The 576,716-nt window shown below is 42.1% G+C and overlaps 3 protein-coding genes across 18 annotated transcripts; 2 read left to right on the forward strand and 1 right to left on the reverse strand.

Annotated features, from left to right (window-relative positions):
- Nucleotides 1-8,418: 8,418 nt before the first annotated feature.
- On the reverse strand, nt 8,419-431,203 carry si:ch211-285f17.1 (sickle tail protein homolog). 16 transcript variants are annotated; one of them, XM_060921371.1, is made up of 23 exons: nt 431,104-431,203; nt 339,770-340,050; nt 169,656-169,742; nt 158,816-159,020; nt 147,989-148,111; nt 144,148-144,346; nt 126,738-126,831; nt 85,864-86,540; nt 83,299-83,406; nt 83,052-83,101; nt 72,912-73,078; nt 72,610-72,785; nt 63,666-63,802; nt 49,090-49,237; nt 31,959-32,370; nt 30,883-31,105; nt 29,081-29,403; nt 21,426-21,578; nt 15,652-15,756; nt 14,296-14,373; nt 12,336-13,925; nt 10,998-11,135; nt 8,419-9,988 (listed from the first exon to the last, which is right to left on the reverse strand). In XM_060921371.1, the coding sequence occupies exons 1-23, from the start codon at nt 431,105-431,107 to the stop codon at nt 9,509-9,511; spliced, it is 5,958 nt and encodes a 1,985-aa protein (XP_060777354.1). In that variant the 5' UTR covers nt 431,108-431,203; the 3' UTR covers nt 8,419-9,508. The 16 variants fall into 16 exon arrangements, with proteins under 16 accessions (XP_060777354.1, XP_060777362.1, XP_060777352.1 ...); XM_060921379.1 differs by lacking the exon at nt 431,104-431,203 and adding an exon at nt 418,905-418,986; XM_060921369.1 differs by lacking the exon at nt 431,104-431,203 and adding an exon at nt 360,596-360,675 and having other exon boundaries at nt 14,296-14,370.
- Nucleotides 431,204-506,667: 75,464 nt separating this feature from the next.
- Nucleotides 506,668-508,722, forward strand: LOC132885917 (OTU domain-containing protein 1). Its single transcript, XM_060920448.1, has one exon. It carries the CDS (start codon nt 506,896-506,898, stop codon nt 508,156-508,158), a length of 1,263 nt encoding a protein of 420 aa, XP_060776431.1. The 5' UTR covers nt 506,668-506,895; the 3' UTR covers nt 508,159-508,722.
- A 60,039-nt stretch (nt 508,723-568,761) lies between these two features.
- tgif1 (TGFB-induced factor homeobox 1) lies at nt 568,762-575,049 on the forward strand. The gene is made up of 3 exons (XM_060920449.1): nt 568,762-569,020; nt 570,612-570,841; nt 573,636-575,049. The coding sequence occupies exons 1-3, from the start codon at nt 569,005-569,007 to the stop codon at nt 574,128-574,130; spliced, it is 741 nt and encodes a 246-aa protein (XP_060776432.1). The 5' UTR covers nt 568,762-569,004; the 3' UTR covers nt 574,131-575,049.
- The last annotated feature ends 1,667 nt before the right edge of the window (nt 575,050-576,716 follow it).

The following is a 576,716-nucleotide window of genomic DNA, read 5'->3' on the forward strand; positions in this document are numbered from 1 at the left end:
CAGATCCTGTGGGCCGAAGTCAGGTAAAGACGAGGGCTTCGTGTACTTCCGTACGTCAGTGAACAATCCTGGTGGAAGCAGGTAAACATCGTTCTCTAAGCCTGCTAACCTCAATTTTTGCAAATACCTCTCCCTCTGCTCGCCCTGTAAACGCCCTACGTCGCTGGATAGTGAAGGTGTTTTCTGCGTCTCGCTCCTTTTTCTTTTATGTTTTTCGTTTGTCGCCTTCCTCGCATTCAAACTGATTCGAGCCGTGCCGTCCAAAATGGCAGCATCACATGACTTGGTCACGTGAGTGAAATACCTCAATAGAACGACTTTGGCGCGGGAGTCTTGGTTCCCGCTATAATAGATTGTTACGAAAATAAATGTTAAATGAAATATGCATCCCGCGCATTCCTTTCCACAGGAACTTTGCTCACAACGTTTCAGTCGTGGCTAACGCACTGTCCTCCTTACCACAAGTGCAACGTTTCGGGAACAATACGGAAAGGACAGTGCGCGGGATTCATCTTTCCTTGAACAATTACCCAGAGACTTTTTAAATTACCTCACTGGGAAGTATCCACTGCACCTGTTCAGTTACAGAGTTGTGCTCTCTAAATTGTAGTCATTCAAATCATTGTTTTGGCGGCCTGGTAGCCTGATATACTAAATGTAAATTCATGGTTTGGATGACTGCACAATTTATTTTCGTAACACTGTGTTACAGCGGGAACCGAGACTCCCGCGCACAGTCAGCCTATTTTGCAGAGTTTAGTATTGCTGCTAGCCTGTATTCAAACAGCGAGTGGCATGCCGGTGAATCCAAATCGTGACGCTTTTTTCAATAGTGCATGATAAGCAGTGGGACGGAGTTTTCTTTTCTTTTTTTGATCGGGTAGTGTGACGAAAAAAATGTGCAGGTTGCTGCACTGCTATTTCAAACGGCTATGATAAACTCCCCTGCCTCTATGCCCTATGGACAGTCTGGCTAATGTACACGAACACACTTACACGAATTTGTACTGCTCATGAACGTGTACATGTTCACAAGCTGACCATTAGCTTAACCCTGAAACAGAACAACAGGGTAGGAAGCTGCTTATGTTATTCAGCATCACGACTGCAAAGTGCACAATCAACTTACTACTACTGATATACAATATCATTAAACTTGACGTAACTACATTGCTTACCAGCATTCACATAAGAATTTCACAATAATAAACTGAATCCCTAGCTACATCTGCAACGGATAAAATCCTCCTACCGCTCACTCTCGTGGCTAACATTGGCTAACGAGGAGTTTAGCTGCTATCACCAAATAACAACACATTAATAAACTTACTGGGCAGAATGGATCTTCAAATGCCGGACGAAATTGGAGGTCATGGTCTGGCTGTCAGAAATCGTCACGTTGCAAATCTTGCACTGCGCCGTTCGTCGTTTACCTTCTAGGCAGTAGCCCTTGAAGCCGAAAGTGATTACTCTTGGGATAGCTGACATGATGATATGATGTGAAATCTGTGAACACATCGTGGCATGGGGCGTGCCGGTATATAGCCCATGCAGAGAGCGTGCCTGATGGACAGGGCGGTGACAATGCAACGGCAGTGCAATCAAAATTACTGAAGTATGTGCATATTACATTTTATTTTCACAATAAAAACACGATGGAAATAACACTCAAGTTACTCAAGTCATCGTGTGTCAAGTCAAGTCAAGTCCCGAGTCTTAAACTTCCAAGTCCGAGTCAAGTCTCAAGTATTTTCATGTTTTGTCAAGTCACAAGTCATGAAAACAGTGACTCGAGTCCAAGTCCCCAAGTCTCAAGTCCCCACCTCTGCCAAATAGTGGTGCTATACCAGAGGGTGTCTTTGGGCATGTGGATATCTTCAGAAGCATGATTTCATAAAACTGTGAAGTTTGAGCTGTATCAGGCAATGCATGGTGAACCTGGTCCCCTTTAAAGGAACCAGACTCAGTCCTCTTTAAGTGGACCAAAAAGTGGACCAACAGAAAAAGAACTCAGTTCTTTTTGTGTTCACACTGTGAATTTATTACAAAGAGGACTGGGTTCTCTTTCTGGTCCAGTTAAGCTTTGATGGGGCCTCAGTCCTCTTTCTGTTCACACCAGGTCCTCTAGAGCCCTCAGACCCCCAGTGCACGGAATTCTGGGTAATTTTCTCTTGAATCAAAATGTCTGCTGCCATGCTTGCCCTGCTGTATTCTTTGATCAAAATAGTGAGGATTAAGGAAAATAAATTATATATATATATATATATATATATATATATATATATATATATATATATATATGGGTCATTCCGTGCCAACTCACCTAAGGGTCCCCACATCACCGTCTCAGATTTTGCTCAAAAAATTCTATAATCAAGAATCATATGTTTGTACCACACATGCAAAATATTAGCTCCCAATTCATTGTAGTTTTGGAACTACAGGCCTTTGAAATTTTGATGTCAAAATACCACATGACGAAATGGCTCTTTCCCCAACTTCAGAGACCCATAACTTTTTATTGCAGCTATCTAGACAGTTGTGTTTGCAGATTCTTACTGAATGATACCCACTCTTTTCAAATCTGTTGCCACAAAGCCTCTGAAGGACATACGTTTTGCATAATGGGAAGCCAAAAAATGACGTTTTGGCCAAAATCACTTAAAATTCATTAAAACTCTAGGGGGCATAGTAGAAATATGAAGCTAGTAATTGTAGGGTTGTTATCTGTTCACAGAAACATATTTTGCCATGAAATTTCAATTCCTGAATTAAAAAATTTTTTTTTAACATCTTACGTCCTTTCCGAGGGGGCTAAAATAGGGCATTTTTGCCATCTTATTTGGTCATGTGGCTAGGGGTTTAGGATCTTCTAATTTTTTGTGAAGATGCTCTCATATAAGATGTAACTACTCCCTGATTTTTTTTAACAAACGCCCCTTGCTTCATATTTTAATAATTTGTTTTGTACATGGACAGTTTCATCATTTTTCACTTTTTTCCACATTCAGAACTCTGTAACTCTAAATTGGAAGATTCCTACTAGCAGCTATTTCAGATTTACATACACTGACACACAAATTTTCATATTTTAGTAGTAGTATGCCCAAGAAATTCATATTTTTCTTTCTATTGGGACCTAAAAACAGCTATTTGGCCAAAAATGACAAAAACGCTGGGCAGCTTTTAATAAACAAGGGAATAATGAAGGGGTGTTTTGCACACAAATTAAGGCTTATAAGAACCTAATCTAGGCATACACATTTCCTGAACAACTTTTACTGTATTGTATAGTATTTTTTGCAATTAGAAAATTTTAGGTATAATTGCAATTTTTGTTGAATATCCTTGGAAAATATAGAAAAATAACAAAATTCTGGAGTAGTATTTTTAATATACTTCAAGGTTGTGTAAGCACAAAACATTTAGCAATGAGGTTTTATTTACATATTAACACATTCAATGATCCATGATCATGATGTTGAAAAACATCACAAGATTTGTACATAATTTAAAGTCAAATATGGGCATCCGTGATAATGGGTAATTCATTCACAGGCAGTACAGTTTCATGTGATGTGCTAAGACACTCATAAACTGTCATCTAGTAGTACATAAGTTAAAACTTAAGTCTTTCACAAGTTTGAAGTCATCCTCTGTTAGTTGGTATTGGCGTCCCCCACTTTTTATGTTTGGGGCCTCTACCACACAAAGGACATGAAGCAAAGGCACCCAACATTCATCTTTCCTGCTTTGTGGTGGCCATGAGAATGTGTTGCCTCGTCCTTGTCTCATGAAATTGACATACACATCATATTCTTCTTCATTTCTGGTGACAATATTTCCAATGTACCATTTTCTGTCATAAACACAGGCAATATATATTGCTGCCTCTTGTGGTTAACTGTGGAGACCGACCAGTGCTCCATCTGGTGGAGCAAGTCGTAACTATTATGATTTCAAATAACAGGAATGTAAGACACATTTTTCAATTAAAAATCAACATTTGCTAAGGATATCATTGCTAATATATATATATATATATATATATATATATATATATATATATATATATATATATATATATGGATAGAAAAAGTCACCACATCTTTAATTTATGAGGAAAATAGCCCATTCCCTCCAGAACTTGAAAAATATCAAGTCAACATTTTTGTCATTTTTGGCCAAATAGCTGTTTTTAGGTCCCAATAGAAAGAAAAATATGAATTTCTTGGGCATACTACTACTAAAATATGAAAATTTGTATGTCAGTGTATGTAAATCTGAAATAGCTGCTAGTAGGAATTTTCCAATGTAGAGTTACAGAGTTCTGAATGTGGAAAAAAGTGAAAAATGATGAAACTGTCCATGTACAAAACAAATTATTAAAATATGAAGCAAGGGTCGTTTGTTAAAAAAAATCAGGGAGTAGTTACATCTTATATGAGAGCATCTTCACAAAAAATTAGAAGATCCTAAACCCCTAGCCACATTACCAAATAAGATGGCAAAAATGCCCTATTTTAGCCCCCTCGGAAAGGACGTAAGATGTTAAAAAAATTTTTAAAAATTCAGGAATATAATTTTCATCGCAAAATATGTTTCTGTGAACAGATAACAACCCTACAATTACTATGTAATGAGGAAAAAAATCTAACTAGTTTCATATTTCTACTAGGCCCCTTAGAGTTTTAATGAATTTTAAGCGATTTTGGCCAAAATGCCATTTTTGGCTTCCTATTATGCAAAAAGTATGTCCTTCAGAGGCTTTCTGGCAACAGATTTGAAAAGAGTGGGTATCATTCAGTAAGAATCTGCACACACAACTTTCTAGATAGCTGCAATAAAAAGTTATGGGTCTCTGAAGTTGGGGAAAGAGCCAATTTCGACGTGGCGTTTTGACATCAATATTTCAAAGGCCTGTAGTTCCAAAACTACAACATAATGGCTAATATTTTGCATGTGTGGTACAAACATATGATTCTTGATTAGAGAATTTTTTGAGTAAAATCTGAGACGGTGATGTGGGGGAGTTCCTGAAATTTAGGTGAGTTGGCACGGAATGACCCATATATATAATATAGTTATATTATTGTGGCCAACTCATCAGTCAGTAAGTTCAGAGAACTGTAAAGCGGCTGTGGTAAGTTCCAAAAGGAAGTTGAGTTTCCCTGCTACAGTCACGTGACCAACTACGGCAAACGAAGAAGGTTAAACTCCAGTGAAAAAGGCGAAGTGAACCCGGTGCGCTTTTTGTTCACAGTGCGCAGATTAGGCGAACCGTACCGTTGATTTTTAGCGAACCGTACTGAGACCACCTCCTGAGGTGGTCTCAGTTCGGTTCGCTTTAAAGGGGTCTGGGTATGGTTGGAGTGTTCATATATGCACAAAAAATGCTGAGTCATCGATCTGAGTTCAGTTAGATGGCTGAAAGGGACCGAGTGTGAAAACACCCTAAGACTCCCTTCCTGTTTGCGTGGCGTAATGTATAAATTTATTTCAACATCTTGCAAGGTATCACAAATTCCTTCGCAGTTTAACATCAACATCTTGACATGACTTGTACCAAAAATATGGCATGGATCCAACAAACTCCCGAGGAAGAGTTCATTAAAAAGTAACGCGTGTCAAAACGCACAAAACCAAAAATCTCACTTGCTGTTGAGTATGGCTGATGAAGTCATACTCAACAGCAATTTTTTTCATCTAGGGCAGGGGTGTCAAACCTGATCCATAAAGGGCCGTGTGGCTGCAGGTTTTCATTCCAGCCATGCAGCAGCACCCTGATTTGGCTTATTCAATCAACTGACACACCCACCCTTTAATCAAGGGTGGGTGTGGCTGCAAGTATTTGACTGTGTGAAGACAGTTCAGTTGATTGAATGAGCCAAGTCAGGTGTGCTGCTGCATGGCTGGAATGAAAACCTGCAGCCACAAGGCCCTTTATGGATCAGGTTTGACACCCCTGATCTAGGGGCACTCCACACATCTACCAAATTTGACACGGATGGGTGAAACTATATACCAGACAGGAGTCTCAATGTCATAAGGGGGCGCTATGGAGTCCCTCCGAAACACCTGGGGTCAAGCCACTATGGCAGAGTAGCGGTGTGGACTGTTATGTGTGCCAAATTTCATGAGTTTTCAAATATTTACAAGGTATCAAATCTGTATTTTTGAACTAGGTGGCGCTATGGAGTTAATGAAGCCCATGTAGATGAATTTACTATATCATCTCAAATTGTATCATAGGGCAAATGTATATGTAAAATTTGAGTTTTTAGCCTTTGTAATCCCCTCAAAACAGTGCGGAAAAATTTCAAAATCCCACATTCTATACAATATGGCTGACTTCCTGTTGGGTGTAGTCAAATACAACCAAGTGACCTTTGTCCTGTATCACATGAGTATCGATCACAGCATATCTTGTGCCGATCCGAGCAACTTCATCTCAACCATAGCTTGTTCTGTCCATGTCCAAATAGTGCGCTATACCAGAGGGTGTCTTTGGACATGTGGAGATCTTCAGAACCATGATTTCATATAAACTGTGAAGTTTGAGCCGTATCAGGCAATGCATGGTGAATTTATGACTCCCTTCCTGTTTGCATGGCGTAATGTATAAACTTATTGGTTCGCCATTTCAACATCTTGCAAGGTATCGCAAATCCCTTTGCAGTTTAACACCAGCAACATCCTGCCATGATGTGTACCAAATATGGCATGAATCCAACAAACTGCCTAGGAGAAGTTCATTAAAATGTAACACATCAAAATGCACAAAACCAAAAATATCTCACTTCCTGTTGAATGTGGCTCATATAATACGGTATATAGGGATTTTTGTTCATCTCAGGGCACTTCAAACACCTACTAAATTTGACATAGACAGGTGAAAATGTATACCGGGCTTGAGTTTCAATGCCATATGGGGCGCTATGGAGCCCCCCGGAAACACCTGGGGTCAAGCCCCTGTGGCTGAGTTTTGGTGCGCATGACTGATATGTGTACCAAATTTCATGAGTTTTTGAATATGTACAAGGTGTCAAATCTGTATTTTTGTATTAGGTGGCACTATGGAGTTAATGAAGCCCACCGAGACTAATGTACCATATCACCTCATACTGTATCATTGGCCAAATGTATGTACAAAAATTCCATGAGTTTTTAGCCGTTGTAAGCCCTTCAAAAGAGTGCGGGAAAATTTCAAAATCCCACATTCCATCCAACATGGCTGACTTCCTGCTGGGCAGAGTCAAATACAAACAAGTGATCTTTGTCCTGTATCACAAGAGTATTGATCACACCAAATCTCGTGCTGATCCAAGCAACTTCATCTCAACCATAGCTTGTTCTTGGGGTGCTATAGAGCTCCACGCCCAGTCCCTTGCTCAATGTAACTTTGTGATTTTACGCGCATTTGATCAGTGTGCCAAAATTCGTGAGTTTTTGAGCATTGCAAGTGCCTCAAAAATGAGTTTTCGCGCCGAGAAAAAAAAAAGAATAATAATAAGAAAACAGGATGAAAACAATAGGGCTTTGCACCTACAGTGCAGGCCCTCGGTGCTCGGGCCCTAAATATCAACAGACAAATGATTACTAGACACAAAATGTTTTGTAGTTTCTGGGTGTTAATCATTAAGTCTTGTAATTTTTAAAGGGTATCAGTATTTATGGAATTGATGGAATTATCTACATTAGTCCACCAGACTGGAAGAAAATTTATAACAAAATAACAAAACGACAATACAGATGACAAACATGCAGATGTTTAATGTTTTTCATACAGTCTTATCCACAGATACTTTTAAGCTGCTTGGTTTTTAAAGCTTTACACAAACTTAAAAAAAATCTATTTACAAAATATGTGCAGGCATGGTTATTCTCTTACATGACTCTTGCATAATTTCTCTACAGACTCAAAAAGATACAGAAATAAACTTTGGTGCAGTATGCACTAAAATGCAACTAAATCTCTGAGGAACAGTTAGTATATACAGGGGTAGTACACTATTTATAATAGCATATTTATTAACTTAAAAGCCACAGTCTTACAGTAAAGCTAGAGAATTTCATATAGGTAGGTTCTGTTGGGAGTATATTCATTCATTCTGAACAAAGAGAATGGAAAATTAAAACAACTTTGGTAAACAGGCACAATCATTACTGACATGATTCAGAAAATCTGAAATACAAAATACACTGGCAATGAACTGAAAACAACAAAAACTGAAAAATGGCAATTAGATTGGGAGTGTGTGTGTGTGTGTATATATATATATATATATATATATATATATATATATATATATATATATATATATATATAAAAAACACACACACATACACTTTTATATATATATATATATATATATATATATATAAACAAATGTGTGTTATATACACACACACACACAATATAAATGTGTGTGTGTGTATGTATAACACACTTTGTGTGTGTGTGTGTGTGTTTATTTATTTATATATTTATATACAACACGAGTGTTTTACTGGGAAATACACCACTCATATTTTTTTCCATACGCGCTACATCCAGGACATGGAGAACCAAAACCATGACAATTCTCTATATATCACTCGTGAGGAAATCAATGAATTGTTTTGATAAATTTGGGTACTTTTTGTTTGTGAACGTGTTTATATAATAAGAAAAATCACACGTTGGCTTGACAATATGAAGTTTGTCTTCTCATGTTGAAAAACTCATTTTTCACACGAAATACATTGTGGATCTGAGGGACATATTTTCCAATATTTCACGCCAATGACGTCACTCCCAGTGTTTTCCTGCTGACTGAATGTGCGTTGTCAAAATGGCAAACTGGTTCAAAATTAAAATTCTTTTGATTAACTTGTGTATTTTTGTCGATGTGTCCATATAATATAAAGAACATTACATGGCTGGGTGAAGATATGAAGTTTTTGTTCTCATATTGAAAATATTTTCACTCATTTGTGTCGCTCTCGTGATATATACATGAACCACTCGAAGATAAATTTCATATCACACAACCGTGTAATATCCTCTCCCCACACACACAACCAACCCAGACATCACATCATCATCATCATCAAGCTAAAAAGACCAACAAATCAAAATATGAACATCCAGTTTTGTATTGGATTTGTTTAGGAACACTTAGTAAGCAGTCACTTATGAACATCAGTATTCTGTTACCGTGATGTTCAGAAATTCAAGCTTCAAACACTTAACATGGAGGGAGGATGCAAAAAAAAGGGGGGGGCAGTGTATGAATAAGCAAGAGCCATAAAAACCAAAAAACCCCAAAACAACAACAACAAAAAAACAACACAAAAAAACATACTTTGAACACACACTGAAAGTATACAGAACTGGATGACTATCTTGGATGATCATAAGATAGTCGGAACAAAACAAGAAAAATGGTATACTGTATTTGAGCAAATGAGAAGCAGCACTACCTCATTAGAACAGAAGCAAATGATGGCAGAGTGGCTGAGCATTCTATGAAGCCTCCTTGGTGCTTGCTGCTGTGGGGATAGCTGATTTCCCATTGTGTGGCCGACTGTAACTGATGAAGCTGGGTGTGTGAATGGTTCGGATACTCTTTGAACCCTGTGACAACATGGTGGGGGACAGAGGAGAGTGGGAAGAAGAGGAGGAAGAAGAAGAATATCGTCCATTTTGGGTCTGTGTGGACAAGGACAGGCTTTTAGTGTTGTGAGTGGACTGTGCAATCTTAACAGAACCATTAGAAAGGGAGGGAATATGAGAGGAAGCACTGGGGATTGAGCGAGGGTTGGGGATGGAAGACTTAGAGGAGGAGGAGGATGAAAAAACAGCAGAGTTGTTAACAGGGTTAGTAGCATCAGGCTGAGAAGCACCTTTTCCTGCACTAGAGGAAAAAGCAGGGATTTTAGAGGCAGGCATTGTAGGGGAAGTGGATTTGGGATCTCCTCCAGATCTTTTAGCACTTCCGTTAGCCTGTAAACAAAGATGTCAGAAAACATGGATTTTCATCCTAAAGTTTGTCATGATGAAGATGCTCAAACACATTTAAATTACTCTAATCAGAGTTAACGGTGAATTATTACAGAAAACAGAGACAGAAAATATACTAACAACTAACTGAAAGTCACAGACACACCCAAAGATAAGCACATTGTCATCCTTTTGTTCAAGGCCATAAGTGAAAGCTAAGACTGAAAATTAGGGGAAAGACAGAACATTTGTATTTTTACAGTGAGTGATCCAAAGTGTGATGAAAACCAACCAGTTACACAAGACCAGAGGCGGCTCCAAGAAGAGTGGAGGAGGTGCACTGTGGGAAGGAATTCTGGAGGGCGGTGGAAGTTTAGTAAGGGGGTTGATCCTGGATTAGGGAAAAGGGACTCATCCCCTGAGAGATCAACAGGGGAAAGTGTCTGATATTGGGTTTAGTAGAGGAGCACCTTGGCTAGCAAAGAAACTTGTGTCAAAACATTTGACACAAAAACATTTGTGGTGTTAGAGAGAAGTTATGTAGGTTTGGGTGCAAAAGTGAAATATAAAACATACGATATAGTTTTAGTTAATAGTTCAAGCAGCATCTACCCAAAGCACAGCACAGGGAAGGGGTAACAGAGTAAGGAATGAAGGACAATAAGCTGTAACAGCAACTCAGGAAATTATTTTGAAAGTTTTTTGTTTTTGTTGCATACATAGCATCAAAGCCACAAGCAAAAGCATTCCATTATGTTATGAAATAACATGCATCATGCTTTGCAGTTGTGACATGCCTTCAGTCAGCCAACGAAAGCAGTCATCAAGATCTCATCCAACGTGACTCAGCACTGTGTTGATCACACAATGGACAGGTGGTCCAATTTAAGTCTTTCTGCATTAACTCAAATACCTATTATAGCTCTTGGTCTATCAGATGCATAGTCATGTGAATATTCTTTAAATGTCTGATTCCTGGCTGAGTGGACCAATGGTCCTATGATAAGACTACCTGGCGAAACTGCCTCTGAGAGTCTTGCAGCTTTAGCTGTTTTGTTGCCCTCTCTCTGTCTGAGGTGCCCGGCTGCTGCCTGGTCTTGGCAGACATAGGCACTGGCATCCGACTAGTAGGAGGGGCCACGCTGACATTCTGTAAGTGGGATTCAAACCAAACAGGAGAAAAAAAAGGAATAAAAATAAAGGAACTCAAAATGGTGTATTGGAGGGTTTTTAAAAAAAGAAATGATGATATCTGCACAAAATCTCTGTGGTATTCCATAATATTTAACTGAATATGCATCAGGAGCCATGTTCACAAAGAGTCATACGTCACCACGAAGAATTCTAAGTGGCACTAAATGTTTCTAATCAAGAGTTACTCATTCCTTCATCTTTAGTAACTGCTTTATCCTGATCAGGGCTACAGTGGATCTGGAGCTTTTCAAAGGAACACCAAGCATGAGGTGGGAATACAACCTGGATGGGATGCAAGTCACGGAGACACACACACACGAGCAACCTAGAGGAAACATCACACAACTAAGAGTTTCTATTGAAAAACCATTCACAACTGCAGACAGTAGACTGACAATGATTGGCTGATCTATTCACTGATAGCAGTATGTATAGGGCATTTATTGTGGAATCTTTATTATGGATGCTGCTGACATTTAATATTCACTGTAGTTTTCATGTGGCTAAGTAGCCCCTGGCCAGGAAAAAGTGGTTACTGAAGCTGAAGGAATATTCGGATTAACACACCCATTTTTTTTTGACACAACAGCAACCAACCAGGGAGGGTGAAGCCTAGCTCCTGCTTCCTCCAAAACACATGAAGTCAAACATCTTATGCTACATCACATGGAAGCTGAAGACACTCGGAGGAAAGGGCAACTCTAAGAGCTACTTTTACCCTTAAGATTCTTTGTGAATATGGCCCAGGAGAGGAAAAAAGCATGCAAACCTCTACACCAACAGGAAAAATGTGTTTTGTTCTTATACCTTAGGACCCATTTAAAAGAATTAGAAAAAAGACAAAGTGAGAGTGTGCTGCTTAGTCTGTAAGTAATCTCTTCGGCTGCTTGAACCCAAAGTTAGAAACTCAGTGAATATATGAAGGCAGTGGTGTAGGTTCTCATAAAATCACCCACAGAACACCAGACTCAACATATAAAGACATAATATTTACATATAGGGTTAAAAAGTAAAGATCCCATAGTCATTGCCCTGAATGAGAAGAGGAGGTTAGGGATCTGTGAAAGCCACTGGTTAGATTGGGATTACTGTGAGGAAGAGGAGATGGAGAAACCCATAGTCTTCACTACCAAGGCGGTCAGAGCTAGAGAGAGACCTGCTGAGGAGGAGCTGGAGTGACGGAGGTGCCTGTTGTGGTGATCACAGCAGGCCGAGGAAGAAGCTGTGGTTTGGGCTTCTTCCGAAGGCTAGGGCGCTTGCTGGAGTTGGAAGGTTTGGTGACCAAAGTTTTCTGAGGAACTACTTTGGCTGAAGCCTCTGCACCTTGGCTGTCATGAGGTTTAGAGTATTCAGTGGTCAGCAGGTCATCAGAAGACCTTGGTCCCATTTCAGTGATTGTGGTCTCAAGCTGTTTGATAGTCTGTTCAAGGCTATCAAGTGTCTTGTAAGTGTTCTTTCGGATCTCTTCTGTCCTTCCACGTGGTTCCTGGGCAACAGACTCTGATTTTGAGTTATCCTGCTTGGAACAAGAAATTTCAAATCTTTTGGTCTCTTTATGTTGTTTAATAGTACCATCTGATTCCTCCTCATCTTCATACACCACCACTTGTAAGGTCTTCTTGCCTGTCTTAGTACCAGTGCGGATGGCCTGTGTTAGAGCTGCCAACTGCTTTTTAGGGAATTTAAGCTTGAACTTCTTCTTAACATCCGGTTTGGCATCACTAGTAGCCTGTGTCTCCCCATCAGATAACCGTGATGAAGACAAAACAAGGTTTGCCCCATTTTGTATTTTCCCAGAATTCATCTTATCCCCATCTTTTGCTACCTGTACTCCCCCATTTCTTTTATCCTCATCCTCCATTTCCTCACTTTCTTCCTCTATCCTTTCTTCAGCCAACATTCTTTCCAGCTCTTCTTCACACTCAAAAATGGTGGACAGACGTTTGTAGGCTGAGCGTATATCCATTGGTTCATCAAAAATGATAATGACAGGCTTTTTACTGAATTCACCATTTTCAGCATCAGCTAAACCATTGCTACAAGAAACCGTAGAAATGTCACTGCCATGTTTAGTCTGTGGATTGCTGCCTACAGTCACAGTTTGCACATTTCCACTCTTGGCATTTACAAGCTCCTGGTACTCTCCAGTGGACAAAGCCTGCACTTTGGTGTTTGTGATCATGAAGGCAATATTATCAGGTGGAGGAGGAGGTTCTTCTCCTGGCAAGTCAGGACTGAGGAAAGTATCACTTTCATCTTCCACTTCTTTGTACTTGCTCTCCCTAGTCTTGGGTAAACTAAACACCTGCTGCTGATTTGTTGAACTCAACTCACCATGGGTTGCAGGTACCTTGCAGTGAATGAGGTCAGGGCCACCCAGTGAGACGGGTGAACAAATTGCTGTTGGAGACTCCACTGTCTCCTCTATGCTAAGTTGCACCTGTGGAACCTTGACCACATGGACTTTCCCCTGTGTAGGGCTACCTGGGCCTGGTTCCTTTGTCTTCATTGAGCTTGAACAAGTCAGTGGTTTATATGGTAGATCACTAGAAAGGCTCCAAATGTTGTCTGGGCCATGGCCTGGGATACCAGATAGGCCATCTGAGGATACCAGCAGCTTGTTTTGGGATTTCTCATTAGTACTGACATGTGACACCTGTGATGGGGTTGACTGAGATGCAGCTCTGTGGTCAGTTGACTCCTCTGGAGGCTCCTTGGTGATCTGTGCTGTGACGTAATAGATGACCTTTAAGATGAACAGTCACAGAAAAACAGAATGAAAGTATTAACAGGGAGCTTCATACTCATAAATATTAATAATAGTATTTAATAATAATTTTACAATAAAAATAATTAAATAATTATTATTATCACCAAAATTATGTGTAAAAGGCCCTTGAATCTGCACAAGCAAAAAAGTTAAAATAAGTAGTAAATACTCAAAAAAACCCTGATCTATTATAGTGACATAGGATGTTGACTGGAAAGAATACATTACACCACTACATACACTGTTAAAGTGCACATACCTGGGACTGTAATTTTTTTTGCCTAATAGAGGTTTAAAAAAAACAACAACAAAAAAAGACATATGCATTTGTAAAGTAGCTGCTCACCCCTGTATTTTGACGTACTGCGTTGTTGCCATTTTCATCCATGACCAGATCTTTGTTCTCCTGGATTTCTGTATTCTGCTAGAGATTTATGAGGAATAACATTATGTCACACAAAACCCCTTCCACTAAACTACCTACCTAGTGATATCTTAAGATTTTACAAATGTTTTTCATGTCAAAACTGCTCATCTAGCATCATTTTGAGCAGATAAATGATTGCCACTTTTAATGTAATATATCTGCTAATTCCAATATAATTCTCTTCTGATTTTTCTAAAAGCTTGTGGTAAAGGAAATTATATGAACCTGCAAAACTCCCAAGACCCATCAATGGTTCCAGACCCGTACATCACCATCCCATAACTAATGTACCTTTCCTATTAATTTCAATATTATTTACTAGATAATTCATAGTAGTTGTGACATCTGTGACATCTCAAAATCTTTAAACTTGAAAATATTACACGTTTATAAACCTTACATAAAATTTATATTTTGTTTTTGCAATCATATAAAAGATCATATCTGAAGAGTCAGTAAAATATATTTGGCAACTGAGCAGAAATACAGAAGAAACAAAGACAACACACCTAGAAGATGAGATCAGAAGATACAAGATCAGAAGGTTTACAGCAGAGCATGCTGCAGATGATAAGATTAAAGTAACTGAAGTGTCACATTCTTTGAATATGTCCTTTCAGTAAAAGCAACTCTCCAGCAATTGCAGAAAATAATTTGTTCCAGATGTAATTAGTTTATTTCCACAGTACTGATTTCATGAAAAAGTGAAATTAAGATACTGACAATGCAGTCGAATGTACCTAATATTTTGGTAGACAGTAATTTATCTATACAATGTATGATAAATTAATATTGCATGGGTCAAATTACATCTTAACACTATGAAAAAGGGGTTGTTAACAGATTTTTCAATCACTGTCAAGTTTTCCAGTTTTAAGTATATAATATGTATTTATGTTTTGAGATGTGGATATCTAAAAGAAACAGAAGAGAGTTGACTGCATGACAGTGACAAAGAATTTGTTGCTTTATTGAATGGATCTATACACACAGCCAATCCAGTTTCAAAAAAGTAATGAATAGATGGAACAGCAGTCTAGTGTGATTACAAACTAAAAGTATAATTTGTGAGTTCAATTTAAAGTAGATGACAAAAATCAGAGTATTAAGAGAAAACCAGTGAGAATTTTTGGTACAGATGTCCATCATAAGCGTGTACAATAATGTAAGCAGAGTGAAAATGGCAACAGGCATTTTTAAGGGTAGTCATTAGGGACAAGTAGTAGACAGGAACAAGCAGCTAGTGGGAGAGCTAAAAGATGCCATGTCCATTACCTTCTTATCTTTGAGGGGCAATAAGGCCCCAGATCTTAACTCTTTGATCTGTGGCTCTACCGAACCTTTGAGCTCTATGTCCTTAACCAAACACTTCTGGAAAACCTGAGAGGGGAGCATATATGTATGGTGTTAGGTCCCTGTTCCTATATGGTGTGCATGACAAAAACAATTCCTACCATCTCATTACTATGCGCAAATCAACTTACTGTGGAAAAGTGCACTGATGTACACTAAACTGAATAAAATTCATTGCATAAAGGCTGTGACATTTCCAGAAGAAAAAAAATCATACAAACACAGAATCCAAATAACCACATGATAATCACATGATCATAAAGATTGGTTAAACATTTCTAAAGTGAATACTTTGTTACTTTACTGTCACTCTAATGTGGGCTGCCACCATTTTGAATGATTTAGATCATGACTACATTAAATTCTTAAGAGAGGCAATGAAAAGCCATCACCTGTGGAACTACTTCTTGCTATTTTCAGAGATCTGTGTTACTTCACTAGAATGACTGAGGTTTTAAAATGGTGGACACTCCTAAACATTGCTTTATGTGCCCCCCCATCAAACAAATAACACACCCATTTTGGTGGACAATGGCCTTAATTCATTTCAAGAGGCTCATACAGAGGACATGGCATTTTAAAGAGTGAATCTGTAAGAAATAGAGCCCCACACCACAACAGTGAACCAAGAATAAAAGCATCCCACAGGCACAAGCAAAGCCACCCATGTGACACCAACATTACAGATGAACAAATTCCAAAAGTGAGTGTGTGCATGTGTGTGTATAGGCATACTGTGCATATATAATCCAACAGAACTCCCTTTGGGATGTCCTCCCAACATCCCAAACAGTCCTCCAAGATTACTTTGACATGACCACATCATGTAATTCCTGCAGAGCTTCAGGTGCACTTCAAGTACACTCCTTCAGGTACACTTTCATGCTGCAAAACTTGTATTCTACCTTATCCCAAAGATCTATTGGATTCAGATCTGCTGAATGAGGTGGCCACTGAACTCATTGTCATGTTCATGAAACCATGTTCATGCAGGAAGTAGCCATTAGAAGATGGGTAAATTGTAGCCATAAAGGGATACACATGGTCAGCAACAAACAGGTTGGGGCATTCAAGCAATGATTGATATTAATGGAATGTAAACATTCCTCAAACTATTGCACCACCTTGACCAGCCTGGACTGTTGACACAAGACAGGTTGTGTCCATGGATTCATGCTGTTGACACTGAATTCTTACCCAACCATCTGTATGCCTCAGCAGAAATCAAGGTTCATCATATCAGGCTACGTTTTCCAGTCTTCAACTGTCCAGTTTTGGTGAGCCTGTGACCACTTCAGCCTCAGCTTTCTGTTATTGGCTGACAGAAGAGGAACTTGATGTGGTCTTCTGCTGTTGTAGCCCAATCACCTCAAGGTCTGAGTTGTTGTGCATTCTGAGATGTTTTTCTGCTCACCACAGTTGTACAGAGTGGTTATCTGAGTTACTGTAGCCTTTCTGTCAGCTCAAGCTAGTGTGGCCATTCTCCATTGACCTCTCTCATAAACAAGGCATTTCCATCTGCAGAACTGTTGCTCACTAGATGTTTTTTTTTCTTTATTGCCCCATTCTGAGTGAACTCTAGAGACTGTTGTCCACGAAAATCCCAGGAGATCAGCAAATATAGAAATACTCAAACCTGTCTGGTATCAAATCATGACATCAATCAACAATCATGACATGGTCAAAATTATATGTACAGGGTCAAAAATATACATACAGCATACTTAATATTTGGTGAACTGTCCCTTAGTAAGTTTCATCTTGACCAGACACTTTTGGTAGCCATAAACAAAATTCTGGCAGAATTCTGGTTGGATATAAAATTAGATTAGATTCAAATTTGTCATTGTGCAGAGTACAGGTACAAAGCCAATGAAATGCAGTTAGCATCTAACCAGAAATGCAAAATACAGTATTATTGACAGATAATGTACATTATATATTATATACAGATCTGTGATGACTCTTCTTGGTGGAATTGGTAGAGTTCACTTAAATTTGTTGGTTTCCTGGCACAGACCCAGGTTTTAAGCACAGTCCACGTTTTCAATAGGGCTGACGTCAGGACTTTGGGAAGGCCATTCCAAAAGTGAAATTGTAGCCTCTTCTGTCCATTCCACAACCAGTTTTAATGTGTTTGGTGTCACTGTCCTATTGGAACACCCAACTGTGTTCAAGTTTCAACCATCTAACTGATGGTTTGATGTTATGCTGAAGAATCCTGAGGTAGTCCTCCTTTTTAATTATTCCACCCACTTTGTGAAAAACAACCCTAAAGCATGGTGCTACCACCATTATGCTTAACAGCTGATACAATGTTCTTAGGGTTGAATGCCTCACTTTTACTCCTCCAAACAAACCTCTGGTCACTGTGGCCAAACAACTCAATCTTTGTCTCATCTGACCATAAAACTTTCCTTCAGAAGGCTTCTTCTTTGTCCATGTGGTCAACTGCAAACTTTAGTCAAGCTGGAAGGTGTCTATTTTGGAGAAGGGGACAGCATCCTCTCAGTCCATGGCAATGTAAAACTTGCTTTAGTGTAGACAGCAACACTGGTGTTCCAGCAGCTTTCAGTTCATGGCAGATCTGTACCTTGGTGGTTCCTGACCATCCAAACTAACTTCCTCTCAGCTGAGTGGGACAGTTTGGATCTTCTTCCAGAACTTGGCAAAGTGGATACACCTCCCAATAACTTGTGCACAATTGTTTGAACTGATGATCTTGAAATCTGCAGTTGTTTAGAAATGGCTCCAAGAGACATTCCTGAGTTGTGCAAATCTACAATCCTCCTTCTTAGATATGCACTGAGCTTCTTGAACTTTCTCAGCTGTATTGCATGGATTAGTGTCAAGCTAATGAGTGCTGTCAAACAAACCCTTTTTATGTTGCCACAGAGAACCTACCAGCTGTAGTCAATGATGATCACTAACAGGAAGTTAAGAGGCCTTGGCAGGTTAAGACATTTCGGAACTTTTAGCACTACTGAAGTAATATGTATGTGTATGTATATTTTTGACCATGCAGGTATAATTTTGACCCTGTGTTGATTCCAGGAAAATTTAAATCTTGTGCACCAAATTGAGTGAAGGCCAGAAATGCTGCCTTTAGGTCTGGAGACAGACTCTCACAGCAGGGCTAGAGCTAAACTGTCCCAGGCCATCAAGAAGGCAAAGCGTGCCTATGCAAACAAAATCCACAGTCACTTCATGGACCCTAAGGACACAGAGCATGCGGCAGGGACTACAATCCACCATGGACTACAAGCCAACACCTCAGGCCTGTAGCTGTGATGCCTCCTTCCTGGATGTACTAAATTACTTCTATGCACATTTTGAGGCATAAAATAAACAACCTGTGAGGAAAACCATCCCTCCCAATGATGACCAGATCTGCCCCTTTTCCACCAAAGCAGTTCCAGGGCTGGTTCGGGGCCAGTGCTTAATTTGGAACCGGGTTTTCTGTTTCCACTGACAAAGAACTGGCTCTGGGGCCAGAAAAACCGGTTCTAGGCTAGCACCAACTCTCTGCTGGGCCAGAGGAAAGAACCGCTTACGTCAGTGGGGGGGCGGAGATGTTAAGACCAACAACAATAACAAGACCGCGAAAGATCGCCATTTTTAAGCGACGAGAAGCAGCAGCTGTACAAACACGAAGTCATCCATTATTATTATTATTATTATTATTATTGTTGTTGCTGCTGCTGCTTCTTCTTCTGCGTTGTTTTTGCTTTGATATTCACGCCAAGGTTTATGCAAACGTACCGACGTAACTGACGTATACAGCGATGTAATGACCTGGCTTCCCTTAGCACCGCGAGCTATGGAAAAGCAAACTGGTTCTCAGCTGGCTCGCAAGTTGAACGAGTTGTGAACCAGCACCGGCCCCGAACCAGCCCTGGAACGGATTTGGTGGAAAAGGGGTAATCCTGTATCTGACCAGAGCTGATGTTCAGAAGACTGTGCAGAGTCAATTCATGGAAAGCTGCAGGACCAGCCAAAATACCCGGCCGTGTGCTCAGAGAATGCGCCAACCAACTGCCAGATGTTCTAACTGACATTTTCAATGCATTCCTGAGCACAGCAGTGGTCCCTACCTGCCTCAAAACAGAATCATCCCAGTGCCCAAGAAGTCAACCGTGCCCTACCTCAATGACTACCAGCCTATAGCACCTCACCCATCATCACAAAGTGTTTCAAGGGACTGATACTGAGGCACATGAAAGCCCAACTCCTGGAACGACTAGAACTACTACAGTTTGCATACCAGTCCAACCAAACAACAGATGATGCCATCTCAACTGCTTTCCACCCCACACACTTTCATCTGGACAAAAAAAAAAAAAGACAGTTATGTCGGAATGCTGTTCATAGATTTTAGCTCAGCATTCAATACAATCATTCTGCAGAGACTGGTAGGGAAGCTGAGTCTACTGGGCATGAACACCTCCCTCTACAACTGGATCCTGGATTTCCTCACTGACCAGCTCCAATCTGTCAGCAAAGGCAACAACACCTTCATGGTCATCAGATTGAGCATCGGTGCACCCCAGGGTTGTGTGCTCAGCCGACTGCTGTTCATCCTACTGACATTACTGTGCTGTCAACACAGTTCAAACCACATCAAGTTTGCAGATGACAACAGTGGTGGGACTAATCAGTAGCAGAGATGAGTCTGCATACAGAAAGGTCATCAGACAGCTGGTGGATTGCTGTTGCTACAACAACCTGTTTCCGAATGTTGAAAAGACAAAAGAGATGGTTGTTAACTTAAGGAGGAGCTCTGCCACCTGCACTCCACTCCACATCAATGGCTTTGCTGTCGAGACAGTCAGCAGCATGAAGTTCCTGGAGTTATACATGGCAGAAGACCTCACCTGGACACTCAACACTACCACCATCACCAAAAATGCCCAGCAGCGTCTCCACTTCCTGTGAAAGCTGAAAAAGGCCAGCCTCCCCCCTCCCTTCCCACTCTTACCACCTTCTACCAGGGGACTATTGGGAGCGTCCACTGCACATGCATCTCAGTCTGGTACAGGAACTGCAACATCAAGTCCATGCAATGGATTGTGAAGATCTTCAGGGTCCCCCTCCCATCACTTACAGAACTGTACAATAAACGCCATCTGCCATGCAGCCAGCATTGTGGCAGACACCTCCCACCCATCCCATGGACTATTCACCCCTCTGTTGTCTGGCGAAAGGTTTCGGAGCATCCGAACCATCACTGCCAGATACTACAACAACTTCTCCCCCCAGACAGTTAGGCTCCTCAACACCATGGTGCCCCTTTTCTGCACCAAGAGCTTGAAAACAGACTGAATCACTTCTGGACTGTTTACATTTCACTGGCAATTGGCATAAAGTCACTTTACACTTACCATTGCATAATTTAATTCACAATGCTCTTTTTGTTTCTCAGTGCTCAGTTTACATTGCATTGACACTTTAAACTGGCACACAGTCACTTCACACTCTCCATTGACTAGTGTACGTTACCAATGCATTATTCATTGCTCATTTTGCACTACCTGTTTGTCCTTTTCACTTGCACTGGTTTATGTTTGTCCTTTGTCTTACATTTTGTTTTTTTATGTTGCACCACAGGTCTTAGAGAAATGTTATTTCAACCTTACTTGTATATGGACAGGCTGACAAACCTCTCTTGAATGTTGAATCTCTTGAATATCTCCTACCTGCAGTTCTGCCATAATCTTGTCCCCCTCATCCTCCTCTTCTAGAATGGCAGAAGCTGTGACAGGAAGAGGAGTGCATGGCTTGGGCTTCACTTCAGGAGAACTCCTTGGTTTGTGCTGAGGCACTGGATTTGGAGCATCAACTTCATCTTCCTGTAGAGTAACAATATTATTCGTTACACAACTATTTTGTCAGAATTATAAATGTAAGACTGCAGGACATATCCAAAAACAATCCATCCATTATCTGTAACTGCTTATCCTGTGCAGGGTCGCGGGCAAGCTGGAGCCTATCCCAGCTGACTATGAGCAAGAGGTGGGGTACACCCTGGACAAGTTACCAAATCATTGCAAGGCTAACACACAGAGACAAACAACCATTCACACTCGCACCTACGGTCAATTTAGAGTCACCAATTAGCCTAACCTGCATGTCTTTGGACTGTGGGAGAAATCAGAGCATATGGAAGAAACCCACGCAAACACGGGGAGAACATGCAAACTCCACACAGTTGGCCGCTAGGCTCAAACCCAGAACCTTCTTGCTGTGAAGTGACAGTGCTAACTACTACACCACTGTGCCACCATCCAAAAACAATCCTAAAACAAATAAATGTTCCTTCCCTAATGCACAAATAATTCTAGTCAAGCACAACAAGATGGTTGTAAAATAATGAAACTGTAAACCATATAGAACAGCTTGATTGCCAAATCAAGCACACAAACCAGGGATTTTGGCCTGTTTATACATGTCAGGTATCTGGCAGTTATCTTATTAATAAATATACCTGTCCATGTAGTAGCAACTGACATACAAGTCAGTGAAGACCACAAGCCTGGCATATTTTAAGTCACTGTATTAAGCATGCATTTTTTTAGTACTCTGTGGCAGTGGGGGCATGGTTGGATGAAGAGGAGGCAGGTTGAATCAGCAGATAATGACTGAGGATTCTCAACTATTTATGATCATGGCCAGTTTACCTGTGTGCTTTGTTTGTCCTTTCAGAAGTAAAATGTGAATCTGAGAGAGAGAGAGAGAGAGAGAGAGGTAGACAGAGCTAACAGAGTTCACACATAACACACACACAAACACCCACACATGCCGGCGCGTAAGCTTGGAAAAAATTGTTGAACTTGAGTGATGCAAAAGCCTCGAAATACTGGGATGGGGTTTCCCAGTATTTATTCCCCCTCCTGAGTGTTGAAAACCCACTGAAAAGTGCTAGTTGGAAAGATCAAATCTATTTGCACCAGTGTTTAACATCTGCAAATGGACAGGCTGGTCAAACAGTTTAATTAAAACCTTGAAAGTATGATTTGTAAATTGATTCACGATGAAGCTCAGAATTAGGATAATGTTCTCAAACCCATGTTATATGCAGGACAAAAGGTTGGGCAATCCTCTATGGGGTTCTCCTCATTCAAATTATTATGGGCGCAAACCATTCGGTGTCTTAGATGTCACTAGGGAACATAGGGAGGTGGGACTGTCTAACAGCAAAAACAAAATTCAGTACATTCTATACCTGAAAGCAAAACTCCTTGAGACACTCAACACAGGAGAATTTGTGTCAGGCCCAAGAACAGCAGTCCTTACTGTGTGACGGTAGCGCGTCTATGGGAATCTGCTCCAGGAAGTGCTTGTATTACTTCCCACATTGAGCTCCAAGTTATTTGCCAAGAGGCAAGGGCCCTTTGATATCACACAGCGAGTTGGGGAAATTGACTATGAGGTCAGACAACTCAATAGAGGAGATGCGCTACAAATATACCACTTCAACCTCCTGAAACCATGGAGAGAGGTGGTTCCTGTTGCTCTGGTAACAGTGGTTTCAGAGAGAGATGAGCTGAGACCAGAGGTGTTCTTAAAAAAACTCTGTTCACGTAACACGTGATGGTTCTTACCTGTGTGTGAGATCATGAGTTTACTTATGTGTGTTTTGTCCATCTTTTCAGGGGAAAAAAGAGAGCACTGTGAACCAGATATGCCCCTTTTCCACCAAAGCAGTTCCAGGGCTGGTTCGGGGCCAGTGCTTAGTTTGGAACCGGGTTTTCTGCTTCCACTGACAAAGAACTGGCTCTGGGGCCAGAAAAAACGGTTCCAGGCTAGCACTAGCTCTTTGCTGGGCCAGAGGAAAGAACCGCTTACATCAGCGGGGGGTGGGGGTGGGGTGGGGGTGTTAAGACCAGCAACAATCGCAAGACCGCGAAAGGTCGCCATTTTTAAGCGACGAGAAGCAGCAGCTGTACAAACGCGAAGTCATCCATTATTGTTGTTGTTGCTGCTTCTTCTTCTCCGTGTTGTTGTTGCTTCAATATTCGTGCCAAGGTTCATCCAATCGCAGCGACATAACTGACGTATACAGCGACGTAACTGACGTATATAGTGACGTAACTGACGTGGCTCCCCTTAGCACCACAAGCTATGGAAAAGCAAACTGGTTCTCAGCTGGCTCGCAAGTTGAACGAGTTGTGAACCAGCACCAGCACTGGCCCCGAACCAGCCCTGGAACTGATTTGGTGGAAAAGGGGTAAGAGAGGGGGACAGAGCTGATGGAGGTTTTCAACAGAGAGTTGGAAAAATAAAGTGAGCCCAAAGCTCTGTCAGTCAAAGTCTGCCTGTCTCTGGAGTCTTTCCCACACACCGAGTTCTATACACTCATACAATACAAATAGACTTTCTGGACCTGCACTCAAATCCTCCATCATGTGGACACAAGTGCTTTTTTCCCCCCATCTTGAGCCATCAAAATGAAGGTGATCTGTTACCAACAATTATTTCAACCATCATCTTTCTATGTTTTTTTTTAAACTTCCCAAAACAAAAAACTGCATTTCTGACTAATCTTGTATTTTATTATTCAATTCCAAAAAAGTTGGGACGCTGTGTAAAACATAAATTAAAACAAAACATGATGATTTACAAGTCATGGAAGCCCTATATTTCACTGAAAATAGTACAAAGACAACATATCAAATGTTGAAACTAAGAAATTTTGTTGTTCTTTGAAAAATATATACTCATTTTGAATTTGATGCCAGCAACACGTTTAAAAAAAAAAGTTGGGACAGGGATCAGTACCGGTACTGCATCACCTCTACTTTTAACAGTGCACTGTAAACATTTGGGATCTGAGGAGACCAATTGCTGTAGTTTTGAAAGAGAATTGTTGTCCCATTCTTGTCCGATACACAATTTTAGTTGCTCAGCAGTTTGAGGTCTCCTTTGTTGTTTTTGTGCTTCATAATACGGCAAATGTTTTCAATGGGTAACAGGTCTGGACTGTGGGGAGGCCAGTTTAGCACCTGGACTCTTTTACTACGGAAGCATGCAGTTGTAATAACTGCAGAACACGGTTTAGCATTGTTTTGCTGAAATAATAAAGGCCTTCCTCGAAAAAGACGTCGTCTGGATGGCAGCATGCTTCTCCAAAACCTGCATACATCATTCAGCATTAATGATGCCTTCCCAGATGTGCAAGCTACCCATGCCATGTACGCTACTGCCCCCATGCCCTCATACCATCACAGATGCTGGCTTTTGAATTGTGCACTGATAAGCTGGATGGTCCCTTGCCTCTTTAGCCTGGAAGATGTAGTGTCCATGATTTCTAAAAAGAATTTCTACTTTTGATTCATCAGACCTCAGAACAATTTTCCACTTTGCCTCAGTCCATCGTAAAAGAGCTCAGGCCCAGAGACGGTGGTGGTATTTCTGGATATTGTTTGTTTATATATAGTTTTAACTTGCATTTGTGGATGCAGTAATGAACGATTTTCACAGACGATGGTTTTCTGAAGTGTTCTTAAGCTCATGCAGTGATTTCCACTGTAGAATCGTCTCTTTTTAATGTAGATCATCACTGCTTTGTCCCGTATGTACAGAGATTCTTCCGGATTCTCTGAATCTTTTAATGATATTATGTACCATAGATGATGTGATCCCCAAATTCTTTGCAATTTTACACTGAGGAACTTTATTCTTAAAATTGTTGCACCATTTGCCCATGCAGACTTTCAGAGAGTGGTGAACCCCTTTGTGAACCCTTTACTTCTGAGAGACTCAGCCTCTCTGGGATGCTCTTTTTATACCCAATCATGTTACTGACCTGTCGCCAATTAACCTAATTAATTGTTTAACACTGCACACCTTTTCCAGTCTTTTGTTGTTCCTGTCCCAACTTTTTTGAAACATGTTGCTGGCACTAAATTCAAAATGAGCATATTTTTCAGCAAACAATAAAATTTCTCAGTTTCAACATTTGATATGTTCTCTTTACACAATTTTCAATGAAATATAGGGTTTCCATGATTTGCAAATATCGCATTCTGTTTTTATTTACATTTTACCACAGCATCCCAACTTTTTTGGAAATGTGGTTGTTCTGTATATTTACACTGCTCAACAGCTACATATGATTGCTTGTTGTTATACACATCCTGGCACCAACATGTCTAATGGTCTAGCTTTTGAAACTAACATTTGAGACACAGCTTGGTTTCAAGACAGTGGAACTGAAACAGTGGTGGTGAGGGTTGGGACAGTGTAATGACTTTTTATGTGGTCAACTTCTAGAGGAAATATGAACTCATAATAAGGTGCTTATTGGCATTTGAGTTTATGTTAAACACTTTTTGAGAAAGGCGCTCTTTTCAAATGCAAAGATGCCAACATCTAATTCTGAAAAAAGACTAACAGAAAATTAACTGTTTCAGTGGATTAATTTGCCTCTACTCTTGTTTATGAAGTGGTAAGCAGCACAAGATACCCTGCTAGCAGAGTGGAAAAAGTTCAGCTAAGCAGTGGTAGTTTAAAAATAAATAAATAAATAAATGAAGCACAGCAGTCTGTAAATAGACAAGGCCAGCAGTACATGTGTTTGGTCACAAAACTACCAGTCAGCCAGTCAACTTTACTGTACCAAGAGTGCTAAAGTGACCTGTTCTTGTGCCTGACTTCTGAATGAACTCAGTCTTGGGGAATGGTCTGCCCTCATGTTTAATTCTCAATCTCTCTTCATAAGTAAGAGCAACAAAAGACTTCCAAAATCAGTTTGATAGAATTAGCAGTGCATCCCCATATTGAATCAAAAACAAACAAACAAACAAACAAAAAAAACAGCCAAGTTACTCGCTAACTCAGCTAAATTTCACTGAAGAAGGTAATGACAACTAGCTAATTAACACCTATGAATTCAACTCTACCATCTGTGTAAATTTTTTTTTTTACAGATAAGGGTACTCAACTGATTTACTACTGCAGCTCCAAGCACTTGACTAGTCTGCATGGCACTGATATATCTTTGTTTAATATGTCAGTCATGCTCATAACCCTTTCAATGATTGGCAGTTGGTTATAAGATTCACTTCCCTTGAGAGGTGAGCCAATCATTATATGGAGAAGCCATGTATCCAGGCAACACAAAACTACATTTACACAAAGTGTACTGCCCAATACCCATTGAAAGTGATGATACACTGGTAAAACTTTCACTGTCACATACTCAAAATTTTAGAACTTGTGCTTCCTAAGTAGTCTTAAAGTAATCACATGCATGGTCGAGATACAATTGTTAGAACATTTAGGACTGTATTCTAGATTAGAAACTTAAGTCCAACTTAAGTTACATCAATATTTATGCACAGAGGTGGACAAAGTACCCAGCTTAAGTCAAAGTACAGATACCAGTAGCCGGTAATGTTACTCCAATACAAGTGAAAGTTGTACAGTCAAATTTTTACTTAAGTTAAAGTACTGAAGTACTTGCTTTTAAAAATACTTAAGTATTAAAAGTACATTTTCTGTCAACGCATTTTTGTATTATTGCCACAACGCGTACAATACCTAATGCCGTGACCAAAGACAGAAATGTGAATTCACAAAATGAACACATGCTGTGCCATCATGGTGGTTTAATGTTAAGTTAGCTAGTCAGTAAAGCTCCACCTGACATGCTGGCCAACGCTTTTCAAACTCGAAATCATATTGGGTAACTAACGCTACTAGAAAAGAAAGATTTCTACATTCTGTTTATTTGGCAAGATTATGCTAAAACATATTTCTGAAAGGACTTCAGATAAGTTAATGTTATTCATGTTAGCGCAACTCTGTTTTTACATGCTAACTGTGTCCAAGTTAACTAGCTATGTGTTAGCAATAGCCATGGACAAGGATATGGTAATTTGGCGGGCAAGTCCATAGAAAGTCATTTGACTAACCAGACTGCATAGCTACGTTTGCAACGTTATTGCTAGCTCTAAAAGCACAGACAACTTCGTTGCAAGATTTCTCCTGGAATAAAACGTTTATATACAGTACCTCAATACGCTTCCGCAGGTTGGATGGCAAGTTTTTGTAGGCTGTGATGTGGTTTGTTTTCGGCAAACATTTAAAATGAAACATCTTTATTCCTTTCAGAAAACTGAAACATGGGTTCTAGCTATAGCAATGAGTACGTGCATTCCCCAGAAGAACCGCCACCTTCCATTTTGCCATCAACTGGTCATGTTAAATAATGCTGTGGAGAAATCACTGAACTTGGTTTTATACAGTCTATGGACGTGACGTGACCCTAGTGATTACTGATCAGCTGTTTCAGTGTCATCTACGATAAAACCAATCACGTTTTAGAAAAGAAAAACATCCACTTTCAAATCTGCTTCATAGTAACGAGGACCTTGATAGAAATGTAGTGGAGTAAAAAGTACAATATTTGTCTTTCGAATGTAGTGAAGTTAAAGTCATAAGTTTTTAAAAAAAAATACTCAAGTAAAGTACAGATACTCAAAAAGTTCACTTTAGTATTCAAGTAAATGTACTTTGTTACTGTCCACCTCTGTTTATGCATGGAAAGTCCTCTGTATTCAGAGTCAAGTGAATTTTCTTTGTTCCCCAAACAGATTATACAAATCACCTAGATATCATTCAGACCTCTGCAGGTTTTTCTTATTCCAGATTATCCCCCAGTAGAAGTGTTTCAGTAGCACCTAGACCACAGTCTTTAAGCACAAGCACTTGGCTTTAATAAGCAGATTCTTTTCTCTGCTGTCAAATATATGATGCAACAATAGCAAGACGCAATTTCAATCCAAAAATAAAAGATTAACAAGATGATATATGAATGAGAAGAAAGCAAGCATTAATCATCTGACAGAAATCTAGTATATTAACGATATATTGCTGCATAAATAATCCTAGTTGTAATTAACAAATTAACCACTGCAAATTTTATTTAACAGTATTAAAATGAATAATTTTTATGAATGTGGTTGTATACCCCAAATTGTTATTTAATTTGCATTCCTCCAGCTTATTGTTCTAATGGTATGCAAAAAGGGCTTATTATACTGTATATTCTTATTTAATATGCAATATCCATGCCTATCTTAGACTTTTTTTTTCTGAAAAAAATCTGAAATATCCCAAACTACTTCCTATCTGGTTGACTTTAAGACCTAATAATATTCCTCAGTCATTTAAAATGTGGAAATATGAAGTATTGATCTGTTACATGTTCACTATGTTATGTGCAAGTGTGAAGGCAGACACAATTGGTTACCAAGTATGACTCCTTCCTGTTTCACAAATACTTTGACACTGGAATTGGAATATAAACTAAGGCACACACATACATATACACAAAAACAAATAAAACCTGTGCAGATCCAGACTCCTTCCTGCAGGTGTATATGACCTCTCCTGAGCGGGTGGTGGTGACTCCTGTGCTGTTGATGTAATTCCTGCGTGGGGGAGGTGGAGGGGGAGATTTGTTGGCCTTGTCTGAGCTCTGACTTGTTTTAGTGGCTTTGTCTTGAGACTTTGGTGGTCTTTCCAAGCTTGTTTTGATTGACAGGTTGGGTTTTACAGGTTTACTCAACACTGCTGTTTTAATGGCCTTTTCAACTTGGGGTTTTGGAGCTTTATCAGGTCCTGATTTAGTGGACTTCTCAGAGCTGGGCCTTTCAGGCTGCTTATCCTCTGCAACACAGTCAGTACAATCATAAACATAGTACAGCACGCAAGTACATTAGGACTAATTAACATTAAAATCTGACAAAAGGGGGGGGAATCAAATGTAGCTATGTTATTTCTGAAATAATAAACCTAGGTTTTTCTGCTGAAACAACCTATTTTTGTTCCCTTCGCAAGGCAAAAAACTTTACTTGAACACAAACACCTTTGGGTAACATTTAATGTGACTGTAAATCTGAACAAGTACGAGTTGATCTCAACAGAATGTGTGGTATAATTTATTTATTTAACTAGAATCAAGGTAACCCTAGTGAAAAATCTGTACTTAACTGTACTGTATATTCTAAATATACTAATGGATACAGTATACATACTTAATTAAAATACTACGAATACTAATCTCAAACATTTGTAAGTAACCTTTGACCACAGTTATAATTTTTGAGGCGTCGACCCAAAACAAACAACAAATGAAAGAAGCTGTGGCACAAGCCTGGAAAAGCATAAAAAAACAAGAATGCAACATTCAGTGATATCAGTGGGTCACCTGCTTAATGCAGTTATTATAAGCAAAAGATATGCAACCATACACTTAACAGTTATTCCACGAAATCGAGTCGTACATAAGCTAACAGCCAAAGAGGCACGTAGTGCTGAGTTGGCTATAAGCCATGTATGACTCGATTCTGTGGAATAACTGTTTTATTCTATCTACATTCACTAGATTTTGAGAAACAGAGGATTTTTATTTTTTTGCAAATTCAATAAATAAAAACTTTATACAAAACGTCCGACAAAATCATTTACGCTTATAATGTAAATAAACCGGCGAAATGACAGTAGCAATTTGTGAAAAATGCTATAATAATTCTTGAAAAATAAAAAAGATACATTCTTCCCATCAAGTGCTTTTATTCCATATTTTGTTGCTTTTTTTGTATATATTTGGGGTTTTGTTTTTGAGCAGAGTTTTTATTTCGTCCTCAGTTGGTTCAGTAACACGCTCCGTCATTTTGTTTTTTTTCTACTCACGGTATATGAGCCTAGTAGTAGCCAATCAGAGCACACGATTGCGCATATCTAGTGAATGTGGATAGAATAAATAGGTGTTATTTACTTCTTTCTGTTCAGTACTTTTCCTTACGTAAAAATTGGGTGGTTTGTTACCAAAGGTGCCATGTCCTAATTTGTTGAACACATCTAGTTGTAAATATTAGAAAATGAAAGTTGAAATTCTGATCTATCATCTCATTCATCTTTTGATCTCAAACCAAAATGTCTTCAGTGAATAGCAAAAACAAAACAAAACAAACAAACAAACAAAAATCAGCCTTGCTGTTCCAACACTCTTGGAGTGGACTGTATATTGAAAGAAAGTACCGGTATATTAAACTCAAAATAGTTGTTTCTTTTTAGCACAAGTATACAAGTGTGACTGCAAAACTGCAAGTGCCAGTGAGAAGCAAGTGGAGGATGACCTCTGACCTTGTGTTGGGGGTGCAGAAGGCTTGGGTTTCTCCACTCGCTCCTCTGAGGTAGAAGGAGGTGCTGCAGCAGGGCTTGGCAGAATCCCACCCCCAACTGAAACATCCATGCTTGGTATTCCTCTCAGCATGTTGGCTTCTGCTTCCTGCAGCATCTTCTCAAACTCCAATCCGTCATAATGACACATGCTATGCCGCTTTTCTTCCCACTCTTTCTCAGCCGCCTGGACAAAGACAGATGGACAGAGAAAACTAAATAAAGCACAAAATCAAGATAACTATGGACAAAGAGAGTAAGAGAAATCAAATTTACATGAAATTCATCAAGGTGAACTTAGCTATGGGGAACAGAATCCAAAAACCAAAAACAATGAGCATGGATCAATGACTACCCTACGTCTCAAATGAGAAAGTTTAACCATCATTATAGAGGATCGACTATAACCTAGAACCCCCCCCCCCCCCATATGGCACTTGAATTTCAAAAATGAGTACCTTTACAAGTTTTAAATGTTTTCATAACATTTTAATCATATCTTCCACTGATGTGTTATTACCTCCGCCAACTTTCTTGGAGGTTATGTTTTTGCCTCCGTTTGTTTGCCTGTTCCCAACATAACTCAAAAAGTAGTCAATGGACTTTGATGCGATTTTGAAGAAAAGTGGACCATGGGCCAAGGAACAATTGATTAGATTTTGATGCAAATCTGAATATATAGATTGGTGTAGGTATGCACTCTACCAAGTGCCCTTCTAGTTTAAACCTTTTAATTATTTGTTCACCAGTTGTTTATTTATGTATAGCTTTGCACAATGCACTCTTATAAGTACAATATGTTGGACTGGATAGAATGTATTACAAACAGAAAAAAGGTCTTTGAACAAATACTCATTAGAACTGTGGCAAATAGAAAACAAAAAATGTTACAAGCAAAAAAAACCCAACCAACCAACAAAAAAAAACCTGAGCACTAAGCACTGGACTTTTTTTCCTTTTGCCTATGTTCAGCTGAATTTTTTCAGTGAGGAAAATCTAGGGTATCTGCTGCTTAAATGTACATTTCCTTTGGTACTCACCTCAATGGATGGGGCTCTGTTTTTGCCCTTGCTGTGACTGATGATCTCCTCGATAAACAGGCTTGAAGTTCCACTGCTAGGAGCTCCATTACAACGGGTCACATTACAACTTAAAGTCACTCCACTGCTGCTGCTCAGTGGTGGTGCATGTTCTGGCTGAGCTGAGCTGCATGTCTCAACATGCCTCGTGTTGCTGATCTGTTTTGTAGGCAACTCCGAAGCGGGTGAGTAAGAGCTCTGGCCACAGTGGGATAACAGAGGCTGGGAGTTGACAACCTCTGAACTCAAAGAGGATTTCTGAGGCTCAAGCAGAGTGATAGTGCTGTGGAGATCAGCAGGAGGCGCTGGTTCTCCTTCATCAACTACTGTGGTGACCGAATCTGAAGATTTCAGTAAACCTTCTGTGGCACACCTATAGAATACAAACATACACAGGTTTAAAACAGTAAAGGGCCATATAAACAAAGAATCTTTTAAGCAGCTCCTTCCTAGGAAGATTTCTATAAAGCCATACTACTGTTGCAACACATGCAAAATGTGGCTTGGCTTGCTGGAATAAGCAGGGACGTCCCTGAAAACACATTGTCTGAATGGCAGCATATGTTATTTACATTTTACACAGCATCCTAACATTTTTGGAATCAGGATCGTACATCAGCCTTGTCTAACTGGCAGAGGAGGAGGCGTCACAGTTATTTATAATGATAATCAAGGTGTCACACGAAAACCTGGACATAAATTCAATGCATTTGAAGATCTTTATACTAATACACTATATGTAGAAGAAAAAAAAAGTCTACTCGGTCAATAACACTAATTACTAGCTACAGACGCTCAGGGCCATATTCTGAACTCCTTTGTGAATTTACGAATTTCACCTCAAACCTGGATGTTTCTTTAGACAAACCATTAATTGTTGGAGACTAATATTCATTTTGATAATCTGGAAGACCCTCTGAGAACAGCGTTCATTGTCCATTCTAGATTCAGTAAGGGTTAATCAAAACGCAATAGGACCCACTGATTATGGTGGTCACACAATGTAGAAAATATGGTCACACTTCCACAGTATGAAGCTCTCTTGGATCATTACCTCATCTCCTTTAAAAAGTGTCTTAACCATAATATATGCACCTTGCCACACCACCGTGCCAAATGCACATTTCACTTCAGCTACTGCAAATAGTTTTACCAAAAATCTCCCAAAGCTATCAAATTTGGTATAACAATCACACACCTTAAAGCAGTACCTCCCCACCATAATAGAAGACAACAAAAATAATCCTAGATTCTTATTTAATACTGGAGAAAAATTAACTAGAAATAAGACAAGCACAGAAGCATGCACACCATCAATATGTAGTAGCAATGACTTCATGGTAAAACTGAGAATATCAGGCAAAAATTCAGACTATAAATTTAAGCCAGACAATTTGATAACCAATCATGTAAATAATAACTACATCAGATCAGCAATTAGAAATGTTTTACTCCCCTTTAAGACACCAAACTAATTTCACAATTTCCTCATCAAACTCATCAGCTTGGGCACTATATCCCTTACCTATAAATTTCTTCAAATAGATTCTACCAGAAGCAACTGAACCTCTTCTAAAAATAATACAATTTTCCCTTAGTACTGGCTATGTACATGAACCTTTTAAACTAGCAGTTATCAAACTCCTGATTTAAAAAAAAAAAAAAAATGACCTTGAGCCCTGTCAGCTGTCCAACTACAGGCCAATATCAACTTACTTATCACCTTCTCGCTCACTCACGGCGCATAGGCCATCGACTACAAGCCTCCATCGTCTGCGATTTTGAGCCATCTTTTCTAGCTTTCCTCAGCTGTGTCCCTCCTTCCACATTTCCGCCTCTACACTTCGCCTCCATGTATTCCTAGGTCTACCATGCCGGCGCTTTCCAGATGGGTTCCACGTAAGAACCTGTTTGGTAATGTGATCTTTCGGCTTCCTCAGCGTGTGACTAATCCAAGTCCATTTCCTTCTACATATCAGTCTTCCGACCAGTTCCTGATTAGTCTTCTTCCAAAGATCCTCGTTCCTGATCTTTTTGGGCCACCAAATCCTAAGTATCCTTCTTAAACATCTATTAATAAATGCTTGTATTTTCCCCAGCATAGCCATTGTAGTCCTCCAAGTTTCTGAGCCATACAGCAACACCGATTTGACATTGGTGTTGAAGATATGTAATCTGGTTGATGATGTGGTGTCCCTCGCTTTCCCAACCTTCTGCAAGATATTAAAGGCTGCACTGGCTTTCCCGATTCTAGCTTTGATGTCATCATCTGTGCCTACACTTGTACTCACAATACTTCCAAGATACGTGAAAGACGAAACCTCCTCGATGTCACCCTTCTCCAGTAGAAGAGGGTTCTCGTTGTTAATCCTCATAGACTTTATCCTTACTAATGAATAGCCCCAGTTTAGCTGCTGACTGCTCCAGGGAGTCTGATCTTATCCTGCATCCGACTGTGGCTATGCGATAGTAGAATGATGTCATCAGCAAAGTCTAGATCATCCAGCTGGTTCCACAAGGTCCACTGTATTCCATTCCTTCTACCTTCTGTGCTCTCCCACATTATCCAGTCCACAGCTAGCAGAAATAGGAAAGGTGATAGTAAACAGCCCTGACGGACACCTGTCCTAACTTCAAATCTGTCGGTAAGGTTGCCCTCATGTAGAACTCTACAGGACATCCCGTTGTACGTATTCTTAATAAGACTAATGAACTTCTCAGGTATTCTGTAATGCCTTATTAAATTCCACAGTGATTCTCTATCGAGACTGTCAAAAGCCTTCTGGAAGTCAATAAATGCTATATACAGGGATGAGTTGAAAACGGCAGACAAGAAGCTGAGAGATCACCAAGCAGGCTTCAGACAGGATAGGTTATGTATCGATCAAATTGCAATGCTCAGAATTATAGTTGAACAGTCATTGGAATGGAAAAGGCCAATATCAAACCTGCCCTTTATCTCCAAGATCCTAGAAAAGGTTGGAACACAGCACTTGTGTTCATTCCTACATAGGAATAACATTCATGAAATGTACAAGTCAGGATTTAGGCCTCATCATAGCACAGATACAGTACTGGTTAAAGTACTAAATTACCTACTGCTAGCCTCTGATTCGGGTTGTATCTCCTTGCTTGTATTGCTTGACCTTAGTGCAGCTTTTTACACCACTGATCATAATATTCTCCTTGACAGACTAGAAAATGTCGTTGGAGTTAAGCATACTAAGGTAAAATTTGGTATTCCACAAGGCTTTGTTTCAGGCTCACTTTTTTCCTTTATATGCTATCTCAGTTAAATTATTAATTAAAATTAAACTGTTATGCTCATGACACACAGCTGTATGTTTCAGCAAAGCAACATGAGAGACACCCGCTTAATAAAATTGAGGATTATATGAAGGACATTAGACACTGGATGCTTATTAATTTCCTTCTGCTTAATGCTGACAAAACAGAAGTACTTGTACTAGGACCACATACAGCTAGAAGTAAGCTTTCTAATTGCGTAGAAACTCTGGATGGTCTCTCTCTTATGTGCAAAAGACCTTGGTCTGATTAGATTAGATTAGATAAAACTTTATTGATCCCTTTGGGAGGGTTCCCTCAGGGAAATTAAGATTCCAGCAGCATCATTACAGATAAACAGAGATGTTCAATAGTTTGTCCATAGACCTCTTCTCTGCCACCGTCACCAGAGAGTCCAGCTTCATGCCGACCACAGAGCTGGCCCGCCTGATCAGTTTGTCCAGCCTGGATGTGTCCTTCTTGGATGTGCTGCCCCCCCCCCCAGCACACCACGGTGTAAAACAGGACACTGGCGACCACAGACTGATAGAACATCCACAGGAGTTTCCTGCAGATGTTAAAGGACCGCAGCCTCCTAAGAAAGTATAGCCTGCTCTGTCCCTTTCTGTATAAGTGATTGGTGTTGCAAGTCCAGTCCAGCTTGCTGTCCAGCCACAGCCCGAGGTACTTGTAGGAATCCACAGCCTCCACCTCGACTCCCTTGATCAGAACTGGTCGTGACCTTGGTCTGGACCTCCCAAAGTCAATGACCAGCTCCTTGGTCTTTGAGGTGTTGAGCTGCAGATGGTTCCTGTTGCACCACACAGCAAAGTCCCTCACCAGGCTCCTATGGACCCTTTTCACGTGACGTCACGACAAACGCGGCCGCCATTTTGGACATGTACTGCCAGTAGTTTACCACAGCCAGCATTGAGGAACGGCAGCAAAGAAAGTGTTTATTTTCAGCAAGACTTCCATCATGCCACTATATTGTTGTGCACCTGGATGCAGTAACCATCAACAAACAAGGCAAGGTTTATCATTTTATCGGATCCCGACGGAGAAGATGGATAGCGGCCATTAACAGATTGGCAGCCCTCGGCATACCAGCGCTTGTGTAGTGACCACTTTGTTGGAGGTAAGATGAATAAAATTAGCCAGAAAAGGCATTACATTGCTGTTAACATTCTGTGGCGGCGAGTGTGTAACCAAATAGGCTAAAATAACCCATTGTAACCTCTTTGTTCTTCTGTAGTAGCTATTAGCTAACGACATTAGCTAGCGTTGTGTTCCTTTGCTGTTGGTAGACTGTAGGACAGATCAGAGGCAGTGTTCTACAAACAGCGCTTAATTTGAGGGGGAGCAAGCCGGAGCGCGCTCCGGAACCTCGGGCGTTGGCTCCGGCAGCTATTTACACTGGATCCAGTGATCCGACACCTCTCTTGACTATGTAACCAAAAAAAAAAACCATTGTCTTTAGGCTTGCCATCCTTCCACTTGCGAGTGGTAAGTGATCTGCGCTGGGATCACACACACAGCGGCTCAGTCCCGAATCGTGGCTCGTGCACTTCACTCGCGCGCTGTGTGAGCTGCGCAGGGCCGGAGTGGGCACCCTCCAGAGGGCACTCGCTGTTCAGGGCGGAGTGATTTGGAGCGCAGGATGCCTGCGGAGCTGAGCGTATCCGTGTATTGGTGTTGCTGTGTGCAGACGAATCGTGTATTGGTGTTGCTGTGTGCACACTAATCGCTTTTAAAAACGTTAATCTGATGATCCGCTGATACGGTCTAATGTAAACATGGGCTAAGTGTTCAAAACAAGAGGAACATGTATTTGTCTCTTAAATCCAGGCCGTTCCCTGTAATCTCTAACAACGGTTGGAGAAAGTAATGGCAAATAGCGAGTGCACAAACCATAGAAGGTAAACTGTACACAGCGCCAGGGCAGTGTGATGGTATGTCTACTTTAGATTGTGTTAGCTTATCAATGAACACACTCGTCACTCGATGAGTTTCACGTCTTTACGACGGATACTTAAATGTGTGTTAGGTATTATTGTTGCAGTCTAAGCAGTCATTGTAGCAGCTAGATGAGCGAGAACCGAAAGGGTCTGTGCCATGAACCGTTATTTCTGTACGGCGTTGCTAATGTGTCGTTACTGTTGTTATTTCTCCCTCTGCTCGCCCTGTAAATGCCCTACGTCGCTGGATAGCGAAGGTGTTTTCTGCATCTCGCTCTTTTTTCTTGTATGTTCTCCGTTTGTCGCCTTCCTCGCATTCAAACCAATTCGAGCCGAAGTCCGCTACATGTCCAAAATGGTGGTCGCGTTTACGAAGGTCACGTGACTGAAAAGGGTCCATACTCCTCCTCTCTGTCGTCACTGATACACCCAATGATGGCTGTGTCATCGGCAAACTTCTGAACGTGACACAGCTCCGAGTTGTAGCAGAAGTCGGCGGTGTACAGGGTGAAGAGAAGAGGGGTTATTGACTACAGTGTTTCCATTTGAAACTCGTGGAGATAACATTACTAGGATCAGGCCTTTAGATTACACTAATTTGGGCACATCAAAGGAGCGAAGCAACTGCGCGAACGAGCGTAGCGAGTGAGGGGCAGTGTTGCCAGATACTGCTGACGTTTTCCAGCCCAAAATATGTTCAAAACCCGCCAAAATGCACTTAAAACCACCCAAAATGTAAAATGTACTTGATGCCTATCTTGTAAAGTAAAAATATGCAGCTAAAGATCAGTATACTATTTGTAAATTGAACAACAATGCAAACAACTTCTAAATAGCAACATGAGACGGTCTGTGCTGGAGGTGAAAAATCTGCTGTCTGGTACTCGGCTCCGTATGGTTGAATCAGATTATAACTTTGCAATCATCTGCTGTGTTCTGAATCCTACATGCACCAGTAGGTGACGCACACGCATAATATTATGTAGGCTATGTTAGGCTACGATGCATATCTAACATCTGCATTGCTGAGGTTATTTATTTTTTATTTGTCTTTTATTTATTTATCTTTTTATTTATCCTGTTTTATTAATTTTATAGGCCTAGTTATTCTGCTTAATTTATTTTTGTTACATCCATGTATTTTCATCATCTGTTATCCTGATTTTTGTGGATTTGTTAGATTGTACCTGTTTTATATACTTCAATAAAAAAAAAAAAAAGTTAGGCTACGATGCATGGCTGAATGTAACATGAGAAGAGAAAATGGACAATGGATTGTCACTCTTATTTACTAGTTTATGAGTTCAGTTTCTGCACTACATTACACACATTCATATTAGTCTTACAGTTACATCGACTTTTTTTTGTTTAAATAATACTTAATGAGATTAATTTAGGCCAATGCTCGATTTTGGCTGTTTAAAATACCTAAGGGGTACTGGGTAAACTAGGTTTATGACTTGCCTCAGTTGACCAAAGATAGCTGTTTTTCCTGATTTCCTTCACATATTCAAGAACATCATTCAGCTTAGGTGTTTACATTCTCTCCCATCTCTGCTTTCTAGTGGTAGTGAAACTATATAAACATCTGATAAAAACCCGCCGAACTAACGTCAAACCCGCCCAATTGTTGTCAACCAGCCCAAGCCATTTTTTGCCCGCAAAGTAGAATTCGAAACCGCCCAATCTGGCAACACCGGGAGGGGGGTTTCCCCCCTTTGGCGCGCGGAAGAAAATTTCTGATTGCAGGTCAAATTTCCTCTCTCATAGAGGTTTCAGATGTCTAAATTGATCAGAATGATAGTATGAATTTTTGCCTTTTTTGAAGCAGGTACGAGTTAGACGGCGGCTCTCATAAGTGTCGCTTTGCTTGTTGTGCGAGCGTCCTGTAGTAACAGGCCGTCCACGTGGCATCGTGGCTTCCAGAAAATCAAAGCAGAAACGCTAGCATACGAGTCAATGGCAGATGCCATAACCAATCAAACCTCGGGAATCCAACTTCCGCCGATCAGGAAAGAGATTGGTACCTTTCTGAGTGGGTTATAGGTAATGTTCCGTCGCTTGCTTGACATTTTCGGTCGATTTTGGAAATAACTTAATTGTTTTGATCGGAAATCGGAACGATCAAGGTGTGATAAAGATGTGTATCAGCCCTTTTTTACTTGATTAATTTGGGGACGCTAATTTGGGCGCATTTAATTTGGGCACACCGTTAAACGGCCTGGCCAAGGTGTAATTTAAAGGCCTGAGGATAGCCGCCTTTCATCTCAGAAATACTGTTAAGATATGAAACATGTCACTATATGATTCAGGAAAACTAGTTCAAGCTTTTGTTAATTCTAAGTTGGATTATTGTAATCTCCTATTGTCAAGATTTTCCAGTAGATGCATAAAATGCTCCAGTAGTTAGTCCAGAATACAGCAGCTTTACTAGAACCAGAAAAGAGTAAACAGTCTTTACTAGAACCAGAAAATATTACCATATCACCCCTATTTTATCCACACCATATTAGCTCCCAATCAAATTTTCCATCGATTATAAAATACTACTATTAACCTATAAAACACTTTCTAATTAGTGTTCAGGACTCAGACACAGTTACAGTGCTTAAGCCTAGCCTGAAAATATTTGTTTAGTCAAGAATTTTGAATTGCTTTTCTTGGGTAAAGGATCAGAACTGGAGGGTTCATGGGCATAGAGTGTTTTAGTGAACTGGAATATTTGGATGCTGTCACATTGCCTCACAAATCCACCCCACAAACCTGCCTCTGCTTTTGCCTCTTTCTTAACAGGTACATTATTACAACCTCCTCCACCTTTCGCATGTTTGTTGTTGTCAGAACCTTTTGACCCTGAGCTGCCACCTAGTGGATGCACTGCTTAGCATCTACGCCAATGTAAAGGAGGCATGGAAATACCGGTATGTGGACAGTGACAGTTACATTGTTTGAAATAGATGCATTTATTTTCATATGTAAAGGGAGTATAAATGAGCCTTAAAGATTAATGAGGATGGTACCACTTAGAAATCATGAAGAAGGCTTAGGACGGCAATTTCTATGATAGCCTTAGGACAGCAACTGCTACAATGTCTCAATCACTGAACAGTTGATAACGTGGTTATACAACCCCAATTCCAAAAACGTTGGGGCACTGTGTAAAGCATTAATAATAACAGAATGTGAAGATTTGAAAGACATGGAAAACCTACATTTCATTGAAAATAGTATAAAGACAATATATCAAATGTTGAAACTGAGAAATGTTGTTGTTTCTTGAAAAACATATGCTTATTTTGAATTTGAGGTCAGCAGCATATTTCAAAAAGCCACAAAAGACTGACAAAATTGTGTAATGCTAAAAAAAACCCCTAATTTGGTTAACTGGCAACAGGTCAGTAACATGATTGGGTATAAAAAGTGCATCTCAGAGAGACTCAGTCTCTCAGAAGTAAAGATGGGGAGGGGTTCACCACTCTGTGAAAGACTGCATGGGCAAACAGTGCAACAATTTAAGAATAACGTTCCTCAATTTAAAATTGCAAAGAATTTGGGGATCACATCATCTATGGTACATAACATCATTGAAAGGTTGAGAGAATCTGGAGAAATCTCTGTATGCAAGAAACAAGGCTGAAAACTGACATTGGATGACTGTGATCTTCAGGCCCTCAGGTGACACTGTATTAAAAGCAGACATGTCTGTAGTGGAAATCACTGTATGGGCTCAGGAACACTTCAGAAAACCATAGTCTGTGAAAACAGTTCATTACTGCATCCACAAATGCAAGTTAAAACCATATATACACAATATCCAGAAACACTGCCACCTTCTCTGGGCCCAAGCTCTTATGATGGACTGAGGCGAAGTGGAAAATTGTACCAAGGTCTGACGAATCAAAATTAGAAATTATTTTTAGAAATCCTAGACATCATGTCCTCCAGGCTAAAGAGGAGAGGGACCATCTGGCTTGTTATCAGTGTACAGTTCAAAAGCCAGCATCTGTGATAGTAGGAAGGTGCATTAGTGCACATGACATGGGTAGCTTATACATCTGGGAAGGTTTCATTAATGCTCAATGATATATACATCTTTCAAAGCAATATGCCGCCATTCAGACAAAATCTTTTTCGGGGAAGGCCTTCCTTCTTTCAGCAAGACAATGCCAAACTGTTTTCTGCACATATTAAAACTGCATGGCTCCGCAGTAAGAGAGTCCAGGTGCTAAACTGGCCTGCCTGCAGTCCAGATCTGTCTCCCATTTAAAACATTTGGCACAATATGAAGCGCAAAATATGACAAAGGAGACCCCAAACTTGAGCAACTGAAACTGTTTATCAGGCAAGAATGGGACATGTGTCTTTCAAAACTACAGCAGTTGGTCTCCTCAGTTCCCAAATGTTTACAGAGTGTTGTTAAAAGTAGAGGTGATGCAACACAGTGGTAAACATGCCCCTGTCCCAATTTTTTTGAAATGTGTTGCTGGTATTACATTCAAAATGAGCATATATTTTTCAAAAAACAATAACATTTCTCAGTTCCAATATCTGATATATTGTCTTTGTACTATTTTCAGTGAAATAAAGGATTTCCATAATTTTCAAATTATCGTATTCTGTTTTTATTTACAGCTTACACAATGTCCCAACTTTTTTGGAATTGGGGTTGTAGAAGAGAAATTATTTATAAATCACACTATCTGGTGTCCACCAGAAGAGGGATGATGGGTTCCCTTTTGAGATTGGTTCTTCTCAAGGTTTCTTCCTCATATTTTCTTAGGAAACTTTCCTTGCCATAATCACCTCTGGCTTAAAATTTTTATCAAGAATATACATATTTCTATAAAGCTGCTTTGTGACAATGTCCATTGTTAAAACTGCTATAGAAATACAATGGATTGAATTTCTGTGTCAAATTAGGAAGTTATTTATAACCTGAAATATACTATAATAAAATTAAAGTCAGATGCCAGACTTCACAGAAGTTTGATAAGGGTTTGATTAAGACGTGTCATGTCTCTACTATGTGTAGACAGACAAAGACGCAGCCAGTGAGACAATATGGACAAAACTGAACAAAGATAAAGAGATGAAAACCATATCAAATCTGGCCAAAAGTTTGTGGACACCTGACCATCGCATCAATATGTGGGCCTTTCCCAAACCTTTACCACACAGTTGGAAGCACACAATTGTACAGGATCTTTCTGTATGCTGTAGCATTACAATTTCCCCTCACTGGAACTAAGGGGCCCAAACCTGTTCCAGAATGATGATGACTACATACATAAAGCAAGGCTCATAAAGACATTGTTTTTCAAGGCTGGAGTGGAAGAATTTGAGTGGCCTGCCAGAGCCCTGACTTCAACCCCAACAAACGCCTTTTGGATGAAGTGGAACGCCAACTGTGCCCCAGGCCTCCACACCCAGAATCAGTGTCTAACCTCACTGATAGTCTTGTGGCTGAATGGGCAACCCCCCATCTGTATTCCAACATTTCTAGGAAATCCTTCCAAGAAGAGTGGACCTTACTATAACAACAAAGGAAGGACTGGATCTGGAATGGGATGTTAAAAAAAAAACACATACAGTGGATATAAAATGTCGACACATCCCTGTTAAAAATGGCAGATTTTTGTGATGTAGAAAAATGAAACCAAGTTTAATCATGCTAGAATCTTTTTCACCTTTATTATGAAATTGCATATAAAAATCAAGTAACAGCCAATCAGAAATACTCTAGGGAAAAACAAAAAACTTCCAATACAAGCTTTGCACCATCATGTGACTCAGTGGCGGCTGGTAGTCTTTCAAACAGGGGAGGCTGGTCGGTTACGATATTTCCAGATTTTAAAAGAAAAAACACATAAATTTTGCCCATACTCTTGCCTCTGATCTGGCTGATTGTTGGCAGGGTCACAAACTGTGAAATAACAGGCTCTTTTGGCCCATTAGCCTACTGTCCAATATACATGATGGTGGTGTTGGGGGGGGTATATTTTAACATTTTATATTTTAAAATTGTGGCATGTTGTTTAAAAATTTATCATTATTGAAAGCAGCTCTTTGTCAGGAACCTCAGCAGTAACAGCAGTGTGTTTTGGAATAGGCACAAGCACTGACCTTGGGGAGCCAAACATAGAGCTGGGTGCCACACATTTCATTCAATGATACTTTCCCTATATTTTACTTATTTTGACTGAGAAATGTTTTATTGACAATTTTGATAACCCTTCACTTTTAATCCAGGTCTGTAGTGTGAAATGTTCTCGGCTGTGTTTTTGTTTAAAAATGTTTTCCAAATTGTAGCTGTGTTTAATTCATATCCAGAAAAATATATATTCCAATATAATATACTCAGCATAAACATTTTAAATAGATTCTATATTTTTGGTCCATCCATGACATATTACTAAAGTAGCCCATTTGCTGTTGTTGATGTGGGTCACTTGCTGTTAGCCAATTCACTTTCTCGTACCAGGAGAGCTGAAAGGAATGAGTATTATTCCCTACCTTTTTCACCAAGTCAATTTGAGGCGTTGGTCTACCCTGCTCTTTAATTTTAATTTTTTCCTCGAAAGGAAGACTGGCAAATGGCTTCGCCAAAATTAAATCAGCAATGCTTGGCATCCGTGTGCAGCTTTCTTGCTAGCTGACTAGCCCCCTCAAGTTCAAGTTCAGTCACTCAAATAAACGAAATTTCTGGAACTAAGATAGCAAACTTGACAACACTATATTTACACTTTATTTACAATGAAAATATATACAAACTAAAAAAGTTGGTAGAAACCGTATATAATGAATGAAATCGAAATGTAAACTGATCTCTTACAATACACCACAGCACTTGCGAATCCGCATGGGACTGAACTGAAATTCACCGCTGCCTGTCTATATTTGAAACGAGCTGTCAATCAAAGAAAATATCCGGCCGCTTTCACCAATCACCAGTCTCCTCGCGGAAAGCTTTGCCATGTCCCTCCCACTGTGAGGCTGGGAGTCCGTAGGCGGGCATTTTCGCAGTATTTGTCCAATAACCGTCTTGCATTTTGATATTGAAAAGCGCATAGCTCCCAAATGCCATTGAAGTCCATTGAGGCTGGGAGTCTGTGGGACTCCGTGGGCGGGCGTTTTCGCAGTATTTGTCCAATAATTGTCTTGCATTTTGATATTGAAAAGTGCATAGCTCCCAAATGCCATTGAAGTCCACTGAGGCTGGGCTGCATCGCGTTGTCACGAGGGGGAAACACTCACGCACACATTAGGCGAACTGGGGAAAGTTATAACGGAATGATTTTGCACTGTAGTTGGGTTGAGCACATATATTTCTATGATTCTGGATCTGAAATAGCAATGTTATAAGATCGGCTATAACATAAGCCTAGCGCAATTCATCCTACATGATGTTCGTCATTTTTAGAGGAGGCTGAGCCTCCCTCGTTGTCTTAGAGCAATCGCCCGTGATGTGGCCCCATAGCAATGGTAACTACGCCGCCGTGATGGGGGGCATGCTTGTAGTGCTTCATTCAGATGAGTTAGTTGTTATTGATTGGTACGGGAAGGTGCTGCTGTGTTTTTGGATATGCAAATTGTTTTGAACGAAACGAAGATATCAGGTTTTTTAATTTACCAAAAGTAATTCATCATCAGGAGGAAAAAAATGGAGAGATTTCTCAACGTAGAAGGGGAAAATGGGGGAAAAAAATTCAGCCGGACTCTGTGCTGAATGGAGGGGTCAAAAATCTTATGGTATGCTCACTTCATTTCCACGAAGGTAAGAATAAAAAAAATAATTTCACAACTTCGGCAAGGTGCTCATTCTTATATAGTGAAGTGAATATGAGCAACACAGCGGCTCGGCACAGCCTCACCTTCACCGAGACTTAAAGTGCATTTACATTCGGGGATCCTCTGGAGTGCATTGTGTGCATGCTTGGGATCCAGTCATTATGGGAAACACCTGATGCTGATTTGAGTGCAATCAGCACGTGCACATAAGGACTTTGTTTTCACAGAGACTTTGTGAAGTATTGTGCCAGATCTGTCTACTGCCGCATGCTTAAGTGCAAGAAGAGTGCATCATCGCCAAGTCTAACTCCTCCTCATGTCAGCTCGACCCTGTCCCTACTCCTGTACTCAAGGCATGCTCCACAATCATCTGTGAACCAATTGCATTGTTGGTTAATTCATGCCTCAATTCTGGTGTTGTTCCCACTTCCCTCAAAATGGCTGCAGTTACTCCCATTTTAAAGAAGCCTGATTTAGATCCAACCTCTCTGTCCAATTACTGACTAATCTCCAACCTTCCCTTTTTAGCAAAAATACTGGAAAGAGTGGTTGCTTCACAACTTCATTCCTTTCTCATTGAAAACAATCTGTATGAGCCCTTTCAATCTGGTTTCAGCACACATCACAGTACAGAGACTGCTCTCCTGCGAGTGGTAAATTACCTCCTTCTATCTGCTGATAGTGGTTCACTTAACATTCTCATTCATTTATCTGCTGCATTTGACACCAATCATGACACACTCATCTCCCGTCTGTCAGATATTAGCATCACAGACATAACCCTCCAATGGTTTTGGGCCTACCTCACCAACAGATGACAGTTTGTCACACTGGGTCTACATAAGTCCTCCATGTCCCCTATTACTTGTGGTGTCCCCCAGGGGTCTGTTCTTGGGCCCCTCCTTTTCCTTATATACATCCTGCCCCTTGGCCAAATTATTCATAACCATGGTCTTAACTTCCATTGCTACACTGATGACATCCAGTAATATCTCACTACATCCTCCCCTGCTGACCCCCCTCCAAGTTCCCTCAATGACTGTCTATCAAACCTAAAAGTTGTGGATGCAGAATAATTTTCTAAAACTTAACACAGATAAAACAGAAATCATGCTTATTGGCCCCAAATCTTCATTGTCCAAATCCTCCAGTTTCAGTCTTAATATTGACGGTGCACTTGTTAAATCTTCACCTGTTGTTAGAAACCTTGGCATACTGCTTGACCCCTCACTCAACTTTGATCCCCACATTAAATTCCTCACCAAGACTGCTTTCTTCCACCTCCGGAACATTGCCTGTCTTCGCCCCTTTCTTTCCACTAGTGATGCTCAAACTTTGGTCCACTCCTTCATTATGTCCTGCTTAGATTATTGTAACTCCCTTCTTATTGGCATCCCTACTAAATCCCTTCAAAGATGACAATACATTCAGAACTCTGCAGCGAGACTCCTCACCCATACCAAATGATCTGCTCATATCACCCCCATTTTTCCTCAGCTTCACTGGCTACCTGTTCTATCCAGAATGAAATATAAAATCATACTACTCACCTTCAAAGCTCTCCATAACTTTGCTCCTTCTTACATCTGTGATCTTCTGACCCCTTATAATCCATCCCGCTCTCTCAGATCCTCTAGCTATAATCTCCTTGCTGTTCCTCGCACTAGACTCTCTACCCTGGGTGACAGGTCCTTCAGCGCCATGGCCCTGAAGCTCTGGAATTCCCTTCCTCAACCCCTCTGTGATTGCTCTTCTCTTCCTTTCTTCAAATATCATCTCAAAACCTTTTCTGTTTCATGAACATAAACTCACCACTCTTTAGCAACTCCTTTTTTTTGTGTGTGCGCGCCGTTTTCTCTGGCCTATGTAAAGCGACCTTGAGTTTGAGAAAGGCGCTATATAAATGTAACTTACTATTATTATTATTAGCAGGTGTGATATTTACAAAAACAAAACCTAAAGCAGAGTCATAAACATGGCTACAAAAATACATGACGGTGATAATGATAATACTTCACAAAGCATCTGTGTCCTTATATGCGTGCATTGATTGCACTCAAATCAGCATCAGGTGTTTCCCATAATGACTGGGTCTCAAGCAAGCGCACAAATGTGCTCCAAAGGATCCCCAAATGTAAATGCACCTTTTAAGCCTTGGTGAAGGTGTGGCTCTGGAGAGCCGCTGTGCTGCTCATGTTCACTTCACTGGATAAGAATGAACACTTTGCTCCAGTTCTAAAATTTTTTTTTTTTGAATTCTTACCTTTGTGGAAATGAAGTGAGTATACCATAGGGTTTTGACCTTTCCGTTGGACACAGAGTCCTGCTGAATGTTTTTTCCACATTTCCCCTTCTATGTTTAGAAATCTAACTAGTCCCCCCCCCCCCATAATGATGAATTACTTTTGGTAAATTAAAAAAATCTTATGTTCCATTCAAAATGATTTGCACATCCAAACACAGCAAAACATTCCCATAGCAATTAACTCGGTTGAATGAAGCACTACAAGTGTGCCCCCCATGGAGGCATAGTTACATTTCCTATGGGGTGATGTGATGGTGCAAAGCCTCTATACCCAGCTTGCTCAAATGTGCATGCTCTAAGTATGCATAATTAGGAATGTAGCAACATTCAGAATCAACCAATCACATCCAAACTCACGTGTATACCAAGGAGTATACACCTGCCATCGATTAAAGTGACTGATTAACCCCAAATATAGTTGTTCCTATAATATTTTCCTGACATAATCTCAGTAAAATCCAGCTGGAAAAGTCATGAGCTGCGAAGAGCTTACAAAGTAGGTATGAGGTTCACTGTTGAAAAGATCAATCAGGAGAGGGTTCAAAAAAATTTCCAAGGCACTGGCTATAGCATGGAACTCTGTACGGACAATAATCCACAAGTGGAGGAAATATGGCATAACACTGACATCACTAAGATCAGGACGTCTCTCTAAAATTGATGAGAAGACCAGGAGAAAACTGGTCAGGGAGGCTGACAAGAGGCCTATAGCACCGTTAAAAGAATTGCAGCAATTTCTGGCAAATACTGGTTGCTCCATATATATGTGACAACTGCCTCCTGAATTCTTCATGTCTGGGCTTTGGGGTAATGGTGGCAGGACACGAAAAAAAAAAACATGCCCAGTTAAAGTTTTGGGGAAAAAAATCCAATCCCCAAAAACCATGTGGAATAATGTGTTGTTATCTAATAAGACCAACATTTAACTATTTGGCTATAACCAACACCAAAAGATATGTTTGGTGCAAAAAACACGTCACCAAAAGAACACTACCCCCAAAGTGAAGCACGGAGGTGGCAGCATCATACTTTTGGGCTGCTTTTCTTCAGCTGGAACTGGGGCTTTAATCAAGGTAGAGGGAATAATGAATAGCTCCAAATACCAATCCATTGTGGCACAAAACCTTAAGACTTCTGCTAAAACACTTAAGATGAAGAGGAATTTCACCTTCAGCATGACAACGACCTAAAGCACATCTCCAAATCAACAAAGAAATGACCTCACCAAAACATGATCAAGGTTTTGGAATGGTCCAGCCACAGTCCAGATCTAAATCCAATTGAAAATCTGTGGAGTGAAGGACATGTCCAGCCAATCTGACAGAGTTGGAATGCTTTTGCAAGGAGGAATGACGAAAATATTGTGAACTCAAGATGTACCAAGCTGACTGAGTCTTAACCAAAAAGACTGAATGCTGTGATAAAATCTAAAGGCGCTCCAAGTAATCATTAATTTAAGGGTATGCTCATTTATGCAACCAAGTTATTGTACTTTTTTTTTTTCACCTACAATGATTCTTATTGTTGACTCAATTATTGTTCACCTTATCAGTTGCAATTTAACAATTAAGGTAGAAAAGGTTCTGACATGATTTCATCTTGATTTAAAAATAAATAAATAAATAAATAAATAAATAAAATCACATAAACCTGTCAATTAACAGAAGTGTGTAAACTTTTTATATCCACTGTATTAGTGTGATGGTCAGGTGTCCACAACACACACACACACACACACGCACGCACACACGTGTACCTTCGCAACGTGCTGAGTGTTTCAGTAAGTGATTTGACTCGCTTCAGCATGCTGTCCAGCTTGTGCGGCTCCTCTTTGAGAAACTTCACAGCCTCCACCTCCACTCGGAGCACAGCCCGCATTCGCCCTTGCAATGTTGGGAAGTCTCCTGATTAATCCCCCCAACACACCCACACAGAGAGAGAGAGAGAGAGAAATATAATCAAATTGCATTTTCATATGTAACAAACAACGTGTCAACTAAGCACTCTGCTGGGTGCCTGGTGGACAGCAGTAAACCAGCGCTTTCACTTACATCATTACTATACAGTTACGATCGAATATTATCAGACATAAGAACTAATTGATATCGATCCATGCTGGTTTTAGATTAAGGAAGGACACTAAGAAAGATGCTCATAATCGCTATTGAACTACACAATAATTGTTTACACAAGTGTTCAGAGTATGAAATTGTTCAGGGGATAAATAAAAAGCATACAATGCAAAGTTACATTGCCTACTATGAAAAAACCAGGAGGATAAAAACCTTCGGGGGGGAACCCGACTGGAAAGTATCCTCCTCAACCGAATGCAGTGTATGAACTCTGAGGGTTAGAGCTGCAATCTTAAAATTTCAAACTTGATGTCAAACAGTTGTCTGGTTACAACTGTCAACCGTCCAATAGCTTGTTGGAAGGTTGACAGTTGTAACCAGACAACTGTTTGACACTGTGTGGGCAAACAGTGCAACAATTTAAGAATAACGTTACTCAGTGTAAAATTGCAAAAAATTTGGGGATCACATCATCTATGGTACTTAATATCATTAAAAGATTCAGATAATCTGGAGAAATCTCTGTATGCAAGAGACAAGGCTGAAAACAGGCATTGGATGCCTGTGATCTTCAAACCCTCAGGCGACACTGCATGAAATACAGACACATGTCTGTAGTGGAAATCACTGTATGGGCTCAGGAACACTTCAGAAAACCATAGTCTGTGAAAATCGTTCATTACTGCATCCACAAATGCAAGTTAAAACCATATATAAACAATGTCCATAAACACCACCACCTTCTCTGGGCCCAAGCTCTTTTACAATGGATTGAGGCAAAGTGGAAAACTGTCCCAAGGTCTGATGAATCAAAAGTAGAAATTCTTTTTAGAAATCATGGACACCACGCCCTCCAGCCTAAAGAGGCAAGGGACCATCCGGCTTGTTATCAGTGCACAGTTCAAAAGTCAGCATCTGTGATGGTATGAGGGTGCAGTAGTGCACATGACATGCATAGCTTGTACATCTGGGAAGGCATCATTAATGCTGAATGACATATACACATTTCAGAGCAATATGCTGGCATCCAGACAAACTCTTTCAGGGAAGACCTTCCTTCTTTCAGCAAGACAATGCCAAACCACTTTCTGCACATATCAAAACTGTATGGCTTCGCAGTAAAAGAGTCTGGGTGCTAAATTGGCCTGCCTGACCATTTAAACATCTGGTGCATTATGAAGCACAAAATATGACAAAGGAGACCCTGAACTGTTGAGCAACTGAAACAGGACAACATTTCTCTTTCAAAACTACAGCAATTGGACTCCTCAGTTCTTCAATGTTTACAGTGTTGTTAAAAGTAGGGGTGATGCAACACAGTGGTAAACATGCCCCTGTCCCAACTTTTTTGAAAGGTGTTGCTGACATCAAATTCAAAATGAGCACGTTTTTCAAAAAACAAAATTTCTCAGTTTCAGCATTTGATATGTTGTCTCTGTTATTTTCAATGAAATACAGGGTTTCCATGATTTGCAAATCATTGCATTCTGTTTTTATTTATAGTTTACACAGCATCCCAACTTTTTTGGAATTAGGGTTGTAGTTACAACAGTTTTATTAGTCCAGTAGCTTGTTGGAAGGTTGACAGTTGTAACCAGACAACTATTTGACATCAAGTTTGAAATATTAAGATTGCAGAGCTCTAACCCTCAGAGCTCATACACTGCATTCGGTTGAGGAGGATGCTTTCCAGTCGGTTTCCCCCCCGAAGGCTTTTATCCTCCTGGTTTTTTCATAGCGGGCAATGTAACTTTGTATTGTATGCTTTTTTTTTTAATCCCCTGAACAATTTCGTACTCTGCACACTTGTGTAAACAATTATTGTGTAGTTCAATAGCGATTATGAGCATCTTTCTTAGTGTCCTTCCTTAATCTAAAACCAGCACGGATCGATATCAATTATTTCTTATGTCTGATAATATTTGATCGTAACTGTATATTAATGATGTAAAGTGAAAGTGCTGGTTTACTACTGTCCACCAGGCACCCAGCAGAGTCACACCATAATAAATGTGGTGGTGGTGTTTCTTGCGCATGGCATGCGGTGTCAAAGAAAGGAATAAATATGTATTCATAACTGCGATGCGAGCCCTGTGATGACCTGGCGACTTGTCCAGGGTGTACCCTGCCTTTCACCCGTAGTCAGCTGGGATAGGCTCCAGCTTGCCTGCGACCCTGTAGAACAGGATAAAGCGGCTAGAGATAATGAGATGAGATGAACTGCGATGCGGATCTCTTTATTGGTATCACTGTCACAAGACAATGTAGCAATTTATTGATGTGAAATACACTACACAATTCGATGATTCATATGCTATAATATTCTTCTATTCAGTAGGATTTTGTGCCCTTGCATATATTTTGCTCATACACTCATCAGGAACTCACTTTTAGCCAGTGCCTATATATCAGGGTTCTAACTAGATCAAAATATCAGCGTAGTGGCACCAGCCATAATGTTCGGGGGGTTGGGGGCTGCCTTAGACCCCCGTAAGCTCACGGGTTCTACATGCTGAGATGACTTCTAGTGCATTTCCTGGCACTTGCAGGCCTCCCTGAAAGTCAGTCTTTTTTGGCAATATTAATGAGATTTATTTTTTGCCAAAATTTACTGTGATTGTTTTTGATTGAAGACTTATTATAATTAATATTCAACTATATTTGTGACATATTTATGGAATAAGAATAAAACAACCAGTTGATCTTCACTGTGTCAGCTTTATTTTCAATTTCAGCCATTCAATTACAATACATGACTATCCAGATCTAACTCATATCATACCTTCCCCTACTGATCATTACTCTGACGGTTTCAATGCACTGTGTTGAGTCATTAAAAAAATTTTGCCGGACACTGGCTCAAATGACATGCATGGCGCATAAGCGCCTCTTAACATGGAAGGCACTTTACTGTGAACACAGTAGGATCTTCAGATGATTTTTTTTTTGAGGGTGAATATATGTTGAATAATCTGTTATTTGCATTCTACAGGGTAACATGAACTCAACAACAAGAAAAAAAGAATGAGGTCTTTGTTAAAAACTGACGAAGATATGTGGATTTCTATTCTGCAGAAAGACATGGGCACAACGACACATGACCGCATAGAGAAATGGGACCTAAATGGACCCCATTCTTGTCATTTTCAGTGATTATTTTTCATTTCTTAATATTTTAGCCAACCAAATAATGACACCAAATCCTGTCTCATTCCCATCAGCTCCTTCTGTTCTTTCTCTGCCTTCTTTTGTTTCTGTGATTCTTTTTCCTTCCAAATGGTCATGTGGTGTTGTTTGATTTGCTTCCCTCATTCCAGGAATGCGTCATGTGTGAGCTTCCCTTTCTTGCGTGCATCACTGAATGCATCACACAAAGTCATGGACGAGTCTAACTTCAGAATAGCAGTGGGGTGATGTGTTGTTTGCGGTCATTTCAGGGAGACATTTTTCTCATTATCTAAACAGTCAGTAGTATTGCATAGAATTAGTGACCCCTCACACCCTCACTATAGACTGTTCTCCCCTCTGGCCTCTGGAAAGAGGTTCCGCAGCATTAGGTGCAGGACCACCAGGTTCTGTAACAGCTTTCCCCCCAGGTCACCAGACTGCTGAACTCCAAACCCAAACTCTAAACTTCTATTTATAACTTGAACATTCCTAATTCCACAGGTCACTTTATACTATTGCACTTTAAAATATTTTTGCTGCTGCATAATTTAATACACTTCATATTTATTTCTGTGCTGAGCCAAATTGCAACAAAATTTCATTCAGTGTACACTTGTTGCATACTAAATGACAATAAAGGTTGTCCAAGTCTAAGTCTAATATAAAATCCCTTCAAATTTTCATAATATCAGTGAGGTTTCATTATATCTATTTTTCATAGATATACTGAAATCAAAGAAATTATGGCGTGAATCGGCCATATTCCAACCTACCTCCCCCACAAGGATAATTTTTGGCAAACCTCATCAATATTTTGATAGGACAGGGTCACGTGACCTTCCTTATGATGAAATTATGGTGGTATATCCCTGGGATTCCCCTGGAAACCCCATTTACAAACAAGTCAACCCAAAACATCACCGAAACCCGGGCCAAATAGGCAACATACGTGGTCTACTCACTTTGTGGCCAGGCTGTCAGCGTTTAACTCCTCGTATCTCCACGAAGTGTTGACCAATTTTAAATGATTCAAAAATGTTTTATTATTACAGAAATTGCCTTTTAACGGAACTACATTTTATTTGAATAAAATATCAAGAAACGGCACCAAAAGCTGATTAACTGTAACCTGTCGGCTTAAATACGCTGATTCGCTCGTTGGCATAATTTGTGACATCACTAAATACCCTAAACACAGCATAAGGAGGTAAACCAGACTCGCATGATCAATGACTATCTCCACACGGAACTACTCGGGCAGCTATGCACTGGGCGTTTATGTGGATGGGGAGTGGAGCATGTCTGAATGTAGAACATTTGCATGGCGGCGCGCCATCGCCACTGCGTGGGGATAACAAGAGAAAATTAAACAAAAACCACATTTTCAAGATGGACAATTCTTTTTATTCGTGTAGTGGCAACTTTTACAGGCGTGTCGGCAATATTATGGGCGTAGCGGTAAGGAAACACTGCATATCGGCCAAATATGCTGAAAGGCCTAGTTAGAAATATATATGCGTGTATGTGTGTGTGTATATATATATATATATATATATATATACACATACATACACACACACATACACATACATACACACACATACACGCACACACACACACTCAAGGATGTGCTGTAGCCCTGTGATTGGATGATGATTATTTAATTGACGAAGACAAGTTATCTACTGATAAAGTAAATGGGTGATGAAGCATTACATCACTGATTTAGACTACACTCCTGTATGAAAGAAGAGAGACATTATGTGCACTGCAAAAATGATATCTTAGCAAGTGAAAATATCTTGAAAATAGTTGAAATGATCTAGCATTTCCTATTAGAAGAATACAAGACACTAATTCTGAGATTATTAAACCTTGTTCTAGATTGCAACCAACTTATTCTAAGATGTCTCATCAAGTAAAAATATCTGTCCATGCAGCAAGATAATTTCATGAGTATTAAGTAATTTTCTCCTGAAATTCAGTTTTCAATTTTTTGCAGTGTACCATTACATCACCTGTCAGGATCATAGTCTTATGAAAAGAAGGGGGGGGGGGGACATTACTTACTTGTCCACATAACCTTTATTAAGCACAGAGCAGAATGTGCAAGTGGAGATAAATCTCAAGGATTTAACTAACCAAAACAAGTAGCAATCAGACCAGCCCGTACCCATTCAACGCACGCCAAATAAATATCTCTATCACAGAAAAAAATTAGGTGTACAGTTTAAAAAAAAAGGATTTTTAACATTGTTTATTTTGCACAAACTCTAAATAATTGTCTTTTGCAGCATTTGGCACCTATAGAAATTTATGATAATTTACATAATATTCTAAATGTACATCTGAAAACTGGTCCGAGGATTTTTGATGTCAAAATACTAGGTGATTGTGAATCTCAATAATTATCAAAAGCATGTTGACATTTATAAACATTATCTTTAATCAGTTCTAAGGAGGTCAAAACTAATTTACACATACAGTTCTAAAAACCATAAATCACTTGCATGGTTTCACACAAAAACTGAAAAGCATATACAGACAACAAAGCCATGTGACACACAAATTGGCCACTGGGTCTGCTGTCCCCCCCCCACACACACACCACACACACACACACACACACACACACAAGTACATTGCAGGAAAAAACGAGACTAATAGCAATCCTGGATACCACATTCTTTTTCCTTGTAATCCTTTGGCAGAACACAAAAATTGGCCTTTAGGACCATTTAGCCACACCCACTTAAATTTATGACAAGTTGTATAAATACTAAATATATTTGAGTTTTAGGATTTTTTGGTCTATGAGGATGTACATACATATAAAGCTACTCCTGACTATATGCAGAAACCCTCATGACAGGAAAGCATCATCAGAATCAGGTGAAACATTTCTTTCTTTGTGCAGAACTTCAGCAAAGTGGTATTGGAGATTTTTTTTTTGGCAACCCACTCATAAAAGTGCCAAATGAACCATTTTGTTTGATTCTACTTCATGCTGTCATTGGCAGCAAAGTTCTTCTGAGACCTTTTGACATGCTCCACATTCTCCACAACAAGCAGTATCATGAACAAGCTACTGGGCTTTTAAAGGGAAGTTGCTTACCGTATTTGGAAAAATTTTTTTTATCCCCCCTCCAATTTTCCCCTAATTTAGTCATGGCCAATTCCCACCCACCAGACCTCTCCAACTTGTGAGGGCAAAAGCTGTCACATGCTTCCTCTAAGGCAGCCGACTGCATCTTTTCCCCCCAAACTGCTGCTCATGCAGTATAGGAGGTATTGTAATACACATTGAGGAAAGTGCTTTCCACTCACCTCCACACACATGAGCTCACAGATGCCCATGATTGGCCAATGTCTCTGTAATTGACATGGCCATGGATTGCTGTGGCATCATTATTATCTGAACTCGATCTCCAGAGGACAGGTTGAATGTTTTTCCACTGTGCCACTCGGGAGCCCCTTGAGGGCATTTCTTTATGTAAACGAGTATCGCCGTGCCAAATATAGCAGTTTTAATATGTATAGGATTGATCCATATGCCTGTGAGTATTACACAATGCCATTATCTGGATGTGGCAGTGGGGGCGTGGTCAAGCATCAGCTGTGAACAGCAAGGAGTCAGGTTAAATCAGTAGGTAACATGTAATGAGGTGCACCTGTGTCTAATTACTGGCTGTCTATTGGCTGTCTGAAAATAAAAAGAGCACACCTGTTCTGAAGCCTGCTTCTAGTTCCTCTGTTTCACACAAATTAAATAGTTGCTACACTGGTGCCGCAACCCAGGATCTGAGGAATGAATGCTGCCATGGAGTCCAAACCAGTTGGAAAGCTCCTCCAAACACTCACCAATGACCTCCAGCGCCAGCAGCATGCCCTTGTTGTGCTGTCAGTCGATCAGGGGCAGTGCTTCCGGGCTCTACTCGAAGCCCAGGCAGAAGACTGGCAGGTGATATGTAGCTGGATCCAGTCAATGGGTGCTCCAGCTGTCATCCCTTGAGCCTTCCTTGAGCTGTTCGAGCATGTCACGGAGGCAAGCTCATGGCCAAACTTACAGTGGGTGGCTCGCCTATTGCTGCTCCTGTCGGGGGAAGCCCAGCTTGCAGCTCGGCAGCTCCTAGCCACCAGCATACTGAAGTACCCCAACCTGAAGCGAGCCATCCTCCAGTGGGTCGGTCACGGCCCAGAAGAGCAGCACCAGTGCTTTCGCTCACTGGCATACGGCGAAGTGGGCCAGCCATTTGCGTTCAAGCAACAACTCCGGGACACCTGCTGACAGTGGCTGCTGGCAGACAAGTGCGATGTCGAGTCCATCATTGAGCGAGTGACACTGGAGCAGTTCATCATCCAATTGCCAAGCAAGATGTCCACATGGATCCGGTGTCACTGAGCGGTGTTGCTGGAGGAGGCGTTCTGGCTGGCCAAGGACCACCTGATAGTGTTTCCAGGAGCAAGCGCCCCCACAGGTATGTGCCCTCTCTCTCTCACTTTCTCCCTCTCTCTCTCCTCGCCCCTCCCCTACCCCAGCCCCGTGGAAATGGGGGGCCAATTCTCCTGAAACCCACTCCCCGCACTCGTGTCTGTCCTCGTGTGTCTTCTCTCCCTTCTCCTTCTGTGTCCGTGCCACCATTAACCCCCTCTCTTTCCCACCAGAACTGAAAATGAACCCAGGCAGGTCTGTTGGTGTGGAGGGAAGGCGGGGACTCGGCGCTTCCACAAGGAGGCAGGGCTACTGATTCACGTCTCCGTTGCACCACAGGCTTCCCCTGATCAAGCGAGGGCATACAGGATAGTAGTGAATATTCAAGGGGGTGCACATCAGGCTTTGGTGGACTGTGGTTGTAATCAGACCTCCATCAAAGCCTGATTCAATGCGGGGTACTGGGAAATGCATGGTTGGTGAAGGAGAGGTGTGTGCATGGTGATGTACACAAATATCTGCTAATGCCCATTACTATTCACTTCCGGGGAGAAAAACATAGTGTGGAGGCGTCTTTTAGTCTGAGCCTCACCCACCCACTGATCTTGGGAACAGACCTTAATGAAAAACCTTAATGAAACAGTTAGTAGTAGGTGGGTCCTGCAGTAGCACATCATGGGGGAATCCCACCACAACGTTAGCTGGGGAGGCAGTCCCAGGGCCATCCGCATCAGCTCCACGTCATGATGACACAGATAGGGAGGAGAGCTCTCCTCTCTCTCTGGGGAATCCCTTAAGGGATTTCCCATTGGAGCAGGTGTGTGATGAGTCTCTGAGACACACTTTTGACCAAGTGAAAGTAATTGGTCAAATCCTACATCCTAACATTGCACTCTCCTTCTCGTGTTTTTGTATTATTAAGGATAGGCTATATCGAGTGACGGAGGATGCTCAAAATAAAAAATAAAAAAAAGACACAGCTGCTGGTCCCAAAGAGTCATAGGGAACTTTTATTCCATGCGGTTCATCATAATCCTATGGCTGGGCAATTAGGGCAGAATAAAACACTAAATCATCTCATGGCCCATTTCTACTGGCCAGGGATTTGTGCCGATGTCCACAGGTGATGTGCAGCATGTCGCAAATACCAGCTGGTAAATCCAGCAGCCACACCAAAAGCACCACTGCGCCCATTACCATTAATTAAGATCCCCTTCAAAAGAATTGGCATGGATCTCATTTGGCCATTAGATCGTTCTGCATGCGGGTACCACTTTATATTGGTCATAGTAGATTATGCAATGTGATATCCAGAAGCAGTGCCTCTCTGCAATTTTTCAGCATGCAGTGCTGCAGAAGCGCTCTTCCACATTATCTCCCAAGTCGGGATTCTGAAAGAAATCCTGACTGATCAAGGCACTACTTTTTTTTGTCATGCACACTGCACGAATTGTACAAATCATTGGGGATTAAATCAATTTGTACTAGCGTTTATCATCCGCAAAAGGACGGGCTGGTTAAATGATTTAACCAAACACTTAAAAATATGATTCATAAGTTTGTTCATGGGGATGCTAAAAACTGGGACAGGTGGCTAGACCCTCTGTTGTTTGCAATGCGCGAGGTCCCACAAGCCTCCACCAGGTTTTCCCCATTGGAATTGCTGTATGGGTGCAAGCCCCATGGTGTATTAGACATCATTACAGAAAATTGGAAGGAGGGGCCTTCTCAAAGCAAAAATGAAATTCAATATGTTCTTGACCTGAGAGCAAAACTCTACATACTGGGTCACATAAGCCAGGAGAATTTGCTACAGGCCCAAGAACATCAAGCTCTCCTGTGCAACAGAGGGGCACGGCTAAGGGAATTTGCACCGAGAGATAAAGTCCTCGTTTTACTGCCCACTTCAAGCTCAAAATTGCTCGCCAAGTGGCAAGGGCCCTTTAAGTCACATGATGAATTGGGGAGGTTGACTATGAGGTCAAATGTCCAGATAGGGGAGATGCATGTCAAATTTACCACCTCAATTTCCTGAAACCATAGAGAGAGGAGGTTCCTGTGGCTCTGGCAACAGTAGTTCTGGAGAGGGCGGAGCTGGGGCCGGAGGCAAGTCTAAAAAGTGCGGCCCAATTTACCCTGATCCCCTGTGGAGACCACCTCTCACTATCCCAGAGAGAACAGGTGCAGCATCTACAACATCTTAGGGCGGTCCTGAGGTTGCTGAAGCATGTTGGGCTCCTGAAAAAGTGTGCAATTGGACGGGTGGAAGAACAGTATCTGGGCTTCCACTTGGGTCATGGACATGTACATCCCCAAATAGATAAGACTGCAGTGATTGCAGCCTGCCCAAGACCTAAGACCCAAAAGTGGGTGAGGCAGTTCCTGGGGCTGGCTGGCTATTATAGGCGATTCGTGCCTAACTTTTTGGATGTCACCAGCCAGCTGACTGACCTCACTAAAAAGGGGGCACCAGATCTGGTCCAGTGGATGGAGCTGTGTGAACAGGCTTTTGATTAGGTAAAGGTGGTTTTGTGTGGGGGCCCACTGTTGCATTCTCCTGGCTTTTCTCTCCCTTTTGTTTTACAGACTGGCACATCAGACAGAGGGCTGGGGGCCATTTTGTCCCAGGTGGTGGAGGGGGAGGAGCGTCCAGTGCTGTACATCAGCCGCAAGCTCTCCATGTGAGAGGCAAAGTACAGCACCATAGAAAAGAAGTGTCTGGCCATCAAGTGGGCGGTCCTCACTCCAGTACTACCTGCTAGGATGCCCATTCACCCTCTGTTCTGACCATACCCCGCTCCAGTGGCTCCACTGCATGAAGGATACCAATGCGTGGATCACTCGTTGGTATCTGGCCCTTCAGCCCTTTAAATTCGAGGTGGTCCACAGGCCAGGGACACAGATTGGGGGGGGGGGGGGGTGGGGGTGTCAGCTGCAAGCCGGACGGCTCCCCGACCTGAGTCGGGGTAACGGGGGCATGGTCAAGCGTCGGCTGTGAATGGTGAGGAGTCAGGTTGAACCAGTAGGTAAAATGTGATGAGGTGCACCTGTGTCTAATTACTGGCTGTCTATTAACCTGTGTCTGTGTGTGTCTTTCAGACAGCCAGGAATGAGAGAGCGCGCTGTAGCACCCCATCGCGTGTGTGTAGTGTGTTTAGGTCAGTATAAGTCACTGAAAAGTGTGAAAATAAAAAGAGCACACCTGGTCTGAAGCCTGCTTCCACTTCCTCTGTTTCCCACAAATTAAAGTACCGGTATTGTTACACTGGATCCTTTTGTCTTCAAAATATTTGAAGCTGTTTTTTGGAATCAGATTTAAACCACAAGTGGAGGTGGTCAATACCAAAGATTTTGTTGTCATTTTTACAGGTTAACCCTACTACTAAATAAAAATAAATACTGCAGCCTTAGAGGAATTCTTCCTTTTCCATTTTCACCTGTGCACATGTTGAACCCAGTAGATTGCAATGCACTTACTGTATCAGCTTGTGACCAGGGTCAGAGATACAGGTATTATGTCCTCCAAAGTTGTCTCCTTTTGCTCCTTTCTACCTCTCTGAGTGTGCTTTCTTCTACATAGGCTTGAGGTGTTAAGCCTTGGACATAATAATGTCATTTTATATACTTCTCACGCTCTGGGTGATCTGTTTAAAACGTGTTTGGTTTGTTTTACCACCTTAACACATTTTGGTTATTCTGTTCAATGGAAACAGAGTTCAAAGTCTAAATAAGGTTATTCAAATGTTTACAAGTGATCTATTCTGGGAGACATTTCAACCAGTGTCCTGCACTAGTGCACGGAGACGTATTCGTGTGTGATAGTGACATCTGTCTAGGGTGATCTGATTCCAAGTGGCAGCCAAGAAGGATAACCATTCACATCTGGCATTATCATTATGTGTTTCAAATGTGTCTTCAGGAACCACTTGATCACATTTCGACAGTAGTAGGGTTTTGCCAAATCTGTCAAAGGCAATAGGAAACTAAAAATCAGACTGCCTTTGTTGATCTCCACACATTTTCTTCTCTACACTTGGGTTTGGTCACCCAAATACAGCATGGTTACTTAAAGCATATATGCAGACTCATGGCCTCACTTTCGTTTATAAATGCCTTGAGACCTCAAGAATGGCACAGGAAGAGTTTTAAGCATTAACAATAAATCTAATATAGTAATTTTTACAATTAAAGTGATTCGTGTAGGTAGCGGCCTGAGTGAATGATCTTGACGTCCGTAATGTCACAGCAGGAAGTCTATCGGTCTCATTGCCATTTCCGCTATACTAAAACACAGAGCTGACTGCAACTCCGGTCCTCCATTTTGAGCTCATTTATCACCATGCCACATAGATGTGTTGTTGGCCGGTGCAGCAACACGACAGAAGGTGGATTTATGTTGCATTCATGGCCATGTTCAAACTGCAAAGATTTGTACGCATTTTGCGAGAAGTTCGTGGGCACATTGGGTGGCTATGAAGTGGTCTCTCCTCTGCTCTGCACATTTTACTGAAGACTCGTACAAGACCTCTGGTCTGTTGAAGAGCGTTGGCTATAAGCCCGTATTGAAAGAAGGTGCAGTATCAACAATTAAAGAAAAATCCAAGAAAAGGAAAGTCTCATCTCATCTCATTATCTCTAGCCGCTTTATCCCTCTACAGGGTCGCAGTCAAGCTGGAGCCCATCCCAGCTGACCACGGGCGAAAGGCGGGGCACACCCCGGACAAGTCGCCAGGTCATCACAGGGCTGACACATAGACACAGACAACCATTCACACTCACATTCACACCTACGGTCAATTTAGAGTCACCAGTTAACCTAACCTGCATGTCTTTGGACTGTGGGGGAAACCGGAGCACCCGGAGGAAACCCACGCGGACACGGGGAGAACATGCAAACTCCACACAGAAAGGCCCTCGCCGGCCCCGGGGCTCGAACCCAGGACCTTCTTGCTGTGAGGCGACAGCGCTAACCACTACACCACCGTGCCGCCCGAAAAGGAAAGTATTTATTTTATTTATTTTTTATTTTTTTAAAGGAAAGTGAGTTCAGTTGCACCAGTCCTCCCAGAGTGAGCTGAGGGTTGTTGCTAAACCCCGGGATGGAACGGGATGGGACATATAGCTCGGGCAGTGACCTCCCTACAGTTGTTGCTAAAACCGGTGACATCCCGCTCCGTCCCGTGTTTTAGTAATTGCCTGAGCCCAGCAGTAATGGCGGACTACACATTATGAAGAAAAGTGAATGAGTGGAGCAGCCGTTTTATTTCTAAACTGGATATTACTGCCATCTCGCCTTTACGTGGAAGAAGTGAATAAATGGAGAACTGAACAAATGACTGAAAGTCAGATTGTTTCAAAAACAATCGGCCTTCAAGAAGCGAGAACACAGACGGGTAAGCTCTGACTCTCATTTGGATAAAAAAAACAAAACACCACTCGTTGTTTACCTTCATTTAGATTAATACATGTAACTTGTATTGTGTATTTAAGTTACCGGTATAAGATTATTTAATTTGCTTCAGAATGTGATTGTCTCAGTTCATCTAATTATTTAATTAGCCTTTTATGTTTTATCAGTGAAAATGCATGCATGTACATGTTGCATAAGTTATAACACCCATCTTTTTTTAATGAGAGTCAACCCACAATCAATGAAGTCAAATCAGTCTTAGTTGAGCAAGTTAGTAACGGCATTTCTTACTTTCACCATAAATTTTTATTTATATGACTTTGGTCTATAGCTGTAAAAGGCCTCGGCCTTAAAACCAGTTCCTGCTGCGACGTCATGCACTCAGGGCTGGCTGGCTCAGCAGGACAGCTCGAATGCCAACCTTGCAGTCAATTTTAACTCTCAAATATATACTGTATATATACTTTTATTCCCATTTATGCAGCATACAAGAGTCAAGGATGGAGATACTATCCACTCAGAAATGTATTTAAAAATAAAGGCTCTGCATATCTGCTTTAAGTATGGCACAGTTCACTTGTAGGGGAAACAATAACAGCATGGAGGATTCAGTGTAATCTGAGGAGTTGCAGTGTTGTCCAGTGAGAAGCCACTACAAGCTACAAGACTTGTGCTCATGCAGTCAGTGTCTAAATCTCTGAGGAGGAGGAGATAGGCTCATGACATGTTCTCTGCTTCACACTTGACCATATGAACAAATTGCACAAAACACAGTGATGCCCAAGTCAGTTAGGCATACTTGGCTGGCAGATGTGCATCTGGCTCATAGTTGAATCTGGTCCAAGAACTTTCAGACTAAATCATCAAACATAATCAGCTGAGGGTGAGCATCTCTTCCTGGCTTGAACAAAACATTCTCATTTGAGCCTATTTATGACTGGCCTCTCTGAGAACAACTCATTGGCTGCAAAAACAGTGTTGTTAGCATGCATGAACACAAGCACAAGGTGATATCCATGTGTTTCACATTGTCTGGGGGCAGTTCACAGAATCACACAGTTACATAAATAACTACCTTTTTTTTTTTTTTTACCATGAGCAGTCCAATTTTCATGTTATATCTTTTAAAAAGTATACCTTGTTTTAAAAAACCCTGAAGCAAATTTCACATGATACACAACTAGGATTACTTTATAACACTACTGAATCATTCTTGTATATCCTCATTTCCTGGAAATGCAATCTTTTACCTTTGAGTGCTGCCAAACTTTCCCCAACCTTCCTCAGGCCAATTGCTCCTTCCTCAACTTCTTTCAGTGTGATTGCTCTCACAGCTGTGGCTGCATTTGAGTCCCTTCTCACAGACTCTACGTATTGCTCCAGATCCCTGCACACATGTTTAATACATGCTGGTTTATTTACATCAGCAAAAATGCCAGAGAATCATGATTCCAATTTGTTATATGAAAGTCTCAGTAATTCACAGAAAAATACCACACACATCTGATTATACCATATTACAGTCTCAACATTTTTATACCTGAAGATATTTTATCACAAAAATTGTATATCACATTTACTTTAAAAACTTGGGTAGGTACAAAGCTTCTGAGAATTCCTCTTAAAAGTCTACTTCAAGACAGAAAAAGAAAAATCTTACTTAAAAGTTAAGAGCAAATTTTTGTGTTATGTCACAGGAACCCTTAGCAAGGAGTTAGGGTAAATCCTAAGTCTCATGCATGAATTATGCTGCATTTCTGTAAATTGATCAGCTTGCTCCATTTGTGTTATATGAACCAACAGAAGTATATGATAAGGAGATGCTCCAGATATATGCAAAGCAAAATCCCACCAGTGCTGTATTCAGTTTACAAAAAACATCTCAAACATGAATAAACACCAACTCTTTGAGCTTCTTTCTGAAGCTGTAGATGGGACCATGCTGATGCCCTAAAGACTGCATTTTCCAAAAACAGCTTAATTCCCAGGTTTGGGTTCAACTGACAGGTCATGATAAGAAAACAGTTTGCCATTAGATGATAAACAATTAACGCATTGTTTCCTGGCATTTTGCTGGCTGCAGATGAGTGTGACAAAACGTGCCATCAAATTACATGCTATCAAATACAAATCACAAGATTAAAAAAAACCCACAAGAGAATGGTCTACTATTTCCACGTATAACTGACTGTATTAAAACGCATACAAGTTCATTCTATAATCAGTCACTCCAGCAGCACCATTACAGGTATAGAAATGGCCCAGTATCCCACACTCCTGAAAGCATTACAGTGAAAGACAACAACTCCCTATAACATTTGTTATACGTTTAGTGTGCAAGTAATCAGCTAAAAACAAAAATAATTTCAAACTAATGTGTTTATTCATATTCACAATTCACTGGTATGATGCTGCGCTGTTTTACTTTTGAGATCAACAGCCAGATTAATGTAATTTCTCAGACAATTGGACACTGTGTTGCTTCTTATACTGTAGCTGAAATTATTTGATTCCTGATTAATTATATGATATTAAAAAATGATTATGATATAGGATATGAGCTCTGCATCAACTGCAATACATCTTTCCTGTCTTAGTGCTGCCACATTACACTCCAACACTTTACTCTAAAGGTCATTAATTACTGCAGTAATATCTAGCATTCATTTAAGAAACTTTCTGATCACTTGATCATGTTAAACAACCCAATTTTTAAAACTCCATGAATTAACTGGTACAAAAGGACTTGGAATTCCAGAAGGGACTTAAAAACGGACTTTGTAAATAACACTGTAAATGCTAAATCTACAGATCCAGTCAAAAGTTTGAACACACCTACTTAACTCATTCATAGGTTTTTCTGTATTGTGACTATTTTCTACATTGTAGAACAATACTGAAGATATCAAACTATGAAATAATGTATGGAACATATATGGAATTATGTGATTAAAAAATAAGTGCTTAAAAAACCCAAAATGTTTCATATTTTAGATTCTTCAAAGTATCCAGTGTTTACCTTGATGACGCTTTACACACTATTGGCATTAATCTTAACCAGCTTCATTAGGTAGCCACCTGGACTGCTTTTCAATTAACAGGTGTGCCTTGTCAAAAGTTAATTAGTGCAATTTCTTGCCTTCTTAATGTGTTTGAGATCAAACAGTAAATAGTAAAAATACGGTAAATAGCCCTATTCCACAACTATCGTAATTCATTACAATGAATAGCTCTGACTGTCTACCCTTCATATGAGCCCTGGGTTTTGCCTGTGAAGGCTGCATTACATGTGTTGTTACAATAGATAGCCCAACATGAAGACCAGAGTGCTGTCTATGGAGAAAAGAGCAAGCCATTCTGAAGCTGAGAAAAGAGCAGAGGCATTTCACAATAGAAAATAATGAAAATACAGTAAATAACCCTATTTGCTTCTGCTTCTCTGCTGACTATGTACTCACATAATGGTCTTGACCAACCCAGGCTGTGTACTGTCTAGTTGGGGGATGACTTCGTGTTAGGATTTTATTTTTCTCTCTTTTTAATTGTAATTTGTCAGTGCATTTGTACTGTTGGCTTGTGTTCCTTGGCTATTTGCTGATTGTTATTACTTCAACAGAACATTACACAAAGTGCTATTCTGTCACTTGTTCATTTGACACTAGAATTTTCTTATCTAATAGTTCAGCACTTTTTGTATGTTGCTCTGGATAAGAGAATCTGCTAAATGCCTGTAATGTAATGTAATATTTGACAACTGTAGTAATCCCTATTATGTCAAGAACCACTCAGCTAAGTAAAGAGAAACGACACCCATCATTGCTTTAAGACATGAAGTAACTTAATTCATAAAAATAAAGAACTAGGTGTGTTCAAACTTTTGACTGGTTCTATGTATGCGTTGGCACCTCACTGTATTTTGCATTTTAGGTGGTAATGCACATTCATTAAAGTGCTGATGACACGAACATGACTATGCAATTTCTTAAATAAACTATACAACATGGCAAACATGTTAGATTTCTGTTATAATTACGTGAAAAGAAGCTGTTGTTACGCAAATATCCAACTTTTAATTACACAGTGCAAGAAAACTGGGTCCGTGGCTCGCGGCCATGTTGTGACGTCAGCGGAAGAACACACTACGGTTCACTGGCTGTTCTACTCTGGTTCTACTCAATGGAAATGGCGCATGAAAATGCCGGTGAACTCTCTAGTGCTAGCTCTTCCTCTTCTGGGAGTCTAGAATTGTGTTGATCTCTTCCGAATAGAATCTATGATAGCCTACCCTCTTTACCCTTTGCCTCTCGTTGCTAGGCGGCAGTTACATGAAAGCCGCAAGCTTTCACAAGCAAATACATGACTGATATCATGCCAAATTTATGATTACATTTATGATTATCATGTAGAATCTATAGCTCTACGTACCTTTATCTTATGTCGTTTCACAACACGTGTTCTGACAGGAGGACTGTCTTTGGAGGAGTCGCCGGAATACTGTAGGCAGTGTTGCCAGATACTGTTCAAAACCCACCAAAAGGCACATGAAACTGCCCCAATCTGGGCGGGAAACCTCCCAATCTGGCAACACTGACTGTAAGCACTGCTGATGGTAGTAACACATTTGTGCTGAACTGAACACCCAAGAGATTCTTTTAAGCTGGGAAGGTGCCAAAACAATCCAAATCGAAGTGTTCAGAGCACAGGACGGATGTTGGTGAGTGCGCCTGACTTGCTTCACCCACTTCGCATGCATCTCTGGGAAACTTGAATAAACTTGTAGGCTGGTGCGCAGAGCGCTGGGGGCGGGGTTCAGCCGCGCTGGCTGTCACAGGTGCACCTGAAGCCGTTTCATATTAATTGGCGGATGAGGGTGTCTCAGTCCATAAATTGCAGTGTTTTTGTGTGGTCGTAGTATTTTGCTGAGTACTTGTATACTCATCCGATTACCTTCTGCTCACAGACTGTGATTTATTTAATTAAGCACGTAGCACTTTGCATCTGCTGTCTGGTTTGCCTGTTTATGTATTTTTTTTTTTATCTGGCTCTAATTATGTTTTTATTGATGACTTTGTAAAAATAAAATATTTTCTTAACTTTTATTCTCCTGTTTCCCTGATTTCCGTGTGACTAGTTGCCCATAGAACCTGTGGTGGCATTTATAGCCACTGGTATAAATTGGGTCTCTTTACAAACTTACCCCATCCTTGTGGGTTTTGGAGCAAAAGCCGGAAACACAACGCGAAGGCATAATAACTTATATATATAAAATAATACTAATAATGATAAACTGAACATCTGTCGCATCAACAACAAACTGGTAAGTTAGGAGGAAGGTTCTTTCGCTGACGTCATATAGCTCCTCCTCCTCTTTCGTCTCCTGGGTGCTGCAGCCCTGTCAAATTTGCCCAAATAGCCGCGTTTTTTATCATAACTTGTAAAATAGGCGCCTTCGTGAATTAATATATGGATCATCGGGAATTACTTTTTATGTTATAAAACATCGCCAAAGATGTCAAAAACGTGTCATCAGCACTTTAAGGCAAACACAGGAAACCAGATAACGTGCTATTTTCCAGACATGAAAAACACCATTAGACTGTTAGTAAATTGTCCTGCACATGTTTTACACACCTTCAGTGTCGAAATGCAATGACATTTTTTTCCCCACTCTCGAGGGCATGCAAACAACATTTCACTCCAGACTCACGGTGTGATTTGATTTTATTAAAATGAAACGGAGGGCCCTCACTTGTAGGTTAAGCAATATTTGCAAGCATGCGGTTGCCTCTAAACACTGGTAGAACATCTGCATACTGCCCAGTGCATATGTGGCAATGTACAGTGGTGCTTGAAAGTTTGTGAACCCTTTAGAATTTTCTATATTTCTGCATAAATATGACCTAAAATGTCATCAGATTTTCACACAAGTCCTAAAAGTAGATAAAGAGAACCCAGTTAAACAAATGAGACAAAAATATTATACTTGGTCATTTATTTATTGAGGAAAATGATCCAATATTACATCTTTGTGAGTGGCAAAAGTATGTGAACCTCTAGGATTAGCAGTTAATTTGAAGGTGAAATTAAAGTCACGTGTTTTCAATCAATGGGATGACAATCAGGTGTGAGTGGGCACCCTCTTATGTAAGGAACAGGGATCTATCAAAGTCTGATCTTCACAACACATGTTTGTGGAAGTGTATCATGGCACGAACAAAGGAGATTTCTGAGGACCTCAGAAAAAGTGTTGTTGATGCTCATCAGGCTGGAAAAGGTTACAAAACCATCTCTAAAGAGTTTGGACTCCACCAATCCACAGTCAGACAGATTGTGTACAAATGGAGAAAATTCAAGCCCATTGTTACCCTCCCCAGGAGTGGTCGACCAACAAAGATCACCCCAAGAGCAAGGTGTGTAATCATCGGCGAGGTCACAAAGGACCCCAGGGTAACTTCTAAGCAACTGAAGGCCTCTCTCACATTGGCTAATGTTAATGTTCATGAGTCCACCATCAGGAGAACACCGAACAACAATGGTGTGCATGGCAGGGTTGCAAGGAGAAAGCCACTGCTCTCCAAACAGAACATTGCTGCACGTTTGCAGTTTGCTAAAGATCACGTGGACAAGCCAGAAGGTTATTGGAAAATGTTTTGTGGACGGATGAGACCAAAATAGAATTTTTGGTTTAAATGAGAAGCGTTATGTTTGGAGAAAGGAAAACACTGCATTCCAGCATAAGAACTTTATCCCATTTGTGAAACATGGTGGTGGTAGTATCATGGTTTGGGCCTGTTTTGCTGCATCTGGGCCAGGACGGCTTGCCATCATTGATGGAACAATGAATTCTGAATTATACCAGCGAATTCTAAAGGAAAATGTCAGGACATCTGTCCATGAACTGAGTCTCAAGATAAGCCGGGTCATGCAGTAAGAAAACAATCCTAAGCACACAGGTCGTTCTACCAAAGAATGGTTAAAGAAGAATAAAGTAAATGTTTTGGAATGGCCAAGTCAAAGTCCTGACCTTAATCCAATCGAAATGTTGTGGAAGGACCTGAAGCGAGCAGTTCATGTGAGAAAACCCACCATCATCCCAGAGTTGAAGCTGTTCTGTACAGAGGAATGGGTTAAAATTCCTCCAAGCCGGTGTGCAGGACTGATCAACAGTTCCTGGAAACATTTAGTTGCAGTTATTGCTGCACAAGGGGGTCACAGTAGATACTGAAAGCAAAGGTTCACATACTTTTGCCACTCACAGATATGTAATATTGGATCATTTTCCTCAATAAATAAATGACCAAGTATAATATTTTTGTCTCATTTGTTTAACTGGGTTCTCTTTATCTACTTTTAGGACTTGTGTGAAAATCTGATGACGTTTTAGGTCATATTTATGCAGAAATATAGAAAATTCTAAAGGGTTCACAAACTTTCAAGCACCACTGTATTTAAAGCCCAAATAGCTCAGCCAACTTGTATGGCAAGTGGAGTTTTCTTGCTAAATTCCTCATGTGCCTGTGCACTCAAGCCAGTGTTTCCAATCTAAATTCCAAGGAATTTCAAACGATTCTGGTCTGTGGTGTGTTCATGATTGCAGATATGCAAACCATTTCTTAAGAGAATGCGTGACTGTAATCAAGAGACTTAAAATAAGAGCCTCTGGTTCCTTGGTGGAACAAGTTTGAATCCTGACAACGTTAAAGAAGGAATGGCAGTGGGTACACTGACACCTGTGAGCTCATGCATATGGAAGACGGCAGACAGCACTTTCATCTGATTGCATTACTCTTCTCCAAATAACAATATTTAATGACTTAAATGTGTTGAGGGCTTATTAGTTTGTTCTTTTGTATGGCGTGGCAGGGGGGTTTAAGTGCCAACTGTGTAAAACTATCTTCCTAATCATGGTATTTTTTTAAATCATGAAATGTACACACCTTCCCCCCTACCTGAAGTCAATGGTCTTGACATGTCTGAACTGGAGCTACAAGGCTAATGTAATTAACACCAGTTTAGCAATGTGCACACTTGCCTTAAACAGCAACAAGCTCTAAGGATCAAAAACAGGGCTGCATTCTGTATTTTCTTCCACATAGTTTGATTTACACTGGCAGGAAGCATAATTTTCATATTTCCAAAGTATAAATGTGGATTTGAAGATTGCAACTGAGTCAGAAGATAATATAGCTCAAAAGTTATTTATATATAAACCTTTTATTGTACAGTGTGGGAAATAAGGCCATACCGGTGGACATTTACTGGTAATTTTCGCATTTGTCCGTCTGTATTTCAAAAGCATCGGACCGAATGGCCGATAAAAAAAAAAATAATTCGAATGTGTCCGTCTGAATTTCAAAAGCCTCAAACCAGATGGCCCATGAAAAATTGCAAAGATATGGGTCTAAGCTACTTCTAATTTTCTTCCAAATGTTACACTGGGCAAATACATTATGTCATAACACAGCCTATGAAATAGGGGCCCCTATGGGCACGACTTTAAAAATTCATAACTCGCCCATCAATGGTCCTAGCCCCGCCAAAATTTACAGGCATATCCCTCTCGAACAAGCCCAGGCGTGGCCTGATCCGATGTCAGGAGCAAGTGCGGATTGTGGAAAGGTTTAGCACAAGCCCTGTTATTCCCACCTCGGCCTGTTATTTACCCCTGAAACCCCTCTCTCCAGCTGCTCGCGTGTGTGGGGATTTAAAAATTCAATTTTCATTTTGCCTGTGCCTGTAAATTTAAAGTAAGTTAATTACTAAATTTCTTATTGACTTATTATAAACACAGTATAAAAAAAGTCATTGTTGACAAATGTTTCAGGAGTCTTATTATAACACCTATATATGAGTACCAGTAAGTTGTAACCAACTGGAACATCCTTGCCCCCCAACTGGAACGGACCTGTGTGCACTACTGTTTCTTGGGTATAACTTTAAGCATGTTTTTTTTTTTTTTATCTTCTGACATTTTCTTGTACATTATATTCAATTTGTAATGTAATTAGCAACTAATGTCTAGTGTAATTTGGCCTTTGAAGATCATAAAAACGTGCCTGGAAATAGCTGAGAAGCCATCTCCAGGTATCTAAAGCCCTTCAGCTTCCGGGGCCCTAAGGTGGGCCTCGGACCCCTGGCTGCATTGTTCCAGGCCTTTGGCCTGTCATTTGGACAGGCTGAAATTTGGATAGACAAACAACATTTCAGACTTGTCTGTCCTGTGACAGTCTGCTTAAAATTCCTTATTTCCCACACTGCTGCACATTTCTCATCTCATTATCTGTAGCTGCTTTATCCTGTTCTACAGGGTCACAGGCAAGCTGGAGCCTATCCCAGCTGACTACGGGCGAAAGGCAGGGTACACCCTGGACAAGTCGCCAGGTCATCACAGTGCTGCACATTTATTTTCTGGAATTTTATGTGAATGCAAATGTACAAATAATCACAGAGCCAAAGAAAGTTTAAAAGAGCATTGAGTATTGTTCACATTACAGATTGCTAAAGTAGTGGTTATAAGCTTATAGTACATTATAGCTGCATTCAGTTCAAAACAAACAAACAAACAAACAAACAAACTAACTAATAAATAAGCAAGCAAGCAAACGCTGGACATCAACCATGTCTTGTTTTGGCTGACTCGCTACCTTTGAGGTAAAGGGGAAATTGTGTAAATTGCACTTAGCTGAATAGTTCCTTTCAGGGACCTCTTTTCTAATGAAAACACACACACACATGATTCAAAATATTATTTAGGTTTACAAGCTACGGCCATATTGTATGTGTTTATGGTGAGAATTTGGTCACTCATGTTTTCTGCTTCTCCACTGCTTTGAACCAAAATGGCATAAGTTACACCTGAGAGTATCTATACCCCGACATTAGTACCATCTCTCTACAGGTGAAGCTCTGATTCAAAATAGATGGTCTCTGATTCAAAATAAATGGTAACTGACTTCCTCATTTGGTTAAGGGAGCAGATTTATACTAACTTCCATGGATTGACTTCAGCTCCACTCTCTTAAGTATGTATTCTGATGTCTGTTTTGTCCCATTCATTCACGGTAACTGTGAATTTGGTTAGATGTAAATGACATCATAATTTTCTCTGCACTTTATAACCTTGTGGTTAGTGTTTTTGCTACCATTTTCTTCCTCAGTAGGCAGAGTACAACTGAACAGAGTTCTGCTCCTCACCCCAACTGTGTAAGAACCGATTCTTCCATGCGGAGATATTTGTGCCTCTCTTCCTCCACCAGAGCTCGTTGTCTCTGTGCAGGATCCTCCTGTTGTCTCAACACTTCAGCCAGTCTTGCACTGATCTCCTGTTCCACCTGTTTAATCTGAGCACGCACACTTTCCTGATTCTGCAACTGCACAAGGCACACAGTTACAGACACAATAATACAAATACAAAACAGAACAGGTGCAGTGCATGTCACATTTCGTATGCACAAAATGACTGACCCATTTATTTACTGATACTTAATTTACTGTACCTGGAGCTGTCTCATCTGCTGCAACTGGAGGCGTAGCTCAGAGATGTTCTTCCTGAAATGTAGGAGGTTCACCTGTAGAGGGATGGTACTAACGGGATGAGTTGGGACAGAGTTACTCTCAGGTGTAACTTTGGCCATTTTGGTTCCAAGCACTGGAGAAGAACCTCCTGATCAAATAAAGATTTTAAAAAGATTAGGGACCTAATTCTCTCAATAAACATGTAAACTATATGGCCAAAAGTTTGTGGACACTTGACCATCAGACTCGCTTGTTCTTGTGGAACATCCTATTCCAAATTTGGTCCCCCTTTTGCTGCTCTAACAGCCTCCATTTTTCTGAGAAGGCGTTGCACTAGATTTTGGAATGTGGCTGTGAGGCTTTGTGCTCCTTCAGCCACAAGAGCATTAGAGAGGTTGGGCAGTGATGTTGAGAAAGCAAGGCCTGGTGCACAGTCAGTGTTCCAGTTCATCCTAAGAGTGTTGAGGTCAGGGCTCTGTGAAGGCTACTCAATTTCTTCCATTACAATCTTGGCAAACCACGCTTTTATGGACCTTGCTTTGTGCACAGGTGCATTGTCATTCTGGTTGAAGCCCCTTGGTTCCACTGAATTTTGTGTTTCCAATTTTGTGACAAGGGTTTAGGGAAGGCCCAAAAAAATGGGTGTGATTGTCAGGTGTTCACAAACTAAATCAACCTTATATATATGCGCGTGCACACACACACACACACACACACACACACACACACACACACACACACACACACACACCCACCTCTGAAAGTACTGGAATTGTAAGGACAATTATTTTGGTTTTTGTACAACTCAAAACATTTGGGGTTGAGATGAATATAATGACAGATTAGAATTTCAGCTTTCATTTCCTGTTATTTACATTGAGATTTATCAAACAACTTGAGAACATGACACCTCTGATGATAGACCACCCGACTTTTAAGTAAGCTAAATTATAGGACCAGATAGTCTTAAAGAAAATTAAAGTAACTAACACCAAGTTTGTAACCCACTGACATCAACTGTTGCATTTGTCTTTTGTGATGCTTTTCCAGGCTTGTACCACAGCCTCTTTCAGTTGTTGCTTTATCGAGTTTAACTCCTCTTCAGGAGTTAAAATGCACACTAACATGGGATAAGATCTGGTGATTGACTTGGCCAGTCGAAAACCTTCCACTTTTTACCCCGATGAAGTCCTTTGCTGTGTTGGTGTGTGTTTTGGGTCATTGTCTTGCTGCATGATGAAGTTCCTCCCAATTAAATTGGACGCATTTCTGCATAAACTGGGGAGACTATGTTTCTGTAGATTTCTGAATTAATTCTGCTGCTACCATCATGACTCACATCATCAATAAAGATTAGTCAATCTGTTCCAGAAACAGCCATGCAAGCCCGAAGTCATGAGACTACCTTCACCATGCTTGACCGGTGAGCTTGTTTGCTTTGGATCACAAGCACATCTGTTCTTTCTCCACAGTTTGGGAAAAGTTAATATTGGTCTCCTCAATCCATAAAACTCTGTTCAAGAATGTTTGCTCATCTCTGTATTTCTTTGAAAATTCCATTCAGGCCTTCTGATCCTGCCTGCCGATGAGTAGTTTGACTCTTGTGATATGACCTTTATATTTCTGTTCTCTGAGTCTTTGAACTGTGGATTGTGATACCTTCAATTCAATTTTATCTGCATAGCGCTTCTAACAATAGTCATTGTCACGAAGCTATTTTACAGAAATATATAAATTCCAAAATCTATATAGAAATACATAAATTCCATCTTCATGGTTTCTAGGTGCATCTTTAGGCTTTCCATATGGGGCCATCCTCAGCAGGAGTAAAGAGATGAGCGCTCCAACCAGATATAGGGCATCAATATATGGATCCGGCTGGTCCAGACAGTGGAAGTGGTCAGGTTCACTGGTATCTCAGGAGCTGCATGCATAGTGTGACTACCTTCACCTCTGCCCCGTGGAAGTTGTTGGTGCCTTCACTGATTGCTGTTTTTGGATTTTTCTTCACAGCTCTCACATTTCTATCATCCACTGCTGTTGTTTTCCTTGGCCGACTCATTCCATGCCTGATTATTAATGCACTGGTGGTTTCTGTCTTTCAGAACATTCCAAATGGTTGCACCAGCTATGCACAATGCTTGTGCAATGCTTCTGATTAATTTGAAAAATTAATGGAGAAAAATGGCTTGCATTTTTCTCCATAGACAGCTCTCTGGTCTTCATGCTAGTTTATCTGTTTTAATAACAAACGTAATGCAGTCTTCACAGGCAAAACCTAGGGTTCATATGAAGGGTAGACAGTCAAGAGCTATTCATTGTAATGGAATACTATGGTTGTCGCATAGGGCTATTTACTGTATTATTTACTATTTACTCTTTGATGATCTTAAACACATTAAAAATACAAGAAATTCCACTAATTAACTTTTGACAAGACACATCTGTTAATTGAAAAGCATTCCAGGTGACTACCTCATGAAGCTGATTAAGATAATGCCGATAGTGTGCAAAGAGTCATCAAGGTAAACAGTGGCTACTTTGAAGAATCTAAAATATGAACCATTTTGTTTTAAACAGTTTTTTTGTTGACCACATAATTCTGTACATGTTCCATGTTGTTTCATAGTTTTGATGTCTTCAGTATTGCTCTACAATGTAGAAAATAGTCAAAATACAGAAAAAAACACTACGAGTAGGTGTGTTCAAACTTTGGACTGGTACTGTACATATACATACACTCACCATCCACTTTAATAGGAACACCTGCTCCTGTCAGCGCCAATCATATGGCAGCAGCACAATGCATAAAATCATGCAAGTACAGATCAAGAACTTCATCTGGCACCAAGAATCATGCCATAGTTAAAGCCACAGAGATCACATTTTGCTTCATTCTGATGACTAACTCTGAACATTACATTAGATTAGATAGAACTTTATTGATCCCTTTGGGCAGGTTCCCTCAGGGAAATTAAAATTCCAGTAGCATCATTACAGGATAAACGAAGAATAGAAATAGAGAAAAACTTCTAGATAAATTCTCATCCCATCTCATTATCTCTTGCCGCTTTATCCTTCTACAGGGTCGCAGGCAAGCTGGAGCCTATCCCAGCTGACTACGGGCGAAAGGCGGGGTACACCCTGGACAAGTCGCCAGGTCATCACAGGGCTGACACATAGACACAGACAACCATTCACACTCACATTCACACCTACGGTCAACTTAGAGTCACCAGTTAACCTAACCTGCATGTCTTGGGACTGTGGGGGAAACCGGAGCACCTGGAGGAAACCCACGCGGACACGGGGAGAACATGCCAACTCCACACAGAAAGGCCCTCGCCGGCCCCGGGGCTCGAACCCAGGACCTTCTTGCTGTGAGGCGACAGCGCTAACCACTACACCACCGTGCCGCCCTTCTAGATAAATTAAATTATTTAATTTATATATTATATATATTATAATATATATTATAATTATATATTATATATATAATTAAGGAAGGGGGGGGGGGAAAGTCCAGCAGAAGAGGTATTGCACATTATATTGCACATTGTCCAGTATTGCTTATTAGTAAGGCTAGGCTACTGCTCCTTCCCATCCTCTGTCCTCCTGTTACCCCCCTCCCCCCCAGAGAGGAGCTGTACAGCCTGATGGCATGAGGGACAAAGGAGTTTTTAAGTCTGTTAGTCCTGCACTTGGGAAGGAGCATTGTGTCACTGAACAGGCTCCTCTGGTTGCTGATGACGATGTGCAGAGGGTGACCGGCATTGTCCATGATGTTCAGTATTTTGTCCATAGACCTCTTCTCTGCCACCGTCACCAGAGAGTCCAGCTTCATGCCGATCACAGAGCCGGCCCGCCTGATCAGTTTGTCCAGCCTGGATGTGTCCTTCTTGGATGTGCTGCCCCCCCAGGACACCACGGTGTAAAACAGGACACTGGCGACCACGGACTGATAGAACATCCACAGGAATTTCCTGCAGATGTTATTATTTGTGGGACACTGTGTGAGATGGCTGCCTCTCCAGTAGCTCTGTAGTTTTTAGCTCTTTTAACCTCTTTTTTTCCACCTTTTTACTTTCTGCTCTTCTTACGAAGACATAGTGTGTTTTTCTTCATATCCCATGGATATTTTTAACTTTAACACACAACCAGGAGCCATTTTTCTCTCTTATTTGAGAGAGGAGCAGCTGGTCCTGAAAACAATGGGACGAGCTGGGATATGACACCCCATCCCAGCGGACCTGAGGAAGAAACCCAGGGGCTGCAAAGCCGGGGCTAAGCTAAAGGCTAGGCTAGCGGACAACCGGCGGTGCTACAAACCATCCATTCCCTCTGTTATCATGGGGAATGTGAACTCGCTGCCGAATAAAGTCGACGAGCTATCCGCACTGAACAATCCGCCGATTTACCGGGAGAGCAGCTTATTTATTTTTATGGAGACATGGCTAACACACCTTGTACCGGATGCTAACGTGGACCTGCGGGGATTCACTGCTGTGAGAGCCGACAGAGACACTAAAGCATGCGGGAAAGGCAAAGGTGGGGGACTCATCATTTACGTGAACAACCGCTGGTGTAACCCGGGACACATCTCCGTAAAGACAGTCTTATGTTGCCCGGACTTGGAGCTACTAGCAGTTAGCCTGCAGCCATATTATCTGCCGAGGGAGTTCAGTCACGCGATCATCTATGTTTACATCCCTCCAAGGGCAGAAGCAGCTGCTGCATGTGAGAGGATTCACTCCGTCACAGCAAGGCTGCAGACACAGCACCCTGAGACATTTATCATCATTTCTGGGGACTTTAATCATGCTACTTTGGACTATACTTTGGCCACTTTTTACCAGGCTGTGAACTGTCCAACTAGGAACAACAGGACAATTGACTTGCTGTATGCTAATGTGAGGGATGCATACAGAGTCACACCCCTCCCCCCACTAGGGAAGTCTGACCACAACCTGGTTCGTCTACAGCTGAAGTTCAAAGGCAGCCTGCAACAACTAGCTCCATCAGGAGGTGGTCCCCTGAAATGGAAGATCCCCTCAGAGACTGCTATGACACCACAGACTGGGATGTGCTACTTAGCCCACACTGTGAGGACATAGAGGGGCTGACACACTGTCTGACAGATTACCTCAACTTCTGTGCAGATGTGGTTTCCCCTGCTAAGACTGTACGGTGTTACCCTAATAACAAGCCATGGGTAACACAGGAAGTCAAAGCTGTCCTCAACAGGAAGAAGGCCGTCTTCAGGAACAGGGAGGCAATGAAAGCAGCACAGCAGGAGGTGAAATGCTGCGTGAGGGAAGCTAAGGACAGCTACAGGAGAAAGGTGGAGCAGAAGCTGAAGGAGAACAGCATGAGGGAGGTCTGGGAAGGTGTGAAAACCATCACAGGCCACAACACAAAGACCAGAGTCATTGAGGGGACAGTGGAGAGGGCGAACGAGTTGAATGACTTCTTCAACCGGTTCAACCAGCCCACGACGTTGGTGCCTTTGGACCAGGGGGGTGTACTTCGGCTGTAGACAAACCAGGTTGTGGTCAGACTTCCCTAGTGGGGGGGAGGAGTATGACTCTGTATGCATCCCTCACATTAGCATACAGCAAGCCAATTAACTGAAACTCTGACCTGTATATACATGATTTTATGCACTGTGCTGCTGCCACATGACTGGCTGATTGGATACTTGATTAATTTCAAATCCATTATGATGGTATACAGAGGTAAAATTACAAAAATTGTGTCCCTGTCCAAACGCTTATGGACATGACTAGCTACATAAATGAGCTGTGGACACCAAGTTTATAGAAGCAAAAGTCTGTTTGTCAGTACAGTCCATCCTGTTAGCCTACAAACAGACTGCCTTAGGCAATAAGGTGTGGAAACATGTACATCCACAAACAAGGAATACTCACCACAATTAATGTTCTGGTTTCATACAATTTTTAGAATGTGAAAAATCAATCATTTTTCTAGCACTTTCATGTGTATAACCAGACCGTACCAGTATAAGATCAAGAACACAACATCAGATGGAAATTGTAACACATTATGATGCTTTCTTCCTTCATAAAATGATCTATTTCTGAGAGAAACAAAACTAGCTGAGGGAGAGAGAGAACAGGACAAATGTTAATTTTAAATAAATATACTGCCACCTAAAATGCTAAATGTAATGCTATTTTTGCTACAAATGATCAATGTTTCATTTTCTTCCTGAACATGCAACAAGCTTATGGAAAGGATATTTAAAGGGGAACAGAGGGCAATATATAGAGTAAACATAACAATAAAACACACATTAACGAATCTTATTCAAGACTTACAAAAGTTTTTTGTTCTAAGGTTGGAAAGTTATAGTGTTTTGAAAGTAGCTCGAGCAAACTATTTCCGCAGTTTGAACAGCCCGCCATGATATTAATTTTATCCAATCAGAATGCACGTTCATTTTCTCTGCGTAACACTCATGACGTATGTATGTGCCCAGTTGTGTTGGCTCATTGAGGTTGGGAATAGCACGTGTGAAATACTTGTTTCTGCCTCTTGCGACGATTTCGCAAGTCCACGGGTGGCGCCTATCTCATTGTAGCAAATAAATTCTGCTGGACTCGTGAGCAACTCCACGTTACATTTTCCGCACGAGCACCACGCCGTGTCACCTGCACGCAGACGCTCTGCCCCACGCTCGCCACGCCCATGGTCAGCATCAGTCTCATCCTCGCCGTCATCCGAGCTTTCTTCTCTTATTTCATCACCGGAGTTGAGAGTACCTCTCCTAGCTATTTTAAGTTCGTTTCTTAAGACAAGGATTTTTTAAGATGTTACCTTGTTGACAGTTTCGGCAAGAATCTTCCGCCTTCTTCAAAACAGTCACCAGATGTGTCCTGGGGGAGCGACCTGACAGCAGGAGGCGTGAACTACCTGTCAAATTGGGCGGGACGTTCACGGCGCCGTAGCGTAACATCAGCTGATAAGGCACGTCACCACTTGACATCTGGTGACTGTTTTGAAGAAGGCGGAAGATTCTCGCCGAAACTGTCAACAAGGTAACATCTTAAAAAATCCTTGTCTTAAGAAACGAACTTAAAATAGCTTTAATAGTTAGACATAATGAACTTCCACTACATAGTACCTCTCCTAGGTTCAAACTGGTACCCTTCTAAGCCATAGCCTGCTTGCAGTGTGTCTTGCGGGATCTCTTCGTATGATTCGACAGAGCTGTCGCTTTCACTTGATGCGCCCGACACCATGATTACACGCTTATCTCCTCTATTTTGGAGAGTTCTGCTAGTGCAGTGGGTAGCGCTGACGTCACGGTCTTTTAAAAATGGCGACTCTTGTGCGGTTTAGCGTATAAAGTATTATATTTACAATTACCAAGATATTTTGTTGTTTTCTAGTATATAAATTTGATAGAATACTTAAGAATACGTTACTTTGTCACATCAGCAACTGTATACATTATATTTGGTACCCCTTTAAACTACAGCCTCTGATTTTTATATTCTAGTCAATTTAAGTTGAACAGCTTATGGTCGTCTTGACTACAGCTATAGCTGTCTTGTGAACAGTTTCTTCTCTCTGAGCTGTGGATTTCTCCAGTTCCTTCAGAGTGGATGGCCTTCCAGGAACAGGTGTATTTATACAGAGATCACATGACACCATAAAAGTTGATGGCAACTGGTTACAAAAAACAATTTAGGAGTTTTCATAGCAACTTACTGAACAGGTATGCAATCACAATTTTTACATCTTTGAGTTTTAAATAATTTGGAAAACCATATTAATTTCCCCCCGTACTTCAGTATTATGGGTTATTTTGTGTCAATTCTTGAAATATAAGAGGTGAATACTTCTGCAAAATGCTGTACCTGTATAAACTCAGTATGTGCATTAAATTGTTACACACACATGAATACACCTGAAATCAGATACTGTGTTAGGAGTTAAACCTAATACTTGAAATCTGTTGGCCAATAATGATTTCATTATGAGTCATGACTTGGCACCATGCTTGTACCAGCATGCATTTGCATGAGAGTGAAAGTATAACTGTGTGTACATGTTTATCTGATAACTTATACTGTGTGTGCGCTCTGTGTACGTCTGTGAAGATTCTCAGTCATCCAGGTCATGGTAAACTGTGGGTGGTAAAAGAGGGCAACTGGACTTGCTTGATGATTCTTGAAGACGTTTCACCTCTCATCCGAAAGGCTTCTTCAGTTCTGTCTGACTGGTAGGGAGCATCAGGTGATGCTCCCTACCAGTCAGACAGAACTGAAGAAGCCTTTCGGATGAGAGGTGAAACGTCTTCAAGAATCTTCAAGCAAGTCCAGTTGCTCTCTTTTACCACCCACTGTGCTGTGTGTAGCGAGTGGAAGAACACCCGATACACTGCATTTTTGTATGAGATAGATTGCTGGCATGCATTTATGCCTTCTGTTGGTGGGCTCTGCATTCTAACCCTTTGGGGTCTGAGGGTATTTTCTGGCACTCTAATGATTTTGGCATGCTCTGATCTTGTTGTCAATTTCAACAAATCTAAGCAGTATTTTCAAAGTCATATGACTTTTTTGTATTTAGCACAAGTTCAGCTACAATAATATCTATGTAGTATGTCAGTCATGATTGTACTTTATAAAAAATAAATAAATAAATAAATAAATAAATGATAATTTAAAAAAAAAAACATAATTGAAGATGTAAAAAGCAGTTTTAGAACCATGTTGGAATGGGTGGAAAAAAAAACATGACCTTACCCATTGTGTCGAACTGTTTTGGTCACTTGAGGTGATTCTGTTCAGTCTAAGGAATGTATCAAGCACAAAACCTTAAATCTGCTCCATTTATTTGGACAATTAAGTGGCCATCAAAAAATTTATGTCCTATTGTTTTGGGATAAAGGGTTGGCAGTGGGAGGGATATTCAATGAGAAGTGTAAAAAAATTTCTATTCCATTCCAATGAGAAGAGTGAAAACCCCTCCCTCTGCCATTTCTTAATCCCATCAGGTCAAGTCACAATGGGTAAGGTAATTTTTTTCCACACATTCCAACACCGTTCTCAAACTGCTTTTTACAACATCTTCATTTATCTGGTATTTGACTTTATTCAGTGTGTCTTGAAATTAACTCTTCTACTATTTTACTCAGTTCAGAACCATAACCAACTCTGTTACACAATTACTCTAATTTTGCTCCCACTTCAACTCCAAATGTTACTCTCTAAATTCAAAATGGAGCAAAATTAACTATTTTTGAGGAAAATACTTTCAACTCTGAAAAAATATGCTCAGTCATTTTTCCTGTGTATGCACTACAGTGCATGCATATCAACAGATCTGCTCATAATAAATAGAAGAAATATTTACACTTACTCAAGTTGATCTTTGGCTGGATTGAGTCGAAGTTTTTTTTTTTTTTAAAAAAGGGCACTGCTCATCATCAGTGTCGCAGTTCTCAAGATTGAATTGAATCGCTGTCCTGAATCATGAAATGAATCATGATTGATTTGTTGTCCTGAATCATTAAATGAATCGCTGTCCTGAATCTTCCGAAGCGCATAAAATCCGCGTGCCATCTTGCAACAAGTTTTACCTCCAAATAGCCTAAATTATGTCTGACAGATTTTATCCCGTTTACAGTGGGTGTTCCCACCATGAAAGAGAAACCAATCGAAACTGAAAGAGTGAAAGTGATTAACATGCTGTTGCCATGTGAATAGTCTTTTATAAATGCACAAGCGTGCACTCAGTACTCTGACTCAAGTGTGACGGAGTAAGGTGACAAGTTTTGTTTCAACTAATTCAGATAATTTAAAAACTATATTATTATTTGGCAGTGGACACATAGAAAAGTGTAAAGTTTGTCAATATGTTTATCATGCTTGGATGATGAAAAACTTGAAGATATTTATCTAAATACATGAACTACTCATTCTAAACCTGTTGAGCTTCACCAGTGAAGCTCTTGACCCCAGAGGGTTAACGTGCATCACTATTACATAGTTCATGTGTAGCTAGACATGGAAAGGAAGACTAGATAAAGAAAAACAATAAGCAAGAAACCAAAGACAAAGAGTTAATGAAAAGTAGAGAATGAGATCTCTGACCTGTACTAGATGTGCTGTGAACAGGTGATCCTGACTTCACTGATCTGTCACTGAAATAACAGAAATACAGCATAATACAAACATACAAAAACATGACAAATGTATAACATAACACTGGGTTACATGAGAACAAACACAAATATTCACACAGTTCCATGAATTAATGTGAGCAGCCAGTGCATGCTGACAGTTAGTAGTTATACAAAGTACTCATACTAGACTACACTATCCAGACTGCCCTGCTTACCTGGCATGCTCCCTGTCACCTCTGTTAATGCTGGGACCCTTTAGTAGAGCATGCTGTACAAGGCCAGTCAGACTGGCTATCTGCTCCTCCATAGCCCTCATTCTCTCTCTGCAGAGAGACAGCAAACACAGATGTACATGCTCACTACTAACTGTATGTGTGTCCATGCATGCATGCACAGCAGGTTGCAATAGTAATAGTATAATCACGGTGATATCAGCTGAACTGCAAGCATTAAATGATTTAGTTAGTAAAACTTGTGTTGGTCTTCATTTTTTGATGATAAACTGCTGAATGATAAGTGTTTACCCTATTAGCAGGAGGTCAGGTTTTTTTGTTTTGGTATAGCAAATATTTAACCCCTTTGGACACAAGGAAAAATGCTATGGAACTTTCATGTGTACAATTGTATACATTATGTCCAAAGAGGATAAACTCCGGATATAAATTTTACCGATATGAATTCATAAACGTATACCTAATGAGCAAGCCTGAGGTGACAGTGGCAAGAAAAAAAACTCCCTGAGAAGTCAAGGGGAAGAAATCTTAAGAGGAACCAGACTCAAAAGGGAACCCACCCTCATCTAAGTAACAACAGATAACGTGATTATAAATAACTTGCTTCCATAAGCGCTTCTACAATCATGTAAGCAGGAAATTCATTATAGTTTTAACATGAAGTCTATTTTGATGAAGTTATCAACTATTCATTGATGGAGACTTGAGGGCAAAAACTGTTCATGACAACTGCAGTCCTAAAGTTATCATGGCAATTGTGGTCCTAAGCCATCTTCACTGTTTCTAAGTGTATCTTTAGGCCATCTCTATGAAGCTATCCTCAGCAGGAGCCCCTTGCCCAGAAAGCAGGGCATCAGTGGGTCAACCAGAAGTAGGACATCAGGATGGATCAGGCAGGTCCAGAGAGCAAACAGCACCGTCTCTAACTGTCCCCGCTGTATGGGTGTGAAGGAGGGCTTTGACTGTTAGCCCTCTAATAACACTTCATAGGCTGTAGTTTAAAGAGATGCAGTGACACCTATTAACTAGTAGGCAGCAATTATCAAAAACTTAATTAGAAGATAGTTTGTAGACAGATTTTGCATGGTAATTTTTTTTTGAAAAAAGTTGCTAGCATGTTTTATAAACTTCTTTAGAAAATTTCAATATCTTATCTATGTGAAAATGCTAAAAGTAGAATTATTTTGATGTCCTCATCACAGTAATAAGTCCATTTTATTGGGGTTATACATTTAACACCATGCAATGTAGAAGCACTGTACAAATACCTTTTGGATGTACTGCAATTAGATATACATGTTTTGTAGGCACACTGCATCTGCAGTAAGGGGGCACCCTTTCTTCAGTATATGCCCATCAGTTACCGGAAGCACACAACCCAATACATCACTCACACTACCAAAAACAAGAATCCAGCCTTTGTTCATTCTCTCACATGTCCAGAAAGCAAAAGCTCACATTTCTCTCTGGTCTAACCTTGGTGTTTGGACCACCACAACAGAATGGCTCCGGTTGAGGTCCAAGCCTGTTCCAGCATGACAGTGTCCCTAGGCATGAAGCAAGGTCCATGAAAACATGGTTTGCCAAGGTTGGAGTGGAAGAACTCGAGTGGCCTGCACAGAGCCCTGATCTCAACCCTACTGAACACCTTTGAGATTAATTGTGCCCCAGATCTTGCTCACTCAACATCAGTGCCTGACCTCACTAATGCTCTTCTGGATGAATGATCACAAATCCCCACAGCCACACTTCAAAAACTAGTGGAAAGCCTTCCCAGAAGAGTGGAGGTCATTATAACAGCAAAGGAGTGTGATGGTCACGTGTCCACAAGCTTCTGGTCATAGACTGTTCATGTGGACAGGAAACGATAGCATTGCTTACTATTGGTGTGTATAGTCTCAACTGTTCCGATTTTGAATAAAAGCTGCCTTTAAAATCAACATTCTGTTAAACAAAGGGAATTGCGCACACAGCCAAGAGTCTCCCTTCCTCACTGATCTCTCTGTAGCTTTACGAGCAATCTCACTCTGTGCTTACGAAGACCAACACCTATTTTTTCCACCATGTTTTTACTAAACATATTAATTGTTTTTTGGCTATTACTTTGATATTGCAAGAAGTCAAGCTATTCAGAACTAAGCCTTCAGAAACAAAGCCACTATTATTTATCTGTGCTAAAATTAAGGCTCTTAATTAATTATTATTTTTTTAACTTATTCTAAAGCTTATTTCAATTTATAATTAAAACTCACAAACATAAAAAGGGGATATTCTATGAGACTATTATCACTTAAAGAGACTGATTACTTTATGAGACTGATCAATTGAATTTACAGTGAAGGACCTATATTGTTGGTATGTACCTTGTATTTTTAGTTAGTTATTCTTATATAAACAGACTTATTTCCCTTACAGTTTGCTGTGGAAAAATGTATTGAGTTAGAGCACTGATTGTTAGTATGTATAATGGTATGATGTTAAGGAGACGCATGTTCAAGTATATCGATGCAGGTCCCCACCCTTGTTTTCTCCCCAAAGCACACTTACCGTGTCTGAGGTTCAACAGACGGTGCTGGCAGACCATGACCCTGAATATCAGAGGTCACAGGGGACCCCATTGTACTCCTGCCCTTATCCACAGCAATAGGCCCTTCTTTTCTAAATGATTGTCTGACTGGTGAAGATCTTTCAAGACCCAGAGTGCCTTGAGATTGGCTGGCCTGGATGTCAATGATCCTCATCTCACCCATCCTATGTGGCGATGGGGGTGGAGTCTTCCAACTTTTCTGCCGAAACAGCGAGTGATGCTCTGTCGGCTCCACAGCCATTCCAGAAATGCCATAAGAACGGAGAGAAGCACGATGGTAGCCTTGGTCCAGTGTTTCTGAAGGTGGAGCATGGTGATGTAACAGAAAAGGGTCACTGTAGATTCCCTCTCCTCCCCTCCCCATGCCTTTGGCAGAGACATCTTCATCCGGCTTGACATCACGCCGTTCAAGAATGGCACTGGGGCACGGTGAAGCTGAGCGGGTGGGCGTGGCCAGTGGGTGGCCTGCTCTCTCACGAGGCATGGTGGCTCCTCCCCCTGATGAGCGGAGCCCAAAAGGGATGCGTGAAGGCAAAGCAGTTACTGAGTGTGGAGTAGGAGGCATAGATGGACTGTTTGATGTCTGACGTATCAGAGGAGGAGCATCTCGACTCGTGTACATTGCCTCTCTGTGCATCTGAGAGGAGAAAGAAGATATTTCAATATACAACATTACTTGACTGGAAATATTACAGTCCCAAGTAACAACTGTAGGGTAGAGTGGGGAGACTTAGGACAGTTTGTATTCCCATAAATTAATTTCAACCAATCAGGTTTTAGATTACATCAGAATTTAGATGTTGCCCCTTAAAGTAATCTACTTCGTTTGGAGCTACAAAGCTGGACACTACAGTAAGGTTTGTGCAGTTCAATATTTTTGTCAACCAAAACTTGTATTTTCTATTTCGTCTCCACCTCCATTCTATGGTGTAATGTACATTGGTGAATCCAGGATTTGTTAGGAATTAAAGTATGTAGCCTAGAGTTACCATAAATAGTATTATTTATTAAACTTTAATTCTAGGGAAAAAAAAACCTTTAAGGATTTTTTTTTTCAAAATGGCCAGATGGAGATCGTTGGGTCAGATCCTGTTACAAGATTTTTTCTTGGGGTTTACAAATATAAAATTCTTAAAAAAATTTTTATTAAACATGTGGACGTGTACCTGCATGAATGATTAAGCTTATTTAATTCCTTCTTGAGAATGGAACTGTTTTGTCTCGTCAGGTTTTGGGTAAACTGACATTTTTCTATTGCTGTACCAGCATTGTGTGTTCATACAGTTCATATGTTATACATTTTGATAATAAATAAAATTTAAAACATGTAGGCCTAGGTATTTTATTTTTGTTTCATGTCTCCCCACTACGTCCCAAGTCTCCCAACATCATGTCTCATACCTCTCTGCAAAAAATAACGACAGAAAAAGTGAAGCCTGAAGCCTTCACTTTGTCCGTCGTTATTTTCTGCAGGGAGATACTGTGTCTGACACAATAGGTGTGTTTCCTGTCATCATGTCATTATATGTGAGATGAACACAGAAGAGCTAATACCATTAATGAGATTTGCTAGGTTTCAGCAAAATTTCCAACCCAAATAGCCAACTGCATCTCCAAACAAAACCATACAAAAGAGCTGAAACTAACCCAAAATAATTCCAGCACTAGAACAGAGACACAGTTTCTCTTTTTTGTCAACATTTGCATGGGTTTAAAAAAAAAGTCACCAAAGTGCACATGCATTTTTTTTTAATGTACTAACAATAGCAATGGTTCTGTACTTCACAGCCACACTGTCTTGACTTACACTTGCAAAAAGTTATTAGCTTTAATAAATTAAAAAATGTATTAGATATAAACCAATTTTAAATTAGCCCTCTGGCAACAATAATTATTAACTGTTCTGTGTGCTGCTTTTCCTTCACTGAAAATGCACAAACAGCAAGCATGGGGCAGCATGAATCCTCCATTACTGCTTGTTGCAGTTTCCATTTTGACCACTAGATGCAATAACGACAACAACAACTCCATGGATCTAAATTGGCCCAGAAAAGGGCAAGCAAATTAATGGAACATCAGCTTTTATTCTATCCACATTCACTGGATATGAGCAATCGCGTGCTCTGATTGGCTACTCTACTACTAGGATATCAGTTCATATACTATGAGTAGAGAAAAACAAAATGGCAGACCATGTTGCTGAACCAACAGAGGATGAAATAAAACCTGTGGATAGAATAGGTTTTATTTCATCCTCAATGTGGATAGAATAAAATCGTTATTCCACTCAATCTCGGCGCTACGTGCCTTGCCAGCCATCAGCTCATGCACAACTTGATTTCATGGAATAGCTGTTAAATATCCAACAAATGCCAACATTTTAAAAGTCACTAGTCACTAAGAAGAGGTAATTTGTAAACAGTATTCAATGAAATTTAAAATGTTTGGAATTGTGAATTACTTGATGATAGCATTTGCTGAATGGCTGATATATATAATGGAGCTGCTCATTAAAGCATAATGCTTTTCTTACTTCCTCCAATAAACATAAGGTATCATTAATGTAACAATGTGATTTTTTTATATTATTATAATGGCCATTTTTGTGCCTCGTATAACTGTATGTACACCTGTCATCAGGAGGATCCCATACTTGTAAAGAGATTTATTTCTTTATACGCAGTCAGGTCCATAAATATCTGGACATCAACAGGGTCTCCCACAGTATATTGGGGTTGAATTTAAATCATGAATATGGTCCAAAGGTGAAAGTCAGGGCTGGACATTAAAGGTAGTCTGACTGTCCGGGACAACCAAATGTTTGGTCTGGACAAGCCAAATCTGCATCAGCCTGCCTGATGGGACAAGTTGAATATTTGTTGAAAATCACAATTTTTATAATAATTATTCAAGAGTTACATCAATAAAGTCCCAACAAAACTAGTTCAATCCCTTCATTGATCTGGCCGTGTTATTGTTTACGAAACTCTGGGGAAACCAAGTACAGCAAGTGTGTGTGTGTGTGTGTGTGTGTGTGTGTGTGTGTGTGTGTGTGTGTGTGTGTATAAAAATCATCATGTTGTAATATCCAATTATAGATTTATAATTATAGACTTTGAATTCATTGGAATCTGAGAAATGGTGATCAAATACCTCAATAAAAGAAATATCTGTGGTGAATCTCCATTTCATTTGGACATTCATTGTATTTTTCCTTTTGTATGGTTCATATTAACCATCACAAATGTTGTAAAATATTTCGTGGAACTTTTATGACAGTGCTGAACTCACTTATGGTTTGTTTTCATTTACAATGTGATTCTGTCACCCCTATGTCCAACTTGTTTTCTTTCGGTTTCATTTCTTTGAAAGAAAATGAAAAAGATGATAATCTCAACTCTTATAACTGCAGATCAAGTAATGGATTATAACAGCACATGCACCATAATCGGGCACTGGATCGTTTTTGTTTAATTGTTGAATTTTATTTAAAAATTATAAATCATTAAAAGCATAATGATTATCATAACTATACCTGCCTTTTGACAAACTTTGTTAACCACTTTCCTTTCACTGAACTAGTAAATACATAGGAATAAAGGTCATGGTCAGGAAAAGTGAAAAATCTTGCCATTTGTCTAACTGGACAAGTGGATTAAAAAGTTAAATGTCGAGCGCTGAAAATGCAGACTTTCAGCTTTAAGTGTATTTACATCCAAATCGGGTGAATGGTGTTGGAATTACAGCACTTTTTTAATATGTGGCTCCCCTTTTGTAAGAAACTAGTCCAAAACAGGATAAACCAAAAATCATAAATTGCAATGTAATTATTAATACTTAGTTGCAAATACTTTGCAGTCAATGACTGCCTGAGGTCTGGAACCCATACATATTGCTCGAACTGTACAAACTTTTTAAGATAGTTTAGCAAATTCTAACTTGGTCTTCCTGTTTTTGAGGATTACCAATGGTCACGTTTTGTATTTACTGTATTTATATTTTCTGTATTTACTGTGGTAAAGACTCGTCTTGAATGTTGGCTTTGTCACAGATACACCTACTTCTTGGAAGGTGTTGCTGATCTGGCCAACTGTTGCAAAGGGGTTTTTCTTCACCAGGGACAAAATTCTTCCATCATCCACCACAGTTGTTTACCATGGTCTTCCTGGCCTTTAGTTGTCCCTGAGCTCACAGAGAACAATAAATTTGGCCATACCTAATGTTTTTGCCATCTCTCTGTTGAGTTTGTTTCCATTTTTCAGCCTAATGATGGCTGTGTCACTGGCAAGAATAGAACGCTGCAATTCCTATTAAGTTCACCAGATCTGGATGTTAATAGCCTCAAATTCAAGCTGAAAGTCTACACTTTGAGCTCATATATTCATCTTTTCATTTCAAATCCAAATTACTGTGTTAAAATAACAATAACTTTTCTAATGTCCAAATGTGTATGGGACTGGCTGTATTTCCATGGGTTTCTATAATAAATACTAGATGAAAATATATGGAATATTTTAAAATAGAATTCATAGATGATTCATTGGTGGGGTGTTACTAGTTGCATGGGCTGTAATAATTGTGCTCCGTTTGATGAATAAAAGTAGAATTAGTTCAATAAATTTTTATATCAAAGCCTATTTCTTGCTACCATTATCAACCATGAAAGTGTCAAATCCAACTAAATTTGCAGGACAGAACAAGACACATTAACCTATAGACAATAGCCAGGAAGTATGTTCACACATTGGCAATTTCAGTGTAGTCCTGCCAATAGAAATTTCTGGTCATCACTGATCGCAGACAAGCAGCGATGCACAGAAAATTTACTGCTCGATCATTTTTCAAGCATCATACACTGGACATGGAAATAAATAACTGTACTGTGACTCACAATTCACCATTTACATAATGTTCTACTGACATCATGAATAGTAATTTTTCTTAAATGCTTGTTATAATTGTTTAATTATATATTCCCCTGCAACTACATTAATCTAAGATGTTTCAAAAGGTTTTAAAATTTTTTTGTATAATTATTTGCAAAGACATGCTACATATGGGCTTTTTTCTAGACGCCGGTAACCATGTATATTACAGTACCTCGGTTCACAAAGCATTCTGGGAATTTTCTTCTACCACATCTGAAAATGCTCTGTTTGGAGTGCCAGTTGGAGGGCGAGATGACCACTACACCTTGATCCCCAAAAGGAACGGGACACCCTACCCTATGTATGAGTGCAGAAAACAGAGGGGTTGGGCCAAGGAAAGGTCCCACAATTCACAGTGCATGTTGGCCCCAAAGAACAGACTCCTGTTGACGTCCGTGTGTAGACCTGGAGCATAATGGGCTCCTTCACTGTCAAATGGAAGAATTTTGGAACCACCAGGACCCACAGAAATACTCCATCAATCAGCCCAGTATAGTGGCGAGATGGAAGCCACTCCTGAGTAAAAGGCATATGGTAAGCACTAAAGGATTTAAGGACTCACTGGACTGATGAGACAAAAACTTAACTGCTCATTAACTAACTAATACCATGATGGCAGCATTATGCTATGGGGGTACTTCTCAGCGGCAAGGATGTAGAAATAAAAAGCAGCTTAATACTAGGCATGTAATAATTCACGCAAGTCACAATTCAATTTGAGTCACGATATTCATGATTCCGATTTTCCATTTTCGCTCCAGAGTGCGACCAAAAATCTGACGAGTGCGACTAAATTTTTTCCTTGGTGGCAGTGGTGCGGCTAACATTTTACAGGTTTTTTTTTTGCACGTCTGCGTATGTGTATAGCACTACGTCTTTTCCCCCAAACTCATGCTCAAGTAAGAAGGACATCAAGGTCCGAACCAATCAAAGGGAGAGAAAGGGCAGGTCTTCACCCCGATTGCCTCTGATCCTGAGATTCCTGTACACTGCTGTGTATGTTTGAAATTGCGACTGGCAGGCTACTCATCCTGGAATGACAAACAAAACACATGCTAAGCAAGTGAAAACTCAAGATGAAAAGAAGAATTGATGTTTTTTTCATTAAGAAAAATGCTGTGCTACCCATTACACATATGCCTGACCCCAGCTCTGAAAGTTCCAGCCTAGACCTTACACTATAAACGGAGGCAACTGTTCAACCATCCGTCTTCCCTGTCCCTGGAAAGATGCCAAACAGTAACTCTGGCCCAGCATCAGAAATGGCATCAGACTCAGAGCCCACGGAACATAAAAAGGTCAAAATATATGCATTTCGGAAAGATTGGCTAACCAAGTTTCCATGGCTCAGATACAATAAAATGGCTAATGTGATGCACTGCATTTACTGCAAAGAATGTGGCCAAAGCATGGCCAGTAACAATGCTTTTGTTGTCGGAGTGTCAACATTCCAAATTGAAATGCTAAAAAAACAACAACAAAAAAACCCCACAACACCTCAAAGAAACACATCCTATGTCGTGACGTGTGTGACCCCCAGAGTGTCCCCCCTCCCCGCAGCATTTCAGCATCAGCAAACCGAAGCAGTGAGGAGTCAGAGATGATAAAATTCAACGCTGTTTATAATATAGCCAAAAAAGAGCTGCCTTTTACTAAATTAAAGTCTCAAATCATCCTCATGAAAAAGAACGGGTTAAATGTAAACCTGACCTACAGCAATGACACTGCATGTGCCCAGTTCACTGGGGGTAATTGCCGACACCTTGAAAAAAAACAGATGTCTGTTCAAATCTTGAATTCTATGTACGTCATTCATGATTGATGGAGACAAAGACATTTCCACGAAGGAGTGCGTGATCACCTACAGCCGTATCTTGCACAAAGGGAGGCCAGTCAACATATTAATTGGCCACATCAAGGTGGGGCATGCCAACGCACAAGGTAAGTGTAGCCAATGCAAGGCATAACCACAATAGCTCTAGTTCAAGCAGAAACAAGACATGCAACAAGTTAAAATATAATACGAATAAAATTAAATGATTCATGATTGCAAGTGGGGCGGCACGGTGGTGTAGTGGTTAGCGCTGTCGCCTCACAACAAGAAGGTCTGGGTTCGATCCCCGTGGCCGGCGAGGGCCTTTCTGTGCGGAGTTTGCATGTTCTCCCCGTGTCTGTGTGGGTTTCCTCCGGGTGCTCCGGTTTCCCCCACAGTCCAAAGACATGCAGGTTAGGTTAACTGGTGACTCTAAATTGACCGTAGGTGTGAACGTGAGTGTGAATGGTTGTCTGTGTCTATGTGTCAGCCCTGTGATGACCTGGCGACTTGTCCAGGGTGTACCCCGCCTTTCGCCCGTAGTCAGCTGGGATAGGCTCCAGCTTGCCTGCGGCCCTGTAGAACAGGATAAAGCAGCTAGAGATAATGAGATGAGATGATTGCACCAAAATTTTGTGCTGGTGTACCCAAATGAAAAAAAAGTTAGGTGCACCAGTGCAACCAATGCAAAAAGTTAGTCTGTAGCCCTACCATGATATTTAAAAAATTAAATGAAGAAAATTTTATTACCAAAAAAAAAAAGCAACGTTGTAAAGGGTCAGGTAAAATAGAGTCTATTAACTAAAATATTCCTTTTATGAGAAATAACTTTTATGAACATTTGTTCTACCAGCATTTGCTTTTTTCTTCAGCTTTCAGCAGTCTGTATAAAGAGAGCTCCGCTTTCTTGTTAAATGTTTGCACAATCACATAACAGCTCTTTCCCATTTTAGATCTGTTTTTTTAAAATGTTTTCAAAAAACATTTTAGAGCCGTGTTACTTCTGCTTATGTTAAAGTCATGTGTATTCCTGCTATTTTACATTAATGTGCCCTCTGCTGTCTAAACACAATTACAGCTAGAATAAACTAAGATTACACAGCCTGATAATAATCACAATTCATTTTTTTATTTCATTAATTCAAATAGTCATAAATTTGTATCACAATTTATCATTGCACGATATATTGTTACATACCAACCTGATACAGAAATGTCTTTAAAGAAAACCTGCTCCAAAGGACACAATGTCAGAATGGGGTGTAGTTTCACCTTTCAGCACAATAAAGTATACTGCCAAGACAGTTTTGTAAGTCTCTATCCTTGAGAGGCCCAGCCAAAGCACAGAAATAAGCCCCATAGAATATCTTTGGAGAGATCTGAAGATGGCAGTTCATAGATACACACACACACACGCACACATGTATACATATATATACACACACAATATATATATATATATATATATATATGTGTGTGTGTGTGTGTGTGTGTGTGTAGAAATACACACACACACTATATTTTATTTATATATATATATATATATATATATATATATATATATATATATACACACACACACACAAAAACTGAAGGGCTCTGAATACTTTCCAAAACTCATAGTGCCAGGGCCCTCAAGTGGCACAACAGAAAAGCATTCAGCCTGTGATCTTATGAGCACACGCTTGAATCCTCATGACATCACAGCCATCCATGGCTGGGAGTCCAAGAGAGCACCCTCTCTTGGACTCCCAAGGGAGTCCATGCTCTCTCTTTGGGTGGGAGGGTTCTCTCTCCTGTCAAGTACAGCGACACTAGCTAATCTTGGACCTCTGCAAAATCATGTATATAGAAGGGTGTTGATGGTGCATTACTTTGCCCTGTAATGCAGAATGAGCCATAGTTTGACAAGATGTGGTTAGCTGGCTTCACATGTCCCAGAAGAAGCATGATAGCGTTCACCCTCCCTGGTTGGTAGCTGTTGTATGATGGGGCAGAGCAAAGCTGGCTGCTGGGTGTGAACCGCATAAGACTAAATTAGGAGCAAAAGGAGTACAGTGCCACTGTAATCATCTTTGTAGTATTTGGCAGCCATGCATGCGGCCATGGATTTGCCAATCCGATGTTTTTATATTCAAAACGATACAGATGTCAGAGCTCACACTATCTCAGTCTATGATCTCAGCTTTTAACTACATATCAGTTGGGGCCACAAAAAGTCTTACAGACAGGATATAAATAAACGCAACACATTTGGATTATTTAGAACAACTCAATATACCTCTTTCACCAAGAAATTATACATTACATTGCATATAACCTGAAGCTAACAGTAAAGGAGGACAATTTAGTTTGAATTTACTTTTATAAACCATACTCTTTAAAGCTTAGGTTTCAACACACATTACTACACAAACAGGTTTGCACAAGGTATATTACTCATCTCCCTAAAGAGCCATGCAAACACTCCATTTGCAAAGCTTTTGAGTTCAGGTGCTCGCTCTCAGACTACATTGTTGCTTGTGTGTATGACATGAAATATGAGAGAGAGAGAGAGAGAGAGAGAGAGAGAGAGAGAGAGAGAATGAATGCTGGGTAGGTAAATGTGCTCTGGGACACAACATAAATGATGCCATCTCTTGCAGTCTCGCACAGGCAGCACACACACAGCACCCATGCTGACGCAACCACATGTGAAGGGCCACAGGCATTTCTCCATATCTGTAGAGAGACACTTTGCCTTGAGGCTGTGGATGCTGAATCAGTAGATTTTTCCCCAGAATGCTTAAGAACACTGTTAAGAGACAGAATCATGTTTCCTTCCTGTTGCTTCAGCAATGAAGAGTAACAGGAATAACCATGTTAGAAGTCACAATCTCCACTAGGGGAAAACATATAATAAATTCACTGCATTATAAACATACAACACATCACTTTTTTTTGGTAAATCATGCTACTTTTGTTTGATGAACCTGGAAATAATGTTTAGACCCACTGTCACAGACAGCAGCAACTGTGAATACTATGAAACTTAAAGTACCAGTCAAATGTTTAGACACACCTACTCTACTCAGTCATAGGTTTTTTGGTATTTCGACTATTTTCTACATTGTAGAACAATACTGAAGACATCAAAACTATGAAATAATATATGGAACATGTATGGAATTATATGGTAAACAAAAAGAGTGTTAAAAAGTTTCATATTTTAGATTCCTCAAATTATTCAGTGTTTACCTTGATGACGCTTTACACACCATTGGCATTATCTTAACCAGCTTCATGACGTAGTCACTTGGAATGCTTTTCAATTAACAGGTGTGCCTCGTCAAAAGGTAATTGGTGCAATTTCTTTCTTTTTTTTAATGCATTTGAGAGCAACAGTAAATAATAAAAATACAGTAAATAGCCCTATTCCACAACTGTAGTAATCCATATTATATCAAGAACTGCTCAAGTAAGTAAAGAGAAATGACATTTATCATTACTTTAAGACATGAAGTAACTTAATTCATGAAAATAAATTAAAACCATTGAATTAGAAGGTGTGTCCAAACCTTTGACTGGTACTGTAGTCACTAGTTTGTTTGTTTGTTTGTTTTTTAATACAACAGAAAGCCATATGTTGGTTTCATTGTCAATAAATGAGCGAAACTTGTATTTCACATCCGTGTTGAAAGTTGTTAAGCACCAACCAGAGACAAAAGCAAACGCAAACTAAAACTCCTTTTGACTTACAGCTTTTTTTTCACGGCATTCTTTGAAAGGTCAGACAGTCGCTCACTCATTGTACTGCTCTCTGTTCTAACAATCAAGGCTTTATATCAGCGCTGAGTCAGATACTGAACCAAAACCACACCCAGCACAGGTGAGTCCCATGTCTCCAGTCACTTTAGTTCGGCAACACTGAAAGGTAAACTTAACTACAAACCACAGATCTTTAACTTTGTTCCAGTCAAAATGACTTGTTTAAATCTCCAACATGACTTGATGTGTATACCACAGGATTCCACAGGGGAGAAAAATCCACAGGATTTTTTCCCCCCTGAAATTAGTCTCCGTCAGTCTCTGTGTGCACACACACACACACACAAAACGAGAATTGGTTTTCAGTGTCTACTTTCATTATTACATACCTGCTAATCATGACAAAATGCTGTTTATTTTACAAATAGATTGTATAATTGTATTCTATTTCTATACACGTCTCATGGATCACTGCGATGTTCAGTGTAAAGCAGAGAAGAGAACATGAGGGTTAAATATTTAATATTTTTCAAATCCTACTGTTCAGAGTGTTGTTTTAATAACCTTACAAAGTGGAAGGCTCATTAGGTGTCAGGATCTCTGTGAAATTACTTTGTGGCTATGTGCTGAAAGACTCAAAAATAAAGTCGGCTTGGATCAAAGTAAATTTAGTGGCAGAAATTTGTCCCAGGAGACTGAGTGTAACAATATCACCTGAGAAAAAGATGGGTGTGTGCTCCAAGACTATCAAACAAGGTAATATAATAAAGGTACGCGCGCACACATCCATATTTAGTGCCATTAAAACTGACATAATATCTACACCCAGTAGAATTTACCATATATTGCATAGGGATGGCAGCAGACTTGTAGACCTTGCTTATGAAAAGAATTTGTGTATTACAAATACTACTTTTGAAAAGAGAACTGGTAAGCTTTGGACATTTGAGGACCCTAAAGGGAACAGTCATCTTCTTGATTACATCCTAGTAAACTCGAAGTGGAGGAATGGTGTACTAAACTCAGAAGCTTACTCAAGCTTTGAATCAGTTGGATCCGACCATAGAATTGTTACAGCAAGGATTCATCTTTCCTTAAGGTCAACCAAGCCTCCAACTTTCGAAACGCGACATGACTGGAAAATCCTGAGACACGATGAGCATGCTCGTTCGAGTTTCACTATTGAACTCGGGAACAAATTCAGCTTGCTTTACAATGAAAATGAGTCGTCAACTAAGCAGTATCAGGCCTTAATCGATGCTAAAGATCATGCTGCTGCAGTGACTCTGCCTCTGATTCCAAAAACTAAACGAGACAGGAATGCGAGCCACCCAACCATCGTGGAGGCCAGGAAGAGAGTCGATCAACTTGGAAAGAAGTATAACATCAGCAAGTCTAAAATCATAAGGAGAAGGCTACAAGAGGCAAAGCAAGAACTGAATACAGCTTACTTGCAACTTGAGGAAGAAACACTGAGGAAGCACTTAGCAGAGGCAAAGCTGGAATTCGAGTCTAGGAACACTTCATGAGCTTGGAAGATTGTGAACACCATCACTAACAGAAAGAGCTCAGCTTCAGGTAAGCTGAAGGGTAGGACCCCTGAGGAGAGAAAGGCTCAGTGGTTCGATCATTTTAAAAGCCTGCTGGGAACCCCTCCAACTGAAATCATAGTACCGATGATTGACACACAGTACCAAAACCTTGGCATTGCTGATACAGAGTTCACTCTAACAGAATTTATGGAGGCCAAGAAACAGCTTAGTGAAGGAAAAGCTTCCGGTGAAGACGGTATTATGCCTGAGCTACTGATAAGAATCAACACAGATGACATCATATTGAAATTCAGTAATAAGCTCCTGGTGTATGAAGATCTTCCTGAGCAACTAGCTGTCATGAACATTCTTCCCATTCCCAAGTCCGGAAATCTTAGTCAAACCTCAAACTACAGAGGTATACAGTAGCTTTGACCTCCCTTGTATCAAAGCTGATAAACAGGATGATTCTAAATCGCATTCGCCCTGTGATTGACCCGTTTCTATGTGGAAACCAAAGTGGGTTCAGATCTGGTCGTTCGACAACATCACAAGTGCTTGCTCCGAGACGAATTATTGAGGGGGTCAAGAGGAAAAACTTGACAGCTGTGATGGTGTTTGTGGATTTCTGCAAAGCTTTTGATAGTATCAATCACCAGACTATGTTTGTGATTCTCAAAGCCTATAGCATACCCGACCATCTAGTCTGTGCAATCCAGAAGACCTATGAAAACCTAAAAGCGAAAGGTCCTTACTCCCAATGGCGAAACAGACTTTTTCAAAAATCATGCAGGAGTTGTGCAAGGTGACACCCTAGCACCATTTCTCTTAGTCATTGTGCTAGATTATGCTCTTCGGAAAGCCATTCAGGGTAAGGAAGTAGATTTTGGATTCACTCTGCACCCTCGTGCTGGCACCGGAAGAAGGCCAATTCCTGCAACAACCATTTGTGATTTGGAATTTGCTGATGACATTGTGTTGTTGTTGAATGAAATTGCCCAAGCTCGCCGACTACTTCATGCTGTTGAATCAGAGTGCCTTAAAGTCGGCTTGAGAATCAATTCAGGCAAAACAAAAGCAATGTACTTCAGTATGGATGTTCAACCATTGCACACTATGGATGGGTCACAAATAAATCAAGCCTTGACTGAGTGTGGTGATCAAGATTTTAAATACCTTGGCTGTTGGTGCAACAAAGAGAGAGGTCTATACTCACAAAGCCCTTGCCTGGAAATCTCTACACAAGCTCAACAAAATCTGGACTAGTGATATGCCAAACAAGATCAGTTATTACAGTTATTCCAAGCAACTGTTGAAATGATCCTTCTGTATGGAAGCTCCACTTGGTTGCTGACCAAGCAGGAAGAGATGTCTCTAGATGGCACCTATACCCACATATTGACGAAGGTTCTAAATTTTAGCTGGAGGAACAGAGTTGACAAGATGCTATATGATAAACTACCAAAAGTCTCTGATACTATTTGAATCCGTAGACTCAATCTTGCTGGTCACGTGTTCAGAGACAAGTCGTTGCCTGCCCACCATAGAGTCACTTGGCAGCCAACCCACAGTTCCTCGTCATGTGGAAGACCACAGGTCAACATTCATCAACAGGCTCCTCAGAGACACAGGCCTGCAACACATTGACGAGCTGGAGTCTAGCATGTTGGATAGGAACATTTGGCGTCATCATTCTCGTTGTCCTGAGACCTCGACCTGAGTAGTAGTAGAGTAGTAGATCCATCCATCCATTATCTGCTCAAACCCAGGACCTTTTTGCTGTGAAGCGACAGTGCTAACCACTACACCACCGTGCCGCCCTAGAGTAGTAGATGTAGTGCAGCGGATAACTGCATATTTCATTAAAATCATTAAGATGGTGAAACAAACATCAAATTTGGCACAGATACTCTTCAGAGTCCTGTCTTTCTAAAAAGGGCATTGGCCACACAAAAAATTCAAAATGGCGGCCGTTTTTCAAGATGGCCACTGGTGAGTGACAAATTTAGGTTCTTCGTGTAATACATTTCCATGTATTTGCTCTTTAAGTATTTTTTTTGCCCTTATAAGCTGACAGAAGATCCATCAGCACTCAGGCGATGGATGATTGCTGGCCAAGAGGTCAGCCATTGGGTGACAATGTATGAAAGAGAGTCTCAAAGTAAAGAGTCTAGTGAGCAGACAACACGCCATGAGCAAACACCACATGCACAGAACACATTCTTGGACAGAGTCAACAAACTGTCACTGACTTTGCAACACCTGGGTAGCCCTTTCCAGGAAGAGAGTCAGGATCTGTACTCCATTGACAGCAAACACATTGCCCACCCCAGCTCAGCAGAACTCCTGCAGACACACTTTGAAAGAGGCCAAGCTCAATTTCTTGCATTTTCAGAGTCTTTGGCAAACAATGCAGCCTCCTTCTATGAGCCCATTAGGAGGAACAGAACTGACTTCTTCAGACAAGTAGCTGCTCCAGTGGAACCCTCAAGACAGAAGCTTCTGAAAGAGGACTGCCAGCTGTTCTCGAAGCTGTTTATATCCTGTCAAAGCAGAGAATGTAATCTACATGAGTTTTTCCAGCATGAGAATCAAGCATTCCCAGCTGCACTGAGTGAGGGTGGAAGGCTGTATACATGCCAGAAAACTCAACTGACCTCTGTCCTGGAGGGTCATGTTACACCAGAAGACACGACACCAGAGTCCGATGTCCTGATTGTAGATGGGTCTGCTCTAGTCCATACATTGCCACCAAAGAGAGGGAAAACCTTTGAGGGCTATGCACTATTGGACTTCCTGCCAGTGATACAGTCCTACAGTAGCAAACACACTGCCACACATCTTGTCTTTGATGTATACACCACATCAAGTCTCAAAGCTGACACCAGGATCCAACGTGGCCAGGGAGGGAGGCGCAAGGTGACAGACAAGAACACCATTCCATCCAACTGGCGCAATTTCCTCAGACACAATGACAACAAAACTGAGTTGTTCCAATTCCTGGCAGACAAGGTTGCCCAGATGTCTGCAGCAAACCTGGTTATTGTGACAAAAGGATCTGCTGTCCTCAGCACCCATGAGACTGGCCTTCAGGAGCTGGACAAGTGCACTCATGAGGAAGCTGACAGCCGCATCTTTGTGCATGCGAAGTATGCTGTGGAACATGGGAGCAAAGCCATTGTGATCAAGGCAAATTGCACTGAGTGTCTTCCACATACTTCAGAGTCTGGGGTTGGAGTACCTTTGGGTGGCATTTGGCCAAGGCCAGAGCTTGCGATGGATCAGCATCCATGACATGTGTAAACATATGAGCCAGGAAAAGATCTCTGGCATCTTGTTCTTTCATGCCTTCACAGGCTGTGACACCGTCTCAGCCTTCAGGAACAAGGGCAAGAAGACGGCTTGGCAAACGTGGGACATCTGTCCTGAGGCCTCCCCTGTATTCTCCAAACTGAGTCAGTACCCTCTCACAGTAGAAGAGGGTGACCTGCAGATCCTGGAGAAGTTTGTCATACTCATGTATGACAGGTCCAGCACTGCTGCCACTGTGGATGAGGCCAGGTTTGACATGTTTGCAAGGAAACAAAGGCCCTATGAGGCCATTCCACCAACCAAAGCAGCTCTGCTTCAACATACAAAGCGTGCTGCTTACCAGGCTGGTTGTGTGTGGGGCCAAGCAACCTAATGTCAGCCAGAACCAGAGAGTCCTACTGACTGGGGATGGCAGAAGTCAGGTGAAGCATGGCAGGTTTTCTGGACAGCCAACTCTCCCATAGCCAAGAGTTGCCAACAGCTAACCAAGTGTGGCTGCAAAGCAGGCTGTCGTGGCGGGTGCAAATGCTACAAGCTGGGTCTTACCTGCACAGCTTTGTGCAGTTGCAAGTGTGAAGTCTAAATCTCTTTTTTTATATCTCAATTTTTTTCTTTATTTTTGTATTTTTTAAATATTATGGTATAATTTTTTTGTTTATATATTATATAGCCAAAACAATCACAGTAACATGCCCATGTTCAGTGTCTTGAATCCAGGTATACATGATATCTTTCCTATGGTTACTGTTTGTATGACCAAAATATTTTACCCTATGGTATTTTTGGGGGCCAACTTCGATGCTGTCTTGACCCATGTCATGGCCAGTTTGGCTCGAATAACATATTAATAAACTTCCTTGATTAAAACACATCATTGGATCAAAAAATCGTGTCTCTATCTGAATTAGTTGCTGAGGTATTAAGTTTTTCACCATTTGTGGCCGCCATCTTGGATATTTCCCAAGCAACACTTTCTGTAACTAAAATTACCTGTATGCAGCAACTTATCACCCAAATCCATGGAGTTGAGCTCAAAAATTCTGCATACTTTGTCCATTATGTAACCTCATCCAATCACTTTCAACCACAGATGTCGGCCATCTTGAAAAATGGTCGCCATCTTGGATTTTCATGTGGCCAATGCCTTTTTTGAAAAGAGCAGGTCCTGGAGACAATCTGTGCCAAATTTCATGCTTGTTTCACCATCTGAATGATTTTTACAGTTATCTGCTGTACTATGGGGAAAAAATTCTTTGATGTTTGATTTGGATTAACAAATTGTCATATTTGCAGTTTTGTATGCACACTTACAGAGCAGGGTTTTTTTTTTTTAGTTACACCTGTACACCTGCTTATTCAGTACAAATTCATGCAATTATCTAAATCAATCAATTGTCTGGCAGCAGTACAATGCATAAAATCATGCAGATAAAATCATTCCAAATCAAACAGCATGAGGGAGGTCTGGGAAGGTGTGAAAACCATCACAGGCCACAATACAAAGAGCAGAGTCGTTGAGGGGACAGTGGAGAGGGCAAACGAGTTGAATGACTTCTTCAATCGGTTCAACCAGCCCACATCCTCCCCACCCTCTCCCTCACTGCAGCCATCTCTCCTTCTTCCCTCAACACACCTCCCCCCAGTCATCACAGCAGCCCCCTCCTCCCCTTCTTCAACACAAACTCCTCTATGCATTACTGCAGACCAGGTCAGAGGTCAACTGAGGAAGCTTCACCCCAGGAAAGCAGCAGGCCCAGACAAGGTGTATCCACGACTACTGAAGACCTGCGCTGCTGAACTGGATGAACCACTCCAACGCATCTTCAACCTCAGCCTGCAGCTGGGGAGAGTGCCAACCCACTGGAAGACATCATGCATAATTCCAGTTCCCAAAAAGAATTGGCCCAGCGAGCTGAATGACTTCCGACCGGTGGCACTCACTTCACATCTGATGAAGACACTGGAGCGGCTCTTCCTCAGCCTCCTCAGACCCCAGATACAACATGCCCAGGACTGTCTGCAGTTTGCGTACCGGGCAGGTGTTGGTGTGGAAGAAGCCATCCTCTACCTGCTACACCGAGCCCACTCGCATCTGGATAAGGGAAATGGCACAGTGAGGATCCTCTTCTTGGACTTCTCGAGTGCCTTCAACACCATCCAGCCCCTACTACTTCAGGACAAACTGAACAGGATGCGAGTGGACCCCTGCCTGGTCACCTGGATCTCCAGCTACCTAACTGACAGGCTGCAGTACGTCAGGCTGAAGGACATCACGTCTGACACTGTAATTAGCAGCACCGGAGCACCCCAGGGCACAGTGCTGGCCCCTCTTCTCTTCACCCTGTACACCGCGGACTTCTGCTACAACTCGGAGCTGTGTCACATTCAGAAGTTTGCTGATGACACAACCATCGTTGGGTGTATCAGTGACGACAGAGAGGAGGAGTATAGGAGCCTGGTGAGGGACTTTGCTGTGTGGTGCAACAGGAACCATCTGCAGCTCAACACCTTGAAGACCAAGGAGCTGGTCATTGACTTTGGGAGCTCCAGACCAAGGTCACAACCAGTTCTGATTGAGGGAGTCGAGGTGGAGGCTGTGGATTCCTACAAGTACCTCGGGCTGTGGCTGGACAGAAAGCTGGACTGGACTTGCAACACCAAATCACTTATACAGGAAGGGACAGAGCAGGCTATACTTCCTTAGGAGGCTGCAGTCCTTTAACATCTGCAGAAAACTCCTGTGGATGTTCCATCAGTCTGTGGTCACCAGTGTCCTGTTTCACACCGTGGTGTGCTGGGGGGCAGCACATCCAAGGAGGACACATCCAGGCTGGACAAACTGATCAGGAGGGCCGGCTCTGTGGTCGGCATGAAGCTGGACTCTCTGGTGACAGTGGCAGAGAAGAGGTCTATGGACAAACTATTGAACATCATGGACGATGCCACTCACCCTCTGCACACCGTCATCAGGGACCAGAGGAGCTTGTTCAGTGACAGAATGCTCCTTCCCAAGTGCAGGACGAACAGACTCAAAAACTCCTTTGTCCCTCACGCCATCAGACTGTACAACTCCTCTCTAGGGGGGAGGAGGGGTAACAGGAGGACAGAGGACGGGAAGGAGCAGCAGCCTAGCCTAACAATAAGCAATACCGGACAATGTGCAATATAATGTGCAATATAAAGTGCAATATCTTTCCTGCTCCCCCCCACACACACACTTACCCTAACCCCACCTTCTCCCCCCTCCTCTCTTCCCCATATCTTATTCTTTTTATATTTGTATATGTAAATACTTTATTTTAATTTATCTAGAAGTTTTCTCTATTTCTTTTCTCTGTTTATCTGTAATGATGCTGCTGGAATCTTAATTTCCCTGAGGGAACCATCCCAAAGGGATCAATAAAGTTTTATCTAATCTAATATATGGGTGAGCAGCTTCGGGTAACATTCACAACAACCATCAGAATTGGGGAAAAACATGATAATGATTCTGACTATGGCATGATTGTTGGCACCAGACAGGTTTGAGTATTTCAATGCCTGCTGATCTCCTGGGATTCTTGCACACAACAGTTTCGAGCATTTACTCCGAATGATACAATAAAGAAAAAAATAGCCTCAATGAGGCTGTAGCTCATACCGGCCAAGACGCCCATAAATTTGTAAATATGACAGGTGGGCCACCGTCTTGACAACTTTTATGCACACCCACCTGGGGAACACTGTATGCGAGTTTGATTGAAATCCAATCAATCCTGTAGGAGGAGTAGCAATGTTTGTAAATTGTGGACGGACGACGGGTGATTGCATAAGCTCATCTGGCCTGGCGTGTGGCCGGATGAGCTAAAAACAACCAGTGAGCAGCAGTTCTGTGGAACAGAAAAAAATTGTTGATGAGAGAGGTCAATGGAGAATGGCCAGACTGGTTCAAGCTGACAGAAAAGCAACAGTAATTCAAATAAACACTTCACAATTGTGGTGAGCAGAAAAGCATCTCAGAAGTGCACAACACATCGAACCTTGAGATGACCGGAATACAACAGCAGACGACCACGTTATGTTCCACTTCTGTCAGCCAAGAACAGAAAGCTGAGGATGCATTGGGCACAGTTGCAGCAAAACTGGACAACTGAAGACTGGTCTGATGAATCTCAATTTCTGCTGAGGCACACAGATGGTAGGGTCAGAATTTGACACCAACAGCATGAATCCATGGACCCAACCTGATTCATGTCAACAGTTAAGGCTGGTGGACGTGGTGTAATGGTGTGGGGAATGTTTTCTTTGCACACTTTGGGCCCGTTAATACCAATTAATCATTGCTTGAATGCCACAGCCTAGTTGACTCTTGTTGCTGATCATGTACATCCCTTCATGGCCACAATTTACCTATCATTTAATGGCTACTTCCAACATGATAATGCACAAAGTAAACATTGTCTCAACCTGGTTTCGTAAACATAACAATGAATACAGTATTTTTCAGTGGCTTTCCCTCACCACCAGATCTGAACCCAATGGAACACCTTTGGGATGTGGTAGAATGGGAGATTTGCAGCATGAAAGTGCAGCCAAAAAATCCCCAGGAACCGCACAATGCAGTCATATTAACGTGAACCAAAATGTCAAAGGAATATTTCCAACATCTTGTGGAATCCATGCCACAAAGAATTGAGGCTGTTTGAGAGCAAAGGGAGGCCCTACCTAGTATGAGTATAGTGTTTGTAATAAAGTGCTCTGTGAATGTACACTTGTGTACTTACAAGTCTCTTTATTAAAAAGTGTCAGCAGTACCAAGGAACACAGTTAACACAACACTATCAGTTAATATAGTAATATTCTCTCAGAAATATTCAGTACTTAAAAGCTTACTGGTCAATTTCATATTTCCCAGCAAACTGAGATCCACATATAAAAGCTGCACAAAGTGTAATTTTATAACCACATCCTAGTACCCTGAATTGAAATCGAAGCAACACCAACTGCAGTTTCCAAAAATATACGACCTAGCGGAAAGGAACAATTATATCCAGATGTCGACTAGACAGTCTCTCTCTCTCTCTCTCTCTCTGACACACACACACACACACACACACACACACACACACACACAAAGATAAAAGCCTCCTTCATTCCCCAGTAGTTTTTGAACATATTCAAAAATATATATTTTTTTCTTTTTTAAAACAAATGCATGACAATTACATGAATAAAAACCACATTTGGTTTTGATTTGACATGAATATGGTTTAAAAGAATTTCTCTTTCTGTACTCATATTCCTTCTCTCTCTATATGCTAAGGTTACTGCTCTGCTCCTGTAATAATATTCCTGTAATTCACAGACACATATAGCATGCCTGCACAGATACAGGGCTAAATCTGATGAGTTATTAAACCTGTGTTAACATATCCGATTTGACTGTGGGTAGAACAACTGTGCTTATATTAAAATATATTAAAAATATCACCAACTAATTAATCACATACTTTAAAGAATACCAGGGTATGGGGAAATTAAACAAACTTCAGTACACACACTGTTACCCCCTTTCCACCAAGACAAACTAGGTGCTAGTGCCAGTTTGGTTCAACTTGCGAATCTTCTAAGAAATCATTTGATTTTCCACAGGCCAAAGAGCCACATCATTATGTCACTGTATACATTTGTAGAACTATTTTCCCAGGAATGCTAGTGTAAAACAACAACGGTGGACTACTGGATTAGACTACTGTAGATGCTCAATTTAAAAAAAAAAAAAAAAAACTTTTTTCTAAAAAGTTTTAGTTGGTCTTGTTGGTTATGATAATCCTGCCCCCAGCCCCTGACACAAGCAATTCCTGATTCAAAGAGAAAGCATTGGTGTTGCTCTCGAGCCAGTTTTCTGGCTGTCAAAACATGAAGAACTGGTTTGAGATTAGGTACTGGTTCTCAACCAGCCCTTGAACTTCCCTGAAGTAATAATCAAAGTCTTTAACTTGTGTACTAGATCCCTTACGTACAAAACTCCTTAAACAGATACTGTACTACCAGAAGCAATCTAACCACTTCTAAAAATCATAAATTCTTCCCTTAGGAAGAACTTAGGCTGTGTACCTAAATCTTTTAAATTAGTAGTTAACAAACCCCTGATTAAAAAAAAAAAAAAAAGACCTGACCTTGACCCCTGTCAGCTGTCCACCTATAGGCCAAAATCAAACCTTCCCTTTATCTCCAAGATCGTAGAAAAAGCAGTTATGTTCACTCCTACATAGGAATAACATTCATGAAACGTACACGTATATGTACTATTCTCTTTGATAGACTAGAAAATGTCGGAGTTAAGGAAATGGCCCCATCCTGGCTCAGGTGTTATTTAACTAATCAGTATCAGTTTGTTGATGTAAATGGTGACTTCTCTATGCATACTAAGATTGGTAACGTTTGTATGCATTATGCATACATTATGTTTGCATTCACTAATCAAGTTTGGTGTTCCAGAAGGTTTGGTCTTAGACTCACTGTTTTTTTTTTCTTTATACATATTACCTCTGGGTAATATTATTCATAAGCATGGTATTAGCTTAGACTGTTATACTGATGACACAGAGTTCTATGTTTCAGCAAAGTCATATGAGAGACACCAGCTTAATAAAATTAAGAAATGTGTAAAGGACATTAAAGTAGTTCTAGAATTTGAAAATCGCCTTTGCATGTAACGATGAATACTAATATTTGTAGTATATTACAAAAAAAAAAAATCACTAAAAAATGTTTATCCGTTATGACTTTATAGAGGATTTTCTGCGATAGCCCACGAGCAAAACATCGCGCCGCGATCACGTGACCGATGACGTAGTAAATTGACAAGCTAGACAGCTCACTGCCTGTACATACTGTGACTGTGAGTGACAATTCGCGGATCTACGGATTATTTCCACTGTATACGATGGTAAAAGTGTAGTGAAAGTTCATTATGTCTACCTATTGAAACTATTCTTTAAATTCGTTTCTTAAGACAAGGATTTTTTAAAGATGTTACCTTGACAGTTTCGGCGATAAACTTCCGCCTTCTTCAAAACAGTCACCAGATGTCGAGTGGTGACGTGCCTTATCAGCTGATGTTACTCTAAGGAGGCGTGAACGTCACGCCCAATTTGACAGGTAGTTCACGCCTCCTGCTGTCAGGCGTGCTGTTCACGCCTCCTTAGAGTAACATCAGCTGATAAGGCACGTCACCACTCGACATCTGGTGACTGTTTTGAAGAAGGCGGAAGTTTATCGCCGAAACTGTCAAGGCACACACGGACTGGCCATCGGGAGTAGCGGGAGTTTTCCCGGTGGGCCGGTGGTTCAGTGTGGGCCGGCGGAGAAAAAAAAAAAACCAGTTGCGCGCTGGCCTTTAATATAAGCAATGTTAACAGTTTCTTTAAGAAACTGTTAACATTGCTTATTACAGTTAACACTGCTTATTACAGTTGCACGCTGGCCTTTAATATGATAAGCAATGTTAACAGTTTCTTAAAGAAACTGTTAACATTGCTTATCATATTAAAGGCCAGCGCGCAACTGCTTTTTTTTTTTTTTCTCCGCCGGCCCACACTGAACCACCGGCCCACCGGGAAAACTCCCGCTGGCCAGGTAACATCTTAAAAAATCCTTGTCTTAAGAAACGAATTTAAAGAATGGTAAAAAAGTGTGTCGCGTACAGCTGTTTTAAAACCAACAAAGACGGAGTATCTCTGCATCAGTTCCCTGATCCTGATAAGAATAATGGATATGATCTCGCTGAGTGGAACCGGCAAGTAAAGCGGACGAGGGCAGACTGGTGCTAGTTGAAGGCTAGTGCACATATTTATGCTGGTGAGTGTAAAGGGAAAAGTGGTTTTTATAGTCCATGGGAGAATCTTGAGGCGCGCTTTGAACGAGCTTCCCGAACCTTTAGGACAATTAAAGGGTTCTTTAACTAAACAAGAACTAGACGATCCCTGGACGAGTTCCTGCTTTGCACTTCTACGATACAGCCGTGACTGTCCCCATTCAGGCCCGCATTTTTCTTCTCCCCAAGCTCCGAACGCACACAAAGCAGACTTTGACAGCTGCAGTCATTTCCGTGTTGTTGGAAAGGCCGCTTGAACGCCATCGGTTCGCCCCAAATATACTGCCGATCACGACGCACATTTCGGCCCAGACCTCTGATTTAGTAGAAAAAACGTTGTGCATCGACTCACCTCGACTGGAACACGATTCACTTTCGTCTTCAGATGCAATTTCGTCTGAATAATCGCTGTCTGATTCACTCATTTCGCTTGTGTTTATACTGGATGCTGCCATCCTGGTCAATTTACTACGTCATCGGTCACGTGACTCCCGACTGGGATTTCCAGGAAATGCTTCCCAGAAGCTCGGTTTTGTCGCTCAAATACACCCCTTTGATGGGGAAATTTTTAATTTTTAATTTGCATACATTGAATATATACCCTTATACTACATTTTCATCAATAGTGGGTTCTAAAATTCTAGAACTACTTTAAACACTGGATGCTTATTAACTTCGTTCTACTTAATTCTGACAAGTACTTGTACTAGGACCACATGCAGCAAGAAGCTGTCTGATTACATAGTAACACTGGATGGCCTTTCTATTTCATGTGCAGCTGTAAAACACCTTGGGGTTATCACTAACTCCAGTCTTTCATTTGAATTACATGTAGATAATATTGCTAGGATAGCCTTCTTTCATCTCAGAAATATGGCTAAGATATGAATATCACTACACAATGCAGAAAAACTAGTTCATGCCTTTGTTACTTTTATGTTGGATTATTGTAATGCCTGACTGTGTGGATGTTCCAGTAGGTGCATAAACAAGCCCCAGTTAGTCCAGAATGCAGCAGGAAGAGTCCTTACTAGAACCAGAAGATGGGTCCTCAAGGACCCATCACATTCCAGACACCACCTATTTGAACTGTTGCCTTCTGGAAGGTGTTTCAGGGCAATAAAAACAAGAATAAAACAGACTGAAAAACAAACAGTTTTTATGCGAGAGCCATAACAGCACTGAACATGGACACTCAAACAGCATGATCCTCTTGTCATAAAAATAATACTGTACAACAATGTCATTAATCAGTATATGTGCAATACAATGAGGATGTACAATATTGATTGGGATTGGGCAATATCTGGAATGTGCAATATCTTTTGAACATGTGTATTTTTTAATGTGTCTTAGTATTGATCTATTTATCTTTTATGCCATTTGCACCGCAAAGGACAGCCAACCAATTTTGCTGTACTGTACTTGTGCATTACAATGACAATAGAGGTCTATCTATCTATCTATCTATCTATCTATCTATCTATCTATCTATCTATCTATCTATGATACAGTGGTGCTTGAAAGTTTGTGAACCATTTAGAATTTTCTATATTTCTGCATAAATATGACCTAAAACGTCATCAGATTTTCACACAAGTCCTAAAAGTAGATAAAGAGAACCCAGTTAAACAAATGAGGCAAAAATATTATACTTGGTCATTTATTTATTGAGGAAAATGATCCAGTATTACAAATCTGTGCGTGGCAAAAGTATGTGAACCTTTGCTTTCAGTATATGGTGTGACCCCCTTGTGCAGCAATAACTGCAACTAAATGTTTCCAGTAACTGCTGATCAGTCCTGCACACCGGCTTGGAGGAATTTTAGCCCATTCCTCCGTACAGAACAACTTCAACTCTGGGATGTTAGTGGGTTTCCTCACATGAACTGCTCGCTTCAGGTCCTTCCACAACATTTCAATTGGATTAAGGTCAGGACTTTGACTTGGCCATTCCAAAACATTAACTTTATTCTTCTTTAACCATTCTTTGGTAGAACAACTTGTGTGCTTAGGGTCACTGTCTTACTGCATGTCCTACCTTCTCTTGAGATTCAGTTCATGGACAGATGTCCTGACATTTTCCTTTAGAATTCGTTGGTATAATTCAGAATTCATTGTTCCATCAATGATGGCAAGCCATCCTGGCCCAGATGCAGCAAAACAGGCCCAAACCATGATACTACCACCACCATGTTTCACAGACGGGATAAGGTTCTTATGCTGGAATGCAGGGTTTTCCTTTCTCCAAACATAACACTTCTCATCTAAACCCAAAAGTTCTATCTTGGTCTCATCCATCCACAAAATATTTTTCCAATAGCCTTCTGGCTTGTCCACGTGATCTTTTTTTGCAAACTGCAGACGAGCAGCAATGTTCTTTTTAGAGAGCAGTGGCTTTCTCCTTGCAACCCTGCCACGTACACCATTGTTGTTCAGTGTTCTCCTGATAGTGGACTCATGAACATTAACATTGGCCAATATGAGAGAGGCCTTCAGTTGCTTAGAAGTTACCCTGGGGTCCTTTGTGACCTTGCCGACTATTACATGCCTTGCTCTTGGAGTGATCTTTGTTGATTGACCACGTCTTGAATTTCCTGATTACACAATCTGTCTGGGGCGGCACGGTGGTGTAGTGGTTAGCGCTGTCGCCTCACAGCAAGAAGGTCCTGGGTTCGAGCCCCGGGGCCGGCCAGGGCCTTTCTGTGTGGAGTTTGAATGTTCTCCCCGTGTCCGCGTGGGTTTCCTCCGGGTGCTCCGGTTTCCCCCACAGTCCAAAAGACATGCAGGTTAGGTTAACTGGTGACTCTAAATTGACCGTAGGTGTGAATGGTTGTCTGTGTCTGTGTGTCAGCCCTGTGATGACCTGGCGACTTGTCCAGGGTGTACCCCGCCTTTCGCCCGTAGTCAGCTGGGATAGGCTCCAGCTTGCCTGCGACCCTGTAGAAGGATAAAGCGGCTAGAGATAATGAGATGAGACAATCTGTCTGACTGTGGATTGGTGGAGTCCAAACTCTTTAGAGATGGTTTTGTAACCTTTTCCAGCTTGATGAGCATCAACAACGCTTTTTCTGAGGTCCTCAGAAATCTCCTTTGTTCATGCCATGATACACTTCCACAAACATTTGTGAAGATCAGACTTTGATAAATCTTTGTTCTTTAAATAAAACAGGGTGCCCACTCACACCTGATTGTCATCTCATTGATTGAAAACACCTGACTCTAATTTCACCTTCAAATTAACTGCTAATCCTATGGGGCTTTTCCACTACCAACGCGGCTGAGTTGGGCTGAGCCGTGCGGTGCTGAGTTGGACTGAGTCGAGCTGAGTGGGGCTGTTGGGGTTGCATTTTGACTACAACCACGCTGAACCGTGCTGGCTGGAAGTGGGTGGACACATTGGGTGGAGTTAGCGAAAGTGGGTGGACATCACGTGATGTCGTTAGGCGGTGCAAACAGTGACATCAGTGACCTTTTAGGCGGCAGTCTCACGACCAGGATAGTAAACAATAAACATGGAGTCGTTAGTGTTGTTGGTCTTGGTGCTGTGGCTTGTTGTCACCGACAACGCCAACAGATACTGGCAAGAGCGTATAGATGAGGCGAGGCGCATAAGGCTTCGTAATTCTTCTTCTTCCGGGTTTATGGTGTTTACAGCATCCCAGCGTGCTCGCGGGGCGTGTGTGGGCATGTGAGGACACTCCTCCTCACCAATCAGTGCATAGGGGAGTGTCTCCTCACGCCCCTAGCCCCACTCAGCTCGGTTGGGCTCACTTCAGCCCCACTTGGCTCGGTTGGGCTCACTTCAGCCCCACTCCAAAACCGTGCGAGTTTTGGGTGCTGAGTAAGGCTGAAGTGAGCTCAGTCGTGCTGCTCTGAGGTAATCGAAACGCAAGCCATGTTGGGCTGAAGTGAGCTGAAAAAGGGTAGTGGAAAAGGCCCACTAGAGGTTCACATATTTTTGCCACTCACAGATATGTAATATTGGATCATTTTCCTCAATAAATAAATGACCAAGTATAATATTTTTTTTCTTGTTTAAGTGGGTTCTCTTTATCTACTTTTAGGACTTGTGTGAAAATCTGATGTTTTAGGTCATATTTATGCAGAAATATAGAAAATTCTAAATGGTTCACAAACTTTCAAGCACCACTGTATGACTCCACCACCCCTATCTTATCCACACTGCATTGCCTCCCAATCAAATTTCTCACTCATTATAAAAAGTTGAACTATAAAGCACTGAATGTTATTGCACCATAGTACCTGAGCAAACTTCTCATCTTTTATGAAACACCATGCCTACTTAGATCAAAAGGTGCAGGCTATTTTTTGGTAACTCAAATAATGAAGGATACAGCAGGAGGCAGAGCCTTCTCTTACAAAGCCCCACAGTTATGGAACAGCTTGCCAAGTAGTGTTCAGCACTCAGACACGGTCTCAGTGTTTAGGCTAAAAATATTTGTTTCATCAAACCTTTTGTTAAGAGCTTTTTATTTGGTAAAGTAGCAGATCTGGATGGTTCTTGGGCATGGACTGTTTTGGTAAACTCTTACATGTTTGCTCAGGTTTCTTGACAGTGTAGTAGCTGGCTACTTTATGTCCCAGGGCACCCTCATGTCTGTGCTACCTACTGGCTCTCCCTTTTAGTTACGCGGTTAGTTAGTTTTGCTGGAGCCCCCGCTTGCCCTCAGTGCACAATGTACACTGTTCTTAACAATTAGGTGACAATGGGCATACATAACACTCTGTCTCTGTCTCTCTCTCTCTGTGTCCAGTTACACGTCACTCCTGAGATACCAGTGACGTTGACCTCTCCTGCTCGCCATACCTGTCTAAACCATCCCGATACCCTACTTCTGGCTGGAGTTCCCATCACTTTACTCCTGAGGAGAATGGCTCCATATGGACATCCTAAAGATACAATTAAAAAAGGGCTCTGGACCCTTAATACTTTGCTACGATGGCTTAGGACTACAACTGCCATGATAACTGACTGCAGTGGTCATTAACTATTTTGCACTCAAGTCTCCATGTTAACTTCAACAAACTAGACTTCACGTTAAATCTATACTGAATTTCCTGGTTACACAGTTGCACTTTTTGACCATACAGGACACACTTACAGAAGCAAGTTGTTTATAATCACGCTATCAGTTATCAACCAAATGAGGATGAATTCCCTTTTGAGCATAATTTCTTCCTCATGTCATCTCAGGCGGTCATCCTTTGCCACGTCACCTCAGGCTTACTCATTAGGGATAAATTTATTAGTTTATATATTTAAAATCTTTATTTTTCTGTAAAGCTGCTTTGCAACAATATCTATGTTAAAAGCACTATACAAACAAATTGACTTGACATAGTGGAAAAGGTGCATATATTCCCAAAAGTATGTGGACACATGACCTTTGCACCAATATGTGGGCCTTACCCAAACTGTTGACACAAAGTTAGAGGCACCAAGTTTGCTACAATGTCTTTATACACTGTAGCATTAGGAATTTTGCCTTCACTGGAACTAAAGGGTCCAAACCTGTTCCAGTATGACACTGCCCTTGTGCACAAAGTCAGATCCCTAACCTCAACCCCACTGAACATTTTTGAGATGAATTGGAATGCTGAATGTGTGCCAGGCTTCCTCACCTGACCTCAGTAATGCGCTTGTGGGTAAATGGACAAATCCCTACAGCCACACCAAAATCTAGTGGAAAGCCTTCCCAGAAGAGTGGAGATTATTATAAAAATAAAAGAAGGGACTAAATCTGGAATGGGATATTCAAAAAAAAAAAAAAACAACAACACATGTGAACATAATGGTTAGGTGTCCACAAACTTTTGGCAACAGTGTATGCGGAGAACTGAATAACCACTGAACAATACTCAAACATTGTGTATCAAAGAGGCATGAGGAAACAGAAAAAGAGCCTCCACCAATGAGGCTAAAGTCATTAGGCAGCTACTACTCCAATGAGAACCAGAGAAGAACAGCAAGCAACTGATGAAAAAGGTGTGCTGTCAATGGAGTAGATGATCCATTAAAGTCGTGGTGTACATGGTGCCAATGAGTCACTCAAATTGTGTTGTGTTCCATCATCCCATCATGATCAAAATAAACAAAAATGTTAAGTTATTTTGAATTACAGTATAATTACAGGTCATAACCTAGAGTTTCATTAATAGTTAGTGCTTTAACCAATAACAACATTAAACAGTGATCCAGATCATAAATGGGGGAAAATACAGAATATGATGTAATTCAGGCTACAATGCTTGAACATATTGTAAGGGAGTTAGCAACAATATAATTTATTGCAAAAATGTTAATAAAATGATTGCCTGTAGAAATAATCCACACCTTTGGTTGAGTTGGATTCTGATATTTACAACTGGGGAAATACATGATGAATGTAAAAATAAATGTATCACTACTGCATGTCTGCCCACTAGTGAGTAAATGCAAGTCTATTCATTTTCAAATTCATATTTGTTTGAGTGTCATTACTGTGAACTGATCTCTTATAGAATGACAGTTTCCTCTTTCAAGGACAAGTGAAATGTGCATCATGCGGAATCTCTCTCTCTCTCTCTCACACACACACACACACACACACACACACACACACACACACACACACACACACAATTATTTACTGCACCGCATGAAGCTGGTCATGACACCTCATTTTTTTTCTTCAAGTTAAATGATTGCTAAATTTGCCTAAAATGTGCAACCAAATCATGCATCTCAACACCACAACTGCAGTACTGCAAGCCTGAAAATCAGTTTGAATAGAATTAGCCCAAACAGAACACTGAAATCAGTGACCCAAACAAAATGGCTCACATCAGTATCTAGCCATCACATTATTCCTGTAAATTTGGGTTTCAAAAATCACAATAGTGGTTGGCTGAAGTTACACCGGATATAGTGTGGGCCACAATCAGAGATGGACAAAGTACCCAACTTCATTACTTAAGTCAAAGTACAGATCCCACTACTCAAATGTTACTCCAATACAAGTGAAAGTTGGACAGTCAAATTTTTACTCAAGTTAAAAGTACTGAAGTACTTGCTTTTAAAAATACTTAAGTATTAAAAAGTACATTTGTCAACACATTGTTGTATTATTGCCACAGCGCTTATAAAACCTAATGCCTCCAAAGCAACCGACTGGATTCACTGACTAGCTTGTAGAAACTGTAGAATAAATGCCTAGTAGAATGTTACAAAATGAAACACAACTGAAATGAAAAAGAGCCAGTGTCATTTTATTTTATTTATTTATTTTTTATTTGTAACACTCCTTCCCACCCCCACAAAGCAGCATGGTATGTTCCTTCACAGCTCTGGCAGTGTGTGCACACATGCATGTGTATGTTAATTATTAAGACAGTGGAATAGCTGCAAGTGCAGCTTGCTCAGAAAATAAAAATGACAAGCCAACCTGCTAAAAACCCAGGTCCACACCTCTAGCTTAATAACTGCCCAACAGCAACACTGCTTTAAGCAAGACATTAAATAAATAAATAAATAAATAAATAAATAAATAAGCAAGCAAGCAAGCAAGCAAGCCCATCATGTGACATCAAAAGAAAATTCCAGCAATTTGTTGTGACTGACTAGTACAATATGGCCCATCTCACAGGTCTCGCGTGTGTGCGCGCGCACACGTGCAATTGTATGTCTTCATGCACACATGAATCTGCCTGTGGAATCATGGTGGTTTAATGTTAAGCTAGCTAGTCAGTGAAGCTCCAACTGACATGCTAGCAAACTCTTTTCAAACTCAATCATATTGGGTAGCTAACGTTACTCTAAAAGAAAGTTTTCTACATTTTATTTGGCAAGATTATGTTAAAACACTTCTGAAAGGACTTCAGATAAATTAATGTTATTCATGTTCGCATAACTCCGTTTTTACATGCTAACTAACGGTGTCCAAGTTAACTAGCTATGTGTTAACGTTAGCCATGAACAAGGCTATAGCAACTTGGCGGGCAAATCCACTGAAAGTCATTTGACTAACCAGACTGAATAACTATTGTGACATTATTGCTAGCTCTAAGAGCACATAAAACTTCATTACAAGCTTTCTCTTGGAATAAAACGTTTAAATACTTCAATATGCTTCTGCAGGTTGGAGGGCAAGTTTTTGTAGGCTATGATGTGGTTCGTTTTAGGCAAACAAAGCAAACATTTAAAACAAAATTACTCTTTATTCCTTTCAGAAAAATGAAACATGGGTTCTAGGTAAAGCCATGAGTGCATGTAATCCCCAGAAGAACTGCCTCCTTCCATTCTGCCATCAACTGATCATGTTAAATAATGCTGCAGATCTTGATTTTATCCAGTCTATGGATGAGATGTGACCCTGGTGATTAATGATAGGCTCTCAGTGTCACCTGTGAAAAAAACAATCACGTTTTCAAAAAAAAAAAGAAAAAAAACCCCATCCACTTTCAAAGCTGCTTCATAGTAACGAGTAAAGAGGACCTTGATAGAAATGTAATGGAGTAAAAAGTCTGATATTTGTCTTTCAAATGTAGTGAAGTTAAAGTCATAAGTTGCCCAAAAAAAAGTACAGATATTCAAAAAGTGTACTTAAGTACAGTACTCAAGTAAATGTACTTCATTACAGTCCACCTCTGGCCACAATAGCGCCACAGGGCAAACCAAGAACACTAAATGCTTTGTCAGATTAGGGCATGAACGCACTTCCAGGACAAGACACACTGAAAGTAAAGAGGCATCTTGGTATTGTATCTGAAAATACATTTCTATTGAAGTTTCTTTGTTGATGTAAGGTACAAGGCCCATATCAACTGGCTATACTGACTCAAGTGCAGTGCATAATACAGAAACAACCAGTAAGGAGAATACATGGGATGGAGCATGTTTGGCTGGGTTATTTTCAAGATATTTTCTGATTCAAAAAAAAGGCATGCAGGGAACCCTGCATTCTGGTTCTAAGAAGCATAAAACATCCTTACAGTATCTACCATTATATCCACGATGCATATCAAGTGTAATGCAGGCAGTGAACAAGCAATTGGTGAGGTTAAGACCCTTTAGTTTTTTTTTTTTAAATACAGGAAATTCCTCCACTTCATAGTCCATTGCCAGTTTATCAACCTTCCCTTTGGGTTTGGCACCCTGGGTATTGACAAAAGGTATGCAAGTCACCTTATAAGCCCTCTGATATGCCAGGGTCTATGGATAGGGATAATTGACCAATTGATAAACAGGAAGCTCAGCTAATGTGGAATACCTACAGATGATGTATGCAGGGTATTTTTTTGCTCCATTTGAAAATGTTTCTGGGGGGTTGGGGGCAACATGGTTTCCTGAAGACTGGACCTGCAGTCCCAGATGAACAGTTAGTTCATTGTGGCACAGTAAATCATACAAGCCTTCAGAGCAACTCCAGCATACTTGCATGTTGTTTGCAAGTGTCACACATTCTCTTAAAAGCATATATGTAGAGCCATGGCCTCACTTTCGTTTATAAATGCCTTGAGACCTCAAGAATGGCACAGGAATAGTTTTAAGTATTAACAATAAATCTAATATAGTAATTTTTATGATTAAAGTGATTCGTGTAGGTAGTGGTCTGAGTGGATGACTTTGACGTCCATAACGTCACAGCAGGAAGTCTATTGGTCTCATCGCCATTTCCGCTTTTCTAAAATACAGAGCTGACTGCAACTCCAATCCTTCATTTTGAGCTAATTTATCGCCATGCCACGTAGATGTGTTGCTGGCCAGTGCAGCAACATGACAGAAGCTAGATTTACATTGCATTCATGGCCCAAGAATGTTCAAACTGCAAAAATTTGGACATGTTTTGCGAGAAGTTCACGGGCACGTTGGGCGGCTATGAAGTGATCTCTCCTCTGCTCTGCACATTTTACTGAAGACTCATACAAGACCTCTGATCTGTTGAGGAGCGTTGGCTATAAGCCCGTATTGAAAGATGGTGCAGTATCAACAATTAAAGGAAAAGAAAACTACAAGAAAAGGAAAGTATTTATTTATTTTATTTTTCTTTTAAAAGGAAAGCGAGTTCAGTTGCACCAGTCCTCCTGGAGTGAGCCGAGGGTTGTTGCTAAAACCCGGGACAGAACATATCGCTCGGGCAGTGACCTCCCTGGAGTTGTTGCTAAAACCGGTGATATTCCGTTCCGTCCCGGGTTTTAGTAATTGCCTGAGCCCAGCAGTAATGGCGGACTACACAGTATGAAGAAAAGTGAATGAGTGGACCAGTCGTCTTATTTCTAAACTGGATATTACTGCCACCTCTCCCTTACGTGGAAGAAGTGAATGAACAACTGAAAGTCAGATTCACAAAACACAACACGTTGTTTACCTGCATTTAGATTAATACATGTAACTTGTATTGTGTGTTTAAGTTACCGATATAAGATTATTTAATTTGCTTCAGAATGTGACTGTCTCAGTTCATCTGATTATTTAATTAGCCTTTTACATTTTATCAGTGAAAATGCATGCATGTATGTGTATGTTGCATAAGTTATAACACCTATCCTGTTTTAATGAGAGTCAACCCACAATCAATGAAGTCAAATCAGTCTTAGTTGAGCAAGTTGGTAACGGTATTTCTTACTTTCACTGTAAATTTTTTATTTATATGACTTTGGTCTATAGCTGTATAAGGCCTCGGCCTTAAAGGAACAGTCCACCGTACTTCCATAATGAAATATGCTCTTATCTGAATTGAGACGAGCTGCTCCGTACCTGTCCGAGCTTTGCGCGACCTCCCAGTCAGTCAGACGCAGTCAGACGCGCTGTCACTCCTGTTAGCAATGTAGCTAGGCTCAGTATGGCCAATGGTATTTTTTGGGGCTGTAGTTAGATGCGACCAAACTCTTCCGCGTTTTTCCTGTTTACATAGGTTTATATGACCAGTGATATGAAACAAGTTCAGTTACACAAATTGAAACGTAGCGATTTTCTATGCTATGGAAAGTCCGCACTATAATGAGAGGCGTACTAACACCTTCTGCGTGCTTCGGCGCTGCACATCGTTTTTTTTTTTTATTGCGACAAAAACAATAATTAAGATGAAAAAACAGAAATCTGGAGTGTGCATAAGTATTCAGCCCCCAAAAGTCAATACTTTATAGAGTTGCCTTTTGCTACAATTACAGCTGCAAGTCTCTTGGGGTATGTCTCTATTAGCTTAGCACATCTAGCCGCTAGGATTTTTGCCCATTCCTCAAGGAAAAACTGCTCCAACTCCTTCAAGTTAGATGGGTTGCGTTGGTGGACAGCAGTCTTCAAGTTGGATTGAGGTCTGGGCTTTGACTAGGCCGTTCCAAGACATTTAAATGTTTCCCTTTGAACCACTCCAGTGTAGCTTTAGCAGTACGTTTAGGGTCATTGTCCTGCTAGACCGTGAACCTTTGTCCCAGTCTCAAACCTTTGGCTGACTCAAGCAGATTTTCCTCCAGAATTGCCCTGTATTTAGTGCCATCCATCTTTCCTTCAGTCCTGACCAGCTTTCCTGTCCCTGCAGATGAAAAACATCCCCACAGCATGACGCTGCCACCACCATACTTCATTGTAGGGATAGTGTTCTCAGGGTGTTGGGTTTGCACCACACATGGCATTTCCCATGATGGCCAAAAAGTTCAATTTTTGTCTCATTTGACCAGCGAATATTCTTCCATGTGTTTGGGGAGTCTGCCACATGCTGTTGGGTAAACTCCAAACGTGATTTTTTTTTAAGCAATGACTTTTTTCTGGCCACTCTTCCATAAAGCCCCACTCTGTGGAGTGTATGGCTTAAAGTGGTCCTATGAACAGATACTCCCATCTCCGCTGTGGATCTTTGCAGCTCCCTCAGCGTTATCTTTGGTGTCTTTAGCACTATTCGCACGGGATTAGTATTACCTGTGAACCTATAGTAATTTGTAAATTCCCACCCAACCTCTGTGTTAAATCCCTTGCATTCGCACGGGATAAGCAAAGTCCATAATTTACTCAATTTACAGACATCACGACCGGATATGTCGTAACATCCTGTACTTCAGAAACACCCATTCAGTCATGTCCCGCCCTCCCGCCCCAGTTAAAGACAGCTGACAAATCAGAAACACCCATTCAGTCATGTCCCACCCCAGTTAAAGACAGCTGACAAATCAGAAACACCCATTCAGTCATGTCCCACCCTCCCGCCACAGTTAAAGACAGCTGACAAATCAGAAACACCCATTCAGTCATGTCCCGCCCTCCCGCTGCCACTCGGCAAAAGAAAAAAGTGTAGACACAGGCTTTTTAGCTTACAAATTACTATTCTGTTTATTATTATTATTAGAAAGCACATCGAGTTTAGTCCTGCCTTGGCCAGTGCATTCTGAAAGTATGTTTCGGTCTGTAGCCAACAATGCATGTTATTGCAGATCATATCTCTCCACACAAACTAAAGGTGCAGATGCCGACTTTTTCACGGCTTTTTCATGGACTGTAACGGCATTTGCTTATGTAGTAATTTTAATACAGATTTTACTCTGATGAAATTATTCAGACACTCCAACGTCCCCCCAAAAAAATCGGATCTGCACGAGCCGTGAAAAAGGCGCGCCGTTTGCATCCCTGTTTAAACTCATAGGTTAACCGACTTTAACCAGCTAATGAGGCTCGGTGGTCGGTCAAGATTTTTTTTGTTTTCACCATCCCTAGTCCATGGAGGATATGGCCTGGCTATAGCAATGAAATATTAAAAATGTTCTTTACTGAAAGCAGCCACACAAGTCATCCAGGTCAAAAATCTTCGAGCTCTCCTCTTGGATTTCTTGCTGTTTTTGGGAAGCGGATGGATTCCATGTAGTGTGGTATGGGGCACGACTACCACTTTCCCCTAAAACAGTACTCATGAAAATTTCAATCGTAGCCTCCATTAGCCTACTCACAGTAACTGGAAAAGATATAAAACACGCAATTACAATAACAAACACGGACATGCGTATTCGCACGGGACTAGTATTGTCACTGGACGTCTGTGTTTGACAAAATATAGTAGGTAATTTGCGGCGGAATTATTACTTTACAAATTACAGACATGGTGCATTCGCACGGGACTAACATCTCAGACATTCTCTGCAATTATTACAAATCGCCAGAGGTTCACAGGTAATACTAATCCCGTGCGAATAGGGCTTTTGTTGCATCTCTGATTGTTGCCCTCTTTGCCCGGTCTGTGAGTTTTGGTGGATGGCCTTCTTTTGTCAGGTTTGTAGTGGTACCATATTCTTTCCATTTTGCTATAATGGATTTAATGGTGCTCCGTGGGATATTCAAAGTTTGGGATATTTTTTATAACCCAACCCTGATCTACACTCCTCCATAACTTTGTCTCTGACCTGTTTGGACGCTCCTTGGTTTTCATGTTGCTTGCTTAGTAGTGTAGCGGAGTCAGGGTCCTTCCAGAACAGGTTGAGTTATACAGACATCATGTGACAGATCATGTGACACTAATTGCACACAGGTGGATCTTAATCAACTAATTATGTGACTTATGAAGTGAATTGGTTGGAGAAGCTCTTATTTAGGGGTTTCATAAGAAAGGGGGTGAATACTCATGCACACTCCAGATTTCTGTTTTTTCATCTTAATTGTTTGTGTCACAATAAAACAATTATTTTCACCTTTAAAGTGGTAGGCATGTTGTGTAAATCAAATGGTGCTAACCCTCCAAAAATCCATTTTAATTCCAGCTTGTAATGCAACAAAACAGGACAAACACCAAGGGGGATGAATACTTTTGCAAGGCACTGTAGTAACTCGTAGCAACTCTTTACAACCGTGGTGAGCAGAAAAATATCTCAGCATGCAACAGACCACATTGGGTTCCACTCCTGCAGCCAAGAACAGGAAATTTCGACTCAAGAACAAGTTCCTATTAAAGTGGCCAGTGAGTGTACTGTAGGTCATTTATGGCATACAGTGGCGCTTCCTCACAGGTATGGACAGGAAGAACATACAATTCTTTCTGAACAGCACAGAAAGACTGACTTCACACAGCAAGGTGCTCTTGCAGAGGGGTCATTTATTTTTTTCTCTTAGACAAGTCAAGTAAACCATTTTTTTAACTCTTCCTCATACAGCAGTACCTCTACTGTTTTTATCAATGTCCACTGTGAATAGCTGTGTATATGCATGTGTGATAAATGCACATTTTCTTTTGTATACTGGCAGTTCTGACACAGAAATTTTGGAATTTTACTCACATTTTGATCAATGAGACCCCAGTGGTCTGCATTAAAGCAGACTCACCCTTCCCAGAATCCAGTCTGTTGTTTTTGTTTTGAAAATCACATGAATGCTACTCCAGTAGCTCTCTCCGTAGCAAAACCTCTGCTAATTCACTGTTCGTGATCCCCTTTGAAATCCGTCTTGCACTTTTCTCCATCTATGTATCACACGTGGAAGGTTTGAATAGAATATGCCTGATATTTTCTTTCCCTCATAGTGTCTGCGAGATGGACGAGACTGGTTGTGATCCATTACAACAGAATCATCATATGAAAATGGAATGGATCAGTTGAAGGAAATTAAAATATAACCACTTTGATAAAATATCTTCATTTCATGTTACACCTTATGATCTCTGGCTTAGAATGTTGCCAGAAGCTTGCAGATTGTTTTTCAAACAGTAGAATATCCACAGATGCGAAAACGGCGGCTCACTTACTTAGCACAGAGGCTTCTGGGAAGGGTGAGCCAACCCCTTTAAGCCCTTTACTAGCCGGTCTATGTATACTCTGTTGCTTCTCTGTCTCTTAGCAAGTATTTTCATGCAATTTGTTTCATTAAATCCTTAGCCTTATTTCTTGTTTCTCCAGGGTTTTTATTTTATATTCCATGCTCTGCATTTTGTGTTTAGACCCATGCCTATGTGATTTATGATTATGGATATGCCTCCGATTACCCTGCCTGTACCTTGACCCCTGCTACATTTTATGGCCACAATTCCTGGATTGCCCTTAATCATACAGAACACATCAATTTTACAGACTTGTGTCCTGCCTCCAACTAAACATTATTCAATGTCAAAGTCCCTCCCGTGCCAGAACCTGATCTTCCCAGGCAGTCTCCTGTCCCAGTACTAACCAGGCACCAGCGCTGATCTCCGTTTCCGTAGCCCACGGCCTCTTGCCTATTACATAGCTAGGGTTACAGTGGGGGACCAGTCCTCTGGTAACCACGAGAGTTTGACTCCCTATTAACATCTATATTGCGGCATGCCCCACCAGACCGGCAGTAGGTACCATTTTGATAATGGTCTTTGGTATGACCCAACTGCAAGTAGAATTCGCAATTTCCTGGTCGAGAGACAGACACGCTAACCACTAGGCCAGTTCACCTAGTCATTGGTTACTAGTACGCTCTCAGAAATAAAAAAAAAGATACCAAACTATACGTTTCCTTGTTGCTCCAGTGGTACAGTCAAAGAGACCTTTAATAACTTTGTATTTTTGTATCTTTATTATGTATATTTTACCTGAACACCTTAAAAAAATCCGTAATTAAAAACAATATATGAATAATACAACAGAAATGTAGGATAATTAAACCTGAAGGTACATCACATGCACTTTCCTATCCATCCATTATCCATAACCACTTATCCTGTGCAGGGTCGTGGGCAAGCTGACTATGGGCAAGAAGCAGGGTAGACCCTGGACAAGTCACCAGATCATCGCAAGGCTGACAGACACAAACAACCATTCACACTCAAATTCACGCCTACAGTCAATTTTAGAACCACCAATTAGCCTAACCTGCATGTTTTTGGACTGTGGGGGAAACCGGAGCAACCGGAGGAAACCCACGCAGACACAGGGAGAACATGCAAACTCCACATAGAAAGGCCCCCACTGGACACTAGGCTCGAACCCAGAACCTTCTTGCTGTGAGGCGACAGTGCTAACCACTACACCACCGTGCCACCTTCTGCACTTTCCTAGGTAAAATTTAAAAAAATTCAATAAAAAAACCCCATACAAAACCATGTACACCTTGATGGTACCACCCCAGGAACAAGTACAGAAAAGCTTTCATTTTCATCAGAAACTTCACCATCAGACAGTTCACTTTAAAGCTGTCAAGACCTCTCAGATAATGTGTAAAGTATTGATATGTCTCTGATCATTTCAAAGAGGCTCCAAGTTCACTATTATGCCTAAATGTTAAGCCTGCACTAAAATCCAGAAGCTGATTTGTCTAGAATAAAAAGCCCGTTTTGCCCAAAAAGCCTTAAAGAGAAGACAAACTGAAGACAAACAAAGCCAATGTTGCTCTTGTATGAAAGACTTTCATTATATTGTTACACTGCTGATCTGCTTGTTTCTCTGCTTGGTCGTAGTGGCTCAGTGGGCTCTGGGATCAGAAGGTCAAAGCCCAGCACCACCAAGCTGCCACTGACGGGTCCTTGACCAATGCTGTTAACCCCATCTTCTCCATTTGGCTGACTCTACACACTGACCCTTGCTTCCTAACAAGTTGTGATCTTTGAAGAAAGAATTTCACTGTATTGTAATATACATGTGCAAATCAAGGCTATTTAATGTTTGCTTCATTCATAGAACACCACAGTTGCCTGTAAAGTCACAAGACTACAAATATTTCCACGATATTTTAATCCTCTCAGCAACACACACGGCAAGATAAAATTCAAATAAAATGAGTATTAGAGCATGGTAGTCAAAACCAGACTGCAGATTAGACACACATCCACACAGGAAATGGTTATATTAGTCCCAACCATTGTGGGAGATTAGGGAGGGTTATGAGGACGAATAAAGCAGGAGAAAGACCTCTGACTTCTATTCTGAGCACAGAATGAGGAGACACACTCCACAGCAATCGCCCTGAAATTAGACTTAGGAAAGAACGCAACAAATGTCTGAGCAGTGTGATAATCAAATTCTTTACAGAGAGAGCAAAAAGAGGGTTTATTATAGAGCAGTGAATGTCTCTTAACATGAAAATAAATGACCAAAGTCCAATTGAAAAAAAAGGTTTGCTGAGAGATTGAATCTCTCGCAAAAAAAGCCATAAAATATACTCTGAAAATTTTGATGTTTTTCCAACATTCCTTAAAATCTACAAAATGTTAATTATTTCTAATAAAAATATTCATCATGGGAAGGTCAGAAGTTACTGAAACCCACTGGATGTGTCCTGTAAACAAACATACTGTAGTAGAGTCAAAGGCCCAATAACAACAAATTTATATTTTCTAATCAAATATATCATTTTACTAAGCTGATACCAGTTATTCAAGAACACATTAGTTAAAACAAATCAAAATTTACCTGCCTGAGCATGTACCGAGTAGGAAATTAAAATACAACTCAACCTGTTCACATCCCAGTTGATCTGATATAAGCTACATATTTCAAAATGACCTCACACATATTCAGTCATTCTTAACCTGATACCAACTCAATTAGGACAGATCTTTATGAATTGTGCATCATCGTGACAAGTTAATAAGAGCAATGCAACCTCAATAGTGGAACTTTGGATCCTACATGAGCACGAGATGGACAAGAGCAACCACTGAGCCACTCTATATGTCCTGATGAAGGTAATTTGATCAGAGCTAGCACTTACCCTGGCGTCTCCGTTGCTGGGCCGAGCTGCATGGCTGAAGGCGTGTGCTGGGTCCTTGTGGTAAACCTTCAGGCACGACTGATCTGTGATGCTCCTGTAGAAGGAGAGATCCGCATGGTTCATAAATGACTCCCAAACATCGCCATCAGACCGTGGCCGAGTGTGCCGATGATCATTTTGGCTCCTGAGCTTGGCTACTTCAGGGTGAATAAGGTATGACGGAAGATCAGTGCAAGAAGGAGGAGAGAGAGAGGCCGAGAGGATAGACAAGGTTCCATCAGGCACAGAGCAGAGACACGAAACAGTAGAATCTTCGTCAAGGGCAGAATCCATGAGTTAAGTGTCCCCAAAAAGTCCAGCGTAAAAATAATTTTTCTACTGACTCTTCTGTGGGTTGTACTAGAGACTGCGCTTGTAGTCTTTCAGATCCATTCTAACAGGAACTATGTGGTGAAGGGAACTAACTCAATGTCAGAGTGAGAGTGCACTAAACTCATACTGTCAGTCATAAAGTAATTGTGTGCATGTGGCGGTGTCTAATTTCTGATAGACGTTTTATATGTTTACCTGCGTGTGCGCGCGCGATCTAGATGTAGTCATGTGACCATAATTCAGTCATCACTATGCTGATGATTTCAAAGTTCAGTTTACATCACTATGGCTTCACTGTATAAGGTATGAAGTGGTTGCCAGCTTATTAAAGACTAAAGGGGACGTGTGTGTACATGTGTGTTGTGCCTGTTGAGATATTTAAGTGCAGCAGTAGCAATCCTATCTCTGCAGCTTAAGCTTACTTTTTTTTAATTTCCTGCTACACACAAATGTGTATAACAAACAAGCCATGACAACTGGGTATTCACATATTAGTGCCCCCCTACCCCAAATTAAAGCAAATATGGAAAATTCAAATCTGTCTTTTCTGCTCTTTAGTAACTAAAACGATTTGTAATAGTTATTAACAGAAAGTAATTTATTTATATTCATAGTTCACCAACTGGGCGGCACGGTGGTGTAGTGGTTAGCGCTGTCGCCTCACAGCAAGAAGGTCCGGGTTCGAGCCCCGTGGCCGGCGAGGGCCTTTCTGTGCGGAGTTTGCATGTTCTCCCCGTGTCCGCGTGGGTTTCCTCCGGGTGCTCCGGTTTCCCCCACAGTCCAAAGACATGCAGGTTAGGTTAACTGGTGACTCTAAATTGACCGTAGGTGTGAATGTGAGTGTGAATGGTTGTCTGTGTCTATGTGTCAGCCCTGTGATGACCTGGCGACTTGTCCAGGGTGTACCCCGCCTTTCGCCCGTAGTCAGCTGGGATAGGCTCCAGCTTGCCTGCGACCCTGTAGAAGGATAAAGCGGCTAGAGATAATGAGATGAGATGAGTTCACCAACTGCCCCAACACCCCCCTCCCCCAGGGAGGAAACATTTTCAACTCTTTGTTCATACTGTATCATCACTTCATCAGAACTTTAGATTGAATCAGTTCCCAGGAAATGCAACAATGAGATGTGTACTGTGATCTCCTACTACTTTTTGTATAGGTTAATAACAGGATATTTGAGAAAAGGAATTTCGACAGCAAGTGATCTCACAATACCACTAGGGGTAGAGCAACACACAGTTTCAGAAATACTCAAAGCAGCCAATCTGCTCTTATCGTCTTATTTCGCGTTTGACCCAACTTTTTTTTTTTTGAGTGCGCTGCAGGCATCAATTTCTAACTTCATTTATATTTACAAAATACAATTCAGTTGGTCAGTAAAACTATTGAAAATCTTTGTTCTTTTGTCAGCTAAATAAAGGTTCACATGAATTAACAAATCACAGATTTTTGTTTTTATTGCATTTTGGAAAACATTCCAACTTTTCTGGAAATGTGGTTAGTATTTTTATGAACCAAGTCACTTCATGTCTTAAAGTAATGATGGACTTGTTTCTCTTTACTTAGCTGAGCGGTTCTTGACATGTTGTGGTTATTTAATGTTGTGGGTTATTTACTGCATTTTTATTATTTACCATTTGATCTCAGACGCATTAAGGCGGCAAGAAATTGCACTAATTGAATTTTGATGAGGCACTCCTGTTAATTGAAAAGCATTCTAGGTGACTACCTCATGAAGCTGGTTAAAGCATATACGCAGCGCCATGGCCTCACTTTCGTTTATAAATGCCTTGAGACCTCAAGAATGGCACAGGAATAGTTTTAAGCATTAACAATGAATCTAATATAGTAATTTTTACTATATTACTATACTAACTTTATATTACTATACTAATGATTTATATAGGTAGCGGTCTGAGTAAATGACCTTGACGTCCATAACGCCACAACAGGAAGTCTATCGGTCTCATTGCCATTTCCACTATACTAAAACACACAGCTGACTGCAACTCTGATCCTCCATTTTGAGCTAATTTATCACCATGCCACATAGATGTGTTTTTGGCCAGTGCAGCAACACAACAGAAGCTGGATTTATGTTGCATTCATGGTCCAAGAATGTTCAAACTGCAAAGACTTGGACGCATTTTGCGAGAAGTTCATGGGCACATTGGGCACCTACGAAGTGGTCCCTCCTCTGCTCTGCACATTTTACTGAAGACTCGTACAAGACCTCTGATCTGTTGAGGAGTGTTGGCTACAAGCCTGTATTGAAAGAGGGTGCAGTATCAACAATTAAAGAAAAAGAAAACTACAAGAAAAGGAAAGTATTTTATTTTTTTTTTAAAGGAAAGAAAGTTCAGTGGGCGGCACAGTGGTGTAGTGGTTAGCGCTGTTGCCTCACAGCAAGAAGGTCCGGGTTCGAGCCCCGTGGCCGGTGAGGGCCTTTCTGTGTGGAGTTTGCATGTTCTCCCCAGGTCCGCGTGGGTTTCCTCCGGGTGCTCCAGTTTCCCCCACAGTCCAAAGACATGCAGGTTAGGTTAACTGGTGTCTCTAAATTGACCGTAGATGTGAATGTGAGTGTGAATGGTTGTCTGTGTCTATGTGTCAGCCCTGTGATGACCTGGCGACTTGTCCAGGGTGTACCCCATCTTTCGCCCATAGTCAGCTGGGATAGGCTCCAGCTTGCCTGCAACCCTGTAGAACAGGATAAAGCGGCTAGAGATAATGAGATGAGATGAGAAAGTTCAGTTGCTAAAACCCGGGATGGAATGGGATGGGACATATCACTCGGGCAGTGAACTACCAGCAGTTGTTGCTAAAACCGGTGACATCCCGTTCTGTCCCTGGTTTTAGTAATTGCCTGAGCTGAGCAGTAATGGCAGACTACACAGTATGAAGAAAAATGAATGAGCGGAGCAGCCGTCTTATTTCTAAACTGGATATTGCTGCCATCTCGCCCTTACGTGGAAGAAGTGAATAAACCGAGAACTGAATGAACAACTGAAAGTCAGATCGTTTCAAAACAATTGGTCACAAAATCGGCCTTCAAGAAGCGAGAACACAGACGGGCAAGCTCCAACTCTCATTTGGATAAAAAAAAACAACAAAAACAACACGTTGTTTACCTGCATTTAGATTAATACATGTAACTTGTATTGTGTGTTTAAATTACCGGTTTAAGATTATTTAATTTGCTTCAGAATGTGATTGTCTCATTTCATCTGATTTTAATTAGCCTTTTACGTTTTATCAGTGAAAATGCACGCATGTACATGTATGTTGCATAAGTTATAACGCCAATCCTGTTTTAATGAGCGTCAACCCACAAATCAATGAAGTCAAATCAGTTTTAGTTGAGCAAGTCGGTAACGGTATTTCTTACTTTCAACATAAATTTTTATTTATATGACTTTGGTCTATTGCTGTAAAAGGCCTCGGCCTTAAAACCAGTTCCTGCTGTGATGTCACACATTCAGGCATGGCTAGCTCAGCGGGGCAGCTCAAATGCCAACTTTGCAGCCGATTTTAACTCTCAGAAATATATATATTTTTTATTCCCATTATGCAGCATACAAGAATCAAGGATGGAGATACTATCCACTCAGAAATTTATTTAAAAATTCTGCGCATCTCCTTTAAGATAATGCCAGTAGTGTGTAAAGCGTCATCAAGGTAAACAGTGGCTACTTTAAAAAAAATTTCAGATTTTTCAAACACTTTTTTTTTGTTTCCGCCATAATTCCATACATGTTCCATAGTTTTGGTATTCGACATTATCAGTCTAAAATGTTACCATCAAAGAAGATGATCTTAAATAAAACTGCAAAGCCTGCATTATTGGTTTAGAGAAAATGCTGTTCAATGTTTTAGAGAGGATATGTTTAGAAAGGTAGAGTAGACTGACTACTACATTTTGCTGGAGTGAAACAAAACACCTCTTTCCTGGACTCAGGACTTACCTGACTGGCCAATATAAATAACTGGTAACGATGACTTCCTCATGCATAAGCAATAGGTTTCAGGGGGAGGAAAAAAAAAAAAGGACAAACATTCCTCATCTTTTATTAAACTGGTGTTTAAGACATTAGATACTGGATGCTATGTAACTTCCTCCTATTTAATTCTGACAAGACAAAAACACTCAATGAAGATCACATGCAGTTAGAAGGAAGCGTCCTAATTATGTAGTAATGCTGATCGATTATGGCAAAAAATTATAATCACATTTACTTTGGTCAATATTGAGATCACAATTACTCATTGACTGGAAACATCAAGCATTTATTAAACTTTATTAAAAAAAATCCTGTTAGCCTCACACATCCACAAGGATACTTCATAAACCTGTTATTTTTCTATCCACATTCACTGGATATGCGCAATCAAGCACTCTGATTGGCTATACTACTAGGCTATCAGCTTATATACTGTGAGTAGAGAAGAAGAAAATGGCGGCGTTACTGAACCAACCAAGAACGAAAATAAAAACCTCTACTCAAAAACAAAACCCCCCAAAATACAAAAAAGCAACAAAACATGGAATAAAAATATTTAATGTTTGTGGCAGCGGGGGCGTGGCCAAGCATCAATTTGTGAATGGAGGGCAGGGCCAGAGAAGGTGAGTGACAAAGTCAGTACACCTGTTAATTAACGTTGTGTCTGTGTGTTTTGCAGGGAGGATCGAAAGTAGAAAAGGAGAGAGTGACAACAGAGGATCTCTCCCGACCAGAGCACATCTCAGTGTGTCTGTGTGCGTGTGTGAATCAGCTTCGTAAAGCTGAAAATCAAGTACGAAAAAGTGAAAATAAAAGTTGTGTGAGAACATGTCCCGCCTGCTGCGCTTCAGTATTCCAGTAGTGCCGAAACCCAGGAATACTGAAGGGAATCACACATGGAGTCCTCCCCATTTAAGGACTTCATTCATACCCTTGCTACTGCCCAAGAGAGCCAGCACCAAGCACTGATCACCCCCTGAAAGGAGCAGGAACAATGCTTTGAAACCTTGCTGCTGGCCCAGCAAGATGATCACCAGTCGTTCCGGCACCTGCTTGCATTGGTGGGGTCCTTGAGCACCACCGCAGTGGACCCTCCTCACATCACCCTTACCAAGATGGGGCTGCTCAACAATCCGGAAGCCTTTATAGCACTCTTCGAGCAAGTGGCCGAAGTGTGGGGGTGGCTGGTTGAGCAGCGCGCGGCATGCCCATTACTGCTACTGACTGGAGAGGCGCAGCTCGCCACACAACAGCTCCCCGCTGACAGTCAGCTCGTTTACACGAACCTGAAGTGAGCCCGTCTGCAGTGTGTCGGTCACTCCGTATAACAACACTGCCAGTGCTTCTGGACCCTGACATTGGAGGAGGTCAGCCGGCTGTTTGCATTTGGCCAACAGCTCTGGGACGCCTGCCGGCAGTGGCTGAAGGCAGACAACCGCGATGCCCAGGGGAGAATCATTGACCTGGTGAAACTGGAACAGTTTGTCACACGGCTTCCAGAAGGAACAGCGGCGTGGGTCCGGTGCCACTGGCCGGCATTGCTGGATCATACCATCGAGTTAGCAGAGGACCATTTGGCGGTGGTTCCGGTGGCAGGCGGACATGTCACCGCTCCTCTTTTTCTCTCTCCTTCTCTTTCCTCCCCTCTCTCTCCTTCCCGTCCCCGCCCCATTCCCCCACTGCAGAGGTGGGGGCTGGCTACCCCCCAGCCGGCCCACTGCACCTGTGGTGTCCTCCCATCTTCCCCTTCTGTGTCTTCTCGCCCCAGGTGAGTGACTCCCATATCACCGGTGCAGAAGTGAAGCCTGGGCCAGTATACTGGTGCTGTGGGGAACCTGGGCATCTCCAAGGTCAGTGCTCCGCGATGGAGGTGGGAGCTGTGGTCTGGATCCCCGATGCGCCAGAGACCGCCCTCGATCAGGCCAGAGCGTATCTTATACCCGTGAGTGTGCAAGGGGATACACATCACGTGTAGGTGGATTCCGGCTATAATCAGACCCCAATCCACCAAAACCTGGTGCAAGGTGAGGCACTGGGGAGAAGTTGTGAAGGTTGTGTGTGTGTGCACAGACAACACGATATGATCATGATACTAGTTCATGATACTAGTGCCCGTCCATGTTCTATTTTGGGGAGAAAAGCATAGTACAAGGACGGTGGTTAACCTGCGTCTCACCCACCCGCTGATTCTGGGGACTGACTGGCTGGGGTTTAGAGGCTTAATGGAGCATCCAGTAGGGGGTAGGTCCTGCAATAATGCGTCATGGGAGGATCTTGGTATGGCATTGACTGGGGAAGCTGTCACAGAGCCGCCTATGTCAGCACTGCATAAGGGTGATATGAGGAGTGAGGAGCAGCTCGCCCCTCCTCCCTATCTTGGGGATTCCCTCAAGGATTTCCTGTTAGAGCAGTCGCAAGACGAGACTCTGCATCATGCGTTTGACCAAGTGAGAGTAAGCGATGGTCAAACTCTCCAGCCAAATGTGACACCCTCCTTCCCATACTTTGCTATTATTAAGAATAGGCTGTATCGAGTGATGCAGGACACTCAAACTGGCGAACAGTTAACCCAATTGTTAACCCCAAAGAGCCATAGGGAACTTGTATTCCACATGGCTCACTTTAATCTGATGGCCGGACATTTAGGACAAGATAAAACACTAGCCCGAATAATGGCCCAGTTTTATTGGCCAAGGAATTGTGGGGATATGTCCATTGGTGGTGGGTGCCTTTGCGCCCACTCAGTCTAATCGAGACCCCCTTCGAAAGGATTGGCACGGATCTCGTCAGCCCATTAGATCAGTCAGCGCAGGGATATAGCTTTATTTTAGTTCTGGTGGACTATGCAACACGATATCCGGAAGCGGTGCCTCTCCGCAATATATCAGCATGCAGTATTGCGGAGGTGCTCTTCCATGTTATCTCCCAAGTCAGGATTCACAAAGAAATCCTGACTGACCAAGGCACTACGTTTATGTCACGAACACTTGGCAAGCTGTATGGGTTATTAGGAATTAAATCCATCCACACCAGCATTTACCACCCACAAACAGATGGCTTAGTGGAATGATTCAAACATGCACTTCAAAACTCATTCGGAAGTTTGTAAGCGAAGATGCACACAATTGGGATAAATGGTTCAAGCCCCGGTTATCTGCAGTACGAGAGGTATTGCAAGCCTCCAAGGGGGATTTTCACCATTTGAATTATTATATGGGCGTAAGCCTCAAGGCATTTTGGACGTGCTGCAGGAAAATCGGAAGACTCTGCAACACATAGTGAACACGGCCAGCAAGATCATTGGTACCCCTCTGCCCTCCCTTACAGACATACATCACTCCTATCTCACCTGCAGAGCCATCAGCATCGCTGATGACACCTCCCACCCTTCACACTCACTCTTCAGCCTCCTGCCCTCAGGGAAAAGGTACCGGAGCCTCCGGGCCTGCTCCAGAAGACTGCTGAACAGCTTCATCCACCAGGCTGTCAGGATGCTGAACTCTGTCCACTACCTACCCCCTACCCCTGGTCTGTAACACATTCATTCACACAAGAAACTCTATCTCATCCATTTGCACATCACACTACAATCATTTGCATTACTGCTGTATCTGCTGCTATTGCTCATTTGCACTACTGTTCATATCCACCTCATAAGCTACTCTTCTAGCACCTTCTCCATTACATATATTGTACTGTATTGGCACTACTGCTATTTTGTACATTGTTTGATTTTAGAGTGTATTTTTACCTACATTATCTATATTTATATATATATTGTTTTTCTTAATATAATTTTTTTTTATTCTTTATCTGTTTTTACAAGTAAGGTGAGAGATAAACAGCATTTGGATTCTCCTATATGTCCTGGATATATAGTGAATTGACAAATCTTTGAATCTTGAACCTTCAACGAATAAAAATAAAATTCAGTACATTCTTGACCTGCATGTGAAGCTCCACACCCTCACGCACTTAACCCAGTAGAACTTATGGCAGGCACAAGAACATCAAGCCCGGCTGTACAACAGGGTCGAGGGCCTTAGAAAGTTCACCCTGGGAGATAAAGTATTATTGCTCATGTCAAGCTCCAAATTCGTTGCCAAGTGGCAAGGGCCCTTTGAGGTCACATGGCGAATCGGGGACATCAACTATGAGGTGAGGCAAACTGACAGGAGAGGGGCACTGCAAATATACCACCTCAACCTACTAAAACATTGGAACGAAGGGGTCCCTGTGGCATTGGCATCGGTAGTTCTGCTGAGGCTGGAGGTAAAAACAAAAAGTAACTACTCAAACTGCTCTGGTCCCCTGGGGAGATCACCTCTCACCGGCCCAACTCACAGAGGTTGCCAGGTTGCAAAAGGAATTTTACAACGTGTTCTCGTGCCCCTTTCCGGCCACACCCACCTCACAGAAGACCACACTGAAATCCCCCCGGGGTGGTGGTGCATAGCCACCCCTGCCGCTTACCCGAACACAAGAAAAAGGTGGTTCAGGACAGATTCAAGGCCATGTTCGAAATTGGCATAATCGAGGAGTCCCACAGTGACTGTAGCAGTCCGGTGGTCCTGGTTCCCAAGACCAACGGGCCAGTTTGGTTCTGTGTGGACTACAGAAAAGTCAATGCTGTGTCTAAATTTGATATGTACCCAATGCCTCGCATTGAGGAGTTGCTCGATCGATTAGGTGTTGCTCGCTTTTACTCGATACTGTATTTGACAAAGGGATATTGGCAGATCCCCTTGACTCCTCTATCCCAAGGAAAAAAAAAACCGGCCTTTTCCACACAGTTCAGGTCACACCACTTTGTCACACTTCCTTTTGGGTTATTTGGGGCTCCTGCTACATTCCAGCAGCTCATGGACAAGATCCTCCACCCCCACGCTGCCTATGCAGTGAGCTACCTTGATGACATTATCATATATAGTAATGATTGTCCGCAGCACCTAGAACACCTTAAGGCCATTCTAGAATCACTAAGGCATGTGGGTTTCACAGCTAACCTGAAAAAGTGTGCGATTGGGCGGGTGGAAGTATGGTATCTGGGTTTCCACTTGGGTCATGGGCAGGTGCATCCCCAAATTGACAAGACAAGACAGCAGTGCTTGCGGCCTGCCCCAAGACCAAAATGGGGGTTAGACCATTCCTGGGGCTGGCTGGCTACTATCGCTGGTTCATACCTAATTATTCGGATATCACCAGTCTGCTGACTGATCTCACTAAAAGGGGAGCACCAGATCCAGTCCAGTGGACAAAGCAGTGCCAACAGGCCTTCACCCAAGTAAAAGCTGTACTGTGTCAGGGGCCACTTTTACATTACCCTGACTTCTCTCTCCCTTTTATTTTACAGATGGATGCATCGGACAGAGGGTTGGGGGGACATTCTGTCCCAGAAGGTGGAGGATGAGGAACATCCAGTGCGGTACACCAGTCGCAAGCTCTCGATGTGTGAAAGTAAGTACAGCACCATCAAAATGGAGTGCCTGGCCATCAAGTAGGCAGTCCTCACCCTCTGATACTACCTGCTGGGGCGCCCTTTCACCCTCTGTTTGGACCATGCGCCCCTCCAGTGGCTCCACCGCATGAAGGATGCCAATGTGCGGATCACCCTTTGGTATCTTGTCCTTCGCCCACAGGCTGGAGGTGCAGATGGTGGTGACGGACTTCCTATCCCATCATTGGGGGAGTCCACTGCAGGCCGGACAGCTCCCCGGCCTGAGTCAGGCAGTGGGGGTATGTGGCAGCAGGAGATTGGCCATGTTTTGGTTTGTGAATGGAGGGCGGGGCCAGGGAAGCTGAGTGGCAAAGTCAGTACACTTGTTGTCAATTAACGTTGTGTCTGTATGTGTTTTGCAACGAGGATGGATGGTAGAAAAGAAGGGAGAGAGTGACGAGAGAGGAGCTCTCTCAACCAGAGCACATGTTGGTGTGTCTGTGTGCATGTGTGAATGAGCTTTGTAAAGCTCAAAGGCAAGTACGAAAAAGTGAAAATAAAGTTGTGAGAAAACATCATCTCCCACCTGCCACACTTCAGTATTCCACCCACACCAGGGATTTACTACAATGTCTAGGTTGAAAACATATCTGTTTAGTCAAGCCTTTTGTTAATGGTGTTTATGAGGTAAAGGAGTAGATCTGGAGGGTCCTCAGACAGAGTGTTTTGGTAAACTGGGATGTATGGATGCTGTCAGTCCCCCACTCGCTTGCTCACTCAAGTTTGTTGACAGTGTAGTGGCTGGCTGCTTTATGTCCTTGGGCTCCCTCATGCCTGTGTTACCCTCTGACTCTCCCCTTTTAGTTATGCTGTCATAGTTATTTTTGCCAGAGTCCCTGCTTGTACTCAGTGCAATATGTATACTGTTCCTGGGATCAAGATGCTGACCTCTTCTGCTCCTTGGACCAGCCTGATCCATCCTGGTGCCCTGTATCTGGTTGGAGTCTCACTGCATCGCTCCTGTGGAGGATGGCCCCATGTGGACAGTTGAAAGTCACACTTGGGTCAATCCATGTGAAATCACCAGAGGCCTCGCCACTGACCAGCTCAGATTTGCGTCATACTTTCTGGAAATATTGTCAGTGTGCCCAATAAATAGTGTACAAAATTTTAGGCTTGTACCTTCATTAGTTTCTGAGATATAGGGGCTTTAAAAAAGGGGCGTGGCTCCAATTTCACTGTTAAAACGCATGCTACAGAAAATGGACCTAACTTCCATAAGTCATTACTTTTAAACTATTCATGCAAGGTACATGAAATGGTCAAGGATTGTTCTTCAATGCCAGACGCCTTTAAATACTAAAATAGAAAGTTCACAGTTCAATATTTGCCAAGTTATGGCTTGCTGAAAATCATTAAAAAAGTGCTTTGGAGCAAATTTGATGCCCCATATCTCCACATTAAAGCACACCAGATCTTTCAAATTATTTATTACTCATGTTATAGTACTCTTTAGGCAACTAGGTACGTGTTCAAAAGAAAAACAAAAACTTTCTGATTTATTAGGCTTTAAATATTTTTTAAAAAATGTGCCTATAATTCAAATGCATATTACAAATGTATGACAAGGTCTACCATAAAAACAATTATACCACTGGAAAAGAGCTTGTTTTGATTAGCAAATGCACAAAATATGAAGTTGGTACCCTAAACCAAACTATGAATATTAAGGTATCAAGTACGGCATGTTTTACGATACACGGAAATGCTGTTTTAAGGCATATAATCTACTTGCAGACAAACTAGCAAAACATCATTTCATTGCCAAACACCAGAGTGGATATTTGAAGAATTTGAAGGAAAATCTGTCAGCGGATGAATGTATTATGCTTTTGGATTTTGCCGAAAACTATTCATTCTGTGTACAGGATTCTGCCCAGGGATACCACTGGGACAACAGCCAATGCACTCTTCATCCATTTGCAGTGTACATTAGAGCAAAGAATGAAGAGGGTACAAAAGTAACGAAATGCATCTCTATCTGCATAATAAGTGACTGCCTTAAGCATGATACAGTGGCCGTGCATGCATTCTTAAAAAAGGTTTTACCATATGTATGCCATTTACAGGGCGGCACGGTGGTGTAGTGGTTAGCGCTGTCGCCTCACAGCAAGAAGGTCCTGGGTTCGAGCCCCGGGGCTGGCGAGGGCCTTTCTGTGTGGAGTTTGCATGTTCTCCCCGTGTCCGCGTGGGTTTCCTCCGGGTGCTCCGGTTTCCCCCACAGTCCAAAGACATGCAGGTTAGGTTAACAGGTGACTCTAAATTGACCGTAGGTGTGAATGTGAGTGTGAATGGTTGTCTGTGTCTATGTGTCAGCCCTGTGATGACCTGGCGACTTGTCCAGGGTGTACCCCGCCTTTCGCCCGTAGTCAGCTGGGATAGGCTCCAGCTTGCCTGCGACCCTGTAGAAGGATAAAGCGGCTAGAGATAATGAGATGAGATGAGATGCCATTTACATCCCCAGCTGAAAAAGGTCATTTACTTCAGTGACGGATCAGCAGCCCAATACAAAAACTATAAAAATTTCACAAATCTAATAAAGCATGCAGACGATTTTGGACTTTTGGCAGAATGGCATTTCTTTGCCACTTCTCATGGTAAATCACCCTGTGATGGTATTGGAGGCACTGTAAAGCAGTCAGCAGCTCGAGCTAGCTTACAGGCAGTCACGAGTGATCACATACACCATCTGATCTGTTTTTGTGGGCAGAAAAACATATCAAGAACATCCATTTCATCTGGGTTGGTACAGGGGAAGTTATGGAGAGTGGAAAAGCATTGGAGACAAGATTTTCAAGGTCAGCTACTATTCCTGGAACAGGAGACAACCACTCATTTGTTCCAATCATGTCCAACCAGCTGCAGGTCAGCAGGGTGTCAGGTGGTCCTAGCTTCATTGTGGATAGGAGTGGGAATCGGCCACAAGTAATGCATAAAACCCCTGTTAAATCAGCAGTCTCTCTGGCAGATACAATTCCTGGTAAATATGTTGTATGTTTGTATGACAGACAGTGGTGGATAAGCAACATTCATGCATTATCAGAGGAGGAACAAGATGTACAAGTAACATTTATGCATCCTCATGGCCCCTCTCAGACTTACAGCTGGCCCAGGAGAGAGGATAACTGTTGGGTCCCTCTGGTGCATGTCATGAAAATCATTGATGCCCCACTTACATCAACTGGCAGCCAGTATAAACTTCCATCTGATGTGGAAAAGCAAATCAATACACTGTTTAAGCTCTTCAAATAAAGTATTTGTAATGTTACTTTTCCTACACTGTAGGTTTGTAATTGTATTGTAATATGCCTTAAAACAGCATTTCTGTCTATCGTAAAACATGCCGTACTTGATACCTTAATATTCATAGTTTGGTTTAGGGTACCAACTTCATATTTTGTGCATTTGCTAATCAAAACAAGCTTTTTCCAGTGGTATAATTGTTTTTATGGTAGACATTATCATACATTTGTAATATGCATTTGAATTATAGGCACAAATTTTTTTTTTAATTTTTAAAGCCTAAAAAATCAGAAAGTTTGATTTCTTTTGAACACATATCTAGTTGCCTAAAGAGTACTATAACATGAGTAATAAATAAGAAAATTTGAAAGATCTGGTGTGCTTTAATGTGGATATATAGGGTGTCAAATTTGCTCCAAAGCACATTTTTTTTATGATTTTCAGCAAGCCGTAACTTGGCAAATACTGAACTGTGAACTTTCTATTTTAGTATTTAAAGGCGTCTGGCATTGAAGAACAATCCTTGAAAATTTCATGCAACTTGCATGAATAGTTTAAAAGTAATGACTTTTAAAAAAGTAATGACTTTTAAAACTTAGGTCCGTTTTCTGTAGCACGCGTTTCAACAGTGAAATTGGGGCCACGCCCCTTTTTTAAAGCCCCTATATCTCAGAAACTAATGAAAGTACAAGCCTAAAATTTTGTACACTATTTATTGGGTACACTGACAATATTTCCAGAAAGTATGAAGCAAATCCGAGATGGTCAGTGGTGAACATTTTTCTAAATCTGGTGATTTGGGGCGGAATTACCCGCTTGGAAGACGCTCTGGACACTTACAGTAATGCTTTTATGGCTGAGGACTACAGGTGACTTGCTAACTTTAGGACTGCAGTTGTCATGAACAGTTTTGCACTCAAGTTTCCATCAATGAAGAGTTTATAACATCAACGAAACTGACTTCATGTTAAAAGTGTTAGGCTGGGTTGCACCAATGTGGTTTAATTTTTAAACTGGATTAAATCACAGTTTACTGACTAATTATGTTGCACCAAACTTAAACCTAGTTTAAATCTAGTTTACATTAATCTCTGGTTAAATCTAAACCATGGATAATCTCAGGTTTAAATCACACTTAAACGTAGGTTAAATTTAAATCTGTTGCACCAGTGATTTTAAACCCAGGATAAACCTGGATTGCCAGTTTAAAATAAACCACCCCTGGAGGAGGTTTAAGTTAGAGGTTTTCAGTGTTACTGACAACATGGCTACATATATTCGCTTGTTGGAATTAGAAGAAAAAGTTCCACGCAGGAATATTTGAGATAGGCTTAACCCTATGCAATTTTATAGCAACAGTGAGTTTTTCCAGCGGTACAGATTCACAAGAGTCTGTAATTTACCTCAATGGGAAAGTTGGACCAGCTATCAAGCACAGAAGTGGCAGGAATGCTGCTGTGCCGCCACTTCTCCAGCTCTTGGTTACTTTGCGCTTTTATGCCACAGGTTGCTTTCAAATGATTGATGGGGATCTATTTGGAGTTCACAAGTCCACAGTTTGCAGAATTGTCAACAGGGTGTCAAAGGCAAGCTTGAGAGATCAGTTCATTCATTTTGAGCTAAGTAGGGAGATAACAGCTGGATTCTACAGAAAAGCAGGATTTCCTGGGGTAATTGGCACTATTGACTGCACACATTTTAATATCTACCCCAGGTGGTGAGAATGGGGAACTTTTCCGCAATCGCAAGGGCTATTTCTCTATCAATGTCCAAGTTGTGTGCGATAACCAGGCCCAGATTACAAACATTGTTGCAAGATGGCCAGGATCCACACATGACAGTCGGATTTTTGAGAACAGCCATCTCTGTGCACCTCTGGAAGGAGGGGAGATAGGTGGATATCTAGTGGGAGACAATGGCTATGCATGTCGCTCATACCTGATGACTCCACTCTTGAACCCTGAAACTCAAGCTGAAAGGAACTACAACAACTCTCACATTCAAACAAGAGCAGTTGTTGAGAGAGCGTTTGGGATGTGGAAGCGAAGATTTCCACGTTTCAGACTGGGACTACGCACCAAACTGGACACTACCCCAACAGTAATAGTAGCAGTGGCTGTGCTTTACAACTTTGGGAAGAGAGTAAACAGATTAATTTTTTTAATCCTTGCTTAAAATGGTTTAACTAATCCAAGGCTAAAATTAAGATGTGCAACATATCTCTGATTAATTTAAACCCGATTTAAACATAGATTTACTAAACCTAGTTTAGGCCTAAACTAGGTTTAATTTAAGTTATGTTGGTGCAACCCAGCCTTAATGTTATAGTCCTGTTGTTGCCCAAATGAGGATGGGTTCCCTTTAGAGTCTGGTTCCTCTTGAGGTTTCTTCCTCATGTCGTCTGAGGGAGTTTTTCCCTTGCTACTGTCGCCACCGGCTTGCTCATTGGGGATAGATTAGGGATAAAATTAGCTCATGCTTTAAGTCGTTCAAATTCTGTAAAGCTGCTTTGCAACAGTGTCTATTGTTAAAAGCACTATACAAATAAACTTGACTTTGTTAAGAATGTATCTTTTTTCCCCCCAAGAATTATTATAGCATTTCACAAATTGCTACTGTTATTTCACCAGTTTGTTTACATTCAAAGCAGAAATGATTTTGTCGGACATTCTGTATAAAGTTTTTATTTATTGAACTTGCAAAAAAAATAAAAAATACTGTTTCTCAAAATCCAGTGAATGTGGATAGAATAAAACAAAATTATTCTACTCAATCTCATCGTACATGGTTTATAGCCAACTCAGCGCTACGCGCCTCCTTAGCTATCAGCTCCTTTACGACTCGATTTCATGGAATAACTTAAATATTTTTGTCTGACATTTTTGTATGACCCAAGCTGAACTCATTATTAACCTTTGTTAATTGCAGTTATGTTACAGTAATTTAGCAGTCTACTAATCGAACAGACAAGTATTTGAATGTTTAGGTTCGTATTTCTGTATAAATTCTCAGTAAATTGGTGCTGTCAATTTAAGAGGAAACTTTGCGGTTACGTAAGACTCAAAAACAAATCCTTTTCTGTACCTGATGAGCACTGGAGGCACACGGTTTTCTTACTGCAAAAATAAATCCATCCATCCATTATCTAAATCACTTATCTGTCAGGCTCTCAGGGAAGCTGGAGCCAATCCCAGCTCATACTGGGTGAGAGGCAGGGTTCATCCTGGGCAGGTCGCCAATCTATCACAAGGCTAACACAGAGAGAAACAACTAGTCACACCCACATTCACACCTATGGGCAGTTTAGAGTAGCCAGTTGACCTAATCCACAAGAAACCCACACAGGTATGGGGAGAACATGCAAACTCTTCACAGAAAGGCCCCAGTCGGTCATGAGCGTTGAACCCATAACCTTACTGTGCACCGCCATGCCACTCTACTGCAAACATTTGGGGTTTAATTTCCATAGGTTCTGTGATATGAAATAAACCTCCGAACAACTGACTGTGGAGTGGATGATCGAAAGGATGACAAGATAGCGAGTAGATATTGCTCTCTCATATGTTGGGGACGGCAATTTTTATCTGATCATTTGAACAATAAAATGTGGTTAAATACGCTCACTGGCCACTTTATTAGGTACACCCATCCACGTACTGTTTTATACAGTTCTCTAATCAGCCAATCCCTTGACAGCAGCACAATGCATAAAATCATGCAGATACAAATCAGGAGCTTCAGTTACTGTTCATTTCAAACATCAGAATGGGAAAAATTGTGATTTCTGTGACGTTCACTGTGGCATGGGTGCTGGTAACAGATGGACTGGTCTGAGTATTTCAGAAACGGCTGATCTCCTGGGGTTTTCACACACAAAACAGTTTCTCGAGTTTGCACAGAACGGTGCCAAAAAAAAAAAAACCACCACCAGAGTGAGTGACCGTTCTGTGGGTGGAAACGCCTCGCTGATAAGAGAGATCAGAGGAAAATGGCCAGACTGGCTTGAGGTGCCAAGAAGGACATAGTAACTCATAGCAACTCTTTACAACCGTGGTGAGCAGAAAACATTTTAGCATGCAACAGAAGACCACATCGGGTTCCACTCCTGCAGCCAAGAACAGGAATCTTAGAATCAAGAACAAGTTTCTATTAAAGTGGCCGGTGAGTGGAGAAAAATGTTGAGAAAATGGCTGTGAAATCTCTAAAAGTGAATTAAAGCAATAAATTAAAATGCTAGCACAGTGGGGAAGAGTTTAGCATTGTCATAATATGATATAGTAAATGACAACACAACACATACCTGACATCACTCAGCTCATAGTACATGTTTCTCATGTCATCTTTGACGTAGATGGCTGTGCTGGGTGACTCAAGCATTTTCATGCTGAGCTGCTGTGGGAAAGCGCTGACAAACAAAGCTTGCACCGTGTCTACAGTTGTGATCTCATTGGGCATCCGGATTTGCTTCGTGTCATCACCATACTGCAAATACAGCACACCTGAGATAGAGAGAGAGAGATAGAGAGAGCGCTTTAAGGCTTTTAAGGGCACTCATGTTAGATTTCTGCTTCTATACAAGTGTCAGTAAATGCCTTACAGAAGTTCCAGATAATGAACAGCAACAAAGACAGCTCTTAATTATTTCCGTGTCCTTCAATGTATGTAAATTTATGCATAAGAACTCTAAATAATGTAATCCCTGACTTGTATGAACTGCAGTTTTATATATGGAATATACTGTGAATCATAAACTGAAGAGAAACACTTTGGAGTCTCTATTAAAATCACATCCTCATACTAGTTCAGCAGATCAGGAACATTTTGAGAAAACCAGTTGTTTGACAAGATTGCCATTAAATCAATGAATATAAAAAAAATAAAGGAAGCAAATGCAAGTCCATAAATTTACCTAAATAAAATTATTCATTCAGTGATGACAAAATGCCTAAGCTGATGAAAGAATTAGCACACGTCTGGATGAAAGCTGGCTTTTAAAATAACTTCATTTTTTGTTTACAGTCCTCTGTATGCTTTACCTTTTATGGAGTTTTGTGGGCATCACAAAATGCAAATGAACCGTATCGCAAGCCAGTATGACCAAATAGGCGTTTCTGAAACTTTTGGAAATCTAGCAAAACACATTTTTGGTTCGGTTTGGCTTGAACAAACATTTACAGATAATGTAACTATACTAAAATATTTATACATGAGGCTCAATCTTTGGATCACAAGTCAACCTTCGAGCTGTCTTACATGGAACTGATATGAAACTAAGAACAGAAAGAAAAACAGCACAGGGGATGTGTGCACAGAAGAAATAAACATCTACATATATATTTTCTTATGCATCATGTATTTATTTACATTATTTACATTTCACCTCCAGCTTGCCTGCGACCCTGTAGAGCAGGATAAGTGGCTACAGATAATGGATGGATTTACATTTCACCATGGTATTAAATCTAACTTCATTCCCCCCAAAGGGTTTTCCAGCTTTTTGTTGTTTGTACACTGTACAACCAAATGTTTGCACACTGTACAACCAAATGTTTGCGGACACCTGACCATCACACCATAATGTATTTTTAATAATCCATTCCAAATTCCAGACAGTTTTAAGTCACTATATTGTAATTTTAGTAGGTTATCAATTTACATACTGTCTCTCTGAACAGTCTGGAAGATTCCAGAAATTGATATACAGTACATCACTTTTAAAAGCTTCTGATTGGGCAAGTATCATAATTAGGAGTTAATGAGAGCACTCCTGTGGCTGAAAAAGGGCTTACCTTTCGAGACCCTCCCTTTTTGCCCTTGATAACATGGGAAAGTCGAAGCAAATTAGGCAAGATATCAGAAAAAACGTGGCCCTCCACAACTGAAAGTACCACAAGCATCTATACAAATAACTGATACAGATATAAAAGTCTTGGGGCCACACAGGCAATCCCAGGGATGAACCAACTTTGGCTCATAAGATTCAACTGAATCACAAAAGACAAAGTAATTGGAGGCATCAGGTACCAAATATACAGTATATCCATATACCTACTGTTGCCTTGGCCTGAAAAACTGTCGCACAAGGAATAAGCCCCTACTCTAAAACTGGTATTTTAGAAAAAAAAAAAAAGGCAAGAATGAAGTTCACAGATGATCAACAGTCTTTTGAAGGAGTGTTCTCTCATCAGAAGAAACCAAACTGTTTGGCCATAATGATCAGTGCCATGTCTGGAGGAAAAAGGGTGAGACTTTTAATCCAAAGAATTAAAACCATCTCAAGTGTGAAACATGGGGGTGGCAGCATTCACATTATCACAATTTGCTAGCTAATATCAAAATATTAGCCATGCCAGAAGGAATTCCTTTGTGTCAGATTTTGTGCATGTGAAAAGAAAAACATCATCTTTCCAAACTCTAGATCAATACCCAGACTATATTTAGCAGGGCCAGTGCCAGAGATGGAGAAAAGTCAAAGTACAACCACCACCAAGCCTGAGACAAGTCCAACTCAATACAGAAAGCACCTCAAGACTAGACTTGAGTCCAAGTCTCGACTTTAGACCTCCAGCCCTACATCCAATGAACAAAAAGAGAAAAACAACAATGGAAATGACACACAAAATGGTTTAAGATAATTAGTTAAATATACAGTAATGTGGGGTGGCACGGTGGTGTAGTGGTTAGTGCTGTCGCCTCACAGCAAGAAGGTCCGGGTTCGAGCCCCGTGGCCGACAAGGGCCTTTCTGTGCGGAGTTTGCATGTTCTCCCCGTGTCCGTGTGGGTTTCCTCCGGGTGCTCCGGTTTCCCCCACAGTCCAAAGACATGCAGGTTAGGTTAACTGGTGACTCTAAATTGACCGTAGGTGTGAATGTGAGTGTGAATGGTTGTCTATGTGTCAGCCCTGTGATGACCTGGCAACTTGTCCAGGGTGTACCCCATCTTTCGCCCATAGTCAGCTGGGATAGGCTCCAGCTTGCCTGCAACCCTGTAGAACAGGATAAAGCGGCTAGAGATAATGAGATGAGATATACAGTAATGTATTGAACGTTTCCCCATGTTATCTGTGCCTGAGGGATTTTTTTTTGAGACTTCTATGTGCACTTGGCAAACGTTTACCTTTCCCATTGCCATATTACTGACAAATTATAAACTGATGAACACGTATTTACTAATACGTGTTACTCCTTTGCCGAAAGAAAACCAAAATGAAATGTTTTTTTCACAATTCCCACAACTGACACTGTATTCCTGTGGCCATAGGAACAATAATTTTCTAAATGGACTTCTTGTACTTTATCAAATATGTAGCATAAAATGTGCTTTTACTTAATCACAGCCTTCAACAGATAATAAAAACCTGGGGGGGGGAAAAGATAAATTTTGAAAGTCTCAATCATTAGCAGTTATGCCACAAGAGAAACATCATAATATTTCTCTCAAACAAAAATCTTAAAGGACATGGGACATGGATTTTTTTCTGGGTATAATTATGTATAAAGGACATAAGAAATGCCATCTAAATCACTGCAGGGCGTCAAAAATGTGAAAATCATCACATTATTCAACTTTTTTTATACATCAGCGTAAAACAATGATTCGTTAATTAGCTAAGCGGTCACGTGACCCGTGACGTCACAAAAACTTTTCAAGGAGCCAGCGCTTGGGTATCTAATGTAAACAGGTTACCGAAATGGACACCATCGACAGTGACATTCCCGATGTTTCACAGAGATGTGAAGTGAGACACTATCATTTTGAACCGATAGCTGGAAATTCACATGAACATAGATCTTGTCTTTACTCTGACGCGTCAGATGATTCTGAGAGTGAGAGTTCATTCAATCCCCATGAAACTGAAAGCGGTCGGCTCGATAACACATCCTGGTAAGTTAAAAACAATTCTGCTCAAAGGCTAATGATCTGTTGAAAGAAGTATTATTTTTGTATCATACATTGAAAGTTCATCATAGATCTAGCTAAAGTCCGTTGCAAGCTAGTTTTTTTTTTTGCTGATATTTTTCGAGATTGATTGAGATACAATGCTTCCAGAGTCCGAGATGAAAACATTCAAAATGGCGAAACGAGTCAGAATTATGATAATCAATAATTGATACACCCAAAATTATAATACTAATTCTTACCGCATGAGGCCCATGGTAAAACCACACTTCCAGGAGGGGCTGCCGTCTGCCTCCCAAGCCGGCCGAGAGCGCTCCTCGTCAGGCACGGCCAGGCGGGCGAATGCCCTGGTCCGTCCGCCCTGTCTAAAAAAATAATGGTACAACTCCGAGTGAAGGTATCAATGCGCTGTCGAAGCGCACAGAAGGTGTTAGTACGCCTGTCATTATAGTGCGGACTTTCCATAGCACAGAAAATCGCCACGTTTTAATTTGTGTAACTGAACTTTGTTTCATGTCAGTGGTCATATAAACCTATGTAAACAGGAAAAACGTGGAAGAGTTTGGTCGCATCTAACTACAGCCCCAAAAAATACCATTGGCCATGCTGAGCCTAGCTACATTGCTAACAGGAGTAACAGCGCGTCTGACTGACTGGGAGGTCGCAATACACCATGATGTTCAATGTACGTTAAACACTCTAAAAACGAAACAATTTTCTTGTCATCCAAGACACAAAAACTATTTTGTCGCATTCGTCATCATCACGATTCACACTTCTCCATATTCATCTACCCGCTTGTGCTGTACCCGAAAGTTTTTGTGACGTATGATCACGTGACAGAGGCTCTTCCGGTTGTAAAATATGCATATCGGAGCTCAAGCAGAAATGCCATATAATCATCACGAATATAACGATTTTGCTGAATTTAATAGATAATTTTTTATTTGTTGATGCAATTATTTCATATTTTTAATGGAAAGAAACTGATATAGCGTGCATTTATGTTTCATGTCCCATGTCCTTTAATTCTGAACTGGGCTAGCAGACACAGATGTCGGAGATGAATCTATTCAGCCAGACGGCAGGCTGTACTTTGAGTGTGTTCCTGCTGTCTCTGTAAATGAGAAACAAATGTTCAGCACAGGCAAATGGGGACACTGTTTGAAGAGACGGGCTTAGACAGAAGATTAACTCCAGATCCTATCACAGACGCACCTAAGATACACCTTTAAATAATTAGAAAGATGCTGTAATAAAATGCTCTACAGCTCAGGAAAAGAATATACTTTTTCTACAGAGCAGCTAAACAATCTTTCACAACAGACTGTTATTTAAAATATGGACAATCCAAGTGTGTCAAAAGTTTCTACACTCTTAATTTTTCCTGATGAAGTAAGCAAAGCCATAAATCAGTAAATAAAACCATAGTTCAAAAAGTGAAATACTTCTGACTATAGCAACAAAGATAATTTATGTTCAAGTCAGAGTGGAATGAGCCATGGCTACAAACATCTTTCAACAGACTTGAAGTTTTTTTTTAACTAATCTAAAACATGTCAAAAGTTAAGAGTCATGCAGTTAAACAACAGCAGCATCTCTATAATGAATGCATACATCCAAACTTCAACTTCAGTGAATAGCAAGAAAAACACACTTACTGTAGTTCTCCACAGTGCAGAAAAAAATGCACCTTCTATCCGTTTAAAGCTCTGTGATTCCAAAATGTCTGTTTCACCACAATGTTCTTCACAAGCTTTATTTAGAGAAGAAATCTCTCTCTCTCTCTCTCTCTCTCTCTCTCTCTCCAGCTGTTGTTCATTTAAACCAACCAATCAGTGTTTTTGGGCCAAGCAGAGGCTTCTCTTTCAAAGTATGTGCGTCTGTGTGTATGTATAGAAAGGTAAAAGAAAGGTAGGTGTGTTTTGAGCACTGATTATAAAAACATGAAAGAGAGTCTGAAAGAAGGTGAAGTGTGTGCACGCACGCGTTGTTGCAAGTCATAAGGGTGAATGCTATTTTGTTATTTTCCATCCAGCCAGTAAGATCAGAGACTCTCCTTATGCAGACACAGGCACACATTCTAAAGGCGGCACAGTGGTTAGCACTGTCGCCTCACAGCAATAAGATTCTGGGTTCAAGCCCAGTGGCTGACAGGGGCCTTTCTGTGTGGAGTTTGCATATTCTCCCCGTGTCTGTGTGGGTTTCCTCTGGGTGCTCTGGTTTCCCCCACAGTTCAAAGACATGCAGTTAGGTAACATGGGGCAGCCTTGGGCTGAGAAGCATAGCTGCCCACTGCTGTGTGTGTGCGCGCGCGCACGCGTGTGTGTGCACGCGCGCTCATTGCTCACTTGTGTGTGCATGCGTGTGTTCACTGCTTTAGATGGGTTAAATGGAGAGGACGAATTTCACCGGGCTTGAGTGTACATGTGACAAATAAAGGCTTCTTCATATTACAGGCTAGAGCTAGTTTGTGGGTAGGTGTGCTCACACTCTCTCTCTCTCTCTCACACACACACACGTACTTCTATCATTGTGGGGACACTCACTGACATAATGCATTCCCGAGCCCCTTACTCTAGCCTTAACCCCCATAACTAAGTGCCTAACCCCACCCCTTACCCTAACCTAAACCTAGTTCAAACCTGAACCCTAAAACTAAGTCTTAACCCTCAAACAGCCCTTTGAAAAATTGAGGACCAGCCGAACACTTCCCAAAAATGTCCCAACTCTGCTGGTTAAAAACCATGTTCCAGTCCTCAATGTATACACACACACACACACACACACACACTTGTCTCACTATCCTTGTGAGGACCTTCCGCTGAGATTATTATTAATGCAGTTAACACCTTACCTTAACCTCATTAATGAAAACTAAACTTTTTGACTATTTTTTTGGTTAAACAGCAACAATAATTTCCTTCTGGGGACCATCTAAATGTCCTCACAAGGTCAAAATTGTCAGATTTTACTCCCTTGTGGGGACATTTGTCCCTCAGTAGTATATACTACTGAGGGCCAAATGCAAAATCATTTTGAAGGAGACGGAGAAAAGTGAATATGTGCTGCATAAATAGATCTGTGTAATTCAAAAACTGTATTTAAGCTGCAATTTAATTTCAACATCCTGCACTTTCTGCAAACATGTGCCTCTATAATTTTCCAGTAACTAACTGCAGTGACTGTGTTTTAAATGAAAAATGCCATGTCACACATTTTCATTGGCATTGTGTTATGTATGTGTGTATGCATGTACAGTATGTATGACTAGTTATAGGCAGAAGTTTACATACACAGACATGAATATCATCACGTACAAGAATGTCATGGCAATATTGGGCTTTCAGTGATATATTTTTTTTAACTGATCTTTTTCTGTGGAAGAATGATTGTACAACATACATCTTTGAAAGAATTTGGTGAACAACTTTTAATTACATTTTTGGTTTTCTGACATCAATACAGGGTCAAAATTATATATAAAGGGTCAAAAACTTCAGCATGCTTAATATTTGGTTCAATGTCCCTTGGCAAGTTTCACCTTGACCAGATGCTTTTGATAGCAATCAACAAGCTTCTGGCAGAATTCTGGTTCGATATTTGTCCACTCATCTTGGCAGAATTGACAAAGTTCAATTAAACACGTGTTTCCTGGCACAGGCCCGACTTTTAAGCACATTTTATTATTCACGTTTTCAATAGAGTTGAGGTCAGGACTTGTTTTAAGCTTAAATGTTAGCCTTCTTTATCAAAGCTCCACAACCACCTTTGCTCTGTATTTAGGGCCAATGTCCTGTTGGAACACCCAGTTGCGTCCAAGTTTCTGATGGCTTGAGGTTATGCTGAAAAATTGAGGTAGTCCTCCTTCATTATTCTATCCACTTTGTGCAATGCACCAGTCACACTGGCAGCAAAACAGCTCCAGTGTATGATGCTACCATCACCATACTTAACAGCTGGTACAGTGTTCCTCTGTACCTCTGGTCACTGTGGCCAAGCAACTCAATTTTTGTCTCATCTGACCATAAACCTTTCCTCAAGAAGGTTTTTTTCCTTTGTCCATGTGCAAACTTTAGTTGAGCTTAAAAGGTGCTGATTTTGGAACAGAGGCTTCTTTCTTGGACGGCAGCCTCTCAGTTCATTGGTGCCGTAAAACTCATTTGACTGTAGACAGTGACACTGATGTTCCAGCAGCTTCCAGTTCATGGCAGGCCTGTGATTTGGTGGTTCCTGGATTGTTCCCAACCAATTTCCTCTCAGCTGAGGGTGACAGTTTGAGCCTACTTCCATCCAAGTACAGTTGTTGTATATAGTTGTTTGAACTGCTGATCTTGGAATCTATAGATGATTAGAAATGGCTCCAAGAGACATTCCTGAGTTGTGTAAATCTATGATCCTCTTTCACCGATCTGCACTGAGCTCCTTGGACTTTTACACTGTACTATGTGTTGATCAATCCAGTGAGTCCTGTCAAACAAACCCTTTTTTATGTTGATTGTAGTCAATCATGATCACTAACAGGAAGTTAAGAGACCTTGGCCAGTTAAAAGACATTTTGGAACCTTTAGCACCACTGAATTAATAATCGAAGTGGTTGTCTATAAATGTTTGACCCTGCATGTATAATTTTGACCCTGTGTTGTTTTCAGAAAATCCAAAATAAAACTTGTGCACCAAATTCTTGTTTGTTTTTTTCTGTCAAGTGTTGTACAATCATTCTTCCACAGAAAAAGAACAGTTAAAAATCACTGAAAGTTCAATATTGCCATGACATTCAAAGTGCATGACGATGTTTGTATCATTGTACAGTGCTCAGCGTAAATGAGTACACCCCCTTTGAAAAGTAACATTTTAAACAATATCTCAATGAACACAAACAATTTCCAAAATGTTGACAAGACAACATCTGTTTAGCTTATAAAAGTGAAAGTAAGGTTAATAATATAAACTTAGATTACACATTTTTCAGTTTTACTCAAATCAGGGTGGTGCAAAAATGAGTATACCCCACAACAAAAACTACTACATCTAGTACTTTGTATGGCCTCCATGATTTTTAATGCCAGCACCAAGTCTTCTAGGCATGGAATGAACAAGTTGGCGACATTTTGCAACATCAATCTTTTTTTATTCTTCAGCAACGACCTCTTTTAATGACTGGATGCTGGATGGAGAGTGATGCTCAACTTGTCTCTTCAGAATTCCCCATAGGTGCTCGATTGGGTTCAGATCAGGAGACATACTTGGCCACTGAATCACTTTCACCCTGTTCTTCTTCAGAAATCCAACAGTGGCCTTAGATGTGTGTTTAGTCATGTTGGAAAAGTGCACAATGACCAAGGGCACAGAGTGATGGTAGCATCTTCTCTTTCAGTATAGAGCAATACATCTGCGAATTCATGATGCCATCAATGAAATGCAGCTCCCCAACACCAGCAGCACTCATGCAGCCCCACATAAGGACGCTGCCACCACCACGTTTCACTGTAGGCACCATGCATTTTTCTTTGTATTCCTCACCTTTGCGATGCCATACAGTTCCAAAAACATTTATCTTGGTCTCATCACTCCAGAGTATAGAATCCCAGTAGTCTTCATCTTTGTCAGCATGGGCCCTGGTAAACTCTAGCCGGGCTTTTTTGTGCCTGGGCTTTAGGAGAGGCTTCTTTTGCGGATGCCATTCCTCTGCAGTGTACGCCATATTGTGTCATGGGAAATAGTCACCCCAGTTTGGCTTTCTACTTCTTTAGATAACTGCAGTGAACTTGCATGCCGATTTTCTTCAATCCTTCTCATCAGAAGCCGCTCCTGTCGAGGTGTTAACTTCCATGGACGACCTGGACGTCTCTGTGAGATGGTTGCAGTTCCATCTTTCTTAAATTTTTGTACCACTTTTGCTACAGTATTCTACCCGATAAGCGAGGCTGCGTGAGAGCGGACCGAGAGGTTGCACGGGAGCGAGGCTGCGCAAGAGCGGACCGAGAGGTTGCGCGGGAGCGAGGCTGCCCGAGAGCGGACCGAGAGGTTGCGCGGGAGCGAGGCTGCGCGAGAGCGGACTGAGAGGTTGCGCAGGAGCAAGGCTGTGAGAGAGAAGGCCGAGAGGCTGCGCGGGAATGGGCCGAGTAACAACAAACAACGCAATGCCCCCGAAGAGAGCTCCTACGGTCGAGGAGATTGATGACATTAAAAAATCCCTCGACTTTTTGGGTGAAGAAATCTCTGCTGTCAGGATGCAGCAGAAGACCATCCTGGACTTGGTGGAAGAGGTCAGAGCTCTGCAGCTGCAGAACACAGAGAAGGCAAAGAGGATTGCCTTTCTCGAGAACCGAGTGGAGGAGCTGGAGCAGTACACCCGGGTAAACAACATCATTGTGACCGGACTGCAAATAAAACCCCAGACATATGCTGGAGCAGTGGCGAGAGGAAACGGAGAGGAGCAGAAAGAGGAGGATGCTAACTATGTGGAGCAACAGGTGTTAGCATTCCTGCACTCCAAGGGTATAGAGGTAAAAAATACTAACATCGAAGCATGTCACCCTCTCCCACAGAGAAGCAACACAGAAAAACCGGCTGTAATAATATGATTTGCCAATAGAAAGTATAAGATGCAACTATTAAAGCAAGGGAGGAAACTGAAAGGCTCAGACGTTTTTCTGAATGAGCACTTAACAAAAAAAAAAAAATGCAGACATTGCAAAAAAGGCGAGACTCCTGAGGAAACAGGGGAAAATCCAGAACACTTGGACACAAAACTGTAAGATTTTCATAAAGCTGAAGGGATCTCCAGAAGAGGCCAAGATCCTGGTCATCCGAGATATTGGGGAACTGGACAAATTCTGAGGGAGCCAATCAAAGCAACTTACAATCATGACACAAGGACTGGACACAAGAACTGGACACTTTCCTTTATACTGAGCATAAAACACAAGATATGGAAAATAATATTGATCCGGAAAATAATCTTTTCAGCAACATCAATATCAGCTGCCGGTATTATACTGAAAATCAATACAATGCAACAACCAGAGAAGGAAATAAGATATCAATTATTCATTTCAATACCAGAAGTCTGTATGCCAATTTCCATAAAATGAAGGAATATCTCAGTCAGTTCAATACCCCATTCAATATAATAGCCATATCAGAAACTTGGATTAATGATGAGATGGGAGTAGATTTTGAGCTGAACGGGTATGAATTTAATTATATAAATAGAAAGAACAGAACAGGAGGGGGAGTGGCAATATATGTTGATAATAGTTTGGAATATAAAAGTAATAACAAAATGACGGTAGCTGTTGATGATTGGATGGAGTGCATTACAGTAGAAATATGTTGTGAAAAAATGAAAAATATAACAGTGAGCTGTATATACAGATCTCCTGGATCAAGCATAGAAGTTTTTATAGATTGGATGGAAAGTATGTTTATAAAATCAACACAGAAGGTCATGTACATCTGTGGTGATTTTAACATCGACCTCTTAAATCATAAACATAAAATGACAGAAGAGTTCATTAACTCAATGTTCAGTATGGGACTGTATCCAACTATTACCAGACCAAGCAGGATCACTTCTCACAGCACCACTATAATAGATAATATATTTACTAATATCTTGGAAAATAATATAGAGAGTGGACTACTATTAACAGATATCAGTGACCACCTACCTATTTTTAATGTATATTACTGTAATTATAGCAAGAAAAAAGGATACTAAAAATTATAAATATATAAGAGTGAAAACTGAAGAAACCATGATTGCACTAAAAAAATGACTTAATGATACAGGAATGGAATGTAGTTTATAAAGAAAAAGATGTTGATAAAGCATATGAGGAATTTTTAATAATATTCAATGAACTATATAATAAAAATTGTCCTATAAAGAAATACAGTAATATACATAAATATATAAATAGTCCGTGGGTCACCAAGGGGCTACAAAATGCCTGCAAAAAGAAAAATATATTATACAGACAATTCTTAAAGCATCGAACTATAGAGGCAGAGGAAAAATATAAAAAATATAAAAATAAATTAACTAATATTATGAGGATATGTAAGAAAGACTATTATAATAAATTAGTGGAGAAAAATAAAAACAATATTAAAGGTATATGGACTGTACTAAATGGTATTGTGAGAAATGGATCCAAAACTACAAATTACCCGGAGTACTACACTGAAAATGATAAGATCATAAATAATATGGAGGATGTGGTGAATGGTTTTAACCAATTCTTTGTAAATGTGGGACCAAATTTAGCGGCAAAAATAAAGGAACCCGAGACAACACAATGTGGGGACATAGAAGATATGGGGGATAGAAATCCAAGTACAATTTTTCTAACTGCAACTGATGAGGAAGAAATTATCCAAATTGTAAGAAAATGTAAAAACAAAACCTCTGCAGACTGGAATGATATAGATATGTTAACAGTAAAGACAGTTATTGAGGGAATTGTGAAACCACTCACCCACATCTGCAATTTATCTTTTCAATCAGGTACATTTCCAGACAAAATGAAAATTGCAAAAGTGATACCATTGTTTAAAACCGGAGATAGACACCATTTCACAAACTACAGGCCTGTTTCTTTACTACCCCAATTCTCCAAAATACTCCAAAAACTTTTTTTCAGATAGACTGGACAAATTCATTGAAAAACACAATCTCCTTACAGACAGTCAATATGGATTCAGAACGGACAGATCAACATCGATGGCACTAATGGAACTAATAGAGGAAAATCACAAAATGTATAGACAATAAAAAAAATAGCAATTGGAGTATTTGTGGACCTAAAAAAAGCATTTGATACCATGGATCATAGTATATTATTAAGTAAACTAGAAAAGTGTGGTGTTAGGGGAGTGGGGTGGAGCTGGCTGTCGAGCTATCTAAGAAACAGGCAACAGTTTGTGCAGATAGTTGACCATAAATCTCATTTCATGAACATTACATGCGGGGTACCACAGGGGTCAATATTAGGTCCGAAATTATTCATATTATATATTAATGACATATGTAGAATTTCGCGAGTACTGAAATTTGTTTTGTTTGCAGATGACACTAATTTTTTGTTCCAGTGAGAATTTGCAGCGGACTTTAGAGACAATCACAACTGAAATAAATAAACTAAAACTATGGTTTGACAAAAATAAATTATCATTAAATCTAAGCAAAACAAAGATCATGTTGTTTGGGAAACACAAAATAGATTGTAATGTAGAATTGATAATAGACAATACTAAGATAGAAATGGTACAGGAAATAAAATTTTTTGGTGTGATTTTGGATCATAAAGTCTGCTGGAAACCTCATGTAGGATACGTACGAGCAAAACTGGCAAAGTGCTCGGCAATTCTGTGGAAAACAAAACATATTCTTGATTGCAAATCTTTGTATACTTTATATTACTCATTATTTTTGCCATATCTGACTTACTGTGTCGAAGTCTGGGGAAACACCTACAAAACCACTCTGTAGCCGATATGTACAATACAGAAAAGAGCAATAAGGACAATAAACAAAACAGGATACAGAGATCACACACACTCACTATTCATAAAATCACACATGTTGAAATTTATGGATCTGGTCAAATTCAGAACAGCACAAATAATGTATAAAGCGAGAAATAATCTATTGCCAAAAAATATACAAGGAATGTTTAGTGAGAGAGAGGGGGGATATAATCTAAGGGGAGACCTCAATTTAAAAAAAACAAAGGTTCGAACAAATATGAAAAACGTGCGTATCGAGCTGTGGGGTGACTTTATGGAACAGACTGGAGACAGAAATAAAACAAAGTGCAAATATAAATCTGTTTAAAAAAAAGGTACAAAAAATATTTTTAAACAAGTATATAGAAGATGAAGTATGTCAATGGAGGATGATGAGGGATAAATAGAATAGAGTTGATTGTTATATTAGAACTAACTTAGTATATGGTATATATGGTATGTATTTATTTATGGGGATAGTTTATATATTCATATTTACAGGGATAGGTATGTAGTAGATATTTATTTTTGTAATTATATATTTATATAGATATTTATGAAGTATATATATATATATTTGTAATTATATATTTATATATTTGTGAAGTGTATATATGGAATGTAGTATATATTTATTTTGTAATTAAATATTTGTATAGATATTTAGGAAGTGTGTATATATATATGGTGTGTAGTATATATTTATTTATTTTTGTAATTATAAAGATATTCATGAAGTGTATATATGGTATACATTTTTATAGGTGTATTAATGAAGTTTGGATTTCGGGGTAGTTAAAAAGGGGTGGGAAATTTAAAAAAAAGTATTGTACTTCTTCCCACTCCTTTTTCAAACAATGTACAGTGTATTGTAATGTCTTAGCTCTTTATGTATTTTATTTATTAATTTTTTTTGTCACTTTCTCGTGTTCTTTCTTTTGTATGTACAAATAGTTACATACATTTTTTTTTAAATACATGTTCGAAATAAATAAATAAATTCAAATTCAATAAGTAAAGCTTTGCTGATCTTCTTGTAGCCTTCACCTTTGTGGTGTAAAGAAATTATTTTCTTTGGGGAATTCTGAAGAGACAAGTTGAGCATCACTCTCCATCCAGCATCCAGTCACTAAAAGAGGTCATTGTTGAAGAATGGAAAAAGATTGATGTTGCAAAATGTCACCAACTTGTTCATTCCATGCCTAGAAGACTTGGTGCTGTCATTAAAAAAATCATGGAGGTCATACAAAGTACTAGATGTAGTTGTTTTTGTTGTGGGGTGTACTCATTTTTGCATCACTCTAATTTGAGTAAAACTTTAAAAAAAAAAAAAAAAAAAAAAGTGTGTAATCCAAGTCATATTATTAACCTTACTTTCACGTTATAAGTTAAACAGATGTTATATTAAACCTTGTCTTGTCAACATTTTGGAAATTGTTTGTGTTCATTGAGATATTGTTTAAAATGTTACTTTTCAAAGAAGGTGTACTCATTTATGCTGAGCACTGTATGTAAACTTCTGACTGCAACTGCATGCATGTATATGTACGTACCTAGTGAGCGGTCCTTAGTCTGGTTAGCAGAGCGCACCACAGGTAGGCTGGCCCGGGAGCGGGAACCACGGGTAAAGGCAACAGGCACTTCACACTCAGACATGACCTCTAAAGTGTCCAGAGACACCAGCGAGCCGAGGTCTGGCTGATCACGGAGCAATGGTACTAGACTTGAGCACAGCACACCTGCCCTGGCACTCTGATTCTGAAAGCAACAATGGACAAAGACACACAGAAATAATAGTTTAACATTTCTTAATGTTTTACTAGAAGCAGTGTGATGGACATCACCTTCAGCAATCCAGTTCACCACAACAAATATATCGTTCATCCCAAATTTTATACACTAATTTCATTCCAAACCACTTGGTGCGCAAATGCACAGCGCTCACCACAAATACACACAACAGAATATACAGTTGTGGTCAGAAGTTTGCATACAGTGTCATGAATGTCATGGCAATATTTGGGCTTTCAGTAATTTCTTTGAACTGTTCTTTTTCTGTGGAAGAATGACTGTACAGAGTACATTTTTAATAAAAAAAAACACTAGAATTTGGTGAACAAGTTTTAATTTTCTTTGAGTTTTCTGAAATCAATACAGGGTCAAAATTATACATGCAGCATCAAAAATTTACATACCCTCACTTAGGGTAGATTATTAATTCAGAGGTGCTGAAACTTCCAAAATGTCTCCTATCTTGCCAAGACCAAGGACTCTTAACTTCCTGTTAGTGATCATCATTGACTACAGCTGGTAGCTTCTCTGTGCCTTCATAAAAAGGGTTTGTTTACAGCACTCATTGGATTGACTAACACACAATACAGTGGGAAAGTCCAAGGAGCTCAGTGCAGATCTGAGAAAGAGGATCGCAGATGTACACAACACAGGAATGTCTCTTAGAGCAATTTCAAAACAACTGCAGAGCCCAAGGTCAGTTCAAACAATTGTAAACAAGTTACTTGGAGGTGTAGTCACTTTACTAAGCCACTTTACTTCAAGAAAACCTAATCTGTCACCGTCAGCTGAAAGGAAATTGGTTCAGATGGTCAGGAACTACCATGGCACAGCCCTGCCATGAACTGGAAGCTGATGGATCACTGTCTACAGTTCAGTGAGTTTTACATCACCATGGACCAAGAGGCTGCTATCCAAGAAATAACCCCCTGTTCCAAAATTGACACCTTCAAGCTTAATTAAGGTTTGCAATTGACCACATGGACAAAGAAAAAGCCTTCTGGGGAAAAGCTGTATGGTTATGTGAGACAACAATTGAGTTGTTTTACTACGATGTACAGAGGAACACTGTACCAGCTGGTAGTAGTGGTCGCAGCATCATTCTCTGGGGCTGTTTTACTGCCAGTGGAACTGGTTCGTTGCACAAAGTGGATGGAATAATGAAGGAGGACTACCTCAGAATTCTTCAGCATAACCTCAAACCATTGGAAACTTGAACATGACTGGGAGTCACAACAGGACAATGAACCCAAACAGGCATCAGAGCTGATTGTGGAGGATAAAGCAGGCTAACATTAAGCTTAAAACAAGTCCTGACTTCAACCCTATTGAAAATATATGGACCGTGCTTATAAATAGAGTCCATGCCAAGGGGTAAAAAAAAAATTAACTGAACTCTACCAATTCTACCCTGAAGTGTCGTGAAATATCCAACCAGAATTCTGCCAGAAGCTTGTTCATGGGAAACAAAAATGTTTGGTCAAGGTGAATCTTGTGAAGAGACATTTTACCCAAATATTAGGTGTGTTGTATGTACATTTTTTACCCTGTATGTATAATTTTGACCCTGTGTTGATTTCAGAAAACCCAAAGAAAATTAAAACTTGTGCACCAAATTCTAGTGCTTTTTTTTAAATTAAAGATGTATGCTGTACATTTTGCCACAGAAAAAGAACAGTTCAAATAAATTACTGAAAGCCTAAATATTGTCATGACATTCATATCCAAGATGACATTCATGTCACTATATGTAAACTTCGGCCCACGAGAGAGAGAGTGTGTGTGTACACAGTGGTGCTTGAAAGTTTGTGATCCCTTTAGAATTTTCTACATTTCTGCATAAATATGACCTACAACAAACACCACCAGATTTTCACACAAGTCCTACAAGTAGAAAAAGAGAGCCCAGTAAAAACAAATGAGATAAAAATATTATACTTGGTCATTTATTTATTGAGGAAAACGAGCCAATATTACATATCTGTGAGTGGCAAAAGTATGTGAACCTCTAGGATTAGCAGTTAATTTGAAGGTGAAATTAGAGTCAGGTGTTTTCAATCAATGGGATGACAATCAGGTGTGAGTGGGCACCCTGTTTAATTTAAAGAACAGGGATCTATCAAAGTCTGATCTTCGCAACCCATGTTTGTGGAAGTGTATCATGGCATGAACAAAGGAGATTTCTGAGGACCTCAGAAAAAGCGTTGTTGATGCTCATCAGGCTGGAAAAGGTTACAAAACCATCTCTAAAGAGTTTGGACTCCACTAATCCACAGTCAGATAGATTGTGTACAAATGGAGGAAATTCATTGTAATATAAAATAGGAGAATTATAAAAATAGGAGAACCCCAGGAGTGGTCGACCAACAAAGATCACTCCAAGAGCAAGGCATGTAATAGTCGGCGAGGTCACAAAGGACCCCAGAGTAAATTCTAAGCAACTGAAGGCCTCTCTCACATTGGCTAATGTTAATGTTCATGAGTCCACCATCAGGAGAACACTGAACAACAATAGTGTGCATGGCAGGGTTGCAAGGAGAAAGCCACTGCTCTCCAAAAAGAACATTGTTGCTCATCTGCAGTTTGCTAAAGATCACATGAACAAGCCAGAAAGCTATTGGAAAATGTTTTGTGGCTGGATGAGACCAAAATAGAACTTTTTGGTTTAAATGAGAAGCGTTATGTTTGGAAAAAGGAAAACGCTGCATTCCAGCATAAGAACCTTATCCCATCTGTGAAACATGGTGGCGGTAGTATCAAGGGTTGGACCTGTTTTGCTGCATCTGGGCCAGGACAGCTTGCCATCATTGATGGAACAATGAATTCTGAATTATACCAGCGAATTCTAAAGGAAACTGTCAGGACATCTGTCCATGAACTGAATCTCAAGAGAAGGTGGGTCATGCAGCAAGACAACGACCCTAAGCACACAAGTCGTTCTACCAAAGAATGGTTAAAGAAGAATAAAGTGAATGTTTTGGAATGGCCAAGTCAAAGTCCTGACCTTAAAGGGGTACCGAATATAATATATACAGTTGCTGATGTGACAAAGTAACGTATTCTTAAGTATTCTATCAAATTTATATACTAGAAAACAACAAAATATCTTGGTAATTGTAAATATAATACTTTATACGCTAAACCGCACAAGAGTCGCCATTTTTAAAAGACCGTGACGTCAGCGCTACCCACTGCACTAGTGGAACTCTCCAAAATAGAGGAGATAAGCGTGTAATCATGGTGTCGGGCGCATCAAGTGAAAGCGACAGCTCTGTCGAATCATACGAAGAGATCCCGCAAGACATACTGCAAGCAGGCTATGGCTTAGAAGGGTACCAGTTTGAACCTAGGAGAGGTACTATGTAGTGGAAGTTCATTATGTCTAACTATTAAAGCTATTTTAAGTTCGTTTCTTAAGACAAGGATTTTTTAAGATGTTACCTTGTTGACAGTTTCGGCGAGAATCTTCCGCCTTCTTCAAAACAGTCACCAGATGTCGAGTGGTGACGTGCCTTATCAGCTGATGTTACGCTACGGAGGCGTGAACGTCCCGCCCAATTTGACAGGTAGTTCACGCCTCCTGCTGTCAGGTCGCTCCCCCAGGACACATCTGGTGACTGTTTTGAAGAAGGCGGAAGATTCTCGCCGAAACTGTCAACAAGGTAACATCTTAAAAAATCCTTGCCTTAAGAAACGAACTTAAAATAGCTAGGAGAGGTACTCTCGACTCCGGTGATGAAATAAGAGAAGAAAGCTCGGATGACGGCGAGGATGAGACTGATGCTGACCATGGGCGTGGCGAGCGTGGGGCAGAGCGTCTGCGTGCAGGTGACACGGCGTGGTGCTCGTGCGGAAAATGTAACGTGGAGTTGCTCACGAGTCCAGCAGAATTTATTTGCTGCAATGAGATAGGCACCACCCATGGACTTGCGAAATCGTTGCAAGAGGCAGAAACAGGTATTTCACATGTGCTATTCCCAACCTCAATGAGCCAACACAACTGGGCACATACATACGTCATGAGTGTTACGCAGAGAAAATGAACGTGCATTCTGATTGGATAAAATTAATATCATGGCGGGCTGTTCAAACTGCGGAAATAGTTTGCTCGAGCTACTTTCAAAACACTATAACTTTCCAACCTTAGAACAAAAAACTTTTGTAAGTCTTGAATAAGGTTCGTTAATGTGTGTTTTATTGTTATATTTACTCTATATATTGCCCTCTGTTCCCCTTTAAAGTGCATATCATGGGTAAATTCAGGAGCAAGATCAATGTAATTCTCCTATTTTATATTAAACTTTGGTCAAATATCTGTCACATTTTGTGCAATTCTTTTTTACCTTGCGCAATACCAGAAAAATTCAGTTGAAATCAAGCCATTTGAGGCGAATTCGTCTGCCTCTGAAAAAACTTGGCATTTGGATTTCCCGGCAAACATTGATTTTCGTGACGTCACGTGTGGGACGCCTCCTTCTGAATCCTACGTCAGCGCTGGTTTGTTTATGAGAAAACGACCTGGTGGTTCTCTGCAAATTTCTTCCACGTTATCACGTAATTATTAAAATGATTAACAGATGCATCATAGGAGGGTGTAGCAACACCAATCATGATGGGATTAGTACTCATCGTTTTCCAAAAGACCAGACAATGAGAGAGAAATGAGAGTGCTTCGTGCGAGGCACCCGGAAGCCGAGGACCAAAGCAGAGCCGAGAAAAAGACCAAGAAAATCAGCAATTCACAAGTTGACTGTTGCCAGGGTAAGAAATAAGAGAGACTATACTCTTAATTAGGTGTTCCTGTGTTTGTGTGGTACACGGATAATGTTATTTATTTGCACACACAAAAGTAAACATGAAAGCGCTGGGCGATAATACACTTAGATTAGATAGAATTTTACTGATCCCTTTGGGAGGGTTCCCTCAGGGAAATTAAAAATGATACAGTCCACAGCCTGGTAAAAAGCAGCCAAAGTAGAGTCCAAAGTTGCATGGTTAAAGTCCCCAGAAATGATCATAAATGCCTCAGGGTGCTGTGTCTGCAGCCTTGCTGTGACAGAGTGAATCCCCTCACATGCAGCGGCTGCCCTTGGAGGGATGTAAACACAGATGTTGATGCTAGCAGCTCCAAGTCTGGGCAACATGAGACTGTCTTTACGGAGAAATGTCCCGGGTTACACCAGCAGTTGTTCACGTAAATGATGAGTCCCCCACCTTTGCCTTTCCCGCATGCTTTAATGTCTCTGTCGGCTCTCACAGCAGTGAATCCCCGCAGGTCCACGTTAGCATCCGGTACAAGGTGTGTTAGCCATGTCTCCGTAAAAATAAATAAGCTGCTCTCCCGGTAAATTCGCTGGTTGTTCAGTGTGGATAGCTCGTCGACCTTATTCAGCAACGAGTTCACATTCCCCATGATAACGGAGGGAATGGATGGTTTGTAGCACCGCCGGTTGTCCGCTAACCTAGCCTTTAGCTTAGCCCCGGCTTTGCAGCCCCTGGGTTTCTTCCTCAGGTCCGCTGGGATGGGGTGTTGTATCCCAGCTCGTCCCATTGTTTTCAGGGCCAGCAGCTCCTCTCTCGAATAAGCGAGAAAACTGGCTCCTGGTTGCGTGTTAAAGTTAAAAATATCCATGGGATATGAAGAAAAACAAATTATGTCTTCGTAAGAAGAGCAGAAAAGTAAAAAGGTGGAAAAAAGAGGTTTAAAGAGCTAAAAACTACAGAGCTACTGGAGAGGCAGCCGTCTCACACAGCGGCCAAGGTCATATTTTCTTTACATTTTACTTCACATTTATCAAAGGATATGCGTGTCAGGGCTTGAGATCTTGGGACCTGTCAAACACATTAAATGTATATACAACCCTGCTTAGCCAATTCCATGTGTGTAGCTTATGAAATCGTTCTCCTACAGTAGCTAGTACTCTTCTAAATGAATATACATAATAGTAATTAGAAAAAATATGATGTAACAATAGATAGATGAGCATTGATATATAAATCCATGGGTTTAGAAGCTCAGGCAACAATTCCATATTTCAATGCAAAATCGCTAGCTGCTAAACTTGGTCTACACAGACTGTGCACTGAATCCATGCAAGCTCTCTCAGCCTGCTGGCAGATCCGCACGTGACGTCACGAATCTGGCTCCAGACTTCCTTGGGATTTTTCCAGACGCGTTTCGTTATTTATTTATTTTTTTTCTGCTGTAGACAGATGGCCTTGTGCAAAATTACCCTTCTGGATGAGTGTATAAAGGGACATACTTTCATATATTTAAAAAACAAAACAAAACACGAAATTGGTCCAGGATATGCACTTTAATCCAATCGAAATGTTGTGGAAGGACCTGAAGTGAGAAGTTCATGTGAGGAAACCCACCAACATCCCAGAGTTGAAGCTGTTCTGTACGGAGGAATGGGCTAAAATTCCTCCAAGCCGGTGTGCAGGACTGATCAACAGTTACCAGAAATGTTTAGTTGCAGTTATTGCTGCACAAGGGGATCACACCAAATACTGAAAGCAAAGGGTTCACATACTTTTGCCACTCACAGATTTGTAATATTGGATCATTTTCCTCAATAAACAAATGACCAAGTATAATATAGTATAATACTTGGTCACTTGTGTGAAAATCTGATGTTGTTTTAGGTCATATTTATGCAGAAATGTAGAAAATTCTAAAGGGTTCACAAACTTTCAAGCACCACTGTAATATATATGAGACCATTTACATCAGTCATCAACAGAGGCAAAACACAACCATTCCTCAGGTGGCGTTTACATTAGACCGTATCAGCGGATCATCAGATTAACGTTTTTAAAACGATTAGCGTGCACACAGCAATGCCAATACACGATTCGCGTGCACACAGCAACGCCAATACACGGATACGCTCGGCTCCGCAGGTATCCTGCGCTCCAAATCACTCCGCCCTGAACAGCGAGTGCCCTCTGGAGGGTGCGCACTCTGGCCCTGCGCAGCTCACAGAGCGCGCGAGTGAAGTGCACGAGCAGTGATTCGGGACTGAGCCGCTGTGTGTGTGATCCTAGTGCATATCGGGCATGCGCGTCACTTACCACTTGCAAGTGGAAGGATGGCAAGCCTAAAGACAATCATAACTACACAATGGGCAGTATTTGCATCAGTATTTGCAGTATTTTCATACTTTTATACTCTTTAATGAAAGGTGATACAAGGTGGAAGTCCGTGCCGTTTTTCAGCAGTCGCGTCACATGACCAACGCCAGGGAATCAGGAAGGTGGATGTCACAGTGACGTTGTCCAATGACGATGCTAGCTAGAGCTCAGCACAGTGTATCCGCGTATTCTCAATGTTTACACAGCACCGGACCAGACATGATCTGGATTGAATACGTGGACCCTGGCAGATTCCCGTTTCCCGGTGTTTCCAGGTGTTTTAATGTAAACGGACAGTGCATCCGCGAAGAAAACGAGACCGATACGGTCTAATGTAAACTTGGCCTCAGTTATCAGTCAGTGCAACATCCAAACAGAGCAAAAGGCAAAAGTTCTGAGCACACAACCAACAACAGTTGTCATTATTTCAACTAACCAATCAATTCATCTTTTATTATATTTCAGCATTTACAAGATTAATCGCATGGCCTGTAAACGCCGTACAAAATCTTAATTTGTATTCAGTCAGTTCAGTTCAACATGCCTTATGCCTAAAGAGAGCTGTAGGCAGTTTCCTTGACAGCCAATTTCCTAGCATTCTCCATCCCACTTCTCCAACTTCTGATGTTGTCCACCCATTCTGATCATCTCCTGCCTCTCTGTCCATTCGCACAGATCTCTCCCTCAACGTTTGAATAACTGTCGTATCCATCATGAGAAACTAGAGGCTAAATTGTTGAAGGGTCGCCACTCCGTTATTGACCTGCAATACTCAACTTACTTGCACGATAAAATGCTAGCCATTGTTCCTGACAGAAACTTCCACCTGCCACAAGTTCTCTATCCACCAGTGACCTGCTACAGAATTCCTGTGCTGAATAGAGATACAGCTGCGTTGCAGTCCCACAGCCGCCTATTAATCCATTGGTGGAATCCCTAACCCTATTACCCAGGGAACAGCTTGGTTTTATGGCACTGACCAAATCGCCAGTCATGGAGTGAAAACAAGCGGCCTTTTGTGCGCTTTTTTTATAGACTTTAGCTGGGACTTACTAAACCCACGCACAGCCTCTTTACTCCACCTGGATGCAGTTTAACATCCTTAAGGGTGACAGCAGTTGGAAGCAGTTGGGGGCTAACCCAAGGCACCTAACCCAACTGCTAACCCAAGGCACCTAAGTGCCTTGCTCAAGGGCACTTCAGCCCAAGGCCACCCCCATGTTAACCTTATATGGAGCCAGGATGCTTAATTTGTAATAATGCTGATTAAAGCTGACATCTAGAAAAAGAAGACGCAGCCTTTGCAGGCTTGTAGTACTTGAGTCCAGGACTCGGATTCAAGTCCTACTCGTGCCCTAATTTTAAGGACTTGTGACTAGACTTGGACTCCTGCATTAACTGCATTCAGACTTGTAAACTGGAGATGAGGACTCAGGTTTCTTTATTTTTTGTAACATGCTATAATAATTTGGCATAAGATATTTATATCTACATTAATTTTTATACTCATTTTATGCAAGACAATGCACATTCACCTGTTTATACGTCATGTTGAGAAACAAACTAACGTTAATGCTACCAAAATGCCTGGAGAGAAGCCCCTAGGATTGTCCACTTTGCTTATGCAGACTTCTCATGTAGTGGGAAAAAATGCACTGCTGTGTGTTCCATATGTAGAAGAACCATCAGGGAGATAACGGGGACAACCTCAAACTTCAATAGTCATTTGGCAAGACTCCACCCAGAGAAGGAAGTGACACGCTATGTTCATTGCTCTGTTAATAGTGGGGCTTGCTTGCTGAGCGATGAACTAGCTAGTGTTAACTCTTGCTCATGTTATTTGCCCTGTTGATAGCAGGGCTTGCTGCACAATGAACAGGCTTTTTATCTGTAGCCTATTAACTAAAATAGGGCAGTGAAGCAGTAACGTTAGTCCAACACAGTAGCGCAGAGTGTTTCACCTAAAGGCAGCAACAGCCACCGTCAAATGGTACGGTTGAAGTCTTGTTCTCGGACTCGACTCAAAATTTTCTGTCATGACGTGGACTTGAACACTAGGGACTCGAGACTGAACTTGGACTCTAGGTTTAGTGACTACAACACTGAGCCTTTGTCACATGCACACTCAAGCACAGTGAAATTCGTCCTCTGCATTTAACCCATCTGAAGCAGTGAACACATGCATGCATGCACACACAAGTGAGCAATGAGCACACACACATACCCAGAGCAGTAGGCAGCTATGCTATTACACTCAGGAAGCAGTTGGGGGTTAAGTGCCTTGCTCAAGGGCACCCCCATGTTAACCTACACACACATCTTTGAATCTAGGCTTTAGCCCAATAATCAGTTTATTCTACACTTATCTTATATGAACATGATTGTTTTACTGAGAAATACACCGAGCTACATCTGGGACATGCAGATTCAAAACCGTGACATAAATCTCTATATGTCACCTTTGAGGAAATTGATTAATTGTTTTGATAAATGTGGGCACTTTGTGTTTATGAATATGTCTATATAAGAAAAAGAACATTTAGCATATGCTCTTATCCAGAGTGACGTGCAATGAGTAATGAGTGCATGTTGGCTTGAAGATATGAAATTTATCTTCTTGTGTTGAAAAGCTTGTATTTTTCATATGAAATACATCGCGGATCTGAGTGACATTTTTCCTAATCTTTCACTCTGATGACGTCACTCCCAGTGTTTTCCTGCTGACTAGACATGCGTTGTCAAAACCGGTTCAAAATTTAAATTCTTTTGAGTCACTTGTTTTTTTTTTTTGGAGGAATGTGTCCATATAATATAAAGAACATTGCACGATGGTGCAAAGATATGAAGTTTATCTTCTCATGTTGAAAATATGTTCATCACTCGAAGATAAACTTCATATCTTCGCACAACCGTGTAATAGCCTCTATGTATATTATTCATTTGATATCTTTCATTTTAATACAAATGATGCATGTGCAAGAGAACCAATCAGAGGAAAAAGGAGATTGCTTCTACAACCATAAAAACTTCCAAATAAATATTTACAATTAAAGCAACTAGAAAGTAACCAGTAACCTGATGTTAGTTGTTTTCATCAGATTAAAAACATACATTGTAGAAAATGAAATGACATGGTATCCATCAGTGCATCGCTACTATTCACCTGATGGTACTTGAAGTAGTGGGGCAATCATCTCACTACTAGAACATGAGGCTAAAGTAAAAGAAATCTGATTACTGAGTCATATAGATTTCATTAAAATTGCGTATTTAATCAATCAATGCTGTTTTTGGTGATTAACTCAGATTTTCGGATGCTGAACCAGGCAATCCACACACTCGTGGCACACAAAGCATTGGTTTCTTTTACATCATGGGTTGAGATGGATACACACACCCACACATGTCCACATACACAAAGGTTAATTGGGGTGCATGTGAGTCACTGCCCGGGCAATTACTGACTCTGGGTTGATGGAGTGATTCAGTTTTTAGCAGATATCGCTGAATGTTAAGTTCACACTGCAGCGAAGACAACATCCCCTGCAAACACTACAGAGAGAGAGAGAGAGAGAGAGAGAGAGAGAGAGAGATATTAAATGGTTTATTTAAAAAAAAAAAAGAGAGACAGAATGAACAAACCATTTAATGTTTAAATGAGTACCAGTGTGATGACTAACATAACTGGAAGGATCCAAGCAAATTATTAAACCAGCTCACCCAATCAGCAGTGTTCAATGTATCTGTTAAAAAAAGTTTCCTAATTTCACCAGTTGTTAATATTAGTATATTCATAGATCACATACCCAGCCACCTCTGCCATCTCTCTCTCATACATTTAACAAAGATGTTTCTCAGTCATGGGGAAGTGCACTCACTGGAACTGCATCAAGTACTAATCGAGGCAGTGCTGTACAAATGACCGAGTTGCCAGAGAGCTAGTTTAATAACCGCCAAGATCTTGATTTTAGAAAATATCTAATAATTTTCCACAAATGATACTTACAAGGCAAAGTGTAAGGAAAAGTCTAAGTGTTTCTATGGGAAATATATATTGCAAAGACTGTGAGAGGGAAAGGGGGCTTCTGGAGCGAGTACTCCAGAAATGTGTGTGTACCACAGTGAGCTCGTTTCCCATGCAAAGGTTGAAAAAAAAAAAGAAGAAAATATCTCTACGTTTCCAACGCCAAAATTTCTGACTAGTCTCAGATCTTTAGTGAGGGAACTGGGTAAGAACTTTTTCTGAAACCTAGGTAGTAATAATAATAATAATAATAATATCTCGTCGGCAAACACCTGCTATATACAGCCCAGTTGTAAAAACGTATAAAACTGCTCAAAATAAAATGCTAGACGACTCTCACCTGACAATTACAGGGTTACTCTTAAAAATTCACTAGATAGTAACTTAGCGCAAGTCAAATGTTATAATCTTGACTTATCTATTTTAGGCCATGTTGCTAGGTCCCTAAAATTTATAGTCATGAAGTGTTGGCGGTCTCAATTTCACTCTTATGCGTTATTAAAAAATTCAAGATAATGCATCATTAACCAGCATCTCTTGTTATAAAATTGATGAAACTTAATAACCCCCCCCACCTTAAAGAGGGGCAGCATGGTGGTATAGTGGTTAGCACTGTCGCCTCATAGGAAGAAGGTTCTGGGTTTGAGCCCAGTGGCCAATGGGGGTCTTTCTGTGTGGAGTTTGCATGTTCATGTCTGCATGGGTTTCCTCCGGGTGCTCCAGTTTCCCCCACAGTCCAAAGACATGCAGGTTAGGTTAACTGGTGGGTCTAAATTGACCGTAGGTGTGAATGTGAGTGTGAATGGTTGTTTGTCTCTATGTGTCAGCCCTGCGATGATCTGGCAGTTTGTCCAAGGCATACCCCACCTCTCGCCCATAGTCAGCTGGGATAGGCTCCAGCTTGCCCGCGACCCTGTACAGGATAAGCGGTTACAGATAACGGATGGATGGGACAGCCTAAAGACCAATTACATTACTGTGGATGGCATCACTTACACCCCATAAAGATGGCTTAAAGGAGATACGCAGAACCTTTATTTTTAAGTACATTTCTGAGTGGATAGTATCTCCATCCTTGACTCTTGTATGCTGCATAAATGGGAATAAAAAATATATATATTTTTTTGAGAGTTAAAATCGACCGCAAAGTTGGCATTCGAGCTGCCCCGTTGAGCCAGCCAGCCCTGAGTGCATGACATCACAGCAGGAATCGGTTTTAAGGCCTAGGCCTTTGACAGCTATAGACCAAAGTCATAAAAATAAAAATTTATGGTGAAAGTAAGAAATACCGTTACTGACTTGTTCAACTAAGACTGATTTGACTTCACTGATTGTGGGTTGAGTCTCATTAAAACAGGATAGGTGTTATAACTTATGCGACACACATGTACATGCATGCATTTTCACTGATAAAACGTAAAAGGCTAATTAAATAAATTAGATGAACTGAGACAATCACATTCTGAAGCAAATTAAATAATCTTATACCGGTAGCTTAAAAACACAATACAAGTTACATGTATTAAGCTGAATGCAGGTAAACAAGTGTTGTTTTTGTTGTTTTGTATCCAAATGAGAGTCACGTTAGAGGTCTGCGCGGGTCGGATTTTTCAGTCCCGCTCCCGCCCGCACCCGCATTGTGCAGTCCCGCTCCCGCCCGCAAAGAATTATGATTTTCAGTCCCGCTCCCGCCCGCAAATCCCGCATGATGCAGACGTTCGCGTTATTTCTCAGGAAAGTTCTTGTCTTGACACAGCGTGATGGTGCCCCGCCCCCTACTTTGAGTGGATTTGAGCATAAATATCTACAGCTCACGTTCGTTATTATTTACCTTGTTTCTGAATTCGGAATGTTGAAATGGCAACATGTAGACCTAATAATAATAATTTAAGTAGGCTAATCATTTAAGTATGCGCTCTCCCGTGGTGCGTCTCCTATGAATAATTAGTGTGAAAGGAGAGATGGATCGCACTCTTGAACTTATTCTTTTAGTTACATTTCTTTTCAGTTGTTTTTAGCAGCAGAAAGAGACAAACGTTTCGGCTGTTGCCTTCGTCAGTGTCTATAATAATAATAATAATAATAATAAACAATAAAAAAAGACAGGCGAGCAGGTAATTCCAAGTGGAAATTTGGTATATTTATTGTTCAGCCATACAAAACATTAGGCTAACCCAGTTTACATTTGTAAAGCATTTCTAACTAAAATGTCCGATTTCAGGACTCTTGACTTTTTAACGGTAAATGTACCTTTTTAAAGCAGCACTTACTTTTGAAGCACTGTGAGCTTCAGTAAAGGAGCTCTGCTCTTCTGCCATGATCGGAGATCTCAAACACGGAAGAGGAAAGGAATCGGAAACGTACGAGGGATATTTATCCTCTCCTGGATCAGAATCAGAATTCTGATGACCAGCTCATCTAAGGTGTCATTGAAGCATCATGTTAGTGTGGGTCACTGGAGGCTGGGTGTGAACGACGAGTCATTAGAGTGATCAAAGGATTGCCCGTTAGGGTGATCAATGGCAAATTTAAGATGCCATTCCTCACTCAATCTGGCAATCTGACTCTCTCTGCAAATTTAGGCATCTTAAAATGTTTTTATTAATGCCAAATAAAATATCCAGCACAAATTATATATGATAGACATAAATTAATAATTTATAAATTTTATTTCAAACACGTTTTTAGTTAGCGGGACTGCAGTTTATCACCGCTCCCGTCCGCGCCCGCATATGTGCACTCCCGCTCCCACCCGCGCCCGCAATGAGCTTTCAAAATTTGTCCCGCGCCGCACTGCTTTGCGGCGGGTCCCGCGAGTCCCCCGCGGGAGTGCAGGGCTCCAAGTCACGTCTCACCAGTCTGTGTTCTCGCTTCATGAAGGCCGATTTTGTGGCAGATTATTTTGAAACAATCTGACTTTCAGTTGCTTGTTCAGTTCGCCGTTTATTTGCTTCTTCCATATAAGGGCGAGATATTGCTGCTGAGGCAAGTATATCCAGAGGAGAAATCAGACGGCTGGTCCACTCATTCGCCATTTTCTCCATGCTGAGTACTCCGCCATTACTGCTCAGCTCAGGCAATTACTAAAACCAGGGACGGGACATCACTGGTTTAAGCAACAACCGCGGGGAGGTCACTGCCCAAGCGATAATACGTCATGTCCCATCCCGTCCCGTCCCAGGTTTTACCAACAACCCTCGGCTCATGCTCCGGGAAAACTGGTGCAACTGAACTTACTTTCCTTTTTTAAAAAAAAAAAAAAACTTTCCTTTTCTTGTAGTTTTCTTTTCCTTCAATTGTTGGTACTGCACTCTTTCAATACAGGCTTATAACCAACGATCCTCAACAGATCAGAGGTCTCGTATGAGTCTTCAGTAAAATGTGCAGAGCAGAGACCACTTCGTAGGCGCCCAATGTGCCCATGAACTTCTCGCAAAATGCATCCAAATCTTTGCAGTTTGAACATTCTTGGGCCATGAATGCAATGTAAATCCACCTTCTGTCATGTTGCTGCACCCACCAGCAACACATCTACATGGCATGGCGATAAATTAGCTCAAAATGGAGGATCGGAGTTGCAGCCAGCTCTGTGTTTTAGTATAGTGGAAATGGCGATGAGACTGATAGCCTTCCTGTGGTGACATCACAGACGTCAAGGTCATTCACTCAGACCGCTACCTATATGAATCACTTTGATTGTAAAAATTACTATATTAGATTTATTGCTAATGCTTAAAACTATTCCTGTGCCATTCTTGAGGTATCAAGGCATTTATAAACAAAAAGTGATGCCATGCTTCTGTGTATATGCTTTAAGGACTGCAACTGCTGCAAACAATTTTGCATCATCTTCAACAAAATAGACTTCAAGCGAAAACTTGAATGAATTCAGAAATAACTAATGCTCATATTCAGAAGTTGCTCAAAAGTTTCTGGCTACACAAATGCACATTTTGGCTATCGTCATTACGTCGCATCTGGAATTTCCAGTTGGGGGATGATTTCCCTCCAAGATTCTCTGCCCAACATTACATCTACTACATCCTGAATCTTTCCCATCTTCATCCAATCCTTAATATTATCCAGCCCTGTGACTCTTTGCCTTCTCCTACCTTCCATATAGTAAATCCGCCAAGATGGTATTTCCTGTGCTGTGTCCAGTATATGCAACTTTCAACTTCATGATTTTCTCTAATAGTTTCTGTAGTCTATCAGTTGTGGACAAAACCTCTGACTCTATAGGACACAGTTAACCCTGCGAACCTGACTTATGAAATGCATCCAAATTCACCTTCCCCATCTCGGTTTTGCTCATGAAGTCTTCATCACAGCGAGGTGGCTCACATACCACATGAAAGAGCACAACTTGATCGTCTGTCCGGCAAAGTGTTGGCGAGAAAAACTATTGTGAATTTACATAAAATTTAATCCTAGTTACAACTGGTATACAGCTCTGCGTCCATCTACACACCCATTCCGGTCTCACTGTATTAGGGAAACCCTTCTGGAAAAGGTTACGCAGTGGTGAAAGGGTTAAATGATGGAATGATCTGGATAGCCTAGACCAATGTTTCTTAACCAGTGGGCCGCGAAGCGCCATCTAGTAGGCCGCAATTCCCCCCCCTCCAAGTTGAACCTAATTTTTAGTAGGGTACAATTGCTAGGTTGCATGTTACGTCACATTCGCCTCATTAGATATGCAACAAGTGGTGGTAAGCTAAGCTCATTGTTCACAAAGTGTTACTATCGTTGCTAGTGATTAAAATGCCCTACACTTGCTTTGTTGTGGGCTGTTCAAATCAAATCATGAAATTGAAAAAAAGTTTCTTCCAGGTTCCCCGTGAAGTGATAAAAGGTGAAAGAGCAAAGGATTTTACCAAAAGACGACAAGAAAGGTGGCTCTTAAACCTTTTGTTGCAATAGAAGGGAGCCAAGTCAAAGAACGCTCGAGTTTGCAGTGATCACTTTGTGAAAAGTTTGTAAATTACTCTGATTTTTGTTTGGATTCACAAAATCACTTTTCTTTTCATTTTCTGTTATTTCATGATGTTTTGAAGTTCAGGAAATGCTTAAGTCCTCAGATGTGTTTTTGTTTACTGTTTGATCACGTTCACCATATAGTAAACTAATGCGCATATAATAAACATAATAACCAGGTCTTTAAAGCAGTTTCTGTGGATCTTTGTGAATGATTTACCTGGAAGAAAAGAGCAGTGAGGATTGAGAATCGAGCAGCTGTGGTTTGTTTACATCGGATACTAAAACTTGTAGCGTTCTAGCAAACATCTCAAAAGACATGTACAAAAAGCCCCAAAATGCCTCCTTACCCGGGTATAAATGATAGAGGATTTATCTTGTAGTGTCCTGATCCCCAGATCTTTAACCCAGCCACATATAAAAAGTTGTACTCCTCCATGCTCTTCCAGGTTTTCGTCTGTGTAGAACGATGTCTGCAGCACCAGGTAGTGTGAGATGTTGGGGAACTCAACAGATGGACAAGTTTCCAACTCATAGGAAAAAAAATCCTTCTTTGTTTGCTATCCCACTGAGTGATTTCTATATCCATTTCTTTTGAGTGTACTTCTTGGTTTTAATAACTTGCTTGCTTGACCAGACTCCACTTTTGGATCATTAATCCCTTCTGACTGAGAATGCCCTGCATGCATGGTTTGGCTTCTGGCACATCCATACAGTTTTAAATACAACACCTACAATGAAAAACAGTGCTATATAAATAAAATTGAATTCACTATGGATCAATGGTATGAACATCGATTAATATCAAGATGGGTTCATTTGATCTCGTCAGAAGTTGACTTGGGGGGACAGCCTGAATAACATCTCCATTTATTGTGAAACTGGACAGACAGAGGGGAAACATTTATTTACAACGCATTTCAATGTGCATTTTGATATATGTACAGGATTCTAGAATCAAAACAGAAACATGGTTTAAACATAGATTTCTTCAGTGGTGTGTGACAGACAGAGCTGGGATGTGCGGGAGTGTATAGTAAACCGTTTATCGACAAAAACAACTACCAGATGAATGGCTGTTGTTTCTCCATATGCATTGTTACTACTGTTTCTGTACTGTTTTAATGTTCATTGTGTCTTACCACCATTCGCCATAAAGTAACTCCATGTTAACGAACTTTGTTGTTTTCAAATGGCATGGAAAGACCTACCGGTATTTTTCAACCGGTTTGTGTACAAATCAAAATATTCCATCCTTAAGCTTTGTCATGTTCACCTCTCATCTGCCATCAAGAAATGCAAACATTCACAGTGGCTGTTAAAATATTTTCATTTACTGGTTAAAACTTTGTAAAAACAAACAAACAAACAAACAAACAAACAAACAAACAAACAAAACCCTCTGTATCCAGTTTCATTCCCGTCATTCGATTCCTCCACTATTTCCTGGTTCCAGTGGGAAACCGGTGGGCTGTACCACTACAGGGAAATAGGAGTGTTTTTTTTTTTTTGTGGCATGGTCAATTTTGACAGGTGTGTTTTTAACATCAATGGTAAATATGGGTATTTTATCTGCGCAAAGGGGTCTGGGTGAATAGGAAGTGTGTTGTATGTTTGTTGAGTCATTATTTTATAATTGAGGTTTTAAATAGTTAATTGATTTATTTTTGGATTTGGTTTGTCTGGTGGGTGGAGCTACAGCAAGCCTCTCACAAGAGTATGTGGAGATGCTGACTTTCTTCCATTTCAGTACAGAACTATGATTAGAGCCTAATTTAGTTGTAACAGAGTTTAGACAGCAACAAGCACAAAACGCACATTTCTACCCTCACTGTTGAACATTAGATGGTGGTTTCATTTACTTAAGAGAAAACTGATGTAGTTTTGTTATTTTATTGCTGATCCTTTGCCTATCCTTGGTTGTAAATTGACCGGAAAAATGGACAGAAATTTTTATTTATCTTTTGTATCAGCAGGAGAGTTCATTAAAAGGTTGAATTTTTGAATGAAGTATTCACCTTTATTGTCTTCACTGTTAGTTAGCACATGCATAAAATGCCATCAAGCTAAATTTAAAAGCTGATGGCTAAATAAGAGTTATTTGGTAAGGGGCGATACATAATCAGAATAATCGATTATTCGTTTCAATAATTGATAGATTATTCAGCTATCAAATAGTTGTTTGTTGCAGCCCTCATACCTTTACTGATTTCTTCACCCATTTTCACTCCCCTGCTTCTCAGTTGAATAACTTGCAAGGTCCTTATCACTTTGCAACGTACCACATAACAAAAACAGCAGAATGACAGTTATTTCCAGAGGTTCCTTTAGTTTATCCAAATACCGTTGCTTTGCATTGCAATTCAGTTTCTCCTAATAGAGTTCCTTTTGCTTTCTCCAAAAATCTAACACATCCAAAACATGTTTCTGTGAGTAGAAACTCTTTCTTTTCGCTTTGTATAGTCTGTAAAAAAAAACCATCTCTGAATCTAAAATGTACAAATATTAAACAGCTCTCTTCCATTCTTCTATTGCACAAAAATGTAACTTTATGGTTGGAAGATGGTTCTAAACTTAAAAGGTGCTGACTGCAAAGTCATCTGAAATTTTCAAGGGTTTTTTTTTTGTGTGCATGCCATTTTTCTGTCTTGCAATAACAATATCATGCAGAGGAGTTGTGATCATTTTGATGGCTTTTCTCCATTTTGGGACTGTTTTCCTCCCTCTTGAGGTAAACAGTATGGCCCTACATAAACAACCGACCACAAGGCGCTTTAACTAATTAGCACAACATCAAGATGCCGACGCACGGAAAACATCGTGATACTGCTTCGACCTCTGAGAGTTCTGAGTTGCAGGTATGTAATTCATGGTTGACATTCGTGAAAAGACGAATATATCTTTTCTTTGTTACTGCTTTTGTGTTATCATTTCTTTCTCTGTAAGATCAAAACATTAGGCGTATAACTCCATACTTGCTACCATGGAGTCGAGCCCATGCATTCTAAGGCTAAGATAGCTAAGCACTAGCTAGAATGATTTAGTTATCTGTCCAGAAAAATGACGTCATCTAACCTTGCTCTATCTTGCAGTTGCACTCACTAGGCAGGCTTTCCTTTTCCGCTGGCTTTTAACTGATGGGAGAGCAGAGTCTCCCATGTTTTCCTACGCCGACATGTTTTGGTTAAAAGTAGGTCAAACATGCCCCACGGTGGTCACGTGATATCGTTGCTCGCTTGCTTCAGCAATCTCTGGAATCGTAAAATGCATTTTATCTTGGCAAAACATTTACACATAGGATACACAGTGTGTGCAGCAGCACATCTTGAAACTCCAACAGAATTCAACTTTGCAGTCAGCACCTCTAACTGAGGATTTACGATGACGAGGCGGAGAAATTCTTGGACCCTGGGAGCTATCGAGAGGGTTGCTCAGGCACTTAACTGTTTGAAAATGTGGTCTCCAGAACAATATAATTGAATATCCCTGCAATAGAGTGATAGCTGAAATTCATATGTGTATCTACTTGTAATCTACAGTTCCTATTATCCATTCATATAAAGCATACAGTGGTGCTTGAAAGTTTGTGAACCCTTTAGAATTTTCTATATTTCTGCATAAATATGACCTAAAACATCATCAGATTTTCACACAAGGCCTAAAAGTAGATAAAGAGAACCCAGTTAAACAAATGAGACAAAAATATTATACTTGGTCATTTATTTATTGAGGAAAATTATCCAATATTACATATCTGTGAGTGGCAAAAGTATGTGAACCTTTGCATTCAGTATCTGGTGTGACCCCCTTGTACAGCAATAATTGCAACTACACATTTCTGGCAACTGTTGATCAGTCCTGCACACCGGCTTGGAGGAATTTTAGCCCATTCCCCCGTACAGAACAGCTTCAACTCTGGGATGTTGGTGGGTTTCCTCACATGAACTGCTCACTTCAGGTCCTTCCACAACATTTCCAGTGGATTAAGGTCAGGACTTTGACTTGGCCATTCCAAAACATTACCTTTATTCTTCTTTAACCATTTTTGGTAGAATGACTTGTGTGCTTAGGGTCATTGTCTTGCTGCATGACCCACCTTTTCTTGAGATTCAGTTCATGGACAGATGTCCTGACATTTTCCGTTAGAATTTGCTGGTATAATTCAGAATTCATTGTTCCATCAATGATGGCAAGCCGTCCTGGCCCAGATGCAGCAAAACAGGCCCAAACCATGATACTACCACCACCATGTTTCACAGATGGGATAAGGTTCTTATGTTGGAATGCAGTGTTTTCCTTTCTCCAAACATAACGCTCCTCATTTAAACCAAAAAGTTCTAGTTTGGTCTCATCCATCCACAAAACATTTTTCCAATAGCCTTCTGGCTTGTCCATGTGATCTTTAGCAAACTGCAGATGAGCAGCAATGTTCTTTTTGGACAGCAGTGGATTTCTCCTTGCAACCCTGCCATGCACACCATTGTTGTTCAGTGTCCTCCTGATGGTGGACTCATGAACATTAACATTAGCCAATGTGAGAGAGGCCTTCAGTTGCTTAGAAGTTACCGTGCGGTCCTTTGTGACCTTGCCAACTATTACACGCCTTGCTCTTGGAGTGATCTTTGTTGGTCAACCACTCCTGGGGAGGGTAACAATGGTCTTGAATTTCCTCCATTTGTACACAATCTGTCTGACTGTGGATTGGTGGAGTCCAAACTCTTTAGAGATGGTTTTGTAACCTTTTTCAGCCTGATGAGCATCAACAAGGCTTTTTCTGAGGTCCTCAGAAATCTCTTTTGTTCGTGCCATGATACACTTCCACAAACGTGTTGTGAAGATCAGACTTTGATAGATCCCTGTTCTTTAAATAAAACAGGGTGCCCACTCACACCTGATTGTCATCCCATTGATTGAAAACACCTGACTAATTTCACCTTCAAATTAACTGCTAATCCTAGAGGTTCACATACTTTTGCCACTCACAGATATGTAATATTGGATCATTTTTCTCAATAAATAAATGACCAAGTATAATATTTTTATCTCATTTGTTTAACTGGGTTCTCGTTATCTACTTTTAGGACTTGTGTGAAAATCTGATGTTTTAGGTCATATTTATGCAGAAATATAGAAAATTCTAAAGGGTTCACAAACTTTCAAGCGCCACTGTATATGACAGGTTTCCACCCTGGCAGTCGAGGACCCACCTTACACATTGTGTTTTCTGTATTCTGTGGTATATGTAATAATGAATGAAAGTGAAAGACATCTTGGGTGTACTTGTGTCATGTTTATAACCGGTCATTTTTTCAGGGGTTTTTTTTTTGCATGCGTTATGCTGACCTACAGAGAATGTTGGGATGATATTTTGTCTCATGGTATGTAAAACTGGACTTTAACTATACTATACCAGGTATGCGAGAGTTTATTCTACACAGACTATACAGCAGTTGTACAACCCTGATTCCAAAAAAGTTGGGACAAAGTACAAATTGTAAATAAAAACGGAATGCAATAATTTACAAATCTCAAAAACTGATATTGTATTCACAATAGAACATAGACAACATATCAAATGTCGAAAGTGAGACATTTTGAAATTTCATGCCAAATATTGGCTCATTTGAAATTTCATGACAGCAACACATCTCAAAAAAGTTGGGACAGGGGCAATAAGAGGCTGGAAAAGTTAAAGGTACAAAAAAGGAACAGCTGGAGGACCAAATTGCAACTCATTAGGTCAATTGGCAATAGGTCATTAACATGACTGGGTATAAAAAGAGCATCTTGGAGTGGCAGCGGCTCTCAGAAGTAAAAATGGGAAGAGGATCACCAGTCCCCCTAATTCTGCACCGACAAATAGTGGAGCAATATCAGAAAGGAGTTCGACAGTGTAAAATTGCAAAGAGTTTGAACATATCATCATCTACAGTGCATAATATCATCAAAAGATTCAGAGAATCTGGAAGAATCTCTGTGCGTAAGGGTCAAGGCCAGAAAACCATACTGGGTGCCCGTGATCTTCGGGCCCTTAGACGGCACTGCATCACATACAGGTATGCTTTTGTATTGGAAATCACAAAATGGGCTCAGGAATATTTTCAGAGAACATTATCTGTGAACCCCTCCGAGAACTGCCACCTTATTGTGGTGGAGGGGTTTGTGTGCTTGAATGATCCTAGGAGCTATGTTGTCGGGGGCATTATGCCCCTGTTAGGGTTTCCCAAGGCAGACAGGTCCTAGGTGACAGGCCAGACCAAGAGCAGTTCACCAAAAACCCCCTATAGAGAAAAAATCCAGGACCGTGACGTCGCCCGGTAGGACGCAGCCGGGGCCCCACCCTGGAGCCAGGCCCGGGGTTGGGGCTTGTATGCGAGCGCTTGGTGGCCGGGCCTTTGCCCATGGGGCCCAGCCGGGCTCAGCCTGAAGAGGTGACGTGGGCCCGACCTCCTGTGGGTTCACCACCCACAGAGGTAGCAGTAGGGGTTTGGTGCAGTGTGGATTGGGTGGCAGTCGAAGGCAGGGGCCTCGATGACCTGATCCCCGGACACAGCGGCTGGCTGTTGGGACATGGAATGTCACTTCGCTGGGGGGGAAAGAGCCTGAGCTTGTGCGGGAGGTTGAGAGGTACCGGCTAGAGATAGTCGGGCTCACCTCCACGCACAGCTTGGGCTCTGGAACCCAGCTCCTTGAGAGGGGCTGGACTTGCCACTTCTCTGGAGTCGCCCGTGGTCAGCGGCGGCGGGCTGGTGTGGGCTTGCTTATAGCTCCCCAGCTCAGCCGCCATGTGTTGGAGTTTACCCCAGTGAACGAGAGGGTCGCCTCTCTGCGCCTTCGGATTGGGGAGAGGGCTCTTGCTGTTGTTTGTGCCTACGGGCCAAATAGCAGTATAGAGTATCCGGCCTTCTTGGAGTCCCTGGGAGAGGTACTGAGGGGTGCTCAGACTGGGGACTCCATTGTGCTACTGGGGGACTTCAATGCTCACGTGGGCGACGACAGTGACACCTGGAGGGGCGTGGTTGGGAGGAACGGCCTCCCCGATCTGAACCCGAGTGGTGTTTTGTTATTGGACTTCTGTGCTAGTCACGGTTTGTCCATAACGAACACCATGTTTGAGCATAGGGGTGTCCATAAGTGCACGTGGCACCAGGACACCTTAGGTCGGAGGTCGATGATCGACTTTGTAGTCGTTTCATCTGATCTCCGGCCCGATGTCTTGGACACTCGGGTGAAGAGAGGGGCTGAGCTGTCAACTGATCACCACCTGGTGGTGAGTTGGATCCACTGGCGGAGGAGGAAGCTGGACAGACCTGGCAGGCCCAAACGTATGGTGAGGGTCTGCTGAGAACGTCTGGCCGAGCACTCTGTTGGGGAGGTCTTTAACTCCCACCTCTGGGAGAGCTTTTCCCAGCTTCCAAGGGAGGCGGGGGACATTGAGTCTGAGTGGACCATGTTCTCTACCTCCATTGTGGACGCAGCTGTTCGGAGCTGTGGCCGCAAGGTCTCCGGTGCCTGTCGTGGCGGCAATCCCCGAACCCGGTGGTGGACACCGGAAGTAAGGGATGCCGTCAAGCTGAAGAAGGAGTCCTATCGGGCCATGTTGACCTCCGGGACTCCTGAGGCAGCCGACGGCTATCAGCAGGCCAGGCGTGCTGCAGCTCGGGCAGTTGCGGAGGCAAAAACTCGGAACTGGGAGGAGTTCGGGGAGGCCATGGAGAAGGACTATCGGTCGGCCTCAAAGAAATTCTGGCAAACCGTCCGGCGCCTCAGGAAGGGGAAGCAGTACTCTGCCAACACTGTTTACAGTGCGGGTGGGGAGCTGTTGACCTCGAGTGGGGACATTGTCGGGCGGTGGAAGGAATACTTTGAGGATCTCCTCAATCCCACCATCGTGTCTTCCACTGAGGAGACTGAGGCTGATGACTCAGAGGTGGACTCGTCCATTACCCAAGCCGAAGTCACTGAGGTGGTTTGCAAGCTCCTCGGTGGCAAGGCACCGGGGGTGGATGAGATCCGCCCTGAGTATCTCAAGTCTCTGGATGTTGTGGGGCTGTCTTGGTTGACACGCCTCTGCAACATCGCGTGGCGGTCGGGGACAGTGCCTCTGGAGTGGCAGACTGGGGTGGTGGTCCCTCTTTTTAAGAAAGGGGACCGGAGAGTGTGCTCCAATTATAGGGGAATCACACTTCTCAGCCTCCCAAGGAAAGTTTACTCCAGGGTACTGGAGAGGAGAATTCGACCAATAGTCGAACCTCGGATCCAGGAGGAACAATGTGGTTTTCGTCCTGGTCGCAGAACACTGGACCAGCTCTATACCCTTCATAGGGTGCTCGAGGGTTCATGGGAGTTTGCCCAACCAGTCCACATGTGCTTTGTGGATCTGGAGAAGGCATTCGACCGTGTCCCCCGTAGTATTCTGTGGGGGGTGCTTCAGGAGTATGGGGTTCGGGGCTCTTTGCTAAGGGCTGTCCGGTCCCTGTACGAACGGAGCAGGAGTCTGGTTCGCATTGCCGGCAGTAAGTCAGACCTGTTCCCAGTGCATGTTGGACTCCGGCAGGGCTGCCCTTTGTCACCGGTTCTGTTCATAATTTTTATGGACAGAATTTCTCGGCGCAGCCAGGGGCCGGAAGGAATCCTGTTTGGGAACCACAGGATTTCATCTCTGCTTTTTGCGGATGATGTTGTCCTGTTGGCTTCTTCAAACCAGGACCTTCAGCATGCACTGGGGCAGTTTGCAGTCGAGTGTGAAGCGGCTGGGATGAGAATCAGCACCTCCAAGTCCGAGGCTATGGTTCTCGACCGGAAAAGGGTGGCTTGCGCTCTCCAGGTTGGTGGAGAAGTCCTGCCTCAAGTGGAGGAGTTTAAGTATCTCGGGATCTTGTTCACGAGTGAGGGAAGGATGGAGCGTGAGATCGACAGGCGGATCGGTGCAGCCTCCGCAGTGATGCGGTTGCTTTACCGGTCAGTCGTGGTGAAGAAGGAGCTGAGCCAAAAGGCGAAGCTCTCAATTTACCGGTCGATCTACGTTCCGACTCTCACCTATGGTCATGAGCTTTGGGTAATGACAGAAAGAACAAGATCGCGGATACAAGCGGCTGAAATGAGTTTCCTTCGCAGGGTGGCTGGGCGCTCCCTTAGAGATAGGGTGAGAAGCACAGTCACTCGGGAGGAGCTCGGAGTAGAGCCGCTGCTCCTCCACATCGAGAGGAACCAGCTGAGGTGGCTCGGGCATCTTTTTCGGATGCTTCCTGGACACCTCCCTGGGGAGGTGTTCCAGGAATGTCCCCCCAGGAGGAGGCACCGGGGAAGACCCAGGACACGCTGGAGGGACTATGTCTCTCGGCTGGCCTGGGAACACCTCGGTGTTCTTCCCGAGGAGCTGGCCGAGGTGTCTGGGGAAAGGGAAGTTTGGACTTCCATGCTTAGACTGCTGCCTCCACGACCCGGTCCTGGATAAGCGGAAGAAGACGAGACGAGATTATCTGTGAACACAATTCACCGTGCCATCCGCCGTTGCCAGCTAAAACACTATAGTTCAAAGAAGAAGCCGTATCTATACATGATCCAGAAGCGCAGACGTCTTCTCTGGGCCAAGGCTCATTTAAAATGGACTGTGGCAAAGTGGAAAACTGTTCTGTGGTCAGACGAATCAAAATTTGAAGTTCTTTATGGAAATCAGGGACGCCGTGTCATTCGGACTAAAGAGGAGAAGGACGACCCAAGTTGTTATCAGCGCTCAGTTCAGAAGCCTGCATCTCTGATGGTATAGGGTTGCATTAGTGCGTGTGGCATGGGCAACTTGCACATCTGGAAAGACACCATCAATGCTGAAAGGTATATCCAGGTTCTAGAGCAACATATGCTCCCATCCAGACGATGTCTCTTTCAGGGAAGACCTTGCATTTTACAACATGACAATGCCAAACCACATACTGCATCAATTACAGCATCATGGCTACGTAGAAGAAGGGTCCGGGTACTGAACTGGCCAGCCTGCAGTCCAGATCTTTCACCCATAAAAAACATTTGGCGTGTCATAAAACGGAAGATATGACAAAAAAGACCTAAGACAGTTGAGCAACTAGAATCCTACATTAGACAAGAATGGATTAACATTCCTATCCCTAAACTTGAGCAACTTGTCTCCTCAGTCCCCAGACGTTTACAGACTGTTGTAAAGATAAAAGGGGATGTCTCAGTGGTAAACATGGCCTTGTCCCAACTTTTTTGAGATGTGCTGTTGTCATGAAATTTAAAATCACCTAATTTTTCTCTTTAAATGATACATTTTCTCAGTTTAAACATTTGATATGTCACCTATGTTCTATTCTGAATAAAATATGGAATTTTGAAACTTCCACATCATTGCATTCCGTTTTTATTTACAATTTGTACTTTGTCCCAACTTTTTTGGAATCGGGGTTATATGTGTAGCACCATGTTATACGGTTCTGAATGTTGGGCACTCTGAAGAGATGACCAAAAATGGCTTGAGCGTAAAGAAAGCGCCGTGCTTTTATGGATGTGCAATGTCAAAAGAGGAATACGAATCAGCACGTCTTCTCTTCCGCGGATGCTGAACCTCCGTCGCCTTGACACTGTCCTCAGATGCAATAGTCTCCATTGGTTTGGACATGTCCAACACATTAATTCTTGGATCAACAGATGTACTACCCTGGAAGCTGAAGGAGTGAACAACCGTGGCCGACCTCGAAAAAGCTGGAAGGAATCTGTCCATGTTGACTTGAAGCTATGGAATATCGCAGAGGAGGCAACTCAAGACCATGCTGAATGGAGAGCTCTGCTGAAGACTGCTAGTCATACACATGTCTGACGTGTCAACTGACTCAAAACGGATAAGTGAGGGTGAGACTAGCCGTCTCTGAACTCATCTCATGCCTGAACATGTGGCCATACTTATATTCTTACAGATGATGACTCAAACCTTCCTGTCTGCTAGTTTCCTTGAGGAGTACAAACAGCAAAGCCATGACCTCATGTCAATGACCCCACACTGATAAAAGGTCACAGCTAGATCACGTTTATGCTTTCTGCCCATTCTCTTCTTGCTGAGGAGTTGAAGTTGGAGTTAAAGACACTAAGTCTTTAACTCCAACAGCTGCCTCACATACAGAGACGCATCTTGATGTGTTCAGTGATTGCTCAGTGACAGCGTCTGATTCTCAGAACTTGAGTAATGAGCTTGTTGCAGTGTGCCGATAGCCTGATGTGGAAGTATTCTGACAATCTGAACATAATGCAAGAATGCAGTTCAAGTAGCAGAGTCTATAATCAGATTAACAATGTTATGCATGAACGCACTAAAGGAGCGCTGTTCATTGAATGTGCTCATTTTTTGAGAGAGATGAAAATGTAACAATTATAGTGACCAAAATTATCAAAAAGTACTGAGGCTCACGTGGTTGCTTTGAACTTGAGATGAACGCCTTGAAAAGTTGTTCAATCGCGCATGTGCGCACACGAAAAAAAAAATCATACTAGATAAAGACTGTGACTAAAGTCACAGTAATTTGCATTAGCTGTTACAAACTGGGACATTTGGTTACCATACCTGTCAGGGATGGGTGGACACGAATATTCATTCGTGTCCACCCATCCCTGACAGGTATGGTAACCAAATGTTCAGAAGATATTTATTAAGAAAAGTGCAATCAGGTAAACAGCCCAACTCGGCAAGCATAAATCAGAAAAGATAAATGATAATCAGGCAAGGCACAAACAATATCGAAGGCACAGACAAAGTTGGAATCAAAGGACTAGGAACAGGAACTAGGAATTCGGAAACTAGGAAATTAAAACAAACACACGGCTTGCAAATGTGTCTAAACAACTCAATACTTCGCAACCCAAGTTAGTCTTTGGCATCCTTATATGCATGCTGATTGCGCTTTAATCCAGTGCCGGTGAGAGTCCAGAGAGTCAGCGAACACGTGCGGGTGTGACCCGTATCCTATAGCAGGGGTTCTCAACCTTTTCTACTTTAAGGCCCACCTATCCATACTTGTAACAAGTCAGGGCCCATTAAAAAAAGATCCCCAATTATTTTGGCTCATCTATTCTATTAGAATCTAATAATCTATTGTAAAGTGTATTCATAGAATGAAACATCACTCCCTGTTACAGATGGCAGCCCAGAAATTAAAAAACGCAATAAAAACAAACTGTTTATTGGAGGTATTGTATTTAAAACTCTATGGATGTGCCAGAAGCCAACATAAAACCATGCATGCAAGGCATTCTCAGTCAAAAGGGATTAATGATCCAAAAGTAGAGTCTGGTCGATTAACACAAGAACGTATTGTCACGTTTGTGTACAGCTAACAAGCGAGTTATTAAAACCAAGAAGTATATTCAAAAGAAATGGATATAGAAACCACTCAATGGGATAGATCTTTACACGCTAACAAAAAGATTTTTCCTATGAGTTGGAAACTTGTACATCTGTTCCCTGACATATCAAACTACCTGGTGCTGCAGACATTGTTCTACACAGACAAACAGATGAAAACCTGGAAGAGGATGGAGGTGAACAACTTTTTATATGTGGCTAGGTTAAAGATCTGGGGATCAAGACACTACAGTCCTAAGTACTAAGTCCTCTTCCTCCTCATGTCTGTTGGACCCTGCACCCACTGCACTTCTTAAATCTTGTGTATCTGCTATCTCCCCTTATATTGCTCATTTGATTAATCAGTGTTTTTGCTTTAGGCACTGTTCCCACCTCCTTCAAAATTGCTTCAGTTACACCAATACTAAAGAAACCTGGTCTAGATTCTCTTTCACTGTCCAATTACAGACCCATTTCAAATCTCCCTTTTCTAGCTAAAGTAATGGAGAGAGTTGTAGCCTCTCAGCTTCATACTTTCCTTGCTCAAAATGATCTCTATGAACCCTTTCAGTCAGGCTTTCGTAATATGCATAGCACTGAATTTGCTCTCTTGAGAGTTGTTAATGACCTCCTGCTCTCAACTGATGCTGGTCATCTCAATGTCCTTGTTCTCTTGGACCTCACAGCTGCCTTTGACACCGTACATCATGAGAGACTCATTTCCAGACTATCTTCTTTTGGTATTACTGGCTTAGCTTTATCCTGGTTTCAGTCATATCTAGCAAACAGGCAACAGTTTATTTCTATTAGTGTTCATAAATCATCCACTGCTACTGTTGCTCAAGGTGTGCCTCAGGGTTCTGTCCTTGGTCCCCTTCTTTTTATATGTTTCTCCTATCGGCCAGATTATTCGTAACCATGGCCTTAACTTTCATTGTTATGCTGATGATATTCAAATCTACATCACTATCATCCCTTCCATAGCCTCTGTTCAGCTGCTAAGGTCTTGCATCACTGACCTTAAGCAATGGCTGTATAAGAACTGCCTTAAACTTGATGCTGGCAAAACGGAGGTTCTATTAGTAGGTACCAAAAGACAGGTTCAGAATTTCTCCAGTTTTACTATTGATGTAGATGGTGTGTCTATTCATCCTTCCCAAGTTATAAAAAACCTTGGAGTTATCTTTGACTCCACCCTTACGTTTGAACCCCATCTTAAACTAATTACTAAGAATGCTTTCTTTCACCTCCGCAATATTGCTCGTCTCCGCCCTTTTCTTTTGGAAACTGATGCCAATATGTTGGTCAATGCATTTATTTTTTCTAGTCTTGACTATTGCAATTCTCTCTTTTATGGTCTCCCTGCCACATTGCTCAATCGCCTGCAGTACATTCAAAACTCAGCAGCAAGAATCCTCACACTCACCAAGCGCACTGCTCACATCACTCCTGTTTTACAGCAACTGCATTGGTTGCCAGTTATCTCCCGGATCAAATACAAAATCTTGCTGTTAACCTATAAAGCTCTTCATGGTTTCGCTCCTTCCTATCTCTGTGAGCTAATTCATTTGTACTGTCCCTCCCGCTCCCTTAGATCTTCTGTCTGTGGACTTCTGACTGTTCCTCGTTTTAAATTGGCATCTATGGGTAGCAGATCATTTAGTGTTGCTGCTCCCAAACTTTGGAATTCATTACCACAATCGCTTCGTGACTGTTCCACACTCTCTTCCTTCAAAGCCAACTTGAAAACTTCTCTTTACCTCACACTATTCTTCCTAATTTTTTTTTTTTGGTGGTAACTCTTTTGTAAAGCGTTCTTGGGTTTGTGAAAGGCGCTATATAAATTGAAATTATTATTATTATTATTATTATTATTATTATAAGATAGACGGCAGTAGACGGATCTAAGTGTCCATTAGCAGGCATGATATTTATAAAAATTAAAGCAAAACCGAAAACAATCATAAAGCAGAGTATTTAAAGGAGATATGCAGAACCTTTATTTTTTAAAAATACATTTCTGAGTGGATAGTATCTCCATCCTTGACTCTTGTATGCTGCATAAATTGGAATAAAAAAATATATATTTTTGAGAGTTAAAATTGACTGCAAAGTTGGCATTCGAGCTGCCCCACTGAGCCAGCCAGCCCTGAGTGCGTGACATCACAGCAAGAATCGGTTTTAAGGCAGAGGCCTTTGACAGCTATAGACCAAAGTCATATAAATAAAAATTTATGGTGAAAGTAAGAAATACCGTTACTGACTTGCTCAACTAAGACTGATTTGATTTCAGTGATTGTGGGTTGACTCTCATTAAAACAGGATAGATGTTATAACTTATGCAACATACACGTACATGCATGCATTTTCACTGATAAAATGTAAAAGGCTAATCAATCAATCAGATGAACTGAGAATCACATTCTGAAGCAAATTAAATAATCTTATACTGGTAACTTAAACACACAATACAAGTTACATGTGTTAATCTAAATGCAGATAAACAACGAGTGTTATTGTTTTTGTTGTTTTGTATCCAAATGAGAGTCCCATCTTACTAGTCTGTGGTCTCGCTTCTTGAAACCGACCTTATGACTGACTGTTTTGAAACAATCTGACTTCAGTTGTTCATTCAGTTCTCCATTCATTCGCTTCTTCCACGCAAGGGCGAGATATTGCTGCTGAGGCAAGCATAACCAGCAGAGAAATCAGACGGCTGGTCCACTCATTCTCCATTTTCTCCATACTGAGTACTGTGCCATTACTGCTCGGCTCAGACAATTACTAAAACCCGGGACGGGATGTCACCGGTTTTAACAACCACCGCGGGGTAGTCACTGCCTGAGCAATGTCACTTCTGTCCTGTGCCGTTCCGTCCCGGGTTTTAGCAACAACCCTCAGCTCACACTCCGGGAGAACTGGTGCAACTGAACTTTGTCACGGTTTTGGTTGAGATGGGGACTGAACATCTTAGACCACAAGGCCACCCTCGGAAGGAGACAGAGATTCAGGACAGAGATGCAGAGAATTAGCGTTTTCAAAATGGAAGTCTTTACTGAGAGCACCAGATCAAATTACAAAAAATCCAAATTAATCTTTAGCATGTATAACTCCAGATCCAATAAGGCAAAAAGGTCAGTAATTAAAACGCACAAAAAATTAGGAATCCAAAAAATGGCAAAACAGTTCTTGGCACAAAAGTTCAAAAATCATTCATAATCGGCAGTCCATGGTAATCTAAATGATCAAGTCCCAGGTTACAAAATCCAACAGAAAAATCACAGGCTTCTAAGTGTCCAAAAAATAAGTCAGAGTTCAAAGTTTAAGTCCAAAGCAAAACAATCCTCTTCTTAGCAAAAACAGATGCAGTGGTCAAAAAAGGCAGTTCAGAACAGTGGAGCAAACAGCTATAGACCCCTTTCACTGACGTCACCCAAAACCGGAAGTAAACAGACCCTGCGCCATATTGGAAGACCAACAAACTCGTGATTAGGGGAAAATAACAGCAGCGATATGTGAACCCACGAGAATAAAGTGGAGTGGCAAACGACTTAAACAAACAAATCTGAGCTGTTTTATTTATGATTTATTGGCCCAACAGTAGACTTGAAAGAAACCTGTGTGAGACTTGGCAAAAAATTGTGGATATAATGGATAAGCAGGGGTGATAGCGTTCCGGCGCCGCGCCGGATTTCCGGCGTACCGTGGCTGGGGGAAAAAAAAAAAATCTAGTTCGCCCATTGTCCTGTGTCATTCTGAGATGCGCAGATAGACAGTAAAGGGAATTCGCATGATATGGAACTAGTGGGAAAAAAGTGCGGTCTAATTCGTGCCGTGACGGCACTTTTTTCCCCCACTAGTTCCATATCATGCGAATTCCCTTTACTGTCTATCTGCGCATCTCAGAATGACACAGGACAATGGGCGAACTAGATTTTTTTTTTTCCCCAGCCACGGTACGCCGGAAATCCGGCGCGGCGCCGGAACGCTATCACCCCTGGATAAGTCTGTGCATGATCTGCAGACACTTTGAGGTAAGTAAACGCAAGAAATTCAGATTTAAAACATGCTAAATTGGCCCCAAGTTGATAACTGTATGAGGAGCAAGCCTCCCAGACTTCTACAATTTAATAATAATAATAATTTAGGATGGTTTGGGGCTTGCTTGCTGCTGCCAGGTTGGTTGTTGAGTAGCCTGACTGTTTTTTTTTTCTTGCGTGTGGTATCATTGTTGACGCGAGGTTGTTTTTTGAACATGCCAATGCGGACACGATTTCCCCTGATGAGTTATGACTTCAGACGCGATGCATGTGTGGAGTCCGCATGATATGTGCGTAAGATAGGCTTCTCATGTGTTTGGAGATCCGCGCTCCGAGACAAGCACAAGGCTTCTCATGTGTTTGGAGATCCGCGCTCCGAGACAAGCGCAAGGCTTCTCATGTGTTTGGAGATCCGCGCTCCGAGACAAGCGCAAGCGCCCCCCCCCCCCCAAGGGGAAAAAAAAGGGACCCCCCGAAAATATCGGCATAGTTCGAACACTGAGTGTAGGCACTGGGTGTAAGCAACAAATAGTTTACAATGTCTGGGTAGCAAACAGATGGCAGAATTGGTGTCAGGTCCTCCTTATGTTTCCATTCTCCCTTGCCGCGAGTCTTATCATATGGGTCAAACCCATCAATCACAGCCAGTTTCTCCACATACCGTGCTCTTTCTGCAGCTGGTAATGTACTCACATAACCCGAATTATCAGCCATTGTGTTACTTTACTCTCGCTCATACTTTGTTTTATATTGAGTGCATGTACTTGGTCTTCCAATATGGCGCCTAACAAAATCTCGCGGCACGGTGACGTCATGTGAAAGGGGTCTATAGTGAAAAACAAGGACAAGTACTCACATGGTGGCTCACAGGAGAACTCAGCAGAGTGAAAAGAAAACAGACTCATATATATATATATATATATATATATATATATATATATATATATATATATATATATTAGGCCAACCAATCAACTACTAGCCATCAATGATTCAATTAACCAATAGCATGAAGACAAGTGTAACCCAAGAAAAACAAGGGTAAAAAAAAAAATACAATGCTGAATGGTGACATCTAGTGGCCAGGTAAATGAACAGCAGGCTAAAATGTCCACAGAACCTGACAGAACCTCCCCCCTAAGATCGTCTCCTGACGATCCCGGGCCGATCAGGACACAAGCGATGGAAGTCTCTAACCAAGGAGCGGTCAAGTACGTCTCTGGACGGCACCCAGGAGCGCTCCTCCGGCCCATACCCCTCCCAGTCCACCAGATACTGAAGAGACCCACGGACACGGCGGGAATCCAGGAGCCGGTTGACCGTGTAAGTGGCCTGGCCATCGATGAGCCGAGAAGGAGGCAGTGGCCGAGGAGCAGGAGACAGCGGTGAAGTGACCACTGGGCGGAGACGGGAGACATGGAAGGTCGGGTGGACCCTCATGGAGCGGGGCAGCTGCAGAGTGTAGGCCACAGGGTTGACCCAGCGGAGCACCTTGAAGGGACCAACGAACCTCGGCGCCAGCTTCCGGTTCTCCACCCTCAGAGGAAGATCCCGAGCCGAAAGCCAGACCCTCTGGCCAGGTCGGAAGGTGACCAACCTCCGACGGCGATTGGACTGCTGCTGGTACTGTCGGGAGGCTTTCAGCAAGGCACGTCTGGCTCTACCCCACATACGCCGACACTGCCGCACAAACTGCTGGGCAGATGGGACCCCTGCATCCACCTCCTGTTCAGGGAACAAAGGCGGTTGGTAGCCAAACTGACACTCAAAGGGCGACATACCTATAGCTGAGCATTTCAGTGTGTTGTGAGTGTATTCAGCCCATGGGAGTTGGGAGCACCAGGAGGTGGGATTGGTCGGGACCATGCATCTCAAGGCGGCTTCAAGGTCTTGATTCAGTCTCTCTGTCTGCCCATTAGACTGGTGATGGAAGCCAGACGAGAGGCTCGCAGTCGCTTGCAGAAGGCTCGCCAGAAGCAGGAGGTAAACTGGGGTCCACGGTCTGAGACGACATCCTGGGGGAGACCAAAGACTCGGAACACGTGGTCACATATTAGTCTGGCAGTTTCAGAGGCAGAGGCAAGAAGCGACAGGCTTTAGAGAATCTATCAATAATAACAAGAATGGTGGTGTTACCTTCAGAGGTAGGCAGGCCAGTGATGAAGTCAAGGGAGATGTGCAACCAAGGTCTGCGAGGAATGGGCAAGGGGTGGAGCAGGCCCTGGGCCCTCTGGCATGGATCCTTTCCCTGGACGCAGTTGGGACAGCTGACCACGAAGATCTGCACATCCTCCTTCATATCTGGCCACCAGAAGCGACGCTGAAGGAACTCCAGTAGATATTTTAAGTTCGTTTCTTAGACAAGGATTTTTTAAACTTGTTACCTTGTTAACAGTTTCGGCGAGAATCTTCCGCCTTCTTCAGAAACAGTCACCAGATGTCGAGTGGTGACGTGCCTTATCAGCTGATGTTGCGTTACGGAGGCGTGAACGTCCCGCCCAATTTGACAGGTAGTTCACGCCTCCTGCTGTCAGGTCGCTCCTCCAGGACAGTGCTCCAGGTGTGCGACAGCGCATACGCTCCCTCATCCCGGTTCATTGTCCTCTGTGCCCGCCTGTGTATCTCCACTGCCTCTAAAATCCAACGCTGGTATCTATTTTCTTCAGCGCGAATGACTCTGGCCTCTTCCCAATTCATTATGTGATTTTGCCGTTTGCAGTGGTCTGAAATGGCTGATTTTAGGTTTTCTTGGTTTGCTTTTGCTTTTTCGGATCTTGTGAGTCTTTTTGTTGTTTCTTTTTCACATTCTATTTGGTGTTCTTTCCTTCGAGTATGGAAGCATCTGCCCGTTTCACCAATATAGACTTTATTACATGAACGGCAAGGGATTTCATAGATGACGTTACATTTATTGTCCAGTTGTATTTTGTCTTTGGGGTGAACTAGCAGCTGTCGGAGGTTCTTATATGGTTTGACCGGGGTGTTGATGTGGTATTTCCTCATGGATCGTTGGATCCATGAGGAAATCTACAGACAAAAAGAGGGATTTGCAATGGGAGACCCGGTATCTGCCACTCTATGTAACTTTGTTATGGAGGATCTGGAAACCCGAGCCATAGAAACAGCACCGGACGACTGCAAACCCATTTTCTGGAAATGATACGTTGATGACATTCTTGAAATAACCAAAACAGGCCACACACAACAACTCACGGATCATTTAAACTCCATAGACAAGACAGGCAACATCAAATTTACACACGAAGAGGAATCGGACAAGACAATAGCTTTTTTGGACTTAAAAATACACCACACAGAAGAATGGAACATTAGAATCACAACATACAGAAAACCTACACACACCAACCAATATCTTCTCTGGACATATGAACATCCCATCGAACACAAAATGTCAGTAATCAGAACACTATACGACTGAGCACAGAGCATCACGGAGGAGAAAGACAGACAGGAGGAGGACCAACATATTCAACAGGCATTAAAAAACTGCCAATATCCACTGTGGGCAATCCGAAAAGGGAAATTACAGACACAAATAAAAGGAAAAAAACAAACAAGAAAAAACACCGAAAAAACAAACCGGGGTTTTGTCACACTACCATACATAAAAGGAGTCACAGAACGCATCCAACGATCCATGAGGAAATACCACATCAACACCCCAGTCAAACCATATAAGAACCTCCGACAGCTGCTAGTTCACCCCAAAGACAAAATACAACTGGACAATAAATGCAACGTCATCTATGAAATCCCTTGCCGTTCATGTAATAAAGTCTATATTGGTGAAACGGGCAGATGCTTCCATACTCGAAGGAAAGAACACCAAATAGAATGTGAAAAAGAAACAACTAAAAGACTCATAAGATCCGAAAAAGAAAACCAAGAAAACCTAAAATCAGCCATTTCAGACCACTGCAAACGGCAAAATCACATAATGAATTGGGAAGAGGCCAGAGTCATTCGCGCTGAAGAAAATAGATACCAGCGTTGGATTTTAGAGGCAGTGGAGATACGCAAGCGGGCACAGAGGACGATGAACCGGGATGAGGGAGCGTATGCGCTGTCGCACACCTGGAGCACCGTCCCGACAGCAGGAGGCGTGAACTACCTGTCAAATTGGGCGGGACGTTCATGCCTCCGTAACGCAACATCAGCTGATAAGGCACGTCACCACTCGACATCTGGTGACTGTTTCTGAAGAAGGCGGAAGATTCTCGCCGAAACTGTTAACAAGGTAACAAGTTTAAAAAAATCCTTGTCTAAGAAACGAACATAAAATATCTATAATAGATAGACATAATGAACTTCCACTACATACAAGGAACTCCAGTGTTCGAGATGACCCAGGATGGACTGCCAGTTGGGAGGAGTGACCCCACTGGAGAACTTGACCACGTGCAGACCTGGGAACAAACAAGAGACCTGCAGGAACATCATCAGGGCCAGGGTCATTGCGCAGTGCTTGCTGAACTATAGATGTTATGCCCCAGCGGACTGGTGCAATGAGCCGTGAACTTGGGATGATTGTCTCAGGGGGGCTCTCTAGACTGCCTGGCTGGAATTGGCGTGAAAGTGCATCAGGTTTGAGATTCTTAGAGCCTGGTCTGTAGGACAGCGTGAAGTCGAATCTGTTGAAGAAGAGAACCCATCTTGCCTGGCGAGGGTTCAGCCGCTTAGCCTGCTGGATATATTGCAGATTCTTATGGTCCGTCCACACTAGGAAGGGATGATAAGCCCCCTCTAGCCACTGTCTCCACTCTTCCAATGCCAGCTTAACTGCCAGGAGTTCCCAGTTGCTAATGTCATAGGTCTCCTCTGACTGAGACAATTTGTGAGAGAAATAGGCACAAGGGTGGACTTTGCCATCAGAGGATCTCTGGGATAATACTGCTCCAACCCCTACATTAGAGGCATCCACCTCCACAATGAATGGTTGAGTGGGGTCAGGATGACGGAGGATGGGAGCGGAGGTGAAGCGCTGCTTGAGAGCCCTGAATGCCTGGCCAGCCTCAGGAGTCCATGAGAAGGGGGAGTGGCATTTTCGACTGAGCGCAGAGATGGGGGCAGCAATGGAGCTGAAGTTACGGATGAACCTCCGGTAGAAATTTGCAAAGCCCAAGAATCTCTGCGTCTCCTTGATTGTGCTGGGGACAGGCCAATCCTGTACTGCTTCCACCTTCTTAGGGTCCATGACAATCCTCCCCTCAGAGACGACATAGCCGAGAAAGGACACCTTGGGAACATGAAATTCACATTTCTCAACTTTAACAAAAAGGTTGTTCTTGAGGAGGCGACTGAGAACCTGTCAGACATGCTGGACGTGCTCGGAGGGGGTCTTAGAAAAAATCAAAATGCCATCTAAATAAACAAAAACAAATCTGTCCAGCATGTCACGAAGGACATCATTAATTAAGGCCTGGAACACAGCAGGGGCGTTTGTGAGTCCAAAGGGCATGACCTGGTATTCATAATGGCCAGTTGGGGTGTTAAACGCAGTCTTCCACTCATCTCCTTCACGAATTCAGACCAGATGGTAGGTGTTGCGAAGATCCAATTTGGTAAAGATGGTGGCGCTTTGCAGGAGTTAGAAAACTGATGACATTAGTGGCAGGGGGTAATGGTTACGGATAGTAATCTTGTTGAGTCCTCTGTAATCGATGCAAGGCCTTAGGCCTCCATCCTTCTTGCCCACAAAGAAGCAGCCAGCTCCGGCTGGAGAAGAGGAGGGTTGAATGAAGCCTGAGGACAGTGACTCCTTGATATACTGTTCCATGGCTAGGCGTTCTGGAGCAGAGAGTGAGATGATGCGACCCCTAGGTGGACAAGTGCCAGGCAGCAGGTCAATGGCACAATCATAGGGTCTGTGAGGTGGTAGGGCTGCTGCTTTTCCTTTGCAGAACACTTCTCTCAAGTCATGATACTCGGGAGGCACTCGGGACAACTCGGGAGGGGCTTGGGACAACTCGAGAGGCTTGAGAACCTCGGAACAGGTACTTGAGACAAGACAGCTGGCATGGCAAGTGGGGCCCCACTGGAGGATCGTGCGTGAGCCCCAATCTAGATGAGGGTTGTGGCGAGTCAGCCAGGGGAATCCAAGGACTATGGGAAACTCTGGGGACTGGATTAAATGGAATGACAGTTCCTCCTGGTGACTGTCGATCCGTACATGAACAGTAGAGGTCATTAGATCTACAAGACCCCCACCCAAAGGCCGTCCATCTAAGGCAGTCACTGACAGAGGGGGGTCAAGGCCAGTTGTGGGAATCCCAAGATGTTGTGCTAGAGAGAGGTCCATGAAATTGCCGGCAACACCAGAGTCAATAAGGGCCTGGAAAGAGTGCAGCTGGTGATCCCAGGAGAGAGTTACAGGAACAAAGAACCCAGTGGAGAGGAGACGATGTCACCCCCGTCACAGATCTCCTGGGACTGGATGGGGTTTGGCTTTTCCCAGGAGTTCTGGGCAGGTGCTACGAAAAATGTCCAGGCTTTCCGCAGTAAATGCAGCAATGCTCCCTCATTCGCCTATCACGTTCTGCCTGAGACAGTCGAGTTCCCCCCAGCTGCATGGGCTCCGGTCCTCCATCCAAGGAGTCGACTGCTGGGCTGCTACGGACTGGAACTGCTTGGTAAAAGGAGCTTTTTGGGGCTTTGTTTCATTCCTGCAGCCGATTGTCCAACCGGATGACTCGAGAGATCAATGACTCGAGGTCTTCAGCCTCCTCCCACGAAGCTAGCTCATCCTTGATGTGGTCAGCCAATCCACTGTAGAAGGTAGCAAGCAAGGCCTGCTCTCCCCAGCCACTTTCCGCTGCTAGGGTGCGGAACTGAATGGCATAGTCCGCTGCCGACTGATGGCCTTGGCGAAGTTGGAGAAGTTTGTTGGCTGCTGTGCGACCGCTGACTTCTGGGGAGAAGACCTTCAACATCTCCTTGGAGAAGGACAAGAAGGAAGCGCAAACAGGGCTGTTGCCTGCATAGAGGGCTGTGGCCCAGGCCAGGGCTCTTCCAGTCAAGAGTGTGATGACGTAGGCCACTCGGGAATGCTCTGTTGGGTAGGCAGCGGGCTGGAGGTCAAAGGACAGACGGCACTGGGTTAAAAAGCCCCTGCAACCTTTAGGGTCTCCACTGTACCTCTCTGGGGCAGGCAGGCGGGGCTCACGGCTGGGCACAGGAAGAGACGCTGTTGGCTCGTTGGAAGATGTGGCTGTAGGGGCTGGAGGAGCTGAAGGGGCTGGAGGAGCTGAAGGGGCTGATTGTGTAGGTTGACGAAGTTGGAGGGCCTGGTGGATCTTGGTCAGCATGCCAGCTTGTCTTCCCATTTCAGCCCCCCACTGGGCTAAGACCTCTTCATGACGGCGCATAGTGTCCTCTTGGCTGGTGACGGCTGCTACCAGGTGCTGGAGGGTGAGTGCCGGGTCGTATGCGGGGGCAGTTGCTGGTAAGGGGTCAGGCACTGGCACAGAATCAGATTCAGGAAGTGGTATATCCTCTGCTCCAGCCATTGCTGGCTGAGTTCTTCTGTCACGGTTTTGGTTGAGATGGGGACTGAACATCTTAGACCACAAGGCCACCCTCGGAAAGAGACAGAGATTCAGGACAGAGATGCAGAGAATTAGCGTTTTCAAAATGGAAGTCTTTACTGAGAGCACCAGATCAAATTACAAAAAATCCAAATTAATCTTTAGCATGTATAACTCCAGATCCAATAAGGCAAAAAGGTCAGTAATTAAAACGCACAAAAAAATTAGGAATCCAAAAAATGGCAAAACAGTTCTTGGCACAAAAGTTCAAAAATCATTCATAATCGGCAGTCCATAGTAATCTAAATGATCAAGTCCCAGGTTACAAAATCCAACAGAAAAATCACAGGCTTCTAAGTGTCCAAAAAATAAGTCAGAGTTCAAAGTTTAAGTCCAAAGCAAAACAATCCTCTTCTTAGCAAAAACAGATGCAGTGGTCAAAAAAGGCAGTTCAGAACAGTGGAGCAAACAGCTATAGTGAAAAACAAGGACAAGTACTCACATGGTGGCTCACAAGAGAACTCAGCAGAGTGAAAAGAAAACAGACTCATATATATAGGCCAACCAATCAACTACTAGCCATCAATGATTCAATTAACCAATAGCATGAAGACAAGTATAACCCAAGAAAAACAAGGGTTTAAAAAAAAAACCACAATGCTGAATGGTGACATCTAGTGGCCAGGTAAATGAACAGCAGGCTAAAATGTCCACAGAACCTGACAAACTTGCTTTCCTTTTCTTGTAGTTTTCTTTTTCTTTAATTGTTGGTACTGCACCCTCTTTCAATACAGGCTTATAGCCAATGCTCCTCAACAGATCAGAGGTTTCGTATGAGTCTTCAGTAAAACGTACAGAGCAGAGGAGAGACCACTTCATAGACACACAATGTCCCTGTGAACTTCTCGCAAAACATGTCCAAATCTTTGCAGCTTGAACATTCTTGGGCCATGCACCTGCCAGCAACACATCTACGTGGCATGGCAATAAATTAGCTCAAAATGAAAGCTCAAAGTTGCAGTCAGCTCTGTGTTTAATATTGTGGAAAAAGCAATGAGACAGATAGCCTTCCTGTGGTGACGTCACGGATGTCAAGGTCATTCACTCAGACCACTACCTATATGAATCATTTTAATCATAAAAATTACTATATTAGATTTATTGTTAAGCTTAAAACTATTCCTATGCCATTCTTGAGGTCTCAAGGCATTTATAAACAAAAAGTGAGGCCATGGTTCCGCGTATCTCCTTTAAAACAGTGCTATAAACATGGCTAGAAACAAATGTGACTGTGATAAAACTTTGCAAAGCCTCTGTGAAAACAGCAACCGCATCTGTGCATGCTGATCGCACTCAAATCAGTATTGGGCGTTTCCCATAATGACCGGGTTCCAAGAGTGCGCACAACACGCTCCGGGAGTGTGCGCGACCACTCGAGCTGCACCAGACTCAAGTGCGCAAAGGCGCACCTGCTCTGACCACAACTTTTAGCTCACGTGTAGATCACCATGCATTGCCACCAAAATGCCTCATTTTCATCGATAACCCATCACAAAAGCATCGTGAGCTGTAGTGTGATTGTAGCTTAATGAGGCGGATGTGACACCAGATGCGACGTTGGAGGCATCCCAGCAATTGTACCCTACTACGAGTAAAAATTAGCTTCAACTTGAAAAAAATTTGCGGCCCACTAATGGGCCACGGCCCAATTATTCAGAAACACTGCCCTATAGATCCAGAAAGGTAAGAGATAAGAGAATGATGCTTAGTGATAAAAAGCTGCGCCCTGAACAAATAAATAATTTTTTTAAACTGACTGGGGAAAAAAAAACTCATGAAAATTGACAGAGTTATAAGTGATTGAAAAACAAAAGTTTTTCATGGATCATTCTGGTTTGGTGATCCAGATCAGCACAAAAAGTCATAGCAACTTAATTTAGCCCAGAGGTATTCTTCATGTGAAATTTGGTGATTAGTTGAAAACTGAAGGAGAAATAGCATCCTAAAAATGTTAGGAGAGCAAGAAGAAGAAAGATCTTGAGTGAGAATAACAATTTGTGCCAGCGCTGTTAGCGTAAATTAAAAAAAGAAAAACAATATTTCCTTTTTATTGAAGTTCACCAATCCACAAATGAATCCATTTTCAACTACCACTGAGCAACACAGCACAAAAATGGAGCGCCATGATTTCTAACCCACCCAAAATATCCTGAACACAAATACGGTCCAACTCCACAATTCGGAACATAGTTCCATTTTCTCACATGCTTCCAGCATACATGTTCTAACATTATTTTCTCTGAATTTGCTTTACACAGACTTTAATATGAGTTTTTCAAACCTCAGTAAATCAGCAATGGTCTCATCTCATTATCTCTAGCCACTTTATCCTGTTCTACAAGGTCGCATGCAAGCTGGAGCCTATCCCAGCTAACTACGGGCGAAAGGCGGGGTACACCCTGGACAAGTCGCCAGGTCATCACAGGGCTGACACAGACACGGACAACCATTCACACCTATGGTCAATTTAGAGTCACCAGTTAACCTAACCTGCATGTCTTTGGACTGTGGGGGAAACCGGAGCACCCGGAGGAAACCCACGCGGACACGGGGAGAACATGCAAACTCCACATAGAAAGGCCCTCGCCGGCCACGGGGCTCGAACCCGGTCCTTCTTGCTGTGAGGCGACAGCGCTAACCACTACACCACCGTGCCGCCCATCAGCAATGGTTTTAATGATGATTAAAATCTGAAAAGGTAATACTGCTACTACTTCTTTTGGCCGATCCCAATTAGGGGTCACCACAGCAGATCTTTCGTCTCCATTGCTCCCTGTCTTCCGCATGCTTCTCTACCACTTTCATATCCTCTCTCACCACATCCATGTATCTCCTCTTTGGCCTTCCTTGTTTTCGTGTGCCTGGCAGCTCCATTCTTAACATTCTCCTTACAACATGCTCTGCATCTCTTCTCAGGATGTACCCATACCATCTCAGACTGCTGTCTCTTAGCTTAATTCCCAAGCTCTCCACATGTGCTGTCCCTCTGATGTGCTCGTTTCTTATCCTGTCCAACCTTGTCACTCCCATCACAAATCCTCAACTCCGCCACCTCCAACTTTGCCTCCTGTCTCTTCGTCAAGGGTACGGTCTGCAATCCATACATCACAGCTGGTCTCACTACTGTCTTATACATCTTACCTTTCACTTTTGCTGGGACCTTCCTATCACAAATGACTCCCGAAATCCTTCTCCAACTGCTCCACCCTGCCTACACTCTCTTTCTCACCTCACTATCGCAGCCCCCATTTTCCTGCACAGTTGACCCCAGGTACTTGAATTCACCAACTTTCTTCACGTCTACTCCTTGCATCTTCACTACACTCTCATCCCCATTTTCATTGATGCACATGTATTTAAGGCCCGAGCACCGTTCGGTGCGAAGACCCTATTGTTTTTCGAAGGATTATTAGGCTATTATTAAAAAAAATGTTCTGTTTCCGGTCCACCGGCCGGGTGAGTGCCATTTGTGCGGGTGAAATTTTTTTTTAATGCCGGTTTTTCGACGTTTTTTTCGGGTTCGTAAATCTAAAATCGAACTTGACATTTAGGCATTCCCAGGGCTTTCCACTAAGGCTCATACTAGCCAGCCATGACAAATAAGTAGCCAGCCGGGGGGGAGTAAACACAAAAACTCCTGTGCACGCAGTTCCCAGGATTAAATGTATTTTCCACAGACCATTTATTTATTCACTTTACTCAAATACAAAGTAAAATGGCAGTAAATCTTTCTTTTCTTGCGTATTGCATCATGAGGCGTTCCTGGCTTGTAAATCTCTTACTTTCGGTGCATGACACATTCACGCAACTGAGCATGCTATGAATTAACAACGACAACGGTCTGCAGTGGTGGCTACACAATTAAAACACTCAGCGAACATTTCTCCATTTGTGTATGAAAATGCACTCCAATGACTCAGTTTGGTTTCATTTACAACCAATGGTGTCTTTTGATGCCAGCACGTAATTGAACGAGAGAAGACTGGTTTACCGGAGACAAAATAAGCGTTATCTCTGCTTCTGTTCCCTCCGACACACTACTGCCTCCGCCGAGTGCGTGCGCACTCTGAACTGAATCAGTTCTGCACATGCGCCGTGCGGCACAAAAAAATGGGAGCCACCATGAAGGAAGGAGATCCGGAGTTTTCAAACATTTGCTTAAGTGTAAAATCGCAAAATGGTATTCTAGCGAACAACAAAATAGTAACGATTAAGAAAAACAAATCATTCAGTGATCATTTTAATAGTGTAATTTCATCCGAACTAGGCCTAATGGTCGATTTAGAACTACAAAAAGTCCGTGTGTCGGACATTTTAAGTACCTTTGTAAAAAGTTTTGCAAATGTTGCAATCAGCATTTAAAATGCTAACTTAAAGTTTTTGTACAAGTTTCAGTTGATTAAACTGTCATTTTATTAAATGTGTCTGCTTTTGTAATAAAAAAGTACTGAAAGAAAAAGCAAACAGCATTGCGATTTCTTATCCATCCATAAAAAAAAAAAAATCCCTCCCTCCCAACTGAAAATTTTTTTGCTCACCCGGTGGACAGGAAACGGATTTTTTTTTTAAGGATGGCCTTATTATTAGGGCCTGAGCACCGTTCGGTGTGAAGACCCTATTGTTTTTCGAAGGATTATTATTATTATTATTATTATTATTATTTTTCTGTCGCGCTGGGCTTTTTTTTGAGGCATTTCCCATCCATGGAAACTCATGAAATTTAATACACACAGTCATTGTAACCGCTTCTCAGCCACAGACGTTTGGCCCCAGGCGTGGCCCAGGGACTTCATAGCGCCCCCTAATGTCATGGAGTCCTTGGATTGGCATATAGTTTCAGCTACGCATACCAAATCCGGTACATGCATAGTTCGTCCCAAGACAAACAACTTCCGTATATACATTGCATTAGCCACGCCCAACAGGAAGTGAGGTAATTGGGCTTCTATGTGTTTGGACACATGGTCATTTTTAACGTACTCCTCCTAGACGGTTCATCAGATTCATGTCAAACTTGGCAAACACGATGCCAAGATATTGCTGATGTTGAATTGCGAAGGGATTTTTGAAATGTTGTAATATGTTGAAATGGCAATATTATGAATTTTAATACTCACCACATAAACAGGAAATGTGTCATGAAGTCATAATACATTTAATGATTTGGCTGAAACCTTTCAGGTTATTAGAGAATGTGATTATTATGACATCGAGATCCCCAATATGCCTGTCTGGTATACAGTCACCAACTGGCCAAGGAAAGAATAGGGTTTTGAATACGTGTTTTGATACATGATGAATTTTAACATGCTCCTCCTAGACGGTTCATGAGATTCATGTGAAATTTGTTATACATGATGCCAAGATGTCGCTGATATTAAATTGTGAGGGGATTTTTGATATCTTGTAATTAGGTTGAAATGGCCTTATGATTTTAATATCTTGCCACAAACAGGAAACGTGTCAGAAAGCCACAGCGCATTGACTGTATGGTCGGACACTTCTTACTTCAATAGACATTATGATTATGATGATAACCTGACGCCCAATGGGCCTGCCTGTTATGGCGCCACCACCTGGCCAAGCAGGAAATGTGCCAGAAATTGGCAATGCCTTAACTGATTGATCTGACACTTTACAAAATATTGTGTATTATGCTTGTGATGATATTCACATGTGTAATTCAGATGCCTAGCACAGCTCCACCATCTGGCCAAGCAGGAAATGGGGGAAAAATGTTCAATTCATTGATGGATTTATCTGAAACTTTACAAAATATTGGATATCGTAAGTCTGATGATATATACAATTCTGTGCACACTCATACACACACTCAATCATATGCATATACACATACAGTGGTGCTTGAAAGTTTGTGAACCCTTTAGAATTTTCTATATTTCTGCATAAATATGACCTAAAACATCATCAGATTTTCACACAAGTCCTAAAAGTTGATAAAGAGAACCCAGTTAAACAAATGAGACAAAAATATTATACTTGGTCATTTATTTATTGAGGAAAATGATCCAATATTACATATCTGTGAGTGGCAAAAGTATGTGAACCTTTGCTTTCAGTATCTGGTGTGACCCCCTTGTGCAGCAATAACTGCAACCAAACGTTTGCGGTAACTGTTGATCAGTCCTGCACACCGGCTTGGAGGAATTTTAGCCCATTCCTCTGTACAGACCAGCTTCAACTATGGGATGTTGGTGGGTTTCCTCACATGAACTGCTCGCTTCAGGTCCTTCCACAACATTTCCATTGGATTAAGGTCAGGACTTTGACTTGGCCATTCCAAAACATTAACTTTATTCTTCTTTAACCATTCTTTGGTAGAACGACTTGTGTGCTTAGGGTTGTTGTCTTGCTTCATGATCCACCTTCTCTTGAGATTCAGTTCATGGACAGATGTCCTGACATTTTCCTTTAGAATTCGCTGGTATAATTCAGAATTCATTGTTCCATCAATGATGGCAAGCCGTCTTGGCCCAGATGCAGTAAAACAGGCCCAAACCATGATACTGCCACCACCATGTTTCACAGATGGGATTAGGTTCTGATGCTGGAATGCAGTGCTTTCCTTTCTCCAAACATAACGCTTCTCATTTAAACCAAAAAGTTCTATTTCGGTCTCATCCGTCCACAAAACATTTTTCCAATAACCTTCTGGCTTGTCCACATGATCTTTTGCAAACTGCAGACAAGCAGCAATGTTCTTTTTGGAGAGTAGTGGCTTTCCCCTTGCAACCCTGCCATGCGCACCATTGTTGTTCAGTGTTCTCCTGATGGTGGACTCATGAACCTCAACATTAGCCAATGTGAGAGAGGCCTTCAGTTGCTTTGAAGTTACCCTGGGGTTCTTTGTGACCTCACCAACTATTACACGCCTTGCTCTTGGAGTGATCTTTGCTGGTCGACCACTCCTGGGGAGGGCAACAATGGTCTTGTATTTCTTCCATTTGTACACAATCTGTCTGACTGTAGATTGGTGGAGTCCAAACTCTTTAGAGATGGTTTTATAACCTTTTCCAGCCTGATGAGCATCAACAACACTTTTTCTGAGGTCCTCAGAAATCTCCTTTGTTCGTGCCATGATACACTTCCACAAACGTGTTGTGAAGATCAGACTTTGATAGATCCCTGTTCTTTAAATAAAACAGGGTGCCCACTCACACCTGATTGTCATCCCATTGATTGAAAACACCTGACTAATTTCACCTTTAAATTTACTGCTAATCCTAGAGGTTCACATACTTTTGCCACTCACAGATATGTAATATTGGATCATTTTCCTCAATAAATAAATTACCAAGTAGAATAATTTGTCTCATTTGTTTAACTGGGTTCTCTTTATCTACTTTTAGGACTTGTGTGAAAATCTGATGTTTTAGGTCATATTTATGCAGAAATAGAGAAAATTCTAAAGGGTTCACAAACTTTCAAGAACCACTGTACACTCTCACAAGTATGCACTCACATGCACACGCAACATCTATGAGCACACTCTCTCTCACACACCTTCTCTCTCTCTCTCTCTCTCTCTGACACACACACACACACACACACACACAATAATAGTGACCTGCCATCATTGTGCATTTTGTTGCAGACATGAAAACTCTGCATGCACGCGCACACACACACACACACTGCAGACACAGGAAAGCTGATGACTTAAGATTACAGCATGAGACAGAGATAAGGAGGAGACACATGTATAGTTTTGTACATATATAAATGTACATTTTCACACCACACACACACACACACACACACAGTCTTTGTCTGTCTATCTCTCATCCATCAAGCAGTCATGGCATTTGCAACATGCACATCACCTTTGAACATTTGATGAATATATGACATATGACTGTTTTGTTGGGTTGCGGAACCACACGTGCAAGGGCCCGTCAAGGCCGCTAGTGGCTTTAACCTGTTTTGCTACTGCTCCCCTTCATTCCTCTTCATTCCAATGCATACCTCCATCTCTCCAAACTCAACTCAACCTCCTTTCCACTTTCACCACATATCACAATATCATCCGCAAACATCATGTTCCATGATGACTCTTGCCTCACTTCGTCCGTTAAGCCTCCTTCACTATGGCAAACAAGAAAGGACTCAAAGCGGATCCTTGATGAAGTCCCACCTTCACCTTGAACCATTCAGTCATTCCAACTGCACACCTCACTGCTGTTTCACTGTTCTCATACATGTCTTGCACCGCTCTGATATACTCATTCACTCCACACTTTCTCATCTCTCAGCACTCTATCGTATGCCTTCTCCAGGTCTACAAACGCACAATGTAGCTTCCTCTGGCCTTCCCTGTACTTCTCCATTAACATTCTTAAAGCAAAAATTACATCTGACGTGCTCTTCCTTGGCATAAACCCGTACTGCTGTTCACAGATTGCTACCTCTCTTCTCGTTCTCACCTCCAATACCCTTTCCCATAACTTGATGGTGTGGCTCATCAATTTTATCCCTCTGTAATTACTGCAGCTCTGTACATCTCCCTTATTCTTGTATATTGGGACTAGCACACTCTTTCTCCATTCATTCGGCATTTTCTCATTCTCCAGGATCTTATTAAACAAATCTCGTTAGGAACTCCACAGCTGTCTCACCCAAACATCTCCAAGCATCAATTGGGATACCATCTGGTCCGACTGCTTTCCCAGTCTTCATTCTTTTCATGGCTGCCCTCACCTCATCCTTACTAACCAACTCTGCTTCCTGATTTGCTGTCTCCAATGATCTGACCTTTTCTCTCTCGGATTCTCCTCATTTAATAAATCCTCAAAAGTACTCTTTCCACCTTCTTAATACACTCTCTTTGTCAGCACATTTCCATTTACAACTCTTACCTGCTGTACATCTCTCGCTTCCCTGTTTCTCTGCCTAGCTAGTCTGTACAGGTCTTTCTCTCCTTCTTTGGGCTCCAGTCTTTTATACAACTCCTGGTATGCATCTGCTTTCGCCACTGCTCTTTTTGCCTTGCCTCATCTCTCTGTATAACTGACTGCTTTCCTCGTCTCTCTGCTCGTCCCAATTCTTCTTTGCTAGCCTCTTCTCTTTTATAATTTCCTGCACTCCTTTGTTCCACCACCATGTCTCCTTGTCTTCCTTCCTCCTTCCCGATGACCACCCTAGCACCTTCCTTGCTGCCTCTCTTACTAGTATAGCAGTAGTATCCCAATCTTCTGGCAGACTTCCATCACCACTCAATGCTCGTCTCATTTCTTCCCTAAACTCCTTCTGATATTCAACCTCTTAGTTTCCACCACTTAATCTTTGGCTCCACCATTTCATGCTTCCTCTTTTTCACTTTCAAGCTCATCCTGCACACGACCACTCCATGTTGTCCAGCTACACTCTCTCCTGCCATCACTTTACAGTCTCCAATCTCCTTCAGGTTACCCCTTCTGCAGAGTATGTAGTCCACCTGTGTAGATCTTCCTCCACTCTTAAACGTCACCCTGTGCTGCTCGCTCTTCTTGAAGTATGTCTTGACTATTGCCAAATTCATCCTCTTTGAAAAATCAACCACCATTTGCCCTTCCACATTTTTCTCTCTTACACCATATCTGCCCATCACGTCCTCATCACCTCTGTTTCCCTCACCATCATGTCAGTTGAGATCTGCTCCTATTACTGTAGCACGCGCTCCTCCCTCAGTATACTTTCACCCATCTTTTCCCAGAAAGACACTCTTCATTCTCACATCCAACCTGTGGGGCATACGCATACACAACATTGATTACCACTCCTTGAATCTCCAACTTCATGCCTATCACTCTGACACCCTCTTCACATCAATCACACTGTTGACCAACTCTTCCCTCAAAACAATACCAACACCATTTCTCTTTCCATCGACTCCATAATAAAACAACTTGCATCCACCTCCAATGTTTTTCATACAAGCTTTGCTATAGATTTCCATTTTATGACTTGTAAAACATTTTAGAGGTCCCAAGCCCCAACGGGCTTGGGACCGGCACCAAGAGTACGCTTATGCATCCCCAGTGGCTAGATTGAAAAGGTAATACTTACGGTCAGGAATTTTACTGCCATTTACTGTGAAACCAGTAACTGTTTCATCGCTAATTTTTTGATGAATGGTGAACTGAATGAGTCAGTTTGCAGCTACTGAACGTTAACATGAGTATCGTTCACTCTGTCAGGAGTTAACACCACTCACGGATCAGAAGTGGGGATAATGGGCAAAAATGGAAATTTCATATTGTGATATGAAATACAATGTGTTATGTCGTCTCGGGATCGCAGCTTAGAAAACGATCACGTAATCTTGACTTTCTTGCACGTTCCTTGTCTTGACCTTAGCCTTACAGCAATGTGCTCTGATGCACTGGCCGTAACACTACTGATATGCTTATATAAGTAGACTCCGAGGTGGCATGGTGGTGTAGTGGTTAGCGCTGTCGCCTCACAGCAAGAAGGTCCGGGTTCGAGCCCCGTGGCCAGTGAGGGCCTTTTTGTGCGGAGTTTGCATGTTCTCCCTGTGTCCGCGTGGGTTTCCTCCGGGTGCTCCGGTTTCCCCCACAGTCCAAAGACATGCAGGTTAGGTTAACTGGTGACTCTAAATTGACCGTAGGTGTCTATGTGTCAGCCCTGTGATGACCTGGCGACTTGTCCAGGGTGTACCCCGCCTTTCGCCCGTAGTCAGCTGGGATAGGCTCCAGCTTGCCTGCGATCCTGTAGAACAGGATAAAGCAGCTAGAGATAATGAGATGAGAAGTAGACTCCGAGGTCCAACGGTAGGTGGAATGTGATCTTTTAATTGCTGATCAAAAATTTCACTTTGGATTCAGAGCAGCTCATTTAAAAAATTTGGAAGAAATGAACATGAAATTGAACTAGCTAATTTTAATCTGTGTGAATGCCTTCATTATCTTATTTACAGTACTGTGCAAAGGTCAGGCTGGGGCTGGGCGATTATACGATCACGATTAGTGATCGTGATTAAATTCAGTTCGATCACGGTGATCAGCTGTGGGCCCATTTACTCGATCACGTGCATTACATGCAGCGGAAAGGTGCACGACAACTGCCAATCACAATCCACCTTCCCTGCACCGCTGCAAGCTAACGTGACCTTACCATAGAAGGTAGGCTAAAACTAGAAGACAGCAGAATGGCCGAAGGTGGAACTGAGAGCAGCGAAAGTGATGTTGGACATGACTTGGAGTTATCCTCCGAAGCTGAGGTCATTGTTGACAAAAAAGGTTACACAACATCAGTGGTGTGGCAATGGTTTGGTTATGGCCAAAGCGACAAGCAGCAGATGAAGCCGGTATGTAAGATATGTTGGCGACTGGTGCCTTCTAAGACTGGCAATACAACGAACCAGACATGTGGACTCGAGTCATGTGACTTGGACTCGAGTCAGACTCGAGTCACCATTTTGATGACTTGAGACTTGAAATCCCTAGATGAGGAATGACTTGCAACTCGACTCGGACTTGCACGCTGTTGACTCGAGACTTGACTTGGACTTGACAGTTTTAGCTTGCAATGACTTGGCGTATCAGGTATAAATATTCTTCCCCCCCGATTTTGAATCCAAGTACACTCGTTATTATTTGAATGCGGTGTAGCTCCTTGTCCTAGGCTACAGCAGCTCAATCCACTAGCACTAGGTGTCACTCAAGCACAATGCCGGGGTGGCCCTATATTTAGCCGGGACCATCCCCGGCCCAAACCATCAATGGTGGCCTGCTTGGAGCATGGGGAAAATAATTTTCACTAATTTTGGTCACTGATCTTATTCTTGCATTAATCATCAATTCAACTGCACTCTGCATTTTCACATGGCAGCCCAGACGCCGACAGCATCGCAGCAGATTAAATAGGCGCTACCAAATAAGGAAATTCTCCCCTCCCCTCTATTGCAGTTGGTTTGGTCCAAGACTCCTCCTCTGTATTGCGGGGAACTTAAACAACATTGGCGCGAAACAGCGCGCGTCAGTGATGGAGGGCAGAAAGAGGCCAGGTGGAACCGAAAGGGCGAAGCTTAAAAAAGGTGGCAGCAAAATGTGCCAAATTGACAGATATGTTCTCAAGACCAGCTGGCAGGTTACGAAAGATATGGAGTATGATAACCCTGTTTGTCGATTTTATCAGTCTATGCTAGGCCTATAATGTGTCGATAGTTTGCGATGTCAATTCAGCTTTTTGATGTCATGTGAAATCTCGCAATTTACACGGTATAGATGTGGTGTATGTCTTAATTCTAAGAAGAACCAGACATTGCTTTCCATCCCAGTTATTAACAATTTTAGATGAACAGGTCCCAAATGTGCTGCTGCGCGTTATTTCCTCATCCAGCCTATTTCATCTCGCTGTCACACCGTGCATTTCCACAGACGTGCGCACATTGTGGTTATGAACACATAGGCCTAGAAGTCATAAATTTGATGTTAAATAATTGTTGTTAAATATATAACTTGGAAGAGGTGTATGCCAATATTCTAAGCAGAATCGAACACTTGCTTTAGCCTACATTTCATTTAACCATTTTTGAGTTGCCTAATGCGCCCTCACGCTTTATCTGCCGGTTGCTGAGTACCCAGCATTGTTGATTTGCCATTATTTTCGAGGCGTATGCGGCATGTAATGCACAAGCATTGGTTCAAATGCACGCGAGATGGGTGCTTTCGTTATTTTAAGACTATGTGACTAAAAATGTGTTGTGTAATTCGTCTTAAATAACGCGAAACAATCAGCCATACTCGCTGCTTTGCTATTTGGAGTGGCAGTCAGCTGGATTTCGCCCCCGACGTAAAAGTTCATTCCCACACCCGGGCCGAAGATGCCGATTTCTGAAGATGCATGTCCTTTGGATGTGTTTTCAAATATTTTCACTAAGGAACTTTGGGACATGTTGGTGACACAGATAAATGTATATGCGGATTAGACACGCAGCCACACACCATCCAATTTTAAGTGGAGCCCCGTCTCATACTAGATGAAATCGCTCGTCGGTCTCTGCATTACGTTTGTGGTCATTAAACTACCGCGTAATGGAAGTTTTATTAACCCTAAAGTAATGCAGAGAACGACGAACAACATACATTGTCACTACCTGAATTTAAACCAAATAAAAAGCATTGTGAAAGAACAGTTATTTGTTTTATCTTTTTTAATGTACTCAAATTCTTCCTCCATTTCAAAGTGGCCTGAATGTGAATTAAACTCCCGGAGTGAAAACAGGGCCCACTCCGGCCCTGCTCAAGCACTTCAACTGGTTCAAATGAAAAACCAAACGGTGATGGGCAACGAGGACGCTGAATGATGAACGGACGGATAAAAACATGATTCCCCGCGTAATTTCCTTTGGATTTAAAGAATACTCCAATACAGATGACAAACGCATTGCTACGTGCAGAACATGTGGAGCCACAATTTCGGACAGCCAGTCAACCACATCAAACTTCGCTCGTCACCTGAGGCTGCATAAGGACAAGTAAGTAACAAAGCCAGGTAGCAAGAATCTGTACAGGCTAGTTGGTGGCTAGAAGTGGAATGTGTTAATGTATTAACGCTGTCAAGGATTTGTTTTGCTTTGCTGAATATAAAATAGTGAAGTAGATTTTTTTTTATTGGATTGCTTTTGTGTTCAGTCTAGTGTTAGATTATGTGGGCTAGCCTACCAGTTAACACACATTGGGAAGGCATAGCCAGAAGGTGGTGATTTGGTCAGAGCAGAGAACGTTTACAAGATTGTTATAAAGGCTCTGGTCAGAACGACACAGACTTATGATAAGAACCGGACAGCAAAGGATAAAACGTGAATCAAATAAACAGTTACCCAGGCTGCAAACTAAGTATGTAAAACAGAAGTTCGCTCTTTGCAATGGGAAAGTCAGTGCTCGTCATGAAAGGCATTTAAACCACTGAGACGAGATGACTAGCAATGCAAGTTAAACCAGGCGTTTAACTGTTTGGTACGTACTGCACCAAGTCATGGACGCTGTGCGATGTGTGTTATTAGTGCTGGGATTACGCATCATCAGAGACATTCAATTCTATTCTCTTCCTCTCTCTGGTGTCATGTAGGCAATGTGAATAATGGGCCATTTGGGCTATGTAAAGGCCCGGTCACACAGCGCTTTACGGCTTTATCACGGCCAAAACCCGTCAAAAAGTGCTCTCCCGTGAAGCAGACGATATTGTTCGTGTTGATGTCGAACTTAAGACGTGTTACAGTCGATATACAGACGTGACAGGACGCAGGGGAAAATCGGAACGGCGTCGGACGCGGCAAAAAGTTTTGGACTGCTCAAAACTTTAGACCGCGGACAACCACGGCCGGCACACGTGGTAAAGACGTGCAACACAGGTGAAAAACACGTGATAATCAGTGTCCCGGCCGTTATTAAAACTTGGGGAGACGTGGTAAGACGCGAAAGTTTGGCGGTCTATCACGGGCAGAGCACGGTCATCGGACGGGTGTTACGCGTTGGTATCACGGGATATAGCGTGTGTTTAGCGGCTTATCACTGAGAAATGGATTTTTCCGCGTACATAGCACTGTCTAAGCCCGTTAAACGACGTCTCAAACAAGTTCTAAATTCGATTGATCACTGTCTAATCACTTCTGCATCACTTCTGATTTGCGGCATGTAAATACCGTAATTTTCTGAGACCTCGGCACTTGCAGTCTAGATGTCAAGGGGTGAACATGAACCCTCAACGCTGTGATGTCCTCATCTTAATGCTCCAGCACCAACAGAACCAACTGATACAGGCTCAACATATCCTACCGCTTTTATATGCGCAGCAAGCCGCTCTTCCAACGACGCTGAGCCGCGGTTACCCGTGATTTGGCAGTGCTGCAGCAGTGAAACAGCCGCCGACGGCCATACCCCGTACAAAGCACGGCAAAGCCAAAATTGACCAAAAATTACCACTTACGCCCACGTCCACCAGATTTTTGTATCTTTTTGTACGTGATATAGACGCGGAGTGCTGTGTGACCGGGCCTTAAAATGTAAGCTCAGCTGACGTTTTATAGCGCAGTACATCCCGACAGATTGGAGTGTAGCCTACTCCGACGCGAGGCATTATCCCATAGTCTTTTACCCAAACGACAGGGCACACAATGCCTCTACATAGCGTGGCTTTACCAGTGCATTTATTAGTCTCTGGCGAGAAACCAAATTCGCCAAAAGCACGCAACTTGGATCTGGAGGATTCCGCTGAACGTTCTGAAATTCACAACAACTGTTTATTCTACTTTATTATATGGCTCTCTAGAATGTTGCCAGGGCTTCATTCTCACATTCTGGCCAGAGCCCTAGAGGACTCTGATTCTGGCTACATCGTCACAACGTTCTGTGTTTACTGAGGCTACCGGTATTTTAGCGAGTGTTTAGTGAATGCATTGTGGTCTAGCTAAACTGCTTAAGGGAACATCCTGGCTGGCTTGTATTAAACATTATACTGTGTATAAACAAATATGTTCGGATTAAATGAACTCAGACTTTGATATTGAAAATGATAAAACATGTTAATGTCTACATGATTAAAAACAGAAAACAAGTAGGCCTACTAATTTTACATTTTTTTTTTCCTTGTTTAGATTTGCAGAATATCTGAAGAACAAGATCATCCCAAGTGAGACAGAGCAGCCGTCCATTTCTGGATTCCTTACTGCAAAAGATAGACAGTACAATGCTACCCACCCACAACAAAAAGCCATCACAAATTCAATACTAACAGATTTGGTCATTGGATGCAACATCCCTCTCTCAGTAGTGGAGAACAGATATTTCCAGAATTTTTTGTCAGTTAGTTGGTCTCTCTCACACACACAAATGTACTCAAGTCACGTTGTATTGTGTTAAAGGCATGTCATGTTGTATGTTGGGACAGTACCAACTTCAGAAGGAAAACCATTCTTTGATTCTAAAGGTACACAGATCATCTGTTAGCTTGGACTTTGAGTTTCATGTCTTAAAATGCACATGAAAAGCATTTTTATGTGAAAAATGACATGAATGAAATGAAAAGAAAATGATTTTTGTTACACAGTACCAGTACTAGTTTTGTTTAGAATTTTGTTTTAATTTCTCACTAATTTTCCAATAAAAAATGTAAGGAAATGGTCATACTTTCACTCATTCTCACACCCTTAGCCTCAGATGTACACTGACTCACTCAAACTAAACTCACTAAAAATTTAGGATGCTTTACTAACGTTAACTAACTAATCATTGTCTCCTCTGAGATTCTTTGATTGTCTTGGGGCACAAGCTCTAAAACATTTTAAAATGGAAAAGAATGGGTGTACTGTAGTTACTTGTGCTGCCTCTATGAATCATTGACATTACATTTAGCAGACGTTTTTATCCAAGGTGACTGGCAAAGGAGGACATACACTGCAGTGTGGAGAGGTAATACATTTGTGATCAAAAATGTGTTGATTGCCTGTAGAATAAATGGTGACTTGTTAGGGACTTGGAAAAAAATGAGACTTGGACTCGACTTGGCTTGGGTAGGACTTGGACTTGGACTTGACTTGGTCAAAAGTGCCTTGACTTGTGACTTGACTCGGACTTGAGTGGTAGGACTTGAGACTTACTTGTGACTTGCACATTAGTGACTTTGTCCCACCTCTGCAACGAACCTTTTTAATCACTTGAAAAAATACCATCCAAGTGACTACTCAGATAGCACGAAAATGCGAGCTCAGCCTGTACGTTCGGCACATAAAAGTAAACCTGTTACCAGCAGTGTAGCCACAGGACCAAAACCGCAACAACAGTCAACTATGTCATCTCTTGCGGCCATTACGCCTTATGAGAAGCATTCGAAAAGGAACAAAACCATTACCTACGCTGTGTCTTTTTGTATAGCGAAAGACATGATGCCGCTGTCAACAGTTGAGCGAATTGGATTTAAGTACTTACTAAACGTTATGGACCAGAGGTACGAAATCCCTGGCAGAAAATACTTTTCACAAACTGCCATTCCACAGCTTTATGATAAATGCCGTATGAAGTTGGAAACTCAGCTCCAAGATATCAAATACTTTGCAACTACCTCTGACCTTTGGTCCAGTCGCACATCTGAGCCATATTTGAGTCTCACGATCCATTACATTGACGAGGAGTGGGCTCTTCAAAGCACATGCTTGCAGACGGTGTATTTTCCGGAGGACCATACAGCCGAAATAATTTGTCAGGGACTGGAGGATGCGCTGGAATCTTGGGGCCTTAGTGAAGACCGGCAGGTGTGCATCACTACAGACAACGGCGCAAACATTGTCAAGGCTGTTGCTCTTAAAGGCTGGACTCACCTGCAGTGCTTCGGTCACTGGCTAAACACAGCTATTGGTAAGTAGCCTAAATGAACACATCTCAGAAAAGCTGTCTTTTTTTTTTTCTTTAAAATAGTGTTTTTATTTTTATATTCTTTCTGATACTATATCACAGTGTTTGGCTGTCACTTAAAACAGTTGCTGCTGTAAGCAAAATGATTATTAGGCCCATGTTAAACAAGTAGGTTAGTTTTGCATTTTGTTATGCTGACCTTCAAACATGGAAAACAGTAACGTTACAAGCATCAAATGTATCTTCTTATTGTTTGCAAAAAGTAAATGACAGTATTTCAAATTATTATATTGAGGGCTTCTAAACGGATTGATTGATTTCTTCCTTTTTTTTTTTTTTATCTTTAGAGGGCAGTATGAATGACCGGAGAATTGACAGGGCTGTCAGTGTGTGCAAGAAAGTGGTCAGTGCTTTTTCTTACTCATGGAAAAAGAGAAGAGCACTAGCAACTGCTCAAGATGACCTCAAGCTCCCTAAACATAGGTTGATCACAGAATCTCCTACCAGGTGGGGGTCCTGTCATGCCATGATAGCACGAGTACTGGAGCAGGAGAAGGCTATTGCGAAGGTGTTATCTGCTGACAGAAAAAGCAGGCACCTCACTCCCACATGGCAGGATATTGAGGTATTGGAGTCTGTCCACAAGGCCCTAAATCCACTTGTAGACTTCACTGACGCTCTTTCTGGCGAAGCATACGTCAGTGTCTCGTGTGAAACCTGTCCTCCAGCTCTTCAATGAGGAAGTCTTAAGGCCAGAAGATGATGACACAGAGCTTACCAAGGCCATCAAGACTGCTGTCATTACCTATTTGAATGAGAAATTCAATGATGCTGCCACTGATGACCTCCTGAGCATGGCAACCCTCGTTGATCCTCACTTCAAGACCCACTACATCCAGGCTGACAAAAGAGAGGCTGTGGGGGCCAACGCTGTCTCTCAGATACTGGATGAATGGAGGACCTCACAGTCTAGCCCTACTACTCCATCAGAAGCATCAACTTCAACTGCACCAGTCATAATGCAGAGACACTTGGCAGCTTTTTCAAAAGGCCAGTTGCTACTTCTGGTCTAACAGACCAGCAGGCTGTTGAGGCTGAATTGAACAGTTACCTGCAAGCTCCAAATGCAGATAGTGAAACCAATCCCCTGGAATGGTGGAAGACCCACTGCACAGCATATCCCAGAGTGAGCCTTCTGGCAAAGTGGTACCTTTGCATCCCTGCCACCAGCTCGCCCTCAGAGAGAGCTTTTAGCACAGGTAGCAATATTGTTACCTGCCACAGGGCAGCTTTAAAGCCAGATACTGTGGACAGACTTGTCTTTCTGGCAAAAAACCTAACAATAGATCCTGAATGATGTGCACTTGATTCAGCATATAGGCCTCGCATGGTACTGACTGATTTATGTTAATACGTTTGCACTTTTTTCAATTGGTACAACTGTTGGTTTACATTTTTGAATACTGACCATGGAGATTTGCTGTCTGCTAAAACAATTTGATGTGAACTGTCAGAGCTGTTTTTTTTGTTTGAATACCCATGTTAAACATATACACAGTCATTGGTATTTACAGATTAGTCATAATTTGCAAGTAGAAAATACGTAGACAGCCTATGTAGCATTACAATTTTTTCATGTTTATTACATTTGTTACATACTGAGCAATTTAAACCAGCCCATTGGTTGAGATGTTTGCTTGGTCTTCTGTGCACTGTATTAGTTCACGGTTGTGCAGATATTACATTTCACTCCCTTGCACTTTTTTCAGGTGGTACAACTGTTGGTTTACATTTTTGAATACTGACCATGGAGATTTTGCTGTCTGCTAAAACAATTTGATGTGAGCTGTCAGAGCTGTTTTTTTTTTGTTTTTGTTTGTTTGAATACCTATGTTAAACATATACACAGCCATTGGTATTTACAGATTATTCATATTTGCTAGTAGAACATACGTGTCAGAAAACAGAATCCAGGGACACATGTCCGCCCGGGAGCATTTTGAGTTATTGACAGATTCAGAAAGTACAGTTTCTAAGCTTTCCAATGATGCCTTCCATGTGGAGATCTGACAATATTTGAAGAATGTGTGGCCTTTTGAAAGTGTATACTTCTTAAAACAGAAAAGGGAGAAAATTGCCCTCAAAGTTTTCCATCTCAGCTACTCTGGGTGCAGGGCGGGCACATAATGGTGCTCATTTGCATGATATTAAGGAAAGCTCTACCCCCTACTAGCTAGAACGATACTACTTTCACGTAAACAAAGATCACCACGTCAATTTTCCTTCCATGCAAAGTATGCCAAAACAATTATGAAGTACAAAAATAAGTCCTAAAGTATACTTTAACGTTTTGTGGTTGAAAAATTACTCACACCGTAAGAAAGAAAGATAGCACGATGATGACACAACTAACACAACACTAATTTCATGTAAAGCCTCGGTCACAACCGGCCGTACCGTGCTCCTACGGCCGGTCTACATGCAAAAAACGCACGGAGAGCGCGCAAGAAACACACGGAGAGCGTGCATGAAACGCACGAGAGCGGGCGTGATGTGCTGATTTTCGAGCCGCAGAGGTTCTTTGTCATGTCAAACAAACTCTACGGGCGCTTACGTTTTTTTTCAGGTTGCAAGACAAACTTACGGCCAACACGCGTCTTTCTCCGTGAACAAAAAATAAACCGCAGCGATTTGGGAAACGGCAAAAATCACACGGCCAAAAAACCGTGCGTCCGGTTGTGACCTAGGCTTAACCAAACCACAACACTCTCCGTTACATGCAAAAATAACCACACAGCCTTAGATTAATAAACTTACCCCATCAGAAAGAGAAACGGCGCCTTGCACACACCAATGCCTCCAATGGAATGTAATCCTAGAACGGTCCGTGTATCATCCGATCATTCAAGTATTCCATTCAATCTGGAAAACGAGGTTGCGGGTTTTTTTGCTAGAAATGGTTATCTCCGATGTAAATACCGTGTGTCTATTTGCTTCGCGGTGTTTCAGCTCCTCTGCACTCTGTTTAGTAACTCATTCCATAGTGAAATTACATGCCTGTATGCAGCTAAGTAGCCATGCGCTCAGCTCGGATCATACAGCTGATTCGCGGAAAAAAAAACAAAAGACTTAAATCATGTGAATGGCCCATATGGTAATTTACCCACACCCCCCAGCAGGCTACAGTCCTGACAAAAACGAGACAATTTGCAACAAAAAATGTATGCTTTTCCAACAAAACAATCTATTATCTGAAATACTGATTGCATTCTTCAAGATCTCAACTTGCACATGATGGAAAAAAACAAAAATCACAAATTTAGAAAAAAAAAAATGCTTCTTTTGCGATTATCTCGGATTCGTTTCGGCCGACATGCGTCCCTGGATTCGGTGAGGGGTCACATATGTGGACAGCCTATGTAGGATTACAATTTTTTCATGATAATTACATTTGTATACTGAGCAATTTAAACCAGTCCATTGGTTTTGAGATGTTTGCTTGGTCTTCTGTGCACTGTATTAGATCACAGTTGTGCAGATTTTACATTTCACTCCCTTGCACTTTTTTCAGATGGTACAACTGTTGGTTTACATTTTAACATATTGATCATGGAGATTTTGCTGTCTGCTAAAACCACTTGATGTGAGGTTTGTTCTGATATTTTCTAAATCACTCTTGTTAAAGCATGTCATTTGCTTTATCTCATCTCATTATCTCTAGCCGCTTTATCCTTCTACAAGGTCGCAGGCAAGCTGGAGCCTATCCCAGCTGACTACGGGCGAAAGGCGGGGTACACCCTGGACAAGTCGCCAGGTCATCACAGGACTGACACTAAGGTGGTGTTTACATTAGACCGTATCAGCGGATCATCAGATTAACGCCAATACACGATTCGCGTGCACACAGCAACGCCAATACACGATTCGCATGCACACAGCAACGCCAATACATGGATACGCTAATCACATGACTAATTAGACGGCACGTCACATGGTCCCAGTGCATATCGGGCATGCGCAAGTCACTCACCACTTGCAAGTGGAAGGATGGCAAGCGAACACCTTCTCCAGCAGATAAACACACCTGGCTGTGATGTTCATGTTCTCACTGGAGTTTAAGCGCCTGAAGGAGGTAAATAAGTTGAAATGTGTAAATAAACCTCAGTGCGGCTCAGCGCTTCCTCCTGCGCTCCAAATCACTCCGCCCTGAACAGCGAGTGCCCTCTGGAGGGTGCGCACTCCGGCCCTGCGCAGCTCACAGAGCGCGTGAGTGAAGCGCACGAGCAGTGATTCGGGACTGAGCCGCTGTGTGTGTGTGATCCCAACGCCAGCGAATCAGGAAGGTGGATGTCACAGTGACGTCGTCCAATGACGACATCAGCTAGAGCTCAGCACTGCGTTTCCTCGTTCCTCAATGTTTACACAGCACCGGATCAGACACGAACTGGGACGAATACGTGGGCCCTGGCGGATTCAAGTTGTTCCGCCTGTGGAGTCGTTTCCCGGTGTTTTAATGTGCACGGACAGTGCATCTGCGACGAAAACGAGACGGATACGGTCTAATGTAAACACCACCATAGACACAGACAACCATTCACACTCACATCTACGGTCAATTTAGAGTCACCAGTTAACCTAACCTGCATGTCTTTGGACTGTGGGGGAAACCGGAGCACCCGGAGGAAACCCACGCGGACACAGGGAGAACATGCAAACTCCACACAGAAAGGCCCTCGCTGGCCATGGGGCTCGAACCCGGACCTTCTTGCTGTGAGGCGACAGCGCTAACCACTACACCACTGTGCCGCCATTTACTTTATATGTTAATAAAATGTTAAACTAATCTTTGGTTTCTTCCGGTTTCAGTCCAGATGCTTTCAAACTGATATCATGATAAAAATCTATATCATTCAATATGGGAAAATAAATCGTGATAACTTTTTTTGCCATATCGTCCAGCCCTATCTTAGGCCCCCTATGTTTTTCATACAAGCTTTGTTATAGGTTTTCATTTTATGACTTGTAAAACATTTTAGGCGTTCCGAAGTCCAAACGTTCATTTTCCAGCACAAAATTACATCTTACAGGGGGAGAAAAAAAATTTGTTTTTTGTATCTGAGCACCATATTACACAACAGAGCACTTTTCAGATTGAAAAAATAAACATAATGAAGGCTACTGGAGTTTGTTGCAAAATTAAGAAGCAAGTATGACAAAGCGTCCAGAAGAACTGTGGCTGGTTCTGCAAGAAGCTCAGTAAAACCTACAGCTCATTTCCTTATAAAACTGCACTTGTTGTACCAGAGACTATGGTTTTTAAAGCAAAGAGTCGTCTCACATCAAATACTGGCATTGTTTCATTTATTATGACTTACTACTGTTTATAGTACTGTTTTGTAATGTTGAAACATTTCATTATTTTTTTAAGCCATTTTTGGTCTACAGCATTTCTTTACATGTGCCTAAGACTTTTGCACAGCACTGTATGTGTTTATTTTTGCAATGGTACACCCCCTTATAATTTCCAAGGAGATTATATAGCATTGATCTCCATTCTCCCCCTAGCCAAAGGAGCAAGAAAGCATCCTGATTTATTAAAATAAACAAATGAATCAATGAATCAATCAATCAATCAATCAATCAATCAATCAATCAATCCAGCCTTTCTAGTTAAGAGCAGGTCTTATGCTGGGCAGGTAGCATTAAACTCTGATTAAACACTTCAGAGATTATATTGATTCCCCTTCCAGTTTTGGGATTTTCTCTTCAAATTTAGTTGCTTCTTTAATGGCTTCTTTTTTGTGTATAGACCCTTTTCAGTCACGTGACCTTCGTAAACGTGACCACCATTTTGGACATGTAGCGGACTTCGGCTCGAATTGGTTTGAATGCGAGGAAGGCGACAAACGGAGAACATACAAGAAAAAGGAGCGAGATGCAGAAAACACCTTCGCTATCCAGCGACGTAGGGCATTTACAGGGCGAGCAGAGGGAGAAATAACAACAGTAACAACACATTAGCAACGCCGTACAGAAATAACGGTTTATGGCACAGACCCTTTCGGTTCTTGCTCATCTAGCTGCTACAATGACTGTTTAGACTGCAACAATAATACCTAACACACATTTAAGTATCCGTCGTAAAGACGTGAAACTCGTTGAGTGACGAGTGTGTTCATTGATAAGCTAACGCAATCTAAAAGTAGACATACCATCACACTGCCCTGGCGCTGTGTACAGTTTACCTTCTATGGTTTGTGCACTCACTATTTGCCATTACTTTCTCCAACCGTTGTTACAGATTACAGGGAACGGCCTGGATTTAAGAGACAAATACATGTTCCTCTTGCTTTGAACACTTATTTGTAGGCAGTGCTTAATTTGTAAAGTGGGAGGTCCCGGAGCGCAGAGGATGAGCGGCTCCGGTGCGGAAAAAAAGAGGGGGGGGGGGGGCGCGGCACTGCGCTTCTGGGCATGTTTTGTAATAACACTGCAAATTAAGTTCATCTGCAGATATTTTGTGGATGTCGTTTCATGAGAGAAATCACCAACAAGACAGATATCAAAATCAGACATTAACACTAAATAAACTTGCATTTTTTAATTTAATTTTTTTTTTTTTTTTTTGTTACATAGTCAAAAGAGGTGTCGGATCACCGGATCCAGTGTAAATAGTTGCCGGAGCTAACGCCCGAGGTTCCGGAGCGCGCTCCGGCTTGCTCCCCCTCAAATTAAGCGCTGTTTGTAGGACACTGCCTCTGATCTGTCCTACAGTCTACCAACAGCAAAGGAACACAACGCTAGCTAATGTCGTTAGCTAATAGCTACTACAAAAGAACAAAGAGGTTACAATGGGTTATTTTAGCCTATTTGGTTACACACTCGCCGCCACAGAATGTTAACAGCAATGTAATGCCTTTTCTGGCTAATTTTATTCGTCTTACCTCCAACAAAGTGGTCACTGCACAAGCGCCGGTATGCCGAGGGCTGCCAATCTTTCCTGTTTATGGCCGCTATCCATCTTCTCCGTCGGTCAGCATCTACCGGGATCCGATAAAATGATAACCCTTGCCTTGTTTGTTGATGGTTACTACATCCAGGTGCACAACAATATAGTGGCATGATGGAAGTCTTGCTGAAAATAAACACTTTCTTTGCTGCCGTTCCTCAATGCTGGCTGTGGTAAACTACTGGTAGTACATGTCCAAAATGGCGGCCGCGTTTGTCGTGACGTCACGTGAAAAGGGTCCATACAGTGCCTTGCAAAAGTATTCATCCCCCTTGGTGTTTGTCCTGTTTTGTTGCATTACAAGCTGGAATTAAAATGGATTTTGGGGGGGTTCGCAGCATTTGATTTACACAACATGCCTACCACTTTAAAGTTGCACTTTTTTTTTTTATTGTGACACAAACAATAATTAAGATGAAAAAACAGAAATCCGGAGTGTGCATAAGTATTCACACCAAGGGCAATACTTTATAGAGCCAACTTTTGCTACAATTACAGCTGCAAGTCTCTTGGGGTATGTCTCTATTAGCTTATATCTAGCCACTGGGATTTTTGCCCATTCCTCAAGACAAAACTGCTCCAACTCCTTCAAGTTAGATGGGTTGCATTGGTGTACAGCAATCTTCAAGTTATGCCACAGATTCTCAATTGGATTGAGGTCTGGGCTTTGACTAGGCCATTCCAAGACATTTCAATGTTTCCTTTTCAACCACTCCAGTGTAGCTTTATCAGTATTTTTAAGGTCATTGTCCTGCTAGACCATGAACCTTCGTCCCAGTCTTAGACCTCTGGCTGACTCAAACAGGTTTTCCTCCAGAATTGCCCTGTATTTAGTGCCATCCATCTTTCCTTCAGTCCTGACCAGCTTTCCTGTCCCTGCAAATGAAAAACATCCCCACAGCATGATGCTGCCACCACCATGCTTCATTGTAGGGATGGTGTTCTCGGTGTGTTAGGTTTGCACCACACATGGCATTTCCCACGATGGCCAAAAAGTTCAATTCTTGTCTCATTTGACCAGAGAATCTTCTTCCATGTGTTTGGGGAGTCTGCCACATGCTATTGGGCAAACTCCAAATGTGATTTTTTTAAGCTGTGACTTTTTATGGCCACTCTTACATAAAGCCCCACTCTGTGGAGTGTATGGCTTAAAGTGGTCCTATGGACAGATGCTCCCATCTCCACTGTGGATCTTTGCAGCTCCCTCAGTGTTATCATTGGTATCTTTTTTGCATCTCTGATTAATGCTCTCCCTGCCCGGTCTGTGAGTTTTGGTTGGGCGGCCTTCTCTTGTCAGGTTTGTAGTGGTGCCATATTCTTTCCATTTAGCTATAATGGATTTAATGGTACTCCCTGGGATATTCAAAGTTTAGGATATTTTTTTATGACCCAACCCTGATCTATAGTTCTCCACAACTTTGTCTCTGACCTGTTTGGGGTGCTCCTTGGTTTTCATGTTGCTTGTTTAGTAGTGTAGCAGAGTCAGGGTCCTTCCAGAACAGGTTGATTTATGCAGACATCATGTGACAGATCATGTGACACTTTGATTGCACACAGGTGGATCTTAAATCAACCAAATGTGTGACTTATGAAGTGAATTGGTTGGACCAGCTCTTATTTAGGGGTTTCATACGAAAGGGGGCGAATACTTATGCACACTCCAGATTTCTGTTTTTTCATCTTTATTGTTTGTCACAATAAAAAAAATAAAATAAAAAGTGCACCTTTAAAGTGGTAGGCATGTTGTATAAATCAAATGGTGCTAACCCCCAAAAATCCATTTTAATTCCAGCTTGTAATGCAACAAAACAGGACAAACACCAAGGGGGATGAATACTTTTGCAAGGCACTGTATATGTAAGGTATGATTGCAATCTGTTCACCACCTTAGTAGCACATAATAAACAAAAGCAAAATAAAACATGACTAGCTTTAACTGGTGTGGAGAAGTGTGCTTTTTTTGTTTTGTTTTAAAGCTCTCTAATCTCTCCTAAATCAAGACAGAGAGTCTGTTACTTTTACCAAAGGTGAAAATGTGAGCTTCACTGAGTTTACATGTTTATTTTATCTCACATAATACAAGCTGTATTTTGAAAAAAACAGCCTACCTTATTATGCAGCCTGTTGAATGTATTGTTAATACACAGACATATCAGAATGAGAATATAAGAATATGCCTTACTACTCTCCCAATGTACAGTATACCCTGTACAAGTCGCTCAGTTTTACTCCGTGTCTTGAGTGATTGTTTAAAAAGCTCTGGAAGTCTACTTTTGGTTTGAGCCCTGGGTTTCACCTTTGAAGACTACATTTGTTCCTTAAAAAAAGGATAAACCAACATGAAGACCATAGAGCTGTCTACTGGAGAGAAGCAAGCAATTTTGAAGCTCAGAAAAGAGGGAATATTGATCAGAGCCATTGCACAACCACTGGGTATAGCAAATTCTAACAAACTGGAATGTCCTGAAAAAGAAAGAACCCACTGGTGTACTAACAACCAGACATCAAGCAGATCAGCCAAGGAAAACAAAACTGGCTGATGACATTGTGAGTTTTTGGATGAAGAAAAACCCAAATACAAGCCAGGGACATCAAAAACCTCCAGGGCAGGGGTGAAATTATTACAATCCACCTTTTGAAGAAGACTGCAACAGCAGAAATATAAAGGCCACACCACAAGATGCAAACCACTCATCAGCAGTAAGAATCAGAAAGACAGATTGGAATTTGCAAAGAAACACAGATGACCCACAAAAGTTCTGGAACCAAGATTAACCTCTACAAAAGTGATAGAAAAGCCAAAGTGTGGAGAAAGAAAGGATCTGCTCATGATCCTAAATATATGAGCTCATCGGTCAAGCACGGTGGAGGTAGTGCTGTGGCTTGGTTTTGCATGGCTGCTTCTGGAATGAACTCACTAATCTTTATTGATGTAACTCATGACGGTAGCAGTGAAATGAATTCAGAAATCTACAGAAACATTCTGTCTGCCAATTTATAGAGAAATGCATCCAAACTAACTGGGAGGTGGGGGTCTAAGGCCCTGTCCACACGGCAACGGATTCAGGTGACTCCGATACAATTGCTTATCGTTTAGGCCTGGCGTCCACACGGCACCGGCGTTTTGGGTGCCAAAAACGCAATCTTTTTGAGAACGGGTTCCAGAGTGGAAAGATCTGGCAACGTTGCCGTTGTGAAGTCGTCTGGATGAGTAGAACGGATTTGTTTACGATGACATCACAACCACATGACTGTGAGTGCTTCACGCCGGGTAGAAGCGTAACGAATATCACCAGGAAAAAGCCTTACAGAGCACTAGTGAGAGTGAAACACGAGCTTGGATATTATTATTATTATTATTATTATGTTCAGTGTTAGTTCACAGTAGTAATGCAAGAAGCAGAATAGTGACAGTAATAGTGAAGCAAAAACATGCAATTGTACAAACACTGCAGCTCTACAGCAAAATATTCATTTAGGAAATGGTCTGATTCTTAACACCAGTAGTGCCAATGATGATCTCATTGCGATGCGAGTTGTCAACAAATCCTATAACTTGGTTCATGAAACGCACTTACAAAATATTTTCACTGTGAATATTTATTGTGTAATGGTGCAATCCCACCAGCAAAAATAGGGGAAAAAAGGAGCGATCTCACCTCTTCAGATGTTGATTTAAGTCCGACAATACATTCTTCAAAAAGGGCGTAGAGGAGCAAATTAATCCAATTTATTCCGGACCATTAAAGACGCCGCCTTCCGCGTAGAATCATACGTCATCCTCGCCGCCATATTGGAGAGGTCAAAGCGGAGAATAAAGATTAGCTGCGTTTAACTGTACCAACAGGTTTACCGTCCAAACGAGATCATATGGGATTACCTTTCACAGGTGAGAAACAACAAATTAATCCATCAACGTGTATCATTCAATTTATTCCGGACCATTGAAGACGCCGCCTTCCGCGTAGAATCATACGTCATCCTCGCCGCCATTTTGGATAGGTCAAAGCGGAGAATAAAGATTAGCTGCGTTTAACTGTACCAACAGGTTTTCTGTCCAAACGAGATCACATGGGATTATCTTTCACAGGTGAGACTGGAAAAATACTTTTCATTGTATTTGGTCATTATAATGTAATTTTACAAACAGATTTTCCTGACTTTGTGGCTAATATGAAGTCTCACGCATAATAGTTTATGCGCATGCGTCGTTACTTCTTCTATTGTTCTGGTGTCTCCGAAGGGACCGTCTTACAGCGCCCCTAGAGGTGTGGCATGTGTATTGCATCGTTTTCAGCAAGCGTTGCGTTGCCATATGGACCTGATATTTTACTGATTGTTGCCCATTTGGACGCGATATATTTTTAAATAACATCTCGTTGCCGTTGTCGTGTGGATGTAGCCTAAAACATCATTTATCAGCCACCTACAATGCAGTCCTTGGCACACTTCCCAGACAACTGAATGCACACCAAAACCCAGCTGTTTTCAGTGACTCACAAGAGGACAGAGAGAATCAGCATTCCATTGATCACCTTAACGGGCAATCCATTGATCACCCTAACGACTCTCGAGGCTGTTCACATCCAGCCCCCAGTGACCCACACCAACAGGATGACTCAACGACACCTTAGATGAGCTTTTCATCCATGAGAGGATAAATACCTGATACTCCCTACTAGTCAGACAGAACTGAAGAAGCCTTTCGGATGAGAGGTGAAATGTCTTCAAGAATCTTCAAGCAAGTCCAGTTGCTCTCTTTTACCACCCACAGTTATTATGACCTGGATGACTGAGAATCTTCACAGATATAACTTCATGCAGCAAGACACGTACCAAAACACACCCCAACACAACAAAGGACTTTGTCAGGAGGGGAAAATGGAAGGTTTGAGACTGATCAATTCAATCACCAGAGCTTAACTTAATAGAGCCACATTTACCTCCTGAAGAGGAGACTGAAGGAAGAAACCCCCGAAAACAAACAATTGAAATAATCTCAAGTTAAAGCCCGACAAAGCATCACAAAAGAACAATACAACAGTTTGGTGATGTCAATGGGTCACTGGCTTGATGGTTACTGCAACCAAGGGATGTGCAACCAAATATTAAGTTTAATTTACTTTAAGATTACCTGTTCCTATAATTTTGCTCACATAAAAATTTAAGATTAACATACAGTATCTAGATGTAGATATCAGGAAACGAATGGTGAAATTGTGAGGCATCATCTCCATCTTTTGATCTCAAACCCTTCAGCAAAAGGGAGGAAAGAATACCCTGGTCTTGCCATTCCAATACTTTTGGAGGGAACTGTGTAATTATTTTCTCTTTCTTGCAGCTTGTATTGTGATCATGTGTTTGGTAAAACCACTATCTTTTAATCACAATTAAGCTCCAGATGCTGGGGTCTCCACACACACACTTTTGTATACATCACACAGAGTTGTGGTCAGAAGTTTACATGCAGTGACATGTCATGTTGGCTATGAATGTCTTGGCAATATTTGGGCTTTCAGTAATTTCTTTGAACTGTTCTTTTTCTGTGGCTGAATGTACAGCACACATCTTCAATTAAAAAAAAAAAAACTAGAATTTGGTGCACAAGTTTTAATTTTCTTTGGGTTTTCTGAAATCAACATAGCGTCAAAATTCTACATAGAGGTTCAAAACTTTACATACGCTCACATTAGATTAATTCAGAGGTGCTGAAACTTCCAAAATCTCTCTCATCTTGCCAAGACCGAAGTCTCTTAACTCCCTGTTAGTGATCATGATTAACTACAGCTGGTAGCTTCTCTGTGCCTTCATAAAAAGGGTTTGTTTACAGCACTCATTGGATTGACCAACACACAGTAAAATGGGAAAGTCCAAAGAGCTCGGTGCAGATCTGAGAAAGAAGATCGGAGATGTACACAACTCTAGAAATGGCTCCAAGAGACATTCCTAACAACTGCAAATTCCAAGATCAGTTCAAACAATTGTATCCAAGTTATTGTGAGGTGTAGTCACTTTGCCAAGCCACTTTGCTTCAAGAAAACCCAAAACTGTCACCCTCAGCTGAAAGGAAACTTGAACACAAATTAGGACTTACAACTGAACCCAAACACGCATCAGAGTAATTCCATGCCAAATCACCAGATTTTAGAGAAAAGTTCCCGACTGACCATCTCAGATTTTGTTCATATTTTTATTTTAACGTCCTTGTTACTAATAACTGCTGTGCAAAATTTTAGGCCAATATCTCCACTAGTTTTGGAGATATTAAGCCTTCAAAAAGGGGGCGTGGCCCCATATTTAGCATAAAAACAAGTGTTACAATCAAACATCCATAGTTTGATGGCTAATAACTTTTGAACTGTTCACACTAAATGGTTCAAATTTTCACACGATTCTTTGATATAATAAGGCTATGCACACAGGAGGAGAGCTTTGTATGTGACATATTTGCAGATTTATGGCATGCCAAATATGGTTTCCTGGAATGCGCATTTGTCCATGGTAGCATTTTAGAAGGCAAAATGCAAATGATGTAGCATGTGATGTAACCTTGTGAATGGCATTTTCGCATGTCTTAAAACCTTCTATATTCAACAGCTTGAATGAAATAGTTTTCACAGCACCAACGTCATATTTGGTACATATATCAATTAGCCCTTGCTCTTTTCACTGATCTAATTTGTTTTCTGGTAGACCTTGTCAGATTTTTGCTATAAGCATTCAAAATACAGATGCGATAAGCTTTTTTCCATTTTTAGGGGCTTATATATGATACAAGTATAATTTTTGTCACAGATATAACAAGTTTTCCTGATAGTACTATAACATGTCTCATATATTAAAAAGAATCAGACATCTGGTGTCATTAAATCTGGAGATATAGAGAGCCAAAAGTGCTACCATGGACAAATGCGCATTCCAGGAAGCCATATTTGGCACGCCATAACTTATATCTGCAAATACATGTCACATACAAAGCTCTCCTTGTGTGTGCATAGCCTTATTATATCAAAGAATCATGTGTGAAACTTTGAACCATTTAGTGTGAACAGTTCAAAAGTTATTAGCCATCAAACTATGGATGTTTGATTGTAACACATTTTTATGCTAAATATGGGGCCACGCCCCCTTTTTGAAGGCTTAATATCTCCAAAACTAGTGGAGATATTGGCCTAAAAATTTGCACAGTAATTATTAGTTACAAGGGCATCAAAATAAAAAATTATGAAGCAAATCTGAGATGGTAAGTCGGGAGCCTTCTGGTGATTTGGCACAGAATTACCCATCAGAGCTGGTTGTGGAGGTTTGGATGGTCAGGAACAACCTGGCAACCACCACAGCACAGCTCTGTTATGAACTGGAAGCTGATGGATCACCGTCTACTAGGGCTGTAACGATACACCCAACTCACGATTCGATTCGTATCGCATCGCGATTTTTGACCCACGATTCGATACGCCCACGATTTTTTTAAAATGTTTTTTTTAAAGTAGTAAATTTGACTTATTAACATTTACTTACATTAACTATTTAATAACAAAATTCAGACCACTGCAGAGAATGAGTAATATGTATGCAAAAATGAACAAATGTATATCCAAAGATTGTTTTATTTCTCAAAATAATACTGTTGAGCCGGAAGCTCTGTTTTTTTCGGTTCTGAAAAAGTCATTTTTCCCAAATCGTGTAAATCCGTAAAGATTTTTTTTTGGGGGGGTGGCTCTCTCACTGTCTCACTCTCATAGGGCCAATGATTTTCTGTGATCGCGGAAAACAGATGGAAATTACGGAATTTTTATGGTGAAACATTGCTCGCGTGTCAAAATGTAACTGCCGCAGAAGGCTTCCGCCCAAGCAGACATGCCTTCAGTGTTGCCAGATATTGCTAACGTTTTCCACCCCAAAATATGTTCAAAACCAGCCAAAAAGCACCTAAACCTGCCCAATCTGGCAACACTGCATGCCTTTCCGGTCAAGTGATTGTGATTGGCTTGTGGCACACCTAGCCAGCCAATGAGCTGCTTGTTTACAGATTCGCTCCCCGCGTCGCAACCAGAATGGCGACCGCTTAAAAGAAATGAATGCTCTGCCAGTGGCGAGTGTGGACGTTGCGTGACTCGCAGAAGATTGTCGCAGGTCGGCGAAAAAACGACTTACTAATAGATATAAAAAAATAAAAGTAATTTAAGTAAGTTTAAAATGTAATTTAAATAAAAAGTATTCATAAATTGAAGTTTGGAAGCACCTCTGTTTTTGGGCTGAGGAGAAGTTTGAAAGGGTGTACCGCGATTCTGCCTTCTTGTATCGCGATACGGATCGTGGCTCTGCGTATCGCGATTTCGATTTCGATACGCATATCGTTACAGCCCTACTGTCTACAGTTCAGATCACCATGGACTAAGGTGGGGTTTACATTAGACCATATCAGCGGATCATCAGATTAACGTTTTTAAAACGATTTGCGTGCACACCAACACCAATACACGGATACGCTCGGCTTCGCAGGCATCCTGCGCTCCAAATCACTCCGCCCTGAACAGCGAGTGCCCTCTGGAGGGTGCGCACTCCGGCCCTGCGCAGTGGAAGGATGGCAAGCCTAAAGACAATCATAACTACACAATGGGCAGTATTTGCATCAGTATTTGCAGTATTTTCATACTTTTATATTCTTTAATGAAAGGTGATACAAGGTGGAAGTCCGCGCCGTTTTTCAGCAGTCGCGTCACATGACCAACGCCAGCGAATCAGGAAGGTGGATGTCACAGTGACGTTGTCCAATGACGACGCCAGCTAGAGCTCAGCACAGCGTATCCGCGTATTCTCAATGTTTACACAGCGCCGGATCAGACACGATCTAGATTGAATACGTGGACCCTGGCGGATTCCCGTTTCCCGGCGTTTTAATGTAAACGGACAGTGCATCCGCGAAGAAAACGAGACAGATACGGTCTAATGTAAACTTGGCCTAAGAGGTTGCTATCCAAGAATTAATCCCCTGCTCCAAAACTGACACCTTCAAGCTTAACTAAAGTTTGCAACTGACCACATGGACAAAGAAAAAGCCTTCTGGAGGATAGCTGTATGGTCAGATGAGACAAAGATTGAGTTGTTTGACCACAATGACCACCATGTACAGAGGGACATTGTACCAGCTGGTAGTGGTGGTCGGATCATGCTGCTCTGGGGCTGTTTTGCTGCCAGTGGAACTGGTTCACTGCACGAAGTGGATGGAATAATGAAGGAGGACTACCTCAGAATTCTTCAGCATAAACCATCAGAAACTTGAACACAATTTGGGACTTACAACAGGACACTGAACCCAAACACGCATCAGAGCTGGCTGTGGAGGATAAAGCAGGCTAACATTAAGCTTAAAACAAGTCCTGACTTCAACCCTATTGAAAATATATGGACTGTGCTTAAATTTGAACAAACTCTACCAAGTCTACCATGAAGAGTCGTGAAACATGCAACCAGAATTCTGCCAGAAGTTTGTTCATGGTAAACAAAAATGTCTGGTCAAGGTGAATCTTGCGAAGAGACATTTTACCCAAATATTAGGTGTGCTGTATGTACATTTTTGACCTGTATGTATAATTTTGACCCTGTGTTGACTTCAGAAAACCCAAAGAAAATTAAAACTTGGGCACCAAATTCTAGTGCGTTTTTTTTTTTTAATTAAAAGATGTATGCTGTACATTCTGCCACAGAAAAAGAACAGTTCAAAGAAATTACCGAAAGCCCAAATACTGCCATGACATTCATATCCAAGATGACATTCATGCCACTGTATGTAAACTTCTGACCACAAGAGTGTGTGTGTGTGTGTGTGTGTGTGTGTGTGTTATATATAAAATAAATAAAATAATTTGCTGACCTGATCCTGCTGGATGATAATTAGTGATGCAGTGCCTAGTTTTGCCTTTGTTTCAAGAGAAGAGGAGGATGAGTGAAAGAGAGGAATAAAAACAAAAACCTTCATGATTAGCACTAAAACCATCCCACACTGAGTAACTGAATGATATATAGAGGATATTACACGGTTGTGCAAAAATATGAAATTTATCTTCGAGTGGTGAACATCCATCATGAGCGAGCAAAGCAAACGAGTGAAAATATTCTCTACACGAGAAAATAAACTTCATATTTTTGCACAACCATGTTACATTCTTCTGTGTCTGTATTCTACAGACACATCCACCAATAAATAAATAAATTAAAAACCCGCAAGTTAATCAAAAGAATTTTAATTTTGAACTGGTTCACCACATTGACAACACATGCCAACTCAGAGGGAAAACACTGGGAGTGACATCAGAGTGAAATATCAGGAATTATTCTATCCATATTCACTGGACATGAGTAATCGCGCACTCTGACTGGCTACTCTACTATTCGGTTATCAGCTCATATGCTATGAGTAGGGAAAAACAAAAATGGCAGAGTGTGTTGCTGAACCAACCGAGGATGAAATAAAAATTCTTCTTGAAAACATAACCCTAAAAAATTTAAAAAAGGGCAACAAAATTTGGAATAAAAGTATTTGATGGTAAGAATGTATCTATCTTTTTTCCCCCAAGAATTATTACAGCGGCGGCACGGTGGTGTAGTGGTTAGTGCTGTCGCCTCACAGCAAGAAGGTCCGGGTTCGAGCCCCGTGGCCGGCGAGGGCCTTTCTGTGCGGAGTTTGCATGTTGTCCGCGTGGGTTTCCTCCGGGTGCTCCGGTTTCCCCCACAGTCCAAAGACATGCAGGTTAGGTTAACTGGTGACTCTAAATTGACCGTAGGTGTGAATGTGAGTGTGAATGTGTGTGTGAATGGTTGTCTGTGTCAGCCCTGTGATGACCTGGCGACTTGTCCAGGGTGTACCCCGCCTTTCGCCCGTAGTCAGCTGGGATAGGCTCCAGCTTGCCTGCGACCCTGTAGAACAGGATAAAGCGGCTAGAAATAATGAGATGAGATGAATTATTACAGCATTTTTCACAAATCGCTGTGTCATTTCAACGGTTTGTTTACATTCTAAGCAGAAATAATTTGGTTGGACGTTTTGTATAAAAGTTTTTAATTTATCAAATTTGCAAAAAAAATTTAAAAAAATGTTCCATTTCTCAAAATCCAGTGAATATGGATAGAATAAAATGGTTATTCCACTCAATCTCGTCATACATGGCTTCTGGTCAACTAACTCGGCGTTACGTGCCTCACCAGCTATTAGTTTGTGTACGACTCAATTTCATGGAATAACTTAAATATAGCACTCAGAGCTGCGATGCATTTCATATGAAAAATGTGAGTTATTCAGCATGAGAAGCTGAACTTCACATCTTCAAGCCACCATGTGATTTTCTTTTTATTTATATAGACACATTCACAAAAGTACCCAAATTTATCAAAACAATTCATTGATTTCCTCACGAGTGACATAGAGATGTATGCCACAGTTTTGGTTCTCAACATCCCGTATAAAAAATATGAGTGGTGTAGTTCCCAGTAAAACACTCATTTCCATATAACAAACAGACACAAACAGAGATACACTATACAGTCAAAAGCATGTGGACACCTGACTACCAAACTCATACTGTATGTGGTTCTTCCCCAAACTGTTGCCACAAATATGGAAGCACACAATTGTCTAGAATGTTTCTGTATGCTGTAGCATACGATTTCCCTTCACTGGAACTAAGGGACCCCAAGCTGTTTCAGCATGACAATGCCCCTGTGTACAACGTGAGCTCCATCCATGGTTTGCCAAAGTTGGTGTGAAATTCAAGTGGCCTGCACTGAGCCCTGACCCCAGCCCCACTGAACACTTCTGAATGGGAATTCCTATTGCACACCAGACCTTCCCACACATCAGTCATGCTCTTGTGCATTAATTGGCAGAAATCCCCTGAGCCACGTTCCAAAATCTCGTGGAAAGCCTTCTCAGAATACTGGAAGCTGTAAAAGCAGGCAAGGGCCCAAATCCATATCAAAATAGTTTAGAAATGGGATGTCCAACAAGCATGAATTTTAGAACGCAAAAGGACTATATTAGCTATGTAGCCACTAAATGCCATGTACCAACAGAGTTGTCTTCATATAGTCATTGCTTCTGTAAAATCATATACCTAAATTACTGCAGACATCAATAGGCTTTTTTATACAGATATTCCATAATATCAGCATGAAGAAAGCACCTCAATATTCCAGCTTTAATGATTTACACTGAACCAAATAAAGCCAACAAAAAGCTGCGCCCATGTGTGTTTTTACATTGCAAGCCAGCCTTGTGCAACCAGAAGTGTGACATGTCAGAACGCAATGTCAGCGTCCAGGGTGACATACCTATGTGTCAGAAATATGAATACCCCGATCACACACTTCAGATGAAATGAGTGTTGAGATGCTTTTGTTAGCCATGAACATTTATACCATTCTTCACACACGCAAGCAAAGTTGCTGAGCATCTGATGCCACATGCAATTATGTCTGTTAAATAATTCACATTTAATGGAAGCAATGAGGAAGAGAGGAGTGGAGATGCTTGTTCAAGCAACACGTTTGCAGATCAGAAATACTAGTGCATCTCAAAAAATTAGAATACCATGAAAAAGTTCCTTTTTTCATGATTTAATTCAAAAAGGTAAACTTTCATATACTCTATATTCATTACATGTAAAGTGAAATATTTAAAGCCTTTTTTGTTTTAATTTTGATTATGGCTTATAGCTCATGAAAATCAGAAATCCAGTATCGCAAATTAATTAGAGTATTCCTTAAGATCAATCAAAAAAAGGATTTACAATCCAGAAATGTCCAACTTCTGAAAAGTATATTCATTTATACACTCAATACTTGGTTGGGGCTCCTTTACCATGAATTACTGTATCAATGCGGTGTGGCATGGAGGTGATCAGTCTGTGGCACTGCTGAGGTGTTATTGAAGCCCAGGTTGCTTTGATAATGGCCTTCAGCGTATCTGTATTTTTGGGTCGGGTGTTTCTCATCTTCCTCTTGACCATACCCCATAGATTCTCTATGGGTTTCAGGTCAGGCAAGTTGGCTGGCCAATCAAACACAGTAATATCATGGTCAGCAAACCATTTGGTAGTAGTTTTGGCACTGTGAGTAGGTGTTAAGTCCTGCTGCAAAAGGAAATCAGCATCTCCAAAAAGCTCGTCAGCAGATGGAAGCATGAAGTGCTCTAAAATCTCCTGGTAGATGGCTGTGTTGACTTTGGACTTGATAAAATACAGTGGACCAACACCAGCAGATGACATGGCACCCCAAATCATCACAGACTGTGGAAACTTCACGCTGGGCTTCAAACACCTTGGATTCTGTGCCTCTCCACTCTTCCTCCAGACTCTAGAACCGTGATTTCCAAATTAAATGCAAAATGTACTTTCATCTGAAAAGAGGACTTTGGACCACTGAGCAACAGTCCATTTCTTTCTCTCCTTAGCCCAGATAAGACACTTCTGACATTGTCTCTGGCTCAGGAGTAGCTTGATATTAGGAATGCGAAAGTTGTATCCCCTTTCTTGAAGATGTCTGTGCATGGTGGCTCTTGATGCACCGACACCAGCCTCAGTCCACTCCTTGTGAAGCTCTCCCAAGTTCTTGAATCAACTTTTCTTGACAATCCTCTCAAGATTGCGGCCATCCCTGTTGCTTTTGCACCTTTTCCAGCCACCTTTTTCAGCAATGACCTTTTGTAGCTTACCCTCCTTGTGGAGGGCATCAGTGATCATCTTCTGGACAACAGTCAAGTCAGCAGTCTTCCCCATGATTGTGGTTGTGTGTACTGAACTAGACCGAGAGATACACTGTTCATACTGTTTTACTCAAACTCGAAATGAAATATTCTAATATTTTGAGATTTTTTTTTATGTTTTTGTACTATATGCCATACTGATTAAAATTAAAATAGAAAAATGCTTGAAACATTTTAGTTTATGTGTAATGAGTCTATAGTATATAACTTTCACTTTCTTAAATAACTGATGGAAAATATTTAACTTTTTCACAATATTCTAACTTTTTGAGATGCACTAGTATGTTGGAAGAGAAAGTGAAGTAGGAAGCAATTTGAGGCAGAAAGGCAGGCGAACCTTAGATGCTGTAGATCAAGATGTTTGAATTCTTGCTGGTCTTGGGAAGAAGAATGTCAAAAAAAATGATGAAATGAATGAACACAGCCATGAAATTTAGAATGAAATTATGTTCAAGGTGTCTGAAGCTGCTCTTTGAAACCTCGTACTGAGGTGGACCAAAGTGACTTTGAAGTAGAGACTGAGGTTATGTCTCAAGAGAATGCATCAACAAGCTTCATATTCATGGTTTTATATATATATATATATATATATATATATATATATATATATTTCTGACATGCCGTCCACATGTTTAAATTAAAAAAACAAAAAAAAATGATATCGCAAAAAATAGGATCACCTGGCCACAATCATTTGCGCTGAAATCGGATATACGCTATGACGTTAACGACACACTAGAATGCCATTTACCTTCATTACACAGAGCCATCAAAGCTTCTAATTCTTAAAATTAATTTTTTTTTTATACACACACACACACACAGAGCACAGTGGTGCAGTGGTAAGCACTTTGCCTCACAGCAAGCAGGTTCTAGGTTCGAACCCCAAGGCCAACAGGGGGCCTTTCTGTGTGGAGTTTGCATGTTCTCCCTGTGTCTGTGCGGGTTTCCTCTGGGTACTCTGGTTTCCCCCCCACAGCTCAAAGACATGCAGATTAGGTGATTTAAAATTTCATGACAACACCACATCTCAAAAAAGTTGGGACAAGACCATGTTTACCACTGTGAGACATCCCCTTTTCTCTTTACAGCAGTCTGTAAACGTCTGGGGACTGAGGAGACAAGTTGCTCAAGTTTAGGGATAGGAATGTTAACCCATTCTTGTCTAATCTAAAGTAGGATTCTAGTTGCTCAACTGTTTTAGGTCTTTGTCGTATATTCAGTTTTACGATGCGCCAAAAGTTTTCTATGGGTGAAAGATCTGGACTGCAGGCTGGCCAGTTCAGTCCAGACTTCTTCTACGCAGCCATGATGCTGTAATTGATGCAGTATGTAGTTTGGCATTGTCATGTTGGAAAATACAAGGTCTTCCCTGAAAGAGACGTCGTCTGGATGGGAGCATATGTTGCTCTAGAACCTGGATATACCTTTCAGCATTGATGGTGTCTTTCCAGATGTGTAAGCTGCCCATGCCACACGCACTAATGCAACCCCATACCATCAGAGATGCAGGCTTCTGAACTGAGCGCTGATAACAACTTGGGTCGTCCTTCTCCTCTTTAGTCCGAATGACACGGTGTCCCTGATTTCCATAAAGAACTTCAAATTTTGATTCGTCTGACCACAGAACAGTTTTCCACTTTGCCACAGTCCATTTTAAATGAGCCTTGGCCCAGAGAAGACATCTGCGCTTCTGGATCAGGTTTAGATACGGCTTCTTCTTTGAACTATAGAGTTTTAGCTGGCAACGGCGGATGGCACGGTGAATTGTGTTCACAGATAATGTTCTCTGAAAATATTCCTGAGCCCATTTTGTGATTTCCAATACAGAAGCATGCCTGTATGTGATGCAGTGCCGTCTAAGGGCCCGAAGATCACGGGCACCCAGTATGGTTTTCCGGCCTTGACCCTTACGCACAGACATTCTTCCAGATTCTCTGAATCTTTTGATGATATTATGCACTGTGGATGATATGTTCAAACTCTTCAATTTTACACTGTCGAACTCCTTTCTGATATTGCTCCACTATTTGTTGGCGCAGAATTAGGGGGATTGGTGATCCTCTTCCCATCTTTACTTCTGAGAGCCGCTGCCACTCCAAGATGCTCTTTTTATACCCAGTCATGTTAATGACCTATTGCCAATTGACCTAATGAGTTGCAATTTGGTCCTCCAGCTGCTCCTTTTTTGTACCTTTAACTTTTCCAGCCTCTTATTGCCCTGTCCCAACTTTGAGATGTGTTGCTGTCATGAAGTTTCAAATGAGCCAATATTTGGCATGAAATTTCAAAATGTCTCACTTTCGACATTTGATATGTTGTCTATGTTCTATTGTGAATATAATATCAGTTTTTGAGATTTGTAAATTATTGCATTCCATTTTTATTTACAACTTGTACTTTGTCCCAACTTTTTTTGGAATCGGGGTTGTACTTAGTGCCAGTCCCAAGCCTAGATAGATTTGGAAGGGTTGCATCAGGAAGGGCCTCTGGTGTAAAAACCTATGCCTAGTCCAGTATGCAGATCATGATGATCCGCTGTGGCTGCTCCCTAATGGGAGCAGCCGAAAGAAGATATATAGATAGTTCTCAGCTCTTGTCCATGAGTGTCTTGCTCTAGTAGTCATTTTTCATCAGGTTGCCCTGGTTCCTCAAAACACACACACACACACACACACACACACACATACACACACATACATACCGGTATATATACACTGCTCAGCGTAAATGAGTGCACCCCCTTTGAAAAGTAACATTTTAAACAATCTCTCAATGAACACAATTCCCAAAATGTTGAAAAGACAAAAGTTTAATATAACATCTGTTTAACTTATAACGTGAAAGTAAGGTTAATAAAATACACTTAGATTACACATTTTTCAGTTTTACTCAAATTAGGGTGGTGCAAAAATTAGTACACCCTACAACAAAAACCACTGCATCTAGTACTTTGTATGGCCTCCATGATTTTTAATGACCGCACCAAGTCTTCGAGGTATGGAATGAACAAGTTGGCAACATTTTGCAACATCAATCTTTTTCCATTCTTCAACAATGACCTCTTTTAGTGACTGGATGCTGGATGGAGAGTGATGCTCAACTTGTCTCTTCAGAATTCCCCAAAGAAAATAATTTCTTTACACCACAAAGGTGAAGGCTACAAGATGATCAGCAAAGCTTTACTTATCAGTCAAAATACTGTAGCAAAAGTGGTACAAAAATTTAAGAAAGATGGAACTGCAACCATCTCACAGAGACGTCCAGGTCGTCCACGGAAGTTAACACCTAGACAGGAGCATCTTCTGATGAGAAGGGTTGAAGAAAGAAAAAAAAAAAAAAAAAAAAAAAAAAAATCGGCATGCAAGTTCACTGCAGTTATCTAAAGAAACAGAAAGCCAAACTGGGGTGACTATTTCCCGTGACACAATACGGCGTACACTGCAGAGGAATGGCATGCATGGATGCCAGCCACGAAAGAAGCCTCTCCTAAAGCCCAGGCAAAAAAAGCCCACCTAGAGTTTGCCAGGGCCCATGCTGACAAAGATGCAGACTCCTGGGATTCTATACTCTGGAGTGATGAGACCAAGACAAATGTTTTTGGAACCGATGGCTTCAAAACACCATCACCTATGGTCATGAGCTTTGGGCAATGACCGAAAGAACAAGATCGCGGATACAAGCAGCCGAAATGAGTTTCCTTCGCAGGGTGGCTGGGCGCTCCCTTAGAGATAGGGTGAGAAGCACAGGTCACTTGGGAGGAGCTCGGAGTAGAGCCGCTGCTCCTCCACATCAAGAGGAATCAGCTGAGGTGGCTTGGGCAACTTTTTCGGATGCCTCCTGGACGCCTCCCTGGGGAGGTGTTCCAGGCATGTCCCCCCGGGAGGAGGCCCCGGGGAAGACCCAGGACACGCTGGAGGGACTATGTCTCTCGGCTGGCCTGGGAACGCCTCGGTGTTCTTCCCGAGGAGTTGGCCAAGGTATCTGGGGGAAAAGGAAGTTTGGGCTTCCATGCTCAGACTGCTACCTCCCCGACCCGGCCCCGGATAAAGCGGAAGACGACGAGAGGCTTCAAAACTGTATGGCGTCGCAAAAGTGAGGAATACAAAGAAAAATACATGGTGCCTACAGTGAAACATGGTGGTGGCAGTGTCCTTATGTGGGGCTGCATGAGTGCTGCTGGTGTCGGGGAGCTGCATTTCATTGATGGCATCATGAATTCACAGATGTATTGCTCTATACTGAAAGAGAAGATGCTACCATCACTCCGTGCCCTTGGTCGTCATGCACTTTTCCAACATGACAAACACACATCTAAGGCCACTGTTGGAATTCTGAAGAAGAACAGGGTGAAAGTGATTCAGTGGCCAAGTATGTCTCCTGATCTGAACCCAATCGAACACCTATGGGGAATTCTGAAGAGACAAGTTGAGCATCACTCTCCATCCAGCATCCAGTCACTAAAAAGAGGTCATTGTTGAAGAATGGAAAAAGATTGATGTTGCAAAATGTCGCCAACTTGTTCATTCCATGCCTAGAAGACTTGGTGCGGTCATTAAAAATCATGGAGGCCATACAAAAGTACTAGATGTAGTAGTTTTTGTTGTGGGGTGCACTCATTTTTCCACGACCCTAATTTGAGTAAAACTGAAAAATGTGTCATCTAAGTAATTATTAACCTTACTTTCACGTTATAAGTTAAACAGATGTTATATTAAACTTTGTCGTTTCAACATTTTGGAAATTGTTTGTGTTCATTGAGATATTGTTTAAAATGTTACTTTTCAAAGGGGGTGTATTAATTTACGCTGAGCACTAATATATCATCTCATTATCTCTAGCCGCTTTATCCTGTTCTACAGGGTCACAGGCAAGCTGGAGCCTATCCCAGCTGACTACAGGTGAAAGGCAGGGTACACCCTGGACAAGTCGCCAGGTCATCACAGAGCTGACACATAGACACAGACGACCATTCACACTCACATTTACGGTCAATTTAGAATCACCAGTTAACCTAACCTGCATGTCTTTGGACTGTGGGGGAACCCTGTATAGCTCAGAAATTCATACAAGACCAGCTACCATTGTAACATATTCTGTAAGAAACATATTCTATACCTAACTTTCAGCTTTTGTTTTAAAAAACAAAATAGCAGATTTATAACTAAATTTTTCTATAGCGTAGTGATTTTAAGTTACTACTTTTGGTGAGGTAGCGACCTTGACCCTGAGGCTTTCCATTTCAATCAAAACACACGATCGTATTAGTTTTGGGTATGCGGAAAATGGAGTTACAACAGTGATCAAATATTTTGCATGATGTTTTATTATGGTTATGATTATTCTGTGAGCGCACCAATCCTTAGGTGTATAAAGTTACAACTTAAAATACAATTAGTGATAACTGTAGACTTTTCAGTGGACTACAACCTTTTTAAGGGAATGCGATGTAGTCAACCATTTATGTCCCAGATCAAACCGCCATTTTTCTACAAATTTGCAGAATTTTTGCCAAATTCTGAATATTCACATCAAGGATTGTTTTATCTGAATTATTTCTTTCATCATTTTATTTCAAATTAAAACCAACATCACCAATCAAAACCACATAGTTTATTGAGTGAGTGTATTTAGTGGGGTACCCCCACAGTACCCAGTTTCTGCGACAGACCCATATGTGCACATGTGCATTTTTCAATTTGACGGGTTAAATACACAGAAAGAACTTCACTGTGCTGTAATGTATATGTGACAAAGGTTTCTAATTCTAAAAATCTAAATCAGAAATTTTCTGTAAGCATGTGATTTTTACCGGCAACAAAATACACGAAATCAACAGACTTCACTTTTACGAAGTTTAAATCTCACTCGCCTAGATAACGCATACATGGTACCGACACAGATACTAGTAAGCAATCCCAGTACCATAGCAACACGATTCTTTCCATCTTTTAAAATATTATCTAAGATAGATAGATAGATAGATAGATAGATAGATAGATAGATAGATAGATAGATAGATAGATAGATAGATAGATAGATAGATAGATAGATAGATAGATAAAGCTTTTCTCAGTGAATAAAAACAAACAAAAGCATGTCACATAAGATGATCAGTGATCAGGCTTATTTTTTTACACCCAAACGCTTGACACTTGGGCATCTTTAGGGTTATTTACAACAATTTAGAAGCAATGTATACAGTAGATCCACTAGCCTCGGTAAGTCATGAAGTGTGTAGGTGACATCACAATTTGTACTCTGAGCGCAATATTTGAACCTCTGTTGCCCCTTTTCCACCAAACCAGTTCCAGGGCTGGATCGGGGCCATTGCTTACTTTGGAACCGGGTTTTCTGTTTCCACTGACAAAGAACTGGCTCTGGGGCCAGAAAAACCGGTTCCAGGCTAGCACCAACTCTCTGCTGGGCCAGAGGAAAGAACCGCTTACGTCGGGGGGGGGGGGGGGGGGGGGGGGGAGTTGTTAAGACCAACAACAATAGCAAGACCCCGAAAGGTCGCCATTTTTAAGCGACGAGAAGCAGCAGCTGTACAAGCGCGAAGTCATCCATTATTGTTGTTGCTGCTGCTTCTTCTCCGTGTTGTTGTTGCTTCGATATTCGCGCCAAAGTTTATGCAAATGCAGTGACGTAACTGACGTATACAGCGACGTAACTGACGTGGCTCCCCTTAGCACCCCGAGCTATGGAAAAGCAAACTGGTTCTCAGCTGGCTCGCAAGTTGAACGAGTTGTGAACCAGCACCAGCCACTGGCCCCAAACCAGCCCTGGAACTGATTTGATGGAAAAGGGGTATGAAAGAGTGAGATGGTGGCACTCAGCACTTTTCAGATTAAAAAAATAAAAACATAATGAAAGCTACTGGGTTTTGCTGCAAAATTAAAAAGCAAGTATGGCAGTCAAAGTGTCCAGAAGAACTGTGGCTAGTTCTGCAAGATGCTCCGTAAAACCTACAGCTAATTTCCTTATAAAACTGCACTCGCTGTACCTAAAACTACCTTTTTTTTTTTTTTTTAAAGCAAAGGGTCATCTCACACCAAATATTGACTTTGTTTCATTTATTATAGCTTACTGCCCTTTATAGTTTTTTTTTTTTACATTGAAACATTTCATTATTTTTAAGCTGTTTTTGGCCCAGGGACATTGTTCTTCTTTTAAAATAAAATCTGTACACAGGTACAAATGTGAACAAGTGAACACTAGCATGTCTTGTATTGATATTATCTGTCAGTATAAAAGGAGTTTACTTTTTGGGGTTTGTTTGGCTTTAAGATCACCAAACTGATCCAACCAACAAAACTGTCACATGCAAAAATAAAACTTTGTGATGCACAGAAAAGTATGAATACAGCTGTTGCTTCACCCATTGGTGCAACACTGGAGGACCTTGGCAGCCATGAGGGTAAGAGAGAGTGTAGCCAATGTAAGGATTATGAGGATCTAATTAATCAATCATTGTGTCTTACTTCAGACAACAATGAGCAACCAAAACCGTTAGACCTGGTACCCCAAAGCTGGAAAGTTGGAAAGCAAGCAATTCCTGCATCAAAAGCACCACACCAGAGTTCAAGAAAAGACAGCCCTTATATGAAGCTATAAAGCAAAGCATCTTTGAGTTTTATTAAGATAATGAAATCAGCAGAATCTGACCAGGAGCAAAGGACTTTGAGCCTGCTTGTATTTATCTGCATATACACACACACACACGAGATTTTTTAATAATAATAATAATAATAATAATAAATGAAGTGGCAAATGAAATTTGGATTGGATTTGAGGCTTCTCACGTTGTATTATTTTATCCATACTTGCCTGCCTAGCTCTAAACCTAGTGTACATCGTGAGACATGCTCCAAGTAAAAGAAAATAGATGTATATAGTATGCAGAATTTTCTAATTTTCCACACAGTTAGTAAAACTGATCATTTTCATACATTTGAAAAATAATAACTAAGAGTAGAAGTATTATTTGTTCTCTGTAAAGGCATCAGTGCCATCAAAACCAACTTCTATAAATCTTTAGCAAGTGCTAAATCTGTACAGTGGTGCTTGAAAGTTTGTGAACCCTTCAGAATTCTCTATATTTCTTCATAAATATGACCTAAAACATCATCAGATTTTCACACAAGTCCTAAAAGTAGATAAAGAGAACCCAGTTAAACAAATGAGACAAAAATATTATACTTGGTCATTTATTTATTGAGGAAAATGATCCAATATTACATATCTGTCAGTGGCAAAAGTATGTGAACCTCTAGGATTAGCAGTTAATTTGAAGGTGAAATTAGAGTCAGATGTTTTCAATCAATGGGATGACAATCAGGTGTGAGTGGGCACCCTGTTTTATTTAAAGAACAGGGATCTATCAAAGTCTGATCTTCACAACACACGTTTGTGGAAGTGTATCATGGCACAAACAAAGGAGATTTCTGAGGACCTCAGAAAAAGCATTGTTGATGCTCATCAGGCTGGAAAAGGTTACAAAACCATCTCTAAAGAGTTTGGACGCCACCAATCCACAGTCAGACAGATTGTGTACAAATGGAGGAAATTTAAGACCATTGTTACCCTCCCCAGGAGTGGTCGACCAACAAAGATCACTCCAAGAGCAAGGTGCGTAATAGTCGGCGAGGACACAAAGGACCCCAGGGTAACTTCTAAACAACTGAAGGCCTCTCTCACATCGGCTAAATGTTCATGAATCCACCATCACGAGAACACTGAACAACAATGGTGTGCATGGCAGGGTTGCAAGGAGAAAGCCACTGCTCTCCAAAAAGAACATTGCTGCTCATCTGCAGTTTGCTAAATATCACGTGGACAAGCCAGAAGGCTATTGGAAAAATGTTTTGTGGATGGATGAGACCAAAATAGAACTTTTTGGTTTAAATGAGAAGCGTGATGTTTGGAGAAAGGAAAACATTGCATTCCAGCATAAGAACCTTATCCCATCTGTGAAACATGGTGGTGGTAGTATCATGGTTTGGGCCTGTTTTGCTGCATCTGGGCCAGGACAGCTTGCCATCATTGATGGAACAATGAATTCTGAATTATACCAGCGAATTCTAAAGGAAAATGTCAGGACATCTGTCCATGAACTGAATCTCAGGTGAAGGTGGGTCATGCAGCAAGACAACGACCCTAAGCACACAAGTCGTTCTACCAAAGAATGGTTAAAGAAGAATAAAGTTAATGTTTTGGAATGGCCAAGTCAAAGTCCTGACCTTAATCCAATGGAAATGTTGGGAAGGACCTGAAGCCAGCAGTTCATGTGAGGAAACCCAACAACATCCCAGAGTTGAAGCTGTTCTGTACAGAGGAATGGGCTAAAATTCCTCCAAGCCAGTGTGCAGGACTGATCAACAGTTACCGGAAATGTTTAGTTGCAGTTATTGCTACACAAGGGGGTCACACCAGATACTGAAAGCAAAGGTTCACATACTTTTGCCACTCACAGATATGTAATATTGGGTAACTTTCCTCAATAAATAAATGGCCAAGTGTAATGTTTTTGTCTCATTTGTTTAACTGGGTTCTCTTTATCTACCTTGAGGACTTGTGTGAAAATTTGATGTTGTTTTAGGTCACATTTATGCAGAAATATAGAAAATTCTAAAGGGTTCACAAACTTTCAAGCACCACTGTATCTACAATACTGACCTTTCTATTTTAAAAAAAAGGTTGAAAATGACATTTTAATGTGAAACTTGCATTTATGACCATTCTGAAGCGTCCATATTTCAGAGAAAAAGATGGATACAGATTTGACATCATCTGGTATTTCTGAGAAGTATCTGAGCTATGACCAGAAACTTTTTACAAGATACAGATTTGTTGGAAATTGAAGAAATCTGAAGCCCCTCCAATATAAAACCTATGTCTGGGGATGTAACAATATCTGATCAGCCATACTTAGCAATTCTCAGTTCCAAGTTTAAAAGTAATCTGAAGACACTGATGCAACCAATGTTTTTTCAAGTTGACCCAAACATACTATATGGTCAAAAGTTTGTGGACAACTGACTATCAGACCTGCATACAAACCAATGCCAGGCATTGCCCGAATGCCCAATTTGCCCGACCAAGACATTCGGACAGAAATATTTTAATGAGTTAGGCCCATTGGGGCACACCTGTGGTCGGCTTCTTTAAGCACAAAAATTATTTAAGTGAGTACAATTCAATAAACAAGACGTATTAACCAGCATCCTCGCCTCCGCTGCGATCGCCGTTTTGTTTTTTTTCTTCCCAATTTGTAATGGCGATTCAGATTGGCTCGCGTGCATATTTGTGCTTTTCATCACAGAAGAACAAGACAAGTGAAGATGTCTGGCATCTGTTGTCCGAAGAAAACTACAGCTAAAAAAGCTCTACTACTGGATTATTTGGATAATCTTAGTCAAAAGAAGCAAAGGATCGATATACATCGAAATTATAGTTTATTTGCAGTTCTGATCCGTACAAAATTCCTCAAAACGACTGGAGTGACTGTGCAGATTTGGGGCCTAGCATTAGCTACATGTGGGAATACATCACCTTTTTCCCCCGAAGAGTCTCGACACGAAAGAAGAGTTTTTTATAAATAAATAAATAATAAAACCCTACAAAAGCAAGAAAACCTTTGTGTAAAGACCCCCCCACCCCCACCCCGACATCAGCTTTCGGGAACAGGATGTGAAAGGCAAAGCATTTGGGCGGCACGGTGGTGTAGTGGTTATCACTGTCGCGTCACAGCAAGAAGGTTCCGAGTTCGAACCTTCTGGTCGACAGGGGCCTTTCTGTCAGCCCTTTTCCACCAAATCAGTTCCAGGGCTGGTTCGGGGCCAGTGCTTAGTTTGGAACCGGGTTTTCGGTTTCTACTGACAAAGAACTGGCTCTGGGCCAGAAAACCCGGTTCCAGGGTAGCACCAGCTCTTTGCTGGGCTAGAGGAAAGAACTGCTTACGTTGGGGGGGGGTTTGTTAAGACCAACAACAATAGCAAGACCGTGAGAGGGCGCCATTTTTAAATAAGCGACGAGATATCATGGATGCAGTAAAGCAGCAGTCATCCATTATTGTTGTTGTTGCTGCTGCTGCTTCTTCTCAGTGTTGTTGCTTCGATGTTCACGCCAAGGTTTATGCAAACGCAGCAACGTAACTGACGCATACAGCGACATAATGACATGGCTCCCCTTAGCACCCCAAGCTATGGAAAAGCAAACTGGTTCTCAGCTGATTCGCAAGTTGAACGAGTTGTGAACCAGCACCAGCACTGGCCCCGAACCAGCCCTGGAACTGATTTGGTGGAAAAGGGGTATGTGTGGAGTTTGCATGTTCTCCCAGTGTCTGCATGGGTTTCCTCTGGGTGCTCCGGTTTCCCCCACAGTTCAAAGACATACAGATTGTACAATGGGGCCACTGTAATTTGTGCAAGCTGGAGTGGTTTCCAAGCCATAATGTACAGTGCTCAGCATAAATGAGTACACTCCCTTTGAAAAGTAACATTTTAAACAATATCTCAGTGAACACAAACAATTTCCAAAATGTTGAAACGACAAAGTTTAATATAACATCTGTTTAATTTATAATGTGAAAGTAAGGTTAATAATATAAACTTAGATTACACATTTTTCAGTTTTACTCAGATTAGGGTAGTGCAAAAATGAGTACACCCCATAACAAAAACTACTACATCTAGTACTTTTGTATGACCTCCATGATTTTTAATGACCGCACCAAGTCTTCTAGGCATGGAATGAACAAGTTGGCGACATTTTGCAACATCAATCTTTTTCCATTCTTCAACAACGACCTCTTTTAGTGACTGGATGCTGGATGGAGAGTGATGCTCAACTTGTCTCTTCAGAATTCCCCATAGGTGCTCGATTGGGTTCAGATAAGGAGACATACTTGGCCACTGAATCACTTTCACCCTGTTCTTCTTCAGAAATCCAACAGTGGCCTTAGATGTGTGTTTAGGATCATTGACATGTTGGAAAAGTGCACGACGACCAAGGGCTCGGAGTGATGGTAGCATCATCTCTTTCAGTATAGAGCAATACATCTGTGAATTCATGATGCCATCAATGAAATGCAGCTCCCCGACACCAGCAGCACTCATGCAGCCCCACATAAAGACACTGCCACCACCATGTTTCACTGTAGGCACCATGCATTTTTCTTTGTATTCCTCACTTTTGCGACGCCATACAGTTTTGAAGTCATCAGTTCCAAAAACACTTATCTTGGTCTCAGAGTATAGAATCCCAGTAGTCTTCATCTTTGTCAGCATGGGCCCTGGCAAACTCTAGGTGGGCTTTTTTGTGCCTGGGCTTTAGGAGAGGCTTCTTTCGTGGCTGGCATCCATTCCTCTGCAGTGTACACCGTATTGTGTCAAGGGAAATAGTCACCCCAGTTTGGCTTTCTATTTCTTTAGATAACTGCAGTGAACTTGCATGCCGATTTTCTTCAACCCTTCTCATCAGAAGACGCTCCTGTCGAGGTGTTAACTTCCATGGACGACCTGGACATCTCTGTGAGATGGTTGCAGTTCCATCTTTCTTAAATTTTTGTACCACTTTTGCTACAGTATTCTGACTGATAAGTAAAGCTTTGCTGATCTTCTTGTAGCCTTCACCTTTGTGGTGTAAAGAAATTATTTTCTTTGGGGAATTCTGAAGAGACAAGTTGAGCATCACTCTCCATCCAGCATCCAGTCACTAAATGAGGTCATTGTTGAAGAATGGAAAAAGATTGATGTTGCAAAATGTCGCCAACTTGTTCATTCCATGCCTAGAAGACTTGGTGCGGTCATTAAAAATCATGGAGGCCATACAAAGTACTAGATGTAGTAGTTTTTGTTGTGGGGTGCACTCATTTTTGCACTACCCTAATCTGAGTAAAACTGAAAAATGTGTAATCTAAGTGTATTTTATTAACCTTACTTTCACGTTATAAGTTAAACAGATGTTGTATTAAACTTTGTCTTGTCAACATTTTGGAAATTGTTTGTGTTCATTGAGATATTGTTTAAAATGTTACTTTTCAAAGGAGGTGTACTTATTTACGCTGAGCACTGTATGTACATATATAGATCTTGCTATGGCAAAAAAGCTAATAAATTATTTACTCTCAAAGGACTCCAACCTGAACTGTGGGCTGGATGGTATTCCTCAACAACTCCAAGGACATGTAGTTACAGAGCTATTTACACCATCATTTATAGATTGATGCTTATTATTGTTAAAACAATATCTGAAGTGTTATTTGTAAAATAATATCTTGCTCTAGACTTTTAAACAATGTTGTAAGATTTTATTTTAATTTTACCTAATAGTGGATGGTACAATAATTACAAACGCTAACAGAATCGGCAGAATTTCAGTTGTAGCTGTAGTCATATACTAACTATAATCATTCTTGTAATAATAAAAGCAAGTGGCAAGTACATTCAATGAATGGAAAGACATGCTTGTGTCTCAAATAGTAAACCACACCCTCTACAGTAAATATCATTTACATAGTGAATTATCCCATAGATAAATATATCTTACCCCATTTATCACTGGCTCATCATGCATGTGAAGAGGAAGAGGACAGGTTGTTTAATTTCCTCCTAAATGCAATGGCAAACTGAATGATAAAACAGTACTGTAGTACAGACTCCTGTTTTATAATGTTTTTAGTTTTAGAATTCATCTTTGCAAGATTGCTTGTTTTTAATGACTGAGTGTGTTTTGTGTTCTAAACTCTACAGTACCATATGCAAGTCTTATATGATATTGATTTGTGTTTCCTGTTTTCAGGGCTTGTCTTGTTCTTCTGTTGCAAAAATAAAATGTTTTTTTAAAAACGTACTTTTGTCTAAATAACTCAATTATACCCCTAGAAAACATATCAGTATTGCCTTGAACCATGTACTTAAAAACTTACCAAAATACTGCAAAATTTTAGGGCAAAAGGAAATTCAAGTGGGGCAAAAATGAGAGGCCATTTGCCCTGCAGGGCAAAAGGTGTCAAAAGTTAACGTTGAGGCCTGACATACGAGCCTTCCCCAATCTGTTGCCACAAAGTTGGAAGCACACAACAGAACAGGATGTCTTTACATGCTGCAGAATTACAACTTTCCTACACTGGAACTCAGGAGCCAAAACATGTTCCAACATGAATGCCCCTGTGCACAAAACGAGGTCCAGGTAAACAGAATTTGCAAAGGTTGGAATAGAAGAACTTGCGTAGCCTGTACAGAGCCCTGACCTCAGCCCCACTGAACACCTCTGGGATGAATTGGAATGTAGACTGCACCCCCAAGCCTCCTCACATGACATCAATGCCTGACCACACTAAATGTTCTTGTGGCTGAATGGGCAAATCCCCACATCCATGCTCCAAAATCTAGTGAAAAGCATTCACAGAAGAATTGAGTTATTACAAAAGGAAAGGAAGAACTCAATCTGAAATGGGATGTTCATAATTTGAGTGTGGTCAGGTGTCCACAAACATTTGGCCATATAGTGTAACTTATTGTTGGGATGTAAACACTAAACACATACATAAGAAACAAACCATTATTGTGTTCACCATCATTCAGGTCTATATTGTCAGAATACAATACAATCTATTAAGGAAGTTTTTCTCCTAAAATAGTATGCAAGCATGGATACACTAAATACCATCACTGCATATTTAACCCTCTGGGGATTTTGGCATGCTTCGATTTTGTTGTCAATTTCAACAAATCTAAGCAGCATTTTCAAAAAGTCATAACTTTTGCATTCAGCACAAGTTCAGCTACAATAATATCCATGTAGTATGTCATGATTGTACTTTAAAAAAAAATAAAAAGATAAATGAAGCTGTTGTAAAAAGCTATTTTAGAACTGTGTTGGAGTGTGAAAAAGCCTTACCCATTGTGACAAACCGTTTGGTCACTTGAGGTGTTTCTGTTCAGTCTTTGTGCTCATCAAGCACAAAAACTTCAATCTGCTCCACTGGTTTGGACAATTAACTGACCATCAAAAATTTTTTTGTGTCCTATTGTTTTGGGATAAAGGGTTGGCAGTGGGAGGGGTATTCAATGAGAGAGTAAAAATTTCCATTCCATGAGAAGAGTGAAAACCCCTCCCACTGCCAGCTTTTAATCCCATCAGGTCAAGTCATGATGGGTAAGGTAATGTTTTTTCACACACTCCAACAGTTCTCAAAGTGCTTTTTACAACATTTTTTCATTCTTCTGGTATTTGACTTTATTTTGGTATTTGACTCTCTTCAGTGTGTCTTGAAATTAACTCTTGTACTATTGTACTCAGTTCAGAGGCACAACCAACTCTGTTACTTAATTACTCTGTAATTTTGCTCCCACTCCAACTCCAAATTTTACTCTCTAAACTCAAAATAGAGCAAAATTAACTATTTTTGAGAGAAATACTTTTAACTCTGGAAAAATCGCTCAGTCACTTTTCCTGTGTATGCACTACAGCACACGCATATCAACCAATCTGCTCATCAGAAACAGAAAAAATATTTACACTTACTTGAGTTGATCTTCAGCTGGATCGAGTCGAAGTTTTAAAAATATAAATTAATTAATTTTTTTAAAAAGGCACTGCTCATCATCAGTGTCGCAGTTCAAGATTGAGTTGAATTGCTGTCCTGACTCATGAAATGAATCATGAATTGAATCTCTGTCCTGAATCATCCGAAGCATGTAATATCCGTGTGCCATCTGACAAGTTTTACCTCCAAAAATAGTCTAAACTATGTCTGACAAATTTTAGCCTTCCCACGGCAAAAGAGAAACCAACCGAAACAGTGAAAGTGATTATCATGCTGTTACCATGTGAATAATCCTTTATGAATGCGTAAATGGGCACTCAGCATTCTGACTCCGGTATGACTGAGTAAGGTGACAAGTTTTATGTTTCATCTAATTTAGGTAATTTAAAAAACATTATTATTTGGCAGTGGGCACATAGGAAGGTATAGAGTTTGTCAATATGTTTATCATGCTTGTATGATTAAAGAAAAAACACGAAGATATTTATCTAAAATACATGACCTACTCATTCTAAACCTGACCCCAAAGGGTTAATTCAGAACAGCAAAAACGAGAGTAGCTATGATTGTGTTACTAGTGACCACATTTGAATTTAGGGAAAGAATCTATTTGATTTCTAATAATAATAATAATAATAAAAGTTTCAGTTTTCAAGGGCACATCATGTCAGACTTTGGCCTTTCACTCTCAGACAAGAAAAAGCTTCTCTTGTTTTTGTTCTCTGTTGACCTTGCTATGTGCCATAACTAAATCAAAAAGGAGGAAGGAAATGAAAGAGGGTGCAAAACAGAGAAAAACCTCACGGGGAAGGACAGTGTGTTTGTACGGGATATCTCTCTACAGTATACAATCTTACTCTTGTGCCAGCGTGAGCAAAATGGGAGACTGAAGTTCTGAGACATCAGTCCCGACCTAAACTTTTACAAAGTAAAAAGGATGTGGTACAGCCAAAAAAAAGAGCAACTGGAAAGAAAACATAACTGAAAGATTTTTGGACATCAGAAATAGAAACATCCCAGATGAAAAGCTGACATGAACTAAAAAGTGTGCAGTTTTTTGCTAAATGTTTTTTTATACCCTCTCTTACTGACAAGGTCCTAATGCTGGTTAGCAGCAAAGAACATGCAAACCTGCATTAGTTAACAGCAGTATACAGCCTAGAAACTACATTTCCAGGTTTAATGCTTCAATGTATCTGTGCAAAATAATAAATGTAAAAATCATCAAGGCCTTAAAACCATGAATAAGACCTAGCTGCCAGGAAACAAGATCTACAACTGTGCCTACAGTTTGGACTGCTTCCTCTGTGCTGCAGTCCCTGACTGTTTACAAACTTTTAAAATCACGTGGATTGAAAGATGGAGAGGATGATCAGATCCTTCATTAAGAAAAGGATGGAGCTGCAAAGAACTTTAAGCAACATCTGAATACTTCTATGCAAAAAGAATTCTACACTCACTGTCCACTTTAATAGGAACTTGTTCTTGATTCTAAGATTCCTGTTCTTGTCTGCAGGAGTGGAACCCAATGTGGTCTTTTACTGTTGCATGCTGAGATGCTTTTCTGCTCACCACGGTTGTAAAGAGTTGTATAGTAAGTATATGACTTACTATATCCTTCCTGGCAGCTCGAACCATTCTGGGCATTTTCCTCTGACCTCTCTTATCAACAAAAGTGTTTCCACCCACTGAACTGTCACTCACTCTGTTTTTTTTTGTTTGTTTGTTTTTCCCATCATTCTGTGTAAACTATAGAGACTGTTGTGTCTGAAAACCCCAGGAGATCAGCAGTTTCTGGAATACTCAAGCCAGTCCATCTGGCACCAACACCCATGCCACAGTGAGTCACAGAGATCACAATTTTTCCCATTCTGATGTTTAAAGTGAAGATTAACTGAGGCTCTTGATTTGTGTCTGCATGGATTTTATGCATTGTGCTGCTGTCAAGGGACCGGCTGATTAGATAACTGCATAAAAACAGCAGGTGTATGGGTGTTCCTAATGAAGTGGCTGGTGAGTGTAGAACTGCCTATGATGGGGACATCTCAAGAATTCAAGCAGACTAAGGTGAGCTTTGAAATGAAATGACACTGAATCTCAGGACAAATATTACCTAGCTAACCGAACCCAAGATCTCAGCAGGGAGGAAGTGGTGTCCAGCAGAGGCAGTAAACCAAGCAAGGGCTTTCCTCTGGGTTTGCAGACACTGTTGTTCAGATGCAGTCTGGAACCTCTTCTTGGCACAGGCTCAACAAGATGCACTTGGCACAAGGCAGCAACAGAACAACAAAGAAGAGTAATGGCAGTGGAGGAAGTGTAACCACAAGAGGAGCTGATGAATTATGCAAGAGCAGTGGTTAAGGGAAAACAGGTACGTGGACATGGTGGGAAAATGCTGAGAAGAGGAAGATCAGCTTGAGAGATTTGTGGGGAAAAAGAAAGTAGCAAGATTATTTTCCTTATGAGAAGTATTTATAATGTGCTCCCAACTCCCATAAATTGCAATCAGTGGATAGCTGAAGACCTAGCTTTCCCAGTCTGTGGGAAATCAGCAAGCGTCAAACACATCCTCTTATCCAGCAGCAAGTCTGACCCACGGGAGATCCATATGGACGCACAACCATGTCCTAAGATGCCTAGCAGCCACTTCTGAATAACACTATGCCTCCTGTGACTGAAAGCATCATTTCCTTTGTTCAACAAGGTCAGACCACACCACGCTCAGTAAAATCACTGGTATCGGATGTAATGGATCCTGCTCATAGTGGTATGGTCCAGCAGTAATCAACTCTGAACTCACAATGCACAGGGAAGATTCTGTTTGTGAGGCACATGAGACAAAACATCTCAAATATGCACAGCTTGTCTGCATACAGTTAGACAACTAATAGTACTGGGAAGGCGAGGTCAGGGACACCAAGGAGATAAAAGAACTCTCAGAGGCAACTCAGTGAAGCAGTCACTGGTTGTGGGAGAAAAAGCAAGGACATTGGTTGAGCCCAAACATCTGAGAAGGGGAGTGTCCAGCTGAGGACCCTTGTGAAGCATCTCCAAAAAAAACCTTTCATTATCTCAGCAAACACTCGAGTGGGAATCTGCTTACCAAACAAATGAAACATCTAGTGTTCTGTATATTATGCAACATTATTAAAGGACAGTCCAGTTCTTAAAATGTACTTGTTGCCCCTTTTCCACCAAAGCAGTTCCAGGGCTGGTTCAGGGCCAGTGCTTAGTTTGGAACCGGGTTTTTTGTTTCCACTGACAAAGAACTGGCTCTGGGGCCAGAAAAAAAAAAAAACGGTTCCAGGCTAGCACCAACTCTCTGCTGGGCCAGAGGAAAGAACCGCTTACGTCGGGGGTGGGGGGTGGAGTTGTTAAAACCAACAACAATAACAAGACTGCGAAAGATCGCCATTTTTAAGCGACGAGAAGCAGCAGCTGTACAAACGTGAAGTCATCCATTATTATTATTGTTGCCGCTGCTGCTTCTTCCGTGTTGTTTTTGCTTTGATATTCACGCCAAGGTTTATGTAAACGTAGCGGCGTAACTTCCGTATACAGCGACGTAATGACATATACAGCGATGTAACTGACGTATACAGCGACGTAATGACGTGGCTCCGCTTAGCACCGCGAGCGATGGAAAAGCAAACTGGTTCTCAGCTGGCTCGCAAGTTGAACGAGTTGTGAACCAGCACCGGCTCCGAACCAGCCCTGGAACTGATTTGGTGGAAAAGGGGTAGTGTGGACAAACTGGGGGATCAATGTTAATATATTAGTCAATTAGTAGACTAATCTCTGCAACCCCTACCAGTTATTATAACGAATAGTTCAGAGATTATGCAGATTACTGTGGAAACAATCGTTTAAAAACCACAACTTTGAATTAGTGGTCCAAAGAATGATTTTACCTGCAAATTCAGTGAAATGGGAGCAAAAGTCTTGGACTGTAAACAATACCAATATTACCATCCCACTGCATTATATTGAGGCTGGAAGTCTGAGTGTGAGCCACAGAGAAAGACGAGGTCTCTCCAGTTATTTAGCTGCCTACATTTGTTCTGGGTTCCCCCCCGGTGTAGTAAAACCAAATGGAACAAATGCCACCCATTCAGCAGCAGACACTGTGAAGGCAAATAACTCACAAATATGGAAATTATCCCAGAATGGCCAAGTTTTTAGCATGCTCTGGCCCTGGAACACTGAGAACTGGAGAGCCTTCTGGCCACGGTCTGGAGGAAATCAGGAAAGGTAACAGTAATAAAAGCTATCACTCAAAGAAATGCTAAAAGAGCAGAACTTTTCTCCCCAATAAAATGGCAGATGCACCAATAGAAATGTGAATCTACAATTACTTGCCCATTGATTTTGGCAGGAAATTCTGGTGGTGATAATTAGAAGCTGTTTAAATCCTATTTGAACATAATGGTGGCATATTATACCCCTTTGGCACAAGTTGGCACTGAGGTCTTAATGAAATGTCATGTGGTCAAAATGGCAGAATTAGTGGTCCAAGGAACGACTTTACCTGCAAATTCAGTCACTACGTTTACATGCACATAGAGAGAATCGAATTTCTGCCGTTGCTCGACTGAAATCGAAGTTCAAAATGCCATGTATGCACCTTAATTCGGCTGAAATTGAACCGAACTTGATTTCTCAGAATCGAGCTACACGACCTAGTTTATGCGATTTCTGCTGAGCTACTTTGTGCATGTATACCCTATCGAGCTAGTTGTCGAGCTACTTCCGGAAGTGACGAGTGACGAGACCACAAGCGGGAAACACAACAGCCTCGGTCGGCATGACAACAGTAGTAGCGAGCAGCAGAAGAGGTCAGGAGGAACAAACGAAGAAGAGAAAATGGCGATGTAGAGCTCTCTGAAGTGTGGGTGGAGCACAGAGGACGGCAGGACAAAGCTTCTGGTACTAATAGGCTTTTTATTGTCAGACTTTTCAGTTTAACAGCCTACTTTTATTCTTGAGAGAAAAACACACACGTGCGCGCTGTGTTCTAGTCCCGGGATGAGCTGTCCCGGGATGAGCTGTCCCCTCTGCCTCCTTAAATAGGGCGCGGTTACTGGGAAGACACACAAACACAGGTTAAATTACTGTCAGGTGTAGTGATTCTGCCACTCACCTTCCCTGGCTCCGCCCTCCTGTCACAGACCGGCGCTTGACCACGCCCCCACTACCACAGGCAAGCAGAAACGTGCACTTCTGGAGCAATGAGGAGACAGAGTTCATGCTCATTCAGCTTAAGGAGTTGAATATATTAAAATTCATGGACGGGAGAAAAACGCGCAATGGAGAACACGGAACTGATAACTTTGTTTACACTCTTGAATAGCTCTTCTTCATGACGACAACCGGAAGTGTACCAACACGATGGGGCGTGTTGCGCCACCTGTGGCTCGGGTGCACAATGCACCTCACACAATAGCCCGATTTCAGTTGTGTGCATGTACGATTGGATTTCTCTGGCACCCTGCTGGGACCTTCAGCTCGATTACCGACAGCAGCTCGATTTGGATGTGCATGTAAACGTAGTCACTGAAATACACAAGGATAACGCACCACAGCTCCCTTCTCACTCAGTCTAAACGGCCCTGTTCAAAACGGCTGATTTGAGTGCTTGTTCCTTTAAACGATAATGAGCCCCATCACCCTCTTCTATGAGCCAATGAAGTAGCACTTTCCTCACGAATATTCAATCACAAAAGCAGTTCTCAAGCCATGAGTGGAAATACTCAGGTCAGGGGACAGGATAATTCTAATGAGCTCTTGTGACCTTGAAATGGGAGCAGAGACTGTTGTGTGGTGCCCCTTTTCCACCAAAGCAGTTCCAGGGCTGGTTCAGGGCCAGTGCTAGTGCTGGTTCACAACTCGTTCAACTTGCGAGCCAGCTGAGAACCAGTTTGCTTTTCCATAGCTCGCGGTGCTAAAGGAAGCCACGTCATTACGTCACTGTATACGTCAGTTACGTCATTGTATACGTCAGTTACGTCGCTACGTTTGCATAAACCTTGGCACGAATATCAAAGCAAAAACAACGCGGAAGCAGCAGTAACAGCAACAATAATAACTAGACCAGACAATTCCCTGGGGGAAATTGTGAGAGGATGCAGTGCGCGAAGCAATTCTGTCACACATGTTTGCTGGCCGTGAATGTGTGACCTGCTATGAAGCTACAATGCCATGATTTGTGTGTGTGCTTGAGACAGCAGCCCCCCCTCTCTCTGCTCCCTCACTGGCCCCAGTCGGCATGGCGACGGGCCTGAGCAGGAGCGTTAAGACACACACACAAGATTTTGTCAGGTGTCTGCTGTTTTTTGCTCAGGAGCAGGCCTCGAACAACGACAAATAACTCAAAAACGAAAGCAGCTATTCACAAAATTCTTTCACAGTGAGCGCTAGAAGGGTCTCCTGAATAAACTGATATATTTTTTTGTCTGTAGTGTTAAAAATGAGGACACTAGAGCGAGTTAAAAATGAGTGACTTTTCTGTCACGTTTATAATGGGTGTCAATGAGGCCTCTCGGCCGCACTCTCCTCAGTTTGAGGCTTCTCATTCAAAAACTGTAAATCCTATCAGTTAGGTAAACACATTGTGTGAATCAGGACAAGTGTGACTACTACTTTTGAGAAATTTATGTCTGTAGAGTGAAATTTGTGGCTGAAACCACAGTTTAAGCGAGAAAGTTTGAGCTATTTTTTCAAGCTGTCTACACTCTAAGTAAACGAGCTCCACTGGTGTGTAACGCAATAGACACCCATTCCCTAGGGGAGCCCATAGGTTGCTGTGCTGCAGCACTGCATCCTAATAATGGATGACTTCGCGTTTGTACAGCTGCTGCTTCTCGTCGCTTAAAAATGGCGATCTTTCGCGGTCTTGTTAGGATGCATTGCAAAGCACTGCAACTATTGTTCTTCTACGCGTTTCTTCTTCTTCTTATATTTTCTTATTTTTATTATTCCTAGGCAAATTTCGATTTCGAATAACTCAATAACCGTACGTCGCACACAGACAAACAATATATCAAAACGTGCGGCTCGATCGGACTTGCTATGGTATTACTTTTCTCTACAGAATATGATTTTTTTCGCGACGTAGTCGCGAAAAAATCGTCGAAAAAAACCCCATTCATTTCTATGGAATTAATTGAAAAAAAAGCACTTTTTCAAACATCCGCTGCTCTGGCATGCTTTCACCTAAAGACGTGATTCAAACTCTAAAACGTAGGAAAACTTCTCCTCTGTGGATGTGGCATTCAACTTTTCTGCTAGGTTCTACACTTTCGGATCAGTCCCGGCTGAAAGAATTTTGTGAATAGCTGCTTTCGTTGTCGAGTTATTTGTCGTTGTTCGAGGCCTGCTCCTGAGCAAAAAACAGCAGACACCTGACAAAATCTTGTGTGTGTGTCTTAACGCTCCTGCTCAGGCCCATCGCCATGCCGACTGGGGCCAGTGAGGGAGCAGAGAGAGGGGGGGCTGCTGTCTCAAGCACACACATAAATCATGGCTTCATAGCAGGTCACACATTCACGGCCAGCAAACATGCGTAACCGAATTACTTCGCGCACTGCATCCTCTCACAATTTCCCCCGGGGAATTGTCCGGTCTAGTTATTGTTGTTGGTCTTAACAACTCCGCCCCCCCGCTGACGTAAGTGGTTCTTTCCTCTGGCCCAGCAAAGAGTTGGTGCTAGCCTGGAACCGTTTTTTCTGGCCCCAGAGCCAGTTCTTTGTCAGTGGAAACAGAAAACCCGGTTCCAAACTAAGCACTGGCCCCGAACCAGCCCTGGAACTGCTTTGGTGGAAAAGGGGCATGTGAAAATCCCAAGAGATCAGCAGTTTCTGAAATACTCAAACGAGCCCTTCTGGTATGGTTAGTCACAGAAATCATTTCCCCATTTTGATGTTTGATGTGAATATTAACTCAAGTTATTAATCTGTATGATTGGATGCATTTTACTGCTGCCACATGATTAGCTGACTAGATAACTGCATAAATGAGCAGGTGTTCCTATTAAAGCAAACTGTTAGTGTATTTTGTGTGTCTTCAAGTGAACATTGTGCTTTTTGTTCACGTCACAGTCGATCCCATAAACAGTCACTTCACTGGACTGTGGGGGAAACCAGAGCACCTGGAGGAAACCCACGCAGACACAGGGAGGACATACAAACTCCACACAGAAAGGCCTCTGTTAGCTGCTGGGCTCAAACCTAGAACCTTCTTCCTGTGACGCAACAGCGCTAACCACTACACCACCATGCCACCTGTGGTGTAAAGGTTAGAGAAGCAGTTTTGTGACCAAAAGGTTAATTCAGGGCTTTTCAAAGTGTGGGGCGCGCCTCCCCTGGGGGGCAACAGAGTTCTTCAGGGGGCGCGCATTGTGAGGAAACATTAACCAGAATGTTACTATTGCGGACATTTAGCGAACTTCAGCTAGCCTTTGCCAGAGACAAAATGGATCGATTTTTAGTACCTAAAGCTACAGTGAGTGAGGAGACAGAGTCTGGGCCAAGCAAAAAACCAGACCCTCCAGGATTTCGCGATGTTGCGATTTGCAATTTCAACGCAAATTCAACCAATCCCCGCAAATTCAGGGCGGTGTTGCAATTATATCCAATCACCGCAACCTTCCCACAAATTTGACCAATCGTTGGCGTCGTCTTGAGGTGACGTCGACAAACTCCCGTCCGCCTTACTTCCGTGTATACGTTCAAGAGAAGCAGCATGCGCGCAGTGTTGCCAGATTGGGCGGTTTTAAGTGCTTTTTGGCGGGTTTTGAACATATTTTGGGCTGGAAAACGTCAGCAGTATCTGGCAACACTGCATGTGTGAGACAATGTTTATATAGGCTTAAATTCTGTTACTGAAAGTGTGTTATGTTTACAGTGAAGGACTGTGTGCACTTTACATTACTTTTTTTACTTAATACAAGAAATTAATGGATGCCAACATTTTTGCCAAAATGGTATTTTATTTTCCATTGTTTAGGCAGCTTCAGCATCATACTGTGAGATTCTGTTCAAATTGTTTTTTTTCTTCTATGAAGCCTGAGCCATTTATTTTATTAGTTTATAATTATTGTTTAATTTAGTCTTCAGGAGAGACTGCCTGCACACAGTACTAGTATTAATAGTTTTTTTTCTTACATGAAAGCTGAGGCATTTATATTATATTTTAAGGTAACTTCATGTTGTGCTGTGAGGTTCTATGCACTTTAACTTTTGAACCAACAGGTGCATTTGGATAAGTAAAGCCTATTTTTCTGCATTTTTGTAGTCCTGGTAATCTTTTATATTGGTAAAGTTGTTTATAGGACCATTTCTCAGTGTCTTTGCTTTTTTAAATCAATAGTTTTTCAGTAATAACTTAATATTTAACATATCACTCAATTTTAATCACAAAAAGAAAAAATCGCAACAATTTCTTGCAACTTTCACTTCCTTCCGCAATGTAATCGCAACAAAAACCTAAAAAACACCGCAACTTTCATCGCAATTTTTTGGAAAAACCCCCACAACATCAGACATTTTAGCCCGCAACAATCACAAAAAAGGCCCGTGAAATCCTGGGGGGACTGAAAAAAGAAGGAAGTATGACCACGATTATTTAAAGTTTGGATTTTCATGGACTGGATCTGAAGATGCTCCACTGCCACAGTGTGTTGTCTGCCAAGAGGTGCTAGCTAACGATGCTATGAGATGTTTAAAATGTGTAAAACAAGATGTTTTAAAAAGAAAAGCACAGATGTTTAAAATGTGTAAAAAAAAGATGTTTTAAAAAGCACAGATGTTTAAAATGTGTAAAAGAAAAAAATAAAAATGTGTACAACGACCATTTTTTAAAAAATATGAATGGAACATTAAGTATAGCAACAACAAAAATTGTGGGGGGGGGGGGGGGGGGGGTGCTGTTGTTTATTTGCTCTCTGAGGGGGGGGGGGCCTGACTCTCCCACACTTTGAAAACCCCTGGGTTAATTTGTTGACCGATATGCTTAGTAACATGCTTCAACCTATTAAACCGTGGCCGCAACGCTTACAATTTAGACCTATCAGGGATGGTGCTAACGCAGAAATTGTGCATTTTATACGCACAAAAATGCACATTCAGAATTTTAATGTGTCCCGGGATGCAGGGCTCCTACTTGAATTTTTCCTACTTGCCTTGGCAAATCTGTTAGATTATGTTGTTTAACAAACAAAGCAAAAGTGAACAGAACAAAAAGGTCACAGCATCGTGGTCACTTTTACTTGACGTCATCGCAACTGCAGATATCTGGATGTGGGCTTTGGCCATGATATATTTTATTAGACCTAATGCTTGACTCAGCTAGCAGCATGTTTGTTATATACTGATAATGTAGACAAGGCTAAACACCATAAAATATGAGAGCTCTAGGCTCTGGCTTGTTTATTACTGTTAGAAGTCCGTGTTTGAGCGTACCTTTGTCTTAAGGTATTTTTCTTGATTGGGAATTTCCCATAACAGTCTGGCACAAAACCTGCCTCAGAATATTGGTAGGCATCTGTACTTTTGTCTGCCTTTAGCATCTCCGGTGTATTTAGAAGTCCAAATACTGTACTAAACAGCTCAGGATGTTGTAGTATCCTAAATCCCAAAGCTGGTTTGCTGAGAACACTTTTCAAGTGGAATAAATACATTTGTGGGTAAATTAAAAAGAAAAAGCCTTATTTTTTTTTGTCTAATGTAAACTCAAGCATAGCAAAATTCCTCCTCTGCATTTAACCCATCTGAACCAGTGAACGTGTGCGCGTACACCCAGAGAGAGCTCAGTGGACTGGCTAAATAAATAAATAGGTTTGTGGGTAAATTATATGGATCCATGATGCCGCATGTTTCATCTTTTGAATGTAATGCAATCTGCTGGTATAAAATAAATTAATTGTTTCAGAGAGATTGTACTAACTGCAGTCGTCTGAATTTCCGCACTATTGCCAAAATTTAATGATCAGTATTTTGAACAACTCATGCCTTGTTGCATCACCATTCACTTTGTTTGATGTGAAATAAACTGCGGGCTCCTTTGGAACAGTACACTGCTTGTGAGATGCAAGGGGGTATTGTACTGCCTGTCCCCCCCCCCGTTGTTAGGGTGGGAATTCATTACAATAATAAGTAAAATATAGCATGCGCATATGAAAAAGTATATGATAGACAGTTATGATTCTTAGCCATAGATTCTACATAAAATAAAAAAAAGACACACATTATAGAAGTGTGGGCGGCACGGTGGTGTAGTGGTTAGCACTGTCGCCTCACAGTAAGAAGGTTCTGGGTTCGAGCCCAGTGGCTGATGGGGGCCTTTCTGTGTGGAGTTTGCATGTTCTCCCAGTGTCTGCGTGGGTTTCCTCCAGGTGCTCCAGTTTCCCCCACAGTCCAAAGACATGCAGGTTAGGCTAACTGGTGGCTCTAAATTGACTGTAGGTGTGAATGGTTGTGTGTCTCTATGTGTCAGCCCTGCGATGACCTGGCGACTTGTCCAGGGTGTACCCCACCTCTCGCCCATAGTCATTGGGATAGGCTTGCCCTGCACAGGATAAACGGTTAAAGATGGCTATTTAAGTTGATCCACTACTGGGTTCATACAATCTACCTTTACAGTTATCAGTTATAAAAACTACTAACTAGCAGCAAGGCAAGAATACGCAAAATTTGACCAAACTGCTGAAATCAGAGCTGGTCAAGATAACAAGCTATATTATAATCAGATAGACACAGCAACTCACGCATGAGCAGTGCACCAGACCACTACTGCTTGAGACAGGGCAGATATGTAACCTTTTTTATTATAAAATGTACGTTATCAAAAATTAATCAAATCTGAATTTTTTTTTTTTTAATAATTGGGCCAAAAAGAGGAATGCCACCTTATCTTTACGAGCATGACTCACTGTGCTCACAGTGTACTGGCTTATGTGCTGCAAAACTCTTCACGAGCTTCTACGGATTTGTACATTTAAAAACTCGCCCAAACAGATGCACTCAGTCCAAAACTGAGAATGTCCGGGAACATGTGGTAGTGCATCATGGTCTGTAATCCAGTCTTTGGTTGTTGTTTAGCGTGCTTAGTTTGTTCAAATACTATTTCTTGGCAAGAATGTGCAAAAAATACCATTGCTTGTGATTAAATTTCTCCTGGTAAGGTCCCTTTTCTTTCTTCTCCCTTCTCCAAGGAACTAACATACCCGACAGACAAAACAGAAACCGCAAATCCATTCTTCAGTGCCTGGATTCCAGGTGTTTCTATGAACTGCAGCACTTAATTTGCTTCTCTTTCCTTTAGCTTTCGGCAGTCTGTAAAAGATAGCTCCAACTTCCTGTTGAATCCATTTATACAGTCAGTCAAAAAACTATTCTTTCCCATTTTAGATGATTTTTTTTTGTGTGTTTACGCAGCATTCGAGCCAAAAAGCAAGAAAGTCTTTCTGCCACCAACCAACAGAAAATGGGTTCCATTCCGATTTGTGCACCAAATTTTGAACTGTTCAGAGCATTTCAATCAAAAATAAATTGGCTCAGAACCTGAAAAGTTGGTTCCCAGCTGGAACTGAAATATAGCTGTTTTTTCCAGTGTGAACTGTGATGACATCAGTGGGCATGCCATTAATTTTAAGAGGAAGCAGAGCACAGCAACAGAGAACACAATAGAAAAGGACACATCTTCGGAAAAAATTGGACCGAAAACATATCTGCAATAACAGAACAAAAGCTTGCAGGTAATCAATGCACACCGCTATCTTGCTACTACTGTTTACACCTGTTGTGAATTGGGCAACACCCTCCGTTCATGATACATCCTTGATTACAACGGTTCCGTTCAATACTGGTGAAAACGTGGGCCGGTTCGCAAGCTGGCACCAAGGTTCAAAGAATCCTAAACAGATCCTGTTCAAGAACCTGTTCACTGTTGGTCAAAAAGGGGCATCAGTGTGAGTAACTACAGTGACTTCACATGTACAGTGGTGCTTGAAAGTTTGTGAACCCTTTAGAGTTTTCTGTATTTTTGCATAAATATGGCCTAAAACATCATCAGATTTTCACACAAGTCCTAAAAGTAGATAAAGAGAACCCAGTTAAACAAATGATACAAAAATATTATACTTGGTCATTTATTTATTGAGAAAAATAATCCAATATTACATATCTGCGAGTGGCAAAAGTATGTGAACCTCTAGGATTAGCAGTTAATTTGAAGGTGAAATTAGAGTCCGGTGTTTTCAATCAATGGGATGACAATCAGGTGTGAGTGGGCACCCTGTTTTATTTAAAGAACAGGGATCTATCAAAGTCTGATCTTCACAACACATGTTTGTGGAAGTGTATCATGGCATGAACAAAGGAGATTTCTGAGGACCTCAGAAAAAGCGTTGTTGATGCTCATCAGGCTGGAAAAGGTTACAAAACCATCTCTAAAGAGTTTGGACTCCACCAATCCACAGTCAGACAGATTGTGTACAAATGGAGGAAATTCAAGACCATTGTTACCCTCCCCAGGAGTGGTTGACCAACAAAGATCACTCCAAGAGCAAGGCATGTAATAGTCGGCAAGGTCACAAAGGACTACAGGGTAACTTGTAAGCAACTGAAGGCCTCTCTCACATTGGTTAATGTTAATATTTCTGAGTCCACCATCAGGAGAACACTGAACAACAATGGTGTGCATGGCAGGGTTGCAAGGAGAAAGCCACCGCTCTCCAAAAGTAACATTGCTGCTCGTCTGCAGTTTGCTAAAGATCACGTGGACAAGCCAGAAGTCTATTAGAAAAATGTTTTGTGGACAGATGAGACCAAAATAGAACTTTTTGGTTTAAATGAGAAGTGTTTGGGCCTGTTTTGCTGCATCTGGGCCAGGACGGCTTGCCATCATTGATGGAACAATGAATTCTGAAGTATACCAGCAAATTCTAAAGGAAAATGTCAGGACATCTGTCCATGAACTGAATCTCAAGAGAAGGTGGGTCATGCAGCAAGACAATGACCCTAAGCACACAAGTCGTTCTACCAAAGAATGGTTAAAGAAGAATAAAAGTTCATGTTTTGGAATGGCCAAGTCAAAGTCCTGACCTTAATCCAATCGAAATGTTGGGAAGGACCTGAAGCCAGCAGTTCATGTGAGGAAACCCACCAACATCCCAGAGTTGAAGCTGTTCTGTACAGAGGAATGGGCTAAAATTCCTCCAAGCCGGTGTACAGGACTGATCAACAGTTACCATAAATGTTTAGTTGCAGTTATTGCTGCATAAGGGGGTCACACCAGATACTGAAAGCAAAGGTTCACATACTTTTGCCACTCACATATGTAATATTGAATCATTTTTCTCAATACATAAATGACCAAGTATAATATTTTTGTCTCATTTGTTTAACTGGGTTCTCTTTATCAACTTTTAGGACTTGTGTGAAAATCTGATGACGTTTTAGGTCATATTTATGCAGAAATATAGAAAATTCTAAAGGGTTCACAAACTTTCAAGCACCACTGTATACCCTTGTACATACATGATTACTTCTCTCATTTTGGACTGAGGGCAGACTGTGACAGTGACTCACTATTGCCTCTTGAGGTACAATGTGGGATTAGAAAACGGACAGTGCGTCCTGTCTCAGGACTAACTGGTTAGCATCAGTGTTGTTTTTGGCAGCCATTTTTGATTTAGTTTTAGTCTTAGTCTTTTGGACAAAATGCTTATTAGTTTTAGTCACATTTTAGTCAATTCTATCCTTGATAGTTTTGGTCTCGTTTTAGTCGACGAAAACTAAAAGGGTTTTAGTCCAGTTTTAGTCATTCATTTTAGTTGAAAAAATAATTACTTTAAAACATTAAATTAGGCCAATACAGAGATAGGAAATTGTACTCGAGGTCGACAGGTTGTGCATAACATGCTCTCTACATAAACACTGTCTAGTGTGCATACTCTCTACATAAACACTGTCTAGTGCAGACATCCCAAGTCTCCCGGAAGTTCCGGGAGTCTCCCGCATATTGATAGTGGCTCCCTGATGCCTGCAAATTGGAGAATATCTCCTGGAATCTAGAGCAAGCGAGCAAGAGCGTGCACGCGAAGCATTAATGTCTGCATCGCGCATATGACGGAGTGCGCGAGGGAGCGCGAGAGAGACTGCGTGTGTGCCTGTTCATGTAGCGCATGCTAGACAAAGAGCATCCTGATTGGTTTACAGACATCCAAACTCATTTCAGGGAGGTGTCATGACACACACACACCCGCTGATGGGAAAAAAAGTCATGCGTCACGACACCTCCCTGAAATGAGTTTCTGCAGGTTGGGATGTCTGCTTGTGTGTATACTCCATTGTTCACAGACTCGTGTTTCTGCCTCCGTTTAACATGTCGCAATGCGCTGATAGAGCACAAACATGTCATGATGAACACACAACTAGAAGATGACCACGCTGTCCATTAATGTAAATACGATGGCTAAACGTGCTGCTAACGTAGCCAGGTGTGCTGCTGCCCATTTCAGGGATGAGAATGAAAAATATTTAAAAAGTCTGAAAAAAACAGGGCGGGGCCCATGGCCCAGGGGGGCGGGGCCCAGGGGTTCCAGGGGCTAATGATTTTTGGCCATTTTATTTATTTATGTCTCATCTCATTATCTCTAGCCGCTTTATCCTGTTCTACAGGGTCGCAGGCAAGCTGGAGCCTATCCCAGCTAACTACGGGCGAAAGGCGGGGTACACCCTGGACAAGTCGCCAGGTCATCACAGGGCTGACACATAGACACAGACAACCATTCACACTCACATTCACACCTACGGTCAATTTAGAGTCACCAGTTAACCTAACCTGCATGTCTTTGGACTGTGGGGGAAACCGGAGCACCCGGAGGAAACCCACGCGGACACGGGGAGAACATGCAAACTCCACACAGAAAGGCCCTCGCCGGCCACGGGGATCGAACCCAGGACCTTCTTGCTGTGAGGCGACAGCGCTAACCACTACACCACCGTGCCGCCCCTATTTATTTATGTATTTATTTATCTCATCTCATCTCATTATCTCTAGCCGCTTTATCCTTCTACAGGGTCGCAGGCAAGCTGGAGCCTATCCCAGCTGACTACGGGCGAAAGGCGGGGTACACCCTGGACAAGTCGCCAGGTCATCACAGGGCTGTATTTATTTATTTTCTTTATTATTAGACACGGAGATTATTATTAGACACGGAGATTATTATTAGACACGGAGATTCTTTTGTGTAATCTGAGCTGAAGTGGGTTTTGTGCTTTGATTTTTTGGGGCGCGCGCGTGCTCTCTCTGCCATGCCGATCCTGTAGGCTGCGCTGACTCAGCTGAAAACTCCGGTCCTTGAGAAAAGAGATAAAAGCCCACCCACACTGAAAGCTGATTGGCTTATTTTGCTGAGTAACCCAATCAGGATGCTCTTTGTCTGGCATGCGCTACATGAACAAGCACATAGTCTCCCTCGCGCGCGCACATTCTAAGATGCGTGATGCAGACCTTAATGTTGCGCGCGCACGCTCAAAAACGATTATTTTGGTCTGAAAAAGTCGGAAATCCGCCGATCGGCGGAAATTCTCATCCCTGTCATTTAGACATATTAAGGCACAGCAACAGGTCTGAAAAGCTACATTTCCCCCGTATGTTTCACAGTAACTCAAATATGGGTCAATATATGACAAAGCATTCAGTTGCTGTCCCACCAATAATCTCTGCAGGACAAGTTTTACTCATGACATGTTAATTGAATTTATGTTAGGCTTAACCAAGCCAGCTTTAGCATGAAGCTAGCGGTCCCATTCATTTTCGCCAGGTCACGGTGTTTTGGAAAACTTCATAGGAAATTCATCACAGCCCGATTGTTGAGTGACATTAACCAAAGCTAGCAAACGTATACATGATTTGTTAACAGGACTTCTTGTAACGTTAACTTACCGTCGCAGAAATAGCAGCATGGTGAGCCTTTAGATGACTCTTGAGGTTGGTCGTATTCTTGCCACGTAGTTTATAGCCACAGCATGTACCTCTGTCTCCCACTACAAGGCATTCCGTTTTATTTTCTGCTGGATTATGTGTAAAGTATGTCCATAAATCATCGCGTCTTTTCCGCCCACCAAGCCCTTGTGCTGGCGTTGCCACCGCCATGGTCCATGAACTGTGTACGACTGTACCTGGTGGGCATGGCCAAACAAGGACAGGATGCAGGTGCATTACTGATATTTTCAGCATTTGGCAGACAGGTTACACGTGCCGTTGGAGGAAACGCCATGTATTTTGATAATCCTATAGCCAACCCACTAACATTTTCGTCTCGTCTCGTCAACGAAAACAGATACGTCTCGTCATATTTTCGTGATCAAAGAGTTATGTTTAGCTCGTCACTGTCTCATTTTAGTCATGAAAAAAGGTGCATTAACGAAATCATTTCGTCATCGTCATCGAAAACAACACTGGTTAGCATGCTAACTTTGGTATACATCTCTGCAACACAATACATAGACACTAGGGCTGCAACAACTAATCGATTAAATCGATTAAAATCGATTATTAAAATAGTTGGCAACTAATTTAATAGTCGATTAGTTGGGTCTACATTATCATACACATAAGTGCAGTTGCTACTCCCTAATGTGGGGGCAGTAAAGCACCATTAAGCTGGATACCGACCGCCGTAAAAGAAGAAGCAGGAGAAGCGAACCAATGCCGTGCTTTGTGTAGCTCACCTGGAAGAAGCGTTTGAAAAATGGCGGAGGAGGCTAACGTTAGTAGAGAGAAAAATGTCCGACCCAAGTCATCAAAAGTATGGGAGCACTTTACATTAACGCCTTCAAAGAACAGCGTTAGGTGCAAAATGTGCAGAGCTGATCTCGCGTGGCACGGAAGCACATCGCTGAATGAGCACCTGAAGAGGAAGCACGTTGGAGTGTCTGATTATAATTTCAAAGTAAATTCTGTATTAAAATTACTAAATAAGCAAATCCGTTACAGTCCATGAAACAGGAAGTATAAGGATGAGGAAAAAACAGTTTAAATCGGGAAGCTGTGCACATTTGCGCAGTCCTGCCGCTCAGGCTGCACAAATGTGCGCAGCTTCCCGATTATTGTCAGCACATGACAGCATTACCCAATGTTCATTTGTTTTTCATTACAGTTATTTAAACTGTTCACCATCTTAAAATTCAAGACTTCAATAGGATTTTGTTTGACAAAACAATATAAAGAAATGGTGGTTGCACTATATAAAAAAAGATTTTATGTTTTATGTGATTTTATTTTCTTTACATTAATTCAGCTGCTACAAAATTTTTATTTTTTTTGTACTCAATGTAGCATACATTTAATTTTTTCATGAGTTGGAAACAACTTTTGAACAAAGACAGTTTGGTTAATTAAATAAAATGCTGGAAATCAAATTTTGCTTTTTTTCCTTTTTATCCGATTAATAATCGATTAATCGAAAAAATAATCGATAGATTAATCGATTATCAAAATAATCGTTAGTTGCAGCCCTAATAGACACCTTTAATAGAACATCAAAATTAATTTCTTCACATTCTGTTGACAATTTTACTGAATTTTTAAAAATGTTTAAAACTAAAATTCTTACAAATTCTTACACATAGCCCCTTTAAAAATAATCCAACTACTAAATTAATTTTAAAAATAAATCAAAATAATCATTAGTTGCAGCCCAGAAAACTATAATTATTTTAAAACAATTAGGTATAAATAATACGCATTTTAATTGATTACTTAATAATTAATATTTAAAACATTATTTTACCATCTTCTACTAAATATAAAGAAACTTCCTCTGGTTGTCATGACAAGTTGTTGAGGCCACAGCTAAAGTAATTATGAGTTTCTATTACCCTCCACTTTACCATAAAATATTTTCATGTCTCTGATGCAGTCGTCGGCAAAAAGTTTCACTAATGTTTAAGGTGTGACCATGCATTAGTGCAAGACTGGACATCTAGCAGTTTGCCAAGGCATTGAGTTTTTTGTTGATCATATGAATTCTTTATCTTATTCCAGCCCTACTTTCAAATTCTGTGACTAATGTCAAATGTATATTATTTCTTTCTTGCATGCTCTTTTCTGGACTCTTTTCTGCCCAAAAGTAGCTAACACAGCATGCTTAACTGAGCATTGCAGGCCAGTCTGAAATGCACCCATGCATGGGAATTGTGCAGCCAAAGATAAAACTGGTTTAGATCTCTGGGCGCTTACAGGGAGAGTGCATGACCCCAAAATAACAGTCAAGCATTCTTGTATATCCAATCACAGTGTTAAGACACACCCAGAAACAATGAAGAAATCCAACAAAACATAGGCAAGAAGAGTGGAAAGGTGCTGATGCATGTTTAGAAGCATGCTAATATGACAGCAGTTGTACTTCACATTTTGTAATGAGTTTAATCTGAGACCAGCATGTACCAAGCGCCAACATAGGCAGCTGTCACGGTCAACTGCCATTAAATCACAGCTTGAGCTTAATAAATGATGCTAATGTGGTGCTTGAAAGTTTGTGAACCCTTTAGAATTTTCTTTATTTCTGCATAAATATGACCTCCTAAAACATCATCAGATTTTCACACAAGTCCTAAAAGTAGATAAAGAGAACCCAGTTAAACAAATGAGACAAAAATATTATACTTGGTCATTTATTTATTTAGGAAAAGGATCCAATATTACATATCTGTGAGTGGCAAAAGTATGTGAACCTTTGCTTTCAGTCTCTGGTGTGACCCCCTTGTGCAGCAATAACTGCAACTAAACGTTTCCGGTAACTGTTGATCAGTCCTGCACGCCAACTTGGAGGAACTTTAGCCCATTCCTCCATACAGAACAGCTCCAACTCTGGAATGTTGGTGGGTTTCCTCACATGAACTGCTCGCTTCAGGTCCTTCCACAACATTTCGACTGGATCAAGGTCAGGACTTTGACTTGGTCATTCCAAAACATTAACTTTATTCTTCTTTAACCATTCTTTGGTAGAACGGTTAGGGTCATCATCTTGCTGCATGACCCACCTTCTCTTGAGATTCAGTTCATGGACAGATGTCCTGACATTTTCCTTTAGAATTCGCTGGTATAATTCAGAATTCATTGTTCCATCAACGATGGCAAGCCATCCTGGCCCAGACGCAGCAAAACAGGCCCAAACCATGATATTACCACCACGTTTCACAGATGGGATAAGGTTCTTATGCTGGAGTGCAGTGTTTTCCTTTCTCCAAACATAACGCTTCTCATTTAAACCAAAAAGTTCTACCTTGGTCTCATCCCTCCACAAAACATTTTTCCAGTAGCCTTCTGGCTTGTCCACGTGATCTTTAGCAAACTGCAGACGAGCAGCAATGTTCTTTTTGGAGAGCAGTGGCTTTCTCCTTGCAACCCTGCCATGCACACCATTTTTGTTCAATGTTCTCCTGATGGTGCACTCATTAACATTAACCAATGCGAGAGAGGCCTTCAGTTGTTTAGAAGTTACCCTGGGGTCCTTTGTGACCTTGCCAACTATTACACGCCTTACTCTTGGAGTGATCTTTGTTGGTCGACCACTCCTGTGGAAGGTAACAATGGTCTTGAATTTCCTCCATTTATACACAATCTGTCTGACTGTGGATTGGTGGAGTCCAAACTGTTTAGAGATGGTTTTGTAGCCTTTTCCAGCCTGATGAGCATCAACAACGCTTTTTCTGAGGTCCGCAGAAATCTCCTTTGGTCGTGCTATGATACACTTCCACAAACATGTGTTGTGAAGATCAGACTTTGATAAATCCCGGTTCTTTAAATAAAACAGGGTGCCCACTCACACCTAATTTGTCATCCCAATGATTGAGAACACCGGACTCTAATTTCACCTTCAAACTAACTGCTAATCCTAGAGGTTCACATACTTTTGCCACTCACAGATATGTAATATTGGATCATTTTCCTCAATAAATAAATGACCAAGTATAATGTTTTTCTCATTTGTTTAACTGGGTTCTCTTTATCTACTTTTAGGACTTGTGAAAATCTGATGATATTTTAGGTTATATTTATGCAGAAATATAGAAAATTCTGAAGGGTTCACAAACTTTCAAGCACCACTGTATACGCTACATCACCGGAGATGGAAGAAAGAAGAGTGGTTCCTCTAAAACTACTGAAAAGTACACTCAGTGGCAATTTTAACAGGAACTTGTTCTTGATGCTAAGATTCCTGTTCTTAGATGCAGGAGTGGAACCCACACAGCAAAATCCCCAGTGTTGAATTAACACCCAGAGTATTTATATAGGTCCAACTGGACACAAATTAACTCTGAAAGTGTTAATTCAACACTGAGGAATTTGCTGTGCAACGTGGTCTTCTGATGTTGCATGTAGAGATGCTTTTCTGCTCACTACGGATATGCTATATCCTTCCTGGCAACTCGAACCAATCTGGCCATTTGCCTCGGATATCTCTTATCAACAAGATGTTTCCACCCACAGAACTGTCGCTCACTCAGTGTTTTTTGTTTTTCGTACCATTCTGTGTAAACTCTAGAGACCATTGTGTGTGAAAACCCCAGGAGATCAGCAGTTTCTGAAATACTCAAACCAGTCCATCTGGCACCAGCACCCATGCTACAGTGAAAGTTATACTTTGAGATCACAATTTTTCCCATTCTGATGTTTGAAGTGAACATTAACTGAAGCTCTTGAGTTGTATCTGCAAGATTTTATGCATTGTGCTGCTGTCAAGGGATCGGCTGATTAGATAACTGCATCAAACAGCAGGTGGATGGGGGTTCCTAATAAAGTGGCCGGTGAGTGTACATTTCTGAATTAACTTTAAATCAGTGCAGCTGAGGTTCTGGCTGCATTCTGTGTATGCAAAACTGGACAAGTTGTCAAATTAGCAATATGTTCCTGATTATTTATAATACAATAGAAAGCAAAGAATGCATGCTGTTTTGCTCATCTTTATCTCTCAAAGTTGCTGCACTCATGAGTCATAAATGCAAGCTGAAAGACATCATAATCACCAATTCCAAGCACTGACAGTATGCACACTTAGAATAAATCTGGGTCTGTACAGCCCAAACTGCAAGAATATTAAGACCTGTACTGTAATGCAGGCGATACATCCTCCTCCTCCTCCGTGAACTAGGGCCATCCTTAAAAAAAAAAAAAAATCCGTTTCCTGTCCACCGGGTGAGCAAAAAAATTTTCGGGAGGGAGGGATTTATATTATATTATATATATATATATATATGGATGGATAAGAAATCGCAATGCTGTTTGCTTTTTCTTTCAGTACTTTTTTTTTTATTACAAAAGCAGACACATTTAATAAAATGACAGTTTAATCAACTGAAACTTGTACAAAAACTTTAAGTTAGCATTTTAAATGCTGATTGCAACATTTGCAAAACTTTTACAAAAGGTACTTAAAATGTCCGACACATGGACTTTTTGTAGTTCTAAATCGACCATTAGGCCTAGCTCGGATGAAATTACACTATTAAAATGATCACTGAATGATTTGGTGGCTGCCATTTTTTTGTGCCGCACGGCACATGCGCAGAGCTGATTCAGTTCAGAGTGCGCGCGCACTCGGCGGAGGCAGTAGTGTGTCGGAGGGAACAGAAGCAGAGATAACACTTATTTTGTCTTCGGTAAACCAGCCTTCTCTTGTTCAATTACATGCTGGCATCAAAAGACACCGTTGGTTGTAAATGAAACCAAACTGAGTCGTTGGAGTGTATTTTCATACACAAATGGAGAAATGTTCGCTGAGTGTTTGTGTAGCCGCCACTGCAGACCGTTGTCGTTGTTAATTCATAGCATGCTCAGCTGCGTGAATGTGTCATGCACCGAAAATAAGAGATTTACAAGCCAGGAACGCCTCATGATGCAATACGCAAGAAAAGAAAGATTTACTGCCATTTTACTTTGTATTTGAGTAAAGTGAATAAATAAATGGTCTGTGGAAAATACATTTAATCCTGGGAACTGTGTGCACAGGAGTTTATTTTGTATTTACTCCCCCCCCGGCTGGCTATTTATTTGTCATGGCTGGCTAGTATAAGCCTTAGTGGAAAGCCCTGGGAATGCGTAAATGTGAAGTTCGATTTTAGATTTACGATACCAGGGGCGTCGTGGCTCAGGTGGATAAGGCGCCATACCATAAATCCGGGGACCCGGGTTTGATTCCGGCCTGAGGTCATTTCCCGATCCCTCCCCGTCTCTCTCTCCCGCTCATTTCCTGTCTCTACACTGTCCTATCCAATAATGGTGAAAAAAAGCCCAAAAATATATATCTTTAAAAAAAATAGATTTACGAACCCGAAAAAAAATGTAGAAAAACCGGCGTTAAAAAAAAAAATTTCAACCGCACAAACGGCACTCACCCGGCCGGTGGACCGGAAACAGAACATTTTTTAATAATGGCCTAGGATTGCAACTATTGATTACTGTTGTAACGGAGTATTTGATTACTTGATTATCTGATAAATTAATCAAAATCAGAGAGGAAATTGTTTTAAGTGATAAGTAATCCAACAACATACAAATAACTGGGTCCTTTCAGTTATTTCTCATAGTACACGGCGTATATTCTTGAATAAATGCGAGTGCGTGTAGGACTTGCAATAAAACTAACAGGAATGGGTCGAATGCCACAGAACATCAGCATGGTTTACAGATATTGATAAAATCTCATTCCATGTATTGAACAATATTATTCAGAATGAAAAATCTCCACAGCATCTCTCTCAAAGCTGGCAACTGTGTGCTCACAAAATGACTGCAATAAACAAAATAATAGGCTAACTAGTCATAACTCAATCTATATTTTTAACTTCAACTCACTAAAAATTAGCCATTGCTTGATTTTATAATAATGATTAATAATAATAATAATAATAATAATAATAATAAATTTCAATTTATATAGTGCCTTTCTTAAAACCCAAGGTCGCTTTACAAGTATAGGGAGGAGAAAAAAAAAAAGTCCAACAAATAAAGGTCAGGATGTCATTCCAATGGTGTAGCAGCCACAGTCCCACCAAAAGGCGCACGAAAACAAGTCCCACACCGCCAGCACAGCTGCCACAATGGCACCGGGCAACATCGCTCGGAACACCACGCCATGGATCCACAAAGCAAGCACAGACGCACCGCCACGCAGAGCGCTGGCATGTCCCAAACCGCCTGTACAGCTGCCACAACGTCACTGAGCAACATCGCTCGGAACATCACATCAAGCACTAAAGCACTGCTGCACAGAGCACTGGACAACCACAATGTTAAAATGAGCAACGAGCTCACCATAGCTAGGAGAACAGGTATCACCCACAGCGAACCAAGGCCTGGAGGGAACAGATGCCCAAAACTGGGTCCGGAGCTTCACCACAACCGGTGGACAAAAACACTCAAACAAAAACAAACAAACATCAAAACTACACAAACACAAAAAAGAAAAACAAAAGAGAAAAAAAATGCTCCGGTGAGTTAGTTAATGCTAACTAGCTAGACGCTGGTCTACGGTTGGTGTAGTGGGAATGCTTTCTAGTTAGGTGCCGAAGTATGAATGTTGTGCTCTTGTGATACACTAGCTCTTCTTTCCAATATACACGCTGTACAGCAGATGTCTCAAAAACCATGTCAAACAAATTTAGTTGGGTACATTCACACGGTTATAAGATAGGACAACATTTCAAAAATCTCAGCAAAAGAAAATCCCCCCCAAAAAAAATACATTTGTATATGAATTTGCTTTTCTGCGAAGCTCTTCTATGGGACTGGACCATATGGGCTAGCCTTCGTGCCCCATGCGAATCAGTGATCCTTCGACACCCATGAATCTGTTGCCGGTCCACCAGTTGTCCTTCCTTAGACCATTTACTCCAGTTGTGGAACAGGGCTATTTACTGTATTTTTATTATTTACTATTTGATCTCAAATGCACTAAGGCGGCAAGAAACTTGTCGACTAATTAACTTTTGACAAGGCACACCTGTTCACTGAAAAGCATTCCAGGTGACTACCTCATGAAACTGGCTAAGATATTCCGGTAACTGCTGATCAGTCCTGCACGCCAGCTTGGAGGAATTTTAGCCCATTCCTCCATACAGCTTCAACTCTGGGATGTTGGTGGGTTTCCTCACATGAACTGCTCGCTTCAGGTCCTTCCACAACATTTCGACTGGATCAAGGTCAGGACTTTGACTTGGTCATTCCAAAACATTAACTTTATTCTTCTTTAACCATTCTTTGGTAGAACGGTTAGGGTCATCGTCTTGCTGCACGACCCACCTTCTCTTGAGATTCAGTTCATGGACAGATGCCCTGACATTTTCCTTTAGAATTCGCTGGTATAATTCAGAATTCATTGTTCCATTAATGATGGCAAGCCATCCTGGCCCAGATGCAGCAAAACAGGCCCAAACCATGATATTACCACTAGTGTTGTTTTTGGCAGCCTGTTTTAATTTTAGTTTTAGTCTAGTCTTTGTATCAAGCTGTCATTTTAATTATTAGTTTTAGTCACGTCCATACCCTTTTTAGTCTAGTCAAGTTTTAGTCAAGAAAAAGTCTGAGCATTTTAGTCGTATTTTAGTCCGAGTTATCCATGAGTATTTTCGTTTAGTTTTAGTCAACGAAAATTTGTCATTTTAGTCTAATTTCAGTCAATGAAAATTGTATTTTTGTTCCTTTTTAGTAATGCAATTCTATTTAATCTAGTCAATATAGTACAAGTAGCTAATACTACAAAGAAAACCAGCATTTCCTTTCAGTCATAGCCATTTCACAATGTAAAAAAGGTTCTTATTGTCACCGTATAAACTCAAAAGTACTGTATATTCATTCCAGACATGGCACACACTCTGATTTGAATGTATAACATATTTAATTTACCAATGAAACACACCAAATACACACACATTTAAATAAAATATCACATGAAAATGTCAAAAAAAAAAAAAAAACAAAGGTGCCTGAATGGTTGGGCTACAATGACATAGTAAAAAAGTGCAAATAAAATAAAATGGGGGGAAAAAAAAAAAAAGTGTGTGACTTGTGCTGCATGTAAGCTTAAGCAGACTTTGTATCATAAAAACTATTGAACGATTTAACACCATTTTGTGCCTTGTGGAGATAAAATGGGATGGTAAAGAAGCATTTGTTGACAAAATGGATCAGACTGAACCTAATAACCAGCAGTCTCAACAGCATCAACATAAACGGTAACCACCTGGATGTGTTATTTAAAGACTACTTGATACAAACAGCAGCAACAACAAAAGAAAAAAAAAAAAAACTATCCAGTATACATTACTCCATGGCTATATTTATGACATAAGATTTTCTTTTTACTGGTGCATGGCACAGATAGGGCGTCTCTTGCAATAAAACCCACATTTGTCAAACTGTGAGGTGTGTGTGCACGCACGCACGTGTAGTGCAGTACACACATGCTCGGTCATAATGAAAGCTTGGAAGCATAGACTGCCGCGATGCATTCAAGATCACTCTAGACGAATATTACAAACGACCTGTTCTCTGTTTGCTAACCATCTAAACTGCCTTCATACCAAACGCTTCGTACCTTCAAAGTTTGAGCATTTATCCACCAACGCCATGTTATCGGACAGGATTTTTGCAAAGATCGCCAAGTATCCATGCATAAGTAATATTATTTCTCCAAAGCGCCCCACGTCTCTAGCCCACGACGTAACGCGAACAAGTTAACATGTTGCCCGAGTTACATTACGTCGTGGAGCTAGATATATTTCGTTTTGGAGAAATAATATTGAATACGCATGGACACTCAGGCATCTAAGAAATGTGATTCTGATAAGATAGTGGATAAAGGGGAGACTATCGAGTTGTAGACAGAGGCATTAGCAAGCTACAGCCTACCTTAGACGAGTAGCAAACAGGCAGTGTGTTAACTTGTAAAGTTAATGTCTAAATTTAGCCAACACCTTACATTAACCTTTAGGGTAGACATTATTCATCCCGAAGAAAATAACGGATTCTTGTGAAACATACAAACAAACAAGCATAGGCTACACTTTCTTAAATAGTTTAGAGAGTAACGTGTTCGTGGCTTACCTGAATTTCATTGTGGAATGCTTTTAGATGTCTTTGTAATTTCGTAGTGTTTTTTCCAGCGATTTTGTGACCGCATTTCTGCCCGTCTTTGTCTACCACACATTCGGTCTTGTTCTCCACTTCATTGTACAGAAAGTTTGCCCAAATGTCTTCTCTTTTGTCCAAAGATCCCCGGCTGGATGGCCATCTCTGCATAGTTTTAAATAATGCCGCGAGGGGGATGAGTAAACCTGTGTCTGCAGTCCCTAACTACACAAGCACGCCTATAGCAAAAAATAATAACACGCCTAAAAGAGATGAAATAACGTCTCATTTCATTTTTGTCAACAAAAACTAAGACATTTTAGCAACGTTTTTATTTCTTAAGCCACATTTCGTCTCGTTTTTATTCATCTATATTGCATTATATATTTAATTATAGTTATCACAAGACCAACATTTACGTCTAGTCTCGTCTCGTTTTTGTCACATGATAAAGGTTCACTGACGACAATATTTAGTCAAAATTTTCGTTGACGAAAGCAACACTAATTACCACCACGTTTCACAGATGGGATAAGGTTCTAATGCTGGAATGTAGGGTTTTCCCTTTCTCCAAACATAACGCTTCTCATTTAAACCAAAAAGTTCTATTTTGCTCTCATCCCTCCACAAAACATTTTTACAATAGCTTTCTGGCTTGTCCACATGATCTTTAGCAAACTGCAGACAAGCAGCAATGTTCTTTTTGGAGAGCAGTGGCTTTCTCCTTGCAACCCTGCCATGCACAACTTTGTTGTTCAGTGTTCTCCTGATGGTGGACTCATGAACATTAAAGGAAAACTCCGGAGTGAAATGCTTTTTAGGTCTATTTTCGCATTATTGGGAGTGCATATGTTGAGTTGCTATCACAATCACATCAATCAGATGTGTTTTGAGAAAATTAGTTTGTGATTTCAACCAGAAAGCGCTAACACGGCAGTGGCCAGGGCATGTCTTTTTGCCGATACAAAACACTAGTTTTAAAACCATTGCAAAGTTCAAAACAACATGACAGTTCTGTGGAAGTGAGTAGAGGGTTCCTACAAACAAAACGAGATGTGTCTAGCTCTAAAAGTGCATGAAGAGTGTGTAGAATAGTAAATATAAAAAGGTAGTGACCTTACCTGAAGTCGGTCTTCCTCAGACGCCATCTTCAGTGGACAGTCCGTAAAAGTTGAGTGCCGAGTGCAGAACCCATCCCGCTGGAAATGCACAATGGGCTCTGCACTCGGCACTCGACTTTTACGGACTGTCCACTGAAGATGGCGTCTGAGGAAGACCAACTTCAGGTAAGGTCACTGCCTTTATATTTACTACACACTCTATTCGTGCACTTTTAGAGCTAGACACATCTCGTTTTGTTTGTAGGAACCCTCTACTCACTTCCACAGAACTGTCATGTTGTTTTGAGCTTTGCAATGGTTTTAAAACTAGCGTTTTGTATCGGCAAAAAGACATGCCCCGTCCACTGCTGTGTTAGCGCTTTCCAGTTGAAATCACAAAAAAATAATTCTCAAAACACATCCGATTGATGTGATTGTGATAGCAACTTAACTCCCAATAATGCAAAAATAGACCTAAAAAGCATTTCACTCTGGAGTTTTTCCTTTAACATTAGCCAATGTGAGAGAGGTCTTCAGTTGCTTAGAAGTTACCCTGGGGTCCTTTGTGACCTCGCCGACTATTACACACCTTGCTCTTGGAGTGATCTTTGTTGGTTGACCACTCCTGGGGAGGGTAACAATGGTCTTGAATTTCCCCCATTTGTACACAATCTGTCTGATGTGGACTGGTGGAATCCAAACTCTCTAGAGATGGTTTTGTAACCTTTTCCAGCCTGATGAGCATCAACAATGCTTTTTCTGAGGTCCGCAGAAATCTCCTTTGTTCGTGCCATGATACACTTCCACAAACGTGTTGTGAAGATCAGACTTTGACAGATCCCTGTTCTTTAAATAAAACAGGGTGCCCACTCACACCTGATTGTCATCCCATTGATTGAAAACACCCGACTCTAATTTCACCTTCAAATTAACTGCTTATCTTAGAAGTTCACATACTTTTGCCACTCACAGATATCTAATATATATTTTAGGACTTGTGTGAAAATCTGATGTTTTAGGTCAGGCCAAAAAAAAAAAAAAAAGTGTGCGTTTCCGATTACATAGATTTCAAAACTAGGGTCGGTAGGCAGGCTTTTTTTTTTTTTTTTTTTTTTTTTTTTTCACGATGGCTGCCATAATCTATATTTAGACAGGAATAATTTCACAAAATATAATGAATTTCTTTGCAGGTCACCTGAGTTACCACCTTCTGATGAATCTGATGCAGCATGGGACACCTTTTAACATGAATTTTTCTGTAAATATAACAGCTCAATACACCATGAGAGAGAGAGAGCAGCCCCTCCCCTCTCTGCTCCCTGAGTGGAGCTCGTCGCCTTGGTAACGGTGCAGGGAAAAGACACAATATAACAAGCAAAGAGCGCTTTTTCTCAGAGTTCCCTCTCCTCGAACAACGCTGATTTACACGGAAACGAAAGGAGCTATTCACAAAATTCTTTCACATTCAGTGCTACAAGGCTCCCATGAACACATTAATGTAATTTTTTTGTCCCTAGGGTAAAAAATGTGGACACTAGAGCAAGTTAAAAACAAGTGACTTTTCTGATTTTGCAGTAAAAACGCTGCCATGTTTATAATGTGAGTCTATGGGAGAGCGCGGCTGTCCTCTCCTTACTTTCAGGCTTCTCATTCAAAAACTGTAAATCCTATCGCTCAGGCAGACACTTGTCTTGATTCACACAATGTGTGACTACAACTTTTGGAAAATTGTGTGTGTAGAGTGAAAATTGTGGCTGAGAAAACAGTTTAAATGGGAAAGTTAGAGGTTTTTTTTTTTCAAGCTGCCTACACTCTAAACTCCTGAGCGCCACTGGTGTGTAACGCAATAGACACCCATTATAAAGCCTGAATTTCTCCAGGTGTGATCATGGTGTTTGATCTGTGACTGATCAAAAAGTATGGACCCTTTTCACGTGACGTCACGACAAACGCAGCCGCCATTTTGGACATGTACTACCAGTAGTTTACAACAGCCAGCATTGAGGAACGGCAGCAAAAAAAGTGTTTATTTTCAGCAAGACTTCCATCATGCCACTATATTGTTGTGCACCTGGATGTAGTAACCATCAACAAACAAGGCAAGGGTTATCATTTTATCGGATCCCGACAGAGAAGATGGATAGCGGCCATTAAAAAAAATTGACAGATTGGCAGCCCTCGGCATACCAGCGCTTGTGTAGTGACCACTTTGTTGGAGGTAAGACGAATAAAATTAGCCAGAAAAGGCATTACATTGCTGTTAACATTCTGTGGCGGCGAGTGTGTAACCAAATAGACTAAAATAACCCATTGTAACCGCTTTGTTCTTCTGTAGTAGCTATTAGCTAACGACATTAGCTAGCGTTGTTTTCCTTTGCTGTTGGTAGACTGTAGGACAGATCAGAGGCAGTGTCCTACAAACAGCGCTTAATTTGAGGGGGAGCAAGCCGGCGCGCGCTCCGGAACCTCGGGCGTTGGCTCCGGCAGCTATTTACACTGGATCCGGTGATCCGACACCTCTTTTGACTATGTAACAAAAAAAAAAAAGAAACAAGCCAAATAATTAAATTTAAAAAATGCAAGTTTATTTAGTGTTAATGTCTGATTTTGATATCTGCCTTGTTGGTGATTTCTCTCATGAAACGACATCCACAAAATATCTGCAGATGAACTTAATTTGCAGTGTTATTTCAAAACATGCCCAGAAGCGCAGCGCCCCGCCCCCTTTTTTTCCGCACCGGAGCCGCTCATCCTCTGCGCTCCGGGACCTCCCACTTTACAAATTAAAGCACTGCCTACAAATAAGTGTTCAAAACAATAGGAGCATGTATTTGTCTCTTAAATCCAGGCCGTTCCTTGTAATCTGTAACACTGGGTTGGAGAAAGTAATGGCAAATAGCGAGTGCACAAGCCATAGAAGGTAAACTGTACACAGTGCCAGGGCAGTGTGATGGTATGTCTAATTTTAGATTGTGTTAGCTTATCAATGAGCACACTCGTCACTCGATGAGTTTCACATCTTCACGACGGATACTTAAATGTGTGTTAGGTATTATTGTTGCAGTCTAAGCAGTCATTGTAGCAGCTAGATGAGCGAGAACCGAAAGGGTCTGTGCCATAAACCATTATTTCTGTACGGCATTGCTAATGTGTCGTTACTGTTGTTATTTCTCCCTCTGCTCGCCCTGTAAATGCCCTACGTCGCTGGATAGCGAAGGTGTTTTCTGCATCTCGCTCCTTTTTCTTGTATGTTCTCCGTTTGTCGCCTTCCTCGCATTCAAACCAATTCGAGCCGAAGTCCGCTACATGTCCAAAATGGTGGTCGCGTTTACGAAGGTCACGTGACTGAAAAGGGTCTATAGAACCTAGCAAAAAAGTTGAATGCCAGATCCACACAGGAGAATTTTGTCTCCGTTTTAAAGTTTGAATCATGTCTCTAGGTGAAAGACAAAATAAGCGTTATCTCTGCTTCTGTTCCCTCCGATGGCCCCGACACACTACTGCCTCCGCCGAGTGCGCGCGCACACACTGCATGTCGGGGCCGCGAATGAGTTACTCTCCCCTGATCAACGAAGTCAGCGGGGAATTTGTGGTTATTATCGGTACAAACAGTGCGAATCACAACTTAAATGAGTGCGGTTCAGTTTGACATTATTGTCAGTCCGTTAGATAAACATTTAATTTTATTAAAATCGAAAATTAATATTTAGAGCCTGTGGGCTACAAAAATAATAGTCATTAAAGTAGCCGGCTGGACTTAATTGTGTAGTCAGCTGTATGGCCGGCAGCCAGCACTTGTGGAAAGCCCTGATTTTCCCAGTGACTGACAAAAACTTCGGGTTCACACGGTTGGGTTATATGTAAAAGTCGCGACTGGGAAAAAAACGAAAAAAAAGTTTAGGGTCGGGTTGTACGGATTAGGGTCGGTCGGGTAACCGGAAACACACTTTTTTTTTTTTGGCCTCATATTTATGCAGAAATATAGAAAATTCTAACGGGTTCACAAACTTTCAAGCACCACTGTATTTGAAATTGTGACTTGATTGTACTGCAGATACCGAAATATGCCCACCGTTTAATTCTTTTTACATGTTCAGAATAAATACATCAAAATTAATAAGATTTTAAAAATAAAAATTGTGTGCGATTGAGCTGGAGCATATGGTATAAATTTATATTTAATAGTAGGTCCGAGCTTAGGCTTTTTTTCGCTCATGACATGAAAAGCAAGCTGAGCGAGTCCTGTTGGAATTTAACAGGGCGTGGGAACTTCATGCGTCTACAGAATAACATACTGTATTCCCGGACTGCCCTGTAGACTACATGTAAAGGGTGTGCACCATCCTTTTATGATTATGGCATCATTAACACGTATGCTCACAAGCCAAAATGACAAGATTCTGCAGCAGGCTTATATACATACACACGTGTCGGCTGTCCAGCTCATATTCATATTCATTCATAGGGTATCCCTGTACTTACTATACCCTGTACAGGGGACACATGCTGTTTTGGGGGTGAGCCTCAGTTTGATTTTTACGACAGCAGCTGGATAGGTCTGAGAGATGTCAGGGATGAGAATGGAAAATATTTAAAAAGTCTGAAAAACCCAGGGCGGGGCCCATGGGCCAGGGGGGCGGGGCCCATGGGCCAGGGGGGCGGGGCCCAGGGGTTCCAGGCGCTAATGATTTTTGGCTATTTTTTATTTTTTTTACCCCAAAACCATTAATTTTATCAGCAAAAAGCTGCAATGTATTTAGAAATAAATTCCCCTTCTTGGTGGACTACCAGGTGAAAATGATTAATATGGTACAAGAGACTTGTTTTTAATCAATTCACATTTGATGATTTCAAAAAATCAATGCACCTTTTAATATAAATGAGCTCTACAGTATTATATTTCTGCATTTTTGCTATTCATGTCTTTGAATACTCTAATCCTTTAAAATGAAGTGCAAACCAGAAAAAAGTTCTGTCATATAATTCTCTTAAGCTTTCTTCTGATGTTATCATGGTAGCAGGAGGTCTTGCATATTAAGCAGGCAACATTCAACATCACTCATCACTTCCCTTTCAACTGTTGTGTGTACTAACTAGGTTTTATCTGGACAGGATGTTGTGTAATGTAATGCATATACCATATGGTCAATTTGAAGATCGAGATGGTGATTTTGAGTTAAAGAACAGGCATGTACAATGGGCATTACAAATTGGAAAAAAAATTTTAAATCAAAAACTAAGTTCATCTCGGCCTAAAAAAATGTGGGCAGACGCTCCCGCGCGGCACATGCCAGCAATTCCCCCCCATGAAATGAGCAATAAGTAGGAGAGTTATACACGGTATCATACCTAAAATTTTATCAGAAATATACAGTGGTGCTTGAAAGTTTGTGAACCCTTTAGAATTTTCTATATTTCTGCATAAATATGACCTAAAACATCATCAGATTTTCACACAAGGCCTAAAAGTAGATACAGAGAACCCAGTTAAACAAATGAGACAAAAATATTATACTTGGTCATTTATTTATTGAGGAAAATGATCCAATATTACATATCTGTGAGTGGCAAAAGTATGTGAACCTTTGCTTTCAATATCTGGTGTGACCCCCTTGTACAGCAATAATTGCAACTACACATGTCTGGTAACTGTTGATCAGTCCTGCACACCGGCTTGGAGGAATTTTAGCCCATTCCTCCGTACAGAACAGCTTCAACTCTGGGATGTTGGTGGGTTTCCTCACATGAACTGCTCGCTTCAGGTCCTTCCACAACATTTCCATTGGATTAAGGTCAGGACTTTGACTTAGCCATTCCAAAACATTACCTTTATTCTTCTTTAACCATTTTTGGTAGAATGACTTGTGTGCTTAGGGTCATTGTCTTGCTGCATGACCCACCTTTTCTTGAGATTCAGTTCATGGACAGATGTCCTGACATTTTCCTTTAGAATTTGCGGGTATAATTTAGAATTCATTGTTCCATCAATGATGGTAAGTCGCCCTGGCCCAGATGCAGCAAAACAGGCCCAAACCATGATACTACCACCACCATGTTTCACAGATGGGATAAGGTTCTTATGCTGGAATGCAGTGTTTTCCTTTCTCCAAACATAACACTCCTCATTTAAACCAAAAAGTTCTAGTTTGGTCTCATCCATCCACAAAACATTTTTCCAATAGCCTTCTGGCTTGTCCATGTGATCTTTAGCAAACCAGATGAGCAGCAATGTTCTTTTTGGAGAGCACTGGATTTCTCCTTGCAACCCTGCCATGCACACCATTGTTGTTCAGTGTTCTCCTGATGGTGGACTCATGAACATTAACATTAGCCAATGTGAGAGAGGCCTTCAGTTGCTTAGAAGTTACCGTGCGGTCCTTTGTGACCTTGCCAACTATTACACGCCTTGCTCTTGGAGTGATCTTTGTTGGTCAACCACTCCTGGGGAGGGTAATAATGGTCTTGAATTTCCTCCATTTGTACACAATCTGTCTGATTGTGGATTGGTGGAGTCCAAACTCTTTAGAGATGGTTTTGTAACCTTTTCCAGCCTGATGAGCATCAACAACACTTTTTCTGAGGTCCTCAGAAATCTCTTTTGTTCGTGCCATGATACACTTCCCCAAACATGTGTTGTGAAGATCAGACTTTGATAGATCTCTGTTCTTTAAATAAAACAAGGATGCCCACTCACACCTGATTGTCATCCCATTGATTGAAAACATCTGACTCGAATTTCACCTTCAAATTTACTGCTAATCCTAGAGGTTCACATACTTTTGCCACTCACAGATATGTAATATTGGATCATTTTTCTCAATAAATAAATGACCAAGTATAATATTTTTATCTCATTTGTTTAACTGGGTTCTCTTTATCTACTTTTCGGACTTGTGTGAAAATCTGATGATGTTTTAGGTCATATTTATGCAGAAATATAGAAAATTCTAAAGGGTTCACAAACTTTCAAGCGCCACTGTAGATATGATACTATGATTCTCCCCAACATGCTACATTAGACAAGCTAACCTCATTTATAAAAAGATACACACTTATATATGACGTGTATTTGATATATATGATGTATATTCATACATTGTTACTTTACGGAAATCTTCAATAAGTTTGGTCTTTTCATGACAGCCTGTTGTTGACCTAAATATAATGCACATGAAATGACACTCCTCACCTCAACATGTCCTTTACAATCATTTAAGCCACCATGGGCAATGCTGAAATCACTGCTGCAAACAGTACATCGCGCAAAACTGTCATTATTTTCTACCCTTATTAGACAGGGAGATTCTTGTGTGTAATCTGAGGTGAAGTGGGGTTTGTACTTTGGTTTTTTGGGGCGCGCGCTCTCTCTCTGCTATGCCGGTCCTGTCGGCTGCACTGACTCAACTAAAAACTTCGGTCCTTGAGAAAAGGGATAAAAGCCCGCCCACACTGAAAGCTGATTGGCTTATTTTGCTGAGTAACCCAATCAGGATGCTCTTTGTCTGGCATGCGCTACATGAACAGGCACACAGGCAGTGTTGCCACATTGGGTGGTTTTAAGTGCATTTTGGCGGGTTTTGAACATATTTTGGGATGGAAAATGTCAGCAATATCTGGCAACACTGCACACAGTCTCCCTCGCGCGCACACATTCTAAGATGCGTGATGCAGACCTTAATGTTGCGCGCGCACGCTCTTGCTCGCTTCTATCAATATGCAGGAGACTCCCGGAAGTTCCAGTAGACTTGGGATGTCTGCGTTATAAGGTGACCACAGATCGTTAATCATACCCCCCCCCGAAAATTTCTCAACGGATTTACATCGATCTCAAAAACGATCATTTTGGTCTGAAAAAGTCGGAAATCCGCCGATTGAGGGAAAATTCTCATCCCTGAGATGTTGATTTTTGCAATGGCTCTGAAGAAAATCTGCTTGAAATCCCGAGTCTTGAGAACTAAGACTTATTATTGGACTTGTTCACATGCAACTCACACAATCATTGTACAGTTATCTCAGTCGACTCAGACTGCAGTTACTGACTTTGTATTATAGACATGCAACTCCTGCGGTCTTTGTTTATAATTATCTCGGTATTAAGCTCTGTCTTAAGTGGCCACTTACATTACCTCAGTTTACCTGGGTATATTCACTGTCTTATATGTACATTGAATGTCCTGAGCAGGAGCTCAGATTGCAGTTGCTAAAATAGTAACAATTTATTGATATAAGGTGTTTTGTGGCCAGTGTACTACACTGTAGCGTATCATGTGGTAATGCATTATATGACAATGCAACTTTCATAAATATTACCATATATCGTTTGTAATTATGTTCTCCACATATACCTGCAACTCTGACAATATCATTTTCAGTGACTAATGCCGCTTTTCCACTACCAACGCGGCTGAGTTGGGCTGAGCCGTGCCGTGCTGAGTTGCGCGGAGTCGAGCTGAGTGGGGCTGTTGGAGTTGCATTTCGACTACAACCGCGCTGAACCGTGCTGGCTGGAAGTGGGTGGACACATTGGGTGGAGTTAGCGAAAGTGGGTGGACACATTGGGTGGAGTTAGCGAAAGTGGGTGGACATCACGTGATGTCGTTAGGCGGCGCAAACAGTGACATCAGTGATCTTTTAAGCGGTAGTCTCACGACCCGGATAGTAAACAATAAACATGGAGGACATGGAGTCGTTAGTGTTGCTGGTCTTGGTGCTGTGGCTTGTTGTCACGACAACGCCAACAGATACTGGCAAGAGCGTATAGATGAGGCGAGGCGCATAAGGCTTCAGAAATTCTCGTAATTCGTAATTCTTCTTCTTCCGGGTTTACGGTGTTTACAGATCCCAGTGTGCTCGTGGGGCGTGTGTGGGCGTGTGAGGACACTCCTCCTCACCAATCAGTGCACAGGGGAGTGTCTCCTCACGCCCCTAGCCCCACTCGGCTCGGTTTGGCTCACTTCAGCCCCACTCCAAAACCGTGCGAGTTTTGGGTGCTAAGCAGGGCTGAAGCGAGCTGAGTCGTGCTGCTCTGAGGTAGTCGAAACGTGAGCCGTGTCGGGCTGAAGTGAGCTGAAAAAGGGTAGTGGAAAAGGGCCATAATAAAATGGTTTTGAAAGTTCCTATTTCTAAAACATTTTTGATATGGTAATTTTCTTTAAGAGATTTCACTTACAACATGTCTCTGACAGCTCAAAATGCATCTCCAGGCATTTAAAAACTGCAGAGCTTCTGGGGATCCCCGATGGCCCCTGGATCCCCAGCTTTACTGGGCTGATGCGCCCCCTTTCCCATTTTCCTGGATCCGCCCTGTGCTAGAATCTTTGCCTAAAGTCATTCATTCAGCTTTGACAGATTGTTCACCTGCTCCTGGACAGGTGAACCACAGTCTTTTCTTGTAGGCCTAAGTCACACTGTTTGTCATCCATGTTATTTAGCCTTTAAATGTGTAAGCTATATTTTGCAATGTTGTATATGGCAGAACATTACTTGTCACACTGTATTGAGATGTAGCGGTTGACCTAACAAACTGTAGCCTACACTGGCCAACGTTAGCAGGAGAAAGCTCAGTGCAGCACCAGTCAGTCAGTCAAAATTGTTACGAGCGCTGCTGTAACAGAAATCCAGCTGAGGTAAAATTGTAACAGTTCAACGGCATAAGCTAACTTGCACACAAATTGGTGTGTTATCCCACAGATTAGCTGGCTATGTAAAGCTGTAGGCTGATGGTAATGTTACCAAAGTGTCAATAATATGTTGTGATGTGTAGCAGACTACACATTTTGATTAAGGCTACTCATTTAGGCTAGGTCATCAATTCAACTATGGGAGATCAGGAATCATTTGTATCCTCAATAATCTCATTCATTATCCCTAGCCGCTTTATCCTGTTCTACAGGGTTGCAGGCAAGCTGGAGCCTATCCCAGCTGACTACGGGCGAAAGGTGGGGTACACCCTGGACAAGTCGCCAGGTCATCACAGGGCTGACACAGACACAGACAACCATTCACACCTACGGTCAATTTAGAGTCACCAGTTAACCTAACCTGCATGTCTTTGGACTGTGGGGGAAACCGGAGCACCCGGAGGAAACCCACGCGGACACGGGGAGAACATACAAACTCCGCACAGAAAGGCCCTCGCCGGCCATGGGGCTCGAACCCGGACCTTCTTGTGGTTAGCGCTGTCGCCTCACAGCTACACCACCGTGCCGCCCCATCCTCAATAATAATAATAATAAAGTTACCATACCTTAAAATTGCTTGGATTGAAGTAAACTGTTTATTTAAATTGTGTGTTCTGTATATTTTTAAATACACTATTACTAATGGCATATATGGTAATTTATTTAATATATTTACTTTTATGGGTCTAAAATATCTATTACTATTAGGGGTGGCACGGTTCACAAAAGTCGCGGTTCGGTACGTATTGCGGTTTGAGGTCTGCGGTTCGGTACGTATTGCGGGTTTTTTTTTTTTAAATCTTAAGTACTCTGTATTTGGGCATATAGCCTACTATTTACCTTAAGTAAACATAGTTTAGGATACAGCATTTAAGAGAGGTTAAAATTATAGTTACAATGAAATAATCATGCACAAACTGAGTTTGAGTTGACATAAGCACACTTTATGAACAATCTCTGATGAAAAGCCAGGTAGTATTTTGAAACAGCAAGAGGGAAGACATGGATGATTTCAACAGCTTTTTTATTTACTACAGTATTTATACAAAGTGTCAGGAGTGTTTGCTGCCATGTTGTGGCATCTAGAGGAACCAGGTGTCTTTTGTCACATACAGAGTTTTCATAATTGGAAGAAATAAAAATGAACTTACTTTACAAAGCTTGCATATTGTGACGTTTTTGTCAATTGATTTTTTGCCGGCGTCATCGCATGTAATGGGAAAACCAAAATGTTCCCACACACCTGATTTGAATGCCGCGGGGGCATCCTCTATGTACGACGACCTGCCTTCTCCACTCCCACTTGCCATTTTTGCACTTGCCATCCACACTCCGCTGTCACTTCAATTCTTTCGCGCAGGGGTGATAGCGTTCCGGCGCCGCGCCGGATTTCCGGCGTACCGCGGCGCCGGAAAAAAAAAAATCTAGTTCGCCCATTATCCTGTGTCATTCTGAGATGCGCAGATAGACAGTAAAGGGAATTGAACGCTATCACCCCTGTTCGCACGAAAGAGAACCACGTGGTTTCATACGGGCATTCGGCTTTTTTTTTTTTTGGCGAACGTCTTAAATAGGGGTACCGCGGTTTATACGCGTATTGCACCGCAACAGGCGTATCGTACGGTTCGGTTTTTTTCCCATAACCGTGCCAAGCCTAATTACTATCCTACAATTTAAGAGTCTATAAATGTAAACTATGTACCCATACCAGAGATTTTCAAATTGTCTTTAATTAATGTTAACTGAAAGCAGTTGCAGAATCAGCCTACAGTGCACTCAGTGAGGAAACTCCCACTTTTTACGCAATGCAGAATCAAAATACATGAAAAACATAAATGTCCCCCCTTTTTTATTACAAAGATGAAAACATTATGTGTTAATGATATTTTCACCACTGAACCAAAAATGTCCCCAGTTTTCTTCTCAGAAATCTGGTCACCTTAATCTAAAATATGAAACATTTAACACTTTTGTTGACCACATAATTCCATATGTTATTTCATAGTTTTGATGTCTTCAGTACTGTTCTACAATGTAGAAAGTAGTAAAAATACAGAAAAACCTATGAATGAGTAGAGTAGACGTGTCTACATTTTTCACTAGTACTTTATTCAGCAGGCGCGTGCGCACACACGGTTCATCAACACAAATCCCTCACAGGTGAAGCTCCTCCCACCTTCCCCTTATTTACAAACCGGCGCTTGGCCACGCCCCCACTTCCACAACCATTAAGCTAGTTTTGAATAATATTTATGAAACTAACCTGTGGCATAAATAAATAAATAAATAAATTTAGAAAGTGTGTATTTCCATTCTGGTGGCATCTTCTCCCTCCGTAATTTGACATGCACTGTTGTGACCACTGATGCATCTCGAAAGTGATATCGTGTCTCATCTTTATGAAATGCAGATAAATCTGCAACACACTGAACACTCAGAGTTAATGGAGCTGTATGTGTTTTGTTTATAGGTCAAATTAAACTAATATTCGTTGTAAATAGCCTCATGTAAAACTTTTATTAAATGTTGCTATAAATATGAATAAAAAATAGCGACTGCATACAAAAACATATGGTGCGGTATATTTATTTGAAACCTTCGGTTGTCGTAGGTGGGGAAGATACACGACTTAGTGCCATAGTAACAAAGTACCTCTGAGGACCGGAAATGCGCAGGGAAACGCTTTGTAAACAGCCGCCACTCACAAAACACTATGGCTCATTGCTGGAGTTGAGAAGTTTGTGTCCCAGTAAGCTCCTCATACAGTACGTTAAATTCATATGAAATCATATGTTGCCAATGGCAACGTCCTATTCTGGTATATTCATTAGAAGAGTATGGAAGTGTAGGATTTGGTTAGCTAAAGGTTCGTTTTCGTAAAACCTGGACCATTAGCAACATGTTGCATGACTATATATTGTACCGTGTTAATTACATTATTTAGTGTGGTTCACACGCAGGACGGAAGCAGCAAAGCCTTAGCTTGGCCAACCTCCTCTCCTCTGTTCTCCCGTGTCGTTTCAGAAGCACCGGCTCTCAGGTTACTTTATCAACAACAGCTCCAACAAAACCTCCAAATATCCACCTTTTCTCTGCTTAAAAACCAAACAAAGTACAGACACCACATTAAAGAGACGCAAAAGTTCAAGCAACTCACTATACCTTGCCTTTTTCCTCACGACCTTGATAATAATTCCTCAATAAAGAATGTAAACTCTTCTTTCCCGCAGCAGACCCGTGTGTTGACTAATGCGCCATGCCTTCACTCTCAGTCCCGTTCCCGGAAAGTGCGCGCTCCCGTGTGCAGACTTACCACAAGCTGAAACTCGCCCACACTGTGACGTGCCAAATAACTTTTTACTCCCTTCTGCTACACAGGCAACCGAGATCGACCTAATGCTGTATGTATACACCGAATAGTTTTATGTTCTTTGCCTACACTGAAATTTCTTTTTTCCACTCATTTATTGGGATCTCCCTAACAAAAAAGCCTCAAGCACCATTTCGCTGTGCCTGCTTAAAGAGGTACTGTACACATAGATGTGTGGGTTGTTGTTGTTTTTTATATGTAAACGAAATTATATGACTCCTGTGCTGTAAATGCTGGTGTTAATATTTTAAATAATATATTCATTTCTTCCCTACTTTCTAAAAAATCAGTATTTCATGGGTTGAAAATGGCTCAACACACCATCTACTGTTTAAAATCATCCTGAACCTTTCAAGGCCGAATGCTGACGTAGAGTCAACTGTTTGGGACTTGTGTGTATATATATATGGGGGTTTGATTTATACAATTATACAACATACCTAGTACTTTCCACAACACACACACAAACACTGATATATATTGTGTGTGTTGTGGAAATCACTAGGTATGTTGTGTAAATGAAATGGGGCTAAGCCCCCCAAAATCCATTTTAATTAGGGCCCGAGCCCTATAGGGCGAAGGCCCTATTGTTCTTGTAAGAGTTCACTATTATTTAGGGCCCGAGCCCTATGGGCGAAGGCCCTATTGTTCTTGTAAGAGTTCACTATTATTAGGGCCCGAGCCCTATAGGGCGAAGGCCCTATTGTTCTTGTAAGAGTTCACTATTATTATTCTTCCGTCTTCTTCTTCTTCTTTATTTTTCTCCGCTGTTGGGCCATTTTCGGGGCGCTTGCCATGGGCGAAAACGCACCAAATTTGGCACCAGTTCCGAGAATTGCCACCGCTACTCAGAACCAAAAGCCCAAACTTGGCCGGGGCTCAGGGCCTCTATAGCGCCCCCTAAGTCGTTGTGATTTTGGCCTCCCGCTTTAAGGTGCCTGGGAGCCGTGTAGTTTGTAGTAGTGGCATGCCCTTTGGTACGCATATGTATCTCACTAAGCCGGACAAAAATGTACTGCCAATGCATTAGCCACGCCCAACAGGAAGTGAGGTAATTTCACTTTTGTGCGAAATGCATGGCCACGAAGACGGCACAACTCCTCCTAGACCGTTCATAGGAATGTCACCAAAATTGATACACATCATCTACAGACATGGCTGTCAAAAGTTACTAAATACGTTTCACGTAGGATAAACCGTTCAGAAGTTATACGTCAATCAATTTTCGATGCAAAATTTTACATGCTTAAAAATTCATAACAAATCTTCTGATTGCTCAAAACTGCTCATACTTCACACGCAAATCACTCATTGGGCTTCTGACATGTTACCCAATTTCTGTGATATTTCGCCACTGGGGGCGCTATTTTTGGGCAAAAAATCAAATCTTTCCTCAAATTTGGTCAAGCTTCACGGCCACCCTCTTACTACCTCCCATGTCATGTATACCACATTTTGGGAATTTTCGTCCATGGGGGGCGCTGTTTTTGGCCGACGCAACTGCTCCAAAACGGGTTTTTGGTGAATAATTCCATAATGCTTTCCCTTCACACCACTACCTTGTGATAGTACGTTGCTGTTGTAGACACTTATTTTTCCAACTCATAATCGCTCATGTACAGCATAGCGCCACCTACTGACATGGGAAAAACCAAAAAATTTATTCTTCAAAAATCTATATCTCATCTTCTATTTACTCAATTGTCATCAAACTTCATACGCAAACTCTTCATAGCTCACCTGACATATACGCCAAATTCTGTGCACTTTCGCCACTGGGGGCGCTATTTTTGTGCAAGAAATCCAATCTTTCCTCAAATTTGGTCAAACTTCACGGCCACCCTCTTACTACCTCCCATGTCATGTATACCACATTTTGGGAATTTTCGTCCATGGGGGGCGCTGTTTTTGGCCGAAGCAATTGCTCCAAAACGGGTTTTTGGTAAATAATTCCATAATGCTTTTCCTTCACACCACTACCTTGTGATAGTACGTTGCTGTTGTAGACACTTTTTTTTCCACCTCATAATCGCTCATGTACAGCATAGCGCCACCTACTGACATGGGAAAAACCAAAAAATTTATTCTTCAAAAATCTATATCTCATCTTCTATTTACTCAATTGTCATCAAACTTCATACGCAAACTCTTCATAGCTCACCTGACATATACGCCAAATTTTGTGCACTTTCACCCCTGGGGGTGCTGGTTATGGCTAAAATGATATTGCAGCTTCTGATTTGTCACACTTGGCAAGCAAACTCTTTACAAGACCCTTATTGGGCCGCTTGCCATGGTCGACAACGCACGAAATTTGGCTCCTTTTTCTTAGACTGCCACCGCTACTGAGAACCAGAAGCCCAGATCCAGGCGGGCCTCAGGGCCTCTATAGCGCCCCCCGAGCACCGTACAGTGCGAGACCCTATTGTTGCCGTGTGTCCATTCCTGTGCTTTGATGCCATTGTGGGAGTAATGTCTCTTGCCGAAGAAGCTGTGGAAGGTCTTTCGCGGGGACGCATGCCCCCGCCCCCCTTGGCCGCTGGCGCGAGGGCCCGTCGAGGCCGCTTGCGGCTTTAATTATTCTTCTTCCGTCTTCTTCTTCTTCTTCTTCTTCTTCCGTCTTCTTCTTCTTCTTTATTTTTCTCCGCTGTTGGGCCATTTTCGGGGCGCTTGCCATTTGCGAAAACGCGCGAAATTTGGCGCCACTTCCGAGAATTGCCACCGCTACTCAGAACCAAAAGCCCACACTTGGCCGGGGCTCAGGGCCTCTATAGCGCCCCCTAAGTCGTTGTGATTTTGGCATCCCGCATTAAGGTGCCTGGTTGCCATATAGTTTGTAGTAGTGGCATGCCATTTGGTATGCATATGTATCTCACTAAGCCGGACAAAAATGTAATGCCAATGCATTAGCCACGCCCAACAGGAAGTGAGGTAATTTCACTTTTGTTCAAAATGCATGGCCACGAAGACGGCGCAACTCCTCCTAGACCGTTCATGGGAATGTCACCAGAATTGATATACATCATCTACAGACATGGCTGACAAAAGTTACTAAATACGTTTCACGTAGGATAAACCGTTCAGAAGTTATACGTCAATCAATTTTCACTTCAAAATTTTACATGCTAAAAAATTCATAACAAATCTTCTAATTGCTCAACACTGCTCATACTTCACACGCTAATCACTCATTGGGCTTCTGACATGTTACCCAATTTCTGTGATATTTCGCCACTGGGGGCGCTATTTTTGGGCAAAAAATCCAATCTTTCCTCAAATTTGGTCAAACTTCACGGCCACCCTCTTACTACCTCCCATGTCATGTATACCACATTTTGGGAATTTTCGTCCATGGGGGGCGCTGTTTTTGGCCGACGCAATTTCTCCAAAACGGGTTTTTGGTAAATAATTCCATAATGCTTTTCCTTCACACCACTACCTTCTGATAGTGCGTTGCTGTTGTGGACACTTATTTTTCCATCTCATAATCACTCATGTACAGCATAGCGCCACCTACTGACATGGGAAAAACCAAAAAATTTATTCTTCAAAAATCTATATCTCATCTTCTATTTACTCAATTGTCATCAAACTTCATACGCAAACTCTTCATAGCTCACCTGACATATACGCCAAATTCTGTGCACTTTCGCCACTGGGGGCGCTATTTTTGTGCAAGAAATCCAATCTTTCCTCAAATTTGGTCAAACTTCACGGCCACCCTCTTACTACCTCCCATGTCATGTATACCACATTTTGGGAATTTTCGTCCATGGGGGGCGCTGTTTTTGGCCGAAGCAATTGCTCCAAAACGGGTTTTTGGTAAATAATTCCATAATGCTTTTCCTTCACACCACTACCTTGTGATAGTACGTTGCTGTTGTAGACACTTTTTTTTCCACCTCATAATCGCTCATGTACAGCATAGCGCCACCTACTGACATGGGAAAAACCAAAAAATTTATTCTTCAAAAATCTATATCTCATCTTCTATTTACTCAATTGTCATCAAACTTCATACGCAAACTCTTCATAGCTCACCTGACATATACGCCAAATTTTGTGCACTTTCACCCCTGGGGGTGCTGGTTATGGCTAAAATGATATTGCAGCTTCTGATTTGTCACACTTGGCAAGCAAACTCTTTACAAGACCCTTATTGGGCCGCTTGCCATGGTCGACAACGCACGAAATTTGGCTCCTTTTTCTTAGACTGCCACCGCTACTGAGAACCAGAAGCCCAGATCCAGGCGGGCCTCAGGGCCTCTATAGCGCCCCCCGAGCACCGTACAGTGCGAGACCCTATTGTTGCCGTGTGTCCATTCCTGTGCTTTGATGCCATTGTGGGAGTAATGTCTCTTGCCGAAGAAGCTGTGGAAGGTCTTTCGCGGGGACGCATGCCCCCGCCCCCCTTGGCCGCTGGCGCGAGGGCCCGTCGAGGCCGCTTGCGGCTTTAATTATTCTTCTTCCGTCTTCTTCTTCTTCTTCTTCTTCTTCCGTCTTCTTCTTCTTCTTTATTTTTCTCCGCTGTTGGGCCATTTTCGGGGCGCTTGCCATTTGCGAAAACGCGCGAAATTTGGCGCCACTTCCGAGAATTGCCACCGCTACTCAGAACCAAAAGCCCACACTTGGCCGGGGCTCAGGGCCTCTATAGCGCCCCCTAAGTCGTTGTGATTTTGGCATCCCGCATTAAGGTGCCTGGTTGCCATATAGTTTGTAGTAGTGGCATGCCATTTGGTATGCATATGTATCTCACTAAGCCGGACAAAAATGTAATGCCAATGCATTAGCCACGCCCAACAGGAAGTGAGGTAATTTCACTTTTGTTCAAAATGCATGGCCACGAAGACGGCGCAACTCCTCCTAGACCGTTCATGGGAATGTCACCAGAATTGATATACATCATCTACAGACATGGCTGACAAAAGTTACTAAATACGTTTCACGTAGGATAAACCGTTCAGAAGTTATACGTCAATCAATTTTCACTTCAAAATTTTACATGCTAAAAAATTCATAACAAATCTTCTAATTGCTCAACACTGCTCATACTTCACACGCTAATCACTCATTGGGCTTCTGACATGTTACCCAATTTCTGTGATATTTCGCCACTGGGGGCGCTATTTTTGGGCAAAAAATCCAATCTTTCCTCAAATTTGGTCAAACTTCACGGCCACCCTCTTACTACCTCCCATGTCATGTATACCACATTTTGGGAATTTTCGTCCATGGGGGGCGCTGTTTTTGGCCGACGCAATTTCTCCAAAACGGGTTTTTGGTAAATAATTCCATAATGCTTTTCCTTCACACCACTACCTTCTGATAGTGCGTTGCTGTTGTGGACACTTATTTTTCCATCTCATAATCACTCATGTACAGCATAGCGCCACCTACTGACATGGGAAAAACCAAAAAATTTATTCTTCAAAAATCTATATCTCATCTTCTGTTTACTCAATTGTCATCAAACTTCATACGCAAACTCTTCATAGCTCACCTGCCATGTACGCCAAATTTTGTGCACTTTCGCCCCTGGGGGTGCTGGTTATGGCAGAAATGATATTGCAGCTTCTGATTTGTCAAACTTGGCAAGCAAACTCTTTACAAGACCCTTTTTGGGGCGCATGCCATGGTCGACATCGCACGAAATTTGGCTCCTTTTTCTTAGACTCCCACTGCTACTGAGAAACAGAAGCCCAGATCCAGGCAGGCCTCAGGGCCTCTATAGCGCCCCCTAACTCATTGTGATTTTGGCCTCCCGCATTAAGGTGCCTGGTTGCCATGTAGTTTGTAGTAGTGGCATGCCATTTGGTACGCATATGTATCTCTCTAAGCCGGACAAAAATGTAATGCCAATGCATTAGCCACGCCCAACAGGAAGTGAGGTAATTTCACTTTTGTGCGAAATGCATGGCCACTAAGACGGCGCAACTCCTCCTAGACCGTTCATAGGAATGTCACCAAAATTGATACACATCATCTACAGACACGGCTGACAAAAGTTCCTAAATACGTTTCACGTGGAATAAACCGTTCAGAAGTTATACGTCAATCAATTGTCAATGCAAAATTTTACATGCTTAAAAATTCATAACATATCTTCAAATTGCTCAAAACTGCTCATACTTCACACGCAAATCTCTCATTGGGCATCTGACATGTTACCCAATTTCTGTGATATTTCGCCACTGGGGGCGCTATTTTGGGGCAAAAACTCCAATCTTTCCTCAAATTTGGTCAAACTTCACGGCCACCCTCTTACTACCTCCCATGTCATGTACACCACATTTTGGGAATTTTCGTCCATGGGGGGCGCTGTTTTTGGCCAACGCAATTGCTCCGAAACAGGTTTTTGGTTAATAATTCCATAACGCTTCTCCTTCACACCACTACCTTGTGATAGTACGTTGCTGTTGTAGACACTTATTTTTCCAACTCATAATCGCTCATGTGCAGCATAGCGCCACCTACTGACATGGGAGAAACCAAAAAATTTATTCTTCAAAATTCAATATCTCATCTTCTATTTTCTCAATCTTGATCAAACTTGATACGCACACTCTTAACAGGTCACCTGACATATGTGCCAAATTTTGTGAACTTTTGCCACTGGGGGCGCTGTTTTCAGGCAACAATTTATATCTCGGCTTCTGATTGGTCAAACTTGATCAAACTTTACAAAACAACTCTTCATAGGTCCCTTGACATGTATACCAAATTTGGTGAACTTTCACCACTGGGGGCGCTCATTGCGCTGTAGCAGTTGCAGGAGAGGTGTTTACAATCATGAGGCACCAGGAGTATGTAGTTTTGGTTGCCTTAAACACACATGACTTCTGGACCACTGGGGGCGCTCATTGCGCTGTAGCAGTTGCAGGAGAGGTGTTTACAATCATGAGGCACCAGGAGTATGTTGTTTTGGTTGCCTTAAACACACATGACTTGTGGGGATTGGGTAGGCAGTCGGGAGCAAGTGTTGTAGCATTACATACAGACTAATAGATGTCTAACAGAAGACAATCCTATGTAGCTATAGCTTGGTCACTGATGAGGTAAATACATTAATTTGGTTGGGAAGCCATGGCATAAAATGTTCTGTCCATGACAACATCTCAGGGCACCGTGTACTCTGTGTCCAATTCTGTGCTTTGTCACCATTGTGGGAGTAATGTCTCTTGCCAAAGAAGCTGTGGAAGGTATTTCGCGGGGACGCATGCCCCCGCCCCCCTTGGCCGCTGGCGCGAGGGCCCGTCGAGGCCGCTTGCGGCTTTAATTAGGGCCCGAGCCCTATAGGGCGAAGGCCCTATTGTTCTTGTAAGAGTTCACTATTATTATTCTTCTTCTTTATTTTTCTCCGCTGTTGGGCCATTTTCGGGGCGCTTGCCATGGGCGAAAACGCTCGAAATTTGGCGCCACTTCCGAGAATTGCCACCGCTACTCAGAACCAAAAGCCCACACTTGGCCGGGGCTCAGGGCCTCTATAGAGCCCCCTAAGTCGTTGTGATTTTGGCCTCCCGCATTAAGGTGCCTGGTTGCCATATAGTTTGTAGTAGTGGCATGCCATTTGGTATGCATATGTATCTCACTAAGCCGGACAAAAATGTAATGCCAATGCATTAGCCACGCCCAACAGGAAGTGAGGTAATTTCACTTTTGTGTGAAATGCATGGCCACGAAGACGGCGCAACTCCTCCTAGACCGTTCATAGGACTGTCACCAAAATTGATACACATCATCTAGAGACATGGCTGACAAAAGTTACTAAATACGTTTCACGTAGGATAAACCGTTCAGAAGTTATACGTCAATCAATTTTCACTTCAAAATTTTACATGCTAAAAAATTCATAACAAATCTTCTAATTGCTCAACACTGCTCATACTTCACACGCTAATCACTCATTGGGCTTGTGACATGTTACCCAATTTCTGTGATATTTCGCCACTGGGGGCGCTATTTTTGGGCAAAAAATCCAATCTTTCCTCAAATTTGGTCAAACTTCACGGCCACCCTCTTACTACCTCCCATGTCATGTATACCACATTTTGGGAATTTTCGTCCATGGGGGGCGCTGTTTTTGGCCGACGCAATTTCTCCAAAACAGGTTTTTGGTAAATTATTCCATAATGCTTTTCCTTTACACCACTACCTTGTGATAGTGCGTTGCTGTTGTGGACACTTATTTTTCCATCTCATAATCACTCATGTACAGCATAGCGCCACCTTCTGACATGGGAAAAACCAAAAAATTTATTCTTCAAAAATCTATATCTCATCTTCTGTTTACTCAATTTTCATCAAACTTCATAGGCAAACTCTTCATAGCTCACCTGACATGTACGCCAAATTTTGTGCACTTTCCCCCCTGGGGGTGCGGGTTATGGCAGAAATGATATTGCAGCTTCTGATTTGTCAAACTTGGCAAGCAAACTCTTTACAAGACCCTTTTTGGGGCGCTTGCCATGGTCGACATCGCACGAAATTTGGCTCCTTTTTCTTAGACTCCCACCGCTACTGAGAACCAGAAGCCCAGATCCAGGCGGGCCTCAGGGCCTCTATAGCGCCCCCTAACTCATTGTGATTTTGGCCTCCCGCATTAAGGTGCCTGGTTGCCATGTAGTTTGTAGTAGTGGCATGCCATTTGGTACGCATATGTATCTCACTAAGCCGGACAAAAATGTAATGCCAATGCATTAGCCACGCCCAACAGGAAGTAAGGTAATTTCACTTTTGTGCGAAATGCATGGCCACGAAAACGGCGCAACTCCTCCTAGACCGTTCATAGGAATGTCACCAAAATTGATACACATCATCTACAGACATGGCTGACAAAAGTTCCTAAATACGTTTCACGTAGAATAAACCGTTCAGAAGTTATACGTCAATCAATTTTCAATGCAAAATTTTACATGCTTAAAAATTCATAACATATCTTCAAATTGCTCAAAACTGCTCATACTTCACACGCAAATCACTCATTGGGCATCTGACATGTTACCCAATTTCTGTGATATTTCGCCACTGGGGGCGCTATTTTTGGGCAAAAAATCCAGTCTTTCCTCAAATTTGGTCAAACTTCACGGCCACCCTCTTACTACCTCCCATGTCATGTACACCTCATTTTGGGAATTTTCGTCCATGGGGGGCGCTGTTTCTGGCCAACGCAATTGCTCCAAAACAGGTTTTTGGTAAATTATTCCATAATGCTTCTCCTTCACACCACTACCTTGTGATAGTACGTTGCTGTTGTAGACACTTATTTTTCCAACTCATAATCGCTCATGTGCAGCATAGCGCCACCTACTGACATGGGAGAAACCAAAAAATTTATTCTTCAAAAATCAATATCTCATCTTCTATTTTCTCAATCTTGATCAAACTTGATAGGCACACTCTTAACAGGTCACCTGACATATGTGCCAAATTTTGTGAACTTTTGCCACTGGGGGCGCTGTTTTCAGGCAAGAATTTATATATCGGCTTCTGATTGGTCAAACTTGATCAAACTTTACAAAACAACTCTTCATAGGTCCCTTGACATGTATACCAAATTTGGTGAACTTTCACCACTGGGGGCGCTCATTGCGCTGTAGCAGTTGCAGGAGAGGTGTTTACAATCATGAGGCACCAGGAGTATGTTGTTTTGGTTGCCTTAAACACACATGACTTGTGGACCACTGGGGGCGCTCATTGCACTGTAGCAGTTGCAGGAGAGGTGTTTACAATCATGAGGCACCAGGAGTATGTTGTTTTGGTTGCCTTAAACACACATGACTTGTGGGGAATGGGTAGGCAGTCGGGAGCAAGTGTTGTAGCATAGCGCCACCTACTGACATGGGAGAAACCAAAAAAATTTATTCTTCAAAAATTAATATCTCATCTTCTATTTTCTCAATCTTGATCAAACTTGATACGCACACTTTTAACACGTCACCTGACATATGTGCCAAATTTTGTGAACTTTTGCCACTGGGGGCGCTGTTTTCAGGCAACAATTTATATCTCGGCTTCTGATTGGTCAAACTTGATCAAACTTTACAAAACAACTCTTCATAGGTCCCTTGACATGTATACCAAATTTGGTGAACTTTCACCACTGGGGGCGCTCATTGCCCTGTAGCAGTTGCAGGAGAGGTGTTTACAATCATGAGGCACCAGGAGTATGTTGTTTTGGTTGCCTTAAACACACATGACTTGTGGACCACTGGGGGCGCTCATTGCACTGTAGCAGTTGCAGGAGAGGTGTTTACAATCATGAGGCACCAGGAGTATGTTGTTTTGGTTGCCTTAAACACACATGACTTGTGGGGAATGGGTAGGCAGTCGGGAGCAAGTATTGTAGCATAGCGCCACCTACTGACATGGGAGAAACCAAAAAATTTATTCTTCAAAAATCAATATCTCATCTTCTATTTTCTCAATCTTGATCAAACTTGATAGGCACACTCTTAACAGGTCACCTGACATATGTGCCAAATTTTGTGAACTTTTGCCACTGGGGGCGCTGTTTTCAGGCAACAATTTATATCTCGGCTTCTGATTGGTCAAACTTGATCAAACTTTACAAAACAACTCTTCATCGGTCCCTTGACATGTATACCAAATTTGGTGAACTTTCACCACTGGGGGCGCTCATTGCGCTGTAGCAGTTGCAGGAGAGGTGTTTACAATCATGAGGCACCAGGAGTATGTTGTTTTGGTTGCCTTAAACACACATGACTTGTGGGGAATGGGTAGGCAGTCGGGAGCAAGTGTTGTAGCATAGCGCCACCTACTGACATGGGAGAAACCAAAAAATTTATTCTTCAAAAATCAATATCTCATCTTCTATTTTCTCAATCTTGATCAAACTTGATACGCACACTCTTAACAGGTCACCTGACATATGTGCCAAATTTTGTGAACTTTTGCCTCTGGGGGCGCTGTTTTCAGGCAACAATTTATATCTCGGCTTCTGATTGATCAAACTTGATCAAACTTCACAAAACAACTCTTCATAGGTCCCTTGACATGTATACCAAATTTGGTGAACTTTCACCACTGGGGGCGCTCATTGCGCTGTAGCAGTTGCAGGAGAGGTGTTTACAATCATGAGGCACCAGGAGTATGTTGTTTTGGTTGCCTTAAACACACATGACTTGTGGACCACTGGGGGCGCTCATTGCACTGTAGCAGTTGCAGGAGAGGTGTTTACAATCATGAGGCACCAGGAGTATGTTGTTTTGGTTGCCTTAAACACACATGACTTGTGGGGAATGGGTAGGCAGTCAGGAGCAAGTGTTGTAGCGTTACATACAGACTAATAGATGTCTAACAGAAGACAATCCTATGTAGCTATAGCTTGGTGACTGATGAGGTAAATACATTAATTTGGTTGGGAAGCCATGGCATAAAATGTTCTGTCCATGACAACATCTCAGCGCACCGTGTACTCTGTGTCCAATTCTGTGCTTTGTCACCATTGTGGGAGTAATGTCTCTTGCCAAAGAAGCTGTGGAAGGTATTTCGCGGGGACGCATGCCCCCGCCCCCCTTGGCCGCTGGCGCGAGGGCCCGTCGAGGCCGCTTGCGGCTTTAATTATTCTTCTTCTTTATTTTTCTCCGCTGTTGGGCCATTTTCGGGGCACTTGCCATGGGCGAAAACGCACGAAATTTGGCACCAGTTCCGAGAATTGCCACCGCTACTCAGAACCAAAAGCCCAAACTTGGCCGGGGCTCAGGGCCTCTATAGCGCCCCCTAACTCATTGTGATTTTGGCCTCCCGCATTAAGGTGCCTGGTTGCCATGTAGTTCGTAGTAGTGGCATGCCGTTTGGTAGGCATATGTATCTCACTAAGCCGGACAAAAATGTAATGCCAATGCATTAGCCACGCCCAACAGGAAGTGAGGTAATTTCACTTTTGTGCGAAATGCATGGCCACGAACACGGCGCAACTCCTCCTAGACCGTTCATAGGAATGTCACCAAAATTGATAGTCATCATCTACAGACATGGCTGACAAAAGTTCCTAAATACGTTTCACGTAGCATAAACCGTTCAGAAGTTATACGTCAATCAATTTTCGATGCAAAATTTTACATGCTTAAAAATTCATAACAAATCTTCTAGTGGCTCAAAACTGCTCATACTTCACACGCACATCAGTCATTGGGCTTCTGACATGTTACCCAATTTCTGTGATATTTCGCCACTGGGGGCGCTACTTTTGGGCAAAAAATCCAATCTTTCCTCAAATTTGGTCAAACTTCACGGCCACCCTCTAACTACCTCCCATGTCATGTATACCACATTCTGGGAATTTTCCTCCATGGGGGGCACTGTTTTTGGCCGACGCAATTGCTCCAAAACGGGTTTTTGGTAAATTATTCCATAATGCTTTCCCTTCACACCACTACCTTGTGATAGTACGTTGCTGTTGTAGACACTTATTTTTCCAACTCATAATTGCTCATGTACAGCGTAGCGCCACCTACTGACATGGGAAAAACCAAAAAATTTATTCTTCAAAAATCTATATCTCATCTTCTATTTACTCAATTGTCATCAAACTTCATACGCAAACTCTTCATAGCTCACCTGACATATATGCCAAATTTTGTGCACTTTCGCCCCTGGGGGTGCTGGTTATGGCAAAAATGATATTGCAGCTTCTGATTTGTCAAACTTGGCAAGCAAACTCTTTACAAGACCCTTTTTGGGGCGCTTGCCATGGTCGACAACGCACGAAATTTGGCTCCTTTTTCTTAGACGGCCACCGCTACTGAGAACCAGAAGCCCAGATCCAGGCGGGCCTCAGGGCCTCTTTAGCGCCCCCTAAGTCGTTGTGATTTTGGCCTCCCGCATAAAGGTGCCTGGTTGCCATGTAGTTCGTAGTAGTGGCATGCCATTTGGTACGCATATGTATCTCAGTAAGCCGGACAACAATGTAATGCCAATGCATTAGCCACGCCCAACAGGAAGTGAGGTAATTTCACTTTTGTGCGAAATGCATGGCCACGAAGACGGCGCAACTCCTCCTAGGCCGTTCATAGGAATGTCACCAAAATTGATAGACATCATCTACAGACATGGCTGACAAAAGTTCCTAAATATGTTTCACGTAGGATGAGCCCTTCAGAAGTTATACGTCAATCAATTTTCAATGCAAAATTTTACATGCTTAAAAATTCATAACAAATCTTCTAATTGCTCAAGACTGCTCATACTTCACACCCAAATCACTCATTGGGCTTCTGACATGCTACCCAAATTCTGTGATATTTCGCCACTGGGGGCGCTATTTTTGGGCAAAAAATCCAATCTTTCCTCAAATTTGGTCAAACTTCACGGCCACCCTCTTACTACCTCCCATGTCATGTATTCCCCATTTTGGGAATTTTCGTCCATGGGGGGCGCTGTTTTTGGCTGACGCAATTGCTCCAAAACGGGTTTTTGGTAAATAATTCCATAATGCTTTTCCTTCACACCACTACCTTGTGATAGTACGTTGCTGTTGTAGACACTTACTTTTCCAACTCATAATCGCTCATGTACAGCATAGCGCCACCTACTGACATGGGAAAAACCAAAACATTTTTTCTTCAAAAATCAATATCTCATCTTCTATTTACTCAATCTTGATCAAACTTGATACGCACACTCTTAACAGGTCACCTGACATATCTCCCAAATTTTGTAAACTTTTGCCACTGGGGGCGCTTTTTTCAGGCAACATTTTATATCTCGGCTTCTGATTGGTCAAACTTGATCAAACTTGACACAACAACTCTTCATAGGTCCATTGACATGTATACCAAATTTGGTGAACTTTCACCACTGGTGGCGCTCATTGCGCTGTATCAGTTGCAGGAGAGGTGTTTACAATCATGAGGCACCAGGAGTATGTTGTTTTGGTTGCCTTAAACACACATGACTTGTGGGGGATGGGTAGGCAGTCGGGAGCAAGTGTTGTAGCGTTACATACAGACTAATAGATGTCTAACAGAAGACAATCCTATGTAGCTATAGCTTGGTCACTGATGAGGTAAATACATTAATTTGGTTGGGAAGCCATGGCATAAAATTTTCTGTCCATGACAACATCTCAGCGCACCGTGTACTCTGTGTCCAATTCTGTGCTTTGTCGCCATTGTGGGAGTAATGTCTCTTGCCAAAGAAGCTGTGGAAGGTATTTCGCGGGGACGCATGCCCCCGCCCCCCTTGGCCGCTGGCGCGAGGGCCCGTCGAGGCCGCTTGCGGCTTTAATTATTCTTCCGTCTTCTTCTTCTTCTTTATTTTTCTCCGCTGTTGGGCCATTTTCGGGGCGCTTGCCATGGGCGAAAACGCACGAAATTTGGCACCAGTTCCGAGAATTGCCACCGCTACTCAGAACCAAAAGCCCAAACTTGGGCGGGGCTCAGGGCCTCTATAGCGCCCCCTAAGTCGTTGTGATTTTGGCCTCCCGCATTAAGGTGCCTGGGTGCCATGTAGTTTGTAGTAGTGGCATGCCATTTGGTACGCTTATGTATCTCACGACGCCGGACAAAAATGTAATGCCAATGCATTAGCCACGCCCAACAGGAAGTGAGGTAATTTCACTTTTGTGCGAAATGCATGGCCACGAAGACGGCGCAACTCCTCCTAGACCGTTCATAGGAATGTCACCAAAATTGATACACATCATCTACAGACATGGCTGACATAAGTTTCTAAATACGTTTCACGTGGCATAAACCCTTCAGAAGTTATACGTCAATCAATTTTCGATGCACAATTTTACATGCTTAAAAATTCATAACAAATCTTCTGATTGCTCAAAACTGCTCATACTTCACATGCAAATCACTCATTGGGCTTCTGACATGTTACCCAATTTCTGTGATATTTCGCCACTGGGGGCGCTATTTTTGGGCAAAAAATCCAATCTTTCCTCAAATTTGGTCAAACTTCACGGCAACCCTCTTACTACCTCCCATGTCATGTATACCACATTTTGGGAATTTTCGTCCATGGGGGGCGCTGTTTTTGGCCGACGCAATTTCTCCAAAATGGGTTTTTGGTTAATAATTCCATCATGCTTTTCCTTCACACCACTACCTTGTGATAGTACGTTGCTGTTGTAGACACTTATTTTTCCAAGTCATAATCGCTCATGTACAGCATAGCGCCACCTACTGACATGGGAAAAACCAAAAAATTTATTCTTCAAAAATCTATATCTCATCTTCTATTTACTCAATTTTCATCACACTTCATACGCAAACTCTTCATAGCTCACCTGACATATACGCCAAATTTTGTGCACTTTTGCCCCTGGGGGTGCTGGTTATGGCAGAAATGATATTGCAGCTTCTGATTTGTCAACCTTGGCAAGCAAACTCTTTACAAGACCCTCATTGGGGCGCTTGCCATGGTCGACAACGCTCGAAATTTGGCTCCTTTTTCTTAGACTGCCACCGCTACTGAGAACCAGAAGCCCAGATCCAGGCGGGCCTCAGGGCCTCTATAGCGCCCCCTAACGTGTTGTGATTTTTGCCTCTCGCATTACGGTGCCTGGTTGCCATGTACTTTGTAGTAGTGGCATGCCCTTTGGTACGCATATGTATCTCACCAAGCCGGACAAAAATGTAATGCCAATGCATTAGCCACGCCCTACAGGAAGTGAGGTAATTTCACTTTTGTGCGAAATGCATGGCCACGAAGACGGCGCAACTCCTCCTAGACCGTTCATAGGAACGTCACCAAAATTGCTACACATCATCTACAGACATGGCTGACAAAAGTTGCTAAATACGTTTCACGTAGGGTAAACCGTTCAGAAGTTATACGTCAATCATTTTTCAATGCAGAATTTTACATGCTTAAAAATTCATAACAAATCTTCTAATTGCTCAACACTGCTCATACTTCACACGCAAATCACTCATTGGGCTTCTGACATGTGACCCAATTTCTGTGATGTTTCGCCACTGGGGGCGCTGTTTTTGGGCAAAAAATCCAATCTTTCCTCAAATTTGGTCAAACTTCACGGCCACCCTCTTACTACCTCCCATGTCATGTATACCACATTTTGGGAATTTTCGTCCATGGGGGGGCGCTCTTTTTGGCCCACGCAATTGCTCCAAAACGGGTTTTTTTGTAAATCATTCCATAATGCTTTTCCTTCACACCACTACCTTGTGATTGTACGTTGCTGTTGTAGACACTTATTTTTCCAACTCATAATCGCTCATGTACAGCATAGCGCCACCTACTGACATGGGAAAAACCAAAAAATTTATTCTTCAAAAATCTTTATCTCATCTTCTATTTACTCAATTGTCATCAAACTTCATACGCAAACTCTTCATAGCTCACCTGACATATACGCCAAATTTTGTGCACTTTCGCCCCTGGGGGTGCTGATTATGGCAAAAATGATATTGCAGCTTCTGATTTGTCAAACTTGGCAAGCAAACTCTTTTCAAGACCCTTATTGAGGCGCTTGCCATGGTCGACAACGCACGAAGTGCGAGACCCTATTGTTGCCATGTGTCCAATTCTGTGCTTTGTCGCCATTGTGGGAGTAATGTCTCTTGCCGCAGAAGCTGTGGAAGGTTTTTCGCAGGGACGCATGCCCCCGCCCCCCTTGGCCGCTGGCGCGAGGGCCCGTCGAGGCCGCTTGCGGCTTTAATTAGGGCCCGAGCCCTATGGGCGAAGGCCCTATTGTTCTTGTAAGAGTTCACTATTATTATTCTTCCGTCTTCTTTATTTTTCTCCGCTGTTGGGCCATTTTCGGGGCACTTGCCATGGGCGAAAACGCACGAAATTTGGCACCAGTTCCGAGAATTGCCACCGCTACTCAGACCCAAAAGCCCAAACTTGGCCGGGGCTCAGGGCCTCTATAGCGCCCCCTAAGTCGTTGTGATTTTGGTCTCCCGCATTAAGGTGCCTGGTTGCCATGTAGTTCGTAGCAGTGGCATGCCATTTGGTACGCATATGTATCTCACTAAGCCGGACAAAAATGTAATGCCAATGCATTAGCCACGCCCAACAGGAAGTGAGGTAATTTCACTTTTGTGCGAAATGCATGGCCACGAAGACGGCGCAACTCCTCCTAGACCGTTCATAGGAATGTCACCAAAATTGATACACATCATCTACAGACATGGCTGACAAAAGTTACTAAATACGTTTCACGTAGGATAAACCGTTCAGAAGTTATACGTCAATCAATTTTCGATGCAAAATTTTACATGCTTAAAAATTCATAACAAATCTTCTGATTGCTCAAAACTGCTCATACTTCACACGCAAATCACTCAGTGGGCTTCTGACATGTTACCCAATATCTGTGATATTTCGCCACTGGGGGCGCTATTTTTGGGCAAAAAATCCAATCTTTCCTCAAATTTGGTCAAACTTCACGGCCACCCTCTTACTACCTCCCATGTCATGTATACCACGTTTTGGGAATTTTCGTCCATGGGGGGCGCTGTTTCTGGCCGACGCAATTGCTCCAAAACGGGTTTTTGGTAAATAATTCCATAATGCTTTTCCTTCACACCACTACCTTGTGATGGTACGTTGCTGTTGTAGACGCTTATTTTTCCAACTCATAATCGCTCATGTACAGCATAGCGCCACCTTCTGACATGGGAAAAACCAAAAAATTTATTCTTCAAAAATCTATATCTCATCTTCTATTTACTCAATTGTCATCAAACTTCATACGCAAACTCTTCATAGCTCACCTGACATGTACGCCAAATTTTGTGCACTTTCGCCCCTGGGGGTGCTGGTTATGGCAGAAATGATATTGCAGCTTCTGATTTGTCAAACTTGGCAAGCAAACTCTTTACAAGACCCTTATTGGGGCGCTTGCCATGGTCGACAACGCACGGATTTGGCTCCTTTTTCTTAGACTGCCACCGCTACTGAGAACCAGAAGCCCAGATCCAGGCGGGCCTCAGGGCCTCTATAGCGCCCCCTAACTCGTTGTGATTTTGGCCTCCCGCATTAAGGTGCCTGGTTGCCATGTAGTTTGTAGTAGTGGCATGCCATTTGGTACGCATATGTATCTCACTAAGCCGGACAAAAATGTAATGCCAATGCATTAGCCACGCCCAACAGGAAGTGAGGTAATTTCACTTTTGTGCGAAATGCATGGCCACGAAGACGGCGCAACTCCTCCTAGACCGTTCTTACGAATGTCACCAAAATTGATACACATCATCTACAGACATGGCTGACAAAAGTTACTAAATACGTTTCACGTAGGATTAACCGTTCAGAAGTTATGCGTCAATCAATTTTCGATGCAAAATTTTACATGCTTAAAAATTCATAAATCTTCTGATTGCTCAAAACTGCTCATACTTCACACGCAAATCACTCATTGGGCTTCTGACATGTTACCCAATTTCTGTGCTATTTCGCCACTGGGGGCGCTATTTTTGGGCAAAAATTCCAATCTTTCCTCAAATTTGGTCAAACTTCACGGCCACCCTCTTACTACCTCCCATGTCATGTATACCACATTTTGGACATTTTCGTCCATGGGGGGCGCTGTTTTTGGCCGACGCAATTGCTCCAAAACGGGTTTTTGGTAAATAATTCCATAATGCTTTTCCTTCACACCACTACCTTGTGATAGTACGTTGCTGTTGTAGACACTTATTTTTCCAACTCATAATCGCTCATGTACAGCATAGCGCCACCTACTGACATGGGAAAAACCAAAAAATTTATTCTTCAAAAATCTATATCTCATCTTCTATTTACTCAATTGTCATCAAACTTCATACGCAAACTCTTCATGGCTCACCTGACACATACGCCAAATTTTGTGCACTTTCGCCACTGGGGGCGCTTTTTTTGGGCAAAAAATCCAATCTTTCCTCAAATTTGGTCAAACTTCACGGCCACCCTCTTACTACCTCCCATGTCATGTATACCACATTTTGGGAATTTTCGTCCATGGGGGGCGCTGTTTTTGGCCGACGCAATTGCTCCAAACCGGGTTTTTGGTAAATAATTCCATACTGCTTTTCCTTCACACCACTACCTTGTGATAGTACGTTGCTGTTGTAGACACTTATTTTTCCAACTCATAATCGCTCATGTACAGCATAGCGCCACCTTCTGACATGGGAAAAACCAAAAAATTTATTCTTCAAAAATCTATATCTCATCTTCTATTTACTCAATTGTCATCAAACTTCATACGCAAACTCTTCATAGCTCACCTGACATGTACGCCACATTTTCTGCACTTTCGCCCCTGGGGGTGCTGGTTATGGCAGAAATGATATTGCAGCTTCTGATTTGTCAACCTTGGCAAGCAAACTCTTTACAAGACCCTTATTGGGGCGCTTGCCATGGTCGACAACGCACGAAATTTGGCTCCTTTTTCTTAGACTCCCACTGCTACTGAGAAACAGAAGCCCAGATCCAGGCAGGCCTCAGGGCCTCTATAGCGCCCCCCGAGCACCGTACAGTGCGAGACCCTATTGTTGCCATGTGTCCAATTCTGTGCTTTGTCGCCATTGTGGGAGTAATGTCTCTTGCCGAAGAAGCTGTGGAAGGTCTTTCGCGGGGACGCATGCCCCCGCCCCCCTTGGCCGCTGGCGCGAGGGCCCGTCGAGGCCGCTTGCGGCTTTAATTATTCTTCCGTCTTCTTCTTCTTCTTCTTCTTCTTCTTTATTTTTCTCCACTGTTGGGCCATTTTCGGGGCGCTTGCCATGGGCGAAAACGCTCCAAATTTGGCACCAGTTCCGAGAATTGCCACCGCTACTCAGAACCAAAAGCCCAAACTTGGCCGGGGCTCAGGGCCTCTATAGCGCCCCCTAAGTCATTGTGATTTTGGCCTCCCGCTTTAAGGTGCCTGGGTGCCGTGTATTTTGTAGTAGTGGCATGCCATTTGGTACGCATATGTATCTCACTAAGCCGGACAAAAATGTAATGCCAATGCATTAGCCACGCCCAACAGGAAGTGAGGTCATTTCACTTTTGTGCGAAATGCATGGCCACGAAGACGGCGCAACTCCTCCTAGACCGTTCATAGGAATGTCACCAAAATTGATACACATCATCTACAGACATGGCTGACAAAAGTTACTAAATACGTTTCACGTAGGGTTAACCGTTCAGAAGTTATACGTCAATCAATTTTCGCTGCAAAATTTTGCATGCTTAAAAATTCATAACAAATCTTCTGATTGCTCAAAACTGCTCAGACTTCACACACATATCACTCATTGGGCTTCTGACATGTTACCCAATTTCTGTGATATTTCCCCACTGGGGGCGCTATTTTTGGGCAAAAAATCCAATCTTTCCTCAAATTTGGTCAAACTTCACGGCCACCCTCCTACTACCTCCCATGTCATGTATACCACATTTTGGGAATTTTCGTCCATGGGGGGCGCTGTTTTTGGACGACGCAATTGCTCCAAAACGGGTTTTTGGTAAATAATTCCATAATGCTTTTCCTTCACACCACTACCTTGTGAGAGTACGTTGCTGTTGTAGACACTTATTTTTCCAACTCATAATCGCTCATGTACAGCGTAGCGCCACCTACTGACATGGGAAAAACCAAAAAATTTATTCTTCAAAAATCTATATCTCATCTTCTATTTACTCAATTGTCATCAAACTTCATACGCAAACTCTTCATCACTCACCTGACATATGCACCAAATTTTGTGCACTTTCACCACTGGGGGCGCTATTTTTGGGCAAAAAATCCAATCTTTCCTCAAATTTGGTCAAACTTCACGGCCACCCTCTTACTACCTCCCCTGTCATGTATACCTCATTTTGGGAATTTTCGTCCATTGGGGGCGCTGTTTTTGGCCGACGCAATTGCTCCAAAACGGGTTTTTGGTAAATAATTCCATAATGCTTTTCCTTCACACCACTACCTTGTGACAGTACGTTGCTGTTGTAGACACTTGTTTTTCCACCTCATAATCGCTCATGTACAGCATAGCGCCACCTACTGACATGGGAAAAACCAAACAATTTATTCTTCAAAAATCTATATCTCATCTTCTATTTACTCAATTGTCATCAAACTTCATACGCAAACTCTTCATAGCTCACCTGACATGTACGCCAAATTTTGTGCACTTTCGCCCCTGGGGGTGCTGGTTATGGCAAAAATGATATTGCAGCTTCTGATTTGTCAAGCTTGGCAAGCAAACTCTTTACAAGGCCCTTATTGGGGCGCTTGCCATGGTCGACTACGCACGAAATTTGGCTCCTTTTTCTTAGACTGCCACCGCTACTGAGAACCAGAAGCCCAGATCCAGGCAGGCCTCAGGGCCTCTATAGCGCCCCCTAACGTGTTGTGATTTTTGCCTCTCGCATTAAGGTGCCTGCTTGGCATATAGTTTCTAGTTATTATTATTATTATTAGGGCACGAGCACCGTTCAGTGCGGGACCCTGTTGTTTTTGAAGGACTATTATTATTATTATTATTATTATTGGGCCCCGAGCACCGTCCAGTGCGTGACCCTATTGTTGCCATGTGTCCAATTCTGTGCTTTGTCGCCATTGTGGGAGTAATGTCTCTTGCCGAGGAAGCTGTGGAAGGTATTTCGCGGGGACGCATGCCCCCGCCCCCCTTGGCCGCTGGCGCGAGGGCCCGTCGAGGCCGCTTGCGGCTTTATTCCAGCTTGTAATGCAACAAAACAGGAAAAACACCAAGGGGGATGAATAATTTTGCAAGACATTGTATATACTTATCGAAACTCATCATTCACAGGAGTTCACACTTTTTTTTTTTTTTTTAGTAACGCTACTTATTATCTCAACTCATTATCTCTAGCCGCTTTATCCTGTTCTACAGGGTCGCAGGCAAGCTGGAGCCTATCCCAGCTGACTACGGGCGAAAGGTGGGGTACACCCTGGACAAGTCGCTAGGTCATCACAGGGCTGACACATAGACACAGACAACCATTCACACTCACATTCACACCTACGGCTAATTTAGAGTCACCAGTTAACCTAACCTGCATGTCTTTGGACTGTGGGGGAAACCGGAGCACCCAGAGGAAACCCACGTGGACACGGGGAGAACATGCAAACTCCACACAGAAAGGCCCTCGCTGGCCACGGGGCTTGAACCCGGACCTTCTTGCTGTGAGGCGACAGCGCTAACCACTACACCACCGTGTCGCCCCATTTGTAAATCATTGTTTTAAGTTCAATTTCAACATACCATCCCAGCTTTTCCTGATTTGGGGTTGTGATATAATTTCCACCTTCCCTTTTCTTCCCTTCTGTCCTTGTACTTTTGTGCAAAATCACTGCTATAGGCTACAATAAAAGAGCATAGTCCACTCCCTATATCATGCAGAAGACATTCATGTGCTCCAGACCTTATCGTTGAATTAATCAGGACTCTGCATTTTGTTCTGTGTAAACAAAATCCTTTCTTGGACATTTCTTCCATTACACATCCCAAATGACCACCAGTTAAAATATTTGAACAACAAGCAACATTAGTGTCCAGCTGCATTTCTGCCTCCTTCACTGGAACACTCATTCTATGAAATGAACTGTCTGTTTCAAATAATGTTCTGGCTAGAGGTGGGTAGTGTTATGTTTAGTCAGTTACATGTACTGAAGTAACTTTTTCCCATCAATTGTTCTTTTAGTAGTCGTTTAATGCATAATACATTTCACCCATGCTCAAGGTACTCATCACGCATACTCATGTATTTGTACCAGTTGTGAGGTTCAAAGGGCAAACGAGGAGATTGGAAGCAGGCTTGCAACAACTCAAAGGTGTGCTTTATTTTCATTCACTTTCTCTTAGTGAATTTCAGCACACTAAGTTTATTCAGCACAAGTGCGCGCACACGGTTCATTAACACAAATTCCTCAAGGATGAAGCTCCTCAAGGGTGGCACGGTGGTGTAGTGGTTAGCGCTGTCGCCTCACAGCAAGAAGGTCCGGGTTCGATCCCCGTGGCCGGCGAGGGCCTTTCTGTGTGGAGTTTGCATGTTCTCCCCGCATCTGCATGGGTTTCCTCCGGGTGCTCCGGTTTCCCCCACAGTCCAAAGACATGCAGGTTAGGTTTACTGGTGGCTCTAAATTGACCGTAGGTGTGAATGGTTGTCTATGTGTCAGCCCTGTGATGAACTGGCGACTTGTCCAGGGTGTACCCCGCCTTTCGTCCGTAGTCAGCTGAGATAGGCTCCAGCTTGCCTGCGACCCTGTAGAACAGGATAAAGTGGCTAGAGATAATGAGATGAGATGAAGCTCCTCAACATCTTCCTCCTCCATTCACAAACTGGTGTTTGGCCACACCCCTGCTTCCACAACTATTAAGCTAGTTTTGAATATTTATGAAACTAACCTGTGGCAAAACTCTTAATTATATAAAATTAGGAATATGGTATGGTACTTGAATGAGATTAATAAATTAAATAAATCATCATATGAAATGACTACTTCAGTAGTCATTTTATGAGATTCTTTTTTATTCATACTCAAGTCACTATTTTGATGAGTACTTTTACTTCCATGTGAGTCATTATTATTATTATAAAGTAACAATAATTTTACTTGAGTACAGTTTTTGCTTACTCTACCCACCTCTGGTTTGACCATTTGAGAAAGGAGCAACAGTGTTGCTTTTGTGCTTTTCTGTGCCAGCATGGGCAACCAGGTCACTATGGTGAGCTATTATTTTGCATTTGAAGTATTTGCAAAATGCTTTTTCATTGTTATTTGGGACACTTCTCTGCACCCCTTTTCTTGCCTGCAGTCTGTACAACACCATCCCTCATAGTTTCCTGGCTTATTAGCTGTTTAAACTATGACCTAGCCAGCCAGCTAACTTTCTCTTCATCTTCTTTATATCCCTCTCTTTCACTAGTGCTCCTGATTTCTTTCCCACTCATACTTCTTTCATTTTTGTCAACTCATACTCTCCTTTTTAAATCATTTGAAATGGTTTTGCCAGTGTCAAATATTTGGAGTTTCAAACGCCCAATTTTGCAGAAAAATTGCAGACCTGGTAAGTGTGTGTGTGTGATTAATTCCCTGCCCATGTTCATACTGCACCTCCAGGCAAAAAAAAAAAAAAACACTCAGCTTTGATCTCGCATATCACTCCACACCATCCTGCTTTCATAGCTATACTTGTCTGATCAGATGGAAACACAATCCTAGTCTACCTTTCTGAGACATTCACCTTCATTTGATCATATCTTGGGTGTGCATAATTGCTTATGTACCAAAATACAACATGGTTGCTGAAGAGCATGGCAGAACAATAAGTTTAATTTATATAGTGCCTTTCACCAACCCAAGGATGCTTCACAGAGTAATGAAAAAAATCACTACCAAATGAAGTAATTGCAGATAAGAGACAGAGAAAAGGAACACAACAAAGTCACAAATAACCTGGGCATAAAGACATGAGACTAGCTCAAAGCATGGAAAAGGAATGGACAGTCAATAATCAGGAGAGGAGGGGTAGCAGAGAGAGAAGAGAAAAGATTTAAGATTTAAGTTGAGGTTTGACTTGGGGTTGGATCACGGGCGATTGCTCTAAGACAACGAGGGAGGCTCAGCCTCCTCTAAAAATCACGAACATCGTGTAGGATGGATTTCGCTAGGCTTATGTTATAGCCGACCTTATAACATTGCTATTTCAGATCCAGAATCATAGAAATATATGTGCTCAACCCAACTACAGTGCGAAATCATTCCATTATAACTTTCCCCAGTTCGCCTAATGTGTGCGTGAGTTTTTCCCCCTCGTGACAACGCGATGCAGCCCAGCCTCAGTGGACTTCATTTGGGAGCTATGCGCTTTTCAATCTCAAAATGCAAGACAATTATTAGACAAATACTGCAAAAACGCCCGCCCACGGAGTCCCACGGACTCCCAGCCTCAGTGGACTTCAATGGCATTTGGGAGCTATGCGCTTTTCAATATCAAAATGCAAAACGGTTATTGGACAAATACTGCGAAAATGCCTGCCCACGGACTCCCAGCCTCACAGTGGGAGGGACATGGCAAAGCTTTCCACGAGGAGACTGGTGATTGGTGAAAGCGGCCGGATATTTTCTTTGATTGACAGCTCGTTTCAAATATAGACAGGCAGCGGTGAATTTCAGTTCAGTCCCATGCGGATTCGCAAGTGCTGTGGTGTATTGTAAGAGATCAGCTTACATTTCTATTTCATTGCATACGGTTTCTACCAGCTTTTTTAGTTTGTATATATTTTCATTGTAAATAAAGTGTAAATATAGTGTTGTCAAGTTTGCTATCTTAGTTCCAGAAATTTCGTTTATTTGAGTGACTGAACTTGAACTTGAGGGGGCTAGTCAGCTAGCAAGAAAGCTGCGCACGGATGCCAAGCATTGCTGATTTAATTTTGGCGAAGCCATTTGCCAGTCTTCCTTTCGAGGAAAAAATTAAAATTAAAGAGCAGGGTAGACCAATGCCTCAAATTGACTTGGTGAAAAAGGTAGGGAATAATACTCGTTCCTTTTAGCTCTCCTGGTACGAGAAAGTGAATTGGCTAACAGCAAGTGACCCACATCAACAACAGTAAATAGGCTACTTTAGTAATATGTCATGGATGGACCAAAAATATAGAATCTATTTAAAATGTTTATGCTGAGTATATTATATTGGAATATATATTTTTCTGGATATGAATTAAACACAGCTACAATTTGGAAAACATTTTTAAACAAAAACACAGCCGAGAACATTTCACACTACAGACCTGGATTAAAAGTGAAGGGTTATCAAAATTGTCAATAAAACATTTCTCAGTCAAAATAAGTAAAATATAGGGAAAGTGTCATTGAATGAAATGTGTGGCACCCAGCTCTATGTTTGGCTCCCCAAGGTCAGTGCTTGTGCCTATTCCAAAACACTCTGCTGTTACTGCTGAGGTTCCTGACAAAGAGCTGCTTTCAATAATGATCAATTTTTAAACAACATGCCACAATTTTAAAATATAAAATGTTAAAATATACCCCCCCAACACCACCATCATGTATATTGGACAGTAGGCTAATGGGCCAAAAGAACCTGTTATTTCACAGTTTGTGACCCTGCCAACAATCAGCCAGATCAGAGGCAAGAGTATGGGCAAAATTGATGTGTTTTTTCTTTTAAAATCTGGAAATATCGTAACCGACCAGCCTCCCCTGTTTGAAAGAATACCAGCCACCACTGGTGGTGTAGTGGTTAGCACTGCTGCCTCACAGCAAGAAGGTTCTGGGTTCAAGCCCAGTGGCTGACAGGGGCCTTTCTGTGTGGAGTTTGCATGTTTTCCCCGTGTCTGTGTGGGTTTCCTCCTGATGCTCCAGTTTCCCCCACAGTTCAAAGACATGTGGTTAGGTTAACATGGGGCAGCCTGAGGTTGGGCTGAAGTGCCCTTGAGCAAGGCACCTAACCCCCAACTGCTTCCCAGGAGCTGTAGCATAGCTTCACACTGCTTTGGGTATGTGTGTGTGCTCATTGCTCACTTGTGTGTGCATGTGTGTATTCACTGCTTCAGATGGGTTAAATTTCACTGTGTGCTTAAGTCTGTGCTTGAGTGTATGTGTGACAAATAAAGGCTTCCTCTTCTAGTTGTTAGCACTGTTTGCTCACAGCAAGAAGGTTCTGGGTTCGAACCCAGTGGGCGATGGGACTTTTTTGTGTGGAGTTTGTATGTTCTCCCTGTGTCTGTATGGATTTCCTCTGGGTGCTCCAGTTTCCCCCACAGTTCAAAGATGTAGTCAGGTTAAACATGGGGCAGCCTTGGGCTGAAGTGCCCTTGTCTTGAGCAAGGCACCTAACCCCCAACTGCTCCCTGGGTGCCGTAGCATGGCTGCCCACTGCTCTGGGTATGTGTGTGTCTGTTCACTGCTTCAGATGGGTTAAATGCAGAGAGGAATTTCACTGATAAATAAAGTTGTTCTTCTAATTTGCAGAGAGATGTACTACCAGGAAGGTTCTGAGGGAGAGAATTCCACAGTTTGGGGGCTGCAACAATAAATGCCCTGGAACCCAGATGGCCTATGCATCTCTTAGGGCCATGTCTGAGGCATATAAGCAGGGTGACTCCTTGACTTCTGCCAGGTCAGAGGTAGAACCCAGTATCTTGTAGACTGGGAGGGCTACTGCCCAGATGAGTGGTCATGGGTTCCAGTGCACCATATATTGGAACCATAGTTCATTTGAGAGATGGAGATATCTAGACACAATATTTTATTATTGACTATAACCTATCTAGTATAGTGTACTCCCATACTCGGGAGTATGGGGTTCGGGGCTCTTTGCTAAGGGCTGTCCGGTCCCTGTACGAACGGAGCAGGAGTCTGGTTCGCATTGCCGGCAGTAAGTCAGACCTGTTCCCAGTGCATGTTGGACTCTGGCAGGGCTGCCCTTTGTCACCGGTTCTGTTCATAATTTTTATGGACAGAATTTCTAGGCGCAGCCAGGGGCCGGAAGGAACCCTGTTTGGGAACCACAGGATTTCATCTCTGCTTTTTGTGGATGATGTTGTCCTGTTGGCTTCTTCAAACCAGGACCTTCAGCATGCACTGGGGCCGTTTGCAGTCGAGTGTGAAGCGGCTGGGATGAGAATCAGCACCTCCACATCCGAGGCTATGGTTCTCGACCGGAAAAGGGTGGCTTGCCCTCTCCAGGTTGGTGGAGAAGTCCTGCCTCAAGTGGAGGAGTTTAAGTATCTCGGGATCTTGTTCACGAGTGAGGGAAGGATGGAGCGTGAGATCGACAGGCGGATCGGTGCAGCGTCCGCAGTGATGCGGTCGCTTTACCGGTCCGTCATGGTGAAGAAGGAGCTGAGCCAAAAGGCGAAGCTCTCAATTTACCAGTCGATCTACGTTCCGACTCTCACCTATGGTCATGAGCTTTGGGTAATGACCAAAAGAACAAGATCGCGGATACAAGCGGCCGAAATGAGTTTCCTTCGCAGGGTGGCTGGGCGCTCCCTTAGAGATAGGGTGAGAAGCACAGTCACTCGGGAGGAGCTCGGAGTAGAGCCGCTGCTCCTCCACATCGAGAGGAATCAGCTGAGGTGGCTCGGGCATCTTTTTCGGATGTCTCCTGGACGCCTCCCTGGGGGGAAGACCCAGGACATGCTGGAGGGACTATGTCTCTCGGCTGGCCTGGGAACGCCTCGGTGTTCTTCCCGAGGAGCTGGCCGAGGTGTCTGGGGAAAGGGAAGTTTGGGCTTCCATGCTTAGACTGCTGCCTCCGCGACCCGGTCCCGGATAAGCGGAAGAAGACAAGACGAGACGAGTATAGTGTATACAGAGTCAACGTCAGAAGTGTCTCACCTGAGCTAAGGAGAGAAAGAACTAGACTGTTGCTCAGTGGACTTGATAAAACACAGTGGACCAACACTAACAGATGACATTACATTACAGGCTTTTAGCAGATGCTCTTATTCAGAGCATCTGCTAAAAGAGAAAAAAGCCCAAAAAAAATCTTTAAAAAAAAAACATACCCAGAGCAGCCTGTGGAGCAGTTAGGGGTTAGGTGCCTTGTTCAAGGGCACTTCAGCCATTTCTGCTGGTCCAGGGAATCAAACCAGCAACCTTTTGGTCCTAAAGCTGCTTCTTTAACCATTAGGCCATGGCTGGCACCCCAAATCATCATAGACTGTGGAAACTTCACACTGGACTTCAAACATCTTGGATTCTGTGCCTCTCCACTCTTCCTCCAGACTCTAGGATCTTGATTTCCAAATGAAATGTAAAATTTACTTTCATCTGAAAAGAGGACTTTGGACCACTGAGCAATAGTCCAGTTCTTTCTCTCCTTAGCCCTGGCAGGATGCTTCTGACATTGTCTCTGGTTCAGGAGTAGCTTGATATTAGGAATGCAACAGTTGTAGCCCCTCTCCTGAGGACGTCTGTGCATGGTGGCTCTTGATGCACTGACACCAGCCTCAGCCCACTCCTTGTGAAGCTCTCCCAAGTTCTTGAATTGGCTTTTCTTGACAATCTTCTTAAGGCTGTGGTCATCCCTGTTGCTTGTGCACCTTTTCCAGCCAGCCTTTTTAGCAATGACCTTCTGTGGCTTACCCTCCTTGTGTAGGGTGTCGATGATCACTTTCTGGACAACTGTCAATTCAGCAGTCTTCCCCATAACTATGCGTGTACTGAACTAGACCAAGAGCTACACAGTATTTAATATTGTTTTACTCAAACTCAAAATGAAATATTCTAACAATTTGAGATACTGGATTTCTGATTTTCATGAGCTATAAGCCATAATCATCAAAATCAAAATAAAAAAGCCTTGAAATATTTCAGGTTACATGCAATGAATATAGAATACATGAAAGTTTACCATTTTGAATTCAATTACAAAAAAAAAACTTTTTCACAATATTTCAATATTCTGAGATGCACTAGTACACTATTGCATCTGCTTTGTTAACTATCCTTCATTCCTTAGCTTCATTAGCTGACCTTCATTCACTTTCATTCTGCTCACAAGTTAATACCACTGCACCATTACTTTTACACTTACAGGACTTGTGTATATAGTCATGGGGAAAAGAAAGTACACCCACCTTCAATTTTGTTTATTTATCAGGGCCTAAATAACAATTATGTGGGCCTCACCAACTTCTATAAAAATCTTCAGGATAGATAGATAGATAGATAGATAGATAGATAGATAGATAGATAGATAGATAGATAGATAGATAGATAAAAATAAAAAAAATCCCACAATAGACTTCAATATGTGGTCACTCCCCCCCGTAGAAACTAGGTGGGACAAAATACATCTTCTTCTTTTAACTGCTCCCGATTAGGGGTTGCCACAGCGGATCTTTCTTCTCCATTGCTCCCTGTCTTCCACATCCTTCTCTACCACACCTGCCACTTTCGTGTCCTCTCTCACCACATCCATGTATCTCCTCTTTGGCCTTCCTCGTTTTCATTTGCCTGGCAGCTCCATCCTCAACATTCTTCTTCCAACATGCTCTGCATCTCTTCTCAGGATGTGCCCATACCATCTCAGTCTCATCTCTCTTAGCTTAATTCCCAAGTTCTCCACATGTGCTGTCCCTCTGATGTGCTTGTTTCTTATCCTGTCCAACCTTGTCACTCCCATCGCAAACCTTAACATCCTCAACTCCGCCACCTCCAACTTTGCCTCCTGTCTCTTCATTAAGGGTATGGTCTGCAATCCATACATCACAGCTGGTCTCACTACTGTCTTATACATCTTACCTTTCACTTTTGCTGGGACCTTCCTATCACAAATGACTCCCGAAATCCTTCTCCAACTGCTCCACCCTGCCTGCACTCTCTTTCTCACCTCACTATCACAGCCCCCATTTTCTTGCACAGTTGACCCCAGGTACTTGAATTCACCAACTTTCTTTACATCTACTCTTTGCATCTTCACTACACTCTCATCCCCATTCTCATTGATGCACATGTATTCTGTTTTGCTACTGCTCACCTTCATTCCTCTTTGTTCCAATGCATACCTCCATCTCTCCAAACCCAACTCAACCTCCTTTCTACTTTCAACACATCACAATATCATCCACAAACATCATGTTCCATGGTGACTCTTGCCTCACTTCATCTGTCAAGCTATCCATCACTATGGCAAACAAGAAAGGACTCAAAGCAGATCCTTGATGGAGTCCCACCTTCACCTTGAATCATTCAGTTGTTCCAACTGCACACCTCACTGCTGTTTCACTGTTCTCATACATGTCTTGCACCACTCTAATATACTTCTCATTCACTCCACTCTTTCTCATACAATACCATAACTCATCTCTCAGCACTCTATCGTATGCCTTCTCCAGGTCTACAAACACACGATGTAGCTTTCTCTGGCCTTCTCTGTACTTCTCCATTAACATTCTTAAAGCAAAAATTGCATCCGACATGCTCTTCCTTGGCATAAACCCATACTGCTGTTCACAGATTGCTACCTCTCTTCTCAATCTCGCCTCCCTTTCCCATAGCTTCATGGTGTGGCTCATCAGTTTTATTCCTCTGTAATTACTGCAGCTCTGTACATCTCCCTTATTCTTGTATATTGGGACTAGCACACTCTTGCTCCATTCATTTGGCATTTTCTCATTCTCTAGGATCTTATTAAACAATCTCGTTAGGAACTCCACAGCCGTCTCACCCAAACATCTCCAAGCCTCAATCGGGATACCATCTGGTCCGACTGCTTTCCCAGTCTTCATTCTTTTCATGGCTGCCCTCACCTCATCCTTACTAACCAACTCTGCTTCCTGTCTGTCTCCAATGAGTCTGACCTTTTCTCTCTTGGATCCTCCTCATTTAATAAATCCTCAAAGTACTCTTTCCACCTTCTTAATACACTCTCTTTGTTTGTTAGCACATTTCCATTTCCATCTTTCATCACTCTTACCTGCTGTACATCCCTCGCTTCCCTGTTTCTCTGCCTAGCTAGTCTGTACAGGTCTTTCTCTCCTTCTTTGGTCGCCAGTCTTTCTCCAGTATTTTGTCCAGGTGGGACAAAATCCATATACCCTCTAATTCAGTAACATGTAGAACCACCTTTAGAAACAATAACTTGGAGTAAACATTTTCTGTAGGAATTTGTCTCACATCTTTTTAGAGACATTTTGGGCCACTCTATAACAGTGTTTCAGTTAATTTATGTATAAGGGCATTCATCACCCTCCACCACCATGCTTGGTATGAGGTGTTTGTGGTATTAAGCCATGTTTACTTTTTGCTAAACATGGTACTGTGCATGATGACTAAATCTCTCTACCTTGGTCTCATCAGTCCAAAAGATATTGTTCCAGAACTTTTGTGATTTGTTCATATGCAATTTTGCAAACCTAAGTCTCGTCTCGTCTCGTCTCACTATCTCTAGCCACTTTATCCTGTTCTACAGGGTCGCAGGCAAGCTGGAGCCTATCCCAGCTGACTACGGGCGAAAGGCGGGGTACACCCTGGACAAGTCGCCAGGTCATCACAGGGCTGCAAACCTAAGTCATGCTCCATATTCTTTTTCTAGAGAAGGGGCTTCTTCCCTTTTCACCCTGCTATGAAAGCCATATTTCAGTATTTTTCTGATTGTGCTGTCCTGAACATTAGCATTTAATGTGCTTACAGAGGCCTGATTGTTCTTGCATGAACACAAACATTTAATGTGCTTAGAGAGGCCTGTAGGTCACACGGTGTAACTCTTAGGTATTTCCTTTATATCGCTGAGGATTAAACAATCTGACCTTGGATTGAATTTACTCAGATGCCCACTCCTGGGAAAACTGGCAGCTGTCTTGAAGGCCTTTTGCCATTTGTAAACAAGAACACTGTGGGATGCTGAATTTCAAATTGTTTTGAGATTGTCTCATAACCCTCTGAGACTGATAAAGAGCAACAATTGCTTCTTTGAGGTCATGGTACTTCCTTCTTGGCATGGTGTAGACACATGCCGGCACGCTACAAAGCCCCAAACTGCCAAATGTTCCTCTTTTATAGAGGTAGTCATGCTTCTTGATGATTAAAGCTAGACTGCCATTCAATTTCATAAAATCGGTGAAATTTAATTCCCTCTGAAATTTGGTCATTGTGATGTGTTTATTTCTGTAATATCTCACAAAATATCAGGCCATTCTGTGGCTGGTAAGTTATTTTATTTGAGGGGATTCCCTAGCATAGAATATGCATGAAATTGCTTGCTTCACGCAGTCAAGCAGACAGAGGAAGTGCGCATGCGCAGGTTTACCTTCTTTTTTTGGGTTTTACAGAAGCTGGCATCCACAGCGTTGTATTACTGCCATCTACAGGTTTACTTTGACTGTGCACTGACAGTTACATCATTCTGTCGCTAATGAACAGCTGATCACACCGATGTGCTTGCTGACCATCAATATTTATTAGTTTATTATAACTATTTTCATTAATCTCTGCATCAAAATCCTCAACTTGTGTATTAGATCTATTACCTACGTGTCTATTCAAGCAGATAATACCTGAAGTAATTGAATCACTTCTAAAAACAATAAATTCTTCTCTTAGGATTGGCTATGTACCCAAACCCTTTAAACTTGCAGTTATCAACCCCCTGATTAAAAAACCTGACCTTGATCCCTGTCAGCTGTCCAATTATCGGCCAATATCAAACTTCTCCTTTATGTCCAAGATCCTAGAGAAAGCTGTGGCACAACAGTTATGCTCATATTTACATAGGAATAACATCCCTGAACTGTATCAGTCAGGATTTTGACCTCATCACAGCACAGAGACAGCACTGGTTAAAGTAGTAAATGACCTACTGTTGGTGTCTGATCAGGGCTGTGTCTTGCTGCTTGTTTTGCTTGATCTTAGTGCAGCATTTGATACCACTGATCATTCCATTCTTTTGGATAGACTAGAAAATGTTGTGGGAGTTAAGGGAACGGCCCTCTCCTGGCTTAGCTCTTATTTAACCGATCGCTATCAGTATGTTGATGTAAATGGTGATTTTTCTAGACATACTGAGGTAAAGTTTGGTGTTCCACAAGGTTCTGTCTTAGGCCCACTGCTTTTTTCTTTATATATGTTACCTCTGGGTGATATTATGCGTAAGCACAGTATTAGTTTCCACTGTTATGCTGATGACACACAGTATGTTTCTGCAAAACCAGATGAGAGACACCAGCTTAATAGAATTGAGGAATGTGTGAAGGACATTAGACACTGGATGCTTATGAACTTCCTTCTGCTTAACTCTGACAAGACAGAAGTTCTTGTACTAGGATCACATGCAGCTGGAAGCAGGTTATCTAATTACACAGTAACTCTGGATTGCCTTTCTATTTCTTCACGTGTAGCAGTAAAAGACCTCGGGATGATTATTGACCCTAGTCTTTCGTTTGAAACTTATATCGATAACATTACCCGGATATCTTTCTTTCATCTCGGAAATATTGCGAAGATGAGAAATTTAATGTCACTACACAATGCAGAAAAACTAGTTCATGCTTTTCCGGTTGGATTATTGTAATGCTTTACTGTCTGGATGTTCCAATAAGTGCATAAACAAGCTCCAGTTAGTTCAAAATGCAGCAGCAAGAGTCCTTACTAGAACTAGAAAATATGACCACATCATCCCCCGTCATATTCACACTGCATTGGCTCCCAGTCAAATTTCGGATTGTTTATAAAATACTACTATTGACCTTTTAAAGCACTGAATGGTCTCGCGTTGCAGTACCAGAGCTGAGTTCATAGTTCTGAAATTCTCAAAACTAGCAGCAACATGCATTAGCATAACCAGCTAGTAGTAATAAATTCAGTAATTGCAGAAATGAGTAATTGCATAAATTACTCAACAGTTGAGCTTCTCACCACTAGCTGTCCCACAAACCCTCATGCATGTATGATACAAGGCCAATTCACTGAAGACATTTGGGTTTGAGATCAAAAGATGAATGAGACAATAGATCAGAATTTCAGCTTTCATTTCCTGATATTTTCATCTAGATGTGTTAAACAACTTAGAACATGTCACCTTTGGTGCAGACCACCTGATATTTAGGTAAAAAAAAGTATTGGAACAGAGAGTCTTTAAGTAAATAACACTTAATGTTTTGTTGCCTATCCCTTGGTTGCAATAACTGAATTAAGCTGGTGACCCACTGATGTCACCAAATTGCATTCTTCCTTTGTGGTGTTTTTCCAGGTTTGAAATGCAGCTTCTTTCAACTGTTCTTTGTTTTAGGGGATTTCTCCTCTTCAGGAGGTGAAATGCATGCTAAATTGAGTTAAGATCTGGCTTTTGACTTGATCAGTCGCAAACCTTCCATTATGATGCTGATAGTTTATTTCGAACATGTAAACAAACAATGAATAAATAAGCAGAAAACAAGAAAAGCAAAACAGCATTAGCCACAAGAACACGTAAAAAGCCACTTAATTAGAAAATAAACCATAAATAATATAGGTAATAATAATATATCAAAACAAAACAAAAATACAAACAAGGACACACTAAGCAGTTTTGAGTTTACATGTCCGAAAAGGAGTGGGCTGAAGTAAAAACTTATTTAATCCCACCCCTCTTCTTTAGTCAATATAAATTGATATATATATGTGTGTGTGTGTGTGTATTACTTATTACTACAACTATTCGGATATCAATTCTCTATGACTACTGTATATCATATAATTAATTATATATGTATATCCATATGTCTACACAAGTTTACTACTAATACCACGCTCACAATGGAGAAGAACAAGATAAAAACAAAACAAATAGACGATGACTCAAAAAAAATAAAAAATACACAGTAAACAGCCAGTTATGATTAATCCCCTTCATCCTTATACCTTGTGAAAATCAAATTTTTGTACATCTTTTTAAATCGCTTCATGTCTGGACATCCCTTTAGCTCCTCATTTAAACTGTTCCACAGCTTCAGCCCACAAACAGAAATACAAAAACTTTTCTTGGTTGTGCGCACCCTATAATTTTTAAATTTAAATAAACCCCTTAAATTATAACTACCTTCTCTTTCAATGAACAGTTTTTGAATATTATATGGTAGTTGATTATTGTTTGCTTTGAATAATATTTGTGCCGTTTGATAGTCCACCAGATCTGCAAATTTCAGTATTTCTGACCGTAAGAATAATGTATTTGTATGATCCCGATAACCAGCCTTGTGTATAATCCTTATTGCTCTTTTTTGGAGAATGAATGAATAATGAATGTATTGTATTTTTGTAATTATTGCCCCATACCTCTGCACATTAACTTACATAAGGTGAAACCAGGGAACAGTAAAGAATCCAGAGTGAATTGTGATCTAGAAACTGTTTGACTTTGTTTAATATTGTAATACTTCTTGATACTTTGGATTGTATGTTTTTTATATGTGGTTTCCAGCTGAGTTTTTCATCAATAGTTGTTCCAAGAAATTTGATTTCCTTAACTCTTTCTATAATAACCCCATCTATTTGAATATTTGTGTGTTTGTTTTGTTGTTACCAAATAATATTAATTTGGATTTGTTCAAGTTTAATGATAATTTGTTACTGTTTAACCATATTATTAATTTACTTATTTCTGTTGTGATCTCCTGCAATAGTTCCATTAAATTATCACCAGAAAAGAGGATACTTGTAAGACAAGCTTCATTACTTTAGATACACTACATAGGTCATTGATATATAGTATAAAAAAACTTTGGTCCTAACACTGACCCCTGGGGAACACCACAAGTTATGTCCAAACATGAGGAAGAACAACACCACAAGTTATGTCCAAACATGAGGAAGAACAATCTCCCAGCTTCACAAACTGTCTCCTGTTACTTAATTAGCTTTTAACCCAGTTTAAAACTATACCCCTGATACCATATCGTTCCAGTTTTTTTTATTAATATGTCATGATTTATTGTATCAAATGCTTTCTTCAAATCAATAAATATTCCAACTGCATGTTTTTTCTGCTCTATGGAATTGATGATTTCTTCAACTAATTCTATTAAAGCCAGTGATGTTGATCTATATGCTCTAAATCCATACTGACTGTCACTAAGTAGTTTGTTTGTCAGTGAATTTATCCAATCGGTTATTGAAAAGTTTTTCGAGAATTTTGGAGAATTGCGGAAGTAGTGAGACAGGTCTGTAGTTTGTGAAGTGGTGTTTGCTCCCAGATTTGTACAGAGGAATGACTTTTGCTGTTTTCATTCTGTTTGGAAATGTACCAGTTAGAAATGACAAATTACATATATGTGAATGGTTTGGATATTCCATCAATAACATTTTTCAATATCATCATGTCAATGTCATCACAGTTGGTAGATTTTTTTGTTCATACATTTCCCAACAATATTCTCAACAATTTCTTTTTCTTCCACTGCTGTGAGGAACATTGAAAAAGGATTATTATCTATCAAATTGCCCAGATTTTCAACAGATGTTCCTGGATCCGGGACTTGTTCTGCTAAGACTGGTCCTACATTTACAAAGTAATGGTTGAAACTATTAACTACCACATCCATATTATATTAATCTTTGTCATTATTAAGACAATTACCAAAGGATGAAGTCCTTTGTTGTGTTGGAAGTGTGTTTTGGGTCATTACCTGGCTGTATGATGATGTTTGTCCTATAGCCCCGATTCCAAAAAAGTTGGGACAAAGTACAAATTGTAAATAAAAACGGAATGCAATGATGTGGAAGTTTCAAAATTCCATATTTTATTCAGAATAGAACATACAGTGGTGCTTGAAAGTTTGTGAACCCTTTAGAATTTTCTATATTTCTGCATAAATATGACCTTAAACATCATCAGATTTTCACACAAGTCCTAAAAGTATATAAAGAGAACCCAGTTAAACAAATGAGACAAAAATATTATACTTGGTCATTTATTTATTGAGGAAAATGATCCAAATATTACATATCTGTGAGTGGCAAAAGTATGTGAACCTTTGCTTTCAGTATCTGGTGTGACCCGCTTGTGCAGCAATAACTGCAACTAAACGTTTCCAGTAACTGTTGATCAGCCCTGGACACCGGCTTGGAGGAATTTTAGCCCATTCCTCCGTACAGAACAGCTTCAGCTCTGGGATGTTGGTGGGTTTCCTCACATGAACTGCTCGCTTCAGGTCCTTCCACAACATTTCGATTGGATTAAGGTCAAGACTTTGACTTGGCCATTCCAAAACATTAACTTTATTCTTCTTTAACCATTCTTTGATAGAACGACTTGTGTGCTTAGGGTCATTGTCTTGCTACATGACCCACCTTCTCTTGAGATTCAGTTCATGGACAGATGTCCTGACATTTTCCTTTAGAATTCGCTGGTATAATTCAGAATTCATTGTTCCATCAATGATGGCAAGCCGTCCTGGCCCAGATGCAGCAAAACAGGCCCAAACCATGATACTACCACCACCATGTTTCACAGATGGGATAAGGTTCTTATGCTGGAATGCAGTGTTTTCCTTTCTCCAAACATAACGCTTCTCATTTAAACCAAAAAGTTCTATTTTAGTCTCATCCGTCCACAAAACATTTTTTCAATAGCCTTCTGGCTTTTCCATGTGAGCTTTAGCAAACTGCAGACAAGCAGCAATGTTCTTTTTGGAGAGCAGTGGCTTTCCCTTTGCAACCCTGCTATGCACACAATTGTTGTTCAGTGTTCTCCTGATGGTGGACTCATGAACATTTAACATTAGCCGATGTGAGAGAGGCCTTCAGTTGTTTAGAAGTTACCTTGGGGTCCTTTGTGACCTCACCGACTATTACACACCTTGCTCTTGGAGTGATCTTTGTTGGTCGACCACTCCTGGGGAGGGTAACAATGGTCTTGAATTTCCTCCATTTGTACACAATCTGTCTGACTGTGGATTGGTGGAGTCCAAACTCTTTAGAGATGGTTTTGTAACCTTTTCCAGCCTGATGAGCATCAACAACGCTTTTTCTGAGGTCCTCAGAAATCTCCTTTGTTCATGCCATGATACACTTCCACAAACATGTGTTGTGAAGATCAGACTTTGATAGATCCCTGTTCTTTAAATAAAACAGGGTGCCCACTCACACCTGATTGTCATCCCATTGATTGAAAACACCTGACTCTAATTTCACCTTCAAATTAACTGCTAATCCTAGAGGTTCACATACTTTTGCCACTCACAGATATGTAATATTGGATTATTTTTCTCAATAAATAAATGACCAAGTATAATATTTTTGTCGCATTTGTTTAACTGGGTTCTCTTGATCTACCTTTAGGACTTGTGTGAAAATCTGACGATGTTTTAAGTCATATTTATGCAGAAATATAGAAAATTCTAAAGGGTTCACAAACTTTCAAGCACCACTGTAGATGACATATCAAATGTTTAAACTGAGAAAATGTATCATTTAAAGAGAAAAATTAGGTGATTTTAAATTTCATGACAACAACACATCTCAAAAAAGTTGGGACAAGGCCATGTTTACCACTGTGAGACATCCCCTTTTCTCTTTACAACAGTCTGTAAACGTCTGGGGACTGAGGAGACAAGTTGCTCAAGTTTAGGGATAGGAATGTTAACCCATTCTTGTCTAATGTAGGATTCTAGTTGCTCAACTGTCTTAGGTCTTTTTTGTCGTATCTTCTGTTTTATGATGCGCCAAATGTTTTCTATGGGTGAAAGATCTGGACTGCAGGCTGGCCAGTTCAGTACCCAGACCCTTCTTCTACGTAGCCATGATGCTGTAATTGATGCAGTATGTGGTTTGGCATTGTCATGTTGGAAAATGGGCAATTCCATGTAAATGTCAACCTCACCATGCAAAAATAAAGCAACATGTAATACATCAAAACCACTCCCAGAGATATCACCTAGGCCTGTATTTTACAGATGTGAATAAGTTGAACCAATTTGTAACCAACCTAATATGTCACTGTCAGTCTTTCTTTCTTATAATGTAAAACCCAAGCTAAAATCAACTTTGATCATGTACAATTCTATATTATTGCCACAAGCCACAGAAATGTATGCTAAAATCCACAAAACAGCAAAACAATAGCCATCCTAAATATTATTTAAGAACTTTGATAGTTTTAGCTGATATTTAGAGAGTTTTTCGAAGGGTTATGGTGGTTAAATTGCTGATTTTCTAAACATATGCCATGTCTATTTCAGACGCGTCACATCCATAACGCTGACTTTTCCTTCCGAAACTCTGCATGAAATACAAAATATTTTAAACAAAGATTTTTTAATATTCACCTTGGACCCCTCTATCAAATGGATATCTCCATTTCGACATTAGGTTTACAATTTCACAGAGTTTGATAAAAATGTACAGTCACCCAAGAAAAGTGATACTTTTTCTGTCACATCCATAACGCATCTTTTATTGGCATTTTCTGGCATGCCCTAGATGTACTATGGGAATTGTTCTTGTTCTATCACTTCTCCAGTATGGTACAGCCTTAAAATATGCAACACCTGTTTAAATACTGGGAGACAATAAAACATGCACTGGGTCATTTGTTGCCATTTTGAGTTCAAGTGTCACGTCCATAACGCTGGAATTGCTCAAATGCAAGGTCTTCCCTGAAAGAGACATCGTGTGGATGGGAGCATATGTTGCTCTAGAACCTGGATATACCTTTCAGCATTGATGGTGTCTTTCCAGATGTGTAAGCTGCCCATGCCACATGAACTAATGCCAACCCCATACCATCAGAGATGCAGGCTTCTGAACTGAGCGCTGATAACAACTTGGGTCTTCCTTCTCCTCTTTAGTCCGAATGACACGGTGTCCCTGATTTCTATAAAGAACTTCAAATTTTGATTCGTCTGACCACAGAACAGTTTTCCACTTTGCCACAGTCCATTTTAAATGAGCCTTGGCCCAGAGAAGACGTCTGCGCTTCTGGATCATGTTTAGATATGGCTTCTTCTTTGAACTATAGAGTTTTAGCTGGCAACGGCGGATGGCACAGTGAATTGTGTTCACAGATAATGTTCTCTGGAAATATTCCTGAGCCCATTTTGTGATTTCCAATACAGAAGCATGCCTGTATGTGATGCAGTGCCGTCTAAGGGCCTGAAGATCACGGGCACCCAGTATGGTTTTCCGGCCTTGACCCTTATGCACAGAGATTCTTCCAGATTCTCTGAATCTTTTGATGATATTATGCACTGTAGATGATGATATGTTCAAACTCTTTGCAATTTTACACTGTCGAACTCGTTTCTGATATTGCTCCACTATTTGTCGGCGCAGAATTAGGGGGATTGGTGATCCTCTTCCCATCTTTACTTCTGATACTTCGTTTACACGTAGCCGGGTATTTATGAAAACGGGTATCTTCTCCTCCCCGTACTAGAAAATAATTCCGTTTACACAATGGTCAAAAACAGCCAGGGAAGGCTGTCAAAAACATGTCAAACAAATAGAAAGCCAACCAGAGATCTGAAAGCCAAGGAGGAGGGACCATCAGATCACAATGCTAAAACTCTGTTTTCCCCATAACACGGAGAAAACTCCGTTTTCCACGATTTACACGCAGGCATGAAAACGGAGTTTTCACAAATCTCCACTTTGCCCGGAGTTTTCGAAAGCAGCTGTTTTCAGTGACTGAAACCTCCATTTACGTGTAAATGATGGGTGCAACCGCATAAATAAATATCCGTTTTTATAGATACCCGGCTACGTGTAAATGGGGTCTGAGAGCCGCTGCCACTCCAAGATGCTCTTTTTATACCCAGTCATGTTAATGACCTATTGCCAATTGACCTAATGAGTTGCAATTTGGTCCTCCAGCTGTTCCTTTTTTGTACCTTTAACTTTTCCAGCCTCTTATTGCTCGTATCCCAACTTTTTTGAGATGTGTTGCTGTCATGAAATTTCAAATGAGCCAATATTTGGCATGAAATTTCAAAATGTCTCACTTTCGACATTTGATATGTTGTCTATGTTCTATTGTGAATACAATATCAGTTTTTGAGATTTGTAAATTATTGCATTCTGTTTTTATTTACAATTTGTACTTTGTCCCAACTTTTTTGGAATCAGGGTTGTAATTAGTTTGCATGCATTTCTCTGTAAATTGGAAACAGAATGTTTTTGTAGACTTTTGAATTCATTCTGCTGCTACCATCATGAGTTACTTCATCAATAAAGATTAGTGAGCCTGTTCCAGAAGCAGCCATGCAAAATCAAGCCATGACACCACCTGCACCGGACTTGACTGAGGGGCTTGTATGTTTTGGATCATGAGCAGATCTTTTCTTTCTTTTGAGTCTTTGATATCAGTTAATCCTGGTTCCACAACATTTTTTGTGGCTTATCTCTATATTTCTATGTGAATTCCAGTCTGGCCTTCTGATTCTTACTGCTGATGAGTGGTTTGCATCTTGTGGTATGGCCTCTATATTTCTGCTCTTGAAATCTTCCTTATTTGTGATATGTGTTGGTTAGTGATGTGTTGGTTGTTGGTCTCTGATTGTTGTTTTTGGGTGAAATTTTGTCATCAGCTGCTGTTTTTCTTGGCCCACCTGTTCCATGTCTAGTTGTTAGTACACCAGTGGTTTCATTCTTTTACAGGACCAACTTGTTGTATTGGCTATGCCCAGTGCTTGTGGAGTGGTTCTGATTTATATTCCCTCTTTTGTCAGCTTCAAATGGCTTGCTTTTCTCCCATAGACAGCTCTCTGGTCTTCATGCTGGTTTATCCTTTTTAACGACAAATGCAGTCTTCACAGGTGAAACTTAGGCCTCAAACCAAGCGTAGACCACTGTGTTGCATCACATCTACTTTTAACAACACTCTGTAAACGTTGGGGAACTGAGGAGACCAATTGCTGTAGTTTTGAAAGAGAAATGTCCCATTCTTACCTGATATACAATTTCAGTTGCTCAACAGTTTGGGGTCTCCTTTGTTGTATTTTGCGCTTCATAATGCACCAAATGTTTTAAATGGGAAACAGGTCTGGACTGCAGGCAGGCCAATTTAGCACCCAGACTCTTTTACTACGGAGCCATGCAGCTTTAATATGTGCAGAAAGCAGTTTGGCATTGTCTTGCTGAAAGAAGGAAGGTCTTCCCTAAAAAAGATTTTGTCTGGATGGCAGCATATTGTTTTGAAATGTGTATATATCATTCAGCATTAATTATGGCTTCCCAGATGTACAAGCTACTTATGATGTGCACTAATGCACCCTCATACCATCACAGATACTAGCTTTGGAACTGTGCACTGATGATCACAATCACAAGCCAGATGGTTCTTCTCCTCTTTAGCCTGGGGGACATGGTGTCCATGATTTCTGAAAAATAATTTCTACTTTTGATTTGTCAGACCTCAGAACAATTTTCCACTTCGCCTCAGTCCATCATGAAAGAGCTCAGGCCCAGAGAAGGTGGTGGTGTTTTCTGAATGTTGTTTATATCTGGTTTTAACTTACATTTGTGGATGCAGTAATGAACTGTTTTCACAGATGATGGTTTTTTGAAGTGTTCCTGAGCCCATATAGTGATTTCCACTACAGACAAGTGTCACTATGTGTGGGCCTGAAGATCACAGGCATCGAATCTGAGTTTTCAGCCTTGTCTCTTGCATACAGAGATTTCTCCAGATTCTCTGAATTTTTTAATGATGTTATGTACCATGGCTGATGTGATCCCCAAATTCTTTGCAATTTTACACTGAGGAACGTTATTCTTAAATTGTTGCACTGTTTGCCCACGCAGTCTTTCACAGAGCAGTGAACCCCTCCTCATCTTTACTTCTGAGAGACTCCACCTCTCTGGAATGCTCTTTTTATACCCAATCATGTTACTGACCTGTTGCCAATTAACCAAAGTAGGGTTTTTTCACATTACACAACTTTTTCAGTCTTTCATTGCCCCGTCCTAAGTTTACTGAAATGCGTTACTGACATCAAATTCAAAATGAGCACATATTTTTCAAAAAACAATAACATTTCTCAGTTTCAGTATTTGATATGTTGTCTTTGTTCTATATTCAATTAAATATAGGGTTTACATGATTTGCAAATCTTCATGTTCTGTTTTTATTTATGTTTTACACAGTGTCCCAACTTTTTTGAAATTGGGGTTGTAGCATTCAAATTGTGGAGCAATTATTACAATCATATACATGAAACTTCAACAAAGTCATTATGATTCCTCTGTATTTAACTGCCCCAAACGCTGAACGAATGTATCCCTTAGTTTATTTACATTTGATTTCCTACCAATTGCTATGTTGAGAAACAGGATTAACCAGTCAGGAACATGCCTTTTTACTGTTTCTGTTTGAAAGCCAGTTAGCGACACAATGCATCAGGGATTGTACAGGAGGTCTACTGCATATACTATCTTGTTTTATAAGATGCGACCAAAAATATGAACTCACCTGACCGCCCATAGGTGGTTCTTACCCAAAAATTTGCCACAAAGTTGGAAGTACACAAAGGATGTTTTTGTATGCTATAGCATTACAATTTCTCTTCACTGAAACTAAAGGGCCTAGCCCAACCATCTTCCACCATAACAATGCCCCTGTGCACAACACAAGGCTGATGAAGACATGGTTGCCCAGGTTGGCATGGAAGAACTCAAGTGGCCTGCACAGAAACCTGACCTCAACCTCACTGAGCACCTCTGGGCTGAAATGGAAAACCAACTAATGCTCTTGTTCACTGAATGAACACAAATCCCCACATCCATGTTCCAAAATCTAGTGGAAAGCCTTTTCAGAAGAGTGGAGGATGTTATAGCTGCAAAGGGGACCACCAGCTCTGTTTAAATGCCCATTGTTTTAGAATAAGCATACAATATATGGGTGTGATGGTCAGGTGTCACATATTTTTGGCCATATCCATGTATTTGTCCTCTATTATTCGTACATTCTTTTAATAATTTTCAGAGGAACTGTCATAAAATTATTTTATTTCCTGTTGTCACATCTGCACCTGCTCACACCCAAGACTCCACCTCCCAGAGTTCACAGCAGCCTCCAAATATGATCACTGCAGACTACAGAAACCAACCTGCACCTCACTGTTCTCAGTCTCCAGAGTCCTGATAATCTCAAACACCTGTTCCGTATAACAGCTTCATCAGGTAAAAGGACTCTTGATACATGCACTCAATGTGAAGTAAACACTCAGTGTTCCTGTGCCTGACTTTACCAAGCCTTGTTATTCTGTGCCATTTATTTGTTTGTTGACCCAGTTTGTACTTTGTTTACTGCTCATAATATTTGCCTTTGATATCCTGTTTGTGCCTCGCCTGACCATTGCCTGTTTACTGACTCTGCTTTTGATTACTGATTTGGATTTGTCTGCCAGCTTTGCTGCAATACACTCTCTCCTGCTTTTATATCCATCTGTTGCATGCATACCTGATACCTGTGCCTTTTAAAGATTTTGCCTTAAATAATTAAATGACAAGGGCGGCATGGTGGTGTAGTGGTTAGCGCTGTCGCCTCACAGCAAGAAGGTCCTGGGTTCGAGCCCCGGGGCTGGCGAGGGCCTTTCTGTGTGGAGTTTGCATGTTCTCCCCGTGTCCGCGTGGGTTTCCTCCGGGTGCTCCGGTTTCCCCCACAGTCCAAAGACATGCAGGTTAGGTTAACTGGTGACTCTAAATTGACCGTAGGTGTGAGTGTGAATGGTTGTCTGTGTCTATGTGTCAGCCCTGTGATGACCTGGCGACTTGTCCAGGGTGTACCCCGCCTTTCGCCCGTAGTCAGCTGGGATAGGCTCCAGCTTGCCTGCGACCCTGTAGAAGGATAAAGCGGCTACAGATAATGAGATGAGATGAGATGAATTAAATGACAAATTCTGAAAATCACCACATTTACTACTGTCCAGTATCCACCCAAAATACATATGCAGATCACTTTAAATCAGTATTGAAAATAATATCACTCTCAGTCTAACTATACAGAAACTGAAGGCATTACAATTGACATATTCCTAACAGCCACTGAAATGAATTTCTGGCCATGTCACTGTCATGTATGAATATAGAAGTTCCTATAACTATCTTAATTTCTGAAATGAAAATCTTGCCCTCTTTATTTGCATTTACAATACCAGCAGGGATCATCCACAGAGGATCTTACTGCGAGATGATAATGAACCGCTAGGAAATAAATATGGTATAAGGTCTGACCTGCTCTCGAAGTCTCTCTTGGTGGCCCATGATGACCGAGGCATGTTGAGGATACTTCTGTTTCAGGTGCTCTAGGAAGGCCTCTCTCTTCTTGTCCATTTCTGAGGGCTGCATGGCCAGAATCTCCTGTGCACTCCTTGCTCCCCTCACCATGGGGCGACAAGGCACAGCCATGTGGCTTGACTCGTTGGCACATAACACAGTACCACCCAAGGGCTGCTTGCTGTGGAAGTGCTCAGTGTCCTTAAGTGATGTTACTTTCAGATTGTCCTTTAGATGCTCTGGAAATAAGAGAAAGGAAATTATAATGAAGTAGGTCTGAAGGGAATTTGTTTATGTAATCGAAATGTTTTTCATGGCAGTGAGAGAATGCTGGCATCCAGGTTCATGAACTTCAAACTCCTCACTTTTCCACATTCCTTATTATTTTATTTAATTTTCTCTGACTGTAATAAATTTATCTTGCATGCTATTGATAGCTACATAGAGTCAGGTACATCAATATTTGGACATCACAAAGTTATTGATATTTTATCTGTCAACCACAGTATATTGGACTTGTATATCAAAGTCAAGTCCCTCCCATGTCAGGACCTGGTCTTCCCAGGCAGTCTTCCATCCCAGTACTAACCAAGCCCTTAAGGCACATTGGGTGGCACCAATCTCCATTTCTATAGCCCTCGGCCTTTTGCCTATTATGTAGCTAGGGTTACAGAGGGGGGCCAGTCCTCTGGTAATCGTGAATGTTTGACTCCCTACTTGCATTTGTATTTCAATGTGCCTTGCCAGATGGCAGTAGGTACCATTTTTATGATGGTCTTTGGTATGACCAACCAGAACTTGTGATCTCCCAGTCAAGAGGTGGACATGCTAACCACTAGGCCAGCTCATGATATATTTAGTATAATTCAGCTTTAAAGCTAGACAGCCTTTCAATTTCATAAAATTGGTGAAATTTAGTTCCCTCTGAAATTTGGTCATTGTGATACATGTTTATTTCTGTAATATCTCACAAAATATTAGGTTATTCTGTCACTGGGAAGTTATTTAATTTGAGGGTATTCCCCAGCAAATAATATGCATGAAATTGCTCGCTTCACACAGTCAGGCAGACAGAGGAAGTCTGTGTTTGTACCGTATGTGCAGGTTTACCTTCTTCTTCTTCTTTTGGGTTTTACAGCAGCTGGCATCCACAGTGATGTATTACTGCACAGTGATGTATAGGTTTACCTTGACCGTGCACTGACAGTTACATCATTCTGTCGCTAAACGAACTGCTGATCACACTGAGGTGCTCACTGACTGCCGATATTTATTAGTTTGGTCCTGCGTTTCCTTTCCTTCACAACATAATGCCTTTTCTTCTAGCTTTCCATGACTGTAGTCGGTCTTTCACATTTCATTCGCACACTCACGTCCTCCATTTTTCTCTCCTGTTTCAAATTTGCATTCCACAATGCCTTGCACAAACAGGGAAAGCCCACCATGTGATGCATAATGTAGTATCTTGAATTGGGTCATGTTGAAGCAGGAAAAAATAGCGGAGAATTTAGGGCCACATGGCCCTAAATTCATTAATTATTCTATTTAAAACACATTAATGAACTTGGAAGTCTATGATTCGAATTCAGCAGCTTTTGGTCCACTAAACAAAAATAATTGGACATCAGGGAAAATTCTTTTTATCACCTACACTTGAAAAATCTGAAAGACAGTCTATCTTTAATTTAAATGTATTTACATCCAAATCAGGTGAATATTGTAGGAATTACAGCACTTCTTAAATGTGTGCTAATTAACTATAATGCTCTGCCAGAACTTTACTGCAGCTGTATTAAGTTCCTGTGTGCCATGTTAATGTGCTGATGATCTGAGGTAGACAGTAACGATACTTGACTGTAATCTCATTCAGTCCTTGGTAATCAAATGGGCCACCCCCTCCCTTCTCCACAAGAATGTACCCCTGTTTCATGGCCTCCTTGATGTATTTGTCCTTGGTAGACTAGGGCTAGATGTGGTTATGTGGAGTTGTGGCACTTGCCAGTAGCTAAATAACACAGTGGATGTGGAGATGTGGAGGGAGCTCACACGTCTGCTGTGGAACTTTGATAGGTGGTTTGGAGGGGCAATGTTCCCCTTTGAGATTGGGATTGCAGGAATTGCAGGCTCAGTCTCTCCTTCTGACACCTTTGACATTCCATAGTGGTTAATCTGAGTTGCATGGGCTCTGTGACATTAAATTCCTGGTCTGGATTCAAGTCCGCTTTAGGCTACATCCACATGACAACGGCAACGAGATGTTTTTTTTAGCGGGTAAAAAAAATATCGCGTCCACATGGGCAACGGATCAGTAAAATATCAGGTCCATATGGCAACGCAACGCTTGCTGAAAACGATGCAATACACATGCCACACCTCTACGTGCGCTGTAAGATGGTCCCATCGGAGACACCAGAACAATAGAAGAAGTAGGACGCATGCGCATGTAACGGGTTTATTTTTTTCCACTTGCCATTGTGTGTAGTGGTGGGGAGATTCTGCGCTGGCCCTTTAAGAGCGCAGGTAGTTATGGGAACGAGGCGCTGGCCTCTTTCAGTTCGTTTTGGAAATGTAAGTGCCCTGTCACACTACGACGTTCTCACCAGCATTCGAGTAACGTGTTGCGAAACGCAGAGGAACGTCGAGAACGTTAGAAAAAAGTTACAAGAAAGTTAGACGAGCGTCGGCAAACGTTGGGGAACGTCGAGGGACGTCGGCGAACGCTGAGGGTGAAAAATAGTTTTGGGTGTGCACAAAAATTCAGGACGTTCTATCAAAACGCTACTTACACGTTAGAGGAACGTTACACGAAAGTTTGCGGGCGTTACTCGAACGTTACTCGAAAGTCAGGACGTTCCCTGGACGCTAGGCGGACGCCGGCCCATCAGGGTCGAGTGTCCAGCGCGTGCCTAGCGCTTGGGTAACGCTTGCCTAACGCCTGTGTAACGTCCATCGAACGTCTGTCCAGCGTGTCGCCAACGTTTTTCAGCGTTCGTCAGCGTTCGCCGAGCGTTCTTAACGCTCTTTCAACATCTTTCTAACGTCTGTCAGCGTTCTGAATTTTTCCAGCATCTGTGTAACGTCCATGTAGCATCCTTGTAACGCGCCTGTAACCTACTGGTAGCGTTCAGGAGCATTTGGCAGGCACTTGCCAGAAATATATTTAAAGGGGCTTGCAGAGGCCACCGACAGTCCTGTTGGAACTTTCACAGAGTGAAGACTTCAGAACAATGACAGACCAAGAGAAACACCAGTATGCTGTTGCTGCTCTCATGCATCACAACAACCTCCTGCAGTTGGCATTGCACCAGGTTAAGATGTCCAAGGCAGAGTCAAAGAAGAAAAGGAAGAGGAGAGGGAGAAAGAGCTGGGTGAGACCCTGGATAGGAAGGCGACCACAGTTTGGTGTTTATGACAAGCTGATGGCTGAACTCCGAGCTGAAGACCAAGCCTCCTTCCACAACTTCCTGCGCATGCCAGCAGTGATGTTTGATGAGCTGAGACAGAGAGTTGGTCCCAGGATCACCAAGAAGGACACTCGCTTTAGACCGGCCCTCGACCCTGGTATGAAGCTGGCCCTGACTTTGCGACACCTTGCCTCTGGTGACAGCTATGCTTCGCAGAAGTTTGCCTGGAGAGTACCTCACAACACACAGTCACTGGTGGTCAGAGAGGTTTGCCATGCCATACTGGACGAGTACCTGGATGAGATGCTGACCTGCCCCAGTACGCCAGAAGAGTGGAAGGAAGTTGCTGACAGATTCTATCAGAGGTGGAACTTCCCCCATGTCCTGGGAGCACTAGATGGCAAGCATGTGGCCATTAGGTGTCCTGCAGAGAGTGGCTCCTTGTATTACAACTACAAGGGGTTCTATTCCATCGTGTTGCTGGCCCTTGTGGATTCTGACTACAAGTTCCTGTGGGCAGATCTTGGAGGCCTGGGATCAGCATCCGATGCCCAGATCTACAACTCCAGTGAGCTGAAACATGGAGCTGAAGAAGACCTGCTTGGGTTTCCACAGCCTATACCTCTCCCACAAGACACTACAGATGTTCCATACTTCTTCATTGGAGATGACGCCTTTGCCCTGAGAGCCTACATGATGAAGCCCTACAGTCTCCGTGGTCTATCACAGGAGGAGCGCATTTTCAACTACAGACTGTCGAGAGCCAGGAGGGTCGTGGAGAACGCCTTTGGGATCCTTGCCAACAGGTTCCAGGTGATTCTTGGCACTATGCAGCACAAGCCAGAGACTGTGAAGCTGATAGTGAAGACCTGCTTGGTCCTTCACAACTTGATGAGGGTCAGATATCCAACGCTGCAGAACCAACAGCTGGACTAGCCAGAAGGTCCAGAAGAAGACTTTGTGCCTGGTGCCTGGAGAGATGGCTTCAATATGGAAGACACACAGGTTGTTGCAGGCCCCAACACTGCGACCAAGGAAGCCAAGAAGCAGAGGAACCTCATCAAGCACTGGGTCAACTCCTCAGCTGGGGCACTGGACTGGCAGGACAGGATGGTGTAGACCTGGACCCTAGTGTTGCAATGCAGAATGGACTTAATATAGACTATACTTTTTGGTAGACACAACTTTTAGAAACTGAAATATTGTATGTGTAACTTACAATGACTTATTTGTCGATAACAGTAATAATAAAAGTAATTGTGTGTGTCATTTCAAAGTAATTATTTTTACTGATCGCCCTACTTTTTTAGCCAATCTGTTCTAGGCATGATCTCTTTTTCAATTATTTATTTTACTGAGTTCCCAGTCGACCCCTTTTCACGTAACCAAACGTATAAAACAGTATTAATAAATGTCATAGTTTTATTTTGTATTGTTTTATTCTTTTTCATTTTTTTAACTTTATTTTTTTTTGGATTTTGTATTTTTTTATTATATTTTTTATTTTATTTTATATTTTACTTTTTATTTTTTTTTATTTTAAAATAAAAAGTAAAATAAAAAATAAAATAAAAAATAACATAAAATAAAATAAAACATATAAAATAAAAGAAAAATATAAAATAAAACATATACAATAAAAGAAAAATATAAAATAAAAAATATATTTTACTTTTTATTTTATTTTTTATTTTATCTTTTATTTTATATTTTATTGTATATTTTTTATTTTACTTATTTTTTATTTTATCTTTTATTTTATTTTATATTTTTTATTTTACTTATTTTAGTTTTTATTTTGTATTTTTTTTTTCATTATTTTTTGGGGGGGTACAATATTAAAAACAAGAAATTGAAAGTTTCACGCAAGAACCAGGCAAAGTTCAAACTATGTACAACATTTATTTACAGATTCCTAAACAAAAAGTTCTAAGAGTCAGTCTCTGGGTCCACTGGTGGCTGTGGAGTGTTGAGCGTGTCATTCAGAGAGGTAGCCGTGGACGGGGTGGCAACTGGACCTGGACTGTCCAGGGTGCTGAACAAGTCGCTGACACTGGCTGCTGTAGACACTCCGGTGGGGAACACGGTAACGTCCGTGGCGGCACAAGTGACAACCAGGGCTGGAGAGCTGCTGCCTTGGTTGCTCTGGTCCATGGTGTGTCTTGCAGAGCTGATGGCCGTAGAGACGGAGGCATGGGTGGTGGCTGGTGCTGTCAGCGTGTGGAAGATGGGAGAGTTCCTACTCTGTTGCTGGAAGAACCTTTGTGGCTGGTAGTAGGAGTGAGGCTGCTGGAAGGACGAGTGAGGCTGCTGGAAGGACGAGTGAGGCTGCTGGAAGGACGAGTGAGGCTGCTGGAAGGACGAGTGAGGCTGCTGGAAGGACGAGTGAGGCTGCTGCTGGTGGTATCTGGCCATCCACTCCCTGGTCTGTGACTGCCAAGGAGTGCCAGTGGGCGGGTTGTCATGCCACTGGCTAGGGTCCGGCTGAAACATGTCGCTCTGGGCTTGCCTGGTGGTTGTGATGCCAGGAGGGGGGGGCCGACCGACATGTAGCTGAGAAGGTAGGCAGGTCCTCCTCTTCCTCTTCAGTGTCTTCATCCATCAGCCGCGTGAGGATCATGTTGATGCTGGCCCTGGCCTTCTTGAACTTCCGGCTCGACATTGTGAGAAGGCTGTCCCTCACGTAGTTCGCAAAGGTCGACTCAGGGGTCACTGCTGGAGGCTGGAACAAACCCTTGAGTATAGCCTCTGACTCCTTGACCTTCTCCTGCAGGGTAGCCAACACGTCATCCTCGGTGGTGGTATCCTCATCCTGTCCAGATCGTCTGGGCCTCTTGGAACTGCTGCTGCTGGAGGCTGCTGTGGCAGGTGTGGAAGATCTGGAAGGTATGGCAGTACACTCCGTGATAGAAGGTCCAGATACCGGTAAATCCTCCTGGACAGTTGCTGCAGCTGAGGCTCTGCTGGGTAGGATGGGCTTGGCTGGCTCCGGTCTGTGTCGCACTACCTCCTGCAGGAACCTGAAGTTGTTGAGCACCCACTCGTCCCTCTCTGTTCTTCTTGGGGCACCGTCACCGCTCTTGTGTTTCATGAGTCTGGTGTTCTTATCCCGCAGTGACCGGAACCAGCCCTTCAAGTGCTTCACTGTCTTCTGCATCTTCTCTGCCTGGGCCTCCCACAACTTCTCCTTGTTTGTGATCTTGTGGTAAGCCTGGAGCTTAGAGTCCCACAATGTCCGGTTCTCTTGTAACCACTCGACCATGATGGCCTCATCAGATTCAGAGAGGCTGTAATTTATCCTGTCGCTCTTCTTCCTCTTGCCTCTGTCCTGTGAGGAGGCTGCTGACAAGCTTCTGGAGGAGGAGGAGGAGCAGCTAGACCCTGGAGACCCTGGAGAGGCTGGAGATGGCGACTGGGACCTGGAGGGGGTGATTGTTGCCCTCTTGTTCTTCGGCTGCTTCTGCTGCTGGCTGCCTGCTGGCTGGCTGTCAGCCTCGCTTTCAACAGGAGGGGGATGGACCTCTGCAGTGATGGAAACAACCTCCTGGCTGGGAGAGGATGCTGCTCGTTGGCCCCTGCTGCTGCCCCGACCTCTGCTGCTGGCCCTCTTGCTCTTGGGAGGCATACTTCTTTTCGTTTCGTTCCGTTTGCGATGTTGACTGCGCGGTGGTTGAACTGGAAGTGATGCACTCTGGCCAAAAGCCCCCCCTTTTATACTGCGCGTCCAGCCGCAGGTTGGCGAAACGTAACAGGAACGTCACACAAACGCTCCACGCGTTACTCGAACGCTACAGGAACGCTAGGCAGCCGCTGTGGAAACGTCGGGAACGTCAGCTAGACGCTGGACAGACGTCGAGAACATTACCTGGACACAAGGCAGACGCTACCCAAACGCTATGATAACGCTATCAAAGCCCTGTGGACGCTATGAGAACGCTAGGTTTTGCTGCTATTTTGGACCACAAACGTCGCCTGACACTGAGGGAACGTTGGCTGAGCGTTACCCAAGCGTTACAAGAACGTTACAACATCGTTGACCTAGAAACTTAATTTGAAGAACGTCGACGTTCCCCGGCGTTTCTCAAATTTTTAAAAACGCAACCAAACGTCGAACAAAACGCTATAGTGTGACAGGGCCATAAGCGCCAATGCCACTGGACGTTTGCAGCCCGTCCTCAGCAGTGTATGTGTGTCTCATTTCTTCAGAATAAAAAGACTGGTGAACAACACAATGCAACGTCTGTTACACGCATAAACCCCTTCTTCTATCCGGCGTGAAGCACTCACAGGAACAAACACACAACAAGAAGAAAAAGATGGCTGCGACTACGCGAGGAAATCGTGCCTTCTGTGTGTACAAATTAGTTTTATTAGTGTGCATAGTTTTATATAACTTAATTTTCTTATTGTGTGTGAACATTTTGAAAAGCATTTTTATATAATTTATATAACTTTTTATATTGTGTGTGAACATTTTGAAAAGCAGTCTTATCCAATAAAAAAAAAGAAATTCAAGAAATGGTTCAGTTACTTGTTTATTTAAAAGAAAAGCTGCATACAAAAGTGAATGCAATGCAGTGGTTCATATAAAACAGTCTGTTGAAGGGTCTTCTGACCCTTTTCCCCTCTGCCTCCATTATAGTCAGGTAACTGTTGCTTTGTGTGGAAGGCTGTACTTTCTGTTCATCAAAGCAGGTGTAAATTGTCTGTCTGGCAGGTCAGTCAGGTTAATGTGTAAACAATTTCAATTTCTGTTGTTACGAATGATGCGCGCGAGAGTGCTGCTTGCTCTAGTCATGTGGTTGTGACATCATCGTAAACAAATCCGTTCTACTCATCCAGACGACTTCACAACGGCTCCGTTGCCAGATTTTTTCACTCTGGAACGCGTTCTCAAAAGATTTCGTTTTGGGGCACCCAAAACGCCGGTGCCGTGTGGACGCCAGGCCGAAACGATAAAAAATTTTATCAGACTCACCTGATCATTGAGAGTGTTGAGGGACACCATCATTCTGGCATTCTAGTTGTTGAGGATGTCAGCATTCAACCCTTGATGACAAGTAGTTTTTGAGGATTGGTTCATTCTAGCCACTACCAGCAGCCAATGTGCAGAAGTTGAATCCAAACTCTGCAACACTGATTGCCCTGCTTGAGGGTTAGGAGTCTTTCTCCAATCTCCTTGCCCTTGGAACAGTGATCGAAAACCCATTGGAACAGTTCAAGAAAGCATTCACAGAATGAGATGTGCTCTTCTTCTTGAGACTAGACTGCCATAGCCCAGGTTAGTGCCATTAACAGGTTGATGAACTGAGTAAATTTGGTTCACTCAGCAACCCCTTCTAGACTGGAGAAGTATTATAAACACTGGAGCATGAAGCCTTTACACTTGGAAGGACTGACTTCAATGTGTCACAGCATGCAATGAGAGGAGGAGCAGATAGAGAGGATGCTGCTGCTGGAGTGGAAGTCATCATGGCTTGGAGCTTTGCTAGCTGAGTGCTAAGCATGGCTATCTGCTGTTGTTCTCTGATGAGTTGGCCAAGGCCTGACGCCAATCCAGACTACCTGCTGCATCCATGAGCAGGTAAAATATTCAGGCAGGGACAGATGCATGTGCAGATACACAAACTTTATTAGAAAAGCTTATAACAAATCCAAAACATTGAGCAAAAATCAGGAACAGGAAACAGACAATGGTCAGATGATTGGCAAACAACATATACTAGAATAGAATAGCAATTTATTGTCTTTTGCATGGGTACAGGTACAGTACAAGTTGGAATTCCTGTGTATAGCTCACAGTCAGCTTTTATTTAAAAAATAGGCAAAGAAAGCCAAAAGAGCAGCATTAAAAATAGCTAATAAATACAGACTATATAAAAAGACACTATGAATTATTACACAGGGTGGCATGGTGGTGCAGTGATTAGCACTTTCACCTCACAGCAAGAAGATTCTGGGTTTGAGTCCCACAGCCAACTGGGGCCTTTCTGTGTGAAGTTTGTGTGTTGTCCTGGTGCCTGTGTGGGTTTCTTCTGGGGGCTCCAGTTTCCTTACACAGTCCAAAGACATGCAGATTAGTGCAATTGGCTACTCTAAATTGCCCTGTGTACTCTAAGGCCAAGTTTACATTAGACCGTATCTGTCTCGTTTTCTTCGCGGATGCACTGTCCGTTTACATTAAACCGCCTGGAAACGCCGGGAAACGGGAATCCGTCAGGGTCCACGTATTCAATCCAGATCGTGTCAGCTCCGGTGCTGTGTAAACATTGAGATACGCGGATACGCTGTGCTGAGCTCTAGCTGGCGTCGTCATTGGACAACGTCACTGTGACATCCACCTTCCTGATTCGCTGGCATTGGTCATGTGACGCGACTGCTGAAAAACGGCGCGGACTTCTGCCTTGTATCACCTTTCATTAAAGAGTATAAAAGTATGAAAATACTGCAAATACTGATGCAAATACTGCCCATTGTGTACTTATGATTGTCTTTAGGCTTGCCATCCTTCCACTTGCAAGTGGTAAGTAATATGCGCTGGGATCACACACACAGCGGCTCAGTCCCGAATCGTGGCTCGTGCACTTCACTCGCGCGCTGTGTGAGCTGCGCAGGGCTGGAGTGCGCACCCTCCAGAGGGCACTCGCTGTTCAGGGCGGAGTGATTTGGAGCGCAGGATGCCTGCGAAGCCGAGCGTATCCGTGTATTGGTGTTGCTGTGTGCACACAAATCGTGTATTGGTGTTGCTGTGTGCACACTAATCGTTTTAAAAACGTTAATCTGATGATCCGCTGATATGGTCTAATGTAAACATGGGCTAAAATCTCTGTGTTGGACCTACAATGGATTGGTGACCCATCACAAAAACAAACAAAAAAAAAACAAGTGTTGCTAGGCAAAACAAACCTCACCTGGCAGCACTTATTTTATACCTATATGTTGATAATGGTAATATTTCTCAATCATCATTTTTTTTTATTTTGTCTCTCATGTCATTTATGTTTTGTAACCTTTAGTGATGATTTATGAGAAAACGTTTACGTATTGTCTGCGTTATTTATTTATTTAGATATGTATGTCATGTCCATTGTCATTTTGTGTGCTTCATGTTTGTATTTGTTAATTGTGAATATGAATGACCCCAGGAAGAATAGCCGCTGCTTTGCAAAAGCTAATTGGGATCAAATAAAAAAACAAACAAAGCTGTCAGGTTATAGTCCTATGAAAATCCATGACCTTGAGTTTGACATTTCAGAGTCATTCAAGGTCAAAGGTCATGGTGCCAAATGACAGCCCATATGGCACTTCCTATAAGTTGATAATGGTAAACATTTGTCTACCATCAACCGTTCTCAAGTTATAGCCCTCTGAAAATCTGTGACCTTGAGTTTGACCATTCAAGGTCACTCAAGGTCAAAGGTCATGGTGCCAAATGAAAGGCCATAAGGGAGTTCCTATATGCTCATAATAGTAAACATTTGTCTATTGGCAACCATTTTTGAGTTATAATGGAAAATGTTATTTTGACCAAAAGGTTGACCTTTCTGGTGACCTTGACCTTCATCTTGACCCAATTACCCCCAAAATTTAATCAGGTAATTTATGGACCATTGCCCACTGTAGGTACAGTCCGTCTAAACCACAACAGTCCCTTTAAGAAACTACATTTCCCATCAGCCAACTTCCGCGTTGACCTACGTAACGTGTGGGCGGGATCACCAACGTCACATCCTACAGGAAAGCATAAGAAACCCCGGAACTCCTAGCTCCGCCTCTTTTGGCACTGTGATTCAACACGGACACAAGGAGGAATCGCTTGCTCCGCGAGCAAACCCAAAAAAGACATCTTTTCTTTCTTGCAAGAATCAGAGTTTCGCACTTTTCTTTGTTTACCTTTGGCCACAGTAGACTGACATTTCATTAAAATCATTAAAATCGCGCGATTTTAAACTCAGCTCGAGTTACAACCGGTTTTTCATTTGTTCCTTATAAGTACGTACAACACTGCAACCAGGCAGTTATTTTAAGGTTAAGAATCGATTGAATCCTTTTTAACTCAAAAGCTGTGCACAGTATTTAATCAGAGACTTTCTTTTCATCACGAGCCCATCGGATCGAGAAGTTCTCTGCTCCACGGAATCGACTCACGGAATCGACTCACGTGCTCCACAACGGCGAACCTCCAAAGTCTCGGAAAATCTCTTCATAATCTTGCTAAAGGCAAGATACTAAGTAAGACTGGCAAATTTTGGGCATAATTAAAGCTAGTCTTAGGAATTTGCTTTTATTAAAATAGTGTGAATTTAAACCCCGGTTTATTTTGTTACACTGTAGACACGTAGCGTGTCGAATTGAATTGATCTGTTTTGTTTTAATCTCTCAATTGTTTAATAGATAGGCTGTGCATGCTTCTCTTTACTCCTACTAACATATTTAGTTCTCTTATTATACATCTTGACCGCATCAAGATTTCAGTGGATTCAGTATTGTTATAAGCTAGTGAAATTAGCCTACGGCTAATTCTTTGTTCCATTAGCCTCCAGGGCTAATTGTGTCTCAAGGGATCACAAGGCCTCCACCACGTGGAGTTAGCTACACAGGCTAATCTAGGCCTACACAAACACGTGGCCACTCACAAATTCCTTTAGCTAGCTTCCCTTTGTCTTAGCTTAGCCACACGAGGTTAATCTAGGCCACGTGGCCAAACACACCTCAGTTAGCATTCCACGCTAGCTTCTTTCTTTTGCTAGGCCATAGGCCTAGCCACGTGGTCAACTCCTCCCCCACAAACACACGTGGAGTTAGCTACAAGAGCTAACCCTCTTGTAGGCCACACCCACACAAGGCCTCTCACACACACACACACACACACACACACACACACACACACACACACCTCACTGTTTGTATATATTTCAATCTGCTATTATCCATTTTTATCTTTGTCATAATAAATTCATTTATTATTGAAACTGGCGGCACAGTGGTGTAGTGGTTAGCGCTGTCGCCTCACAGCAAGAAGGTCCTGGGTTCGAGCCCCGGGGCCGGCGAGGGCCTTTCTGTGTGGAGTTTGCATGTTCTCCCCGTGTCCACGTGGGTTTCCTCCGGGTGCTCCGGTTTCCCCCACAGTCCAAAGACATGCAGGTTAGGTTAACTGGTGACTCTAAATTGACCGTAGGTGTGAATGTGAGTGTGAATGGTTGTCTGTGTCTATGTGTCAGCCCTGTGATGACCTGGCGACTTGTCCAGGGTGTACCCCGCCTTTCGCCCGTAGTCAGCTGGGATAGGCTCCAGCTTGCTTGCAACCCTGTAGAAGGATAAAGCGGCTAGAGATAATGAGATGAGATGAGATTATTGAAACTGTGTATTTTATTTGTGTTCCAATATCTTTGAAGTCCCCAATCTTCCAAAGAATTCAGAAAGGTGCATATAAGTTATGTAATACGGTAAGTGATCATCATAATTTGGAATATACCATAGTTTGGCTGTTTGGTAATTTATTATTAAGCACCAAAATTAATGGTATGATTCACTTTGAATGATTCACTTTGAATGATTCACTTGAATGATTCACTTTGAATGATTCACTTTGAATGATTCAATTTAAACGATTCCAATGAGACTGATTCAATTTAATTATTAACCTTCAAATTTAATGAGACTGATTTAATGAGATTGATCACTCAATTACCCAAATGCACCTACACCACCTACCCTGAAAATTTGAAGTCAATCAGTGCAACCGTCTAGACCAGGGGTGTCAAACCTGATCCATAAAGGGCCTTGTGGCTGCAGGTTTTCATTCCAGCCATGCAGCAGCACACCTGACTTGGCTCATTCAATCAACTGAACTGTCTTCACACAGTCAAATACTTGCAGCCACACCCACCCTTGATTAAAGGGTGGGTGTGTCAGTTGATTGAATAAGCCAAATCAGGGTGCTGCTGCATGGCTGGAATGAAAACCTGCAGCCACACGGCCCTTTATGGATCAGGTTTGACACCCCTGGTCTAGACGCTAGATTGTTAACAGACAGACACACACACGCACAAACAATGTCAAAAGTCATGGTGCAAAATGAAAGCCCATATATGACTTCCTATATGTTGATAATGATAAACATCTCTCTATCTCTAACCGTTTTCGAGTTATCATGGAAAATATGCAAATTTTAGCAATGACCTTGACCCCCCCGACATTTGACCTCCAACCGCTAAGACAACTATGAGAGATACCCCATCATGTAGCATATCAATGGAAGCAGAATTGAAAGATGAACATTTTGGAATTGGTTTGAAGTAAATATGATTAATATGAAGGAAGATATTGCGGGGGGGGGACAAAAAACAAACCAAAAAAAGCCTATTTTGACCTTTTTGGTGGCCTTGACTGGATGACCCGCAAAATGTTGGAGGTTCTATTTGAGACCAAGTTTCATGAAGATTGGTCTAGCCATTTTCCCGTAATGTTGCTAACAAAGAAACAAACAAAGAAACCCCACCAAAAACAATACTTTGCCCCCTGGTGGACTCCGTCCTGGGCGAGGTAACAAAGAAACCCCACTGAAAACAATACCTTGCCCCCTGGTGGACTCCATCCTGGGCGATGGAAAAAAAAAAACCTTTGTGTGACAGGGACCTGTAGAATGAAAGGGGGTAAAGTTGCTGGATACAAAAACTCATTCTGCGAGATGTGTGTGTGTCCATGGTGTGGATGAGATGGTTGCGGTATGGTGTTTCCTTCCTGTGTTAATGTCCTTAGCAATCAGTCTGACAGTGGCTAGAAAAAAGCTGTTGTGGAAGCATGCCTTGTGAGTGGTGACACTGTATAACTTGTGATGTCTCAGGTTGTGTCTTGAGTTCTTCCACCTGAACAGAGAGTGAGCTGAGGATGTTGATCCTTGAGGACATTTTGTGCTGTCCTCCTGTAGCACTGTGTGTAGTGTGTCCATGGAGAGGAGGTCAGAGCCAATGAATCTTGATGAAGATTTCATCTCAGCCTGGGTGGTGTTTCCAAACCACACAGTGATGCCACTGGTGAGAATGCTCGCAATGAGTAGGCCCCAGTGAGGGGCTGATGTCTGAGTCCAGCCTGATGAAGTAGAGTTGCTTTTTGTTTTCTTCATTATTGCCACAGCATTTTTGACCCCACTCAGGTTTTCTGACATGCGAAGGCCAAGAAACCTGTGACTGTCAGCTCGCTCCACCTGAGTCCCCTTGACTACAGAGAGGGGGGGCTCCTCCTGAAGTCCAGAATTAGTTCTTTGGCTTTATCCATGTCAAGAACAAGGTTGTTATCCTCTCCAGAGACAATGATTTTGTTTATCAGTTTCCTGTATGATAACTCATCCCCACCCTTGATGAGACCAAGGATAGAGTTTAGTGCTGAGGCAACAGCCCTGGGAGGTTCCTGTGCTGAATATGAGCTCAATAGAGGCCTTATTTCCCATTCTCACCACCTGTGGTCTGTCTGGAAGGGACTCCAAAATCCAATTACAGCTAGGCATTGGCACTCCAAGGTCTGCCAGCTTCACAATCAGCTTCACTGGTTCATTTTGAAAGCAGAGCTGTAATCCAGGAAGAGTATGCATATGTTCTGTTCATATCCAAATATTCCAGTTTAGGGTAAAGCACTGGGGCCCGTGCATCAGCCACTGATTTTTTTTTTTTTTTTTTGGGGGGGGGGCAAACTGTAGGGCGTCCTGTAGGGGGTCTGGAACCACAGAGTTTATGGATTGCAGAACCAACTTTTCCAGACTCTTCATGGCAACCAATGTAAGTGACACTGGCCTGAAGACAATAATGGTGTATGTGGTTGGTTTTTTTACGGACTAATACTATAACAGAGGTCCTGAAGGACCTAGGCAAGGCAAGAATCCAAAACCAGAACAGGGATCAAAGTTTGAAATACAAAATAGCAAAATACAAAGGCTTGGTGTTAACTTGTATCAAAGAGACAGAGTGAACACTTTGCAATGATGAGGTGGTGAGAAAGTCCTTAAATAGTGTGTCTGTGATCAGTATGATTGTGACTGTGAATGAGACAGAGTTTGTGCTTGTTGGGTGTTGTAGTTTGTGGCGACCATGTTTGTAGACTTCGCTGTTCTCTGTAGTGTAATGCAGAGGTGGACAAAGTACCCAACTTCATTACTTAAGTCAAAGTACAGATCCCACTGGTCAAATGTTACTCCGATACAACTGAAAGTTGTACAGTCAAATTTTTACTTAAGTTAAAGTACTGAAGTATTTGCTTTTGAAAATACTTAAGTATTAAAGTACATTTTCTGTCAACATGTATTATTGCCACAGTGCTTACAAAACCTAATGCCTCTGAAGCAACCAACTGGATTTACTGACTAACTTGTAGAACCTGTAGAATAAACACCTGGTAGAATGTTACAAAATGAAACACAACTGAACTGAAAAAGAGCCATTGTCATTTTCATTTTTTATTTTTTTTTATTGTAACACTCCTCTCCACCCCCACAAAGCAGCATGGTAGTGTTCTGACCCAGCTCTGGCAGTGCGTACACATATGTATGTGTATATTAATTAGGAAGACAGTGGAATAGCTGTAAATGTAGCTTGCTCAGAAAATAAAAATGACAATCCAACCTGATTAAAACCCAGGTCCACACCTCTAGCTTAATAACTGCCTAACAGCAACACTGCTTTAAGATAGAAAAAAAAAATGCAAGACCATCATCTGACATCAAAACAAAAAATGCCAACAATTTGTTGTGACTGACTAGTACAATACTGTCCATCTCACAGGTCTCACGTGCACGCGTGTGTGCAAGTGTCTGTATTCATGCACATATGAATATGCCTGTGGAATCATAGTGGTTTAATGTTAAGCTAGCTAGTCAGTGAAACTCCACCTGACATGCTAGCAAAATCTTTTCAAACTCAAAATCATATTGGGTAGCTAACGTTACTAGAAAAGAAAAATTTCTACATTTTGCTTATTTGGCAAGATTATGCTAAAACATTTCTGAAAGCACTTCAGGTAAGTTAAATGTTATTCATGTTAGTGTAACTCCGTTTTTACATGCTAAAAGTCCAAGTTAACTAGCTGTGTGTTAATGTTAGCCGTGGACAAGGCGATGGCAACTTGGCGGGCAAATCCATAGAAAGTCATTTGACTAACCAGACTGCATAGCTATTGCAACATTATTGCAAGCTCTAAAAGCACAGACAACTTCACTGCAAGCTTTATCTTGGAATAAAATGTTTATATACCTCAATATGCTTCCACAGGTCAGACGGCGAGTTTTTCTAGGCTGTGATGTGCTCCATTTTAGGCAAACATTTCAAATGAAATGACTCTTTATTCCTTTCAGAAAACTGAAACGGATTCTAGGTATGGCCATGGGTGCGTGCATTCCCCAGAAGAACCGCCTCCTTCCATTCTGCCATCAACTGATCGTGTTAAATAATGCTGCTGAAAAATCATTGAACTTGATTTTTCTACAGTCTATGGATGTGACCTGACCCTAGTGATTACTGATAGGCTGTCTCAGTGTTACCTGCAAAAAAAACAATCATGTTTAAGAAAAGAAAAAAAAATCCACTTTCAAAGCCACTTCATAATAACGAGTAACGAGGACCTTGATAGAAATGTAGTGGAGTAAAAAGTATGATATTTGTCTTTCAAATGTAGTGAAGTTAAAGTCATAAGTTGCCAAAAAAATTGCAAGTAAAGTACAGATACTCAAAAAGTGTACCTAAGTACAGTACTCAAGTAAATGTACTTCGTTATTGTCCACCTCTGGTGTAATGCCAATTCGTGCATTGACATAACACTCATATTCTACAGTTAAGTCTTCTTACAGTCGCTTTCTGTACCAAAACTAATTTATTTTTACATGACGTTAGATTTCAACACATTTTTTGTTACTATGTCATTAAAGCCTGTTCTGATTGGCTGTCCTGTACTGTGCTTCATTAAAAAAAAAAGGCTACAATGAAACATTCCTTCTTGCTTCAATGTAAGCAGATGGGCCTTAAGTGCTTAGGTGCTAGGGACTGAATAATGCTTATATGTGAAACTCACATGGCCTGTATCAGTTTCCACATATATGGACAAAGCATTTTAAACATACATGTTTAAAATGCTTTGTCCATATATGTGGAAACTGATACAGTACATTTAGTACATTAGTACATTTACACTGAAAATGTGAAATAAAATTAAAGTTTAATGTTAACGGTTTATGAAATGTTTGTCATTGAAATTTTAGACCTGGTTTATTTTGTTTGTTGTGTGTGTATTGATCTTTTATTTGTAACCAGATAAAAACAAAACAAAAACATAAATTTTGTGGTTTAAATATTAATCACAGATACAGTATGCGCAATGGGATGTTAGTTTTTGGCCTTTTTGATCTCCATTTTATGGGTTGAAAAACAGGTCTGTAAAATTTATGAACAGGTTGCAGTACAGTTATAAGACATAAATATAAGTTGATGATCTAAGAAAGAATTTCTTAAGACTTAAGTCATTCATAAATAATGTATAAATTTTCTGCAGATGCTACTGTACTTTGTCAAAATTTTAACTATACTCAGGAAATAAATTATTTGGAGGGAAAATCACAATCACACCCTATGATAATTTTTAAGACCATGGTGAAGTAATGGTGATGGAAAAAGTGCTAAATTCACATAATTTCCAAACATGTTTGATTTTAAAAGTTTAATTTTAAGATTGGCCCTATGCATCAGTGGACTGCATGGTCAAGTGTCAGCTGCGGATGAAGAGGAGGCAGGTTGAAGTGTGATGCATGATTATTCTCACCTGTGTTTTGTTACCACAAGTTCATGAGGGACTCATTTCTTTATTTTTTATTTTATTGAAAGTGCACTGAAAAGCATGGGGTGAATAAACGTGAGCCCTGAGCTCTGTTAGAATTGCCTCCTGAGTCTTCCTATGCACCCTCACACTTCGGGTTCTACACCCTTTTAAAATCCTTATTGTCAGTGTCCCTTATATTGACAAAGTATGAACAGTAGGCTTATTTATACAGAAATATACATTTCTAACTTCAAAGGACTGAGAGGATTAAAACATTATAGCAATCAGACAGTTCGCCAGTTTCTCGGTGTCACGTCAACACTGGAATCGGCATCCAACTACAACTCCCAGAGTACAACACGGCTGACAAACATGGCCACCAAGGACTACAATACCCAGCCATCATGAACTCTCTCAGGTTTACATTCACCATCATTCTGATGGCACACACCTGGACTCAATTAAATAATCACTGCCACCCTACTGAAGGACTCTCAGTTCACAAAGACATTACAAAATATGGGGCGGCACGGTGGTGTAGTGGTTAGCGCTGTCGCCTCACAGCAAGAAGGTCCAGGTTTGAGCCCCGTGGCTGGCAAGGGCCTTTCTGTGTGGAGTTTGCATGTTCTCCCCGTGTCTGCGTGGGTTTCCTCCGGGTGCTCCGGTTTCCCCCACAGTCCAAAGACATGCAGGTTAGGTTAACTGGTGACTCTAAATTGACCGTAGGTGTGAATGTGAGTGTGAATGGTTGCCTGTGTCTATGTGTCAGCCCTGTGATGACCTGGCAACTTGTGCAGGGTGTACCCTGCCTTTCGCCTGTAGTCAGCTGGGATAGGCTCCAGCTTGCCTGCGACCCTGTAGAACAGGATAAAGCGGCTAGAGATAATGAGATGAGATTACGAAATATATGATACTCAGTCTAACATAGCTATTTTTAGCCATTGCAATCAACTATAGAACAACAAACAACTGAATACAAAAATATTGTTTAATCAAATCCCAGTCAAGCCTTATTGAATTTTGGTCGGAAAAAAAGCCAAGTGGATGTAATTAGTTGGCTAGATAGAGCTAAAAGTAAACAGTGTATTTCATTGTTTATTTTTGCTATGTAGCTATGTATGATGGCCAGTTAAGTGTCTCAGACAATTTACACAGTCCACCATGTTGAAATTATTTTCATTCACATGACTTCCATTTTCATGCACATGACTCCATTACCTGAACTCAAGGTTCAAGGTAGGACTCACAGAAAAGCTGTACTGAGAGAGCCATACATAGCTCTACTATGTGCATATGGTATATTTCAAACATGAATAGAACACTTCTAACAGACATGTGCGAGAAATGTTATCATTTGTTTGATTGCTGATTTTACTCTCCATCTCCCTTGTGAATTACTGTTTAAAAAGGACACATGATTAAACAAAGCTGAACAATTACTAAGGAGTGAGAAAAACCAAAGCCTGGTTACTATGTGCACTGTGAGAGAAACAGAAGCTAAACAGTATTCTGAGCCAGAGGCTAAAACATGGCATGCACTAGGTGAAATACTTCACAGGTAAATCGCAATCATTTTTTAGCAAAAGTAGCTAAATGAATTTCAAAGGATTTACAAAGGCCAACTGAATGTTATACTCTCATGAAGAATGACAGTAACTAACTAGAACGGCACTCGGTAGAGTGTATACCCCCGCCAAGCCACATATTATCAAAATCACTTGAACCTAGGACCTAAAGCAACAAATTTCACCTAAATCCGTTCACTACTTTTTGAGTTAGGTTGGGAAAAGAGGAAAAAAATACTGGATCTGCATTACATATCTGGATTTTGGATCCACAAAGATATCCTGATTTAGATCAAAATCTAATCAGTTTTTTTCTTGGCTCATGGCCCACCTTTCTTCCAAATGTCATCAAAATCAGTTCACTGATTTTTGAGTTCTGTTGGAACAGACAAACAAACCAACAAGCAAAGGCGAAAACATAACCTCCTCCAACACAATTGGTAGAGGTAATAAATATCCCTGACGGATTTTAGAAGAAGGAATGCTTTTTTATTCATATACAATGTATTGTACTATTTCTTAAGAATCTTCAGTTGAAATTTTGTATAGTGTATCAAATTGTTCATGATTTACAAAAACAGGGAATCAAGTTCGTTTGTTGTCAAATTCTATTTTGCTACATGAAAAGTCATGTGAAAAATCAGAGGACAAATCCTGTTCTTATGCAAGATTTATGTTGTATCCAGCCCAATACCAATCAGGAAGGATCCTGATACTAATATTATCAGCTATAGCACAGTTCTTCTGCATTTAAGCCGGTATAGAATACTGTTTATTTGAGGTATTTGTTACAGCAAAGCTGTAATCAGTAATTACAGCTTTAATGTGCTTGATAAAGCTTTAAGGTCAGTGTCATGGCACAGCAAGCATGCTCCTTGGGCTATTTATAGAAAACACACACAGAGAGAGCAGTTCTAACCAGTTAACTAAGTGAACCATTGAAAAAACATGAAAATACATGGAAACAACAGAGCTTTATGGCTACAGTATAAACTACTTCATGTTCTAGCAGTCATTACCTTCATCAGGCGAGTTACTGCTGCACTTCACTACTTCCCTTCTTTTGCCAATTATTTCCATTTCAGCAAGGCAATTTAGCGGATTGAATGTCTGCTCAGAATTCCAGGTTGTATCTCCAGGCTATCTCACATGACGAGCAAAATGGTTGATGAAAAGTTTTAAACTATGACTGGCAAGGTCACTTAAAGAAAGCTTTGTTTCAAAACACCCTTATCTGGCGTATGTGTGTGTTTCCAGGGTCTGTTAAAAGAAAGCAATGGTGATGCCACGCTTAACAAGAGCCCCTCACCAACAGGTGTCACTCTGTTACACTCCCCCCTCATTTTGCCCCTACTTTGGCCCCCGATGTTTGATCATTTGCAAACACACACAGTATGCTTCTATTTGGAGTAGAAGGATGTGTAATACTTGCAATGTGGAAGAGACAGCTGGGCAGATTAGTTTCCTGGAATGTATCATTTACATTATGAGTATATGATAATTTTGTATCATTTGCAGCTCCAGACTTGATGTGTGTGTAGCAGAGATCAGTACAGGATGTTTCCTTCAACTTTCATGTGATAACAGTGTTGTTTCTTTTTTTTAACCGAATATGCAGAATTTCAGTTTTTTTTATGTTTAAACAGGTTTTGTATGTAGAAATTCAAAATTCACATAAAAACAATGCATAGGAATTCTTTTTGTAGTGGGTGTTATTCAATGTTGTTGTTCATTTGTTATTTGTGTAATTCTGGCCTCTTTGTCTATCTGTCAATCTCTGTGTTTGTAATGTGTATTTTTGTTGCAGCTATTAATGCATCTTTTCTTTTGTGTTGTGTTTGTTTGTGCATTTTATTTCTGATTTCCTATATAATCAATTTTGTGCCAAAATGTTCAGACAATACTTTTGAAATATCAAACAAAAACGACAAATCAAAATACAAAAAAAGAAAAAAAGTCAATTTTTTTAGACCGGCAAACAAATTATTCGTGTAATCGTGCAAAATATCAGTCTATTACTCTTCAGAAACCTTTTATTTTTGTTCCGCGTCTTTCTCAGTTTTGTTTGACGTTATTTATTTTGGTTGCGATTCCAGCTTTCTCGTTTGTGCTCCCTGACTTTTTGCTTGCAGTTTTGGCACAAACTTCACGTGTGGGTGGGCTGTCCAGGAATGCATTCCCATTGGGTAACTTGTGTTTGACTGACAGCTACGCTCAGCCATTCCCCGGAGGCTGTTGCGGCCATTCCCTATTCGGATTCTAGCGGACTGTTTGACGAGTGACCGATCCATTGATGGTAAACAAGGATCGAGTGGACTTCAGTGGCGACTATGATATTGAATTAATTCAACAAAGTGTAAATTCAATATCATAGTCGCCACTGAAGTCCACTCGATCCTTGTTTACCGTCAATGGATCGGTCACTCGTCAAACAGTCCGCCAAAATCCGAGTAGGGAATGGCTGAGCATAGCTGTCAGTCAAACACAAGTTAGCCAATGGGAGTGCGTTCCTGGACAGCCCACCCACACATGAAGTTTGTGCCAAAACTGCAAGCAAAAAGTCAGGGAGCACAAACGAGAAAGCTGGAATCGCAACCAAAATAAATTACGTCAAACAAAACTGAGAAAGACGCGGAACAAAAATAAAAGGTTTCTGAAGAGTAATAGACTGATATTTTGCACGATTACACGAATAATTTGTTTGCCAGTCTAAAAAAATTGACTTTTTTTTTCTTTTTTTGTATTTTGATTTGTCATTTTTGTTTGATATTTCAAAAGTATTTTATGAACATTTTGGCACAAAATTGATTCCATAATTTCCTAGCTACCCTATGTACAGCACTTTGGTCAGTGAAAACTATTTTAAATGTGCTTTATAAATTAAATCTACTTACTTACTTAGGAAAAAAACCTAAAGAAAAAATATCCATTACGTAAATTTCACACTCTGTTATAGGTTTTGATGTACAAACCCCATTTCCAGACAAGTTTGGATATTTTCCAAAATCCAATAAAAACAAAAATCGGTGATTTTGTTAATTCATGTGAACCTTTATTTAGCTGACACAAGTATATAGAAAAGATTTTCAGTAGTTATACTGACAAACTTAATTGTATTTTGTAAATATAAATGAAGTTAGAATTTGATGCCTGCAACACACTCAAAAAAAAGTTGGGACAGAGGCAAAATAAGACTGAAAAGTTTATAGGATGTTCAAGTAACACTATTTTGGAAGATTCCACAATAAGCAGGTTAATTGGTAACAGGTGAAGGTATCATAATTGGGTATAAAAGGAGCATGCACCAAAGGCTCAGTCTCTGCAAGCAAGGATGGGTCGTGGCTCAGTCCTTTGTGCCAAAATTCGTGAGAGAATTGTAAGTCAATTTAGAATGAACATTTCTCAAGGCAAGATTGTAGAGAATTTAGGTCTTTCAGAATCTATAGTACATAATATTGTCGAAAGATTCAGGGAATTCAGAGATATCTTGGTGCGTAAAAGGCAGTCAGAAACCACTGTTGAATGTGCATGACCTTCGAACCCTCAGGCAGCACTGCCTGGGAAACCGCCATGCTAATGTGACAAATATAGCCACATGGGCTTGGGAGTACTTTGGAAAACTGTTGTCACTTAACACAGTCTGCCGCTGCATCCAGAAATGCAACCTGAAACTGTATTATATAAGGAAGAAGCCATTCATCAATTCTATGCAGAAACACCACTGATTTTTCTGTGCCCGAGCTCATCTCAAATGGACCAAAAGACAGTGGAAACGTGCTGTGGTTAGATGAGTCCATGTTTCAGCTCATGGACATTTCAGCAACTTCTTCATGCCAAAGGTGAACAGGACTATCCAGTTTGTTATCAGAGAAAGGTGCAAAACCCAGCATCTCTGATAGTATGGGGTACATTAGTGCCCATGGCATGGGTGAGTTGCATGTGTATGAAGGTACCATTGATGCAGAGGTGTATATAGAGATTTTAGAGAGACATATGTTGTGATCAAGGTGATGTCTCTTCCCGGGAAGTCCATGCTTATTTCAGCAGGATAATGCCAGGCCTCATTCTGCACAGCCCACAACGGTGTGGCTTCATGGAGACAGAGTGTATGTGCTTGACTGGCCTGCTGTCAGTCCAGATCTGTCTTCCGTTGAGAATGTATGGTGCATCATGAAGAGGAGAATCAGACAATGGCGACCGCAGACTGTTGAGCAGCTGAAGTCTTGTATCAAGCAAGAATGGACAAAAATTCCAATTGTAAAACTGCAACAATCAGTATCCTCAGTTCTATTTCCTTCATTCCAGACCGCCAGGGCGGTGCTGAAAGCACTAGTGGAAGGATCTTTGCATCTGCACGTTTCGAGAATCGCATACAAAAGTTGTCATCTCATGACGTATGATGTGCCTGCCTATATAAGGCAATATCCCACGTCATTTGGCCTCTTCTTTTTTCTCGTGTTGGAATCGCATCTCTTCTATTGGAATTGTGTGTGTGTGTTATCAGTTAACTGTGGGAATACCTGCGACAATCTACAGTGCAGCTCGTGACTGAAGAGGACTTCAGTGGGACTTGACTCCACACGAGCTGTTTGGTCGCTAAGGTAACTTGTTTTATGCATCGATAGTCACTGAATCTTGGCTGCCAAGTTTTCAGGGACGGCTATTATATCGGTCTTGTCACAAACTGCTCGGTTGCTGGCAGGTTTGTCAGTGTTGAGTGAGTTAGCGAATTGGTTGCCAATAACGTTAACATGTACTTACAACTTTACGTGAGCATCGGTTTTCTGGTTGCTAGTAAATCATTGTCTGTAGCGGTAAAGTTGTACTTGCGAACTCGCTAGCCTTGGTTGCCAGGCTAGCAAGCAGCGCTACACCTTGCTTCTTTTCTAAAAAAAAAAAAATTGTGGGTGAGTAGACACTGAGATGGATTCAGTGAGGTGTTCTACTTGCCCCAATCTAATGGAGGTGCTGGATGCATATGATCGCTGCGCGGAGTGCCTTGGCATGCAACATCTAAGGGAGGCAATGTCTGATCCATGCCCTTCCTGTGCGTTAATGCCGCTTACTGTTAGACAGGTGCGGTTGGCTGGTGTGGAACGTGCGTCTAACAGTTTTCTGCTCTTGGACTCTCAGACTAAGCGTAAGCTTTCACCATCAGTGCATGTAAAACAGTGCAAAAACCTCTAGGTCTTCTGAGTTAGAGCGTAAAGTGGAACTGCTCTCATCTACAGTGGAGCGTCTGCTGCCTCTGCTTGCAAGGCCCCCCCCTACAGCAGGGGCACAGGTAGGTACTGTAGAGGAACAGCCTGCACCGTCTGCCTCCTTGTCACCCATTGGCTCATGTTCTCAGCCACCTGACCAATAGGAAGTGATGTCTGTGGCTGCCTCAGACACCTTTTTCAGTCAGCCTTCTTCCTCGGCGCAGCCACCAAGCGAAGTCCTGCCAGATGTTGAGCCCCGTGATTCGGGCAGTGATGTTACTTCTGGGCGATCTGGGGAGTCTGCCTCAGTGGTGGGTTCGGTGGAGGCCACACTGAAGGCTTTGTTTGCACGTTTGCAGTTGGACACCCCAGCGCCTCCTACCGGATCTGAGAACATGTTCCTGCGCCGTGTTCAGCATGCCTCTCTGGTAATTCCACAGTGTTGTGACTTTACTTCTGTGGTGGCCTCTGCCCTGGAGGCTGCTACGAAACCTGCCCGTCCAGACCAGATGTCTCGCATGCTTGCGGCGATGCAGGACCCCGGTGCTGTTGGCTTGGGTAGCATGCCAGTAGTCGAATCAAGCATTGCTTTGCTCATTGTGTCTCCTGATGAAGCACTTCGGGAGCAGGTGCGTTGCCCTAACGCTGAGTGCCGCCGCACAGATGAGCTACTTTCTCGTGCTTACAACTCTACTGCCTTTCTTGGCAGGGTGTCTAACTCGCTGGCAGACATGCTTGTTATGCTGCACTCGACACTCAACACATCATCGGCAAACCCACTGGCGGCTGAGGTACTGGAACTTGCACTGCAGGCTATGGGTGTCATTGCCAACCAGTGTGGCACTACCTTGGGCGCCTTGCTGCAAGCCCGTCGACAAGTGTGGCTGGCTCAATCGCCTCTGCCAGAAGTATGCAGGAACAACCTGAGGCACCTCCCACTGGCACCTGGACAGGTCTTTGGGCCAGCAGCACAAGAGGCCCTTGACAGACGTGTGTCTGTTACAGAGTCTCGCTCCTGTCATGTGGGCGTAGCACCCACCTTCAGAGCTCCGCCAAACCCTTCTGCCTCATGCTTTAGGCATGTGGCCCCTAGAGCTGCACAAAGGTTTCCCCATCGACCCCAGCAGCAGGCCCCCAATCCCCCATCTCCCTCGGCCAGGCAGGGTGGCACTCAGCCACACGTGAGTTTTCGCCCTTTTCGACAGACGGGTCCTCCCCGCCATCGTCGCCCCCCCATCCCTTCCGAAAAACGTAGACAGGACCACTGACAGGTCAGGGCCAGTGGCAGGAGTTTTTACAGGCAGCCAGCTAGCGCATTGGCGCGAAATAACAACCAACCAATGGCTACTCGCCACCCTTTCAGAAGGGTACCGCCTGCAATTCCACCGCCGGCCACCAATGCATTCGGGTGTGAGGCAGACAGTTATAACCAATCCAAGACAGGCAGAAGCCTTGTCGAGAGAAGTTCAGTTGTTGCTACAAAAAGGAGCCATAGAGATGGTCAACCCCATTGTTCACCCAGGGGGTTTCTTTTCAGTTTATTTTCTCGTTCCAAAGAAAGACGCAGTTGAAGAAGCCATCTATGAAAAGCCCTTAGCCACAGAAGACCCAGAGGAATGACTACTGAGGCCACTGTGAGTTTCCTCAACAGCTGAAGGAGAGAAACGTAACGCTGAGTTCCCCCAACATGAAGGTGGTTCACTCCAGTGAGAATTGAACTTATTCTGTCTGGTGTGGGACTGGCCAGCATAGTGTTCGAATCCAGGGCAAGGCCGATGAAACGTGTTGCCTGGACAGGGACCAGTTTGCACTTCCTCTGGTTCACCCTGAACCCCAGAGCCGTAATGTAACTCGTAATGTAATTCGGGTTCAGGCCGATTTTAGATTTAAGAAGGTTAAACCGTTTCTTGAAGGTGCTTCCTTTTCGAATGCTACGAACAACAGATGTACTGCAAGCGGTCACAAACCAGGTTTGTGACCGTAGATCTCGAGGACGCCTATTTTCACATACCCATTGCCGCGGACCACAGGTGCTTCCTTCATTTTTCGTTCATGGGAAAGATTTTTCAGTTCAGAGTTCTCCCCTTTGGACTTTCTCTGGCGCCAAGGGTGTTCTCGAAATGTGTCCAAGTAGCACCAGAAGGAGGGCATAAGAGTGCTCCCTTACTTGGATGACTGGCTTCTTTGTGCGGCATTGCCCGAACAGGCCAGGGAACATGCTCACCGGTTGCTACTACACATTACGGCTCTGGGGTTCAGGGTGAACCAGAGGAAGTGCAAACTGGTCCCTGTCCAGGCAACACGTTTCATCGGCCTTGCCCTGGATTCGAACACTATGCTGGCCAGTCCCACACCAGACAGAATAAGTTCAATTCTCACTGGAGTGAACCACCTTCATGTCGGGGGAACTCAGCGTTACGTTTCTCTCCTTCAGCTGTTGAGGAAACTCACAGTGGCCTCAGTAGTCATTCCTCTGGGTCTTCTGTGGCTAAGGGCTTTTCATAGATGGCTTCTTCAACTGTGTCTGTGTCCAGTGTGAGACAGGCACATGAGGGTGAGAATAACATGCCGTTGCATGCTCACGCTAAGACCTTGGTCCCAGGCACACTTTCTCACTCATGGAGTTCCACTTGGTCCCCCACCGGGACGGTGGGAGGTTATCCGGACAGATGCTTCCCTCATGGGTTGGGGTGGAGTCTGGCATCGGCAAGGTGTGAACGGCACCTGGCCTGCTCCGTGGCGCAGGTCCCACATCAACACACTGGAGTTGATGGCGGTGTTTCTGACATTGCGCCACTTTCAGGAAGTGCTGCGGGGCAAACGTATTGGTATGTACAGACAATGTGGCAACTGTTTTCTATATCAATCATCGGGGGGCACAAGGTCTGTAGCTGTGCTTCAGATGGCTCAGTCTCCTAGTATGGGCTCAGGACAACCTCCTTTCCATAAGGGCATCTTATCTACCTGGACACCTAAACAGTGTGGCTGTCAAGTGTATATAAGCATCATGGGTTTCCCACACTTGAAAGGGAAGGACTCGGACACAGGATTCCACTCGTCTTGTGTTTTATTGGTTTTCAGTGGAGTTGACGTTGTAGTAGGGTTTTTCCAGAAGAAGAGGTAGAATAGAACCAGAGGTAGAAGTAGAAGCAGAAGTGGAACCAGAAGTAGAAGCGGGAGTAGAAGTAGAAGGTGAAAAACCACATAAAAATAAATGTATGAATAAATGCCTATTTTTCTACAACAAAGCATGTATGAATAAATGCCTGTTTATCTACAACAAAGCCCAAGTTAATTAGGCAACAATATATAAATATTTATGTATAAGGTAAGTTAAGTATATTTTAACCATTTTTAATCATTCAGGCAATATGTTGCTGAACAAACATAAATGAACAGAAAACCAGTTCTAAACTAAGAATCATTTACTTCTAACTATTAGCCCTTTAACAGGCAGTTTGTGCACTTTAACTGAAGATATTTTACTACACGCCACTGAGAAAGAAAGTTTAAACCATTAAACCAAACACAGGTAAGGAACAAACATTTCTCATGCCCACGGATTACTGCGAGTGCAGCGTTTGCATATAAAAAAGTTCAGTGGGTTTACCAGTAGCCTTTTTCGTCCTTTTTTCCCTGATGTGCTGTAAGGTTTGTGTTAGTAGCGAATTCTCTTTGCAACTGCTGTGCTGCTGCTTCATTACAAATTGAACGCCAACTCTGCCTATTGTTCTAGAACGACCGCTGCCCTCCTAATTAGCGTTCTGATTGGCTTCACCTGTTCAGCGCAGCGTGCCATTAAGCCATGCGCTGGCAGCGTAGCACTGCGATTCAGCGTAGCAGGGAGTGGCAGAGGCAGCTGTCAATCATGTGAGCCTGCGTTCAGACACTCCTTGCGGCAGGTCGCCGCGACACCTCCCACTCGATCTTGGCGTGGCGCGACACGGGAAGATCGCACCCATCAGGCAAGCTGGTCTCTGCTGACTTGTTCCTCCACTGGGAGGAGGACGATGAGGCACCGCACGTCCCGATGCAGTGTGGTACCCTGCGGGTCCCAGGACTTTTTCGTTGGCTTTGGAATCTTCACCTGAGCACGTCCACCTGGGGGGACTTTCACATGGACATCCCGGACAATGCCTTTGGAGTCTGCATTCACGTTAACCACTCTTGCAAGCTTGAATTGCCCCCTCAGTGCGTTTTGGTTGCAGAGCCACACTATGTCTCCGACGGCAACATTCCTTTTTGCAGTGTGCCACTTGCTGCGGATGAACAGGTTCAGACCTGCAAGTTTGGCTCCAGGACCTCCAGAAGTGGCTAACTTGTGTTTGCATTTCTTGCAGTCTCTTGAAGGGGTAGGTGGTGTAGTCTACTGTTTTGAAGCCTCCAGTTTGTGTGGCTTGGCCAAGCAACAGTGTGTTTGGGGTTATGTAGTTGATGCGGTCCTCACGGCTCTGTACTCTGGCATTGATTGGCCTTTCATTGGCAAGGTTAGCAGCTAGCTTAAGCACTGTCAGGAACTCACTGAAGGTAAGGCCTCCTCCGCCACCAAGGCTTTGCAGAGCTCTTTTGGTGACCTTGACAGCAGCTTCGGTAGCACCATTCCGGTGGGGTGAGTCAGCTGGAAGGATTTTCCATGTCCAGCAGATACCGTTTTTGGCAGCATACTCTTCAAGTGATTCTTTGTTCAGTTGCCTCAGGTAAGTATACATTTCTTCCAGGACAGGTTTCGCTCCAATGAAGTTTGTTCCAGGATTGGACCAGATCTTCTGCGGATGACCACGGATAGAAGTGAACCTCTGGTAAGCAAGGAGGAAGCTCTCTGTTGTTAGAGTGTTTGCCAGTTCGACATGGATGGCTCGGCTTGACATACAGCAGAATAGTACGCCCCATACTTTCATGCTTGCTCTTCTTCTGACGTCATCCTTCACTTGATATGGTCCAAACAGGTCGACGGATGTGAACTGGAATGGTGCAGCTGGATTGACACGCTCTTCAGGTAAGTCACCCATGATTTGCTGACAGGTTTTTGCTCTTTCCTTCTTGCAGATGATGCAGTTGTCGACAACTTTTTGGGCCAGAATTCTTCCTCTGATCACCCAGGCTCTCTTTCACATCTGCAGTAGAGTTCCTGCCACTCCGTCATGTCCCTTCACGGGCCAGGAGAGTGGAGACCCAGGCTTGGTATGATAGCAGGGGAACAGCTTCACGGTCCATTTTGAAGGCCTGTATCCGCCCTCCACACATCAGGATTCCAGTTACTTGATCTTTGTATACAACAAGCCTGTCAGTACTTGTATTTGGGAAGTTCACACCTTCTTGCGCTGCCAGACATAGTTTCAGGAACACGTTTTTCTTTTCGCTGACAGTGATGATGCCAGATGAAGGTATTGCCTCCCACTTTGCTTCATCTCCCCTCTTGGCATGCAAGAACTTCTTAGCCGCCCTCCAAATCCATGCAACCGTCCCGACCAGCCGTCTTAGACTGCTGAAGCGCTTTTCATCCAATAGATTTTGGACTGCTGCTACTGTTGGTAGTGGGTTTCTGGACTTGGATTGTGCTTCGTCCTGGACTGCAATTGGGCTTTGTGCATTCAGCTGACTTTGGGTGAGTACAGCAGTGAATGTTTTCTTCTGCATTTTTGTGATGTTGTCTCTTGCCTGTACAGCAACATCTTTCGCTGACTTTTTTGGCCACTCACCCTCAGGAAGCTGAAGGAACTTGTTCTTGCACCTGACTGCCACTTGGATTTCTCGATTAGGTCATCAGGACTGGCCCCTCGGGTGATAATGTCTGCAATGTTCTCGGCACCTGGAATCCACCACCAATCTCGGATGTCAGTGCTGCTCTGGATCTCACCGATTCTGTTTGCATAGAAGGTTTGGTATCCATAACTTTCATGCTGTATGGCACCCAAGATGGTCTGGCTGTCGACTGATACCACCTCTTGACCTCGGTTCGGCAGTGCTTTTGGAAGTAGTTCTTCAGCCTTGCTACAAAGACTGCTCCACACATTTCTGCTTTCACAGGGTCACCTTTATGGTCGAGGGGGGTCAGCTTAGCCTTGGCCTCAACTAGCCTTACGACGACACCATGGCTGCAGCTCCAACGCAGGTACAGCACGGCACCATATGCACACTCACTGCCATCAGAGAAAGTGATTGCACATGGGCTCTCAGCTGGATCTGGCGGCGGGAGAGCTCTGGGGAATCTAACTTGGCTCAGCTCAGCGTACTCTTCGAGGAGCTTTATGTCATCGTCTCTGAGCTCTCTGGACAAGGCGGCATCCCAGGTGTCTTCTACGCGGTACATGACTTTTGCCTCTTGGAAGGCTCTGCGGATCAGGATGGCTCCCTTCTGTTTTGCTGGGGCCACAAGGCCGAGAGGGTCATAGAGACAGAGACTTGGCTTAACAGCTCTCTTCTGGTGAGTGGGTCGGGGGTTTGTTCTCTCACTTGTCCTTTCAGCAAGTCCTAGCTGAGGCGCATTTTCTTCCTCTTCTTGGAGAAGTTCACTGCAACCATGACATGTAACTTGTCATCGTCAACGGTGTAGCCGAGGCCCAGGGCTTTGTTATCCTCTTCAGTGAGTTGGTTTGGCAGGATCATGGTGTTTGACTTGATCTTCTCACCTCTTGACTCGCTCCTCCCACTTTGATCCGAGTAGATCCAGGGCTTCATGAAGAACCCTCCTGCTTGAAGGATCTGCTCAATGTTGGATGTAAGGTGTTTCAGGTGGTCGAGGTTGTTGTGGGAAGCCAATATGTCATCGACATAGGTATCCTCTTCAAGGACACATCTCTCCTCTTTGAAGTGGTTGAATGAAGGCAGGCTGGCGGTCTCTCGCATGGCAACTTGGGCTATGCAACCAGCAGGTTTGTCTCCAATGTTGACTCTTGTTATGGCGAATTCTTCGATCTCTGTATCTTCTGTGTCACGCCACAGAAATCTGTGCAGGTGGACTTCTCTTTCCTCAAGCCAGACAGAGTTATACAATTTGCAGATGTCCCCTAAAGCTGTGAAGACACCAGCGCAGAACCTCAGCAGGACACCTCTGATCGGGTTCAGGACATCAGGGCCTTTGATCAGGATGTCGTTTAGGCTGAGGCCACTGTACTTCTGGCTGCTGTTCCATACCAGTCTCACTGGGGTGGAGACTGAATGTGGATTTGGGGTGATCAGGTGACTTATATACCACACTGGCCCGGTCCAGCTTTGCAGAACCTCTTTGGACAGCTTTACTGCAGCTCTGTGGCTTACCATTTCGTGGACTTGTGAGGCATAGGCCACTTTCCACTCCGGTTCCTTCGCCAGCTGCCTCTCAGTTCTGCGGAACGTGGCTTCAACTGCTCTCTTGTTGTTGGGAAGAGATGCTGGGTCTTCTTTCCATGGGTACTTGGCGTGCCAGTGTGGTTCAGGGCTGTGGTGGTCTCCGGCCACATAAGTCAAGCCGTCCCTCACCATCTCCATCTCCCTTTCTTCGGCCAGCTTCATTTCTTTCCCACCAGGCTGACAGTTCCCGCAGCGACATCCTCCACATCTCGGTTCGCAAGCTGCCCCAATGCTTTCCCATTTCCACCACTTCAGGAAGTCTCTGTTGCTAGTGGCTGTGTTGGACTGGGAGCTGGGATGTCTGGGAGACTGGCAGGAGACTGGGACTTTGCAAGTGAGTTCGGTGTATCTGACAGCTGCAGTGCGCATGGATCTTGCGAAGTGAGTCTTGGAGATGTGGGCCGTTAAGGTGACTTCTTCAAAGAGGTCCGAGTGTGTGCCTCCAATGGTCTTGCCAAGCGGGCCACCCCAGAGCACCAAGTCACCGACGGAACAAACCTTCTGGGGTACCAGCTGCCCTTCTTTGTGGCTGATGAGGAGTTGGATCTCCTTTGGTCTTGCCAGATCTTCCAGGGAGATGTCTGAGAAGATTTTCTGCAGTTTTTCTGCTGGGACATGTCTGTGGACTTTTGCTATTTTGTCAAGTCCATAGCAGATGAGTTGGTGTGCTTTGAGTGTCCCTCTTGGGGTGCTGACTCATATCTTAAGCAAGTAGCGCTTGGTTGCAACAGACACCTTCATCCCTCCAACGCCATGAACCTCCAGCGTAACGTCTTCACTTCTCAGGTTCAACTTGCTTGCAGCTTTGTGCATTATGTAGTTTGTGTCTGATGCCAGGTCGATGAGGGTCCCGACACTCTGTCCGTCATTGACAGTGACATTGAGGAGCATTAGGATGACTGGGTACTCAGTGAGGTGGTGTTCATCTAGAAGACCTCTCTCAGCAGCACTGGAGTTGAATGCCCTGGATGCTATGTTGCAGAAGGCATCTCGGCACTGCTGTGCCAGCTCTGGTGAGAGTTTGGAGAGGAACTGCTCCTGGGTGTCAGTGAGTCTTCTGCCCTCAGCCCTCACTGGACTGAACTTGGGTGTTCTTTGGGACTGGGGTCTGGCAACTGGACAGAGGAGGAAGTGGTGTTGGTCTTTGCATTCTGGATTCCTGCACAGGTAAGTGGTTTTCTTGCAGCTTTCACCAGTGTGGACTTCGAGGCATCTTTTGCAGGCACCGAGTTGTTGTGCTGCATCCCTCTTCTCCGATGGCTTTAGGTTGGTTCTAAACTTTCTGCAGAAGTACAGTTTTCTTCTGTGCTTTGGGTCACCACAGATGATGCATTCCACTGTTGGACGACACTGCCGGACTGTTGGTTGCTTTTGTTCTGGCTTGCTTCAGGAACTTGGTCTTGTCCTTGGCAGGTTCAACGCCATCTTTCAGCTGGTCAAGTTGCTCATATATGGCTTCCTGTGACTTTAGGTAAGCCAGCAGCTTGTCAAAGCGGTTGTGACAGTCCACAGCATTACTCACGTCAGCAGCATAGGTGATGATGCCAGTCTGAGCCAGTCTTTCTTTAAAGTTTCTGGAAGCTTGCCCTCAATGGATTTGGTCACAGTGGGGTTCTTTATGGCCTCAGCATTGTCCAGTTCATTTAAGTCGTAGAGAGCTTTTTCCACGGATGAGCTCGATGACTCTTCTTGGCTGGCCAGCTTTGGCTGGAGGAGTTGCTTGTAGATCTTCAATGATCTCGAGAGCAATGTTGGCTTTGTTCCCAAACCGGTTATCCAGGACTCTGAAGATTTCATTTGAGGAGCCGTAGGTCGACAGGTGTAGGTTTCCGGCCACCTTCTCATCGATGCTGTCGAGCAGCTGGAATTTCTTGACCTCTCTAGACCCTGTCGGTTCACCCTGCTTCTGTAGAGCTTCCCACTCCTTCTTCCACCTGTAGTAACTTCGCTGGTTGCCAGCAAACTTTGGAAGGGCTGTGGCTTTCAGCTTTATTGCTGGCACTGGAGCTGTATGGTGGACAGTGGGCTCTTCAGAGTCTGTCTTGATTTTTGCAGCTTTGATGAAGGCGGCCTTGCGCGACACCAGCTGGGGAAGTTGCACTTCGAGCTCTGCCATGCGCTGATCAAAGTCTCTTTGCTCTGCAGCGGGAGCCCAGCGGTTCCAGTCATGGTGCGCTTCTTTTGCCTTCAGCACCAATGTCTCGAAGTGCTTCAGCATGAACTCATATGCCTCCAGAGTCACATTGAGCTGGGCAGAGACCTTCTTGCAGTCAGCTTCAGCAATGTGTAGGGCAAGGGGCAGCTCTTTTTTCCCCATATGATTCCCAGAGTGTTTGATTCCCAGACGGTTTTTCACTGTCAAGTGTATATAAGCATCATGGGTTTCCCACACTTGAAAGGGAAGGACTCGGACACAGGATTCCACTCATCTTGTGTTTTATTGGTTTTCAGTGGAGTTGACATTGTAGTAGAATTGTATATAGTAGGGTTTTTCCAGAAGAAGAGGTAGAAGTAGAACCAGAGGTAGTAGCAAGGAGTGGCGGAGGCAGCTGTCAATCATGTGAGCCTGCATTCAGACACTCCTTGCAGCAGGTCGCCGCGACAGTGGCAGATGCTCTGTGCACCTGTTTGCAACTGTGGACCTGTTTGCGAGCAGTCAGACATGGGAGAAGAAACGGCAGCATTGGGCCAGGATACTCTGGCCCACGACTGGCCGAGGGCCATCCTTTATGCCTTTCCCCCTCTACCACTGTTGTGGAGGACTCTCTGCCGTGTGCACGATCACGGTCACCATGTGCTATTGATAGCTCCTCATTGGCCATCCAAGTTAATTAGGCAAGAATATATAAATATTTATGTATAAGGTAAGTTAAGTATATTTTAACCATTTTTAATCATTCAGGCAATATGTTGCTGAACAAACATAAATGAACAGAAAAACAGTTCTAAACTAAGAATCATTTACTTCTAACCATTAGCCCTTTAACAGGCAGTTTGTGCACTTTAACTGAAGATATTTTACTACACGCCACTGAGAAAGAAAGTTTAAACCATTAAACCAAACACAGGTAAGGAACAAACATTTCTCATGCCCACGGATTACTGCGAGCGCAGCGTTTGCATATAAAAAAAGTTCAGTGGGTTTACCGGTAGCCTTTTTCGTCCTTTTTTCCCCAATGTGCTGTAAGGTTTGTGTTAGTAGCGAATTCTCTTTGCAACTGCTGTGCTGCTGCTTCATTACAAATTGAACACCAACTCTGCCTATTGTTCTAGAACGACCGCTGCCCTCCTAATTAGCGTTCTGATTGGCTTCACCTGTTCAGCTCAGCGTGCCGTCAAGCCGTGCGCTGGCAGTGTAGCACTGTGATTCAGCATAGCAGGGAGTGGCGGAGGCAGCTGTCAATCATGTGAGCCTGCGTTCAGACACTCCTTGCGGCAGGTCGCCGTGACAGTGGCAGATGCTCTGTCACGCGGCAAGGTGTCTCAAGGGGATTGGAAACTACATCCAGACACGGTGGAACAGATCTGGAAAACCTATGGGAGAGCAACTGTGGACCTGTTTGCGAGCAGTCAGACAACTCATTGTCCGACATGGGAGAAGAAACGGCAGCGTTGGGCCAGGATACTCTGGCCCACGACTGGCCGAGGGCCATCCTTTATGCCTTTCCCCCTCTACCACTGTTGTGGAGGACTCTCTGCCATGTGCACGATCACGGTCACCATGTGCTATTGATAGCTCCTCATTGGCCATCCAGGCCATGGTTCCTGCTCCTGCTGTCACTACTAGTGGGACCCCCTTGTCAGCTTCCCAGCAGGCCCAACTTGCTGAAGCAGATGGAGGGCAGGATTCAACACCCATGTCCCGAATGCCTGAAGCTCTGGGTGTGGCCCTTGGGGCCCCGGGGCTACTACTCGAGTGTTTAGAAGGGACCGGGAACACTGTGGTGAACGCACGTGCAGAATCTACCCGACGCTTGTATGCAGGCAAGTGGAAGGTGTTCTGTGATTGGTGTGCGGAATGCAACATTGACCCCTTAAGCTGCTCTGTTCCACAGATTTTAGATTTCCTGCAGCACCTTTTAGAGCTTGCCAGGGCTGCATCTACACTTAAGGTGTATGTTGCAGCTCTAACAGCCCACCGTTCAGAGGTTGGAGGTGTTTCACTTGGGTCCCCCCGGCTGGTGGTAGCCTTTTTGAGAGGGGCAGTTCATCTTAATCCTCCTCATTTTGTGCGGAGTCCGTCATGGGATCTGAACACTGTGCTCAAATCCCTTTGCTTGCCTCCTTATGAGCCCCTGTCAGTAGCTGACATTAAGTGGCTATCTGTTAAAACAGCTTTTCTCCTTGCCATCACAACAGCCCGGCGTGTGAGTGAGCTACATGCCCTCTCAGTGAGTACTGTTTGTCTTCGTTGGGGCCTTATGTTTGACAGTGTTTCATTGTGGCCTAACCCAGCTTTCCTCCCGAAAGTCTTATCTCCCCAGTTTAGCAACCAGCCGATTTTGCTGACTGCTATACCGGCGGACAGGACGGACTTGCGTGCTGAGTTGTGCCCTGTCAGGGCTCTGAGGTTTTATTTTGATAGGACGGCAGCCTTTCGTACGACAGGTCAATTGTTTGTTTGTTTTGGTGGCGCTCCGAGAGGAAGGCCTCTGTCCAAGCAGCGGCTCTCCTGTTGGGTTGTGGAGGCAATCACCCATGCCTATGAATCTATGGGACGTATTGTGCCCTCTCCTGTCCGCTGCCATTCGACGCGTGCTCAGGCAACATTATGGGCAGCTCTCCGGGGTGTACCACTCTCTGACATTTGTGCTGCTGCAATTTGGTCCAATACATGTACATTTGCCCGGTACTACAGGCTAAATGTTGCGTCCATGCCATTGCTGTGTGCAGCTGTTCTTCCAGAAGGTGGTGATGCTCTTCTGAATTCCTCGTGACTGGGTTGGTATTCGTCTTCCACTAGTGCTTTCAGCACCGCCCTGGCGGTCTGGAGTGAAGGAAATAGAACGCTGGTTACGAATGTAACCGTGGTTCTATGACTAAGTGGAAGACCGCCAGGGTCTTTGGTCACTCAGATTGCGCGAGAATGATCTTGAGGCCAAATGACGTGGGATGTTGCCTTATATAGGCAGGCACGTCATACGTCATGAGATGACAACTTTTGTATGCGATTCTCGAAACGCGCGGATGCAAAGATCCTTCCACTAGTGCTTTCAGCACCGCCCTGGCGGTCTTCCACTTAGTCATAGAACCACGGTTACATTCGTAACCAGCATTTCCTATACAATTAATTAACATTTGTTCTCCAAAGGCAAAGTGAATATCGGTGAATAATAACCTTGACTTTGTCTCAGTTATTATTCACCGATATTCACTGAGCCTGAGGATAATTATTTTAGTATAAATACACAGTTGATTTTTTTTAATTTTATTTAAAAAATCATCTGTTTCAAACTTCAAAAGCAAATATAATAAAGGTGCGGTGCAAACTTCTGTCACTTATCTATGCCGACTCACATAAAATACTTTGTTTTGAAATAGATTAAATAAATCACAATTCCACCTTACCTTTGAATAGTTTGAGACCAAACTTCATAGCATCTTTAGTGCTTTTAGGAACAGCATTTTCTTTCATAATAATTGTAATTCCTCCTCACTTACAGTGACAGAGATTGGCTGGCATTTTGCTGAGTCGCTCGAGGTGATTATTAAGAATTAGTCAGAGTTTTTCGACCAATGTGAGCGATTTCCTATAATCACCTCTGTATTTATTTATACTAAAAAATGTTATTAAAAGGGAAGGTGATGCAACACAATGGAAATAATGCTTCTGTCCCAACTTTTTTTTGAGTGTGTTGCAGGCATTAAATTCTAATTTCATTTATATTTACAAAATACAATTAAGTTGATTAGTAAAACTATTAAAAATATGTTGTTTGTATTTTTGTCAGTTAAATAATGTCAGGGTGCTGGCAGTTATGGATGTATGTGCAGGGGAGAGCGGGGAAAGCAAACTGGAAACAAAGCCAAAACTAGAATCAAGGTCGTGGGACAGGTGAGGGTTGATCGATCGGTAGATGGGGCAATGCAGACAGGGCTAGAGAATAACAAAGATGTGAGGGTCAAGAACACAATAAAGCAGGCAGTAGAATAAAGGCTTGGTATGACAGGAATGAACACTGAACAATACTTTGCATCGAGTGAGAGAGGTGTTTATATAGCAGGGACTGATGAACCAGGAAACAAGTGACAGGTGTATTTAATAAACAGGTGATAGAGGGCACTGTGGTTCGTGGGTGTTGTAGTTCTGAGTGGCCATGTTTGTAGTTGGGTTCAGACTGGTCCTCTCGACAGCATTACTGACAGAAACCCCCCCCCCCCCCCCCCCAGAAGAGTGCCCTCCAGGAGTTACATTCTTCCTAGAATGCCCTCTCCCTCTGGGTGCAGGCTTGTCGAGGTGTTGGCTGTGGAACTCCTGAGTCAGGAGAGGGTACAAAATGTCCCTTGCTCCTGCCCAGCTTCGCTCTTCAGGTCCATAGCCCTCCCAATCTACCAGGTACTCAATCTGACCTCTTCTGTGCCAATAGTCTAGGATTCCGTTTACCTGATAGATGGGATCCCCTTCTGGACAAGGTGACAGGTGGTCTGTGAGTGTGTTTGTGAACAGAGGACCTTGGATGGCAAGTTTTAGGCAGGAGACATGATACATAGGTGACAAGAGACTGTGCGGTGGGAGCTCAAGCCTGTAGGAGACTTTGTTGATGCATCAGAGCACCTTGTCCGATGTAGAGTGCCTGTAGCTTCCTACAAGTTTTGGGTTCCTTGAGGTCCTTAGTTGACACCCATACCCGGTCACCAGGAGAAAACTCAGGGTTGCCACTCCTGTGCTTGTCAGTGTATTCCTTATACTTGGCATTGACAGACTCGATGCGTTGGTGAACCTCCTCCCAAACTGACTGGCTGTGAGAAAACCACTCCTCCACTGCCTGCACCCATCCCATGGGAACGGAAGGGGGGGTTGGTAGCTGAACATGCACTGAAAGGGTGTTAATTGTGTAGCAGAGTGCTTCAGAGAGTTTTGTGCATACTTGGCCCACGGAATGAAACGGGCCTAGTCCCCTTTGTTCTGCATGCAGAAGATTCTGAGGAAACATCCTATCTCCTGGTTAGCCCTTTCTACCTGGCCGTTGGACTGGGGGTGATATCTGGATGTGAGGCTCACCGAGACACCTAACCACTCCATGAAACTGGCCCATAGACGAGAGATGAACTGAGGGCCATGGTCACTGACTATGTCCTCTGGGATGCCAAAGTATCTGAATACATACTGGAATAACAGTTCGGTGGTCTGGAAAGCTGTGGGGATGCTGGATAATGGGATGAGTCTCAGTGCCTTGGAGAACCTGTCGATGATGACCAGGATGGTAGTGTTGCCCTGGGATGGTGGTCGGTCAGTGATAAAGTCAACAGCCAGGTGAGACCAGGGTCTCTGAGGTACAGGGAGAGGCCATAGTTTACCAGCGGGAGGTGTTCAAGGTACCTTGGCTTGTACACACTTCGTGCATGAGGAGATGAAATAGATTATCTCAGCCAACATATTCTCCCACCAGTACTTGTTCCGTAGCAGTTGGTGAGGATGATGACTGCTTGGGTGACCGGTGGCAGGAGATGCATGTGCCCAAGTGATGAGTTTACCTCGGAGTTGGTTGGGGACATACAGGTGGCCAGGTGGGCAGTTAGCTGGAGGAGTCTGTGGTTGCAACTCCCTTATCTCTTTATCTAGGTCCCATGAAATCGCTTGGATGAAGCATTCGGGTGTGAGGATGGGGTGAGGTTCAGGGTCGTGAGGAGATGGGCTGAAGACTCATGGCAGGGCATCCACCTTAGTGTTCTTGGTGCCTGGATGACAGGATATTGTGAAGTGGAAGCGCGTGAAAAACAGAGCCCATTGGGCTTGGCATAGGTTAAGTCTCTTGGCCTTCTTGGGATATTCCAAGTTCTTATGATCTGTAAATATGACGAAGGGGTAAGTGGCTCCCTCCAGCCAGTGTCTCCATTCTTCCAGAGCAAGCTTGATAGTGAGTAGTTCTCTGTTCCCAATATCATAGTTCCTCTCCACTGAGGTGAGTTTCTTCGAGAAGAATGCAACTAGGTGGAGCTTGGGCTTCTCGCTGAAGCACTGTGAGACGACCGCTCCTACAACCATCTTGGAGGCATCCACCTAGACCGTGAAAGGTCGGGTAGGGTCAGGGTGTTGGAGTATCTGGGCTGTGGTGAAGGCAGTTTTGAGCTTGTTGAAGGCCTCTTTGGCTGCAGGGGTCCAGTGGAGGTGCTTTGGTCCTTTCTTTAACAGGGAGGTCAAGGACATGAGTACTGAAATTTCTAATGAAATGGTGATAGAAATTTGTGAAACCTAGGAAGTGTTGGAGCTCCTTGACTGAAGTGGGCCAGGAAGTCACCACAGAGACCTTGGAGGGGTCCATACTGACCCCCTCTGCACTGATGTACCCCAGAAAGGAGATCTGATGCGTGTGGAACTCACACTTCTTGGCTTTGATATAAAAGTGGTTTTCTAACAGGCGGTTGAGCACTGATCAGACATGTTGGAGATGGCTTTCTTCATCTGGGTAGTAGATCAGGATATCATTGATGTACACCACCACATATTTCCCTAACATGTTCCAAAGTACATCATTGAGGAGACACTGGAACACACTTGGCGCCGAAGAAAGGCCATATGGCATCATCCGGTATTCAAAATGGCTGGTGTTGGTGCTGAAGGCTGTCTTCCACTTATCTCCTTCATGGATACAGACCAGGCTGTAGGCACTGCGTAGGTCTAGCTTAGAAAACACATTGGTGCTACAGAGCTGTTCTAAAGCCGAGGGCACCAAAGGAAGAAGGTATGAGTACTTCACTGAGATCTGATTGAGTCCTCAAAAGTCTAATCATGGGTGGAGGCCACCCCTTCTCCACGAAGAAAAATCCTGCCGATGCAGGTGATGTAGATGGGCGTATGTACCCCTGCTTGAGGGCCTCTTGTAGGTACTCCTCCATCGCCGCTTGTTCTGTCTGGGACAGAGGGTAGATGCGACTGCATGGTGGAGAAGTGCCCGGTAGGAGGTCAATGGCACATTTGTAGGGGTGGTGTGGTGGTAGGCCACACACCTTACCCTTACTGAAGACCTCCCTTAGGTCCAGGTAACACTCTGGGACCCCTTTTAGGGAGTCAGGCTGGGGACTCTCTACAGAGGTGGAGGAGAGACTTAGCTGAGGATGCTGAAGACAGTTCTGAAAACAGGCTTGGAATCATTGGATAATCTCCTTATTCTGCCAGGAGATGAGCAGATCATGAAGCTGCAGCCAAGGATAACCCAAAATTATGTCATGATGTACGGTAGTGGTAATGAAGAGTGAGATTAGCTCTGAATGGAGGGCTCCCACCTGAATGTGCACAGGAGTGGTCTGGATGGTGACAAGGCCATCCCCTATTGGGCCTCCGTGGATTGTCCTGATGCTGTGTGGGATCTGCAGAGGTTTTGTGGGCAAACTGAACTTCTGGATGACTGAGCTGTTGATGAAGTTCCCCTCTGTCCCTGAGTCAACAAATGCAGAAAGCACGTGGGTCGAGAAGGGCAGTTTCAGCAATACAGGAACCTTGAAAGACTGAGCTCTAAATGCTCTCACTGGACTCACTGGGTCAGCCTCGGTCTCCACAGAGGTGGTGGGTGGACTGAACACTGAATAATCTGATGGTTGGCACTCCCACAGTAGAAACACAGGCCCTCTCTCCTCCTCTGATCTCATTCAGAGTGTTTCAGATGAGTTTGTGAGACCTCCATGGGTGTGGGAGCATTAGTGGTTGAAGTGGGCATGGCCTTCTCCTTGAGTGACGGGCGACTGAATAGTAGATGGTCCAGCTGAATCGCGAGATCAATCAGGGGCATCTAAGGTGAGACGTTCATCATGGCACGCCAGCTCACTCAATACAGCAGGGCGGAACCCCTGGCAGAAAATGGCCTTTAGAGCCGGCTTGTTCTATCCGCTGGCTGCTGTGAGAATTTGGAAATCTAGGGCATAGTTAGTGACTCTCCTCAAGCCTTGTGGTCCAGGTGTGGTGGAGGAGTCAATAGGGTCTCGTCAACCTCAGCCAGGGTCAGGAGGGGTCAATAGGCTCTCATCAACCTCAGTTCCCTCAGGTTCATGATTAAACACATGCTTGAATAGTGTGAGGAAATGATCATACGAGGTTGTGTGCTCCCCTCCACACCACACTGGCCCACTGCATCGCCTTGCTGGTCAAGAACGAAAGAAACCTTGCGATCTTACGTTCGTTGGAGATGTGTTGGATCGTAGAGAAGTACATGGAGCACTGAAGCAAAAATCCCTTACAGCTGCATGCATCTCCAGCATATTTCTCCAGGCATGGAAGCAAAAGCACAGAACTTGGGGGGATTTTGGGGTGTGTTGGGAGGGCCTGTGACATCACGGCAGCTAGCTGAGCCATCTTGGTGTTGAGATCGGCGAGCATCTGCTGATGTTCCCCCAAGAGATGCCCCTGGGCACTTAGAGCAGTTTGCCTCGCCTCCTCTGCTGCATCTATCACGGCAATGTATCCTGTCAGGGTGCAGGCACTTATGGATGTATGTGCAGGGGAGAGCAGGGAAAGCAAACTGGAAACAAAGCCAAAACTAGAATCAAGGTCATGGGACAGGCGAGGGTCAATTGATTGGTAGACGGGGCAATGTGGACAGGGCTAGAGAATAATGAGAAAGATATGAGAGCGAGGGTCAAGAACACAATAAAGCAGGCAGTAGAATAAAGGCTCAGTATGACAGGAATGAACACTGAATGATACTTCACATCCAGTGAGAGTGGGAGAGGTGTTTGTATAGCAGGGGCTGATGAACCAGGAAATGAGTGACAGGCACATTTAATAAACAGGTGCTGTGGTTCGTGGGTGTTGTAGTTCTGAACGGCCATGCTTGTAGTTGGGTTCAGACTGGCACTCTCGACAGCATTGCTGACAAATAAAGGTTTGCATGAATTAACAAATCACAGATTTTTGTTTTTGCATTTTTGAAAATATCCCAACTTTTCTGGAAAGGGGGTTTGTAGTTAGAAAACAATATATTCCCAGTGTTCCTGGGACAGGTAGTCTGGCTAACGCAACTTCAAAGCTCTGTGTTGCGTCACACTTAGGATGGGCGGGCCCAGGCTATGGGACAGGCACCAGATCCAGCATAGCCATGACCAGAATAAAGAGGTTACTGAAGATGAATGAATGAATATATATACACTGATACATATTATCACATTTTTCCACGATACACATTTCCTTTCCAGTGAAATGTGTTTTTCTGCTGAAAACTAAGAATTGGCAGTTTTTATGCTCATGCAGGTGGAAATGAGTAGTCAGATATAAAATTTGCAGGATAATGAAAGGCCACATTGATTAACATGTCAGTATCACACTTGCGGTATGTCTCCTGGGTACATGCACTGCCTTCACCTCACTGCTTGTGCACATTGTGGTGCTTGCTGTTTAAGAGTCATATCTGTCTACAAGGTTTATACATGAAACTTTTTATCATGAAAGTGTGGAATTTTAAATATATATTTGTTTTATTGATATTACCTAATGTCCTAGGTGCTTTGGTATGTGGGAGTAGCCGCAGATGGTGACCAGGTAATCAAAGTGCGAAATACAGAAGAACAATGTTTTAAAATATTTTTAAAACAGTTTTTTTTTCCTTTTGTCTTCTTCTTCTTCCAACATCAGCATTAAAGAAGCTCTTCTTCTCTCGAGGTCACAATGTTGCAAATTGCCGCACATGCATTTTGTGTTCTGGTTTTTATCTTTTTCTTAGGGTATTGTCTTACTTTCATACCACACTCTTTGCCACTTCCAGTAGGTCAGATGGGATATTACAATTAAGTTGTCAAGCACATGCATTCAGCTTGTGTGTGTCTGTGGATATATATTTCAGCCCTTACTTCTAGCTGCATGTGGTAGTACAAGTACTTCTGTCTTGTCAGAATTAAGTAGAAGGAAGTTCATAAGCATTGAGTGTCTAATGTCCTTTACACATTCCCCAGCTTTATACTGGTGTGAATTGAAGCTAGCTGTAGGTAAGCCCACTTGAGGAGATTCTATGCAAGATACTGCACTGATTCATACTGATGCTATACTGATTCACCACAGTGTCAACTTGTAAACATACCACAAAAAGGATACTGCATGCCACCTAACAAAAGGATTAAAGATATGGACTTGGGGCCCAAACCTTTTTTTGCTGTGATAATCAATTACAGTAAAAACACGATCAAACATGTCTAAAACCAATAGTAATACGGTGGTGCTTGAAAGTTTGTGAACCCTTTAGAATTTTCTATATTTCTGCATAAATATGACCTAAAACATCATCAGATGTTCACACAAGTCCTAAAGGTAGATAAAGAGAGCCCAGTTAAACAAATAAGACAAAAAAATTATACTTGGTCATTTATTTATTGAGGAAAATGAGCCAATATTACATATCTGTGAGTGGCAAAAGTATGTGAACCTCTAGGATGAGCAGCTAATTTGAAGGTGAAATTAGAGTCAGGTGTTTTCAATCAATGGGATGACAATCAGGTGTGAGTGGGCACCCTGTTTTATTTAAAGAACAGGGATCTATCAAAGTCTGATCTTCACAACACATGTTTGTGGAAGTGTATCATGGCACGAACAAAGGAGATTTCTGAGGACCTCAGAAAAAGCATTGTTGATGCTCATCAGGCTGGAAAAGGTTACAAAACCATCTCTAAAGAGTTTGGACTCCATTAATCCACAGTCAGACAGATTGTGTACAAATGGAGTAAATTCAAGACCATTGTTACCCTCCCCAGGAGTGGTCGACCAACAAAGATCACTCCAAGAACAAGGCGTGTAATAGCCGGCGAGGTCACAAAGGACCCCAGGGTAACTTCTAAGCAACTGAAGGCCTCTCTCACATTGGCTAATGTTAATGTTCATGAGTCTACCATCAGGAGAATACTGAACAACAATGGTGTGCATGGCAGGGTTGCAAGGAGAAAGCCACTGCTCTCCATAAAGAACATTGCTGCTTGCCTGCAGTTTGCTAAAGATCACATGGACAAGCCAGAAAGCTATTGGAAAAATGTTTTGTGGATGGATGAGACCAAAATAGAACTTTTTGGTTTAAATGAGAAGCGTTACGTTTGGAGAAAGGAAAACACTGCATTCCAGCATAAGAACCTTATCCCATCTGTGAAACATGGTGGTGGTAGTATCATGGTTTGGGCCTGTTTTGCTGCATCTGGGCCAGGACGGCTTGCCATCATTGATGGAATAATGAATTCTGAATTATAACAACAAATTCTAAAGGAAAATGTCAGGACATCTGTCTATGAACTGAATCTCAAGAGAAGGTGGGTCATGCAGCAAGACAACAACCCTAAGCACACAAGCCGTTCTACCAAAGAATGGTTAAAGAATAATAAAGTTAATGTTTTGGAATGGCCAAGTCAAAGTCCTGAACTTAATCCAATCGAAATGTTGTGGAAGAAACTGAAGCGAGCATTTCATGTGAGGAAACCCACCAACATCTCAGAGTTGAAGCTGTTCTGTATGGAGGAATGGGCTAAAATTCCTCCAAGACAGTGTGCAGGACTGATCAACAGTTACCGGAAATGTTTAGTTGCAGTTATTGCTGCATAAGGGGGTCACACCAGATACTGAAAGCAAAGGATCACATACTTTTGCCACTCACAGGTATGTAATATTGGATCATTTTCCTCAATAAATAAATGACCAAGTATAACATTTTTGTCTCATTTGTTTAACTGGGTTCTCTTTATCTACTTTTAGGACTTGTGTGAAAATCTGGTGATGTTTTAGGTCATATTTATGCAGAAATATAGAAAATTCTAAAGGGTTCTCAAACTTTCAAGCACCACTGTAGGTTCTGTGTCAGAATTACACACAGACTGGATATACAACCTACAGTTTGCATAATGTAAACTCTAAGTATACATTTTTAGCTACTTGAATTTGGCCTTGGGTGTAGCCAAGTAGGTCAGGTTTATAGTCCTCGACCTTCAAATATTTGCCATCTTAGGGCCATTATTAAAAAATGTTCTGTTTCCGGTCCACCGGCCGGGTGAGTGCCGTTTGTGCGGTTGAATTTTTTTTTTTTAACGCCGGTTTTTCGACATTTTTTTCGGGTTCGTAAATCTAAAATCGAACTTGCCATTTACGCATTCCCAGGGCTTTCCACTAAGGCTCATACTAGCCAGCCATAACAAATAAGTAGCCAGCCGGGGGGAGTAAGCACAAAATAAACAAATGTGCACGCAGTTCCCAGGATTAAATGTATTTTCCACAGACCATTTATTCACTTTACTCAAATACAAAGTAAAATGGCAGTAAATCTTCTTTCTTTTCTTGCATATTGCATCATGAGGCGTTCCTGGCTTGTAAATCTCTTATTTTCGGTGCATGACACATTCACACAACTGGGCATGCTATGAATTAACAACGACAACGGTCTGCAGTGATGGCTACACAATTAAACACTCAGCGAACATTTCTCCATTTGTGTATGAAAATACACTCCAATGACTCAGTTTGGTTTCATTTACAACCAATGGTGTCTTTTGATGCCAGCACGTAATTGAACGAGAGAAGACTGGTTTATCGGAGACAAAATAAGCGTTATCTCTGCTTCTGTTCCCTCTGACAGCCCCGACACACTACTGCCTCTGCTGAGTGCGCGCGCACTCTGAACTGAATCAGCTCTGCGCATGCGCTGTGCGGCACAAAAAAATGGCAGCCACCATGAAGGAAGGAGATCCAGAGTTTTCAAACATTTGCTTAAGTGTGAAATCGCAAAATGGTATTCTAGCGAACAACAAAATAGTAAAGATTCAGAAAAACAAATCATTCAGTGATCATTTTAATAGTGTAATTTCATCCGAACTAGGCCTAACAGTCGATTTAGAACTACAAAAAGTCCGTGTGTCGGACATTTTAAGTACCTTTGTAAAAGTTTTGCAAATGTTGCAGTCAGCATTTAAAATGCTATCTTAAAGTTTTTGTACAAGTTTCGGTTGATTAAACTGTGTCATATTTTATTAAATGTGTCTGCTTTTGTAATAAAAAAGTACTGAAAGAAAAAGCAAACACAGCATTGCGATTTCATCCATATATATATATATATATATATATATATATATATATAAATCCCTCCCTCCCGACTGAAAATTTTTTTGCTCACCTGGTGGACAGGAAACTGATTTTTTTTTAAGGATGGCCTAATGTTATGCTGAATCTCATCAAAAAATGCACTGGAGATTAAATGAAACTCTGCTCCTGTGTCTAGCAATACTTTCCAGGTTCATTTAGCTTCTAAGGTAGCATTTGTGTACGTTTAGCTAGTACCATTTTTCCTTGTTATTCCCTGTTTACACTTGGCATGAACCCTGGGTGAATAGATCACAAGTGGACAGCCAAGACGCATAGCTGTTCATACCTGGCATTATGAATGCATCTTCAATGGCCACTTGTGATCATTACATTACATTACAGGCATTTAGCAGACACCCTTATCCAGAGCGACATACAACAGGACCCTGACATATCCAGAGCAGTGGGCAGCCTGGGGAGCAGTTGGGGGTTATGTTACTTGCTCAAGGGCAGTTCAGCCATTCCTGCTGGTCCAGGGAATTGAACCGGCAACCTTTTGGTTCCAAAGCTGCTTCTCTAACCTTTAGGCCATGGCTTTCAGTTTCTGCTTGAGGAAAGTTGTCACACACATTTATTACATTAGTCTTCTGTTGTGTTTACTTTCAGGCAGAAATGTCCCATGAATTATATTTCACGCATTTTTATGTACTGTTTCAAAAGTTGTAATCATGTGGTCTTCTGCTGCATTTATTTTCAAATCATATCTCATGTACCTTTACAAAACATGTCAAATGTTTGGTGGTCTTGTAACAAAACTTATAAATTAATGTGAAATAAGACAACAAATGAAGCTATGAAAAGCAGCTGCTTTCCTCTCTGCTGTTATAGCATTTGTCCATCAATCTATGGAGAGCTTGACCATTCAGTGCAATTTCCAAAGACACTCACAATGATTACATAGTTTCCAACTTGGGAAAATTTTGTTGCTGTCTGGAACGCATTGAGGTGCTTTCGTGTTCACATTACAAATGTGTTCTTGCTATATGGATACCAGGCTACCTCCAAATCTTGTTTGAGTTTTTAGGCACAATGTATCTTTGAGACCCATTTGACTTTGTTTACACTTGTACTTAGCACTGACCTCTTGTGATTCAGTCACCAAGGATGCATGCTGAAGCTTGGTGTGAACAGGGCCAGATATAACCAAAACACTGCAGACAGAGAGGCTTTTCAGGTTCAGGGGTAACACAGAACCCCCAGAAGTACCTTCACCAATGTGTCCCTTATGGTTACACTCAATAAAATGTATCTTAGAAGGTAGTGGATCAGAAGGACAGGAAGCGATCTATTTCCTGTCTTTCCTTCTAAGTATCTGAGTGTCAGATTTCCTTTCCTGGAACTTCCTTTCAACAGGTCTTACCAACTTTTTCTATTGATTTGGAGAAGTACAGACAGTTCCTGGCATTTGTAGTGGAAAATGGCATACCTCATGGACTTTACCTCTGCCATAAACTTGGGTATCTGTTCCATGCAATGTCTCCCAAGCTGAAGTAGCCAAATGTTTGATTTCAGAGAAAAGTATAGTCTGAGTGTCTTTTGAATTCTACTAACCAATTGGACACCTGTCACAATTTGTGATGTTGTCCATAAAACCATAAAATGTCTCACAAGAATTAGTACATACATGAATAAAAGAGCAGCCAACATATTTGTAATGCTTGTACAGAGTTGACTTATGATTTGTACTTACTTTTATGATCACAATGCTATTCTTTTTTCAGTCCAATCTCCTGTAGCAAACATGTAATGTGTACCTTGATTCTGCAAGCAACCTACTTTTCCAGCCTAATGCTCTGCTCGATCCTGGCAGTAGCATATAGTATGTCACCAGTCCCATAGTGATGACGTGTTTGTGCATACAGTGGGGCAAAAAAGTATTTAGTCAGTCACCAATTGTGCAAGTTCTCCCACTTAAAAAGATGAGAGAGGCCTGTAATCTTCATCATAGGTATACCTCAACTCATCTCATCTCATCATCTCTAGCCGCTTTATCCTTCTACAGGGTCGCAGGCAAGCTGGAGCCTATCCCAGCTGACTACGGGCGAAAGGCGGGGTACACCCTGGACAAGTCGCCAGGTCATCACAGGGCTGACACATAGACACAGACAACCATTCACACTCACATTCACACCTACGGTCAATTTAGAGTCACCAGTTAACCTAACCTGCATGTCTTTGGACTGTGGGGGAAACCGGAGCACCCGGAGGAAACCCACGCGGACACGGGGAGAACATGCAAACTCCACACAGAAAGGCCCTCGCCGGCCCCGGGGCTCGAACCCAGGACCTTCTTGCTGTGAGGCGACAGCGCTAACCACTACACCACCGTGCCGCCCTATACCTCAACTATGAGAGACAAAATGAGAAAAAAAAAATCCAGAAAATCACATTGTCTGATTTTTAAAGAATTTATTTGCAAATTATGGTGGAAAATAAGTATTTGGTCAATAACAAAAGTTCATCTCAATACTTTGTTATATACCCTTTGTTGGCAATGACAGAGGTCAAACGTTTTCTGTAAGTCTTCACAAGGTTTTCACACACTGTTGCTGGTATTTTGGCCCATTCTTCCATGCAGATCTCCTCTAGAGCAGTGATGTTTTGGGGCTGTTGCTGGGCAACAGAGGGGGAAAAAGTACTGAAAAATTGTAATTAAGTAAAAGTATCTTTACTTTGCTTAAATTCTACTCAAGTAAAAGAACCCATCTAAAAATCTACTCGAGTAAAAGTAAAAAATTACTCAATTTAAAATGTACTTTGAGTAAAAGTTACTTAGTTACTTTCAGTTATTTGATGTAAAAAAGGAAAGGACAAGTCATAAATCAAATTGTTTTTAATGAACTATTAGTCCACATAACCTTTCAGGCAGTATAATGTATAAAGCTTTGTTTGGACTACCCCATAAAACATTTTCAAGTACAAGTGGCATAACTTGTAAATTCTATCATCCATTTTTTCTTTACTGACAAACGCCTGCTATTTTTATGCATACTTATATAATATTATTTATGTATATATGTGTGTATATATACATACACAGAGTCTACCTGTAATGTGCAATTTTTCCGAGCCTCTCAATAAGGCAATTTTTCTATACTTTTTCATGGTAGATAATGCAAATAGCCCTCTGTATTTAATCCTTCGTTTGTCTAATTTGTATTCGTTTGATTTGTTATCTGTTTGACATTTTCTTGCTACTGTAACACGTGAATTTCCCCGATGTGGGATGAATAAAATGAATCTAATCTAATCTATTAAAGCCACTAAAGCAGACTTACTAAATGACACATATGAAACGTAAACCAACCAAACTCAAAGTGTCCTGGGCTCTCACGATTTAAAGACAGCTAAGCGATTCCTTAGTAACACTGTGCTCTTCCTTATATAGAAAATATAATTGACAAATTAACTGCATAATGTTTACAACCTGTCGAGAGGTGCAAACTATTTTGAGACCACCCGATAAAACATTTTTAAGCAAAGTGCCAAATTCTGAATTGTATGGTCCAACTCAAACACCACAATAAAGAAAAGAAAACCAAACTCAAACAAAGTATCCAAGACAGTGAAAATGTTTTGATGGCCCATCAGTGTCCTCCCAAAGCTCTAGTCTAGGCTACAGAGACCAATTACAACTAAAACCATGCACCCGCATTATTTCTGACTGGCAAGTGTATGTGAGCATCAGGGTTTCCCACACTTGAAAGGGAAGGACTCGGACACAGGATTCCACTCGTCTTGTATTTTATTGGTTTTCAGTGGAACTGACGTTAGAATCAGAAGTAGAATCAGAGGTAGAATCAGAAGTAGAAGCTAGAAGCTTGGAGCTTGAAGCCGAAGCTAGAAGGTGAAAAACCTTTAAACATACAAACATGAAATAAATGTATGAATAAATGCCTGTTTTTCTACAACAAAGCATGTGTGAATAAATGCTTGTTTTTCTATAACAAAGCCCAAGTTAATTAGGCAACAATATATAAATATTTATGTATAAGGTAAATTACGTATATTTTAACCATTTTTAATCATTCAGGTAATATATTGCTGAACAAATATAAATGAACAGAAAACCAGTTTTAAACTAAGAACCATTTTAACCATTAGCCCTTTCACAGGCAGTTTGTTCACTTTAACTGAAGATATTTTACTACACGCCACTGAGAAAGAAAGTTTAAACCATTAAACCAATCACAGGTAAGGAACAAACATTTCTCATGCCCACGGATTACTGCGAGCGCAGCGTTTGCATATAAAATAGTTCAGTGGGTTTACCGGTAGCCTTTTTTGTCCTTTTTTCCCTGATGTGCTGTAAAGTTTGTGTTAGTAGCGAATTCTCTTTGCAACTGCTGCGCTGCTGCTTCATTACAAACTGAATGTCAATTCTGCCTATCATTCTAGAACGACCGCTGCCCTGCTAACTAGCATTGTGATTGGCTGCCCTGCTAACTAGCGTTGTGATTGGCTGCCTGTTCAGCGCAGCATGCGTGCGCTGGTAGCGCAGCGATTCAGCGTAGCAGGAAGTGGCGGAGGCAGCTGTCAATCATGTGAGCCTGCGTTCAGGCACTCCTTGTGGCAGGTCGCCGCAACACCTCCCACTCGATCTTGGTGTGGCGCGACACGGGAAGATCGCACCCATCAGGCAAGCTGGTCTCTGCTGACTTGTTCCTCCACTGGGAGGAGGACAATGAGGCGTCGCACATCCCGATGCAGTGTGGTACCCTGTGGGTCCCAGGACTTTTCGGTTGGCTTTGGAGTCTTCACCTGAGCACGTCCACCTAGGGGGACTTTCACATGGACATCCCGGACAATGCCTTTGGAGTCTGCATTCACGCTGACCACTCTTGCAAGCTTGAATTGCCCCCTCAGTGCGTTTTGGTCGCAGAGCCACACTATGTCTCCAACGGCAACATTCCTTTTTGCAGTGTGCCACTTGCTGCGGATGAACAGGTTCGACCCTGCAAGTTGGCTCCAGGACCTCCAGAAGTGGCTAACTTGTGTTTGCATTTCTTGCAGTCTCTTGAAGGGGTAGGTGGTGTAGTCTACTGTTTTGAAGTCTCCAGTTTGTGTGGCTCGGCCAAGCAACAGTGTGTTTGGGGTTACGTAGTTGATGCGGTCCTCACGGCTCTGAACTCTGGCATCGATTGGCCTTTCGTTGGCAAGGTTAGCAGCTAGCTTAAGCACTGTCAGGAACTCACTGAAGGTAAGGCCTCCTCCGCCACCGAGGCTTTGCAGAGCTCTTTTGGTGACCTTGACAGCAGCTTCGGCAGCACCATTCCGGTGGGGTGAGTCAGCTGGAAGGATTTTCCACGTCCAGCAGGTACCGTTTTTGGCAGCATACTCTTCAAGTGATTCTTTGTTCAGTTGCCTCAGGTAAGTATACATTTCTTCCAGGACAGGTTTCGCTTCAATGAAGTTTGTTCCAGGATCGGACCAGATCTTCTGCGGATGACCACGGATTGAAGTGAACCTCTGGTAAGCAAGGAGGAAGCTCTCTGTTGTTAGAGTGTTTGCCAGTTCGACATGGATGGCTCGGCTTGACATACAGCAGAATCGTACGCCCCATACTTTCATGCTTGCTCTCCTTCTGACGTCATCCTTCACTTGATATGGTCCGAACAGGTCGACGGATGTGAACTGGAATGGCACAGCTGGATTGACACGCTCTTCAGGTAAGTCACCCATGATTTGCTGACAGGTTCTTGCTCTTTCCTTCTTGCAGATGATGCAGTTGTTGACAACTTTTTGGGCCAGAATTCTTCCTCTGATCACCCAGGCTCTCTTTCGCATCCGCAGCAGAGTTCCTGCCACTCCATCATGTCCCTCACTGTGTGCTTCATGTGCCAGGAGAGTGGAGACCCAGGCTTGGTATGGTAGCAGGGGAACAGCATTATGGTCCTCTTTGAAGGCCTGTATCCACCCTCCACACATCAGGATCCCAGTTACTTGGTCTTTGTATACAACAAGCCTGTCAGTACTTGTATTTGGGAAGTTCACACCTTCTTGCGCTGCCAGACATAGTTTCAGGAACACGTTTTTCCTTTCGCTGACAGTGATGACGCCAGATGAAGGTATTGCCTCCTACTTTGCTTCATCTCCCCTCTTGGCGTGCAAGAACTTCTTAGCCGCCCTCCAAATCCATGCAACCGTCCCGACCAGCCGTCTTAGACTGCTGAAGCGCCTTTCGTCCAATAGATTTTGGACTGCTGCTACTGTTGGTGGCGGGTTTCTGGACTTGGATTGTGCTTCGTCCTGGACTGCAATTGGGCTTTGTGTCTTCAGCTGACTTCGGGTGAGTACAGCAGTGAATGTTTTCTTCTGCATTTTTGTGACGTTGTCTCTTGCCTGTGCAGCAACATCTTTCGCTGACTTTTTTGGCCACTCACTCTCAGGAAGCTGAAGGAACTGCGGACCTGACTGCCACTTGGATTTCTCGATTAGGTCATCAGGACTGGCCCCTCGGGTGATAATATCTGCAATTTTCTCGGCACCTGGAATCCACCACCAATCTCGGATGTCAGTGCTGCTCTGGATCTCACCAACTCTGTTTGCGTAGAAGGTTTGGTATCCATAACTTTCACACTGTATGGCACCCAAGATAGTCTGGCTGTCGACTAGATGATACCACCTCTTGACCTCGATTCGGCAGTGCTTTTGGAAGTAATTCTTCAGCCGTGCTGCAAAGACTGCTCCGCACATTTCTGCTTTCACAGGGTCACCATTATGGTCAAGGGGGGTCAGCTTAGCCTTGGCCTCAACTAGCCTTACTATGACACCATGGCTGCAGCTCCAACGCAGGTACAGCACAGCACCATATGCACACTCACTGCCATCAGAGAAGGTGATTGCACATGGTCTTTCAGCTGGATCTGGTGGTGTGAGAGGTCTGGGAAATCTAACTTGGCTCAGCTCAGCGTACTCTTCGAGAAGCTTTATGGCATCGTCTCTGAGCTCTCTGGACAAGGCAGCATCCCAGGTGTCTTCTACGCAGTACATGACTTTTGCCTCTTGGAAGGCCCTGCGGATCAGGATGGCTCCCTTCTGTTTTGCTGGGGCCACAAGGCCGAGAGGGTCATAGAGACCAGAGACTTGGCTTAACAGCTCTCTTCTGGTGAGTGGGTCAGGGGTTTGTTCTCTCACTTGTTCTTTCAACAAGTCCTGGCCGAGGTGCATTTTCTTCTTCTTCTTGGAGAAGTTCACTGCAACCATAACATGTAACTTGTCATCGTCGACGGTGTAGCCGAGGCCCAGGGCTTTGTTATCCTCTTCGGTGAGTTGGTTTGGCAGGATCATGGTGTTTGACTTGATCTTCTCACCTCTCGACTCGCTCCTCCCACTTTGATCCGAGTAGATCCAGGGCTTCATGAAGAACCCTCCTGTTTGAAGGATCTGTTCAATGTTGGATGTGAGGCATTTCAGGTGGTCGAGGTTGTTGTGGGAAGTCAATATGTCATCGACATAGGCATCCTCTTCGAGGACACGTCTCTCCTCTTTGAAGTGGTTGAATGAAGGCAGGCTGGCGGTCTCTCGCATGGCAACTTGGGCTATGCAACCAGCAGGTTTGTCTCCAATGTTGACTCTTGTTATGGCGAATTCTTCGATCTCTGCATCTTCTGTGTGACGCCACAGAAATCTGTGCAGGTGGACTTCTCTTTCTTCAAGCCAGACAGAGTTGTACATTTTGCGGATGTCCCATAAAGCTGCGAAGACACCAGCGCGGAATCTCAGCAGGACACCTCTGATTGGGTTCAGGACATCAGGGCCTTTGATCAGGATGTCGTTTAGGCTGAGGCCACTATACTTCTGGCTGCTGTTCCATACTAGTCTCACTGGGGTGGAGACTGAATGTGGATTTGGGGCTATCAGGTGACTTATATACCACACTGGCCCGGTCCAGCTCTGCAGAACCTCTTTGGACAGCTTCACTGCAGCTCTGCGGCTCACCATTTCGTGGACTTGTGAGGCGTAGGCCACTTTCCACTCCGGTTCCTTCGCCAGCTGCCTCTCAGTTCTGCGGAACGTGGCTTCAACTGCTTTCTTGTTGTTGGGAAGAGATGCTGGGTCTTCTTTCCATGGGTACTTGGTGTGCCAGTGTGGTTCAGGGCTGTGGTGGTCTCCGGCCACATAAGTCAAGCCGTCCCTCACCATCTCCATCTCCCTTTCTTCGGCCAGTGTCATTTCTTTCCCACCAGGCTGACAGTTCCCGCAGCGACATCCTCCACATCTCGGTTCGCAAGCTGCTCCAATGCTTTCCCATTTCCACCACTTCAGGAAGTCTCTGTTGCTAGTGGCTGTGTTGGACTGGGAGCTGGGATGTCTGGGAGACTGGCGGGAAACTGGGACTTTGCAGGTGAGTTCGGTGTACCTGACAGCTGCAGTGCGCATGGATCTTGCAAAGTGAGTCTTGGAGGTGTGGGCCGTTAAGGTGGCTTCTTCAAAGAGGTCTGGGTGTGTGCCTCCAATGGTTTTGCCAAGCGGGCCATCCCAGAGCACCAAGTCACCGACGGAACGAACCTTCTAGGGTACCAGCTGCCCTTCTTTGTGGCTGATGAGGAGTTGGATCTCCTTTGGTCTTGCCAGATCTTCCAGGGAGATGTCTGAGAAGATTTTCTGCAGTTTTTTCGCCGGGACATGTCTGTGGACTACCGCTATTTTGTCAAGTCCATAGCAGATGAGTTGGTGTGCTTTGAGTGTCCCTCTTGGGGTGCTGACTCGTATCTTCAGCAAATAGCGCTTGGTTGCAACAGACACCTTCATCCCTCCAACGGCATGAACCTCCAGCGTAACGTCTTCACTTCTCAGGTTCAACTTGCTTGCAGCTTTGTGTGTTATGTAGTTTGTGTCTGATGCCAGGTCGATGAGGGTCCTGACACTCTGTCCATCATTAGCAGTGACATTGAGGAGCATTAGGATGACTGGGTACTCGGTGAGGCAGTGTTCATCTAGAAGACCTCTCTCAGCAGCACTGGAGTTGAATGCCCTGGACGCTATGTTGCAGAAGGCATTTCGACACTGTTGTGCCAGCTCTGGTGTGAGTTTGGAGAGGAACTGCTCCTGGGTGTCAGTGAGTCTTCTGCCCTCAGCCCTCACTGGACTGAACTTGGGTGTTCTTTGGGACTGGGGTCTGGTAACTGGACAGAGGAGGAAGTGGTGTTGATCTTTGCATTCTGGATTCCCGCACAGGTAAGTGGTTTTCTTGCAGCTTTCACCAGTGTGGACTTCGAGGCATCTTTTGCAGGCACCGAGTTGTTGTGCTGCATCCCTCTTCTCCGATGGCTTTAGGTTGGTTCTAAACTTTCTGCAGAAGTACAGTTTTCTTCTGTGCTTTGGGTCACCACAGACGATGCAGCCTGCTGCGTCACTGTTGGATGACACTGCCGGACTGTTGGTTGCTTTTGTTCTGGCTTGCTTCAGGAACTTGGTCTTGTCCTTGGCAGGTTCAACGCCATCTTTCAGCTGGTCAAGTTGCTCATATATGGCTTCCTGTGACTTTAGGTAAGCCAGCAGCTTGTCAAAGCGGTTAAGACAGTCCACAGCATTACTCACGTCAGCAGCATAGGTGAGCCAGTCTTTTTTTAAAGTTTCTGGAAGCTTGCCCTCAATGGATTTGGTCACAATGGGGTTCTTTATGGCCTCGGCATTGTCCAGTTCATTTAAGTCGTGGAGAGCTTTTTCCACTGTTTGGATGAGCTCGATGACTCTTCTTGGCTGGCTGGCTTTGACTGGAGGAGTTGCTTGTAGATCTTCAATGATCTCGAGAGCAATGTTGGCTTGGTTCCCAAACCGGTTATCCAGGACTCTGAAGATTTCATTTGAGGAGCTGTAGGTCGACAGGTGTAGGTTTCCAGCCACCTTTTCATTGATGCTGTCGAGCAGCTGGAATTTCTTGACCTCTCTAGACCCTGTCGGTTCACCCTGCTTCTGTAGAGCTTCCCACTCCTTCTTCCACCTGTAATAACTTCGCTGGTTGCCAGCAAACTTTGGAAGGGCTGTGGCTTTCAGCTTTATTGCTGGCACTGGAGCTGTACGGTGGACAGTGGGCTCTTCAGATTCTGTCTTGATTTTTGCAGCTTTGATGAAGGCGGCCTTGCGTGACACCAGCTGGGGAAGATGCACTTCGAGCTCTGTCATGCGGTGATCAAAGTCTCTTTGCTCTGCAGCGGGAGCCCAGCGGTTCCAGTCACGGTGCGCTTCTTTTGCCTTCAGCACCAACATCTCAAAGTGCTTCAGCATGAACTCATATGCCTCCAGAGTCACATCGAGCTGGGCAGAGGAGACGCTCTTGCAGTCAGCTTCAGCGATGTATAGGGCAAGGGGCAGCTCTTTCTCCCCATACGATTCCCAGAGTGTTTGTTGAATTAGGAGCTTTGCTTCTTTAGTCCTCTGCTTACAGTATGCCTCTATCTTCTCCAGGTCGGCTTTCTTCTCGGCGCCCAGGTCCTCTACAGCGGCTGCTTCTGCCATGTAGGCGGCCTCAATCTCTTTGTTCGCCTCCATGAGTCTCGAGCTTTCTGCTGTAAGCTTGTTGAAGTTTTGCTTTAGCTCCTCCACAGTCATCTCTGAGTGTGTTCTTGCAATGCAGTTAGCAAGACGGGAGAAAAGTCTTTTGGCTGTGGTTTGCTCTGTTTTCAGTTCTTCTAATGACTTCGCCATTTCGTTTCTTTTTTCCAGATGACTTCTAGCTTTATCCTCCAGGCCCCCAGGTGAAGTGTCTTCCCTCTCTGTTGGGTTGTGGCACGAGTGGAGTCTTGCTTCTTGGTCACTGGTTTCGGTTTGATGCACTGGTGCAGCGGTGATTCACTGGCAGTCGTCTGGCAGTCGTCAGTTTCCACTGGTGCATCGGTTTTTCACTGTCAAGTGTATGTGAGCATCAGGGTTTCCCACACTTGAAAGGGAAGGACTCGGACACAGGATTCCACTCGTCTTGTATTTTATTGGTTTTCAGTGGAACTGACGTTAGAATCAGAAGTAGAATCAGAGGTAGAATCAGAAGTAGAAGCTAGAAGCTTGGAGCTTGAAGCCGAAGCTAGAAGGTGAAAAACCTTTAAACATACAAACATGAAATAAATGTATGAATAAATGCCTGTTTTTCTACAACAAAGCATGTGTGAATAAATGCTTGTTTTTCTATAACAAAGCCCAAGTTAATTAGGCAACAATATATAAATATTTATGTATAAGGTAAATTACGTATATTTTAACCATTTTTAATCATTCAGGTAATATGTTGCTGAACAAATATAAATGAACAGAAAACCAGTTTTAAACTAAGAACCATTTTAACCATTAGCCCTTTCACAGGCAGTTTGTTCACTTTAACTGAAGATATTTTACTACACGCCACTGAGAAAGAAAGTTTAAACCATTAAACCAATCACAGGTAAGGAACAAACATTTCTCATGCCCACGGATTACTGCGAGCGCAGCGTTTGCATATAAAAAAGTTCAGTGGGTTTACCGGTAGCCTTTTTTGTCCTTTTTTCCCTGATGTGCTGTAAAGTTTGTGTTAGTAGCAAATTCTCTTTGCAACTGCTGCGCTGCTGCTTCGTTACAAACTGAATGTCAAGTCTGCCTATCGTTCTAGAACGACCGCTGCCCTGCTAACTAGCGTTGTGATTGGCTGCCCTGCTAACTAGCGTTGTGATTGGCTGCCTGTTCAGCGCAGCATGCGTGTGCTGGTAGCGCAGCGATTCAGCGTAGCAGGAAGTGGCGGAGGCAGCTGTCAATCATGTGAGCCTGCGTTCAGGCACTCCTTATGGCAGGTCGCCGCAACACTGACTGTCATTCAGGTAAAACAAATTTGTAAACGTGAGGTGATTCATTTCATTTAGGCTACTTCACTTGAAACGTTAGTGATCAGTATGGATGCTAGGCGGCCTAAAGAATTGATAATGAAGGCACATTTTACTTAACAGTGGAAGGTTTTAACCAAACAATAAATATAACGTTTGGGATACACAGGTAAATGCACATATCTACTTACCACCACATGCTTCCACAGATTTGATGTGGAGGTTTTGTAGACTGATAGCTCTGTACAGCGGGGCAGGCACATTTTGCATTGCATTATGTTGTTATTGCCTAGTTTGTGTTTGAATGCAAAGTACTGGCTGAGATACGGCCAAGGATTTCCCTCGCTGTCTGGCGCATCTGTTCCACGGGAATTCTCTTTTTGGCAATCCTCAACCTCCATGACCTCCTCTATCTCTTGCTTGGCTACCTCGGCACCAGCCATCATCCAACCATACATGTAGGCTAATATGGATATTCCGTGCGCGCGCCTGCGCCGGTTTCCTTTCAGTTTAGGCCAATTGTTTTTTTTCCCCCGCATTTAATTTTTTTACTCAGTAACGGGCGGTTTTCGAATGTAGCGAAGTAAAATACTTGGTTCAAAATGTACTTGAGTAAAAGTAAAATCACCCATTTCAAAAACTACTTAAAAAATTACAAATTACACAAAAAATCTACTTAATTACAGTAACGTGAGTAAATGTAATTCGTTACTTTCCACCTCTGCTGGGCAACACGGACTTTCAACTCCCTCCAAAGATTTTCTATGGGGTTGAGATCTGGAGACTGGCTAGGCCACTCCAGGACCTTGAAATGCTTCTTACGAAGCCACTCATTCATTGCCCGGGCGGTGTGTTTGGGATCATTGTCATGCTGAAAGACCCAGCCACATTTCATCTTCAATGCCCTTGCTGATGGAAGGAGGTTTTCATTCAAAATCTCACGAGACATGGCCCCATTCATTCTTTCCTTTACACGGATCAGTCGTCCTGGTCCCTTTGCAGAAAAACAGCCCCAAAGCATGATGTTTCCACCCCCATGCTTCACAGTAGGTATGGGGTTCTTTGGATGCAACTCAGCATTCTTTCTCCTCAAAACACGACAAGTTGAGCTTTTACCAAAAAGTTCTATTTTGGTTTCATCTGACCATATGATATTCTCCCAATCCTCTTCTGGATCATCCAAATGCTCTCTAGCAAACTTCAGATGGGCCTGGACATCTCATCTCATCTCATTATCTCTAGCCGCTTTATCCTTCTACAGGGTCGCAGGCAAGCTGGAGCCTGTCCCAGCTGACTACGGGCGAAAGGCGGGGTACACCCTGGACAAGTCGCCAGGTCATCACAGGGCTGACACATAGACACAGACAACCATTCACACTCACATTCACACCTACGGTCAATTTAGAGTCACCAGTTAACCTAACCTGCATGTCTTTGGACTGTGGGGGAAACCGGAGCACCCGGAGGAAACCCACGCGGACACGGGGAGAACATGCAAACTCCACACAGAAAGGCCCTCGCCGGCCATGGGGCTCGAACCCAGGACCTTCTTGCTGTGAGGCGGCAGCGCTAACCACTACACCACCGTGGGGCCTGGACATGTACTGGCTTAAGCAGGGGGACACGTCTGGTACTGCAGGATTTGAGTCCCTGGCGGCATAGTGTGTTACTGATGGTAGCCTTTGTTACTTTGGTCCCAGCTGTCTGCAGGTCATTCACTAGGTTCCCCCATGTGGTTCTGGGATTTTTGCTCACTGTTCTTGTGATCATTTTGACCCCACGGGGTGAGATCTTGCATGGAGCCCCAGATCGAGGGAGATTATCAGTGGTCTTGTATGTCTTCCATTTTCTAATAATTGCTCCCACAGTTGATTTCTTCACACCAAGCTGCTTACCTATTGCAGATTCAGTCTTCCCAGCCTGGTGCAGGTCTACAATTTTGTTTCTGTTGTCCTTTGACAGCTCTTTGGTCTTGGCCATAGTGGAGTTTGGAGTGTGACTGTTTGAGGTTGTGGACAGGTGTCTTTTATACTGATAACGAGTTCAAACAGGTGCCATTAATACAGGTAACGAGTGGAGGACAGAGGAGCCTCTTAAAGAAGTAGTTACAGGTCTGTGAGAGCCAGAAATCTTGCTTGTTTGTAGGTGACCAAATACTTATTTTACTGAGGAATTTACCAATTCATCTCATCTCATCTCATTATCTCTAGCCGCTTTATCCTTCTATAGGGTCGCAGGCAAGCTGGAGCCTATCCCAGCTGACTACGGGCGAAAGGCGGGGTACAACCTGGACAAGTCCCCAGGTCATCACAGGGCTGACACATAGACACAGACAACCATTCACACTCACATTCACACCTACGGTCAATTTAGAGCCACCAGTTAACCTAACCTGCATGTCTTTGGACTGTGGGGGAAACCGGACCACCCGGAGGAAACCCACGCGGACACGGGGAGAAATGTAAGCGCCAATGCCACTGGACGTTTGCAGCCTGTCCTCAGCAGTGTATTTGTGTCTCATTTCTTCAGAATAAAAAGACTGTTGAACAACACAACGCAACGTCTGTTACACGCATAAACCCCTTCTTCTATCCGGCGTGAAGCACTCACAGGAACAAACACACAACAAGAAGGTGGCTGTGACTACGCGAGGAAATCGTGCCTTCTGTGTGTACAAATTAGTTTTATTAGTGTGCATAGTTTTATATAACTTAATTTTCTTATTGTGTGTGAACATTTTGAAAAGCATTTTTATATAATTTATATAACTTTTTATATTGTGTGTGAACATTTTGAAAAGCAGTCTTATCCAATAAAAAAAAGAAATTCAAGAAATGGTTCAGCTGTTTATTTAAAAGAAAAGCTGTATACAAAAGTGAATGCAATGTAGTGGTTCATACAAAACAGTCTGTTGAAGGGTCTTCTGACCCTTTTCCCCTCTGCCTCCATTATAGTCAGGTAACTGTTGCTTTGTGTGGAAGGCTGTACTTTCTGTTCATCAAAGCAGGTGTAAATTGTCTGTCTGGCAGGTCAGTCAGGTTAATGTGTAAACAATTTCAATTTCTGTTGTTACGAATGATGCGCGCCAGAGTGCTGCTTGTTCTAATCATGTGGTTGTGACGTCATCGTAAACAAATCCATTCTACTCATCCAGACGACTTCGCAACGGCTCCATTGCCAGATTTTTTCACTCTGGAACCCGTTCTCAAAAGATTTCATTTTGGGGCCCCCAAAACACTGGTGCTGTGTGGACGCCAGGCCGAAACTATAAACAATTTTATCAGATTCACCTGAATCCGTTGCCGTGTGGACAGGGCCTAAGGCCCACTTTACATGGGGACGGTCTGAAACAAAAACGCAAAAGTCCGTTTTCGTTCTCACTTTTTTCCGCGTCTACACGACCGTTTTCAAGGAGGAAATCTGCGTCTATACGGTGACGCATAAATGTGTGGAATTCAACTGGATGTTGTAATAGAGTGTGCCGAGCGGATGGAGTAGTCAGTCAGAATGATGAGCAAAACAAGGAAAATTCTTGTACAAAAATAGTTTTCTTTTTATTCTTAAGCCGGCAGTTAACACAAACAGGACAAACAAACAAAAAAACACTGATGACAAAACCAAACAACAACAACAAAAAATTCTGGGACAAAATGCCCACGCAAGCTAGGCTACTCTGGCATTACTCACACAGAGCTCAAGTCATGCGTCCTCTCCCTGCAGAGGCCATCCCCCGAATAAGTGCAGCGCATATTTAAAAGACTATGGCACAGTCTTAACACAATTAAAATCAATCAACAAATCTAGACAGATTTTAACAGTTCTAAACATTTTCACTGCATGCATTACACTCCTACAACAATGTGCAGACCTTAAATATTACAACAAACACTTACGTAAGATTTTTAGACCATTTCTCTCCGCTCTAATGAGCTGCTTTCCCGCGCATCGCGGAAGAAACCTTGAAAAGCGCTTTCAGACCTGCATTCTGGTTTGGTCCCGCACCCGGAAGACTACAGCAGGTAAATGGCTACAAACATTTCTGACTGATGTTAGATAAACTCTAGCAGAAAAGGATTCAGATGTTAAACGTGCGCACTTAATGAATCTTTACACGCTATTGTTTATAGTGAAAACTAATAAATGCTTGCGCTGTTTAAACCTGTGTCGCGTCTTTTACTATGAACACGTACCAAATATTTCAGGTTTACATATCTAAAAGTTGTAACAAATGTACCCGTAACAAAACATACTTGTAAAGCCCCCATTACCAAACCCACAGCAAACATACAACACAGATTGTATTTGGAATGTCTTTGCAACTGTGGTTTAGTCCATTGCACTTGACCATTGAAACATGACCAGCGGGAGGAACCGCTGTTTAAGTGACAGACGCATTGCGCTCTGTCACAGATGTGCATGCCAGGCGGTGCTGTGAAAGACCTCCGCTATGTCTGCACGCATGCGCAACGTCTTCCGTCTTGTCTGATCTGCACATCTGCGCCGCGAAAGCTTTGACTACTCTGGCTATGGTAAGTAAGAAAGTAAGTAAAAAAGTAAGAGCATACTATACCCGCCTCTGTTCATTAACAGTATATGTGCAGATTCGGTATAGATGTTCGAAGGACTCCTGGACGTTTATTAAAGCTGCCAGAGCAGCTTGAAGGTCCGTTGGATCGATGTAATCAGACATGCTCTTACTTTTTTACTTACTTTCTTACTTCCCGGGCTGGCATGTACAGTATATGACATATGTATGACGTAAACGCGTACCCGACGTGAGCAGATCCGAGCAGAGTTTCGCGTATTGGGTAGTTTAGACGGATATGCAACGGGGGCTGTTTTTAACTTATCCACTTTGGAAGGCGTTTTCAATTTTTTCCGTTTTTCAGCCTCAGAAACGCCGTCCCTGTGTAGACGAAAGGCACTTCCGATAAAATATTTAGTCGTTTTTACCCGACAGCGTTCTCGTGTAAACGGGCCCTAAGTAGAGCACCATCAAGAATGATTATCTGTCCATCAAGTGGGCAGTCCTCACCATCCGTTACTATCTTTTGGGATGACCTTCACCCTCTGTTCAGACCATGCCCCACTTCAGTGGCTCTACCGCATGAAGGATGCCAATGACCACCATTGAAAGTGACTCTTTTTTCCATAGTGGCATATTAAAATATACATTATATGGCTAAAAATATGTGGACACCTGACCATCAGACCTACAGCAGTGGTTGAGGACTGAAACATTGAGAGAGCTGTGAAACACACACCAAAAAAAACAGTCAGTGACATCACCAACAACCTTCACAGGGCAAAGGTGAAGGTATCACAATCAACCATTTGAAGAACAGAAATATAGAAGCCAGACCACAAGATGCAAACTTATGAACAGTAAGAATCAACAACAACAAGTTTAATTTATATAGCACCTTTTTTTAATCCATCATCTTATAATTACCTTTTGATCTTAAACTCAAATATCTTCAGTGTATAGCAAAAACAAAAGACATGGCCTTGCCATTCCAATAGTTTCAGAGGGGGACGGTATGTGAGCTCATTGGACATCCCATTTCAAAAACCATGGGCATTAATATGGAATTTAAATGCAACTTAAAAGAGTATCAGGTAGGATTGATCTTTTTTCAAGATTAATCTCTGACTGTTTAGTGGGCAGGTTCAACATTTATTATTATTTTTTTTTACTGCTTGAGCCTGCACGAATCCTCACCCATGTTCAGGTCAGGGGACTGAGATGGCCATGGTAGAAGCTTGATTCTGTGGTTAGCTAACCATTTTTGTGTTGATTTGAACATATGCTTCAGATCATTGTCCTGTTGGAAGATCCAGTGATGACCCAGTTTTAGTTTCCTGGAAGAGGTAACTAGATTTTGATTTAAAATGTCCTGGTATTTCATGGAGTCCATGATGCCATGTACCCTAACAAGGTTTCCAGGGCCTTTGGAGGAAAAACAGCCCTAAAACATCAGAGAACTTCCACTGTATTTTACAGGTGGAATAGGATTCTTTTCATTATAGCCATCTTTCTTTCTACACAAAACCCACCTTGAGTGTTTATTGCCAAAAAGCTCCATTTTTGTTACATCAGACCATAGAACATGGTTCCAGTCAAAGTTATAGTAGTGTTTCACAAACTTTAGGTGCTTCTGTTTGTGGTTAACTGACAGAAAAGTTTTTTTTCTGGCATACCTTCCAAATAATCTTTTGGCATGGAGGTGGAGTCTGATGGTAATTTTGGAGACTTGGAAACCCCAAGATTTTACTTTTTCTTGTAATTCACCAACAGTGATCCTTGGGATTTTTTTTTTTTTTTGCCTCTCTAACCCTCCTCCTGTCTGTATGTGGGGGCAAAATAAACTTGGGTCCTCTTCCAGGCAAGCTTGTAACAGTTCCAGTTGGTGTCCACTTTATTATTATTATTATTATTATTATTATTATTATTGCCCTAACAGTAGAAATGGACATTTTCAGATGAGTAGCTATTTTTTTAATAACCATTCCCTTACTTATGAAGGTCAGCACATCTCTCCCTCATTTGGTTTGTGTGTTCTCTTATCTTTCCCATGTTGATGGATGACTAAGACAATTTAGCCTCTGTGTCACCTTATATTTGTACCTCAGTTAATCAGAAAGTCATGGATTACAGCTCGAAAGTTACAATCAACTCAAAAATGTACAATTTAAATAGGAAACATGTTTCAGTTACATTGTGTTCACTATAATTTCCAGGGGTGCCAATAATATTGGCACATGCATTTTTGTTGAAAATAATTATTTTTTGATGAGGGATTTGTTTTTCTCTGAATAAATGTATTTCAATTAAAGATTGGATTTTTCTCTTTTTTTTCAGTGTGAGCTGAAGCAACTTCACCAAAAGGTGGATTTTTTTCTAACCCTTTTTACTGGTCTTTATAAGGGGTGCTGTATTTGTGTAGAGCACTGTATGTTCTCATGCACATTGGTTAACTTAAAGTGCCAAGTACAGCACTATTAATTATTATGTAAAATGCTAAATTGTAGTCATATACAGTCATTTTTGCAGTTATATTGATTTTACAGATTTTACAGTCAGGAAAAGGTTTTAGAACTTTGAGTCATGACTGACTGTGCTACCATTTGCTAGCTAGGTGATGTTAACTGTCATTATAATCAAAGTAAGGATTTAATATAAGGTACTCGCTGACAATAAAACAATGGTAAAGAGCAGTCAACATTTACACTGAACACAATGTACTTTTGCAGGAAAAATCACTGTTCTCCAAAATTTTAATCTAGCTCTGAGACTTGCAGTAAGTTACCTATCTGAATGGAGAAGTGCTCTCTTTTATACTCCATGCGTTGTCAGTCAAGTACGTTAAAACAGAGAGACTGATTTGTTATGGTTATACCCACTCAATAAATTATTTTGAAATAATAACTGTCCACAAAGGAGATAATTAGTAATATAGTTTTAATTTGCTCATTTGGTACAAACAATGCATAATATGAAAGGTTGTTTAGATGTTTAAGGAACATTTCGCTATGGATTTTTAAAAATATGTTTCATAACACTCTTTAAATACTGTACACTATATGGCCAAAAGATTGTGGACTCCTGACCATCACACCTACAGTATGAGTTTGTTGGATATCCCATTCTATCAATCAATTAATTCATTAATTTATATAAGTGATTCTGAAACCATGCCTTAGTCTCCTATCTTGCAGGTTTTCACTGATTTAACAGAAGTTAAAGCCCTGACCTCAACCCCTCTGAACACCTTTGGGCTGAACTGAAATGCTGACTATGTGCCAGGTCTCTTATGTGCCCAATCTCACTAATGTTCTTGTGTCTGAATGATGCAAATCCCTACAGCCACATTCCAAAGTCTAGTGGAAAGCCTAGTGGAAGAGAGGAAGTTATTACAAGAGCAAAAGGGGGCTAAATCTGGAATGGAATGTTCAACAAACATATGGTTGTGATGGTCAGGTGTCCACATGCTTTTTGCCATATAGTGAATATGAGCTCAGAAAAGGGTATCATTTTACGAAAGAAGTGCTCCTCCTTTAGATTAGATGAAGCAACTCTGCTGCTCCTCATTTCTCAATTAATGAGGGCTTTTCATCATGGCTTCTGCCAGCACCTTTTCTTACAGTTGCATAACTTTGTACTTTGCAGTGGCACAGGCTCACTAAAATGTCACCTTACTCCAGAGGTTACCAAACAAGGGTACCCCACATGATATTTGATTTACAAATGGTGTTGCAAGAAAAATTCTTCTCTTCTCATTTGTTTGATTTATCTTGCTTTGCCTTTAAACCTACTTAACATCGTCTGTTTTGTGGACCAAAAAGTGTGGATTTTCTAGATTAGCAAATACTTTTGAATTTAAGGAAAGAGTTTTCGATTTAAGATGCAGCCCATGGAAACAATTATTATGGCAGTGAAGAATTTTAATAAAGACAAAGTTAGTTTGTTTAACATCGCAGTGCATGAAATGTACACATTTTACAGGTCGACTTGAAAGTAAGACAGACAGGGATGTTTTGGTTCTGACATTCCATAGTGAATGTTGCTTTGAAATCTTCTGGATGTTCATAAGATATGCAGCAAGTGACTGAACAATGCAGCTCATGCTGCTGCTGCTGTTTCTACATGTGTACACAAAGTCATACATAAAGTATAAACCAAACCTCTTGCCTTTGTGATAGACCATTATTTTCCAAAATGTGCAATGAATATTCCTTTGGTTTTTAGTCATTTATGTGACATACAGTGGAGCAAAAAAGTATTTATTCAGTCACCAATTGTGCAAGTTCTCCCACTTAAAAAGATGAGAGAGGCCTGTAATTTTCATCATCGGTACACTTCAACTATGAGAGACAGAATGGGGGGAAAGAATCCAGGAAATCACATTGTAGGATTTTTAATGAATTAATTGGTAAATTCATCTCATCTCATTATCTCTAGCCGCTTTATCCTGTTCTACAGGGTCGCAGGCAAGCTGGAGCCTATCCCAGCTGACTACGGGCGAAAGGCGGGGTACACCCTGGACAAGTCGCCAGGTCATCACAGGGCTAATTGGTAAATTCCTTGGTAAAATAAGTATTTGGTCACCTACAAACAAGCAAGATTTCTGGCTCTCACAGACCTGTAACAACTTCTTTAAGAGGCTCCTCTGTCCTCCACTCGTTATCTGTATTAATGGCACCTATTTGAACTCGTTATCAGTATAAAAGACACCTGTCCACAACCTCAAACAGTCACACTCCAAACTCCACTATGGCCAAGACCAAAGAGCTGTCAAAGGACACCAGAAACAAAATTGTATACCTGCACCAGGCTGGGAAGACTGAATCTGCAATAGGTAAGCAGCTTGGTGTGAAGAAATCAACTGTGGGAGCAATTATTAGAAAATGGAAGACATACAAGACCACTGATAATCTTCCTCGATCTGGGGCTCCATGCAAAATCTCACCCCGTGGGGTCAAAATAATCACAAGAACGGTGAGCAAAAATCCCAGAACCACACGGGGGGACCTAGTGAATGACCTGCAGAGAGCTGGGACCAAAGTAACAAAGGCTACCATCAGTAACACACTACGCTGCCAGGGACTCAAATCCTGCAGTGCCAGACGTGTCCCCCTGCTTAAGCCAGTACATGTCCAGGCCCATCTGAAGTTTGCTAGAGAGCATTTGGATGATCCAGAAGAGGATTGGGAGAATGTCATATGGTCAGATGAAACCAAAATAGAACTTTTTGGTAAAAACTCAACTTGTCGTGTTTGGAGGAGAAAGAATGCTGAGTTGCATCTAAAGAACCCCATACCTACTGTGAAACATGGGGGTGGAAACATCATGCTTTGGGGCTGTTTTTCTGCAAAGGGACCAGGACGACTGATCCGTGTAAAGGAAAGAATGAATGGGGCCATGTCTCGTGAGATTTTGAATGAAAACCTCCTTCCATCAGCAAGGGCATTGAAGATGAAACGTGGCTGGGTCTTTCAGCATGACAATGATCCCAAACACACCGCCCGGGCAACGAAGGAGTGGCTTCATAAGAAGCATTTCAAGGTCTTGGAGTGGCCTAGCCAGTCTCCAGATCTCAACCCCATAGAAAATCTTTGGAGGGAGTTGAAAGTCCGTGTTGCCCAGCGACAGCCCCAAAACATCACTGCTCTAGAGGAGATCTGCATGGAGGAATGGGCCAAAATACCAGCAACAGTGTGTGAAAACCTTGTGAAGACTTACAGAAAATGTTTGAGCTCTGTCATTGCCAACAAAGGGTATATAACAAAGTATTGAGATGAACTTTTGTTATTGACCAAATACTTATTTTCCACCATAATTTGCAAATAAATTCTTTAAAAATCAGACAATGTGATTTTCTGGATTTTTTTTCCTCATTTTGTCTCTCATAGTTGAGGTATACCTATGATAAAAATTACAGACCTCTTTCATCTTTTTAAGTGGGAGAACTTGCACAATTGGTGACTGACTAAATACTTTTTTGCCCCACTGTATTACTAACATAATAAAATATTCAAATATTGCAATAGTTGGGCGGCACGGTGGTGTAGTGGTTAGCACTGTTGCCTCACAGCAAGAAGGTTCGGGTTCGAGCCCCGTGGCCGGCGAGGGCCTTTCTGTGCGGAGTTTGCATGTTCTCCCCGTGTCCGCGTGGGTTTCCTCCGGGTGCTCCGGTTTCCCTCACAGTCCAAATACATGCAGGTTAGGTTAACTGGTGACTCTAAATTGACCGTAGGTGTGAATGTGAGTGTGAATGGTTGTCTGTGTCTATGTGTCAGCCCTGTGATGACCTGGCGACTTGTCCAGGGTGTACCCCGCCTTTCGCCCGTAGTCAGCTGGGATAGGCTCCAGCTTGCCTGCGACCCTGTAGAACAGGATAAAGCAGTTAGAGATAATGAGATGAGATGAGATTGCAATAGTTATATATTATAAATCTGGAATTTCAAAAAATGTAGGGTGGTCATGGCTTGGGGTGGCAGAAATTTCAAAATGTCCATATTGCGTGCCCAAAACCCTGACTTGGGAACCCCTGACTTCCATTGTTTGGTATGCTAACCTGAAGTGTAGATTGCTTAAAAGAGAGTCCTTCTGACTGGCTTAGGAAGCAGAGTCTTCTGATTACACAAATGTGCATTTTTCCAAGCATGCGTAAAAAAACATTGCCCAAAATATTTGTCTTATTTTGACAGAATTGCACATGAACATTGACAAAGCAAAGAAACAGACTTAGCTAATACACAAAAAAGGATATATACTCATAAAACATGGCAGTGTGTATCTTCAGGTATTGTCATACAGGTGCACATGAAATTGTACAGGTGTTATACAGGTCCTTTTTTCACATGTGAATCTAAAATCATTTTTGTGAATAGTTTTGGCAATTTCTGACTTCATAGTATATACTAGGGGAACCAGTTGACCAGGAATTCAAAAGAAAAAGTAGCTGACTAATCATCTTTTCCATAGACAAAGAAAAACTGTTCCAGGACATCATGTTCACTATGTTTAGCCTGTTTTATTTGTGCAACAAAGAAAGCACAAATGGCACTTCAGTTAACAATCATTAGACAACTAGTCAACTAGTTTCTGCAACCCCTAACACACACACACACACACACACACACACACACACACACACTTGAATATAACAGTAGCTAAGGTTTTGTGGCTAAAAAGTATCACAGTTTCCTTAAATAAGTAGCATGTCAGACAAGGATATGTTCAAGTCAACATTTGAGCCTATTTAGTGACATCACAGAGACAAAGTTATCACTAAAATAGTGGGAAAATCAATGTTTTAATGGGGACATAATATAGCCCTTTTCCACAAGTTGACACAGTTCCCTGAGATCTTAATGAAATGCCTGTGACATGCTTTGATCAAAATACCACAAGGATAAAGCACCACAGCTCCCTTCTAACTCTGTCTAAACAGCCCTGTTCAAAACAGCTGATTTGAGTGCCTGTTCCTTTAGATCAGGGTTCTCAACCTTTTCTACTTTAAGGCCCACCTATTCATACTTGTAACAAGTCGAGGCCCATTAAAAAAAGATCCCCAATTATTTTGGCTCCTCTATTCTAATCTAATTGTCTATTGTAAAGCATAGTCACCCAGCTGACTATGGGTGAAAGGCAGGGTACACCCTGGACAAGTCACCAGGTCATTGCAGGGTTGACACATAGAGACAAACAACCATTCACACCTATAGTCAATTTAGAGGACCTGTACGTCTTTGGACTGTGGGGAAAACCCACACAGACACAGGGAGAACATGTGAACTCCACACAGAAAGTCCCTCATTAGCCACTGGGCTTGAACCTAGGACCTTCTTGCTGTGAGGCGACAGTGCTAACCACTACACCACTGTGCCACCCTACTGGTAACCAAGGAAGTTTTTATTGCTTTCCATTGTCACACTGGCTCCCTCTGGTGTTAGACAAGCAACATTAGCCAATTAAATTACTCTGTTAATTACAGTTAATAACAGAGTATTAATCATTATTATAATGAGTATTATATATTTATATATATTCTAATTTATATTCGTATTAATAATTATTAATACAGTTAACTATAAATTACAGTTCTGCAACCCCTTTAAGCTTACATTGACCTGATGGAAATTATTAAGTAAAGTTAAATTGCAGAGCTATAAAATGTCTTATTGAACAGTCCTTTTAAGCAATATAAATATGAACCTAGGAACCTGATGACATGATTTAGAATAACTAAAGCATATTAAAACAAGAGAAAAAATAAACAAGAAAAAGATTGATGACGGGCGGCACGGTGGTGTAGTGGTTAGCGTTGTTGCCTCACAGCAAGAAGGTCCTGGGTTCGAGCCCCGGGGCTGGCAAGGGCCTTTCTGTGTGGAGTTTGCATGTTCTCCCCGTGTCCGCGTGGGTTTCCTCCGGGTGCTCCGGTTTCCCCCACAGTCCAAAGACATGCAGGTTAGGTTAACTGGTGACTCTAAATTGACCGTAGGTGTGAATGTGAGTGGTTGTCTGTGTCTGTGTCAGCCCTGTGATGACTTGTCCAGGGTGTACCCCGCCTTTCGCCTGTAGTCAGCTGGGATAGGCTCCAGCTTGCCTGCGACCCTGTAGAAGGATAAAGCGGCTAGAGATAATGAGATGAGATGAGAAGATTGATGACAGAGGCAAGGGAGAGAGGTAGAAAAACATGAGAGAGAGAGAGAGAGAGAGAGAGAGAGAGAAAAAAATGTGTCTGAAAGCTGCTGCTTTAAAGGACAAATGTGTGTGATTTCACAATCTATGACTTCATCTCCTCCAGGCCACATCAAAGAGTGGCAATGTCATCAGCATCAAGGCATGCCAGTGATGTAATGCAGACTACAGCCACACACTTTCTGTCATGCATATTTCCATTCCAAATTACTTCTCTCGATCACCAAATCACAATTTACAGTCGGATTTAGCACAGACCTTGCCTGAACCCATTGTCAGATCCCATCAGAGCAAACTAAAGTGAAAGCATGACAAGCTGAAAGTTAACCAAATACCTGAAGATTATGTAATATCTGCTACAATTTCCTGTATTTTTTTTTTATTTTAGCATTACTTTTAGTTTAAAAAATGCACTGCAGCATCACAGAAAAAACTAAAAGTTTAATACAAACTGTTTAATTGAACAGTTTATATCCAACTCCCAAGGCTTGAAAAAAAAAGTCTCAAAAATAAATACCAGAATACCAATGTAAGTTAAATGATCAAGTATGAATGAATGAATGAATGAATGAATCCTTTAATTTCACTGGTAACAGTGACAATAAAGGGTTCATTCATTCATTCATTCATTCATACTTGATCATTTAACTTACATTGGTATTCTGGTATTTATTTTTGAGACTTTTTTCAAGCCTTGGGAGTTGGATATAAACTGTTCAACGTTTTTTGGAGATCAATTTGAATAGAATGGACGGAATGGACAGATATGGACGAGCAGTGTGGACGTGCAAAGACTGCGTCTGGAAAGACCAAACAATTCATATCTTATCGACATTCGGCACCCTGAGACAGCACCCCGAATGTCGATAAGATATGAATTGTTTGGTCTTTCCAGACGCAGTCTTTGCATGTCCACACTGCTCGTCCACATCTGTCCATTCCGTCCATTCTATTCAAATTGATCTCCAAAAAACGTATTCCTTGCAAAGCTGAAAGCTGCTCCGAGATAACAACCATTTTGTGGTTAAAGTTCTGAATGTCCACAGTCCGAGTGCCAACAGCTTTGCCCACCACTCCAATCATATCAGGCAGTTTTGTGGGGCTTTGAACAGCTGTCACCATTGTCTGATTTCCTCGATATACCAGGGCAATGCCTAATCCAATCAGCAAAAGTCCTGTAATCATGGTTCCGAATAGGTAGATATCTTCAATGTCCTCCACAGAAAGAATCGCCAGGCACACGACCCGCCACCGCTCCCACGCGTCCATCATGTAACCAGCCGCAAACGTTCCGGCAGGACAGAAGGGTTCCCCCGAACCCAAACTTCTCATTGAGAAAACTGTGTCAATTTCATTAGGAGACCAGTTTATCAATTCCATGCTTTTTTTAGTTTAGAAAGTAATGCAGGGAGAGTCTCTTCAAAAAGTACAGCAGACGAGACAAGACACAGAAGCACAAGAAGGGAAAAAAGGAGGGAGAGGGAGAGCAGAAAATGCGACCGCCTTCCGTGGAAGCATGGAGAGAAAAAAAATATCCATCATATGCTGTGGCCATGGCACCATGGTATATTCCATCCTTGTGCCCTTGTAGTCACAGGGCAATAATAATTATAATTAACAATTATTCCATGAAATCGAGTTGTACATGAACTGATAGCCGATGAGGCATGTAGCACTATATGCCATGTACGATGAGACTGAGTGGAATAGTTGTTTTATTCTATCCACATTCACTGGATTTTGAGAAACAAAAACTTTATACAAAACACCCAACAAAATAATTTCCACTTAGAATGTAAATAAACTGTTGAAATGACAGTAGCAATTTGTAAAAAATGCTATAATAAGAATTCTTGAAAAAAAAAAGAAGATACATTCTTGCAAGGGTGGCATGGTGATGTAGTGGTTAGCACTGTCGCCTCACAACAAGAAGGTTTTGGGTTTGAGCCCAGTGGCTGGCGAGGGCCTTTCTGTGTAGAGTTTGCATGTTTGGCCTGTGTCTGCGTGGGTTTCCTCTGGGTGCTCTGGTTTCCCACACAGTCCAAAGACGTGCAGGTTAGGTTAATTGGTGGTTCTAAATTGACTGTAGGTGTGAGTGTGAATGGTTGTTTGTCTCTGTGTCAGCCCCGCGATAACGTGGCGACTTGTACAGGGTGTACCCTGCCTCTTGCCCATAGTCAGCTGGGATAGGCTCCAGCTTGTCTGCAACCCTGTAGAACAGGATAAGTGGCTACAGATAACGGGTGGACATTCTTGCCATCAAATACCTTCATTCCATATTTTGTTGCTTTTTTGTATTTTTTGGGGTTTTGTTTTTGAGTAGTTTTTATTTTGTCCTCAGTTGGTTCAGCAAAACGCTCCGCCATTTTGTTTCTCTCTACTCACGGTATATGAGCTGATATCCTAGTAGTAGAGTAGCCAATCAGAACATGCGATTACTCATTTTCAGTGAATGTGGATATAATAATTATAATTATATAGCTGAATAAGTGAATGAATGAATGAAATATCCACTGTATGAAAATAATTTTCCAAGAGTGTCAGAGTGAAAACCTAAAACAGACCATTGTTGAGCATTCCTGTAAGGAAAAAGCCACACAGGAGGGAAGCTAGTTTAAACACTTGAGAAATATATGAGGAACAGATCAAGAACATGATATACGTCCTGCAGTGTTGCCATTGTTTGTATTTCCTCAAGCTTTTCCTGCTTCCTTCTATTGAGAGCTGAATTCAGAAGAGAGAGATTAAAATGACCTTGAAAATTGTGAGCAGAGAAAGAAACTTTCCAGAAAACAACCATCTCAATCTACTGCTATTAAATTGTCAAGAAGCATGAGTGAGATTTGTGTGTGTGTGTGTGTGTGTGTGTGTGTGTGTGTGTGTGTGTGTGTGTACAGTACTGTGTCAAAGTCTTAGGCACCTTATTTTTTTTAGTACAAACTTTATTATAGATGTTTATTTTATGACTTCTACATTATGGATCCAGTCCAAAAATACTTTAGATTTCCAAACATTAGTTTTCCAGTACAAAATTAAATGTTACAGAAAATTTTTATATGTCAGTAAAGAAAGCAGCATATTACATAACAGACCACTATTCAGACAAAAACATAATGAAGGCTACTGGGTTTGGCTGCAAAAATAAGAAGGAAGTATGGTAATTAAAGTGTCCAGAAGAACTGTGGTTGATTCTGCAAGATGCTCAGTAAACCCTGCAGCTCATTTCCTTATAAAACTGCACTCATTGTACCCGAGACCACTATTATTATTATTATTATTATTATTATTATTTTAGGGTCGTCTCACACCAAATATCGACTTTGTTTTGTGGATTACTGCTTACTTGTCTTTATGGTATTTTTTAAATGTAGAAACATTTAATTTCATTATTTTTGAAGGCATCTTTGCTCTACAGCATTTCATTGCATGTGACTAAGACTTTTGCACAGTACTGTATATGTGCGCAAATACCAAAAGAAAATGCACAGGATGCACATTTTGTCCTTTTTATATAGCCAGTTCAGCAAAATGACTGTGCAAAACATTACCCTTATTGATTAATCATTTAGTAAAGTTGTGTGTAAATATTTTCTCATAATTGTTTTAGCCAAGGCTAAAGTGAAGGCTCACCCAGGAGAACACCACTCTGCTTTGCATGTCAAAGACTTGCACCCAGTTTACCAGAACATTACAGGTAATCTTAATGCTGTGGGAGTCAATGACATATTCTTTTGTCTGTCAAAGATAACTAAGGGTGACATTGTACAGATGTTTAAATAAGTGAAGTTGATCTCCAGTCCTGTAATATGCTCTGTCCCCATCCCAACATGGTATGGTGATGTAATTTATAGCAGATCACTGAACTGCTCAGTCTCCAAACGATGGTTTAAAAACAACGAGGGCTTTATTTAGAGACAATAGGATGATTTGTTAAGGGCAAGTCAGGTCTGTTAGGGAGGGACTGTATCCATCCCACTCAGGAAGGTGCTGCCTTCATTTCCTGCAGCATAGCTTATAGTGCATAGACAGGCCGAGTTAATCTGCTCTGGCTTTACAAACCAAAGCCAGGGACAGGCAACAGACAAACAGGCTAAACTGCTAGCTGCCTTGAGGCATCACTCAGATTTCACAATACTGAGGTTTTTTTTTGTGTTCCAAGAGCTAAAAAATGCAGAAAATCTCAGAGAGTAACCTAATTAACACAAAATTAGATCATAAATTAACACACAGCACCTTTGACCTGAAATTATGACTGCTAAATATTAGATTCCTTATAACTAGCACTTATTCTAAATGATACTATAACTGATCAATGATTTAATGTACTTTGTTTTACAGAAATTTGGAGTAGATCAAATGAGTATGTAGTTTTAAATTAAAATACATCCATACCATTCTCATGTAATTGGCCAAGCAGAAGGCATCACTATTATAACTATTTTTAGTATAAATACGGAAGTGATTATAAGAAATCACACGTACTGATTGGTTGAGAAACTCGGACTATTTCTCGATATTCACCCCAAGTGACTCAGCAAAATGGCGGCCAATCGCTTCGTCACCATAAGTGAGGAAGAATTACAAATCATGAAAGAAAATGCTGTTCCTAAAAGCACTAAAGATGCTATGAAGTTTGGTCTAAAACTATTCAAAGGTAAGGTGGAATCGTGATTTATTTGATCTGTTTCAAAACAAAGTATTTTATGTGAGTCGGCATAGATAAGTGACAGAAGCCTGTAAATGCACCTTTATTACATTTGCATGCTGCTTTTGAAGTTTGAAATAAATTATTTTTTAAAATACATTTTTAAAATAATCACCTGTGTATTTATACTAAAACAATTATCCTCCTTAGGCACAGTGAATATCAGTAAATAATAACCTCAACTTCATCTCAGTTATTATTCACCAATATTCACTTCACCTTTGGTGAATAATTGTTGCATTTTGATACTTTAAGCATTATGCAATACTCTTCAATATTCATTTTGATAATACACAAGACCTTCTGAGACTTTGTAAGGGTCATCAGAATATAACAGGACCCACTCACTGAAATGGACATACGGTTAATGAAATACTGTCATTTGACATTCCAAAGAAATTTGACATTTGAAATGATCTCTGACTCCATTTCTTTGATCTTAGTAATATATCCGCTTTACCTTGCTACTGCATCTTAATAATGGAAAAGCTACTGTATTATTGCTGCTAGTTCAGTATATCTCACCCATAAACAGTAGCAGTTAACTAAGAATAAAACTAACACTGATGCGCTAGTACCAACAGTACCAATAATAGGTAGTAGACTTGATGGAGTTTCATGACAAAATCATCAACTTGTGTACGAGAGCCAAAACCGACATTATTTCCTAAATAAACAGCATCAGAAGCAACCCTGGATTGTGTTCCACTCCAACGCACTACAATATTATAGACGGAACATTTTGTTGGAGTTAAGGAAGTGGTTCAGACTCAGGCTTATCAGATTGACTGCTATCAGTTCATAATCAGTAATTTGTAAGCATACAAACGTGAAGTTTGGCTTTCTGCACAGCACTGTTTAAAAGTCACTGATTTCCCCCCCCACCACCCACTATAGCTGCTACACTGCAAGCTGGCCTAGTGGTTAGTGTGTCTCCCTCTTGACTGGGAAATCACAAGTTCTACTCATGGTCAGGTCATACCAAAGACCATTATCAAAATGATACCTACTGCCATCTGGTGAGGCATGCTGCAATACAGATGTGAGTAGGGAGTCAAACTTTCGCTGTTACCAGAGGACCAGCCCCCCACTGTAACCCCAGCTATATGAGAGGCCGAGGGCTATGGAAGTGGAGATTGGTGCTGCCTGATGTGCTAAGTGCTTGATTAGTACTGGGCCAGGAGACTGCCTGGGAAGATTGGGTCCTGGCATGGGAAGGACTTTGACTTTTTTGATAGATGCTACCTCTGGGTACAATGAGTTGAAAGCATGGTATTAGCTTCCACTACTGTGATGATGACACACAGCTGGATGTTTCAGCCAATCCAGATGACAGACACCAGTGGAACAATGTGGAAAGAATTTTATACAAAAGTAAGTTCTGGTCCACTAATTTGATTGGTTGAGTGGCATTCCAAATGTACCTATATTTCCTAAAACTGCATGTTTCACTACTTGTATCACTCACTAGTACAGTAGTACTAGCAACATCATCAGCAGGCACAGTGTTTATATTGAGAAGAATTTTAAATTTAGTTTTAGTTGCTTACTGAAAAGTGTAGGTGCATTTTAGTCACATTTTAGTCTTTCGACTCAACATTTAGTCAGTGGAACAAAATGTAAAATTACTGAGAGAGCCTACTTAATTCGGTTACAGGCCTACTATATACTCATTCGTTTATATATTCAGTCACGCACAAAAACTATAGGCTAGGGCCTACTGCACAACAGTTAAAAAAAAGCGAGGTTAAAATAACTGCTCTGTAACACAGCTAAAATCACTGGCAGGTGTTAGCCCCGTGCATATCAGCAATGACACAAAATAGAGAGAACAAGGGTTAGCCTACCTGCAGGGCTCCAGCAATGTCTCCAGCTTCTGCAGCTTTTCCAGCTTGGCCTTTGTTGGCATGGTGACACTGATTTTGTGCAGGGCTAGGGCATCTTTTACTAGTTCTTGGTGTCTTTGCAGACGTTTCACCATCTCCAGAGTGGAGTTCCATCTGGTTGGTATGTCTTGCGTGAGTGACTCAGTCTTCAGCCCATGTGCAACTTGCTGTTTTTCTAATTCCGAGGTATTCGGTGGACTATGTTTGAAGTGCCCCACCACCTTGCGGCACTTAAAGCACACCGCCAAATGCACTATTTTGTAGGGACACTGTGACAGTACGTTGGATGCTGTGTGTGAGACGCATGGCAAATGTTCGAACATTAGATGTCTCGTCGCTGCTATCATATTCCTTGCACTATCTGTGCTTAGGGTGGTCACTTTACTTTCGATGTTCCACTGCTTCGCCACATCCATAAAATGCTCGGCACACGTCACAGCATGATGCCTCTCCTCTGTTTTCATGACTGTTAAAGCATGGGAATGAAGCTGCCACTGTTCATCTACATAATGGCCTGTAACTCCGAGATAGCTGTCGTTACCTAGTGATGTCCAATAATCACCCGTAAGAGCAATGGTGGCTGTGGGTTCCAAATCCTGAGCTAGTTTTTCCCTCTGAGGCCCTGTCCACACGGCAATGGATTCAGGTGAATCTGATAAAATTGTTTATTGTTTTGGCCTGGCGTCCACACGGCACCGGCGTTTTGGGTGCCCCACAACGATATTTTTTGAGAACGGGTTCCAGAGTGGAAAAATCTGGCAACGGTGCCGTTGCAAAGTCGTCTGGATGAGTAGAACGGATTTGTTTACGATGACGTCACAACCACATGACTAGAACAAGCAGCACTCTCGCTGTTTTGTATGAACCACTGCATTGCATTCACTTTTGTATACAGCTTTTCTTTTAAATAAACAAGTAACTGAACCATTTCTTGAATTTCTTTTTTTTATTGGATAAGACTGCTTTTTAAAATGTTCACACAATATAAAAAGTTATATAAATTATATAAAAATGCTTTTCAAAATGTTCACACAATAAGAAAATTAAGTTATATAAAACTATGCACACTAATAAAACTAATTTGTACACACAGAAGGTACGATTTCCTCGCATAGTCGCAGCCATCTTCTTGTTGTGTGTTTGTTCCTGACACTGCTTCACACCGGGTAGAAGAAGGGGTTTATGCATGCGTCTACTTCTATTGTTCTGGTGTCTCCGATGGGACCGTCTTACAGCGCCCCTAGAGGTGTGGCATGTGTATTGCATCGTTTTCAGCAAGTGTTGCGTTGCCATATGTACCTGATATTTTACTGATCCGTTGCCCATGAGGACGCGATATTTTTTAAAATAAAATCTCATTGCCGTTGTCGTGTGGATGTAGCCTCAGTTTCGAATAGCTCGTGAATCCTTTTGACGATAGTTGACCTGGAGGGTAGCTCATACAATGTGTCCTTGGAAGCAATCCTAATTATGTCACGCAGACCCTCATCCTCCACTATGTTAATCGGTCTGCATGCTGTAGCTATCCATTTAGCAATTGCCGCCATTAATTTGTTTGTAGTTGGTTTATCCATCGTCTGCCATCGAACATTGTCCAATGTTGTCTGTCATACATTGCCAGAGCTCAACCTCCTGCCAAATGTGTGCTTGGCCTGCATGTGGTATTTCAGGCTGGATGTACTCTGGTGATAGCTAAACTCAGCCTGACCATCACTGCAAACAGCCTTTGTTTTGTCAAGTGAGCCATCTGGCAAACTTTTGAAATGAAACTTCCCGTTTAACAGACCTTTCTCCATCACTCACACTTACTCTTATTGAAGCAGCACGTGACAAGCCTCAACATGAACTACGGGTGACTCGCAGGACCAAATTAAAATTTGCGTTAACGGCACTATTTTTTTTAATCGCGATAAATTGAGATCGCAGGGCGGCACGGTGGTGTAGTGGTTAGCGCTGTCGCCTCACAGCAAGAAGGTCCTGGGTTCGAGCCCCGGGGCCGGCGAGGGCCTTTCTGTGTGGAGTTTGCATGTTCTCCCCGTGTCCGCGTGGGTTTCCTCCGGGTGCTCCGGTTTCCCCCACAGTCCAAAGACATGCAGGTTAGGTTAACTGGTGACTCTAAATTGACCGTAGGTGTGAATGTGAGTGTGAATGGTTGTCTGTGTCTATGTGTCAGCCCTGTGATGACCTGGCGACTTGTCCAGGGTGTACCCCGCCTTTCGCCCGTAGTCAGCTGGGATAGGCTCCAGCTTGCCTGCGACCCTGTAGAAGGATAAAGCGGCTAGAGATAATGAGATGAGATGAAATTGAGATCGTGTTAATGCGTTATCGTGTTAACTTCGACAGCCCTAGTATTTAAGTTACCAATATAAGATTATTTAGTTTGCTTCAGAATGTGATTGTCTCAGTTCATCTGATTATTTAATTAGCCTTTTACGTTTTATCAGTGAAAATGCATGCATGTACATGTATGTTGCATAAGTTATAACACCTATCCTGTTTTAATGAGCGTCAACCCACAATCAATTAAGTCAAATCAGTCTTAGATCAGCAAGTCGGTAACGGTATTTCTTACTTTCACCATAAATTTTTATTTATATGACTTTGGTCTATAGCTGTAAAAGGCCTCAGACTTAAAACCGGTTCATGCTGTGATGTCACGCCCTCAGGGCTGGCTGGCTCAGTGGGGCAGCTCGAATGCCAACTTTGTGGTCAAGTTTAACTCTCAAAAAATATATATTTTTTATTCCCATTTATGCAGCATACAAGAGTCAAGGATGGAGATACTATCCACTCAGAAATTTATTTAAAAATCAAGGCTCTGCGTATCTCCTATAAAGACTCTGTCTTGGATTAGCCTTAGACATTACCTAGTAGCCCAGTGGCCATGTGTCTACAGTGGGGCTTGAAAGTTTATGAACCCTTTAGAATTTTCTATATTTCTGCATAAATATGACCTAAAACATCAGATTTTCACACAAGTCCTAAAAGTAGATAAAGAGAACCCAGTTAAACAAATGAGACAAAAATATTATACTTGGTCATTTATTTATTGAGGAAAATGATCCAATATTACATATCTGTGAGTGGCAAAAGTATGTGAACCTCTAGGATTAGCAGTTAATTTGAAGGTGAAATTAGAGTCAGGTGTTTTCAATCAATGAGATGACAATCAGGTGTGAGTGGGCACCCTGTTTTATTTAAAGAACAGGGATCTATCAAAGTCTGATCTTCACAACCCATATTTGTGGAAGTCTATCATGGCACGAACAAAGGAGATTTCTGAGGACCTCAGAAAAAGTGTTGTTGATGCTCATCAGGCTGGAAAAGGTTACAAAACCATCTCTAAAGAGTTTGGACTCCACCAATCCACAGTCAGACAGATTGTGTACAAATGGAGGAAATTCAAGACCATTGTTACCCTCCCCAGGAGTGGTCGACCAACAAAGATCACTCCAAGAGCAAGGCGTGTAATAGTCGGCGAGGTCACAAAGGACCCCAGGGCAACTTCTAAGCAACTGAAGGCCTCTCTCAAACTGGTTAATGTTCATGAGTCTACCATCAGGAGAACACTGAACAAAAATGGTGTGCATGGCAGGGTTGCAAGGAGAAAGCCACTGCTCTCCAAAAAGAACATTGCTGCTCATCTGCAGTTTGCTAAAGATCATGTGGACAAGCCAGAAGGCTTTTGGAAAAATGTTTTGTGGAGGGACGAGACCAAAATAGAACTTTTTGGTTTAAATGAAAAGCGTTATGTTTGGAGAAAGGAAAACACTGCATTCCAGCATAAGAACCTTATCCCATCTGTGAAACATGTTGGTGGTAGTATCATGGTTTGGGCCTGTTTTGCTGCATCTGGGCCAGGACAGCTTGCCATCATTGATGGAACAATGAATTCTGAATTATACCAGCAAATTCTAAAGGAAAATATCATGACATCTGTCCATGAACTGAATCTCAAGAGAAGGTGGGTCATGCAGCAAGACAATGACCCTAAGCACACAAGTCGTTCTACCAAAGAATGTTTTTTTTCACAATTTGTTTATTGATTTTCCATATTAATGAATATAGATTCACAAACACAACAATACAACACTCAAAAACAGAAACCCCTCAAACCCCCCCCCCCCCCCCCACACACACACTCCAATGTCACACTCTACGGTAAATAAAGGGGTCATAAAGGTGGTGGCCTCAGTCCTTGTCCAGGCATTTGAATATTTAAGTTGCTCATGAAGGTTAGGAAAGCAGACCACATCTTGTAAAAGTTTTCAACTTTTCCTCTTGCCATGTAGGTCAGTTTTTCTAGTGTCAAATTAGATGACAGTTCTGTAATCCATTGACCAGAGGTAGGTTCCTGAGTCTCCTTCCATCTTAAGGCAATTACACGTTTAGCTTGTAGCAGACAGAAATTAATTAGTTTACATTTCTTTACAGTCACTGGGAAATCTTCAGGATATATGTGCAACAAGCATATCTTGGCTTCAACTGGAATAACCCTTTCTGTCAGCTTAGAGATTAAGTCAAGAACCTCATTCCAGAATACCTGCAGTTTTGTACAGCTCCACATACAATGTAGCAGGGTACCAACTTCGTCCATACATTTGATGCAGCAGTCAGGAATATTGGGATCAAAGTGGTGCAATTTAACAGGAGTGATATACCGTAAGTCCTAAGCAACCATTTATACTGTAGGAGTTTGCATCTTGTATTTATAGGCCCCGTTTACATTATTTCGAATCAGCGGATCATCAGATTAACGTTTTTAAAACAATTCGCGTACACACACACAATTTCTGTGCCCGCAACAAAACCGTTCCCCGTGCACACAGCAACGCCAATACACGGATACGCTAATCACATGACTAATTAGATGGCACGTCACATGATCCCAGTGCATATCGGGCATGCGCAAGTCACTCACCACTTGCAAGTGGAAGGATGTCGTTGTAAAAAATGAAGTATGCCAGTCTGTTATTGGCAGTACTGGTACTACAATGACGCCTTTTTTACACCGTGTATGGACTTCGTGTTTATGCTAGAAGGATCTAACAGTGTTCGGTACACTCTTCACCTCGCAGAACGGCCATTTTTTGCGATTACAACAAGACTATTTAGTGCTACGGTAACCAACACACTTCTTGTATTGCTCATTCACTTAATGACTTCCTCAACACACTTCCTGTATTGCTCATTCACATGACCAACGTGGCATGACCAACGCCAGCGAATCAGGAATGTGGATGTCACAGTGACGTTGTCCAATGACGACGTCAGCTAGAGCTCTACGTATCCTCGTTCCTCAATGTTTACACAGCACCAGATCAGATACGTACTGGGTTGAATACGTGGGCCCTGGCAGATTCAAACTTTTCCGCCTGTGGAGTCGTTTTCCGGTGTTTTAATGTGCACAGACAGTGCATCTGCAACGAAAATGATACGGATACGGTCTAATGTAAACACCACCATAGTTTGAGTTTGGGCCAGAAGACATGCCTTCTCCCAGTCCTCTACACTGATGTCTGTCTGAAGATCATTTTCCCATGCAGATAGATAAGAAAGAGAGTTTTCTTTAGAACCTGCTAATGGCAAACCATAAAAGACGGATATTTGACCCCTGCCATGTAAGTGGTTTACCACGGATTGTTCAGTGGTGGATAATGAGTAGCCTGGGCCCGCCCATCCTAAGCGTGACGCAACACGAGGGCCTGTTGCGAGCTTAGTCTGGCCAGGCAAGCTATCTACAGCTCTTCCAAGCTCCCGAAAAATCGGGAACCAATCAACTTTGAGCATCTCCAACGGCCCTGGGTAGAGTCGTGTTCAAGGCACTGACGTAGTAGAACTGCGACCGGAAGCCATAGATTGTTTACAGAATCTATGCCGGAAGCACTTCGTTCACGCTTCCGCATCTATTACGCATAGATGCTGTATTGAAAGCATTCAACGGGAAGTTCTCATTGAAAATGGAGCAAAGAGCAGCCCTGGAGGTATTTATTGAAAGGAAGGACGTTTTCGCCTTGCTCCCGACCGGCTTCGGTAAGAGTTTAATCTACCAGTTAGCCCCGTGGCGTCGCATACGTCAGAGGAAAGAGTGATGTGATTGGTTTAAGCTTCGTCACAGCCTTTTCTGGCTTCGACCAGTAGCAAACTGAGGCATTTCAGGGAGGCGGGTCAACCACGGGCTCTGGGAAACGGTCGGGCTTAATATCTTGGCCAGACCAATAGCTCGTAGAGCTTTGTCGCGTTAGCCAGACTAGATAATGAGGGTTCTGAGGTGGTTTTAATTTGGGAGTATATGAAGCTTCTTAATTGCATGTACTTAAAGTGATGTTTCCCAGGTAGGTCAAATTTATCCTTTAATTGTGCGAATGACATAAGGGTAACTTCTTCATAAAGAGCCTTTATTTTGCTTAGTCCTTTCTCCATCCAGTGTCTAAATCCCATGTCGCGCCTCCCAGGAGTGAAGTTTTCATTTCCCCATATAGGTGTGAAACAAGAAAGTTTGGCGGTGTCATTTAAAAAGGTGTGGTCTTCATGCCATATTGTCAGAGTGTTTTTGAGGAATGGATTTTGTGTGCGTTTTCCAAGTGATTTAGTTTGTGACAAATAAAGGTACAGACATAGTGGAAGCTCTATTGTATCATTTTCTATGGTATGTTCACTCAAGCTGGAACCTTTGTGGTATGGAAGTAATATATGGCTGCCCAGTAATAGAGCTTCAAATCAGGCAGTTTAAGCCTGCCATGTTCATAAGGCAGGTAAAGGAGAGAAAGACGCAGTCTAGGGTGTTTGTTGTTCCATATGAAGCAGGTGAAGTTTTTCTTAATAGTGGAAAAAAAAGAGGCTGGCAGTGGAAGTGGAATTGCCTGAAAAAGATATAAAAACTTGGGCAGGACAGACATCTTAATAATGTTCATACGTCCTATCATAGAGATGGGCATTAAACTCCATTTCTCTAGAGATTCTCCTATGGCTGTAACCAGTGGGTTATAATTGATTGGAATTATGTCTTCAATGACAGGTGATATTTTAATGCCAAGGTAAGTAAATCCTTCTGGGGTATTAGTAAACTGAGTATGGATCTGGGGACCTTCTCTCTCTTCCCTGTTCAGTATTAGCAAAGCACTTTTTTTAATTGTTGTTTTTGTAACCTGAGAATTGTCCGCATATTTTCAGCAGATGGCTGAGAGCCCTGAGTGAGGTTCCTAGCTTTGTTAAAAAGAAAACAATATCATCCGCAAAAAGAGACAAACGATGTTCTGTCTTACTAATGGTCATACCTTTAATGCCAGATGACTGACGGATTGCCATGGCCAAAGGTTCGACAGCAAATAAAAATAATAAAGGGTTCATTGGACAGCCTTGGCGCATAGATCTACTGAGATTAAAAGGTTTAGAAATTTGGTTATTAGTCGCAATTTCTGCTACTGGGTCAGTATATAATAATTTAATCCAATTAAGATATTATTCCCCAAAACCAAATCTTTTTAAGACGTCAAATAGGTAGCTCTACTCGATCCTGTCAAATGCCTTTTCCGCATCTAATGACAGGATCGCATGATCTCTGGCATTTTGTTTGGCATATAGAACATTTAGCAGCCTATGTGTGGTTGTGAAAAGCTTGTCTGCCCAGTACAAATCCATTCTGGTCATTGGCGATCAGGTTGGGTATTAGTGATTCTATCTGCCTGGCCAGAGCCTTACATAGTATCTTGGTATCACAAGACATTAAAGATATGGGTCGATACGATGTTCTGTCTAAGGGACACTTGTCCGGCCTTAAAAGGAGTGAAATTACAGCAGCTCTTAAAGATGGGGGCAAAATTCCTTTTTCATATGCCTCATTAAACACCTCTAAGAGATGAGGTAACAATTTTCCTGCAAATGTTTTATATAATTCTATAGGCAGGCCATCAGGCCCAGGTGCCTTTCCACTGCTCAAGCAATTATTGCTTCTGATAATTCTTCAATACACAAACGTTTACCAAGGTCGGTTTTGGCTTCTTCAGATAATGTTGGAAAGTGGAGTTTATCCAAAAACTCCCTTTGTTTTTCTGAGCTGTTCTATGAGCTGTATTCTGACTTGTACAAACCTTCATAAAACTCTTTGAAAGCAGTGTTTATTTCAGAAGGATCGACCAGGATTTTCCCATCATCTAACTTAATAGAATTAATAGCTCTATCAGTTTGTATCCTTTTCAGCCTCCATGCTAACAGCTTTCCAGCTTTCTCTGCCTGGTCATAGTATGATTGTTTTAGCCACAATAAACTGGAGGCTATTTTATTGGTGGTTAACTCGTTGTACTGGGATTTCAGTAACATGAGCTCTTGTCGTTTTTCTGGAGCATCACTGTAGTGAAGTTCTTGCTCTAATTTTTTAACTTTTTGTTCAAGAGTGTTAAGCTGTGAGTAATATTTTTTGGACTTATGCATAGTATAACTTATTATCTCACCCCTTAAATAGGCCTTGAATGCCTCCCATTTTACTGACGCACTAGTCTGATTTGTATTTAGAGAGAAATGCTCGTCTATTTTCCCGTCAATAAACTTAACAAAGTCTGGGTACTGGAGCCATTTAGACTGAAAACAAAATCTAGGCAGTGAGGACATTACATTGGGTAGTTGCATTATCAAGGAGATCGGTGTGTGGTCTGACAGCAGTATACTGTCATACCAAAATTTCTCTATTTTTGATAGCAGTCCGTGTGAAATTAAAAAGTAACCTATTCTAGAGTATGTCTTGTATGTGCTTGAAAAGCATGAATAGTCTCTTTTGTTAGGATTAAGATATCGCCAAATATCAGTTAAGTTTAGATCAATCATGAATTTTTTGATAATATTCCTTGTTTGTTGATGAGAGGTATCAATACCAGTTGATCGATCCTGTGTCGAGTCTAACACACAATTAAAATCATCACCAATTATGCATTGACCAGGGTAGGATGATATAGAGAGAAAGAGGTTTTGATAAAAAGAAGGGTCATCTCCGTTAGGAGCGTACACACATATTAAACTGACTTGAGTGGACACTATGATACCATTAAGTATAATATACCTCCCTGATGGGTCTCTGTATTTGTTTTTTCACAAAAACAAATCACAATTTTTCCCATTCTGATGTTTGAAGTGAACATTAATTGAAGCTCTTGATTTGTATCTGCATAATTTTATGCATTGTGCTGCTGTCAAGGGATTGGCTGATTAGAGAACTGCATAAAACAGCAGGTATATGGGTGTTCCTAGTAAAGTGACTGGTGAGTGTATTTCATTAACAGCTGGCAGAATGTGGCCTGACTTAAAAGTCATAGTTCAATTATTATGGAAAAACAAGATTCATTCCTCCTTACACTCTAGACAGTAGCATTGACAAATACTACTCAAGGTATCCAACACTATTAAGAACAAGTTAATGTGATCCAAAAGGGTCCTAAAGTTCATGCTGAAAGTCTCAAAACAAATTCAGTGATGTTTTCATACATGTATGATTCAGAGGTGGACAGTAACAAAGTACATTTCCTTGAGTACTGTACTTAAGTACACTTTTTGAGTATCTGCACTTTACTTGAGTATTTTTTTTGGAAACTTATGACTTTAACTTCACTACGTTTGAAAGACAAATATCGTACTTTTCACTCCACTACATTTCTATCAAGGTCCTCCTTGCTCTTTACTATGAAGCAGCTTTGAAAGTTGATGTTTTTTCTCTTCTTTTCTTTTCTAAAATGTGATTTATTTATTTATTTATTTTATTTTATTTTTTCGCAGGTGATGCTGAGACAGCCTATCAGTAATTACTAGGGTCACGTCACATCCATAAACTGTTTTAAATCAAGTTCAGTGATTTTCTCAGCAGCATTATTTGAACACAATCAGTTGATGCCAGAATGGAAGGAGGCAGTTCTGGGGAATGCACACACCCATGGCCATACCTTGAACCCATGTTTCAGTTTTCTGAAAGGATTAAAGATTTGTTTCATTTTAAATGTTTGCTTAAAACGAACCACATCACGGCCTCCAAAAACTCACTGTCCAACCTGTGGAAGCATATTGAGGTATGTAAATGTTTTATTCCAAGAGAAAGCTTGAAACAAAGTTGTCTGTGCTTTTAGAGCTAGCAATGTTGCAATAGCTATGTCTGATTAGTCAAATGGCTTTCTATGGATTTGCCCGTCAAGTTGCCATAGTCTTGTCCATGGCTAACGTTAACACATAGCTAGTTAACTTGGACATTGCATGTACAGAGTTACACTAACATGAATAATGTTAATTTATCTGAAGTCCTTTCAGAAATATGTTTTAGCATAATCTTGCCAAATAAGCAGAATGTAGAAATTTTTCTTTTCTAGTAACGTTAGCTACCCAATATGATTTAGTTTGAAAAGAGTTTGCTAGTACTCTGTCAGGAGCTTCACTGACTAGCTAGCTTAATGTTAAACCACCATGATGTTCATTGTGCATGCATTCATTTTGTGAATTCACCTTTTTGTCTTTGGTAATGTTAACATTGTAGCTTTTGTGACCTTGCATAATTACTATAGCTACGATTTATTTATTTATTTATTTATTTATTTACCAGTAGCCAAAGAGAAAAACTAGCTAGCATCTTATTAATGATTCTGATACTGCCAGAACTGTGTCAGAACATTACCATGCTACTTTGTGGGGGTGGGTAGGAGTGTTAAAATAAAAAAAATGACAATGGATCTTTTTTGTCAATTCAGTTGTTTCATTTTGTAACATTCTACTAGGTGTTTATTCTACAGGTTCTACAAGTTCGTCAGTAAATCCAGTAGGTTGCTTCAGAGGCATTAGGTTTTGTAAGCATTGTGGCAATAATACAACAATGCTTTGACAGAAAATGTACTTTTAATACTTAAGTATTTTTAAAAGCAAGTACTTCAGTACTTTAACTTAAGTAAAAATTTGACTGTACTACTTTCACTTGTATTGGAGTCACATTTGACCAATGGGATCTGTACTTTGAAAGAAAACTTTGTCACATGCACACTTCAAGCACAGTGAAATTCATCCTCTGCATTTAACCCATCTGAAGCAGTGAACACATGCGCACACACACCCAGAGCAGTGGGCAGCCACACACAGCGCCCAGGGAGCGGTCAGGGGTTAGGTACCTTGCTCAAGGGCACCTCAGCCCAAGGCCACCCCACGTCAACCTAACCTGCATGTCTTTGGATTGTGGGGGAAACCGGAGCACCAGGAGGAAACCCACGCAGACACAGGGAGAACATGCAAACTCTACACAGAAAGGCCCTCGCCGGCCACTGGGTTTGAACCTGGAACCTTCTTGTTGTGAGGCGACCGTGCTAACCACTACACCACCGTGACTTACTGTAAGTAATGAACTTGGGTACTTTGTCTGCTTTGTAAAATGGACAAAGTACCCAAGTTTTACATACATTTTACAAGTTTGTAAAATGTATGATTTACATTTTATTCCTACAAGCAGAGTAGGAGCCTTTCTCAACACACCAGTTCGTTACACAGCCAATTCCAGCAACCTTGAATTGACAGGTGATGGTATTTGAGATTTCTTATTTTATACTGTACATGGGAAGTGTCACAAGACCTCCAGATGCAAATCTACTTGAATGGTTGATGGAAAATGGGGAGGAAACATAACAGCATCCTGTGCCTGCTTGACTGGAAAACTGTCAGAGGTCCAAAGACACCGAGACTCTTCGTTCCCATTTCACAAAGCATCAGTGTATAGAAGCATTACATTAGCTGTTAATATAAAGTCTGAAAAAGATCATAGTACTAAAGTGTATTATCACATAAGGTAAGAGAAGAGCCTCTGCCAAGCATTAGTTAGAGTCTGATTCACATGGTATTGCTTCTGTAAAATGATAACATACTGCAAAAGTAGAGAAGTGCAAAAATGGAAATAAATGGCCAATGTAACTATATGTATTATGTGAAATCTGATGGAACAGACAGTCCTACCTGACAAAGGACCATCTCTGTAGACTGCTCTGTAGCATTCTTTTGGTTTAGCACATAATCAAAAAACTTATACTACTAACTATTACTACTATGAAGGATAAAAGAATGTGTTGTGTGTGTGTGTGGGGGGGGGGTGTAAATGTAATTTGTTTGTAATATTCTACGAGGAGAGAATTGAGGAGCATATAGTGTAACTTACCCATCTGCCCTGTGCCAGCTGATATATCCAATGCAATCCACGTGTGAATGAAAAGACAAAAAAAACCTTCCCACTCCTTTTCTATGCTGCTGAATAACTTTCTTTCCTGCCTAAAAAGTGAGTAAGAGAAGACTGATGCTTCTCTCTCACTCCCTCTCACACATACACTTCCTGGAAAGTCCCTTTACACAAGCTCGAATCAGTCCTCTCCTCCCAGTTCAGCCCAGACATATTATTCATGCAGCGTGTGTGTGTTGGTGCTTGGCTTACCTCATATAGAGAGGAATAAAAGAGAGAAGAAGGTAAAAGAGAGGAATATGAGATGGATACTGCAGCCAAGTGATTAGGATGGCACAAGAGTAAAAGGACGGAGAGGTAAAGGAAAGCATGTGTAGAATTTCCTCCTGTGGATGCTTCCATGAACCATGCTGAGTAGCAGACTTGTTACACACTTGCATGTCTTTGAAATGTTCTCTGAAAATCTCACAGTTTGCTGTTACAAGCAGTGCCAAGCAGATCTCCTCCATGGGTGTCTGATCTCAACAAACTGACCTAAGTGTACTGAATTCTGCGTGTGTGTGCTGAGATTATTGTTTGCTTTTTTTTTCAATTTTCTTCTTACAAACTATCTACTTCAGAGAAACAGGAATCCCCACACATAAATACACAAAATCATGTACCATGATAGCTCTTTTTCTCATCTCATCCCTCTAACTGCAGCCCAAAGGATCCAAATGATCATACAAACAGACCCAAGTTTAAACTTAATCCTTCCTCAACCCTAACATAATTCTTACCCTAGCTGATCATATTGTACCTTATCCTAACCCAATCTAAACCTTACATCAAAATAATGACTTGAGTATGAGTAAAAAAGAATCTTATAAAATGACTACTCAAATAGTGAGTAACTTCATATGATCATCTATTAAATTCAAAAGTATCAGAATATCAGTTATGCCCAAATAAAAAATGTAAAGTGCTTGTTTAAAAAACACAACATGAACTCTGCTCATTCCAGTACTATTCCTAATTTTTTTTTAAAAATCACAAATTAATAATCTACTAAATATCTTAAATTAAGGCAAATTTGCCGTTTGCTTCATAAATTGTCGAGGATACAAAGGACAGAGACAAAAGCCACAGGAGAGAAAGTGTGGAGCAACATGTACGTTTGTGTGTGTTGTCGCAAGCCTGCCTCTCTTCTCCTCACTTACCCCTTGAAACCCACAAGTGTTACACAGTTCTGTTTTTATTAACATAAATCTTTTAAAACCAATACCAAAGTCACAACACTGTTTAATCTGTTTAAAATGTAATGCAGTCCTGGTTTTTATTTGTTTGTCCATTTGTGTGTTCAAACTCTTTGTATCAAAGCAGTTGACATCATTGAAGATATGTGTGAATAAAAATAATTTAATAAATTAAATAAAAGTAGTGAGAAGTGTGTATTCTAATGTACTATAACAGAATATAAGTACATTTCTTAAATTGTAAATGTACATAAATTGTAAAATGTACTTAAATTGTAAGAGTGAAAAGTATTACGTGTTAAAACTACTCCTATTGTCACGTCTGCACCTGCTTGCACTCAAGACTCCACTGCCCAGGATTCACAGTGACCTTCAAATATGGCTGCCATGGACTACAATAACCATCCTGCACCTCACTGCTCACAGTTTCCAGAATTCTAATCTTAGACACATGTGAACTCAGTCATTCACAATCACCACAGCACACTATAATAGGACTCCTTATTTTCACAATCGTTGTGAAGTAAATGCTCAGTGTATCCTTGCCTGACTTTACCAAGCCTTTGAGAATTGTGCCGATAATCTGGTTTTGACTTTATTTGTACTTTGGATTTTTGTTCTTTGTCTTTGCCTCTGATATTCTTTTTGTACATTGCCTGGCTACTGCCTGCTTGTTGACTTTGCTTATAGTTTTGGATTTGTCTTCTGGCTTTGCCTAATCAAATTCTCTGTTGCTTGTACATCTGTCTGTCACTTGCATCCTGATACCTATAAGTACAATTTATTGGAAAAAGGTTACTTAAGTACATGTATGGATAACAAAGTAAACATAATGTGTTACTCTCCTCCTCTATTCTCTGGTGAAGGAGGCTCCAAGCAGAAGTGGAGCATCAGGATGGATCAGGCAGGTCAGGAAAGCAGGCATCTCATCAATTTATGAATTATATTGCCCCTAGAGAAAAAAGTCAAGTTTATTTGTATAGTGCTTTTAACAACAGACATAGCAAAGCAGCTTTTCAGAAAATTAAAGACTTTAAACATGAGCTAATTTTATCCCCAATGAGCAAGCCTGTGGTGATGGTGGCAAGGAAAAACTCCCTCAGATGACATGAGGGAGAAACCTCGAGAGGAACCAGACTCAAAAGGGAACCCATCCTCATTTGGCTGATAACAGGTAGCATGATTATAAATAACTTGCTTCTATAACTGTGTCCTATATAATTACAAAGTATAACTGTGAAACCAGAAAATTCATTATAGTTTTAACATGAAGTCTGTTATGCTGAAGTTATAAACTGTTCATTGATGGAAATTCGAGTGCAAAACTGTTCATGACAACTGCAGTCCTAAAGTTATGTCAGTTGTAGTCCTTGGCCATAAATGCATTACTGTAAGTGGCCAGAGCCATTTTCCAAGTGTGACTTTTGACTACCTGTATGGGGCCGTCTTCCACAGGAGCAGTGTGATGAGACTCCAGCCAAACATAGGGCATCAGGATGGATCAGGCAGGTCTGAGGAGTAGAAGAGGTCAACACCACTGGTGTCTCAGGATCGATATGTAACACGTCAGAGACAGACGAGGGGGAGAGAAAACACAGGTTGTTGGGTATGCCCAGTGTCACCTAAAGAGTAAGAACAGTATGCATTTTGCACTAAGTGCAAGCAAAACTAACTGACAGTATAACTAAAAGGGAGAGCCAGAAGGTAATACAGACATGAGGGAGCCCTGGGACATAAAGCAGCTAACCACTACACCATCAACAAACCCGAGTGAATGTGTAAGGGGGGATAACATCCATACATCCCAGTTTACCAAAACACATTATGCCTGAGGACCCTCCAGATCTACTCCTGTACCTAATAAAAAACTATTAACAAAAGGGCTTGACTAAAAAGATATGTTTTCAGCCTAGACTTAAACACTGAGACCATGTCTGAGTCCCGAACATTACTTGGAAGGCTGTTCCATAACTGTGGGGCTTTGTAAGAAAAAGCCCCTTCACTATACTGTATGAGGTACCAACAGATAGCCTGCACCTTTTGATCCAAGTAGCCATGGTGGGTCATAAGAGACCAGAAGTTCACTCTGCTACTGTGGTGCAAGATCATTCAGTGCTTTAAAGGTCAATATTTAGTATTTTTATAATCAATATGAAATTTGATTGGGAGCCAATGCAATGTGGATAAGATAGAGGTGGTCATATTTTCTAGTTCTAATAAGGACTCTTGCTGCTGCATTTTGAACTAACTGGTGCATGTTTATGCACTTATTGGAAGATCCAGACAGTAAGGCATTATAATAATCCAACCTAGTGGTAACAGAACTAATGCACTACATGATGCAGAACTCATTTTTTCTGCATCATGTAGTCTCATCTCATCTCATTATCTATAGCCACTTTATCCTGTTCTACAGGGTCGCAGGCAAGCTGGAGCCTATCCCAGCTGACTACGGGCGAAAGGCGGGGTACACCCTGGACAAGTCGCCAGGTCATCACAGGGCTTGCATCATGTAGTGATGCAGAAAAATGTAGTTCCTGCTTTTGTTAAAAAACCTTCTTAGAGCCCTTTAGGACAAGGTCCTTTACTCTAGTACAAAGCTTAGTCTGAACAGATGACAACATTGCCAGTATACTGTGTGCCCTAACTTTCTGTTTGGCAAATATCATGGATGAACTGTCCCATAAATCAGAAATTTTGAGTTTGGGTTAGTCTCCTGATGCTGTCTTTCAAATTTGATTGGGAGCCAATGCAATGTGGATAGGATAGGGGTTTTTGATGATTGTACAAAATTTGTGGCGGCACGGTGGTGTAGTGGTTAGCGCTGTCGCCTCACAGCAAGAAGGTCCTGGGTTCGACCCCCGGGGCCGGCGAGGGCCTTTCTGTGTAGAGTTTGCATGTTCTCCCCGTGTCCGCGTGGGTTTCCTCAAGGTGTTCCGGTTTCCCCCACAGTCCAAAGACATGCAGGTTAGGTTAACTGGTGACTCTAAATTGACCGTAGGTGTGAATGTGAGTGTGAATGGTTGTCTATGTGTCAGCCCTGTGATGACCTGGCGACTTGTCCGGGGTGTGCCCCGCCTTTCGCCCGTGGTCAGCTGGGATGGGCTCCAGCTTGCCTGCGACCCTGTAGAAGGATGAAGCGGCTGGAGATAATGAGATGAGAAAAAAGTTTTTCAAAATGCCTAACCTTCTGCTTGGCAAATTCTTTGTCAAAAGAATACTCAGTAAAATGAGTCCACAAGAATCTTGAGTTGATGTTGAACAGTTCAAAAGTTATGAGCAGTTTTTGTGCTTACTGCAATTTGTGAATTATAGCGCCACCTAAATGTGAATTTGGACAAAACTTCTTGCTGTTCTGTTGATCACTCATATTTTATGATCAATATGAATGATTGGAATATCCAGACAGTAAGGCATTACAATAGCCCAACCTATACATAAAAGTGTGAACTATTTTTTTCTGATTCATGTCTTGACATCATATTTCTGAGATGAAAGAAGGCTATCCTAGTAATATTATCTACATGAGCTTCAAATGAAAGACTGGAGACAATAATCACACCAAGGTCTTTTACTGCTACACATGATGTAACTGAAAGACCGTCCAGAATTACAGTGTAATCAGAATGCTTACTTCTAGCTGCCCTTGTTCCTAGGACAAGTACTTCTGTCTTCTCAGAATTAAGTAGAGGAAGTTACCCAGCATTCAGTGTCTAATGTCCTTTACCCACACCTCAACTTTATTAATCTAGTGTCTCTCATATGGCTTTGCTGAAACATACAACTGTGTGTCATCAGCATAACAGTGAAAGCTAATACCATGCTTACAAAAAATTTTACAGAGTTAGAAAAAAAAACATTATTTTTATTTATATAATATCTCGAAGCAGTGGGGCTAAAACAGAACCTTGTGGAACTAAAGGAACCAAACTTTGTCAGTATGCATAGAGAAGTCACCATTCTACAAACTGATAATGATCAGTCAAATAAGCAAGTAGAGAGCTGTTCCCTTAACTCCAACAATATTTCCTAGTGTATTAAAAAGAATATGATCAATGGTGTCAAATTCTGCATTAAGGTCAAACAACACAAGTATGAAGACACAACCTTGTTCAGAGGTCAGCAGACATTTCCCACTTTAACCAATGCTGTCTCTGTAATGAGGCCTAAATCCTGGCTGAATGAGTTCATGGATGTCATTCCTGTATAGGTATGAGCATAAATGCTGTGCTACAACCTTTTCTAGGATCTTGGAGATAAAGGAGAGATTTAATATTGGCCCATAGTTGGACAGCTGACAGGGCTCAAGGTCAGGTTATTTTTTTAATTAGGGGTTTGATATCTGCTAGTTTAAACAATTTAGGTACATAGCCACTAGGGTGGTTCATAAAATTGACTTTCACCAAATTTTGCCAGATCGCTTTTTGCCTTGTTCCAATTGATATTCTCAGCATCTGTACCAAAAATTGAGTCAATTGCTGCACATTTAGGGGTGGCACACTTTTTCACAATTTTGAAATTGTTAACGTTTTTTTCTATTTTCAGGAATAATAACATCAAGAAAGAAATGTAACTTGCTTGAGAAGCCCCCTCTACCTTCCATTTTAGGAGCACGCCTTCCCTCAAAGGAGCAAGTGCTTCTCCACCTCCTCTATCATATTGAAGAGGGGAAGGCTTTATCAGAGGCCACAACAGCAACTATGGTTGAAGTAAAGAAGATATGGGATAAAAGCATTGCAGATGCCGCACTGAAGAGCATTGCATGACATTTGTGGTATCTATCAGAAGATCTCGTTGCCCTAGCATTTTTTGATGCTTGCATTGATGCTAAAGAAAAGGAGGCAATGCTGAGAAATCTTGAAAGACGCCCTGGGAAGATGCTCAAAAGACTTGATGCCAAGTCTTTCTTCCGCAAGAACAGTACAACTACCATCTCTAGCCTCGTCACTCACCGCTCAATCCACTTCTTTGAAGTTCTCACTGAAGGCCAAATTAACAGCACAAGTAACCCTGATGATATGAGGTCCATTCTCACAGATGAGAATCTGCGACAAAAAGTTCATGCCTTGAAGGTCATCAATGACAGTGCAGAGAGAGGCATTGCCCTTATTAAATGCTGTCAACAATCTGTGCGAAATGAAGACCAAAAGCAGTTTTTGCTCCACATTGTGCAAGGACACAGAGACAAAGTATCAAAGAGAACAAGGTCATCATACATGGAATATAGTGTTTGAACTATTCTAATGTTCTAATATATGTAGCATAAGTACAGGGAGATTGGGAGAGATTATTATTGAGCACACTTATCGAGCATTCTGCATTGTTCATTTTTGTAATGTTCAAGTTTCTGTTTCTGCTAAAGTTACGCATTCTTATGTAGAACATTAAAAATTGTGAAAAAGTGTGCCACCCTTTACTGGCATCCTATTGGCTCAATTTTTGGTACAGATGTTTACAATGTCAGTAGGAACAAGGCAAAATGTGATCTGGGAAAATGTAGAAAACTTTTACTTATACCATCATATTGTGAACCACCCTAACACATACAAATAACTTTTATGGGTAATTTTAACTCTTATGTGTTAACATAAACTTTGCATATGTCTACTTAATGCTTACTGCTTTTAATGATAGATTTTACATTTTGATAATATTATAATATATAGTATAATAAATCTAATAGCAATGAATAAAATGAAGGTCGTCTTCTTCCTTCAGCTGTTCCCATTAGGGGTCGCCACAGCGGATAATATCCCTCCATCTCCTCCTGTGGGTGGCATGGTGATGTAGTGGTTAGTGCTGTCGCCTCACAGCAAGAAGGTCCGTGTTTGAGCCCCGTGGCCGACGAGGGCCTTTCTGTGCGGAGTTTGCATGCTCTCCCCGTGTCCGCGTGGGTTTCCTCCGGGTGCTCCAGTTTCCCCCACAGTCCAAAGACATGCAGGTTAGGTTAACTGGTGACTCTAAATTGACCATAAGTGTGAATGGTTGTCTGTGTCTATGTGTCAGCCCTGTGATGACCTGGCGACTTGTCCAGGGTGTACCCCGCCTTTCGCCCATAGTCAGCTGGGATGGGCTCCAGCTCACCTGTGACCCTGTAGAACAGGATAAAGCGGCTAGAGATAATGAGATGAGATGAGATCTCCTGTCCTCTGTCTCTTTTTCTGTCGCACCAAACTTCCTCCTGTCCTCCTTCACCCCCTCCATAAATCTTATCTTTGGTCTTCCTCTTTTCCTTCTACCTAGCAACTCCATCTCCAGCATTCTGTAATTCATGCTGTAATTAAACATAATTAATGAAAAAATTCTAACATTCTATTTATTTGAAAATTCTATTTTTTAAATTTAATTTTACACACACACACACACACACACACACACACACTAGTTACAACCCGGCTCAAGACCATAACAAAAGAGGAGGACACACATTTTAAATTAGAAAACTCAAGGATTTATTGGAATAAACAAACAAAATTGAAACTGAAGAAAGAGTTAAAGGCAAACAAAATCAGCAAATTTTTTTTTTTCCGTTTCTGGTTGAGAGTACGCCATGTGCATTTTGGCTGCTGCTTCTCACTGGAGCTTTTTATTTTATTTTTTTTCTTGTTTCCCTTTTTTCTTTTTGTGTTTGTATAGTTTGATTTTTTTTTTTTTTAATGTTTTGTCCACCAGTTGTGGCATAGCTCCGGACCCATTTTGGGCATCGGTTCCCTCCAGGCCTTGATCCGCTGTGGGTGATGCCTGTGCTCCTTGCTATGGATTGCAGTGATCTCATTGCTCTTTTAACATCGGGGTTGTCTAGCACTCTGTGCGGCAGTGCTTCTGTGCTTGGTGCAGTGTTCAGTGTGATGTTGCCTGGTGGTGTCGCGGTGGCTGTGCAGGTGGTTTGGGATTTATCTTTGTGTGCCTTTTGGTGGGATTGTGGTAGCTACAGCATTGGAATTACATCCTGACCCTCTTTTGGTGGACGTTTTCTTTCTTCCTTCCCTAACTGTAAAGCGACCTTTGATGTGAGAAAGGTGCTATATAAATTGAAATTATTATTATTTATTATTATTATTAAATGGGTCAGCATGGATAGTCAGTAATCAATCATGTAAGGAAAGTGTCTGGATAAATAGAACACAAGGTGCAGTGTCCTATAAAAAAAATGCAACAAAAAATCCCCACAAACCAAGAAGGCCCAAAAAGGACAGTTGCCACCTGTCCCTTCTTCTGACTCTCTGGTATCTACCAAACTGATATTATATTGAGGCTGAACCAGGTGAGACAGGCCTCAGGGGAGCAGGTGGGAGGAGCCATCACAAAACAAGAAAACCAAACAAGCCCAGGGATCATTACACCTTCCCCTTCAAGACAGGGGTCCTTTCAGGAACCCTGTAAATGTAAAGACAAATACATTAAATTTAATCTGTAACACTACAACCAATACTATAGCCACAGGAACGGAAAACCCACTAAAGACTGATGGGGACAGGAAATCCCCAAACCACCCTCAGTTAAGCATGAGAAAAGGCATCCATTACAATGTTGTCAGATCCTTTTATGTGATGCATATTCAGGCAAAAAGACTGGAGAAAAAGTGACCACTGCACCAACTGTTGATTTGGACATGTCAAAGAATTCAGAAAAACCAATGGGTTATGGTCAGTATTGTTAGTAAACCAGCTGGAGACGAGCAGACTACAAACATGGACAGCTCGGACTACAACTCCTAGCACACACAGCGCCCTCTATCTCCTGCCTTCTGACTCTCAGCTGACATTCATTCGCCCGACCCTAGCTTGTTCTTTGACTATGATTCCTGTCTCTTGTTTTGGCTTGGTTTGCTATTCTAAAGCTGTCTTCTGCTGCACATACGTCCATAAGTGCTTGTGTACTCACAGGATACTTCACCAACATGGATGTAGTGGAGGATCACAAACAGACGGCTCTTAACGCACAGGGGTGACTGCTAGGAGAACATCAACAGATGCTCGCTGATCTGAACACCAGGATGACGCAGCTAACAACTTATGTCGCAGGCCCTCCTAGTGCACACTGAATCTCCTCCTTGCTTGGCGTTGCAACTCCCTGCACCAGAAAAGTCTGCTGGTGACCCCGCTGCATGTAAGGGCTTCTTTTTATAATGCTCATTGTATTTCGCCACCATGCCGGATATTCCGGAATAACACAAAATTGCTAAATTTCTGTCTCTCCTTACCGGCAAAGCACTCCGCTGAGCTACAGCTGTCTGGAACAAAGGTGCAAAGCCAACGGGGTCATATGAACAGTTCCTCTCCCTATTCAAGAAGGTATTTGATCACGAGCCCGAGGGAATCGAAGTTGGGGAAAGCCTTCTCACCAGCTCACAGGGCACCAGAAGCATTGCCGAGTATGCCCTGGATTTCAGTTCTCTTGCAGACTCCAGTGGATGGAACAACCCAGCACTCAAAGCTGTCTTTTGCCAGGGACTGCGCCCTGAAATACTCAGCGAGCTGGCATGTAGGGATGAGAACCTCTTACTGGATGCCCTGATCGAACTGGCCATACATCTATACCAGCTGTTGAAGCACTGGCCTTCGCTCCTCATGGAGAAGAAGCCAATGTCGCCTCCCGAGGACCATGTACCCATGGAGCTGTCACGCACATGGTTGTCCTGCACTGAGCATGCCAGAAGGTGCAAGGAGGGTTTGTGCTTCTACTGTCGGAGCGCCCGTCATGACATCCAACACTGCCCAGTCCGACCTGCCTGGGGAACCTCAACCGAGAGACCTGTTCCAGCCCAAAGTCTGGTGAGAAAACTTAACTCTAAATCCTTCAAAATTCCAGTGTTACTGAAGATAGCGGCCTCCACTCATGTCCTGTCTGCCTTCATAGATTCAGGGACAGAGGGGAACTTCATCAGCGAAGCCCTCGTGCAAAAGCTCAACCTGCCAGTCACCTCTCTGCAAAGTGTGCTTAGCATCCAGACATCAACCCATAGGCGACGGCCTAGTCACATCACGGACACAGCCGCTGCAGATACAAGTGGAGGCCCTACATCATAAAGTAATCTCTCTGTAAATCACGACCACTGACCATCATGATATTATCCTCGGCTACCCCTGGTTACAACTACATGATCCCCTCATCTCATGGCAGAACAAGAAGATACTCCAATGGTCACCTACGTGCTTTCAGAGCTGCCTCTAGCATCCTCAATTCATCGCTTCCTCCACCTCAGTTGAGAGCCCACTCCCCGACTCCATGGACAACATTCCAGAATGCTACCAGGATCTTTCTGAGGTCTTCAGCAAGGGGAAGGCCTGTGGACTACCACCGCATAGGCCATGCGACTGCGCCATTGAGCTGTTGCCAGGCATGGCGCCACCACGAGGTTGCATCTAGCCCCTTTCCCAGAAAGAACACGCTGCCATGGAAGAGTATATCCAGGAGGCTCTCAAACAAGGTTACATCCAGCCATCGAAATCTCCTGCCTCGGCCGGCTTCTTCTTCACGGAGAAACGAGGAGGTGGACTTTAGCCCTGCATAGACTGCATAGAGGGCTTAATATTAATGGCTTAATGTCACCGTTAAATATCAGTATCCTCTCCCTCTGGTTCTGGCAGCTCTGGAGCAACTCAGATCTGCCAAGGTGTTTTCCAAGCTGGATCTTTGAAGTGCCTACAACCTGATCCAGATTAAATGAGGTGATGAGTTGAAGACCGCCTTTAGCACAACCACTGGTCACTTCGAATACCGGGTCATGCCATATGGCCTATCTTCGGTTCCCAGAGTGTTTCAAAGTTTCATCAATGACGTGCTGCAGGACATGCTGGGAAAATACATCATTGCCTACATAGATGACATCTTGATCTATTCTTCAGATTTCCCCAGTCATCAGGGACATGTTAGAACTGTCCTCAAACGGTTGCTGGAGAACCACCTCTACGTCAAAGCCGAAAAATGCAAATTCCATCAAGACGAGATCTCCTCCCTGGGCTACATCATTAGCTTGGAAGGGGTCAGCATGGACTCAGCCAAAGTCTCGGCCATTACCTCGTGGATCCAACCTAAGTCAGTCAAGGACCTCCAGCGATTTCTAGATTTTGCCAACTTCTACTGCAATTTCATCAGGAACTTCAGCACCTTGGCTGCTCCATTGACCACTCTCCTGAAAAATTGTCCCACATACCTCCAATGGAATCGTCAGGCAGAAGAAGCCTTCAACAAGCTGAAAACCGCTTTCATGCCTGCTCCGATTCTCCAGCATCCAGACCCCATGAAACCATCTGTCATAGACACCTCTGACACAGGATTAGGAGCCATCTTGTTCTAGTGGTTTGGGGAAAAGCCAAAGCTACACCTAGTGGCTTTTTGCTCCAAGAAGCTAACCCCTGCCAAGAGGAATTATGACATGGGCAGTCGCGAGCTGCTGGCCATCAAACTAGCCTTGAAGGAATGGCGACACTGGTTGAAAGGAGCAAGTCATCCGTTCAACATCCTAACTGACCATAAGAACCTAGAGTATCTAAAGAAGGCCAAGAGGTTGAATCCACATCAGGCCAGGTGGGCGCTGTTCTTCACACATTTTAATTTCTCTATCTCCTTCCAACCAGCGTCCAAGAACACCAAGGCTGATGCTCTGTCCCGGGCTGTAGAACCATCTCCCAAAGACACAGAACCTCAACCCATCATCCCGACACAGCACTTCGTACAATCCACTATGTGGGATCTGGACAGTGAAACCTGTAAGTCTCAACCACAATCTGTGCCTAATCACGTCCCATCTGGTCTTCTCTTTGTGCTAGCACATATATGCAGCAAACTCATCACCTGGGTGCACTCCTCTCCTGCCGCTGGTCACCCCAAGAGTCAATGTACCTACCAGATGCTGAAGAATACGTACTGGTGGGACAACATGCTGACCGAAATCAACCGGTTTGTCTCTTCCTGTTCTGACTGTGCCCAGGCCAAGGTTCCTCAAGCTCCTCCAGCCAGCAAACTCATGCCACTACCTGTCCCGCAGCGACCCTGGTCACACTTGGTGATCGACTTCACCACAAAACAATACCACAATCATGGTCGCCATTGACCAGTTCTCGAAAGCTTTGAGGCTCATCCCTCTTCTGGGTATCCCTACGGCTGCCCAAACAGCTGAGCTTCTTTTCCAACAAGTATTCCGATACTACGGCATCCCTGAAGACATAGTCAGTAACCGAGGCCCACAATTCATCTCCAAGTTCTGGTCCTGCTTCATGGAGAGATTGGGGGTGTCCATTAGCCTCACATCCGGCTACCACCCCCAGTCCAATGGGCAGGTAGAATGGGCCAACCAGGAAATTGGCTGCTTCCTGCGAATCTACTGCATGCGCAACCAGGGGGACTGGGCACGTTTCCTCCCATGGGCAAAGTATGTGCAGAACTCCCTTAAGCATTCTGCAACTCAGCTAACACCGTTCCAGTGCATGCTCAGCTACCAACCACCCTTGTTGCCCTGGGATGATGCGCCCAATCAGGTACAGGCAGTAGACGAGTGGTTCCAGCACAGCCAAACCATTTGGGAAGAGGTCCATCAGTGGGTAGAGGTCATCTGTGTCAAATACAAGACGTACGCCGATCGACACAGAGGAGAGACTCCCACCTATCTTCCTGGTGATCGAGTATGGGTGGCGACTAAGAGCCTATGAGAGACGCACACCTGTAAGAAACTACAACCACACTACATCGGACCCTTTAAGGTGTTATGATGCATCAACGATGTCTCATATCGTCCAGAACTTCCACCGCACAGCAGAGTCTCTCCCACTTTCCACATCTCCAATCTCAAACCCATCATCTCAGGTCCGCTCTCTGACAGCACACCAACTCAAGATCACCCTCCTCTGAATCTCGACGGGGAACCCATCTACCAGGTCAACAAAATCCTCGACTCCAGGTGAAGAGGTGGCCAGATTGAGTACCTGGTAGATTGGGAAGGGTATGGGCCAGAAGAACAAAGTTGGGTCAAGTCCAAGGACATCCTCGACCCTCTGCTCAAGCAAGACTTCCACGCCCAACACACCAGCAAGCCAACACCCAGAGGTCGAGGATGCCGCCAAAAGAGTATAGCTCACGGAGGTAGCTCCTCGGGGGGGCTCTGTCAGTAAACCCACTGGAGACAAGCAGACTACAAACATGGACAGCTCGGACTACAACTCCCAGCACACACAGTGCCCTCTATCTCCCGCCTTCTGACTCTCAGCTGACATTCATTTCCTCATCACCTGTCTCAGTATTTATACCCCAGTCACACAAGCACACATTGTTGTTCTGGTTTTTCCATACATACCAAGCCTTGTTATTCTCTGACTGCCTTTCTGCCTGCTTGACCTTTGCTAATGTTTTCTCTTTTCCTCGATTTCTGTTTTGCCCACATTACTCTGTTCGCTGATCGCCCGACCCTAGCTTGTTCTTTGACTATGATTCCTGTCTCTTGTTTTGGCTTGGTTTGCTATTCTAAAGCTGTCTTCTGCTGCACATACGTCCATAAGTGCTTGTGTACTCACAGGTATATACAGTTAATGGCAAACCAGAATTAATCCATCCATCCATTATCTGTAGCTGCTTATCCAGGCAAGCTGAAGCCTATCCCAGCTGACTATGGGCAAGAGGCAGGGTACACCCTGGACAAGTCGCCACATCATCGCAGGGCAACACATAGATACAAACAACCATTCGCAGTCACATTCACACCTATGGTCAATTTAGAGCCACCAATTAACCTAACCTGCATGTCTTTGGACTGTGGGGGAAACTGGAGCACCTGGAAGAAACCCACTCAGACACAGGGAGAACATGCAAACTCCACACAGAAAGGCCCTCGTCAGCCACTGGGCTTGAACCCAGGACCTTCTTGCTGTGAGGCAACAGTGCTAACCACTATGCCACCATGCCACCCACCAGAATTAATATAAACAGCAAAATGTTGAAGTGCTCATATTAGCACCAGGACTTCTTTCTCTACCATGGTGTAATTTAACTGATAAGAACAAAACTTCCTAGAAGAAGCTAACAAGATGTAGAACATTGGCCTGAATGAGGACAGCACCAGCTCCTACATTGCTGGCATCCACCTGCAAAAAAAAAAGGTCAATCGAAGCATGGAGCAGTGAGGCTAGGAGCGGTGCAAAGTATAGACTTTATATTATCAAAGGCCAACTGACCATCTACAGACTACACAAACTTTTCTTCATCCCTTAAAAGGTTTGTCAGTGGAGCTACCATGGTGGAGAAATTCTTGCAAACTTTTACACCAGTAGTATCCCACCAGACCAAGAAATCACCAGAGATCTTTCTTAGTGGTTGGGACTGGATACTGTAGAACCACATCTACCTTCACCTGGATGGGATGAACCTCACCACCATTTCTGACCACCTTCCTGAGGTGTGTCACAGTGCCCCTAGCAAACTCACACTTTGCTAGGTTTACTGTGAGCTGCATGTCAATCAAGCAGTTGAGGATGGCCCCAAGTCTCTGCAAATGGGACTCCCTTGTATCACTGAAAATAACCAGATCATCGAGATAAAAGGCACGCCCATCTAGCCCTGCTACCACATGGTTCATTAGTCGCTGAAACGTCGTGGGAGCGTTTCTCAACCCAAAACCGAAGACCATGTAGGAGAAGAGACTAAATGGGGTGACAAAAGTGGAGATGTTCTGCACTCTCAAAGTTAGTGGTATCTGCCAATACCCTTTTAACAAATCCAATTTAGTTACAAACTTGGCAGGGCCAACCCCATCAATACAATCCTCAACACAAAGCAAAGGGTAATCTGGCATGGTAACATTGTTCACTTTCTTAAAGTCGGTACAGCCTCCTACATCTTACCATTTTATCTGGCTTATCGACCAGGATACATGGGGATGCCCAATCTGAGAAAGATGGAATTGCAATTTTGTTTTGCAACATGCATTCAATTTCAGCCTCCATCAATTTACACTTTTCTGGCGAAATACTGTAAAAGCACTGCTTAATGGGTTTATCAGAACCTACATCTATATTGTATGTAAATGGCTGTGTGATGTGTCTAGTGTGTAGGTGTAGCTCCTGGGTGCTTGCCACCTCTTGCTTTCAGCCCTCACTGCTGGCTGGCGGAGCTGCTGTGCAACACTGTGAAAAGAGAACGGAGTGCATAAAAGTCTCTCCTGCTAATATATAGCCTCTCCACAGCAAGTCCTATGCAGTGCCTCCATGTGGCTACAGATGGAAACTGGGCACTGCAAAGCCCCAGGTAGGGAGCTCAGAGGAGGTCTGGACCCTGGACATGTGGCATGCATGGCCCACTGGCATGTGGACATGCCCTGATGCCCATGAACCAGACCCCCAGCTATGGGTAAATAGCATACGGGTAGACAGAGCTCGTTCACCTAGGAAGGAAGTCTGGCTAGGAGAAGGCACCCTGATTTCAAACCTGCAGCCAAGATGGTGCCAAACATCATGCTCTACATTCCTTTGGATTACCACCATCAAGGCTGAGAGGGGGATTCTGATGTTTGGCCAACTCAGGCTCTCCATACCTTTTGCCCAGGCTTCACACCCTGGCGAGGCCACTCCAGCCTTACCCTAGAGTGAGGACACAACACAGAAGCTGTCAGTCTACAGGTTATAAGCCCCTCCCAATAGACTTAAAGGATATATGCATAACCTTTTATTTTTAAATAAATTTCTGAGTGAGTTAAAATCGACTGCAAAGTTGGCATTCAAGCTGCCCCACTGAGCCAGTCGGCCCTGAGTGCGTGATATCACAGCGGTAACTGGTTTTAAGGCTGAGGCCTTTTACAGCTATAGACCAAAGTCATATAAATAAAAATTTATGGTGAAAGTAAGAAATACCGTTACCGACTTGCTCAACTAAGAACTTGTTCAACTAACAAACTGATTTGACTTCATTGATTGTGGGTTGACTCTCATTAAAACAGGATACGTGTTATAACTTATGCAACATACAGGTACATGCATGCATTTTCACTGATAAAACGTAAAAGGCTAATTAAATAATCAGATGAACTGAGACAATCACATTCTGAAGCAAAGTAAATAATCTTATACCGGTAACTTAAACACACAATACAAGTTACATGTATTAATCTAAATGCAAGTAAACAAAGTGTTGTTTTTGTTTTTTTATCCAAATGAGAGTTGGAACTTACCCGTCTGTGTTCTCGCTTCTTGAAGGTTGATCTTGTGGCTGATTTGTTTTGAAACAATCTGACTTTCAATTGTTCGTTCAGTTCTCCATTCAGTTCTCCGTTCATTTGCTTCTTCCACGTAAGGGCTAGATGGCAGCAATATCGAGTTTAGAAATAAGACGGCTGCTCCACTCTTTCTCCATTCTCTCCATTACTGAGTACTCCATCATTACTGCTCAGCTCAGGCAATTACTAAAACCCGGGATGGAACGGGATGTCACCGGTTTTAGCAACAACTGCGGGGAGGTCACTGCCCGAGTGATATGTCACGTCCCGTTCCGTCCTGGGTTTTACCAACAACCCTTGGCTCACTCTGGGAAAACTGGTGCAACTGAACTCACTTTCCTTTAAAATAAAATAAAATACTTTCTTGTAGTTTTATTTAATTGTTGATACTGCACCCTGTTTCAATATGGGCTTATAGCCAATGCTCCTCAACAGATCAGAGGTCTTGCATGAGTCTTCAGTAAAATGAGCAGAGGAGAGACTACTTCATAGGTGCCCAATGTGCCCATGAACTTCTCGCAAAAGGTGTCCAAATCTTTGCAGTTTGAACATTCTTGGGCCATGAATGCAACGTAAATCCAGCTTCTGTCATGTTGCTGCACCCACCAGCAGCACATCTATGTGGCATGGTGATAAATTAGCTCAAAATGGAGGATCGGAGTTGCGGTCTGCTCTGTGTTTTAGTATAGCGGAAATGGTGATGAGACCGATAGACTTCCTGCTGTGACGTCACGGACGTCAAAGTCATTCACTCAGACCGCTACCTATATGAATCACTTTAATCATAAAAATTACTATATTAGATTTATTGTTAATGCTTTAAACTATTCCTGTGCCATTCTTGAGGTCTCAAGGCATTTATAAATGAAAGTGAGGCCATGGCTTTGCGTTTATGCTTTAAGGTATGGAGCGCCATGGGTCAGCTTCAATGGTGGGAAGGATCATCATCATATCTTATTGGCCAATCACCGCCTGCTTCAAGCCGGGCAGCCCCCAGACATTTAGTTGTTGGCCTGCCTACATCTGCTGCCCCAGAGGGTGCATGGAGCTTACTGCACTGCTCAAGCATGACAAGCAGATGGAAACCCTACACCTGACAAACAAAGAAACTTGAAAACAAAGAAGACACTAGTTCTTTGACTTGCTAGCTGGAACATGTGTACTATGTGCATAGGCCTCTCTGATGACCTCCATGAGGTGGACAACACAAGGAAGATGGCCAGGGAACTCACTAGATTTAAAATTAGCATAGCTGCCCTCCAAGAGACCAGACTTGCCTCCAGTGATGTCACAGCGGTAACCCCTTAGAGAGGAGAACTACACCTTCTTCTGGAAGGGCAGAGGGCTTGAGGAACCCCGCCAGCATGGAGTTGGCTTTGCTGTCAGAAACACCCTTCTGGACATAAAGCCTCCCTCGGGGGGCACCGAGTGCCTTCTGTCCATACGTTTCAGCACTGCAATGGGCCCTGTCAATATTCTCGGCATCTCTGCTCCCACCCTTAACTCCTCAGAGGACACAAAGATCCAGTTCTATGGACAGCTTGATGACCTGATCAAGGGTTACCCAAAAGATGAGCTCCTTTTCCTTTTAGGCAATTTCAGTGCTAGAATTGGTGCAGATCATGAGTCATGGCCCATATGTCTTGGACACCACGGCACTGGAAAGATGAATGTGAACAGACAGAGACTGTTGGAATTGTGCTCATATCACAACCTTTGCATTACAAACTCCTTCTTTGGGTGTAAACCATAACACAAAGTGTCATGGACGCACCCCAGGTCTCACCGCTGGCACCAGCTTGACATGATCATCACTAGGCACTCTGCCCTTAACAGTGTTCTCATTGCCAGAAGTTACCACAGTGCAAAATGCAACACTGATCATGCCCTTGTATGCAGCAAAGTGCGCCTCCAACTTCATAGGGCACACTGCTCCAAACCAAAAGGTCACCCCTGCATTAACGCCGCACAAATGTCAATACCCCTCAACGTGGAAGAATATGTGTCTGGTTTGGACCAAGCTCTCCAGGACCTGCCAGACTCAAACATCACAGCAAAGTGGAATGCCATGAAGGACGCCCTCTACAACACAGCCATGTCCACATTTGGTAAGAAGAACTGGCCCAGCCAGGACTGGTTCATTGCTCATCTTCCAAGGATGGAATCAGTAATCGAGGCCAAACACAAAGCCTTCCTGGCACACGAGCATGGTCTAAGTGGACAGACACTCACAGCACTCAGAAGTGCTCAGAGCATTGCACAATGCACTGCCAGACAGTGTGCAAACAACTACTGGCAACAACTTTGCATAGGAATCCAGCATAGTGCTGAATCTGGAGACATTTGTGGCATGTATAACGGCATCAGGAAGGCTCTTGGACCTACTGTGAAATGGATCACTCCCCTAAGATCTCTGACAGGGGAGATGATCACTGACCACAAGGAGTAGATGGGTTGAGCATTTCATTGAACTTTATTCTCGTGAAACAACAGTCTCTGACACTGCCCTCAACAGTAGAGAGGACCTGCCTATCATGGAGGAGTTTGATGAACTGCCTTCCATAGAAGAGCTCAGTAATGCCATTGACTCCCTCCCAACTGACAAAGCACCAGGCAGTGACAACATCCCACCCAAAGCCATCAAGTACAGTAAACCGGCTTTACTTCAGCCACTGTATGAGCTTCTCTGTCTCTGCTGGGAGGAAGGGGCAGTCCCTCAAGATATGCATGATGCTACCATCGTAACAATCTACAAAAACAAGGGGATCTCCCTCCTAAGTATTGTTGGGAAAGTTTACACTCGGATCCTCCTCAACAGATTACAACTGCTTGCAGACCATGTGTACCCGGAATCCCAGTGTGATTTCAGAGCTGGCAGATCAACAACAGACATGATCTTCTCTTTGCGCCAATTCCAGGAGAAGTGTAGGGAGCAAGGCCAATCACTCTAGATGATGTTTATAGACCTTATCAAGGACTTTGACCTGGTTAGCAGACAAGGATTTTTTTGTACTTCTCAGAAAGATTGGCTGCCCCTCAAAACTCTGCAGAATGCTGGTTTCATTCCATACAGACATGAAGGGAACAGTCCTGTATGACAGATCCTTCTCAGACTCCTTTCTGAGTGGAGTGAAACAGGGCTGCATGTTGGGACCGACTCTGTTTGGAATCTTCTTTTCTCTGCTTCTGTCCTATGCCTTTGACTCATCCACTGATGGTGTCTACCTACACACTAGGTCTGACAATAAACTGTACAACCTGGCACATCTGTGTTCAAAGACTAAGGTGAGGGCAGTACTCCTCAAAGAGATGCCCTTTGCAGATATTGTACTCCCAGCCCACACAGAGGAGGCCCTTCAGAGACTGAGTGACCGCTCCGCTGATGCATGCACACAATTTGGGCTTACCATCAGCCTGAAGAAGACCTGCATCTGTGTACAAGGTGCAAGTATGGTCCCCTCCATCAAAATGAACAATGTCACCTTGGAAGTTGTGGACAAATTCATCCCCTAGGGTCAACAGTCAGCAACACCCTCTCACTCAGTGCTGAGCTTGACAGATGACTTGGGAAGTCCAACACCACCATGGCAAAACTGATGACAAGGATGGGGGAAAACAAAGCCCTGACAGAACACACCAAGATCCAAGTCTACCAGGCCTGTGCCCTCAGCATCTTATTGTACAGAAGTGAGACCTGGAGCACATACAAGTACCAAAAACGTTGGTTCAGCGCCTTTCACATGCAATGCCTCAGACGTATTCTTGGTATCAGCTGGAAGGACCACATACCAAACAGTGTCATCGTGAAATATGCCAAAATCCCAAGTATGTACTCCCTGCTCAGCCAAAGATGCCTCCAATGGCTGGGACATGTCCAGTGTATGGAGGATGGAAGACTACCAAAAGACATTCTGTATAGCCTGCTGGCCGCAGGCACCAGGTATGTTGGTCGGCCTGCATTGAAATTCCAGGATGTCTACAAGAGAGACACGATCACCTGCAGCATCCCTGTGGACAGCTGGGAGTTACAAGCCAAGGACCAAGCTACCTGGCACCAGGCCATCCGGAAGGGAATCACAGAGGCAGATAAAAGGAGGAGCCAGATTGCAGTTGAAAAAAAGAGTCCAAAAGAAGCAAGAGGCATCAATGACAACACTGAACACACATTATATCTGCTCTGTTTGTAACAGGGGCTGCAAGTCGAGAATTGGACTCTAGAGCCACAGCAGAACCCACTCCTGGAGCATGAAAATGATGGTCTCTTGAGAACGGACTGCCAAAGACATCTATATCATGCTCAATTCAATTGGCCCTCATCAGAGTCTCTCCAAACACAACTGTATATTTTTTAATCAAATGAATAAGCTCTGCACAACAAGAATCTGGCAAATAAGAAAGCAACTTATTTAGGCATTTTAAGTCTCTGAATTTTTAAACATCCTAGCAATATGCCATCATCAGATGTAATACCATCCTACTCTGCCCTGACTGTACCTGAACCACAAACAGGTAATAAGGCCACAGCTAGGGTGGGATGGACGCAGTCAGATGTGTAATTGGGCTTTATCATTGTTAACATGTGAGGAGTATGTTTTTTTTTTTCTGTGAGATGGTGTAGAAACTAAATAATTATAGTCAGAGACTTTACGCTCCACTGTAAATGGGCCATCAAATTTTGCCTCAAAAGGTAAGTTAACCAAGGGACGAAGCACAAGAACTTGATTATCTGCATCAAAGGAACAATGTTCCACAGTGCGGTTATACAATCATTTCATTTTAACCTGACACGGGAATGAACAGATTTCTGTTCTGTTCATTCCCGTAACTGCATTGTGGTCGTAGGGAGGCATGAGAGATGCTGACATAGTCACTCATCTCTCATGTCTTTTCTCTGGGCTTGGATTGCTTGGTGGCACCCATCTCCTCTCCAAGCATATTCACACCTACGGTCAATTTAGAGCCACCAATTAGCCTAACCTGCATGCCTTTGGACTGTAGGGGGAAACTGAAGTACCCGGAGGAAACCCACACAGACACGGGGAGAGCATGCAAACTCCACACAGAAAGGCCCTCATCGGCCGCTGGGCTCGAACCCAGGACCTTTTTCCTGTGAGGCAACAATGCTAACCACTACACCACCGTGCCGCCAGAGAGATTTACCCATACAAAATCTTTAATTCTTTGTAATCTCTCTCAAAACCCATTAACATAGGCCACAAGATTCTTAGGTGGGCTAGTTTTATTTTCCAACTCAAGTAAAACAGACAAAAGTCCCTGAACTCAGTGCTCAAATACCATGGCACTCAGCTTAAAGCCTGTGCTCTCTTGCATGACCTCATGAGCAGCAAACATAAGCCAGGGTAATCCCTCTTCCCAATCTCTATCAAATTGCACACAATACACCCAAAGAAGAGACTTTAGGGTCTGGTGGAATGTTTCGAGCACACCTTGACTTTACGCATGATATTCAGTGGATTTATTATGCCTGATGTGCAACTATTTCAGAACCTCAGAAAACAAATGCAAGGTGAAATTGGACCCTTGGTCACTTTGTATTATTTTTGGTATGCCAAAGAATGAAATAAAGTGAGACAAAGCTTTAAGTATGGCCTTAGATGTAATTATACTTAAAGTAAAGGTAGCTGGATAGCTGGTGTTTAAGCGCATTACAGTGAAAATGAAACTACTGTCAGATTTACAGTGAAAATGAAATTACTTACAGATTTACATAGGGAGTGGGCCTATGCAGCCAACTATGAGGTGTTCAAACAGTTCCCCGATTACTTTGATGGGGTGCAAAAGGACAGGTTTTATTTGATTTGGCTTGCTAGTTATCTGACATGTGTGACATGTTTTAATATAAGCCGACATCTTTTTTCAACCGTGGCCAGAAGAAAATGTCTTAAAAAGTGGTCATAGGTTTTTCTGACTCTGCTATGACCAGAGTGGGCTACCTGCAAAACAGAGCTACAATACGTAGTAGGGACCACCACTTGGATAAAGGCTTGTCCCACAAACCCATCCCCATGTGGAACCCACTTAGGATACAAAACACTGTCTTGAACAAAATATCCCCTTGTGGTGCTCAGTGTATCTGTGGAGGAAAGAGTATTATCAAACATCTCTGCCAGAGACGGATCTTTGCATGGACTTTTCCCCCCACAGTATCTTTATTTATTTTCAAATAGTTTAATACACTTAGAACCACCAGAACATAATACCCAATATCCATCCCACATCAACAATGTGAAATATGCCTGTCTCCCCACCCCCCACCCATCTATAGACAAAAAAATTAAAGTGCAAACAATCCCCAAATGAATAAAGTAAATAACAGAAAAAATAATGATGATATAATAAATTTTAAAATAAAAAATGTAAAATTTAAATGAATAAATAAATTTACAAAAACATATACACATACATGAATACACTACACGGGACAATGTTAGGTTGACTTTATATCTGATCATTTTACACCAAATAACATACATCTTGTCCAGGTGAACTGGAAAGAGCTATTTATAGATCATCCCCAGGTGCTTCCATTATATAGGATAGGTCTTTATTTTGTAAAAAATTCATAAAGGGGCCCAAGATGTCATTAAAAATTGCCCGCATGCCTTTGATTGCATATGTAATTTTTTCTAAGGGTAGAGTTGTTGTTAATTCTGAAATCCATTTACCTATCCTTGGCCTATCCACTTCCTTCCAAGTCAATGCAACGACTCTATTTGGCCAACATCAGACCTATTTCTAAAAATAGTCGTTATTTGCTTCTTATGTTGCTGTTAGCTGTGTAGATTCCTAATAAGAAAAGTTTGGGCTCTAAAGTTATTTTTACACCTAATATATCCTCAATACAGTGTCTTACTTCCATCCATCCATCCATTATCTGTAGCCGCTTATCCTGATCTACAGGGTCGCAGGCGAGCTGGAGCCTATCCCAGCTGACTATGGGCGAGAGACAGGGTACACCCTGGACAAGTCACCAGGTCATCGCAGGGCTGACACAGAGACAAACAACCATTCACACCTACGGTCAATTTAGAGACACCAATTAACCTAACCTGCATGTCTTTGGACTGTGGGGGAAACCGGAGCACCCGGAGGAAACCCATGCAGATGCGGGGAGAACATGCAAACTCCACACAGAAAGGCCCTCGCCAGCCGCTGGGCTCGAACCCAGGACCTTCTTGCTGTGAGGCGACAGTGCTAACCACTACACCACCACCCCTCTGTCTTACTTCTTCCCAGAATTTTTTTATTTGAGAACATTGCCACAAACAGTGAAAAACTGTGCCCTTTTCCTTTTCACATTTTGTGCAAATATCTGGTATAGCACTGTTGAATTTATTAAGTTTATCTGGAGTCATATACATATGCATTAACCAGTTGTACTGCAGAAGTTTAAGGCGTGTTCACTGTTTGTGATTGTGCTTTGGCGCAGGCCCTCTCCCACTCCTCAGTGGTGATGTTCTCCTTTAAGTCCTCCCTCCATTCCTTGAGCCTATTTACTGGTGTTTCTGGAGACTCATCAACCAGTTGATTATATATTTTGGAGATTAAGCCCCTCCCCTGGCAATCTTTCACCATCATTTCTTCAATTATCGACAGGACAGGAATAGACAATGACTAGTTTTGTCGTGTTCTGATTAAATCTCTCAGTTGTAGATATTTAAAGAACTGGTTGTGGGGTATGTCATATTTGGCAACAATTTCATCAAATGACATCAGATATTTACCATTGGAACTATAAATATCTTCTATTTTTTACAGACCCTGTTCATCCCAGATTTTAAATCCTCCCCCCCACTCTTCCTCCTGAAGGGAAAAAATCATTTCCCCATATTGGACTAAATAGTGAGAGAATGTTGGTTTCTTTAAGGTATTTTATAACTTGGTGCCACACACTAATCATGTTTCTAGCCATAGGGTTATTGGTGTTCTTTTTTAGTTTCTTAAGGTTAACTGAGTACAAGTAAATGGGCAAAGGCAGCTTCAACATATAACCTTCCATCTCCCTCCACAGTGGAGCATCCGCTGTGTAGTAGAACATCAGCGTTCTCAACTGCGCAGCCCGATAGTACCATAGCAGGTTTGGGACCTTAAGCCCCCCTCTATCATAAGGCAAGTACAGCAATGACAGGCGCAACCTGGTGCATCTATTATTCCATAAAAACTTGATAAAAAGTGTCTTTACATAAGAGAATAAATTGCTTGGTGGTGGCAGCGGTAAATTTTGAAATAAATACAACTTAGGAAGAATATTCATCTTGAGAGTATTTATCTTCCCCATTAATGACATTGGTAAAGATACCCATCTGTCCAAAGAGTCTGATATCGCTTGCACAACTGGTCTATAAGTAATTTCTATAATATTATTGTGCGTTGGTACAATTTGAATGCCTAAATAAGTGAAGCAGTTGACAAGTTTAAATTGTGCAGCTACTTCAGGTGGATTTTCCCTTTCTTCTTGGTTTAATAGTGGGCGGCATGGTGGTGTAGTGGTTACCACTGTTGCCTCACAGCAAGAAGGTCCTGGGTTTGAGTCCAGTGGCTGATGAGGGCCTTTCTGTGTGGAGTTTACATGCTCTCCCTGTGTGGGTTTCCTCCAGGTGCTCCGGTTTCCCCCACAGTCCAAAGGCATGCAGGTTAGGCTAATGGGTGGCTCTAAATTGACCGTAGGTGTGAGTGTGAATGGTTGTTTGTGTCTGTGTTAGCCCTGCAATAACCTTGCAACTTGTCCAGGGTGTACCTTGCCTCTCGCCCATAGTCAGCTGGGATAGGCTCCAGTTTGCCTGCGAACAGGGGTGGTCTTAACATAGAGGCATAGGTAGGCGGCTGCTTGGGGCCCCCCACCAGCGGTCGTAGTAGGGGGGCCCCCAACCAACCTCAAAAAAAAAAGAAAAAGCCCCTTATCATGATTCATGAACACTTCAAAAGTATGGTACATTTTACTAATATTCCTAAGAAATACGTTGAAGTAGTAGTTAAAATGTCCAGTTCATGGTTATCTGTCCCTACACATACACCCCATACTTTCACAATGAAATGGACTAGTCCATAACGCTGCGCAACGCAGCGCGAAAGGTAAACACATAGTGACAGGAGTCTGAACAACGCGAAAATGAAAAGGAGTTACCCAAGCGGATCAAAAAGAAAAGAAAAAAGCGAAAAGACGCTGAGTGTGACAATGCTGCCTATGTGACAATGCTGCCTAAGTTGGGAAACTTTTTTACAACTACTGTTAGCAATAGAGACCGCGACAACAACGTCAACGTCATTCAAAATGTTGAACATGATGCCGGTACAGCAGCAGCAGCTAGCTGCTGTGAAGTGGCACTAGCTGAGGAGGATAACATCAAGCAAGACAAGTTGTTGCCACCTTCCATCACCGACAGTGTCAACGTTGACACAAATGAGGTGGAAGAGTTATCCATTGATGGCCATTTTGACACCGATGATGATGACCATATTATTAGTTGGTGACAATTTTTTTATTATTATTTTACATTTTCCTACATCTGGCTGTGCACCATGTACGTGTGAAGACCTGTGAGAAGACATCAACAAGTAGGACTCTGTGATGTGGAGAACAATCTCTCTTTTCTCTCTCATAGACTCTCTCATTCATTCACTCATCCTCTCTGTCTCACACACACAGAACACTCTCTCTCACACTGTCATTCTCTCTGACACATACATTCACATGGATATGGAGTTGCTTAGAGCCAAATGCCACCTCATCTCTCCTCAGTCCACACTTCTTACCTCCCCTCACTCACTCACACACACACACACACACACACACACACACACACACACACACACACACACACACACTAACTCGCACACACACACACACACACACACACACACACACACACACACACACACACACACAGAGAAACACTCACTCACACACAAACACACACAATCATGTACATAGTTTTATTTATAGAATGTTTGAAATGTTCTGATCTTTAAAAAAAAATAAACAGTGCTGGTTTTCCTGGCATTTTGGCAAAGACAGATGTTATCTGAAATCTTATTCTCTGTTGAGTTCCATCATGACTATTAGTTTGTGCAGTGCTACACTTTGAGTGTTCTCTGCTTTCCATCTTCATTTTGCAGTAAAGAAGTGTATGCAGGGTTTAAAGGGGAATGTTTTTTTTTTCTCCTCTCCAACCTTTACTTCCCCATAGATTAGCTTTACCTGCCTATCCACCATGCAGTCGGTACATTTTTTTTTTGTTTTTGTTTGTTTCAGATCGGATGAGGGGGGCCCCATACATACCTTCGCCTCGGGCTCCCAATTTGCTAAATCCGCCACTGCCTGCGACCCTGTAGAACAGGATAATTGGCTACAGATAATGGATGGATTTGTTAATCTTATAACCTGTGTGATCTTACCAAATTCCCTAATCAAGTCTAGCAAGGCAGGGATAGATTTATTGATATTTTTGATCAAAATAATTACATCATCCACATATAAAGCCAGACAGTGCTCCCTCTGTTCTATGGTTATTCCAGAAATATAATTGACTTTACTGCAATTGCCAGTGGTTTAATTGCCATAATGAACAGCAGTGGGGACAGACGGTCCCCCTGTCTACACCCTTGATTTATTTTGATAGTTTTTGAAATATTATTATTAGTCAAAATTTCTGCAAATGGTTCCTTATAAAGTAATCTTATCCAATTACAAAAATTCTCTCCCAAGCGAAAGTGTGCCAGAATCTCAAACAGATAGGACCATTCAACTCTGTCAAAGGCCTTCTCAGCATCCAGTGACAGTAGGGCAGTATCTGTTTCCCCCTTTTGATTATAAAAGATATTCAAAAGCCTTCTAACATTGTGGAAGCCTTGTCTGCCACAGATGAAACCATTCTGATCCTTCCCAATTATCTTTGGCAATGTTTCTTCAATCCTTCTAGCTAAAATCTTACTCGGTATTTTTAAGTCTGCATTTAGAAGACTGATTGGCCTCAAGTTTTCAAATGTATTATTTGGTTTACCTGGTTTTGGGGGAAGGGTGATCAATGCTCCTCTTAAAGATGATGGGAAGATACCATTTTGAAAGGACTCTATAAACATTTCTAAAAGCTGAGTCAGCAATTTGTTTTTAAATTTCTTATAAATTTCAATTGGAAGGCTGTTGGGCCCTGGTGTTTTCCCTGTTTTAATACTATCAATTGCTGCAGATAATTCCTCTACTGTAATATATTTCTCTAAATTAGCCCCAAGAGCTTCTGGTGTACTGGGTATATTTATTCTATCAAGAAAGGCTTTTAGCTCCAAATTGTCATGATTTATTTCTGAACTATAGAGTCCTTCATAAAATTTCCTGAAAGTTTCATTTATTTCTGATAGGTCTCCGATGATTCCTCCTTGGTCATTCTACAATGAGGTGATAGATCTTTCACTCTGTAACTGCTTGAGGTGCCATGCCAACACTTTCCCAGGTTTTTCCTCCCTGATCATAGAATATTTGTTTAAGTCACAGCAGACTGGCCATAACTTTTGATGCAGATAGTTCATTATATTGCGCTCTAAGCAGCTTTGATGGGATTCTGGGGACCTTGTTTGGTAATACTCAATTTCTAATGCCCTTATTTTTGCCTCTAAATTTTTTGCACTTTGAAATGTCTGTTTTGTATTAGAACTAGTAATGTTACTTGGCCCCTGATAAAGGCCTTAAAGGCTTCCCATCTTATACTCGCTGTAGTTTCTGTTGTATTCATTTCAAAATAGAAATTAATGTGTTCATCCAGAAAGGTGACAAAGCCGGGGTCAGCCAACCATTTTTGTTTGCAATGCCAAGTTTTAGCATCTCTCACCAATTTCAAATCCCAATATACTAATGAATTTAGGGCATGGTCTGAAATTAGGATGGCATCATAAGTGCATTTCTTGATTCTATACCTTAGTTCTGCTGATATCAGAAAGAAGTCAATTCTTGAATAGGACTTGTGTACAATAACATGAAAACTTTAAATCATCAGGATTTTCTTCCCTCCACATATTAATTAGATTCAATTATTTCATGAAGTGGTGTATTATTGCCCTACTACGAACGTGGAACTGGTTGACTCCTGTGCTCCTGTCCTTCACCAGATCTCGAGTACAATTAAAATTGCCTGCCACCACACACTTACCAGGAAGAGTGGATAAAATAAAAAACAGGTTTTGAAAAAAGTTGGGATCATCAGTATTCAGTGCATAAAAATTTGCCAAAACTATTTGTTCCTTCAGTAGATTTCCCTGAATAATAAAGTATTGTCCAAATTTGTCTTTAATAACCTTATTCATCTGTAATGGTATAGACTCATGAACTAAAATAGTAACACTTCTAGCTTGAGAGTTAAATGGTGCAGAGTAGACATTGCCTCTCCACCTCCTCCTAATTTTCAGATCATCATTGTACATCAGTTGGGTTTCTTGAAGAAGCACAATATTAGATTGCATTAATTTAATCCTATTCATGACTTGTTTGACCTTCTTAAGTTTTGGAGCCCTCTTCAGTTCCATGATGTGATTTTAATTTTTATCTCATTAGACATTTTGTATAGCTGGTGTTAAATTTCCCCAACATTTTAAAGCACTTGCAGAAAGGAAAAAATAAAACTGACATGAGACAAACATAAATAATGCCATTGGCAACCACTATATAGACACCCAAACCATATGCAGGTCCCTTAGCCTGAATATTCTCCCCCTCTAATCTTAAAGGATATACACAGAACCTTTATTTTTAAATAAATTTCTGAGTGGATAGTATCTCCATCCTTGACTCTTGTATGCTACATAAATGGGAATAAAATATATATATTTTTTGAGAGTTTAAATCGACCGTGAAGTTGGCATTCGAGTTGCCCCACTGAGCTAGCCAGCCCTGGATGGGTGACATCACAGCAGTAACCAGTTTTAAGGCCAAGGCCTTTAACAGCTATAGACCAAAGTCATATAAATAAAAATTTATGGTGAAAGTAAGAAATACCGTTACCGACTTGTTCAACTAAGACTGATTTGACTTCGTTGATTGTGGGTTGACTCTCATTAATTTCAGAGGTGGAAAGTAACAAATTACATTACTCGCGTTACTGTACTTGAGTAGCTTTTTTGTGTACTTATACTTTTTCAAGTAATTTTTAAAGAGTGTACTTTTACTTAAGTATGTTTTCTTTTAAGTAGTGTACTTCGGTACATTTTACATCACAACCGTTACTGAGTAAATAAATAAATAAATAAAAAATAAAAAAAGACTAAAACGGAGAAGGGGAAATGCGTTCTGGAAATGAATCACGGGAAGGACAGTTGTCGCGCGCGCGAGTCTCACACAGACGATGGCGGACATGCACCGGCGCTTTAAGGGGGGGGCTTCGGGGGGCTCAAGCCCCTGGGCCACAGCCAATCAGGGGCCTTGTAATATTAATAAAATAATAAACTGTCGGAATCGTGGGCCTACATTAATGTATGGAGAGAAATAAGGTTAGAAATAAATGAGCGCACAGTAGCCTGCTGTAAGAGACATGGTGGATGTGGTTCGCGAAACGAACACCCACAACTGTACCAGAATAAAATGTAACAAAATGTAACGTCACGCACGAAAGCGCGCCAAAGACTGCAGTCTGCAGACCACAGAGACACAAATTTAGAGGCTTTGAAAGATGAAGCGTTCACATGTTAGCGGGGTGCATAAAAGGAAAAAAAGAGAGAGATGCAGGTAATGATAGAATCGTTGCCTAAAGTCACAGACTTTTTTAAGGTAAGGATCACCAATCTGTTCAGAATATCAGCTACTTATCAGTTATCAGCCGTACCAGCAGCTAGGCTATGTGTAGCTAGGCTAGATATGCTATGATTTGTCCAACAGTAAAATAAATCAGTTGTGATTTGAATACGTGTCGTGTGATTTGAGTTATAATCCTGTTAGTATAATAGCATATTTCGATGGGGATAATAAAATGTCTAAAACGGCATCTACTGAAGAAATTGATGAAAAGATTGTAGCCTATAATGTTCACAGTTCGGGCAGCAGACAGAGTAAGCATACTGAGGGGAATAGCAATACAAAGCTAGCGCAGATCCACATTTCTCACTAGCTGTGTTGGGTGTGTTGTTAACCCATGTGGATTTAAGTGAAATACTTGAGAAGTTCTGTGGTCAAGACAACGTTTTAAGGTAAGGACACTTGATTATTAATGTTTGCCCGCCGTGGCTTGTTGTTGACGAAAGGCCCACATGCAGCTACTGCTAGCGTCATGCTTTGAACTAAGCATGCTTTGAATTAAGCTCATTTGCGCTAAAGGATGGGTTTATTGAAGGACTTTGATGTAGCTAGTTTCTTTTTAAAAAATCATATGCTCAAAACAGTACGCCCGTGTTCATCATGTTTAACTTTTTTCTTGATGGAGTGCGTGAAATATTGTTGAGTGGTATTTCGACGCAGTCATGTCAAAAAGGCAGTTGAATGCACGGTCTTATTCAAGGAGAAGGAAGACTTGCATGATGCTTGAACATAGATTGGTAAAATAGACCCTAGTAGGACTTGGTTTCGTGTATTTCGGTCTGTAGAGTTAGGAGTTTGGCCGCTGTCCATGGTGTTTACGTTTCATGTGGCCGTCGAGCCAAGTACTTTGACTTGCAGTGAATGTTTGTTTTCATGCCGCCGAGCTATTTTTATGTATTTTATTTTTTAAAAGGACTTGTCTGTAGGTGTGTGTGTTTTATGTTTACAACACATAGGTCTACATTATAGTGCACGCGCGCTTGTGTGGTTATCTCTGGCCATGCCCCTGCGTGAAAGTTACGCAGTATCACTGTCCTGTCCGTGGTAATCATCAGAACCGGCTCTTTAATGATGATGCGCGCGTTCTTCTCTCCCTCTGTGGTCGGATGTGTTGAGCGATGTGAGCGTGGGCCTTGCGCAGCTACGCTGAGCCAAACGTAACCTATCGTAGGCTTCTAGGCTAATTACGCGCTTACACTGTAAATGCTTGACATGTATTGCAAATAAAATAAGAGTGTTTTCCTGGCCAACGGTAAGGGTATGGTTGACAGGTAGCCTATGAGGGGCCTAGCCCCTGGGCCACGGGTGTTGATAAAGCGCCCCTGCGGACATGGAGGAGACCGAGGAACCTGTGGTGGACGACCCTGCAGAAAACGCAATTTCTTCCAGTAATGAAGTGCACCCCTGGCCCTACATACGTGATCACTTCAGCTTCGTAGAGAAAAGGGGTGACAGTTTCATTATGCAATGCAGATTATGTGTGCCCAAGAAGACAACCATTGCGGCATACAAAAATTCGATGTCTAATCTGTGTAAGCTTGTTGAGGTAAGTATTGTCATTGGCATCATAATCACGGGTGCAGATAGAGGGTGGGACGGGTGGGATTCGTCCCACCCAGATTTAAATTCACCTCGTTCGGTCCCCCCCACTTATAGGGAGGAAAAAACGTCTATGCTGTCTTTCTTTGCACAAGGCAAACCTCACAGAAAAATCAAAAGACTAATTACCATTCGGTTTATTGAGGTGCACAGCAGTGTATACATAGTTGCAACAACTCACATAAAACAAAACAAAGACTGATATTCAGTTGGTTGAGCTGCGCAGACTGCACAGGTTGCAAGCTCGAGCTTGGTTGCTATGGTTACCCACAACAAGTTTGACAGGCATATCGGGGTTGGGGTTGGTTTGCTGGCAGCTTTGTCCCCCCCAGTTTTTTGTCCCCCCAGTTCAAAAAACATATCTGCGCCCCTGATCATAATGTTTCCTTTCCATAGTAAAACCGACAATAGGCTGGTTATATTCCAAAAATAGTGGATGGCATTGCTAATGTTGAAGTAGCAACCTGTTGGTACTGTAACATAATGGTAACTAGTCTGTTATTCGGTTGGCTAATCATGCAAGCAAGTTAGCTCGCCAACCTGACGTGATCAGTCCTCCTACCATTCTACATCCAACAGGCCAGAAAGGAATACTAAGCAAAACAAATAATGTTTGAATTGAATTGTTCAATAACACACAGTGCACACAGGCAAGCTACGAGATTTCGGTGCAACATTTCACTTTCATATTTCGTGTACAATGCTTTGTGTGTGGTCAGGGCGATGTAAACGACATGACTGTGTGTATTGACCTTTTTTGTTTGTCTCAGTTTTAATGCAGCATTATCCTAAGCATTCAATTTGATACACTTCCTTTAAATAAAACATCTGGGTTGAGATGTACATATATCCTTGTTTCCTCTTCTTTTTCATTTTTGCACAACACAATGGAGGCAGAAAACACCCATTGTTAAAAGTAACGTTTTACTTTTACTCAAAGTACATTTTAAATGATCTACTTTTTACTTTTACTTGAGTAGATTTTTTGTCTGGTAACTTTACTTGTACTTAAGTAAAATTTCATCTGAGTAACAGTACTTGTACTTGAGTATAATATTTTAGTACTCTTTCCACCTCTGATTAATTTTTAGTTTTATTAAGCTTCCACCTCAGATACAATAAATAAACACATAATTTAAAAAAAATGGTGGGGGTCACACAACAGAGCTAGGCTCCAATAACAGTGTGCCCTATAGTAATAATAATAATAATAATAATAATAATCACACACATCACATTATCTCTAGCCGCTTTATCCTTCTACAGGGTCGCAGGCAAGCTGGAGCCTATCCCAGCTGACTACGGGCGAAAGGCGGGGTACACCCTGGACAAGTCGCCAGGTCATCACAGGGCTGACACATAGACACAGACAACCATTCACACTCGCATTCACACCTACGGTCAATTTAGAGTCACCAGTTAACCTAACCTGCATGTCTTTGGACTGTGGGGGAAACCGGAGCACCCGGAGGAAACCCACGCGGACACGGGGAGAACATGCAAACTCCGCACAGAAAGGCCCTCGCCGGCCCCGGGGCTCGAACCCAGGACCTTCTTGCTGTGAGGCGACAGCGCTAACCACTACACCACCGTGCCGCCCCATAATAATAATAATAATAATAATAAAGGGGGGAAGGGGAAAGATGCATATACATATAAATAAAACTAAATAATAAATATAAATACATCACATCACAAAAAAAACCCTAAAAAATAATAATCTTTACTTATTTGATATTCAAAAGCCCATTCAGCAGAAGCCTAAAAAATATTCACCTCACAGAAACATACTTGTGGATACCACGAATTAAAATATATTCTAAAAATCTCATAACAAAAGAATATAAAATATACAATTATAATATTCCAATTACTATGGCCTAAAACATTAAAACAGGATAGGTGTTATAACTTATGCAATGTACATGCATGCATTTTCACTGATAAAATGTAAAAGGCTAATTAAATAATTAGATGAACTGAGAATCACATTCTGATGCAAATTAAATAATCTTATATCTTATACTTATTTTAATCTTAAAATAAATAATCTTAAACTTAAACACACAATACAAGTTACATGTATCAAAGTCAAACTCTACTTTATTGTCAATACTTCAGTATGTACAGGACATACAGAGTGAAATTGCGTTACTCTTAAACCCATGATGCAGCAATAAACATTAAATAAACACTAAGCGTAAAATATAGGACTAATGCACACTAATCGTAAAGATTATTACGATATATATACTCTGTGTGTGTGTGTGTGTGTGTGTGTGTGTGTATATATATATATATATATATATATATATATATGCACACACACACACACACACACACACACACACACAGTTAGGTCCATATATATTTGGACACTGACACAAATTGTTTTTTTTACCTGTTTACTGAAACATATTCAAGTTATAGTTATATAATGGACATGGACATAAAGTCCAGACTTTCAGCTTTCATTTGAGGGTATCCACATTAAAATTGAATGAAGGGTTTAGGAGTTTCAGCTCCTTAACCTGTGCCACCCTGTTTTTAAAGGGACCAAAAGTAATTGGACAATTGACTCAAAGGCTATTTCATGGGCAGGTATGGGCAATTCCTTCGTTATGTCATTCTCAATTAAGCAGATAAAAGGCCTGGAGTTGATTTGAGGTGTGGTGCTTGCATTTGGAAGATTTTGCTGTGAAGAAAACATGCTGTCAAAGGAGCTCTCCATGCAGGTGAAACAAGCCATCCTTAAGCTGCGAAAACAGAAAAACAAACATCTGAGAAATTGCTACAATATTAGGAGTGGCAAAATCTACAGTTTGGTACATCCTGAGAAAGAAAGAAAGCACTGGTGAACTCATCAATGCAAAAAGACCTGGACGCCCACAGAAGATGATGAAGGTGGTGAATGATCGCAGAATAATTTCCATGGTGAAGAGAAACCCCTTCACAACAGCCAACCAAGTGAACAACACTCTCCAGGAGGTAGGCGTATCAATATCCAAATCTACCATAAAGAGAAGACTGCATAAAAGTAAATACATAGGGTTCACTGCACAGTGCAAGCCACTCATAAGCCTCAAGAATAAAAAGGCTAGATTGGACTTTGCTAAAAAAGCATCTAAAAAAGCCAGCACAGTTCTGGAAGAACATTCTTTGGACAGATGAAACCAAGATCAACCTCTACCAGAATGATGGCAAGAAAAAAGTATGGTGAAGGCGTGGTACAGCTCATGATTCAAAGCATACCACATCATCTGTAAAACACGGCGGAGGCAGTGTGATGGCTTGGGCATGCATGGCTGCTAGTGGCACTGGGTCACTAGTGTTTATTGATGATGTGACACAGGACAGAAGCAGCCGGATGAATTCTGAGGTATTCAGAGACATACTGTGTGCTCAAATCCAGCCAAATGCAGCCAAACTGATTGGTCGGCGTTTCATAATACAGATGGACAATGACCCAAAACATAAAGCCAAAGCACCCCAGGAGTTTATTAAAGCAAAGAAGTGGAATATTCTTGAATGGCCAAGTCAGTCACCTGATCTCAACCCAATTGAGCATGCATTTCACTTGTTAAAGACTAAACTTCAGACAGAAAGGCCCACAAACAAACAACAACTGAAAACCGGTGCAGTAAAGGCCTGGCAGAGCATTAAAAAGGAGGAAACACCGCGTCTGGTGATGTCCATGAGTTCAAGACTTCAGGCAGTCATTGCCAACAAAGGGTTTTCAACCAAGTATTAGAAATGAACATTTTATTTACAATTATTTAATTTGTCCAATTACTTTTGAGCCCCTGAAATGAAGGGATTGTGTTTAAAAATGCTTTAGTTCCTCACATTTTTATGCAATCATTTTGTTCAACCCACTGAATTAAAGCTGAAAGTCTGAACTTCAACTGCATCTGAATTGTTTTGTTCAAAATTCATTGTGGTAATGTACAGAACCAAAATTAGAAAAATGTTGTCTCTGTCCAAATATTTATGGACCTAACTCTGTGTGTGTGTGTGTGTGTGTGTGTGTATACACACACACACACATATAAAAGATAAATGGGGCAGCACGGTGGTGTAGTGGTTAGCGCTGTCACCTCACAACAAGAAGGTCCGGGCTCGAGCCCCGTGGCCAGCGAGGGCCTTTCTGTGCGGAGTTTGCATGTTCTCCCCGTGTCCGCGTGGGTTTCCTCCGGGTGCTCCAGTTTCACCCACAGTCCAAAGACATGCAGGTTAGGTTAACTGGTGACTCTAAATTGACCGTAGGTGTGAATGTGAGTGTGAATGGTTGTCTGTGTCTATGTGTCAGTCCTGTGATGACCTGGCGACTTGTCCAGGGCGTACCCCGCCTTTCTCCCGTAGTCAGCTGAGATAGGCTCCAGCTTGCCTGCGACCCTGTAGAACAGGATAAAGCGGCTAGAGATAATGAAATGAGATACAAGATAAATATAAAAGTCCCTGATATTGACATCAGAACAATAAAGTGACAGGCACCAAACAGATTAAAGTCTGTGGGTATGGCTAGTGCAATTATAAATAGTAGTGCAAATTGGATGAGCTTATAGACTGCCTAAAGTCATGTGTGTGTAACCAGTTCTTGATGATGGCAAAGTCCAGTATTGATGGGGGTGTGTGTGTCAGGATCCTGAGTTTGTGTATTGATGGGGAAGGATGCAAGTTCCAAAATGTGTGTGTGCAGGGGGTAAAAGGGGGAGGAGGGGCAGAGCAGGGAGAGAGTTCAGCATCCTGACAACCTGGTGGATGGAGCTGTCCCTCAGTCTGCTGGTTCTAGCCCGGAGACTCCGCAGTCTCTTCCCTGATGGCAGCAGCCTGAAAAAGCTGTGTAGTGGGTGGGTAGGATCACCTGCCATGCAAAGGGCTTTCCAAGTGAGGTGGGTGCTGTCTATGTCTTGGAGGGAGGGGAATGAGGTGCTGACAATCTTCTCAGCTGCTCTCACGATGTGCCGGAGGGTCTTGCGGCAGGGCACGGTGCAGGCGTCATACCACACAGTGATACAGCTGGTCAGGATGCTCTCGATGGCACCTCTATAAAAGGTGCACATGATGGGGGTTGGGGCTCTAGCTCTTCTCAGCTTGCGGAGGAAGTACAGGTGCTGGTGAGCCTTCCTGGCCAGTGATGCTGTGTTGTTGCTCCAGGACAGGTCCTCTGAGATGTGCACTCCCAGGAACTTGGTGCTGCTCACCCTCTCCATGGCAGTACCGTTGATGGTCAGAGGAGCATGCTGGGTGCGCATTTTCCTGAAGTCCACAACAATCTCCTTCGTCTTATCAATGTTCAGAGGGAGATTGCTGTGTCTGCACCACAAGGCCAGGTCGCTCACCTCACTCCTGTAGTTTGTCTCATCGTTGTTGCTGATGAGACCCACCACAGTCGTGTCATCTGCAAACTTAATGAAGAGGTTAGAACTGTGCGACGGTGTGCAGTCGTGTATCAGCAGAGTGAATAAGAAGGGGGCTCAACACATCCTTGGGGGGCCCCCGTGTACAGTGTGATGATGCTGGATGTATTACTGCTAACCTGTACTGCCTGTGGTCTCCCAGTCAGGAAGTCTAACAGCCAGTTACACAGTGAGGTGTTCAGCCCCAGCCTGTCCAGTTTGAAAATGAACTGTTGGGGGATGATGGTGTTGAATGCCAAGCTGAAATCAATGAATAGCGTTCTAACATAAGAATCTTTTGTGTCTGAATGTGTGAGGGCTGTGTGGAGGGCAGTGGAGATGGCATCATCGATCGAGTGATTGGACTGATATGCAAATTGGAAGGGATCCAGGGAGGGGGGAAGGATAGACTTAATGTGTTGCATGACTAGCTGTTCAAAGCACTTCATAAGGATGGAGGTGAGTGCTACCGGACAGTAGTCATTGAAACAGGAGGGTGATGCCTTCTTCGGGACAGGGATGATGGTGGTGGCTTTGAAGCATGTAGGGACAACAGCCTGACTCAGCAAGATGTTAAAGATGTCTGTGAAGACAACTGCGAGTTCCCCCACACAGTCCCTTAGCACATCACCACGTATGTTTTCAGGACCAAGAGCTTTCCGAGCATTGATCCTGCTGAATGATCTCCTCACACTGACCAGGGACAGTGTCAGCACCTGGTTGCCAGGAGGGGGAAAGGATTTCTGTGCAGGCATGCTGTTGTATGTCTCAAACCGAGCAAAGAAGTCGTTCAGCTCATTCAGTATAGAGGTGGTGCTATCGCAGGTCTGCAGGGGGGGCTTGTAATCTGTGATAGTCTGTATACCCCGCCATAGGCTCTGTGTATCTCTGCTGTCATTGAAGTGATGAGCTATCCTCCTGGAGTACTGCCTCTTAGCCTTCCTGATGCCCTGGAACAGGTTGTTTCTAGCTGTCCTCAGGCCCACCTGATCTCCTGCTGTGAAGGCAGCGTTCCTAGCCTTCAGGAGCCTATAGACCTCTCCTGTCAGCCATGGCTTCTGATTGGCCCGAACAGTGATGGTCTTGAGGTCAGTTACATCATCAATACACTAATTAATCTAAATGCAGGTAAACAACGAGCGTTGTTGTTGTTTTGTATCCAAATGAGAGTCGGCGCTTACCCATCTGTGCTCTCACTTCTTGAAGGCTGATCTTGTGGCTGATTGTTTTGAAACAATCTGGCTTTCAGTTGTTCATTCAGTTCTCCGTTCATTCACTTCTTCCATTCACTTCTTCCCTGAGGCAAGCATATCCAGCTGAAAAATCAGACGGCTGGTCCACTCATTCTCCATTTTCTCCATACTGAGTACTCCACCATTACTGCTTGGCTCAGGCAATTACTAAAACCCGGGATGGGATGTGACGTCACCGGGTTTAGCAACAACCATGGGGAGGTCACTGCCCGAGCGATGTCACGTCATGTTCCGTCCCGGGTTTTAGCAACAACCCTTGACTCACACTCCAGGAGAACTGGTGCAACTGAACTTACTTTCCTTTTCTTGTAATTTTAATTGTTGGTACTGCACTTTCAATACAGGCTTATAGCCAACACTCCTCAACAGATCAAAAGTCTTGTACAAGTCTTCAGTAAAATGTGCAGAGCAGAGGAGAAACCACTTTGTAGGCTCCCAATGTGCCTGTGAACTTCTCGTAAAATGCATCCAAATCTTTGCAGTTTGAACATTCTTGGGCCATAAATGCAATGTAAATCCACCTTCTGTCATGTTGCTGCACCCACCAGCAACACATCTACATGGCATGGCGATAAATTAGCTCAAAATGGAGGATCTAAGTTGCAGTCAGCTCTGTGTTTTAGTATAGCGGAAATGGCGATGAGACCAATAGACTTACTATTGTGACATCACGGATGTCAAGGTCATTCACTCAGACCGTTAACTATATAAATAATTTTAATTGTAAGAATTACTATATTAGATTTATTGTTAATGCTTAAAACTAATTCTATGCCATTCTTGAGGTCTCAAGGCAATTCTCAACAAAAAGTGAGGCCATGGTTCTGCGTATATGCTTTAAAGCTTCCAGTTAACTGTTCCACCCTAAAGGTGAGGACAGTACCATGGAGCTACAAAAAAAAGCTACTTATAATAGCAACCTTAAACTCCTGTGCTAGCATCTGAAAACATTTGTCGTTTGTGAGCACACTCCCTTTACTATGAACTAAATGCAACCTTACACTCAGGTGTCACTGTATTGTTCTGGGAAAATGTAAACAAAAAATGTATGGATGAGTTAGATTAACCCCCATTGCTTAATAATTAACAAAGTAACAGTTACAGCCTAAATTATCTTTGATTCTGTATCTTAACACTTATTTCTTAATAATAAAATTAGAAGAGCAACTGCTGAAAGAACTTATTTGTGACAATTTCTAACACACTACCCCTTTCTTATACATAGTTTCCAGATTATTACCCTGTGAAAAGTAATGTAGCTTAAGAGTTATGAAAATAAGCAATTAATATAAGCCTTGAACATTATCTACTAAACACTAATAACATGGGTATACTTTTGACATTATAATTAGTGTGAGCTCAGTTCAAACTTACACCATTTATTTCACCTATTCAGCTGTTACCTTTTACTTTGTAAACTATGGCACTCTTGTTCACCTCCTAATAGTTCAGTCTGGTCCCTTTTCTGACCTGATCTGCCTGATGAAGTCCTCTGCCTTGCTGTGGTTATTAAAAACGTGAGACCGTTCTTTATATGTCACGAGCAGCCGGGCAGGAGGAATGATGCCATACCGGAGTCCCATGTCTCAGAGCTGCCGTCTTGCCTTGTCAAACTCCTTCTGCTTCTTGTGAACACCTGCTGCCATGTCCTGGTAAAACCTCACTGGCTGGTTTTTGTAGAGCATTTCCCTTTTTGTCTTGGTGGTTCTCACCACTGTTTCTTTATCTTTGTAGTTCAGAAACTTCATTATCTGGGTGATGATTTGTTCTGTGTTCTTGGCCCAATTCTGTGTGCCCCAGTGCCAGCTCCAGTGAGTCGGGCAGCCAGCTCTCCAGAAAGGCACACGCATCTTCACCCTCCGCTCCCTCCAGTAAATCCCAATTCACAAGATAAGCTAAAGGTAATGCCTGGGTCACAAAGGAAAGTCAGCCAAAGTCGAAACAAAACTTTGTAGGCTAAACTGTCGCACTTTGCAATGCCGAGCACCAGCAGGATTTACGAAGTAGAAGGTAACAGCTGAATAGGTGAAATAAACGGTGTAAGCAGCAAAGTGCGACAGCCTCAAATTGGAGTGCCTTGATCTTGTCTCCAGGTCCAGTAGTTTTTCCTTTGTTTTTGTTTACTAAGACTTACACTTTTGTTTGGAGCGAGGTGAGGCTGTCCTCAGCAGCCAAAATCCTTGTTTCTGCCTCTGTGACACGCTCTGCACAGTCAGTGATGTCTTTCTTCGCATTTTCAATAGCGGCCATGATACCATCAAACCTGGTGGAAAACTTAGTTTTCATGTTGTTAATAGCAGTCAAGATGACAGCCAACATAGGACAGCAGTTGTAACATTGTTTCTGTCCGATGTTGTTTCCTCCGGAGTCAAACTAGCATTAGCCTCCTCGGTGTCCATAGCATGGGTGCTAGCTGTGGGTTTGCTGCTGGTGCTCGGCATTGCAAAGTGCGACAGTTTAGCCTGCAAAGTTTTGTTTCGACTTTGGCTGACTTTCCTTTGTGACCCAGGCATTACCTTTAGCTTATCTTGTGAATTGGGAGTATTTTACTAGCCCAAATACTTTTGTTTTAGAAGGATTTAGTCAACAGGGTAGCAGAGCAAGCTAGTCCACTCAGTGCGCTGTCATCAGCAAAGATCTTTGCGTGGACCTTCACTCAAGTCCCCCAAATCAAAAGGGAAAGGCAAGTTATACAAGCCAGGTACAGAGAGAGACTTTAAATTCCCCTTCTGATCATCACCCAGTTCCGATGATTTGGCCTGAGCAGAAAGAGACATAGTGCACATCACCTCACAATGACTCTCAATGTCTGGCCTGCTCTGTGGAATAGAAAGAATGGGAGAAGGAAGATTAGCCCACACACATTCCCCAACAAACGTATTTCCCAAAATTATGTGAATTCTATCCACTGGCAAAGCTGGATACACACCCAATACCACTTCACTCTGTACTAAATCAGAACTGAGGTTGACTTTATGGAGTGGAACAGACAAGGTGTTCAACCTAATCCCTCGAATCAACATGCAATCACCAGTGTATGACAGCTGAGAGAGCACCGACTCTAAGATGAGAGAATCCATGACTCCAGTATTGTGCAGGCTTTTAATGGGAACCCAGTCATCACAGCCAGGGAGAGAAACATGCCCCTCTGTAACAAAAGGTGAGTATGGTAACATCTGACATGTCTGGATCCCTCTTAACATGGTCAACCATCTCAGACCTGACACAACAGGGGTTACTAGCAGGAACAGGCATGGCTAAAGCAGCTGGTTTAACATGGCCAGTACTTCCAGGACATTTAGACTTATTTTTAAGAGCAGAACAATCTGCTTTCCAATGTCCCTGCTCACGGCAATAATTACAAATTAAATTCAAATCAAGTCTTTGAGGCACAACAAAAGTAGACTTTGGTAAGGCATGCAGAGAACCTTTTTGATGCATGTTTTGTTTAAAACTTGATACTCGACCACGACCTTCAGTAAAACTACTCTTGTGCATCAAAGCAAATTCATCTGCCAATGCAGCAGCCTCCTCTGGCATTTTAACTTTATGCTTCAAAACAAAGGTGGCGATGCAGTCAGGTATAGCCTCTTTAAATTGCTCTAATATGATTAAATTTGTAAGATCATCTAGCGTGTTCACATTACTGGCAGAACACCAATGAATGAAATGCTTCCGCAAATCTCTTGCGAACTCCAAGTGAGTCTGGTCATCTTTCTTGACACAAGACCTAAAACGTTGCTGATATGCTTCTGGAATCAACTCAAACGACTTCAGAACAGCAGCTTTTACTTTATCATGAATGCATGAATTGCTATGGCTCAAAGAAGAATAAACCTCCTGGGCCTTGCCTATGAATACTGATTGCAACATCAAGCACCTATCCGCATCAGACCAACTTCAAGTTTCAGCAAGGCATTCAAACAAAGAAAAAAAAAATACGTCAGGGTCTTTTACGTAAAATTTTGGCATCATCTTCAAATTAACTGATAAACTACATGGGCTTTCAACCAGCGACTCAAAAGACCCTGTATACATACACACGTGTGTATATTGTCAAGGACCAGACAGGAGAGGAGATCAAATACACTCGAACCACAGTTTATTAATAACAGGGGAAAAGGGAGTTGGGAAAATGTGTGTGTGTGAAGTTCAGTGGCAGGAGGACTGAGAGGCAGGGATGGCTGGTGGGAGCGTGGTGGTGACGTCTGAAGTCTCCCATCCAAGTACTGATGGAGAGGCAGGCGAGCAGCAGGGCTGGGCGAGCTGAAGATCAGGTGAAGGTACAGGAGAGGCAGGCAAGAGGCAGAGTCGACAGGACAGAGTTGCAGGCGATCTGACAAAGAAGCTTGGGAGAACTGCACTATAAATACACACAGGGGGAAAGCAGGTGATCGGCTACAGCCAATGACAGTCACTGAAAGTAAATAAGAGTAAGTGAGTGCAGGCATGGCCGGTAATGCTGAGTTGAGATGTTACCTGAAGAGAGAAGCCTACAGGTAGGACCATAGCATATATACTGTATATAATCTCATCTCATTATCTCTAGCTGCTTTATCCTGTTCTACAGGGTCACAGGCAAGCTGGAGCCTATCCCAGCTGACTACGGGCAAAAGGCGGGGTACACCCTGGACAAGTCATCACAGGGCTGACACATAGACACAGACAACCATTCACATTCACACCTACGGTCAATTTAGAGTCACCAGTTAGCCTAACCTGGATGTCTTTGGATTGTGGGGGAAACCGGAGCACCCGGAGGAAACCCACGCGGACACAAGGGGAACATGCAAACTCCGCACAGAAAGGCCCTCGCCAGCCACGGGGCTCGAACCTGGACCTTCTTGCTGTGAGGTGACAGCGCTAACCACTACACCACCGTGCCACCCCCACATTATATATATATATATATATATATATATATATATATGTGTGTGTGTGTGTGTGTGTGTGTGTGTGTGTGTGTGTGTGCGCGCACACAGGGTGTTTAAAAAAATTTGATATTGAGATGTAAATATCCCAGAAACTACACAGTCTAGGCAAATGAAACTGAACAGAATTAATGTTGAGCAATATAACATTTTTCCTTAAAATTTTAATGAGAAATTCAAAGGTATGTGGGTTCTATGAACGATTTCACAAACTTTCAATATGCACGCCGCCTGAGACACAGACACACAGACACCTTCCTTTTTGAACTTTTTGTGCCATGTCCAAATCTGCATTGCAGTTGGTGCATTTTTAGAGAATTTTCTCATAAATGCACACTGCACGGTCTTGTTCGACTGTGTTTGAGCGTACTCTAACACACAAAACACCTTTTCTTTTCCAGTGAATGGCATTTCTATACCTAAAAAGATAAAAACAAAAAACATTAAACATAAAATTTTGACCTGTTTCCACACATGCTGTTAAAATTTGAGGTCAGTTGAATGAGAATTGGCAAAGTTAAACTGTGAAATGATATCAAATTTTTTTTGAAACACCCTGTGTATGTATACATACATACGGTACATACAGTGGTGCTTGAAAGTTTGTGAACCCTTTAGAATTTTCTACATTTCTGCATAAATATAACCTAAAACATCATCAGATTTTCACACAAGTCCTAAAAGTAGATAAAGAGAACCCAGTTAAATAACTCAGACAAAAATATTATACTTGGTTATTTATTTATTGAGGAAAGTGATCCAATATTACATATCTGTGAGTGGCAAAAGTATGTGAACCTTTGCTTTCAGTATCTGGTGTGACCCCCTTGTGCAGCAATAACTGCAACTAAACATTTCCGGTAACTGTTGATCAATCCTGCACACTGGCTTGGAGGAAGTTTAGCCCATTCCTCCATACAGAACAGCTTCAACTCTGGGATGTTGGTGGGTTTCCTCACATGAACTGCTCGCTTCAGGTCCTTGCACAGCATTTCCATTGAATTAAGGTCAGGACTTTGACTTGGCCATTCCAAAACATTAACTTTATTCTTCTTTAACCATTCTCTGGTAGAACGACTTGTGTGCTTAGGGTCGTTGTCTTGCTGCATGACCCACCTTCTCTTGAGATTCAGTTCACAGACAGATGTCCTGACATTTTCCTTTAGAATTTGCTGGTATAATTCAGAATTCATTGTTCCATCAATGATGGCAAACCGTCCTGGCCCAGATGCAGCAAAACAGACCCAAACCATGATACTACCACCACCATGTTTCACAGATGGGATAAGGTTCTTATGCTGGAATGTAGTGGTTTCCTTTCTCCAGACATAACGCTTCTCATTTAAACCAAAAAGTTCTATTTTGGTCTCATCCGTCCACAAAAGATTTTTCCAATAGCCTTCTGGCTTGTCCACGTGATCTTTAGCAAACTGCAGATGAGCAGCAATGTTCTTTTTGGAGAGCAGTAGCTTTATCCTTGCAACCCTGCCATGCATACCATTTTTGTTCAGTGTTCTCCTGATGGTAGACTCATGAACATTAACCTTAACCAATTTGAGAGAGGCCTTCAGTTGCTTAGAAGTTACCCTGGGGTCCTTTGTGACCTTGCTGACTATTACACGCCTTGCTCTTGGAGTGATCTTTGTTGGTTGACCACTCCTGGGGAGTGTAACAATGGTCCTGAATTTCCTTCATTTGTACACAATCTGTCTGATTGTGGATTGGTGGAGTCCAAACTCTTTAGAGATGGTTTTGTAACCTTTTCCAGCCTGATGAGCATCATCAATGTTTTTTTCTGAGGTCCTCAGAAATCTCATTTGTTCATGCCATGATACACTTCCACAAACGTGTGTTGTGAAGATCAGACTTTGATAGATCTCTGTTCTTTCAATAAAACAGGGTGCCCACTCACACCTGATTGTCATGCCATTGATTGAAAACACCTGACTCTAATTTCACCTTCAAATTAACTGCTAATCCTAGAGGTTCACATACTTTTGCCACTCACAGATATGTAATATTGGATCATTTTCCTCGATAAATAAATGACCAAGTATAATATTTTTGTCTCATTTGTTTAACTGGGTTCTCTTTATCTACTTTTAGGACTTGTGTGGAAAATCTGATGATGTTTTAGGTCACATTTATGCAGAAATATAGAAAATTCTAAAGGGTTCACAAACTTTCAAGCACCACTGTACATACAACCCCGATTCCAAAAAAGTTGGGACAAAGTACAAATTGTAAATAAAAACAGAATGCAATAATTTACAAATCTCAAAAACTGATATTGTATTCACAATAGAACATAGACAACATATCAAATGTCAAAAGTGAGACATTTTGAAATTTCATGCCAAATATTGGCTCATTTGAAATTTCATGACAGCATCACATCTCAAAAAAGTTGGGACGGGGCAATAAGAGGCTGGAAAAGTTAAAGGTACAAAAAAGGAACAGCTGGAGGACCAAATTGCAACTCATTAGGTCAATTGGCAATAGGTCATTAACATGACTGGGCATAAAAAGAGCATCTTGGAGTGGCAGCGGCTCTCAAAAGTAAAGATGGGAAGAGGATCACCAATCCCCCTAATTTTGCGCCGACAAATAGTGGAGCAATATCAAAAAGGAGTTCGACAGTGTAAAATTGCAAAGAATTTGAACATATCATCATCTACAGTGCATAATATCATCAAAAGATTCAGAGAATCTGGAAGAATCTCTGTGCGTAAGGGTCAAGGCCGGAAAACCATACTGGGTGCCCATGATCTTCGGGCTCTTAGATGGCACTGCATCACATACAGGCATGCTTCTGTATTGGAAATCACAATATGGGCTCAGGAATATTTCCAGAGAACATTATCTGTGAACACAATTCACCGTGCCATCCGCCGTTGCCAGCTAAAACTATAGTTCAAAGAAGAAACCATATCTAAACGTGATCCAGAAGCACAGACGTCTTCTCTGGGCCAAGGCTCATTTAAAATGGACTGTGGCAAAGTGGAAAACTGTTCTGTGGTCAGACAAATCAAAATTTGAAGTTCTTTATGGAAATCAGGGACGCCGTGTCATTCGCACCAAAGAGGAGAAGGACGACCCAAGTTGTTATCAGCGCTCAGTTCAGAAGCCTGCATCTCTGATGGTATGGGGTTGCATTAGTGCATGTGGCATGGGCAACTTACACATCTGGAAAGACACCATCAATGTTGAAAGGTATATCCAGGTTCGAGAGCAACATATGCTCCCATCCAGATGACGTCTCTTTCAGGGAAGACCTTGCATTTTCCAACATGACAATGCCAAACCACATACTGCATCAATTACAGCATCACGGCTGCGTAGAAGGCGGCTCCGGGTACTGAACTGACCAGCCTGCAGTCCAGATCTTTCACCCACAGAAAAACGTTTGGCGCATCACAAAACGGAAGATATGACAAAAAAGACCTAAGACAGTTGAGCAACTAGAATCCTACATTAGACAAGAATGGGTTAACATTCCTATCCCTAAACTTGAGCAACTTGTCTCCTCAGTCCCCAGACGTTTACAGACTGTTGTAAAGAGAAAAGGGGATGTCTCACAGTGGTAAACATGGCCTTGTCCCAACTTTTTTGAGATGTGTTGTTGTCATGAAATTTAAAATCACCTAATTTTTCTCTTTAAATGATACATTTTCTCAGTTTAAACATTTGATATGTCATCTATGTTCTATTCTGAATAAAATATGGAATTTTGAAACTTCCACATCATTGCATTCCGTTTTTATTTACAATTTGTACTTCATCCCAACTTTTTTGGAATCGGGGTTGTACACACACAATATATGTAAGTGTAAGGATTAGGGTTGCAAAATTCCGGGAATTTTCAAAGTTGGAAACTTTCCATGGGAATTAATGGGAATTTATGGGAATTAACAGGAATTATTGGGAATAAACTGGGAATTATCAAAAGTTGAAAGTTGGGAACATAAATATAGTTGGTAGAAAAAAATATTGTAGCATAATCTTGGCTAAAACTGTCAGATTTGATGTGAGTACAGTTGTGTATAATTTGCTATTCCTCAATCACAGGGACATAGCACACTACTTCTTGTAGAGCTATTGAGGCCACACCCCCTACATGCATTGTGCATTCCTCCATCACATGCACAATGATTTCTAGAATTCTGAACTACTAAAGCAACTTTTTTGAGCCCACAACACAGATACAGACTATTGAAGCATTTGAGCCAAAGGACTACATACAGTCAAGTACGTTTTGATGATGATGATGATGATATGAGGTAGATGATATTTGATCTACGGTGTTAAAGTTTAACTAGCAAAATCAAAATCTATTGCTTACTGGTAAACCAGATATGCTAAATGTAAGCTAGCTAGCACCATTTAATTAAAGAAGTTAGCTTATCATGGTGCTAGCTACTGCAAAATGTGATGCTGTTTCTTCTGCCTCCTGCTAGACGGTTTTATGTAACTACACAAGATTTCCTCAATTTTAAATGTTTTGAAGACCTTTCCATTAGTTCAGCTTGCTATCTACATATTTGCATTTTTTGTCATCTTATTTAACAGAAAAATGCCACATATGCCATCCAGTGTGTGGAAGCAAAATTCCCAAAATTCCCTAACTAAAGTTTCCATGGAAAGTTTCTGGAAATTTACCGGAAATGTTCTGCCCCTTTGCAACCCTAGTTAGGATCTGAGTGATTTTGCCAAGGGCCAAATTGTGATGGCTGGGTCTGAAAATCTCCAAAATGGCACATCTTGTGGGGTGTTCCCAGTATGCAGTGATTAGTACCTACCAAAAATGGTCCAAGGAAGGACAACCAGTGAACCGGCAACAGGGTCATTGATTCGCATGGGACACATAGGCTAGCCCATATGGTCCAATTCCACAGAAGAGCTACTTTAGCACAAACTGCTAAAAAATTAATGCTGACACCTTTCTGTTTTAACCAGCATTAACTTTTTCAGTAGTTTGCGTTACAGTAGCTGTTCTGTGGGATTGGACCATATGGGCAAGCCTTCATGCCTCTAAGATTTAGAAAGTGGGTATCTAGTCACTCACAGCAAAAGATAGCCAGTAAATTTACAAAACAGTGATGAATTTGTGTAAATTAAGGCCTAAATGGGTAAGTAGGGAGTGAGAAAGAGGTCGGACACATGGGCCGATTCACCTCAGATAATAAGAGGACCTATGATCAGACAGACAGACATCCATGGAATTTGAACCTGATTTGAAAATGCTGATTTTTCTTTGACATTTGTCTTCTTCAACTATAAGTTTCTTTCTTTCAAATATTACATTTCCTTTAAGCATCAGAAATGTTTTGTGCGAAGAGTTCTGCAAATAAATTTGACACATTTAGAAAATTTTTTGACTCAGATTTTTTGGCCCAGACAAGATTTCACTGTTTTGACTACTTATTACATGACAGTATTACAAACTATTAAATAGGCACTGTCATATCATTTTTGTATCTACACCATTATCCACATTTATATGTCCATATTTGTAATATGCTGTATCTTTTCAAATTGGTCCAAATTTCTAAACCAACTGATGCACAGATAGTGATTTGATATTGTATTTGCTCAGTTCAATCCGTTTTACTGTTGTCTCTGTATTTTATATAATACACACACACACACACACACACACACACACACGTGTGTGTGTGTGTGTGTGTGTATATATATATATATATATATATATATATATATATATATATATATATATATGGAATTATGAAATATATACCTACTTACTGAATATGTGGGAAGCCTATTAATGTGTGTATAGCTCTTCAGACTTATAACATCAGAGAACAGATGAACGATTCATGCTTGAATATAGCATTGGTGTCCAGAACTTCACATGGCAGCTGTGTGACATCAGTCAACTCAAATTAGTCATGTTACAACACACCGAGATTTTGTTTCAATCCTTGGCAACAAGACTGATGCCAGAAATTTACCTTCTAGGGAGCTCCATTCTCATTGATAATGTATGATGTGCAAACAACGAGGAAATAGAAGTACAGTCAGTCAAGTATTTAGACAGTGACACAATTTTCATAATTTTTCCTCTGTACTCCACCACAATGGATTTGAAATGAAGCAACTAAGATGTGATTGAAGTGTAGACTTTTAATTCAAGGCATTTAACAAAAATATTGCATCCACAGTTTAGGAATTACAGCCATTTTGGAGTGCCTCTATTTTCATAGGTTTAAAAGTTATTGGACAAACTAATGTAATCAAATATAAGCATAATTTTTAATACTTGGATGCAATTTCTTTGCACCCAACAGTCACATGTACATGCAGAAATTATTTTAGCTTTTGTCCTTATTCTGAAAAAGACAATATTCCTACTGAGCTATTCACATGGCTAATTAACATGAATATTCCACTGATATTCCTGTTTACATGCAGTAATGCAAACTCCCAGGCTTGCAAACTGTAGTCTATTTGGTTTGTGCACAACACAAAGAGGAACAGGCTGTCACGGTGCAGGCACTTACAGACATATGCGCAGAAGAGGAGCGTAGAGCAAACAGTGAACAAGCCAAAATGTGAGACGAGAATCAGAGTTGAGGGACTAGTGATGGTCAGGCAAACAGGGCAAACAAGAGAAGACAAAAGAGTAAATGTGAAAGAGGGAAGCAAAGATCAGAAAACCAAGAATCAGGTCAGAAGAAACAAGGCTTGGTATGAACTGTGGATAGCAGAACAATACTTTGCAATGAAGTGGTGTGAGAGGTTTAAATAGGCAGAGGGACTAATTAGAGTGATGAGTGACAGCCGTGTTTAATAGTCAGGAGACAGAGGGAGCTGTGAGTTCTGGGAAGTGTAGTTCAAGGAGTCCATGTTTATAGTATGGATGATATCAGCAGGTTTACTGACAGAGTCCCCCGCCTGCCCCCACCTGAGGAGCTCCCACCGGGAGCTATAGAGAGCGTGCACGTGACGTCACGAGGTCACGTGATATTTGTTTATCTGCCATCTTGGACGGCAAGGCTGCACATAGAACTTAGATGAACCCGTTCTAATTATCAAGTGTGTGGGAGTAGATCTTTCAAGAATGGTTATATCTTGTTCAGCATTTGGTTGTACCAATAGACAGGGCCAAAAGGAGGGCCTGTCATTTTATAGATTCCCCGCAGCCAAGGAGAGATGCGCAAAATGGGTGTCCGCTATGCGAAGAGAAAACTGGAACCCCAGTTCTACCAGCCGAATTTGTAGTGAACACTTCATATCAGGTAGGTATAATCTTCTAATTCAATACTCCTAGTGCATCTGTTAAGTTGATTTTCGGATTGAATGATAACTGCATACAGTGGTGCTTGAAAGTTTGTGAACCCTTTAGAATTTTCTATATTTCTGCATAAATATGACCTAAAACATCATCAGATTTTCCACACAAGTCCTAAAAGTAGATAAAGAGAACCCAGTTAAACAAATGAGACAAAATTATTATACTTGGTCATTTATTTATCGAGGAAAATGATCCAATATTACATATCTGTGAGTGGCAAAAGTATGTGAACCTCTAGGATTAGCAGTTAATTTGAAGGTGAAATTAGAGTCAGGTGTTTTCAATCAATGGCATGACAATCAGGTGTGAGTGGGCACCCTGTTTTATTGAAAGAACAGAGATCTATCAAAGTCTGATCTTCACAACACACGTTTGTGGAAGTGTATCATGGCATGAACAAAGGAGATTTCTGAGGACCTCAGAAAAAACATTGATGATGCTCATCAGGCTGGAAAAGGTTATAAAACCATCTCTAAAGAGTTTGGACTCCACCAATCCACAGTCAGACAGATTGTGTACAAATGAAGGAAATTCAGGACCATTGTTACACTCCCCAGGAGTGGTCAACCAACAAAGATCACTCCAAGAGCAAGGCGTGTAATAGTCAGCAAGGTCACAAAGGACCCCAGGGTAACTTCTAAGCAACTGAAGGCCTCTCTCAAATTGGTTAAGGTTAATGTTCATGAGTCTACCATCAGGAGAACACTGAACAAAAATGGTGTGCATGGCAGGGTTGCAAGGATAAAGTCACTGCTCTCCAAAAAGAACATTGCTGCTCATCTGCAGTTTGCTAAAGATCACGTGGACAAGCCAGAAGGCTATTGGAAAAATCTTTTGTGGACGGATGAGACCAAAATAGAACTTTTTGGTTTAAGTGAGAAGCGTTATGTTTGGAGAAAGGAAACCACTGCATTCCAGCATAAGAACCTTATCCCATCTGTGAAACATGGTGGTGGTAGTATCATGGTTTGGGTCTGTTTTGCTGCATCTGGGCCAGGACGGTTTGCCATCATTGATGGAACAATGAATTCTGAATTATACCAGCAAATTCTAAAGGAAAATGTCAGGACATCTGTCTGTGAACTGAATCTCAAGAGAAGGTGGGTCATGCAGCAAGACAACGACCCTAAGCACACAAGTCGTTCTACCAGAGAATGGTTAAAGAAGAATAAAGTTAATGTTTTGGAATGGCCAAGTCAAAGTCCTGACCTTAATTCAATGGAAATGCTGTGCAAGGACCTGAAGCGAGCAGTTCATGTGAGGAAACCCACCAACATCCCAGAGTTGAAGCTGTTCTGTATGGAGGAATGGGCTAAACTTCCTCCAAGCCAGTGTGCAGGATTGATCAACAGTTACCGGAAATGTTTAGTTGCAGTTATTGCTGCACAAGGGGGTCACACCAGATACTGAAAGCAAAGGTTCACATACTTTTGCCACTCACAGATATGTAATATTGGATCACTTTCCTCAATAAATAAATAACCAAGTATAATATTTTTGTCTGAGTTATTTAACTGGGTTCTCTTTATCTACTTTTAGGACTTGTGTGAAAATCTGATGATGTTTTAGGTTATATTTATGCAGAAATGTAGAAAATTCTAAAGGGTTCACAAACTTTCAAGCACCACTGTACTTAGAAACTAGACAGTACAGTGTTTGTGGCTGTCAGTCCGCTTGATCTCTAACGTTTAAAATGGATATGCCTAGCCCTACTACCCTGGCCTAGTCTATGACAATGTTTTATCTTTTTGGCTCATATATGCCTTTGAAAGGCCAATCCATAGTAGGGATGGCGAAAACTAAAAAAAATCTTGACTGACCACCGAGCCTCATTAGCCAGTTAAAGTCGGTTAACCTATGAGTTTAAACAGGGATGCAAATGGCAGATGCCACCTTTTTCACGGCTGAATCGTGCAGATCCGATTTTTTTTTTTTTTGGGGGGGGGGGTGTTGGAGTGTCTGAATAATTTCATCAGAGTAAATTCTGTATTAAAATTACTAAATAAGTAAATGCCATTACAGTCAGTCCATGAAACATAGGAAGTATGAGAAGAAAACAGTAAATCAGAAAGCTGCGCACGTTTTTGCGGAAGCTGCGCAAATGTGTGCAACTTTCTGATTTACTGTTTTCTTCTCATACTTCCTATGTTTCATGTCCCCCTTGTATGTATGTAAACATACATATTTACAACCCTGTCATTATCTGGAACTGAGTTTAGATTTCGAACATTCCTACGATAAAACGTCCTGCGTAGTCTCTTTATGATAAATGTCTTAATGCCACTTACCCGTGAGGTTATCAAGTAGACTTCCTTCTTCGGAACCTTCCAGAGGTATAGTTGGGATACCCATCCCGCAACAAAATATTTATAAGCTTCCAGGCTCTTGTAAGCTTTGAGGGCTTTGCCAGTGTAACACGATTCACGATTAACCAGAAAATTGTAAATGTCGTGGTAGGCCAGATCGGGCAAATCGCCGGCACCGCAGTTCCGAATTTCCCTGAACAAGGATTGCAGCAAGTTGTACGGATCTGCAATCCCCAACCTGGAACACTTTTCCACGTAACGCTGCCTCACGTCACCTTCAAGATGCTGAACAAACTTAGACAAGTAATCGCGCGATGTAGATGGGGTATTTTCCGAATTTTCTTGGGGATTACTCCCTGGATCCATTACGCTTGCACAAGGTAAACAATCCTGAAGCCGTCCAATATGGCGGAGTGCACACGTACGGGTCACGTGACTGCACATCCTCTATAGATTTTCTAGGGCACCCTCTATCTCTGGGTGCAGGTTTGTCTGGATGTGTGGCATGGAATTCTTGCTTGAGGAGTGGATCTAGGATGCCTTTGGTGGGAACCCAGCTCTGTTCCTCGGGTCTGTAACCCTCACAATCTACCAGGTACTTGATTTGCACTCTGTCTAGAGTTGATGATCTTGTTTACCTGGTAGATGGGTTCACCTTCTAAGTCAATAGCTGGGTGTTCCTGGATTGGTGTGTTTTCAGTGAGAGGGCCAGGGATAGTAAGTTTCAGATAAGATACATGAAATGTGGATGATGGTCTGCTGTGAGGGGGGAGCTCTAGCAGATATGAAACTACATTGAAGTGGTCGGTGACTTTAAATGGCCCGATGTATCGTGGTTGTAGTTTCCTGCATGAATTGGGTTCTCTGAGTTTCTTTGTTGCTATCCATACTCTGTCCCCTGGGTTGTATGTAGGTGTATCTGCTCTTGTTTGTCTGCATACTCTTTGTACTTGGCATTGACCATTTCAATGCGTTGGTGTACCTCCTCCCAAACTGTCTGGCTGCGTGAGAACCAGTCTTCAATGACTTGAACTTGGTTGGGTGAGTCGTCCCAAGGGAACAGGGGTGGTTGGTAGCCACGTATGCACTGAAATGGTGTTAGCTGGGTTGCAGAGTGCTTGAGGGAATTCTGTGTATATTTGGCCCATGGAAGGAAGTGTGCCCAGTCCCCCTGGTTGTGCATACAGAAGATTCTCAAGAAGCAGCCGATTTCTTGGTTTGTTCTTTCAACTTGGATGTTGGACTGAGGGTGGTATCTGGATGTGAGACTCACAGAAACTCCTAATCTCTCCATGAAGCTCTTCCAGAAATGTGAAATGAACTGTGTGCCCCAGTCAGTGACACTGTCCTCAGGGAGGCCACAGTAACAGAATACCTGCTGGAATAACAGTTCTGCCATTTGGGATGCTGTGGGAATGCCAGATAACAGAATGAGTCTGAGGGCTTTAGAGAAACGGTCGATTATCACCATAATGAAAATCGATGGTCGGTGATGAAAATCGATGGCAACGCTGGACCAGGGTCTCTGAGGAACAGGGAAGGGACAAAGTTTGCCAGTGGGAGGTGTTCTGGGAACCTTGGCTTGGGCGCAGATGGAGCATGAAGTGATGAACCGGTTAATTTCTATGAGCATGTTCTCCCACCAGTACTTATTCTTGATCATCTGATGGGTGTGTTGACTGCCAGGGTGTCCAGTGGCTGGTGAAGCGTGGGTCAACATAATTAGTTTGCCTCTAAGATGCTTGGGCACATATAGTAGACTGGGCGGAAGATCGTCAGGAAGTGTTTGGGGTTGAGAGTCTCGGATTTCTTTATGTAAATCGCAAGTAATGGACTGAGACGGAAGTATGGGATGAGTAATGGGATCTTGGTGAGTGGGTGCAAAGATTCATGATAGGGTGTTGGCCTTGGTATTCTTGGAGCCAGGATGTAACGAGATGGTGAAATTAAATCTTGTGAAGAAAAGAGCCCACCTGGCTTGGTGAGGATTTAGCTGCTTGGCATTCCTGAGATATTCGAGGTTCTTGTGGTCAGTGAGAACAACAAACAGGTGAGTGGCTCCCTCAATCCAGTGTCACCATTCTTCAAGGGCCAGTTTTATCGTGAGTAGTTCCTGGTTTCCCACATCATAATTTCTTTCAGCAGAAGAGTGTTTCTTAGAAAAGAATGCTACTGGATGGAGTTTGCTTTTTCCCTCAAAATGTTGTGATAGCACAGCCCCTACTCCTGTGTCAGATGCATTGACCTCCAGAGTGAAAGGTTTGGATGGATCTGGATGCTGCAAGATGGGAACTGAGGTGAAGGCTTGCTTGAGATGACCAAAAGCTTCTTCCGCTGTGGGGTTCCATTGAAGGTGCTTGGGTCCCTTCTTGAGTAGTGAAGTTAGCAGGACAGTGATGGAGCTTAAACCCTGAATAAAATGGTGATAGAAGTTGGCAAAACCTAGGAAATGTTGAAGTTCCTTAACTGACGTGGGCCAAAATGTGACCACAGAGACCTTAGATGGGTCCATACTGACACCTTCGGAGCTAATGATGTAGCCCAGGAAAGAGATGCAATGCTGATGGAATGCGCATTTCTCTGTTTTGACGTAGAGGTGATTCTGGAGCAGGTGTTTGAGGACCATCCTAACATGCTCAATGTGACTTTCTTCGTCAGGAGAATATATTGAGATGTCTTTGATATAGGCAATGGCATATCTGCTTAGCATGTCCCGTAATACATCTTGATGAGACACTGGAACATGCTAGGCACCGAAGAAAGGCCATACAGCATTACGCGGTACTCAAAATGGCTGGCAGTAGTGCTGAACGCTGTTGTCCACTCGTCACCCCTTTTGATGCTGAGGAGATTGTATGCACTGTGTAAATTGAGCTTAGAAAAGATCTTGGCTGATCCGAGTTGTTCCAAGGCTGCTGGGACCAGAGGGAGTGGATATGGGTACTTGACTAACACTTGGTTCAATCCTCTGTAGTTGATACATGGGCAAAGACCACCACCACATTTCTCCCCAAAGAAGAAGCCTGCTGAGGCTGGAGACTTTGAAGGATGGCTGTAGCCCTGTTTGAGGGCTTCCTGGATGTATTCCTCCACAGCAGCTTGCTCCTTCTGAGAGAGAGGGTACATGCGCCCTCTTGCTGGTGATGTGCCCAGCAGTAGGTCGATAGCGCAGTCATACGGCCTGTGAGGTGGCAACCTGCATGCCTTACCCTTACTAAAAACCTCCTTGGGGTCAAAATAACATGCTGGGACACTGTCCATAGAGTCAGGCATAGGACTCTCCACAGAGGTGGCAAGGAGCATGAGCTTAGAGAGAGAGATGCAGCCTTGAAAGCATGTGGGCAGCCATTATAGAATCTTTTTGTTCTGCCAAGAAATCAAGGGGTCATGAAGTTGGAGTCAAGGGTCACCAAGAATTATGTCATGGAGACCGGACACAACACTGGAACTGTGGTGGTGACAGAGTGAAATGAGCTCTGAATGGAAGGTGCCCACTTGGATGCAGATGGGAGTTGTATGTAGGGTGACTAAACCATCACCTATGGGTCCCCCGTTGATTGTATGAATGCTGAGAGAACTTTGAAGAGGGGTTGTTGGCAAGTTGAACTTCTGGATGACAGCGCTGCTGACAAAGTTCCCCTCTGCTTCTGAGTCTATGAAAGCAGAGAGGATGTAGGTGGATGAAGTCAGCTTTAACAACACTGGAACCTTGAACAACTTGGAATTAAACCTGCATGTGGGACTTACATTGTGTGGAGGACACTCTGCAGAAGATGGATGAGGAGGATGAATGGGACAGTGGCTGAGCTGATGTTCAGAGCTTCCACAGTAAAAGCAGAGTCCCTCCCTTCTCCTCCTAATGCGTTCGGAGCGAGTTAACCAGGTGTGTGAGACTTCCATAGCAGAGCTGTCCTCCAGGATTGGAGCCAGTTTTACAGCCTCCTGCAGGGAGGGTCGATGAGTTAGATTTACCCAGATGAATTGTGAGGTCAATGAGAGAATCCAGTGTCAACTGTTTATCTCGGCAGGCGAGCTCACTCAGTATCTCAGGGTGCAGCCCTTTGCGAAAGACAGCCTTCAGAGCAGGATCATCCCACCCACTAGCGGCCACTAGTGTTCTGAATTCCAGAGCATACTCTGCCATGCTTCTGGAACCTTGTGACATGGCGAGTAAACTTTCACCTACTTTGATGTCTTTGGGTTCATAGTTGAAAACCCTTTTGAACTGAGTGAGAAACTGCTCATAAGACTTCATGAGTCTGCTGCCATTGTTCCAGATGGCACTGGCTCATCGAATGGCTTTACCTGTGAGAAGGAGAGGAATTTAACATTCTTGTGCTCATCAGACATGTTCGGCATGGCAGCGAAGTACATGGAGCATTGTAGGAGGAAACCCTTGCATGCAAGCGGCTCTCCAGTGAACTTCTCCGGAGCAAGAAGTTGTAGCGCTGGGCTCTGAGATGGTTCAGAGTGTGGTAGGAGGGCCTGTGACATCACAGTTGCTAGTTGAGACATCCTTGTGTTGAGGTCGGCTAGCATCTGCTGATGTTCTCCTAGTAAGCGTCCTTGAGTGTTGAGAGCTGTCTGCTTCACCTCTTCTGCTACATCCATGATGGCAAAGTATCCTGTCACGGTGCAGGCACTTACAGACATATGCGCAGAAGAGGAGCATAGAGCAAACAGTGAACAAGCCAAAACACGAGACGAGAATCAGAGTCGAGGGACTAGTGATGGTCGGGCGAACGGCAAACAGGGCAAATGAGAGAAGACAAAAGAGTAGACGTGAAAGAGGGACACAAAGGTCAGAAAACCAAGAATCAGCTAGAAGAAACAAGGCTTGGTATGAACTGAGGATAGCAGAATGATACTTTGCAATGAAATGTTCTTCTTCGAGGTTTTATGGCAGCCGGCATCCAAAAAGTTGCATTGCTGCCATCCACAGGACTACCACCTTAGTGCACTATATCCTGCTATATATACACCAGTGTCCGTTAAGAACTTGAAAAAACATCATCTTCCCCTCCTGCTTGATCCTAATTCTAAAATACCTTTCAGAGATACTTCTTCCAAGCCAATCTCCTGCAACTGTCTAATTAAATCTTGCCTTTGGCGGTCATACTTTCTACAAGAAATCAAAACATGATGTACTGTCTCCCGCTCTTGGCAAGAACACAGGCCATTTTGATGCTTTCCCAAAATAAATAAAGTGCTGTTCAGAAATGTGTGACCAATCCTCAATCTAGAAATAATTACCTCTTCCTTACGTCTAGCCCCCCCTCTTTTACAGACATTAACTGAATCAGTTACCCTACCGACAGAATAGATGGCGAATAGATTGAGAATAGATGCCTCCCTTTGTTTTCTTGCTCCCAAAGCTGTTGCCATTTTAAAATTGTTTCCTGCCACACAATACTTTTACCCTCCGCCTTGGACAGATTTATGTTGACATCTATGGGTTCCTTTTGAGCAGCTTCCTTTGCCAACTTATCAACCTTTTCATTTGATGCTATACCTACATGTGCTGGGACCCATACAAATGATATTTCTACCCCTCTCCTTTTCACATCTCTAATTGCTAGAAGAATATCATATATAAAGGTCTTGTCGGCAGAGGCAATTCTAGAGTCTGTTGTGGCCCCAAGCAAAAATTTCCAGGGGGCCCTTCTGACCAGTGTTCATCACCAGTATGTTATAAATAATCTGACACCAATGAAAAATGTATGAAACCAAAGTTTTTTTAAATTCCAAATGTGAAAATACAATGGTAAAGAACAATAAAAACAATAAAAAACAAAATAAGCCCTTGGCCCCTGACTCTCGGGGGGCCCCTGGGCCAGGGGGCCCCAAGCAGTTGCCTGCCTTGCCTGTTCACAAGCTGCGTGTCTGCTTGTCGGCTCTTTGATGACCCTTTCCCAATACTATTGATTGCTGACACAGTCACTACATATCAATACTTTATGGTTCTGAATCTGTTCAGCCCATTGTACTGCCATCAGGATTGCATATAATTCCACTGTAAATACACTTAAAGTTTGAGGCTCTCTTAACAGCTTGGATATTCCACCTCTGAACAACAAAAGCTGCTCCTGTAGCACCCGTTTCTTGATCCTTTGAACTGTCAGTAAAAATTAATATGTATTCCTGATACCTTTCTCTTACATGACATTGAAATTCATACACCAAATCTGCCTCTGGATTATCTGACTTAATCTCAAGCAATTTTAAAATCAATCAGTCTTTGGGGACTCCAACTGCCATAGAGGAACTGATGGCCACATTACTCCTGGACAAAAGCTCTTGTCAAGAATAGCCATTTCCTGTGCCACTGTCTCTCCTACCCATCCAAAACTTGGACGTCTTGCCACCTGTCTCCCAGCTTGCCTGAATTATACTTTTAACTGGGTGATCACACCTTTGACCCATCAGATTAACCCAATAGTTAGCCTGAAGCTGCTTTCTCCGCAAACAGAGTGGCATTTCTCCTGTTTCTACCTGTAAGGAACATACTGGGGAAGATCGCACAGCTCCTGTACATATTCTCAGTGCCTTAGCTTGGACTATATCTAACCCAGCTAAAACTGATTTGGCTGCAGATCCATAAACCAAACATCCATATTCAATTCTTGCTCTAATTAGATACAGTGGTGCTTGAAAGTTTGTGAACCCTTTAGAATTTTCTATATATTTTTCCATAAATATGACCTAAAACATCATCAGATTTTCACACAAGTCCTAAAAGTAGATAAAGAGAACCCAGTTAAACAAATGAGACAAAAATATTCTACTTGGTCATTTATTTATTGAGGAAAATGATCCAATATTACATATCTGTGAGTGGCAAAAGTATGTGAACCTTTGCTTTCAGTATCTGGTGTGACCCCCTTGTGCAGCAATAATTGTAACTAAATGTTTCTGGTCACTGTTGATCAGACATGTACACTGGCTTGGAGGAATTTTAGCCCATTCCTCCGTACAGAACAGCTTCAACTCTGGGATGTTGGTGGGTTTCCTCACATGAACTGCTCGCTTCAGGTCCTTCCACAACATTTCGATTGGATTAAGGTCAGGACTTTGACTTGGCCATTCCAAAACATTAACTTTATTCTTCTTTATGCATTCTTTGGTAGAACGACTTGTGTGCTTAGGGTCGTTGTCTTGCTGCATGACCCACCTTCTCTTGAGATTCAGTTCATGGACAGATGTCCTGACATTTTCCTTTAGAATACGCTGGTATAATTCAGAATTCATTGTTCCATCAATGATGGCAAGCCGTCCTGGCCCAGATGCAGCAAAACAGGCCCAAACCATGATACTACCACCACCATGTTTCACAGATGGGATAAGGTTCTTATGCTGGAATGCAGTGTTTTCCTTTCTCCAAGCATAACGCTTCTCGTTTAAACCAAAAAGTTCTATTTTGGTCTCAGCCGTCCACAAAACATTTTTCCAATAGCCTTCTGGCTTGTCCACATGATCTGTAGCAAACTGCAGATGAGCAGCAATGTTCTTTTTGGAGAGCAGTGGCTTTTTCCTTGCAACCCTGCCATGCACACCATTGTTGTTCAGTGTTCTCCTGATGGCGGACTCATGAACATTAACATTAGCCAATGTGAGAGAGGCCTTCAGTTGCTTAGAAGTTACCCTGGGGTCCTTTGTGATCTCGCTGACTACTACATGCCTTGCTCTTGGAGTGATCTTTGTTGGTTGACCACTCCTGGGGAGGATAACAATGGTCTTGAATTTCCTCCATTTGTACACAATCTGTCTGACTGTGGATTGGTGGAGTCCAAACTCTTTAGAGATGGTTTTGTAACCTTTTCCAGCCTGATGAGCATCAACAACATTTTTTCTGAGGTCCTCAGAAATCTCCTTTGTTCATGCCATGATACACTTCCACAAACGTGTGCTGTGAAGATCAGACTTTGATAGATCCCTGTTCTTTAAATAAAACAGGGTGCCCACTCACACCTGATTGTCATCCCATTAATTGAAAACACCTGACTCTAATTTCACCTTCAAATTAACTGCTAAACCTAGAGGTTCACATACTTTTGTCACTCACAGATATGTAATATTGGATCATTTTCCTCAATAAATAAATGACCAAGTATAATATTTTTTGTCTCATTTGTTTAACTGGGTTCTCTTTATCTACTTTTAGGACTTGTGTGAAAATCTGATGTTTTCGGTCAAATTTATGCAGAAATATATAGAAAATTCTAAAGGGTTCACAAACTTTCAAGCACCACTGTATATATATAAATTTGTTTCAAAGAAGCTACATCTGCTCCCCATTCTGTGCCAGCAAGGCATCTTATTAAATTCATAACCCTTTTACATTTGTCTATTACTTTTGATACATGATCTCTCCATGTAAGTCTTGTGTCAAAAAAAATACACCAAGAAATTTAAAACTTTTAACCCTTTCCAAAGTCCTACCATACAGTTCCAGTTTTAAACTTTCATCTATTTTCTTCCTAGTGAAAAACATCACCTTATGGCCCTTTTCCACTACCCTTTTTCAGCTCACTTCAGCTCGCTTCAGCTCACTTCAGCCTGACACGGCTCGCGTTTCGACTACCAAAAACCAGCACGACTCAGCTCATTTCAGCCCTGCTTAGCCCCTAAAACTCGCACCGTTTTGGAGTGGGGCTGAAGCGAGCCAAGCCGTGCCGAGTGAGGTTGGGGGCGTGAGCAGACACTCCCCTGTGCACTGATTGGTGAGGAGGAGTGTCCTCACATACCCACACACGCCCCGCGAGCACGCTGGGATCTGTAAACACCGCAAACCCGGAAGGAGAAGAATTACGAATTACGAGAATTTCTGAAGCCTTATGCGCCTCGCCTCATCTATACGCTCTTGCCAGTATCTGTCCGCGTTGTCGGTGACAACAAGCCACAGCACCAAGACCAGCAACACTAACGACTCCATGTCCTCCATGTTTATTGTTTACTATTCGGGTCGTGAGACTACCGCTTAAAAGATCACTGAATCAGTGACATACAGAGCATCGTGGACGAGTTCGCGGAGCGCAAGGCTCGTCGTATGCCCTTCAAATAATGCGCGCAGTAGGCTATTGGTGTTTTATTATGAGCCATGTACAGTATGTCGCCTAATGTTTTTTTGTTTCTGAGTTACATGTTCGTTTGAAGGACTTAATGTACAAAATAACATAGTTGCACCCCGTAGTGTTGAAATTGGTAAACACAGTGCATTCAGTGAGGTTTGCACCGCCCTCCTTTTATTTCTGACTCTTCCTGTCACCGTTGCAACCTCTGAGCGCTCATTCGTATGCCCTTCAAATAATGTGCGCAGTATAGGCTATTGATGTTTTATTATGAGCCATGTACAGTATCCTAATGTTTTTTGTTTCTGAGTTACATGTTCGTTTGAAGGACTTGATGTACTAAATAACATATAGTTGCACCCGGTAGTGTTGAAATTGGTAAACACCGCAGTTGCGGACATTTTGTAGCCTAAAATGATGTTATGATAAGCTTTAATAAAGGGCCCGGTCATTTGCCCCGCCCCTGGCCCGGCTCTGACTTGTTCCACCACTGTCACTGATGTCACTGTTTGCGCTGCTTAACGACATCACGTGACGTCCACCCACTTTCACTAACTCCACCCAATGTGTCCACCCACTTCCAGCCAGCACGGTTCAGTGCGGTTGTAGTCGAAATGCAACTCCAACAGCCCCGCTCAGCTCGACTCAGCTCGACTTGGCACGGCACGGCTCAGCCGCGTTTGTAGTGGAAAAGCGGCATTAGTCTTTTCAATAGATAGTCTAAAACCCCATTTCCTTCCCCAATCCTCCACCAGGGTTAGAGCTTCCTGCACCTTCTTCAGGGTGTACTTCACATTCTTCCCCCTTTTCCATATGCTACCATCGTCTGCAAATAGCGACTTTCCAATCCCTGGCTGAACATTAGAAAAAATATAATTTTATTGAAAAGTAATGGACTAATAACACTGCCTTGTGGAATCCCATTTTCAACCACACACCTTCTAGATATTTCTTTCCCTATTTTCACCTGAATACTTATTACTTAAGTCCATTACCCAGTTAAACAAATTTCCCCCAATCCCTAGCATATGCATTTTGATTAAAAGATCCTCTACCCATAGCATATCATATGCTTTTTCCACGTCTAAAAATACTACCACAACAGTCTCTTTCGTTACTTGTGCTTTTCTTATTTCATCAAGACATATAATTGAATCAATAGTACTTCTCCCCTTTCTAAAACCACTCTGATAGCTAGCCATCAACCCCCTTTCTTCAATAAAGTGCATTACCCTTCCATTAACCTAACTTTCCATTAATTTACCTAAATGAGAAGTTAAAGTTATTGGTCTATAATTTGCTGGGTTACTAGCATCTTTTCCCGGTTTTCTTATTGGAACAATGAGAAATTCCTTCCACCCTGTAGGAATCTTTCCTTCCTCCCAAACTTTATTAAATACATTTAAAACCTTCTGAATTCCCTTATCACTTAAATGTCTTAACATGCTATAACAAATTTCATCTTTACCAGGGGCTGAATTCTTACACCTATCCAATGCATTTCTTAATTCTCTCAGTGTGAATGGAACATTATATTTATCCTCTAATTTTCCCTTCTTTTGAATAACCTCTGCATATACAGTGGTGCTTGAAAGTTTGTGAACCCTTTAGAATTTTCTATATTTCTGCATAAATATGACCTAAAACATCATCAGATTTTCACACAAGTCCTAAAAGTAGATAAACAGAACCCAGTTAAACAAATGAGACAAAAATATTATATTTGGTCATTTATTTATTGAGGAAAATGATCCGATATTACATATCTGTGAGTGGCAAAAGTATGTGAACCTCTAGGATTAGCAGTTAATTTGAAGGTGAAATTAGAGTCAGGTGTTTTCAATCAATGGGATGACAATCAGGTGTGAGTGGGCACCCTGTTTTATTTAAAGAACAGGGATCTATCAAAGTCTGATCTTCACAACACATGTTTGTGGAAGTGTATCATGGCACGAACAAAGGAGATTTCTGAGGACCTCAGAAAAAGCATTGTTGATGCTCATCAGGCTGGAAAAGGTTACAAAACCATCTCTAAAGAGTTTGGACTCCACCAATCCACAGTCAGACAGATTGTGTACAAATGGAGGAAATTCAAGTCCATTGTTACCCTCCCCAGGAGTGGTCGACCAACAAAGATCACTCCAAGAGTAAGGTGTGTAATAGTTGGCGAGGTCACAAAGGACCCCGGGGTAACTTCTAAGCAACTGAAGGCCTCTCTCACATTGACTAATGTTCATGTTCATGAATCCACCACCAGGAGAACACTGAACAACAATGGTGTGCATGACAGAGTTGCAAGGAGAAAGCCACTGCTCTCCAAAAAGAACATTGCTGCTCATCTGCAGTTTGCTAAAGAGCACGTGGACAAGCCAGAAGGCTATTGGAAAAATGTTTTGTGGACAGAGGAGACCAAAATAGAACTTTTGGTTTAAATGAGAAGCGTTATGTTTGGAGAAAGGAAAACACTGCATTCCAGCATAAGAATCCCATCTGTGAAACATGGTGGTAATATCATGGTTTGGGCCTGTTTTGCTGCATCTGGGCCAGGACAGCTTGCCATCATTGATGGAACAATGAATTCTGAATTATACCAGCAAATTCTAAAGGAAAATGTCAGGACATCTGTCCATGAACTGAATCTCAAGAGAAGGTGGGTCATGCAGCAAGACAATGACCCTAAGCACACAAGTCGTTCTACCAAAGAATGGTTAAAGATGAATAAAGTTAATGTTTTGGAATGGCCAAGTCAAAGTCCTGACCTTAATCCAATGGAAATGTTGTGGAAGGACCTGAAGCGATCAGTTCATATGAGGAAACCCACCAACATCCCAGAGTTGAAGCTGTTCTGGATGGAGGAATGGGCTAAAATTCCTCCAAGCCGGTGTGCAGGACTGATCAACAGTTACCGCAAACGTTTAGTTGCAGTTATTGCTGCACAAGGGGGTCACACCAGATACTGAAAGCAAAGGTTCACATACTTTTGCCACTCACAGATATGTAATATCGGATCATTTTCCTCAATAAATAAATGACCAAGTATAATATTTTGTCTCATTTGTTTAACCAGGCCTAAGGGTCCCATCTGCATCTCATCATTGCTGAGGAGTGTGCTCCCATCACCCAATCAAGCATCCAGCCAGAGCAGGTCATGATATATTTTTTACCATATTAACATGCCATTGTGTGTTATGCCTGATGTAAAGACTCTCGTCTCTGCGAGCCTACCACACAGATTTAATACTTGTCATTTTTAGGGCATACCTAGCAACGTGTTTTCTTTCTCTCTCCCCCCCCCCCCCCCCCCCCCCCCCATCTGTCCCTCTGAGTTACATGTTGATCCTGGGATTGAGATGCTGGCCTCTTCTGCCCCTCGGACCTGCTTGATCCATCCTGGTGCCCTGTGTCTGGTCGGAGTTTTATCGCCCCACTCCTGTGAAGGACGGCCCCATGAGGACAGTTGAGGGTTATACCTGTTAAAACTGTTAATATTATAGTCAGGCTGTCTGTTGTTGCCCAAATGAGGATGGGTTCCCTTTTGAGTCTGGTTCCTCTCGAGGTTTCTTCCTCATGTCGTCTGAGGGAGTTTTTCCTTGCCACCGTCGCCACAGGCTTGCTCATTGGGGATAGATTAGGGATAAAATTAGCTCATGTTTTAAGTCATTCAAATTCTGTAAAGCTGCTTTGCGACAATGTTTATTGTTAAAAGCGCTGTACAAATAAACTTGATTTGATTAACTGGGTTCTCTTTATCTACTTTTAGGACTTGTGTGAAAATCTGATGATGTTTTAGGTTATATTTATGCAGAAATGTAGAAAATTCTAAAGGGTTCACAAACTTTCAAGCACCACTGTATGTACCGTATGTATGTATACATACACAGGGTGTTTCAAAAAAAATTTGATATCATTTCACAGTTTAACTTTGCCAATTCTCATTCAACTGACCTCAAATTTTAACAGCATGTGTGGAAACAGGTCAAAATTTTATGTTTAATGTTTTTTGTTTTTATCTTTTTAGGTATAGAAATGCCATTCACTTTCAAGCACCACTGTATGCTCCTTGTTTCTTCCCTACCTCTTCTTTCTTCTTCTGATAGATTATCAGAACTATGCACCTTACTCAGTGTGTTTACCATCATTTCTGCTTTCTCTTGGTTTGATATAGCCAACTGATTTCCATCTGAAAGGATTGGGTAATTCCACTCTCTTCTATTACCTTCCATCTTTTTAATCATTCCCCATACATCATTTATATTAGTAGTATTTCCAATTGAACTACAATAATCCCTCCAGTATGATCTTTTCCTTTGTCTTATTGTCCTTCTCACTACTGCCTGTGCTTGCTTATAAATCAATCATATGTTGAAAGTTATGAGTTCTTTTTAACCTTCTAAAGGCTCTATTCCTTTCTCTAATAACCTCTTCACATTTAACATTCCACGATGGGACCGCTTTTCTTACTAGTTTTCCTGAACTTTTTGGTATTGTAGCCATTGCAGCCATATTAATACTCTGTCGCAACTCAATTTCATCAACATCATCTGTTTCTTGGACTGAACTAATATACAAATCACTTATTTCCATAAATCTCTCCCAGTCTGCCTTTTTGAAAATCCACTTTCCATGATTATCTTCTGTGCTCAACCTTACATCAACATCCAGTTTACATATAATTGGATCATGGTCACTTCCAATAGTGCTTTCTCCATACAATTCCCACTCAGGCGCCAATTTACTGGACAAAAATGTGAGGTCTAGTACTGATTCTTTACCAGTTCTTATATCTATCCTAGTCCCTCTACCATCATTCACACAAACTAAATTCCTATCATTCATTATCTCCTCAAATCACCTGTCCATTATTGTCTGTCTTTTCCCCTCCCCACATTGTATTATGAGCATTAAGATCTCCACACCATATAACATTATCTCTATCCTGTCCTTCTATTTCCTCTAGTTCATTTAATTCTAACAGTTTACAAAGGTTATAATAAATTTATTACTACTATTTTCTTTTTATCAGCCCATACTTCCACTCCCACATATTCTTGTTCCTTACCTGTACCCAACACCCTATAAAGGCCTCTGCATGCTCTTGCGACAAGGCTTTCGCAGATAGCTTTTCGCAGACAGTTGTAATTTATTGTTGAGCGGGAGTAATAGGCGTGCGCGATGTTATTCACCGGCACAACGCAAGGGGGCGCGAAGTCGCTAGGAGTAGTTGGTGGGTGTGGTTAGTGGAGTGTTTATCCTCCGGTTACTTATAATGACTAGAACTTTTTTTTTTATAATGACTAGAACTGGAGTCGTATAGATGTCCGTACTTCCTCAATCAACCGCTCTTCATGCTGCTCCATCTTCGCTCGTGTTTTTAAAAATGGCGGTCGTGAAAACAAACTAAACCGGGAAAGTAGGGAAGCGGAAGTGCGTGTACAGCAGATGTAGAGTGGACCAATCAGAGCCCTCTTGTCTGCGGTGCTGTCTGCGAGGCTTCTGCAGTGGTCACAATTTTTGGGAGGTGCGCGCAGAGCGTCTGCGAAGGTGGGGGGGCTACGCAGACACTGTCTGCGACGCTATCTGCGAGGACTGGGTTGTCAGTATAAATTGGCCTTAAGGCACACCCTGCCTTACAAAGGTAGCACAGCCCCCACCGCTTCCTAGCTCTCTGTCTCGTCTAATGACAATATAATTAGCTAAAACAAAATCAAATCTAGGTTTTAACCAAGTTTCTTGGATACACATTACATCTGGTTTTACACTCCTATTATCTATAAACTGTTTAAAATCTTGACCATTTGCTAACAAACTCCTTGCATTCCATTGTAAAAGTAACAATCAATATGATCATCCTACACTATTTCCTTCCTGGATTGCTGATGTCACACTAAGACCATCTCACACCTCTTCCCATTTTAAACCTGCCATACCCAAATGTTGAATTGCTGCCTTTGTAATAATTTGTATCCTTTCAGTTTTTTATTTAACCTCAGCTGTTGCATTAATCACCCCTGCAATGAAGATAACTAGGTCCCTCTTTTCTCCCCACTCCTTTTTTCCTTCTCTTTAACAGATTCTTGTCTTTGCATCCATACTTTCCCTGTGGCTACTTCCCCTCTGACATTTCTTCCATTAACCCTTGTTTGCTCCACCCTTTTAACTGCTTCTGCATAGGTAACTTTGTTCATTTTCACATTATAAATCTCCATCTCCCTTCTCATTACTTCACACCCCCAGTAAGCTGCACTGTGTGCCCCTCCACAATTATAACATTTAGGTCTTGATTTCTCTCCCCACTCCCCATAATCATGAGCTCCACTACATTTTGCACACCTTTTCTCCCCTTTACACATTTTAGCTACATGCCTAACCTTTTGACACTCAAAACATCTCATTGGTTTATGAGTAAACTCTCTCACACTATATCTCATATACCCAAAATATAGCTCTGTCGGTATCTCTTTAGTACTGAACTGAATTAAAACTGATTCAGTTTCCTTTTTCTCAAATCTCCTAGTCAATCATTTTGCACTCTGAACAGCATCACACTTTTCCTTTAAATACAACCCCAATTCCAAAAAAGTTGGGACAAAGTACAAATTGTAAATAAAAACAGAATGCAATAATTTACAAATCTCAAAAACTGATATTGTATTCACAATAGAACATAAACAACATATCAAATGTCAAAAGTGAGACATTTTGAAATTTCATGCCAAATATTGGCTCATTTGAAATTTCATGACAGCAACACATCTCAAAAAAGTTGGGACAGGGGCAATAAGAGGCTGGAAAAGTTAAAGGTACAAAAAAGGAACAGCTGGAGGACCAAATTGCAACTCATTAGGTCAATTGGCAATAGGTCATTAACATGACAGGGTATAAAAAGAGCATCTTGGAGTGGCAGTGGCTCTCAGAAGTAAAGATGGGAAGAGGCTCACCAATCCCCCTAATTCTGCACCGACAAATAGTGGAGCGATATCAGAAAGGAGTTTGACAGTGTAAAATTGCAAAGAATTTGAACATATCATCATCTACAGTGCATAATATCATCAAAAGATTCAGAGAATCTGGAAGAATCTCTGTGCGTAAGCGTCAAGGCTGGAAAACCATCCTGGGTGCCCGTGATCTTTGGGCCCTTAGACGGCACTGCATCACATACAGGCATGCTTCTGTATTAGAAATCACAAAATGGGCTCAGGAATATTTCCAGAGAACATTATCTGTGAACACAATTCACCGTGCCATCCGCCGTTGCCAGCTAAAACTCTATAGTTCAAAGAAGAAGCCGTATCTAAACATGATCCAGAAGCGCAGACGTCTTCTCTGGGCCAAGGCTCATTTAAAATGGATTGTGGAAAAGTGGAAAACTGTTCTGTGGTCAGACAAATCAAAATTTGAAGTTCTTTATGGAAATCAGGGATGCCGTGCCATCCAGACTAAAGAGGAGAAGGACGACCCAAGTTGTTATCAGCGCTCAGTTCAGAAACCTGCATCTCTGATAGTATGGGGTTGCATTAGTGCGTGTGGCATGGGCAGCTTACATATCTGGAAAGACACCATCAATGCTGAAAGGTATATCCAGATTCTAGAGCAACATATGCTCCCATCCAGACGATGTCTCTTTCAGGGAAGACCTTGCATTTTCCAACATGGCAATGCCAAACCACATACTGCATCAATTACGCTACATTCACACTGCAAGGCTTAATGCTCAATTCCGATTTTTTGTGAAATCCGATTTTTTTGTGAGGTCGTTCACATTAACAAATATATGCGACTTGTACGTGATCCTCAGTATGAACGAAAAGCGACCTAAAAGTGTTCCGCATGCGCATTGCAGGATACGACGACGTCACACGCAGTGAGCATGGCCAGTGTTTACGGAAGTAAAACCGCCCGGTTGCGGTATGACCCATCCAATCTAGCTTGAATAGCTGCATCCCCCCAAATGGAAATCAGCTCCCTAACCTCTGCGTCCTTCCATTGAGAAGATTCAGAACCTTCACAGCCCAAAGCGTCCCTTGCATTGATGTCATGCGCAGGGGCACAGATACATTTTTTGAACTGGGGGGGGGGGAACAAAAAACTGGGGGGGACAAAGCTGCCAGCAAACCAACCCCAACCCCGATATGCCTGTCAAACTTGTTGTTAGTAACCATAGCAACCAAGCTCGAGCTCGCAACCTGTGCAGTCTGCGCAGCTCAACCAACCGAATATCAGTCTTTGTTTTGTTTTATGTGAGTTGTTGCAACTATATGTATACACTGCTGTGCACCTCAATAAACCGAATGGTAATTAGTCTTTTGATTTTTCCGTGAGGTTTGCCTTATGCAAAGAAAGACAGCATAGATGTTTTTTCCTCCCTATAAGTAGGGGGGACCGAACGAGGTGAATTTAAATATGACTCGTCCCACCCTCTATCTGCGCCCGTGATTATGCGCCATGTTGTAACTTTTTTTGAGAGACCCGCCGCCTACTTCAGCACAGAATAGTGACGTTTGTGGCTTGTTGATGACGTGTAAGTCGGATGAATGCGACCTGGCGGTTCAGACTGAAGTCGCATATGAAAAGAGCGGATAGGAATCGGAATTAGCACCACATATCCAAACGGCCTGGGTCGGATTTGAAAAAATCGGATCTGTGTCATTCATACTGTCAATAAAAGATCGGATACAGGTCACATATGGGCGAAGAGATCGGATTTGAGTCACTTCAGCCTGCAGTGTGAACGTAGCCTTACAGCATCATGGCTGCATAGAAGAAGGGTCCGGGTACTGAACTGGCCAGCCTGCCGTCCAGATCTTTCACCCATAGAAAACATTTGGCGCGTTATAAAACGGAAGATATGACAAAAAAGAACTAAGACAGTTGAGCAACTAGAATCCTACATTAGACAAGAATAGGTTAACATTCCTATCCCTAAACTTGAGCAATTTGTCTCCTCAGTCCCCAGACGTTTACAGACTGTTGTAAAGAGAAAAAGGGATGTCTCACAGTGGTAAACATGGCCTTGTCCCAACTTTTTTGAGATGTGTTGTTGTCATGAAATTTAAAATCACCTAATTTTTCTCTTTAAATTATACATTTTCTCAGTTTAAACATTTGATTTGTCATCTATGTTCTATTCTGAATAAAATATGGAATTTTGAAACTTCCACATCATTGCATTCCGTTTTTATTTACAATTTGTACTTTGTCCCAACTTTTTTTGGAATCGGGGTTGTACTTAACTAGATCCTTTATCTCCATTGATAAAGGAATCCCATAAATCACCCCTTTACTTCCTTGATCACCAACTCTCACAATCTTCACTACCTTTGCTTTCCCAACTGCTTGCAAATTTTCAGCTCTTCCAACCTGTTCTTCAGCGATACATCCAATTAATAAATTGCCATCATTCAAAATTCTTGCATATTTAACTTCCCCAGCCTGATTCTTAATTATTTTCGTCAGCTTTATTGGATCCATATTTTTCACTCCTCCCTCTTCAAACCTCACAACAACATTCCATTTCTCCTCACTCTCGTTGCTTTTCCTCAACCGCTTAGCTTTATATATCTTCCTTAACTGCCAACTACCATCATCTTCATCTAAGTCATCCATACTCCAACAATCTTCCCCCTGACTTCCCGCCATGGTAAAGAATATGTGCAAGTGTATCATCTACCGGACCCATACAGGTCATCGGCCGATACTCTCGCAGAATATTCCCTCCACTCAAACCCTGACAATCAAGACAAAAGCCCAAAAAGTTGCTGCTTTGGCCACCCACTCCACACACTACCCCCAAACTCCCTCAATCCTCACAATGAAGTGGCATGAGAGTGAGGTTTAAATAGGCAGAGGGACTAATTAGAGTGATGAGTGACAGCTGTGTTTAATAGTCAGGAGACAGAGGGCGCTGTGAGTTCTGGGAAGTGTAGTTCAAGGAGTCCATGTTTGTCGTATGGATGATATCAGAAGGTTTACTGACACAGACAAGAATGTGTCACAGACTGCTGTAAAACCCCCAACTGAGATGTATATTCCAAAGGGCACTGTATACATGTCCAAAGAATGTTCCTAAAACCTGATTAAGTTTGGCATATCCCTTAATTGGAAATTCAGAATAAGGCCAAATTCAGAATATCCAATTCAACTTCAGCAATATCTTGGCATCATGTTTGCCAAGTTCAACATGAATTTGATGAACCGTCTAGGAGGAGTACGTTAAAAATGACCATGTGTAATTTCACTCCAAATGGCCTTATGACATCATCATTCCAAAGTTCTACCCATTCATTTCAATGGGAAATGGAAAAAGGGGCGCTATGAAGTCCCTGGGCCATACCTGGGGCCAAAAGTCTGTGGCTGAGTAGCGGTGACAATGACTGATGTGTGTATCAAATTTCATGAGTTTTCATGCATGGGAAATGCCTCAAATAAGGCCAAACGCGGCAGAATAATAACCCATTCCTTGTTGGTTGAAAATGGGTAACAGTGAAATGTCCCAGTACTGTTATGTGAAATATCAGCACTCTTGGAATGCTGCTCAAACAATCAAATTATATCCCTTTTTGACTAAAGCCTAGGTCACAACCGGCCGTACGTGCTCCTACTCTATGTCTATGTGCAAAAAACGCAAGAAACGCACGGAGGGCGCACGTGAAACGCACGGAGGGCGCGCGTGTGACGTGCTGATTTTCGAGCTGTAGACTGGCCGCAGACCGGCCGCGGAGGTTCTTTGTCATGTCAAACAAACTCTACGGGTGCTTACGTTTTTTTCAGGTTGCAAGACAAACTTACGGTCAACGTGTGTCTTTCTCCACGAACAAAAAAACGCAGCGATTTGGGAAACGCCAAAAATCGCATGGCCAAAAAAATCGTACGTCCAGTTGTGACCTAGGCTTAACAGGGAATGATTCGCATTCAGAGTATCTCGTGTAAAAATAAACTGGTTCGGAAATTGAAAAATTGGATCCCAACTGGAACCAAAATATAGCTGTTTTTCCCCGCACATACTGTGATGACATTAATGAGTGCATCATTAGTTTGGAGAGGAAGCAGAGCACAGCCATGGAGAACACAACGGAAAAGGACACATTTTCAGAAAAAAATGGACCGAAACAAATATCTGTAATAACAGAACAAAAGCTTGTAGGTAATCAGTGCGCACCACCATCTTGCTACTACTGTTTAATCCCGTTGTGAATTGTGCAACTCCCTCTGTTCATGATGCATCCTTGATTACAATAGTTCTGCTCAAAACTGGGGAAAATGTGGGTCAGTTTACAAGCTGGCACGAAGGTTCAGAGAATTTTGAATGGAACCGGTTCAAGAAGCTGTTCCCTGTTGGTTGAAAAGGGGTATGAGTGGAGCGGAATTAACTGTTGTATAAAGTGGCATGATTATTAAATTTCAGTGCTTTTTTTGTGTGTGTGTGACCTCACTTACCTTAAGTGCCCCCCCCCCCCCCCCCCCCCCCTTACAGCACTGATTGTTTCTCTCTGTCTGGCATACCATTGCAGTGACATGGCTGCAAAGCTTCTAGGGAAAAATTACAGTAGTGGTAATTCCCAGTGCCTTCTACTGGATTATTATAGAGGTTTTCTCCTCTTAACCATTCACACTATGGGCAATTTAGAGTAGCCAGTTAACCTGGCTGCATGTCTTTAGACAGTGGGGGAAACTGGAGCACCAGGAGGAAATCCATGCAGACATGGGGAGAACATGCAAACTCCACACAGAAACACCCCTATCGGACGTGAGGTTCAAACCTGGAACCTTCTTGCTGTGAGGCGACAATGATAACAATGATAATGACACTATAATGCCACCCGCTGATTGTTCGCGTGTTAAAAAGACAAGACGTATGTGGCAGCGGGGGTGTGGTCAAGCCTCCATTTGTGAATGGAGGGCAGGGCCAGGGAAGGCGAGTGGCAAAGTGATCACACCTGTTGTCAATTGATGTGGTGTGTGTGTGTGTGTGTGTGTGTGTGTGTGTGTGTGTGTGTATTGCAGTGATGACAGAGCAGTGAAAAGGAGGGGGAGAGCGAAGAGGTGTCTGTCTCCCGACCAGCATGTGTGTATAAAAAAAAATAAAAATAAATTATATAAGTTGACATTAAGGGCTCGGTCCCACAACACCACTAACTATAGCTATACCTATAACTACAACTATGACTATACCTATGCCTGAATTTATTTCCAGTCTGGAGTAGTCACACCAATTATAATCCTGAAAATAATATTGGCTGGTCCTGCCACTCAGGTAAATAAATATATGTGGTCGTTGGTTTACAATTATCTGATTGGTCAGATGTTTTATCGGATCAGGTCCAGGCCTGAAAAAATCACTCCAGAAGCAATCTCACTGATACCGATAAACCCAGGCCTGCACCATAGGTATTGTTATCTGTCTGGCACCAACCACATAACCTGCAGGGGACCAATTTATTTATAGTTATTGTCTGGGTGCGATTTGCTGGGGGGGATGGGGGGATCATCCCCCCCCCCTCTGGTTTTTATCTCTGCTGAAAAAAATCCTCGGGGACAACCCCGTCAATAAAACAAACAAACCAAAAAAAAAAAAGTTGACATGACAGGCATGTTGTGACACAGTTTTCTATGGTCTATATTGCACTCACTTTCAAAATGACCTGAAGTGGCAGCTTTGATGTTCACGAATGTCCCCAGCAAATAGATACATTGTAGATAATAACAATATCTTTGCGTTCTATGCAGGGATGCAAACAGCGCGCCTTTTGGTGGATGCCGCCTTTTTCACGGCTGATTTTTTTTTTAGGGGGGACGTTGGAGTGTCTGATTATAATTTCAAAGTAAATTCTGTATTAAAATTACTAAATAAGCAAATCCGTTACAGTCCATGAAACAGGAAGTATAAGGATGAGAAAAAAACAGTTTAAATCGGAAAGCTGCGCACAATGTGAACTGCGCCATCAGAGCAAACTGTTCATTTAGTATTCATGTATTTTAGTGATTTTCGAGTCACTGTCCATTTAATCCAGAGGGAGAGAAACATTACAGCAACGTGACAAGCAATGCGAACTTTGTTGTGTTAGTGTTCATGTATTTAGTCAGAGAGATAGGAAGATGAATTTACTATCTCTGGTTTAGTGTTCGTTTTCATTTAGTGTTATTCATTTGATATCATCGGATGTTATTGAGCTGTTAGCCTATTGTTACCTTAATTTTGTGATGTTTCATGATTAAAAAAAAAAAATCCCCCCATCTGGTTTTTTGACAAATCGCACCCTGGTTATCGTTATAGTTATTAGTATTGTGAGACCGGCCCATAAGCTGGAAAGCGTGTGTCAAAATAAAAAGGACTGTGTTCAATATAATTTTCCCGCCTGTTTGCGCTTCAGTGTCCCACCCACCTTCAGGGACTACTACAACTTATTTTTGAAACGTTTATGGCCCCGTTGGCGTTCCATAGCGACTCACCACTTTAGGCCTGCCGCGGCGGTGCTTTCCGTAGTGGAAGAACAGCACAGGTTTACTTCGACTAAATTTAGCAGTGACGACCGCGAGAAATGGTTCATCGATGACGGCGGGAAGAGAGAGGTCCCGGAAATGCGCCTCACAATTCCCCGTGTGAATGACTGACAGTATTTTTAGCAGGTGTTGTCATCCTGCCTTATCGCGGTGTATAAAGGGAAGACGCGCAAAATGCAGTTGTACAGCAGCGCGCTAACACACTACCCGGGATCATCGCGGAAATACAGAGTGACTGTCACAGCAGAGTTCAAACCGAGTCTGAACTCCGGGAAAGAAACCAAGGCAGAAGATTCAGGCAGGGAGAAGTGGACACACGCGAATATGCCCGCGTTTTCGTGCTACGAGGCCTCAATCAGGCCCGTTTTCTACACGTCCAAAGCGGAGATTGTCATTACAAGACCGGATGGTGTGGAGAAGTGTGTCCCTATTCAGATCATGAAGGATCTGCACACCGCTGGAAATACATATACATACAGAGCTCCGTGTACAGAGGGGGACACTGATCAGTCAGATGGAGATCTGACCACGAGTGCTTCTCCTGATCAGAGAGTGAACATTTCTGGGGATAAGAATGAGATAACTCAGAGCAACTCACTCAACTTTAATAACTTGTTAAGAAGAAATGATTGTAATGAAGAGCTCCTGGTGTATGTTCATGACGATGAGGAGGAAACTCCAAAAGGGTTTTCACAAAGTATTCCGTTCAGTTGCAAATGGGAAAACCCGTCGGAAGTATTCCGAAGCCAGAGTAACCTGAAATGTCAGCAGAAGGATGAAGAAGAAATGTCAGAGGATCCAGTGTTACAGCTGCATGTTCTCCAGGAGCCTGCAAGGAGCAAGAGTGACCTCAATGAGAAGGTTAGCCAGTACCTGGCTGAAGTGGAGAAACAGAACAAATACCTCCAGGGGAGAAAGAAGTACCGTTTTCATATAATTCCAGATGGAAATTGCCTCTACAGGGCAGTGTCGAAAGCAGCATATGGTGAGCAGTCGATGCACAGTGAGCTAAGAGAGCACACAGTGCATCACATTGCAGACCACCTGGATGAGTTCAGTCCAATTATCGAAGGCGATGTGGGTGAATTTCTAATCAGTGCAGCGCAGGATGGTGCCTGGGCAGGCTACCCTGAGCTACTGGCCATGAGCCAGATGCTGAATGTAAACATCTATCTGACAACAGGAGGCAGTCTGGCAAGTCCCACCGTCTCCACCATGATACACTATCTGGGTGAGGAGGACTTGACAAAACCTGCCATCTGGTTGAGTTGGCTGAGTAATGGTCATTATGACGTGCTGCTGGACTGCTGCCTGCCCAACCCAGAGTATGATGACTGGTGCCTGCACACACAAGCACAGCGAAAACGTGATGAAGATCTTGCCAAGTCCATGGCGGCTACTTTGTCCAAAATGTACATAGAGAAGAATGGCCTTTAAGAACCCTTTTTTGTAGGATTTGTAATTTGCACAACTCATTTCTAGTTCCATGGTGTTTTGATTTTTAAAGACTCAAGTGACTTAAATCTTTCTTTAGAAAATGGCTATCCAAGTAGATATTTCTTATATATTTAGTGCTTGTTGTTTTTGAAAAGCTCTGCAGACTGTATATTTCTGAACACAACACAACATTGATATGGCACTGTTTTTTGTAAACCAAAGTTTTGTTATGAGGTTGTTTCAAGAAATGGTCAGACTGTAAACAATATACAGTCTCTCAGGTTCAATTTTGATTTATGATTTAATGAATTTTAATTAAAAAAAATTCTGCATGATCAGAGACAATGATCCAAAGATGCTCTTTACTGTACTGATGTCTTATTCTCATGCTGGTTTTTATTTTTTTTTTTTTGGGGGGGGTCCCCCCCACACTTCTGATTGAAGTGTTTTTCTTATTCCTTTATTTATTATAGCATATATATATATATATATATATATATATATATATATATATATATATATATATAAATAGTAAATGCACGAATATTGCCATTGTGTACATACCTGAAGGATTTTACATTCTTGCATATTTTCTTACTCTTATTTCTTTTAGCAAAATGAGTATAATGCACTGTATATTAATTTTTTTTGTACCCTGGTATCTTCAGGTGTTGGACTTTAAACTGATTAGTTTACAAATGGCTAGGTAATTCTGTCCTTGAAAATAAATTATAAATATTTTAATCAATATTATACTTCTTTATTTTGCTGTTAATTTCTTCAGGTGCCATGATGGTGCAGTGGTTAGCACTGTCACCTCTCCTGTCTCTGTGCCAACCCTACAATAGATCAGCAACCTGCCCAAGGTGTACAGTACATCACCTCTTGCCTGAAGTCAGCTGGGATTGGCTACAGCTTCCCCTGTGACCATGACAAATAAGCAGTATACACTCCCTGGCCACTTTAATAGGAAGTTGTTCTTGATCCTAAGACTCCTGTTCTTGGCTGGCAGGAGTGGAACACAATGTGGTCTTCCGCTGTTGCATGCCGAGATGCTTTTCTACTCACCATGGTTGTAAAGAGTTGCTGTGAGTTACTATATCCTTTCTGCCAGTTCAAACCAATCTGGCCATTTTCCTCTGACCTCTCTCATCAACAAGGCGTTTCCACCCACAGAACTGTCACTCACTCAGTGTTTTTTGCACCAGTCTCTGTAAACTCTAGAGACTGTTTTGGGTGGAAACACCAGGAGATCAGCAGTTTCTGAAATAGACCCCTTGCACTGACGTCACGTTTACGTTAGCAGCCATTGCTACCCTTGTCCTGGGGGACACGCGAACTTTGTTTACATACTGAACCAGAGGGATATTGAAGATGTCTGACATCTGTTGTTCGAAGAAAATTACAGCTAAAAAAAGCTCTACTACTGGATTACTTGGATAATCTAAGTCAGAAAGAAACAAAGGATAGATGTACACGGAAATTAGAGTTTATTAGCGGTCATGATCTGTACAAAATTCCTTGAAATGATTGGAGTGACATTGTAGATTTGTGGCCTTGTGTTAGCTACATAGATGTTGGAATGTACTTTTCTTTTTTCAATGAGTCCGTACATGGAAGAATAGTTAAATTTGAGACCTGTACAGGTCTGAGCTCAGCCTTTATCTGATAGAAGCTACAGTACAGAAATAGCCTGCTCAGAAATACATTGATGACAAGATTTGAACTGACATTGCAGAATCTGTTCCTTTCCTGGACAGCACTCTAGACTGTTCAGCCATAGAGGATTACATTATAAACTGAGGTTGTATAACATGGCACTGACATCGTATGCAGGGGCGCCACACTGCGACTGTAGAATCGCTACCTGAGGCTGGCACGCCAATTACCGTATTTTTCGGACTATAAGTCGCACTTTTTTTCATGGTTCGGCTGGCCATGCGACTTATACTCCGGTGCGACGTATATATGGTTTTTTTTTTTTCACCGCGGAATAACTGGAGCTGATGCTGAGTCTGACGACAGCCACGCAGAAGAAGAGGAAACGGCGCTTCATCTGCCGCTGGAGGCAGAGTTGTTCAGAAGCGACACCGAGGATGAGGAATTCAATGGATTTGCTGATTTGGAGTGAAATCATCAGCTTGATAAACTTGATTGACCTGTGTTTTATTATTAATGATAGGCCTATAGTTATTTAAATAAGTTATGTAGTGATTTTAGGCAGTGCTTAATTTGTGAAGTGGGAGGTCCCAGAACGCAGGAGGTGGGTGGGTCCGGCGACTCAAAAAAAAAAAAAAAAAGGCGGGGGATGGTTTACTATAACTTTACGCACATGCGCTTATTGTGTGTGTATAATAATAATAATAATAATAATAATAATATCAGACATTATGATCTTAGAAAACACTTTAGTGACAAACAGTTACAGACAGTAATATGTCGTGATATTATATTATAAAATATTAATTTTTATTAGTCTATATATTAAATTATATATTACATTTATCTTCTAAAATAGCAGACTGTACTCATCACAGCCGGTTTATTTCACCATTGGAGATCAGATCACACAAGACATGAGTTAAATGACTCATTTTAAGGATTTAAGTAGGGGATTTAAAAGCGGTTGTTGGTTGTTGTTTTTTTTTCACTAGACGGTTGTTTTTACTACCGTACCTGTCTTTGGAGATGATATACCTATAGCCTACTTGACCTCTGATTTGATGAAATAAAATTCGACAAAAATGAAGAATGACACTCCTCGATGATGACTACAGCTTTAATAACACAGATGAAAGAGCCATGGGGCGATAATAAGCCCTACCGGTAAAAATATTCTAAAAGCAAACTGATTAATGCATCAGTAATAGGCTACTAATATTAGTTATAATAATAATATAGGCTATTAGTAATAACGATAGTGATAGTATTAAAGATAGTAGTAGATATTTAAAATAATCAGACTAGGCTACTTACAGGGCAAAGGGCGCGTTATCACTGCTCAGCTGTTCGTTTATTAAATAAACAATGCAGTCGCGCAGTAACCACGCGCCGCTTATCAGATACAATCACAGATTCCATGGATAGAATAACCCTTCAAAAAAGTGCGACTTATAGTTCGGTGCGACGTATATATGTTTTTTTCGTCTTCATAATGCATTTTTTGGCTGATGCGACTTAAACTCCGGAGCGACGTATAGTCCGGAAAATACGGTACATTCTTAAACACACTCAAACTTGGTTAAACATACACATACAGACAGGTGCCTCTATAGGCTTCAGCCAAAGGCTGAGCCAAAAACTGCAAAAGCAAGAAAACTTTCTTTGTGGAAAGAATGTTTCCCCACATCAGCTTTTGGGAACAGAATGTTTACTCTCAAAGGACGACTACCTGAACTGTTGGCTTGATGGTATTCCCACCTCTCCATGTCTCAACAATCCCAAGGATGTGTAGTTACAGAGCTATTTGTGCATATGTTGATACTCATTATTGTTAAAACAATATCTGAAGTGTTAGTTGTAAAATAACAAAATATCTTGCTCTAGACTTTCAAACAATATTGTAAGATTTTATTTTTACCTAATAGTGCATGGTACAATAATTACAAACGCAAACAGAATTAGCACATTCTAACTGTAGCTATAGTAATATAGTATCTATAATCACCCTTGCAATAGTAATTTCAATAAATGGTTAATGTTCAGTTGCTTCTTCATTTATTCTCTATTCAAAAGGCACAACTGAGTAGGGTTGCCAACTCCCTAAACCCCAAAAGAGGGACACTTTCAACCCAAATGCAGGACTTTTTTTCCCAGGCCTATCCGTATATATATATATCATACGCTTGCAGAAATTTTGTCGATTTCAGAAGTAGATGCAGCGAAGAATGTACTGATGTTGCTAGCTCCTTTCGATAGCCCAGCCCTTTTGTGCGAGTCTGTGTCTTCATGGCGGGATAAGTCGTGCTCGCCACCATGGCCAATAGATATCTCTCGGCGGCATAATGTACAAAATGCTCTCCTAGCATCTGTGGTGGTTTTAACCCACGACCTTTTTGCTTCCCATTCCTTGTTGTAGCTGCAAAGCCTCTTTTTCTTAGCACAGGGTTCCTACAGATATTTTATGTTGAATTTACTACCTTTTTACTACCTTCACAATTTTTTTTACTACCACAGCGACAATTTGGATTTGGACATTTTCTCACAATTTAACAAGGTAATCTTTGAGTGTATGTGTTAGTCCAAGTGAATGTGCTACATATAAGTTAGTGACAACTCTACCCAAAGAGTTGGATTGATGAGACAAGATAGAAAGAAAATCTGAACGTACCGGTAGTGTAACTCTTTCCCTTTGGACGCATAATAGAACCTCCTATTGCTAGGGCTACACATGGAGTAATGCGTATTTGCATAAAAGAAAACAAACTTCCACATATAATTTATAATTTTATTGAACTGTGAAACTGTGGCCCATAACCTCTTAATGGGTACACAGATTTGCACTAAACCTTGTGTGTCAACACTTCACATTAGGTACAAGATCTGATTACATTTTGCCAGCCAACACTTTCAAGATGGCCAACCTTTTGTTTGTGGAATAATCTTTTGAACAGGTGAACAGATTTGCACAAAAAAATCTTATGTGCTTAGGTACATCAACTCATTACATTTAGATCAGGTCAAATGGCAAACACGAACCCACACACACACACAAAGCGCACCAGGCGCACGCACACATGGGTGCACACACACATGACAAAGACAAGACACACACCCTAAAGATACAAAACACACATAACCCAAGCCCTATTTTGGCAGTCTCTCAACACATTGCCAAGTTTGCTTAAGATAGTCATTTGCACCAGTCCTGTAGTCGTGAAGGCCCGTGGGCAGAGTCAACACCTTCCTCCCAGAGATCAGCCAACTTCCGCGTTGACCTACGTCACGCGTGGGCGGGATCATCTACGTCACATCCTCCAGGAAGGCATAAACCACCCAGAAACTCCTAGCTCCTCCTCTTTTGGCGCCGTGATTTCAACACGGACACAGGGAGGAATCGCTCGCTCCGCGAGCAAACCCAGAAAGACGTCTTTTCTTTTCTTTTCCTCAAGAATCAGAGTTTTGCGCTTTCCTTTCACCTTTGGCCACGGTAGATTCTCGGATCGCGCGATTTCAAACTCAGCTTGAGTTCACAACCGGTTTTTCATTTGTTCCTTATAAGTACATACGGACTGCAGCCCAACAGTTCAATTAAAAATTAGGAGCGACGGAATTCCTCCTAATTAAACAGCTGTGCACATTATTCTGATCAGAGACTCTCTTCTCATCATAAGCGACCACGCGTCGAACCAAGGGATCCTCTGCTCCACGGAATCGATTCACGGAGACCTCCACAACGGTGAAACTCCAAAGTCTCGGAACATCTCTTCATAATCTTGCTAGAGGCAAGATACTAAGTAAGACTGGCAAATTTTGGGCATAAAAACCTAGTCTTAGGAATTAGCTTTTATTGAAGTAGTGTGAATTTAAACTCACGTTTAATTGTTACACTATAGACACGCAGCATGTTGAATTGATTTTTTTTGTTTTAATCTCTCAATTGTTTAATAGATAGGCTTTGCATGCTTCTCTTTATTCCTTATTAACACCTTTTGTCTTAACTCCACGAGGTAGGATCCTTGGGCCTTAGCTAGCTACATACGGCTAATTCTTTGTCGAATTAGCAACCAAAGCTAGCTCACCAGGCCTCACAAACACCTTAGCTAAACACACGGCTAATTCTTTTGTTCCATTAGCCTCCAGGGCTAATTGTATTGTCTCAAGGGATCACAAGGCCTCCACCACGTGGAGTTAGCTACACAGAGCTAATCTTTTGTCTCTAACACGTGGCGGTCCTCCCTCACACACACAAACACACCTTTAGCTAGCAACCAGAGCTAAATCCTTTGTTCTCAAACCCCACATGGTGACACACCCTCCTTAGCTAGCATTCTTTCGTCTTAGCTTAGCCACTTGAGGTTAATCTAAGCACACACAAACACGTGGTCACCAGGCCCCACCAGGCCTGACACACACAAACATACCTAGCTAGCATCCCACGCTAGCCTTCTGCTCAGGCCATAGGGCCTTTCACACACACAGGCCACACACACAAGCACACATTAGCAACACGCGCTAATTCTTTGTTTTACTTAGATAACATTCCTTTGTCTTAGCTAGCAACCAAGCTAGGCCTCACCAGGCCTGACACACGCAAACACATCTTAATTAGCACACAAAGCTAATCTTTTGTTTTCACCACACACACACACACACACACACACACACTCAAGTATATGACCATATCATCATATTTGTATATAATGATTCCATCTGCTATTATCCATTTTTATCTTTGTTATAATAAATTCATTTATTATTGAAACTGTGTGTATTTATTTGTTGTGCTTAATATTTCTGAAGTTGCCCAATCTCCCAAAGAATTCTAAAAGGTGCATATAAGTTATGTAATATGGTAAGTGATCATAATAATTTGGAATATACCATAATTTAGCTGTTTGGTAATTTATTATTAAGCACCAAAATTAATGGTATTAATTAATGAGACTGATTAATGAGACTGATTCAATGAAAATGATTCACTGAAAACGATTCAAATGAGACTGATTCAATTTTAATTATTAACCTTCAGATTTAATGAGATTGATCACTCAATTACCCAAATGCACCTACAATGGAATATATATAATTTTTTTTCTTTTATGAGCAACTATTATTAGGCCACTCAGTAACCTATGGAGTTCATTCAATCCAAATGTTTGTGTTGAGAGAAATTGCATGCATCACTGTATCAGTATGGATTTAGAACATTCTGTATGCACATTATGGATACTCCAGAGCCCTCCAGCAAACATCATCAATAATCAGGAGTACAAAATGTATTCCTTTGTTTACTCCATTTATTGACTTATTGTATGTGATCAAATGTATGCCTTGATGAATAACTACACTAGTTTTTTGATACAATTACATAGTGCACTGCAAGAAATCCACTAAGTGTTTTTGGTTTCTTTTAGGCATCACACATTTATTAGAAAACACAGCAAATGTTCAAATATTCAAGTTAAATACTTAGCAACAGTATCAATCAATCCACACATGAACAATAGCAATGATATCTATGACCACAGCTATTGTGCAAAATATTAAAGTTAAATACTTAACAATATCAACAAATCCACACATGAACAATGGCAAAACATCTAGACTTAATTATACAATAAAGATACCTATGAAAAAAGGTGATTTTTTTTTTCACACAGTGTGATATCCGGACTTCATAATTTATCACACCTGCTCCTGCTTAGCAACTTCTAGAATGTACACCTCTGTTGCGCACATAGAAAAACTGCCAGCTGATCTAAGCTGTGCTAATAGCGGCGCTGTGCTAATAGCGCTGTGCACACACGGAGCTACACATTTCATGTGTCCCGCTCCCAGAATCAGACTGTACCATTAGTAAAAAGGGTGTAGGGGTGAAATGACAATATCATAAATAATTCAAGAAAAATGTTCTAGCAAATCATAACCATGTATAATTTGCATATTTTAACAGATGAAATGAAATATTTTATTTCAAAAACTTACACAAGGCAATACTATTAAAATAATATTAATATCCCTCACAGGCCCCCCTGTCAGTGCCAGGCCCTTAGAATCATCCTAACTTTCTCCCCTCTAGTAGCGACCCTGCAACCGTCTCCCACAGCAACGTTTGCATGAGTTTTGGTGCCTTATCACAGTAGCCTATCAAAGATCCCTGTTCAGAATGTGTCATCAATCACCAGTCTGCTACTATTGGACAAAATATTTCATCCATATTTCATCAAAAACTGCGACTGCGATTGGAATACGGGACGGGAGCTGTTTCTCGCGGGACAAATTAAATTCACCTAAAATTCGGGACGTCCCGGGCAAATCGGGACGGTTGGCAACCCTACAACTGAGTCACACAGGTTAAGAAGTTTGCAATGAACAGTAACAATTTTATCCAAAATAGCTTTTCTTGCCTGAGTCGATTTATTTCCATTTCACATGCATGCAGCTGTTCTAAAGTTCAGTCTGTTTGTGTAGAACTCTCTCGAAATGTAGGTTCATTACTACACTCTGACTCCATGGTGACCTTCTGCACAGGACTGGGTTCCTTTGATAACAGAAGCAAAGCTTCAGCACTCTCTGCTCTTAATCTGTTCCGTTCTTTCAGGCTATATTGTGCATGTCGCTCCTTGTTGGGTTTTTTACTAAGTTATGTCCGAATTGTTTGCACCTACCTCTCCATGAAGTGCTTAAATTAGCATTCTGTTATTTTAAAAAATGTCTTGTGTGTTTTTCATACTATACTGGTCTGCCCAACAGGGTTTTTATGGCCCTTTTCCACTACCCTTTTTCAGCTCACTTCAGCTCGCTTCAGCTCACTTCAGCCCGACACGGCTCGCGTTTCGACTACCAAAAACCGGCACGACTCAGCTCGTTTCAGCCCTGCTTAGCCCCTAAAACTCGCACCGTTTTGGAGTGGGGCTGAAGCGAGCCAAGCCGTGCCGAGTGAGGTTGGGGGCGTGAGCAGACACTCCCCTGTGCACTGATTGGTGAGGAGGAGTGTCCTCACATGCCCACACACGCCCCGCGAGCGCGCTGGGATCTGTAAACACCGCAAACCCGGAAGGAGAATAATTACGAATTACGAGAATTTCTGAAGCCTTATGCGCCTCGCCTCATCTATACGCTCTTGCCAGTATCTGTTGGCGTTGTCGGTGACAACAAGCCACAGCACCAAGACCAGCAACACTAACGACTCCATGTCCTCCATGTTTATTGTTTACTATCCGGGTCGTGAGACTACCGCTTAAAAGATCACTGAATCAGTGACATACAGAGCATCGTGGACGAGTTCGCGGAGCGCCAGGCTCGTCGTATGCCCTTCAAATAATGCGCGCAGTAGGCTATTGATGTTTTATTATGAGCCATGTACAGTATGTCACCTAATGTTTTTTTGTTTCTGAGTTACATGTTCGTTTGAAGGACTTAATGTACAAACTAACATAGTTGCACCCCGTAGTGTTGAAATTGGTAAACACAGTGCATTCAGTGAGGTTTGCACCACCCTCCTTTTATTTCTGACTCTTCCTGTCACCGTTGCAACCTCTGAGCGCTCATTCGTATGCCCTTCAAATAATGTAGGCAGTATAGGCTATTGATGTTTTATTATGAGCCATGTACAGTATCCTAATGTTTTTTGTTTCTGAGTTACATGTTCGTTTGAAGGACTTGATGTACTAAATAACATAGTTGCACCCGGTAGTGTTGAAATTGGTAAACACCGCAGTTGCGGACATTTTGTAGCCTAAAATGATGTTATGATAAGCTTTAATAAAGGGCCCGGTCATTTGCCCCGCCCCCGGCCCGGCTCTGACTTGTTCCGCCACTGTCACTGATGTCACTGTTTGCGCTGCTTAACGACATCACGTGACGTCCACCCACTTTCGCTAACTCCACCCAATGTGTCCACCCACTTCCAGCCAGCACGGTTCAGCGCGGTTGTAGTCGAAATGCAACTCCAACAGCCCCGCTCAGCTCGACTCAGCACGGCACGGCTCAGCCGCGTTTGTAGTGGAAAAACGGCATTAGACTGCTAGTACTTTTTGTCCCTGACCCAGTGAACCAATATGGGGATATACTTCAAAGCACTTCTGTAAGTCACTGATAAGGGCATCTACTGTACCAAATGCCATAAATGTAAATGTAAACTTGGCTTGTACCAGAATCAGGGGCTGTACATCAGGGGATCAGGACCCATCCTTGCAGGAGCAAAGTGATGAGAACTCCAGCCAGAAGTAGGGCATATGAATGGATCAGGCAAGTCTGGAGAGCAGGAGAGGTCAGCATGGCTGTTATCTAAAGAGTGGCATGTGTAGCTCAACAGAGAAAGACAGAGAGAGAGAGAGAGAAACAGATTAAGTATGTCCATTGTCATGTAATGCTTAAGAACAGTGTACATTGTGTGCTGAGTGCAAGCAGAGACTCATGCAAGACTATGACAAAATAACTAAAATGCAGAGCCAGAAGGTAACATAGACATGAGGGTGCCCTGTGACATAAAGCAGCCAGCCATTCTACTCACAAACCTGAGTGAACGTGTGTGTGTGTGGGGGGGGGGGGGGGGGGGGGGCAACACCCAGTTTACCAAAACACACTATACTTGAGAACCCTCAAAATCTACTCCTTTACCTAATAAAAAGCTATTAACAAAAGTCTTGACTAAACAAATATGTTTTCAGCCTAGACTTAAACACTGAGACTGTGTTTGAATCCCGAACACTATTTGGAAGGCTGTTCCATAGCTGTGGGGGTTTGAAAAAGAAGGCTCTTCTTCTTGCTGTAGCCTTCACTATTTGAGGTACCAACAAATAGCCAGCACCTTTTGATCTAAGTAGGTATGGTGGGTTGTAAAAGCTGAGGCTCCAAGTCTCCCGATAAATCGGGAGATCTCCCATCATTTGGCACTTTTCTAAAAAAAAAATCTCCTGATTTCCCGACGTGAAAAAAATCCTCCCGACATTTCATTGACTGAAGTCGAAAATTATTTTTATGCAGTTTTTTTCTGCGGAAGGCAATTGCAGCACCACTCGATCGTTGGTTAATATTTTCGCCGTAAGACATCACCTCACCTAGTCTAGTTCCCGCCTTCCACTGGAAGTAAATCTGTGTACTTTCAGTTTTCTGTGGTTGGCAGCATTTTTTTGCATTGACCAACGAAAAGGAGTACATTAAGGATGCCAAAATGACAAAATACAGAACCTGATGGCTCTCAACTGCCTAAGAAGTCAACGAAGTACTTGTCGAAGTATCAGTCGATTTGGAAAATGGAGTATCCATGGGTCAGAGAGAGCAAGAAAGGACTGACGTTCGCCGAGTGTGTTTACTGTTTTGAGACTTTCTCGGTTGCCTATGGAGGTAAAAACGATCTTCGAAAACATTCCGATCAACAAAAACACAGACAGTGAACGTTCTGCCAAACAGTGGTACTCAAGCAAGATTGACTGATCTACGTCAGTCAGTACTAGTAACTGAAACTGTGGACGATAAAGTGACAAAAGCTGAGGTACTGTTTTGCCAGTTTATAGCTGAGCATAACTTACCATTTTCTGTTGTGGGCCATATAACTCGGTTTGTGAAGGCAGCTTTTCCAGAAAGCAGGATAGCAGAAAAATATCAGTGTGGACACACAAAAACTGCAGCTATAATCAATAAGGCTCTTGCTCCTCACTATATGGAAAACATTGTGGAAACTGCTCAAGAGGGACCAATCACCATCATGATGGAGGAGTCCAACCATGGGCGTTGCCACCATTGAATGTGAAGGGGACGTGTCCCCTTCACATTTCATAATTCTTTGTTTGGGACCCCCCACATTTAACATAAAATATTAGTTCACCCAGTGCCATTTCTATTGCTTCATGAAAGAATCCATTCCACTTGATCGATAAGAGAATACACATACCACTGAAAATCCACTCCGGGTTTTCTGGGCGTTACCTACAACAACTCGCCGCACGCAAGCAAAGTGAATCTCAGTGCAAGCAGAGAAATTTTGGTGCAAGGTGCAGCTGCTCGAAAGTGGAGGAGGTAACGTCAGCCCCACTGCCACCTCACAATGTCTAGCTTTTGCTAAAACCTTATTATTTTGTTATATGCCCTCAAAATTAACCCTAGGCCACGTTAAATTAATGTTCAACTAAACAATGAAATAAGCTTAGCTTAATGGGGTATTCTTGGTTGATGATGAATTGTTCGCAATATTTGCTCCCTCCCCAGACACAATGGACTATAAGGAAATTCTTTACAAAGAAGCGGAAAGTAAGTCAAAATTTCCCCACAGGACAGGTATTGTTTTTTGGTTTTTTTTTTTTTGTCCCAATGGAAATGTTAGTGCAGTCAGCTGGCTAGTCAATGTTAGGAGATGTATCAGCTAGCTTAATGTTAGCTATCATTTAATTCAAACCCAGTAGGCCTACCTTATTGTAATGCCAAGAATGAGCTCAAGTCTGCTCTGATGATATTTATTGATTCCCTGTTGTGATTTGAAGAACTTGTTTTGTCTGGTCTTTGCCAGTTTTCTGGAAAGTAACATGGTAAATCAGTGTATGGGGAAGGAATAGTAGAAAGGAAAGCAATGGAGAGAGATGGATGTTATTCCAGGTGGATTGTGAAGGAAAGGGGGATAAAAGTTATGAAGTGGAAGAAATTGTGGTGGCACCAATGTAAGAAGGAGTTATATCTATAAATCTATTTGTTATACTAATCTGTAAATGTTACTGTAGTACCACCATTGCATGTAGGTTGACAAAACTGCACTTGTTCATTGTGTGAAGTTATCTTTTATGTGTCATTGCTTGACACACAGTGTAATTTTGTGTTATGAAGACTGCATGATGCCATGTCATTTTTGTTATGAGTATCACTAAATCGGAAAAAAGTCAAATGCACCCACTAAAGTCACTGTTGGTGGTTAACAAAATTGCACCTGTTCATTGAGTGAAGTTTTTTTTTATGTGTCACCATTGCTTGACACAGTGTGATTTTGTGTTATGAAGTTTGCATGATGCCATGTCATGCCTGTTCATTATGTGAAATTATGAATATTCTTATTTTTAAACATACAGTTGAGTGTCACTATTGCTTGGCACAGTGGCATGTTGTGTTACATCTAAAACTAAATAAAAAGGAAGCACAAAATAAAAAGTAAAATGCACCCATAAAGTCATTGTTGGTGATAAATTGTGTCACATTCATCTCATTATCTTAGGCATAGCAGTGGGTTTAAAAACAGGCTGATGAATATATGGACTAGCTGAATGAGGACTTATTGTTGAGTCTCTAAAATAGTCATTGAATTAAGTGACTTTTGTAGGTAAAATTAAGTGTTTAACAACCTGTTAAAAATACACCAGAATGCAGGAAATGGCATCAAATTAATTAAAAAATTTTCTGGGGGAGGACACCCAGACCCCCCACCAGGGTCCCCCCCCCCCCACACACACACACACATTAAAAATGTTTCTGACACTCCTGAATCCAACAAAATGTCAGATGATAAAGCTTGTGCCATCATGGTCAGACTGCTTGACAAAAGGACCTTCAGAGTTGAAAACAGATTTCTAGGCATTCCAGTGTGCAATATACCAAATGCTCAAAACTTGTTCACAACTCTACAAGACACACTACAGTAAGTGTTTTTCCCATAATATAATAATTATTAACAGATAAGAGAATAGCTTTTTATTCCAGTCCTTAAATTCTGTGTCAGTCTAATGATAGGCCTACCACTTATTACATTTTTTTTAATAAACACAGATAACACATGCTATGATAACAAACCAAGTACCTCCTTGATCTCTTTGGCTAAGAAGGCAACAGTCCAGTATAATACTGAGTTTATGGAGAAGAGAGTTCCTGGATAAATAGACTACAATACTGAAACTCTGTGATTGAAAAACGGACAGTAACTGCAATGAGTAAACTTAATTATCCTATTACAGTGATCCATCCACATTGTTTTATTTGTCTCCTAATGTTGTTATAAATTTGATTATTGATATTATTTTATCATAGTTCTAAATTTCAAAAAGATAAATGGTTTTGTTTTGGAACTTTATTTAAAATGTATTTTTTCCAGATTTTATTACTTCCTCCTTATTGTGATTGTACTTCACCCAACTGACAGATAACAAAATTTGAATAAATAGATGGTATTTTGATACAGAAATCTTGTTTGTTTGTACATTTTAAAAACATTTTGAGTTCATTGAAATACATATAGTAAGTTAAATTGTTCACCTCGTTGTGTTAACTTACCATATTAATTTCAATGAGCTCAAAATTTTAAGGCAGCCCAGGTACTAACTTTAAGTTAAAATAACAAATTTTTTTACAGTGTAGTAATATTATCTACAGGAGCTTCAAATAAAAGACTGGAGTCAATAATCACACCAAGGTCTTTTTCTGCTGCACATGATGAAACAGAAAGGCCATCCAGAGTTGCTATGTAATCAGAATGCTTACTTCTAACTGCCATTGGTCCAAGTACAAGTACTTCTGTTGTTAGGACTTGGACTGTTTTGGCCTCTAGAGGCCGCTGTTATTTCCTTTTCGTGTCATGTTTATTTTGGCCTCTAGAGGCCGCCACTGTTCCTGTGTTTTGTGTTTTTGTTAATTGCCTGTTTAGTCCTAATTATCTTCACCTGTGTCCTTAATTAGTTTGTGTATTTATACCCCTGAGTTCAGTCCTCTTGTCACGGAGTCTTTATGCTGTTATGTTTATCTCCAGTTTCCTCTGTACCGTGTTCTTTGTTTTGCACTTTGCTTTTCTGGTTTTTTGGCTTTTGTTTTGTACCTTTGGATATTTTTATTTTTGTGATCTTCTGAGCTTTTGCATTTTTGCCTTTTCCTTTTTGGACTTTGAACTTTTGATATTTTATTTTTCCCTTTGTCTTCCCAGTATTGGATTATACTCTTTGTTTTTTTGTTTTGCCCTGTATATAGTGTATATAGTATAAATAAACCTTTTGATACTTTTTCTACTTCCGCCTCACGCCTCTGCATTTGAGTCATCCCCCTGGTGGCCTAGTGGGGGGTTTGCTGGATTATCACACCAACGAACCAGGTTCGAATCCCAGCAAAACCCTAACATCTGTCTTCAGCCCAATAAATGCCATGGGTTCCTGATTAAAAAGGGAGGCACCTTTTAAAATTATAAAGGTGAATTCCTGAATTGGGATAGCCAAACCAGATGTGGGTGCACCAGTATGTCTATGGGCAAACAGACTGGGTACTGCCTCCCCTAAACCATCACAAGAACTCAGGATGCTCAAGGATTGTGCAATCCTTTGGCGGATATACTTTGCTGGTCACTGCGGGGCAAAGGGCATGATGGAAAAGCAGTGATGGTGTGGCAACATTTTCCACTGTCAACCTGTGATAGGCTGTTCTACTTGAGGACCCGATATGGTGGCATGGGAATTCAAATGTTGGGCAATCTAGTCAAGTCAAGTTTATTTGTATAGTGCTTTTAACATTAAACATTGTGGCAAAGCAGCTTTACAGAACTTGAATGACTTAAAACATGAGCTAATTTTCTCCCTAATCTATCCCCAATGAGCAAGCCTGTGGCGACGGTGGCAAGAAAAAACTCCCTCAGAAGACATGAGGAAGAAACCTCGAGAGGAACCAGACTCAAAAGGGAACCCATCCTCATTTGGGCAACAACAGACAACATGACTATAACATTAATAGTTTTAACATTAAGTCAGTTTCGTTGATGTTATGAACTCTTCATTGATGGAAACTTGAGTGCAAAACTGTTCATGACAACTGCAGTCCTAAAGTTATATGTCTGTGAAGATTCTCAATCATCCAGGTCATAGTAACTGTGGGTGGTAAAAGAGAGCAACTGGACTTGCTTGAAGATTCTTGAAGACATTTCACCTCTCATCTGAAAGTCTTCAGTTCTGTCTGAAAGAACTGAAGAAGCCTTTTGGATGAGAGGTGAAACGTCTTCAAGAATCTTCAAGCAAGTCCAGTTGCTCTCTTTTACTACCCACAGTCCTAAAGTTAGCAAGTCAACTGTAGTCCTCAGCCATAAAAGCATTACTGTAAGTGTCCAGAGCATCTTCCAAGTGTGACTTTCAACTGTCCATATGAGGCCGTCCTCCACAGGAGCAATGTGATGAGACTCCAGTCAGACACAGGGCACCAGGATGGATCAGGCAGGTCCGAGGAGCAGAAGAGGTCAGCATCTCAATCCCAGGACCGACATGTACAGTGGTGCTTGAAAATTTGTGAACCCTTTAGAATTTTCTATATTTCTGCATAAATATGACCTAAAACATCATCAGATTTTCACACAAGTCCCAAAAGTAGATAAAGAGAGCCCAGTTAAACAAATTAGACAAAAATATTATACTTGGTCATTTATTTATTGAGGAAAATGATCCAATACTATAGATCTGTGAGTGGCAAAAGTATGTGAACCTCTAGGATTAGCAGTTAATTTGAAGGTGAAATTAGAGTCAGGTGTTTTCAATCAATAGGATGACAATCAGGTGTAAGTGGGCACCCTGTTTTATTTAAAGAACAGGAATCTATCAAAGTCTGATCTTCACAACACGTTTGTGGAAGTGTATCATGGCACGAACAAAGGAGATTTCTGAGGACCTCAGAAAAAGTGCTGTTGATGCTCATCAGTCTCTAAAAAGGTTACAAAACCATCTCTAAAGAGTATGGACTCCACCAATCCACAGTCAGACAGATTGTGTACAAATGAAGGAAATTCAAGATCATTGTTACCCACCCCAGGAGTGGTCAACCAACAAAGATCACTCCAAGAGCAAGGCGTGTAATAGTCAGCGAGGTCACAAAGGACCCCAGGGTAACTTCTAAGCAACTGAAGGCCTCTCTCACATTGGCTAATGTTAATGTTCATGAGTCCACCATCAGGAAAACACTGAACAACAATGGTGTGCATGGCAGGGTTGCAAAGAGAAAGACACTGCTCTCCAAAAAGAACATTGCTATTCATCTGCAGTTTGCCAAAGATCATGTGGACAAGCCAGAAGGCTATTGGAAAAATGTTTTGTGTATGGATGAGACCAAAATAGAACTTTTTGGCTTAAACGAGAAGCATGATGTTTGGAGAAAGGAAAACACTGCATTCCAGCATAAGAACCTTATCCCATCTGTGAAACATGGTGGTGGTAGGATCATGGTTTGGGCCTGTTTTGCTGCATCTGAGCCAGGACAGCTTGCCATCATTGATGGAACAATGAATTCTGAATTATACCAGCAAATTCTAAAGGAAAATGTCAGGACATCTGTCCATGAACTGAATCTCAAGAGAAGGTGGGTCATGCAGCAAGACAAAGACCCTAAGCACACAACTTGGTCTACCAAAGAATGGTTAAAGAAGAATAAAGTTAATGTTTTGGAATGGCCAAGTCAAAGTCCTGACCTTAATCCAATGGAAATGTTGTGGAAGGACCTGAAGTGAGCAGTTCATGTGAGGAAACCCACCAACATCCCAGAGTTGAAGCTGTTCTGTATGGAGGAATGGGCTAAAATTCCTCCAAGCCGGTGTGCAGGACTGATCAACAGTTACTGCAAACGTTTAGTTGCAGTTATTGCTGCACAAGGGGGACACACCAGATACTGAAAGCAAAGGTTCACATACTTTTGCCACTCACAGATATGTAATATTGGCTCATTTTCCTCAATAAATAAATGACCAAATATCATATTTTTGTGTCATTTGTTTAACTGGGTTCTCTTTATCTACTTTTAGGACTTGTGTGAAAATCTGATGTTTTAGTTCATATTTATTCAGAAATATAGAAAATTCTAAAGGGTTCACAAACTTTCAAGCACCACCGTAACTCAGAGGGACAGATGGTGGGAGAAAACACAGGTTGTTAGGTATGCCTAATGTCACCTGAATAAGTAGGAACAGTATACATATTGCACCGAGTACAAGCAGGGACTCTGGCAAAACTAACTATGATAGCATAACTAAAAGGGGAGAGCCAGAAGGTAACACAGGCATGAGGGAGCCCCAGGACATAAAGCAGCCAGCCACTACACTGTCAACAAACTCGAGTGAGCGAGCAAGTGGGGGACTGACAGCATCCATACATCCCAGTTTACCAAAACACTCTATGTCTGAGGACCCTCCAGATCTACTCCTTTACCTCATAAACACCATTAACAAAAGGCTTGACTAAACAGATATGTTTTCAGCCTAGACTTAAACGCTGAGACTGTGTCTGATTCCCGAACATTACTTGGAAGGCTGTTCCATAACTGTGGGGCTTTGTAAGAAAAGGCTCTGCCCCCTGATGTAGCCTTCACTATATGAGGTACCAGCAGATAGCCTGCACCTTTTGATCTAAGTAGGCGTGGCGGGTCATCTACTTCCATTTATCCAAGTGAGATGCCTATACTGGCTTCAAAGCTCCTGGAATGAGCTTAAAAGGAGAGTAGTGACACTGACAGGTGGGAAGAATGGAGTTTGAGAGGCTATGGTGCAGTGTTAGAAGTGATATAGAACTGGCTCCCCACATAACTGACATCACAGTCGTGGTAATTGGTAAAAGGACCCAGTTCCATGTGACTGGAGGATGGAAGAAAAGCATACTTTGTGTGCACTGCCTGTACAAGACAAAGGAGTTTAGATATTCTCAAATGAAAGCTTTAGTAATGACTGAATAAAGGACCCCACGAGGGTGGAATTCAAACAATTTGATTACATGGCTGCTCTGCAGCTAGGAGCAAATGTATAACCAACTCATACAATTGTGACATGTGGGAGGACAAAATGAATTGAACACTTCATGCAGTTGCTTGCTGGAGCTGCAAATGTAAACAAAGACTTCATCGATTTTTGGCATATCACTACAGTGACGTGGCCACTCTGACAGCTTCAGCCATCAAAGTGTCAAGGGAACATCACAGTAGTGGTTTCCCATTGCCTTCTACTGGATTATTATAGAGGTTTTCTCCTCTCAACCATTCACACTCACACCTATGGACAATTTAGAGCCTCCAATTAGCCTAACTTGCATGTATCTGGACTGTGGGAGCACCCAGAGGTTTGACACAGACATAGGGAGAACATGCAAACTCCACACAGAAAGGCCCCCATCAGCTGCTGGGCTCAAACCCAGAACCTTCTTGCTGTGAGGCAACAGTGCTAACCACTTACACCACCATACAGAGACTACTATAAACAATATGAGTCTCAAATTGCCATACTGGCTGGTGCAGAAAGGGCCCTTGTCTTTGGAGTCCCATTGGGAGCGCTGAGGTAAGTGGCCCACCTGCAATAAACAAGTCCTGTCAGTTTCTGTCCCCTGTTGGCCTAAACCCAGCTAGGACCTGGGTTTTACAAGGTTATATACCCTACTGTACTCCCTTGATGTGCTGTGTGATGTTGGGTGCCTGGCATTTGGGTTCGCAGACAAGTTCTTTGCCCGCAAGCTAAGGCACTCTCCTAACTGGTTGGGGTGTGGGCCCAAAGACGATATGCCTGGAAGCTGAAGGGATCCCCACCTGGAGAGCTGGACAGCATGGGGTGGTCACTGTCATGTGAACTTGGAAGACTGGAGTTGCGAAGAGACATGTAGGGTGTAAAATAAGTTGGAAGCTCTGATCTGCTGGGCATTCGGGCAAATGAAAATAAATTTTAGAATAATTATTTTAAGGTAATAATAATAAAATATATTTACATATATTAAATAATATTTTTATTCATTTGTTTTGTTTGTTTTATAACTTACTTGACCTAATTTTAAGCTTAAGGAAACCTAAATGTGTTTCAGATGAGCAAAATGCTTCTTTTGCAGTCTTGTGGCACCATCTCATGGACATTTGGTAGAACATGTAGAAAAGTCAAGTGGGTTTTTCTTTAATTTCTCAAGCTCTGTAGTAAGCAGAGTGGCAGGGCCAGCATCGTTACAACTAGGTCAGAGTGCGTTAAAGGCTGGTAAATTTTTATGTCTTTGCACACCATACCTCCGGTAATATTAATTTTTAAATGTTTCCCAAACCCCATAGAGAAGTTCCTGTGAGAAAATATTACATGAGGTTGAAGTTGTAGATAATCAGGGGAGAGCCCTTGGAACCAGGGTGTGTCTGAGGTGAGGTGCATAAGTCTAGAGTAGACTAACATTTGGTAAAATTGTCCTGGATGGTTGTGAAGATATTGAATTTTTAAATTATTTTCCATATAGGCAGGGGCAGAGCCAACCCTAAATTAATCTCTGGCCACCCCTCCAGCCACCGCCAACATCGCTTTGTAGGCAACTTTTTTAGTGGAGGTATTCGACAGGGATGCCCTATTTCCCCGAAGCTTTTTATATTGGCAACACAACTATTAACATTGCTTATCAATAATTCCAATGATATACAAGGAATTACAATTTTCAACAAAGAGTTTAAAATAAGTCAGTTTGCGGATGATACATCTATTTTTTTAAAAGATAAATCGATGGTGGATAAAACTCTCAATACGATCTCAGTCTTCTCCAAAGCATCCAGATTATCTCTTAATATTAAAAAATGTGAACTGCTCCCTATCCACACAAGCTCTGACTCCTCTATTGCTTCAATTAGAGTTGAATCTGAAGTTAAATATTTATGATTAACGATATCTAAAAATATAATTAGAAGAGAAGACACTAATAGAGTAGAGTGGGGTAATACGCCCCCGTGGGGTAATACACCCCGGCCTGTTTTACCCAAAATAACCACCAGATGGCGCAAAGTTACATTTCTATTGTTGCTATGGACTGGCTTGACAACGGGGATATACAAATATCCACTGTGGATCGCATATCAGCAACGCAGCAGAGAGAAATCAAATTTCATGGTAAGTGATATAATTTTCAGATATCAGTAAAACTGTATTTAGATAGCTGCTATTTCGTCAGATATCACAGCTGTGTATGTGGTATGAGTAGACAAGTCAGTACGTTAAAAAAATACATTAGGTATAAAAAGTTGAATCACATTTTGAAAGTAAGACCCTTTTTTGTAAAAGTGTAGTCTGTGGGGTAAAACGCCCCCTTAATGGTGGGGTAAATGGCCCCCAGGGGGCATCGTTTCCTTTTATCATAATTACTGTATTTCATACATTTCTGAATAGCAGATACATAGTTTTTAATAACATCTCGCTTACCTGGTTGAGTAAAGCAAGTAATTTGAACTTAATATTAAAAATAATTGAAATAAAAAAAAATTGAAATTAAAATGCGAAATATAATAAAATAATGCATCTATTCATTAATTCAGGGATATTTTCTTGTTTCTTTCACATTATAGGCTTAAGTAAACACTTTTGCTATCCAAACAGCTTTTTTTTAATTGAGTGAGGGGGCCTATTGCCCCACCTCAGGGGGCCTTTTACCCCACTGGGGGGGGGGGGGGGGGTAAAAGGCCCCCTTGGCACAATGTTTGTTTTTGTTAAAAAAAAAAATTAAGTATTAACTTTAGGCAAACTTTAGGTGGCATTATTATTCATGTCACTGTTGTCAAAAACTATGATTAAAACTAAACACATGGTTCATTTCAACTTGGAGAAAAACTGAATTTTTCTTAAGGGGGGCTTTTTCCCCCACTCTACTCTATTTCTAAGCCTATATTAGATATGAAGAAATCACTCAGTCACTGGTTAACCAGAGACCTCACTATTTTTGGCAGAATCACTTTAGCTGAAGAAAATAGATTCTGAAGAAAATGAGTGCTATAGTATGGATCATATTAAATCTTTAGGCGCCGAGCAACGCTCTCGCGGAAGTTTCGTTCGCAAATCCCAGGCCGAGGCGTGGTCCTACTGATCTGATACCATGCTCTTTCCAAGAGGGAGACTTAGAGGGAGGTGCCTGTAAAATTTGGCTTCGCAATGAGCCCCATTGGTTGAGTTATTAATTTTTAAAGCTGGCTGGATCATGTGAAATGTTAAGGTGCTGAGCAGCACTTTCGCAGGGCTTTCATTCGTGAACACAGGAATACCTGAAATATGAAATAATTGATGGTGCATATGAAAAAGGCTTTGGACGAAATGTCTTAACAATTGGATGAAATGGTCATTGGAATGGTCATACACACACACACACACACACACACACACTTGTGTGTGTGTGTGTGTGTGTGTGTATATATATATATATATATATATATATATATATATATATATATATATATATATATATACACACACACACACTAGTGCATCTCAAAAAATTAGAATATTATGAAAAAGTTCAATATTTTCCATCAGTTATTTAAGAAAGTGAAAATGTTATATATTATAGATTCATTACACATAAACTAAAACGTTTCAAGCATTTTTCTATTTTAATTTTAATCAGTATGGCATACAGTACAAAAACATTAAAAAAACCCATCTCAAAATATTAGAATATTTAATTTCGAGTTTGAGTAAAACAGTACGAACACAGTGTATCTCTCGGTCTAGTTCAGTATACACAACCACAATCATGGGGAAGACTGCTGACTTGACTGTTGTCCAGAAGATGATCACTGATGCCCTCCACAAGGAGGGTAAACCACAAAAGGTCATTGCTGAAAAGGTGCACAAGCAACAGGGATGGCCGCAGTCTTGAGAGGATTGTCAAGAAAAGTTGATTCAAGAACTTGGGAGAGCTTCACAAGGAGTGGACTGAGGCTGGTGTCAGTGTATCAAGACCCATCATGAACAGACATCTTCAAGAAAGGGGATACAACTTTCGCATTCCTAATATCAAGCTACTCCTGAGCCAGAGACAATGTCAGAAGTGTCTTATCTGGGCTAAGGAGAGAAAGAAATGGACTGTTGCTCAGTGGTCCAAAGTCCTCTTTTCAGATGAAAGTACATTTTGCATTTAATTTGGAAATCACGGTTCTAGAGTCCGGAGGAAGAGTGAAGAGGCACAGAATCCAAGGTGTTTGAAGCCCAGTGTGAAGTTTCCACAGTCTGTGATGATTTGGGGTGCCATGTCATCTGCTGGTGTTGGTCCACTGTATTTTATCAAGTCCAAAGTCAACACAGCCATCTACCAGGAGATTTTAGAGCACTTCATACTTCCATCTGCTGACGAGCTTTTTGGAGATGCTGATTTCCTTTTCCAGCAGGACTTAGCACCTACCCACAGTGCCAAAACTACTACCAAATGGTTTGCTGACCATGATATTACTGTGTTTGATTGGCCAGCCAACTTGCCTGACCTGAACTCCATAGAGAATCTATCGGGTATTGTCAAGAGGAAGATGAGAAACACCCGACCCAAAAATACAGATACGCTGAAGGCCACTATCAAAGCAACCTGGGCTTCAATAACACCTCAGCAGTGCCACAGACTGATCACCTCCATGCCACACTGCATTGATACAGTAATTCATGGTAAAGGAGCCCCAACCAAGTATTGAGTGTATAAATGAATATACTTTTCAGAAGTTGGACATTTCTGTATTGTAAATCCTTTTTTTGATTGATCTTAGGGAATATTCTAATAATTTGAGATACTGTATTTCTGATTTTCATGAGCTATAAGCCATAATCATCAAAATTAAAACAAAAAAGGCTTTAAATATTTCACTTTACATGTAATGAATATAGAATATATGAAAGTTTACCTTTTTGAATTAAATTATGAAAAAAAGGAACTTTTTCATGGTATTCTAATTTTTTGAGATGCACTAGTGTGTGTGTATATATATATATATATATATATATATATATATATATATATATATATATATATATATATATGTGTGTGTGTGTGTGTGTGTGTGTATATATATATATATATATATATATATATATATATGTGTGTGTGTGTGTGTGTGTGTGTATATATATATATATATATATATATGTGTGTGTGTGTGTGTGTGTGTGTATATATATATATATGTGTGTGTGTGTTTGCGTATATATATATATATATATATATATATATATATATATATATATATATATATATATATATGAATGACCATTCTAATAGGGAGGGAAAGTGAAACACAGCGATCCTAGTGGTAGTGTTCCTAAACCGAGAGCCATACTATAGAGATCTTGCAGTCACGTGACCGGAAAGTACACAGCCGCCATCTTGTCGGTAAAAAACACCGCTGAATACTGCTGCACTCGTGTACAGAATGGATCGATTTCAACCAACGGACTACACGGCTCATTTTTCTAATGAACAGATAACTAGATATATGTCTAAAATAAACGACCTACAGATTAGTGACCCTTATCGCTTAACGGCCGTAGTTTTCATGACCGTGTCAGTGGATATGGAACTGCCAGAGGTGGAATACCCAGATGTGTATAATTACCTCATAAACTTTCCCTCGCTGTTCAGTGGTGAAGCACTGCGTGCTTATAAATCTCTGCACAGTTATCTTTACAGAAATTCAGGATTTGTCAGCCCCCCTCAGATGTGGCATCTTGCAAACAAGAAAATAACAATCCTCATTGGACGGGTAAGTCACTTAAGTATTGAGTACTAGTGCTGATACTAGATATATCAGTAGTACCCTAAAAGTATAAAATTATTTTACATCTAGAGACTACATTGAATGTCACACCACTAAAGACCCAATCCACCCCCCCCCCCCCCCCACCCGCCCCGCCCCAACCCTTTTCTCAGGTTCCCACTTCCCGGAATTTTTTATTAGAGCAAGTCATAAACTTATGCTGCAAATAACTACATGGATATAATGAAATAAATACATGGCGAACCTGAGATGAAATGGTCACTGCACAGGCGCCAGTGATCGTTCTTTCCAGTTGGTTCCCATGCCTTGTTCTTGCTGTTTGCATCGGCCCGGCTGATAGCAGCAATCCACTTTGCACGCCTGTCAGGGTCCCGTGGCAGCCTATGAAACTTTCTTCCTGATTTCTGACCTCTCCTGTTGTGGCATTTATATGCCATACAACTCTCCGGCATTGTGGCATGGTAATATTTGAAGATTTGGGCAAAAAAAAAGAAAGTCAGTGTCGGTTAGACGGCGGAAATATGGCGTTTTACCGACAAGATGGCATCTGCCTACAATCTGGAGCGGATGTGACGTCACATGCAAGTGCTCCATTGAAAATCCCATAGACCCGATTTAAAAAAAAAATCCCACGAGGTGATGACGTGGAACTTGTACACCCCCAAAAATATGTTGTATATGTTGGGATTATCTACTAACTGTGAAAGTTTTTTTTTTTTGAAAGTATCAGGTGACATTTCGCTGTCTTTTAAAAGATCAAAATTGCGCCTAACCTGTCAGAAACGGACTACAACCAAACTGTGTAGTCAGAGTCACTCATATTACTTCAGCAGTAGGCTTGATAAGTTTTGTTCTTCATACTAGCCCTGACGAGTGCTGACAGCTCTCCCTGTGAATAGCGGCAGTTGACTACATGGCCTGATCTGTAATGGTTATCCCCACGAGGGATGCATTTCTTATTGGTACAGAAATACTCTGCCAACCATGCTATACAGTACAAATCGGCATGTTGATGTAGGCTACTGGCCGGCCGCTACCTCCTACAGATTTGGAAAGGCGCTAGACTTGCGGTGACGTCACATACGCGACGTCGGGTCCGTGTAGTCTTTGATCAGCTTATTAAAAAACATTCAAAACAATTCAAATCGGTGGAAAAAATAAAGTATGATCACCAGGATCGATAGAGCTGCCCGACATGCACAACATATGGAAGCCATTGTCTTAACTTTGAAGTGTAACCCGAAATGCAATTTTTTGAAAAGATATTCCCATTCATTTTTTTTGCCATAGAGGTTGGAACGCATCCAGTAGGGGGGTGATGAGATTACTTTCCCTCCCTATGACCATTTCATCCAATTGTTAAGACATTTTGTCCAAAGCCTTTTTCATATGCACTATCAATTATTTCATATTTCAGGTATTCCTGTATATATATATATACATATAAGACACATAAGACACATAAGACATATGGGAAAGAAAGGCATCACACAACACCGATGCCCAATGGTTAGTGGACCTAAGAGCTGACCACAGCAACCTCCCAGAACAAGAACCAGTAACCATCTCAATGGCAGACGTCCAAGAAAGAGTGTCAAAGATGAAGAGCTGGACAGCACCAGGCCCTGATATGATCCATACGTACTGGCTGAAGAAGCTAACTGCACTCCATGAACGCCTAGCAGCACAGATGAACCAGCTGCTGAGGGATGGAACCCACCCAGAATGGCTAACCCAAGGCAGGACAGTCCTAATCATGAAGGACCCCCAGAAGGGACCCATCCCATCCAACTACCGGCCAATTACCTGTCTCTGCACAACATGGAAGGCCCTGTCAGGCATCATTGCGGCAAAAATGAGTAAGCATGTGGCTCAATACATGAGCGAGGCACAGAAAGGAATTGGCAGTAACACCAGAGGAGCCAAGCACCAGCTACTGGCCGATAGAACAGTCGCCCGAGACTGTAAGAAGAGACAGACCAACCTGTGCACTGCCTGGATTGACTACAAGAAAGCCTACGACTCAATGCCACACACATGGATACTGGAATGTCTGGAACTGTATAAGATCAACAGGAACCTAAGGACCTTCATACAGAACTCAATGGAAATGTGGAAGACAACCCTAGAGGCCAACTCAAAACCCATTGCCCAAGTCAACATCAAGTGCGGCATATACCAAGGAGATGCGCTATCACCACTGCTGTTCTGCATAAGCCTGAACCCCCTCAGTCAGATCATCACGAAGAGCGGCTACGGGTACCGATTCCGTAGTGGGGCAACAATCAGCCACCTGCTCTACATGGATGACATCAAGCTGTATGCCAGGAATGAGCGAGAAATAGACTCGCTGATCCACACCACCCGGATCTACAGCGATGACATAGGGATGTCATTCGGATTGGACAAGTGTGGCCGGATGGTCTCAAAGAGAGGCAAGATGATCCGGACTGAAGGGATTGACCTACCAGAGGGCAACATAGGTGATATCCAAGACAGCTACAAGTACCTTGGCATCCCACAGGCTAATGGAAACCATGAAGAGGCCACAAGGAAGTCAACCACAGCCAAATACCTCCAGAGAGTAAGGCAGGTCCTGAAAAGTCAGCTGAATGGTAAAAACAAGGTCCGAGCCATCAACATGTACGCACTACCAGTCATCAGATACCCCGCTGGTATCATAAACTGGCCAAAGGAGGAGATAGAAGCCACAGATATCAAGACTAGAAAGCTCCTCACCATGCATGGAGGGTTCCACCCCAAGTCCAGCACCCTGAGACTATACACTAAGCGGAAAGAGGGAGGCCGAGGGCTAGTGAACGTCAAGACCACGGTCCAGGATGAAACATCGAAAATTCCGAGAATACATCAGAAAGATGGCCCCAAAGGATGAACTGCTAAGTGAATGTCTCAGGCAGCAGAACCCTGATGAGAGTGCAGAGGAGGAGGAGGAACAGACAACCTGGAGAGACAAACCCCTACATGGCATGTACCACCGTCAGATAGAGGAAGTGGCTGATATCAAGAAATCCTACCAGTGGCTGGATAATGCAGGACTGACAGACAGCACAGAGGCACTAATCATGGCAGCACAAGAACAGGCCATAAGCACAAGAGCCATAGAGGCCAGGATCTACCAGAGTAGATCAGACCCAAGATGCAGACTGTGCAAAGAAGCCCCTGAAACAGTCCAGCACATAGTAGCAGGGTGTAAGATGCTAGCTGGATCAGCGTACATGGAGAGGCACAACCAAGTGGCTGGGATAGTATACAGGAACATCTGCAACCAGTATGGAATAGAAATACCCAAGTCCCAATGGGCCATACCACAGAAGGTGGCTGAGAACAACAGGGCCAAGATTCTGTGGGACTTCAGCTTCCAGACTGACAAACAGATCCTGGCTAACCAACCGGACATAGTGGTGGTGGACAAAGAGCAGAAGAGGGTGGTGGTGATAGATGTGGCGATCCCAGCTGACGCCAACATCAGGAAGAAGGAACATGAGAAACTTGAGAAGTATCAAGGGTTGAAAGAGCAGCTGGAACGGATGTGGAAGGTCAAGGGTTGCGTGGTCCCCGTGGTAGTGGGGGCACTTGGGGCAGTAACCCCCAAACTGGGAGAGTGGCTCCAGCAAATCCCAGGAACAACATCTGAAGCCTCAGTCCAGAAGAGCGCAGTCCTAGGAACATCGAAGATACTGCGCAGAACCCTCAAACTCCCAGGCCTCTGGTAGAGGACCCGAGCTTGAGGATGACATGGATACCACCCCCCCGCCGGGGGTGAGAAGGAGATTTTTTATTATATATATATATATATATATATATATATATATATATATATAATGTGTGTGTGTGTGTGTGTATACAGTGCCTTGCAAAAGTATTCATACCCCTTGAACTTTTTCACATTTTTCCACCTTACAACCACGAACTTAAAAGTTTTTTATTGAGATTTTATGTGATAGACCAACACAGAGTAGCACATAATTGTGAAGTGAAATGAAAATGATAAATGGTCTTCAAAATTTTAAACAAATAAAAATCTGAAAAATGTGGTGTGCATTAGTATTCAGCCCCCCTGCGTCAATACTTTGTAGAGCCACCTTTTGCTGCAATTACAGCTGCAAGTCTTTTGTGGTATGTATCTACCAGCTTTGCATATCTAGACACTGAAATTTTTGCCCATTTTTCTTTGCAAAATAGCTCAAGCTCAGCCAGATTGGATAGAGAGCATCTGTGAACAGCAATTTTTAAGTCTTGCCACAGATGCTCAATGGGATTTAGGTCTGGACTTTGACTGGGCCATTCTAACACATGAATATTCTTTGATTTAAAACATTCCATTGTAGCTCTGGCTGTATGTTTAGGGTCATTGTCTTGCTGGAAGGTGAACCTCCTTCCCAGTCTCAAGTCTTTTGCAGCCTCCAACAGGTTTTCTTCCAGGATTGCCCTGTATTTAGCTCCATCCATCTTCCCATCAACTCTGACCAGCTTCCCTGTCCCTGCTGAAGAAAAGCATCCCCATAGCATGATGCTGCCACCACCATGTTTCACAGTGGGGATGGTGTGTGCAGGGTGATGAGCAGTGTTAGTTTTCTGCCATACATAGCGCTTTGCATTTAGGCCAAAAAGTTCAACTTTGGTCTCATCTGACTAAAGCACCTTCTTCCATATGTTTGCTGTGTCCCCTACATGGCTTCTTATGCCTGTCTTTCAACAATGGCTTTCTTCTTGCCACTCTTCCAAAAAGGCCAGATTTGTGGAGTGTACGGCTTATAGTTGTCCTGTGCACAGATTCTCCCACCTGAGCTGTGGATTTCTGCAGCTCCTCCAGAGTGATCATGGGCCTCTTGGCTGCTTCTCTGACCAGTGCTCTCCTTGCTCGATCTGTCAGTTTAGGTGGACAGCCATGTCTTGGTAGGTTTGCAGTTGTGCCATACTTTTTCCATTTTTGAATGATGGATTGAACAGTGCTTCTTGAGATGTTCAGGGCTTGGGATATTTTTTATAACCTGACCCTGTTTTAAACTTCTCCAGAACTTTATCCCTGACCTGTCTGGTGAGTTCTTTGGACTTCATGATGCTATTTGTTCTTCACTGTTCTCAAACAAACCACTGAGGCCTTCACAGAACAAGTATATTTATGCTGAGAGTAAATTACACACAGTAGGACTCTATTAACTAATTAGATGACTTCTGAAGGCAATTGATTGCACTGGATTGTATTTAGAGGTATCAAAGTACAGGGGGCTGAATACTAATGCACACCACATTTTTCAGATTTTTATTTGTTTAAAAATTTGAAGACCATTTATCATGTTCATTTCATTTCACAATTATGTGCTACTCTGTGTTGGTCTAGCACATAAAATCTCAATAAAAAACTTTTAAGTTTGTGGTTGTAAGGTGGAAAAATGTGAAAAAGTTCAAGGGGTATGAACACTTTTGCAAGGCACTGTATATATATATATATATATATATATATATATATATATATATATATATACACACACTGTATATATATATACACACACACACACAAACACACATTATATATATATATATATATATATATATATATATATATATATATATATATATATATATATATAACCCTGATTTATTTTATTATATATATATATATATATATATAAAACCCCGATTCCAAAAAAGTTGGGACAAAGTACAAATTGTAAATAAAAATGGAACGCAATGATGTGGAAGTTTCAAAATTCCATATTTTATTCAGAGTAGAACATAGATGACATATCAAATGTTTAAACTGAGAAAATGTATCATTTAAAGAGAAAAATTAGGTGATTTTAAATTTCATGACAACAACACATCTCAAAAAAGTTGGGACAAGGCCATGTTTACCACTGTGAGACATCCCCTTTTCTCTTTCCAACAGTCTGTAAACGTCTGGGGACTGAGGAGACAAATTGCTCAAGTTTAGGGATAGGAATGTTAACCCATTCTTGTCTAATGTAGGATTCTAGCTGCTCAACTGTCTTAGGTCTTTTTTGTTGTATCTTTCGTTTTATGATGCGCCAAATGTTTTCTATGGGTGAAAGATCTGGACTGCAGGCTGGCCAGTTCAGTACCCGGACCCTTTTTCTACGCAGCCATGATGCTGTAATTGATGCAGTATGTGGTTTGGCATTGTCATGTTGGAAAATGCAAGGTCTTCCCTGAAAGAGACATTGTCTGGATGGGAGCATATGTTGCTCTAGAACCTGGATATACCTTTCAGCATTGATGGTGTCTTTCCAGATGTGTAAGCTGCCCATGCCACACGCACTAATGCAACCCCATACCATCAGAGATGCAGGCTTCTGAACTGAGCACTGATAACAACTTGGGTCGTCCTTTTCCTCTTTAGTCCGAATGACACGGCGTCCCTGATTCCCATAAAGAACTTCAAATTTTGATTCGTCTGACCACAGAACAGTTTTCCACTTTGCCACAGTCCATTTTAAATGAGCCTTGGCTCAGAGAAGACGTCTGCGCTTCTGGATCATGTTTAGATACGGCTTCTTCTTTGAACTATAGAGTTTTAGCTGGCAACGGCGGATGGCACGGTGAATTGTGTTCACAGATAATGTTCTCTGGAAATATTCCTGAGCCCATTTTGTGATTTCTATGGAGTTTTAGCTGGCAACGACGGATGGCACGATGAATTGTGTTCACAGATAATGTTCTCTGGAAATATTCCTGAGCCCATTTTGTGATTTCCAATACAGAAGCATGCCTGTATGTGATGCAGTGCCGTCTAAGGGCCCGAAGATCACAGGCACCCAGTATGGTTTTCCAGCCTTGACCCTTACGCACAGAGATTCTTCCAGATTCTCTGAATCTTTTGATGATATTATGCACTGTAGATGATGATATGTTCAAACTATTTGCAATTTTACACTGTTGAACTCCTTTCTGATATTGCTCCACTATTTATCGGCGCAGAATTAGGGGGATTGGTGATCCTTTTCCCAGCTTTACTTCTGATAGCCGCTGCCACTCCAAGATGCTCTTTTTATACCCAGTCATGTTAATGACCTATTGCTAGTTGACCTAATGAGTTGCAATTTGGTCCTCCAGCTGTTCCTTTTTTGTACCTTTATCTTTTCCAACCTCTTATTGCCCCGTCCCAACTTTTTTGAGATGTGTTGCTGTCATGAAATTTCAAATGAGCCAATATTTGGCATGAAATTTCAAAATGTCTGACTTTCGACATTTGATATGTTATGTTCTATTGTGAATACAATATCAGTTTTTGAGATTTGTAAATTATTGCATTCCATTTTTATTTACAATTTGTACTTTGTCCCAACTTTTTTGGAATCGGGGTTGTGAGTGTATATACAGGTGCTGGTCATATAATTAGAATATCATGAAAAAGTTGATTTATTTCAGTAATTCCATTCAAAAAGTGAAACTTGTATATTATATTCATTCATTACACACAGACTGATATATTTCAAATGTGTATTTCTTTTAATTTTGATGATTATAACTGACAACTAATGAAAATCCCAAATTCAGTATCTCAGAAAATTAGAATATTATTTAAGCCCAATACAAAAAAAGGATTTTTAGAAATTTTGGCCAACTGAAAAATATGAACATGAAAAGTATGAGCATGTACAGCACTCAATACTTAGTTGGGGCTCCTTTTGCCTGAATTACTGCAGCAATGCGGCGTGGCATGGAGTCGATCAGTCTGTGGCACTGCTCAGGTGTTATGAGAGCCCAGGTTGCTCTGATAGTGGCCTTCAGCTCTTCTGCATTGTTGGGTCTGGCATATCGCATCTTCCTCTTCACAATACCCCATAGATTTTCTATGGGGTTAAGGTCAGGTGAGTTTGCTGGCCAATTAAGAACAGGGATACCATGGTCCTTAAACCAGGTACTGGTAGCTTTGGCACTGTGTGCAGCAGTGGCGGCTGGTAGTCTTTCAAACAGGGGAGGCTGGTCGGTTACGATATTTCCAGATTTTAAAAGAAAAAACACATCAATTTTGCCCATACTCTTGCCTCTGATCTGGCTGATTGTTGGCAGGGTCACAAACTGTGAAATAACAGGTTCTTTTGGCCCATTAGCCTACTGTCCAATATACATGATGATGGTGGTGTGTGTGGGGGGGTATATTTTAACATTTTATATTTTAAAATTGTGGCATGTTGTTAAAAATTGACCTCGGCTGTGTTTTTGTTTAAAAATGTTTTCCAAATTGTAGCTGTGTTTAATTCATATCCAGAAAAACATATATTCCAATATAATATACTCAGCATAAACATTTTAAATAGATTCTATATTTTTGGTCCATCCATGACATATTACTAAAGTAGCCTATTTACTGTTGTTGATGTGGGTCACTTGCTGTTAGCCAATTCACTTTCTCGTACCAGGAGAGCTGAAAGGAACGAGTATTATTCCCTACCTTTTTCACCAAGTCAATTTGAGGCGTTGGTCTACCCTGCTCTTTAATTTTAATTTTTTCCTCGAAAGGAAGACTGGCAAATGGCTTCGCCAAAATTAAATCAGCAATACTTGGCATCCGTGCGCAGCTTCCTTGCTAGCTGACTAGCCCCCTCAAGTTCAAGTTCAGTCACTCAAATAAACGAAATTTCTGGAACTAAGATAGCAAACTTGACAACACTATATTTACACTTTATTTACAATGAAAATATATACAAACTAAAAAAGCTGGTAGAAACCGTATGTAATGAATCAAATCGAAATGTAAGCCGATCTCTTACAATACACCACAGCACTTGCGAATCTGCATGGGACTGAACTGATGTTGCCAGATACTGCTGACGTTATCCAGCCCAAAATATGTTCAAAACCCGCCAAAATGCACTTAAAACCGCCCAATCTGGCAACACTGTGCTGCCTGTCTATAATTGAAACGAGCTTTCAATCAAAGAAAATATCCGTCCGCTTTCACCAATCACCAGTCTCCTCGCGGAAACTGCCATGTCCCTCCCATGTGAGGCTCGGAGTCCGTGGGCGGGCATTTTCGCAGTATTTGTCCAATAACCGTCTTGCATTTTGATATTGAAAAGCGCATAGCTCCCAAATGCCATTGAAGTCCATTGAGGCTGGGAGTCCGTGAGACTCCGTGGGCGGGCGTTTTCGCAGTATTTGTCCAATAATCATCTTGCATTTTGAGATTGACAAGCACATAGCTCCCAGTAAACTGAGGCTGGGCTGCATCGCGCTGTCACGAGGGGGAAAAACTCATGCACACATTAGGTGAACTGGGGAAAGTTATAACGGAATGATTTCGCACTGTAGTTGGGTTGAGCACATATATTTCTATGATTCTGGATCTGATATAGCAATGTTATAAGGTCGGCTATAACATAAGCCTAGCGCAATTCATCCTACACGATGTTCGTCATTTTTAGAGGAGGCTGAGCCTCCCTCGTTGTCTTAGAGCAATCGCCCGTGGTGTGCAGGTGCCAAGTCCTGCTGGAAAATGAAATCTGCATCTCCATAAAGTTGGTCAGCAGCAGGAAGCATGAAGTGCTCTAAAACTTCCTGGTAGACGGCTGCATTGACCTTGGACCTCAGAAAACACAGTGGACCAACACCAGCAGATGACATGGCACCCCAAACCATCACTGACTGTGGAAACTTTACACTGGACCTCAAGCAATGTGGATTCTGTGTCTCTCCTCTCTTCCTCCAGACTCTGGGACCTTGATTTCCAAAGGAAATGCAAAATTTACTTTCATCAGAGAACATAACTTTGGACCACTCAGCAGCAGTCCAGTCCTTTTTGTCTTTAGCCCAGGCGAGATGCTTCTGACACGGTCTCTTGTTCAAGAGTGGCTTGACACAAGGAATGCGACAGCTGAAACCCATGTCTTGCATACGTCTGTGCGTGGTGGTTCTTGAAGCACTGACTCCAGCTACAGTCCACTCTTTGTGAATCTCCCCCACATTTTTGAATGGGTTTTGTTTCGCAATCCTCTCCAGGGTGCGGTTATCCCTATTGCTTGTACACTTTTTTCTACCACATCTTTTCCTTCCCTTCGCCTCTCTATTAATGTGCTTGGACACAGAGCTCTGTGAACAGCCAGCCTCTTTAGCAATGACCTTTTGTGTCTTGCCCTCCTTGTGCAAGGTGTCAATGGTCGTCTTTTGGACAACTGTCAAGTCAGCAGTCTTCCCCATGATTGTGTAGCCTACAGAACTAGACTGAGAGACCATTTAAAGGCCTTTGTAGGTGTTTTGAGTTAATTAGCTGATTAGAGTGTGGCACCAGGTGTCGTCAATATTGAACCTTTTCACAATATTCTAATTTTCTGAGATACTGAATTTGGGATTTTCATTAGTTGTCAGTTATAATCATCAAAATTAAAATAAATAAACACTTGAAATATATCAGTCTGTGTGTAATGAATGAATATAATATACAAGTTTCACTTTTTGAATGGAATTACTGAAATAAATCAACTTTTTCATTATATTCTAATTATGACCAGCACCTCTGTGTGTATATATATATATATATATATATATATTTACACACACACACACACACACACACACACACACACACACACACACACACAGAGCCAGACTGATACAAACAACCATTCACACCTACGGTCAATTTAGAGCCACCACTTAACCTAACCTGCATGTCTTTGGACTGTGGGGGAAACCGGAGCACCCGGAGGAAACCCACGCAGACACGGGGAGAACATGCAAACTTCACACAGAAAGGCCCTCGCTGGCCGCTGGGCTCAAACCCAGGACCTTCTTGCTGTGAGGCGACAGTGCTAACCACTATGCCACCACCACACACACACACACTCACTCACTCTCTCTCTCTCTCTCACTCACAGGTCAGCGTATCGGGCCGATACGCCCACAATATTGCCGACACGCCTGTAAAAATTGCCGCTACACTAATAAAAAGACTTGTCAATCTTGAAAATGTGGTCTTTCTTTAATTTTGTCTTGTTATCCCCAGGCAGCGATGACGGCGCACCACCATGCGAATGTTCAACATTTGGCCATACTCCACTCCCTATCCATGTAAGTGCCCAGTGCATAGCTGCCCGAGTAGTTCTGTGTGGAGATTGTCACTGATCATACTAGTCTGGTTTACCACCTTCCTTATGCTGTGTTTGTGGTAAAGTGCCATCCATGTTAAGAGGCACTTACACGCCATGTACATAATACATGCCGGTCCCCGAGTTAGATCTGGATAGTCATGTATTGTAATTGAATGGCTGAAGCTGAAAATAAAGCTGACACTTGGTGAACATCAACTGGTTGTTTTATTCTTATTCCATGAGTATGCCACCAATATAGTTGAATATTAATTATAATAAATCTTCAATCAAAGTCAATCACAGCAACTTTTGGCAAAAAAAAAACAAACTCACTAATATTTCCAAAAAATAGTGACTTTCAGGGAAGCCTGCAAGTGCTCAGAAATGCATCTCCTAGCATGTAGAACCTGTGAGCCACACACACACACACACACACACACACACACACACACACACACACAGTGGTGCTTGAAAGTTTGTGAACCCTTTAGAATTTTCTAGATTTCTGCATAAATATGACTTAAAACATCATCAGATTTTCACACAAGTCCTAAAAGTAGATAAAGAGAACCCAGTTAAACAAATGAGACAAAAATATTATACTTGGTCATTTATTTATTTAGGAAAAGGATCCAGTATTACATATCTGTGAGTGGCAAAAGTATGTGAACCTTTGCTTTCAGTATCTGGTGTGACCCCCTTGTGCAGCAATAACTGCAACTAAACATTTCCGGTAACTGTTGATCAGTCCTGCACACCGGCTTGGAGGAATTTTAGCCCATTCCTCTGTACAGAACAGCTTCGACTCTGGGATGTTGGTGGGTTTCCTCACATGAACTGCTCACTTCAGGTCCTTCCACAACATTTCCATTGGATTAAGGTCAGGACTTTGACTTGGCCATTCCAAAACATTAACTTTATTCTTCTTTAACTATTCTTTGGTAGAACGACTTGTGTGCTTAGGGTCATTGTCTTGCTGCATGACTCACCTTCTCTTGAGATTCAGTTCATGGACAGATGTCCTGACATTTTCCTTTAGAATTCGCTGGTATAATTCAGAATTCATTGTTCCATCAATGATGGCAAGCTGTCCTGGCCCAGATGCAGCAAAACAGGCCCAAACCATGATACTACCACCACCATGTTTCACAGATGTGATAAGGTTCTTATGCTGGAATGCAGTGTTTTCCTTTCTCCAAACATAACGCTTCTCATTTCAACCAAAAAGTTCTATTTTAGTCTCATCCGTCCACAAAACATTCTTCCAATAGCCTTCTGGCTTGTCCACGTGATCTGTAGCAAACTGCAGACCAGCAGCAATGTTCTTTTTGGAGAGCAGTGGCTTTCTCCTTGCAACCCTGCCATGCACACCATTGTTGTTCAGTGTTCTCCTGATGGTGGACTCATGGACATTAACATTAGCCAATGTGAGAGAGGCCTTCAGTTGCTTAGAAGTTACCCTGGGGTCCTTTGTGACCTCGCTGACGATTACACGCTTTGCTCTTGGAGTGATCTTTGTTGGTTGACCACTCCTGGGGAGGGTAACAATGGTCTTGAATTTCCTCCATTTGTACACAATCTGTCTGACTGTGTATTGATGGAGTCCAAACTCTTTAGAGATAGTTTTGTAACCTTTTCCAGCCTGATGAGCATCAACAATGCTTTTTCTGAGGTCCTCAGAAATCTCCTTTGTTCGTGCCATGATACACTTCCACAAACATGTTTTGTAAAGCTCAGACTTTGATAGATCCCTGTTCTTTAAATAAAACAGGGTGCCCACTCACACCTGATTGTCATCCCATTGATTGAAAACATCTGACTCTAATTTCACCTTCAAATTAACTGCTCATCCTAGAGGTTCACATACTTTTGCCAGTCACAGATATGTAATATTGGATCATTTTCCTCAATAAATAAATGACCAAGTGTAATATTTTTGTCTCATTTGTTTAACTGGGTTCTCTTTATCTACTTTTAGGACTTGTTTGAAAATCTGATGATGTTTTAGGTCATATTTATGCAGAAATATAGAAAATTCTAAAGGGTTCACAAACTTTCAAGCACCACTGTATATATCTGTAGAGCTCTCTGAGGTGTGGGTGGAGCACAGAGGACGGCAGGACAAAGCTTCAGGTACAAATCGGCTTTTATTGCCAGACTTTTCAGTGTAACAATAACGTTTTTCTATTTAATACACATACACACACACGCTGTGTTCTTGTCCCAGGAAGAGCTCTCCTCTGCTCTCACTCTGCCTCCTTAAATAGGGTGCGGTTACTGGGAAGATACACAAACACAGGTTAATTACCGTCAGGTGTAGTGATTCTGCCACTCACCTTCCCTGGCTCCGCCCTCCTGTCACAGACCGGCGCTTGACCACGCCCCTGCTGCCACATACCCCCACCGCCCAACTCAGGCCGGGCGCCCGTCTGGCCCGCAGCCGACTCCCCCCCCCCTTGACGGGAGAGGAAGTCCGCCACGACCATCTGCGCCCCCGGCCTGTGGACCACCTTGAAATTGAAGGGTTGGAGTGCCAGATACCAACGGGTGATCCGCGCATTGGCATCTTTCATGCGGTGGAGCCACTGGAGGGGCGCGTGGTCCGATCAGAGGGTGAAAGGGCGCCCCAGCAGGTAGTAACGGAGGGTGAGGACCGTCCATTTGATCGCCAGGCATTCCTTCTCAATAGTGCTGTAGCGCCCCTCACGCACCGACAGCTTCCTGCTTATGTACAGGATGGGGCGGTCCTCCCCCTCCACCTCCTGGGACAACACCGCCCCCAGCCCTCTGTCAGATGCGTTGGTCTGCAACACAAAAGGGAGAGAAAAGTCAGGGGAGTGTAATAGTGGCCCCCCACACAGTGCAGCCTTTACCTCAGAGAAAGCCCGCTGGCACTGCTCCGTCCACTGGACCGGATCTGGCACCCCCTTTTTAGTGAGGTCAGTCAGCGGGCTGGTGACGTCCGAATAATTAGGTATAAACCTACGATAGTAGCCAGCCAGCCCCAGGAACTGTCTCACCCCCTTTTTGGTCTTGGGCCTCGGGCAGGCCGCAATCGCTGCTGTCTTATTAATTTGGGGACGCACCTGCCCGTTGCCCAAGTGGAAGCCCAGATACCGTACTTCCACCCGCCCAATCGCACACTTCTTCGGGTTGGCAGTGAGACCCGCCCATCTCAGCGACCTAAGGACGGCCCTCAGGTGTCGCAGGTGCCGCTGCCAGTCATTATTATAAATGATAATGTCGTCAAGATATGCGGCCGCATAGGTGGCGTGGGGCCGGAGGACCCTGTCCATCAGCCGCTGAAATGTAGCGGGCGCCCCAAACAGCCCAAAAGGAAGTGTGACAAATTGGTGTAAGCCGAACGGTGTGGAAAAGGCCGTTTTCTCTCGGGATAATGGAGTCAAGGGGATCTGCCAATATCCCTTCGTCAAATCCAGTGTCGAGTAAAAGCGAGCCGTGCCTAGTCGATCAAGCAGCTCGTCAATACGAGGCATTGGGTACGCGTCGAATTTAGACACCGCGTTGACTTTTCTATAGTCCACACAGAACCGGACCGACCCGTCGGCCTTGGGTACCAAGACCACCGGGCTGCTCCAGTCACTGTGGGACTCCTCGACGATGCCCATTTCGAGCATGGTCTGAAGTTCTTCCCGAACCACCTTTTTTTTGTGTTCGGGTAGCCTGTAAGGGCGGCTACGCACTACCACCCCCGGGGGCGTCTCTATATGGTGTTCTATGAGGTTAGTGCGACCGGGCAGGGGTGAGAACACATCCGAAAACTCGGCCTGCAACTGGGCGACCTCCGTGAGTTGGGTCGGGGAGAGGTGGTCTCCACAGGGGACCGGAGAGGTACGTGATGCCAATGTCCCTTTTTGAACCTCCGGCCCCAGCTCCGCCTTCTCTGGAACTACCGACACCAATGCCACAGGGACCTCCTCGTTCCAGAGTTTAAGCAGATTGAGGTGGTAGATCTGTAGCGCCCCCTCCCTGTCCGTTCGCCTTACCTCATAGTCGACGTCCCCGACTCGCCGTGTGACCTCAAAGGGTCCTTGCCACTTGGTGATTAATTTGGAGCTCGACGTGGGCAACAGTACGAGTACCTTATCTCCCGGAGTGAACTCTCTAAGGCGTGTGCCCTTGTTGTACAGGCGGGCTTGCCGTTCCTGGGCCTGCCGCAAATTCTCCTGAGTTAGGTGGGTGAGCGTGTGGAGTTTTGCACGCAGGTCCATAACATACTGAATTTCGTTTTTACTCTGTGAAGGTCCCTCCTCCCAATTTTCTCGCAGCACATCTAAAATGCCGCGCAGCTTACGCCCGTATAGCAATTCAAACGGGGAGAACCCCGTGGAGGCTTGGGGGACCTCTCGCACTGCAAATAACAAGGGTTCGAGCCATTTATCCCAGTTACGTGCGTCCTCACTTACGAATTTTTTAATTATATTCTTGAGGGTGCGATTGAACCGTTCAACTAAACCGTCCGTTTGTGGGTGATAAACGCTGGTGCGGATCGGCTTAATACCTAGTAGCCCATACAGTTCGCTCAGTGTTCGTGACATAAACGAGGTGCCTTGGTCAGTCAGAATCTCTTTCGGGATTCCAACCCGGGAGATGACGTGGAAGAGGGCCTCCGCAACACTGCATGCTGAGATATTGCGAAGAGGCACTGCTTCCGGGTATCGTGTTGCATAGTCCACCAGAACCAATATAAAGCGGTACCCTCGTGCTGACCAATCTAATGGCCCGATGAGATCCATCCCAATTCTTTCAAATGGGCTCTCGATTAATGGTAGGGGGCGCAAAGGCGCTTTTGGAATGGCCGCTGGATTTACTAACTGTCATTCGCGGCACGCCCTACACCACTTACGGACATCGCCGCGAATCCCCGGCCAGTAGAATCGGGCCATTATCCGGGCTAGTGTTTTATCCTGCCCTAGGTGTCCAGCCATGGGATTAAAGTGAGCCACCTGAAATACCAATTCCCAGCGGCTCTTTGGAATTAACAGGTGTGTGACTTGCTCTTTCGTCTGAGTGTCCTGCGTCACTCGGTATAATCTATCCTTCATAATAGAAAAATAGGGGAAGAATGGGGTGGCGTTCGGCTGGAGCGTTTGACCATTGATTACTCTCACTTGGTCAAACGCATGTCACAGAGTCTCGTCTCGCGATTGTTCTAATGGGAAATCCGCGAGGGATTCCCCAACAGAAAGAGGAGGAGCCGGCGGCTCCTCACTCTGTCGCGGAGATGACGTAGACGGCTCTGTGACAGCAGCTCCAGCCAAAGCGACACCGGGACCTCCCCCTGTCAAATGGCAGGACCCACTCTTTACTAGGCGCGTCATTAAACCCCGAAATCCCGGCCAATCAGTCCCCAAAATTAAAGAGTGGGTAAGGCGAGGATTAACCGCCGCCTTCACTATAGATTTTTCTCCTCTGAAAAATATGTGGACCGACACCAAAGGGTAGCTGTGAACATCCCCGTGCACACACAACACCTTCACCCCCTGTGCTCCCCCCAATGCCTCATCTTGCACCAGGCTTTGGCGGATCGAGGTCTGATTGCAACCAGAATCCACCAACACCTGATATGTAGCCCCTTGGATACTCACCGGTATGCGATACGCTCCGGCCCGATCGAGGGCAGCTTCTGGCGTGTCGGGGATCCATACCACCGCGCCTACCTCCATTGCTGTGCACTGTTGTTGCAGGTGGCCCGGCTGCCCGCAGCGCCAGCAAACCGGCCCGGGGTTTCCCTCTGCACCTGTGCTCTGGGGCTCACTCACCTGAGGGGGGGGAGAGACAGACACAGAAGGGAGAAACGGGAGGGCACCACGGGTGCGGTGGGCTGGCTGGGGTGGAGCCGGCCCCCGCCTCCGTGGTGGGGGAATGGGGCAAGGACGGGACACAGAAGGGCGGGGAGAAAGAGAGAGAGAAGAGGAGAGAAGAGAAGACGTCGTCGGCCGTCCTGCCGCCGGAACAGCCGCCAAATGATCCTCCGCTAATCCTACTGCCTGATCCAGTGACGCCGGGCAGTGGCACTGGACCCACTCTGCAGTTCCGGCTGGTAAGCGGGCGACGAACTGCTCCAGCACCACCTGATCGATGATTCCCTCAGCGTCACGATCGTTGGCCCTCAGCCACCGCCAGCAGGTGTCCCGGAGCTGCTGGCCGAACGCAAACGGCCGGCCGACTTCCTCCAACTACAGCGCGCCGAAGCGCTGGTGCTGTTGTTCTGATGTGCGCTCCACGCGCTGGAGGACGGCCCGGCGACGGTCCGCGTAGGCCAGCCGGCGGTCGGCGGGGAGCTGTAGCGCGGCCAGCTGCGCCTCTCCCGTCAGGAGGGGGAGGAGGCGCGCCGCGTGCTGCTCCATCGGCCACCCCGAGGGTTCAGCGACCTGTTCGAACAATGTGAGGAACGCCTTGGGGTCGTCCTGCGGGCCCATCTTGGTCACGGTGAGGGGAGACGGGCCCGCGGCCGGGGCGCTGGTGGACCCCACCGACGCGAGGAGATGCCGGAACGCCTCGCGATCTTCCTGCTGGGCCAGCACCAGGGCTTCGAAGCACCGCTCTTGCTCCTTTCGGAGCGTGACGAGCGCCTGGTGCTGGCTTTGCTGAGCCGTGGCGAAGGCGTGGACCAGGTCCGTGAACGGGGAGGATTCCATGGGGCTGCGGGGTTGGTGCTCCACCTTTCTCCCGGGTTTCGGCACCACTGTAGAGCTCTCTGAGGTGTGGGTGGAGCACAGAGGACGGCAGGACAAAGCTTCAGGTACAAATCGGCTTTTATTGCCAGACTTTTCAGTGTAACAATACTGTTTTTCTATTTAATACACATACACACACACACTGTGTTCTTGTCCTGGGAAGAGCTCTCCTCTGCTCTCGCTCTGCCTCCTTAAATAGGGCGCGGTTACTGGGAAGATACACAAACACAGGTTAATTACCGTCAGGTGTAGTGATTCTGCCACTCACCTTCCCTGGCTCTGCCCTCTTGTCACAGACCGGCACTTGACCACGCCCCCGCTGCCACAATATCCATTATCTGTAGCCGTTCTACAGTGTCGCAGGCAAGCTGGAGCCTATCCCAGCTGACTATGGGCGAGAGGCGGGGTACACCCTGGACAAGTCACCAGGTTATCGCAGGGCTGACACAGAGACAAACAACCATTCACACCTACAGTCAATTTAGAGCCATCAATTAACCTAACGTGCATAACTTTGGACTGTGGGGGAAACAGGAGCACCCAAAGGAAACCCATGCAGACACAGGGAGAACATACAAACTCCACACAGAAAGGCCCTCGCCAGCCGCTGGGCTCAAACTCAAGACCTTCTTGCTGTGAGGGGCAGTGCTAACCACTACACCACCGTGCCACCTTTATACATGTGTGTGTGTGATTTTCTCTGCCTGCCTCCTGGTTCATTCGATGTACAAATCCTGGAAGCTGGGCAGGGGAACCCCAATGATTCTTTCTGCTGACCTTATTGTTCACTGCAGTTTGGCTGCTCTGAACAAGACTGTGATGGAAGTGCACAAGGCAGATTCATTGACTGCAGTGTAGAACTACGTCAGCAGCTCCTGTGAAAGACCATACTTTCTGAATTGCTGCAGAAAGTACACCCTCTTCTGGGCTTTTTTGAGGATGGAGTTGATGTTAGATTCCCACTTCAATTCTTATGAAATGGTAGTTCCCAGGAATTTAAATGTCTCCACATCTGACACAACTGTTGGATATAATGAGGGCGAGTAGAGGAGTGTTTCCTTAAGTCCAATATCATCTCCATTGTCTTGAACATGTTTCACTGCAAGTTATTCTGATTGCACCAGAACACCAACCATTTAACCTACTGCCTCTATGCCAACTCGTCACCATCTTGGACTATGACCTATAGTGTCATCTGCAAATTTCAGGAGTTTAACAGCTGGGTCCATGGGGGTGCAGTCACTGGTATAATGGGAAAAGAGCAGTGCAGAGAGGACACATCCCTAGGGAGCACCAGTGCTGATTGACCACATGCCAGACGTGACTTCCCCCAGTCTCACCTGCTGTTCCCTGCCTGTCAGAAAGTTGGTGATCCACTGACACATTGCAGGTGAGATATTGAGATGGGAGAAATTGGAGGAAAGGATTTCTGGAATTATGTTGTTGAATGTCGAGCTGAAATCTACAAACAGGATTGTTACATAGGTCCCTGGGTAGTCAAGATGTTGCAGGATGTAGTGCAGTCCCATGTTTACTGCACCATCCACTAACCTGTTTGCCCTGTAAGCAAGCTACAGGGGATCTAGCAGGTGTCCTGTAACGCTCTTTAGGTGGGCCAACACTAGTCGTTCAAAGAACTTCTTGACCATAGATGTCAGAGCAACAGGCCTATACTCATTCATTCCTGTGATGGAGGGTTTCTTGGGGACTGGGATGATGATGGAGCTCTTGAAGCAGGAGGGGACTTGGCGCAGCTCAAGAGATCTGTTAAAGATCTGTGTAAAGATTAGAGCAAGTTGGTCAGCACAGACTTTAAGACAGGAGGGGGAGACTCCATCTGGGTCTGGTGCTTTCCTGATTTTCTGACTCTGGAAGAGCTGTCTCATGTCCTCTTCACATACCCTGTGTGCAGCCTTAGCATCAGGGGAGGGGAGTAGGGAGACCAAAGTGTGTGATGTGGGCTGTTGTTAATGGGCTGGAGTGGGTGAGGGGTGTGAACATGTTCTTCTCAAACTTGCAGTAGAAGGCATTCAAGTCATCAGCCAGGGCTTTGTTTGCCTCAATAGGGGGGATGGTCTCCCGTAGTTAGTAATGTCTTGCACACTGATGCAGGGTCGTTGGCTGAAAACCTGTTTTCCAGCTTTTCAGTGTAGCTTCTTTTAGCCCCTCTGATTTCCTTAGTGTGTTTCTGGCCTGCTTGTACAGGGCCCTGTCCTCATTTCTGTAAGCATTCTCTTTGGCCTGTCAGAGTTGCCTTAGTCTGGTTGTAAACCATGGTTTGTTATTATTGTATGTGCAGTAGGTCTTGGTTGGTACACAATTGTCTTCACAAAAGCTGAAAAACTCCTTTGTCCCTCACGCCATCAGACTGTACAACTCCTCAGGGGGTAACAGGAGGATAGAGGAAGGGAAGGAGCAGTAGCCTCGCCTGACAAAAAGTAATACTGGACAATGTGCAATATAAATGTGCAATATAATGTGCAATACCTCTCCTGATGAACTTTTTTCATATTTTATTTTTTATATTTGTATATGTTAATTCTTAATTTATCTAGAAGTTTTCTCTATTTTTTATTCTCTGTTTATCCTGTAATGATGCTGCTGGAATTTTAATTTCCCTGAGGGAACCCTAAGTTCTATCTATCTATCTATCTATCTATCTATCTATCTATCTATCTATCTATCTATCTATCTATCTATCTATCTATGATGTCACAGTGTCTGTTAGTTCATTCAAGTTGCCAGTTGCAGCTTCAAAAACACTCCAATCAGTACAGTCAAACAGTCTTGTAGTTTGTGATTTGTCTCGCTGGCCCATTTCTTTCCAGTTATCACCACAGGTTTTGCAGATTTTAATTTCTGCCTGTATGTTGGGATGAGATGGACTAAGCAGTGATTAGAGAGCCCCAAAGTTGCACGGGGAACAGAGTGATGTGCATTCTTTTTAATTGTGCAGCAGTAGTCCAGGATGCTATTATCCCTCGTGAGGCAATTAAGATACTGTTTATCAGGGGCGATTTCTCAGAGACAACAAGGGAAGCCGAGCTTCCCCTAAAATTCTCTCCCCAAACTGCGGCGTCTACGACGTTGAATTCTCATTAAAACAATAACTTGCATAACATAATATATGCCCAAGATTGTATTTATGTTCATAACTATCCTGTAACTTATTTGAGTGATGTCTGACAAACTTGCAGTTCGCTATGAGAATCACCTTTGCTGCCAGGCTGTAACCTTTCTTATTTCAATGGGCTCTATGGACTGGCAGCAGTGTTGCCAGATTGGGCGGTTTTAAGTGCATTTTGGCGGGTTTTGAATATATTTTGGGATGGAAAACGTCAGCAGTATCTGGTAACACTGACTGGCAGCCGGGTATCCGTTGCAGTCTACGAGACGGCTCTGAACAGCCAATTTCGGCTAGTTGTTATTGGTTAAAATCAACAAAATCGTCACTTCCAGGGAAGCCGGGCTTCTCTGGGACTAAACGAGACAGTGGGAGGGACAAGAAGCCGGGCTGATAAAGGATTATTGGAGGTAGTGTTTGAAAGACATGAGGAGGGCGGTACTTCGGCGAGGAACACGGAAGTATGATCAGTCAGTCCCTAGTGGATGTCGAGAAAGTGTAGTCGTGTGCCAAAGTGCTGTCCGACTTTCTTTTCATATAAACGGTTCTTCTCATTGATGTCTCTGTACATTACTCTGTAAATAAATGTAAATATTACTCGTTGTGCTCTGTTAACTTTCATCCATTCTATCAGTTTGATCATTCGTGAATTCACTCGTTTATTTCATTTGTAGTTCAATCTGGTTGTAGGCTAGCTTGAGCCTTATTGGGATCTGCAGTGCTAGCTGCTAACAGAAATTGGTAAAGTCTCTGGAAAGCACAACCAGCTGGTATGACAGGGTCACAGACCATTTTCTGGAAAAGGAGCGGAGGGCAGAATTTGTGTATAAATAGTGTTCATGTTCATGAATCTGAAGTGTGTATATTGTTCAGTAATGTTAAGAGAATGGTGGGCTCTGTGTTATAGGTTATACCTGGGTATGATATTCAAGGTTCTGTGTGTTGCATAGCCTACCTGGTTATGAATTTCCAGACTGTGTTGCAGAAGATGTTCAAGGATGTGTTGCACAGCTGGGTGTTGTGTTAAAGACTCTGTGTTGCATATCAGGGTATGATGTTCAAGGCTCTTCGTTGAATAGCCAGTGGTTTTTGAATGTTTGATATTTTTGATTAAGGATATGAGGCACTAGCCTGGCAAGCCAGACTATAACATGAAATGTACAAGCAAAAATACTTTCTGCCACTAGGTAGGGTTGTCTAGTTCACTGTGCTAATGGGGCACACTTTTCTATGCTTTGATATCCGGCCTACAGGTTTTACGATGAATGCGTAAAATGGGCTTCCCCTTTTTTAAAAACCAGCAGCCGCACTGCTGTTTATATGTTGGTAGTTCAAGGTTTAATTTTGCCCTGTTAAAGTCCCCAAGGATTATGAAAGGTGCATCTGTGTGTTTTCGTTTCCAACTGGCTAACTGATCAAGCCAGGGTTTGCAGAGCATCATTCATGCTGGCCTGGGGGTGGGATGTAAACACCAACCAGGATGAAGGAGGAAAACCCCCACTGTGAATAAAATGGCTTGCAATTTAGTAACACTAACTCCAAATTCAGGCTGCAGTATTTACTTAGCACTGTAACATCTGTACACCAACCTTCATTTATGTACTAACCCCATTTCCAGAAAAGTTGGGATATTTTCCAAAATGCAAGAAAACCAAAAATTTGTGATTTGTTAATTCACGTGAAACTTTATTTAACTGACAAAAGTACAAATACAATATTTTCAATATGTTTACAGAACAACTTAATCATATTTTGTTGGAAAACGAAGTTAGGAAAACGAATTTGATGCCTGCAGCACACTAAAAAAAGCGAGTGTACTATCTGGTGTCACTCAGATGAGGATGGGTTCCCTTTTGACTCTGGTTCCTCTCAAGGTTTCATCCTCATGTTGTCTCACAGAGTTTTTCCTTGCCACCGTTGCCCCTGGCTTACTCTTAATGGATAAATTATTTAATTCTTATCAGTAAAATTTCAATCTGGAATTTATATATTTCTGTTACTGTTGTAGACAAAACCACCAAGTCATGACCAAAACCAAAGTGTATCAAGACAGAGACAAGACCAAGACTTTGAGGGGTTGAGATCAAGTCAAGACCAAGACCAAGGCAGGATGAGACTGAATCAAGACCAGGACCAGACCAATGGGTGTGAAGAGGAGTGGGGGAGGGGTGATGGCCATTAACAGGAAGAAATTTTTCAAATTAGCCATGAGTCATGTTATTGGTTGTGTTTGAATCAGGAAATTTTACATCCAATCACAGTAACGATATTAACAAATGAATCAGAAAAATGCACAGGCAATTTAGTGAAATCCTTGCAGTTGTAGTCTTGTCAAGTCTTGAAATAAAATCCAGAGTCCTCTATGTCTGAAACCGAGACAAGATTGAGTAAATATGCGGTCAATTCTCAGAGACCGAGACCTTCAAAAAGTAGTCTTGAGACTGGTCTCGAGACCAAGACTGGTCTCAAATACTACAACACCAATTTCTGTCAAGCTTCTTTGTGACAATGTCCATTTTTAAAATTGCTATATAATAAAAATGAATTGAGCTGATTATATGGCTCAGTTCTGTCAAGATAATCATTTTAGATTGTCAAGCAAAGTGCTGTTATGTACAGTTAGTTATACTTAAATTAGTGAGGCCTGGAACACTACATCATGGCTGGACCATTGTATTATTACAGCTGAAGTACATGCTTCATTGGAGTGTATGAACATTCTGTATGGGGCAGCAATGACTGATCATATACCTATTTCTATGTCAGTAAATGTTGAACATATACTTGTGCTATCCAGAAATGGAAATAGTATCAACACAAAAAAATGGGACTGGTCAACCTTCACAAAGAAAGACATCCTAAGCTCTTACGCTCATACAGATAAACCCTTAAGTAATATTTATTTACCTAGAGATGCAATTACGTGTAGTGATGTTAACTGTAAGGATGTGAAGCATGCAAACATATATGCTTCATGTATAATGGTCTAGTAGGCAGTAATCCCTACTATAAGCATACAAATAAGACATAAGGACATTTTATTACAGAACAAATGACAGATGATGAAAATATTTATAGGCTATGCTATATGATGTATGCACAGGCAAACCTTCTCTTATGCAAGCTGAGTATGTTTCTGTAAATGTATTGAGATGCATCTGTTCAGAGCGTATTGTACACACCACTCTATACTGCACACTTGTGATCAACTACAAACGCAAGCTTGCTTGCAGAGACTTGCAAGCTTGCAGAGACTTCAAGTAGCTTGTAATGATGTCGAGAATATTACATAAGAGACCTAGATGATGTAGTACGAATGAAACGTTTGTAGCTGTAGGAGAGTCAATAATTTACAAACCGTTCTATGAAATCTCATGTATAGATTTATTTGCTGGCTTAATAACTCTGAAAATGATACTGGTCTCTTTGTAGGACACTGATTTATGTGCTTTTTAAACCATGATTTCTTATTGTGCTTTTATACGGTACAAGTCAAAATTTTGCATGCACTTACTCATTCATAGTAAAGAGTATGTATATCCAAACTTTTGACTGGTACTGTACATACTTTACTCTGTCTTGTCTTTTATCTGGGCGCTGAGCCTGTAATAAAGTTTTGTTTTTTAAATTTGATTTATGTTAGATTGTAGGATAACTGTAAAAATAAGCCATTTAAAAACTCATACCCCTTTCACACTCACTCTAAATCTATTTATTTACTGATATTATGCTGTAATGGTATTGTGTGGGAATGGGAGCGAAACATTTATCTATCCCTTGGCAACCTAGTAACATTAAAGGTAATCTTTTGCCACAGTTCCAGTGGATATTGGAACCATTCCATTGTGTTGTGACCGGTCATGACATTGCTGGCAGTGGTGTAAACATTATTTCCCACAGGTCTGAAAAATACTTGTGGTGGGCAGCAGAAAGGGCCTTTATTACCTGCCGTTACAAAAATGGTCTATTACATGTGATTTCAAATTGCATTGGAATCCGCTCTCCTTGTACGGTTTGGAATCTGTTATGCTGCTCAGTGAATCATGCATGTTTATCAGGGACAACCACAGGATTCTGAAAAATTAACTCTTTTTTTTAAATTTCGTTTATGATTTTATTGTTTAACTTACAGCAAAATAAACACAGTTTGCTTTTAAATGTTATCTGTGATTTCTGATAATTAAAGCAAAAAAAAAAAAAAAATCCCAGCAATTTCTGTTACTAACACAAAAGTAGAATGACTAGCTGTAAATAGACCATTAATGTCCTTTTAATAATCAGTTAAGTAGGCTAGAAAAAAGTATTTTTACAAAGCTGAATGCACTGAATGGACTCAAGTGCTCCATAGGGTCATACGCACACTAGTACACATCTTTGAATGCATGCGCACTTTGCCTTTATTGAATACCTGCCTCATCTACCATGTAATGAGACTTAAAATCAAGGGGAAATGAAAAATAATTGACCACCAGTTGCTGCCAGTAATACTTCTCTTTTTCATTTTGGCACAAACAGTGAATCCATGCTGAATATGGAATTACATACTTGCACTTGCATACTTTCAACTGATTTCAAATTTATTTATATCTTTTATTTTTAAATTTGCATTTTCTTTTGAATCTTGGCCGTCATTTTGCAGTTTGTTAAGCCAATAAAAAGCCAAGGCATAGTTTGGCATTTCTTTTTCCTGTTAGTGTTTTAATTAGCCACAAATACCAATATGATGCAGATGGCAAAATGAGGTTTTTATTATATTTTTATTTTTGACATTAATGTTGGATACACATATGGAAAACTAAAATGCTAACGGTATTATTTAATTTTATTTATCACTTTGGCACCATTTTTGCACACACATATGGGGATAGAAATGACAATTTGGGGGTTGCATTGTAGTCTTCATTTTTTTTTTGCACCCATATACTTGAGGGAATCATGTCTTTTTAAAAAAAAAAAAAAGGGGGGGTGAAGGTTGAAGTGAAGACAAAGGTGGGTCATCTGTTCTTGATGACATTTGCCGCTTTTCCACTACCAACGCGGCTGAGTCGGGCTGAGCCGTGCCGTGCTGAGTCGGGCTGAGCGGGGCTGTTGGAGTTGCATTTCGACTACAACCGCGCTGAACCGTGCTGGCTGGAAGTGGGTGGACACATTGGGTGGAGTTAGCGAAAGTGGGTGGACATCACGTGATGTCGTTAAGCAGCGCAAACAGTGACATCAGTGAGCTTTTAAGCGGTAGTCTCACAACCCGGAGAGTAAACAATAAACATGGAGGACATGGAGTCGTTAGTGTTGCTGGTCTTGGTGCTGTGGCTTGTTGTCACCGACAACGCGGACAGATACTGGCAAGAGCGTATAGATGAGGCGAGGCGCATGAGGCTTCAGAAATTCTCGCAATTCGTAATTCTCCTTCTTCCGGGTTTGCGGTGTTTACAGATCCCAGCGTGGTCGCGGGGCGTGTGTGGGCATGTGAGGACACTCCTCCTCACCAATCAGTGCATAGGGGAGTGTCTGCTCACGCCCCCAACCTCACTCGGCTCGCTTTGGCTCGCTTCAGCCCTACTCCAAAACGGTGCGAGTTTTAGGGGCTAAGCAGGGCTGAAACAAGCTGAGTCGTGCTGGTTTTTGGTAGTCGAAACGCGAGCCGTGTCGGGCTGAAGTGAGCTGAAGCGAGCTGAAGTGAGCTGAAAAAGGGTAGTGGAAAAGGGCCAATTGTTACAGACAAAGACCAAGCACTTTCAGTTTAGATGGGTCAAAAGAGGCAACTTTCAAAAAAAAAGTCAACTTAAAAAAAAAAAAAACACCACACACACACACACACAAAGACAAAAATAGAAGAGGAGCAACTTTAAATAAAAGCTTCCAAAAAACAAACAAACAAACAAATATAAACTTGTTTCTGGGATAAGTTGCAAGCTCATCTCATCTCATTATCTGTAGCTGCTTTATCCTGTTCTACAGGGTTGCAGACAAGCTGGAGCCTATCCCAGCTGACTACGGGCGAAAGGCGGGGTACACCATGGACAAGTCGCCAGGTCATCACAGGGATAAGTTACAAACTAAATGATAAAATTTGTACAATTTGCTACAAAAAATAAGCTAGCTGAGTCCATTGAATGTTGGCTAGCTCAAATTATCGCTTAGCTAATTGTGATCCATGGCAGCATGGTGGTGCATTAGTTAGCCTCATAGCAAGCAGATTTTGGGTTTGAATTTGCCAGTTGACTTGGGCCTTTCTGTTACCCCTTTTCCACCAAATCAGTTCCAGGGCTGGTTTGGGGCCAGTGCTGGTGCTAGTTCACAACTCGTTCAACTTGCAAGCCAGCTGAGAACCAGTTTGCTTTTCCATAGCTTGGGGTGCTAAGGGGAGCCACATCATTACGTCGCTGTATACGTCAGTTACATCGCTGTATACGTCAGTTACATCGCTGTATACGTCAGTTACGTCGCTGCGTTTGCATAAACCTTGGCGCGAACATCGAAGCAACAACAACACGGAGAAAAAGAAGCAGCAACAACAACAACAATAATAATGGATGACTTTGCGTTTGTACAGCTGCTGCTTCTCGTCGTTTAAAAATGGTGACCTTTCGCGGTCTTGCGATTGTTGTTGGTCTTAACAACTCCGCCCCCCCGCTGATGTAAACGGTTCTTTCCTCTGGCCCAGCAAAGAGTTGGTGCTAGCCTGGAACTGTTTTTTCTGGCCCCAGAGCCAGTTCTTTGTCAGTGACTACGTTTACATGCACATCCAAATCGAGCTGCTGTCGGTAATTGAGCTGAAGGTCCCAGCAGGGTGCCAGAGAAATCCAATCCTACATGCACACAACTGAAATCGGGCTATTGTGTGAGGTGCATTGTGCACCCTAGCCACAGGTGGCGCAACACGCCCCATCGTGTTGGTACACTTCCGGTTGTCGTCATGAAGAAGAGCTATTCAAGAGTGTAAACAAAGTTATCAGTTCCGTGTTCTCCATTGCGCGTTTTTCTCCCGTCCATGAATTTTAATATATTCAACTCCTTAAGCTGAATGAGCATGAACTCTGTCTCCTCACTGCTCCAGAAGTGCACGTTTCTGCTTGCCTGTAGCAGTGGGGGCGTGGTCAAGCGCCGGTCTGTGACAGGAGGGCGGAGCCAGGGAAGGTGAGTGGCAGAATAACTACACCTGACAGTAATTAACCTGTTTGTGTGTCTTCCCAGTAACCGCGCCCTATTTAAGGAGGCAGAGGGAGAGCAGAGGGGAGAGCTCATCCCGGGACTAGAACACAGCGCGCGCGTGTGTGTTTTTCTCTCAAGAATAAAAGTAGGCTGTTAAACTGAAAAGTCTGACAATAAAAAGCCTATTAGTACCAGAAGCTTTGTCCTGCCGTCCTCTGTGCTCCACCCACACTTCAGAGAGCTCTACATCGCCATTTTCTCTTCTTCGTTTGTTCCTCCTGACCTCTTCTGCTGCTCGCTACTACTGTTGTCATGCCGACCGAGGCTGTTGTGTTTCCCACTTGTGGTCTCGTCACTCGTCACTTCCGGAAGTAGCTTGACAACTAGCTCGATAGGGTATACATGCACAAAGTAGCTCGGCAGAAATCGCATAAACTAGGTCGTGTAGCTCGATTCCGAGAAATCAAGTTCGGTTCAATTTCAGCCGAATTAAGGTGTATACATGGCATTTTGAACTTCGATTTCAGTCGAGCAACGGCAGAAATTCGATTCTCTCTATGTGCATGTAAACGTAGTGAGTGGAAACAGAAAATCCGGTTCCAAACTAAGCACTGGCCCCGAACCAGCCCTGGAACTGCTTTGGTGGAAAAGGGGCATGTGTGGAGTCTGCATGTTCTCCCAGTTTCCTTCCTCAGTCAAAAGACATGTGGATGAGGCCAATTGGCTAATCCAAATTGCCCAAAGGTGTGAATGGCCGTCTGTCCAGGGTGTAGTCTGTCTCTTGCCCAATGTAAGTTGGGATTGGCTCCAGCTCGCCCGTAACCTGCAATGGGTAAGTAGTACAGAAAATGAATGAATAATCATGATCCTGTTATTGTGAGCTGCACATAAAAACACATATAGCACAATAAAATAGTTTATTTAGTTGTGTTTACATTAGAGGTATTTACCCAGAGCTAAGTACAACATACCCAGAGCAGCCTGGGGAGCAGTTGAGGGGTTAGGTGCTTTGCTCAAGGGCACTTTAGCCATTCTTGCTGGTCCAGGAAATTGAACCAACAACTGTTTGATCCCAAAGCTGCTTCTCTAACCATTAGGCCATGGAACCTTCTTGCTATGAGGCGCCAGTGCTAACCCCAGCACCACTGTGCCACCAAATGATCAACTCCCTGTGTATCACCTGATTTCTAGGACTAGATTCACATCCTGATTAGAAGGTGAGTGATTACTTCAGGAATCACATCTCTTTTCAGGATCACCAATGAGCAGATCTTAGTTAGGGGACAGTGAAGTTGACGTGTGTTTCTTGATGGACATGATGTGCCCATTAATGGATGGCGTAGAAGGGGCAAACTTGTGCAAAGCTACATATTGGTAGCAGTCAGTAACTGTATACCACTGATGAGGAATTAAATTTTAAAATGTGTTTGCAATTGTGTATACATCTAACTGCATAGTAACATAATGATGTCTGTATAAAACTATCTGTGCTTCATACTGTATATTCATGAAAAGTCTTTACACCACCAAGAAACTGCACATTTTAATATGGATTTTATTAATTGATAAATAAATTGCTTAGTACAATATACAATTGTTTATTTCCAGCTGATTTATACTTAAATAGTATCCTTGTATACTACACAGATGTATGCAAACTTTTTCTCCATGAAGCCCACTTACTAGTTTTCCGAGTACCTGTGCTCCGCTCAGATTGTTTGAACACGTATGAGTGTTAACTGGCGCAAGAGCACAAAGGAAGCAAGCAGTGTTTTATGTCACTAACTACATTTACATCGACCTTAATAATATGTTAATAATCAGATTCAAGCACGATTGGAATGAAATTTCTTCAGGTAAACAGCTCAATCGGAATGAAATACCCCATTCTGAGTGAGAATTTAATAGAATTGAAAGAGGTAGTGTAGACCTTGTTATGCCCCATCTAGGGGTGTCTGAGACACAACATGAAAAATAAATCCCATCTTCCCCATATTCAAGCAACCACAACAACAAGCAATTTTAAGTTAACAAAAAAGTGGGTTTTTATTTACATGAAGAACAGTATCACAACCTGGGTGGACCAAGGCCTAAACAACAAACAAAACACATCTAACTAGGAAGTAAATCTTAACCAGTAACAAACAAAAGAAACCAAATGACAAACACTTGCCTCCCTAACTACATAATACAGTAGAAAACAGGATAACAGAACTGGCAGTCCATACCTACTACCCCAGCAGAAGCTAATAAATGGAAAATACAAGAGGACTCTAACGTGTGGCTGGTTGGAAAATGAGGAGATGAGGAAATACCCCTCTGCCTCACACCGCCACCATCTTAGGTGTGTTTAAAGATGATGACCTGGTGGGGCAGCCAATCATCCATCAGACTGGAATATGAATCCACCAATCGGTGGGCAGTGGTGGAGACAATCCACCAATCTTCCTCCTGTCTTCACACACATAGGCAAAACATATTATAACAACAAAAAAAGAACATTTTTAAACACAAATTACAACCATTACAGATTCACAAATTAATTAATCACAAATTACAGCCAACACTCAATCGGGTTGCCTTCTGCATATGTTCATTATGCCTTGGCACAGCGATGACCTCATGATGTGACTCGCCATCTTTACAGAGTAGAGTAAGCCAGCTATGCAAGATTGTGTGCATGTCAGAAATTCTATTGCACGTGTATGCTTGGATTTGCCTAAAAGTAGATAAAGAGAACCCAGTTAAACAAATGAGACAAATACTTGATAATTTATTTATTGAGGAAAATGATCCAATATTACATATTTGTGAGTGGCAAAAGTATGTGAACCTTTGCTTTCAGTATCTGGTGTGACCCCATTGTGCAGCAATAACTGCAAGTAAATGTTTCTGGTAACTGTTGATCAGTCCTGCACACCAGCTTGGAGGAATTTTAGCCCATTCCTCCATATAGAACAGCTTCAACTCTGTGGTGTTGGTGGGTTTCCTCACATGAACTGCTCGCTTCAGGTCCTTCCACAACATTTCGATTGGATTAAGGTCAGGACTTTGATTTGGCCATTCCAAAACATTAACTTTATTCTTTAACCATTCTTTGGTAGAATGACTTACGTGCTTAGGGTCGTTGTCTTGCTGCATGACCCACCTTCTCTTGAGATTCAGTTCATGGACAGATGTCCTGACATTTTCCTTTAGAATTTGCTGGTATAATTCAGAATTCATTGTCCCATCAATGATGGCAAGCCGCCCTGGCCCAGATGCAGCAAAACAGGCCCAAACCATGATACTACCACCACCATGTTTCACAGATGGGATAAGGTTCTTATGCTGGAATGCAGTGTTTTCCTTTCTCCAAACATAACGCTTCTCATTTAAACCAAAAAGTTCTATTTTGGTCTCATCCGTCCACAAAAGATTTTTCCAGTAGCCTTCTGGCTTGTCCACGTGACAAAGTTTAGCAAACTGCAGACGAGCAGCAATGTTCTTTTTGGAGAGCAGTGGCTTTCTCCTTGCAACACTGCCATGCATACCATTGTTGTTCAGTGTTCTCCTGATGGTGGATTCATGAACATTCACATTAGCCAATGTGAGAGAGGCCTTCAGTTGCTTAGAAGTTACCCTGGGATCCTTTGTGACCTCACCGACTATTTCACGCCTTGCTCTTGGAGTGATCTTTGTTGGTCGACCACTCCTGGGGAGGGTAACAATGGTCTTGAATTTCCTCCATTTGTACACAATCTGTCTGACAGTGGATTGGTGGAGTCCAAAATCTTTAGAGATGGTTTTGTAACCTTTTCCAGCCTGATGAGCATCCACAACACTTTTTCTGAGGTCCTCAGAAATCTCCTTTTTTCGTGCCATGATACACTTCCACAAACATGTTGTGAAGATCAGACTTTGATAGATTCCTGTTCTTTAAATAAAACAGGGTGCACACTCACACCTGATTGTCATCCCATTGATTGAAAACACCTGCCTCTAATTTTACCTTCAAATTAACTGCTAATCCTCGAGGTTCACATTTAACTGCTAATCCTAGAGGTTCACATACTTTTGCCACTCACAGATATGTAATATTGGATCATTTTCCTCAATAAATAAATGATCAAGTATATTATTTTGTCTCATTTGTGTAACTGGGTTCTCTTTATCTACTTTTAGGACTTGTGTGAAAATCTGATGATGTTTATTTATGCAGAAATATAGAAAATTCGAAAGGGTTCACAAACTTTCAAGCACCACTGTAGCTGACAGAAATCACCTTATTTTTCGTTATGAGATGATAACTTGTAATGTTCAAACTGGTTAAAATGTAATGGATTTTTTAAATTTAATGTTAATTTTGGCTGCTTACAGTCAGTAACGCTTTCCAAAAGCAGGAGACTTCAACAGAAAGAGGAAGAGCTTTTTGGGGAGGCAGCTGGGGAGCACAATATTGCAAAGCTGGATTCAGAGAACATTAGAAGACCAGGTGAAGCATTTCCTACATAATTAATTTAATTATGTAGGAAAGTAGGCCTATTTTCTCAGAAGCATTTTTTAAAAGTTGGAAGTAGGCTAATAACTTGCTAAAAATTAATATTTCAATCAATGCTAAATACACAGAATACACAGTGTATAAGCTGTATAGGCAATATAGGGTGGAATATCTATATTTGAAATGGTTTTGCTTTGGAGGAATAAGAAAGTGGGGCTTCACAGAGTGAGTTGTAAAGCAGAAGCAGCGGTAGTTCTAGCTTGTATGGTGCCCTGAGCGAACCCTCCCCTCGGTGCTGACCCCAACCCCCAAAAAACTAATGTGCACTACTTGTAATTTTTATTCAGAAATTTAGAGATTTGCAACAACAAAATCACAAAATGAATAATCCCATTTAAAATCCTACAGAAGAGTTACTGGAACACATACTGCTGAAAAAGCTAATGTGGATACCTTTCTGTTTTAGCCAACATTAACTTTTTCAGCAGTTTGTGGTACAGTAGCTCTTCTGTGGAATTGGACCATATGGGCTAGTCTTTGTGTCCCATGCAAATCAATGAGCCTTCGACACACATGACCCTGTCACTGGTTCATCAGTTGTCCTTCCTTGGCCAACTTTTGGTAGGTACTGGCCACTGCATACCAGGAACACACCACAAGATGTGCCATTTTGGAGATGCTCAGACCCAATCATCTAGCCATCACAGTTTGGTCCTTGTCAAAGTTACTCAGATTCTTATGCTTGTCCATTTTTCCAGCTTCCAGCACATCAACTTCGAGAACTGACTGTTCTCTTGCTGCCTATCATATCTCACTCTTTGACAGGTGCTACTGTAATGAAATAATCAATGTTATTCACTTCACCTCTCAGTGGTCATAATATTATGGCTGATTAGTGTGTGTGTGTGTGTGTGTGTGTGTGTGTGTGTGTGTGTGTGTGTGTGTGAGAGAGAGAGACTCATAGGGTGCTCCAATTATCTCAGAAGTGCTCCTGAATTTGCATTGAAATACAGTAGCTTATATGAGGCTACATCCACACGACAACGGCAACGAGATGTTATTTAAAAAAATATCGCGTCCAAATGGGCAACGATCAGTAAAATATCAGGTCCATATGGCAACGCAACGCTTGCTGAAAACGATGCAATACACATGCCACACCTCTAGGGGCGCTGTAAGACGGTCCCTTCGGAGACACCAGAACAATAGAAGAAGTAAGGACGCATGCGCATAAACTATCATGCGTGAGACTTCATATTAGCCACAAAGTCAGAAAAATCTGTTCGTAAAATTACATTATAATGACCAAATACAATGAAAAGTATTTTTCCAGTCTCACCTGTGAAAGGTAATCCCATATGATCTCGTTTGGACGGTAAACCTGTTGGTACAGTTAAACGCAGCACATGAATGAGGCATCTTTATTCTCCGCTTTGACCCATCCAATATGGTGGCGAGGATGACGTATGATTCTACGCGGAAGGCGGCGTCTTTAATGGTCCGGAATAAATTGAATGCTACACGATGATGGATTAGTTTGTTCTTCTACGCCCTTTTTGAGGAATGTATTGTAGGACTTAAACCAACATCTGAAGAGGTGAGATCGCTCCTTTTTTTCCCTATTTTTGCTGGCGGGATTGACTCTGCCCTAAGGGCTATTCTCTCTCTCTCTCTCTCTCTCTCTCTCTCACTTTGCACCATTACACAATAAATATTCACAGTGAAAATATTTTGTAAGCGCGTTTCATGAACCAAGTTATAGGATTTGTTGACAACTCGCATCGAGTTCATTACACTTCTACCTGGTGTGAAGCACTCACAGTCATGTGGTTGTGACGTCATCGTAAACAAATCCGTTCTACTCATCCAGACGACTTCGCAATGGCAACGTTGCCAGATCTTTCCACTCTGGAACCCGTTCTCAAAAGATTGCATTTTGGGGCACCCAAAACGCCGGTGCCGTGTGGACGCCGGGCCGAAACGATAAACAATTGTATCGGATTCACCTGAATCCGTTGCCGTGTGGACAGGGCCTGAGTCTGACACCCTCAATACATTTGCTGAACAATTAAATGTCCATGTCATTATGCACAAGTTATCAAACTTTCAGAACAGGAACCAAATGACCCATACAACCTCCTTGCCTATTTCTAGCAATAAGACAACCCACAATATACATCACAATTGTATCAATATATCACAAATGACACAAATATAGACATCTTTTTAAGTTAACATACATGATTGTAAATTTCCCTTACTGAGCTCAGGACCTAGTCAATACAGCCACAGAAAGCCTTTATAATGTCAAGTTAAGTTTGTTTGTATAGCGCTTTTATCGATAGACATTGTCCCAAAGCAGCTTTACAGAATCTGAATGACCCAAGACATGAGCCAATTTTATCCCTAATAATGTCACCTCAATTAAACTGATAATCAATAATGTGCTAGTTAGGTATAATCATTTTGCTGCAGGGGCGGCACGGTGGTGTAGTGGTTAGCGCTGTCGCCTCACAGCAAGAAGGTCCTGGGTTCGAGCCCCGGGGCCGGCGAGGGCCTTTCTGTGTGGAGTTTGCATGTTCTCCCCGTGTCCACATGGGTTTCCTCCGGGTGCTCCGGTTTCCCCCACAGTCCAAAGACATGCAGGTTGGGTTAACTGGTGGCTCTAAATTGACCGTAGGTGTGAATGTGAGTGTGAATGGTTGTCTGTGTCTATGTGTCAGCCCTGTGATGACCTGGCGACTTGTCCAGGGTGTACCCCGCCTTTCGCCCGTAGTCAGCTGGGATAGGCTCCAGCTTGCCTGCGACCCTGTAGAAGGATAAAGTGGCTAGAGATAATGAGATGAGATGAGATTTTGCTGCAGGCTACACACATTATCATGATGAAACTGTGTGAACTTATATCAAGTGTTATGCAAGCTAGTTGGACAGAAAACAATATTGCCATCCTATGTGTAATAAATGGCACAGCAAGCAACATAGGCTAACAAACATAAGTGTTAAACTAGCCTGTTCCGTTATATGCAAAATATTATACTTATAAAGAGACGACATCGCTGCATACGTTTATCTTTTGCGCATTGCTCCTCTAATTTTCCTCACCGAATTAGTCCTGTACAAAGTTAGAGGTAATAGATTATTATCTTCTCCAACTTTGTTGGAGGAGGTTATGTTTTCACCTCCGTTTGTTTGTTTGTCTGTTCCCAACATAACTCAAAAAGTAGTGAACGGATTTTGATGACATTTGGAAAAAAGGTGAGTCATGGGCCAAGGAACAATTATTAGATTTTGATGTGACTCCAGATGTGTATGTGGATCCAGAAATCAGATAAGTATATAGATCCAGGTTTTTTTTTTGACTATTCCCAACATAATTCAAAAAGTAGTAAACAGATTTTGATGAAATTTGGAGGAAAGGTGGTCCATGGAACAACTGATTAGATTTTGATGTGAATCTGGATATGTTTGTGGATCCAGGGTCCAGATATGTATGCAGATGTAGGATTTTTTTTTTTTGTCTGTTCCCAATGTAGTGAATGGATTTTGATGAAATGTGGTGTACAGCTTCAGAATGATCCTTGGTTCAAGGCTTGGTGGAGGTATACATTCTACAGAGCACCCTTTTAGTTACTAACTTTGCTGCAGACCACTTGGTGGGGATCAGGACAAAAGCAAGCCTGACGAACAAGCCATTAACCTACATGTAACATTTGCCTGGAATTTGTTTTAATTTTCTCTACACATGATGCTGAACCCATGTACCAAAAACAAACACCACATTCAATCATTGCCTTAGAAAGCAAAAGCTTTAATAATTTAATATTTATCAAAAACAGTGGTCATATTAGGCTACAGTGCACAAGTTTTTCATTCCTCGCTTGTTTCTTGCTTACCTGATTTTCCGCCCTGATGAAAGGGTTCCCTCCGCTCAGTGGGCGGACCTTCAGAGCGTTGAGTCACGCAGCTGTCAAAGATAGCTGTCACCCAGCTTCATGATCAAACACACACACAGGCAAGGGCAGAACTGAGGAACACGTTGTCTGTTCCAGGCCCATGACAAGGTGTCAGGTCTCTCACAACTGAATTACAGCGCTTTCTTCGGCCTATGACGTTCCTCTAAGGATTCAGCACACGGAAAAAAAAAGCCACCACTTTTGGAATAAATTCGTCAGGACGTCCAAGTGAACAGGCGCTATTTTGTTGACGGATATGAAGACTAAAAAGGGTATGTAGTGTTTTTAATGAAAAAAAAAAAGAGCTGTAAGCTGAGTGATTTGTACGCGTCTAGAGAGAATATAGACGTGTAAGGAAAGTTGTCCGATTTGGCTTTTCTTCCCGGCGCCTCGTGTTCGCTATTGTTTCCGTTTCAGACAAAACAGCTCCGTTTTCTTCTCAGCTTGTTCTCACTCCCGGTCACAACTAAACGCTCCTGCGTTTGACTCACACGCGCGTGATAGTCAACTATTTTACACATTTAAATTATATTTAAAATAAAATAATTTTGTGCGTCGAGCTTTTTAGTTTCGATGGCATGCGCTCTCCGACTCGAATTGCTTCAGCTACATAGTTTCCTCTTCGTTTTTTTCCCCCTCAGGGATTTGGGCGAAAGTTCAAAAGTAATGCGTGTAGCGGAAGAGCTACTTTGTTAAGTTTGTTTGGTGAGAACTGTAAAACGTGATACTGGGGTGTGCGTGTTTGAGAACATGTGGGGCAGCGTGGTATTAATTCCTGAGCTCCTTTGTTGAGCTGAGTTTTGGTTTCCTCGGGCTACGCTTTCGCGTCTCCGACCTCGTGTTCCTCCCTCCTTCTCTCTCTCTCTCTCTCTCTCTCTCTCTCTCTCACACACACGTACGTCGTTTTCTTGGTTTTTAACGTGGTATTTGTTCGAGACTTAATGAAAACATATCGAGCTGCACTTGTAAAACCGTTTTAAAGCTTTCCCACTGCAAAAGAAGGAAGGGAAAAACTTGAGTGTAAGAAGCTGCATTCTTTTGTTCAACTGAGATTTGCAACAGGTCCTCCCTCCCCCTTACATACACACAAAGTCCCAGTCCGTTCACTTCACTTCCAACTCGACTGGGGCCATTTTCCCATAAACGCGCCAAAGACTAGGAAAAATCATTTTACTTACTTGTAGTAGGTGGTATAACATCTCTTCTCATATATAGATTTGCTGGTCCTGTCATTCCCCCCTTGCGACAATCATCAGCATGCACTTTGTGTGAAATCATCTGATTAGATTTTTCATTCATACATGAAACCTATGCTACCAGAACATCACTGTCAAATAGTATAATGTGTTAATGACATGGCTGGGGTGTATTTCAAATATCTTGTGTGTTGTGTAAGCTTACACGAGTTTTTTATTTGTTGACATTGTTTTTATAACTTTGTCTCTTCTTTGCCACATGACTTGGATATGACGGTGTGTATGTGGCAGATCATATTTAATATGCGTAAAATATGCAGATATATAGACCTTGGGTGCGTTGTGTTACATTGTTATGGTGATTTTAGAGTTGGGGGAGGGGGTTCTGTGGGGGAGGACTATGGGTGGTATGGTCTTTTGTCCTAACACAGACTGCACCACACACTGAATCAACATAGTCACCACAGTACTTGCTTAATTGCATTACACAGATTGTACAGATTTTCATTTAACCTATTCGGATTCCTCAAGCAGCAATTCACATGTTAATAAGCTCCTTGAATCTTGCGTGTGCGGCACAGCAAATTGGCCAGAATTTTTCATTTCTCATCTTGTTTGAATGTTGCACAAAGCTAATTGGTGTGACTTTTTTTTTTGTGGTGTCTAGGTATGCTGGCCACTTCTGGCAGTGAGACAGAAGACGAGGATAACATTGACATCCCTCTGGATCTGTCTTCGAGTCGCGGATATGCAGGCAAAAGAAAACGGAGAGGCAACCTGCCTAAAGAATCTGTACAGATACTCAGAGATTGGCTTTACGAACATCGCTATAATGCCTACCCTTCAGAACAGGAAAAAGCGTTGCTATCGAAACAGACTCATCTTTCTACACTTCAGGTAAATGAACTTGTCTAAGCAGTGTGTAGCAAGCAGTCTCCACAAAATAATCATCTCTAGTAAAGTTTAGTCTACATGTTTCATTTTAATGAACGGCCAATTGTTTTCCTCCTTTGACATGTCTGCCAAGTTTAATTTAAGAGTCAGCTTAAAATAGAACAGGGCTAGAGTGTGTTCAGTATGTAGGGGAATTACGGCAGTTTCAGCATCGTTGATCAGTAATCTGTTCATGCTTCACAGGCTGGCAATCAGCTGACAGGAGTCTGTTTTTACTTAGCTCAAGTTTGTGTGGGGTGGGGGTTTGAAAGGATCAGTGGCATAACCACCTCCACTTCCACCTCAATGGGAAAGAGAGGGGGAGAAAGAGAGAGAGACTGACTAGTAATTAGGAATTCCCCCACACTCAGACAGCTGTCTGCAAAACAATAGAGAGACACACGGGTGTGCACGCACACACACTAACAGTGGATGGCTTCTCCATTGGAAGCACAATGAGCCATGGTTACATACTCATATGTTTTGTTTTTTCAGACAGACAGGATGAAGATTGTACTTTAATAACTGTTGATTGGAAATAATTTGGTCATCTTAAATACAGGGTGTTTTAAAAAAAAGATATTATTTGAGATGTAAATATCCCAGAAACTACATAGTCTAGGCAAATGAAACTGAACAGGCTTAATGTTGATTAATATAAGATTTATTCCTCAAAATTTGAATGGGAAATTCGAAGGTATTTGGATTCTATGAACGATTTCAAATTTTCAGTATGTGCTGCCCAGCCTTCCTCTTTGAACTTTTTGTGCCATGTCCTAATCTGCATTGCAGTTGGTGCATTTTTAGAGAATTCTCTCATAAATGCATGCTGCACAGTCTTGTTCAATTGTGTTCGAGCGTATTCTAACACACAAAATGCTTTTCTTTTCCAGTCAATGGCATTTCTGTACCTAAAAAGATAAAACATTAAACATAAAATTTTGACCTCTTTCTACAAATGGTGTTAAAATTTGAGGTCAATTGAATGAGAATTGGCAAAGTTATTAGATTGTGAAATGATATCAAATTTTTTGAAACACCCTGTACTTACCTAATCCTGTATGTTTACAAGATGACTTAATTTCAAGTGCCACCTTATCAGGGTTATAAAAGTAATACATGTACAAGTTAGGTTAGATTGTAGTAGCTCACTTTCACCTGAATACAAACTTGTATTGCCATAAAACCAACTATCTGAAAACTGTGTAGCTGAGAATTTGGTCATGAAGTACTTTGTTACCACCTCAAGTTAACAAAAATCCTTTCACAGGAGACCTGTGCATGAGTCCTATTTGTGGGTGTTTGAAGAGTCACATTTGCATTTGTTTGAGCCTCTATCTTTAAAATCAGTCTCACACAGTGAACTGTGCTGAGCTACCAGGTTTATTAAAACCCAAATGTCAGCGCTAACAAAGATGGTCACCATTTAAAAAAAAAAAAAAGTCATCAAACAAAGTGCTTGCTGGCCCAAGTCAGTACCATGCCATCTGGTGGATTGATGCACCTAAACTTTCCGTACCTGGTTGTAATCAAATATATTGTTTATTCTATCTTGGGTGTGTTTTTATTTGTAGCTAGGCCATTTTTACATTCATTCATGAAGAGAAATAGAAAAAATATTCACGGGAAATGATGAAGAATAGCAGAATTTTTCATTCACCTGGTGTTTTCTACAGCAACGTTAATATCTGGTGGAACGACGCATGCGCTGAAGAGGTATCACACCTCAAATAGGACTCATGCACAGGTCTCCTGTGAAAGGATTTTTGTTAACTTGAGGTGGTAACAAAGTACTTCATTACCAAATTCTCAGCTACACAGTTTTCAGATAGGAGGTTTTATGGCAATACAAGTTTGTATTCAGGTGAAATACAACCTCTGTATGGTATAGGAGACAATAGTAGTAGTCAGTAAATGCCAAAACTATGAACAGTTCTTTTAACATTTTTTATAGTCAATTAATGATTGATAACAAGAACAGTGGAAACTGTTAAAAAGATTGAACACACAACTGTTTTTTTCCACAAATGCTCATTTCAGTTGAAACTTTTATAATTAATGACAACAGACTGGATAGAGGTGGGCGGCACGGTGGTGTAGTGGTTAGCGCTGTCGCCTCACAGCAAGAATGTCCGGGTTCAAGCCCCGTGGCCGGCGAGGGCCTTTCTGTGCGGAGTTTGCATGCTCTCCCCATGGCCGCGTGGGTTTCATCCGGGTGCTCCGGTTTCCCCCACAGTCCAAAGACATGCAGGTTAGGTTAACTGGTGACTCTAAATTGACCATAGGTGTGAATGGTTGTCTGTGTCTATGTGTCAGCCCTGTGATGACCTGGCGACTTGTCCAGGGTGTACCCTGACTTTCGCCCGTAGTCAGCTGGGATAGGCTCCAGCTTGGCTGCGACCCTGTAGAACAGGATAAAGCGACTAGAGATAATGAGATGAGACTGGACAGAGGAATGCCCATTTGAACATATTTAAACTTCATACTGCCTCATTCTACCAAACTTGATGGTATGTTTGAATGCAAAAACAAATCTGCCAACATGTTTTCTCCATGCAACTCTAGTGAACCCTTTTTTACAAGAAGGAAACTAAAACCAAGAAATTGGAAATCTTATAAAAAATATTTGGAATGCTGAATTTTCATGTCATTCTTTTTAAGTCTCACTAGTTTTGGTACATTTTGGATATCCTGTTAGATCTTAAGTGACCTGAAAACCTTCATCTATATACTCTTAACATGCTGTGCTCTGTCTCAGGTGTGTAACTGGTTCATTAATGCTCGTCGAAGGCTGTTGCCAGAGATGCTACGGAAGGATGGTAAAGATCCAAACCAGTTTACCATTTCACGCCGTGCCAACAAGGGGCCCGAGGGCATGAGTGAAAGCTCACACTCACCAAAGCATGACAGCTATGAGCCTGGCTCACCTGCCTGCCCAGACAACATGACAGTCTCTACCAGTTACCCCCAAAAAACTGCATCACCCACAATGCCACCTTCACCTACTCTGGCCCGTCCGTCTGTCATTTGCCACACCACTATCACGGCTGCAGGCACAAAGGTTGACGGGACCACAGAGTTGACAGTCTTCAGCTGCCCATCAGGCACAGGACTGGGCACAGAATTCAACACGCCACCACCTACACCTCCTGATCTGACAGCACAGGACTTCAGTGGCTTCCAGCTGCTTGTGGATGTGGCATTGAAGAGAGCTGCTGAGATGGAGCTGCAAGCTAAACGAGTGCTCACTTAAATACTGGAAATGGATGGATAAGTGGAGGATTGATATATTTCATAAACTTTCATTCCTGGCCCCTAACCCCCTTGAAGTGTACTTTGTGGGAAAATTGGGGATATGACTTGGTGACAAAGTGTTGATAAAAGTCCTAATCATTTCTATTTTTCATAAATGTAAATCCAATTGGTGCAGATTTGTTAGTACAATACACATTTTAAGGTGTCTTGGCAGTCCATGTCTTTTTTTTTTTTGTATATAATTTGTGTTAGATGTATATCTTTCTTTTTTGCACACAGGTGACCAAAAATGCATAAACAGAGACTTCATAGATATCTTCTCAGTTTCAGTTTTTCATTGTATTTTTGCAGAGGTTTGGTTATGGAATTTTTTTCCCTCTCTCCCACTCTCTCTCATGTTTAGAGAACAGATCTGCAGTTTCTCAATTTTTTGCACAGTATGGCAGGTTATCTTTCTTCCTCCCTGTTTCTCTAATGTACTGTAATCACTACTGTTCCAGGTCATACATATAGTATTGTACTAAAGTTTGTTTGTTATTTTGTTTCATAGTGAAAGAAAAAAAGCTTCTTTTTTTTGGAATAATGTGTTTGTTCCATTTTTTTTTCTCTCTCTTGAGGAATATTCAGATGTAGCACAACTTTAGTCTAGGATTCTCTCAGAATTCTCTCAGTGTAGAAACGGCCAGTGAATGTGCCCCTCTTCTCAACATGAATAAAAGACTGCCTGCTTCACACTGTCCCCAAAAGCCCCAACCCACACCTTCTCCACACATTGTACACCCAAGTGAGCTTGAGGAATGAACACTACATAATTTACGTGTACGGAATGTTCCTTTATATGTTCTTTATATGTTATTATGTTAAGACATCACTACCCACAAATTAAAAATAATAATAATAATAAAAACACAACAACATGCTTTTACATCACCAAAACTGAGGAAGACCAAATTAATGTCAAATGAATTTGGGACCTTTGTGTACATGCATCGTATTCATGTGACATGGTGTCTTACAGATGTGAGTCCTCTTTTATATTGTGCAATTTTTGTGGCAAATAGGGGTCCCATGTTTAAATAAAGTTTTGTTTTCTACAAAATGATCTTGGGACTCTTCCTTGCTGAAATTTGGAAAAAAAAACCTGGCAAGAACTGTTTATTAATCAAGTTTAATGTTGTACTCTGAATTACTCCAAACAAAGAGGGTATGCATTCAGCTAACACTATGCTACAAATTAAGTTAAAAGTTGAGTATGTGAATCCTACCTGGAATAGGGCATGTTTTATATCCTTCTACTGGCTGTCTGTATGTAGTCCTCCTCTGAAAGTACTGCAACAGCAAGGCCAATTCTTTTATTTTTGCTATGTACTGAAGACGTTTGGGTTTGAGTTTAAAAGACTAATATGAGATGATATTTCATTCCCTAATATTTACACCTAGTAGTGCATCTCAAACAATTAGACTATCATGAAAAAGTTAATTTTTTCATAATTTAATTAAAAAAGGTAAACTTTCATATATCGTTACATGTAAAGTGAAATATTTCCAGCCTTTTTTGTTTTCATTTTGATGATTATGGCTTATAGCTCATGAAAATCAGAAATCCAGTATCTCAAATTATTAGAATACAACCCCGATTCCAAAAAAGTTGGGACAAAGTACAAATTGTAAATAAAAATGGAATGCAATGATGTGGAAGTTTCAAAATTCCATATTTTATTCAGAATAGAACATAGATGACATATCAAATGTTTAAACTGAGAAAATGCATAATTTAAAGAGAAATATTAGGTGATTTTAAATTTCATGACAACAACACATCTCAAAAAAGTTGGGACAAGGCCATGTTTCCCACTGTGAGACATCCCCTTTTCTCTTTACAACAGTCTGTAAACGTCTGGGGACTGAGGAGACAAGTTGCTCAAGTTTAGGGATAGGAATGTTAACCCATTCTTGTCTAATGTAGGATTCTAGTTGCTCAACTGTCTTAGGTCTTTTTTGTCGTATCTTCCGTTTTATGATGCGCCAAATGTTTTCTACGGGTGAAAGATCTGGACTACAGGCTGGCCAGTTCAGTACCCGGACCCTTCTTCTACGCAGCCATGATGCTGTAATTGATGCAGTATGTGGTTTGGCATTGTCATGTTGGAAAATGCAAGGTCTTCCCTGAAAGAGACGTCGTCTGGATGGGAGCATATGTTACTCTAGAACCTGGATATGCCTTTCAGCACTGATGGTGTCTTTCCAGATGTGTAAGCTGCCCATGCCACACGCACTAATGCAACCCCATACCATCAGAGATGCAGGCTTCTAAACTGAGCGCTGATAACAACTTGGGTCGTCCTTCTCCTCTTTAGTCCGAATGACACGGCGTCCCTGATTTCCATAAAGAACTTCAAATTTTGATTCGTCTGACCACAGAACAGCTTTCCACTTTGCCACAGTCCATTTTAAATGAGCCTTGGCCCAGAGAAGACGTCTGCGCTTCTGGATCATGTTTAGATACGGCTTCTTCTTTGAACTACAGAGTTTTAGCTGGCAACGGTGGATGGCACGGTGAATTGTGTTCACAGATAATGTTCTC

Source organism: Neoarius graeffei, chromosome 5 (genome assembly GCF_027579695.1).
Source record: "Neoarius graeffei isolate fNeoGra1 chromosome 5, fNeoGra1.pri, whole genome shotgun sequence".
In the NCBI taxonomy this organism is placed as follows: Eukaryota; Metazoa; Chordata; class Actinopteri; order Siluriformes; family Ariidae; genus Neoarius; species Neoarius graeffei.

Bases quoted from the DNA above. Each gene is read 5' to 3' on its own strand.
- tgif1 (XM_060920449.1), top strand. The intron at 570,842-573,635 runs GTAAATGAACTT...GCTCTGTCTCAG, and splicing joins CTCATCTTTCTACACTTCAG to GTGTGTAACTGGTTCATTAA.
- si:ch211-285f17.1 (XM_060921368.1), bottom strand. From the start codon at position 360,656: ATGGAAATAATTGGCAAAAGAAGGGAAGTAGTGAAGTGCAGCAGTAAC. The intron at 148,112-158,815 runs GTACGTACATAT...TTATTTTTTTAG, and splicing joins GACTAAGGACCGCTCACTAG to ACAGGGCGGACGGACCAGGG. The intron at 126,832-144,147 runs GTATGTGTTGTG...CTCCTTCTACAG, and splicing joins TATGAGCTGAGTGATGTCAG to GAGCATCACAGATCAGTCGT.
- LOC132885917 (XM_060920448.1), top strand. From the start codon at position 506,896: ATGCAGTTGTACAGCAGCGCGCTAACACACTACCCGGGATCATCGCGG.